General features: G+C 39.6%; 22 protein-coding genes, 4 long non-coding RNA genes, 1 other non-coding gene and 1 pseudogene across 49 annotated transcripts in view; 16 read left to right on the top strand and 12 right to left on the bottom strand.

Moving 5' to 3' along the window:
- Positions 1-23,005, bottom strand: part of LOC121908475 (supervillin-like) — a 37,701-nt gene extending 14,696 nt beyond the window's left edge. For 3 of the 4 annotated variants that reach the window (XM_042428512.1, XM_042428513.1, XM_042428514.1), the window contains exons 1-16: positions 22,971-23,005; positions 22,809-22,866; positions 22,562-22,710; positions 20,936-21,764; positions 15,931-17,256; positions 15,343-15,513; positions 15,106-15,143; positions 14,830-14,891; positions 14,429-14,565; positions 14,067-14,153; positions 11,950-12,223; positions 10,735-10,800; positions 8,350-9,091; positions 6,177-6,684; positions 3,613-3,745; positions 1,940-1,996 (exon numbers count right to left, since the gene is read on the bottom strand). In XM_042428512.1, coding sequence (XP_042284446.1) covers positions 1,940-1,996; positions 3,613-3,745; positions 6,177-6,684; positions 8,350-9,091; positions 10,735-10,800; positions 11,950-12,223; positions 14,067-14,153; positions 14,429-14,565; positions 14,830-14,891; positions 15,106-15,143; positions 15,343-15,513; positions 15,931-17,256; positions 20,936-21,764; positions 22,562-22,710; positions 22,809-22,816 — 4,587 coding nt within the window. In that variant the 5' untranslated portion in view covers positions 22,817-22,866; positions 22,971-23,005. The remainder of the gene's footprint in view (positions 1-1,939; positions 1,997-3,612; positions 3,746-6,176; positions 6,685-8,349; positions 9,092-10,734; positions 10,801-11,949; positions 12,224-14,066; positions 14,154-14,428; positions 14,566-14,829; positions 14,892-15,105; positions 15,144-15,342; positions 15,514-15,930; positions 17,257-20,935; positions 21,765-22,561; positions 22,711-22,808; positions 22,867-22,970) is intronic. The other variant, XM_042428516.1, reaches the window with a different exon arrangement.
- A 33-nt stretch (positions 23,006-23,038) lies between these two features.
- LOC121908476 lies at positions 23,039-36,269 on the bottom strand. The gene is made up of 3 exons (XR_006099242.1): positions 35,078-36,269; positions 24,415-24,478; positions 23,039-23,062 (listed from the first exon to the last, which is right to left on the bottom strand). It is a non-coding gene; the product is annotated as an uncharacterized LOC121908476 (long non-coding RNA).
- A 46-nt stretch (positions 36,270-36,315) lies between these two features.
- Positions 36,316-40,148, bottom strand: LOC121908477. The gene is made up of 3 exons (XR_006099243.1): positions 39,967-40,148; positions 37,848-37,961; positions 36,316-36,394 (listed from the first exon to the last, which is right to left on the bottom strand). It is a non-coding gene; the product is annotated as an uncharacterized LOC121908477 (long non-coding RNA).
- Positions 40,149-44,643: 4,495 nt separating this feature from the next.
- On the bottom strand, positions 44,644-57,559 carry LOC121908885 (junctional protein associated with coronary artery disease). Its single transcript, XM_042429178.1, has 4 exons — positions 57,532-57,559; positions 52,672-53,101; positions 46,711-50,612; positions 44,644-45,835 (listed from the first exon to the last, which is right to left on the bottom strand). Exons 2-4 carry the CDS (start codon positions 52,992-52,994, stop codon positions 45,801-45,803), a joined length of 4,260 nt encoding a protein of 1,419 aa, XP_042285112.1. The 5' UTR covers positions 52,995-53,101; positions 57,532-57,559; the 3' UTR covers positions 44,644-45,800.
- Positions 57,560-67,122: 9,563 nt separating this feature from the next.
- kcnj9 (potassium inwardly rectifying channel subfamily J member 9) lies at positions 67,123-81,118 on the bottom strand. Of its 2 annotated transcripts, none has more exons than XM_042428805.1 (8): positions 80,699-81,118; positions 77,113-77,557; positions 75,388-75,601; positions 73,667-73,868; positions 72,299-72,491; positions 71,868-72,065; positions 69,908-70,038; positions 67,123-68,412 (listed from the first exon to the last, which is right to left on the bottom strand). In XM_042428805.1, the coding sequence occupies exons 2-8, from the start codon at positions 77,411-77,413 to the stop codon at positions 68,146-68,148; spliced, it is 1,506 nt and encodes a 501-aa protein (XP_042284739.1). In that variant the 5' UTR covers positions 77,414-77,557; positions 80,699-81,118; the 3' UTR covers positions 67,123-68,145. The 2 variants fall into 2 exon arrangements, with proteins under 2 accessions (XP_042284739.1, XP_042284738.1); XM_042428804.1 differs by lacking the exon at positions 80,699-81,118 and adding an exon at positions 78,405-78,948.
- Positions 74,466-77,180, top strand: LOC121908632. Its single transcript, XR_006099282.1, has 4 exons — positions 74,466-74,520; positions 75,394-75,518; positions 75,860-76,025; positions 76,646-77,180. It is a non-coding gene; the product is annotated as an uncharacterized LOC121908632 (long non-coding RNA).
- On the top strand, positions 80,317-85,087 carry eif3f (eukaryotic translation initiation factor 3, subunit F). Its single transcript, XM_042428806.1, has 8 exons — positions 80,317-80,451; positions 82,341-82,411; positions 82,788-82,867; positions 82,964-83,101; positions 83,194-83,285; positions 83,458-83,594; positions 83,817-83,930; positions 84,319-85,087. The coding sequence occupies exons 1-8, from the start codon at positions 80,340-80,342 to the stop codon at positions 84,394-84,396; spliced, it is 822 nt and encodes a 273-aa protein (XP_042284740.1). The 5' UTR covers positions 80,317-80,339; the 3' UTR covers positions 84,397-85,087.
- A 66-nt stretch (positions 85,088-85,153) lies between these two features.
- Positions 85,154-86,139, bottom strand: LOC121908631 (MICOS complex subunit MIC26-like). Its single transcript, XM_042428807.1, has one exon. It carries the CDS (start codon positions 86,095-86,097, stop codon positions 85,417-85,419), a length of 681 nt encoding a protein of 226 aa, XP_042284741.1. The 5' UTR covers positions 86,098-86,139; the 3' UTR covers positions 85,154-85,416.
- A 1,434-nt stretch (positions 86,140-87,573) lies between these two features.
- Positions 87,574-90,380, top strand: dnaaf6 (dynein axonemal assembly factor 6). Its single transcript, XM_042429295.1, has 6 exons — positions 87,574-87,893; positions 88,361-88,427; positions 88,529-88,634; positions 89,084-89,180; positions 89,699-89,784; positions 90,026-90,380. Exons 1-6 carry the CDS (start codon positions 87,795-87,797, stop codon positions 90,153-90,155), a joined length of 585 nt encoding a protein of 194 aa, XP_042285229.1. The 5' UTR covers positions 87,574-87,794; the 3' UTR covers positions 90,156-90,380.
- Positions 90,381-91,635: 1,255 nt separating this feature from the next.
- Positions 91,636-107,925, top strand: pip4p1a (phosphatidylinositol-4,5-bisphosphate 4-phosphatase 1a). The gene is made up of 7 exons (XM_042427468.1): positions 91,636-91,877; positions 93,682-93,875; positions 97,929-98,035; positions 99,841-99,946; positions 102,332-102,384; positions 103,416-103,506; positions 105,771-107,925. The coding sequence occupies exons 1-7, from the start codon at positions 91,760-91,762 to the stop codon at positions 105,912-105,914; spliced, it is 813 nt and encodes a 270-aa protein (XP_042283402.1). The 5' UTR covers positions 91,636-91,759; the 3' UTR covers positions 105,915-107,925.
- Positions 107,926-111,088: 3,163 nt separating this feature from the next.
- Positions 111,089-130,012, top strand: LOC121909116 (ETS domain-containing transcription factor ERF-like). Of its 3 annotated transcripts, none has more exons than XM_042429538.1 (6): positions 111,089-111,138; positions 124,019-124,076; positions 126,244-126,475; positions 126,854-127,004; positions 127,687-127,777; positions 129,374-130,012. In XM_042429538.1, the coding sequence occupies exons 2-6, from the start codon at positions 124,019-124,021 to the stop codon at positions 129,655-129,657; spliced, it is 816 nt and encodes a 271-aa protein (XP_042285472.1). In that variant the 5' UTR covers positions 111,089-111,138; the 3' UTR covers positions 129,658-130,012. The 3 variants fall into 3 exon arrangements, with proteins under 3 accessions (XP_042285472.1, XP_042285471.1, XP_042285470.1); XM_042429537.1 differs by lacking the exon at positions 111,089-111,138 and adding an exon at positions 111,165-111,207 and having other exon boundaries at positions 126,247-126,475; XM_042429536.1 differs by lacking the exon at positions 111,089-111,138 and adding an exon at positions 111,165-111,207.
- Positions 130,013-131,015: 1,003 nt separating this feature from the next.
- On the top strand, positions 131,016-184,947 carry lig1 (ligase I, DNA, ATP-dependent). The gene is made up of 27 exons (XM_042428570.1): positions 131,016-131,192; positions 133,968-134,036; positions 134,878-135,058; positions 137,236-137,398; positions 138,986-139,123; positions 141,194-141,577; positions 141,755-141,863; positions 146,700-146,786; positions 148,677-148,733; positions 150,483-150,541; positions 151,070-151,183; positions 151,334-151,500; positions 151,893-151,969; positions 152,203-152,294; positions 153,346-153,445; positions 153,700-153,785; positions 154,780-154,895; positions 157,484-157,579; positions 161,708-161,818; positions 164,172-164,243; positions 167,703-167,847; positions 168,515-168,597; positions 169,854-170,006; positions 177,828-177,881; positions 181,595-181,738; positions 182,799-182,891; positions 184,753-184,947. The coding sequence occupies exons 1-27, from the start codon at positions 131,176-131,178 to the stop codon at positions 184,825-184,827; spliced, it is 3,042 nt and encodes a 1,013-aa protein (XP_042284504.1). The 5' UTR covers positions 131,016-131,175; the 3' UTR covers positions 184,828-184,947.
- Positions 184,948-192,430: 7,483 nt separating this feature from the next.
- Positions 192,431-204,783, top strand: mpz (myelin protein zero). Of its 2 annotated transcripts, none has more exons than XM_042427996.1 (6): positions 192,431-192,516; positions 194,095-194,261; positions 198,024-198,237; positions 199,092-199,221; positions 199,730-199,772; positions 204,580-204,783. In XM_042427996.1, exons 1-6 carry the CDS (start codon positions 192,471-192,473, stop codon positions 204,664-204,666), a joined length of 687 nt encoding a protein of 228 aa, XP_042283930.1. In that variant the 5' UTR covers positions 192,431-192,470; the 3' UTR covers positions 204,667-204,783. The 2 variants fall into 2 exon arrangements, with proteins under 2 accessions (XP_042283930.1, XP_042283931.1); XM_042427997.1 differs by lacking the exon at positions 204,580-204,783 and adding an exon at positions 204,237-204,405.
- A 6,329-nt stretch (positions 204,784-211,112) lies between these two features.
- Positions 211,113-250,187, top strand: atp1a2a (ATPase Na+/K+ transporting subunit alpha 2a). 2 transcript variants are annotated; one of them, XM_042427995.1, is made up of 25 exons: positions 211,113-211,192; positions 212,140-212,214; positions 213,631-213,690; positions 214,498-214,701; positions 218,006-218,119; positions 218,614-218,748; positions 220,328-220,445; positions 222,224-222,492; positions 224,306-224,504; positions 228,980-229,089; positions 231,905-232,039; positions 235,001-235,080; positions 235,834-235,943; positions 237,076-237,251; positions 240,570-240,706; positions 240,994-241,144; positions 241,864-242,032; positions 242,950-243,104; positions 245,137-245,260; positions 247,186-247,331; positions 247,424-247,554; positions 247,795-247,896; positions 248,144-248,235; positions 249,757-249,797; positions 250,036-250,187. In XM_042427995.1, exons 1-24 carry the CDS (start codon positions 211,181-211,183, stop codon positions 249,783-249,785), a joined length of 3,033 nt encoding a protein of 1,010 aa, XP_042283929.1. In that variant the 5' UTR covers positions 211,113-211,180; the 3' UTR covers positions 249,786-249,797; positions 250,036-250,187. The 2 variants fall into 2 exon arrangements, with proteins under 2 accessions (XP_042283929.1, XP_042283928.1); XM_042427994.1 differs by having other exon boundaries at positions 249,757-250,187.
- A 2,950-nt stretch (positions 250,188-253,137) lies between these two features.
- On the top strand, positions 253,138-258,087 carry sdhc (succinate dehydrogenase complex, subunit C, integral membrane protein). Its single transcript, XM_042428863.1, has 6 exons — positions 253,138-253,186; positions 255,063-255,122; positions 255,292-255,393; positions 256,148-256,209; positions 257,334-257,497; positions 257,817-258,087. The coding sequence occupies exons 1-6, from the start codon at positions 253,170-253,172 to the stop codon at positions 257,919-257,921; spliced, it is 510 nt and encodes a 169-aa protein (XP_042284797.1). The 5' UTR covers positions 253,138-253,169; the 3' UTR covers positions 257,922-258,087.
- A 1,683-nt stretch (positions 258,088-259,770) lies between these two features.
- Positions 259,771-259,844, top strand: trnar-ucu. Its single transcript has one exon. It is a non-coding gene; the product is annotated as a tRNA-Arg (tRNA).
- A 2,004-nt stretch (positions 259,845-261,848) lies between these two features.
- Positions 261,849-354,363, top strand: cadm3 (cell adhesion molecule 3). Of its 7 annotated transcripts, XM_042429607.1 has the most exons (12): positions 261,849-262,122; positions 263,829-263,986; positions 301,216-301,365; positions 317,159-317,311; positions 325,210-325,347; positions 335,101-335,271; positions 335,903-335,993; positions 341,907-342,079; positions 342,530-342,952; positions 343,435-343,455; positions 346,589-346,714; positions 350,021-354,363. In XM_042429607.1, exons 2-12 carry the CDS (start codon positions 263,896-263,898, stop codon positions 350,137-350,139), a joined length of 1,656 nt encoding a protein of 551 aa, XP_042285541.1. In that variant the 5' UTR covers positions 261,849-262,122; positions 263,829-263,895; the 3' UTR covers positions 350,140-354,363. The 7 variants fall into 7 exon arrangements, with proteins under 7 accessions (XP_042285541.1, XP_042285535.1, XP_042285540.1 ...); XM_042429601.1 differs by lacking the exon at positions 342,530-342,952 and having other exon boundaries at positions 261,850-262,122; XM_042429605.1 differs by lacking the exons at positions 261,849-262,122; positions 342,530-342,952 and adding an exon at positions 262,207-262,268.
- Positions 354,364-356,547: 2,184 nt separating this feature from the next.
- kirrel1b (kirre like nephrin family adhesion molecule 1b) lies at positions 356,548-433,619 on the top strand. Of its 2 annotated transcripts, none has more exons than XM_042429798.1 (15): positions 356,548-356,926; positions 403,030-403,179; positions 407,633-407,782; positions 408,918-409,075; positions 412,205-412,355; positions 412,990-413,095; positions 413,900-414,048; positions 414,424-414,551; positions 415,021-415,147; positions 417,483-417,583; positions 421,293-421,509; positions 422,694-422,801; positions 424,651-424,778; positions 425,543-425,617; positions 426,537-433,619. In XM_042429798.1, exons 1-15 carry the CDS (start codon positions 356,881-356,883, stop codon positions 427,146-427,148), a joined length of 2,406 nt encoding a protein of 801 aa, XP_042285732.1. In that variant the 5' UTR covers positions 356,548-356,880; the 3' UTR covers positions 427,149-433,619. The 2 variants fall into 2 exon arrangements, with proteins under 2 accessions (XP_042285732.1, XP_042285731.1); XM_042429797.1 differs by having other exon boundaries at positions 425,507-425,617.
- Positions 433,620-449,770: 16,151 nt separating this feature from the next.
- On the top strand, positions 449,771-452,722 carry LOC121908326 (annotated as a pseudogene).
- Positions 452,723-456,956: 4,234 nt separating this feature from the next.
- Positions 456,957-461,649, bottom strand: LOC121908213 (CD48 antigen-like). The gene is made up of 4 exons (XM_042428048.1): positions 461,556-461,649; positions 458,348-458,656; positions 457,984-458,268; positions 456,957-457,642 (listed from the first exon to the last, which is right to left on the bottom strand). The coding sequence occupies exons 1-4, from the start codon at positions 461,611-461,613 to the stop codon at positions 457,557-457,559; spliced, it is 738 nt and encodes a 245-aa protein (XP_042283982.1). The 5' UTR covers positions 461,614-461,649; the 3' UTR covers positions 456,957-457,556.
- An 11,000-nt stretch (positions 461,650-472,649) lies between these two features.
- On the top strand, positions 472,650-477,841 carry LOC121908211 (CD48 antigen-like). Its single transcript, XM_042428046.1, has 5 exons — positions 472,650-472,747; positions 474,390-474,698; positions 475,480-475,788; positions 475,868-476,152; positions 476,938-477,841. The coding sequence occupies exons 1-5, from the start codon at positions 472,696-472,698 to the stop codon at positions 477,063-477,065; spliced, it is 1,083 nt and encodes a 360-aa protein (XP_042283980.1). The 5' UTR covers positions 472,650-472,695; the 3' UTR covers positions 477,066-477,841.
- Positions 477,842-478,910: 1,069 nt separating this feature from the next.
- Positions 478,911-485,039, top strand: LOC121908208. Its single transcript, XM_042428042.1, has 6 exons — positions 478,911-479,496; positions 480,293-480,601; positions 480,699-480,983; positions 482,751-483,062; positions 483,159-483,440; positions 484,266-485,039. Exons 1-6 carry the CDS (start codon positions 479,445-479,447, stop codon positions 484,394-484,396), a joined length of 1,371 nt encoding a protein of 456 aa, XP_042283976.1. The 5' UTR covers positions 478,911-479,444; the 3' UTR covers positions 484,397-485,039.
- Positions 481,886-505,002, top strand: LOC121908212. The gene is made up of 4 exons (XM_042428047.1): positions 481,886-481,961; positions 503,780-504,088; positions 504,168-504,452; positions 504,792-505,002. Exons 1-4 carry the CDS (start codon positions 481,910-481,912, stop codon positions 504,965-504,967), a joined length of 822 nt encoding a protein of 273 aa, XP_042283981.1. The 5' UTR covers positions 481,886-481,909; the 3' UTR covers positions 504,968-505,002.
- LOC121908209 lies at positions 488,189-517,841 on the bottom strand. Of its 3 annotated transcripts, XM_042428043.1 has the most exons (7): positions 517,782-517,841; positions 513,907-514,215; positions 491,101-491,406; positions 490,737-491,021; positions 490,311-490,415; positions 489,440-489,495; positions 488,191-489,228 (listed from the first exon to the last, which is right to left on the bottom strand). In XM_042428043.1, the coding sequence occupies exons 1-7, from the start codon at positions 517,837-517,839 to the stop codon at positions 489,010-489,012; spliced, it is 1,338 nt and encodes a 445-aa protein (XP_042283977.1). In that variant the 5' UTR covers positions 517,840-517,841; the 3' UTR covers positions 488,191-489,009. The 3 variants fall into 3 exon arrangements, with proteins under 3 accessions (XP_042283978.1, XP_042283979.1, XP_042283977.1); XM_042428044.1 differs by lacking the exons at positions 513,907-514,215; positions 517,782-517,841 and adding an exon at positions 496,680-496,816 and having other exon boundaries at positions 488,189-489,228; XM_042428045.1 differs by lacking the exons at positions 513,907-514,215; positions 517,782-517,841 and adding an exon at positions 494,202-494,261 and having other exon boundaries at positions 488,190-489,228.
- Positions 497,062-541,538, bottom strand: LOC121908207. Of its 3 annotated transcripts, none has more exons than XM_042428039.1 (9): positions 541,473-541,538; positions 538,723-539,031; positions 525,479-525,787; positions 525,115-525,399; positions 523,943-524,227; positions 513,543-513,827; positions 499,454-499,545; positions 498,625-498,660; positions 497,062-497,671 (listed from the first exon to the last, which is right to left on the bottom strand). In XM_042428039.1, exons 1-9 carry the CDS (start codon positions 541,528-541,530, stop codon positions 497,444-497,446), a joined length of 1,887 nt encoding a protein of 628 aa, XP_042283973.1. In that variant the 5' UTR covers positions 541,531-541,538; the 3' UTR covers positions 497,062-497,443. The 3 variants fall into 3 exon arrangements, with proteins under 3 accessions (XP_042283973.1, XP_042283974.1, XP_042283975.1); XM_042428040.1 differs by lacking the exon at positions 497,062-497,671 and adding an exon at positions 498,249-498,516; XM_042428041.1 differs by lacking the exons at positions 497,062-497,671; positions 498,625-498,660; positions 499,454-499,545 and adding an exon at positions 512,327-512,757.
- A 2,773-nt stretch (positions 541,539-544,311) lies between these two features.
- On the bottom strand, positions 544,312-562,274 carry LOC121909484 (SLAM family member 8-like). Of its 2 annotated transcripts, none has more exons than XM_042430036.1 (6): positions 562,222-562,274; positions 547,706-548,014; positions 547,327-547,611; positions 545,895-545,978; positions 545,126-545,175; positions 544,312-544,567 (listed from the first exon to the last, which is right to left on the bottom strand). In XM_042430036.1, exons 1-6 carry the CDS (start codon positions 562,268-562,270, stop codon positions 544,319-544,321), a joined length of 1,026 nt encoding a protein of 341 aa, XP_042285970.1. In that variant the 5' UTR covers positions 562,271-562,274; the 3' UTR covers positions 544,312-544,318. The 2 variants fall into 2 exon arrangements, with proteins under 2 accessions (XP_042285970.1, XP_042285969.1); XM_042430035.1 differs by lacking the exon at positions 562,222-562,274 and adding an exon at positions 550,758-550,821.
- On the bottom strand, positions 554,384-556,714 carry LOC121909485. The gene is made up of 2 exons (XR_006099460.1): positions 556,504-556,714; positions 554,384-555,949 (listed from the first exon to the last, which is right to left on the bottom strand). It is a non-coding gene; the product is annotated as an uncharacterized LOC121909485 (long non-coding RNA).
- Positions 562,275-562,582: 308 nt separating the features above from the next.
- On the bottom strand, positions 562,583-575,831 carry LOC121908759 (ATP-sensitive inward rectifier potassium channel 10-like). 3 transcript variants are annotated; one of them, XM_042429030.1, is made up of 6 exons: positions 575,760-575,831; positions 568,857-569,202; positions 566,293-566,504; positions 565,920-566,051; positions 565,531-565,708; positions 562,583-564,714 (listed from the first exon to the last, which is right to left on the bottom strand). In XM_042429030.1, the coding sequence occupies exons 2-6, from the start codon at positions 569,200-569,202 to the stop codon at positions 564,320-564,322; spliced, it is 1,263 nt and encodes a 420-aa protein (XP_042284964.1). In that variant the 5' UTR covers positions 575,760-575,831; the 3' UTR covers positions 562,583-564,319. The 3 variants fall into 3 exon arrangements, with proteins under 3 accessions (XP_042284964.1, XP_042284963.1, XP_042284962.1); XM_042429029.1 differs by lacking the exon at positions 575,760-575,831 and adding an exon at positions 573,989-574,209; XM_042429028.1 differs by lacking the exon at positions 575,760-575,831 and having other exon boundaries at positions 568,857-569,320.
- Positions 575,832-576,716: the final 885 nt, after the last annotated feature.

The following is a 576,716-nucleotide window of genomic DNA, read 5'->3' as shown; positions in this document are numbered from 1 at the left end:
GATGTAGAGGTGGATGTATAAGTGGAAGAAAAAGGAAGGAGGAAATGGGCAGAAAACTGATGAGCATGCACAGGTGAGATGAGGGAAGGATGCAAAGATAGGCAGTGCAAAGCTAGAAACAAGGAATGCAACATGTACGTTTTTAAATCCATTCGCTATCCTATAATGTCAGAATTAATCCAAAAGCTCTGTAAACACCAATAATCTGTGTGCTAAACAGATACAATTTAACTATAAATCCAATAAGTTTTTGGGGCATACAGTACATAGATGATATAAATATCAATTTGTCTTTCTTGGATTAAGAAGATTAAGATTTGTCCTGTTTGTTTGACCCATCCTACACACTCTAAGGGCAGCTACAGTGCAGCGTCTGGGGACCAACTCTAGTTCTTTTTGCCAGTGCCTTGGTCAGGGGCACCCACGCGACTATTAAACCCTAACAAACATGCCTTTTGATGGTGGTTGGATGGTGGATTGATGGCGATGGTTTTTTGTTAGTGGGAGGAAACCGGAGCACCCGGCGGAAACCCATTCAAACACAGAGAGAACATGCAAACTCCACAAAGAAAGGACCTGGGACAGCCAGGGTTTGAACCCAGGACCTTCTTGCTGTGAGGAAACAGTGCTAACCACTTATTAAGCATTAAAAAGTAAAATTCCCTGCTCGTTAATAAAAAGCCCCAAAATAAAAAGGCTCCTAAAATCATTAATGGCCACTGAATAAGATGTACATGTTTACTGTTAGTAACAAAGCAGCAAGCTGCAAAAGCCTTTTTCTCTCTGCTGCTGCTGCTGTGTAACTCAAGACAGGCACAGCTTACATATTACATTACCAGCACAGTGCAAATGCAGAACATGCTCTTGAAATGATTGTAATACTTCTATATAAGATCTGCATATAATCTACTGTATATCAGTGGTTCCCAAACATTTTGGCTTGTGACCTTTTTAAACAATAAAAAGTCAACTCACAGCCCCTCATCAAAGGTCATTTATTTCTACGAGCTGTAGAAACAAGGAAAGAGTGACTGTTTTTTTACTTCTCAGATTATTGATTTTCAATATTTTTGAGGCTTGAAGAGGTAAAACGACAATATATTTTACAAGAAAAAAGCTACAATAAATGTCCTAAAAAATAAAGGTAATATTACAAAGCCGATTAATGTTTTTAATCTTCTTTCCTAACTTGTTAATCATCTCACGACCCCTCAGATTTAACTATGAGACGTCTCAACCCCCAGTTTAGGAACCACTGATCTGTATGTAGTTTCTGGACTGTATTCTTAGCTTTGGAACTTGCTATTTTTTCTTACTTGAAGACATTTGGTTCTCAAGCAAAAAAGGTAAATGAAAAAGCAGTATGAATGTGTTTGAAAATATTATTCTTATGTACTTGTTTTTATGAAACAACATTTTTCTGTAACTTTTCCTGAAACTGTAAAAATGTCCATCCATTAGAAGACAATGGATTTTTCCCCAGACTCTACTGACTTCATTGGTCCGTAATAAAAAGTGTTAAAAGTCTATTTTGAGTCTCAACATTCATCTCAGTCATCCAGGTGGTGCAATGTCTGAAGATGGTAGAATCCATCAGTGGACTAGAGTTTTAATTGAACACTGAAGTTTGTTTGAAAGACAAAAACAAAACTGATTTGGATTCAACTTTCCCAAGAAAAGTTTACTTTGAAGTGAATTGATTACTTAACGCCGCTTTAAGACACAATCAGCAAAAGCACAGAAAAGCTTAGGAAAGTTCCAGCGCCGGCCGCTTTCCAACTATCATCCCACCGCTTCAGAGAGTAGCGTTTAAGACTGCAAGATTCAGGAGATGCATTCAGCCTCACACAAAGTGCACACAAAGCTCTGATTGGACAACGCATGTCCCGCATGAAGCTGATTGGCTTGGGGTTGGTGTGTGGCTGTCAAAGGATCTTACCCACAGCTGTTCAGACACAGACACAGCAGAGTATTCCTGAACGACCACCCCTTCCTCCTGAAGGGTTAAACACAGGGGAAGTACTTGGTCAGAGGGAGTGGGGAGGGGGGCACTCATTGTTGCCCTGGGTTTAAGGGTGAGACTGCCTGGAGGATTACCATCCAGGGTTTAAGCAGGCAGTTTCGCCCCCCAGAATACTAATGTAAAGTAGATGAGCCCAGAAAAAAGTAGTCTTTTAAAGTGTCTGAGCCCTAAATGCTGACATTAGAGGTTCTTTGAGCTTATAAATTAAATTCTAGCTGCTGTTTAAACCAATAGAGATGGATAAAAATACATAAAAGAATACATTCTTGAAACATTTCCCTTCTGTCAAATAAGCTTTCCATGGCATTATCTCCTGAGACTTAAGTGAAAAGTGGATCTTGCAGAAAAGAAATTCTCCCCAAATACCCCAGACTGCTAATTCTACAATCAGACTGTCCCATATGCTTTCTAGTCTACAGCCAATGGGGGATGGATGCTGCACAGATCTGGACCACTGGGCTCAAAGAACAGATGGACTAAAGGGGGTAATGAAAGGAGCACTTAGCGAAAAGAGCGGGGACTGGAGCTGGCATAGTAACCCCAAAGCATGGGGGATAAAATGTGGCACCAGTGTTTACTCTATTCAATGATATTACCAAGAAGTGTAATATTTCTCAGGAATGCAAATCATATTTATTTTTAAATTCAGGGAATATATAAATATTATAACATGAGCCTCAATTCAACAGTACAAGGAAAATTTCATTTTTTTCTGTAACTTGGGTTATATTTTCATTATTTTGGCCTTCATTTATATTGATTATGGTAATATGTGACTCACCAGCAGTACTGCAGAGATTTCAGAGACACGTAACTAGTAAATTAGTTAATGTTCAAAATTGGAAATCAATGAGTGCCATGTACGACTTGAGGTTTAACTTGAATAATGACCTACAAACTATATTCACCTAGGTTTGTTCACAGAAATGCAGAAATGTATTGACAGAAGGTAAATAAAGAACAAGGGGGAGAATAATAGTGGTAACATGTAGATATTTCTGTATGATGCTGTACTTGGGGAGACAGGTGGTACTGCAGAGTCTCTTCACTGTGCACATCTGTCCTGCAAAGACTGGGACAACAACCCAGCCGGTGCAACTCTTACAGAATGTAAAGTCATGCACATACTGTAGTTAGCCAAGTTTGTGGTTTGTTTGTGTTATCTAATCACTGATGCAAATGTCTCAAATGCAAAAACAAAAATAACATCAGGGGCACAATTTGGGGTTAGCATGGATATCCTTTGCCGTTTGTGATGTTTGCTATAATGGACGTTGTGAATGAAGTAATCCAGAAAGAAAGAAAGAAATTGATTTTCCTTTAACTTACGCTGCAAAACTCTGAATTGAGATGCAGACCAGCTTTGCTGATATAAAGGTCACAGATTATATTGATAATAAAGATAAAATTTCCTGTGTTGAAAGCATTCTGTCTCTGTTTTATAAACCTTTGAAGATAACCACAATAATGTGACAAAATGTTGTTAATGTTTCCCAACCATCTACATGGCACTATGACTGTCTGGTTATTGTGAATGAGAATGTGATATGAATCATCTATTGTTAACACTGCAGTGTGTAGAGACTAACCTTCTTCTGGTAGGTCTGCTCTGTCTCCCATAGCTGAGCCTGCTGCTCGCTGGACGCCACCTTAACTACTTCCTGTTTCTTGTTGATCCTGTTCCTCCAGTCCTCCTCACCACTCTTCTTCAGCAGTGCCACTCTGAAATAAAACAAAAAAAAACCCATTTTTAATAGAAACAATAGGCAAGAGGCAAGTAAGATGACTACAGTCCTATTACCACTGCTGTTCTATAAATCCTATTCTTGATTACAGTTTATCACCATAATGTTTTTCATTCCAGATGAAAATGTATTCCACTCCTTAACTCTGATAATATTCTGAAAAGTGCTGTATCATAGAGTTATTAGATTAGCCAAACGTATTTTGTCCACGTACGTCTAAATTAAATCTAAAATATTAATATTTTCCACAATAAGTGGAGGAGAAAATGTTCTTTATTCGAAGCTAATTCATGTACTGAAAATGACTCCAGTCGTGCTGGCTTCAGTAATATTTTCAGATGTTAAAAAGATAATAATTTTCTGAAGCAATAAAATACAAAAAGAATGGACAGTCATAATAGAAAAGTACTGTAAAAGTGACTGGATGTTGACTTCATAACTCTGTGTCAAACTAGCTTAAAACAGTATTTTGGTGTGATGGATTGAGACCTCTTGAATTGCTCTGGCAAAATATGCTTCATCATAAACACGGGCGTTTATTTTAGGCTCAGTGACAGTTGTTGTTATCTGTTATTAAACGTTAATCAAATTAAAGGGGACAAAAACTGTGCTTAATATTGAAATTGCTTTTGTAGCACACCATTTTCATTATTTTCATCAAGGTTATAAGAAAAAAAAAAATCCTTCAAGGCTGAAAAACCAGGTCACAGACTTCTGCTCTACTGCCAGTAAACGTGACTGTTGAAAAAAGGTCTCCAAAGACTGTATGAGGAGCGCTGATAACGGATGGCTGAGGGGTAAAAGAAAGTATGTCATCATATCCGCTGCTTGCGTGGACAGGGCAGAAATGAGGGCATTAGGAGGAATCTGCTAAGTCTCAGAGGATTTCTTCAGTCCACACAGCTCTCTGCTGGCTGGCAGGAGAAACACAATGTTGCTAAAAATGAATCTCTCTCACCTCCAAAAATGTAAAAAAAAAAAAAAGGGTGGAACAAACCTATATACTGCAAGGAAGGGCAGACAGTGACCTCTGCCTGATTCTGTCAAACAATGCAAAGCACAAGCAGAGCAGAAAATCTCTATCAGTGTCTCGTCTTTGCTGACATCTCAGGTTTCATCTTGTAAAGAGTTGAGCTCTGACTGGATTTGTGAATGGACTCAAGGTTGAATAGTGCCTGCAGCTTTGCTTTAAAGGAACACCCTTTTCCCCAGCCTTTATTTCAGAAGGGCTATTATTTTTAACATGTTGCTATCGGAGATCCAGTTGGTATCCAACAATTAACAGCAGACTGAAATTCATCGACACTGACAGTTGATATTGATACTGAAAGTCATTGTGATAGTGATAGGAAAGTGATGTGTTTATTGAGTCATGACAAAGCAAGAGTTGACCCCCTTACCACTAATCACATCTTCTGACCACAATGCATTCTGGACTATTGAGTTTAACATCTGTGAAGTGATACTCATATCGCTCATACATATATTTGCTCTTAGATTTCTGGCCAGTTACCACAGATTTTTCAATTTAAGGGTTTTTAACCTTTTTTGTAATTAAATTTTATATTGACAATGTGGTTGCAGACTGACTGAGGCTGGGGGTAACTACCAAAATAGTTGCAGACAGACACTAAAACTTTTCTTTGTGTGATCTGTATTTCTTTGTGATTACTAACTTAATAATAAAAAAACAGACAGTAACACTCAGGTAGTGTCACACAAATTTCATGTACTGGTTACTTTGCATACAGCTGACCTACTGTAGTTAAAAACCAGTATGCTGTTGTGGGGGGCATTATAAGGATTAATTAGGGAAAATGCAGCACAAACAAATTGTTCCACATTTAGAGTAATTATTGTAAAAATAGCTTTACTAGCCTATGCAGTTATATAATAATTACTAATTATAACTATTACTGGCGTTTTTGAAGCAGTAGCAAAAAAGCTGATAAAACAGTACAAGGCCCAGCACTAGTCCACAGACCAGGGGTTTGGAGTCTTTGTTTTAGCTATTGAAAAAAAGAAGCTATCATACTGCAGAGCAGAATTACACGGTCTAAATTTTCCAGTTAGGTAAGAAAACACTTGTCAAAGTGAGCTCTGAATTGCAAGGCACACTGTGAGAAGCTGTTTGAATGTCAGAAAATGCTCTTGTTTGGACTTTTGTAACTTTTGCAACTGATTTCAGTGTTGAAATCAGTGTTTTTGGGGAGCCGGACCACTGTAACTCAGCCAGTGTTGGCCACACAACCATAATAGTATGTAATCATAATTTTACTTTACTTGTAATGTGTTTTCAACATCACACCTTAAAATAACAAACTTTGTTGTAGTCCCCTCACCCTCATCTGCCTTACTGTCACCCTTTAAATACATATTAAAAATAAAACCTTTCAGCCATCACTCACCTCTCCTTGATGGACATCTGTTTGGAGGACATGCCGTCAGACAGTTGGTCCCCAGACTCTGTGGGGGACAGTAGATCTCCAGAATGGATACTGTGCCTGCTGAAGTCCTCGCTGTGGTCCAGAGGCAGGGACTGGGACTTGACCAGTGCCTGGGGGAAGGACTGGGGTTTTGGTGGTGTCTGTGGAGGCACCTGAGATTTGGGCTGAGGCTGGGGGGGTGTCTGTGGGTAAGGCTTAGGGAGAGACTGGAGGAATCCCTGAGGTTTTGGCTGAGTTTGTGGGGACTGGGTGAAAGTTTTGGGATATGTTGGTGGGGGCTGGGAAGGCTGGATGTATGACTGGGATTTTGGTTGGGTTGGAGGGGGCTGCTGTGTGAAGGGTTTAGGAAGAGTTTGAGGTGGTTGGACGACGTGTTGCGGCTGTTGTTGGCTGCTTGACACGTGAGATACGGTCCTGGATGATACTTTAGCTATAAGAGGCCTCAGTGATGTAGATTGATCTTGCAAGTCTAAAAGAAAAGGATAAACAATCATGTAGTTACAATGTCTGAAATAAACTTTAATTGGATAAAAGGATTTATATATTATCAGAGACATGAAAAAAATCATTAGTATCTTTAATTTTTAGATTAAAGATACTTTGAAACACTGCAGATGTTTGAAACACACTCGAGAAAACAATTAGGCATCTTTAGTTACAGTAGTTATTATTGCATTCAGGGAGGCTCCAAAATTTGAGATTTGGGAGTTTGATGCAGAAGAAATGACCAAATTCTTCTTTCCATTGCATAATTTTCACTCATTGTTTGTCTTCTGAATTACATTCATAGCTCATCAGTTGCATGTTAGGAAAGATCACTCATTTTCCAGCATTGTGGCGTCTTTGAATGCACCAACAGGAGTTTTGAAACAATACTTTGTAGATAATGCACTACAACATGAAAAAGCAATAGTATGGTCATTTTGGATTTTGTAAATACTAATGTGCTGTAAGTGGCAGACTATCATGTCCATTATTGTATAGCATGAATGTTTTGGAGACATAAACATCTACATAGACCGATATTAGATTAACATAATCATCCTTGAACATGCACATATGCAGCTGGCTTTATAGGGAAGAAATCTAATTAGTATAATACAAAGCCTGCTGTGTGTGCTGCATAAGGTGTGTGCACATTGTGAGGACGAAAAACTGTTCACAGAGTCACATTTTGGGAACTCGCCTCCCATTTGATGACAAAAATCGAGTCCCCACAAGAAAAACCACTACATCTTAGTCTTAGGACTTGTCTTTCGTTAAAGTAGGGTAAGGTGTTGGTGTTAGGCATGTAGCTTCATCATGTTTTAGTATAATAGACATACTTTAGTGAAGATCTACCCATGCAGAACTAAATAAGATTACAGCCTGCAGACAAGGCTTCCATTGTGTCCTTCCTGTCCTCTACCTGCTTCATGTAAGTGCAGGCCAATTGTTCTGCACACTCTCACTGAGTGCTTTCATCTTTCCGTGTACTGTTTGTGTGCATGCATGGGAAAAGACCACCCCTGAACACATTCGGCATTGGCACATAGAAACAGGTCAGGCCCATTATACTGTTGTATGTGCACTGCTAACCCACAGGCGTAATATGGTGCAAGGGGACCACAGCCCCTTTATAGGCCATGACAGTGAACACAGACAGTTCAGTATAAAAAATATTGGGTGTCTATTAGCTGACAAACAACATGTCAGGGAAGGGCTTCCTCTTTGTAGACAAAGAGAGCCACGAGGCAAATGCATGGAAAAATATGCTAATTAGATGCCTCCTCAGACGTCTCTCTCTCTCTCTCTCTCCTTGACACACACTCTCTCTCTCTCTCTCTTTCTCTCTCTATCAGCCAAATCAAATACCCCCAGCTGGGACAAGTGTGTGTGTAGCCGGCAGAAAGCAATCATGCGTGGGAGCATGCTGCATCAGACAATGAGGATAATGAGAACAGCCCCTTCCCTATACATTGCTTCCTCTCTCTTTTTGTCGCCCCCATTCTCTTTTTTTTCTTTTTGTCCACTCTATTTTCATTTCTCTTCCTCCATCCCTCCTTCTAGGCGCAGCTATTCACATCTCTTTATTACTCCTTTCCCCACCCTTCTCCATCTCCTTTCTGTTTAGGTCATCAGACAAGCCTCCTACCTGAGATGCCTGCTTGACTCCGGCCACTGCTCCTCTCAGTGAGGTGCAGCTCCTGTGTGGAGGAGCTGTGAGCTACTGCAGCCTCTCTCAGGTAGCCTCCTCTTCCTCTTCCTCCTCCCTCGGCTCTCTCCTTACTCTCCTGGGAGTCTCCGTCTGCGGCTCTCCAGCTGGGCACAGGCTCTGTCTCGCCCCTCCACAAAGAGGGCTTGGCAGAGTGCTGAAGCTGGGGATGCTGCTGCAGCTGCCCTTCTTCCCGGTCCCTGTCCGGGGAGTGTGGCTTTCCCTTAATGCTGCTGTCTTGGTTCTCTTCTTTGGCTCCTCCCTGCTGTCTCCCCCTAACCTCCTCCTCTTGCCGGTCTCTCCAGCCCTCCTCCTCTGCCTCCCCCTGCCGCCTGTGACTAGTGGAGGAGGTGGGAGCCCCCACTCTCTCTCGGCTCTCAGGGAGGAGAGGGGAGGAGTTGAGCTCAGACTCAGGGTGGCCTGGGTCCCCACTCTGGGTCATGGAGAAATACCTCAGCGCCCTCTCCTGGTGGCTGGTTGTGTTGCTGGAAGCCTGTTGTTGGGCAGGGATGTAGGGGATGGCGGTGGATTTCCCTGGATGGAGACCGCCATCATCTCTGATGCCACTGCTGACCGGCGTCATGGTTACTGAGGTGACGGAGGCTTCGGAGGTGACGGCTGCCACAGAACGGACCAAGGAGGCTGAAAGGGGCTCCAGTTTGATCTCTCCTCCATTTTTCAGCTGCAGAGACAGCAAGCATCATGTCAGAAAGTCAGAAAGGATAGAAATACAACAGGAGAGATGAAGGGATTGATATGGAGGAAGGATGGATGAAAAGATAAATGTCGGTAAATGATGGTACAGGGGGTATGTGATGATGAACAGATCGATGGATGATAGAATAAGGTGGGGTGATGATAAATTATGTTTAAATTATGTTTGATTATGTTTATGCAAAATAGGGCAAAGATGGATGGATGAGGGCTAGGAAAACAGCAACTGAGGCAAATTACAAAAAAATGAGTTGTTCAGGTTTACTCTTCAAGTCGCAGCTTTATAACAACTCTGTCATTCACAAAACACCAAAATACAGTACATGTATAATGTATGTATATGTATAAAGCATTGCCATTCAGTTCTTCCAGCAACATCTCCAGTAAAACTGCATCATGGCAAACTGTGGTAGTTTTTTTTCTAATTTTGATGCAACAACCAAAGGGATTGCAATACACAGCCATCTTTAAGATGCATAAACTCCACACCAGACTGCTGTGAATTGATTTTAGTTGTAATTCAAGGTCTTGTATTGACCCTCACGCACCCTCTGTACAATGTCAATATTACGGCCAGACTCACCCACATACTTTATTCCCCAGATAAGCTAGGAGGAGGCCTTAATGAACTAGCATGCACCATTTGCGCTCAGATATCCCATGCTTGTTATGCAGCGAACAAGCATGTAGCAGAAGCAGCTGAAATCCAATAAAAGGGGAGCCACTGAAAACAAACAAGGCACCCTAAACTTTAAAGGATAGGTTCACATTTTTTTCAAGTCTGTCTTAAAACATCAGTCAGGTGTCCATATGAACATTGAAAGAGGTTTTCCTCGCTGTAATCATTATTCCTGTTCATACTGGCTATTAAAGGATCCCCTTCAAATGTACTTTCAATGTAAGTGATAGAGGCCAAAATCCACAGTGTGTCCACTCACTCATTTTGTTCAAAAATGCATTTACAAGTTCATCTGAAGCTTATATGAGGCTTCAGCAGTCTGAGTTAGTCAAATCAAGTGGATATCTGCCACATTTATAGTCTTTTTAGCATCAAATTCCCTCTTTGTGTTTCCTCTGACAGTGTTTCCCTGTTGAGCTGTGGTAGTATAGTAACAAAAAGAGGGAATTTGACACTAAAAAGACTGTAACGTTGAAAGATATCTACATCATTTGGACGTCTAAAGCTTCATATTAGCTTCAGATAATCTTTTTGCACAGATGGAGGACTGTGGATTTTGTCTCCCATCACTTACATTGTAAGAACATTATGAAGAGATCATCTAATGGTCAGTATGAACAGGAGGAATGATTATGACAAGAAAAAACTACTTTAATGTGCATTTTGGCACCTAACTGTTGTTTTAAAACAGGCTTGAAAAATTGTGAATCCGTCCTTTAAGGCAATGCCCTACTTATGCAAGTTAATGTTTAAAAATACACACTAGTTTGCATTTATGGCCATTATTAAGCTAATTATTAGGCTCAGCTACCATAAGTAGCAACTGCCATACCAAGACAACACGGGTCACTATAGAGACAAATGAGATCAATTAATGGCGGGATCAATCAATGCAACCAATCAGAAGCTCCGTACAGGCAACAGGATCTTACATGTTCCTCCTGATTGGCCTCTAAGTCGTTGTTACACACTGCAGAAGTTACCGGTGGCTCAGCTTCCTGTGTGGACACCAGTGATACTATGACTCACTGCTGAGAACATGGTGGAGGTGAAGTCAACATATTACGTAGCATCTGACACTGACTTTCTTGTTTTCGACAGATCTGCTTTGAAAACGCAATTTCTGCTCGTAGGACAATATATCTGTATAAGGTGGTGATGCATCAGTAGATGTTTTGGAAATGTAGATGGGAAACCATCCAATCAATGTGTCAAAAATAAGATCCAAGGTAAAAAAATATATATTCCTTGAATCAAACTGTTCCTGCATGATTGATGCATCACTATGGTGGACAGTTGCATATCAGCTGCCCAAAATACATATATATATATATATATATATATATAGTATTTCTGACATCCCTTACTGTATGTGAATTGTTGGTGATTTGTGACATCTAGAGGCCACTGTGTTATAAAGCATAAACTCTGTGACCTCTGTATTCTGTGCTGTCTAAGATTCATTCAGCTGCACAGAATCCACAAAGCACAAAAAGAAATTGGTGTGCTGCAAAACACTCACTGCACTGAACGTAAGTGACCTGGAAGTAAATCGTCTGTAGCTGCAGGCCTGTTTGAGAAGATCCAAGTAAAGCTTAGATGCAATAATGTCAATTTACAATGTTTTCCACACATCTGTGCTACTGTAACTGAAGGATGTCACAAATTTATGATTACTGTTGGTATGCAATCTTAATCATATTGCAAACATTTCAAAATAGCGTCTACCTCCCTAACATTTGGCCTGCTCATTATTTTCTCATCTCTTCATCTTCATTATTTTGTTGGGGCTGTTAAGATGGACACCACCAAAGATGGTGAGCGGTTTTAGGGTAAGGAAACAGGAAATAAGTTAATCTATTGTAGACATTGTAAACATTCTTCTTTCTTCAGAGACAGACTATTGTTTTTGTTTCTTCTATTTTATAGAACTTTTTACTTTTTACTTTATTTGCTCAGAAATATTATATATATTATATATTTATTATGATTATGGTAGAATAAAAGTTAATACTGTAATTGATCTTGCACTTTTTCTCAATTTCTTTCACATTTATAGTTCACGTTTTTATTTATGACAGTGCAACTGATTTTAGAGTGCCACAGTTTTTTTTCCAAAAACATCACATGAATTAAAACATCTGTACCTTCTCCACCTCTCCCTGGGTGATGGGCTGAGTCTGAAAACGGGTGTTGGCCCTGCGCTGGCGGGTGTCCCCTCGGGTACCCTCAGCAGTCTTGCCGGCAGTATGGGCGAGGCGGTTGAAGAGGGCCATCTTCTCAGCCAAAGTGAGGGTGGACAAGTCAGGCTCTTCCGAGACAAGCTCGTCTCCCTCCATCCCAGCACTAGGACCTGGTTTTTGGTGCTCCTGGAAGTTGTGAATCTCCTGCTCCTGGCCTGGCTGGGAGGAGGCCTGGATGCTGAAGGAGGGATAGGAGGGCAGTCAGTGGGTGAGTGATGGGCGTCAGTCTTCTTATAACAACAAGATTAAAATGAAAGCTCGACTAAGTGGTTACACCTTAAAGGCAAAAAAACATGGCGAGTGAAAATATAATTTTTACTAGTAATAAAATTTTTGTCCAACTGATTCAAAATTTGCATCATCATCACCATCCCTTCATCCTGAAGGCATACATCTAAAATGTGACATATCTAAAATTTAGATACTTATCTAAAATTAAATACAGGTGTCTTTATATAAAATACCAAATCCTGTTGTCTTTGATTTCAGACTTTTTGATATGATCTGGATGAATGACAATCTTCAAGACTGAAAAAAAAGAGTATTATCAAAAACCTGTTAAATCTCAGTTTTAGATGAGATAGTTGTAACCTGTCTATTCAAACAAAAGTCCTGAGCCATTATATTAAGTTTGACTAAGTTTATTAGTTTAAACCTGCAGTGCAGAACTTTTACATATAAATGAACATCTCTTACATTTAAGCCCTTGCCAAATGAGATCACACAATGCTGATTAAGCCTATCACCACTAGATAAATCTCTCTGTATTTCACTGTATACAGAGTTTTTAATTCTGGTGTCGAGTTTGACATTCCTGTGCCGGCGGGATGAATGCATACTGAGCATGCTCTATAGGCAGAGCATGTGCATCAGAGGCTTCCACCAGCCGAGTCGGCTGATATCCGATTAGCCCTCTGCTAACTTGAATGGGGATAAAATAATTTAATCATGCAACTCTCTAGACTTTCCAAATGTTATCGGACTGAATGTATCAAATTCTGATAGTGAAACGAGTCGTTCGTGGGGGTTCTGTGATGCTCAAAACAATTTATCCACCGTTTTACAGGAGTAGGCTACTGTGGAGCCTATGACGTAAGCACATGTCAACAGTGTTTTTGTAATTACTCTCACTGCCAGAAGGGGGAGACACAAGTCCCACACTCCAGCTTTAAGGTGGCTAAAGCCAAAGTATTCCTCCCCTAAATATCAATGAACTGAACATGCATGCAAATACCAGCCAGGTAAATAACTGTGATAACTGTGCAAGTTTACAGGCCCAGAAACAGAGACTAAAGTAGATGAGCGCATATTTGCAAGATAATAATATAATGCACTCAGATGTTTGCAGGGGTTTGCAATCTCCCAGCAGTGTACTAAGTTAAACCAGAGTTGGTAAACAAATTGCAGGACACGTGAGCCCTGACATGCAGAGGGCTTTAACTGGTTCAACCTCTGACCTTTCCATAAGATATGTAACCTATTTCCTCACTGATTTTCATGATGTGAATGTGGGAGACGCTGCAAGAAAGAATGCTTGCGAACTGGGCATGGAAAGCACTTAATGAGTTATTGTGTAAACAGCAGCTTCCTTTCCCTATATGGTGCGCACAGCAACGAAGCAGCACATGAGGGGGCAGAAATAACAAGGTAAGATGAGCTGGTTAGACAGATTGCCACTGCAACCAGGAGAGGGAGATGGAGAGTAAAATGTCGATGGTGTACATTTTCATAGGTTAAGTTTGTTTTTAGCATAATTGCAATTTCACCTCTATGATTGGGTTCTAATAGCAGTTTGATTTTTAATCTGGTTCCAGGTGGTAAAATACCCTGCTCTGTGTCAAAAAATCTTTTTCTAACTTTTTTATTTGCATAGAGCAATTTAATAAACATCAAGAGGATTCTGATTCTTTACATGGATTCAATACTATATATACATATGACATTCTAGATGTCAAAATATAACACCACATACAGATGCAAACACACAACAAGTAAGCACCCAGACGTCGGTCCAGCTGTACCTGATGCTAGTCACATTGGTGCTGACTACAGTGGGGCTGGGGACATGAGTGTGGATTCCCACAGGCTGTGATGATGTTGCGGGGTCACTTGTAAGTGAGGAAAATTAGGTACAGATGGAAAAAAAGACACATATATATGAAATACAGCTGATGCAAGGCAGAGGAAAAAAACAAGACACTGCCAGAGAGGAGAGAAGAAGTAAACAAGGACTTGAAAGACTTTGACAGAGGTCTGAAGATGGGGTAAAAGCGGAAAAGGAAAGAAAAAGAGAGGGACAGAAGAACAGAAAAATAGCAATGCTACATTCTCTACAAATTATATGATGCAAAATAAAGTGATATAAGCTATATCTAAGACCTACCTTGAAGCATTAACCACCTCCCTGTTGGTGACGGGTTGTGTGTGTGACCGGTCCTGAACTCGTCTCAGACGTCTCTCTACAGCAGCGTTTCGAGAGCGTGGTTTGGGAACACCTCCCTCTGATGTCCTCTCCAGCTCCTGGAACAATATGTCAGGAAACATCAGGAATATCATTCAATATGTAAATGTTAAGAAACACAAAAATATCTATTTGAGCATTTGTGAATAGCCAGTTAACTTGCTGGTACAAAATATTAATACACATCAACCAGTGTCTGTTGTGAAGCTACACACAACTCAATCTTTTGGTTTTCTGATTATGAAATTTAAAACATTAGTCATCATAAAATATATCAGTTATCTGTTTTTATTATTGAAATGTCCATAAAATAAGAAGTGTACCCTGAAGAGAGACCTCTTGGCAGCCACACTCATCTTGGCTCTCTCATCCAGTTTTTCTTCGTCTAGTGAGAAATAAGTAAGAAGAATTGTGTTATATAACATCAACTGTATGTAAAATTCTGAAAAAATGGCACTAATGTGCCTTAAATGATAAGAAGCAATACATTTTTAGTGTGAGTCATTTGTTTTTTTTATTCTCTCATAGCATAAAAACAAAAACAATATAACAAATAATACTAATATACAAATTTTTAGCAGTGGAAATTATGTGCTTACCTTCAGCGTCCTGTAGCTGTGATGGACTTAGACGGGATCTGAGGAAAACATAAATATACATCAAACATCAGCATTTAGACTGGGTTTTTTATTTGAGGAATTACAGGATACTCTCATGATCTGAATGCTAAATGTTGTATCCATCATGCTCTGCCATCCAATGCAGTATATTGTTCTTTGTCAATCAAATGACTCTGAAGCGCTCCTCCAGACTTCTACAGAAAGCCCTTCCTGTACCTATCAGACTCCAAACGCTCTGCAGAGGTGATGGGCTGCGTCCTAAACCTCTCCGACATGCGACTCTCTCCTGGTGTGATGTAGCGTCGTGGCCTCCGAGCACCCCTGTCCCGATCAGCTGGACTAGCCGGATCTACCTCCATTGCTGACAGTTCTACTTTAGTAGTCTCGCTTTTGGAGCCAAATTGGAAAGATTGACGAAGACAACAATAAGGGAGAATACAAATGAGAGAACTATTAACGATGATTGGTTTTGACGTAGTTTTTAGTAATAGTTTACTGTAAACTGCACTAAAGTTAGAAAAACATTACTCACACATTGATTTTGCCACACACGCTGAGCACAACCTAACTGCATAGCAACCCAACTGTGAGGAGCCATTAGCCAATCTTAACATGCAGCATCAAACTGTCAAAACTTAACTTCATATGATAGCCATACACTTGGATACCATTCATGCCACAGGAAGATATTCTATCAGCAATTTCTTCCCATTGATTTTATTATTACTTATTTGCAACAGCATACTAATGTAAAGTTAGATAGTAATTAGCAATGCCACACAGAGCCCATGCCAGTGGACCTACAACTCAGGCTTCCGGTTGGCATTCTCCAGATACGAGTGTCGCAGCTGTGCTACTGACACCCTGGTGTCCAGCGTGCCCATGTCACCGTTAGCCATCCCTGATGGAGGGGCGATCCTGGAAGACTCTCTGTTGGCAGCTGCCCTCTCCAGACGATACATGGCAGAATGCTGGCTTATACCTATATCTGACATGGAGCGGGTTCGTGTCTTGGGTTTGGGCCCTCCGCTCATCTCCATGCTTCTATGCTTGGCCTGAGGCAAAGAGGAGCCTTTCTGGAGGTAGATGGCTGAGTCAAACCTCTGCTGCCCTGATGGATCCTGCTGCTGCCGCCTCTGAGGCTCAAATTCTTCGTTTTGTTGGGGCTCTTGTCTTCTCCTGGAGTCTTGCAACTGACTGTGAGGTTCTTGTCTTTGGAGTTCATTCTCCTGCTGTCTTTGAGACTGCAGCTGTCTATGTGGCTCTTGGGGTTGTCTAAAGTGGTCAAATTGATGCTGCCTTTGAGGATCTTGCTGTTGAATTTGATGTTGTCTATTTCTGTTTTCTGGTTCTTGCAGCTGCATTTGAGGCTCTTGATGGTACACAGGCTCTGAAGTTTGCTGCTGCCTAAGCTGCTGGCGTACAGACGAATGAGAAGGCTGTACAGATCTAAATACTCTCTCCTCTTGGCTGTCATGGCCAGAGAGATGCTCTCTCCCCCTTTCTCTAACCCTGTCGATATTTCTCTCCCTTCCTCTCTCTCTCGGTCTCTCCCTGTCCCAGTCTTCTTCACCTCGACTCCTCCTCCTCCGTTGTGGGCTGTAGTTCTGCCAATCCATGTCTTCATGGTGGCCCCTATGAATATCATCCACACTCCTTTCTCTTCGACGGATCTCTGAGGGCAACACAGCTTTCCTGCTCTTCAGCAGGCCCTCCGTATGGGCTTCTTCTTTCAGGGCTTGTCTGGCCTCCAACCTTGCCTCCTTGTGGGCGGCAAAGATTTGGTCGGCACTCACTCTCCTTCGTGGTGGTACTTCAGGTGGTCCAGGTAGTTTGGCAGTGGCCACTGGGGCAGGCATGGCCAAATAGGGCTCGTGGGCCACAGCAGGGCCAGAGTGTTGGTACTCATGAGCAGAGGGAGGGTAGGCTGTTTGGCCATGGACTGGTTGGTGGTCTGCACTGTGCTGAGACTGGGGAACAGTTCTTTGCTGGGTGGATTCTGAGCGCTGTGGCGAGAACTGTGTTGTGTTCCTCCGAGCACGATGTCTACTACCCTGGCGGTTGTCTGGACTCCACTCAAGGGGCCTCTGGACAGTTTCGTCCCTGGACAATCGTTCCCTTACTCGAATTCTTGGGGGAAAGGAATGGATAAGGGACACTGAGATTCCAGTTCCATAATAGACCTATGACAGCCTCCACACAAAGACACAGAGACTGGTAAATAATGAAATACACCAGTCACAAATTAACTATCCAATATAATAGCTCAAGTAGAGTGGTGTATCTGAATAATAGTCAGCTACTTTAGTATTTGATTGGTTTTAATTTGGCACAAACATATTGTGAAACAGAGAGTTGTTTATTTCATGGGACTATCATGGGACCAACATGAGTTCCGAAATCCTGCACTAGAATGGCAACAAGGTCAAGCAGCAGCATGCCCCAGGTTTAAATTTGAGTCTTAGTTCAAACAACTCTCTCTCTCTCTGATGTCTCCGTGCCAAAAAAGTAAGCCAAACTATTTTCATCTGTAACCTTCTGACCACTGGTAGCCAAAGGTTGCACTAATCTCATTGTAGACCACTAAGCCAGACATAATTGATGGGCCTCTGCCTTATCTGACATGGCATGAAGGACTTAAACAGTGCTCGTGCTACATGAGTACACACTAATACCAGCTAGCATAAGCAGCTGATAAGGCCACATGGGCAGTTAGTGCCAGTGGCATACATTGAACATACATACTAGCTAAAAGTGTCCAGAATATCCTCTGTTGAGACATATTAGATGTGCAAAAAAAAAAGTCTGGCAATGGGCATTCAGCCATTCACAGGCTATCAGTAAGCCAGCAATGTCACATATCGGGGTCACTGTGCATGTATACTCAATGACCTAAAACTTTAATGTGTTTCTAGTAAACCCCATCTCTCTAGAATCCTTTTAGCAAAAAAAACCAAACCAGGTGATTAAAAACATACATCCAAATTCATTGTCAACATCACTGAGATGGTACAAGAGTCAGATGTAATTTCATAAGGGTTAACAGGTCAGAATCAAGGGGGGGTGGAGGGGGGGGTGTGTGAGTGCAGTCTCAGTTGACAAGTGCTGAGTCAGTGGGTCTTTGACCGACTGGGTCAGGGCCTGGAGCTGACTAATGTTGTCACTCCATCAACTCTGGTTCACTAACAGCACCACTCAATCTCTCATGAAACACAGGCCACACACAAACACACTGATGTAAGAAGAATGAAGGTTCAGTGGATGGTATTGTACCAATGAAAAAATGTTAATTTTACAGAGTATAAGGTATGTTTATAGAACATAATGCAACTTGTTTGACAGAAGAGTTGTAACACTAAGTGTGCCAACTGCCTCTGCTTCCTGGAACTGTGCTATGTGATTTTAAGGGAAGGTCTTTTAGGGACAAGGTATTTAATTTGCAGATAGATTTTGGCTCAATAAAATATAGATGATACTATGCTTTAAGAGATCAAAAATGACAATTGGTGGCTAAGACCAGATACAAAAATAAAAAAGAATTAAACAAGAAAATTTATTGTTTGATTGCCATGTGGGATGTACAGGGGATGAAGTCACGATTCTACCATCATTACTAAATGCCCTTAATCAAGGCAGTTTTCTGAGATTATAGCACAAATAACGATCACGTTGACACAAAAAGTAAAGTGAGCTACAGATATATATTCAGCAAATATTTTGATGAATAAATGTTGAGATGTAAGTTAGGAATGAAAGTTTGTCAGTTGCAAAATCAAAATCCACTGAGGTCCATTAAACACTTGTTAAACGGGATACTATGACATCAGTTAATCAGGGAAGTATTACTGAAAGAGAAATGTATTATTGGACAGTTATAATATATATCTACTGGAATGAGTTAGCTGCATGTCCACCACGGATGTGTTTTTTAAGTGCTGGCTTATTATCTTATTACATCCCTTTGTAAGAGGTTCCCAGACGTATTTCTACATGGTGTCTGCCAGTTTTAGAATATTTACGAATTTTTAAGACCTTTAACATTAAGATATTTCTAACTCCTGTCAGTGTTTATAAGGAACCCTCTGAAAAAGATATGAGTGCAAGAAAAAATAAATTTTTCAGCCTGGTTTTTTAGTAATTACCAGCTAAAAACACAGGTCCGCGGTGGACTACATGGCTTTGTAAGGTCTTCTGATGGCATCTCGAGTTGACAGTACCTTGAAGGCAAGCTGGAGACTGTCTGAGCGTCACTCTCTGAGTCTGTGTTGAGAGACCACTCGCTCTGTGACAGGGCGGCAAGGCTACAGAATGACGTGTTGACAGTGTCAAACCCTGAGGCAAACTTCTTATCATTCGTTCAATGATCAGTGTAAAGTAGACGGGCACTGATCCACCACAATTACAACAACTTTCAGGTGTTTGCAGAAGTTTAACAATCTGATTATCATTTAAAGGATCAGTTTAAAATTGGCTGTTGTACACATTGAACATGTTGATGAAGTTTGTCACGGGTAACATTTTCAGTTCTTTGCTGATGTCACTTCATAAATATGGAGAGTACTATTATAGGCGTCATTACAGCGTGTCTTAAAACTTGTCTCAGCTCCAGTGTCATCAAGTCACATTCTTCTTAATTTACTTAACAAGTGTTACAATTCTCATTCCTTTTCTGGTAGCATATTCAAGTTTATAATAGAAAATGACTAAGCTAATGAACCAAGCTGAAGTTAAATCAGGGTTACCTCTCAGGGCAAGCGGGGAAATCATATCCCCTCCAAAAACCAACCCCCGCAATCTCCTCTCTTGCCCTACAACCTTTCCCTGATGAGCTCCCCAGAGCGCCTTTCTATGTGAAACTGGAGCAGGGCAAGTGTGACAGAGATGGACCCCCAGTCTAGAAAGATCCAGAGACTATCATAGTGGAAGAAGCAGCAGGTTAGCTAAGCTGAGCAGCCAGTGGACAGCCCCAAACTGCACTGCATATTGTAATGCTGAAATATCTTGATTGCAATGTGCTCATCCATCACTTTTTGCTATTCAGATTTCTGCAGTGTGGTTGGAGTTTCTACATCATGCAAGTATAGTTAAGAAATTTTGTAATAATCAACGTTTGCCAATAAAAAAAGGATCTGTGTAGCACATTCTTACAGGAAGTTACAAGCAGCCAGTGGATTTGTGTGAAAATCAGCAGGAAATCAGGGTTGTATGAGACTAAATGTAGTCTGAAAATACATTGTAGACACAACATCAGACTCTTCATGTACAGTGCCCAGAGAGAAACTTAATGACCTGTGATAATGATCTAATCTATTTTGGAATTCAAAAAGAGCTACTATTATTCTCAAATTACTAAAGAACTGTATCTGCAGGTGCACACAGTAAAACTAGAGTCAAAATAGGGATTAAGAAACATTAATAATGTGGCGAGACAGACATGACCGCACAGACCACATTTATGGGGCTGTGTTGCAGTGTGTAGACGATTAAAAGTTCCAAAACAAACTACAAGAACCAAGATACATGCAGAGTATGTCTATTCTTGATTCTGCTGTCATGTCAGACATTACCAGACTCCAAATCATGAGGGCAAGTTGTTTTTGTATTATTTTAGCTGTAAAACGGTGCCTAAAAAAAGCATTATCGCCTGCATCATAAGTACTCATCTAATAAGACAACCCGAGTATTCAGACTCATATCCTTAGGGCACTTTGTCGTACATTTGCTCTCTATTACGTAAAAAAGCTTGTGATGACCTTATGAACTGACTATGTGTTTAATGAATGTTATAACTTGTTCTTTGTAAACTTACCCCTGCCTGTTGAGGATGCTCTGGGCCTGCTGCTCTATGAATAAATCCCCAGGTGAGATGCCGTAGCGCGTGGAGGGCAGGGAGGCCCTGCGGCCGGTGCGAGGAGAGCTGGGCACGGCTGCAATGCTATAGTCCCTAGTGGAGGTGGGGCTTGGCTCCTGGTGGGCGGCGTCTTGGTGGTGGTGGGGGTATTGTTGCTGCTGAGGCTCGGGCGGATGCTGCTCATGGGTTCTGGTTCGAGAAGTGACTTGGTGCTCTTGAGCCCCGCCGCGTCGGTAGTTCTCCATGTTCATCGCTCTTTCCCTCTCCGAGAATCTGCTCGATCTCTCTTGTGAGGGGGGAGGGGCTTGGTTTGTGTGGGCGGGACTTGATGTGTTAACAGGTGTAGTATCTGGGTGAGTTCTCATGTAAACCCTGCCCACTCCAGAGCGGTATGGCACCCTGGACTCCTGTCCTGGCTCCTCTGCTTCCTGCCTGTCTCGCCTGGTAGTAGTTTGTCGGTCAGAGGCGTCATGGTCACGGCGGGAACGGTAGCGTGGTGTGTAATCCATGTCTGCTTCCTGGTCCAAGAGGATGCCGTACCGCTCTGACAGCTGGCGGCGACGCTCGGCTTTGTAGCGGGCGATGCGTTCAGCCTTGGAAGTGAGGCTGGTGGTGTCTGTAGCGCCAGATGTGGGTGTAGAGGAGGTGGATAACGATACTGGGTCAACGTACACCAACTTTGGCTCTTGACGGCCGCTGCCAACACCTCCTTTAACCTGTGCAGATCTGTCCGGGGACGACACCTGCTTCAGGGGGGCCTCCAACTCCTCTCGACTGTAGCGCCTCACTGTGGTAAATGATGGAAACACTATGATCTATTACTTATTACCAACATTCCTCGACAACCATGAATTAAGCCGCATTCATGTCATGTGGGAGTTGCTGTAATTACCTTTTTTTAACTTCCATTTACTTTTCACTACAACATTCATGTCATTATAATGACTAGGAAACTTGAAGTTTACTGAAAACTCAGATATATCTGCTTTGTTGAATGTAATTAAAAGCTAATTTAATGGATATAGTGCTATATTGACCATGCACTGTAATTTTTAAGACTCATGTGATCAATTCTGCATTCACACAACCATCTTGAGATGTCAGACGTGAGCGCTCACAAGTTAAAATTATGGATACTTTTCCACTCGTTACCTTTCATCCCACATGACGCAAATGTCATATTATTCTAATGTACTTTAGCAAAACACATTATAGGCTATTCATATCAATCCTCTTTAATCAGGGAGCTCACTCATCATGCAACAAATCTTTGATGACAGTTACAGCCACAGACAGCATAGCAACAGTATGACAATCAGAGTCAATCATATCGACAGTGCCACTGAGCAGTTTCACAGCTCGCCAGGGGCGCTCAAGAACTCGAAAGCACGTTGAGGTAATAGTGAATGTAAATAGGCTGACAACATTTTTATGTAGTAAAACATATGGTTTAGAAATATCTAATGACAAACGCGAGTTAATGGTTCTTTTTCAAATACAAGACACATTTCAGGAGCGTTTATCCTAAAGGCGTCTACTAAAGGCAGCATCAAACTGTCCCACTGTGCAGCGTGCCATGCTTACCCATCACACAAGGCTCACAGGGGTCTGAGGCACGGGTGTACCGTGGTGGATCCTCTTCCAGCATCCTGTTGGCTACCAAACCACCGGGCACCAGGGCAGGTGGAGCGTCACTTTCAATCCCCTCCAGGCGCCTGGCTATCCTCTCTTTCCTATTAGAGACAAAAGGCAGAGGGTAAAGTTTAGCAGCTGGTAAGATTCACAAATGTTTGTAAAAAATATTGAGATGTGACTAAATTAAATTAATTACCTGTTCATTCCTAAATCTTTTGGAACAGCTCCCTCAAAGTATTTCTTCAACTCTGAAACTGAAAGTTTGAACAGAAGTTTAAAACGTAGTGTGATAGAAACAGTTAACTTATGTATTAATTTTATTCTGAGTTATTGTAAAGTGCTTAGAACCAATACACACCCTTGGGAAGGGCGGCCAGAAGTTTGGCATCTGTATCCGAAACACTCTTGACCAAGGTGGTCTTGTTGCCCAAGGAGAAGTCACTCTGAAAACTAAATGAGAAGGCGAAGTCAGAAACCTGCTCTCAAGATGAAATATTACACTTTGAGGGTTAGGAAATTGTGCATTAGAACTGCTTCCTTTTCATCTCTAAACAGCAAATATAAAGCCAATGATGATTGATCAGAAGGGGCTTTTATTTAATTTGATAAATTATAAGAGACGCAAATTGGTGACAGTAAAAGAACAAAATCTCAAAAGCTCATGGTAAGACTTGTTATTATTTGGTAAAAAGAATTCAAATTACAAATGAATCTTGTCTGGATCCTTATGTGAGCCTTCAGCACACCTCTGCCTTAAATGACTTAAAGAGGTGACGGCAGGTAAAGGTAAAACTCAGCTGGTGTGACTTCCATCAGGATCCAGATTAAGAACTAGGTCGTCAAGTCTTGACTCTCCTCAAAGGGGAAACACACAATCAAGCTGTTCTCTTAATGTCTTTACCTGGCAGAATCCACAGGTCACATAAGCACAGATACCTAACTCACCTGTTTTATTTTTCAAAAAGCGTCACAAACTATTTCATTTATTGTTTAAATAGAATTTATAATATAATAACTTATAAATAAGAACTTTTTTCAATCTCTATTTTTTTTTTACCAATTCTTCTTACCTCTTTATAAATTAATTATGTGCATTAATCTTGGAACTAAAGTTCAACATTTAGTAAGAGTGAATCCCAATGTTAATATCTAGTATATTAACATTGGGATTTGTGGGATAAACACCTGATTTTTTAAGGAACACGCCACTTTAAACTTCTTTTCACTCAGACAGAAGAAGAAAATGGGGATTAAATACAAGTACTGCTCATTATGCAGCAAACTGTATGTTTAAAATCTGATGTCAGTATTGTGTCCTTTATTTTTAGCACTGGATATCAGTTATTGAAAACTGTAACTTAGTTACATTAATATATTATATCTCACATTTACTCTAGACGTGATGGTTTTTACTTGTTATGCCAGAGCTTGAATGCTAAACAACCAGAGGAAATACTGTAAAATAATGCAAAAGGGGACTGGGTGCAAAGTGTTCCTAGAGGAGGTATTACGGCTCTAATGCTATGTGAACAAAAAGTGTCTTAGGATAAGCTGTGCCAGGCATCTCCAGCTTTTAATGCTTACTATGCATGATAAGCTAATGCACTTTAGTAAATCTATATCCTTACATATCCCCATCTTGATGACAAAGCAAAATGAGAAGAATATAAACACAATAACACAAACTCTGCTTTGAGTTAAGGAGAAAAAAGTCCATCCATCTGCTGAAAAACACGAAGACCGTTTGACCCGTGTCTATATGTGTGGTGATTGCAAACAAAAAGAGACTTTTCCTTCCTCACCTTAAGGCGTCAGTTGGCAACGAGGCTGAGCTACAAAGTTTGGAGGGAGCGTTAGATCCAAATCCTGAGAAAAAAAACAAAACGAGACTTCGTCAAAAACTCGAAAAGAAATCAACACTAACTTTTAATTCAATATTCAGTATCTCTGCGCTGATATTAAGAGTAAAAATCAAATGTACATTTCTGGAGTAACTATATTAACAATATATTAATTTATATTAATAAAGCTGTTAAGGCAGAATTTCAATTTCCAGTTTAACAACATAAAATACACAATAAAACCATTGGCATTAATCTTAAGCTTCTGTAGATGGTTTTTGCAGCAACACAACACGACGCCATCCATGGCACACATTTCCAGTATACTACTTTGTTACGTGAGCTGTGTAATTCTATTATTAAACTTGCAAACTGTCAAGATGGAAGATAAGATTGTTGTCTTTCCAGAGTTGTAAAACCCTGTTTAATAGTATTATAAACTGTTGTTTTAGCGTCTGAAGAGCCTTTAAAATCATGGACGATTACTCAAACTGGACTTCCTGGATTGTATTTAATAGTCTCATTGGTACCTCAGACGTTGGTACTTTTTAACGATTAGAACGATTTTAGATCTTTTGTCAGTCTGATTGCCTGATATTCCCACTCAGGCCAGCAATATAAAAAATACATATTCTTTTGATACTGCATGGTTCTTTGATGTGTCCTGAAAACAGGAGGAGTTTGACCCATTCATTCATAACCCTCTCTTCAATGATAACACGTCCTTTATGAAATCTTAGAAAAGTATAGTCCCTAGAAAACCACATTATCAAAGCAACACACATCTACTCTCATTAACACAATGCAATTATAGCATTAGGCTGGTATATGTACAGTAATAGAATCAATTAAATGATAGATTACCTTTCAGACTACCAATTTTTACCACTTTTCTAGTAAATTCATTTTTATAATATTTTGAAATAAAATCACAAATAAAAGAAACAAAAACTGTTTATGGGAAAAGTTTCTTTTACTCTCTCAGAGTAAACAGCAATGTGCCATTTGGTCCCGACAGTAAATTTCAATGAGTCACTTGTCAAAAAAGGTTACTTAGAAAGTTCACATCCAGTTCCCAGTTCGTAGCTGACCCTCTTGCTCTCATGTCACAGCAACAGCAGCCTGTTGTAAAGTTGTATCCCAGTATAGGAGACAGATCGTGTTACTGCTCCAGATGCCTCCAGAACACCTCCAGCTTATTTTGGCCACCGAAGACTGTGTGGCAATACAGGGGGGACAGGGAACTTTTGGCAGGACAGCAAAGTACGAGTGAGGGAAAAGTGTGGTGGTGGTGGTGGTGGAGTCCTAACACACACTTCAAAGGTTTCTCAGTGTCTTCTGAAGAGACTTGAGGTGATTCAAGGGCTCAAAAGTGACATGTTATGACCCGAATCAAGTCAGAAATCTGGGTTGGAGGTTTTCATTTTATAACTACTGCTGTATGAATGTAATTCTCCATCTCATTTTTCTATGGATGTAAAGCATTGACAACTTTGGCGCTCCGTTATCATTCTCAAAATCCATCATTTTCAAAGCCTGTGGGAACCTTTTGAGGGTGTGTGTTCATCCATTTGTCTGTTTATCTGCTTGGAAAACCCCTCACACAGAAGCTTTCCTTGGAAACGTCTGCAGGTTGTCAACAAAACAAGCGGCGCAGGGCTCAAGGCTGGCAGTGCCAGAGAGGAGCTTAGGCTGCTGACGATCCCAAAGTGAGCATGGTGAGGAGAAGGATTTTCTATAAATATTCAGAGGTGCAAAATAGACTCTCTGACTGAACCGGGTCCTCAATTGCTCACAATCTGTGTGGAAAGGTTGCTGGTGGAACATGAACAGCCTTCCTCCATCTCAGCAGGCAATGATACACCTTGTGATATTTGTAAAGGGCATTTCATATACAGTGTATTGACAACGTAGAACATCAGAGAGTAAGACGCAGGAAAATTTGTAAAAGATACCACACAGCAGCACACACCTGTTGAATATGCATCACCAAATGTGTGTACTAAAACTGCTCTGTCACTCCTAAACCACACACTCCATTCATTTGAAACAGGCTGTATGCTAACATTCATGTCTGTACCAATAGAAACCCTCTATACCTTCTCATAATAGCCATGATATCATTAACTGTATCCATGTATCCATGTTTTAACTGGTCCAACAAAGAAAACAGAGGTAAAATAAGGAAACAAGCAGGAAACTCTGATGTTTCTACACACGTCTGGTGTCGACAAACCCCCTTGTCTACTGTATCACTAGCAAAATCTGTCATTTAGCTCAGTAACGAGCTAAATTGTATTAGCCAATTCCCCAGTCTATGGAGTTAAGGGTAATCAGGCGGGTTAGGGAAGCCATCCTAGACCCAACCTTCCCCCTTCTACAGGCCTTACCTTGGCCACAGTGCTCCACATGGTTCACATGGTAACTAGAGATCCATGGGTTTCGAAACATGTTTAGGGAAGAGAATAGAAGGATGCCCCACTGCTAGACTCCCCTCCGGTCACAGCGGTGGTGGACAGCAGGAGAAGCAGCGGTGGAAGCGAAGGCTGCTACCAGCAAGCAGACAGGCAGGGATGGAGGTGGTGACACGACCACACACACACACATTCACACACACACACACACAAACACACGGACAAGCACACACAGCCACAGCAGAGCAATTTCCCCGGCTACACAGCAAGCTTCAGCATACACAGACTGGCTGTCATACATTATGTGTGTATGTGTGTGTATATGTGTGTGCAAATCAGTGTGTGTGTGTGTGTGTGTGTGAGTGCAAGGGAGCTGAGAGAAAGAGAGAGAGACAACACAGCAGGGTGCTAAAGCAGCTCAGAGCCCTAATCAGATTACAGGCAGAAATTAGCCTTGATGATAAAAACTCTGGAACAGGATTGGAGGAGGGTGCCAGCAGGGCTGCAGGGGGTGGTATGGGGTCCAGGGCTACTCAAAGTCAGATGGTATCCTGGTTTTAACACACATTAGCCACGCATGAGTAGAGATGGCCCACCGCCATCAAATTTCCTAAAACTGAAGCCAGAAATCGCATTAGTATTAATTATTATTATCAAGTTGTCAGAAAGTTTGGCTGTGAAATATTCCTTTTTCCTTTTTTTTAAATGCAGCTGGAGTCCACTAGAGCATAAAATTCACTGTGTCACTGAGATTATGATAGCTCGATTACAGTTGTACAGCTGACAGCCTTGTCTTAATGCCAGTTCAGCCAGTAAGAGAGGCTTTATTAAGCTGACACATTCAGCACAATAGAGTAGTATCCATGATTTCCTGTCATACTTTAATCTTTACTCTATAAGCAGAACACCACTACCAAGCATTTCTGACAATGTTGAAAGTGATACTGAGACTTTCTTATAAAAATGACTATGTACCACAGATGAAAACACTCTCAGAGTCACATACATAATCAGATAGAGTGGGTCCATTTAAGAAATGAAAAAACCTGCTTGTCTCAATAATCACCTCAGGGAGAGCAGGATTGACCCTTCTGGTGAAAAAAATAAATACCTGCTAGGGGAAGGAATAGAAAAAACACTTCTTGACATTTATTGTTAGTATTTTAGATATTTGATTAATTAAATTTTTAAACACTAGAGGTTTTATCTTTTGTATGTTGAACTTTTTAACTGTTTACAAAAGTTAGCATGAAAGGTGCTGCCAACTCCATCTCCAGCTGCCAAAAATGAAAGATAGTGCTTGAATCACAAAGACAATATAAAGTAGCTTAGTTTACCGTTATTTACACAACCTGAATAAAAAAGTTAAAGCAAAAAGAAAAAATCTGAAGATGTACATGCATGTACTCAACTCTGAACAAAAGCTAAAGGAGGGTCTTGGGTCACAAAAAAACACACACACATCTTCGTAATTAAACAACAGTATAGCGCTAAAATTCAGCCAGCAAAAAGTGACCTATAGTTATGTTTACACCATCTATCGGCAGAAATAGTGCACTGCAGATCGACCCGTAGGACCATAATATGCTGCTCTCCAAAACCGTTACAAATCGCAAAAAATAATGATGTTTTATTGTGTGGCAACTCTATGGTTGAAGGTATACTATGCAGGATTTGTCAGTTGGTGTTTGTACATAGAGCATTCAAAATCGGCTCTTCCTGCACGGCTCCACCAGAGTGAGCTAAGAGCAGAGCGAGAGAGAGAGAGTAGCGTTGGTTGAGCGAGATAGAGAGTGAATGAAGAGAGTGAGCAGTGTCGGCGAGAACAAGAACAATAAAACGTTATTTTCTGATTGTTTCATGGCGGTTACGTTCTAACACACAAATTAACACGCCCACACCTCTGCACAAGCCTGCAGGAAGGTACCACATTGCTGGATATTGTGTGAACGTAGAGCTTCATCCTGTCCACTGTGGCCTCTCTGCTCTGTGCGTGTGTAGTTCAGTCCCGCCCTCGGTCAACAGACACACAGACCTGCAGCTCTTTATACATCCATGACACAGAGACAGAGAGCAGAGCGGAGCAGAGGAGAGAGACAGAGACAACAATGTAATCTGGTCACTACGCTTTGAGTCCCTACCTCAAACCCTGCACGCTGTTATTGGCTGGGGGCTACACACCCGCTACCCAAAGGTTGACGCCCAGAAGCATCCTGAACACAGGACTTTGTCTTTGTTGATCCATACACTGCCACACACTTCTAGTGGGTCATGTGATGATTGAGAGGGATTATTTTTGTATGAGTCTATACATTGTTTTTTAGGAAAATCTTGCATAGTATACCTTTAAGGTCTCATTAGGTTTAGGCACAATAACTACTTGGTTAGGATTAGGGAAAGATCATGGTTTGGGTTAAAATGATCACTTCGAACATGATTTTTTACTTCTTTAAGGTTACGCAACCTTTGTCGTCATGACAACAGTAAACACCATGATGTTACATTTTGTTTCGTTTTTTAAATGTCCCGCCTTGCGGTTGGAAATGTGAGCGGGAGAGGGGGGAGGGGTATTCAGTTTGTTGCAATTTGCAACCTCACCGCTAGATGCCACTAAATCCTACACACTGCACCTTTAATATAATGTGTATTAATGTATTAATAATGTAAGATCTATGTCACACTGGACAGGCAATAGAACTTAATTCCTCAAATAAAAACTATCTGCACTGTTACTGACTGGAAAATAAACGCCCAGCTCTTTTACTCTGTCACACACTTCTGGACTCTTCTGGACCACTCTCTCTCTCTCGGTCTTACTCACTTGCACACTCACTCGCCTCCTCTATCTGATGCTTTTTCTCACCATGTTCACACCCCCGTCCCCCCACCCCCCATCTTCCAGTCTGCCTCAGCTCCCTGTAGACGCCCCTAATAAGGCAACATGTGTTGTGAGTGGCTGCCTCGGGGAGAGGTCACCCTGTCAGCCAGCCGGCCGTGTTTACCAGGGGACCATCTCCACGCCTGCTCGCTGCTCTGCCTTGTTTTCTTTCTCACTCCTTCTCCTTTTCATTCCCCAGATTTGTAATGCTTGCCATCAATCTTAGTCTTCCCTCTGACCCCTCCTCCTCATTCCTATCAACTCCCTTTATCCCCTTTATCACTTTCTTGCATTCTTTATGTTTTCTTTTGTCCAATTTCTTCTCTATTTGCCTCTTCACCTCTCCCGTTTCACTTTTTATTTCCCTGTTTATCCCTCCTACCAGTGCCAACCGCCACGCCAGTGCCCAGAGAAACAAACATGATACATCTTCCGGCACTGTGTCTCACCGGTTGCATACAAATGCACAATTTAAAAACAGACCACACGTCACTTTTCCTAGAAATGAACCACACTTAAGTAACACAAAATATATTTTGAGGTGGGCTAAGAGAGGGAGAGATGATGACAACATGGGACCCTGTGTCACACATTATGACAAGTACAAAGAAGTGAGATCTGGCTTTGCACACCTCCTTTATTATTTAACTTAACAGCAATTTGTTGACAAGTTGGCTCTCTCATTTTGCAGGTGAGATGTTCTTAAAAACCCTATTGTATCTCACACCATCTGCAACTTTCTCTGCTGTTTTTGTTGTTGTTTTTATAGAAACAAACAGTAGATATTTGAATTTGTTCAGAACATCTATGACTATACACTATTATTTGAATACGGGGGAGGGTCCGATAATTTTCTAACCTAAACACATGGCCAGATTACAGCTACAAAATGGTTAAAAAGGTTATTGCTTGACTCTCATGAATATTACAAATCTAAGATTTGAGACATCTGGGGTTTAATCTCTTGGGTGAAACTCAGTTCAACAATTTCATCATGCAACACAGGATGTACAAACCAGTCAAACACTTCCATAGAACTGAGCACCCAGAACACCATGTAAACACCACGAGGCAAAGCATCTCAACAAGTCCCTGTGTGACTCAACATCAAAGCATCTCTCAGCTAATCAGACTCTAAGCTGTGAAGCTCAGCAGCACACTGGTGCATAAAGGGTTTAGGCTAAGGATGGAGTTTTTCCTATAGAAACCAATACCATATGATCCTTTGTTCCAATCTTTATACAGCCTGAGCTTTACTGAGCTTCAGACTTTATATAATGTACATTATGACTGGCTGGAGTTGAGCCCAGACTTCTGCTTTAGACTCCTAAGCTAAAGCCCTGGTTTCAAAACACAAAATAAGTGATCAACTCCCTGGCAGTGACCGTCCTTGGTACGGCAAAGCACTTGCAAAACTTATCGTACTTACAGATATTTTACCAGCTACTTTAAGAAGAAATTTGTTAAGAGAAAAATAATCATGGTCACTTCGATTTGGGGAAAATCATTTGGCGAGAAATTCTCCAGTTACTGTTAGTTGGATTAAGGAGTTTTTCACCAGTAACTCATGTTGCATGTGTTTCCCAGGCAACTGTTTGAGAACCAGATACCTGGTGCTCAGAATAGCAAGGTGGTTATTATTATTCTAGGAAAATATTAAATACTGCTTAAGAGGCTTCTTTACACTTTAAGCAGCAGCAGCAGACACTGTGCTCCATGCTGACCTGCCTTTATTAGGAGAAACTCTCTCTGTTTAGGTTAACTAGCTGCTGAATGCACGAATCTACACTGAGAAACAGACATATGTGCACTAATGTGAACACATGCACACACATGCACGAGTACAATCAAAACTCTCCCTCATAGGTCAAGTTAGAGCCCAAGGCAACAGAGCTAGAACCTTCACTCCGCTTCCTTCCTTAAACATTTACTCTGGCATTCCCTGTTTAGATCCAGATCTGCGTTCCTCTCTGCTGCCTTGCATCAACTCTGCATGACACTCGGCACACAAATCTGCCTGCTCTGCTCTTATATGGATATCGATGAGCACAGAGCCCAGTTCTGTGGAGAGACACTTAAGAAGTTCTGCAACTCTTAAGCAGAGCGAGAAAGAGGGAGGAAAAGAGACAGAGACAGAGTGAGAGAGAGAGAGAGTGAGGAAGGAGAAAGAGGAGGATTTCATGCCAGAAATTGTTACTTGAGGATTTGGCTGTCTTTCCTTAAAGGTACATCATCCAAGAACATCTTCACATTATGTAACATGATAAGGTAACTTAAAGTAACTCATGAGCCAATCTGCCACATAATTTTTCATGTTGTTCATGTTCATGTTGTTAGTCATTGGGACAGAATGTTATTTGTGCTGCTAAGTTTGGATAGATGGTTCACAGGAAATAAGGATGGGAGAGAATAGATGATATGTAACATAAGTCACTGCTCTGATTATAACCCATGTAACAGTATGTACCGTAACCCCTTCAGACATCCCGATGTACAACCATTAATAGGAATATGGTGAACTTGCAAAGACAAATCAAGTCACAAATCAATAAGTCAGAATTAGTGTTACAATACGAAACTGTGACATCATCCTTGTTTCTTTTTGGTAACCATCGAGTAGACCATCAAATACTCCACATCACAAGGTTTACAATACAAAAAACAGTTTACTTAAAGCACATTTACAAATCTATGCTGGTATATCTACACTGTACATGTAGTTATATTCCTAATTATGTCACCTATGTCTAATTTCATTACCCACATTTACATAAACTTTGTGACAAGTTATATCTGTGCATAACAACTTTGTATAAATGCAGCAACACCTATCATTTAATCACATTAATAATCCTTTTACCCATATTTTGCTCAAATATTGTCTTTCCAACATGTATAAAATTACATTTGTGCATTTAGTACCTAAAATGTGGACATACTGCACCTTATGAAGTAATTTTTGAATGATTGTTTATAATCGGTTATTAGTAATATTTATTGTTAAATTCTATTGGTATGATTATATTTACATTTAGATTTACATTGTCTTTTCTCTGCTGAATTCTGCTGCTGCAGCCTTTTTTCCAAATGGGGAAATAAGTTTGTTAGATTTACAAGTTTAATAATAGTAATATACTTAACTAAAAATACACATAGTTTGATGCAAAACATATCAGGAATAGAATAGAAATATTATTCCTTATGCATGCAAATAACATGATATATAAGTAACTATGAACAACTTAGAATACAGGACCTATTTGGGAGCATGTACTTTATGTAAAGGCCATAATCCATGTTCCATGTTACTGTACATGTGACCCAAACAGCAGTCATACATTCAGAAAGAGGCCAGCGTGTTAGCAGGCCAGCAGGAGGCTGTGGACAGCTCTTTGATGGTAACAGTAGACAGTGGGGACAGTTAGAGATGGTGCTGAATACAAGCTCCAGGGATGATTGGTGCATGAGAGTATGTACGACATTCTGAGGGTTTATCTTTTAACAAGGAGGAGAATGATGGAAGAGAAGATGTGGATGAGTTGGCTGTTATATTTGATATTACACTTAACCAACAATAGGTTAGCTTGGTCTTAACCATTGTCATTTACAATGATGGAGCGGGTAATGATAGAGGTTTAAAGTCTCACTAACTATCAACAGGCCACTTTGCTGTTCTGAGGACTAAATCTTTGTCCTATTAGTCACAAGAAAAATATTCTTACAACTACCACAACTTCCTGCTACAATCTCCAACATTGCTAGTACTCTCACACTACAAACACCAAAAAAAGATAAGCCATATGTCAACATTGAAAAACATCCAGTTTGTAAGAATATGAAATCTCTATATAAAAGCTTTTTGTTCTACTGTCCAGTCCAATCACTGGCAAGCGAAGATGCCAACAGGATGCAACATATATGTATTTGTTCATATATATAATTAACTTTCATCAAATGAATGCTTATATCACAGCTTGGTGACAATATACACATATGCCTACAACAGTCGCAGGTCTGTGCAAGTCTGTGCAAGACAAGTAGAGTTCAGTGGCAGAGGGTGAAACATGGGGCCGGCCAGTAAACCTGTCGGTTCATTTTGACGGGTGCAGCAGGTGCAGGGCACTAAGCAACTGCCATACGGAGTCACGCACACTCACACACACTATAAAAACAAAACTGTGAAGAAATGACGCCAGGCCAGTGCTGGAACAACACACCGGCCCAACACATAGCTGATAGATCAGCTGCACACACATACCGCCATACAGCCATAATCTGGAGCTTGGAATGCTAATACCCATGTGGTTACTTGAGACAGTGCAAAGCACAAGAGGGAGGCTTGGTGGAGAAACTACATTCAGTCCTCCAAGGGAGAAAATTAAAGCCAGACACTAATCAAGCACTGCACTGCTGAGTTTTGGTTTTGGCACCAAAGTTTCCCTTTTCTGGGTAGTTGATAATGAGTGACATTGAATGACTTTCACAATCCTAACGAGATTTTAGGTATAATACTGGCTGCCAAACTTTTAAATCCACTTGGTATTCTGACTGATGTAGTGGAAAATACTACTGTGCTGCTATCCTGTGTTATTCTGCTTTGACTATTTATCCAGGTTTTTGCAGCAATGTGATTAAATCAAATTCTTGTGGGCATGATATAAAATTTTGTCTCTGATTGTGAACCAAGGTGATTTAAAAAAACAAACAAACAACCAAACTTACATCAAGCTAATTTACCAGCCATGACCAAATTTTTAATTGACAGCACATAATGCCAAGTCAGAGGCAATCTTTTTATTTTTCAGTCGCAACCCAACCGGCCAAGGCAATTGGCCACCCACCTAGAGCCCAGTTCTGCTCGAGGTTTCTTCCTGTTAAAGGGGAGTGTTTCCTTGCCGCTGTCACCAAGTGCTGCTCATGGGGGAATGTCGGGTCTCTGCAAATTAAAGAGTATGGTCTAGACCTGCTATATGTGAAAAGCGCCCTGAGATAACATCTGTTGTGATTTGGCGCTATATAAATAAAACTGACTTGACTTGACTTGACAGTTAGGGATGATTTCATTGTTCAAACTGAAGACAGATAAGTTATTTGAGATATTTTTATATTTAAGACACGGGGGAGGTAATGTAGGATGGAAGTGAATTACTGTAAATAGCGCAATGGTGAAACAATCTGTTTTATACCTGACAATATATGATTTGCAACTCATCAATGTCACAAATGATTGTTTTTCAGATTCATAATAAAATAACTGTTTGCTTGATCTAATATATATATATATATCATTGCATGCAATTGATAAAACCAAGACATAGGAAGCAATACTTACAATGCTTAAGCTTCAATTTGACACACAAATTGGTGAAGTCCATTTATCCTGATGGTAAAGTTCAGGGCTATGAGACCACCAAATAAAAGGTCTCACTAGTTCCTTATTCAGAGCAGAACAGATGTTGAGGAGGCAGGAAGTGCAGGTGTGTGAGCAGGTAAACCACAAACAACAGAGGATCCAAAGTCATCCACCATGAAGCAGGTCCAACCTCAGCAGCCGACAAATATAGCGTGGTGCTTTCCCACTTGCTCTGCTGCACCCGGCCAAATAAATAAGTCCAGGAACAGCAGAGCAAAGAAGAAAGAGACGAAGGGAGAGGGAGAGGGAATGAGAGGGAGTGGGGTAAGCAGGAGAGGGGTAAAGGAGAGAGGGAGAGAGACAGCGGCTGAGGTGAGAGGAAGGGTGAAGAATAGCTGAGAAAAATACACAACAGGGGTGCTCGAACAGACTAGTCCTAAGTGGTTCTTCAAACTATTCCGAAAGTCAAGCTTGTGTTTCTTAAAATGTCCATTCTTGTAAATCAGGTTTGGGACTCTGGTGTGTTAGTTTAGACTGATGGTAAAAGGCGACCCAACACTGCTTCCAAAGGGTTTGGGGAGTGTGGGCCAAAATCGGCATGGTAACCTTATCCAACAGCAACCATGTATGGGCTGAAGAGAGCGGCCTCGATAGAGGGGCATCTGCCATAAATAGCCAGGAAGCGTCGGGCTCCCAGCACAGGGTGATCGAATCAGCTGTTAAAACTACAATCCAGCAGCACAATGTGCTCCAGGCTCTGCCCTACAACACTGGAGTCTTACAGCACACAGCTGGACCAAACCAAATCTTTGAGCAATGCATGATTTATCTATACACTGAAATAAATCAGTGGTCATGTGCAAATCCACAAAACCTCAGTGGGATAAGCGCCGCATACAAAATTCGAATCTATTGCCTGAAGAAGACCTGTAGTTTGTCAGTTAAAGGGAACTTTGATTTAGTGTGCAGGTACTCCTTGTATGGCAGTTATTCTACACATTTGCGTTATATTTGTGACATTTATGTCTGCATTAATTAACTGATACAAATAAAAAATGTATCCAACTTTAGGATAAAGCATCAGTGTTATAAAGATCACATTGTAGGTTTTTAAGGACCACAACTGACAGGAGATTAATTCCAAGTAAAATTAAAGGTACAGAATTGAGCCTACAGTATCTCCACTTACCGTTTAATGTGTTATGACCATGATCCTTGCAAAAGTACTTACTACACAGCAGCTGTGAAATGCACAAAACAGGATCTCTTCTGTGTTGGTCATGTTGGGTTGTTCACCTGCACAAATACACAGACACACAGGACAATGTAAATATTTATGAAAAGTTTTGCAGCTTTTGTTTTCTCCAAAAATGGGAATGGAAATGGGGCATATAAACATTGCAAAGAATGCTTTAAAATGTTTTTGCCACCACAGGGGGCACTGAAGTCAACCAAATGTTTGATTTCCCATGCTCCACACCTAGATACTGGCATTTCTTTTACAGCGACAAATGGCATTTGCCACAATATCAGCTGGTGCAAAAAATGAGTTTGAAATTGTACAACACAGCAGACATTGTAGCTGGTGTAAAATCTGCTGTTCATAGGTCGAATTGTTATTGCTGACACTTTGTATTTTTGATATGTGTAGGCATATCCAGATTGGTAAAGACTGATGCATTAATCTACTGACATTTACTGTATGTGTCCAGGTGACAAGATGAATGCTATTTATATGATAAAGGCATGATGAAACCTGTTAGTGAAATAGAAGGAGGGTTAGTCATGGGTTGTGGTTCTTATTTCTGTTAATTTGTTGTTTGTCTCCACCTTGTGGCCTTAAGTATTTACGACAGGATATGCAGTTCCTTCTGTTTCTTCCATTTTTCCCCTGGTAAATGTTTTTTTTGGATGTCGTATTGCTGTGCATACTATGAAGCTCCCTGAGGCAAATGTGTGATTTGTGATTACTACACTAAAAGCGTTTGCTATAAATGTGCTGACAAGAATTTGCTTTAACTTTACTCGTAACATATATCAACTCAACATAACACAAACAAGGAAGTTAGTTAAGTTAATGTACCTGATCTCCTAATTTCATATTTCCACTCAATATAACAAACACTGAGAACAAAACAAAGCTAAAGAGTGCATAAAGAAGTATGTGCACATTTTGTAAATTTGATATTAATTCACACGAGGATGAATTTTGACGATGTCATGATGTCAATGATGATCATTTTTAAAATTTTATATATATTTAATGAAAAATTTATCAATTTTATTTTCTAATTTGCAAATATGTTGCACTAATTTCATAGTCTCAATGCGCCACGCTGTTGTTGTACACGCCCCACATGAATTTACAGTAATTGATATCACAATATCATCAATGATATCACATTCTTGTACAGTAGTTCCATTGATCACGGTCATGCATAACTGTCAGCTGTTTTATTAACATATTTTATTGGTTCCATTTATATATTTTTACTTTTTATGCTGTATACTACATCTGTTTGCTATTGCAACAACCCAAGTCTGCAAATGGGAGCCTTACAGTTGCATTTTATTACCCACTTTTGGGGTGTGGTACAGTCGAGAATGCCATGTATGTGTTATGACTGAGGAGTGGAGGAGAGGGAGGATAACTGTCACTGTGCCATTATTGGAATTACTTATTCCCCAAGCAACTGAGGCAACCAGGATTGACAGGTGTACAGTAATAACAGATATGTGGTTTACTTACCGAGGTCTGGCTCTGAGACTAAGGCAGCTGCAATGGAGGGACAGCTGGAGGGATGGATGGCAGTGAGGTCCAGAGAACAGTGGCATACTGTTTCAATTTGAGAATGCCACATATCTGCAGTGGGAAAAGGTGTGAGATTTTACCAGACACTGTGTTTGGATAACACAGACAATTGCGTCATCTCATTGTGTGATCATTATAGTGATTATAATACCCCATTATAATGAGTTTTAATTTCACTGGCAAACATTAAATATTCAAATAGTCAACATTTGACTTTGGAATGAATCTCTTCAGTTTCTCAACAACGTGTGTAGTGTAACATGAGTGAGGTTAGAGCAAGTTTAACAGTAACTAGTATTAACAGCTAGTGCCACTACTAGGATATTGATATCAGTTGTACATTTTGTTGTAGCTCCCTTGATTAAAATGTTACATTATTTAGGAAATATGTACTGTTTGGAATACCAGAAGATAACTCTTAATGGAATTACCAGCTATATATAATAAATCATTTGATTTTATTGGCTAAATTTCTATTCATAAAAGCTAATTTACAGGTAAAGTCTAACTTCTTGGTTTTCACAAAGGAGGTCGAACAGTACACTGATTCAATTCAATTTTCCTTTAATCCAAAGGCTGTAAAAACTATGAATAACTGATTTTTGTTTAAAATCTCCATATGAACTGTAAGTCCCCCTAGCTCAGAGTTAGTTTGTTGTTTTTTTATTTTTCTTCTGCAAACCATAAGATGAATATTTTGATATTCTATGTATGATCATTTCGTGGAATCTGAGGAAATTGTGACTGTTTTTATGTCAATAAATAAGAAAACAAAAATAGTGCCACTACTAGGGTAGCAGTCAAAATGGCAGTGATAGAAGTAGCAGCATATATCCATGGCGTATTATTAAGTAGTAGCAACAGTGGCTTAGTAATAGTAGACATTTTTGACATAGTAAATGCTGTCAGTAATTTAAACTTAGCTGTTAATTATATTAATAGGTCTACACAGTAACAAAATAACTTGCCTTTAGCAGAAATTGAAGAGAGGATTTTCTTAAAGTCTCTCAATGTCACAGCTGCAATAAATTAAGATTCACTTGATGACTCACATGAGAACTACACAAAAAAAAGTTGTCTTCTGTTAGCTAAAAGTGACAAAATAACAAATTTTTCTGCAGTTCTACTTTTTCAAGATGGTTACCAAGGTAAGCAACGGTTAATAACGGGACTAACGTACAAAAAGTGCACAAAGATTCTAACAGTTAAGCATCAACTAACCAGCTTTGACTTTAGCCTCCTTTCTATGACAAAGCTAAGGACTAACTTCCATTTGTAAGAAAACCTCTTCTGAATAATGTCTAACAACAAAGGTAAGACCCAAACATACCACAACAAAACATTATGTGGAAAATTACTGTAAATAATTTCAGAAAAAGTTGTCTGGTTTAGGGCTAACGTTAATGGCAGCGTTAGCATAAGTAGTTAGCTTAGTGCACTAAGTTAAGTATGGGAAATACAACTTACCCACAGTGTTGGAGGAAGTATTACTCAAATCTATACTCATTCAAAATCTTACTTAAGTAAAAGTACATAAGTATTGTCAGCAAAATGTACATAAAGTATCAATAGTAAAAGTGCTCATTATGCAAAATGTCCCAGAGTGTAATATTTATCATACATGTATATATACTGTATATACACAATTTGAATATTAAAACTAATCAATTGATGTGTATGTGTAACTTAGGCAGCATTTTAATGTTGTCAAGGTAGAGCAAATTTTAATACATTCTGTTGAATACTTTAATCTATGACAATGCATAAAACTGATCATATGTTTTACTTATACAATACTGACTTGAAAAGTAACTAAGTTAGTAACAATAGCTGTGAAATAAATGCAGTGGGGTAAAAAGAAGAATATTTCCCTCTGAAATGTAGTGGAGTAGAAGTATAGAGTAGCACAAAATGGAAATACTCAAGTAAAGTACAATTACCTCAAGACTGTAATTAAGTACAGTACTTCAGCAAATGTACTTAGTTAAATTTCACCACTGCTCACCCATTAAAAATTTAAAAATATGTAACCAAGTTAAGTGCAAAGACTCCTTACTGGTTTTCTGGAGTTTTCCACCGTGGTAGCTCCTTGGCCTTAGGGATGATAATGTTGGTTGGTCGGTCTGTCAGTTGGTCAGTCGAAACACCACTTTCGCCCAGATTCAACAGACATTCATGGTTCCCTCGGGATGAATTCTGCTGCCTTTAGTGATCCATTGACTTCTCCTCTAGCACCACCATTAGGTTGACATTTTTGGCTTTTAGTGCACTGCCAACTGTTGGACGGCTTTCCGTGAGATTTGCAATAACCATTCATGGTGTCCAGAGGATGAATCCTAGCGACTTTGATGATCCCCTGACTTTACCTTTTACGCCACCAATAGGTCACATTTTGTACTCATTCAGAAAAATATTCCATCATCATCATCACATACTGGATGCATTGGTACAAAACTTTAACACAGACATTCGTGGTGTCCAGAGGATGAATCGTAATGACTTTGATGATCCCCTGACTTTACCTCTAACGCCACCAACAGGTCACATTCTGTACTCACCCAGTAAAATATCCCATCATCATTATCATCTTATCATGGATGAATGGGTACAAAACTTTGTACAGACATAAAGGTTCCCAGGCAATGAATCCTAATGAGTGTGGAGATCACCTGAGTTTTCTTCTTGCACCACCATGAGGTTGACCTTTGTGGTATTGAGGGAATGTATTCGTGTGACATGCAGTACATACATTCATGACCCGCTCAGAAAGAATTATAATAACTTTTTGATTGCTTTAATTTTAATTTAGCACCATCATCAAGTCAAACTTAAATTTGGTGTATTACTAAATACCTGTTACATTGTGAGGCAGCTGGATTTGCAAGATCACAACATCACAAAATCACACAGAACCCATCTTGTCAGGCTTCAAGTTATACTCTTGTGTCCACCAGTGGTTCGGACCAATCAGCGTCGCCAATCTAGCTACCTTGCAAGGTAAGACAATGTTAGACGGTGATAGACAGATGGTTCACCTGCCAAGTATTTTTTGAAAGGGCCTGACCTTTTCCAAACAGTTTCCATGGACGACTTCTCAGATGGTTTTGTGTAACAAACCATCTGGCGTGTCAGGTTAAAATACCTGCAAAACTAATAACAATCCCGTCAGCCTCAGCTGTACTTAGCGTTAACCTAAATAAACTAATGTCAGCATGCTAACGCGATAAAGTACAGCCTCACAGAGCCACTCACACGGCTTCAGACTCTAGTCTTCATCCATCAACCTGAAGCTAGTAGACTGACCAAACCAAATTATTGCAATATTAACTTAGTTAACCTACAGCACCGGCTAAAGTGAAGTGACCCTTGGAGCTGAAACACTAATTCTGGCTAAAAGCTGTTAAATGAATTAAAAAGAAAGATGTTCAATTAATATGTTAATTTGATATTTATAGGCTAGTGAAAATGAAATTCAAATTGGTTATTAGAATTACTCCTTCACCTGGCAATATAGTGTTACTGCTGTTCTTTAAAAGCAGCATTAATTAAGTATCATGTGGTCACAGGTGCCAATTATTATGTCATCAGTGTTAAATTAATGTGGCCCAGGGGTGTGTCTGTATTTTAATAAATCAGTTATGTGGTCACAATTATGATATGAAATGAATAGGTACAATTAATATAGAATAAACTGTTGTGTTGTACCTATATTCTTGTTTTACATTATATTATTACATTATGCCATGCACAGATGTTATTAGTGGGCTATATTAAAATGTTATGTGGTTATATATCTAATCTTTCTCCATTCAAAGTAGATTATTTGACACCAAACTGGCTAATTTGGGATGCTTACATTTGAACTAAAACAATGTAAAAGTTGTTTTTCTGTTTTTGTGATTGTGTATTTGTGTGACAATATAAATAACAACTGCCTTTTCATTAGTATGTAGACCTAATTATTTGCTAAATGTTATGAAGCACTGACAGATGCTGCATGTACATAAGCTATAATGGTAGCTGGTCTCTGTATATAACCCCTCCTCTTTCTCAGTCCTCCTGCTGTTTCAAGCACCCGTCAAAGTGCCTTAGAGCAAAGGATCGGGATACTAATGAAAAGAAAGCTTTCCCATACAGGGATCAACAAAGTATCACATAAAAGGAAGTACTAATCAGTCTTCTCTCTCCTTTTAGAGAAAGATGGCACACAGAGGAATTTGAAAAGCGTCTGAGGATGGATGTCCTCCAAGCCTCAGAGAGCATGCTGGGAGGTCTTTACAGTTTAGGTTCAGCTCAAGTATTGTCTTTGCCAACACTTTGATCCAGCAAGTGGAGCTCAGTTTGATAGTCTGGCAGGGTAATTGGGCTCAAATTGCCAGTACACCAATGTGCATGTGTGAAAACATGCACATACTTGTGTACATACACATAGGCTCTTTTTCTACTGCTTTAATATTTTAAAAATGGAAGTCAACTATAACTGGAGTTTCATTTCAAAATGAAATATCTGTGCTTTGTAAAATATGACTCAAATTCTGACATTCTTGCTGTAATCACGACTATTGTTTATAATTATTTGCTTCCTTGTGCTCTTCTCATACAGCAACAGACGTGTTAGAGAAAAGAGAGATTTAATACCCACAGTGGACAATATATGACATAATTCATGTAGCCCTTTTAGGTAATTAATCACAAACACAAATTTCATGCAAAGAGTTTATTTATGAATCAGACTGCAGTATCATACAACAGTAGCACAATCATATGACTATGGATTATGCTCATATTTATAGATACAAAGATAAAGGCATGTCTTAAAGGAAAAAATGAATGAGTTCTCTTTTGATTTACTCTAAAAATAGCATTTAAATACTTGGCATAGTTTTGTAAATTAAATTATGAAACATAATGTTTTGCCCACTGGTTTTACTATTGGAGTACCAAATGCAAATATACTTTATGAAAAACATTTTTTTTCCTCCTCTCTCTTGCATTTCATGCAAGGAAGAAAAAAAGATGTCAGTGAGTACAAAAAGCACTTAAATCTCATATGAAAATAGAAAATATTACAAGTGTGCATAATTACTTCATGTTGCACATAACCTGCAGTACAAAAGTCAAATGACACTATGTTCAAGTGTACCTGACATGCCAATTATTGGGGGGGCGTATGTACTGAAATAGCCTATTTAAATGTAGTCAGGGGCAGTTTACACACAAGACTGAGGCAAGGCCTTTCAGTCTTTAAATGAATTGAAAATGAGATGTGTTAGTAATTATGCCAGTACACAGCTTGTCCTCCCTGTGATGCTGACTGTTGCCTTGAAACACTGAATCTCATCCTGTACTTTTTAAAATTATGCTTTTAGTATAGTTTGGAGTTCACAGTTTTGATTCAATGTTCCTACAGATATTAACAGCATGAAGAGCAGAAACTATCCACAATGCTACTGTACCTCTCCAGCTGGAGGAATGGCAGATCAGTAAGTTGTTTGTAAAAACCTAATGTATGAAACAGTGCTTAGTACGTTAATATTTGGCATTGCCTGGAGTATAATGTAATGCACACATAATAAGGCGACATGAATATTCAAAATTTACAAGAAATGTTTGAAATACTAAGACAAAGTTCTGAGTTGATAAAATGCTACAACTGTAAAATGCTACATAACAATTAAGTGATACTTGACGAATGATTAAACAGTGATGAATTCCTACAGATCTGTTGTTGATACGTTACACCAATGCAGCGCTACTTTGTCGAAAAACCACGTAAATGCAAATTTGTTTTTATCCACAAAAATATTTTTTTTTTATCATTACATGTGTTGAGTTAGTTTTAAGACTATTATGCTTTTAACTTTATTTAAAAAACCCTGTATTTTTTTCAAAAATCTTTTTCATCCATTTTGCAGATACATGGTTTTAAGACAAACATAGCACACTGCATTGTATCCTTTAGTGCAATCAATGTTAGTGACAGCAGAACCATTTACACATAATGAATACGCTGTAAAATTAAAGAAACAAAGAAGGGAAGGAGGAGGAGGGAAAGAAGGAAGGAATGGAGGAAGGGAAGAAAAGAAACAATTTCCCAATTTTATTTCTAAACATGTTTCGAGGAACCAACAACAGAACAGTACATGATCTGAATTGGAAGACATACAAAGACAAAACTAAGACACAGGCCATGACTGACCACCAACATAGGAAATACAACTGAGATGGGGTTGATGTATCAAATATCACAAGGAGCGTCCAACATCGACTCTGTTAGCGTATGAAAAAGCACTATCAAATAGGAAATCATGGCACAATCAGAAAGTTTCCATCACGTCAACACTCGCAATGATGAACCCTATCGCTGACTGAAACCGAATCGTGTGATCAAGGCACACCCAGGGCCATCCCATCTTATATCATTCTGTTAGATTTTAAAGCACTAGAAAATTATGTTTACTCTCAATATGATACTTTACAGACATATGATACTTTCAGTTTGATATAAGTGTGGAGAAATAAAATTTCATGGTTAAATACAAAATATCTCTTAAAATATTTAAAATATACTTTATTTTGTACATTATGCAAACTGATTAACAATTCGATGATAAAAAAAAAATAAATATTCAGTGAAATGTCTCTTTGCGATACAGATGTATGAACATAGATATATATCATGAAGTAAAGCACCCACCCCCTGTTAAGCGCCCCAAATACCCTGACACGATTCCATATACCTGTAATATGATTTGAATGACACGTTCACATTAAAACTCCTGACAATGGTTCCTACAGGTAGCTCCACTACACCACTGAGCTGTTTGTACAACAATATTGCTCTACGTATCTTTTTTTTGTTTTATATCCATATTTCATTCTTTAATGTTTAGCAAAGTTGCCAACCACCACTTTAACTCAATCCGTGCCTTTATTGCTTCCTGAAATTACCTGGAAATGGGAGCTATACATCGGATTGATCAGGGGACTAACCAGCAACTTCACCTGATCCAACCAGGAAACACACATCTGGTTAAAGAAGGCAACTCTCCCTCTCCAGCGTAGAAACAATGTATTGTATAATAGGTAACTGATCTATCATGTCATATGGTATAGAGTCACTCTTCATTGAAGAGCTTAATGGGCTATGGTTGCAGTGTGTACAAAAGCAATGAGAAAGGGCACGATGTCTAAATTTTAAAAAAGAAAGGCTGATTGATCTCATCTGAAAATCAAAACAGTTCTTGAGCCAGAGACAGTGATGTCCAGTTCTTAAACAGCTGTCGCCTCACCACGACAATCAGATACGCAGTTTATTTTGGTGTAGTTTAAATGCAACGGAACAGGTTTATGACAATAACCTTTCTATGTCTACGTTAGGTTAAACATAAACGCTTACATTCATATCCAGCTCGCCCGTAAACAAACAGATTCGTTCAGTATGCAAAAAATGTCTCGACTGTATTCACAATGGACATTTTAGAAGTTCTAGTATGCACGAAATAATTGCATAATGTCTGCCAATGAGAAAAGCATAGGGAGGATAGAATAGAGAGGACAAGCCGCTACAAGAAGACTAACTAGTAGAAACCCTATAAGAGGTTGGGCTCGAGGATGGAGGACAGATGGGATAGTGGGAAGTCAGTGTGGGAAGGCTGGGGAAGGGTTTCGGGGTGGAAGTTGCCCCACAAGTTAAAGGGGCACCTCCCTTTGGCAGTGGAACAGCACTCTTAGTAGTCAACGCAGCGCCGAGGGTGAGGGTGTACACAATGCTCTTGTCGGACAAGAAGGCCATTTCAGTGTCAAGATGAGATGAAGGCATTCTAGTAGGCAGCCAGGTCACAGTGTTGAAGCTATAAACCTCAGATGGAGATGATGGACGCAGTCTTTCTACACTGTCTCCACTCGGCTGGGATCATGGGGTTCTGAGACGTAAAGAAGAAAATTATTCACTCAAAAAACTGTATTCTATCTTTATCTAGTATTGTTATTGTATACTGACAAAAGCTGCAATATTCATCAGAGTCAAAAATAACTGACTTTTGACCGCACAGTAAAAAAATGTGTTGTGTTTATTCCAGTGAAACAAATGTCAGTGGGTTTAATTTTCAGCACTTGCACTGTGTTTAAGCAGTGACACCATCTTGTGGAAATGTCTTTAACAGCAAGGCCTATATATAGTTACTTCAATTTTGATTACCTGTTACCACCAGAGATAAATGAAAAATGTATTCTTAAGATGCATCCTTATGAACAATTGTGCTCCCATGATTAAATAAAACTTAAACTTTTCTTATGAATTTTTATTTTCATTATGGGTGAGGAAATACCCATAAAGTGTGAAACAATAAGAACTACAATGTGATTTCAGCCATCTCACACAATTTGTGTGTTCCTTTACTGAGTAAACCCTATAACACATTTTGGGTCAAACTGACCCATATAACATACAATGACTCACCTCTCTAATAGCCATATACTTATCATTTTGAATTAACGTCAATAAACACTGAAATTTAAATGTTTAAATGGAATTACTGGTGGTTTAGTCTGCAGTCATCCTAAAGCAAGCATAATACATCTGTGGATATGGAAGTTGTATGTTCCACTGAACAAATATTTTTTATATTTTTTATTTTTTATCTACAGAAACTGCATGAACCACAAGGAAAATAGAACCACAGGGCAAATTAAAGTTTTACTTACTTAATGTTACCCTGATTAATTTTGAGATGGGGGTAATTTTGTTTAGTTGTATGCATGGTCCACAGTTTTGTTTCTTCTAATTTTCTTATCTTACCTGAGAAAGATGACTCCTCATCTTGCAATGCTGTCTCCTCAGAGACTTGCCGTGAATGGGTGACCTCCTCATCATTCTCCTTGTCTCTCTGAGAAGCAGGGATGGGCTCCTCTACTTGCTCGTCCTTGCCCTCCCCCTCTACCTCTGCCTCCCCCTCCCCAGAGTCAGTACTCCTGATGCTGAGGCGCCTCATACGATACATAACGTCCACCTCCCTCATTCTGGCCATGCGCTCAACTGCTACCCGGCCTGGAGAAATAGCCAGCTTATTCTGCAGAGCTTCCATTCGGTGGGAGGGGCCCCTGCTCCTCTTCTCTCCCTCCAAACTTAGAGACAGCCTGCGGTCTAGGTTCGGGGGAACTGAGAGTGGCAGTCTATCTGGTGGAAACTCTGGTAACCCTGGGTGGTCTCGCCCCAAATGGGTCCGTAGACCAAGTCTATGCTCTGGGACAGCAAATGGCTTCTTCTCTTGCTCCTGCTTGTCATCAGGCATTGTATTGTCTTGTTCCTCGCACTCACTTTTCACTTCAGCTGTCTGTTTGTCTGCACTGCCTTCGGGTGTTTCTCCTGTAATGGCTTCTCTCTCTCCCGATTCCACTTCCTTAGTTACTGTTTCACTTACACTCGGTTCCTCTGTGACTTGGGGGTCTGCAGGCACATCAGTTGCTAACATCGTGGATGTGCTGTCCTCTGTAGCTCCATTCGCTGGTATGCTCTCAGCAGGATTAATCACGCACAAATTGTCCAAGTTTTCTACCTGAACATTGTCTGTGTTTTCACCCCCTCCCGCATTTTCCTCCGTCAATGAATGCTGATCCCTTGTTTCAGCACACAGTTCAGACCCTGATTGATTCAAATTTGAGTCTTGGAGCTCCTGTGTTGTATCTTCTGCTGGGCTTTCTAATGCAACGCATTGTGGTGGACTGCCATTTTGATTGGCGGAGCTGTCCGAGCTGTTCTCCTCATGAAGTGGAGGCAATGGGCCCTGTCTCATCTGATTCTCAAGCTCTCTTTTACAAATAGGACACTCCTCTTCTGATTCAGCACTGAGATCTTGAAGAGTCTCTGCGTCATTAGGTTTGGAATTGCCTGCGGACGCTTTATTGACATCCGAGTCTCTAGACTGACGCAAAGCCTGGCATATGTCCTCATAATCAGGAGGACTAGTGAGTGTAGAGGCATCCTGCATTGGCTGTCTATCTGCCCACGGCACCTCTGCTGCTGTGGTGTGCGTTGTTGGACTAAAGTCACAAAGTGGCGTCTCAATAGGCTCATCTGGCAGGTCTAATTTCACTGTTCTGCCATCATTGCTCCGTCTGCGCGAAAGATGCGCAACAACCCTGTATTCTCTAAAGCCTGTTTCCCGAGGTGGGACTGGGAGCTCCTCCCTAAGCTGCTTGCTGAAGGTTACGGACTTTGTTGCAGGCCTGGAGAAGGCGCTCTTGACCTCCCTGTATTCTGGGTCAACAGACCAGCTTACTGCACTGCGCCTAAGGCTGCTGGGCTTGTTGAGAGGTTCTGATGTCAATCGGATTTTGATACGCTCAGGAATTTGAACAGAACCATTTGGGACTTTATTGCTGGCAGTGCCTAGCTCCAAGATGTCTTTGTAGGCCTCATTGAGGTCCTCTATGCACTTGTCAACACTGGGCTGTTTGCTGGGCTGTTTGCTGCTCTGTTGCTGCTGTTGATCCTGGACTTCTTTTTTGATGGTCTCCAGCTCTTTGACAGCATCCCATGGTCGCTGGCTGGCCGGTTTCAGTAAGAACTCAGGAACTTCGAATGACTCCTGCCCACTGTTTGCTGCTGGTTTGGTCTCCTCCACGTTTCCTGAGGGTGGTACTGCTGGCTGCTGAGCTGTGCTCTTGTTCAGCTGGTTGGAGAAGGTGGCGGTCAGGGAGAAAGCGCTGTTGCTTGACAGTTTCAGGCTCTTCACTCCCTTTATAGGAAAACTGAAGGCAGTGCCCACTACACCGCTGCTATCAGGAGGGACTTCAGTGCCGGGAGGGACAGGGTCTTGTTGTGCTTCCTTGTTTTCAGGGGCAGGTTTTCGGGCCTCTGGGCTAGTTTGTGTCTCTTGGTCTCGATACTGGTTTGCAGGCCAGGATCCCGACAGTTTCAGCTCCTTGTAATGGTTTATTTTAGGGGGTCTACAAGGTACTTTTTTAAACATTTTGCTGCTCGCTCTGCTGCTTGTTTTGCTGCTTGCTATGCTACCAGTTAGTGCTTGCAGCTCAGCCTCAGCTGAAGATGTGCTTTGGAGACTTTGGTTTGTTAAATGGCCAGTTTTGTTGTCACTAGGACTGTCTGATGGGTCTGGTGACTTCTCATTGTTGTTATTCTGATCACGGATGGTCCCAGTGAGCTGTGGAGTAACAGGGACAGACACCAAACAAAAAATTGTCTCACTAAGTCTCTTTTTTAGATTCTTGGTTTTGTCTTTCTCTGGTTGTTCAGGTTGTTCCACCTTTTTTACTTCTGTCACAGTTTCAGAGACACCCTGGTCAGCCGGCTTGCATGGGGGAGGTGGTGGTTTACCCAGAATAGATGAAGGAAAAAACTGACTACGGTTTTGCTCAGGACCTACACTGTCACTTTTTTTGTTCATTGCCCTGTTGCACCATCGATTACTGCTGTCATTGTCATTGAGAGCTGTTTTGCGGCTGTCAGTATTGAGAGCTGGCCCCTGTTGGGGAGGAAAGGCACTATCATGTGTAGATTGTCCTAAAATCTTAGCGGACGGATTCTCTTTGTTGATGTTACGGATCTTGTCTGAGTCAATGAGAGAATTTCCGCCAGGCCCTCCTGAGATTTGCTTCCCTCTTGGGTCTTCAGTAGGTAATTGACGTGCATGACCTGGTTGTTCTTCATGTCCAGAATGTACCAGTTTTCGATAGGACGCTCCACGGTCTCCATAATATTCTAGCCATGAACTACTTGCCTGTCTGGAAAACCACCTTCCAGGATCTGAGCTGGGCATCTGCAGAGCTTCCGCCCTCCATCTTAGGTTTGCCATTTCATTGCGATTGATTGAAACTGCTCTTGGGGGTGGGGCTCTTTTATAAGATGGGGGTGGGATGTAGCCAGGGGGCTCCATTCCAGAGAGGGAGTGTTGTGCGAAATAGTCTTGTCTCAGGTCCCCACCCCTTGGATAATAGATAGACCTGTCTTTTTGTTTGGCACCCTGGTCTATAGCAAGCATTTCTGCGCTACCCCTAGTCTGCTGGTGAATCTCATATGACGGAGGCTTTAAAGGCCTGCTGAACCTGGGCTTTGGTAAAAGTGCAACATGGCTGCTTGGCCCGGCATTCCTGCCCCATCGGTCCCTGCCTACAGCACTGTAGATATACCTACTATAGGGTCCAGAGAAGACAGTGCTGTTTATCCTCTGTTGTCTGTCAGGTAGGCTTGGTCTGGATGGAATGAGATCTCTGCTGTCAGTTCCATCAGGTGACAAAACTCTGGGGAGAGACTGAGACTTTGCTTTAGTTCTAGGGTGAAAAAAACCCTCAGGTGTCCTCAGACGGTACTGGTCCTGAGCCCACCTCTCCCCGTCCCCATCCGACAACTGCCTTCCCAGGCCCACAGCAGGCCTCCACTCCTCTGTACCAAGGCTCTGGCACTTCCTCTCCCCAGTCACCCTTAGCTGACAAGGGGCTGCGTCTGGGTCTCTCAGCCAGGAAATGTCCTCCCATAGCTGCTGCGCATGCCGCTCTGCCCTGTGTTCCTCTGCTGCAATTAGGGCCTGTGGCCTCCATGCCCCAGCAGAGGCCCTCAGCTCCCTGCCATCAGCATAGTCCAGGAGAATGCTGAAGTCCTGGCCTCGCCTCCGCCAGTAGGAAACATCCCTCTCGTCATGGCTTAGCGGTTCTGAATAAGTCAAACTAGGAACATCATAGAACCTATAAAGACAGAAAAGCTCAGTGTTAATAAGACAGTTACTATGTACAGAGAAAGAGTGAGTTGGACTCTAGATCTAGGAAATCTTGCAAACACTTTTTCATATTTTTCTGGGTGTAGTTACAATAGTTGCCCAAAAAATTAATGAGTCAACAAATGAAAGAGCATGATCTCAGTTTTTATGATAATATAAAACATCAACTGTATCCTCTTAAGATTTTACAATTGTTACAAGTTGCATGTCCATCCCAGTTTCAAGCCTGTGTTTTGGCTTTGGCAGTATTGGCTTTCCTACACAACTTAATCGAGGAGAGCCAACACATACAGTATGAGACAGAAGTGCTTAAGTCAGCTGCTCCCAAGTCCCTTGAAGACACCATGAAATTGTGATGCTACTGCAATATGATCTGCATATTAAATTGTGCTGACCTTATCTTGGAAGCTGGTCATCTGGACAGCGACAGTGGTTCTTAAAGAAAGTCTAAGTAAAAACACCTCATTACCTGATTTCACACAAAAGCAGAAGCATCTCTCTCCCTCTGTTTAATTGATCACATAATTCAATTAGCAAGATAGGAAATACAGTATGACCTACCTATAAACGATAAACATTTAAAGCAATCAGCTTTGGGAGACGGTCACAACAAGAGAGCGTTTTTGATTGTTGCTAGGGAAAATAGGTAGTATCACAAGCATTTCTACAATTTATCAAATGCTTGCAGAAACTAACATCAAATGGCAACTGCATGACGAGTTACTGTTGGCATGTTCAAAACAGCGGTTCCACTGTAGTGTGATAAAGCAGTGCCGCCTGAAGATAATTTTAGTTATGGTTCCATATTTACCTCTTAGGTGCAAGATATAGCTGTAATACATGTTCCACTGCCAAAACAATTATTTTAGAAGTAACATACCTAATCATAACAGATTAAGTCTAAAAATCAGAGCTGCACTTCTTTGTGTGCAAAAGGGCCATTTTGTTAAATTGCACCATAATTTTAATTTTCTAATTTTCTTAAGCAGTTGTGGTAATTTTCTTGTTGTGGTGGAGCGGCACTGCTGAATGAAGCAGAGGAAATACCCCATGACTATCCCCAAGTCATCAGTCACATCCAAGCATGTTTTAAGCCACCTTGATGACCGTCAGTTATAATGAAATGAGGGAGTGTGGTTTGAAATCCTTGTTGGAATTCAAATGTAACAATTGGATCTTTCAAAAACAATAAATCAATCATTGTATTTTCCTCAGGGTAGGTGATTCATATTTATAAAACAACCGCATAAGGCCAGTGATTTGCAGTTAGCAGTTCCATAAAAAACAGAAAAAATATATCATAAAAACATATTATGATATGTTTGTAAAATATCCAGTCTAATCAATAATAAAAGAGAACTCAAAAAATGAATGAATAACAATTAGCCTTTATAAGAGCTCCATCTCATATCTGCACTGCACTAAATCACTGTGTTAGTCACTGTACTCATTCATTTAGCAGCAAAGTCAATGGATCATCCTCAGCAGCATATGCTACTGTATGGCTGAGGGGAGCCGCACTGTGCACACTTGCCCAGCAACATGCTTACATCACAGAGCACGTGCTGGGCGTGATTCAGTGTGCCAGTGTTTACAGTGGAGTGATTACGCGCCTGTCTTGAGGCATGTTCAGTCCTCCTCAGTTTGCTCACTGTCTAGTGCTGCTGTTTACATCTGCCTGCCTGGTAGACGCTGTGGAGACGATACTAGTGCATGGGTGGGCTCCACAGAGACACAAGCTACCCCTCTGTTCAGGCATGCAAACAACTTAAATGAGTGCAAAGGCACCTTTCATAATTCCTCATATCCCAGCATACGATATGTCAGCGGTGCTGCTGCAGCCACAGTGTTCTGCAGCTCAGGAAGGAGGGGAAAGGGAAGAGGAGGAAAAAAACCCTGCGCAGTGCAGACTCGGTTTTGCATGCAATACCGAAGGGCCCCAGTGAGAAAGGGGAAGAGGGAAAAAAATGGAAGGTAAAGGGTGTGGGGGATCGCAAAAGAGAGGGGGGAAAAAAAAGAAAACTCACCCACTATCTGTGGCAAGAGAATCACCCAAGGGCTGAGCGTCTAGGATACCGATGCCGGCTTCTTTTCTCCTTTGGTTCCTTTCCCCGCTCTCGTTGTCTGTGGCGGGGTAGCCCTTCACCAGTGCCTGCCTGCTGCCATAGATGCCTGTGATAGATGCCCCCCGGTCTGCCTCATACCCGTTCAGTGTCCCCCGGCCAGCCCTGTTGTCCACAAGTTCACGCTGGCAATCAGCAGGGCGCTTGTCATAAGGCGTGGCAGACGGAGGACCGCTCTTGGGCAATTTATATCCATGCGAAATGAGTAGGTCCTCCACGCTGTACATGGTGGTGTCTCTCTCACTTCTGGGCAGGAGGGCAAAGGTGGGTGTGTTGCCTTATGCGCAGTGCTGCTGGTGGAAGCTGGAGCACGGTTGCTCAGCAGAGGCCATCACTGAGGGGAGCACAGGGGAGGGAAGAGGTAACATGTGAACAGATTATTTCAGCATGCACCTAAAATGAGGATGTGTGATTTTCAACGCACTAGCTGATGTCAGAAAACACATGTTTGCGTTTCCTTTCAAGATGTGTTAATGCATTACTTTTTTCAGCCTGAGCTATGTTGCAAGCTTGTCCTAAAATAAACACGGTCATTATTGTGTGTCCAAGAGTGACTCTAGAATGTACAACTTCAATTTTAACAGTGCATATCACAGAAATTATGAACTCATCCTTTCTTAGTCTGTAGTACAGTCCAGGTGATATCTCCTAGTTACACCCTTGGCTCGTCCTAAAGACATTTTATCATCTTTCCAAAGTGTCTAAAACCATTGTCTCGCATAAGAGGTGCTAAATTGAGAGCTGTTCTCATCCATTAAACCACTGCCTATAATTTCTCTATTTGTCTGGTATAAATACAGTGGAAAATGTGATTAACCTCAGCACAAGCAGGTTCTCGGTGGATAGGTTCAGTCAATACAATCACTGCTCTCCAGAAACTTAGAGCAGCGTCTGGGCATGTGGATTAATATAAGCATGTGAACATTCAATGCTTCACTTCTAATATGCAAGAATAACTGTATTTGTTCACAGAAACTACAAAGAAATTCCTCAACATTAATTAAAAACAAAATATAGATAAGATTGCCTACTCTTAAAGTAATCTCTACCAGTATATATATATTTACCATCCCCCCGTAACTCCTTACTGCAACCGCTCTGTATGCCCACAGACATAGAGAAAATGGAATATTCAGTGTGCATTAATGTACATAATGTATACCACCCTTTGCCTCTGGGCTGTGTGTCAGTATACATGGTGTAAGTTCATAAGTTACCAGTATTTCTTCTGTAGTAATGGCGTCAGGAAAAAAATATGGTACATTTATTACTTGTAATTAAAGTGATTCAGCTTCTGATTCATAAAATCCAGTTCAAGGTTCAAGTCTAACTTGCAGTGTCAGTGTTATAAAAGTTAACAAAAAACTGCAATGAACACGAAAGTGAAGTGTAAAGTTTTAAGCCCCTGAGAATGTGGCTTTTTAATCATCTTAAATGTTTCTCTGCAGCGTAAAATGATTATGTCTAAATATTCAACGATTAATATTCATAAATAAATATCCTTAGTTGTTATTTATTAAAAGTTAAACACTCAAAAATTCAACTAATCTACTTCATCAGGACTGTGTGGGTGTGGTTTGATCAGATTTGATTGACAGTGCTGGAAACATAAGCAAACAATCACATCATCATCACTTTTTGATTCAAATGTAGCTGTGATTGGTGCACAGACATACATCACATCACCTTTTCCTACCGAGCTCTGCCCACAATAACTGATATAACATGATTTCAGCTTTAGTTACAATGTCATATCTCAGCCCTTATACAAATGTATATATTGATAATTCCCTCTGGACAAGTATATTCTGATGATCATTTTGTATTTATTTCTTTATTTATTCTATGACAAACACTTTGTAACCAAACCAACCAAATTTAAACTTTCCAGGCCACCACACCAGGCGTGGCCATCGCTAAGTCAGTTCAACAACAAAGCAACCAAGTTATTTCTTAAGTTTTCAGACTAATTAATCTGCCAGTTACTGTCTTTATTAATAAATGAATTGTTTGGTCTATGAAAAGTCAGAAAATGATGAAAAAGGCCCATCATACTGTCATCAAACAGCTTTTTTTTGTTCAACCAACAGTCCAAAACTCAAAGATATTCTGTTTGCAATCACGTAATACAAAGAAAGGCAGTTTTGCTTGAGAATTAATGTATTTATACTCAAATATTATCATATATTATACTCTATACCTTTATACTTGGACACAAACTAAATTTTTCTGTTAAGTCTGTTCTCCACTCTGAGTTCCTATACAGAGTGTGTGTTCGTGTGTGTGTGTGTGTGTGTGTGTGTGTGTGTGTCTTTTGTGATGTGTATATGAGTGCACAAGCAGCCCTGCCTGTCTGATATATTAATTAGTGGCTATAACAGTCTGTCCTGCCTGGAGATGACAGTGGATGGCTTATAAAACAGTAACGCAGTGATCAAAGGCTTTGCACACATTAGCATTTTGGCTAATCGTGTTTGGACTTGGATAGTGGCTCACTATTCATTTTCCATTAAAAAGGTGTCACTTAAAGGACAAGTACAGTGTTGAATCAAAGACGTTAGCGTTAGACTAGACTAACATACCACTAGTCACTTGAAGTTATGGAGATTCTTTGACAAATTGTTCACAGAAAAGATATTTATTTATTTTCCTACTCCATCTCTGTTGTATTTATTTACAGACCATGGAATAAACTGAACTGAGAAGTATTTTAATGTGATCCAAAGACACACAGATTAATATCTGACACCAAACATTACACAGACTGAAAACAGTTTACAGCGCTACAGTAAGCACCACACCTGCAGTACTACTTCTCTGGAAGTTTCCCAAGACAGAATACTTGTTGTTGCAGTGTCTTGAGTTTTCCCCAAAGTATGAACAAAATGCACTGGTTTCATATTTACCATAAGCAGCAATACCAACAAATCAATGTATTTAAATCAGCTTATACGATACTTCCTTGTGTCCTCTTTCATGTAAGTGACAGACTTTTAATGATAGACCAATACAGTAAAAGACTAGGAACTGGAAACAATAAATATTCATATGATAATATAGAATGACTTTGTTTTACATCTTTGCTAAATTTTACATATAACTTCTCAACTGGCAATGCTAATTGGGTGTAACAGTAACCAAACAGGAAAAGAGTCCCAAAAAAAAAGTTTAAGGTAAATTCTTTTCTTGCTCTGTCTACATCAACAACGCAAAAATATCTATTCTAAACAAGATCATTTCATTCGAATGGATTTGGAGAAATTCTCTCCTCTTCTCTTGACCTTAAGGTGACCTTAACATTTCTCACTCCATAACTTTGTCCACTTTGCAGTTAGGAGTTGCCTCTAGCCTGGGAGCTTATTTCACACCGTATGAGTCACTGTAACACTTCATATCAGCCCATAGCCTACAGATAACTAATACAGCTGAGCAGAAAATCTCCACTTTAAAACCACACTGTGCATAACCATATTTTCAAGGACAACATATGTGAAAATGGATTATCCAATTTATGAATGGTATTGTAACTTCACTGACTAGACAAGCTTATGCGGAGCCTAAAATAACATCCAAAAATCAGCATGCTGAAATCGGGGCTTCTGATGTATAAGTCCTCCAACTATTCCTGGCTCTTCAAGTGGAGTGAATAGGTAGTGTGATAAATGCAGCAAAAATCAACTCAAGGGCTTCTTGAATTAGCCAAATCCAGGAGCAGTCGTGACCAGTAAAGATTGATTCTACGTAAAAAAAAAGTGGCTTCCTTTAACACTGACTTTTATCAGAGGGAACCAGAGTGAACTATACACACAGTAGTCCCTTTTTTGACAAGGTCACAGCTTCAAATGATTGCAGTGGGAATATGGCACATGAGCCTTTTTTGCATAGCAACAACAAAACTGCCATAATAAATTACAACAAAACAAGATTTTTTACATTAGCATTGTTGATATCCTTTATTAGGAATACGATGGGGGTTTAAATGTGAGGAGAACTAACAATAACAGCGGCTGTAAAAGTTGTTTTTGAGGTCATTCATCAACTGATAATTGCTGCTATTAAAGAGCTGAGTCCTTTTTATGCATTTGGAAACAGGAATCAATTTTAATCTGCGGTGATAACTCTCATGTGCAGCACTAAAAAACATAACTTAAACTGAAGGGGGGGAGGGGGCTGAGTCTAAATTTACTTTGAACTTTTTAAAAATGTAGTTTTATTGACCATCACCCACCAAACCATTATCCTCCCTTGGGGAGCTGAGGAAGGGGGGGAGGCCCCCCAAATGTACAGCCAGGCCTAGCAGTCTGCATGCACAGGTAGTGGCCACTGTAACACATCAGCACTAGCAGGCAGCACCACCCTAACTGCTAAGGGAGTGTACCTACATCTTACCTAGTGACAGAGAAAACAGAGCGCCACAGCTCAGCCTATTCATAAAAAAAAACTGCTTATGCAAACTCATTTAAATTACAAGTTCAGCATATGTATGATTAAGAGTACTTTGTGTTAACTAAGTCCATCTGATTTTACGAAAAACATCTTCCTCACTATTTTTTTCCTCTGAATAACTCAATGTATTAATGATTTGAAATAGATCCGTTGTATCATAACACATAGCTATCAATAATATATGACTATTGTAGGAAGAACTGTCTATGCATGGATACAGTATGACCTACTACAGCCTTGCTATAGCCTACTGCAATATGGCACAGCCTACATAAAATTGACTGCTATGAAATGATTTTTCAAATCAGCTTCCAATACCTGCTTCGCCCCCTTGCCGCAAGTCCAGCGCCTACCAGAAAAAAAGAAAAAAAAAAAAAAAAAAACCTCTACCTGCACGCACTGTAAGTTGAAAAATATAGTCAGCGGTCATGTTTTGACGAAAGCTGCTTGGCCAAATCATAACCCCGTTGCAAATTTTTCCCCGAGAAATACATGCAGCACAGCAGCGAGCGCACATCCCCGCCTCGCCACCACAACCACCACAACCAGCAGCAGCAGCAGCAGCAGCAGCGGCTCCTCAGCGCTGGTTGGTGTGTCGAAGGGCGAACATTTTGAGGTGTGTGCAAGTTGACGCGCGGCTAACGGAGAGGGTTTTTTTTTTTTTTTTTTTTTGCAGATGCGTCTTCGCTGACTGTGAGTGTTTACCAAGACCCGCTGCCCTGCGCTACCGTGGAGGCTACGTGAGCAACACAAAAAAAAAAAGAAAAAAAAAAAAAAGACACAGCAACCCCTCCCTAGAAATAAACCAGTGTAGGCAGAGCAGGGAATATCATGCAGCAAGGATGCCATAACATTGCAAAAACGAATAAGGGCGTAGCGACAGAGAGACGCATACCTGGGAAGATGCTTGGCGCGGCCGTCGCAGTTCCCCTGCGCCCAGCTTCAGCTGCTGAGACTGAGAGCACTGCACAGAGCCTGAGCCGAGCATGCCTATTGGTAGGCAGAGACGCGCTGGTTGCTGGCTGCCTGGACTGGGCTCTCCTCACTACAGCTGAGGTGGGGTGGGCTCTTCACATGCAAGCAGCAGCTACAAGAGAGGGATGTCAGAATGGTTTCTTCCAAACTGTTTCTCCTAACTTTGCTTTTTTTTTCATAGCAACAGTCTTTTTTTTTTTTTTTTCTCTCATTCAATCTGGCATATTGACTTGAATGATAACGACAGATATGTGGAGCAGTGAGGCGCATGTATCTCCTGTCTCACACACACACACACACACAGGTTTGGCACATTAAACCCTCACAGGAACACACCTTATGCATTTCTACAAGAAAGGTCAGTCATTGCTTGGGCTCATTTTTGCTGCATTACTCAATTTCCCAATGAAGACTCCCATCTCCCAGTGACAAATGTCTATATAAACACCCATGTGTCCTATTCCCATCCTGTTAAGTTTTAGATGTGCAGTATGGCAATGAGCAGCACCGCGCCCTTGGTGATGTTGATGACTCGTCACTGTGTGTGTCCCCCCTCCCGTCCAATGCCAAGACAGCTTGGCTAATTAAATGTGCTGGGCTCAGGCCTTCCTGTGCCAACTGTGACATGCTGCACTCTGAGGGATCCCTTGTTCGGAGGAGTGACGGGGCAACGCACACGTCCCAGATCTACTCACTGATGAAGAAGTGTTGTAGCCTGACCTCTGGGGTTTTGTAAAACTTATCCAAGGGTTTAATGGACATACATGCTTTTTTTCATAGTCATGCCTGGCCGTCAAGATACTCCTGGACACTGAGCCGCTCAAAAAGTTTTTAAAAAATGTCCATGATGGCTTTTTAAATCAAATATTGTCACATGATTCATCTGTATGTCTGATAAAACCCAAAAACCGTAAAACTAAAACAGTCATTGGAGACATTTTTCTTACACTCCACCACTGAGAAATGATGACCAGCTCATTTGGTTGCAGCTGCCGTGGTTGACAAAGCAAATAAACTCTGCTCAGAGCAGAGGGAGTGCAGAACAAGTAGCCAAGATGCCTTGACCCATTACAGGCCTTATTCTAGGACACCCGGCTGTCAGACTGATGATATATGACGCACCTGGCTGACACTGGCCCCAAAGCTAACCTGAGTGTTGCTAACTGCAGCTGATTTTCATTCCAGATTCATTCGAGCGCACATTATCAAAACCTATAGCTGAATCTGGAAGCCATACATGTTCCAGAGACAACTCATATCAAGACTCAGCCAAGGCTGCTGACATTCTGCTATGACTGTGTTTCACATCATTGTTATGCATAAAACTCAAAAACTCTGCTGTCTTTCCAACACTTTAAATAGGATTTCAGTTACTTCTATCTGCTGTGAGATGTGCTGTACAATATGCTGTAAGTTTTGTATTTCAGTCTTATGCTCTGCTCAAAGATAGAGCCTTGTTCATTTAATTTACAGATTTTCCAGCTATTGTTTTATCTCCTCTGGCCACTGCCCAAAATACTTAACACTAAGATGTGTGGTTGTGTACATGTGTGTATGAGGGTTTAGCTTTGTGTGTGTGTGTGTGTGTGTGTAAAAAGCTGACAGATCCGGTTGTCACTACGTGGAAATGTCCACATGTTTAATTTATTGGATGTCCCATATCTAAAATCCTTTTCTATTTATGTAATATCAGTCGTAAACTGCAACAGATGTTTTCCCTCACTCTAGATGCTGACTGTGATAATGTGAATATGCGTGAAAGATAATTGTGATGTATATTCTTGAACTGGTGATGTTGGTTTGTTTGCTTCCATTTTTGTCATTTCCGTGAAGAAACTTCCTGGATGTGTGACAAAATAATCTCAATTGAGGATCCACTTACTAGCTTTTGCAAACTTTGTCAGTGAAATTACGCTGATGAGGACAGTGAAATATGATTGAAAGCTCAGGAAAGGCTAGTAAGTGGACCTCGAGTTAAACATTTTTTTCATACATACTGATTCTAAGGTCAACGAATGAACTTTCTTGCTTAAGAGTTTTTAGTTTTTTATAGAGTTTGACTCAACAATACATTCTCACATGCTACTTATAATTACCACTGGGAGGCTGATGTTTTACAATGAATAATGTGTTAAATAAATGAATAAGTCAGTGAAGTTTTCACTGAATGACAACAAAGGATACAATACCTTCATTTGATCAAGATGACAAGACCTTAGATGGAGATGACCTCCATGTTTTTTCAAAAATCCTCTTTTTGTGCAAATCAATGTCGTCAGATTTATTTATCTTCTTCGACATGTTCTCCTCGACCTTAACAATCTCCTGGCATCACAAGTGTTAACTTGGAAGATCACACATTCATAAGCAAGACAATAGAGCTCTACAGTTTGATGTTCTTCAACCAATTTTGAGCCATGAAGTTCCTCACTAGATTTCCAAAGGAGCTTTTATTAATGCAGAAAAAAAGGTCATAAGCATAAAGTATTTGCTCAGCCACAAAGTAAAGTATTTCACATTTGGTTCTATGAAATTATTCATACCTCTTAATCTCCCACCTGTATATTTTAAAGCTTTCAGTGTATATCAGTAGTTCAAATTGAGATTTGAAAAGAAATTTCACATTTCTGATTTAATTCACACAGGACCTCAGCAAACTGAGGTATAATCAATAAATTAGGATTTAGGTTGGATTTAGGTTTACTGCTATCTTACACCTGGACGAACATTTAAGAAAGTCTAACTACATAACCAGTGAAAAACTTTGAAACCTTCTTCCTACAAAGTTCAGCTTTATCTCACTATATGCATCATCATATGTCCTGTAGATTCAATCAATGAGTGTATTGGTAGACCACTGTTACAATGTGTTTGATATAAAAAGCTTTCTACCATACAGTCAAGGCCCTGCCACTGATAGGCTACCATAACATACACCATTTGGCAGACACTAGTGTCCAGTGTGCCTTTTAGTACTTGGGTGCATACTTCTTTTGTAGAGCGACTTTCCAAAGGGAGCTAAAGACCTGACAGACAGAGAGTTATTGACCTGCTGCATGTTTAGCGCTAATCTTAAGTTGTTAAAGAGCTTAAAGAGTCTTGTTCTCATGCTGAGTTTGACTCTGATGCATCTTGATCTTTGCCAGAACTGGATGTTTTTCCTGCATGTATAAAACCATAACGATAGTCAATGTTTTTTGGATGTTTTACATATTTTCTTCCCATCATCATTAAAAAGTTAAGGGATTTCACATGTGCAATCTTAGTGGTGTGACGGGCTTTAACTTAAATGCATTGATAAGTACATTCATATACACGGTGTATAGTAACATATGGAAATAAAAGGAACCCCAGCTATGGCTATACGCCACTGGTGATATAAAGAAACTTACTGTAATTTATGCCTCAGAATGGAGCTGAATGTTGAATTTCCAAGTTCCTTCTTGAGCCTGGAAACAGCAGATGACAAAACAATTTCAACTCAAATTTCCACTCTTTCTCAGCACTTTAAGGATTGAAAGATTGAACGCTCCAGAGCTGCAGTAAATGGACCTCGAGATGAGATCGTTTTGCCAATAGCTATATGTTGTTTCTTATAAGTATTGGCCTCGATCCTGAGTAGTCCTCTAACACACTTTTCTCTGATCAAGACTTGATCTCGATCCCCTTTAGACCTCCTCTAGACTCAAACGTGACAGGATGCGGTTTATATCTGCCTGCTGTGGCAGTGTGATATAGAATTATGTTATTTGGCACACAGAGAATTACTTTGCCATTTCCATAGCCCATCATGTTGCCTCCTGCATGCTACAGTGGGTGGTCTAACACCTTCAGTATATCGGTTCTGCTCTACTTCAGATGGCAGGCTGACTTTTACTTGCTTTTAATTCACTGATTTTACAGTAATTTGACTAAAGGCTCATAGAAATGTTATAAAAGAAGCTGCAAGAAGACTGTGGAAGTCAGGAGGCCTCCTCTAGTACTGATAGAAAGCTTGCACAAAAAAGTGTACCCTGAAATCCAGTTGATGTTTCTTAAAAAATAAGATTAATGATTCCTTTAGAAGTTTTATTTAGTCAAATGAGAGCATAAGTAACTGGCTTTCCATTAAAAAAATCTATATATTGATTGAATTTTGCACTTTAATTGTGCTTATTCTTAGAGCAGCTGTTAGCCGGAGGTGAATATCTCACTTTAAATTGAACTCATTACACATACAAGAGGTGTTGCTGCATGTTTTTCCCATCAGCGATACAGCAGGAAGAAAGATCTGGCTAAGTTGTTTGAGACGTGATGAAGGTTGGTGGCTTTGGAGAGTTTTAGTGGAGCCTTGTGGTTCTTGCAGTAAAGGAAATGGTCATGAATATGTACAGTCAGCAGGAAAAATAATCAGTGCGGCACTGTGACTTTATAAATCACTAGTAGCCTACATAATAAAACATAATCATTTCCACACCTGGATGTAGAAGACCAGTGTGTAGGATTCAGTGGCATCTAGCAGTGAGGTTGCAGATTGCAACCAACTGAATACCCCTCACCTCCCCTTCCAAGCGTGTAGGAGAACCTACGGTGGCAACGAATCTCACAAAAAACGCAGAAGGCCCTCTCCAGAGCTACTGCAGAAACATAGTGGTGCAACATGGCGGGCTCCCTATGTAGATATAAAGGGCTCATTCTAAGGTAACGAAAACACAACGATTCTTAGTTTCAGGTGATTATACACTAAAAACATACTTATCGATATTATATTCTAATTCTGCCAATAGATCCCCCTGATGTCTTAAAAACAATTACAAGTATAGACCTGCTATAATGTTTTAAAATACTTTATATGTTATTCTAAGATATTCTAAGCTTTCTGGCAGGCACAACTTTCCACATTTCTCATGTATCTGTTCTGATTTCCTATGTAGTTTTACATAAAGGGTTTTGGTCAAGCATCTTCTGACCAAAACTTCTTGCAAATAACAGTTGAACACCACATTATATTATCATATCTGAGATATATAAATTATTTTTCAGTATTCACAAATACATTATAGGCATTTGGCTACTAAATCAATAATAAATATAAAGTTGAATTATCACCTCCAACAGTATCACATACATACATTTTCATATGTATGTTACATATAGATTAAACTGTATGATTCATTCTTTTTTATACTCATCAAACCATTCAGTGACTCTTGGTGCCCTGTAATGAAGCATCAGCATCCCTCATGTTTCTGCACTCCACATTTTATTCGGGTTTTCCTTTAATTTGACACCCTTCTGTATTTAAGATGAGATGATTCAAAAGCAGCTTCTAATGTTCAGGTTTATTGGGTTACATGCTCATCACATGAAAAAAGTTGACAATCCAAAAACTGATTGGGTGCCCTGAACTTCATCAGCTTATATAATGCTACTGTAAAGCACTTTGTAACAATGTTAAGAAAAGTGCTATATAAATAGTTTATTATTATTATATGTTATTCTTTAAATTCTCTTCTCCTCCTCCTCCTCCTCCTCCTCCTCTCTCCAGACTGAAACAAGACTGTCATGACTTCCCTCCATCAAGAGAAACATTGATTTCGGCTCAGTGGGGATCATGCAAAACAGCCTCTCATTAAAATCATAATTAGAACTTGAATGGCACATGGGGTTCAACTCTGGGGCGAACTGAAAATCACTGGAAACTATTAAACTTGCACTTAGCCTCTCACTCCCAAACAGAACGTGCCTGATCCTGGTTATGACTTGTGCAACGTGAGGTGAAAGCTAACGGCGTCATCACTTCTGCAGAAGCCACATGTTTTGAATCAAATGTACTTTCTGCTTTATTTTGGCATATACCAAATTAAGTCTTTTTTGGGACTTTATTGGTCACTAAAATGGTAGTTTTGTAAGATTTTGGAGTTACTTTTATTGTGAGATGTAATAAAAAAATTGAAAACATGTCAATTTGAAAACCATTGTGACTTATTTCTCAATGTCAAGGCCGTTCGTTCTTTCCCACGTGAAGGTCACCGCTGTGCATCTTCTTCATCATCATCTGTTCTTACACAAATATGAGACTCAGATGTCACATTAACTCTCTGAAAATCCTCATAAAGTCCCTTATCAGTTGTGAAGATCCAGTTCAAACAACACGTAAACACACACACACACACACACGCACACACACACACAGGCACACACTCTGCCCTCTCCCTGTCCCCAGCCCCGGTTACCTAGGAGACAGCTGAGACGGGGACCCCATCTCATTACACACCAATAGGGCTGTGTGACTGGCTGGAGGAGGGAGCGTGGGATCTTTATCGCCATCTATCAGCCAAAACGGAGAAAGACATTTCTTTTTTTTTTTTTTCTTTTTTTTTTTTTTGAAGCAGTGATTCTGCCTGGTAACCCAATATGCTGACTTCTCCATGGTGCTGAGATCCAGCCCTGAATCTCTAATGACGTACATGGCATTATGACGCTTTACACAAAGACAACGATAAAAAGTTTAATAAGGGGCCATTAGTCTGATAGTAAGTTACAAGATAATCAGTGATCAATTGTATTAAATGAGGACAAAATTTGTTTTTATGTTTAATGCAGCAAAGTGACTTAAGGTTTTTAAACCATTTTTACAGAGTAGCTCCACTTGGACCAAATAACATTAAAATCGCAACTATAATAATTATCTAATAATATGATAATGTAACACTGAGGAGACAGAATATTTGATTCTTCACATACATTTTGTTGCCAAAACTTCTGTAGTTTTACTTAACTATAACTGTGAATTCAGGATTTTTACTTATAATAAGAGAAGAGCTGCAATGATCCATTAGTTGATCGAACTATTTTTAATGATCGATGAATCGTTTTGGGTCATTTTTTAAGCAAAACATTACAAAAATTCTCTGGTTCCAGATTCTTAAACTTGATTATTTTCTTTAGTCCTTTCTGTTCATAAACTGAATATTTGGGTGTGGACTGTTTGTCGGGACAAAACAAAGATATTTCAGGTTGCATCTTGAGCTTTAGGAAACAGTGATTGACATTTTCTGACATTTTATAGACCAAACAGCTGATCATGAATTACGAAAATAATTGCCAGATTAATCAATGAAAATAATCATTAGTTGCAGCCCTACATAAGAGTATGTTGATGCTACTTTTATTTAAGGAAATTATGTGAAAGGTGCCCTGAGATGACTTTTGTTGTGATTTGGTGCTATACAAATAAAAATTGATTGATTGATTGATTGATTGATATGAATATTTCCTTCATCTCTGCACCTAAATTATTATATTTCTGCAGCAAATATTATACAAAATACAATCTGATCAAGTTCAATAGGAGAAAATTCATTAACTTCATTAATTGGGTTCAATGTTCAATGCAGATCTTGCAGATCCTTCATAATGGAGTTTTAAAAAATAACCCTCTGTACAAGAAAGTAGTCTACTGAAAATCCTAATGATCAATAGCTTCTCTCTCAGTATCTGCTCATCTAAAAACATCCTCACATGGAGTCAAAACAATATAAGAGTCGTGATTTTGAACAACACAGATTAGATTTGGCGGATTACTCCATTATGTTAGTCAGTTTGAGGACAAAAAGAGAACTAAAACAAAGTTGCTATGTTTGATTTCCTGTATTATATACAGTCAGGGAGAATTATTCAGATCTTTTACACAAGTAAAAGTATTAATACCACAATGTAAAAATATTCCATTACAAGTAAAAGTCTTGAATTCAAAGTTTTATATTATCAGTAAATTATCTAAAGTAAAGGTGCTCATTATGCAGAGAAATATATATTATACATCACATGACTTAATTATTATTACAGCTACTTGAGCAGCACTTTAATGATTTAGCTGGGAGTGTTATTATAAATTAGTTATCATTTTAACTACTTCATATACTGTTAAATCTGTAAAATGCACTATATTTAATAAAGTGGCATAAAATGAAAATATTTAAGTTAAGTCTTATTATACTTAATTACAGTGCTTGAGAAAATGTATGTAGATACTGTACAATCCACTGCTGATTAAAGGACGGGTACAAAATTTTTCAAGTCTGTCATAAAACAGTCAGGAGCCCAAATGAACATTGAAACATGTTTTTCTTGCTGTAATCATTCCTCCTGTTCATACTGGTCATTAGAAGATCCCTTCATAATACACTTATAATGTAAGTGATGGGGGACAAAATCTACAGTCCTCCTTCTGTGCAAAAATTTATTTAAAAGTTTATCTGAAGCTAATATGAAGCTTCAGCCGTCCAAATGAGTCAAATCAAGTAGATATCTTTCAATGTTAGTCCCTCTTTTTGTTACTATACTTCCACTGCAGATCAACAGGGAAACACAAAGAGGGAATTTGATGCTAAAAAGACTGTAAATGTGTCAGATATCCACTTGATATGACTAACTCAGACTGCTGAAGCCTCATTTAAGCTTCAGATAAACTTTTAAATGCATTTTTGCACAAAATGACTGTTTGGACACACTGTGGATTTTGGTCCCCATCACTTACATTGAAATCACATTGGAAGCGGATTGGAGTGAGGAAAACCTCTTTCAGCGTTCATACAGATACCTGACTGTTGTTTTAAGACAGACTTGAAAAATTGCGCACCTATCCTTTAATTGTTGATCGTTAAATTGCACAATATTTTAAAAGAAAGACAAATTTATTGCTACTAGAGGTTACTTTTAAATTATTTTCCATGTTTTATAACATAATTTATGATTAAACCTGTTTTCAGAACCAAGTTCTTATTTCTGCATCATTGCAAGATCAGATCTTAAAATTGCTTGAGTCTGATTTTCTTACCAAACATGCAGAAAACACTCAAGCTCAATTAAAGTATTCATGAACAGCTTCAGTATATGTGCATACAGCATGCTTCTATGTATCCAGAAGACCAAACAATGTGAGGCAGTTGCTCTGGAATATAATGTTGTTTATTAATTCTAATTGATGTGTTATATTACTATTAAAAACATCAAGTAAAAATGAACACAGCAGCAGAAGCAGGAGTTTGGGCTGAACAGAGCAGGACACTGTTGTGCTTTTAATTTCTACTTGATTGGGGACAAAAGATAGATAATCCTTGTGCTACACACGTCCAATGTGAAACAAAGCCACAGACACACTCGAGTGTTAACCTGTCTCTATATAGATTAAAGGTTTTAGATAAGATACCCTACTCACCATATTGTGTTGAGTGCAGTTAGGAATGTCAGCAAATTCATACTGGTGTTATTAACAAACATAATACTCTGTGCCTCCAGAAGACAAGAAATTGCAGGGCAGGAAACCATCTCTGTTGTCCGCTGGCCACTTAAACTATTTTGTCAGCCAAATAGATTTTTCTAGCACCAGCTGATGGTCGGTTTCACATGAAGTTTCTAGCAGACTCCACCCTGTTAACACCTGATTGATGCAAAATAAATCTTAGAATAATCTTTGCATCTAAAGAAATCCAAGGTCATTACCATTCCAGTCTTTATCTCCATACCATCTAGTGATATTCATGCGCAGGTGAAATTAAAGCATCTATGCACTGAACCTATTTAAATGTGAACAATCCGTACACTTAACTCTGCATTAACAACCACGGTGTCGTCTTTTCGCTCTCTATCTGTTTTAACATTCTGCCTTGGTCCCTAGGATATACCACCTAAAGCATAGTATTGTCATTTAAATGTAGATATAGGCAAGGGTGATTGGAGCTAACACAACATACTGAAAAAGATAGCACACATACACTTGTAACAAAGATCAACATAGAAATAAAAGACAAAATATCAAGAAATAAAACCTCTTCATATGGTAACATAAGATATGGCATATACTGTAGAACTGAGCTTGATGAAACTACTCATTTGCCTCGAAAGAAAAGATCTGCAAACACTAACTACGGTGTGGTGGTGATATACTGAAGGTCTTTGTAAACATTCTCTGATCTAGGCCTCTGATTCGGATTGGTCGGTGGCGACGCTGCCGTTCAGCTCGCCCAGTCCTGATTGCTCTTGGATGTCAGTCATCTCTCCGACAATGAAGGTAGGCTCCCCTCCTTTGCTGTTGGCCGAGCCGCTGTCCGGCTGCTTGGCCGCCTGGTTGGTCAGGGTAGGCTCTTCATCCAGCCTGCTGGAGATGGACCAGTAGAGGTGAGCGTCAAGTCTGGCCGCAGCCAATGAGAGCTCTCGTGCCGAACAGGAAGGCGTGTCCACCTAAGGGAGGAGAAACATAAGAGCTGGTCAAGTTACCAACAGGTCACTTCAGATGTCCACTTAATGAAGTTATTATCATCAGTTATTGCCATTGGGAAGAGGAAACCCCATTCAAAGACTTATTTTTAGCCATGCTATAGTGGCATAGCTCTAACAATGGCGATGTCGGTTGGTCGGTTGGTCGACCACTTTGGTCCAGACTGAAACATCTCAACAACTCTTGGATGGATTGCCATGAAAGTTTGTACAGACATTCGTGTTTTCCCACAGGATGAATCCCACTGACTTTGGTGATCCCCTGACTTTCCCTCGAGCATCACCATAAGGTTGACATTTTTGGTTTTGAATGAAATATCTTGGCAACTATAGGCTGGATTACTGGAAATTTCAACTTTCTACAAATATTAAAGGTCCCTACAGAATAATTTACAATTTACGATTTCATTTAGAAGACGCTTTTATCCAAAGCGACGTACATCCGAGAGCTGATACAACACAAGCAGGGATCTAGTCAGGAGAGAACAACACGAGTAAGTGCCATAAAGCTAAGGTTGAGTCCAATAAGACGTAGATAAGAAGTAGGTTTTTTTTTTGTTTTTGGGGTATTTTTGTTTTTTCTCTACCTCCAGTCCATCAAGTGCAGAGGTCTTTAGTCTTTTCTTAAAGATTGAGAGGGACTCTGTGGATCAAACAGGAATAAATTCTAAAAACTTTGGGCCCATCATCAGGCCAAAGTTTTCCATTGTCTTTGATTTATGACCAAATGCCTACAAAATTAATGACATTCCCATCAGCCTCAGCTGTACTTTGTGTTCAGTGCTGTTTAGAACGGTCTGTTTTGCGTTTTCCTGTTGAGTTGTACACATTTGTATAAAGGCTCATCTAGGGATGGGCATCTAAAACTAGTTTGGGCCATAAAAGCTTTGGTATGCGGCATAAACATGAAATAAACACTTAAGAGTTCCTACATTTCCCAGCATACCTTTCAACAACCTCAAGGGAACAGCAAAGTGTGAGAATTCAGCTGATGGTTACATATGTAGGTGGAGACAGGAATAGGGATAACAGAGCAAGAGTTACAGTTTTTCTTATTCAAAATCTTGTAGTTAAAGTGAATTCTGGTCTGTTTAGGTTACTGTCGGTGGAGGAACCGGTATGTTTGCCTCTTCCACAATAGTTTGATGAATAGCAGTGATGATTTTTATTCAGGAGTAACACCACAACCAGACATTCGTGGTGATGTTTTCAAATGGTTGAGGTATTTTTTGCTAAGTATAGTGGGGCTGAAAGGCAAATATATCATATGTCACATAGTCTATGTCTGTCCACTTATTACCAGCAGCTGTCGTGCTGAAAATTCTTTCGCTTCTTTCTCAGACAGATACAGCGTTTGATCCGTATTTCATATCAGGCGTCTCACCCAGGTTGTCAAATCAAACACCCCTATATCAGCCTGTTCTTGGTCTTTATCACTCCACCTCTAGAAAGACGTTACCTCAAAGGTGTGATGGAAGGCGCCGTAGTCAATGTCGAAGAAACCTTCTGCCAGGGACATCATCGGGCTGAACCTGTGACCCCACAACACCTCCTCCGCTAGGTAAGAGCTCCTCGCCTGGCATGTCATCCCTGCACACACACACAAATTTAAAGTGATAGATTCATAATACACTATCAGTTATTCCTCACAACATTCATTTGGGCTCTTGTAAAACATAAGAGGAAGTAATCACAATTATTGCGATACACGGCCGTGGCCAAACTAAGCAGAAAGTGATAGCCACGCACTCATAATGCCGATGCAGAGATAATTAATTTATCTGTTTAGTCACAAACAATTTACTGGCAAGCTGTCTTTACATGAATATTATCTGCAGCTCTGAGTTATGACTGTCGGCTTCTTCTTTGTTACCCTCCGCAGCACTCACTGACTAAGCTAATCAATATTTGGAGTAGGCAGTGAGGCCACCTTTACCTCATGGAGACACATCATGAATAGCTCTGATGCACTAAATTCTTGCCAAGCAAGTGAGGAACAGTTGAATATTTTATCCTCTCAGAATGAATTTGACACAAGGAAATATGACAAAGGGGTAAAGAAAAAGAGATAAACTTGTTCAAATCTATGCAGGGATGGTTAACTGGGTATTTCTACTAGACTAGACTCTTTTTATACCTGTTTGGATTAGTGGATTAGTTATCAGACAGTGAGGTGAGGACAAGTCGATGCAGCCAACAACATGAAATACAACAGTTAATATAAAATACGTGTTAAAATTGGCCTCACTAAAAACTCAAAAAATGTAATCGATGAGGGTATCCATGAAAGCTTCACCTTTTCAGCTACATCTCAGTCTATTAGTCCCAATCAATATAAATCCACATCTTATAAAGCTTTAATGAATTTGGGTCAAAGAAAAACCTCTTGGTGGAGGGTGTTTGAGCTTCAGAAATAAAGAGTGAAATGTGTTTGAATCCTAAACTACAGCAAAATGCAAAGCAACCAAGTGTACCAGGACACATTCACAATTAACTGACAATTTATCAAGACTAGTTAACAGCGAGGGAGCTTATATGTATGTTCACTGACACACACTGACTGATGTCAGGATAGATACGCTTATAGATGTTCTCTCTGCCTGCTAAGACACCTCGTTGCGTATACTGTAACTTCTATTAAGTGATGGGAACATAAAGTATGAGACCACAAAAACATCCACTTGCTTCAGTGTTCTGTCCCCATTTTTTATCCACTTTATAAAATATTCACTGACATTTTAAATATATGTATATTTCCCATGTGATCACAATATAAAAGCACACTGAGGAAGCTTAAAGCACAAAAGTGTGCATCTTAACTCTGGACATCCTGGAAGAACAATTTCATTTTCTAATGGACAGTTTTAGAGGCTAAGCTTTCTGTAAAATAGTGACGGCATTACTGTAATATCAGACAGTCGTATGCATCTGCAAGATTAATTTCTTAATGCTCATTTCTAGTTGCCAAACATAATTTTACAACGTGGAAGCCATTAGAATTTTACAGTCAAATTAAATTGCAAGGTCTTATTTCCCATACAATACAATCTTGTTAGTTGTTATATTTTATATGTTTTTGTATCCTTTTAATGTACAAAAACTCGCACAATAAATCACAATAGACCATTCAGTGAGAAAATGTTGTTAATGATATTATTTATTTGACTTTTACCTTCATTTTTATCTTCCTTTCATATGCAGACAAGGAGATCTAACCCTTTTCAGTCATTTTTATGTTGTTATTTTATCTCTCTTGTGCACAAACCTGCCAGACTTAATCACCTAACTTCTCATTATCTCACTTTTGAAACAAAACTTTCAGCATGGAGCACTGAGGAGAATGATTTACCAGGAAAAGACAGATGATTTTGGTGTTTGCGTTCTCATTAATTTACAACTATGTTCAACCCATTCCTCACCGGTGGCCTCCACCATGCCCTCCAGGATGACCACGATCTCAAAATCCTCCTTCTCCAGCTGGGCCTGCGACATGTCCCAGAAAGCTGAATGTGCGTCGATCTCATGTGAGATCACCAGCGGCGAGACCAGGAAGAGGCGATCATCGCCCGTCTCGAAGCCCACGCTGATGTCTGTCTGGTCCAGAGGGATGAACTCACCTGGAGGGAGACGAAGAACAAGAGGTGAGGAGAAGGGAGGTATGTAAGAGGGAGAATGAGGGAGGAAAAAAGAGCCACAGCAATCACATCAAATTTAAAAGGAAGGTACTGGGAGTTGAGTAGTAGAGATGTCACAGGATCAGCAGTAGTGGTGATAGTAATATTTGTGGTAACAGTCATCATCATAGTCATATTATTATCTTATCATTAACCGTCTACTCTGGCAGTCTCACCCTCTTGAGTCTGTTTGGACTTGATGAGCTTGGCCCTCATGTTGGCCCCTACAATGTGAGAGCTGCGCAGGTCGCCGACCCTGAACATCAGGCAGAGCTTGTCGTCCCTCAAAGAGATGACAGCATGTTTGGAGAACACCAGCGTCTCGGCTCGTTTGTTGGGCTGTGAGATTTTCACAAACATACAGCCCACCTGGACAAGAGAGGAGGGAGGGGAGATGATGTGAAACTGAGGCTCTGTGCAAAGACAGAGGGAAATAAATGCAATAACTAGAAAAAGACAGATTTGTTCTTCATGAAACTCGCCCACAATCGTAGCGGAACATCGAGCCTTATATGGCAATTTTAGGGGCGTGCATTATACTCATGATCACATCTCACAAACGTGCACCTACTCATGAACAGGTGACACTCATCAGGCTGAAACGAGTGATTTACAACAAGTTCAGGCAGTTAAGAGAGTTTGTTGAATCTGACTTGGAACACTCGTATGAGCAAACCTCAGAAAAAAGTAAGAGAGGTTTAGGATAAAAATACGAAAATGTTCTTGCATGAGGCCCGATGTGAGTGCTGAATACAGACAATATTGCTGTTTACAGTTTCTATTGTTTAAAATAGTAGTGACACCGGCATTAACCTCTGACTCAGTCATTTCTAATATGCTCAGTAAAACAGCCCACATTTCCATCGGTTTCTGATATGGCACGGTTCCAGCTTGTAAACATCCATAAACGTGATTCTGCTTGGACGTCTGTGTGTGGATCCGTCCTCATCGAGAGTGCTTACTTCTTGCAAAAAAAAATGAACTCTATCAGCACTTTCAAAGTAAATATCCTTTTTCAAGAAGCATAGAAGCATACCATCTGCACTGGGTCATTTATTCTGCAAAGTGTTCATGCATTCATTTGTATCTGTAAGCTAAGGAAAAAAACCCAGTAATTTCATATTATTAAACTGATTCAGCTGAACTAACATGGGGTCCCCCACTAAACAAATAGACTTGAGTTAAATAATTGCTTTTATATTACTTGGGTGAAAGTGGAATTCACCCAAATAGGATGAGAAAGTTTGATAATATTACAAAAATATTTTAAAATGCCAATTTTTAATGTTTTCTTTAACCTGATCTGTCTTATTGTAATGTGCTAAACTGCAACTCCATGTAGGTGAAACAGTTTTAGTCTAGTAATATAAAAAATAATTAAATAAGATGCATTTATAGAAATAAACTAATTTATTTTCCTCAAATTATCTCAATAAAGCTCTTTATCAATAATAAACAATCAAGATTATAATTTAAGCTTGTTATGTAACATTGATATCTAATGATTCCTTTATATTATGTCTTTTACCAGCCCCAGTGCTCACCATGAAGGCGTTGACCATAGATCCCAGTATAGCTTGCAGCAGCAGCAGCATGGTGCCCACCGGACACTGGTCGGTGATGACGCGGTGGCCGTAGCCAATGGTGGTCTCTGTCTCGATGGAGAAGAGGAAGGCCGAGATGAAGCCGTTGACATTGTTGACGCACGGCGTCCACGTCTCATCTTCCAGATGGTCCAAATCACCCCTTGAGAGGAAAGAAAGAGAAATGTGTGAGAAAGGGAAGGGGGAGGGTGACAAAGTGGGTGTCAAGCAGAAAAAATAGACAAAGAGCGAGAAGATTTATATATTTAGAACAGAGTGGCAGAAATATATCATATGAGGTCTCATCTCTCACTTTAAAATCACCTTTTCTTTCATCTAATTCCTATAATTAATAAAAAACAAGTTATTCGATCTCTCATATTTACACATACTGATGAATTTGCAGTGTTGTGGCCTGACTCAAGCTGTCCCTTTTGCTTGATGCAGCAAAAATCAACCTTTTTCATTGTATGTCAACACATCCTGTATCTTCACTGCATCAGCTCGGAGTTCAGTCTTCTGCCAATAAAAGTCTGCAGATTTCCTTTCCAGCCACGCACTACACAGGCTAATGTCCCTGATTAACACGGCTGTAGCCAGAGAGGGAGAGCTAATTAATGAAAGTGGTGTTAAGTAATTTATATAATCTATGACTTTTATTGACCTGTGTTGGTGACCAAGGAATTGAAGCAACACCGACAGCTCTCTGGCACAGCTTAGGGTGGCCTGTAATTGATATAAAAAGGTCACAATTTTATGAGACGAATACGTTAGCTAATTAGAGCGGGGATCCAGCAGACACATCTCCTGTAGAGGTAACATATCATGATGAAATACACTGTAATATTAATACTGCTTTGTCATCTGCTTTTTTGGCTGAAAAATGGGGCTTTTTTAGCCGTCGTAGCAGAAATGTCATGCGATGCTAGACACTCGCTCGCAGCATCACCCTCCATCTTTGAGCAGTTAAAAAAGTGTGGTGAGAAGCTTATTCGATTTGTCGCCAAGAGTTAGATGAGACGATCGATACCACTCATATCTGTCTGTTAAATATGAAGCCACCGCCAGGAGACAGTTAGCTTAGCTTAGCATAAAAACTGGAAACAGATGGAAATAGCTTGCTAAGCTCTTTCCGTTCGAAGGCTATAAAATCTGCCAGCCAGCACTTCTAATGTTCACTAATTAACACATTATATCTTATTTGTTTAATCCGTACAAAAACCAAAGTGTACAAACAACATGTTGTGGTTTTACGGGAGGTTATGTGTGGGACTATTTCTTGGCCATCTCATCCAGATGTATCTTCATATTTAACTGCCAGACATGAGAGTGGTATAGATATTCTCATCTAACTCTCTGCAAGTGTATTTCTCAAAATGTCGAACTGTTCCTTTAACTAGCTTTTAGGAGAAGGGAGGAAAGAACAAAGCTAAGGAAATCAGAGTTTTTGGTAATTCACATTTTGGCACAATGTCTGAAAGTGAGATTGATTTGAAATCCAGATCCATCCACAATATTTTGTGAAATAATTGTGTTTCTAATATTAATCAAATCAAATATTCTGGTCATTTTGGGCTCAATGTCACTGGAATCTAGCGAGAGTAGTAGTAGTAGTAGAGTCTATTTCTCAGGACCGGAGAGATCCAAATAAAGAAACTTGTTCCACACCTTGCTCCACTTACCTACAGTAGGCTATGAGGTACCAGATGGCCCCGAAGAAGAGCCATGTGACAGCGTAGGCCATGACGAAGACAAACAGCGAGCAGCGCCAGTTGAGGTCCACAAGCGTGGTGAAGATGTCAGTCAGGTAGCGGTAAGTCTCCCGCATGTTGCCGTGCTGCACGTTGCAGCGACCGTTCTTCTCCACATAGCGCTGCCTCTTACGCCGAGTCCGGGCTGGCGAAGAGACGGGGTGATGGGAGAGACAGAGGAGAAGAGACACGGTTTGGTTATTGAAGTTAGAAATCTAGAAATACTGCAAAAAAAATGGGGCTCTTGCTCTTTTTGGAAAAGACTTGCAGCCTCAGTTTTGGTGATTTTCTAAGACAATAACCCTAGGTTCCACAAAACCCTTTCAAGCCCTCTTTGAAAACTTCAAAAATACATACAAGACTGCCCCTCTAAATGTTCTGAGAGGTTTTTTGCTGTTTGAAGATACAACTATGACTACAGCAGAGGATATGAGTTGAATGAAGGCTCGTAGAGAGATTGGAAGATAAACAGAGGAAGGTGCCAGGGGACAAAACTACTCAGAGAGATGGATTGTGGCTCAGAGGAAAGCCAGGCTGTTGAAGAAGGGATAACAAATGAAAACAGACAGGTGAGAAGAAGAGAGCAGATGAGGAATAATCGGACAACATTATCAAATACTCAAAGAGGAAAAGATACAATATTAGACTTTAGTTACGGTACAACCCTGATAGCAACTAATGATTTTGATTCTTTGTAAAGGGCATTTTTACTGTGGGTGCACCAAGTCAGAGCTGAGATTATGACACAGACAGGATACAAAAGTATTATAGTTTTTTGACACTTAGATTGTAAACAATTATGACCATATCCATCAGTGTGCCTCCCAGTCAACTAACTGTGTTATAGCTAAAGCTGTAAAGGAATAGTCTCTGCTTTTTCTGTGATACATTTCTTACTGTATGTTCATATTTTAGTGTAAATTGATGGCTCTTTCTCTTAGCCTAGTCTTTGACACTCAAACATGATGTCTACCATTAATCTTTTAGCTGTTTAAAAGGTTTCCTCTTGCTGAACTCCACTGTAGCTGAACTGTAAAAACTCATTGTGATGTTTGTTTTATTCATGGCCAAAAAAACCTCCAAACTACCAAACTGCTGTCACGAAAATCGTGCATTTCCCTACTTCTTTCTTTAATTAACAGTGTTTTTAAGGTTTCAGGGTTTGTTGTTTTTTCTTCCTTTCATAAAGATGTACAGCAAAGAGGAGAGAAAACTGGAGCAAACAAAGAGCAGAGCTACACTGGAGAGGCCTAATGAAAAAAGATGTGCAAGACTGTCAGAATCGCTGAGGGGTGAAAGCGCTGCAGCACGGTCCAAATTAGAGAAGATTCACGACTATTGCACGAGAGATGGAAAAGAGTAGGAGGTGCAGAAGTTCAGTTGATATACGGTGTGTGTGTGTTTGTGTGTATGTGTGTGTGGAGTGTAGAGTATGAAAATCCAGACTCTGGGGTCAGTTAATAGCCCCCAATCTCTGGAGGAGCTAAATAGATGCCAGAGAAGCCGATAATGACGTACTTGCAACCTTCATTCAGCTTTATCCAGACTTGAATGAAGTGAATAGAAAGCAGTTGTAAGACTTTACAAACATTTATCTCATCAGTATCTAGACCGGAAGGCCATCAAGGACAGGAAGTCGCATTCAGAGTCACTCACCCCACCCGAATCGTCCCCTCTCCTTCTCCGTCCCCTGGGTCTTCTTCCTGTGCTGATTGGCTTGGGCCTCACGCTCAGCCAACTTGGACTGGAACGACCTACTGACCTTGGCCAAGAGCGGGGGAGACGGTGCCGTCTCTGTGGTGACGACGTGGCCCAGCTCTTCTGATAGGTTGAAGACTCCGGTGGAGGCGGTGGCCTCGGTGGCCACCTCCACGTCTTCTTCCCCTTCCCCTTTCTCCTCCACAGGGAGCGAGAGGGAGTCCGGGCGGGAGGGGAAGACCGAGTTCTCCAGTGCCATGGCCTATGTGTGTGTGTGTGTGTGTGAGTGTGTGCGTGTGTGTATGTGTGTGTGTCAAATGTATTAGTGTGTTATTGATACCCTCCCTATGGCAGACTCTGTCCACTGGCTATTGATTGTACCATTTGTTTGCTTGAGTGACGCCTGGAATATAGAAGAAGAACATAATGATAAAATGAAATCATGGAATTGATTAGCTGTTATTTTGTCACAATAGTCCACTGACATGATGTTTTTAAAGAAATAGGGCCTACTTCTGGTGCTCTCCAGCTCTTATGTCCCCTAATTTTTCTTGAGTTTCTTGGAAATATTTCACCCTTATTTTGTCTTATTCATTAACAACCAGATCTATACACTCTGTCTTACTTGTAATATAGCTTCGACCTCCTCTATTTCATCTCTTCACTCCCATTTAAAGGCAAAATTAGCTAAAATAAAGAAGGAGATCCTGATCTTTCATGTTGATATTACACAGTAAGTCCTTGGAATTAGACATGAAGGGGGAATACATTCAGGCTCTCTTTTTCTTTGAAAGGCAGCCAATCCTGGAGCACTCTTACTGTTTTGTATGTTTCATAAAGGGCCTTGGGGTAGCTGTGTGTGTGTGTGTGTGTAGCTGTGTGTGTGTGTGTTGTGTAAGAGCACTTTCTCCTCTGTTCAGTATGGTAGATTTGTATTAAAGGCCTACCGAGATTTCTTACATAAGTCCCATGTAAGTCTAAGAAACTGAGTTAAATATTTATCTAAACAATGAGACATGATGAATATTTGCACAGTAAAAACTGAGTCCTAGTCTCCTGTAGCCTGATGTTGTGCATCCATTTCAACAATTAGCGGATTGGCCGCAAGAGGAGACTAGTGACAGCCAAGATGACGCACTACGCCTGACGGATGGATCAGAAATAGACTCTATTACAGGGTGTCTGTTAGCCAACCAACAGGTTAAAGAAAGCATTACGCAAGACAGCTGTAAGAATTAAGGAAATCTTACCTGCTCGGCTCAGCAACTTAAAAGACCTGGATTTGTCAGATGTTTATCATAAGAAAAAGGACAATCTGGTCCAAGAACGAACCGGGATCTGTAGTCTTGGTTCGATGACACCCATTTCTGGTGTTTACCAGCGACGCAGCATCAGTCCAGACCTGCTCGCTTTTCCAGGAAAACAAAGACCCCCACGATCCGACCACTCAGCATTCACGATATATATAATCTGCGAGCCCCGCATCCACAAAATGACCAAGCATAAAAAATAAAATTAACAAAAAAAAAATCAACTCGGTAAATAATCTTCACGTACGCTGATTACCGCGTTTGGAGAACATGTGTCGGGCAGCGGACATGCGAAATGGTGGCAACATGATAATAACCCGGCAGCACGGAGAGCTCCATCATCTGTGCATCTGATGGAGTCGGTCAGGTGTGGAGCCACAGAGCGGTGGAGGATGCTGTCATCAGCCCAGCCCCTACCAACCCTGCCTGCCTGCCTCTTCTCATTTCCACAACAGAGGGGAACAGTCATCATATCCCCCCCATCCCAACCCCCCCCCAACCCCCCTTCTCTCTCTCACTCTCTCTCTCTCTCTCTCTCTCTCTCTCTCTCTCTCTCTCTCTTTCTGCCGGCTATCAGAGACACCTTTAGCATCTGCAAAGCGTTCAGAGATGAGCAAATGCAAAGGCCTGTTTGTGATGCAGTTATAATATAATAGCGTTTGTGTCTCGTATTTAGTGTGTTGGGAGGGAAATGACCCACACAGTAATGTAGCTTATGTGGAAATTTTGTAAACAAATGGTTTTCTTATAGGCTACACACTAAAAATCACTGGGTTCAAGTGGGTCAATATAACACCAACACAATACTACTATACTGGGTTAATGTTACCCAGAAAGCCACTCAAGACAAGGGGTTGTTTTGACTCATAGTGTTATTTTTTATGTTGCTTATTTACCCAAACTAAAGCTTTATAATCTGCTCTTTTTAAACGTACATGTGACAGTTTGTTATTGCATGTTAATAAGTTGTGTGTCTTTTGAATGTAAATCTATGTGTGTGTGTGTGTGTTTGGCTCTGCAACAAGGACATAACGTCCCTTAAAACCTGATTAGCATAATTTATAAAGCTTTTATTCACTCACTAATTAAATAACATCTGCTAGTATCAAATACAGTCATATGCTCCTACATTATACCATCAATGGATTTTAATAAGCTAAGTTATATTTAAATGGTCCGTGTGTATTCCTGCACTGATCATTTTCACTGTGCTGATCTCTGTACACTTACTGTACATAGAACAAAAATCTTTAAACACATTCATTTAAAAAAAAATGTTGCATTGGTCATAAAGTTCTCACTATTCTTCTGTTTATGTAGATTTTTTTGTGTTTATTTCACACTTGCTTTGGCAATGTAAACATCATGCCAATACGTCCCCTTTGAATTAAATTTAATTTATACTTTTATCTACTTGTGTGTATTTATATAATTCATTTACTTATGTTTCTGAAACTTTCTTAATATATATATATTTTCTATCTTTAGTAGTTCACTTTGTTCAAATCGTTTATTCTACAAGTGCACAGTTTTTGGTCTGTGAGAAACTGAATTTCATTTCAATGTATACAACCACTGAGAAATGACAATAGTAAGTATTATGTGTGTGTGTAAATAATGTGTCTTAATGTCTCTACATTTTCATAAATTTTCCACTGTTTACATTTTAATCTTCTGTCTTAAAGGTTTTTTTGTATGTATTTCACTGCCATTGTCCTGATAATGTGTATGTGACAAATTAAATTTGAGTTGAAAGTGATATTGAATCTTGAGTCTTGAAAATTGAATATATTTAATAAGCGCTGTTCACCCGCCGGCCTGCAGGCGGCGTTATATGTGATCACCGGAGCGGCTCATCACTCCTCCTTTTCCAACATGTCGGTGTTCGGGCCAGTGGTGAAAATTCACCCCGTCGTTCTCGCCTCTATCAGCGACTCATACGAGCGGAGAAATGAAGGAGCGAGTCGTGTGATTGGGACCCTACTGGGTAAGCAAAGAAAAATATACATTTATCCACAGTTTGGTGGATTGGCGCCTAATAAAGCCAGTGGAGGGTAGCTAGCTGCTGTTAGCTTGTCTGCTAACGCGTGCTGCCTTGGTTCAGTTGAAGATACTACGTAGATGGAAATCACGACAAACTGCCGAGTCATTTTACCTCTTGACGTTATAATTTAGAGTGCGTTGAAGTCTAACAATTAGGGTTGAACATTTGTGATGTTGTCACAGTTACTCACCAGTGTTACGGTTCAACTAGTGACCGTGTTAACTGGTGATTTTCAGCCGGATGAGTCCATGGCGGCAGCTGTTGAAAACACACCATCTGAATCATCTTTATTTGTCCACACATATAAGGAATTTGACTCCGGTTTTGTGGCTCTCAATGTACCTACACCGAATAACAACACAGCAATCTTTAGAAATATACACAAGGAATAACTACATACTGGTGAAACCGTGTCTGCGAACTGTAAACAGGATACGAAGAGTGCAAAGAAGTGATGAGATAAAACATGTAAAACAAAATAAAATAAGGAACATTTACAAGTTCAACTCTAAAAATTCAGATTTCAAAGAGTTTAATGACTTCTCAAAGTTAAAAAATACTAGGAGAAGGAGACAGGGTATAATAACTTACTACTTACTTATTAACGTGCCAAACCTTAGGGACAGTGAATGACACACACATAAAGACATACATAGGATATACTACATACATATATATGTCAATCTTGATGTTATGTAAATGCTGTTTTGTTTGATTGACTCTTGATGCTTTGGCAATATTGTTGTTATGACATTCATGGCAATAAAACGAGTTTGAATTTAAATGGTAAAAAAAATTATATATACTTTATACACATATAGTAGGTGGTTATGTACATTATATACAGCCTGTTCAAATGTACAGTGGTGAGTGAAATGTAAAATATAAAAGGTTATGACATTGTGCAGTATTTATATACGTAGTATATAATGAAATGAGAGTGGTGAGGTACACAATAGTAATTATCCATTATGCAATGATTATATACATTATATATAATGAAAAATGGTTAAAAAAATAAAACAAGAGTAGAATTGTTATATACATTGTGCAAAATTAGGTCTTGGTCCCTATTACAGAAAGTATGGTCTCATTTTTGAATGTAGAGTCTAACAACAGTTGAGTTGATCACTCAATAAAATTGCTGTGTCTTCTGGGCAAACATGATATTCACAAAACCAGATTTCTTCAGTTTCTTCCAAACAAAAAGTTGTTTTATGTTGAATTTCAGACAATTATATGTTTCTTAACCTGGAAAACAAACCGTCACCCATAAGCTGGCAGTGCAGTTATAGCCTGTGTTGAGATTTTATACAGTTATCCTCAGTAGGAAAGTGGCCCATATTCAACTTATTAACCTGTTTGCCATAGTGTACACGCAGTATATTCAGTTCATGGCCACATATTGTGTACTTGTCACACGGCCAATAGCCACCCGGTTTGACCAGCCTACTGTCTGTTTAACTTGTGACTCATCAGTGTGGGATACTGCAGCGAGATTCAGCGTTCCCTCTCAAGCTATTTAAAGAGATTTATTTCAGAAAAATGAATTTAGAGATGTGAATGCTTCTTGGTGGTGACACCATTTAATTTATATAAGGTAAGTTAAAAAAGGACCAGAGGAATAGCTATATATTGTGTCGTTCTGTTCGTGTTTTCAGCAGCTGCCATCACTACGAGCAACCATGACGCATTCTGCTGAAAGTCACCAGTTAACACGGTCACTAGTTAAACTGAAACACTGGTGCTTCTGGAGTTTTTTTTAAGCCTCTCTGATATCGTCATGTGATGGTGGCTTGCTAAAATAATAATGTCTCATCTGTCCTCCTCAGGTACAATCGACAAGCACTCTATTGAGGTGACCAACTGCTTCTCTGTTCCTCACAATGAGTCTGAGGATGAGGTGCGTTATTACACTAATTCATTCATGTATTAAAAGAGAAGTTCACACTTTTTCAAGTGTGTCTCAAAACAACAATCAGGTGACCAGATGAACACTGAAAGAGGTTTCCGTTCATACTGGTTCATACAATGTTTCCAGTAGAACGACAGTGTCTTGTAGGACTTTTTGTAACATCTGCATAATACCTACAGCACTTCTATACATCTAAAATATATCCCTATCAATATTGATAGTTATAAAAGTAAAGAAGAGAGAATAATTAGGTAATGAACATTGATTTTAGACCTAGATGGCTGCCTCATATTGCATACTGTAAAAGAGGGGATGTTGTGAAAATATCGTGGCCATGTGTCAAGTTTATCCTCTTTGACAACAGGTCGCTGTGGACATGGAGTTCGCCAAGAACATGTACGAGCTCCACAAGAGGGTGTCACCCACTGAGGTCATCATCGGCTGGTGCGTCAGACGTTCTGATCATATTTAGCATTTGAAAGATTTTTTTTTTTTTTTTTGGGAGAAACACTCAACACAGTGACATTTTTTCCCTGACAGGTACGCCACAGGCTTTGACATCACAGAACACTCAGTGCTCATTCACGAGTACTACAGCCGCGAGGCCACCAACCCCATTCACCTAACTGTGGACACAGCGCTGCAGAGCGGCAAGATGAACATCCGCGCCTACGTCAGGTCGGGCTGATCTGCCTTGACTCTTTGTTTGTGTGACCGACGACAGACTGAGAGTGTGTGTCTGAATGTGTTTGTGTGTCTCTTCCACACAGTGCACAGATGGGCGTGCCAGGAAAGACAGTCGGTGTGATGTTCACCCCGCTGTCTGTCAAGTATGTCTACTATGACACTGAGAGGATAGGCGGTAAGAATACAAAGAACACATTTTAAACAAATGAATAAATGTCTAAGAAAAACTTGTACATGTCACTGAAAAGTAAACTTAGTTATTGCCTGTAATATTTTTTCCAACCATTATATTTTTCTCTCACTGTGCTCTTCATTCTCACTTGTAACACATCATCTGTGTGTTTCAGTGGATCTCCTGCAGAGGACACGTGCAACTCCCAGTCGCACCAAGGGGCTGACCTCTGACCTGTCCCAGGTGGCTGGCTCTGCAGCCAGAGTACAGGACATGCTGACCACCGTGCTGGCCTACATCGAGGATGTGCTGGTGAGTGTTAGAGCTATTTGTATCATTGTGCGCCTCAAACCAGATGAGCGCAAGTCCATAAAAAACCAGAAAAACTGTTCCTATGTATATCTATTCATAAAACACTGCCCCCTACTATTCATATCCCTGCTGCCAACTGTATCAATCAGCTGCGTCTCTAGAGGTCATTTGTGGAGTAATCCAATTATGGTTGTTAATGTAATGCTGTTTGATCGGTCTCAGTCTGGCAAGGTGGCAGCAGATAACAGCGTGGGCCGTTTCCTGATGGACCTGGTCAACAAGGTGCCCACCATCTCAGCCGAGGACTTCGAGAACATGCTCAATTCCAACATTAACGTAAGTCCTCCTCACCCAACTATAATATTTCTAATCACTGCTGATTGTTGTTTCCCCTCATTGGAGCCTTTATTTACTTGCTGCACTCAGGCTTGTTTTTAGCACATTCTCACACTCCCGTCCATTATAGTCGGAACCAAATTAGACATTGCTTCCTATTTTTAGTGCTCCTCTGGCTCTTAACTTACCACATGTCCATCATACACATGAGCACCAGAATAGCAGTGATATCTGTAGTCACGACTGTTTCTGATGTGTAGTTCGTGACTTTTGTTTCTTTTGTAATGCAGTTGTGTCAGCAACTCTTTACTCTTAGATTCAATATATGTCGCTGTGAAAAAGAGTTTTATAACACTACAATGTAACTTCTCTTGTTTGGCTGTTACAGGACCTGTTGATGGTGACCTACCTGGCTAACCTCACCCAAGCACAGATTGCTCTGAATGAGAAGCTGGTGCTGCTCTGAGGGAATTTCTTTAAAGTGGTTCATATTTAATTTTTGTACACTTTTTTTTTTTTCTTTTTTTTTTTGGCTGAGATTAATAAAGATGTTAAACAGTCATAAAGTGTTCATTCCCCTTGGGCTTCAGGCATTGTTATACAGTAATCACAGTTTAACACAATTTGGCTAATGAACATTACAGGAAGGGTTGTATTGCTAATGTAATCTGGTTTTTTGAATTAATGCTTCTGAGCCACACATTAGACAGCTCCCATTTACTGCTGTTAACTCTTGGTGTCACATGTCTTTAACTCAAACTAGTCTGAACCTCATTGTGTGCATTACAGAAGTAAAACTTTTTGCATCTAAGGTGTTTGATATAATATTCAGAAGTATTAAAATGTAGATTTGTAGAGCTGCAAATATTTTCACTTTAATCTTGTTTATTTTCTCAAATAATTAATTATTCACTTGTTCTAGAAAATGTAAGAAAGGAGGGAAAAGTGTCCTTAACAATTTCCTAGAGGTCAAGGCAACTGTGCAAAAGCCAAAGACATTCAGTTTAATATAATGTAAGACAAGGAAGAGCAGCAAATTCTCCTATAAGAAGCCAGAACCATCAAATGTTTTGCCATTTTTGCTTGAAAAATGATTAATGATTAATTCTCAAATAAGTTGCAGATTAATTCAGTTAACTAATAAACTTGTTTCAGCTTTATATGGTTTTGAAAGTGCTGTAACACTTGACAGTCTACAAAAACAAATGTTTCAAGGCTTTAAATGTAAGACAAGGTCAATTTTATTAATTCTCTACATAAATATACATTCCAATCAGAAGCAGAAGTAAATCATTCAAGTTGCAAATCCTTTGTGACAGGCCATGCCCGGCCTGAGTTACATTAGAAGCTTAGTGCAAAAGAGTGGGCATGAGAAAGTCACACACATGAGAGAGAGCCTGTGTAGGTATCGCATGTCAATCTACAGTAATCAGGAAAAGGCTGATTTCTTATTGCTGAGCTGGTGCAGAGTTCACACTTGAGATCATCAGGGTTTTGGTTGGGGTTCGGTGCCTTTGTCGGTTTTGTTCGGGGGGCCCTTGAACATTTTCTCCACGGCGGCGAAGCTCTGCACCGCGGAGTCGTACATGGAGTCCCCGGTTGACTTTGCGATGGCCGCAGCCTTCTCCGGGTAGTAGAGGGACGTGCTCACGGTCATCAGGCCCGCCGGGTAGACGAGTTTCTTGATCCTGGAGCCTCTGGCGAGAAACAGCCCCAGGACGCCGCTGAAGGCGATGACTCCTGCCCGCGGGTAGAAGTCCTTCGGAGGGTTCTTCAGATAGGCGTAGCTGTCATTCCCGAACTGGACGACCTCTTGAACTTTGGGTTTAATTTTGCCGTAGGCGCCTTGACACCAAGCCGTGTACGGCTCTATCGCCCTCCTGACGGTGGCGACATTCTGCTCCAGCTGACCGGCTTCATGTTCCACGTACCGGGTCTTAAGCGGAGGAGGAGCGGTGTACAGAGACAGCTCGTCTCGGATCAACGGAGCGGCCGCTTCTTTATGCCCGTTCTCGGCGGCCGCTTCTTTGTGCTCGTCCCCGGGGGTCGCTTCTTTCTCCCCGCTACTGGGAGCCGCTTCTTTCACTCCGTCACCGGTGGCAGCGAACACGGTGACCGGCAACAAAGTCAGAGCTGCCGGCATTGCACTACCTGTCACCTTCAACATGTTCCCCACGGGCCATGCATTCAATACGGTGTCCGACGAGGGACATTTCATTAACTCAAAGCGATAATGACGCCGCCTTTCAAATCAAATTGACAAAAGTTTTAATAACACCTGAAAGTACAAATTAAAATGACAAGATGTTTCAAAGTGTATTGGATGTGATTTTATTTATAAAGCTTTGTTAATTAACAATAAATACATATTAACTACAAATGTATAGTTATTAATAGCCCAAATTATGGTTAAGTAGTGTTATATGGAAAGTATAGGGCTTTTATATTGTGCTTTTTATTTATTTAATCCTTTATTTAAACAGGTAGTCTCATTGAAGAGAGACCTGTGTACAAGAATAATACACAGATAAATCACAGACATGCATTAGACATTTTTTCACATTAAGAAAAACAATTAAAAGTGCCTTTTAAAATGTTGAAGTGAAATAAGACACTGTAACGTCATAATTTTGTGCAGTTCCTTCCATTTGTACGCAGAAGACTATTTGAACCCACTTTTTCCAAGTTCAGTGTGAACAAAAGGCACAGTTCATGTTAAAATGTCATGACATTTTAACATGAGCTGACAGTATACAAGTACTCTATTTAAATGTAACCAGAGCGCAGAGGTAACTTGACAGTAAGTAGTTCTGCTCCACTTGGACACATTTAACAGAGAAATATTGTAGTTTCTGCTCCACTACCTTTATTTAACAGCTAGATGTGTACAGATAGATTCCAAACCTATGATCATTTTTATAAATTACATTACCCAACAGTACATTATATAAAGAAGCTAAACCCCCACCAACTTCACCATTAAAATAATATGACAATAGTATAATAGGCCATACTGTATAACATAATATTCTTAAGAGGGCCATTCTGCGTCATGCTTTGACATTTATAGGCTATGTACTTCTTCTTTAATATGCTGGACTTTTACTTTATTTGAATTCCACTACTGGGAGTTGGACAGTTTTCTAATTGTATTTCTAATAGCTTGCAATAGCTTGTGCTATTATGTTTTTTTTCTGTTAATAACGTTGCTGTGCCTCCTCTATTCAATATAACGACATTGCATTAAAACCAACAATCCTCTTTCATCATATTCAGTCAGTCATTTCTTTTTTCCCCTCAACTTTATTGAACACAGTCAAATAAAATAAATAAATAAATAAATATAAAACAGTAACATATAAAAAATATGAAAAACAAAAAGGGGAAACGATGTGCTAGGGAATTCAATTATGACATAATAAAATAACATTAAAATATATTCGGTAAAAGAAGCTTTTCCAGTTCGATAAAACACAAAATAATACACAGGTGGAGGAAAGAACAATCAGTCAATCAATAAATAAAGGGGTACAGATTAATATTCAAGTAATATTAGTGAATGATTTTATATGTTTTAGAAATTATTCATTCATTTCTTCAAGTGTTTTTTTCCTCTTCTGTGACGTCAGCGAGGTTCCCATGGCAGCCTGGTCTCCAGGGAAACGGAAAGCGTCAACAGCAACGGTCCATCTAACTATACATGGAACTAGCAAGCTAGGCTACATATAATCGTCAGGCTGACGCTAGTTTTTATTAAGAGAGTGTTTACCATTTTGAGTTCAGCTATTGCGGTTATATTAGAGTGTTAACGCCAGTTGTTGTTACTTTTTACGGAGGAAAAAGCGTCAATTTGTGCTTTTCTACATGGAGTGTCTTGGAGTTTCATCTGTCCAGAACCTGCAGGCTCTGTCTGCCTTGTTATCCACTCAGCAGGAGGAAGAGGAGGAGGAGGAAGACTGTAAAGTAAGATGCTGTACACTAAACTGATCTCAAGTCAGTCTGTCCAGATTTGATGATCAGATTTCTTTTTGTTCCTATACTTCCACCGCAGCTCAACAGAGAAACACTGTCCGAGGAAACACAAAGAGGGAATTTGATGCTAAAAAGATTGCAAATGTGGCAGATATCCACTTGATATGACTCACTCAGACTGCTGAAGCCTCATATAAGCTTCAGATCAACGTGTTAATGCATTTTTGCACAAAATGACTGTGTGGATACACTGTGGATTTTGACCCCCATCACTTACACTGAAAGCACATTTGAAAGGGATCTTTTAATAGCCAGTATGAACATGAGGAATGATTACAGTGAGGAAAACCTCTTTCATTGTTGGTATGGGCACCTGACTGTTGTTTTAAGACTCATTTGAAAAATTATGAACCAGTCCTTTAAGGTAAGTTGGTTTACAGTAATGTTTATCTCGACAGAATGTGACAGCCTGTGCACGGCTGGGTCCTGGACAGATTGGCCCCCCACCCAAAAAAGATAAAGAAGGTAAAACTTTCTTGGACATAGTTATAAGTCATAATAGTAACACAGATAGCCTGATGAGAGGCACAAACAGAATTTGCATGTGTTTATTGCTTGTTATATAGAGCCAGCTGCCTATGCGAAGAAGAATAACAAAGACATCTGGAGCGAAGAGGAGGTGGCTGAGGGCTCCCAGTACGACGATCTCGCTGACCTGCGGCCACAGCCTGAGTAAGACTACAGGGCCAGCAAATAACAGGAAACAAAAGGTCAAATACTGGGCAAAGCAGATGTCTCCTCCTCTGTACAATTTTCATCCATTCTCTTATTCGGGATTGCACATTCTACTGAAGTCAAAAAAGCCACAGTCTTCAGCTTTTGAGTATATTTGAGCCTTAAAACCACCAGGACAAAATGCTCCATGTGAGGATTGAAGTCACACCTTATGTCCCTTTTGATAAAAATCTAATTATAAGGGGGTGAGACTTGTACAGACAAATATGTATCACAATTATTTGTCGCATTTTCCTCTCTCCATTGACCTCATTTGATACTCGCTCCTGTTTGGCTGTTTGTGCTCTTTGTTGTTTTTTGTTGTTGATTATTGACGTGATGTAGATATACAGTATGTGTTGATTATGTGTGTTTTTGTGGGTGTTAAACCTACTGTATATGTACAGGTATGAAATAATCCTGAAGCAGAGTGTGGGGACAGAGGATCTGTTCTTGGGCTTGAGCAGAAAGGATCCATCCTCCATGTGCTGCGAAGCCATGCTGGTAATTCATCGACCACCACGAGATTGTCATACTTAACTCTTTTTTTGACACAGAAAAATGAAATGTACAATGATGTGATTAGTTCACAGAATCAGGCACGATAGCAGAATTGCCAAGTGTGTGCAACTTTCAGAGATTTTTTTCAGAAATAGACTATTTCAGGACCGACTATGGCTGTAAAAGCTATTGGTGGACAGTATAACATTAGTTAAAGGACATAAAATTCAACTGTAAAGCAGCACAGAAAAGGTAGAGAAAAGAAAATAAAGGAAATCAGATAGACTTAAATAAAGAATAATATTAGAAATCTTTTATTTTACCATACAATGACAGGATTCAGGTAGTAAATATCATTACTTTTCAGACTTTATTCTTTAAAATACTTAGAAAATTATTACTCGGATAACACGAAACCACTGGAAAATGTTTCTCTTTGAATAAAAGTGAAGAATTAAACATGCACAATTTTCTATGATATGATAATATTGAAGATCCCGACCTTTTCTCCCCACACTTAGGTAAAAATCAAACTACCAGACACTAAAGCAACGGATGTGGTCCTGGATGTAAAAGAAAAGTTTCTTGATCTACGGACGCCGAAATAGTAAGAGATGCTTTGAAAATGTTCTCTTTCATTTTTAATCCCCTCAAGACGGAGCAGCAGCAACAGCTCACACCAAAAAGCTCTCATTTCCACAAAGTTCCTTTTAATCAGAGGTTCACATCTTGATCTGAGCTTTGCTGTTCCACAGGGCTCATCACATCATCCTCTCTCATATACTATAAACACACTCTCTCTCTTGTGCTCTCTCCATCTTTTAACCTGTCTTCTCTCCTCCCTTCAGTAAACTTGGTCTCCATCTCCCACATCCGATCCACAACCAGGAGGGCAAGGCCCAGTTCTTCAGTGAGAGGGAGGAACTAGAGGTCACTCTACTAATGAAGCGTCCCATGGACTTTATCAACATGCAGTAAGAAAGAATGACAGAGACAGAGAGGATCTGACACCGGTGTACACTGGAGATTACACACACTGCCTTGTTTATGGGTTAAAGGAAGAGAATTATACCTTGTTACAAAATGTGTTTGGTTTCTGTAATACACATTCAGTAAATGTTGAGTTCATGCTGTTATTACATGTGTCATCATTGATTCTGTGAGTATTAAAATATGTTTTTCTAATAAATATTTCTTACTATCTGACTGCTTTAATATTGGATAACCAGTGATGTACAGTTATAAATAGTAAACACTTCTTTGGGCTGAAATCTTTATTAATAGCGGTACACCTATACTACACATACTGACAGTCATGGCCAGATTGATTATACACAAACTGATTTAGGAATATGCATGATGTAAGCCAGTATCAGCTCAAATAATAAATAGATCTTGACACTTATGATCAAAGCAAATCAAACTTCATTTGTATAGCACTTATCATACTGTTGTGTAACGTCATGTCAGTTGATAGTAGTGTATATTCCACAACAAAGTTACAATTTATCATTTAAATCACAAACCAGTTGTCATACAGTGATCCTGGGGCTTTTGGTGGTCAGGGGCGCTAGGAAGGTTGTCCTCTCCGCTCCTGTCTAATCCAGATAGAGTTTATAATAGTACACATTCAGGGGAAAGGGGCTCAGTAATGCTTTTCTGACAGTCTAATTGATTTTGAAGTCACAGTTACACATATTAGTTGCTTCCTGTGTCGGCAGCAGCAAAGGCCAGCAAACTTATAACTGGAACATCACCAGTTCAAATCTTGAGGCCACAAGTATGGATGAGAAAAAGTCATGTAGTAGGTCTTTTTTTGTACCCTGTAGGTAAAGTATCCTTGCCTCCAACTTCTCCTATTTGTACTGGACATCTTGCAGGTGTGAAAATATGTATCCAACTATGAAGCAAGGTCTCTGCAAAAAAAACTGGATACACAAAGAGTCAATTTGGCTGGTTAGAGAAGTATTCAGAAGAATTATCAACATAATGCACTGTATGTATTGTACCAGTATCAATAGTAGAAGCACTAATTGCGTACTCATTGCACATTTTGGGTAAATGGACCATATGCTTTGTCTGTAAAATCTAATGCAATGTAAAAAGAGCGACGATAACAGTGTGATTGCTGCAAGCAATGAAACCATGTGAGAAGTTTAGAGCGAAAAATCACCATTTGATGGAGCTGTTAACAACTCATATACATCTGAAATGTGACCCTAAAGTACAGTACTTGAGTAAATGTACCTAGTTACTTTCTACCACTGTAATGTATTTAGTTACTTCCTGTCATCACTGGGTGGGTAAAGGTTAAATTAAAAGTTCCATATTGAAACTTTCTCACGGTAATGCAGACGTCACCGTTGTTGGAAAATTAATTCCCATGTAATTAACATGAACACACATTTGGAGCATCCCCGGGTGTGCGGTGCCACACCCCCGAGCCCCGTTACCGCAGCAGCGGCAGCGGCAGCAGCGGTGGTGGTGTGATCATGTGACGCCTGCATTTCCGACACAACAATACACCACCTTATCGGTCCACATTCACGCTCCCACTCTTCCCCCCACGCCTCGCTGTCGGTATGGCGGACGGCGAGAGGTCCCCGTTACTATCAGATCTGGGAGATGGTACTCTTGGCAGCGGTAACGGCGGGGTGTCTCCCGGTGCAGCGCCCTACGGCGTGCCCAACAAACCACAGAGTGAGTATCCATGGAGCTCTGAGTTAGCCTAGCTAGCGTTAGCATCCACTGACTGGGCATTCTGCTTATCCAGCTAGCTCAGCTGTGACACTGACAAAGAACCGGCGTGTCGTGACTGTGTTTGTGTGGGATATGATGTAAGCTTTTACATTATTGCCCAATAAGCATCACCTGGGAACAAAATATGCGGTTTTGCAACCCTAACGTGTAGCAGAGGCTGAAGGAAATCAGCTAACCTAGCAACCGTTATATTAGCTTGGTAGCTAGCTCTAACTTCAGGTTTACAGCTCAGCGTTATTACCACTAAACTACATTTTATTTACGGCTCCTAAAACAAATTGTTGCAGGTGATTCAACAGCTGAGTGGCGCTCACTGTTCTCGCAATCTAGATTCTCTATTAATGCAATTTCTGGTGGTTTCTACAGTGAGTCTTTTATAAAGCTTTAACTTTCACCCTTAAATGAAATCAAGAAGCAGTTTCCTGAAAAACTTGAACACTAGACTTAATATAACGCCATTTGACTGTCAGATAGAAGCGTTTTATCCATGTAATTACTGAAAAAAAGCCCTTATGTATTATGTTCATGGTAACTGTGCCGCTTAGTTAGCTAGCATCCGAGAAACACCTGATTTGATTGACACATGATAAAGCCATTACAGAGGCTGCTGAGGGATGCTGCGACCAACGAGAGCTCAGTTAGGGAGGGACTGTGTCTACATATAGTATTGGATAAGGCGTGAAATATGGCTCTTAATTGTGTTTTGCTCCCACAACCTGCCCTAAACACTGTCATTCACTCTACTTGCTAGAAATGTCTTGTTCAGAGCAGGTAGCAGTGAACAGGGTAGGAAATGAGGGTTTTTTTTACCCTCATTAAAGCTGTTTGGGGGCATTTTGGATCATTTCCTGGGCATTTTTTTCAAATAATGGGAGATACCTTAGTTCTACGTTGCATGACAGACCAATACTCAGTGACTCTTATATAAAAAAGTGAAGGGAGCAGCCAAACTTATAATGCAAGAACATTTAATGGGTAAAAATACTCACACTGTGTTATAATCCCAGTTGCAGATTATAACTGTGTGAGTATTTTTACCCATTTAATGCATATTTTATTTTCAAAAGTATAAACCATGAACACGTTAAGCAACAACATCACAGTTCAACATCTCAACAACATTGCTTATTGTCTGGCGTGTTATATATGGCACGCTAAGGTTTAAAATAACATGTACTATGACAGCTTTGGTAGCTTTTTTAGGGACAGGTCACACTGGGAGGGTCAGCGACTGTCGAGATTTCTATCGCACTTTAATTTCGAACAGATTGTGACTCAGCTGGAAGTGTGACAGGTTTGGGAATTTAAAAAACATCCCAATCCCAAGGGCAATTTTACTTTTTTTTTTTTTAGGGGCATTTGGCCCAGACCCCCGTTAATTTGCGACCCTGGTACTGTATGTTGCATCAGAGTTCAAGATAGAAGTCTGTCCCCTCATTTACTCAGTCTTGCTCTGCTTTTTTAATCTTTCTCTTACAAACACGTAGACTCCTATTTGTTGAAACTGACCCCACTCAACATTCCAGGAGAGTTTTTCTTCTAAAGCTCCTTTCAGCAGAACTCGAGACCAAATCTTATTATCTTGTTAATCATAAGAGGTTACTTGTCATGGGAATTGAGCCTTTTTTCAGTCCGTTGTGCAACTCTTGTGACTGTGTCCTTTCGAGAATCTGCTCTTTTGTCGCTAGTCTTACTACTTTTGTTTTAATCATTCATTCCCTTTCTTGTCTCCATCCCTGTTCAGGCTTCCCTCCGTTCCCCGGCCCCGCTCAGTCCTCGGTGCTCCTAGGGGAGGACCCTCCGCCCTACTCCCCTCTCACCTCCCCAGAGAGCGGCAGTGCCCCTGTTATCAGCTGCAGGGTGTGTCAGAGTCTGATCTCTGTGGAGGGTAAGATCCACCAGCATGTGGTGAAGTGCGGGGTCTGCAATGAAGCTACGGTAGGTCTCTAGAATAATCCGTAAATGCATTCAGTTGTTACACACACTCACAGGCAATGCACACATTTTCTATTTAATGGTTGGTTCCCCCAAATAATAGTCCATATAGTCTATTATTTCCATCAGAAAGTAGCTCCAATGAAAAACTGTTTGCGTTTGTTATAATTTGGGTGAACCAACCCTTTTAAAATGATACGTGTTGGATTTAAAGAGATCATAGCTGAGCAGCTTGGCAGCCTGTATCAGTTTCCACAGTCAACACTGACCTCTGAATAGGATTTGCCGAAAATCAAGTGGTTCGCTTGAAGGCACAAAGCAAATAGTTGTGTTACCAGGGGATCCAAGGACACACTCGCACCTGACCAGTCCTGTACTGTAATTTGGTTGGTTTGGTCAGGCGAGTATGATGTCATTTGAACAACCAACCTTGAAACTCCCTGTAAAGGTGGTCGTATATATGTCCTCTTTCAAGTGGGCTGAGGAGCTTTTGGCTTTTGATTCTCAACAAACCACATTGTATATGATTTTAAAAAAGCTTAAGAACTTCATCTGGTTCATCCACTGCCACAAGTTTTATTTTGATTTCTCCCCACGACATAAAATGTAGCAGGTAAGTTCATGTGACATGTTTACAATTATGGGGAAAATTGCAATGGAAAATAGCAGGGAACAGGTGGCGTCGTTCTCATTGTGACAAAAAATCAACTGGTTTTATGCAAAACATGGTACAACAGTTGAAAAGCTGCCAATACTTCTATTCTTGTTACTAACCTTCCACTGCAGCTGAACAGGAAAACACTGTTTGTCGAGACACAAAGAGGATATCCACTTTATTTGACTTATTCAGATGGCTGAAGCCGTATATGATCTTATCAGATAAACGTTTAATTACATTTCTGCTCAAAGTGAGGACTCACACTTGAAAAATTGTGAACTTATCCTTTAAGGCACTAGATAGCATACCAGTCATCTTGATAATGATCTCATTTATATATTTATATCGTATTACACAGCTCTCACAATTTGACAACGATACGCTGAAGTTTTCTATTTCCTACTTGTATTGAAAAGTGTGGCAAGATACAACAAACACACAGATGCACAGCCGCACTTTTACTTCCCCAATTTATGAAAAGCTGAACACACACAGTGGTCATTTTAATTACCAACTTTTAATTATCTCTTTGAGGAAACAGGAACCACAGAGAGAGAACTTTAGATGATGGGAACGACTCAAGAGCAGTGCCACGAACGTGCATCACTAGCTATGCATATCCTTGTACAGATGGAAGAAGAAATATATAAAAAATGTGTCCAGATGTACCAATTGGCAATACGAGCAATTTACAGATGGAGGGAGCATATGTAGACACACAGAAATGTGTCCAGGGTGTGTTGATATGGATGGATTGTGGGCCGTAACCTTAGGAAATGCAAAGATGAAGTCGTATTTACACCGAAATCTGTCTGGATGTGCAAATAAGCCTCGGAAGCATCACAGATGGAAGTTGCATCATATAGAGCTGGTGGAGAAATAAATATGGGCACAGATCCAAAGATTTGCACAGGAGGCAAAATATCTTAACAGTATTTGTGGACAGCCAGTGGTTGATGTGAGTAATTGGGTATAATCTGCAGGTTGTTGTGTTAGGGTTAATGTGGAGCTTTTCTATGTCTCAATCATCAACACCCCCCCCCCCCCCTTGTTAATTACGCTGATAAATTAGACATATTGTGACATAACAATTTCGTCTAGCCCAGTAGGGGTGGGAAGAAAATCACAACATAACTAATTGCTATAAAAAATATTAATGGTTGTTTCACTGCCACAGGTTTATACAGTATTGAAAAAACTATATCACAGTTAACGGTTCTAATCTGGAGGCGGATCATCTCTTCTTCTCTTCCAGTCACACTGTGGCTGAGAGACGACGGTTGAGATAGTGGAAGCATGACTTAGCTTATTTAATCACAGAGCATCACACCGCTCCGTTGTGAAGAAACATAGTCCCCCTTAACTGCACATGAAGTTGTTTTAATCAGGAGATTTTGTTGTGAAATCTTTGTGTTTATGTCTCAATAATCTGTTAAGTATTTTGGTAATTTACTTCCTGTCATTCGTGTTGAAAGAGCGTCACGGATGAGGAACAGCTGATTCATTGAACTCCTCAGTTGAAATGAGGAATCGCCTCTACAATACCTCTTCATTTCACTACTAAAACCTAAATAAGGTAGCAGCCGGCTGGAGGGAGATCACCAGGAAGCTGGAAGTTTCTGGTGAAGTTGCTGTTGGATATGTTTTATGTCATTTCCAGTAAAGAAACATCTAAATATCACAATGTAAAACCTGTGTTTTCTGTTTAAAAAGTACAAACATAGGTTACTCACGTACTCACCCATCTTTTACTTGAGTGATTATGTCTCCAGTCTGATCTTGAGTGCACAGCTGATACATACACTGTTTGTTTACATGACATAACTGAGGTGCATATTTAACGGACTCAGTGTGGACAGAGAGTGTCCGATGTCATGCGATCTGACGCGATAGTCGGACTCTTGCTTGCTGATAGGACACGGCGTAAGGGGCGGGACAATGGGCCTACAAGCATGATTTGTGACATCACAACTAGTTCGGAGGTTAATCCAGGTCCAGTATGCAAGTTACACAAGTCTGATGTGGAAACTTGAAACCTGCAGTAAGCAGAGTATTGTATTTTCTATATATCTTACAACATGTCTGGAGGGGATCTTTAACTTTTTTGTGTTGTTTGTTTTTAACACCAAAACAAGACTTAAAAATAAATGTTTGTTTTTTTTTTTAAACAAAATTAGTTTTTTAAGATCCCCTCCAGACATTTATTAAAACACTCTTCTTAGAACAATAATCCACAAAAGAAATGTAATTACCACTTTAAAAACCTTCATGATATTTACTCCTTTCTCCCTCATTAATAATCTATAAATATGCAAATATTTTTTCATCTCAGAAGTTTAACAGGTGGATACAAGACGTCTCCTACTTCACTGTAAAGGAGGCTTCAGGTTTTAACATCACTAATCACTTATGCAAGTCGCATACCGGACTATGATAGGCTCCAAACTAGCTGTGATGTCACAAAACCTGCTAATAAGCCCGCCTACCCTTTAAAAGGGTTTCATCAAAGAGCTCAGAGAAACTCTCTACTCTCAACAGATGAATGTGAAAACAGCCTTTCAGTGTCAAACTCCGCACGCTGTCTACAAACGTCACCGCCATAGCCGGTGAAGCTTTTACAGCTTATAAAGTGAAGTTGATAACGGAGCGGGGAAACGCACAGGACGCCGTCTGATGCGGTTAGTCAGAGTTTAATGATACGGCGGAGAGAAACGTCGGCGGGGCGTACGACAGTCTGACAGCTAAATGTTCTTCTGAGCTCAGAGCAAGGTGTGTGATTTGTTAAAGTGGTGCTCAAGCGTAAAAAAAAAAAAAAAAAAAAGAATAAAGTTTCCATTGTCTCTCTGCGAGCTCAGGCGATGTTGCTTGATAATTGATTTGACTTTCAGTATTATGGATCAGTGTGACCTAGTGAGATGACACACAGTCCGTCAGTACGTACACTTGGTCACTTGGCTGATTATGTACTTCATACATTTATAAAACAGAAGTCTGTGGCTGTCAATTATCTGCTGTATATGTAACATAAGGCGAGAATCAGTGCGAGAGAAACTGTCCTTTCCCTTAACACAAATCTGATGGCAAAGAGTTCTTAACATTCACAAGAGCTGTGTGCTTGTGTGTCATTCGAAGAGCAACAAGTAGTTCCTGATCTGTTGGGGACAATAAAGCACCGGCAGAATCATTGTAAGGTAACGCCGCCCCTCGACGCCTTTACCGTAACCGCAGTACAGCCTCTCCTGATATCTCTCTGAATACGTCTCTCTCTCACATAGTGTTGCTTCATTCTTGTCCATCAGGAATAATTGGCTTGTTTTCTACTCCTGTTCAAATGTGTTGTTCTACTCTCTTCTTATCTTTTTTTTTTCCCCCTCCTGTGTCTCTGTCTCCCTCTGCAGCCCATTAAGAACGCCCCAGCAGGGAAGAAGTACGTTCGCTGCCCCTGCAACTGTCTGCTCATCTGCAAAGTCACCTCCCAGAGGATTGCCTGTCCCCGGCCATATTGGTGAGATATTCTCTCCAAGCCTCTCTCTCTCTCTCTCTGTGTGTGTGTGTGTGGACACCACTGCGAGACTGCAAGAACACTCTGTGTCTGCGTGTGTGTGAGAGAAGTGAGGCAGAGGAAACAGGGTGCAGTGGGAGCAGTAGTCCCTCAATTAAGGCTGTGCTCCTAGCGCAATATACACGCGGTGCTCAGCGAGCCCGATAAGGAAATAACAGCCTCATTAGAACAACCACATCATGCGTTTTACCTCCGCATCTCATCCTTTATTATGAGAGAGAGAGAGAGATCGTCTGTACTGGCTAATATATGTATTGTTTTATTTTCGTGAGATATTTTCCTCAGGAAAGAGGTTTAATTATCAGGTCAATAAATTCTGCTTCTTTAATTATGCACTAACTAGCACTGCAGGCTAGCTACCAACCAAACGCACACTTAGCAAATCCATTCATAATAATAATATCAGAGGCTAGAACAAACACTCAAACCTCTTTCTTTTTGAGCAGAAAATAATAGATAAACTAGAAAAAGTTAGTTTATACAACATGTCATGTGGCAGTTTGTTGATTTTTCTAGTGCATAAAGAAAACATCACAGGTTTGCTGTAAATGCAGTCTGGGAAAGAAAAGTTTCTGATGGGTTTGGTCAGGACATAAACTACACAAAAAGCCAAAAAAGGGTCAAACTGATGCCAGTGTGTTTGAGGTTTTTATTGTAAAAACAGAAGGCTTATGTCAGTCACCGAACGCGCTCGGCTCTGGCAGCTCATCTGAACATCATGCTGCTGCGGCCTCGTGTAATTGCTAAAAAAGATAAGATCCCTTGTTTATGCCCGAGGCATAAAATGTGCAAAAACATTTTTAGCATTTTTTTTTTGTTTGTTAATTTTCTGCTTCTGTATGAATATCATTTTAAAACTGTACATCTGAAAATCTCTTGTCATAAAGATCTGAAACACATAATTCATCTGTCGGCTCCGGTGCAGATCATAAGGTAGGGCTGAAGGCTAATTTTGGGTTTGCATGTTTTAAATGTTTTGCGGTTTTGTAATGAATGCAGTAGGCAATTTTTTATTTTTTTTTTTCATTCCAAGCTAAATGAATTGTGAGTGTCTCTGACAGAAATATCCCACAATTTATCATTTAATCATTTGCTTTGACTTCACATTTTGTGCCTCAGGGGTAAAGGAGGACTCCAAATGATTTTCATTTTTAACTTTCTTTAGAAATATTATCCTTGAACCGTGAAGTTTTTAATACTACTACTACTATTAAAACTGGAGGAGATGCTAAAATTTGTTGGCAGAAAAAGCAACAAACTTTCATAACTGACTAAAATATCTCTGCATGTTTTTTTTATGTATCTGTTCACATTCCCAGTGTCGCCACAGTTGACCAAAGGTTATTTATTTAATGAAAGCAATGTCAAAAGGTTTTATATATTCCTCATATGCCACTTTGCATTTGCCTGTATTAAAATGCTCCAGAGAGTTTACCTCCAGACTTACTGTTTAGCATTCAAACCAGACACATTTCTGCGCCGCCGTCTGATCAGTGATTCTGAGCTACTGTGTGGAAGAAAGGTTTAGAAAAGCAAGTGTTGGTAGTAATGAGATGGTTGGCTAATAATGGACCCCAAAAATTGACACCGCTGTCAGCCTTTCTACACCAGCCGTGTGAGACGACGACTCACAATAAAAAAAATCAAGCTGTGATTATTAACTTGCGTTGACGCCGGGTAATATCTGGAGTCAATTGTGCTGTCAGTGCTGACTTTGTGTGTTTCTGTGTCTGTTGGTTTCTTTCTAGTAAGAGGATAATCAATCTGGGTCCAGTTCATCCTGGTCCGGCCAGTCCTGACCCCCAGCCAGCCGGGGCCCGGGTCTCCTGTGGACACTGCAGCAACACCTTCCTGGTACTAGCCAGAAAAAAAATACAATTAAAAACACTTTGATCTTACAGCAGTAGATTGACATTTCTGCTTATTTGCTTTCTCAGCGTGACTGAAGCTACCGCCAGGAGCCAATTAGCTTAGCGTAGCATAAAGACTGGAAACATGTTGGAAACCTGTTGCCTGCTTCTTGTACAGGTCACACAAACAAGATTTAACATGTTAATTTATGAGATTTAGAGGTGCTTGTTGTCAGATTTTGTTACCTTTGGACAGAACAAGGATATCTGTTTCCAACTGCTTTCACTGTTTTTATGCTTAGCTAACTGCCTTCTGGCCGTAGCTTCATATTGACCGTACACTACTGTAGGGCTGCAAATAACAATTATTTTCATTATTGTTTGATCTGACGATTATTTTCTCGATATATCAGTTAGTCGTTTAGTCTATAAAATGTCAAGATGCAACCTCAAATGTCTTGTTTTGTCCCAACCAACAGTCCACAACACAAAGATATTCAGTTTACCGTCATAGAGGACTAAAGAAACCAGAAAATATTCACATTTAAGAAGCTGGAACCAAAGATTTTTTTCTTAAAAAAATGACTCAGGACAACAAATCTATTATCAAACAGTCACTGATTCATTTTCTGTCAATCAAGTAATCGATTAATCAACTAATCGTTACAGCTCTACTCTACTGCACATGAAAGTGATATAAATTTTCTCATATGACTCTCAGCAAGAAAGTGAAAAGGCTTATTTCCCAAAATGTAGAACTATTCCTTTTAATCTTTTGGAGTTTTTTATGATTCTGAAGAAATACACTTCAACCACATTTTTATTAGTTTCATAATTAGTTTTGAAAGTGTCTTTGTTTTCTTTTCAGGTTTAGATTGCAAACAAACTCATAAACATTTTATTGTGTAGAGTAAATGTAATGTCATCTCTGTTGTAGGAAATATATTACTAAAATACAGAAAAGCAAACAAAAAAATTGACTTTCAAATTATTAACAGTGGCGTCAATAGGACTGCTTTTATTTAGAAAGCGGTTCATTTATTACCCTCATCAACCTTAATAGCAATCAGTAGAACCTGCATCATCAGTACAACCACCGTTCGAGTCTCTGGCACATTTCCCCACATCTCCGATCTGCTTGAGTGACATAAACCTTAGAAAGACATAAGCAATAAAATCACTTTGGAGTGCCAAGATCCAATAAAAAACGTTTGAAAAGGTGATGTATTACTATGCAAAACAGCGGAATCGTAAAAAACTGCTTTGGCTTTGCTTCTTTGGCTTCTCGAGTGAAGCTTTTATCATTTGAACTGAAGTATCTCGTGACAGTTTGAGTGAGCCTGAGAGGTTTTTGTTGTGGGGGCATACTGTAGCACGGCCCCAGAGAAGTGAATTATTGTTAAATCAAAAAGTTCTTCAGGCCAAGTAAATGTTGAGTTACTGATGTAGATCAATAACTCTATCAACTCTCTCTGCTGATATATTCTGGTCATTCTTTGCTAAAGGGGGAAGTAAAAATGTGAACTTACTGCCCTTTAATAATGCATGGGACAGGTAAAGACGGTTTAGATATGTGGTAAAAGAGAGGAGGCTGGCAGATTCAGAGAAAGAGAAGCATAGACGGATGCTACGGGGTGTTTAGTATTCAGTCAGACCTTCCCTTCCCTACCTGCTTAAAGACAGGGTGGCTGAATGAAAATACAGATCCGTGGGTGGCGTCGCAGCGATCCTTTTTGTCGCAGATCGAGTGATAATGTTCTCTGTGCTCTCCCCATACAGAATCTTTCTTTCAGAACAAGAAGAATATACGGCACGCACGGCGTACTCTGCTAGCAGGGTTCACAAATGTATCACGGCCCCCGACGTCAGGGAATAAATACCTGCACACTGAGAGGAGAGACCGTTTTTCTTGCTCGTGTTGCGGCTGACACAAAACACCTGTTGATAAGAACTCGGATGGTCGTATTCAGAATCTTTTTAAAGTGTATTATCAATCCAGGCAGCAGGCGGATTTAAACAAGAGACAGAAAATCAAACATCTTGATGGAGTCAAGATCTGGTTTCAGCTTCTCAGATGTGAGGACTTCCTGTTTTTCATCGATTTAGATGATTGTAAATTTGAACATCTTATGGCTTTGGATGGTTTTGGATGGTTGGAAATGTCACTATTTCCTGCCAAAGAATCAATCTGTTAATTGAAAGTAAAGATTAGTCACAGCCTTACAATCATGGGCATGTAGTAAGCAAAAATCTAAATATGTAACGCACAAAATCACAGGCCTTGTGTTTTAGAATAGAGGTCTATGAATCATACTGTGAACATCACAGTCATGTCATCTGGCACTTTTGTTACCACTTTTAGTTGAATCTCTTCCTTTTGTAATTTCAGTGGACAGAGTTCACAGACCGGACGCTGGCCAGGTGCCCACACTGCAGGAAAGTGTAAGTAGCTATAAGCAATTCATCAGTCACACCACTTCACTCTCACTGTACCTTTTTATATTTTTAGATTTACATCACTAACATTTGACGCTTGTATTACACTCGCAAAGACTAAACAGGGAGATGTTTCAGGGTTTTTCTCAAGGACATGACTAACTTTGAATCAACATCCTGTTTTTTTATGATTTTTCTCTCTCTTAACCTGAAAACCTGCAACACATTTTCCCCTTGCTCGCCCCAGATTGGCATGTGTTTTATAATATCATGAGGTTTCTGATCTGTGGGACTTTGCTCTATGTATATTTCCTGCCTCAGGATTTTCTTAGACCTTTGCCACAAACTACATTCTTCATTGCTAGATCCATAAGCTTCTTAACCCTGTGAGAAAAGTTCATAGGAGTTTAGTTCACAATAGTGTATGTTCTGTTTTTGTTTGTCCTTGCTTGGAACAGATTATAATGTAAGTGCACACTATGTCGTAGAGAAGAAAATGAGTAAAAACCATCCTTATATGACGCAGTATCAGTTCTTAAGATGCTAATATGTATTGCAATTAAATCAGAACAGTTACAGGAATATTTCAGGAACCCGTCAGGCACATAAAGCTACAGGTGGCCTTCTTTCTTCTTCCTCAGTGTTTAAATCCACAAGGTGCTGAAAATAGATGTTATATTACTGTGATACACAGGTGTGCACAGGTGCGGTCTTTATGAACAGCTTTAGTCATGAGATTTCAATTTGTCAAATCCAAAATAGCTTAAGAATATGGATTGAGACAGCTGGGCAGATGCTACTTGAAGCTTAATTTGTGCAGGTGTGTCATCATTTTTCTTCATGTGACATTTCAGCCCTGCACTTCCAGCAACAGTTTATCTAACCACAGTAAAACAAGCAAACTGAAAATATTGATTGTAGAGTTATTGTTGTTCTTTAAAAGTTCAGATAAACACAGGCTCATATTGTGTTATAAACAGGCCTGATGTTAAAACACACACAAATGATTAATACAACTAATTTTTCTGGTCCTGCAGCTCCTCCATTGGTCAGAGGTATCCCAGGAGGCGGAGCTTGTGGTGTTTTCTACTCTGCTTGCTATTCAGCATCTCGACCGCCGGGCTGATGGTGAGTTGACGCCGTCGCCCACCATCCTGACATCCACCGTACACCATACTCTCCGTCATCCAGTAGAATTACAGGCCCGTTCTCGAGTTTTGAAACGAGATTACTGAAAAGGTTGCAGGGCAGGCGTTTACCCTTTAAACTGGACAAAAAAACACAATGAAACGAAAACATTTATGAACAATATCCTCGCCAGTGTTCTGAAACTGCCCTCTGCTTGTAATTAATAACGTGAAAACTTTGCCCTCGCACAGCAGGAAGAAGCAATACAATTACAGTCCCTGTTGTCACATCTCTCACATGGTAGCGCGCACCATGCACCTGCTCTCTCCAGACACTATGACAGGCCTCTATTTGTCAGTGAGATATAGTGCAAACACAACCTAGTTTAACTGTAAGGAGCATTCACTCAACAACACCAGCAGACACACCTACTGAAGAGCAGGAAATATTATTCCTGTTTAAAAATTTGACCTTCTGTTTTGCCTCGGCTCCTCTTCAGATTGATGTGAATACAATCATACACTTAATTCTTATTTTCTTTGGTGTTTTTAGTTATTTTTGTTGCTCTCATTTAATTGATTATAAGAGTGCAATAATAGAATAACCTCTTAACTGTAGATCTGATTTTTTTTTTTCTTAGATAATCAGTAATTTATAAAAGGAGGAAATGAACACTTAGACACAACTAGACGGTCGATACATTCCTCTTCATGAACAGCAGAGGGTGCAAGATGAGCACCAAACAGCAGCAGCAGTATAGACACACTGAACATGTGATGAATATGTGCCTGCCTGCCAGCATGGAAGAACAGTAAGCAAAGTGCAGACAAAAAACACCGAATGCTGTAGTGACAGCGTTGCGTAATGCTGGTGTGGTGACATTAAACGTCACATCAACGTGGAATCAGACTCTGTTTCAAACAAAAGGCGGTTTTAATAAAAATAAATCGTTGAAGAGCAGGGGTTTGACAGTTTAATCTGCAGAGGTGTACATTGTATCAATAAACTTTATCGGCAACAACCCAAGACAAGTAACGGATCCATCTTTATTTCCAGTTAATTAGGCATAAGAAAGCAGCGAATTTTTTTTTTTTTTAAATGAAGGTAGTTAAGATTCATCACCATAACCGCCGTAACTTTCCGGAGCTACAGGAGCTGCAACACCAGTTAAGAGGAGCCAGTTAAAATGTTAAGTCCTCAGAGCAGACTGACTCATTAAAACTTCAGACACCATTTACTGGAAAAGGGGAGGAATCTCATCTGAGGCCGGTGCGTGTGTGTATATATTTCTTTTGAGCGTGTTTGATGTTTCTTTTTTTGGGGGGCTTGTATAAACCGCTTTTATACTTTTATGGTGAGATCTAACCGCCTGAGCGTTTTTAAATGCTGATAAACAGCATCTGCTTGACTTTTCTCTGACAGTGTTTTTGAAGCGTACCTGTAACGCACACAAAACCTTATCTGGCTTTATTCCTAAATGTAAAAAACTACTCGTTGGCCACAAGTGTGTATCATCCATCTCTAGGTGTCAAGCACAAGAAAAAGAACATCATTTATTACAGGAATTTATTACACGTCTGGAACAAATCCTTCCTAAAATATTTTTTCTTTTTTTTTCTCGGACTTTTTTTAATACCTAAATTAGCTCTGCTCAAGTGTTGTGACTTTGAAATAGGAATTCATCTTTCTATATTTCCACAGCGTCCCTGTAGGTTCTCTCAAAGTCACTTTTGCCATCTTCATTAAATAATTTTCCTCTGAGCAGCTGCACACTTAATACTTGATGGGATAGCTATTTTCTCCCTCACCCCTCAAGTCACACTTAATTATTGAATATGTACTCTTCCATGAAAATTTGTCCATTTGAAACTGTTAAATTATTGTCAGTGCAGGTGGTTTAAGTCGTCCCTCTCGCTGACTATAGATACATAAAGTAAACTAAATGTTTTTTTAACGTCTGTGTGACGTCGCGATGAAAGCCTCCCACAAGTGAATTCATGTCGGATGCTTTTGTTCACTTTTAATACGTGAAAATTGCTGAATATTTGGCTTAATTTTGATTAAAAAATGTATGAAAAGCAAAACATTTTCAAGCCAAATTGTAGCTTCAGCACTCAGTTGCATTTAGCCTGATTGGACTTGAGCTAGTTCATTATAATCACCATTACACACCCAGAATGTGCTGACGATATCTTTTTACAGGGTTTTTATGAGCAACAGCTGAATTATGGCGTCTCTCTCTCTCTCTCTCTGTGTGTCTTCAGGCCGGGACGTGGGTGAAGGCTCAGACCTACCAGGGGATCTACGCCTCGTGGGCCGTGTTGCTGCTCCTGGTTGTCGTCACCCTGGCGCGGGCCTTCTACTGGGCCTGCATGAGGGTCAGCCAGCCCCTCCAGAACTTCACATAGAGTCAGCTCCCAAACCTGCCGCACCCTCTTCCCAACCCGCCAGGATGGAGGAAAAGATGGCTTAAAAAAAAACAAACAAACAAAAAAAAAAAAAAACAGAATACCGAATATTTATTTAAATCCAAACTCCTGAGAGAGAAAAGGTTCTCCTCCTCCTCCTGTCCCTTTTCCTTTTAGTCAAATGTGTTTCTAAAACTGGATGGCGGTGGCTGCGACTGCTATATATCTATCGGTAATTATGATGACGCGTATAGCCTAATGTACTGTTTATCTATTCTAATCTCGTGGCCAGTGTGGGTTCATTTTAACATTTGTAACACTTTTTTCTTCTTCTTTCTCCCCCCTCCTTGCGCTGTTTATAAAGTTTAGCTTTAGTCTGTGGCACATCTGTTGCACTCCCGCAACACCTAAGATGAGGGCTTAAAGTTAAGTAGATGTGAATTGTGCCCTTGTTTTCGTTTAAGGGGACTCCCCCCCCCCTCCCCCTTTTCTCAGCATTTCACGTTTTTTAAACCGGAAAAAAAAAAAAAAAACAACAAATTATTTTGTGAAAGCAGCGATGAAGTCAGATGAAGCTAATAAAATCGATGCCAGTAGAAGACGATTGGCTAAAGGGACATCAGCCTCCCTTTTTGTGAATCAGAACATCAAGTAGGTGTTGAAATGTGTCTGAAAAATTGGATTCAGCAGTACGTGAAAGGTAGGCTATGATGTTTCTGAACTCAGTGTTTATGCTGAATTATCCCCTGGGACTGACTTTGATCCAAAGCAGCTTGAAAGCCTTAAAAGGAGTTGTGATAGAAGGATTCAACGCACGCACACAGAGACACACACACACACACACACACACACGTACATACACACGTACATACACAGCCATATGAATGCATACCAGCACACAACAAAAGAAGGATGCTCTTTAAGAGTTGCAGCTCAGAAACCAGTTAGTCAAAGGCGATCCCAGCCTCTGTCTTCAAGGACAGACACGCAGACATTCTCCTCAACGCTCTCGTCCTTGTCTCGGTGACATGCGTGCCACTTTTGTGTGGAAGTTGGATATTTTCTGGTCCAATAAGAGTGTGACCGCTTTTACAGCTCGTTTTCATTGATCCAAAAATATAGAAAACAGGTTTACTTTCTTTTGATTTTCAGAGTTTTATTATCTCCAACCAACATATCGCTAAATGTTGCAGGACCCTTCCTCCCGTTTCCAAGAGTCACGTTGACTTGATTGCATTTTTCTGTATTGTTTGACCTTGTTTCTTCTTGTTAATTTTGCTTTCTGAAACAGAACAATTAGTTTTTAAGACGTCGATATCTGCCTCTTTATACCCATAAGACCCTTTGAGAATGAGTATTTCCTGTAGTTGCTTGTATGTGTTTGTTTTTTTTTATCCTTATGAACTGCACATATTTTTCTAGCTGAGGTTAAATCTGTGCAAACTTTAAGCTTAAAAATACCATACTTCAGTTCTTAAAGTCAAACTTTGGGATTTTTCACCCTATTTCCCCATCATTTTGTGTCTAAGTGACTAATGGGGACAACAATTTTTTAAATTGGTCCAGTATTGAGTGAGATTGCTGCAGCTACCAAACAGGCTGCAATGTAATCTTTTGGAGCAGTCGTGACCCATCACTGACAGGCTCAGATTGTTATTATAAGCATCTGACAACATTATAGAAAAGATCCCTGCAGAGAAATACAACTTTTTTTCTTTACCTTTCTCTGGATCCGGTCTGTTTGTTATCATGTCTAACCAAGTCTCGCTCTAAAATCCTGCGAGAAGTTGTCGCGGGAAGAACGCTAATTATTCAGCCATGACTTTGAAAATCTTTTAGATAACACTAAGCTACACTTCCTGTACTCCCCGACACTCCTCACTCCAACTCCTTACTCACGTGTCCACTGTTGTCTTCTTGCGACAAGTCACCTCTCACATGATTTCAGAGCGAGACTTAGTTAGACGTAACAAACAGACCGGATCAAACAAATGGTAAAGATAAAAGTTTTATTTCTCTGAAGGGATCCTTTCCATAATGTTGTCAGACACTTATAATAACAATCTGAGCCTGCCAGTGGCAAAAACAAGAACTTTTAGTGGACGTACATTGACGGGGCGCAACTGGCCCCCCAAAGGATTACATTTCAACCCGTTTCGCGGCTGCCGGCTGCAGCGCTCTCGCTCAATACTGGACCAATTTCAAAAAATTGTTGTCCCCCATTAGTCACTTAGACACAAAATGATGGGAAAATAGGGTCCAGGTTGAAAAAAAAATGCCAAAGTTTCCCATTAATATCTCCTGAGAGCATACTGAAAATTTTTTGGATGTACATCTACAAGGAGTAAAATGCTGCAGAATTCAAATAACATGATTGGCATAAAAGCACCATCACACTCAGCTCTGCCAGGGTTTTTTTTTTTTGATTCCTACCGGAGCCATTCATGGTTAAAACATGTCCAGTTTATGTCAGTGAAGATGGAGGCTGGTCCTGAGCTTTTCTTATTGGTTGGTTACATTTGTTGTTGTGGGCAGTTGGAGCTTTGACCTTAAGGCCAGTGAAATATTTGCTCAGTGAAGCTTAATATCAGTAAGAATAACAAACACAAAACACGCACGCACACACACACACACTACATGTTACATTCTCACTCAGTATAAGTCCCATGATGACTTGTCTGTGGTTCTGAATGTGGTAACATTGCTTTTGTTATGAATTATGTATTTTGGTTCTGTTTGTAAATATATTTGTTGTTTTATGTAAAAGGAAGTGACTAAGCGGATTATGTTGCACTCCAAGCTTAACACTACTGCTGTGATTGCTGCAGAAGTTTTATTTGTCGTTTTTAAGAAGGTTATTTTTGCAACTCTTCACCTGTTACATATTTAATGATTTGTTGAACTACTAACCTAATAAGCCTCTGGACACCCGGTCGTGTCCAACTCTTAACCACAGTACACACACACACATAAAAATACTCACATACATGTGATGTAAACACACACACACAACATACTTACACTAATAAAACATTTGGACAGGTAATCACATTCCGAAGGGATGTTATATCTCTCGCACACACACATACACACAAATACTCACACCCAGCACCTTATACAGTAGTGAGAAACACTGCATACACCAAGTAAGATGAGAAGACGTTACCCTGCTAGACTGAACTGAGGTTGCAGACAGCAACGGTTTATGGAAGTGTCATGTTATTTATTATACACGCTGCAAAAAAAAATTCCACTTTAACAAGTCAGTGATTTATTATGTCCTAAAATCTTATTAATTATGAAAAAAAGTCTGTTCGTGGGGTGATAGTGTTTCATTTTCTTCAAGACTGGTCCAAGGGCATTTGTTTTTTTCCAGTTATGTACAGTGATTTGCCAGTTTCAAGTTATGGTCAGTGCTTATTTTTCCCCCCTCCAATACATAAAACTGTGTTGGAAACAAATGAAAATTGAGATTTTAAGACAGAATTTAAGATTAAATGACTTGTTAAAAGGGATGTGGGTTTTTTTGTAGTGTGGTGATCATGTTTTATCCATGACTGCAAAAGAAATCAATCATGTTAACGCCAATAATCAAGAACCTGGCTGATGCTCTTTTCAGAGTTTGTTTACACACAAATAAAGACATGATGTGTAAAACCATTGACTTGAACTTTACTCATTTACCAACACACCGGATGTGAAGATGTCCTGAATTTCAGTCCAGTAAGTGGAATGCATTTTAGATATTTTTTAATTGCCATTTTGCAACTCAAAAGATGCCGTAGGTAAAAAAAAATAAGTACAACTGTCCCAATTTAAAGTATGGATTTCTCAGTGTTACAGAACCTGTCGTTTTATGATGCAACATTGTGAAGCAAACATTCCTGACAAAAACCCCTATGGTCAAACAGTTGCATCATAAAATTTGTAGTGTTCAGTGTGCAGACTACCTCTCCTTTTACCTCCTTTGTATGCTGCTTTTGTCCTGTACCTGCATCCTGCTGTGGTCTGGATCAGTGCACCAAACTCCTCTGTATGACTTATCCCCACAGCACTCTGAGATGGGCTCAAGTACCCCCTTATCAACACTACTGTCATATTTTCATCATGATCTTTTGAATGGCTTTTGAACTACATGTTTCTAAAAAAAAAAAAAAAGTATACAAAAGTGTATATTGTTACTTTTTAATGCCATTCAATTGTCAATGTTTAGGCCAGTTTGGTGAAACTTGGTAATTTGCATTTCGTGGAGTGGCAGAAGGTGGACATTTCAACCGTTTATCCATCACATGTTGCTACGTATTTCAATTATCCATTATTCTGACTTAACTATATCAATCATTTATGAATTTCTTTCAGCTATTATTCATAACTAGCTAACTTTCAACCATTTTCACATTGCTTTTAGCAAACTGTTTCAACTGTTTCATTATTCTTTGCCAACAATTTAAACCATATTTATCCAATCATGTCCAGCCAACTATTTAAACCATTACTTTGAGCTATCATTTGACTATTCCATTACTGTTAGCTAATTATTAAAACGATTTATCTATTACTTTAGCTAGCTAACTGTTAGCCAAATATTTCAACCTATATATTTCAATCTGTTACTTTTAACTAGCTATTTATTACTTTTAGTTATACCTTTCTCTTTAATTCATTATGCTTACATCCTTACATTCAAACAAAATATGACACTCGTCTCCCAGACGGTCGTCATTACAAAGGTTGCAGATCCTCTGGTTTCTATCCAGCCTTTTATATCTTCCAATGAACTTGGGAATCCTGGTGTTGTTCACTCTAAAGTTAGAATTAGCTTGTCTGTACTTTTGGTTTTCATACAACAGATACTTTTCCAGTTTGAGCTCTTGTTTAAATTAAACAGTACCTGTTTAACCTGCAAGACCCGTGGCAACGCATCTGAATTATGCAGGCTGATCAAATAGTTGTACATTATTCAACTGAGTTTAGTTTCTTTACCTTCTTTCAGCCTCCCCCAGTAGTCAATAATTCTCTTTTTAACTGTGACACAGAGTGGGTATCTTCCCAGCTCCCCATAGACCATGTCCTTGCAGGTTGTCATTTTAACTTTTACAGTGTACTTAAGAAATTTGAGGTAGTTTTTCCAATATATCTATTTTTTCAAACCCCCACACTTCACATGCATACAACATAACTGGTGTGACTAACTTGTCGGAAAGATCTAGTGTGATATCTACAGGTAAATCAAATTTTCCACATTTACAGAGAGTACAAACATTGCATGGGAGGCTTGCTTCTGCAGCTCCAGGTAATCTTAAATGAACCGTAATAATTCATAATGACACCGAGATATTTAAAGCAGTGGACAAGCTCTAAATTTTCTCCATTGCATACAACTTTAGTTTGATAATATCAGCTTTTCTGCAACCAAAAACTGTGAATTTCCATTTCTCACAGAAATCACACATATGGTCTATTGCTTTCTGTAACCCTTCTGTTGTTGTGGACATGATAAATGTTTCATCCACGTACATCAGTTCTATAAGCTGGATATAAATACCTATCAGGTCATTAAAATTAATAGGCTGATAGCCATTCTGTAGTAGATAGTCCTTTAAGTCTTTGATAAATAATGCAAACAACAATAGCGATACATTTTCCCCCTGTCTAACTCCTGCTAGGCTTACAAAAACTCAGATTTAATACCATTAACAAATACACATGATTTGATGTTTTTGTACATATTCATTAGGAATTTACCATTAATAACCATTTATCTATTATTTCGATCATTTATCTATTACTTCTAGCTAACTATTTCAACTATTTATCTATTACCCTGAGCTAAATCATTTATCTATTACTCTATTTAAACCATAGTTATCCATTACTTCTGGGTAACTATTTCAATTGTTTATAGAATTACTCTTAACCATTTCAACCATTACTTTTAGCTATTTTTTGGCTATTCCATTACTGTTAGCTAACTATTTCAACCGTTTATCCATTACTTTTAGCTAGCTAACTGTTAGCTAACTATTTCAACTGTTTATCCATTACTTTTAGCTAGCTAACTGTTAGCTGACTATTTCAACTGTTTATCCATTACCTTTAGCTAGCTAACTGTTAGCTGACTATTTCAACCATTTATCTATTACTTTTAGCTAGAAATTTCAAGTGTTTACTTTTAACAATTGCAACCATTACTTGTTATTTCAGCCATTTATCTATTATCTTTAACTATTTCAACAATTTATTACTTCTAACTATTTGAACCATTTATCTATTACTTTTAGCTAACTAAGGATCGTGATCATACAAATTTGTAATCATATTTGTGTGTTTAATATCCTCTTTAGCACAGATATCTTGCAATCTGTCCATGTATACCTGTTAACTATAGCAACCCCTGATGGGCTACAAGTACCCTGATTTGGTGTTCACCGCCCTATTTGCACAGAGTCTTGACACAACCCCCATCTGTGATGGTTTTCAGGTATATTCATTTATTTTAAAATGGAAACTTCAACTGTCTAAGTTAGGAGATAATGGTGGTGCCTGAAACCTGTGATTAAAGTTGTCATCCACACTCTTAATTGGGATAATTCCCACTTACTGAAATGAGTGAAATAAAACTATCGCTCTTTTTTTGCTGAAGTTGAAGAGCTCCAATTTTAGAATCACTAATTTAAAGCTTTGTGCTTCTCTTTAAAAAGAAGCCAAATTAGTTTTTATCTTTCACACTTTCACTTTTGTTCTCACAAAATGCTGGAAAGAAGCTCGTCTTTTTCTCACACGACTTGGCCCCTGTCGGCCTCTTGAGTTTCATGCGGATATATTTTTTGCCTGGACACAAAGAGATGGAGGGATTAAGGACATTGAGAAACCTTTCAGAAACCACAGCTCCCCGGAGAGCCGCTTGAATCAGGGAGGCTGAGAGACCAGAGAGTGGAGGGGGGAAAAAAAGCAATGAGAAAGACAATTGGTCCCATAACCTTCTGGTTTTAAGTGAGCGAGCATTAGCCTGCTTTCATTCTGTAACACAACACACACATACCTCTTTCTCACAAGGACACAACTTAATTATAACTTAAAGTGCCTCAGGTCCGTTCTATTGTCATCTTATTGACTTAATTTTTCATTCACGATATTACACTGCTTTATATCTCCTTTGGGAACGTTGCTGTCTCTGCTCTCCACTTTTGTTCTCTCTTTGCCATCTCGATAGTTTTCACTTGTGAGATATTTTCAGCTGATGTGGAACTCATAAGAGGAAATCTCATTTGGTGTAAATCTTTACCTTTTTATCTATGTCTTTCTTTAAACTGCATTTATCCTTGTCAGATCCTTTACTTAAGCACAAGTACCAATACCATAATGTAAAAACACTTTGTTACAGGTAAAAGTCCTGCATTTAAAACCCTACATAAGTAAAAGTACTCGTTTTGCAGAAAATCGGGCTTTGACTGATATGTTGAATAAATTTAACAAACTACATTATTCATACTGCTTTGTGAGGGTCACAAGATAAATCTTAGGGGTCGAAAGATGATAGATTGGGTAGGAAAGAAGAAAAAACAAAAGTTCTGCTACATAAATTTGCATTCATTTTTCAGAACTTTTTCTTTAATCTTTGTGTTTTTGTGAAATATTGGAGAGTTTTACCTCAAACTGTTATTTATTTGAAACCATGCCAGAGGAGACTTCTCTGGTGGAACTGCTAACAACTCATAGACATCTGAAACATGACAAGAAGACACAAATACGCTCTGATTTTTTTGTAAGGGTGCACAAGCCGAACATTTTTGGATCTACTGGTTTCATTTTTAACAATGCATTGTAATTTTTTAATGTAAGATTTTAATATGAAACATAACTAAAGCTGTCAAATAAATGTAGTGGAGTAAAAAGTACAATATTTCCTTCTGAAATGTAGTAGAGTAGAAGTATCAAGTAGCATAAAATGAAAATAGTCAAGTAAAATACCTTAAAATTACACTTAAGTACAGTAGTTAGTTAAATTCCACCACTGATCCTTGTACAACAACCGATGTAGGTATTGCAACTATTATCACAGACAAGGCTTTTTGCACATCATTTAATATACGTCACAGCAGTTGAGAAAGCTTTTGCTCATTGCTATATGGCTGATTAGGATAATTATTTTTCTACCAGCATGACTGGATTCTTTGAAAACGAAGCAATGAAACAAATCCAGTGTCTGAATAGTAACTGCTTTTGCATCATCCACAGCTTTCATTTTGGATGCTATATTACATTTTGAGGCCAAAATTCAGAGAGAATTTGGTATTAAGAGAAACTGCAGCCTAATAAACAGAATATGTGACGAGGTTAAATTAGAGCTGGCCCAAATTATATCATAATATTAGGAATATTTTTCAGAATTGAATGTATATCCTGTGGTGGAAAATATATTTCACTTAAGCAAAAAGAGCACATTGTAGAAATGCATTCAAAATTTAACTAAAACTTTAGTAAAAGTAAAGAAGTATTACATAGCAGCAAAATATGCAGCGGTGTTATATTACCATATTTTGTATTGGTGTATCATATATTATCAGTTTAGTATTGCTGATGTATTAATATTTAAGCAGCATTTTAATATTGTAGCTGCTTCAAGTGGAGCTAATTTTAACTACTTTATATACTGTTTTACAATGCATTACTTTAAAAACTCATCATTGGTTTTATGTGTGTAAAATAACTGTAGATGTCAAATAAATCTGGTGGAGTTGAAGTGTAAAGTAGCATAAAATGGAAATACTCATGTAAAGTACAAGTACCTCAAAATTATACTTACTTGAGTCATTGCATTATTTCCATCATTGTAGTATATGACAATATGACAAATGTTGGCAAAACATACAATAATGATGTTCAATGCAAATACTTGTGTTCCAATGAAAAACAAAACAACGAAGCATTTCATTAGTTTTTAATTAGAATTTTCTCAGTTGGAGTCAATAATTTGGACAACAGAGTATTGTAAAACGATAACACATTATGATTATACTATTCCACAGAAAGTCAATTTATAATACAATTCATTCTCCCAGCCCTGGGCTGAATACTATATAATTATGATTACATAACAGATTATTAGATAATTACTTGACGCTGCATTAAATAGATGTGTTTAGTTTCCAATATGTTTTTAGATCAGCAGTGATATACATATCCAACAGGGTGCAGCTCAAAGAAAGATGAATAGAATCTTTACAGGAAAACTATGTTCACATCTTTATTAGACATCAGGTAACTCCATTTGGACCCTCAGTGTATTTTATTCAGGTCTTCAGCTGTTTCAATGATGTTTAGTCCCATGATTACGTTGAAAGTAAGCTGATATGCTTCTAACAGTCCAATAATCTGCCTATACTGTGCCACAACGCACCTGAACTCCTCCTGTTTGTCCAAACATTATTCAAGCTCAAATTCTAGTAGAGATCTTTTTTCATTATCTGGAATTTTATTACAATAACACCCCTTCAGCTTCTCCTCAGTTTTTAACTATATTCATCCTTATGTCCTTGCACATTGGCTGCCGCCCAATTCTAACATTAATTTTAATATATAATAGCAGAAACCCAGATAGTTCAAGTGAATGGTTCTCTGTCTATGTCCCCTGTCAGAGTAATCATAAAGATAGGGGATGACTCTGTGATAGTCAAGCGATGAGGAACAGAGCAGAATTTGTCAGTTGGTGCAATCAGACCTTCCTACAAGTGGACATTTCTAAGACCAAAGAGATGCCCATCAGTCTACAGTCGTCTACTTTTCTTGCTCCAACTTCCATTAAAGAGGAGCCTGTGACTGCGGTCCAGCTTTACAAATATTCACTATTTGATTTTATTATCAAAAAGGCAAAAAACCAAGATTAGTCTTCTTAATTCTAGCAGAGATCTAAGAACTTTCAAACATACCGAATATATGCAGCCATAAAAATCATAGTCTCACTCAGAGGAATCATATACTGTCAATATGCAGATTATGATACTATCAGAGTGGAATAAGATGATTTTTAAAACTACTTAATGGGACTCTACAGATTTTTTATTGATGCCACCTGCCACCTGTCATTTTCTTCCCTCTTCCATCTCTGCTTCCTTATATGTATAACTAAGCTCAACCCAGTCAAACTAAACGATTTTCAGCTGCTCCACAGACGCACACACTCTCCGCATGTGTCTCGTACACACTCGCAGAGCTCCTCTTGCACAGCGTCAGTGAATATTGCAACAGGAAAAAAAAAGGCAGCGCCTTGCTAAAGCCTTGATCCCTCTTACTTCTAACAGGATTTGACCCATAAGACCTGGAGCATGACCCTCATCTGCTGCAATACCATCATCCTGTTTAACATACACTCTCACTATTGTCCTCCTGTCTCACACACACATCACATGCACACACACCTACACACACACATATTTAAGGTCCCAAACGTAGAATGGCACTCAAAACACACACACACATATGCACATTTTAGGGCCTGAAACCATCACCACTACCCTCCTTCCCATCCTCCCACATATATATATACACACTCACACATGCACCCACTGTGCTGTGTGATGTAACACTGCTTAATTTTATGCATAACACACAACCTGATGGATCCAGTTCAATGTAAATTGCGCACAACCGCTCCTGGCGCCACAAAGAAAGAGGAGAGAAATAAGGAGATGACAAGAGTTGGAGGATGGAGACAGGAGGATGATGGAGAGCCGGTGTTTTGGCAGTGTTGGTGGTGGTGGTGAGGGGACAGGGGATGGGGGGGGTTAACACGCTGCAAGACGATGATATGATTGAGTGAGTGAGAAAGGGATGAAGGGGGAAAGAGAGAAGCAAGGAGGATGAGAGGATGCGGGGAGAAGAAGGAGAGGAGAGATTGAGCAGGCAGCTAAGCACCAGATTAAACTCTGTGGTCGTCAGCTGTAAAACAAACAGTCCTTTTAGCAGGGATCAAATCCCGACTTAACCCCCCCTCCTCCTCCTCCTCCTCCTCCTCTCTCCTCATCTTCTATCCACACGCAAACACACACACACACACACACACACACACACAGTTCGTCACAGAGGAGATAATGCTGCTCGGTGAAGGAGAGGAGGGAAAAAAAAAAAAAAAAAGAGGATGACAATCTCGGTGGAAAGCAAATTCCCGTCCCGATTTTGTGTGCCGCTACCTAAATTGCCCCTCAGGGAATGTGAAGTCTTATTATATCCAGGCAGAATCCTTCATTATATTTGTTTTGTTTTTTTCTTCCCCCTTCACAGCTTCTGTTTGGTGATAGACTGGGCTAATATCTGGCACAGAAACACTGGAGAAGTAAATAAGGCAAAGGAGAGGGCTTTCTTCTTACATTTCTGCGTTACATCTTTACAGTACCGTTCCCCTGACGACGACGCTCGCCTCGATACCCATCCCGTTTGTTTAAATCTCTCTCTCCGCCATCTGCTTTCTGGATGCTGCCTGGGCGGCTCCATCAGTCCGAGGGCTCAATTACCAAACTGTCAGCTTTTATACTCACTGTGAGGCCTCTGCTTTGTTGTGTGTGTACATGTCTGAGTGAATCCACAGGCAGCAGTAGTGTCTTTCATCGTGGTTGTGTGTGTGTGTGTGTGTGTGTTTGTGTGTGTGCTCTTCTATTTCTATCTCATTTGAGGTTTGAGAGTGATGGTATTTTGTCCTCACTTGCAGCTCTCACTTCTTCAGATGGATGTTTTTGACAGTTGAAGCACCTGAAAACTGTTCACAAATCGATCTCCACTCATGGTCCACTTTTACTCGCTCGTTCTGGAGCTTTTGACTGTGTCATGCGATCCTCATCAACACTAAATAACAAAGTGCATTTTGTTTGTTTGACCCACACACAAAAATTAATCTAAAAATGATAATATGTGGCTTAAGTAGGGATACGTGCTGTAACTATCGCTTGACAAACAAACAAACAACAGTTTATCCATCTGCTCAACATTTAGCAGCTCTCCTCTGGTTACCTAGCAACCTCTCTCTGATTCTGTGAAATAACTGCACTTCCACTAAAACTACCACTTGGCATTTTTCCATCTCGGTTTTGGTTAATTAGTGAGCTTCAGACGTGTTAATAGGCATATTTTTGATCTTTGGACCGCTGCTTCCTGTCTTTACGCTAACCTAAGCTAAACTAACCATCCTCGCTCTAGCTTCATACCCCAAACAAACGAACACAAGAGTGGTGTTGATCTTTTCATCTCAGCAAGAAGGTGAATATACTTAACTCAATGTTCAAATCTGTCTTAAAACAACAGTCAGGAGCCCAGATGAACATTGAAACAGGTTTAATCATTCCTCCTGTTCATACTGACCATTAGATGATCCCTTCATAATGCACTTATAATATAAGTGATGGGCGATGAAATCCACAGTCCTCCTAATGAACCTCCTGATAGTATTAGGATTCAGCCATCCAAATGAGTCAAATCAAGTAGATATCTTTCAATGTTAGTCCCTCTTTTTGTTACTATACTTCCACTGCAGCTTAACAGGGAAACACAAAGAGGGAATTTGATGCTAAAAAGACTGTAAATGTGTCAGATATCCACTTGATATGACTAACTCAGACTGCTGAAGCCTCATATAGCTTCAGATAAACTTTTAAATGCATTTTTGAACATAAATGACTGTGTGGACACTAGATTTTGGCCCCCATCACTTACATTGAAAGCATATTTGAAGGGGATCTTTTAACAGCCAGTATGAACATGAAGAATGATTACAGCGAGGAAAACCTCCTTCAGTGTCCATATGGGCACCTGACTGCTGTTTTAAGACACACTTGAAAAATCGTGAACCTGTCCTCAAAGGGCCTTTAAGACTTTAGAGTTAATGTTAGAATTAAGGTTTTTATGAGTTAGTTTTATCTGACCATTCACTGAAGCTTGCTGTATTTTTTAAAATATTTGCAGCCTCATTTAACAGAATGAGTTGTGTAATCAATCTCAGTGAACATTAAATCAGATTTTTTTTTTCTCCTCAGAGTACTGTCGTTGTTACATCGCAAGATAGTTTGTCTACATTATGATACCTCCCTACGGTGACATAAATGACAAAAAATGAATGCACACCGACATTAACTCTGATGGATTATACAAGTAGTTAAGTAGTCAAATAAATTTCAAGCATCTGCTAATTGATTTTCACACCATATGGAAAATTTATGGCATTGACACACTGCAGCAAAATCATCACCAGTTATATAAAGTATCGTTGATGTGTAATAAATGGGCTAAACATGCAAAATCACATATTTGGCCTTTTAAGGTTATAGTTGATGCATCATTGCAACAAATGTCCTCACATGTATATATGTGCTTGTGTGTTTGTGTGTGTGTGTGTGTGTGTGTTTGGTTTCAGGCTTTTTGCATGTGACCCAGGGTCCCCAGGCTGCTAAAAGCACAACATTCAACTCAATTAGCGGCATGCATAATTGATAGCTGTCTGGGAGAGTATTTGTATTTACACTGGAATTAAAAGCCTCCGGTGTCAGCTATCGCATCTGAGGGACGATAAGTGTGTGTGCATGTGTGTGTGTGTGTGTGTGTGTGTGTGTGTGCGTGCGCATGCTAAGGTGGGATGTATAGGGATATATGTATAAGCCTAAATGGATTGCTACTCTGAGCTTCTCTTTCTGTCTCCTTTTCTGCTGCAGAGAAAACCAAATCACAGCTAATCCACCTACAAACACAGCAGCACATTACGCTGTTTGAGTTAAGCAGTCAAGAACTATCTTTTAACCCTTTTATCACTGAAATCACCTTGTAAAACATAGATTACAATATTTCTGTTATTCTATGACATAGATATCTTACTTTGAGAGATATAGACAGGAGACTCTACAAAGCAATTTAGCAAAAATAAGCCAAAGTCCTCAAGTGTTAAAGTAATAGTTTGACATTTTGGGAAAAATGCTCACTGAGGTTGCCAGGCAACCAGCTGAGACTCCAGGAAGCTATGGGTGATTTATGGCAGGTCACTCGACACTTTTGATAAGTGTCGCTCAAAAGAAATTAAAGAGTCGTGCAACGTTTTCAATTCATGCTTCGGTGAAAGGTTTCAGTTGTCTCCATGGTAACCAGATGCTATCCTCCAGCCAGCTTATTTAGTTACATTATATCATCCTGACAGAGACTAATTACACAAGGATGCTACAAGCTATCTAAAGTTACAGACCAAAATATTAATGACGAAGTTCAGTGAAAAGTACAATTTCCATGGCAACGTTAGTAACACTACCCAATCACATTGTGCGACCATAGAGTGACACTTATCAAAAGTGTTGAACGACCTGCCATAAATTAGCCTTTACTGCTTACTTTTGTTTTTAATACGGATTAAACAAAGAAGATCAAACGTGTTCAGTAATGAGTTTTATAGGTGTTGTTAGGTGGATGGAGCTTGGCTAGCTGTTTCCAACTGTTTCCAGTCTTTATGCTAAGCTACGCTAACCAGCCGCTGGTGAGTGGTACGGTGGTCACGGCAAGAAAGCAAATAAATGTTTTTCCCAAAATGTGAAACAATTTCTGTAAATGTTGTCTGAACATAAGCAGCAGCAGTACAATAACTTAAAGTTTAAATAAAATTGTCTAAAACTGGAGAGAAAAAAAAAGTGTTTAATTTAAACCAGGAACCTTCAAATCAGAGTCAGGATCAGAATAATCTTTACTGGCAAAGTATGTTTCTACATACAAGGAATTTGACTCCAATTAACTTTTATACCAGGCCTGTTTCTGATTAATGTGTTTTCAAATTTTAATTTCCTCTTAAAAAACAGAGGGAATTATTCTGGTTTTATGTCTTCATGTAAAAAAAAAATAGAAGACATAATTAGAAATAGTATTATTAGTTCCAGTGTCAGCAACTCAAATGTACATATACTTTTTAAAAAGTCATTTAAATTTAGTTACTCATATGTGTACTTTTAAATCCATTTTGTCTCATCTAACATATAATTTTTAGATTTTCTTTAAGAATCTTGCACCTTTTATGGATACGTGGAAAAGCCAACTACTTTTATATGTAACATTGCAGGATTCTGAATTGAAAAAAAATATTTAAATGCCCATTTTGAGCTTCCATACCCAAAATTATAAAGAGAAGCATTTTCTCTTCCACGGTTGTTAATTTAAACGACCATCAATGGTAGAAAAACTAATGATATCTTCTCTAACTCTACAGAATTTGAGCATAATGGGGCTTTTAAACCATTTTTAGTACTTCTAGTGTCGTAGGCTGTAGGAATTTCACTTGAGTGAGACAAGTACTTGAGACTCAAGTACTTATGGGACCGCTAGCAGGACGTGTGCTCGAGCAAAATGTGTCACCGCTCGCTCCACCTCTAACAGCCTCCTGAGCCTGCGTGGTTGAGTATTGAACAGCCTGTTGACCTTGGCCAAAGTCACTCCCCGTCAAGTGAAAAAGCGTATTGAGTTCATCACCTATTTGATTCAGAGGAGGAGAAAACCTCCAGTCACCTTCACTCAGCTCAATCATATCTTCCCTTTTGGCTCACTCTAATACGCTTCTATCCTGACATGGAGGAAAAATACCTTCACCTATTTCCTTCTATCTTATTACTTTTTTTCTCTCTCGCTCTCTCTTTTGCTTGTGCTTCTTTCTTCCTTGATGCCTCTTTCTTTTCAGACCTGACCCCAACTCTCTCTCTGCTTGTAATGATGGTGATCTAAGCTTAATTTACTGCCCCTATTCACTCCCGGTAATCGCAGCGGTTGACCTACACTCATTTCTGCTTGCATGTACAAACAACTCCTAACGCATCCCAAGTAGGGCTGCTGCAAATACGGATCATTTTAACTCTCGGTTAATCTCAGTCAGTTTCTAGTTGTTTACTCTATAAAATGTCAGGAAAAAGTGTGAAAGGTCCTTCACAAGTCCCCAGAGACAAAGGTTACATTTATAAATTGCAAGGATTTATTCAGTTTGCAATGATATACAACAAACTGTCACATTTAAGACAGATTTAACGACTAATGAATCATAAATTTAGAGCTAAAACAACTAGATGATTATTAATTTAGTCGACCGACAGAAGATTAAACAGCTAAAACCATTTTTTGAGCAAAACTGCCAAATATTCTTGGATTTCAGTGCTTCAAATGTGATAATTTGCTATTTTTCTTTTCAACATATGGTAGTAAACTGAGCTCTTTTCATTTTGGACTGATGAAACAGGGAATTTGAAGAGCATTTTTCACAATTTTCTGACATTTTAAACAGAAAACGACTGATTGATTAATGAATTTATCAAAATTGTTGTGGATTAATTGACTAATTGTTAAAAAAACTACTTCCAAGGAAAGTATTTCTTTTTTGTCTGCTTGTTTTTTCTTGATGCTTTGAGATTTGTCATTTTTAAGGAGCTGAGATACTTTTAAAATCCTACTTGTTTTAACGTCTTTGAGTATTTCAAGGTGATCGGCATTAGATGGTTTAGTTTTGACCTAGTCTACCTAATTCTGGGATGGGGGAGAGAGGGAGGGATGTTGTAGAGGGGAGAGAGGGGATGGGTGTGTGCAGTGTAATGTGTGTGCGTGTGTGTGTATGTGTGTGTGTGTGTGTAGGGGGGGGGGGGGGTGTTGTGATGAGATAGAGGGTTTAAGATTCGGTCCATCCATCCTTCAGTCCTCCCAGACTTGAAGTCTGCCGGCAGACAAACTAATCATTGTTATTCATCCAACAAAACTCTGCTGCTCGCCTTTTCCTCTCCGGCTCCAATCAAGGTAACAAGAGCAATTGAATTACTACACTAACATACGAGTCTTTCATTCGCATTAGTGATGGAGAATTTGTATAAGTGATTAGTTCAATTAGATCTGTAAGTTGTCTTCTTTTAGAAATTCCCTCTCTGTTGACCTTTTGTGCTTGAGGCGTGATGATTTGAACTTATTATTTTTGATTGTAGTATTCAGTGTCATGTTCATTTTCTGGCTATCATCAGATTGATGGTGCATTTAGATTTGCATGTTGCACTTCAGACACTTAAAAGCTGATTTCCTTACCCAGTAGAGCAAGCTTTAATTGGTGGTTAACCAACAAAATAACCAATAAAGAGGATGAAATACAAAAATGTCAGAGCCAAAATAACAGAGGGAAGCAATCTACTAGCAATTATATTATATTATATCTTTATTTTATTTCCTCATAATTGTTTTCTGTTTATGTCCTCAGCAATCAGATCATTTTGGAACTTGTTTTAGTCCAAATGCCCCCCCCCCCCCCCCCCCCTACCCCTCCCAAAAGTAAAAATGTCTTTGGCTCAGCTCTCTTTAGTTTCCTGATAATGTCCCTGTGACCCTGCAATGATCATGTGCGAGTGCCAGTGAGGAAATAAAATAAGAGCTAAGGGAAGACATCGTTTTTTTGTTGCTCCAAGATAAGAGGATATTACAGCTTGTGGAAGAGGGCTTATAGGAGAGGAGACATCATTCAGCGGGGGAAAAAGGTTATGTGAAGTACTTCTTGGAGAGATGAGTTTTCAGCCTTCCAGGGAAGATGGTGGGCGTCTGTGCCGCTCCGAATCACCTGGGAAGGTCGTTGCGGCTGTGGGTGGATGATATGTGTGTTTATAGAATGAAATTATAGGGAAATACTAAACACTCCCTGCAGGGCAAATGATGCTTTCACACAGTTACGGTATCGTAAAAGAGCCTGATATGCTACAACTAATTACAAATATTGAATTAGTATGTAATTTTGAGCATATGATGACCTGACAAAGACTTATCAACCATATATTTAGTTACAACTATACTGATATTGGTGCAAAACACAGTGTTTTTTTGTCCTGGATACAAATAAAGTGTCATTAAATTAATCTGTGGGAAGATTATTTAACTGTATAAGTGATATTGAGAGCAGGAGCTGTTGTAATCAGTTACATCTGAGCTATGTTGTGATGGCTAATTTAACGCCACATGACAGCTAATTAATATTTATCTCAAGTAGGGTTTTTGTGGCCCCCTTAAATATCAGTGTGATGATGATCACAGTAATGAAGATACTGAACAGTTTTATCTGTTTTTATTTTGCGGTGTGTTATCAGATGCAGTGCAGCTGTAGCTCTTCCGTCGGACACCTTTCATTACCTTACTGGAGTAGAAGTAAGTGTGTGTATGTGTATGAGAATTCATCTACTGTATTTGTTGTGTGTGTGTGGGTTGTCATTCGTGTGGGAAATCCTGCATGTTTATGTAACGAATTCTATGTATTCATTTGCCCTTTGCAGAGTGAATCTGCATGTGCAGCGACGTGATAAAAATAGATAAAAATAATGAAAAATAAACAGTTAAGACCCCAAAACAAATGCAGATTCCCTCTTGACTAGTCAGCCATTATTCCTGTATGTTGCCCTATTTTGATCTGTGATTTTAGTGCTCCTGTTGGCACAATCAAGTCAGTTTTATTTGCTTAATTCTACTTAAATCGAAGGAGTGGTGTCCAGGTTGTACGGAGGACCAGAGATGACAAGTTTTGTGTATTTCTCATGATCACAAAATAAAATTGTTTTATTAATTATTATGTTGTTGTGCTAAGAAAACTGTATAAATGTCATGCTGTCTTGATATAACATTATATATATACTATTTAGTCATGCAGAACATTTTTCTATGGGGTACACGTTAATCACTGTGGAGCTAATCACTGTTGCAAAGCATCGCGTATCATCACACACTGAATTTCTAGAAATCATTCTCTGTTTAGACATGAGATTGAATATGTTTATCCTGAATTTCAGGTTTGTTTGATGAGCAAACACCAAAAATGAAGGATGCAAAGCAAATTCTACAGTATAATTGTTTTTTAATCTCACATCTAAATGAAGAATAATTTCTAGACACAATGCACAGAGACAAACTTGATCCTCTGTAACATTCTGTGTAATCGTTTTGTGGTCTCAATTTAATAAGCTAAGCTTCATTAAGCTTGAAATTGTTTTCTTATAATCAAGGATTGAAAACAAAGCTTTTTATCTTGAGAGAATTATTTCGTGATCAAGAAAACAAACATGAGAAATTATCACTCATACTGCATCCCGTCCAGCTCATAATAATGTTTTGCATGACATGTCTTGTTGAACAAACTATGTATTACTGTAGCGACTCCTCCAATAAAAAAAAAAAAAACATTAAAATTTTGGGGAGACAGTGGTCAAAATCTGAAAAATAGTCACATACTACAAATAGTTGTACAACCCAATTTAATATTGTATGAGGAATACTAATATTGCAACAGAGGAATACAAATACTGCAACAAATTATGCAGTATCTGCTCTCAGGGAAATGTGTCTGTAGTTAAGAAATGCAATTACGTTACTGTGAGATAGAAGAATTTCCCCAACGATTTGTCAAAATCCAAACACTTTCCAAAATATTGTATGATGTCAAATGAACCAACAAACCATGTAACAAGTGCACAAACAGAAGACTTAATATTTGTTGCATGTTGTTTCCCTCTCTCCCTTCTCATTTCCTATTGACTCAAGGATAAAATTCCCCAAAAGTACTTTAAAAACTGCCACAAATCACAGAGATACATAATTACCCAAAGCATCATTAAACTTCAATGTGCGGTTCCACTGACAAAGCATACACACAAATAAATGAATAAATAGACTTAAACCTGATATAGCCTGATTGTTTTGGCTACTTTTGGTGGTGGTAACAAGCTGTGAACATGATATATCATCACCTTTTAATCTTATATGTTGAACTTGTTAGCAAACAGTTGCTTGCATTTCCACATCCAGGAGTTACAGAGCAACATTATCATTCATTTGGAGCCGTGTTTCTGTCCACCTGATGAATGTAAGTCCAATATTCTCTCTCTTTTATCTCTGTTTTTACTCTCTACCAACTCCTGAGGGAAATATCTGGCTGTTGAGCTGCTAAATGCTCCAATATGTTCACCAGCTTGTTGCTGAACTGTGTCTGTTTGCTGTTTGGTGCTGAGCAGATCGTGTACAGTGGGTTTTTCATTCTTTTTACTTGAAAACAGCTGACTGCTGCAGCCGAAAACGACACTATTAGAGCACTGAGAGTGAACCAAAACAGTAAAGTTGCAGCCGAACAGATAAACAATGATCTGAAACTCGTTATAAAGCTTTGTAAAGCCATGGTGAGCTGCAGAGTTGCTGATAATTCTCTGTAGTTTCATCAATACGGGTCATGCCTCTCACCTTAGACATTGTCATTTGATACATTGTTAATATAAAAATTATAATATTTCATTCATTTTCACTAAACTTCCTCTTCCTCTCATCTCTCCAGCAGTGCTGTTCCCTGACTGGGCCTATAAGCCGGCCTGGTCTCCGGGTTCCAGACAGGTCCAGCTGTGGCACTTCCTGCTGGAGCTGCTGGGGCGCGGCGAGGGCGGGGCCATCGGTTGGGGAGGGGAGTGGGGCGAGTTTGTCATCCGGGACCCCGAGAGGCTCGCCAGGTTGTGGGGGGAGAGGAAGGGTAAACCGCACATGAACTACGACAAGCTCAGCCGGGCGCTCAGGTAATGCAAAATGCACGAGTGAAGCCGACATATTCAGACCTGCACACATAGACACCTACTGGCTGCAGCTCTGTTAAGTGTGAACAAACCCTCCCTCTCTGTGCTGCTTCTCCCTCAGGCTGATGCTGTAAATAAAATGTACTCCTCACCAACATATGTTGTCAAATTAAATTTTTAACATTTAAAATGCCCACAGATGCAACAGATGCCATTTGGGAGGCATTTTTATCTAAAGTGCCCTACAGGAGAATGAGTGCATACCATACACACACACACACACACACACACACACACTTACAGCTCGACATAAACACATACATCCAGTGCAAACAGACACAGTGGGAGTGTAGTTTGACACAGAAAACATTTTATTTCCAGATACTACTACAACAAACGCATCCTGCACAAGACCAAAGGGAAAAGATTCACCTACAAGTTCAACTTCAGCAAACTCATCCTGGTCAACTATCCAGGATACCCACCATCACCACCAGCACCACCAGTACCACCAGCACCACCCAACCATCAGGTCATCACCACGTCTTTACATCTCATGTCACAACTTATAGGACTTCACTGTTTGCTGGGAAATTGCTTTATCATGTTTTTAATCACATAAACTGTAATTTGGCCAATTTCCAAAAACACAATTAGAGTCCTTTAAGAAGAGAAAAACATAATTACCTTAACTGTACTATGTAACATTTTAAAAATGGTCTGACTCATGTAGAGCCAATTACTGGCTGACTTGAATAAAAATCATTACTTAAACGTTATCATTTAATATAGAGGGTTAAAGTTTAGCACATTCACAGCCAAACTAAGGGCTTAGGTTACTTACGTTCCTTTAGAAAGCACCATAATTTAATGATATGACTCATATTTTGTAGGAGTTGGGATTAAGGTTTTGCAAAAGGGAAATCCCTATTTGGAATGAAACTCTTAATAAGATTCAGTATGTTATCATAAAGCTAATATATTTCAATTTAAATTGAGACCACCAGTGTACAAAATATCAAGAACACCTTGCTGGTACTGAGTCTGTCTTAATCATCCCATGATCCTTATATAACTACTACTTCCTGTCATCTTCCTGTATCAGTGCTCTTAATGTTTTGTGCACACATCATCTCAAAAAAAAAAAAAATACATGTTTCCATTTCAATCATCCTCCAATCTCATCCTCCATCCGTCCCTCGTCCATCCTCCAGCTGGTCCAGAGCGGCCCTCTTCCCTTCCCTCTCCTCCCCGCTGAGAGTGGCCTTCCTCTGTGTGGAGGAGCAGGGTCAGTGATGGACAGAGGTAAGGACACACACTCAGGAGTGATTTCCCCCATACAGCGACATGTAAATAGTCTCTCAGTCAGCCATCGTAATGAGATTTCTGTCGCATTCAGTGTCAACATCCCCCCAAAAAAACACCTATTTTAGGAGATACACCTCTAAGTTATGTGTCCAATAAGAGCACTAATTGTAGTAAGACTACTCTTTGCTGTGAAAATATTGGGGAAACACTGAGTGAGAGCCAATCACTTCTCCATTTTCCTCATATTCATTCAGTTTGACATCATCACATAACCTTCACTTATATGCGTGGATGTCACATATTTCCAAACCGCTCAAGTTCCTTTTAGTTCAAGTCACAAGAAAGCTGCCTCGTTTCTTTAACTCCTTGTATTTCAAGGTGAAGCAGGATCTCGGTGATGGGGAATAATGCAAAGATACAGTTCGATCTTGACCTTGAAGGCAAATTTGGGGTTTTCTTAAAACTGTGAAAAGGGTTTTTTTTTTAGATTTAACAGCAAACAGCTACTCTGCACCTTGAAATCTGTAATACTGCAAGTTTACTAGTCAGAATTGATTACATTATTAGTTGGAACCCCATTGTCTGAATACTATAATTATGCCGTTTTAATGAAATGAGAGTAATAGATATTTAATCCATGATATAATGTCAAATGTGTCTTAAAACAACAGTCAGGCGCCCAAATGAACACTGAAACTGTTTTTTCTTGCTGTGATGATTCCTCCTGTTCATACCTGCCATTAGAAGATCCTTTCATAATGTGCTTACTAATGTAAGTGATGGGGGCAAAATCCACAGTCTTCAAAAAGTGTATTTAAAAGTCTATCTGAAGCTAATACGAAGTGTCAGCCGTCTGAGTTAGTCAAATAAAGAGGATATCTTACACAGTTACAGTCTTTTTTTAGCATAAAATTCCCTCTTTGTGTCTTGATGGACAGTTTTTCCCCGCTCAGCCGCAGCTGAAGGATTGTAACAAAAAGAGGGAATTTGGCACTAAACAGACTTTAACCACAGCCGAAGCTTCATATTAGCTTTAAATAAACTTTTAAATACGTTTTTGCATGGAAGGAGGACTGTGTGCATTATGAAGGGATCTTTTAATAGTCAGTATGAACAGGAGGAATGATTACAGCAAGAATAAAACACATGTCAGTGTTCATTTAGGCACCTGACTGTTGTTTTAGGACAGACTTGAAAAATTGTGAACACGTCCTTTAATTCAAAAAAATTCCACTTACTAGTATTTTCCTTCCTCAGAAGAGTTTGTTAAACTGTCAAGAAAATATCTTTGTTGTTCCAAGATCAAGAATGTACTTTCACACCTGATAATTCTTTTCTTCTATTTTTATTTGATCACTTTTGTCATAATAATATCAAATATGTGAAAGTTACACTATGCAGCATCAGCTAACAAGGTGACTTGATATGAGATCAATCAATGTTTCAAGTTCATTCTGGAAAATTGTTTTGTTATATTAATGTATGAATATTGATAAATGAATATATATCCGAGCTCCTGTTGTCTATTCCCGTCTCAGAAACATCATGAAGAAGTTCCTTTGTACTTGACGTGACTCTTTCTCTCTGTTTCAGCGGTCCAGCCTGTGCCTCACCCCCTCTTGCTTCCGTGCTGCCTCCCTAAGCCGATCCCAACGCCGCGGCTCCTCCAGGGCCCCTTCCCCTTCATCTCCTCCCCTGCACGTCCAGGGGCCAGCCTGAGGGAGCTGGAGTCCGGCCTCCCGCCTCTCGCCTCGGCCCTCCACGTCGCCTGGCCACACAAAAGCCCCACAGAGTGGGATCTGAACCACATCAGTCGAAGCCTGTTTGGTGGAGTGAAGCAGACTGAAAGAGAGAGAGGAGAGGAGAGAGGGGAATGATGAACACATGGTGAAGAGAGAGTGAAGAATAGGAACAAACCACAACAGATGGACTGTTTTCCCTCCACAAATCCCTCAAACATTCACTCTCTTTGTGTTTTTTTTTTAGCTCATTGTACAATAGTTTATTATTCCTCGCCTGTGATTCAAAATGCACAGACTTCGTATTTATTGAGTCGGACCATGTTATGTTTTACTTTTGGATAGAAGTACTGAGAAATCTGCTTTTCTTATGTCAGCTCTTTATGCCACAGTAGGGGAATTGCACTTGTAAACAATTAACAACATGGCACTTGTGTTTGGGTGAATAAAGCAGTGCACTCAAGTTGTATTATTCAGCTGTTTGTCATGCATTCTTCCCGCCTACTTCAGCATTCATGAAAATAACAAGAGCCGCATAAATGATGCATTCAAACAGACACTGTGAAATTTTCATGAAAGGAGCCTTCATGTCTTCTTAGCAGCATCAGGACCAGCCGCTGCCATTTGCAGCTACCACTCCGACGCAGCAGGTGGCGGTAGCGAGTTTGACGTCCTACAAAGCTTTTAGAGATTTTCCCGGGAGAAAGTCAGAGCTGAGACGTGAAAAAAGGAGAGAGATGCCACTCTGTCGATTTTTTTCGGGTACCATCATCCTACATATGCTACCGGTTTACTGAAATTAAAACATATAACACTATATGTATTTTCAAATAAACCTTGTAATGTCTTATCACATTATCTATATGTTTTTCTTAACTTACCTCAGACTTACTGTTTGCTTATTAATCATTTTTGTGATTTTAATGCTATTTAATTGTCATATAGATAGCTACATATGATATGTCACTGTTATTTGTCAGTATTACCGAAATAGAAACAGAAATAACTTACAGTTGCTCTTTTAACATAGGTGAAAAAAACTGTTGTGTGGTATTTAACACTGTTTCTCATTATTAACATGTTAACTGTCGCCCCTTTTCATCATACAAAGTCAATCAATCAACAGTAGATGTAAAGGATGGGTTCACAGTTTTTTAAGTCTGTCTTAAAACTATAGTCAGGTGCACAAATGAACACTGAAATAGATTTTTCTTACTATAATCATTCCTCTTGTTCATACTGGTCATTAGAAGATCTCTTCATAATGCACTTATAATCTAAGTGATGGGGGCCAAACATGTATTACGTTTATCTGAAACTAATGTGTAGCATCATCATCTTAAGACAAACTTGAAATACTGTGAACCTATCCTTTACCTACCAACCTTTAACAATCTTCCCAGAACAGCACTTATGTATTTTAGAGGCCACCAGGAAAAACGGGTCTGGTTTTTGTCTTACGAGTGACTCCACTTCTCTTTTTGACGATCTTTGAGTGACATGTCATTTTGGCGCCGAATATTCCAAGTGTTTTGTCATTCTGCAGCGCGGGAGTTGCTGTTTTTGTATGTGTGTGTGTGGATGTGGCATCTTGTCCTGTAATTTAACTATTAGTCTAAGTTCAGTGTCGGGTGAAGGAAAGAGTTTGACGACAACATGCAGCGGAGCATCGCGTAAGTGACGAGGAAATGTTTTCTGTGTCGCTTGCTAGTGATGGAGTAGCATTAGCTTGGTGACGTCTGAGTATAAGTTACGTTAGCCTTAACTAACCCGGTTAACTGTATTGTAAGTTGTGTTTAGGGGTCTTAAAGTGCTTCTAGAGGGGGTTTAACCCTATAACGTGTAGCTGAATTACAGTGTAACTGCGCTAATTGTACGTTAGCATTAGCATGATCTAGTTTAGATTGTAACGTCTGATATTGATAAACTCAACTAAACAGTGGAGTCAAACGCCATAACTCCTCTTAATTCAGTTACTGACTTATCACCAAGCTACCAGCATACTAACCTAAAGTTACACACAAGTCAGCTTAAAGGCTGAGTTCACAGTTTTTCCAAGTCTGTCTTAAAACAACAGTCATGTGCTCACATGAACATAGAAACAGGTTTTTCTTGTTCTAATCATTCCTCCTGTTCATAGTAACCATAAGAAGATCCCTTCATGATGCTCTTACAATGTAAGTGATGGAAGACAAAATCCACAGTCCTTCTCCTGTGCAAAAATGTATTTAAAAGTTTATCTTAAGTTAATATGAAGCTCCAGTCATCCAAATGAGTCAAATCAAGTAGATATCTTTCAGCCTTACAATGTTTTTAGTGTCAAAGTCTCTCTCTTTATTACTATACTTCCACCACAGCTCAACAGGGAAACACTGTCCAGGCAGGGTAGGAAATTAACTTTTTTTGACCTCATGAAATATGTTTGGTGGCATTTTGGCTACTTTCCATTTATGGTATTTTTTTCAAGTGATGGGTTGTATCTTAGTTTAATGTTGCACTCCAGACCAATATTCAGTGACTCCTCTTAAAAAAAAAAGTGAAGGTAGCAGCCAAGCTTGTAATGCTGGAACATCTAATGCAGTTACGTAACAATGTCAGAGTTCAACATGTCAACAACATTGCTGTCTGTCTCTCCTCTGCTGCGCTGCACGCACACGGAGGGCTCAGCCCCGCCTGCGCTGCGAAATAGTAGAAGAGAGGAGATAAGCAGCAAGTAGACGACCATAAATGACAGCAAAACGCAGCAGAGACTGTTTTTTATTTATGTTATTTACCACATTTATGTGCACTCGTTTAATTTCAGCTCAGTGTGAGAGTCTCTGTTATGTTTTGCTGTCATTTATGGTCGCGCTGCGCTGCTCTCTGTGGTTCATTGTGTGTTTGCTGCACACACAGGAGAGACAGTGAACCAGGTCATGTACTCGAATTGCAAAGATGACAATTGATATATATATATATATTTTGATTGACAAGTTTTCCCCAATACAGCACCAATGGTTTACAACATTCACCATCTCTACCATAAAGAATATACTTATTATATCTATCTATATATATCTTTTTAATATGTAGACTAATTAACATCAGACCTTTTCTCCTTATTGACAAGACCCTTAGAATAACCTTTCATACTGTTGAACTGATTAACGGTTGAAGCTCTCAGACTCTACTCTCTGAGTGTTTCTCCACTCCGCAGAAACGCTGCCGGACTGGTTAACAGCTGTGTGCCATCATTCATCCTCTCCTCTGTCTTCCTCCCTCCGCCGCTGCCGGTCAGACTCGCTGCTGTAGGTACTGATGGTAGAGAGGCGGAACGGGCTGGTGTCAGCCTCAAGTCTACAAGAATTCAACTCATTTTCAGATATTTAGCTCATTAGACTGGCTCGTTACATATAATGAATGTAAGTTTTGAGCTCTTAACAGTTCGCTATTAACATAACAAGCTCTGGACGTCTGTAAAGTACAGCGTCTGTGGATGAGAGGGGGAGCGGGAGTCGACTGCTGGAAGTCAAAGATGTGGTATTTAAGTTTATGTTCTGCTTGTCCAACAGTTGTTTGATAAATTGCTCGTACCGTCTCCCTAACTGCCGGATTTTGTTGCACTCACGGCTGCGAGCAGTCGTAGTCGACTCTCATAAAGTAAAACCTAAAGTCCGTTTCATCCTGTCTGCTGTGGCCTCTCTGCTCTGCTCTGCTCTGCTCTGCTCTGCTCTGCTGTGTGTGTGTGTGTGTGTGTGTGTGTGTGTGTGTGTGTGTGTGTGTGTGTGTGTGTGTGTGTGTGTGTGTGAGTGTGTGTGTGTGTGTGTGTTAAGCTCAGCCCTGCCCTCGTACATACAGGCACAGAGGAGAGAGAGAGAGACGGAGAGGCAAAACTCCCATCCTCTCTCCACCAGCTCCAGTCAGCTGCTGGAAGCGCGTGTGGTTTGCGTTCGTCGTGATTATCATGTACAATGTGAGAATTTTAGCAGTCGCTTCATCATTTAGCAGTAGCGCTGCACCGCCGGTGAAAGTATATAGAGAGGAAACACTGCACTTCGCAAAAACGTATTAAGTCTTAACGGTTTATTTTACAAGGGCATTGAAAGGCCCCCGTCATCCCAAATCCAAGGGCCCATTAATTTCCGACCCTGGTCTGCGGAAACACAAAGAGGGAATTTAATACTAAAAAAAAACTGTAAATGTGGCAGATATCCACTTGATATGACTCACTCAGACTGCTAAGGCCTCATTGAAGCTTCAGATAAACCTTTAGCATAAATTCCCTTTAGGCTCCTGACTGTTGTTTTAAGACAGACTTGAAAAACTGAACTCATCCTTTTTATTTGTCATTGTCAAGCAGGTACAATATGTAAAGACCGTATTACTGTTTGTCACAGACGTCAAGCTCGCTGCTGCCCATCAGGTCAGCATTATCTTCCTTTTAACTGCTTTTTTTTTTCTCCCATTAGATCCTTTTTTCAGCCCAAGAGCAAGGACAAGGATATTCAGAAAAAAAACAGTGACGAACCAGTGAAAAAGTAAGATTTTCCTTTCACACAAGAGGTCGATGCCATTCAGTAGTTTATTATACATGTCTGATGGAGAGGTGCTCTGTAGAGATCCTTTCTACAACAAAAAAAATCTTCTATGAAGAGGGTCTGAAGGAGAAAACCTTGTCTGTTTGTGTTGAAGTGGCAGCTGCTGGCACTTAAGAAGTTAAAAAGGCATGACTAAACTCATTGGCGGTGGCACGGTCTGTTTGAAGAACTGAGAAATCTGTAGTCCTTTCTTGTAAGGTTATTTTACTCGCCTTACCTGCCTTTTGTTTTACTAAAATAATCAGAGAAATAACGGTGTAGGTATTAGTGAACCACACCAGTGCATCAGCTAACGTTGTAACATATTTTTTTTTTTGTACTGGAACCCCGCTGACAGTCTGAGTATGTGCAATTATCTTTATATTACGCCGAGGCTTGGCTCTCTGTTGCTCAGCAAAACGTTTTGTGGCCAGCAGTTATTATCCAGAGAGAGGTAACAACTTTTTGTTTCTGATCTCTGAGCCGCTTTGATGATGGAGCTCATCATTTCTAGACTATATCATCTTTTAAAGTATGTCTTAAACTGCCTTTAATAGGCTTGTCTTTATGTAACGATCTTTTCATCACTGCTTTGACCTCTCTTTTATGACTCTTGCCTTGAATTTTTATGTCATAGCTGTTTTTTATTGCATTTGCTATTGACTTGAATCCCTTTTTGAATACTTAATATAGCACCTCATGGCTTTGCCTCTGAACGGCATCATATAAATGAAAATTATGGCTTTTTTTATTTATTTGCGTGGCACGGTGCCGTAACCGTGTCGCCTTCGCTCATCTCCAGGCCGGTCAAAAGCCCTCTCAAGGTGCAGAACGGGGTCCAGGAAGTCGATTCGCCCGTCAAGAAGGTCGCCAAGCGCAGCCGTCAAATCCTGGACAGCGATGACGATGAGGCACCGGTCGTTAAAGAGCAAGTCGCTACCAAGGGACAAGTAGACAAAGGAGCCCCCGGTAAAAAAGAAAAGGTAGAAATGCAACTAACACTTCTTAATTGAGACTTCAGAGTTGATTTGAAACCACATGTTCAACACAAACACTGGATTTTCTCAGTGGCGTTTGTGTAAAAAAGACACACATACTTTATATAGCGTAGTCTTGCTTTTGAATCGTCACAGTATAAAGATATAAACCCATAAACTGCCTTTTTTTTTTTTTTACTGCATTTTTTTCATTGCACGGTGAAAACATCAGTGAATAAGTGTCACCTATTACATGCTCTAAATCCACATTGTAAGCTGCACAAGCTGAGTCTAATAAGACTGTTAGAGCTCCTGTAGGCGTATCAGTGCCTATTGTTTATTCAACGGTGGGAGAAAAAAAACACTGTCGCACAAAGGCACACGATTGTACAGTGAATCACAATATTGAACGCATTTGTCAATATAAGCAACGTAATGGAAAAGACCTGATTATTGGTTTTGGCTGTTGCTCAAACACCTGTTTGATAAATACTTCTCTTAACTGCCCCCGTTGATTTTAGTTTGTAATATCTCGGGGGAATTATTCATTATTTGATCATTGAGCGAAGAGTCTGTGACACAGTTGTGAAGTCTGTCAGCATGAGCCACCCTGCGTCACTTTGATATGATTACAATTATGAAATTGTTTTTATTGTTTTTGTGATTTGGAGCTGTTGTACTGGTGGTCACAGAGCAGCTCCACCAGGGATAAATGTAGGGCTGCATCTAATAATTATTTTCATTGTGATTAATTTGTAGTTCATAAAATGTTTTAACAAAAAAAACAGAACTAGCAGCATTTTGCTTGAAAATTTCCTGCATATGCATTGATTGACTGAATTGTTACATGCTTACATGCTGTTCAGGTCAAATTTGACCCATTTTTACATTTGAGAGCAGTAAAAGATGCAATCCTGTAAATCTGAAATTGCTTATTTGTTGCAGCTGATACACATTTTTGTACATATTCCTGGGTAAATTTGACCCCTATTTATTCAAAAACCCAAAATTTTCATTCTTCACATTCAATAAAACGCATTGAAACCATTGTGGCTGTTAAGTCCTCCGGTTTTAGGTAACATAGGACTGTAATATAATGTGATAGTGAGTGTTTTTTCTACATAAACAGTGTAAAACTTAAAGATTACGCTCTAGGCTCTATGAAATTAATGAGTAATAAGATATTTATGAATAATAAATAGATTTGTGTTTCAGTAGTTTGGTATAGAGACTAATTATGAGGAGATACAGTGAAGGATGAGAATATAAACAGTATATAAGAGTTTCTGCAGATTAACTTATCGGTTAACCGACTAATCTTGTCATCACTTTCTGAATCACTCAGCTGATCGTTCTGTTTCTGTGCTGCTGTAAACCTTTATTCTGCTGTTGAATATTTAGATCGCTTCATAGTCTTCTTTACTTTGCCTTTTTTCTCCTCTCAGTGCAGAGTGTTTGAAAGGGCTTTGCAGTTACTAATACTTTATAAACCAGGATTGTAGAAGATCTCGTTGAGGCAATAACAACCCTACAGCGTCTGTTAATTGGGAGTATTGAGACGTTTCATGTTTAGGCCCCAAGTGGATGGCAGCCTGCCTGCTCTAGTGTTTTCTGCCACATCTGTTTTATTTATTTATTTATTTATTTTTTTAAGCCGCCTTCTCAAAACGATGCGCTTCATTGAACAACAAACTTGTTTCCTTACTGATGGAAGTGTTTTGTGGCTCAAGGTTTGCAGTATTGTTTTCTAACACTTTGTTTCTTTTCGAGACGCTGAGGTACTTCGCCTTATAGACTCTGAGTTGAGGTTTTGGGTTTTTCTCTCATTTGCTTTCAGTCTCTTATTCACAGGTCCTTATTTGACTAATTCCATAAACTAATTTGTGATCTTTTCTTCACCGTTTACAACAAATGAAATCAGCGTTTGCTCTCATTTACTGCAGCAGAAGATTCTTTATTGAGGATGAACGATGAAAACAGTCCACCGTGATTCAGATTGTATTTTTCCGGTCGGCTGAGCAACTGTTACTGTCAATTCATGCATTTTGAATATCTGCTGTAGCTTTGAAGTAATAAAAAAAGAGCAGAGTTACATCTAAAAATCATATCCAGCAGTAATGCTGGTCATCAGCTGTAGTTTACGCTTCCTCTCATCAAAGCTCATTCTGGTCTTTTTTCAACAGGATGACGTGTTTAAGGCGGTTCCCACCCCTCTATCTCCTCCGCCTGCCCCGGTCACCCCCGTGACTCCAGCCACTCCGGCTACCCCGGCCTCTTCAGCTTCACCGGGGACCCCCGGGACCCCCAACTCCATCTCCCCCTCCGGAATCGCCAAACGCAAGACCGGTTAGTCTCTGATCAGATTTGATTTATTCTTTATCATTTCAATAATGTATAATATATTTCACCCCCAGGCTTAAACTCAGATCTGCGCTTCTCAACTTTTTTCCTTCAAAGTTGCAGAATTTTCGAACTTTGACATCAGCTGAGGATTGATAGTTTTTGTGCCTCGAGCTATTTTACTTGATTACTTGTTAGCAGGAGCCTAATGGTTCCAAATTCTCATTATTTTACAATGAGGGAAAAACAAGACATTTATCACAAACTGAACGCACGAAACGTTTGTTCACTAGAAATAGCGAAGCATATTTATCTCTAAGGGTCTCCACCTTTAGACTGACAACGGCTGGACTTGACTATGTCGCACTATTTGTCGTTTATCTCATCTGCTGAACCACAAGTAAACACTGTGATATTTCTCTGTGTGTATTTGCATTGTGATGATATGATATTATTATTATTTCATTGTCTTGCCATGTGTCGTTTCTACTTGCTGGGCTTTAATGAAACCAGTAGAGCAAGTCGTATTATTGTCAGTGTCTATATATGTTTGGAAGCTTTAGTAGATTTCTTAAAAAGAAAAAAGCGTGAACATATGTAGAGATTATTTTGTTTATAGCTGCCGTCTATACGTGAACGCTTCAACATTTCAAATATACAAAGAGAGTGAAAGAGAGCTACTGCTGCTGTATTTTTTTTTCCCGCCATACATGTTCATTATCTGTAACTTCTAAGTCAGATGCACGCGTCTAACGATCTGCATTTAACATTAAAAAAAAGAATATCCGAGGGATTGTAATTGGAGCTTTGTACTCGGATGTGTTTTTTCATATCACATCAGAAATGTAGAATTTAAAACGGAGACTATAAGCTACTTAGAGCTACAGTTTTTCTAGTATCGCAGCTTTTTTGTTTTTGTTTTGAGAAGCACCTCCTCTCTCTCTCTCTCACACTTTGTTTCCTTCATCCTACTTTTGCAGCAGGAAAAGCGGGCTCATTCTCTTTTCATCATCTCGTTCTCTTTTGTGTTTTGACGGGAGCAGTGTTTGCTTTCAGCAGTGGTGCGTCGCCACAATAAGATCCCTGCCACCATCACCACTGGAGAAAACATCACTTAAAAGTTAATGCGCTAATTTGACCAGAAATTGCATTCTTAATGTCCTGGGTTAATGCTTTCATTATAATATCTGGGAAAGAAAAAAAAAACAGCAGCTGTGCTACCTGCACGAGAACCTTTAACAAGGACCAAAACAGAGGCGGATGTGGAACCAAAACCAAAATTACCCTCGAGCATCACTGCTGCATAAAATTACAGAGGAAATTACACTGGAACCCTAAGCTGCTGGGCTGCATAATATCTTTCAGGATGGAATTAGTGTTTTCATTAGCAAAGTACGTATCTGTGATTCTCTTTTTTTTTTTTTTTTCATTGCCCTACATCTTCAGTAAGAGAGCAGACTCGTCTTGTTTTCATCTCCACATTCTCTTTCTGTTTGATCATGGCATGATTTCGGCTGGGATGCCTCCCACTTCCCTTCTTCCCCCCCCTCTCCCCTCCTTCATTTAATTTAATGCCTGTCCTGATGTGTGCAGCGAGGAAGATGTTCCCCAAGAGGAAGCTTGATGAGAGCAGGAGCGGCAGCGAGAGTCAGAAAGAGGAGACCGAGGCCAAAGAGGAGCAGGGTCAGCAAAACAAACGACCCCGTGTGGAGACCGGCGCCGACGCCGCAGGTAAGGCTTCACCTCAGCTACCGGTCTGATAAGAGTAGAGCTCCTCCCGCACGGGTCTGGAACGTCTTTGTGAGAATGATCTAAATTAACTGGAGTCTTTCCAGGATTTGCAAAGTTGGGAAGTTGCACAAACACCTGCACGAACTCATACATGGGGGAATAAAAGAAAGAAAAAGCAACAAATAATTAAGCATTTCATTAACAACCAATGATAAATTATTAATAATGATGATTAGACTCAGATTTTGGTGATAAAGAGCTGCTTATTTTGCATCTTTTATTTTCTTATTTTCTAATTGAAAAAAACAATAGAAGTGATGAATGCGAATATTTAAATGGTTTTACAATATAAATACAAGTCTTGCTAGTAGTAAAACATAAAATGCACCATCAACATAGTTCCTGATTTCCTCACAACACTGACAATCTCCTCTAGCTGAACAGAACCATTTGATGCATGTGGTGGGTCAAACTCTGTTGTGTTTATTTACTCCCATGAAAATATATCAACACTATACTAAAAATTGAAAATGCAGCACAGAGAGAGTTGCCTGTATGTGTTGTAGTGTCTTGTAGGATCGGGCCGATGGCTGACAGACATCGACCACTGAACCTCTACCATCGAAACATCATTATTTAAAAGATATAAAGTAGTAGATAAGAGAAATAAAGTAGTAATTACATGCCAGACGATGGTGTTTCTGAGTAGCCTAACTTATGTGAGAACAATATCAACTTGCATAAAACTTTTTTTTATACATTTCTGAGTGAGTTTGAGGATTTGTTGCTTTTCTCTTTGTGGAATTGTAGACGTGGACTGTTTGTTGGACTAAACAATTGATTTGTAATGTCAGCTTGTGCAAAATTGTGACAGGAATTTTTCACTACTTTTGTTTTGTCTTGACCGACAGTCCACAACTCAAAGATATTCAGTTTACTGTCATAGAAACCACAAAATATTCACAGAAAATTTGGACTTTACTTTTCTTAAAACTTGACTCAAAACCATTAATAGTTTATCAAAATAGCTGACAATTAATTTAATAGTCGGCAACTAATCAATGAATTGACTATTTGTTGCATCTCTAAAACCATTAATGGATTAATAGGAGAAATAATTGATATAGCTGCAGCCCCAACATGACTTTGTGTTGTGTTGCACTTCACTTACCCAGAAAATAACGACGTGGCGTGACCACCAAGGACATGTAGCGATGATGCCAGAAGTCTGCGAATAAAGGGATTTAAAATTGAGCGAGAACAGCCCGATGCTCAGAGGATTAAAGAAAGTCAGTTCTCAGTCATTGCTCCCAATATGATTTAAGAAAATGTAGTTGCAGATGGAAAAAAGTAGAATTTCCTTGCAAACTGTAGGAACCCTGCTGTCTGACAGAGGTTTCCTTTCCGCGCCATTTGTTTGGTGTCTTTATCCTAAACAACTCAGAGAAGTTTTTTACCATCTGTGAGAACAAATCTGGGAAATTTACACCATCCTGCGAAGCTGTTTGCCTGATCTCTTTGTCTACAGTTTGACATGATGTCTTATTCAGGACAAATGAAATTAATGAGTATGCAGAAGTGGGCAGCAACATCTTTCCCCTGCACAGTCAGCACCTCCAATACTGGTGGGTTTTTTGTTTGCTTGTTTGTTTTTTTTGGGGGGGGGGGGCAGCAAGTGTACCCATCACAACAGACAGAGAAATCTACTCTATTTACTGACCTTGGCTGGTAAAACACTAAGAGTGACTGTTGGATCCTCCAGTCCAGTCTACTAGTCATTTTAAGTTGTGGAGGAGAAAATTAAGGTTTCGTGTCTGGCTCCTCATCCGGCCACTATCATGACTCCAGCTCGGCCTTCTGGGAGTTGTTGCTGTTTGTCAATAGTAGTTTCTTTCTTTACTTGACTTTCTCAGGTGAAAAGAAAGCCTCAAAAATTTAACTTGCGACATTTATCGAAGAAAGCTTCAAACACAAGCTCACCCAAAAAAAACCGGGTCGCCCTCAGCAACCCCTGTTGGCATTTATCTCTTTAATGACACCACCCCCTCTTTTCTGTCTCACCCTGTTTAGGGAACGCCGGTGAACCCATGGAGGAGGGAGCAAAGGAAGAAAGAGTTGATAAGGCGGTGACCGAAGCTAACAGCGCAGACGAGGAGGTGGAGAAGAAGAAGAAGAAGAAAGAGGCAGGAGAGAAGGCCAACAAGGAGGAGCGGGCGGAGAGAAAGAGCTCTGATGAGAAAGGAGAGAAAGCTGAGGGGGCGGAAAAGAAAAACGAAGCAAAAGGGAAGACGGATGATGAAAAAGGGCCCGCCGTTTCCAAGGAGGAGGTGGTTGAAAAGGACACGCGAGAGGGAGAAGAGAGCCCAAAAAGTCAAACGGCGAAGAAGCAGAAAGAAGCAAAAGGGCAGAAAGATAAGGAGCCGGCCAAGAAAGCTCCCATCAGCAGTTTCTTTGGTGAGGAGGAATTTGCATAGTTCTATGCTTGCACAAAAAAAAAAAAAAAACATGTCCGTAAATGTGCTATGCTTTTATCAGTTGGGAAAGCCTGCAAAATATTGCACTGCTCCAACCTCTGCTCCACCCTCACCTTCCTTGTTATTTATTTCCCTTTTTTTTTTTTTTTTTTAATAGCTCCCAGAAAAGCTGCAGTGAAGACAGAGAAACCAGAAAAGGATGAAGGAGAGAAAAAGATGAGTGCAGAGAGGAAAAGTTCAGCGGAGGAGAGCAAAGACACAAAAGGGTAAGAAAAAAAGTTTGGAAGGAAGTCTGTCAGTCTTCTTATTTACCTGTCGGTGTGCTCGGTGGTTGGAGAAAGTCCTTTATGGTAGCAGGTTCACTCTCTACAGCAGCAGACACACTGAAACCTGGAACATGTTTGTCAGAGAGGAAGATGAAAAGAAACTAATTTGACATGTTGACATGCAGATCAGGCAAGTAATGTCAGATAAGAAGTTTTCCTACCAGCCACCGTCAGCCCCAACAACTGGCAACGCAACCTACGCACTGAGCTTTCCCTTAAAGGAGCTACTTGTATAACACTATTGTAAGTCAGCCCGAAAAAAACCAACCGGCGATGAAGTCAGCCGCCTGCCAGTCGCTGATATATTCATCCGGTCGCCCAAGCCTAGTTGAGATGTTGTGAGGCGTCGCAGATAGTCAGTTGGTTGTCGTCCACAGGGACACACAGGATGGTCAAGCCCAGTCAATTTTATTTGTATAGCCCGATATCACAAATTTGCTTTAGGGGGCTTTACAATTTGTACAGCAATACAACATCTTCTGTCCTTAGACCCTCGATTCAAACAAGGAAAAAGTCCCTTTAAAAAAAAAACACCTTTTGTGGGGAAAACATTGAAGAAACGTCGGTAGGAGCAACAGAGGTTGGATTCCTCTCCCAGGATGGACAGATACGCAATAGATGTGTGATAAGACGGGCTGATCAACGCTGATTTATTTATTTATTTATTTATTTATTTAATGGGACAGTGTGCAGTTTGAAACATTTAAAGATGCACTGCACCAGAGTTAGCTTGAAACTATATTGCATCTGTAGTCCCTGACAAAAAACATACAACAGCACAACAACAAACAGTAAAAAAAAAACAAAAAAAAAACACCCCACGTTTATCAGGTCGTGCCATTATCAGGCTGATATTGTGTCGTCTGAATTAGACCGGAGATGCAGTTTAACATTTTATACATTTCTTAAAAGGGACATGTTTTTTGTGATTTTTAAGTTGTTTTTATTCCGTTATAATGTTGGATGTCGATGGTCAAAGGTCTAAAACCTGAGGTGAACGTGTGTAAAACGCTCCCTGAAAGTCTAAAGCCTGCTCTGAACGCTTAGTTTGCAATATTACCTCTACTTCCAACTGGTGGTGACATCAGATTGTTCGTGCACGCCCGTTGTCTGTTGGTGGCCTTTATTACTCACAGTGTTTCCCACAGTATTAGACTTTGAATAATAACTAACTCACCGTCTCCCTCTGCCATCATGGAGGATCTTCTGATCTCTTAAATGCACCTCAAGGAGAGAGGAGCCACAGGTGTGTCCCTTGTGCAAGTTTTTTACTGGATAACACCCCTTTGATCAGTGTGATCAAGTGTTTATTGATTGGTCAGCTGATCTGATGGGACAATAAACAGTCGGGCTGTTGTGGAAACTGCTTTAACGTAGTTGAGCTAATATTAATTTATGTAATTGTAATACAGCAGATCAGGAACACTACCCGTTGAACAGAAATGACAGAACCCACAGCAGCTGTTCATATTTATTCATAAAATAAAAATTACTGAATCATGAACCAATCACAAAAATCACTCTTGTAACTTTATTATTTTTCTTCATGAGCCAAAAGGCTTCTCCTTTCTTCTTTTCCATTTCAGGTACGTCTCAGCTCCTTCAGGAGAATATGACACCGCACAGCTGCGTGTCTCCTATAATAACATCCTGAGCATGAAAGGGACGTCAGACTTTCACAAACTAAATAAGCTATATTTCATTTAGACATATTCTGCAGGCTGCAGCTGTTATTGCTCCTTTTCGTCGGTTCTGTTCTTTCAGTAATTAATGGATTTAAATTGTCTGTTTGTGTCTTATTCTGTGACAGCCAGACGCTGCTACAGATAATGAAATAATAAAAGATTGGAGCAGGTATCAGGTGTTTTTTCCTTTCAGCTATCACTATGTAGAGAAGTAACAGTTAAAGTGTTAATTAATTGTACATGAATTTTAAGTTTAAACTGTTACTTGATCATTTCTACATATTGATAGCTGACTTCTACATATTTGACAGTTGAGATGCTGATGTCGTCTCCTCAAAATGATGCTGGAGTGAGCGACGACGTTCTGTTCGATGAATTGAATTCCTCCGTCTCTTCGTCTCTCTTGCATCCTCGCTGGGAGGAGCTAAGACGCGAGGAAGAGACGCCAGTGAGGGAAAGCACCCCATATATACCCCTTCTCCTCCTCTTCTTCTTCTTCTTTGGTTTTACTGGCGGCCTAGAAACCAAAGTTAAAGGTGCACGTCGCCACCTACTGTGGCGCACCTACCGCAAGAGCGGGGTGATTTGAGCTCGAACATGTACGGATGTATTTGAGAAGTTTCCCTTTCAAAAAGAAAAAAGCTTCCATCTCGTAAAGAACGAGAAGAGAAAAAGAAGCGAAATCCTGCTGCTGTTGTATAAAGGTGCCGGCCAATCAGAACAGAGTGGGCTCATTTAAAGAGACAGGAGCTAAAACGACCTGTTTCAGACAGAGGCTGAACTGAAGGGCTGCAGAAAAAGCACAGTATAAGATAAATAAGGAGTTTATTGAACTGTAAATCATGCAGAGATATTTCAGTAGAGCCCCAGAAGATAAATAAAGAGCTGGAAATGTGCATCATATGTCATCATCATATGAGGGTGTCGTAGCCTCAGCAGAGGTATTCTCTAAGTGCTTTAAGGCAATCATTTTTTATTATTACTATAACTTCATTATCTATCTCTTACATAAAGCAGTGTTTTAATTACATTAGATAATCCAGCAGAAGCAGCAGCATATTACTACTTTGTCATTTTTGAGGTCATGTTAACTATTCTGGCCACAAAACTATTTTTAGCTGTAGAAGAGAGGAAATGCATTTTTCATCCTGCTAACTACTTATTATTTTTTATCACTGCCTGCTGTGTGACAGTGTAGAAGTGATGGGTACCGCATATAAAAAAAAGTTATCGCTCATGGTACCTCTCCGTGTGATGAAGCCAGCGTTAATGATGTCTTGTTTACACCTTCCAGTGTGTGAGGATGAGAAACACACAACATATCTCACAACATATCAGTAAACATCAACAACTTCAGGTTTTTTTTTTTTTTTTTTTTTTTTGCAAGTGTAAATGATTTTATAACACTGTGTGGGAAAGACTCTTTTAGAGGTTGACTGATGGTGGATTTTTAAAGGCCGATAGAACGACGATAGTTTGAAGCAGGAAAAAGCCGATTAATTGGCCGAAATCTGAAGTGAACATCAAACTCAAAATAATAAACACCTAAAGATGAATGATCTACATCTAAATCTACATGAATGATTTAAGTTGTGCTTTAATATGTGGGGAAATGAAGTAATCCTTCACATTTTTATGAGTGATTGCACTGTGCACCATAAAAAATAACTACAAAATGACATTAAACAAAGCTTATAGTGAAGGGATTTGAACTGTGGATTTGCTCATCAGTCAGGGCGAAGCTACCAACCAGCTGCAGGGATGGGTATCTTATCTTATCCATACTCTTGTTGGCCCGGTTCACCATCTTCAACAAGAATTGTTTTTTTTTTTATTATAATTTTTAAGAAAAGAATAAATTCAGAACATGATTAGAATTGATTTATATTTTAAATTCAACTAAATATTGTTTCTAGAGCAGCAACAGTAATGTTTACAACAGCAAAGTCACTGTAAAAACTCAATAATATCTCAGTGGAAACAAATCTAAAATGTCAAATTTCTCACATCAAAATACTGAAGTTCAGAGAGAAAGAAGAAGACACCGTCATTCAGTTAAGGAGGAGCTGCCGTCTCGGCCAGCAGCTAAGTTTACAAGAATTTGCCAAATTTTAAGATTCGTGGCAAACGAAGATCAACAGCTTTCGTTTTAACTTGTTCGTAACAATTCGCTATTAGCTTAACAAGTGTGCTGTAGTTGTGCGGAATATACCAGGAGACTGCGGACAAAAGAGGTGGAAATATCGCTTCTCTACATGCTACAGGTGGTTTGATAAATCACTTACTGGCTTTTTACTCGCAAAGGTTTTATTGCATTTACAGTAACAAATGTAGTTGTCGTCAACTTGAGTAATCTTTGTGTTACCTTCACCTGGTTCACTTCACTGTGACCGTTGCACCGCGGCCTCTCTGCTCTGCTGCTCGCTCCGTGTGTGTGTGTGTGTGTGTGTGTGTGTGTGTGTGTGTGTGTGTGTGTATGTGTGTGTGTGTGTGTGTGAGGACCTGAGACTTGCCCTTAGAAACACAGAGAGCAGAGAAGCAGCACGACCATAGCAACAGTAAAACACAACAGAGAAATCTCAACATAGTTTTTTATTCTTTTCATTCGGCTTATGCACTAAAAAAACACACTTAGGTGCTGCATTTAAGTGTCATAATGGAAGGTAAAAACCCTGATTAGCTTGACTTTGTGTACGGAGCCTCCATGAAAAACGGGGATGTACGTCCGTGCCGTGACCGGTGGAGGCTGCACAGCCGTCGGCCACTGCCAGAGACAAGTTCCACCGATATTGATAGTTTGTTAAATGTCCTATCGACACCTTTAGACTCTTTTATTAAACATGTTGAACTTGTTCTAAATAAGAACTGGTATTTCTCTTTTGAGATGAACTTTGCTTCCAGTGTGAAGTAGCTACTTTCCCAAACACTCATTATATTTCAAAGTATCTCATTGTTATGACAGTAGTGTAATTGTGCTTGACTTTTAATCTTCAAAGAAATGTGAATTAGCATCAGTGACCGTAACAGCTGTCACCGTCATTCAGTTAAGACGTTCATTTTTTCCTTTTTTGCTTGTTGAATTTTTCCTCAGTGAGTCATCGTCAGGACAGACAGACTACGACCCGTCCAGGTCCAGCTACCATCCTGTGGACCACGCCTGTTGGAAGCAGGGCCAGAAGTAAGTCCTCGTCCGCTTTTACTTATCCGACACACTTCTCATCGTTACCAACTTTTGCAGATATCGAAACCCAAAGACTCAAATGTAATTACTCCACCTAGAGTTCCCAGTGTATGAGGAATTTTTGGAAAATCACTGAATGTGATGCGAATGTTAAGAAGATGTTACTTGTTTCTTACTTACTTCTAGGGCTGCAACTATCATTTTTAATTGATGAATTGGTCTCAAAAATATCAGAAAAAAAAGAAAAAAATGTGCATCAAATATTGCTTGTTTTGTCTGAACCACCCAAAGAGATTCAGTTTACAATCACATAAGACAAAGAAATACAGAGAATCCTCACAGTTCAGAACCAGGAACTAGAAAATATCGATTATCATATTATTTGCAGAATTTTCTGTCGATCAACTAATTGATCGATGGACTGTTTCATCTGTTCTTATTTCAATGATCTGTCTCTGAAACTTTCTTGGGTTATCGCCATCCTGTAGAGAAGACTGTGATCCTAAAGTAGAGAAAGCTCTGATTTAAAGGTGCAATGTGTAGAATTTAGTGGCATCTAGCAGAACAGACTTGGCAGAAATGGAATACAATATTCATAAGTATATTTTAATTAGTCGATAATCACCTGAAAATAAGAATCATGCTTTCGTTACCTTAAAATAAGCCCTTTATATCTACATAGGGAGCAGGTCCCGCCATGTTTCTACAGTAGCCCAGAACAGACAAACCAAACACTGGCTCCAGAGAGGACCTTTCACATTAAGTTTCACAGCCATCTACACACTTGGAAGGGGAGGCACTCACTGCTAGATGCCACTAAATCTTACACACACTGATCCTTTTAATATCATAAATGGTACCAGTGTAATTTTAAATTTTTTGGCTGAGACTCTGGACATGAACTAGTGTTGCATGTCATCCCCATCTTTTTCTCTGACAATTGTTTTTTTTTTTTTTCTCCACTTCTGACTGTGAAATGAAGGCAAAAAGGTGCACAACTAATCTCCACCTGATACAGTTAACAGGATTTGACTGTTAACTGTTGGTTTGCACCCAACAGTGATGACAGTTGTTGAATTACTGTTGTATTTTATTTTATTTTTTTTAATCTTACCTGTGAGCCAAACTGTTGTGGAAAGCAGCCTGGTTTTCTCTGTGCAACCTTCCTGAGTTAAACATTAAGAATAAAGACTCAGGAATCAAAATCTCAGACGAGGCAAGCTCTCTAGCTTGATTGTGCATCAAGGCCACGGTTCGAGTCGTGCTGCTTATACCTGACTTGGACTCCAGTCAAATCCTGTGTACAGTTGTGTTTTGTATTTGTTTTACACTGAGTACCAGATGGGTGAAGTTTATTGCTTCTGGACAGTTGTAGCAGTCACAGAAAAAGTCACTAAATCGACTTTTAAATGATCAAATGAATATTCCGGCTCTCAGATTGTCTCATATTACAAACAAAACCCATCTGCTACTCCAAAAGAGATAATTTGATTTATTTCTAAGACCGTAGTGTTCAGAATATTTAAAATGCATTTAAATCCGATGGTCGGTCTGAACAAAGCTCTATAATAAATTCTCTTTTGAAAGTTTTGCTTATTAAAAGATGCACTTCTCTCCAGTTTAGCCCCCCCTAATAGATGTTTTTAGTCTGTCAAACTTTATTATAAGGACACAGTTTGCAAACCATGGCAGCTCTGACCTTTGTCCTCCTCTTTGTTACTTTCAATGAATTTTGATAACCCAGAATCAAAGCTTTCTCTACTGTTGCACTAATAGCTAGTTGCTCTGAACAGCTTAGTCAGCTACATGCTGTGAATGTGAAAAAAAAATCTTTTGTCGGCGTGGATGCTTCGCCTGCTAACTACCCCCTCGCTCATCGCTCTCTAGAGTGCCGTACTTGGCGGTGGCTCGCACCTTTGAGAAGATTGAAGAGGACTCTGGCAGGTAAGAGCTCCATATGGGAGGAAATGATTTTTATTCCAGAACGAGGTAAAGCACCATTTGGGAGAAAGTGATCACTCCTCCGTTCAAAGGATATACATATACCAAAGCATTTTTTATAGAATTACCATTCAAGCTTCCTGCTGGGAATTTCTGGTATATAATTAGAGAAGTGTGTCCCAGCCAGGGGAAAGTGAGTGAAATTGGATTAATTTTCTGGGGGGAGGGCAGGGAACTTGAAGAAATCTTACAAATAGGTCAGTGTCCAATGTAACATTTTTTCCCCATTGGCTCACTTGGCCAGTAGATCAGAGTTTTTACTGGCCGCTTGTATGTTTTTACTGGCCCGGCAGCCAAAAAATTAAAATAACTCTCCATAATTTATTAATTGTATACATAATACGTACAACAGTGAAGTCCCCCTTTAGATTGGGTTGTTGTCCTGTAGTTATGGATATGTAATGTTGATATATTACACAAATATGCAAAATCAGGCAGTAAATGAATGACGTATGAATGTAGTCTGCTGAGACTCGCTGCTGCTGCTAGTAGAGAGGAGGGGCATGCAGCCTTAAGTCTACAAGAATCCAACTAATTTTAAGATACTTAATTAATTAGACTCAATCGTTGCATACATGAACAGTTCACTATTAGCATAATGAGCTCTGTATAGATGTAAAATACAGCAGCTGTGGATGAGAGGGGAGTTCCCTCACTGCCCGGATTTTGTTGCGCTTACGAGCAGTCGTAGTCGACTCTCGTAAAGTAAAACCTAAAGTCCGTTTCATCCTGTCCGTTGTGGACTCTGCTGTGTGCTCTGTGTGTGTGTGTGAGGAGCTCAGCCGTGCCCTCGTGCACACAGGTGATGAAGGTGGAAGAGAGAGAGACGGAGAGGCAAACATCCCATTCTCTTCCCACCAGCTCCAGTCAGCTGCTAGCAGTGGAGGAAGTGTTTGTTGTGATTATTATGTACAGTACAATGTGAAATTTTCAGCAGCGGCTCTGCACCACACAGCGATGCAAACCTGGCCCTACGCTGTGATTCCAAATTATTTATCGCCCGCCTGGCCAGTGACCCCAATTTATTTGTGTGCCATGACTCTGATTGGCTGTTATGGACCAGTGACTAAACTTTTATTGGCCCCAGGCCATCGGTTATGTCAGACCCTGTAAGTCACCCTCTAGGAATCTTCAACAATGTTTTTCAAGAAAGTTTTTTCAGTTTGATTAAATTTAATGACGGTTTTCAGCAGTTTTTCCTCTGCAGCTGTCTTGGGAACCTGGCTGATGACTACTCTTGTCTTCTTTTGCAACTCTTAAGTTAAAAATGACAAACAGCGAGAAATAAACTCTTTCAGAAGGGGGAGTGTTTGTGATTTTTTTTTTTTGTTGTTGTGGAGGAACTCTAAATGTTTTCAGGCGACTGTAGGAATCCAGATCATACATTTTTAAAAGAAAAGTCTCTTGCCAACAAATTGAAAACGCCTTTACAGACTCTCTTAGAATTTTTTTGAGGATACTGAATAACAAATGTCCCGGTAGAACTAATGTCTTGTTTTTCTCCCCACCCACTCGTAAGTGATGTATAGCATTTCATAAATGAACTCTTCATCTGCCTCCCCAGCTTCCGCTTCCGATTAAAACCTCCAGACAAATCTCATTTCCCCACCCCCCCCGGTATTTACAGGACGGCTTTAAAATTAATTTAAGTTGTCTTCCTTGTCTCAAAGCAATCCTGTTGTCATTTCCTAGACTGAGAAACATCGAGACGCTGTCGAACCTATTTCGCTCCGTGCTGCTGCTCTCACCAGGTAAATGGTATTTTATCTCTCCCATAATGCATGCTGATGTAGCTACACAGGCAGCTGGCTGCCAGCCACTCTATCAAGGAGATGATGATGAAGCCAGGTTGTACATAAAAGTGGGAGGATGAGTCAGTTCATTGATGTGTGTATGAGCATGTACCTGTGGGATTCTGATGGTGTGTTGTGTTTGTGTGTGTGTGTGCGTGTTTTTGAGCCTCTGTTTTTCGTGTTCGAGTGTGTTTTATGTGTATTTGGTGGAGTCTGAGAGTTTGTTTCTGTGACTCTGTGCCCATTTATTTGTGCGTGAGTGTGAGTGTGTGTGTGTGTGTGGCTGTGTCTGAGTCTGAGAGCGTGTTTGTCCATGTGTCCTTGAGTTTGTGTGTCTGTGTTGACTCCTGTGTGTGCAGTCTGTTAATATGTGTGTGTGTGTCTGTGTTTTTCTGTTGGTATCCACGCATGTTTGTGTGTGTTTTCAGTGTAATAAAATGTGTGTGTGTGTGTGTGTGTGTGTGTGTGTGTGTGTTCCCTTCCCAGACGACCTGCTGTGCTGCGTGTACCTGTGTTTGAACCAGCTGGGTCCTGCCTACCTAGGGATGGAGCTCGGCATCGGAGAGACGGTGCTGATGAAAGCTGTTGCTCAAGCAACTGGTAATAGGCGCGCACACACACACACACGCAATCACTTTGTTGCACCCAAACACTTGCTCGTACATTCCCAGCTTAACCGCTAATGCCACCCCTTCTCTGCTCATCAGCTGGCGATGTGGCTGCTATTTACCGTCTCACTCTTGTTTCCAGGGCGACAATTGGACAAAATCAAGGCAGAGGCACAAGAGAAAGGAGATTTGGGCCTAGTGGCTGAGAGTTCCCGTAGCAACCAGCGCATGATGTTCCAACCGGCCAGTCTGACAGCAGGGGGTGTGTTCAGGAAATTGAAGGAAATTGCCAGCATGAGTGGGAACTCGGTGAGCCACGGAATAACATTTTCATTAAGGGAAAGCAGACTTGGGAAAATATTGTTTTCACACTATTTGCCTCTCAGTATTGGGGTCAGGGAGGGGGAAAAAAGAGGAAATGCTAATGTGTTTGTGTTTTTGAACAAGTAATTATTAGTTTATTTGTCTACTTCAGAGGGAAGGAGGTAGTCTCTCAGCCCTTTGAATAAGTCGTCACCTGGCTGGAATCTCGCAAGCAATTAGTTCCCTCTCCTTCCTTGTTGCTGCTGGGTTTTCTTTTTTTTTTTCTTTTACTCTAGACTGAACATGGAGTTTGTACTCGCTGGTGACCTCAGTCTTTTTACATTCTGTCTCCTCTCGCTCTTCTTCTGTGAATCTCAATTTCCTCCCGTCTGCCTCAGGCCATGAATAAGAAAATCGACATCATCAAAGGCCTCTTTGTGGCATGCCGCTTTTCCGAGGCCCGCTATATAGTCAGGTAAAATAACACTCTCTCCAACACATTCGCAGACGAGCTCGACCGCGTGTGTGTGTGTGTGACCACGGGCACACATGCACACACGCACATCTGCATCACATAGACACACAAATATCGCAGTGCCTTCTTGCCTCTCTGCATGTATGCTCAGGCATGTAGCTGTTGTCATGGGTAGCAGGTGCAAACGGATGTCAACACTTACTGCCGTTGGTCTTGTGGTTTTTGATCGACAGGTCCCTCGCTGGGAAGCTGAGGATAGGACTGGCTGAGCAGAGTGTCCTTTCAGCATTAAGCCAAGCTGTGTGCCTGACACCACCCGGTCAAGGTATTTGTTAATGTTAAAACCGTCAAGCACCCGTCCCGGTGTGAAGGCTCTGTAAAAGCAGTTTGTGCTTTAATTCATAAAGAGATGCTCCTCTACATGTGGTATGACCGAATTATCCTCTTGTGATATTTAATGCTGCGAGGTGACACTTAAAGAGAAGAAGGTAGGGTGTTACAGCAAGTAATAATGCATTTTATTTATAGGACGCTTATTAAAGCAGTGCTAAAATATTCTTTGCAGTCATTAGAACTGTCATAGATGAAACTGGAAACATGAATTTATCAACCGAGCCGATATACAACCAATGAGTAACCTCCAAAAGCATGATAAAAATCAACAAACACAGAAATCCTGAGTTAAATAATTGAAATATGAAATCAACATATCTGTGTCGGTGAATCCATCAGTATGACGTTTCGACGTTCCCCCCCCCCCCCCCCCCCCGCTATTACCAAACACCACAGAACCACCAAATTAAATAAATTCGTTTCCCCACTTATTAGTATTCGTGGCTTATTCACGACTGGAGGTATGCTTTAATAAGAGTCAATTAGACCAGAGGCTCGGTGGGGAAATTTGCATTGATCTGGTCTGGAAATGTTTTTTGTAACATTTTTATTTATTTATTTAACCATTATTTAATCAGGCAGGTCAACCAAGAGCAAATTCTTTGTCGGGCTAAAGTGGATCATTACGATGAATAATGTATTCGAATGATTCAGTATTCAGTCGTATTTTTGAATATAGCGTAATTATTCATGTTAAGCTGGGAAACAAAATAATTCATTAGTCCCTCCGTTTTTTTTTTTTTTGCAAACCACCTGACCACATCGGCAGTGAAATGAGTCCAAGCAGCACGGCGGAAAACACTCGAGGTGCAGCTGTACACAAGTAATTGCAACCGTCGCGAGTCTCGTGTGTTTCCCGGTCCCTTTTGAAGTGCCTCTGAACTTTCATTCTAACAAACGTCGGGCCATACAAACTGTTCAAACATTTACACTGGTCTGTTTTTAAATGCATCTTTTTCTCCCCTTTCCCTCCTTCCTTATAGGTTTCCCTCCCGCTGTGATCGACGCAGGGAAGGGGATGAGCGCCGAGAGCAGGCGGGCTTGGATTGAACAAAAGAGTCTCATTCTCAAACAGACTTACTGGTAACTGAAGCCTAAGCAAAACCACCACCCCCCCCACCCACCCACCCCTCATTTCACTTTGCAGTCTCTCCTCAGCCCCACTACAATGCTTCATCCCCCTTAAGCCCTGTCCCTCATTCTCCCTCACTCATTCTCCTCTTTCATTTTGGATGATATTGATTTTTTTTCTTCTTCTTTGTTGTTCTTCCCAAACACCCTGCCTTGTCTCCTGCTCACTCCCCAATGCTCTCTCTCCCCCCCCCCCCCCCGTCCAGCGAGATGCCCAATTACGATGTCCTCATCCCCGTTCTGCTAAAAGAGGGCATAGACCAGTTGCCCAATCACTGCAAGCTCACTCCAGGTAAGCAGCCCATCAGGTGACGTACACCATTCAAAAACGGTGGCTGGGTGTGTGTGTACGCTTATCGATCCGTTCAGCGGAGGTGAGTCAGTTATTTTAGTTGAGTCATTTATCACAGAAAGATAAAAGATACCCCTAAACTAAGGATTAGCTCCCAATTACACTGTTGTCAAGCTATTTGTGATAAGAAGCCTTGACACCAAGGTAGGAAATTAATACCAGCCGCCATCTCAACGCCGCTAAATTGGGAAGCTAAATTGGCTGTGGTTGGTCAGGTAGATGAATCTACCAGCTATTCTGGCAGGTGAACAATTGTTATTCAGAAGGCTGCTCTGTTCTAAAATGCAATATAGTTAAAGGAGCCGGTGAATTTTAGATAGCACCAGCCGGCTCGGACAAAACGTTACTGTCCTGTCGTATCTGGCTCCGGTGCTCCGTAAGCTGCAATTAAAGGAATTTGTTTGGTACATTTACATTATATCACTCCCGCTGCTGCTTTTGAAGCTTAACTTTTTAGCAGTGCAGCCTAAGGGGATGTGAGTCAGAGAACTTTTCATATTAGGGCCAAATTAGAATACAGACAAACTAATTTTCAACTATGGTTCTGTCACAGAAAACAGTTGTGGGTGTGATGCAGTCGTGTCATGCGGGAATGTGTCAGCAGAGCTAATTTCACAGCTACTGGGGTTTTTTTTTTTTTTTTTTTTTTTGCATTTGGCAAAATGGATCTGAGATCTGCCTCTCTGTCTAACCTGGAGGCCTGTTATTGCTCAGCCCCTCCCTTCCCCTCCCTTCCTCCTTCCTCCTCGTACAAGAAAGTGGCAAATGAAGAAAAGTTCTCCTGGGCTAACTCACAATTAGATTCTGAACTATTTATGATTCATGAAAAATGCATCACTGCTTTTTTTTTTTTTTTTTGTAGGTAGCTTTAGTGTCCCGCTGTTTTTTAAGCTGTTTACTTCCTCCAATTCTCTCGTCACCTGTCCTCTCACAGGTGTACCGCTGAGACCTATGTTGGCTCACCCCACCAAGGGGGTCGGAGAGGTGATGAAGAGGTTCGACGAGGCAGCGTTCACCTGCGAGTACAAATACGACGGAGAGCGTGCGCAGGTGTGTGTGTGTATATGTGTGTGTACACAGTAGGTGGCAAAGTGACGGAGTGCAACTGTTTGTTTTTTCTTCCGTTTGGCACCGAACATATGCCTGCTGAATTTTGTATGCATATACCTCTCGGCTGTGTTCTTTGAGTGTGAGGTATTGCCGTTCTGTGAGTTATTTTTCCCCTCTCTCTCTCTCTCTCTTTCTCTCTCTCGCTGTGTGTTCACTTGACTGTGTGCACACATGCATGGCGTTTCTGTACGGTGGGTGTGTGTGAGTGCCTGTGCCTATTCTTTTAAGATAAACAGTAGTGCTGCTTTTGCCCTGGGCCCGTAGGCAGAGCGAGCTACTTCTGCCATTATGGACCAGAGAGAAGAAGAAGAAGGAGGAGGAGGAGGAGGAGGAGGGGAGGGTGGGGAGATATAGAGAGAGGTGAGGAAAGAGGCTAGAGACAGTGAAGGCAAGACGCAATAGAGGGAGAGGGAGACCGACACGAAGACGCGACGGGAGACATCAGTCGAGCTGTGGAAATTCGGAGACAGAGAGACATATAAAGAGACACAGCAAGACAGAGATTGTAATGTAAACCCCTCCAGCTGTATTGGTAATTTTGGACAGTCATGCCAATAAAGTGCCTTTGAACTGAGTTGAATTGAGAAGAAGAGAGACGAGCAGAGAGAGAGAGAGAAACAGGATGGAGACAGAACGAGTGAGCCCTATGACGTCCTCCTTTTCTTTCCCTTTCTCTCACTCTCTGTCTCTCTCTCTCTCTCTCTCACACACTGGTCTCACCGCAGTGGACACTACCTCAAACAGCCAGCAGAGGGACTCGTGATACACCACTCAGTAAAACACTCCCTCTCTGTTAGTGTGTGTGTGTGTGTGTGTTCAGATTTTGTGAATAACCATAAAGTGTGTATCTGCGTGTGTGTGTGTGTGTGTGTGTGGCATCTGATGAATCAAAATAAGTGTGTATGCATGCAGGGAAGTATGTGTCCCATCAAATCAGCCGAGTAAGTGATTGTCTGTGTATTTCATCTTTATTTTATGAGTTTTATTTGTCAGAGACAAGGCTCATTGATCAATAGAAGAAAATAAAAACTGTAATTGAGCCAGTGTCATCTGTTGTCCCGTCCACATGTTCAAACGACGTCCCAACAATCGACTAAAACAACGTTTCATGTGAATTTATGTATACGAAACAGAAACATAATAAGAATTGCGCACAAGGCAATACATTATAGCTCAGACTTGATTTTAATGGCAGTGTAATGGCGGTTGGCCTCATTAAGCCGAGACAAATGATAATAAAGAAAATAAAAAGATGTAAGGAAAAGAATAGAAGAGGAGCGATGAAGACAAATAGAGCAAGACAGATTATAAGATGCTCCAGAGAAGAAAACTAGTGTTATAATGTTCACATGCTTGATTGTTAATGACCCACATCTTCAACTTTTTGCCAATGAAAAAAAGGTAACTATTGATTTCTCTCGTGCAAAGCTCATACTATTCAATTTTGTATTGCCCAAAATCACAAATCATCAAATTAGCCTTAAAGGGCTTTACAATCTGTAGAGCATATGGCACCCTCTATCTTTAGACTAGTCAGTTCAAATGAGAAAAAAACTACCCCCCAAAAAAACTAGAAAATGATAAACAGAGGAGGAATCTCTCCAGAGTATACAGACTGGACAGAAATAACAATAGTAAAATTACAATATGGAGAAACAGAATGATAATTTTAGACATTGCAAAAGTGTATGAGTTGCAGGAGGACATTTCACAACTTCCAGTCGTTGCCAAAACCGGTAGAACCTGAGACACACGAGCTTTTTCTCTATAATGTTGCCCTGGAAAGAGGACAGACTACACACACACACACACACACACACACACACACACACAGACACAGGTGATGCAAAACTCAAGGATAACATTCATTCAGAAGGAGAGAGAGAGGTCTGACCCAACAGAGCGACAGGTGCGATTGCTCGTTTTATCCTGTGCGGTGGGACTTCTACAGCGTGTTCTGTGATGTCGGCCCCCATTGAAAGCACCAAGTGCTCTATAATGCACATCTGTAGACATGGCGGAGTAAAAGGAAAATGTTTAGTTTATTTTAGTTGGATGCAATGTCGCCCTGTTAGAGTCAGAGCCCACATGGTCCCAGGTTTACTTTCATTCATAAAACCGTTGTTGCATAAGTAAACAGGTGAGGTTGAAGTTGTTCTCAATCATCTATGTACGTGATGCAAGTCATGACAGACAGCAAGCTGTGATTGTAGTCTGCTAGCAAGTATTTGAGTCTATGATCACACAAAGTGACACAGAGATCATCTCAAAAGACAAAAGTATTGTGTAGATACTGAGATCCTGAAGACTAACGTGATTTATGACTCTATAATCACCTAATCTGACACAGTGGCCCAATCTTGGCATTATACTACCACTATCTATCAAGCTAAATCATAAAAACCTACATTTCATTTGTAGTATTAACATTGACCTGTTTTTAAACATGTGTTTACTTACTAAACTGAAACTGTATTTTATTCCTTGTGTTTTGTTTTGTTTTGTTTTGTCCCCCCCCCCCCCTATAGATTCACATTCTGGAGAGCGGTGAGGTTAGAATATTCAGCCGCAACCAAGAAGACAACACCAGCAAATACCCCGATATCATCTCTCGCATTCCCAAGGTAAAACACTCGAACACACAGAGCGACGCGGCTCGGTCCCTGGGAGAGAAGAGAGTCAGCCTGAGCCGTGATTGTCAAATGAGGGCTTTTTACAGCTGTGTGGATAACAACTGCACACATTTATCTCACTCAATCTGTCTTTCATTTTGCCTTTTTTTTTTCATATTTCTGGTTTCCATAAGCCTACTCTTCCTCTCTTTGCCTCGTTCTGTCTCAGATTGAAACCCCTTTTTTCAAAGTTTATCTGCTCCTTTTCTTGTCCTCTTCCTCCTTCAGTCACTAAAAGCTACTATTAGTCATCAAATTTTATTTTTTTTTTTAATTCAGAGAGTTGTTTATTCAGGCGGGATAATTTTCTAGTCATGCGGATGCTGTTGTCACCCTAATAGATGTCAAAAACACTTGTCATTTAAGCTAAAATCACAGAAGTGGGTAGACTTGCCAAATTAGTGAGGTTCTGCTTGCGTGGGAAGAGAAAGAGAGAGAGAGAGAGAGATCACCAGGACCTGAAGCTCTGGCAGTTGGCCTGGGAGGTTATCTGAGCATGCTCACTACCTAGACGCCTGCTGAGCATGTTTTTTTCTGCTTTTAGTAAGGAACTGCAATGTAGTACCAAAATAAAGCTACGTCTGTTTGCTCTCTCCTTTCAAGACTTTGTCCGGCACACACACAACTGTTATTGAAACATCAATAACGTTAAAAGAAAATCATGTCTCGTTTCATTTTATCTACACCGCATGGCCACTTTTTCCAGTTCAAACCCATCCGTAGCAGAATTCAGGCTCGATATCACTTTGGAACGTTTCTCAGCTGAAATACAAACGTGGCACGCGTGATATCTCAGATGTCAATCACTGGAAAGTATTGTGTTTTTTTCAGGGTTGTCATGAATTAAATCCCAGACACAGACGAGTGTTAAATACAGTTTTTTGGACATCGTGGTCACTTATGTCTCCTCCTCTTAACTAAGCTGTTTATTGTGTTAAACTGATCATGACTCAACCTGTGCGGATGTGCTGCAGACTAGAGAAAAAGCAGAAAAAAAACCCTCTCAGTACTTTTTATAAGTAAACTTGTAACTGAATCTCTGGTTGTAAATCTAGTTTCACTCCTACGTTCCTGTTCTTATTTTCAAACATCAGCCGTATTTTATTGTTTACTCGTAGCTTTATCAGAGTCGGTTTTTAAGATAACGGAAACGCACATTGAACATTTTCTACTGCTTCATATCAAAAGCTCTTCACAGGCCCTCGGTGCCTTTTTTTTTTTTTTTTGGTTTTAAGGCACTGACCATGAACCAGAACATCCCGGGGTCTAGTCTAGCCGGGGACCCTTGTTGCATGTCGTTCCCCTTATCTTTATCTCTCTTTGATTTCCTGTCATCTCCCTACAGTCGACTCGCTAATTCGCCACATTAAAAAAAAAAACGCCTGAAAGAAGGCTGTGAAGCAGTCATAGGAAATGTTTTAGTCAAGTTAGCTTTATTAGCAGTGCCATTGTTTTAAAGACAAGAAATTATTATTTATTAATTATTAGGAAATAAAGGCTCTTACTGCACACTTCCATCACATCATAAATGGTAAACAACTTCTTTTGTGTGGAAAGTCAATCACGCCGTGCCAGCATGACTTCAGCGGTTGGTTGCTTATGGCTTAACCCCGTCTATCATAATAAAAAAAAAAAAAACAGCATTAGGTAATTGCAGCGAAGGAAAAGTTCACTTTTGAGTGTTACCCCCCCCCCGCTGCCGCTTCCTGTCAGTTTATCTGTCTTTCTCTCTTCACACCCTGTATCTCATCGTTTCACATAACATCTGCCCTCTCACGTTTTCCTCTCGCACTGATTTTCATTTCTCCGGTTATTGCTCCTTTTTTTCTTTCTCATAACTTTAAAAGCTACGTGGCTCTTTGTCTCCCGCCCTCACCCCTCACCGCGCCCCTTCTCTCTCTCTCTCCGTCCACCCGTCTAATCAATTCTCTCTCTCTCTCTCTCTCTCTCTCTCTCTCTCCTCTTTTCTTCTTCATTACTTCTTGATGACACCTGTTCATTCCCTCACTACTCCCTGCTGTCTTTTTCACCTCTGTTTCTCTTCTCTTCTCTTCTCTCGCTCTTTTCTTATTCATTCTTTGTCTCCTTCTTCCTCTCATCTTTTCTCAGCGCTTTGATTCAGCCTGTCTGTAATTTCACCTTTTTTTTTGGGTCCGTGTATGTCTCTTTGCCTCTTTTACCCTTCCCCTCTCACCACTCTTCTCTTCTCTCTCCCCTTACATATTCTCCTGCTCCTGTTCTTTTTTTTTTTTTCTTCATTGCCTGTCGGTGCTCCTGACTGCCATCTTCTCTCACCTTTTTTGATTCTGCTTTCATTTCCTTTTTATCCCCCCCCCCCACCCCCCCTCCAATCTCCCCTCACCATTTGTCTTTCACACTCTCTTTCCACACACCCCCCCCCCCCCCCCCCTCACTCCCTTTTTAAAACCTTTTCTTTCACTTCTTTCCCCAGTCTTTTCTCTCCTGCTTGTCTCACTTCTCATTCTCTCTAACCAGTTTTTTTTTTTTTTCTCCGAATCTTTCTCCTTTCTCTCTCTCTCATCATTACCTCTGGCTAAACTCAGAGGGGTTTCGGATGAAAAAAAAAACGATAAACGAAGTGAAAATTTTGGGTGTCAGCCATTTGTTTTTCATTTGCACGTCGTGTGGGGAAAAGCGCATCGTTATTTTTTTTTTAAAGTGATTGCATCATTTTATTTAATTTGCGCTCGGGATAACTGTCTCCTGTTTACTTAATTTATGACACTTCATTTATTTGCGCTGCGAAAACACACCATGTCTGTTGTTTTTAAAATTAAGCTCTCATCGGAGGAAATCGATTGCCGATCATTAACTCGGGCCCGACGATTGATTAAAGAAACTGCTCGAAATTTGCATCCCCTTGTTCCCTCACATTAGGTTGTCATGGCAGCGTCTCGGTGAGTGTCGACACATCCTTGTGAATGCAATGAATGAACAGCGGCTGAGTGAAACTTCACACTAACACACATCGCCTTGCACAGAGGAGATAGTCTGATTAGATTTTACAGCACCTTGCTGCATTATTTTGCATATTAATGAGGGAAAAGTAATTTTCCTGAAGCTAGCATAGAGCTTTAATGCTTTAAGTTATGAATTAATAGTAATACATTAATATTAATACAAATACATTAATTGTTCATTAATGCCCTACTTAGCCTAATGACCCACTAACCGGTTGTGTGTGATATATAACGGTGAGACTGTTTTCCAAACAACCTGTTACCTCTAATGCATCCCTCAGCCTGATTGAATTGATCCCTCTTAGACTGGAGCGGCTGATGAGCTCTCTTTCTGGGTCAGGTTGTAAATTTTAAAGGATCCTGGCGGCCCCCAAATCGACCAGGAAGTAAGAGATTAACATCCTTTAAGCCTCACACGCAGGATTTTGGTGGCAGATAATTAGCAGTCACTTCAGTCTGATCTTGATGGTCAAAGCAATCTGCCCATGAGCTAGATGCTTTATTTCCCAGACTAAACCCTATCAGAGTTTGTTTCCCTGCACAGGGAAATAACTATCAGCTGCTGGAGCCGTTTTTTTACTTAATGCCGGGGAAAAAAAACAGCTGAGAAACAAACTGTAAAGAGTCTCATGTGGAGCATTTGGCTTTTGGCACAAAGTGGGCATCTGACCAAAAGAGGGGGTGTGTTTTAACAATTTGGCAACTAGCGAAATACAGAAGAAGAGACGGCAGCAACAGATACGGCTACTCAAGAGAAAGCGATAAATGTAGAGGCGAAAAATGTTAATGTGTTGACTTTTTTGAAGTATTTGGTGATAAATTGAGGGCAACTGCAGGTCCTGAAACAGCCTGAACATGTTTTCAGATGGATTTCCTGCATTCATGCCTGTTGAAAGCACCCAGTTGAGTCTTGTCCTCAGTTTAAATCTCTTAAGTTTGTTAAATTTTCTTCTATTACATTTCCAGACAGTCTACAAATAACAAAATCTGACTTTTTTATATATATAATGGAAAAACCCTCCTTGTCCCTCTGTTGAATATCATCTCTCATCTCTTTATTCATTCCCATTTTGCCGTATCTTCATCATGTCTCCTATAGATGAAGAAGGACTCGGTGGTGTCCTGCGTCCTGGACACCGAGGCGGTGGCCTGGGACCGTGAGAAGAAACAGATCCAACCCTTCCAGGTCCTCACCACCCGTAAGAGGAAGGTATGGATGGAGAAACGGACAGACAAAAAGATGAATGAAATGCTTCAGGTGTCAAAAAGGTAGAGAGGAGGAGGTGGGGGGAAAAAAAGGTTGAAGGGAGAAAACAAGAAAGAGATGGAGACCTGAAGAGGAGAGGAGAGGTGGATAATAGAGTGAAATGATGCAGCAGATGGACGGAGAAAGAGCAGACAGAAGAGGGAGAGAGACTGATAAGTAGGAGAGAGAGGAGTCAAATGGATCGAGGGGAGAGAGGTAGTGAGGTAAAAGGGGGGGGGGGGTTGAGATTGCAAATGTCAGCAAGGTGTTTTTTTTCAGTGTTGATCAGAGTAACGGCCTCTTTTCACCACACCAATCACATTAGAATGAAACTGCTGCCTTTACCTTGTTGTTTTTTTGGTGTTTTTTTTTTTTTTTTGGATGCATGATGACATCCCTGAAAATTAGGAAAGGATAAAATTAGTGTGCAAATACAGAGAGCACGATGATGAAAATGGGTGAAAATGATTATCCTGATGATATTTTGCTGGATATTGTTACTGCCACTATGAAATCATGACTGTTTTTGTAATGACGATTTGATGCACAAACTGATTGTACTGCCCTTCTGGCGTTTTTGTAACAATATCTTCACTGTTTTACCACCACAAGTGTTTCTGCTGAAATGAATTTTTTTTTTTTTTTTTCAGATGAGGAGATTAAACTAATATACAGACTAATTAAACATCATTAATGAGCGGAGGGGAAAGTAATGAGAGACTGAAGAGGAGAATGAAGGAGAAGAGGGATAAATCAGGAGAGAAAATGTTTTATTGCAGATGCTGCCGTTTCATTTTGTGTCGCTGATAACATCTCTTCACCGCTGGCTACTGGTCATAGGATTTATTTATTTATTTTTTTGTGATATCAAGTTTTGGGAGAAGTGATTTCTTAAAGAGGCGCTTCATAAATTCACGTACACGACCCTTTTAGAGCGAAGAATAAAGATATTATATGTAAGGCTGCGACTAACGATTAGTCTCATTATTGATTAATCTGCTGATTATCTCGATTAATCGTCTGGTTTATAAAAAAAATCAGAAAATAGTGAAAAAATGACGTCTTCAGTTGTCTTGTTTTGTCTGACCAACAGTCCAAAACCCAAAGATATTCAATTTAACATCATATACGCAGGACAAAGACAAGCATTCAATCATTACATTTGAGAAGTTGGAAACAAACTGATACATTTCCTGTTGATGGACTTTATTGATTAATCATTGCAGCTGTAATTATGAGAAATACGGTCAACACATCTTACTCAGTGCTTGATAAAATGCTGTAATTAATGTTGTAAACTGGGAATATTTTTAATCACATTTCACAAAAAACACAATTTATCTCTGATTATAAAATGTTATGCCAATAACTTTTTGCTAAATTAGTTTATAAAATTAGCAAATGTTTGGTTAGAATAATCTGATATTTCATATTCATGCTGCGTTTCTTCTTGGTGCGTTACGTCACCTGTGGATCAATGGGATCATGTAAAACCATTGGCAGGGATGTGTGTTGTAGGGCAGCAACTACTGATTATTTTCCATTATCAATTGATCTGCTGCTGATTAATCGTTCTGTCTATAAAATGTCAGTAAAAATCCAAAGATACTCAGTTTACTGTCATGTATGACACAGCAAATAAAATAGTTTCCAGTTAATTTTCTGTCAATTGATTAATTAACTAATCATTGCAGCGCCGGTGTTTTGCATCACTGGCAAAAAAAAAAACCCAACCTCCACAGGGTAGCTTTTAATTATCGGGATGCAACCTGATTTACTAAATCACTGGTTTGAAACTTTTAGCTAGGAAAGAAAGGATTTTACTCACAAACTTAGTGATTTTGGAACAGCTGGTGCAACACTGGGACGGCGGTAGAAATCATATAATAAGGTAGAGTAGATGGTGTAGAAACCGGCACAAGTAAACAAACTCAGAATAAACAGTATGAGGTGCAAGAGAGGTGAAAATAGGAGAGGGAGAAGTAGGAGAGGTGAGTGAAGTGAAGTGCAGGAAGTAATAGGCTGAAAGAGGGAGGGAGGGGCGGTGGGGGGGGTGAAACACAGCGAGGGGGGTCTGATGCTGTTAAAATGTAGAGAAGTCGTGTTGGTTAACTCTCAAGATGAACGGGAGGGAAATCAAAGGCCTCTTTGTAACATGTCCCAAGGTTGGATGTAGCGATTTGTGAATAAGATGCGTTTATTTGCATATTTTTGTCAAGGGGAAAAAATATTAAAATGTATATGTGTGTGTGTGTTTGTGTGTGTGTGTGTGTGTGTGTGTGTGTGTGTGTGTTTGTGTCTCGATGCCTCCCTGCAGGATGTGGATGCCTCAGAGATCAAAGTCCAAGTGTGTGTGTACGCCTTTGACCTCCTCTATCTCAACGGCGAGGTAAGGGCCCGGTGATGATGAGGCAAATATAACCCTGACATCTCTCTCAGCGCTGCCGTCATCATTTTAAACCGGCATGCGTGTGTATGTGTGTGTGTGTGTGTGCGCGTGTGTTTATTGTTTGTAAGCGTGCCTGCATGCTCGCCGCCCTGCCAAGATGCCAACGATGTCCCTGAATACCAATGATGGTGCTACTGGAGCCCGTAACTAGATAATGATTGTAATGCTCAATGTAATTCCAGTAGAGTGTGTCTGAGTGTGTGTGTGTGTGTGTCTGTCTGAGAGTGAGAGAGAGCTTTTTTGAGACTGTGTGTGTGGTGGACGGTAATCGTGACTCATGGGACTGTGAGTGTGTGCTTGTGCGTACACATCTCTTAAAAAAAAAACCAACAACTTCTCTTTCCATCCAAATAATGCACAATTTTTTTGTTAGTTTCCTGAAAGTCAGCTGAAGAACAGACAATGTAAATCAGTCAATGTTCCCATCAGCTGGTGGAACCTGAGTTTTCCCAAGTGGACAAACAAAATTACATAATTGAAAGAGCACCAGCGAGTTTTAAATTGTGCCATTTCATTGCTGTTTCCAACACAATATGGCATTTACAGTTGTCTGCAAAAAATTCAGGCACCCCTTAACAAATAATTTTATTTTTTTTTTACTTGAAAAGATGTAAACACAGTCTCTGGAGGATACGGAACATAAAACACAATATTTTCAGCAAACATTAATGCAGTTATTTTTTTTTTTTATGTCATAAAATGAACAAAAATAAAAAAACATTGTGGCGTGTGCAAAAGTTTGGGCACCCTACAGATTGGGTACTTAGTAACAGCCCCTCTGGCAGTTATCACAGCTTGCAGACGTCTTTTGTAGCCAAGCTAACAGTCTTTCAATTCTTGTATTTAGGATTTTCTCTCATTCTTCCTCGCAAAAAAAAAGGCTTCTAGTTCTGTAATATTCTCGAGCCGTCTTGCATGCACAGTTCTTTTAAGATCCACCCACAGATTTTCCACTAATGTTTAAGTCGCAATTATAAAAAAAAAAAAAAACTCCCTCAGCTCACGAGTCTCGAGGTAAGTCAATGATGGATTTCGAGGTATGTTTAGGATCGTTATCCTTCCTCTTTTCAGCTTTTGCTTTCAGAGTTTGCTGGTATTTAGTGGAGTCCAGTCCCTCCACCGGTGCAACGTTTCCCGTGCCACCTGCTGCAACACAACCTCAAAGCATGATAGATCCACCCCCATGTTTAACAGTTGGCAAGATGTTCTTTTTCATGAGTTTTTTTGTTTTTTTTCTCTCCCTACATACCTTTGCTGATTGTGGCCAAAGACTTCTATTTTAACTTCATCAGTCCGCAGCACGCATCAGGCTTCTGTAGATGTTCTTGTTGCATACTTCTGATGTTGGATTTTTATGATGAGGATGCATGTAAGGTTTTTCTTCTACTGACTCCTCCATGAAGGTCTTGTTTGTGCGAGTATCACTGCATAACAAGGAGGAACGCTGCACCGCCACTTCTGAGTCTGCTAAATCTTCCTGCAGTCAAATGGGGGAGTTTTTTTTTTTTTTTGATTTGCCTTTTCCGGCCAGCGTACGAGCAGTTCCCTCTGAGAGTTTTTTTTTTCTTGATCTTCCAGATCTCATCTTCTCCACCTCCACAGTTCCCCTTAAAGTGCCATCTCTTAATTACATTTCGCACTGTGGAAACTGCAAGCTGACAACACTTTGCTATCTTCTTGTAGCCTTTCCCCGCATTGTGGGCTTCAACGGCTTTCATTTTCAGAGTCTTACACAGCTGCTTAGAGGAACCCGTCGCCGCTGAGTGTTCGCACATGGTTTGAAGAGTCAGAGTATTTGTAAAGCTTTTTGAAACTGGCACCAGCTGACATTTCCTGACAATTATTGACATGCCTGAAGGTCTAACAAGCTTATTAAGGTGCGAGACCTTGTAAAAAGACGACTTTAGTACTCGTAGGGTGCCCGAATGTTTGCACATGCCACAGTTGATGTTTTTATTTATTTATTTTTGTTCAATTTATGACATAAAAAGTAACTATGTATCAATGTCCTTATATCCTAGAGAGACTGTTTATACATTTTCAATTAAAAAATCACCAAAATATGTTATTTATCAAGAGGTGCCCAAACTTTTGCATGAATTTATTTGCCTCTATAAGCTCATTGTCTTCTTCTTCTATTGCCTTTTTTTATTTTTGTGTTATTCCCCCTTTTCTAACATTTTGGAACGTCCTATTCCCAACGCTCTGCAGTCCTTGTCACTACTAACTTTGTTGTTAGCCTGGGGAGAGTTTTTCATGCTATTCCCCCCCCCCCCCCCCCCCCCCCCAAAAAACCATCTGTGCCAACACGCAACCAAACCAGCAGGACAGTAGCTACCACTGTGGACAACAAGGTCACGTCCTTGGTTCTGTGAGTTTTAACAGGTTTAAAAACCAGAGGAAGAGAATACTTTCTATTTACTTTAAATACTTTTTATTTTTTGTATTTTTTTTTTTAGGCTGTGTTAGATTGTGACTTTTTTCATTTGTCTGTTATGGACAAAACAGCGACATCGTGGAGAAGTCTTTAAAAACAGCTGGATGATTTAAAGGCAACACACTGGCAGCTTATGACACGTATCAAAAACTTTACACCCTTCTGTTTTCTATGCAAGCACAACAGTCTCGATGCATGTCACCGCGTCAGGATACCCGACTGTTTTATTTCCTATCATTGACATGCATCATCTCTCTGGAAAAGTAGTGATTTTATCACACTTTGAGATTAAATGTACAATAAATGTCATTGTCAAAGTGAAAAAATGGGTTGCACTAGGAGAATTTGGATTTATGAGCTTTCCTTTCTAAAATCGTTGCTGTGACCACGTCTACTAATGCACCAACAAGGGCGTAATCCCTCATTGGCTTCCCATATATGGTCACTCTTGTGTTAATGGGAAGCATGACTTTGTGTTTTACTGGCAGCAGTATGCAGATGCTGGATATTAAGTAAGAAGAAAAGGTTCAAGCAGTGTCATAAACTGGAATAACCTGCATTTTTCAAGTTCTTTTCCACTAACGCCAAGTGTTGAAAGGAGGTTTTGGGGATATTTAGGTGAATTTGTGGCTATTTGATTTTTTTTTTTTAAATGCACAAATCCAAAAGGCCCCTAAAACTACTGAAGGTGTTTTGAAACATGCTCATAGTGATAGCATGTGTGTTTTTCTGGTGGTTTGAGACTGTTAAGCGTGTGTGTGGGGTGTTTCATGTGTGTCCACTGTGTATCTGTGAGTATACTCTGAGACTGTGTGTGTGTGTGTGTGGGTAGAAGGTTGAGACGGCATTTCATCCTTGTCATTGCAAGGCCCCAAGCTATGAAGAAGAGATGGTTGTAATGATACAGTTTTGCCATTTGTAACGACGTGTGTGTGTGTGTGTGTTCTCGTGTGTGTGCACAGTCCCTGGTGCGACAGCCGTTGTGTCGGCGTCGGGCTCTGCTGAAAGAAAGCTTCTCAGAGGTGGAGGGAGAGTTTGTGTTCGCCCGATCCATCGACTCCGACAACACCGACACCATCGCTGAGTTCCTGGAGCAGTCGGTCCGAGGTGTGTGTTTGTGTGTGTGTGTGTGTGTGTGACAGACTTTAATTGTTTTCTTTCCTGCTGTATCTATTTGTGTCTTGAACTTTTTGTGTGTTTGTGCTAAGTGTGTACTTGTTTCCTAGCCTGCTTAACCTGTGTGTCTTGAACCTTTTTGTGTGTGTGTGTGGGTTTGTTGCATGCTAGTTTCATTTTGTTTGTGCCTTTCAGAATTTCCTGCTGCCTTCATGTGTAAATTGTGTGAGGTGTGTAGTAGTTGTGTACTTTTTTCCCCCTTCCTGCTGTCTCTTTGTCTGGCCTGAACCTTCCCTCCTATGTTGGTTGTGTTATTGTGTGTTTGCCTGCGTGTGCAGAGTCTGTGAGTTGTGTAATTGAGGTTTTTTTTGTGTGTGTGTCTGTGTCCGACTCTGTATATGAGAAAGAAGATAGAAATGTGTTTCCCCATGTGTGTATGTGAGTTATATTCCTGTGTCCTTGTCTACTGTGTTTGTGTCCTGGACCTCTCTCTCTTTGTGTGTGTGTGTGTGTGTGTGTGTGTGTGTGTGTGTGTGTGTGTGTCTCAGAAAGAGACAAAGACCTTCCATGTATCTAAAAGATAATCTGTTAATTTCCTTTCTGGACGACCAGAATCGTGTTTTGGTGCTTGAAATATGTGTGTTGCCTGTATGTGCAGACTCCTGCGAAGGCTTGATGGTGAAGACTCTGGAGAAGGACGCCACCTATGAAATTGCCAAGCGCTCTCATAACTGGCTCAAGGTGTGTGTGTGTGTGTGTGTGTGTGCATTGTGGCGGGGGGTCAGTAACGTGACACAGCAATAACTCACACAAATTTAACACCTATCATAAACATGGGCACGCACTGACCCAGTGCTGGAAGTTAACTTTTTCTTCCACCAATTTTACCAGCTGCTCTTTTTTTTTTTTTTTTTTTACCAGCCACTATTGTGAAATCTCACTGTTAAATCTCACTTTTGTGTAACACCCAAGCGATGCACAGTAGATCCATTTTAAATTAGAACTTTAACAATCTACCACACATTATTACACACACTCTGGAGCCGACTATCCTTCTATGATGCAGATCACCTGGAGGCTTTGTGGTCCTTGATAGCCACCGATTTGAAATATTTGGTGCCCACAATAAAGCTGTTTGTAGAGATGATCAGCTGATTGGTCGTGACCAGTGAGCGGCTCCGATTGGTCTCATTTATCCGTTTATTTTTTTTTACCAGTCAGGTTAACACATCCCACACATAACCGCTCGATGGCTCATGTTGTGCAGACAGACAGTAACGTCACAGTCACACACGCTAAAACTTAGTGATATGAACTGCAGCAGAGACTCGCCGTCGACTGGTAACGTTACAGCACGTCGGCCATCGTGCCCAGTAGGTTGAGCAAATTCACCAGGGTTTGGCTAATTTCCATCCCTGCGCTGACCCCGACATGGTTGTTATACAACTGAAAACATTTTTCTATTATGACACAAACACTTATAGTCAAGTAGAGAGTGACTATAGAGTTCTTTATTTGCCCCTCTGTAGGTATAGTGTGCAAAAACTCTTTATGTTATTATTCTATTACTATTCTGCTAATTTAAATATTCTTATTAAAATCAAGAGGAGTTTGTTCTACATACAACAATAGACAAAATACAACTACCATAACTTTGTTACAGTAACATTTTTCAAACACCTCAGTTCATATTTCCTGGTTTTAATATTTCCACACACATTGATTTTTAGACTTGTGGACATTGATTGTCAGGCTGCAGTTAAGAACTCTTGACAGTTCACATTTTTTATAAATTAGATTTTAATTGTGCCTTCTGGCATTTAATTCATGCAAAGAAAATTAGTACCTTTTGGGAGTTCTAATGAATTCTGGGATTCTATTTTTGGTGGGTTCAACAATGCATGTTGACAGTGTGCATATATCACGCCATATGTTGTTACACCCCTAATCATGAAACGTACTGTATTTCCTCTCGCACGCTGCCGTCTTTACCTCAGCTGAAAAAGGACTACCTGGAGGGTGTGGGCGACACAATGGACCTGTGTGTGATCGGCGCCTACCTGGGAAAAGGCAAGAGGACGGGAACATACGGAGGCTTCCTGCTGGCCTGCTATGATGACGAGAACGAGGAGTTCCAGTCTGTCTGCAAGGTGTGTGTCAGCGCAGTACACGTTTTAATACGGGTGAAGCTTTACATCCAGCACCTGATTCAGTAGGATACAAGGCTCATGGTTTGTTTCACTGGTAATATTTTCAACACAATTTGAATAAAAACAGATGAAAACAATTATTTATTCATTCCTCCTTAGGCATAAATTTGCAAACAGGGCTTTCAAGTTTAAGCATTTCTTACTTTGCAAAATTCACGTAATGCAATCTCTAAAATGATCAAATTGAATCAGCTTTTTTACAAGCAGATTCTTATCTACTTAAACCTTAACAATGGAATAAATCACAGTGTGTTCATTATGAGAAAATGTCTGAATTGGACAGGACCAACCGTCTCTGAAAACAACACGACCTGTGCATGCGTGTGATGTCATGTATTTCAATGGAAGGATTACTCAAGGGCTGCAACTAACCATTATTCTCATTATCAATTAATATGTTTATTTTCTAGATGAATAAGTTAGACATTTGGTCTATAAAATGTCTTAAAATTGTGGAAAATGTTGATCAGTTTCCTAAAGCTGATGTCCTCAAATGTCTTCTTTTGTCCTGACCAGCAGTCCTCAACCCAGAGATATTTTGTTTACTATCATATAAAACTAAAGAAACCAGAAAATATTCTCAGTTGAGAAGTTGGAACCAGAGAATGATTGATTTATCAAAGTAGTTGCTGGTTAATTTTCTGCCTGATTGATTAATCAACTTATCGTTGCAGCTCTAGATTACCTGTGCTAGAGCTGTGTGATATGACCGAAATCTCATCCCGATATGTCATTTCATATCTAGATATCGGTGCATATTATGACGTAGCACATTTTCTGTAAATTCAATGAATAAATAGTTTCTAGTCCCTGTCAGACTTTTACCCAAACCACATCTATGTGACAGAAGTAGCCCCTCTTTTAAACACAAGCTCCTGTTTTGTCTTTGTCCATCTTCTGCACAGATTACATTAATAAATTACTCTTCTTGGCTTTTTACTGGAAAAGCTTTTATTGCACTTACAGCAAAGTTAGAAGTGTAGCTGTTAACTCGAGTACTTCACCTGGATCACTGTCTCTCCTCTGCTCCGCTGTGTGTGCAGCACACACACACGGCAAGCTCAACCCCGCCCTCGCTGAAAGACAGAGAGCAGAGGAGAGTAGTGTGACCATAAATGACAGCAAAACACAGTAGAGACTCTCACACTGAGCTGAAGTGAAGCGAGTGCACATAAATTAGGTAAATAACATAAATAAACACTGTCTCTGCTGCGTTTTGCTGTCATTTATGGTCATGCTGCTCTCCTCTGCTCTCTGCTGAGCCCTTTGTGTGTGTGTGTGCTGCACACACAGCGGAGCAGAGGAGAGACGGTGATCCAAGTGAAGTACTTGAGTTGACGACAACTACACTTGTCATGTGGCGTACGGGGGGCGTTTATACCGGAGCCCTGAGCACAGTCCCCAAATAAGTTTTAAAAACACACATTTACTGACCTAAGCTCCGACGCTGACAGGAGCACCAACCCATGGATACAAAGAGATGCAACGGATCCATTTCACCAGCCTGCACCGTTAGCATTATTAGTACAGCTGCGCTAGTCAATAAACTGTATAAAACTAAGGTGTAGCCGCAGTGTTTCCGGTTTAACAGCACCATGCTGGGCAGGTGACAGGTGTGTTAACAGTGTTTGTGCGCTGTGAAAGACGTCACAGCGCGGATATAAAGTTACACAGCTGACAGACTGTTAACCTAGCATGCTAATCCTATTTAAACATATGGATGAGACCATATGTTTACAGACATCCGCAGATAGAAACGGATGAAAGAGCAGCAGCAGGAGTTAACAGATAAATCAAACATCCCATGATATGAGAGGAAAGTATTGTTCTTGTAACTGCATTTATACCTTGAACGTTTGTGATATGCTACTTCAAGTACACTTGAGCATAAATAGCAGATGAACATTTCATATCCAGGAATTCACATTATAGACGCCACCGCTGACTGTCCCTGTAACAATTTGGCCACAATTTTGCACATTTACGGTCCAGCCATATACTAGGTTTTGACCTAGTCTTGTTATGTTTGTGCTGAGTGTGTTTTGAATGTGTTTGTTGTATTTAGTGTGTGTGTGTGTGTGTGTGTGTGTGTGTGTGTGTGGCTGCTTTTGAACTGTCACTTTTCCCCTCAAATCTGAGTTGGAGAAAAATCTTTATGCGTCCATAAGTGTGTGTGTGAAGGCTCGACTGGGAGCGTCTTAAGATAAGTTGTAAGCATGTATTGGAGCATGCGTGACTACTTGTGTGTTTGTGTGTGTGTGTGTGTGTGTGTGTTTGAGATAATAAGAGCGTGAACAAGCCGGAGTATGACTTCACCACAGAGCATCAGTTCTGTCCTGAACAAACCTTCCATCTCCAATTTTTTTCTCCCCCCCTGTCTGTAACTTTTATGTCTTTATCCATGGTAAAGGGATTTAGTGAGCTATGAACACACACACACACTCTCTCTTTTTCCCCCCAGCACCACTTTCCTCACTCTCACATACTTTCACACATTCACACCTGGCAGCTCCTTCGTCATAACCGCAGAGTTCTGCTGTTGGCCGCCGAGCAGCTCTGCCGGTTGCCAACGGAGGTGAAAGCGCCCATCAGATTGAACTTGTCATGCGGCGGTATTGGTTTTCTCTGTTCATAATATTTCTTTCTATAAATAAAATCTCTTTTGGAGAATGTTTTCAGACATGAGATAACTTATACCGGATAAGTGAGCCGAGGCCGGATGTTGAGTTTAGATTACACAACAGAAGATACCGCTTGCTGCGTAAAATGTCAGATGAAGAATTCCTGTCTTTTGTCTGTTATTGATTCTCATATTAATCTTTTTTTTCCTGCTTGAATAGCTTTAAGCTGCAGTATTTTCACATCTTTACATTGTCAAAAATGTTAAAATATTCAGCTCTCCGGCTCTAAATAAATGATGATTGAGCTGCAGAGTGGAAGTTCCAGTTGTTATTTACTTTTACTTTGCTATTTACTACAGACGGGTGACGAATTAAAGGAAAAACCATCATAAAATGTCTTAGTAAGGTGTAGGGCCACCATGTGCCTCAGAGTTGATTCTACAAGTCTATGAAACTCTACTGGAGAGATGAACACCATTCTTCCAAAAGATATTCCCTCATTTAGTGTTTTGATGATGGAGGTGTAGAGTGTTGTCTAACACCTTGGTCCAAAATCTCTCATAGGTGTTTAATGAAGTCTTTCCCATAGATCTAAATGCTGATGTCACTTTAGTCAATGTTCATATTGAATCACCAGCCAGTTGAGCCATCTTTGTGACTGAAGCTCCCGCCATCCGTTGCCCCAGCGATGAACCCTCTTTCAAAGATATTTTCCTCTTGTCATTTTCAATCACCTGGTCCTGCTCAATATACTCATACATGCCACAGTCTATATATGTATATATTTAAATAATATTTTTTTTCTACCGCTCTCTCATTGCACTCGTACCACGGCTCTTTCTGAGTCACTGTCCTCTAACGCTTGATTGTCTTGCCTCGCTCGTAAGTCAATTTGTATAAAAGCGTCTGCCAAAAGACAAAATAATGTAAAAAAATATATAAGTACTCAGTCATACCTGTCAGTCAGTGTCACCTGTCCAATCACAGAGGTTTGATCTGATCTTTTAAAAGTGTTAATAACACCCTGAGGTGTCCTGGCTCGGCGTTCCTATCTGATCTCAATTTACACCTTGTACTTTCTTAAAGTTCTGTTGGTGCACCAGAAAAGTTAAGTAGTACATGGAGGCCTGCAGGACTCTGTAAAAACCAGAGCCAACATCATTTTATTTCATAATTAAGTGGTGGGCTGATGTCTTTTCGGCATTTGGCATTCAGCTTTCAGCGTTTGGTGGGCTGCCATGTCCTTTTTTTTAAATATCGCTTGACATGAAATATATCACAATGTGGATATTTTCAAGTGTTGTCATTTATTTATCAGGTCCTTCCTCTTTGATGTGCACAAATGAGAAAGAAACTCAGGAGAAGAACAGTTAAAGAATAGCTTCACCTTTTTCATATGTACATTGGCAGCTGTAATTATTCGTCCTGCCCGCGTTTACTGCAGAGAGATCCCTTCCCTGAAGTAATTTCAACGTAAGTGATGGGGGACAAAACCCACAGGCCCTGTTCTGTATAACAAAGCATTGTGAAGCTCAGCTGAAGATAATGAGGCTTTAGCAGTATGATTTAGTTCCCTGGACAGTGTTTCCTTGCTGAGCCGTGGCAGAGGGAAAGTAACACAAAACAGGAGTATTCAATTCAAAATACTTTATTAGTCCCTCAAGGGGCAATTTGGAGGCAACCGACTTTTCAAACAGAAGTACACATAGTCAATTAATTTACACACATAAAAACTATCTAAAAATATAAATATAACCTCCTCTCCGCCGCCTCTCGCTGAGAGCAAAAAAACTCAGAGGAGACAAAGCAGCCAGATATTTATTTTGTTCTCTGTTAAAGAGCTTAGATTGACACTAAAATGATAACAGCCGGTCAACCTTAAAGGTCAGTCCACCTTAAATGAGCCTGGTCAGATTAGCCTCAGCTCACATTCACCGCCGCTTGCTATACACATAGATTACACACACACTACCCTACTCCTTAACGGGGCTACTCTTATAACTGCACCTTTGACGTAGACGTCCTATGAAGAACGAGCAGAGGGACGATGACTCAAAACAATCACACGGTAACCAGGGTGTTATCATTAGTGAGAATCATTAGAAGCCCGTTGATATTAATGATCATGTGAAATTTTAGCGGCGGCACTCATAATTGTGCAGCGATGGTGCACCGCTGCTGAATGAATTTAGGGGAAACACTGATATTTGTTTTAAAAAAACACACTGGGGTTTTCTCATCATCCCATAATTAAGCTGTAGCCACCAACCAGCTGTAGGGACGGATATGATCTTTCTTATCAGTCCGGTTATTTATCAGTACTCTCATCAGTTCCTTTTCAATACTAAAGAATCGTTTGTTTGTTTTTTAATTTATGATTTAAAAAAAATCAGAGCAGGATGACTGTAGTTTTCTATTTTAAACATGACAAAACATTGTTTCTCCAGCAGCAACAGTAATGTTTACAACAGCAAAAGTCACTGTATAAACTCAATAATATCTCACTGGAAACAAATCTAACATGTCAGTAAAATAAATAATATTCTCGACATCAAAAATACCGAGTGAAGTTCAGAGAGAAAGAAGAAGAACACAGACATCAGTCAGTATCAGTCATTCATCCTGTCCTCTGTCCTCCTCCCTCTGCTGCTGCTGATGTGATTCACTGCCTGCAGGTACCGCCGCCGCCACCGCCGCCGCCGCCGCTGCTAGAGCGTCACAAACATTACAAACTAAGCTTAACAGTTAGGAAACATACAGACAGCTTTTAGTTTTAGCTTTGTTTGTAACAATTCGCTATTAATTTAACCAGCACGCTGTGGTCATGCTCCACCGCGGCCTCTCTGCTCCGCTGCCCACTGCGTGTGTGTGTGTGTGTGTGTGTGGGGCGGCGAGGGGGGAGCTGAGCCCTGCTCTCGATCAAAAGAGGTCAAAGAGAGCAGAGAGGACAGAGAAGCTAGTGTGACCGTAAATGACAGCAAAATGCGGTAGAGACTCTCAGCATAGTTTTTTTTCGGTTCATTCAGTTTAGACGCTGTGAAAAAACACTTGGACGCTGGTGCATGCTGTATTCTGTATGTGTAGGCGTCCCCTATACGATGACAAACGTTCCAGGAATCATCAAAAATCACATGACAAAAGGTTCATTTGTTATTCGGTCGTTATTGGTACAATCATACTGTTAAACTGAGGAGTTTGTCAGTAGAAGAAGCTGAAACATCACATTCAAATCTGTGTAACTTAAGATAAACATAATACACTTATTGCTGCTTATTCTGTGAACATAAAAGCTGCTTTTTAATATTTTCCTAGCATGAGTATTGGATATTTGTCAACACCAATCTCCCTAAATGTTTTTGTGCTTTGTGTTAGAGCTTCAAGCAAATTAAGCCCAGTTGGATGCCTCAGAACAGACTTTCTTTCTCTTGGTTGCTGAATCCACTTACTTGCTTTGATGGAGTTTTAATGAAGGGTCTGTAGCTTGATTGCATGGGACGCAGGAATGACTCGGAGCGATAGGCTAGTAGGAGTGCGTGTCAAAAAAAGAAAACTCTAGAAGGACATTCAAAAAAACCTTTTGACTTAGAAGCTCAGAACAAAGTGTGCAGTGTTGTCTGTTCAAATACAACAAGAATTTAAGCCCAGATAATAAAAAATACAATTTCAAACAGGTGTTAGAAGCCGTTCCTCTCTGTGGTCCTCCTGTAGAGCCGAGTAAAACCTCAACCTGTTGGATCCTGCAATCAAAAGTGTGTCAGATTCTTAGCTTTATCTAAATCATAGTTTTATAACAACATGATTTATTCACCTCAATATTTTCATCTTTCTTGCCTTCATCAGGGTGTCTGAGATTTTGTAGAGATGAAACAATGAGTTTATTTAATCCATCATCCTGATAAACAAAACAAAAGATCAGAAACTATTTTGTTAATCAATTAAACATTTCATTCATTTTTCAAGCACAAAGGCCAAATATTCTTTGGTTTCAGCTTCTCAAATGTGAAGTTTTGTGGTGCATCGGTCAGTCGTGTGATTTATAGATCACGACAGATGCAAAACATCTTTTTAAAATCCTTGTGACACCGTTCTACATCCAAGACTTAAATCCAAAACTTACAAATACTAAATCCAACTTTTCAGAACATTCTTCATCAAATACGTTATCGATTCATCTGTGGATTATTTATTTTTTGGTTGATTAGATGTTTGGTCTATGAAATGTCTAAAAATGGTGAAAAATGTCAATGACTGTTTCCCAAAGTCCAAGGTGACGTCCTCAAATGTCTTCTTTTGTCCAGACCAACAGTCCACAATCCAAAGATTTAGTTTGTCATAGAAGTAAATAAATAAACCAGAAATTTGAGAAGCTGGAATCAGAGAATTCAGACATTTTTCTTCTCATAAAATGACTCAAAACAAGGAATCAATTAGCAGAATGCTCTAATCTGTACCAAAACTTCAATGTTGTTGTTTCACTGGTATTGAAAACCTGCCTACCTCCTAGTAACGTTAGCTCTCACACACCTGTGTGATTACATCAAACAAAACATAAAACATTTTAAATTTTCTTAACTAACAGAAAACATCCCTACAGGGCCATTCTGTATCTGTATTTCGTGTGGATTAGTTGTTTCATATGTCCTTACTCCTACAAACTGCACTGTTTGCTGGGAGCAGGCCTTGGTCCGGCCAGGTGGATAAAATGAAAACCATAAAGGTGCCACGGTTTGAATGAAACACCTCTAAACGCCCTTGTGGCCATTGCAGCCTCAGAAACATAAAGCATTTGTTGACACCTGCAGAATAAACCTTTTTCGAACACATCTGTGAGCTGGAAAACACTATATTTGCATGATATACCAGCCCCCCCCCCCCCCCTTTTTTTTTTTTTCTTTCCCTTTCTGTGCATGTCAGCCCGTTAGGTGATTCTCGTGTCTCAGCGGGTTCGGGTCTTTTGAGAGGTGACACGACGCTCCAGGCGAAGCAGGCAGACAAGACGCTTGTGGTGTCGGGAGGGGATACGCTCGCTGTTCTGTGTTCTGCCGCCTCGCTGCCAAATGTCTGCTGTCTCACCATGAGGGAATACGTGTATGTGTATATCTGCGTGTGTGTGTGTCTTATCTCCTTTTGTCTCTTCCAGATCGGGACAGGCTTCAAGGATGAAGATCTGGAGCAGCATTACAAGTTCTTAAAGGTAAAGTGGCACGCTGTAACTATTGCACTCAGTTGCTTGGCAAAAATGTCACAATCAACACTTGTTTTGTCTTCAGAACCTGAGCTTTTAAAACTGTGAAGCCACAGGTATTTCCTTCTGAATCAACGTCATTTTTTTGAGGTTAAAAGAGCCGGATCGAGTATCGCTGAGCTCTTCGGAGCCCGTTCATTTCAGAAATAATCATTCCCTAATTGAGTTCTTCACTCATTCCATCTATTCAGATATAAATGGAGATATTCACACCGAAATGAGACGGCTATTGTGCAAAAACACTTCTGAAATAAAATTCAAATACCGCAACCATTTCGTAAACGATGCCTTCAGGTACTCTTACCTCCCCAGCATGAGAGAAGTAATAGAAATAAGCTCAAGTGTTACAGAATATAAGTTTCTTTTTTCCCCCTCCAGGTTTTGTCCACATAATATCTACAATTTTAAACATGCTATGAATTTTTTTTTTTTTTTTTAACGCATCAATTTGTGGATTTAGTCTGTACGTGGGGGAAAATATCGGCCAGCGACCATAAACTACTTCTGTTTCACCAATAAAAAAAAAACGTGCGTCCGGAGCGACTGTTTAGCAGCGCTCTGACGTTAGGTAATGAATTGCTTTTTCAATTTACTTTTGAAGAGGTTTTGTTCCAGAGCAGCAGCAGCAGCAGCAGCAGCAGCATTTGAAGAAATTGACAACCGCTCTCTGAAAAATGAGAGTCAGAGTTCATTTAAGAGCTTTATCGGTTATATTTAGACCTGTTTTTTTACAGAAATAAAAACAGAGAGGCTTTTGAAAACGCGGTCATTTGTTTATCAAAGAGACTAATTGTGAGATAACACTTGACAAACGTAGCACACACTGTTGTTGTTTTATTAAAGTCATATTTTAAAGGTTAAGGGTTCGGACTCGGCGGTACAAACTGCTGCACCGTGCAGAATCACAGGGAAACAGTGATTGAGAAGGCGGTGTAACCTTTTTTTTTTCCTCCAGACCAATACAGCCTGTACTGTAGCGCTCTGTAATGAAGCCCTCCGTCTGAAGGTGATGGATGGTGAATTAAGGCAAACCGGCGGTGTGGCCGTGTTGCTTTGGTTGCAGAGCCGCGGGCCGATGGGACTCCTAGACAGGAAGATGATTGGCTCTGTTCACACTCCTCTGGAAGGAGAGGTGCTGAGCTATAATGAGGGACGCACTGATCCCAATGTTTTTTATTTTTTTTATTTTTCTGTCTGGATGTTTATTCTGTTACCCTGGCCAGTACAAATCTGACACCAGTGCTCCTACATAACTCACTGTGTAGACGTCGAGGCTGTAAAAACACACCATTAAAGGAGAGTTGTGTAGCTCGGGTCTTGTCGCGTAGTTTTGTCCATCATTACATCGCCAAGAACATCAATACAACGACGTCTGATCAGACGGGTTGTAGATGAGCCAAGAGTTTAGTCAAATTATTATTAAAGACTGATTTATTTGGAGGTAAAACGAGGTAAAAAAGCGCCGTAGGACAAAATTTGAACCAGGAAATGTGTTTATGAACAGTTTACGACCAGCAGTGTGTATTTTCACTATTCTTCTTCGATCGTCTGACTGCTTCCTGTTTAGTCTAAGTGATGTTCCCGTTTCTTCCAGATCTCAGTAATTCACTCGGTGAGCACAAGGGTATTATTACTGATAGAAATGATGTCCAAAACTACATAATTTCATCACAAAAAGTACAAAAGTACTTTAAATTCTCAAGTAGAGGCTTTGATAAACTGATTCCAGTGTATATTCTATCAGCACAAAAAGTTTTTACTCTGAAATTATCTCCTATTTATTTTTGAACACTGTCACATCGCCGCCAGTGAAACTCAGCACTTCCTGCACAGATGTTTCACATGTAAACGTCTAATAAGAACATGAGAGATTACGCTCTACGAGGAGCCGGAGGGCTCTTATTCCAGACTTTGCCACTATTTGAATAACAGATTTTAGGAGGGATGATGAGTACAGACCCAGTTTGTGCTAAACCGGAATACGGCTCGGTTAATCTGTTGATTATTTTCTCAATTAATTGATCTATAAAATGTCAGAAAACAGGTTAAAAACGTCAAAAGATGCAACCTAAAATGTCTTGCTTTGTCCCGTCCATCAGTGCACAACTCAAATATATAGTTTTCTATCATAAAGGACAAAATAAATCAACATATTCAGATTTAAAAAGCTGTAACAAGAGAAAAATCCTTTAATATCCTGTCGTGACCATTTGCTTTACTTAAACAGCCACTGAGAGGCTGCTACTGATTTTATAAAATCTACAATTTTTCTATTAAACAATGAGTCAACTTCACCTTTTTAGCTTATCATTATTGCTACATAGTCCACTGATCCATTTAATTTCAAATAAACCAACAAGCAGGAATAGTGTATGTTTCCTCCAGCAACAACACTAGTGTTTAATGTTAATTACCCTCCTTAAGTATCAGTACATATGCCCTCCAGGTGAATGCTTCACCCAGGGCTCCGGAGGCGTACATGCATATAAATCAACACAAATATTTGCATATAACGGACTGCACACATTCATATCACAGCATTTTTAGACTTAAATATATTTTATTTATATTTATAATGTTCTAGAAAGATTTGTAAAATTGTATTGCTTCATTTTATAACCAATGAATACAAAGAAACTATTTAATCAGCTCATACCTGACCTGTCTACAGTACAGTTACATGGATACGTGTAACCGAGAGGCTGTGAGTCAGACCCCAGACAGGACTCAACGTCTATCAGCGGCAATGTTTTATAAGACTCCGCACGCCTACCAGCTCACTCATTGTAATTCACTCAGTATAAAGAGTGTCACTCCAATGCCTTCAGTATAAATAATGTGTGCGAGAAAAACCACCACCACCACTACTGCTGGAGCCCTTCTTCTTTTTTCTCCAGCTTTACTTGACTATGACCCAGTTCTGTGGACACTGCGGCAGTCTAGTTAACATTATACTGTTTCAGAGTCTCATTCATCCGCTTGAAACGGTTGTTTCACGCCAAAAACGAGACGGGTGTCATTTTTTGTAAGTGTAAGTGTGACACCTACGCTGACGGAATGATTACTTGTGTCAGAGTTAAAAAAGGCGACTATTAAATATCGTACAAGTTGACAGTTTTCTCTGTTTGCTTGCAGAACAGGAACATTTGAGTTCCTGGTTTCGAGGTTTTATGTTTTTTTGGGCTTTTTTTTTAATCGTAGGTGAATATCAGGAAACAAAATCATGTATATCAAGGTGTTTCTGAATGAAATCTTTCACGTGGGCGTTAATGCGGTTTGAAAATCACCCTCTTATGTTGTCCTTCAGCCGAGTAGGTATCATTTGAATAAGAGGGTGTTCAAACCGGGGCCGTCTCTCGGGGACGTGATGGTGAGGCGGCAGCAGCAGGATCCAGCAGGGGCAACCAGAGCCACTCTGTCACTGTCTCTTTTTCAGGCTCTTCATAAATGCATCGCCCTATTTTTTTTACATTATGTATGTCTCTACATATCTACAGTCTATACTGTATATCTTTTATTATATTATAAATGTAATATCTTGGAGTTTGAGGCGTCACCTTGAGTTCTGGAAACTTAAAAGCATCTTTTTTAAAATATTTTACTCACTAAATGAATATAATTGATAACGAGAAAGGTCCTTTTTCTTATTTTATGTTCTGCAGGAGCACATTCTGCCCAAGCCACGTGCCTACTACCGCATCGACCAATCAGCGGAGCCCGACGTGTGGCTGGACGCCGTGCAGGTCTGGGAAGTGAAGTGCGCCGACCTGTCGCTGTCGCCCATCTACAAGGCTGCCATGGGATTGGTCAGTTCACCCTGTTAAATTTTATTATGGTCTGTTGTCTACAAGGAAAAGTCACAATCGGTGCTTGTTAATAGAGTTATTAAAAATGTTGTAAAAGATGCTGCGTTTAATGGCTGCATGTTGAACACAAAGTCCTGCAGTGTGTTTTTCATAGTAGAAGTAACTGAAATATGGTCAGAATATTAGTTTTTACCTTTTATTAGTCACTCAAATCTAAATTTAAAGGTTCTACCTGTTGCTTTTCATTGTCATGAAACCTTAAAATATAGTATTTCTAGTTATGGCATCATGTATCTACAGCTTCACTCGCTGGTGGAACAATCACTTCAGAGGGTTTATTAGAAATCGTATCATGACAGCAACACTTGTAAGACATCGGCTACCTGTCATCTCCACCGTTTTCTCAGATTATTACCATAACTACACCAATAAACTCACAATTAATCACAATTTGTCAACGATATCAATCCGCAGCGTGACACTGGCTCCGCGCCCGCAGTTTAAGACGTCTGCACACGAGACGTCTCGTCACCAGTCGACACATGAATAACACACAGGGTCCTTCAGAGCAACATGAGCTGTGGTTCCTGTGTGTAATAATGCAAGCAGGTTGTGTCCCATTCTCCTTAACGGGAGAAGAGGCTGTAACCAGTTCACTTAATAGTTGTTTATGTTGTTTATTGGTCGGGATGCTTTTCTGTTATTCACTCGTCATATTTGACACCCTGAAATTTTGGTAAAATGCATTTTGCAACTGGATTTTTCTTGGCAAACCTAAATTTTATGTGTGTGTATGATCCATTAAAGCATCCAGAATGCAGTGATTCACATCCAGCATTTTAAATAGCACTGGTTATTCTCTGTTCAATGGTTTGAAGGTAATAATGAGAAGTTTTTAGAGGTTATCTAATGGAGCTCAAAGGGTTTAAAAATCACTCTTATCTTTGATATTTTCATTGAAAGAATTAATTCACTACATTTCCAGGACAAACGCTCACATGTAATCAGCTGATTGATTATAAAAGTTGATTGTGGTCCTGTTTAACTGTCTTTTATTTAGGTGGATTCAGAAAAGGGCATTTCTCTGAGGTTCCCCCGTTTCCTCCGGATCAGAGACGACAAGAAGCCAGAAGACGCCACGACCGGAGCTCAGGTACATCAGAAAAGTTCATCTGTACTGGAAACAGCAGATGAAAGCAGTGAAATACGTTTTCAGCATCAAACACTCTCTCTAGATGTTCAGTGCAGAGGCCCAGCAGGTCAAACAGGTCAACCTTGTGCAATAAAATAATGAGCGTAAGCCATTAAAAATTCAATCATGTTTGTTTGGCGAGGTATTACGCCGTGTTATTTGAAGTGCTGTATAGAGACGGCGCGTCACCATGGTCACTTCACAAGAGATGCTCTGTAAAATTTCAAGGGTGAATAACACTGCAAGGACAATGTTGTATAACAGTCGAGTAAAGCTTTGTTGGAATCCGTGTAATGTATTGCAGGGCAGTAAACAATGAGTTATGTTGTACAGTAGACATTTGCAGGTCGAGTCTTACCTCACCTGAATCCAAACACACGCTCGTCTATCGGCCAGCAAACACACTCACCTGTGATCATATTCAACATGAAACCATTACCTCTTAATCAGTGGGGCTTACTGGTTTATGGACACTCGGCTCAATGACAGTAAATTTTGACAAAGACATAAAAATTTCAGTTATTTGTCAGGATGTTTTTATCTTTCTAACATGATGTTTACTTGCTCCTGACCTCTGACCTGCCCTACCGACCCGCCAGCACATCTTTTTTTTTTTTATAACCCATCTCAGCACATTGCGAGTCAACACATGCGTTGCTTTGTTATTATATGAAATACTTTTATACCAACTAACCCGATCCACCTCTAAGATATATTGATCAAGTCTAAACTCTTTGCATATAAAAGTCAATCAATAGAAAAATAATTAAGACTGCATCCAGTGATTATTATTATCTGTAAGTGTCGGTTTATTATCTTAATGAAACGATTAATTATTTTGTCTATAAAACATAAAAAATATGCATCACAATCTCCCAGAGGCCAAGCTGACATCTACAAATTACTTGTTTTTGTCTGACAAAAAAGTCCAAAACCCAAACAAGAGAAGAAGAAAAACTTTTCACAATGGGGAAAAAAGCTTGAGTTAGAAAAAGTTTAATGACAATCGATTATCAAAATAGTCTCATAATCATTTTTGTGATTTATTTTTCTGTCCTCTAAAATCCTACCCAGGTATCACACAAAACATTAATCATTGTTGTGTAACAGCGAACACAACAGTTACACAAACGTAGTATCGATGACACCCAAAAACTGTTTTAACTCAGGTCGTATTCACTGACTTTAATTAACAGCCGTCTGTTAACTCTCGAGTCGTTTGTGCCCGTTAGAGTCGGGAGTCAGGTCGGAACATCAAATGAAGGATGCAGCTGCATTTAAATACTTTTGTCAATTATTTTCACACACTTGTTAGCGCAGAGTGTGTGTGTGTGTGTGTGTGTGTGTGTGTGATTTAGCAGACAATTAAATTGAAACTCAGTCAGTTTGAGGCGGAGAATCAAAGCTTAACCTTGATTCTCTGTAGTAGAAATGTGATGTTTCAGTGTTTTCCTCTTCACTGTGCCACCCTGCTGTACTGGAACTAATACAGCTGATTCGAGGTGGTCCTGCTGTTCACACATTATTCATTGTCCCGCCTTCCACCCCTCACCCTCAAATCCTGATGAGCTCGAGCGAACATAACCTCCATCTCCCAGTCAGCAGCTGGGAGTCACCGACTTCAAAGCCTCGGATATGAATAATCAAACTGTTATTTTTAGCTTTTTTTCTCTTCATGTTACTGACCTGACTTCATGATGTTCTCCCTCCCCTCCTGCCCTCTTTCTTTCATGCGTGCTCTCTCGTGTGAACCCTGTCCCCCCTCCCCCCCGTCCTCCTCCCTTCCTCTAAAATCTCCGTCCATCTCTTCTTCTCTCTGCAGATTGCTGATTTGTACAAGAAGCAGCAGCAGATTCAGAATCAGGGGGAGAAAGCTGACCCGGAGGACTACTACTGATCAGCCAGAAGTGATCAGCAGAGAATAATAAATAATGGCAAATTCAATGTAATTGTAAATAGTGTCTTTCTTTTTGTAATGTTGAATGAAAATAAAGGCTCTCGCCAGTTTTAAACATCCTGTCATTTGTGTTATTGATTCATTGAAGCCGCTCCTTTTATTGACTACGATTTTCCTTTCAGAGCCAAAATTGCGTAAACATCATGCTGCATACCCTGCACATAAATTCCCAAAACCTGAATCGACTCGGCACTTAAGGCATACCTGCCGGTAATAGATCCCTATCAAAAATTCAGTGTGCAAAATATGAAATGTAAGGGCGGCATACCAATAATTTCAACTGGCCTGATTTCTGCTTGAGCACTCAAAAGGCAGCAGCAGCAGCAGCGAGGTGCATTCAATGTGTGTGGTAATAAGAGGACATGCCAAGGAGATTGCTGGCTGCCTGAGATGTTGTTAGTATTTTAAAAAAAAAAAAAAAAGACACAGGAGCAGACAGTTGCTCAAACAGCAGGACAAAAGAGAAGCACTCACAGCTTGCATTAGATGATGGAAATCCACTAACTGTCCAACCTGAATCAATCCGAAACTGATGGTGTGTGTGTGTGTTTGGTGGTGGTGGTGTTAGGGGGGAAGGGGGGGGTCAGTTTGAGAGCCAAGGACGGACAGTTATTACATGGAGAGGCAAAGAGGATTGTGAGAGTTTTCTGCATAGTGATGCTGTGTGAGAGGATATGAGTGGGCTTGTGACACAGACTGAACCACTTAGTGTTTTAAATGTGTTTTGTGCTTTTGTCTGTGCAAAAAAAAAAAACCCCAAGCAACTCGGAATTGCGTTAAATGCCGAATAGAGTGAATGTGCAGGAAATATTTTGTTGACACTGACAAAGACTGCTTGAGAGTCTTGCTTTGCATGTGTATAGAGATCATGCATCAAAAAAGCGCAAAGAGCTGCAAACTGCACATCTCACCACAAATAAATTATAACAGTGAGCACTTTAGCAGAGCTGCTTGCTAAAGGATTTATAAACATGCTATATGCTAACGGTGTGACTCCAGGGATGGGAAATGGTGGTTGGTCTGATCTGATTCAGGCTGAAATATCTCAACGATTATATGATGGATAACCGTTAAATTTTGTACAAACCTTCATGATCCACAGATGTTAAAACCTACTGACTTTGGTGAACCTCAGACTTTTACTGTTGCACCACCAGCAGGTCACCTATCTTGCAAAACATCTCAACATCTACTGGAAGAATTGCCACAAAATTGTGTACAGACACTCATGGTCCTCAGAGGATAAATCCTAATAACTTTAGTGATTCCCGCTTTCTCTCTAGAGTCACCATGAGATTCATATTTGTCGTTTTGAGTGAAATGTCTAGACAGCCGCTGGATGGATTGGCATGAAATTTTCTCTCTTGTCAGGATGAACTGTAATAGCTAGTGATCCCTTGACTTTTCATTCAGCACCACGGTCATTTTATTTTGACCCAAATACCTGCAGAACATTCCCATCAGCCTCAGCTAACACATTGTGTTCAGTAAAGCACGTTAGCATGTGCAATATGTTAGCATACCTGCAGCAGGAAGCTCTGCTGAAGCAAAATGAGATGCAGGAAATAAATATCATGCGTTGGTGGGCTAGCATTCCTGCAGCTGCATGCATTCATCCAGTTTTACAGCGTCTGGCTTGTCTGCAGGATATTTGCATATAAAATTTTTTTTGCCAGTTCTGTGGTGACTCACCCCATATGTGGCCCTAATATTGTCAGTGTTTTCACATGCGGAGCGGTTTGTATACTCAAGTGCATGTGAGATCTCTGTGTTATGCTATCTCGGTATGCAACTATGCATACTGCAGGGCTGGCCTATTTGTGTGTGAGTGTTTCTAAGTGTGTGGGCTGTGTCCTGTGAGTCTGCTGAAGGGGGAGTTTGAGAAGGACACCATTGTGGTAGAATAATGATGGATAGTCCAAAATTCAGATTTGACTGGCCTTTCCCACTGCCACTGTTGTTTACCAAACAAGCTTTTCTTTTCATTTTTATTCACTACCTTCACCACATGAAGATTTAAAGGTGTTGCAGTTTGCTCTGTAGATACGTCTCTCCTCCTGCAAGCTACTTCGGGTACATCTGACATTCATCTTGAATATCATCATCACATCTCGTCACATTTTTTTTTTTTTTTTGAATAGAAACAAGGGATTTGCTGGTGTTACTACAATCTGAATTTCAAATAGCAGTTGTCAGCTGCACTGTTGCTTTAGAAGTTGGCTTGAAACAGTGAATATGCAGAATGGAAAAAAAAAAAAAAAAAAGCCCTAATGGAAATCAAACAGGCAACAGAGCATGAAATATTGAAAATGCAAATATGTAATGAATTCAATTCCATATTGTGTGTGCTGTATGATTCCGGCTTTTGTTGTGAATTACTCTGAAGGTTGACTGCGGCAAGAGTTGTCTCTACCTAATTTGTGTATGTGTGATTGTATAAGTGAAGAAGCGTGAAAGTCTGTGAATCTCTGTGTACCTTTTGTGTTCAGCATGAGTGTCTGCACGCTGAGGCGTTTCTGTATTTGTTTCCTCTTTTGTGCATGAGTGAGTGAAGTTGTTTTTTTATCATCTCGGTGCAAAAAAAAAAATGTGAGTGAGCCTGTTTAACTGCCCATGTTTGTGTGTGTGTGTGTGTGTATATGTGTCACTGATGTTTACCGAGGGGGGCAGCTGCCTCCATCTCCACCGAGGTCCTCGCCTCTGCTCAAACAGCTGTGCTGTTAGTTCACATCAAGTCACCCGTTCAGACCGGGTCCCGTAGGGGAAGTTACTGTCGCAGACCTACCTGCTCGCTGCCCCTGCTGAACTGTGCTTTGCTATGTGGTTTGTTTGTTTTTTTTAGATTATATTTTTTGGCATTTTCGCCTTTATCGGGCAGTGGGCTGCAAAGGGGAAGATAGGAAACAAGGGGAGAGAGATGGGTATGACATGCAACAAAGGTCCCTGGCTGCGGTTGAACCAGGGACCTTGTGTTATGTGGCAAGTGTGGTAACTATTCAGCTACTGGGGGTCCTCCTGCCAAATTTTAAGAAGCAGCTGGGAGCTTTGGGGTGTGTGGAGCATGATTTTTTTTTTTAAAAAAAAGCCCTAGAACTGATCTCTGGTGTTGTGACAGATGAAAGGCAAGCTGAAGATGGCTCCTCTGAGCTGAAACTGTCCCTGCTGTTTTTCCTCTTTAAAGTTTAAGGAAGTGTCCCCTAAAGCAGGGTTATGGATTACCTCCAACCACAAAAGGAAAAAAAGAGGGGCATCTATTAAAAAAAAAAATAAAAAAAAAATGCCAGGTTTCACCTTTCCCTGTCCTTTTGTGTCCCTCTCTCTTCCCCCAACCCATTCTCCCACATAAGCTATCTTTCTTGTTCACAATACCCCTTTCTCCACCCCGAGAACAATGCGTTTGTTCTCATCCACCTCCTCCTCTTCTCCATCCCTTTCTATCCCTCCATCCATTTGTTTGGTGCTCTCTGTGACATCTCTGCCATGCCAGGCCATGAGGGAGAGAGGGAGGGACAGGCCCTGCCATTGTCCCCGGCCGAACCCACGGAATATCAATAGTGTTTTTCTTGAGGAGGAGCGCCAAGCGTTGGCCAGTAACCTTTCGGATTTGATGATGTCAGGGCTCCTCTTTTTTTGGGCCCTTTATATGATTCCCCTCGTCCTCCGGCGTCCACTCTTTAACAGGGTAGCGAGAGACAGTACAGGATTGTATGCGCCGTGTGACTCATCGCAGCACTTCATCAGCTCAGTTTTAACTAGTACGAGTTGCCTTTGACTGTGCCAACAAGTCCTCCAATTAAACAACAAAATGGTTTTTCAATGCCCCTTTAAAGGGAGACATATGAGCTTTTGTTCGGCGGAGCAACATCTCTTCTCAGTGCTTTCAAAACCATTTTTCACTGTTGCGAAAATAAAAAAGCATTTTGTAATCAGACACTGCTGGTTAAGGTTTTATTAGATTGCAGCACAAAAATGACTTGGTTGAGGACATATCATGGTGTTGGATAAAATAACTACTGGGTTAAGGGTCAGAACCATCACGGTTCAAAGTTGACTGGAAGGAAACGGGAAGCAAACAGCGGCCTCCCGTGTCAAAATCTGACATTTTGTTGACTTCCCTCTCCCTCTACGGACTTTATGGCTCTTATGTGACACTATTTCCTCCTTTGCTCCCGACAGACTCTTAATTCCAGAGGCTGGTAGTCTTTTGTCACTTGAATGTAACCGTGAATGTTACCATGCTCACAAACCGCCGTGTTCCCAACAACAAACCTCTTAACATCAGAGAGGTTCTGTGGATGACTCTCCTGGAAATGCTGCACATAACAACGTACAGATTCTTTTTAGTCATAAATTTTGTGGCCCTTTCGTTTCCTTTTCAACATCTTCTTTTGTTTTGTTTTGAAGTCAGTGGGCTGTTAACCTGCGTCCTGTATGTATTTATATTTAATCCTGCCTTCTAGCCTTAACTTTTGACAGTTTTCAGGCCAATTGCTTGCCACGGTTCATTTACTTTATTTGGTTATGGAAATATTTCGCTTGATTATTCAACCCCTGCAGCAAAACTGTGAGCCGACCTAGTCATTTATGAGGCCACTTTATGATTGGTTTATGATGGCGGTGGTGGTTGTTGTTCCCCACTTGTCAGCGCTTCACTTTGGCCCACACTGAGAGGCTTGTGCTTCAGGGAGCTAAGATTGCAGTGCACTCCATTGGATCATCGTTGGCGGTCGTTAGTCTTGCGACCTTTGTGTGAACTGGCTTCTGCGGTCTGTATCTCTTCTGTCTCCTTTTCCCTCGCTCGCCGTCGTCTTGACCGACGAGAAAAACCCTCCAGCGGTCCGCTCTCCATTCATAGAAGCCCTCCACATGTCGAAAGAGACATCCCCCCCCCCTCTTCTGCACATCTGCCAGCGCCTACCTTGTGATCAGTGCTGCACTCAGAGCTGTGACAAACATATTCAACACTGCAGAAAAATTAGACATGGATAGAGTTGACAAGAGCCTCTGATTTCCCAGACTGTGAATTATCCCTGGTCTTTTTGAATGCACACTTGGTATGTACGTTGGAAATAATTCTACATCAAAGAAAATTACAATATCACAAGAGAACATGTCCTGTAAATTTTTACGGATGTCTAATGACATGCCCTCACCGGATGCAACCGAGGCTACTGTTTCAACGCGTGAAAACAAGCTTGATGAGTTATGCAGGCAGACGGTCGAGATGGTTTCATTCACACAGTGGCTGAAGCCTGAGGTACTCTGCGTATTCAGTCATCTCTAATAACACCAATTGATATGAAGCCTTGTCCACCTCAATATCACTGAAGTGCAGCTGAGGACTCATGTATAATTTCGCAAAAAAATCTCTACAGTAAATGGCTCTACAGATTGAGTTTTCTCTTTCTGTTTCTCACTGCTAACTCTCTCCTCGTTCTCCTGTCTCCTCTACCTCTCCTCTCTGTATAATTTAGCAGTAGATAAGCTCGCCCTCTCCTACATTAGTGTGCTATATCACTGCCAGCTAAAGGAATAGGGGGGGTGGGTGGGTGGGGGGGGGGGCCTTCACTCTATATGTGATACAGTTTCTGCCTGCCAAGCTCAGCCCCTGCCGCTGCCACCGTCACTCGGCGCTGACAAGTTTGGGTGCTTGCCACGTTCTGCACCTGCCAGGCTCATAAAGAATCCCCCTGTTTCTCTGGGGCCTGAAGGCAGGATCTGCCATAATTGTTAAGGATGTCGCGATTTAGACGTTCAAGCCAAAGCTTAGACAGTTGATTGGCGCCAACAAGTTGGCAGATGGTCCGTTTTGTTCAGCTGATCCGTCAGCGGGGTGTTTGAGGTGTTAAGATGAATGAGCGGTTGCGATTTGTCACAAGTGGCAAGAATTTATGCCGCGGTCTCGAATGTAGGCAAAAGTCGATCTCTCTCGCTAAATGCTCTGCTTCTGTCTCGGCCGAGAGCCCCCTCGGAAAAAGAGATCCTTGATTTCTAGCACAGAAAACCCAGATAAGAAGGCTCAATGAAATAAAGTGAAGTGGATGAAGTGGACATCCTTGTCAAGTGCCTCCTCTTCTTTCTTCCTCATCATATATACATTCTCGAGGAGGGTAGAAGAAGTCAAATCGTGATTGATGTGGTTTACACTTCATGTTGAGAATAACTGAATCCAGCTTGCTGGAGCTAGAGGAGTGCTGCAGAACCATTAATTTGTGCATGTATTCACTACTACTATGCCAGCGGCTAAATGAATGCATATTTATGACGTGTGACAAAATGATGGAATGAGGCCTCCAGAAATGAGGCTTTGCAGAAATTCCACTCCAGCGTGTCCACTCCGTTCACACCGCTGCGTCTTTTCTCATTTTCTCCCCTGTCTGCTTCTCTATCTGCCGTTGTCTTGCTCTGGAGTCTGTGCATCTTCTCGCCCTGTCCTCATATCAACTCATCTATATATAGCAGGTCTCTCCCCACTCTGTCGCTGTCTGTGTTACTGGAAAAGCGAGGAGTGGGCGCTGCGCGGTGAATACACAGCTTTGTCCGGGGCCAGCAGCAGAAAACCGAGGCCCGGGAGAAAGAAAGGGGAGAGGCCGGAGAGGAAGAAAGCGCCATTGACAGACGGGTAGTCAGCCCCTGTCCCCCTCTCTCTCCATTGTCTCCCAAGTGCTAGACGTCAGCAAACGACAGGAATCTGGAGAGAGGGAGGACAGAGAGAAAAAGAGAGGGAAGAGTTAGGGCTTTGTTTGGACTGCTGGCTTCAGACCCGGTGAAAGTGCAGGGAGAAGGGATGGAGGGATGGAGGAGAGAGCACTGGGTTGACCTCGCTGCAGGATCCCCTTCGACCCCCCCCCCTCCCTTCCGCGACCCCTCACTGTAAACACAGAACGGGCTCGCACCTCCCACCAATCCCCCATGTAATATTTATATATGAACAGTGATCACATACAGAGCGGCTGCAGATGGTCATGATTCCTGTCACACACCCTCGCTTGCACCTACATGATAAGCGTTGATTAGCATTCGCTCTCAACTCAATCACATCACAGTGAGGGTGTAATCTAATACATTACATTCATCATGGCGTAATGCTGCACAGAATGTGCAAAATTCTCCCCAAGTCGCCCATTGTTTTCCCCCAATTAATCCACCAGCTACTGTTACGGCTACGGCGCAGGTGCCTCTCGAATGTTTTTTTGTTTTTTTTTTCCCTCCACTTTGAAAGTTAATGTGTGTAATTTGTTTCAATGAGGGACGAAATGGAGAGAAATGGCAGGAGGAGTGAGTGAGGGTGGGTGGGGGGAGATGGAGGGGGGGAGTGGTGGTGCGGAGAGGAGGAATGGGCCGGGCCGGGCCTGGGTGAGGGGTGTGGTTGGGTATAAACCAGGGGACAGTGGGTTTTCTGTTGTTGTCCTGTTTTGAAGCCCTCTGTCCCGGCATCCCGCACCCCTCCACTCCACTTCTTTCTTTCTCTCTCTCTCTCCTCCTTTCCACTCACACTCCTTCTAGAGTGGGACTCTTCCTCGACAGACTCCTGTCAGGTCTGCGGCATCAGTCTTTTGGGAGCTCCGTAGAAGCCAGAAACCATGCTGACGTTTTTGGCGCTGGCGTCGGTCGTCCTCCTGGGAATAGGTAAAAAAAAAAAAAAAGAAGAAGAAGAAGAAATCTTTGAACTTTATTAAGTTTTATTTAAGTTAAAGAGAGAAAGCTCAAGCTGGATTCTTGTCTGTTGATAGTGAAAATGTAGAAATTATCTTTCTACAGATGTGGGGTTAAAGGTTAAATGTAGATATTTTTTCTGCAGTGCTTATCTGAAAACTGATGGACTTGATAATAAAAAGGGTCAATAGGCTTAGTGATGAATTAATTGATCTTTCACTGAAAAGTAATGCCTCTCTCTGCACTGGCTTAACACCAAACTAAAGCACTTTAATTGATATCTTGGTATTTGCTGTATTGGTTTAATTAAAAAAAAGGCCATTAGGGCGCCTGCAGAGGATGTAGTTCATCTTCAGGTGCTTCATTGTAAATAGCACAGCACTCTCTCCATCTGTGATCCTCTCATAAAGCAGGTGTCTCTTAGTTTGCAAAGTTAAAGAGCGCTAATGTTATGACTCTTCAACCGAGGGCTGGCAGAGCTTTTTTTTTTTTTTGCTCCGTAGCAGACGTCTTTCTCTACTCCCCTCTTGTCAGATATTTTCAGAATTTTAATTAAAGATGTCAAGTGTGATTTCATTGACGAGCTTTGTGTTGGCTGGCCGCACTAAAGTTGATCGTTCAAGGGTGCTCACGGTGAAACGCTGTGAACTTTATTCTCCGGGTGTTAAAAGAGGCAGAACACTTGGGGGGGGCATTAGAAGTTAATGTAGCTGTGAGAATAGTGTGACTAGTGGTGGCTCGTTCACTCATTTTAAACTAAACAGAACAATTTAAAAGTTATGCTGTTTCAGTTAGGGGTGTGCAGCTCCCGGAGGGGCTTTGGTGGTTGTTTGAGATACTGAATGCATTTTTTTTTTTTTTTTAGGGAAGTAAAATATTGATTTTGCAGCCAAAACCAAATTAACATTGATCATTAAATATTATTCGAGCATAAACAGCGCAGCCAAGATAATCCATATTAATTGGGAAAATGATGTTCCCCTTTGACTTTTCGAAAACTAGCAACAATATTCCAGTTATAATCCATTTATTTACTGAGTGCATGTCTGAATCAATAGTGGATCTGACACAAATACGTCAGATCCACTATCCACAGTTTAGTTGTGAGTGTCTGGATGCATATGCAAGTGTTTGGGATGTATTTTATAGATTTGAGGAAGGAAATGAATAATTTGACATGTGAGTACTGCTTAGTGTCTTGTGAGTACATCAGGGCCTGAAAAATATTAAGGAGTGAAGTGATTTAGGGGGGGAAAAAAAGTCTATGCAGATCAAAAGTGTAACAAAATAAGGATAAATGTCAATGAGAACGCTGCAAAAAGTTTCTCATGTTTGCATAATTTTGTTTTTGTGTCCACGAACTTGTTCTCTAATACTTACAGGTTGCAATTCTGCTGATTTTCTGTAGTAAGAGGTGGTCAGATTGTGCAGTAAAGGCCAAATTAACTTTTAAACTAAAATCATGTTAAACTTCTCAAATATTTTAATCTCTTTGTAGCATAGATGGGTGTTTTTTATTTGTGAATTAACCATATCATCTGTGGCTCCCAGTGCCCGAGCAGTCCCAGGCCATAGTGATTTACACCGGCTGGGAACGCCATGCCTTGGTGGGCTCCGACATCCGACTCTCCTGTTCTTTCTTCTCTTGGCGCTGGACCTCAGAGGACGTCACCTTCTCCTGGACATACAGGCCCGATGGCTCCCGGGACAGCATCTCTGTAAGATACACACACACATTACACATGATTAAGGGTGACATATGAAGAAGTTTGATACTGTAAATCACAAAAAAAATTGAAAATTAGTCACACGTACACATTAAAGCTGCACTTGAAAAGAGTGCGGCTGCATCAGAGGAGCATCCCTTCCTCTTTTCTCCTCATTGGCCTAAATGTAATTCTGATGTTGTGCGTTCCTACTTGAAGTTGACCTTTTTCACATGCAAGAAGCTACAAAGAACTTCTTAAAAAGGAAACACAAAGACGTCTTTTGCAGCAACAGAAATGTAGCCTCGCCAACAATAGCTACGTCTGCTGCGAAAAAGACTTGTTTTCAAACAGGGGTTTGTTTTCATCATCTCAGCCTCTACCAGACACAAAGAGGAACAAAAATCAAGCCAAATTCATAAATGTCATGTAATTTGTAGAGCACGCTCAGAGAGCAGGATGCATGCAAATAAACAAAAAGGAATCCTGGTTTAATCTGACAAATCCAGCACTGTGTGAATATCAAAAAAAGGCACACGAAACAATACTCAATTTATTTTAACACACAGGTACAGTGTGCATGTATTAACTTGGAACAGGAAATAACAAGCGCACAGAAACTTTCTCTCCTAATCTTCACCCTCTTCTCCCTGCCTCACCCGCATCCTGCTCTTTAATTTCGCTCTCCCTGCCGTTATCCTCCTCCCATCTCTCTAATCTCTCTATCTCCCCGTCCTGACTGCGCCTCCCTCTGTCCACCTCCCTTAATCTCCTCCTCTCCAGCCCTGCCTTTTTTTGTCCCACCCCTCCTCTCTCATTATCTCCTCCCCTCACCTCATCCGCCTTCATCCGTCTCCCGCAGTGTACTTTGAAAGTTGTTTTCCCTGCTCTTTTTTTTTTTTTTTTTTTTCACCTTATCTTCTGTCGCTCATTTCTTTACCTGCCTGGATAGATTTACAGTTTCATACATCTTTTCTGTTTTCACGGTGCATTTGTCCTTTTGAAATGTCGTATTTGATATCTGACATGTTTGTATCACGTGAAAGGCGGCGTGTAATTCATGGGGACCGGCTTATGTGTCTCACAGGCTTTAAATTTAAACTGATAGTTTATCAAAATTTCAACCAAATTTGACCTTGTGGAACCAGGAGCATCACCACTTAACCCCACTTACCTCACAGCCCATTGAAGGTTTCTCCCAAATCAATTTAATTCAATTCAATTTTATTTATATAGCACCAAAACACAACAAAAGTCATCAAAATCAAAGTCAATTAACAGCTCCTTTAAAAATTCTTCAAAGACTGAGTTTAAAACGTGATGTTCTGGCTGTAGTCTTTTTTGTAATACCACACTCTAAGAGATACTGTACATGGATAAACAAGTTTCTCTACAAAAACCTTTTTTTTCCCCTTAGAATAAAATTCTAAAATATCGAATTAAGTCTAAACACAAGAAGCCCCACAAGACTGTAAACTAAAACAGTCTGAAATTGGCACAATTTTGACTTCAAGTAAATCAAATAACAATGTGTATAATTCAGAGGTGTCGCTTGTTGTGATGAACCCACAGAGATCTATCAGCGACTCTGCAGCTCCCTTCGGCTTTACAGAGCTTCACAGGGATTTTCAGCTCATTGTTTAGCTGTCTGGCTGCAACTTTACTGTTTTGGTTGACTCTCATTGCTCTAAATAGTGTCTTTTACAGCCGCTGCAGGCAGCTGTTTTCAGAGAAAAAGCTCTAAAAACCCCTCTGTACACTACCGGCTCAGCAGCACCAAACGGAAAACAAACACAGGGGCTAGCTGATGAACCTAGTGGAGCATTTAAAGGCTAAAGAGCCAGATATTTCCCTCAGGAGTTGATAGAGATCAAAAACAGAGTGAATATTGGACTTAAATTCACCAGGTGGACAGAAACATGACTCCAAATGAATGTTAATGTTGTTCTGCAACTGTTGGAGGTGGAATAAGCAACTGTTTGCTAAAAAGTTTAACATCGACTTAAAAGGCTCACAACTTGTTTCTGTTGCCTGCAAGTGGTCAAAATGTTTGATTTAAATCTACTATTCTCATCAATATAACACAACGACATGTGTGTGAAAGGGTTCACTTGTAGTGACAAAATATCACCCGACTCTGCAGCTCCCCTCAGCTCTAGGGAGCATTTTAGCGCCTTTCAGCTTTTTGTTTTGACAACAGAAAAAAGTGACTAGCTGGTGAACAGATTCAGCAGCTAAAGAATGAATAAGGTCCCTCAGGAGACTGGAGCTGAAAGCCTTCAATTCACCAGGTGTAAATTAGCAACTGTTTGCTGACTGTTTCCCACACACACAGGTGTTCACAGCTTGGTTCTGCTGCCCCCAGTTGCGCAAAAAACATCATTTATTACAGATTTAAATGAGGAACAGTCTGATTTAAGAGTAAGTAAACAAGATTATGAACATCACCAGACATTTAATTTCAGTTTTTGGTACTTCACAGTTTTGAATACTCTTGCAAAGTCATGGTGTTATGGACACATTTTGGCAGCTACCAAAAAGAACTGAGTTTTGACACACAGCTCTACTTATTGGTGCAGTTTATGAACTAATCTGCTATATTATATAAGGAAGCAATAATCTGTGGAAAAACCATAAAGGTTGAGTCAGTGATTCTGGAGAAAGATTGTTGATATTTGAACGAAACACCCAAACAAATATACCCCTCCCTTCGTGCTCCTTCAGAAGCTCCACCCCCCCAAATCCATGGACGTGCATTGCCAAGACAACAACACTAACAACTGGTCTAGCTGACCAAAGAGAAATACGACAGAATCTAGAGCGATTCGTCAGCTGTAGAGTCACCTCTGTTCCTGTCACACATCATCACAAGCTCATGTGACCATAACAGTCCATCCACACTCTCCGCCTCTCTGCGGTCTCCCCACTTCTCACTCGACCTGCGTTCAGCGTCTCTGTCCACAGAAGCAGCCGTCTGTCAGCTGCAGCTCCTGGGGAGCTGAGAGGATAAACTGCCTTCACCAGGCTGACTGACAGCAGAAATTTACTGAACCAAAATAGTTTGCATGGATTTCTTCACAGGAGGAAATCAACAATGTTTGTATTTATTTATTTATTCATCTTATTTCCCCGCCAACCATAGCAACTGATGGGAATCTGCCTGTAGTGAAACAGGCGAGCTCACAGACAGACTAGGACCCTTGATCAGTCAATGTAGATACAGTTAATAAGTTCAAAACACGTATACAGCGGGATATTTGTGTGACTGAAACACGGCAGAAAAAGACTCGGAACGTGAAAAAAAGCAGGTGATCTTCATGAGACGCGTATCACTCACATGTGTCTAGGATTCAGTGTGGATTGATACCTTGATTAAAATGGAAGTGTATCTCTTCCGTGAGATGCACCGGTGACGGATGGTCAAAAGCGCGTCTAAAAACACTTTCTGTGTGAGTTGGCCAATGCCGCTCTCTGCCTCTCACCATTCAACGGGTGCTGGAGACGAGAGGCTGTCATGTAATCACAGACAGTTGCTCTGATGACTTCCCCCTGTCCTGTGCACGATCACAAACGCCCTGTTGCTGATTGGCTGGAATAGTGCTGTGTGGAGAACACAGAACGGACAGCTAGCAAACTGTGAGGAAATATTTGCTGAATTTGACAAAAAGCATATCGAACAATCTCCAGAATTGCTGACTCCACCTTTTAAATGGAAAACTGTTATTTCTAAAGACAATTGTCATTATGATGTCACCATATCCTCTGTCCTTTCAGATCTTCCACTACACCGGCGGCGCTGCCTACCTCGACAACAAGGGACCATTCAGGGACCGGCTGGAGTTTGTGGGGAACCCGGCCCGCCGTGATGGCTCCATCCTGATCAAGAACCTGGAGTTCAGCGACAACGGCACCTTCACCTGTGACGCCAAGAACCCCCCTGACATAGTGGGACGGCCCTCCAGCGTCCGCCTGCTGGTGTTTGAGAAGGGTGAGATGGGATGGGGTGGGATGATGGGATGAGTCCTGTGGGGGGGGGTTCCTCAGGAAAATCAAATTCCCCAGTATGTAAAGTAAAATGCTTTTATTGTCTTACATCTGTGTCTGCTCATTAGCTTTCCACTGAGCCCATATGGCATATTTTGGTGATTTTATTCTGTCAGCAGCCAACTGTTCTCAATTGTTATTATAATCATCCAAACTCTGAAATTAATCTCAATTTGCACCGTGCATCAGGCAAAAAAGCAAATACCGTGTTCACACTAGTGGTCGCATTGCCTTGTTGGAATTCCTTGCGCCTCCCATTAAATGAAATCAATTACAATTTTATCTCTTTTTTCTATTTGAGATTGCTATCGCTGCCTCCCTTTCACTCCTTTTCTCCCCCTCCCATTTCTCATTTCATTCCTCTTTTCCATCGTCTTGCACTGTCTTATCCCCTCCCCCACCTTCTCCCTCCATTACTCTATCCCTACTCTCACCTTTATCCTACCTTATCTTTTCCTCCCTTCATCTCCTTCTGTCTGTACTGCACTTTTATCTTTCATTCAACCTTTACTTTACCTTCACTTCACATTCCTTTTCTAGTCTCTTTCATCTCTCATTCCCTTTCCTGTTAGATTTGTTCCCTTACTCCCTCCCTCCTCTGAAATCATATTTTCCTTCTACTTCTCTCCTTTCTGTTTCTTCACATATTTCCTTTCTTTTCTTTTTTTTTTTTTGGCATCCTCTGAACACTCCCAACCTCTCTCTGTCACCTCTTTGCCTTCCTGTTTTTTTATTATTATTATCTACAACACTCTCTTCTACTCTTGTCTACATGCTAACACTCCCTTCCACCCACAGTGCCCATCCAGGCTGGTGTGATCACAGGAGCCATCATCGGGGTGGTGCTGGGCCTGTTGGTGCTCATCGTGGTCATCTACTACCTGATGAGGTTCCTGGTGGCGCGCCGCGTCTTCAGCCTCAGTGTCAGGTCAGTGCCCGGCCTGTGGCCGGCGGCGCTCTGCCACTCGGGTCTGTGCCAGGGACTGGAGCTGAAGCCAGAGCCTATCCCTGGCATTGACACCTGCGTGGCCAAGCTGGCATAGCTGCTGTGCCATAGATTGCTTTGGTTACGTGTGCGAGGTTTAGATTTTGAAGTCAGTCAGCGGGAGAGAGACAGATAATGATCTCTCATTTAGATTTAATCTAAAGACAGTACAGTATAGGTCCTGAGCAAGATGATTAAAAGTGGTGAAGTGGAAGTTAAGAGTGGATAATCCATCGGATCATGAAGATGGTGGATCCATCATCTTGCTCATACCTATCCATTCTTATGAGATCTTAACGCATTTAGCACCCGGGGGTTGTGTTGTGAGACAGGGCCTGTAGATTAAGTTGATGTTCTCTTTATGATGGCTGTCAGGCAATGCTGCCCTGTGACCACTGGAGGGAGAGATAGATTCGACATCCTGACATTGTCTTTCTTTTGTCCCCTCCAGCAAACATGGCAAGAAAAAGAAAGAGGGATCACAGCAGAGACAGGCAAGTTCCCTTCTCTCCTTCCTCCCCAATCCCCTCTTCTTCTTCCTCCTCCTCCTCCTCTTCCGCCTCCTTTCCTCACACACACACTCAATCACACGCACGCACATCCAGTCGACAACATCAAATGCAACAGCTCGGTTTGCTGTCATATTGAGGCGCTGAATAGTAAATTTACGTCCTTTTGAAGAGCTTACAATAGCATTCAGTGTTTGAATATTTGTTGGGCTCAGAAAACGTGGTGTCAGAAGGAATATTCATCTATTCTGTTGCAGCGCAGCCACACAATGGCACACATCCAACATGACAGTGCATAACGGCACAGTTTCATAATCACATTCCCCCAATGCCAGTCCAAGCAGCTCTAATATGTCCACACACTTAGCCGGCTCCTCCTCGCAGCAACATATCAACAACAAAATAACATGTCATTCAAACTCTGCCCGGCAAACACTAATAATAGTGTTCAAGCTGTTAAAATTCTAGTGCTGTCTCAGCATTCGTAGTGCTTTTAAAGCCTGTACTGTCCCTCCTCCTCTCTCTCTCACTTGTGGTCTTCACCCCCTCCTTCATTTCCCTCAGGGGGGCCAAACAGTACGGTGAAAGTAAACAGCCACGGGGCAAAAAATCAAACCAGCGTCTGTGAAATGGCCGAGGCCAGGTCACAGCGCTAATGCTGTTGCTGAATTGAATGGGACTGTGATTTGCTCGCAGTGGGGAAATGGACAGGAGCTGCTGATTTAGCTCACTGGGAGTCAAATGAAAATTCACTGGGTCTATTATGGTCCGGGCTGTTATCAGTGCCTTTACGCTGCTGCACGCAAAGGATTTTGGGGTATTTTTTTTTTTTTTTTTTCCCCCCTCTGTTCCTCATGGGAGTGTGATAGCCTCAAGTGGTGGATTAATCAGACATTTTGGTGGCTTGTATTCTTTTGTGAATACAAGGCACCGGGGCAAGTTCTGTTTGATTACTTTGTGGTAATGTTTGGGGGGGGTGGTTGGATGGTTTCTGGGGTGTGTTGTAATCGACTGTACGCCTCGCATGCTGATAATGGAGGGGGGGGAGTCAAGGGATTTGTGTTCAAGGCGTTTTCACTAAATCAAAAATCAGCTTTGAAATGAGAGATACAGGGAGATATCAGAGGTGGGAGATCAAAGGTGTTATTGTGACGGAAAATCATTTAGCCGCAGGTATAAACTAATGTAAAGATGAAGCAATGGGCTCCCGCTGGTGGATAGGAAAGCGCCGTCTTGCGCCCCCCTCCACCCCCTCCCGGCTCAAACCTAAGGGGCGATACCAGCGAGGGCCAACTCTTCCTCCTACCTCAAACAAACGCGCTCATTCTCATCTCCTGGGAGCCTTCCTTCCTCCCTCTGTCTTCTTGTCTTCTTTCTACTGTCGTATGATTGTCAGGTTACTCTTGAGCTGTAGTCAGTTGCTCTCAAGTGCCTGCGGCGGGTGACAGTGCATATATTAATAAATAACTCGCCGCCGAAAGGACACTGAAGTATTTGACAACGTTGTCATTTACAGTTACTCTCCTGCAATTCTTGGCTTGGAAGAAAAATATACAGCGTAAAACAGCTATTCCATCTGCCAACTCCCTTATTTTTCTTTCTTTTTTTTTTCTTTTTTCTTTTTTCTCAGATCTGATTCCTCTCTTGTAGCTATGCCACACACACAGTGGGGCTCGTGGGATTTTATAGCGCGCTCATAAGTGGTTGTTTGATCAAATAGCCCTTATTAGGAGGACTCTGCTGACACAACACAATTTTGTATCAGCCTCACCATCTTCGTTACTTTCTGTTTGCTGGGCTTGCACTACAAATCTCCAAAAGACTGCTGGTGAGGGAGAGAACGGGGAGGGGGGGGGGGGGGGGGGGGCGAGCGAGACAGAGAGACAAAGGAATCCCGTGGTGTGTGCTACTCCCCCGTAAGGTGGAGTTGTGGGAGAGGAGTTTACCCTGCAGCCACACACACACACATAAGAAAGCTCACAGGATTTGAACACATATACACACACTGTACTGGAATGATAATTGAGTGCACTCGGTATCGATCTGAGCTCACGCACGCACGAACACACGCACAACCCACCCATTCTTTTTTTTTTCCATCCCCCAATTGCCTCCTCCTCCTCCTCCTCCTCCTCCTCCTCCCCCCACCTCTACTTCACTTCACTACCTTCTTCCCTCACTCTCTCATTCACATTCCTTTTATCCGGTCCCCTGTCTCCCTCCCTTCAGTCGCATCCTCCTCCTCCTCCTCCTCCTCCTCTCCCACCTCTCCTTGCCTTTGACTTCCTCGCTGACCATCAGAAGCATCTATCTGTCTGTAATTCCCCCTCTCTCTCCTTCCCTTTTTACTCCCTCTCTCGCTCTGTTGATCCCTCCTCACCCTCCTCCTCCCCACCACCACCACCTCCACCTCCTCCTCCTCCTCCTCCTCACACTCCCTTTCCAGTTTCTCTCCTCTCCCTCCTCAGGTCTTCTGGGTTCTGATCAGCTTCGATTCTGGACAGAAAATCACTACCCCTCACTCTTCATCCACCTCTCAATCTCCCCTCCTCACCTGTCACCGTCTCTCTTTTTAGTATGCAGCAGGGGACGCAGCCACTTACCTATCCACCTTTCCACCAGTCCCTCCTGTTTTGCCACTGTACCCACATTTCCTTTGAAGTGTGTGCAGCCCCCTGTAACAAGGGTGGTTCTGCATTTCTGCCTAAGCAGGCTGGGGTGTGTTTACAAGGCAGCCCCATCGCTAGCGTGGGAGCTCTGCATTACATTGCAGCACAAACTGAGCCTACCGTGGGATGCGTAATGGTAAACAATACAATGATGTATGGGAGACTGTAAGTATGATCGGAGGTAATGACACCGGATGGTGCCGCACAGTCCAGCTGCATGTTAGCTGCAGCGTTCGCCTCGATCGCTGTCTTATCAGAGTGGGCGCTGCTCTTGCAGAGTGCATAATTAAAGATGATAAATTTTGTAATGCAATCAGTGGGGTATTATTAGTCGAAGCTTCAGTGGGTAGAAGCAGCCTCTAGTGTGCTTTCTACCACCGCCTAACCTGATGTATTAGAGCAAAAGTATTTTGCTTCTTGTTCACTTTGTCTGCCCTCTGTCACACTTAACAGTGTACTAGCCTGAAGTTTAACCTGTGCGCTATCATTAAAAGTACATAGTGTGGGGAAAATAATTATATATAATTATTTTAAGCTCCATAAGGGCATTATCAAGCACTTATGATACTTTTCAATAGGTTAACTCACAGGTTAATGCACTGGAATACAGCTAATGTAAAGTTAAGTGTTACCCTGACCTTATCTCTCCTCTCTGTCCAGTCCCTTCCTGATGGATTTGTCGTGCTCAAGTGAAGCCTCACTTCCCTTTTCCTCCTTCCTCCTCTTCCTTTTATAGATTTCTTGATAGAGATGTTTATAGACATTGTCCAGACAATGTAAAGAATGAGTGGGAGTGAATGGGTGAATTATATAAGAAGTAGATGGATTAATATTTGAAGCTGGTGTTTTTTTTCAAATATCATATTGCCAGTCAAACAGGTCCGACCCCGACCGCAGCAAAACTGCCAATAACATCTACAACCTTTTTTTTTTTTTTTTTTGCACATTAATTATTCATTTTAGTTCAGTTATATGCTTTGTAAACAAACCTTTTGATTTTAAGTTTAAGAGAAAGTTTCCTGGCTCTAGGTAGGGCACTTAAAGAGCAGTGACCCTGAAATAAATGTTATTTTTCTGTGTTAAGTAAGAGTTTTTAATGTACTGTGATAGTTCAAATTATATTTTAGAGACCCGGTGAGCACGAAATGTGTTGATTCACAGGTCAAACAACATTTACAATAAGTGTTTAAGTTTGAAATGACTTCAGCTTGGTTGAGAAGTGAAAGTTCTGTATTGAATTTTTGCCCCTTGAGATGCATCATCTCGTTCTCTAGACATTCAATTTAACAAACTATTCCTTCCTGCGGACAATTTATGCACGAAAACACGATAAGGGAAGAAAAATGCCCAAAAAAACAAAATTTAAATAAACTAAAACAATAACAAGAATAATAAAGGGGCTAGAAAATAACTTAAATTGAGAGTGACTTGATTTCAAATATGAAAAAGACTAGCTTTGAATAATTAAAATAAGGGGTGAGGACATGCTGTACCGCCATTGTTTTTACAGCATTTAAATGACTGTATTTCATTGTGTTGCATGTCCTAACTACACTTTGAAATATAGTCTCTGAAATAATGTTTAAGCATCAGTTTAATAAAAACCTAGATGAACTTATTTATTGCTGATTTAATATGTTTCTCTAAAGGCTGGTATACATTGTGTGTATGAGTGTGTGCATTTGATCAATTGTCACTCAGGTGTCACAGGTGTATGGAGCCTGCCTGCCACTGTGTCCCATCCTAACGCATGGTTACCTGTTTTGTCACCCCCTTACAGCTCTGGACACCACCCGCCCTCACTTGCTACCCCCTCCCCTAAAAGGACTCTCTTTCTACTTCCTCACCCCTCTCTATCTCTTCTCCTCCTCCTAAATGTGTTTTTCTCTCCTCTTCACACAGCTCCACTCGTCCTGCTAACCCCATTTTTCATTCTCTCACCTCTAACATCTCACCCCTCCCTCCCTTCGTCCCTCCCTCCCTCCCTCCCAGTCTGCCTTTTCTCTCTCTCTCTCTCTTCCTCTCTCCCTCTCTCTCTCTTTATCTCCCTCACGCTCCTTTCCTCCTGAAGTGACTCTCCTCCCCTGTTCTCCCCCCGACCCCCTCTCCCTGCTCCCCCACAGGGCCCCGTGCCTCCCGCTGACCCCTCCAAGGTGAAGGCGGCCGCCTCGGAAAAGAAGAAGCAGGAGTCACGCAAGGATAAGAAATAGGATACGGGGAGGGGCTGGGGCGGGCTCACCAGCCGGCTGCTCCAGCCCGTGCGCCAGGCGGTGGCGAAGGCCCAGCCGAAGCAGCAGCAGCGAACCATAGTCAGAAAGACAGAGAGGGTGGGGGGAAGAGGGGGCGAGGGTGCAGATCGGGTGCTGATGACCATCGAGCTGGAGATGACCCGTAAAAATGGGGAGGAGGGGCCTGGCGGTGAGAGAGGAACGGGGAGGTTCAGACCGCTTGACCTTCTCACGTACCTCGCCAACCAGCTCACCTTCAAATAACAATATAGGGAGGCGGGGGGGGGGGAGGCTGAGAGGGGAGGGTGCCGTGGAGGATAAGCAAGAGGAAACATCAGGAGAGTTAAACCACAAACCTACTTTACATCCACTACAATGCCAACCTGAGTCCTGGAACAAATGACTCATATCATATCTGCTCTTGTCACAGGCTGATGACTGTAGATGCAGTAGGTTTATGGGCTGAGATCTGAGATGTCGTGATAATCTCTTACACCAGCCGGCACCCTGAGTACTTTTGTCAGGTCATAAGATATGCCATTTGAAGCGAGACCCTAAGATGGCTGGGTTTGATAACAAAATCTAAAAAGCTGCTCCCCCAGTTTTTTGCCTTTCTGGTTCTTTTCATTGTGATACTATCCGCTGAAAAAAAGCTTTCTCCAAGTGCGTCCGATACGCATCACAAATCCCAAGCTATGGGGACAAGCCAATTTGCTTTTTCTTACGGAGGCGAACGTGTCAAACTCTTAACTTTCTCCCTCACACTGTTCTTCGTTCTTTTCCCCTTTTTTCCTATCCCATTTCTTCCTCTTTCACTGTGAATTTCCTGACTTCCTTGTTAATTCAAATTGCAGAAGTGATTTATATGCTAACTGCTCTATCCTGTTTCTCTTCCTCTCTCACTTCCCTTCCCTCTTTTCTTCCTTTTCTTTCTCCCATAGATAAAGGTCTGACTTCTCCATGACTGCCTCCACTCTTCTAGTCTGCTCCCTCCTTTTCTGCCCAGCCTGATGCAACCCCCATTATTTCCCATTATCTCTACTCTTTCAAGACAGCACTGGCTGTAAGAATAGTCCTACTATATCAGTGGCAACGGTATCAAATAATTTTTTACAATGCCTCATCGGAGACCCTGTATGCATTCATTGGGCAAACTGTAAAACTGTTTAAGGCCTAACTTCGCACATAACTTCCTTAAGAGGAAACCCAAAAGACATCCCTCTGTGTTTAGAGTCCCCCGAATCCCCCTTAATGTTTACGATTCAATCACACACTCTGAGCGGAGCTGTGAGTGCACTCTGGACTTCAGATAGAAAAAAAAAAAAAACGAGAGGCAGAGAGAGAGAGAGGAGAGTGATAGTGGGAGAGAAATATGATTCCTGCTCTCTGCCAGCGTAGATAGAGGTTCAAGCCCTCGAGCTCGAGGTGATTCAATCCTCTCACATTTGAGCTAATGGAGGTTGTCGCTGTGTCCCTGCCCTGGCTAAAGGGGGCTATTTCTGGTCCTATAAGAGTGTACAGGCTTACTGTAACAGCTGCACATTTTTCAGCCAACAGGGTAGTGGGGCGGTGGGGGGGAGTGAGAAAAAGAAAGAGAAAGAGGCGAGCAGGACGGGTGGGAAGGGGGGAGGGGGGGTTTACTGTTTGTGCCTGAGTGCGTGAGACAGTCCACTGTTGACTCGAAGGCCGGCGACTGACAACCTGGAATGACGTCACGGCCCCGAGGGCTGGCGGACGCTCTCAGGAGTCTGGCAAAAGGGCTTACCAGGAAGAGGTGCAGCCTCTGTGCTCTCAGAGTTATTTTAGGTCCAGTTAATCCGCTCGCACGTTTCTCCTTGCCAACCCAGGGCTAATTATTTTAGCGCGTGCTGGTAACGAGATATCTCTCTCCACATCTCTCTCTCTCTTTCTCTCTCTCTCTCCCTCCCTCGCTGCCGCCTCTGCTGTCTTCACTCCTCTATACACTTTTCATCTCTGCTCCCATCTTGGGATTCATCTCTTCGCTCCAAACCCCGTTTCATTCTCTCTGTCCTTACGTCTTTGGCTTCCATTATCTCTTCCTCTTCCTGTCGTCTAGTGACTCTGCACTGCATTATTCCCCCACAGAAAAGGCCTATACACAATCCACTCCACTTCTTAAGCCTCTCCTTATCTGACTGCCAGGCCTACAGCTCAATGCTCTGCTCTTCTCTCTTCTGTCCTTCCTCCTATTCCTCGTCCTCCTCGTTCTCTTTTTCATACCCGGTGACGGACATCTCTCTTCCCTTCCTCCGTCTTCCTTGCCCAACGATCGACGAAAGACCATTCGCTTGCCCTTCAAATGCCCCCCCCCCCCCCCCCCCCCCAAAGGCATGTCCCCTGCCGGCCCGCTCTCCTTCCTCCGACCCCTTACTGTCTTTTTTCTGCTGGTTCGACTGCCAAAACGCTCTCCTCTGCCCCCTCCTGGCAAAGGAAGTAAACACACGGGCAGAAATCGGCCTTTAGTTCTCACTGAAGACGCCAAACAGAAACTTATAATCTAGCTAGCTCTCTTCCGGTCACAAATACGACGCGTGTTTTATGTATATGTGTGTCTATTTAAAGAGTGTTAAAAATGAGATTTGATATAAAGCAAAAAAAAAAACCAATGGTATGTCACCCTAAGTAAAGCAAAATAATGTTTTCTGAGACATTTTTTACATGTGTACAAGAAAACACATGGAGAACATGTTTATCAAAGCAGGGAAGGAATGTAATTATATTCGATGGAATATGCCATTATATTTCTGACCTTGTGTATTATGGAAGGTACTGTGTGGCTGTTTCTTTGGTGCACGTTTTATTCCGAGATGAAGGGAAATCGAGGTTGTCGTGTGGTGACAGAGAGAGGATGAGGGGTGGATAAGAGTTCGGTTAGCCTCAGATTCAGCGCGATGTGGCAGGGGAGAAAAAAAAGGGGAGGAAGGTGCTTGCTGTGGGAGAAAGCCTTGGAGAAAGAGACTTATCTGGTGTGTTAAGCCAAGCCAAAAATCCATATGTATCACTACAGATAGACCTGCTCTTCCCCCAGAGCTTTCTTTTAAAGGTGCTCCTTCCCCAACCCTGAGCCAAAGATGGATTGCGATCTGCGTGCTTGATATGCAGGGTGGATGGTGTAGACTTGAATGTTCCTTTAAAATTCATAACGGGAATGGAGGTGCTAAAATCCACATCTTTATAACTGGAGATCTGTTTGACTAGTCGCTGTTTTAACTATCCAGTCAAATGGATTAGTGGGAATGTTTTCTTCTTTTTCAGCAAAAAGCCACACAGACACCTGACATAAAACAAACAGCATTAAAATGCCTTTTAAAAATGTTTTGTTTGTATGTATTATGAACTGTATTAGTCATAGTTGCAAAATAACATTCCTTTATTTGAAATGACTGGAGCTTCTTACATTTTTTTACATTTATTTTAATGCTTGTGATAATTCCTTAGCACTAACAACTTTTGATGACTCTGTATAATATGTTGTAAAGAGAACGTAAATAAAAAATTAAAGCCCCAAGCGCAGCTGTTGTCAAAAGAAGACAAAGTAAACCCAGATGAAAATGTCTATGGTCTTCCTTCTTTCTCTTCCACGTCCAAAGTATTGTGTTAATCTGTCACAAATGTCTCTGCCAGTACATACTTTCATGAACTTTTCAAAAGAAGAGAGTCCTTCCAAAATGAGATATCCACCATTTGAATACTGGAATCCTCTGATGATGGCATGAAAGTAAAACTCATTATTTCTTTATTAGCCATCCAAAGATATGCATACAAATTAAGAACATTTCAGAGGACGTAATCTGCAGGTTTTAAACGCTGAACAATGATCACCAAGTGATTTCTCTTTTGAGTACAAAAGGAATTTGATTATGGAATTAAACTTTGAAACTCCTCTGATCCATGGAGGCAGGTGATGAGTAAAATGATTTCACCTCTTCATGCCTGATGTTACCCAACTACCAAAAGGTAAAGGAAATGAACCGAAAATAAATGATCAGTGACCATTTACAACCTTTTCACATTTTACACGGTGACAAAATGAGGTATATTTTTCAGAGAGACTTAATTTTTTCTGATTTAACGTGCAGGTCGGGTTCAGTGATCACACATGACCTTTTCAGAGATGTCCTGCTTCATATTCAGTTACACACACCATACAGCCACAGTCTTAAAGTGATGCCCACTGACCTGCTCAGCAGCACCTCCTGAATACCTGGCTGGAGGAGGTGAAGCAGAGAACTTTCTGTCAGTGTTTTTTGTTTTTTTTATATATATATACCACCACTAGGAGTTTCCAAAGTTAGAAATGTTCTAATCCTACATATAGGGGCTTTACAGTTGATGCCATTTTTTTTAATGGTATAAAATTTCCTACTTTTCAAGGAATAGTTTTACATTTTAGAAGATACACCTGTTCACTTTCTTGCCGAGAGGGAGATGAGACGATCAATACTGCTCATATATGTTCATTAAATATCGAGCTAGAGCCCGGAGGTGATTAGCTTAGCTTAGTTTAGCATAAAGACTGAAAGCAGGGGGAACCAGCTAGCCTGGCTCAAAGTTCAAAAATACGCCTACCATCAACTCTAAAGCTCACTAGTTAATATGCATCATGTTCGCTTAATCTGTCAGTTACACAAACAAATGTAAAAACAACAATTGTGGTTTTAGAAGGATACTTTTGGGGTGAAGCTTTCTTGATGAACAACAGTGTCTTTGCCTGTTTTCTGGAAAGTTGCTGCAAGACTCAGTGAAGTAGTGAAATGTTTTTACTCTTTCTGCTTGTCTATGGTTTAAACAAACAAGATTTAACATGTTAATTAGTGAGTTTTAGAAGTCTTGGTGAGTGTATTTTTGAACTTTGGAAAGAGTCAGGCTAGCTGTTTCCCACTGCCTCCAGTCTTTAAGCTAAGCTAAGCTAAGCTAATCACCTCCCTGCTCCAGCTCCTTAACACAAGAGGGCGTCAATGTTCTCTACTCTCAGCAGGAAAGCAAATAAATATACTTTCTAAAACTATTCCTCTAAATTATTTGATTGGTTAAGTTTTTGTCATGGTTGATAACCACTGGATGGCATCATAGTAAGAAATATTGAAATCCTATGTAGGGACTTACAGTATAAGAAACTTTTGCTGAACACCAGCTGCTGTGGCAGTTACAGAATGACAAACTGAATTTCCCTTCACTTTCCAAGAGTCTTTTGAGTCAATTGCTTTAAAGTAGCAGAAGAAATAGAGAAGAGTCATGGAGTCCAAACTGATGCTAATCTAAGGTTAGCAAACATAAGCCACCATAAGAGTGTATTGAACTGAGTAAGGGTACGTTTTATTGCTTATTTATTCAATTTTTCTTTTTTTAAGAGGAGGATTATATACTTTAATAAGCTACACAGTCTTGCTTTAAGTTAGAGTCAAGAGTAGTAGCTTGAATGTTAGCTTTTTCCTACCTCTTGACCCATTGAGGTTTAAACTGACCTGTTTGATTACCTCTCTGACTCATACTATTGACTAAAATTTGAATTTGTACATTAATGTCAAGAATTTTTTGAGTTTACAATGATTGAAAAGAAGAACAAATTTGAAAGAAGAAGCCTTGAGCAGGAGCTCAGTACAGGGGCACATACATGGAAATATGCAGCTCATACAGCCTTAGTAGCTCTACAATGTAGGAAGGAGCCAAACTTTAAATCAACAACTAATTGGCAACTAGAGAGAAGTTCTTTGGTATTTATCACAGGATCGTTTGCTGCATCTGTTGTGTGGGCACAGTGGCGATAACCCGCCGTATGTTCCAAATATGTTGGACCTTAAGCTAATTGCAGCCTTGTATTGACTTCAAGTCACTTTGAATTCAGGCAGACGACAAACATTAAAATGATGTTAATAGTTCATCTTAGAAGATCAATCAAGATCAAACAAATGAGGAAACAATATGTCGCAGGACTTATTCAGCATGGTCTGTGCTCAGAATCCAAACAGCAAAATACTCCATTTCCTTTTCATTCTAAAAAATTTCAGGGCCAATAACGGTCCCCCACTGTCACTTTTATTATAAACACATTATGTTAAGTGGAGTCCAAGGTTTCATTTGTTGTGCTGACAGTAGTGATTGATGGGCTGTATGTGTTGTGAGAAGGGGCGGGGGGCATATTGAGCAGGTGCAGGTATACACACAGAAACTCCTCTGTGACTGTTGTGTGGTGGTAGAAGGGGGGGAAGTGGGGGGGGGGGGTCTGGTTGGTGTGGAGTAAAGGGGGCGAAGTGATTGGGGAGGGGGGGGGGGGGGGGGGGTATGTCTCAGGTTACCCTGAGAGGAGGGAAGGAATGGGATGTTTGGTGTGGGGGTGCCAGGCCCAAAAAAAGCCACCAGTGTTTCTTCCACACGTGGAGGGGGGGGGGGGGGGGGGGGCGGGAGGTCTCAGCTGTGGCGGGGCCCCTGAGCGCTGTCCTTCACATTATAACCTGCCGACGTCTGGACATCCAACATGGGCAGAGGGGTGAGTTCTCTTGATTTTCAAAAAAATTAACAGATAGAGTCTTAGTCAGAGATTGTCTCTTTTCTCTGTGGTCGTTTTTTTACACTCAAGACTTTGCTTTCTGTCTCAACTGAATGAACATGTGTTTTTACCGCAGCCCTATGTACAGTGACGACATATGGCATGGACATGCATCATGGAAAAATACTGAGTTTGCATCTTGAGGGCTTGATATTTCTAGGCATCAGAATGCTGCTTTTTTTTTTTTTTATACAGTAACATCTCAGGATGATGGGTTTTTTCCTCCATAAGTATTGTTCCCGGCTTGCTGTTTATTTGGGTAATTACGTAATTTAGTTTTTATTCTCTCTATCAGGCCCATTCCATTTAGCTTTATGGGAGGACAGGCTGGTAATCTTCCTCATACACAGTGGGGGGAAATTGCTATGCCAGACACATTTCAGGCACTCCACCGGCTATGTGCTCCCTCTTTGGTTCTTTTTGATTACTTTTTCACTGTGTCACTCGCTCACGCTCTCCTCTCATTCTCTCTGTATATCCCTCCTTCACTGACATGCACACGTGCTACTAAGAGGAGACTGACAGCAGCAGATGATTTCCATGATGCACCATTCTTCCAACTGTTCATGACACATACACACACACACACACACACACACACACACTCTCACTCTCGTAAATGAGGAACTCACACTATGTAAAAAAAAATATTTTCTCCTCCATATTCAGTGAATGGTTTGCAAATAGTACCAGGAGATTGAAATGAACCGGCGTATACAAAGTCCATTGTGCTCACACTGATGCTTGTAATACGTGGCTATGAATGTAAATGGCTGGGCACAATGTGGCTACAAGCATGTGACTTTTCCCACTTACTGTCTGTGGAGGCTTGGGATGATAGCCTACGGGCCTCGTGTATGGTAATCTCTCTTTTTTCCCCCCTTCAGTGTGGTGCCGAGAATGGAGGAAAGAGGAAGAAGAAGGACAGGGACTTGGATGAGCTGAAGAAGGAGGTGTCCTTGGTAAGAAAAACAAGCTGTCACTGCTCTAACCCACACTCACTCTGCATAGTGATTGATTCCATTGCTGCTGCTCCCAAACGATCCTCCACATAGCATTACGCCAAAAGACACCAAGGCTATAAATGAAAACAGTGGCCCGTAAACAAAAAAGCAATCCAACCTGCTTAGTGTAGTCAGTTGTAGATGCATTCTAAGCCAGTCTGTCTTCTCCTATCTCTTGTACCACCCTCTGGCTTCTCTTCTTTGTACTCAGAAAGATACTAAATAATTTGTGGGCCACCAGCAGTGTATTGCAGAGTTTTTGTCTTGTGCAGAGCTGTAACTCTTTGAGGTGCTGTCAAAACGCAGCCAAGCGATGCCCATGAAAACTAGGGTAAGTTTTGCTGCTCGCACTCTCTGATAAAGCAGCTCTTGTCAATTATCAAGTTGGCCTGTGACTGATTAAAGAAAATGATTCATTGGATACTGTCAGCATTTCCAGGAGTGTTGTTGTGACTAAGTGTTGCATTTTACTTTCATCAGTCTGCATCATGTTTGTGATTTCCTACATTTTTTTCCCCCCAGAAATCCTGTAAACAACCACCACACAATGGCTGAGCCACATTGGGTATAGGGGCATATAAATAAAGCTTAGCAAACTGTTTTGTGAACACTGGGGCATGTTGTGGATTGTGGCCACATCACTTGCAGCTACATTTCATTCTGGTCCACTGTGGCTGCTGTTGGTGAAGAAATTGGCACATTTCTCCCTGTCTTATCGTTAGGTGAAAAAAAAAAAAAAAAAAAGCTCTTTATTGTGAGGGACTGACACCACCCTGACAGCTGGTAGCTGAAATTTTTATTGCTACAGTGCCAAACTATATTTTAGTTTCAGTTGAAATATCATGAAGTGGCTTTTGGCCAGTTATCCATAGAAATAATAACCAATATGCCACCAAACAGCAAAACACAACATACAGTACATTATCAAGATCTTTTGAACAGTTTTCAAAGTGTTTCCATGTGCAAACCTGCAGTTTTCATTGGGGGCTCATTTTTATTACTGGAGAACAGACAGCATTCTCTAGTAACTAGTTCAGCACTTCTTGCGGATGCAGCAGGAGTGGACATCACTCTTTGACCTCTTTGATCTGTCATGAGGAATGAATCATATATATTCAGCTCCTGGATTCATGTTAGATTCAGAATAAAGTATTTTTCAGGAAGGTGGAGATGTATAAAAGTTCTCTCTTTTTTTTTTTTATTAGTATAACGTCCTCATGATTACCATTACCCTGGTCTGTTTTTAGCCAAACTTTCCCAGTTCACACAGTAAAACATTGAATGTATTTTTGTGGAATAATATGTACAGTTCATGATACAGAATGTACAAGGAAAATTCTCATAAAATATTTGTACTACATTTTATCCCTGCAGGATGACCACAAAATATCTACAGATGATCTGGGAAAACGCTATGGACTAGACCTTGCACGGGTAACAACACACACACACACACACACACTCATTTTATAAATGCACACTCACACACAAGCACACATTTGCTTCAGTATCCCCTATGGAGATGTAATCTCTGCTTGCCTGTATTGGAAAGAAACATCCAAACTGAGACCAAGCATTACTTTGGTCAAGTTAGATCCACCGCTGCGTCTCCTAGGTGAGCCTTCTTCATCTTTAATCCCTCAATCACACACACACACACACAAACATACACACTTTGACAAAACTACTTGTACAAACACTGGCAGATACGAAACACGGATGAACCAATCACAAAAGTCTTCTTTTGCTGTAGCTGCCCTTTGCCGTTTTCTTTAAATTTGACATTGCAGTTGTAAAGAAACTGATTTAATCTTTTTAAGATTAGTATTAAGAAAAAAAGATTGCTGGGCTGCTCAGGAAATATCACATGCTGTAAAAATGTCAACAACTTGCTAAAGCTGGAAAGAAAGCCAGTTTGTGTGTTTATCCAATATAATAAAATGGTATTATTCTTGGTATTTACATGGATTTTCTGTAAATTAGACCATGACAGGACTAGGCATAAAAAAATGTTCAGTAAAGTTACATCCAGTGGTTTTACGGCCCAGCACCTTAGATGAGAAAAGTCGCCCAGTTTATCATACTTGTGGTGTTAAATAGGTCAGGCAAGAATACTTGAAACTGCAAGTGTAGCAGTAAAATAAGTTTTTTAAGCCACAGTGAAAATGGGGCCGTTGTGTTGTAATTAGATTCCCAGCGTAGGCAGGAAGACATTCATTCCTAAAAACTGTTCTCCCTCAGGGCCTGACCAACGCCAGAGCTGCGGAGATTCTGGCCAGAGATGGTCCCAACGCCCTGACCCCTCCCCCCACTACCCCGGAGTGGGTCAAGTTCTGCCGTCAGCTGTTCGGCGGCTTCTCCATCCTGCTCTGGACCGGTGCCGTCCTCTGTTTCCTGGCCTACAGCATCCAGGCGGCCACAGAGGACGAGCCGGCCAATGACAATGTAAGAAACTGCTTGTAAAACATTCACGCATATATACGAGCACGTTCCTTATATATTAATTACACACACATGCTAAGATACTGCAGTTACAGTTGTAATACAAGTACAGTAGACACACACAGGGGCATATGCTCACTAAATATTTATCTATATATAAAAGATGGAACGATGCATAGATATATAGGCATACAAATTGTACAAACATACAACACATGTGTATACCTGAGCCTAAACCTTCCAGAAGTGGTCAAATTTTGTTAATTTGGGTTTTTTTTCCCTAACTTTGTATTCTTGTACTTGGACTCAATATCACAATGATGATATATTAGGTAGATTTATGAAAAAGTCACGTATAAATTGATCAAATAGATATTTAAATGCAATACAACGTGTTCCTTTGTATTGCTTTACATAAGATAAAACCCTTCACGTGTAAAACAAATGAAGTCGGCCAAAGTCAGTTCCAGGATTGTTAGCTAGGTAAAACTAAATCCAGCCCAGAGGGGTCCACTGCTATGACCGGTTGCCATATCTTGATGAATCCCTTGATATTGTCATGTAAGTCCATTAACTCAGAAGGAATATTCTTAACACCTCTTTATACTAATTTTCCATTGAGGGAACATCTTTAAAAATATAAAATTTAAGGATCTTTCAAACTACATATAACATTCATCCAATTAGTTTTGCATTATGGTTATTTATTTTGCACTGTCCACCGTAGCTGTTTTAATACAATGAAGGGGTGAAAACTTTATATCATACCCAGCTTCATCTTTCAGTTCTGTCCAAAATTATTGTGTCTTTGTAAATTTACAGAATATTTGTGGATATGTACCAATTTCTGATTTGCGGTTCATAAATTGAGGAGAGTTTAAGCCACTGAATAATGATGTATAATGAAGCCCGTGTGGTTGTGGCATTGGCCGTGTCAGTCAAGTCAAATCAAGTCTATTTTATTTGTGTAGCCCAACATCACAAATCACAAAATTGCCTCAGGGTACAGCAATAAAACATCCTCTATCCTTTGAACCTTACAAGAATTTATTGTAAGAAAGTCAAATCTTTTATGTCTTCTTAATCTTAATTAGCTCATTCATTTCAAATTATGTCACAACATGATCATATCATCAATATGACAATATCATAATATGATTGAAAATCAAGAAACATAGCCTCATATGCAAATATGTACTAACACATATAAAATTACACTTATTAAACATCTTAACCTTAAATGAGAAATCATGAATGCCAAAAGACTTTGTTCTGGTGGATTTTCCTTATCCTTCCATCCTTATGAGGAGATTTTTTTTAAAAATTTGACCTAGGATGGCCTCTTGAGATGTAAATCTCTTTTCCGAGAGCCCTGGCCAAAATGGCAACACAATTAGGTCACATTCACAAACACAGAGCTGCATTCACTGAAGGAATAAGAGTGAGGAAAGAGGGGGAAAAAGAAAGGAGGTAAATTACATAAAACTAAAGAAAAGGTGGGAAAATGTAAAAAGCGATTAAAACACCAGGAATTGATCCTCATAAGTGTAGAAATATAAGCCACAAAGTGTCACACAGAGTCCCTTCTTCCGCTCAGGGAGTGTGACGTATAAGCGACCGCTGATACTGGCATTGGTCCTGGCATTATGGATAAATACTCAGACCAACCGCTGAGCAAATAGAGCCAAGCAGCCATCCATACTGCACTTTTATGGCTCTGAGTCATTATGTAATCATCATTCAGCACTCCCCACACCCCAGACTGCATTAAACCCTTGCATAATATACAGTAATATACAGTAGATAGACACACGCACATGCACACACGTGATAACTTTAATCTCCCCACGATTTAATCTCTGTATTCAGTACTGAGTACGTACAGCTGGATGCTCTGGTGAGCTACATCAAAGCCCCTACTGCCTGCAGCTTTGGCACTTTGAGCTTTTGCATAATGTACAAGCACTTATTTAAGATGAAAATCCACCCTAACAGGACTTTACGCATCGCTGTTGTCAGATTAAAACTTAATTTTCATTATTATGATGTGTTTATTGAGTGGACAGATTACATTGTCTTGTGTTGTCTGAGAAAAACGTTTTAGCATCCTCGGGCTTCTGCGAGTGCTGCTGAAATTAAACAATTTATTGCGTAATTGTAAACTGCACAATTTTCAAAATTTATGTTTGCAATCTGGAAATGAGGCATTTATCCTCTCAATTCTCAAAACATTAGTGGATTCAAATGTGTCACCTGTCTAGACAGATGTTCAGTACAGCTGGTGAACAAGAACAAGTGTCTCCCAAAGCGAGAAGAGACGAAAAAAGAAAGACTTAAATCTCCAAAAACCATGTGGAGACAAAGCCAGAAGCTGCAAACTTTAAGCTGAATTGGGGGCAAATGTTGTGAACACCAACAAGTGATTTTATGAGGATACAGATGTGTTTCTTTTAGTTTTTTTAATATAGGGCCAATGGGGAGATGACAAGAACTGAAGGGAGAGAGTGATGGTGGGGGGAAGGGCCTGCAACAAAGTCTGTAGCCAGATTTTAAACCGTGGACGTTGTGGTTATACGGCATGCATCTTAACCAGTAGGCTACCAGGGAGCACCACAGATGTATTTCTTGGTTCAGAGGATTTTGCACAGCTACAGTAAAAAAAAAAAAAGTCACTCACGTGTAAAAGAGCAAAATATTCTGTTGTTGCTGTCAAATGTAAGCAGAAGCTTCCAAAGTATGCAGAATTTTGGAATTTTTTATTTTCCGGGAGTTCAGGACATACAGTACACCAGCTGGCAGTTACTTTCATCCTTAGTCAGAGCTGAACTCATAACAGTTTTTTTGCACTGGCACCATGTACATGCAGAGCTGAAAACATTAACCGATAATAAAATAAAGACATGCCAGAATAAATGTGTTTTCACACCACTATGAGTCTACAAAGCCAGGCTCCAGCTCAGAAAGTGTCTCTCGGTGGCCTCACAGATCAGAGTCTCAGTTCTTGGTTTTTCTGGGTTTGGGGAGACAGATGTTCACTTGGACTAACATTGAATGAACCATCCAAGATGACAGGAATAGTACGCTCTAGGACGCCGTTTCCTTTTAAATCTCCTACTAAGAGAGAGAGCTTCCCCGGGATTTTTTTACTCTTAACTGTTCTCTTGCACTCTGCATTTAAGGTTTTGCTGTTTTAAAACCAGTTTGAGGTTTGTAAATCCCCCTTTTCCTACGCTTAAAAACGCCTTAACCAAACTAAGTCGATAATGACACCGACTACCCCTGTGGCTTGACTTTGCTCCCGTTTCAGTTGTATCTGGGTGTGGTGCTGGCAGCCGTGGTGATCATCACCGGTTGTTTCTCCTACTTCCAAGAGGCCAAGAGCTCCCGAATCATGGACTCCTTCAAGAAAATGGTGCCACAGGTGAGTTGATGCATTTGCTGTTTGGTGTAGTCTCAGAGCTCTCTGAATCAATAAGCCGTCCCTCAAGTAGGGCTTACACACTCACTTGAGTGGAAACCTAATAAGCTTGCACAAAGGAAGAATAAATGTTTGAGCCAACTTCGGATTGTGAGTGTGTTTGCATAAAAACTCCCCCTGTGTTATCCACCTCTAGCACTTCGATTGCCTAATTCTTTAATCTATTTAGGCTCTTTTCACTCCCTCCTTGTGCCTCTTTTCCCCTACCTGTCTTTTCTCTCTCTTCTTCCTTTTTCTCTCTCTCTCTCTATCTCTGCCTTTCACATACCTCTTTCCCCTCTGGCTCCTTTTTTTTTTTTTTATCGCTCTCTTCTCTCTTTTCCTCTGACTAAATCCTCTCTCTGTTCCCAAACTCTCTCTCTCTCTCTCTCTCTTCCCTACACTCCCTCTCCCTTCTTCTCTCTCTCTCTCTCTCTCTTCCTTTTTCTCCATGCCAGCAAGCGATGGTGATCCGGGAGGGGGAGAAGATGCAGATAGATGCTGAGCTTGTGGTGCAGGGAGATCTGGTGGAGATCAAAGGGGGAGACCGCATCCCAGCTGACCTTCGAGTGATCTCCTCCAGCGGATGCAAGGTAGGGGAGGGGTGCTGGGCTCAGCCCTGGGGGACCCGGAGGTCTCAGCGGGATTACAGCAGTTCAGCTGACTTTGGTGTTGCTGTTACTTTTTCTTCTCCATTTTTTCTTTCTTTCTTTAATTATTTCATTTTATCAAGTTTTCACATTCAAGACTAGTAACATCTGACAGTAACACAAAGACTAAGAGTCTACAGCCACTCAAGTACTTTTGTGAGGCAGATCTGCTGATATTTAGCAGGTAAAGTTTACTAAGCTCACCTTCTTAGTGTAGTGTGTTAGCATGCTAACATTTGTTAGCGCTAAACACAAAATAGGACAGCTAAGGCTGATGGGAATGTATGGGAATTAGTTTTTGCAGATATTTAGTCATAGATCAAAGTACTGAACAAACTGAAATTTGACCTGATCATAGTGAAAGATGAAAAGTCAGGGGATCAACAAAGTCATTAGGATAGATTGTCTTCTCACAGCGGACATCTTGACTTGTCAAAGTAGGAAAAGCAAAGCTGTAAATAACATTTCCTGCTTTGAAAAATCAAAATGTCTGCTGTGAAAAAGGTCTGTCCATTGAGTAGATGTTGAGCTATTTCATTAGATATTTGAAAATTTTGACCTGCTGGTGATGCTAAATGAAAAATCAGGGGATCACCAAAGTCATAAGGCTTCATCTACTGGGGACAAAAGATATTTGTACCAAATTTCATGATAATCCATGTGAAATATGTTGAGATATTTTAGTCTGGACCAAAGTGGTCAGACAGACAGACAGACCAACATTACCATTCCTAGAGCTAAAAACAAGATAACATCAAACAAATATTTGTCACAGGGTGATCAGATATTTATATACACTTTAATGTTCTTTAATTCTATATTTTAACAGGTTTCTTTTTTGGCATCTCAGTTCATGTAAATGTAATTTTTTCTTAAAATTGTCTCCTTACATTTCTCATTTTCTCTTTAATCTCAAATGGTTGGTAAGCTTTTCCAATTCTTTGTAGGATTAACTTTATAACAACTTCTTGTCAAAAACTTGTTTTTTTTTTGCTGGCTGCAAGCAATATTTTAAACAGGTATCTGCCTCTTCACTATATCCTAAGGGACCATTGTTGAAAAAGGAATATCTCATAATGTCTTTTTACAATTGCATTTACAACATCCGAAAAGACTTTCTATGTTCTCATTGTTGCAGTAAGGCAAAAAAGAAAAATCCCCAGAACATCCAATATCACCATTCGAACTTAGCTACCAGTCATTGTTGAGTTTATCCCACTTAGTTTGAAGCAGTGTAATAAGACCGAGGTGATCGGTCATATATATATATATATATATATATATATTTACATTTCTTCACCTGTGAAGGAAGTTGGTGATTTTGAAGTTGAAGCATGAAAATCAGAAACACCAGAACATGGTTTTGACATGACAAGAGTGTCACTACACCTGCTGCTGATAGGCGTTTCCTTCTTTCATTTCCACCTTTTTCCGTCTCACTTCTTGACTCTCTCCTGTTTTCTGTCCCTGTATGTCTCACTGAATAATTCTGTTCTCTCTTCCTGTGTCCCTCTCCGTGAAGGTGGACAACTCCTCTCTGACGGGAGAATCGGAGCCTCAGACTCGCTCCCCAGAGTTCACCCACGACAATCCTCTGGAGACCCGCAACATCTGTTTCTTTTCCACCAACTGTGTTGAGGGTCAGTAGGCCACATATGGCCAAGATTGTCTCTTACCGTCTCTAAATGTCTTTTTTTTTTTTAAGCCATCTGGAGATCAACATAGTTTTGCTTTACGCCCAACCACGAGTGTTTTTCAGAGCAGGATTTATCAGAGCACATCCCTCCATCCTACAGAGTATAGTTATTGAATTTTGAATGAATAAAGAATATTAATGAGAGCTTTCATTTGAGATTAAACCGATAGGGATTTTATTTGGTATTTCAGTTGCTATCAATCATGTAATGATGATACAGTCGGCATTTCAATGAGATTTTTAGATTAGAATCTGCAACTTCATCACAATTTACATCTAAATTCAAATGTAGGCTGTATATAAAGTGAGCAGTTCATCTCCGAAGTATTATTATATTTATTTTGGAATAATGATTTTAAGTCTAATAATACTTTTAATATGAGGAATCCAATCTGTAAATCCAATAAGTTTTCAACTAATGATTTATTTGAGAGTTATTTCAGTTATTTCAGAGTTTGTTCTTGAAACAGCAGCATTCAAACAGCAGTAGAGGAAAAAAATCCGACCATTAAGTCCATTTAGTAGCTGTTCTGGAGCTTTTGATCATATCACATGTTCTTCATTAACAGATGGAGTTTGCCCAGTTGTCATGGCATTGTAGAAGTTCAAATTTCCATTTGTCTGAGCACTTTAAGGACCTTTCTTCTATATGTGGCTTTAAAGCTTTTTTTAGCTTTTTTAAAAAAAAACATAATACCAAAATGTAATATTTAAATCACTTTTAGAAGGTAAATAAGTAAAAAGTTATAAAAAAATAATGAAAACTATCAGTAGAGCACCATGTTTAGTTTGCTGTCTTATAGTCTATTATTAAATGTCTTGCTCCCTCTCCATAGGTTGCATTAAAAGGATAGTTCATACAAAAAAAAAAAGGTGGCTAGACACCACTGGAGGTAGAGGTAGTATTTGGTTTTATTTGCCCGAGTTTTCAGATCCATCTCAATCTTGTTTACGGCGCTCACAGCTTTGGAAAAGTACATTTACAAAATGTTGAAAAATCACAAAATTCAATAGCTCTTTTCAGAAAACGTCTTGGTTACTCCACATAATAATAATAATCCACAGAGCTCACTGTGAAAAGTTTTCAATGAAACTACTTTCTACTGAAGAAATAGTACCTGTAAAAAGCTGCTGACAGCGAGGTCTGAAGATTACATAGTTTGTATTTTAAACGATTCAGATACTTTACTCACTCACTCAGTCTGGAAACCGCTCTGTCCACCCAACCATCAATCTAGCCAACATGTGTAATTCACCTCCATCCATCACCACTCGTCACCAGCCATCACCTCCCCATCAACCCTCCTTTCTGTTCATAAAATACAACACTCAACTCCTACAGTGTCTTCCACCTTGTTAGCGGCCATTTGTCTTTTTACGCATCACTCTGTGTCTCACATACACATTTCACCAAAGCAGTGAGGGCGATGGGGTCACCCAGCTGAGAGCCTCACCTTTCACCGTCTGATCTGAAGTCTCATTACACCAAATTTGAAACCTGCCCTTCAAAAAAAAAAAAAAAGCTATCATTTGAAAGAAATAACATCTACTCAGCTACCTGCTCTGACAGACTGATTATATTGATTATATAATATAGATAGAATGATGTGTTCTGAAACCATTCATTAAGATTTTATATATATTGAATACAATATATTTTACTGATGTCTTTATCTAGAGATACCAAGATAAAATAAGCGTACGTGTCGATCCTCCCTCCAGGTACTGCCCGTGGCATTGTAATAGCCACCGGAGACAGGACAGTGATGGGTCGCATCGCCACCCTGGCGTCTGAGCTGGAGGTCCGTCAGACTCCCATCAACATAGAAATCGAACATTTCATCCACATCATCACAGGCGTAGCGGTCTTCCTCGGTGTCACCTTCTTCATCCTGTCACTCATCCTGGGCTACACTTGGCTAGAGGCCGTCATCTTCCTCATTGGCATCATCGTGGCGAACGTGCCTGAAGGACTGCTGGCTACTGTCACTGTGAGTAGTGTGGTTGAGTGCTTTTTTTTCCTTCTTTTTTATGAGTATGGCTCATTGTTTGAATTATTTACTGTTTTTTTTGTTGAAAAAGTCCCCACACACCCAAAGCTTGTTGTATTTTTGCTTCAAGAAGTCAATATTTACCACAGTGAAATTATTATCAACACAAATGAGGCTCATTTGTAAAAAGGACATGGGTAAATCCCTCAAGATAAGTTAGAATGAATTAAAATGATTGAGTGTTTGCACTGCAAATGTTAATCTTATGATCACATTTTTGTATTATTTAAGTTTTTGTTGGATTTTTACTATGATGGTGCATTTTATTTTTTCTAAATAAACCAAAATTATTGAGCCATAAATATAAGTCATGTGAAAATGTTGTTGATTGTTTATTTATTTGCTTGTATGTATGCTTGGTTTGGTTCATAGCCTGGTAGCATTTTGTTTGTATGCTTATCTACAATAGTATGATTTGTGCAAGTATGAGGTTGGCATATAGACCTTTCTGCGATGGCTTTTTTGACATTTCAATAACACGTGTAACTAATAACATCATTAATGGCTGCATTACATTTAGAGGGGCATTCGGACCATGCTGAAACTACAACATCTGACATATTATCAGATGATTAAGTTGTTATGGCAAACGTATTAGCAACGTATTGATTCATCCATCAGACTTTGAAAAGCATTATCATTCATTTGAAGTCATGTTTCTGTCCACCTAAATAATGGAAGTCCAATATTCACTCTCTTTTTAGCTCTGTTTTGGTCACCACCAACTTCCCAGTCGCTAAATGTTCCACTCTCTCACAGCAATGAGGCTAAAAAGGTCAGCGGAGATGAGGGTAACTGCAGAGTTGGGTGATCATTCACAGTGTATTCATTATTATAAGTAACACCTTTCACATTAGGGTAAGTCATTTGATCCATTGGTAATGTAAAAATATTGATTGGCACAACTTTAAGTGTGCCAGTTCCCGGGCTCAGTTATTTTTCCTTCTGGCTCACTAACATGGTTTACTGGCAAAGCTAAATGGAAAGGAGCCATCATCAATGTTATTAGTTACACCTGTGCTTTTCTTCACACTAATTTACCCTCAGTGAATGTTCGCTGTATTTCTAATGATGCTACAGAACACAGCAAAGCAGGTGATTTATTGCTGAATGTTGAAGTTGCTCAAATGTCGAAGTGCATCTAACTTTTTCCGCAACAATAAACAAAGTGTGAGCTGAGGTGGATGCCAGCTGGCATTTGAAATGCCATCAGTCGACATTTCACTGGTTCCAAAAAAAATAAATTAACTTCCAGTGACTGGTTTCTTTAGTTTCTTTTGGTTTAAACACACCATGAGTTGTGTGTGTGGAAATATTTGTGTGTGCGTTTGTGCTACATTTGTTGCTATCGGAGTAATGTGGTCAGCTTGAATTAATATGTGGCGATGTTTGTCTTACAACATATGGAATGTGTGCATTCATCGTATTTTTATGTCCTTGTGCACCTGCTGTTAACCAGCCAACCAAGTATACACACACACACACACACACATGCACACACACAAACACACACACACAAACACACACACATATAAGCTGTAAGGCACCTGGACCACGCATGGTTTCACATCCACAAACACTTGAATGCACTGGTGCGTACACATGCTCTCTCCCCTCGCCGACTAACAATCATCCATCCTCGCCTTTCCTTGTCCTCCCTCCCTCCCTCCCTCATCCTCTTCTCTCCCCTCCCTCACTATCCCCAACTCTTTTCCTCCTCCTCCTCCCTCCTCACCTCCCGCCGTTCTCCCAGGTGTGTCTGACTCTCACTGCCAAGCGAATGGCCAAGAAGAACTGCCTAGTGAAGAACCTGGAGGCCGTAGAGACTCTTGGCTCCACCTCCACCATCTGCTCCGACAAGACGGGCACACTGACCCAGAACCGCATGACCGTGGCCCACATGTGGTTCGACAACCAGATCCATGAGGCGGACACCACCGAGGACCAGACTGGTAAGACAGAGAGAGAGGGAGAGATGAAAAGAAAGACAGAAGGGGAAAAGAAAGAATAAAAGAGAAGGGAAGGGTAGAGCTTGGGGGAAAGATAAAGGGGAGATAGAGTGTGTGTGGGAATGCAGAGGGGGAGTGTGACTACCTGTCGAAATTCATCTGTCCAATGTTCACACCGCCAACTGACATTGCAGTATGCACTGTCGCTCGGATTAATTGAGCAGCGGTACTCAGTGGGCGGCCCTCAGCTACAAACATGTCTTTTCCCAGAGTTCCTTGGCAAGACTGCTGCTGCAGAACCAATTGGTTTCCTTTCTCCTACCAAACAGCAACAAATTTCAAAGAAGCTTTTAGCAATAACCAAAAGGTTTGGAAGACAAATAAAAAAACAGATCTTCTATACATACCAATGAGTATTAAGTCAGACGTATTTGCAGTCATACAATGACTAGACAAGATGGTGCTTTTATGACCGGCTCAAAGTAAATAACAATAATAACTGAAATGGGGTGTGAAAGTCAGGATCAGTGGTGTATGAGAGTGCATGAATGCAGTGGCTGATATAAAGTGCATGTTGTCAGTGTTAAAACAAAAGGAGGCAACACAAAATTAACATCCTGAGCTTGGTGAAGGGTGAAGGGACTGACACAGTGGCATCTGGGCAGGCAGGCTTAAGTAACTTGGAGACACTGGCCAGGTGTTCCCAGTTAGCTCAGTGGAACCTCGGCTCCACCCAGCCAAGGACCTGCAAGACACACAAAGCACACACAGTACACAAAATACACAGGACCAAGACAACGGGGTCTGGGACCATCACAGCACGTGAAGTTGCAAGTGAAACCGAGCTCCAATCGACCAACAAATAACGTGATTTCTATTTTGATGCTCCTCTTATGCTTGCGTCTGTTTGTAACTTTAGTAATTGGCTGCAGTGAAACCTCTTAATGATAGATCATACGTGGATACTCTTAACTTCGATGGTTACAAATTACACAACAAAAATAGACTTGGCACACCAGGTGGTGGGGTGTGTATTTATTCGGGACACACCATAAATATTTGGTGATGACCTCATTATTGAAGATGGTCACTCAGATTCTCTTTTTATTGAGATAAATGCAACAGTGGTAAAATCCTCATTGTTGGAGTGATTTATCAACCCTTAGACACTTTCAAGATTAAACTGGGTGAACTTTTTTATTGCATAAATAAAAAAAATATATTTTTTTTATTCTTGGGGATTTTAACATCAATATTTCTAAAGATGATAATGCTAAAAACTATTTTATTAACATTTTATATTCTTCATCCTTTTTCTCCAAAATAAATACATTTACTAGAGGAACGACATCCAGCAAGTCAGTTATTATAACATCATTACAAATATTCACAATGCTTGTATTCACTCAGGTGTAATACTTCCGGACATTACAGACCATTTTCCTATTGCACTTTCTAATTATCTTGCTAAAAGGATTGATGATTCACGTCCTAAAACAAAAGTTTTAGAACAAAAGTTCTAACCTTGCAACAAATACGTGAAAACCTGCGAGCCAAAATGTGGGACTCTATAATTGTAAAGATCCAGACACTGCATATAATGTTCTAACTGATGAAATAACTGACTCCATTGATCGCACCATACCGTAAAAGATTATTAAACGTGGTGCTGTAGATCAGAAATTATGGCTCACTAGGGGTATCTTAAAATCCATCAATAAAAAGAACAAACTTTATAAGCACTATAACAACAACCCAGTTGATGCAAATAAAGAATCATATACAAAACACAGAAATAAGCTCACACATGTATGAGTAAGCAAAGACACTACGCCGGTCTTATTAAAGCATCTCAAGGTGACCAAAAGCAATCCTGAAAGGTGTTCAACAAAGTCCTCAGCCAGGGTCACAAAACCACTGTGCTTCCTGACACCAAAATCAATGGAAGCCAGCAATGATTTTGACAATGCAGACCTTACTAACAGTTTGAACAATTATTTATCTCCACAGGTGAAAATCTCTCTAACAAAATTAGCCAACCAAACAGTGCTACCTTCAGATATCTTCAAGGCAATTATTTGAATTAATTCTTTATCTTAAAGCTTTTGTGAATGAAGTTGTGGAGCCACTTGTTTACTCTATCAGTATCTCTCTACTTTGTGGGGTTGTGCCTAAAATGACAAATATTGCCAGTATTGTACCAATCTTTAAGTCTGGTGATAAAAATGATATGCACAACTACTGACCTGTATCTATATTGCCTACTCTCTCCAAAGTATTGGAGAGAATTGCATATAGTAGACTTAGTGATTACTTAGATAAATCAAATATTCTTGTCTCATCACTGTATGGCTTTAGAAAAAAACAGCGCCACTTGTATGGCAATTCTTGATCTCATGAAAAAAAAATCAATGACACTATTGATAAAGGTGACTGTGGCATTGGAATTTTCCTTGATTTATCAAAAGCATTTGACACTATCGACTTTGAAATTCTTCTAAGCAAACTACAACATTATGGAGTCAGAGGCACAGCGCTCAGTTGGTTCAGAAGCTGTATGTATGGGAAGAATCAATATATATATGGAAATGGTCAAAAATGTAAAAAAACAAACAAACAACACATATGGGGTCCCTCAGGTATCCATTTTAGGGCCACTCCTCTTCATTCTCTATATAAATGATTTTGTGAGTTCTTCTAGCATTCATACATAAAGTATTATTTGCTAATGATGCAAATTCTTCACACAAAAATCTAAATGTTCTGCAAAATAATCTAAATGAGGGACTGGTTGGATAGATGGTGAATACATGGATAAAATTAAACAAACTATCCTTGAATATAAGCAAAACAAACTTAATTATTTTTCACTACAATAGAAATCGAATTAATAATGAACATGTTTGAATCAAAATAAACAGTCGGGTTATTAAGAGAGTGAAGGCCACCAAATTCCTTAGGGGTTCATATTGATGAATTTTTAAACTTTAAGGGTCATATTGATGAACTGATGAAAAAAATTGTCCAAATATGTTGGTTTATTTTTCAAGTTAAGGCTTTTTATAATGTTATATGGTGCAATACTTTTCCTAGTTATCTTAAAAAACTAGATTTTACAGAAGAAAAGCTAAATGTGCCACATCATGGTCCGAGGTAAATGCTCCCACTCACCCTCTTTTCCATAGCTACAGTCTTCTGAAGCTTACTGAATGTAATATCTTTCACAATGCTTGTATAATGTTGTACATATGCTCAACAACAGACTTTTTGACCTTATGCTGACTAATCTTGCCTTGCATAACACTAGAAAAAAGCATCTTATAAAGGGTAAGACACATAAACTTAAATGTACGAGCTTTAATGCTGTTTGCAGAGGTCCACAGGTGTGGAATGAGCTTGATAACACTATAAAAATGTAATTATCATTGTCTGTTTTCAAAAAGAGCTTAAGGCAGCAGTTGTTACTAAAATATGTTTAAGCTTGAATAGCTTGAATGGCTTGAATGGCTGGAGACTTTCAAACTAGTTAATCTACTCTGGAATCCATTTAAATTGTACTGTTATTTCCACTCGCCATATGTTTCTATCTATTGTATCTTATCTATTTAATCAATGTTTAGACTGATGGAAAAAAAATGTCTTGGGAACATTTAGTAGTATTTTTTTTAGTGACTTAGGTTAGTCTTAGATGTTTTGTAGTTTGTAAATGTTACTGTATAAAACACGCACTTTTGAAAATCTAGACAACGTGTTAATAAACATATATTTTAAATATCTGCTTAATGTCTGGACCCCTATTCTTAAACTTGAGTTAGCTTATCAGGGTGTCCAGTTTCACATATCTCCATTATGTTTTATATGATTGTACTTGTAATTGAACTGATTTGTGAATAAACTGAAACGAAACTGATCTGAACGAAGGCTTGAAGCAGTGCAAGTGCTGAAGAAAAACCGCAGTATTCATTTTTCAAGAGTACAGGCGACTTTTGCAGCTGTTGCAAGTTTTGCGCCTTTTGCACCACACTTTGTCCAATTTAACAACTCCAGCCACAGTTTGCCACCGTGTACTGCATGTTGCATGACACTATCATGTTCTGTTCTCACAATATCAGTGACAGTGACCACTCTAGAGTCCAGGCCAAAATGAAAAATGAATGCAGGCGCCAAAAGCATAGTGAAGGTCAGTTGCAGTTCTATTGGATGGGAGGGATGAAATTTTGATACGAGAAATCTTCCAAACAGCTTGTATTTTTTCTACACATTCTATTTAAAAATGAATGCCATTTTCCAGACTGGGGAATTGAAAAATCACTTTTGTCAAGGAAAAAGTGATTGCTCAACTTAACTGACCCCGATTCTGTTATTTAGCTACTATATCCCATGCTACTCTGTGAACCGAGTGTTAAGTCAGTGCCATAAATACTGCATGAGCCCTACTTAAAAAAAGTCTAACACAGCTCCCACTGCTATTCTTCCAGGTTCAGGTTTTGATAAGAGCTCTGCTACTTGGGCTGCTCTGTCTCGCGTGGCCGGACTGTGCAACAGAGCTGATTTCAAAGCCGGACAGGAGCATCTTCCCATCTTGATGGTATAAACCTTCACTGCACACAGACACAACATCCTTTACATTGATGCCTTAGTCTCATAAATTATCTCTGAGTCAGTGGGGTGTAACAGGTCTAGTTTAATCCAAGGACATAATGAGCAGGTCTTTTTAGATTTGAATCAAATAATGCATGCACATTATTCATAAGACAAGATTTTGCCTACATGGTTTGCCAGTAGGGTGAAGTTAACAACATCAGCACAGTGTCAGGAGAGCTGTCACTCAGAAATAAGCAGCTGTAGAGGAAGTATTCATATCCTTTTATTTAAGATAAAGTAGCAATACTGTAATGTAAAAATACTCCATTACAGCTATAGATCCTGCAACACTTTAACTTGCTTAAAGGATAAAGCTGGCTTCAGTCTGACTTTTTATTTTTGTCAATACATATCATCACAAGAATGAAAACTAACAATTCATTTATCCCGCAAGTATTGTCTTTGTGCCATGGCACAGAGCTCCACTGCTGTCCAAAACCAATTAAAAACCAAATTAAAGTGCTATACTTTTACACTCGGTTGACACATTCCTTTAGCGTAATGATCAGGCTAGAGTAGCATACCTTATTAGTCGGATAAATCCGCTGTTGGTTTCGCTCTCTTTAGGAGCTCGTTGATAATAATAAAAAGAAAAAAACACGATACCAGCCTCATTCCTTTGGTCCACAGCAGTATTAACAGCAAAGTAGGTTTTAAGTGCTCATTATGCATAGTAGCCCCTTTCAGACTGTTATATTATTATAATTAATGTATTGGCGTCATATTATTTTATTATGTAAGCAGCATTTTAATATTGTGCCCAGTTGAGGTGGAGCTTGTTTTAAATACTTAACATACTGTTGGGTTGTTTAATCTATATGAAGGTATAATGTTTCATATACTCATGTGAGGTTTTGTATGTAAAATATTAATAATTAAAAATAACTATGAATTATAGCTGTAATATACAGTACATGTAGTGGAGCAAAAAGTGCAATATTTCCCTCTGAAATGTAGTGAAGTAGAAGTACAGTGAAGTCTAAATATTTCACAATTGTACTTTAGTTCAGTACAGTGAATAAATTAACTGTTTTCTCTTATGTTGCCAGCCAAGCCTCACCCACATGGCACTCATTGGGAATAAAAATAATCTGTCAGTATCATTTGACACAGGTGCACTCTACACACACTCACAGCTTCCCTGTCACATATAAACACGCACACACACAGAGGATAATTCAATGCACCCCCAGGAAATAACTCCCCCACACCGATACACAAACACACTGCTAGGTGGGTAAGTCAATAATATCCTGCTATCCTCCAACCTGTGCTACATTGACCTGAAGGAATTCTCAGTCGGCTCTCTGCGACTGGGCTTACAGCTTCTTGACTCCGGTGGGAGCAGACCCTGCCACTGCAGCCTCTCTGCCCCTCGAGGTGCCCGGGCTTCCTCCCTGCATTAAGTAACAGCTGTGTCTTCTGACAGCACTCAAACACAGCAGTCAGGGCCTAGGCTGCACTACCATTACATGAACAAGTCCCCGTCTGCACCCGGAAAAACAGAGAAATGGAATTTCCTTGATCTATTTATTCATTCATGAAAAGGCACAAACAAGGACAAATCTTGCAGAGCGTGTGTCCTTGTTGTGCGGCTGTTCATGAATGAATAAACAGGAACAAAGAGAAATCTCTTGTCTTGGTTCGGCCCCTGTTGGTATATTGGGTGTCAGGTCAATCAGTTCAGCATTGATTTTAATAAATTGGCTCCAAGAGCGGGATTATTTGCACTGATCATTGCAGAATGTCCACTGAGGGGGATTATACAGGTTATCAGAGGAGAATTTTCTCCGATATTATTCAAGCAACATGCAAGCGACTTTGTCACAAGCCGATAAACCTCCAAAAACACAAAAACAAATGTCAAGCAATGTGCATCCAAACAGAGGTTAATCAATTCTGAGCCTCATAAAATAGGTATCCTTATCCTTTGTGTGTGGGTATCTGCATATGCAAATAGTGTATCATGTACAAATATATGGACAATTTCTACATGTTAAAATGGATAGACATTTCCAAAATTTCCAAAACATTTTCACAACAAAAACATGTTTGAATGTATATGATATGTTTTCATGTGTTTGTTTAATTGCTCTTAATATACAGATTACATGTGGTTTACTCCTTCTTAAGGATCTGATGCCATTATAAGATTTCTGCACACCACTGTAAACAAAACTGGACCACATACTGTAGAATATATTATGAAGTTTTAATTCTTTCGAGCATTCATTTACCTTTGAGCTACAACCTTGGCAATGGCATTGCTATTGATTACTGCCAATAGGCAATGTGTTCCTCCAACATGATGTGAACTTTCTCTATCTGGAGTTTTCTTCCATCCAAAAACTTAAAAAAAAAAATCCCTTAAGAAACATTGCAAACAGCATACATGGTGAAGTAATCAGCTGAATTTCTCCAGCAGAAATTAAGATGCTATCAACCAAATTATTCTTAATCCCTTAGCCAGAAAATGAAAATTATATTTTGTGCTATCATTACTTTTACATTGAATATAGCTTTAAAAACAATATTGTTATCGTGGATGATACTCCGCTACCTGCATCATTAATGAGAACCATAATGGATGTAAAGAATGCCCTCTCAGGTACAGCTTTAATCAGTTAAATAACACACAAATCCAAAAGCTCCCTTTCACTGCAGTGCGATAAACACAGGCAGTGAGACAGACAACACTCATTTCTTAATATGCATATGTGAGTGACTGTGCTAATGTGCGGCTGTGTGTGTTTCCCCAGAGGGAGACAGTGGGGGACGCATCAGAGTCAGCTCTGTTTAAATGCATCGAGCTGTGCTGTGGGAGTGTTCGTGACATGAGAGCCAGAAACACCAAAGTGGCAGAGATCCCCTTCAACTCCACCAACAAGTACCAGGTACTGCATGCAAATAATGTTTGATCACGGCTTTGTGTGGGAGCTGCTGCTCACACAGGTCGACATTAAAATCCAGACATTCACAGACCATTCACAACTTAGTCAATGTACATTTTATTCATACTATTTTTTAAATCGTATACGTTATATTCATAATTTTAACTTTTATATTTAAATTTTATATTTTTTAATTTAATGTTTTCTTTGCATCCATGTTTATGAGTACTATATAAATGGACGATGCTGTCTGTGTCTGCTTTATTTCTAATGACACATGTTGAATAGTTACACAGTAAATGGCTGGACCAACTGTGTATGGTCAATGTGTGAAATTGTGGCCAGTTTGTTACAGGGATAGTCAGTGGTTGTGTCTATAATGTGAATTCCTGGATATTAAATATCCATCTGTAATCAATCTCGTAGTGGTGCCAGTAATATTTGTTGTTAAAATGCACTGAAGTAGCATATCACATGACATGGTTAAGCTACATTTGAGTAAAAAAAAAAGGTTATAAATGCAGTTTCAAGAACAATACTTTCCACTCATACCTTGGGATGTTTGATTTGAAAGAGAAATGATTTTATTTAATTATAACTATTCTAATTATGATTAAGTCCCCCTGCTCTTTCATCTGTTTCACTCGGCGGATGCCTCTCGTTTTTCACTCTGTATTGAGTGTTTTGTCACAGTGATTATTTGGGGTGCTTTAATTGTGCTCTAACTCTTTCATGCCTCTATGCGCCTTTTTTCTGCCTCTTTCCCAGTGAAGGAGGCTGCAGTGAATAACTTTTGACAGCATTTTGGGTGCAAATTCAGGAGGCTTATCTCCACCCAGTTACTGCAGTTACTGTCAAATCAAGTGTACCTGCAGAGCAGCTGCCCCCATGGATGTATTGCTGCCCCACACTAAATATAAATAGATGTAACAGCTTTTGAGTTGCATGTTTTACCTGCGAGACTCGTGTTTTAATGCTGTTGTTTATCATTTGTGATGTGAAAACGTCAGAGAAATAAAAAGCTTGCATCCTGGTATAAGTTCAGTTAAAAAATCCAAATGCACCGCGGACATCTCTGTTGCGGTCCAGCCAAAAAAATCACTTCCTGTACTATTGTATTGTACACTATACAGTAGATTAGAACAGGCACTTCTGAAAGCTCTTTTGAAAGTTAAATAGCCTGCTTTGTTACATCCTGTGGGAATCAACACTGGCAAATATTTCCAAGCAGCAAAGCTACTGGAACCCTATTCTTCTTCTTCAAATGTGAAAAGTTCATTCCTCATAATTTGCCACATGGATTTGTACAAAATTCGGTTTGCACGATCTAGAGTGATGACTCAGTCATACATAAAATTTGGTGATGAGTGATTAAAGTGGGAGTGGCTCATTACAAGGACCAAAAGGGGGTGAGAGTACGCACATCCAAAAAACTTTCACAGGTGCTTGATCAAAAATCACATAGAGGTAAAAATCAGAAAAAAAAGACAAAAAAGAGATCGGCCCACTGTAGTAGTAGCCCCCAGCAAATTTAATTGAGCAAGGTTTCGATCTACCAGAGATCTTTCACACTCAGTTTCCAATTGTTTTTTCTACTTTAAGCCTGAGCCGACGATCTGCTTGTGCTGTTCCACCCTGCATTATTTCTAACTGATCCGCTGAACAAATAGCTCCAAATATCTCCATGTGTTGTTCTTTCAACCATTTTTTAGTGCCACTAACGAAGCTCTATTAATTCAGTGAGGAACACGTTTCACTTCCTGTAAATTCCTCACAATAAAAGTAATTTAAAAGCTTTTACTATGAAGCAGTAATGCAGGTAATGTTGGGTTTGCATCAGCGGTAACTTAACACAACTTTGATACGTGCTGCCCCTCGGCAACTTCTAGAAAGATCGCCAATCAGAACAGAGTGGGCTCATTGGGAGGGAGGCCTTAAAGAGACAGGAGCTCAAACGGACTGTTAAGATACAGAGGCTGAACTGAGGGGCTGCATAAAGGGCGAGTATAAGATAAACAAGGAGCTTTTTGAACTGTGAATCATGTAAAGCTACTCTAGTGGAGTCCAAAAAAATTAAAGCTGGAAATGAGCAAAATAGGTTCTCTTTAAACAGACAAAAATACCACAGTTTTATACATGTGATGTCATTGCCTCAAGTTGTGTGTGGAAACCATATCTTCCCAGTGGCATAGTTAGTAAGTCACCTTCTCTGGGGATGCAAAGGTCCAGGGTTGAAATCCCCAAGTGGCCAATTTAAACTTGCCAACCATGTGGCTATTTATAAATGTGGCATGTTTTCAAATTCTTTTGGAGGTCATATTAAGTCAAGACTGCCCTTTGTGCTTGGACCCGGTTCATTGCTGCTTGCGGCTATATTTAAAGTTAATATTGAACTATGAAAAAGTCATCACATAGTGCCTTAACACCTTGCTCAAGGGCACTGCAGCAATTAAGGCAGGGGGGAGTGTTTCTGCTTCACTTTCCACACCCAGTTCTTTCCCAGCCTGTCTGGAGATTTGAACCACCATATGAATAACACAACAGTGATGTTGGAGCAAACAAAGGACTTCCTGCATGCATTTTGTGCACCTGTTCCCCGACTTAAAATAGGAACGTCTGTGTTGTGGGAAAAAAAGCAATTTTGCTCTGGTTTCCTGAGATTAGATATGCTGTGACTCAGATACAAATTACCTGGGTGAGCGTGTGGGTCTGTGTGTTTGTGTGGGAGAAGGGGTAGTGCAAGGTGTAACACCACAGGAATACATGTGAGAGCATGAATGAATGCTCCCTTCAACACAGGGAATACATATGACTTGTTGAGTCCTACTGTCTTACAGAAGCAAAAACCTGCAATAGACTACATGTTGCATCTTATGCTAGAGTAAATGTAGCTGAATACATTTTGTTCTGAATCCTGTCATGTTATGTTCACCGGTTTTCCTATCCTCCTACTCCTTCTTCAAGCTCTCTATCCATGAGGTGGAGGACAATCCCTCTGGTCATATTCTGGTCATGAAGGGAGCGCCGGAGAGAATCCTGGACAGGTTGGTTAATCAATTATGGATCAATTGTACAGCTCACAACTGGAGGCACATAATTTTGATCTAATTTCAGCTACCTTTAGCTTTGCACATATTTACAGTAATTTAATAATACCAAGAACAATATTAATAATAATTCTACCATGCCAATATGTACGGTATATTTGTGTTGCAGTGAGAGCACTGCCTTAATATTGTAGTATAGATGTAATAAACAAAGTAATACTTTAAGTAATGGCCTGTGCGTGTGCCCAAATAAGCTCAAATGGAACACTAACATGGTTTATTTTGGTCATATTGTCACATGGTCAACCCAGGTCAATGGTGTATTATTTATTTGGATCTCTTTTAGTTGTTACCTTGGCAACAACTAATCTTCATGCAGTCCATATTCAAGAGTACAGTTTTTTTTTTATAACACTTACACTATACATACAGTATATCATATAGGTACTGGAATAATATTCACCTACTAAGATTAGAGAATGTGTGCATGCCACTGTCTCAGAATAATGTTCACCCACCTTAAACATAAATATTCAATGTATAATTAATTAAGAACATAAGTTGTAGTGGTTTATGTTAGTAGTGTCAATATGGTATGAAAAGAGCTAAAAAAAAATGCTATTCTGATGATGTTTTTTAATCAGCTGGAGGTTGTAGTTGGGTTTTTTTTTAACAGAATTGCTTTTCAGGTAGAGATAATGTAATTATTGGTGGTGGTAATAGTTTCATTTATAAATGGCTGTTTTACAGGTGCAGCACCATCATGATCCATGGCCAGGAGCATCCACTTGATGAAAACTGGAAAGATGCTTTTCAGAATGCCTACATGGAGCTGGGAGGACTGGGAGAGAGAGTGCTCGGTATGTTTGGTTGCACCAAATAGATAGTGGGGGAGAGACAATTGAAAACAGGTCCTTACTTTTTTTTTTTTTTTTTTTTAAATCTCCTTGGTAAAGTGAGTAGTTTAGCCAAATGTCCCTATAAAAGTGCACAAAGAAAGAAGAGGCTTTTGGCACTGCAACAGAGCTGAAAGCTGAAATGACCATTGTCACATAAAATGTTATAGATATGGTTTTTCAATGGTGTGAATAGTAGTATGTGCTGTTGAATGTATTATGAGCTGGTAATTTAATTCAGGCTGAATGCTGCACAAAACTAAATATCACTTGTACATCTGTCACACATCCCCTTATAAAAAATTACCTGAAGTTCAGCTTTCAAAATCTTGCAAGTGTTGAGCATCCACACTTTGTAAATGTCATCATTTTGGAAACCAAGAAAAAAAAAGTTACCTAGCATCTTTTAAAAAGTGCCACAAGTAATAATTATGTGTAATCATCATTTTCTTAGAGTAGGTGTCACTTTTTTTCAAACACTGAATGTGAAATAGTGCCATTTTTCGAGTGAAACTCCTGAAATCATTTAAATTATTAAATCTCAGTTATGCCTTGGGTAATGATGATGATGGGTTGCGTGTTTTGTGACAAAAAAGGGTTTCTCCACATTTAGACAGAGCTTGGTTTTTCATCAGCAGCATTTTATTTTGCTTTGCTCTATAGGGATTCACCAGATGCATATTTCAGAGGTTGTGGGTCATAAATTAATAAAAGTAGCTGATTCAATTTGTATTTCAGACCTGGAACCTAAATCTAAAATTAAAAATGATTTGTATGCATACTGTTAGGTAAAGGATCATTGGAGCCAGAGGACAATGTATTTTTTGAAGGTGTCTTTCAGAGCCTTCAGTCCAGTTTCATATTTACATTAATTTGCTCTACCTTGCTGAAAGTAGCAACAGCAAAATACTCTAGAGCAGTCTTATTGTTTATAGGATGTTTTGGACTTAAATCATCCTTAGGGTCATGAAAAATCGGACTACTTTTTAAAGTGCCAGGGAAGTGTTCATTTTTTTTCAGTAGCTCAGTAGATTTTTTGAGATGTCATTTCAGTCAGTTATGAACAATCACCTCACTGATCCCTCTTCTCTTGCAGGCTTTTGCCACTTGAATCTGTCTTCATCTCAGTTCCCTCGAGGATACACCTTCGACTGCGACGACACGAACTTCCCCACCGAGCGCCTCTGCTTCCTGGGTCTCATCTCCATGATTGATCCACCGCGTGCCGCTGTGCCCGACGCAGTGGGTAAATGCCGCTCTGCTGGCATCAAGGTAATTGGTTCCACATATTCACCCTTCATTGTAGTTCCTGAAAAAGCCTTTTCCTGGGGCTTCATTTATCGAGCTCTTGAGAGAAGGAATTTGCATGACAAATTTCTTTTCAAAACAAAAAATGGAGTCCAAACGACATCCGATCACTTCAAGAAGGCACTGATAGCTGATAATTGATATATAAATGAAGTTTTTCTTCAGGAAGCCACTGATAACATATTCAGTGTATACACTCTAAAACAGAGACCATTCTAAGTAACAGAAACATGGTGAACAGTTTGGATTTTTGTTCAAGGTGTCAACTCTCTCCAAGGTCTGAGCTTGAAAATGAGAATTATCAATTTTTGTGGAAGCAATGAGCAACAGAAATAAATATATATATATATATAACAGTTTTGGGATCAGGAATGACTCAATCTTAAGGACAGCGAAAAATGTATTTTCTTATGTGAAAAGAAAAAGCAAAGATAAAGATAGAGGATGGACTCATTATATTCCAATATGAATTTTAATAAAACGTTCCATTTAGTAAAATGCAGATTCAGTAGAATTCTTACAATTTTTTATTATATGCTGAGCAAATACACACAGAGCAAATGTTTTGTCTGAAAAGTAATTACCCAGGCCGCAGGAAGGTTAAACAACTTCCAACAGAGATTAAAATGGATAATGAGTGGAATGAGTCATTCTAATTCAGGGAAAGTATTACAAATACGGGAAAGGGATTTTGCACATTTAATTTCAGGTACAGTAGTTATCATGCTTCCTTTGATAATGACTTTTTTTGAAAGACACGCTGTAATTGGCTTAAAGAACCAACTAGAGGCAGGAGTGTGTGAAAGTATAACTATTTCTTAAGTGTAGTAATTGGCTGAGGAGTTTATGCTAAAAAAAGGCTACAAAACTGATGATGTGTTTGATTAAAAGTTAAATCAAGTTTTCCTGAGAGTTTTAGTTGCAATTATATAAGCTCTGTTTTGACTGAAGCATTGTGGTATAACTCTAACAAAGGCCATGTGTTTTTTTTTTTTCTAACCTGTCAAAGATTTGATGAGATGGAAATAAATTCATGTTTTGGAGTGTGGGCAGAGATGCAGCTCTTTTCATTGACGCTGTTTTTCAAATAGCCTTGCACTATATGCTTGTTTGATGATGAGCAAAATGGTTATGAAAGGCAAAATATTGGCATCATATAGGCTATATTACATATCATTATGCACAAGGAAGACTTCTTAACACTTTATGTTACAGATCCATAATTTCTTTGAAATTTTCTGAGTAATTTGCAGGTATTTAATGGTAAAATTTCAGGACATTTTACAGAGAGGGTGGTGCAATTTGGTAAAAATTATTTTTTTTAAAAAACTGGAAAATGTGTTAATTTGGTTTAGTTAATAAGTACCAATGTATTATATTTGAGTTCATACGTAATTGTTAATTTGCAAAAAGTCTTAATAAAATAGACTCTTGACAAACTGACAGGAAATACTTTGTATTCAGACTGTAGTTTTGTGTCAAACGATATATTAGCATATTAGGTTTTTTCAATTTCCTAAAAGTAGCTGCTGCTTTACTGTTACATCTTGACATTTCTTTGAAAGGGTGATTTAATTTTGCAGTATGCAGGAAATGTGCTCATTATAAAGTTTTTAAGAATCAACCTAACATGCTAATATGTAGTTTGACACATGAAAACTTTTTTCTTACAATTTGTACCAAATTGCACCACCTGTAAAATGTCCTAAAAATTAATTGTGAAATATCTGCAAATAACTCAGAAAATTTCCAGGAAATTAGCATAAAATTGAAGAACCTGTAAAATAAAGTGTTACCCAAGATTTTATCAAGCTGAATCAAGCTTTTTAGAAAGATGTTTGAGTGAGTAAATAGAGACTAAGACCTAGGATATGCTACCATACAGTTGTACATACATTAGCTGTTGCCACTGTGCAGGTTAATTTGAAATAGGATGGCTTCCCACTCATGTTTGAGTTAAACATAGAGATGGCCTCTCTTCCATCACTTATATATAAAATTAAATACTTGAACTAAAGTGGGGTATAAAGTGGTTGACATGATTGTTAGAATTGTATTCTACACAGATGATATAATTTTACAAGCTATGACAAGCTGTGTGAACGTGCTTTATAGAAATGCTGAATAGTGTCAGAAATGTGATCTGATTGAACACAATTTTGCACATACTGCTGTAAACACCTGTACAAATCTGGTGTGTTTCCTCGTAGCTGAGCCCAGGAGGACACTAGAGCATATGGCTCTCTTGCTTTAATTGCTTTTTTTTTGTTGTTGCAAGGACTAACGTTTCATCTTTGATCCACAGCACCAGTCCAATGGCTCTAGTGTAATCATACGGTGCTCTATGTTTATTGCACCTCTATTAAGCCTGTGTATGTCCCACTGTAGATTATGGTGGTAGTGGGAATTTCAAGAATGTACCCTATACTTACTTCATTTTTTATAAAAGGTTTAAGAAATGATATAGCAGATATTTTAAAGTTCTTTTTGGTGCTATATGGATACAGTTATAAACCTGAACAATGGACATATTGTCCTCATATGACTCATATGTCTATATATCAGAATCACGTCTTCAACTACTACCTAAAAGCCAAAAGACAAAGATCTCACTTTCCCAGTTAAGCTTTATTTCTTTGCTTTTGCCCACAGAAATACAAAAAAAAGGTAAATTCACAACTGTCGCAGTGGTGGACAGATTTTTTATGCTGTGTGATTTTGTAGAAATTGAGAATGAAACCCATTATACAACATGTTCCATTGTCACTTATGTGGTGAAATGAAAGGTGAGGTTTTCAGTAAAACCTCATACTGCCGGTTTCTTTCATTTAGATTATTATAAAAGATTGTGTCGGAAAAGCTCCTTCAGGACATGAAGCAGCTCGCAAGTCACACTAAAACTGAACACTGAAACTAGTATAACTTTGTTGAGGGGAATTGAAAATAGGCTGCCCGAAACCGGTCAGGTGTTATTCTTGACCTGTTGCAGGTGTACTGGGGGGCTGCTGCAAATGCAGGACTTGTTTTCAGTCAAAACGCCGCTATTTTTCCAGTGAGACCACACCAAACTCATTTCTCTTTAGAGTATGAACCTCTAACCCCTAATAGTGCCATTCTTTTCCAGTGTAACTATATACAACACATCTGGATGACTTATAGACCCTAGAGGCCCATACTGTACTATAGCTCAAGCATGCTGTGACACATGACATACAGATGAGATACACTGGGGTGTAAAGTCATAATATTCTGTGATTTATGTGACCTTCTGTATGCGGTCAGGTGATCATGGTAACCGGGGACCACCCAATCACGGCCAAGGCCATCGCTAAAGGTGTGGGCATCATCTCTGAGGGCAATGAGACGGTTGAGGACATCGCTGAGAGACTGAACATCCCTCTGAGCCAAGTTAACCCCAGGTGTGTGTGTGTGTGTGAGTGTGTCAGGGGAGGTTTAGACTGTGTGCTCAAGCGTCCAAGAGAAACTTTCTGTGTGACTGTGCGTGTGTGTGTATGAGTATGTGGGCAGTGATGTGTGTGTGTTAACTGGAGAGGGAGAGCATTTAAAGTGCACAAGGCAGCGTGTTTGTGAGACAGCGAGAGACAAACTTAAGGTGAAAGCAAGAAAATGTCATTGTGCTCCTTTGCATAATTGTCCCCAATATCACCGAGTCCTTACTGTGTGTGTGTGTGTGTGTGTTTTCCAGAGATGCCAAGGCTTGCGTGGTGCACGGCTCGGACCTAAAGGACATGAGCGCGGAGTACCTGGACGACCTGCTGAGGAACCACACTGAGATAGTGTTCGCTCGTACCTCACCTCAACAGAAGCTCATCATAGTAGAGGGCTGCCAGAGACAGGTCAATGGACAGGAGCATGTGTGCATGAGAGAGTGTGTGAATGTGTGTGTTTGGGCCTTTTCAAGAGCATACAGCTGAATGGAGATGTGTGTGTGTGTTTGTGATTAAGTCTGGATGAATGCTTGAATGTGTCTAAGTGTGGAGGTATGTTTGAATACAGGTTGTCTGCGCGTGTGTGTCCCTGCCATTTAAAGCTGAATGCAGTTTTTCTTGTGCGTGTTTGTGCTATTTGTTAAAGCAGGTGGTTGAATGGATGAATGCAGGGCTTTGTGTATGTTTGTGTGCGTGTTTACGCATACTATGGAGGCCCATTTGAGAGTACATGGTTGAATACAAGTCCATATCCGTAAAGTGTATGACTAACTATGTCTTATATGTAATTTTAATATATTAAACTCTGTATATATTTGCCTTAATATGTGTTCTCAGCTTTTATGTAAAATGTCAAAAATAGATGTGTGTTTGCATCTGCATACACCCCCATATATTGAGGTCATGCTACAATTCACCCTGACTCACTCACTCGCACTCTGTGTGACTGAATGATTGCAACTCAATTTCATTTTTCATTTAATCTCCCCAGAGCTGCTTTGAAAAGACATTATTAAGACAGAAGGGGAGGCGGGGGAGAGGGGGGAAGTGGAGAGAGAATAGCTTAAATCATGGTACTTATCTTTCTTTTCTTGACACTTTTTGTTCGTTGGTCCTTGTGGGTGCAGGGGGCCATCGTGGCTGTGACAGGCGACGGCGTGAACGACTCTCCTGCCCTGAAGAAAGCCGACATCGGGGTTGCCATGGGGATCGCCGGCTCTGATGTGTCCAAGCAGGCGGCTGACATGATCCTGCTGGACGACAACTTCGCCTCCATCGTCACAGGAGTGGAGGAGGGTGAGTGTGTGGGGGGGGGGGGTTGATGACAGAGAGAAAGGAAGACAGGGTGACAGAATGGGGGACGAGATGAAGTAAATAAAGGTAGAAAAGAAGAAAGAAAAAAAAAGTGAGCCAGATAGACAGAAGGATAAGGGGACTGAAAAACATGTCATGTAGCACCAGAGACTTACAATACAATATATACAATGAACTCAAATACCACAGTATTTTTTAATTAATTGGATATTGATAATGTGATCATATTTTTGGGTCTGACTGTCAGTGATTTCATACAGTCGGACTTGGACAAGTAGGATCTTGTTCACAAACATGAGAACTTAAAGATTTGACTTGTTTAATTTAAATCACTTGAGACTTGAATCTCTCAATAGTTGACGTTTTTAACTGGTAAAATCCTTGATCAATAAAAAAAAATTACAAATAGCAACAGGCAGGCCTCACATGGGCACAGAGCTTACATATTTAGTCGTTAGGCCTATACATTTTTAACAGCCGTTAACAGCTTTTAAAGGAAAATGCTCAGACACCTGAAAGACCTGAATCTTGACCTGTAATTAGCTTATGATGGATTGTGAATTGATATGGATTTGTCCTCAGAGAAATGCCCTGATGGACCTGAGATTTGACTTTAGATTCGCCACAAGAGACTGGTATTTAATCTAAAGTAAGGCCGGCTGATATGATCTGAGAAAAAAAACATGACTAATGTGGATAATGCTGGCGGAGTCTGTCATTTTTTACTTCAATAAGTCTGGAAAAGTCATTTCGACCTTGAGACTGTAACACCAGGAAAAGAAAGTATTCAAACTCTACCACAGTATTATGATAACTAATATCCCACCCGATAACGTCAGTATATCAATACATTCATATCTCCAAGCTCTACTTAGAACCCTTGTTTCTGATCACTGCAGGTCGCCTGATCTTTGACAACTTGAAGAAGTCCATTGCGTACACACTGACCAGCAACATCCCTGAGATCTCGCCCTTCCTCTTCTTCATCATCGCTAACGTTCCTCTTCCACTCGGAACGGTCACCATCCTCTGTATCGACCTGGGCACTGACATGGTGAGCACTGGGGACAACAAACCCTCAAATCCCTTTATTTAGTACCTCAAATCCTTTGTAGACATGCTAACGATTTTGTTGAACACATAAAAGCAATTTTCACCCTCTGTTTTTTTTTTTAATCAAATTCCATTCAAGACAAGAGGTCATGTAAACAAAATACAAGGTTTTACATTTATCTTTTTGTCTTCAGTTATATTCCAGAGCCCTCTCAGTGCTCAAAGCTAATTATTAGCAAATTTTAGTGATTCATCTCAGAGGCTCCTGCTCAAGATGCTAATTGTTAGCATGTTTCATAGCTCCAAGCAAGCTAAAGGTGACTATAAGGAAACTTGTATTAATACTGGTTTCAAATATGAATGCCTGAAGGTAAAAAGAACAAAATGTTTGGTTTAATTTGTTCTTTCTGTCGGTGGGTGAAATTCAATTTTGGCTCACTGCCGACGACCATTTGTTCAAGCAGAACAAAGGCCGGGTGACGCTCACATACAGATTTACATTTCACAGCTCTGCCATTTCCAGATGCCAGTCTCTCCATTGTATTTCTAGCAGCAACAAAAAGAGTTGCTGGCACGCTGCTTGCCTGAGGGGCGTAATCCATCATCACAAAAGAAAGGAAGCAAAGGATTAATTTATTCAAAAGAACTTGTTCACTTGTGTTCATTACTTTAACTTTAATTTTTCCTGCTGTCAGCCACCAGACATTAGCGTGCGACTGAAACTGGTCCTTATACATCCTGATGAGCCAGAAGCAAAACTTTTATGAGGTACATGTATTATAATGGCCTCATATTCGACTGCCGAGAAGTATTTTAAGTCTCCACAGGTAAAACATAAAGGTGGGCATCCTGCTCATATTGCTTATAAAGCAGTTCCACTTATTTCACTCAAGTGACATCAAAGATGAACGTCTTTGGTTTTATAGCGGCAGGACAGATTTGTCATGCTGACAAATATTTACTTAACTGTCTCAGATCACAGGGATAGTGCATTCTTTATTGGCTGAATTTTTCTTTAAAGACGTGATGATTGAAGTTTAAAAGCACCTAATTTGTGCAACTGTTTTGCATATAAAAACCCTTCCCTTCAAAGTAACATGTCTGCATGTATTTAATAACTGCTGGTGGAGTGAACAGCTGGATGTCTGCTTTGAAGAGTAGGACCGTAAAATGAAAATATTTAAATATTCAATAAAGTACCTGAAAAAGTGTTTATAGTACATTACACAAGTAAAACTGCAAATTTCCTCATGTCTGCTGGTGAAGTTGTTAACAGCTTGTTAACAGCTCAGTTCAACTACAGGCTACAGGCTTGAGGGCTCTGCTGAGATTTAGCAGTGACAAGCAGCACTTGGAGTCTGCTATGATTATTTTTAGCAAGAACTGCCATCGCAAAAGATGTTTATCAAAGCGAGATGTGGCACACTTAAGAATGCTTTAAGACCGAAATTTGGATATTGCACACAGACGCACACGTGCTCCCGTATCACACGTCCTTTTACCTCTCCTTGTCTTTCTCAGCGGCTGTGGGTCAGGTGAGTGCCACATCAAAACAAACTGGATTTGTAGACCACAGAGCATGTGTTCAGTTTCACACAGTGCCAAGTCCCCATCTCAAATCCCACCTAAGTCACAGAGATTTGGTGCCTTAAGTCACACATATTGCTCTGCTGCTTACCTGCTAAAACCAGCCAATATGAGGTCTTTATTACAGGAACCTTTCTTCCCCTTCTGTCTTATGAGTGTCTTAAAATTCACTATCAGTCTCTCTCATTTTGTCTCTATTCCCCACCTCTTTCTCCATAATTATCACCACTTCTTTTATTCTCCTCTCCTTGCCCTTTTTCTGTCTTTTCTCCCTCAATCCGGTGATTGAACGCTTAATTATATCAATAGTAATATGTCTATTCTACCCTGTGACTGGCACTGTCATCACGCCTTTGTACCAATGCCACAAAGACAAATTCCTTCTCATTTGTTGTACAGAGTGCATAAAGCAAGCTGATTCTTCTCTATCCTCCCGTTCCCTCCAGGTTCCAGCTATCTCCTTGGCTTATGAGACAGCAGAGAGTGACATCATGAAACGCCAACCCAGGAACCCCAGAACAGACAAGCTGGTCAATGAACGCCTCATCAGCATGGCCTACGGACAGATAGGTTTGTCCTCATAATGTCTCTTAGCTCTTAAACCTGAATCACTGTGACAGGCCTCTTGTAGCGAAGTTATGGTGGTAATAAACATCACAGACATAAAAACTTTAAATATTGAGGGTTATCAGAAACTCTGGCATTTCTTACTGCGAATGTTCCTTTTTAAACGTTTAGGCACGCACAGTTTAAGAAAATAGATAATAGGAGAGAGTACCACAATTTTCTTCTAATTGTTGTGACATTTACAGCAAATTGAGAGTAGGGAGTGCAACTATTTTTTACTTAATCTTGGTCATGTTTCACTGGTTGGAGCCTCACTTGAATGCATGCTTTTTATCTCTGGTTTTATATGGTTTGGGAATAGTGGAAATTCAAAGGCTGGCCCAATTTCATAGGCTGTTAAATAGGTCAAAACATGACAGGGCTTCATTGGATGACATACAATTTCAAGACGAACAAGCTCAAAACAGCCAGTAACTCAGATCAACTCCCAACATTTTTCCAAGATGAACACTACGGGGGCAAAACTTTTGCGGGTCACATCAAATCACATTTATAAACCAATGTTCTGACATTATAACTTAAAGTCCTGAAGCATCTACAGTGAACATTTGATTGATGATCTGATCTAGTGTGACACACAATGAGCGCAGTAGTAGAGAAAGCTTCAAATTTATGACTCACCAGCAGTACAAGCAACCACCTGTGAGGAATAGTAAAAATGCCAAAGCAACAGCCTCCATAAAACCGAAGCAAACAGTATTCTCATCACTGAGAAAAAGCGGCGTTAAAGTGTATCAACATAAACAATGATCTGGTGCAGGGTTTCAATTTAACAACATCATGAATGTGAAGATTAATAATAAGCACTGTCTTGATTCTTGATCAGTACTCAGGGAGGCTTGGTATATGTGAAGATTTTAAGATCTAAAATAAGATGTCCATCACGGTGAAAACGTTACGCCCACGCTGACAAAACAAATTTGCCAACATGAAATTTACAACTCACTATCGGCTATCATTCCAGTCCTCAGCTGTCTGGAGCCGTTTACTTACAAAACAGCAACATTGTTGAGGGCAGAGGAAAGAATATGTAATCACCTGTCCTGTTCTTACAAAATATTAAGTGATAAACACCAGGTGTATGAAGGCTCCATGTCCACAGCTATTATAGACTCCCGGGATACAAGTCAATTTAATTGGTGTAATTCTTGTGAATTAATTATACAAACATATTGGAGCAGTGGTATTATTAGTGTGGCTGTTTGTCAAAATAGTTCTTATTCTTGGTAATTCTAAACTAAGGTCTGAAAATTAATTTGATAATGGTTTAAAGCAGCACTGAGATTAGTGTCCTGAAAACACAACATAAATAAAATGGGTAACACTTGAATAATTTCTTAGGAGGTTTCCTGGAAAGGACGATGTACTTTGCTACTAATTGTGCAGAAAATAGAGATCATGTTAAATCAGCTAACTTTAAATCAATTGATTACGGTCCATTGCTAGTGTAGCAAGTCTTTTAGTCGGTACACAGCGGGTCAGTTGAGCATGCAAAAATACAACATTTTTCTACAGACAAGCAATTCATCATATAATAGAAGAGAGTTTTAAATAATAAATTAATAACAAATTAATATTTACTTGGGTTTAAATAGAGCAGTTCTCTTGGAAACCAACAACAGCTTATTAACTCACCATACCTTACAAAAGTCTACCTAAAATAACTTAAATGATACAACTTTGCCTGTTTTCTTTGTAATTAGTATAACATAGTTCTTCCCCCAAAATGTCCTAGAGAATTATCAGGAAATTGCAGACTTAAATGAGGCATCTACATAAAATGCAATAAGTATAAGTAACATTAATATAACACTAGAAAGAATAATGATATTTTGGCATGAATCGCTTATGCACATTTTTCTTACCAGGTATGATCCAGGCCCTGGCCGGTTTTTTCACCTACTTTGTGATTTTGGCTGAGAACGGCTTCCTCCCCACATACCTGATAGGCATCCGCATCAAATGGGATGACCGCGAGGTCAATGACCTGGAAGACAGCTATGGGCAGCAGTGGGTAAGGCGCACGGACAGATACACACCAACGCACCCTTTGAATATCCCCATACGCTTGAGGGAATAAATACAATGTGTGTTTCAACCTGTCAGACCTACGAGCAGAGGAAGATCATTGAATTCACCTGCCACACCGCCTTCTTCGCCAGCATCGTGGTCGTCCAGTGGGCCGATCTTATCATCTGCAAGACCAGGAGGAACTCCCTCTTCCAGCAGGGCATGAAGTAAGTGAGAAAAACATGAGATGGAAAGAAAAAGTCGAGAAAGGAACAAATGTAAAAGGTCACGGAAGGCAAGGAAGTTCAAGTTGCGGCTTAGCTTTTGCGATGATCCATCTTTGAGTCAGTTATTTGTGGTTATAACTTTTGTGATGATTTCCTATAATGAGCACTTTTCACTAGTTTGAACATTAATTCCATGAACCTCTGCCCTTCTCTGATGCGCTCTTATTTTCCGCCCAACAGGAACAGAATCCTGATCTTCGGCCTGTTTGTTGAGACTGCTCTGGCTGCCTTCCTCTCCTACTGCCCTGGAATGGAAGTTGCCCTGCGCATGTACCCTATGAAGTACGCTCTGCATATGCATATCTCCACCGAACCGAAAAATAACCTCTTAAAGACCTAATAGGCTGGCATTAGCCTGTCACTCTCGACTTTAAATGAAGTCAGCGATCGTCTTAAACACCACGTTCTTATCCCTCATATTCAGAAATGTCTGCAATGAATTTAACAATTTGCACTCTTCCAATGACTCACTGCTACTCTGTCCATCAACGCCCCTGTTATACGGGGTTTTTTTTTTTTCTCTTCTCAGGATCTTGTGGTGGTTCTGCGCTTTCCCATACAGTCTTCTCATCTTCATTTATGATGAGATTCGTAAATTCATTCTGAGGAGGAGCCCTGGAGGTAAGCAGTTATTAGGAGAAACCAAGATTAAAAGGTCTAAACCTCTTTGTCTTGTTAATAAGCTTGGAGAAAAAAAAAAAAAGGCAAGTGATAGTAAAGTGGTTTAACTCCTATCTCAACAACCACACGTGCCACTTTCCACCAAGACCTTCTTTGCTGTGACTCCCGTCCGCTGTGCCTCTTTGTCTTCCTACTGTCCTTGTAAAAAAAACATCCTAAAACAGGAGCTTGTCCACTCCTTTAGGGAAGCACTGATTGAGAAACTCGCCGCAGCTCTGCTTCGCTGATCTGACCCGAAGGATACAAGCAAGCACATGCGGGAGAAGTTCATTGTCAGTCCAAACGAGCACAAACAATTATATAAAAACAGCTCTGAACTGAGATTGGAAAGAAAAGTGCAGATACTAATTTCACAAAACAATGTTGCTAGCAATTATGGATGATTATTGACGACAAAGGATGTAAGCTTTAATTTTCAGTGTTATGTTGAAGCATTGGTTTCAAAACAGAGGCTTTCAACGTCGGTGCCAGCTGTCACATTTAAACCTCTTCCATTTTTGTTTTTGTGATAGAAATTTCGCAATGTGCATATTTTTAAGGTGGTCTTCAGCATTTTACATAGATTTTAGAAGAAGGAAAGTTATTATTAAAGCTATATTTAACCATGAGAGAGACTTAAGGCTGAACTCTTAGCAATGCAGCTGAAAACTAGCATGGACCCAGCAGAACACAAGCCACTCAATGCTAAACAGTTCTCCAGTTTACAGAGCTACAGCCTCCGCAACACTTGACTGATTACTGTTTGTCTTCCAGGTTTGATTTCTGACAAAATAGAATGTAAATGCAAAGCTGTCTGGCAGTTTGCTTGGGAATTTCATTTGATAAATGGAGCATAAAATCACAGCTAATAAACAAGAAAACATCCAGTGATGGAAATCACACATCCAGATCACCACTGAAATCTATTTCAGTCTGATTCTTGGGCTGCATGTGCACCATATTTCAACCAAAACCTCCTGTGAAATGACTGACATGTAGGCAGCAATGTTTATGTATTAAGCCTATTAGTGAATACTTGTAACGCTCGCACCAGGAAACAGATTATACCCGTCCAACACCAACAGAACCGAGTAGCAAATGTTGAGAAAGGAAATTACAGCAGGCTGATGAAGAGTCATGACATATGTGCCAAAGATCACACACATGATACAGACACACAACAATGGCTCAAAATCTGTTCATTGCCACAGGGTTTCAGTTGATGAGGGGCAAGACACGGGCAGACAAATACAATTTATCGTGACAGTTAATCATTTCTGTTAATCTGCGCGTCATGGGCTGCTGATCGGAGTCGTAGAGTTATAAGGGGATTCATTTGGAAATGTACAGAGACAAAGGCGGCGAGATGAATACAAATAGAGTGATACAAAAGGATATTATGAAAACTGCTCGACTGTCATTTTGGTCTCTGACACTTTCTCTCTCCCCCCCCCCCCCCCCGTGTCTGTCTCTCTTTTCCAGGTTGGGTGGAGCTGGAGACGTATTATTAACATTCAGAAAATGTCAGTTTGAATTGTGTGTCTGAGAGTGTGTGTGTGTGTGTGGATGTGGGTGTATGTACGCATGTGTGTTTGTGCTTGCTTGTGAGGGTGTGTGTGTGTGTGTGTGTGTGTGTGTGTATGTGTGTGTCTGTCAGTTGTAACATTGCATGGATCAGTTCACAAATCTGATTGTCATAAAAATACTGCTGAAAATAGGCTTTTGATTGTGCTTTGAGATTTTTTTTTTTTGTTTTCCCAGAAAACATTTCCAGCAGAACAATGGTAATGTACGCCTCCGTGCCTTAGATAAGCTGTTATTAAAGTGATGTATCATGGCCTGTTTTGGCTATAGAGGAATACCAAATGTTGTTCACCATATGAAATGTACCAAATAAAATATATTCCAAAATATCCTCAGTCATTGTTTCAATTACTGATTTATATGGCTATTACAGTGGCTACTAGACAGCGTTCATGAATAAAATGATGTTATCTTGATTTGTTTTTTGTGTTTAACATTATTACTGATTTCACTGACTTTAACTTTTATCTTGAGTTCTTCCTTAAAACGTGGTATCGATTGTTTGTTCTTAGGATTTAATTTTCTAGGTCTAGTGCTTATCTTGAAATATTTCTTCATGGACTTTTTTCGTTCTATCCCTGACAAAATCTGATATGTTGTGTTTTATAACATATTCGTGTTGTCAATAAACCTAAACCTATATTGTGGTTTTAAGGCTCCTTATTGATCTTGAGTTTGTCAAAAGTTAAACCTAAAACTGTGAGAGGATATTGAACAACTTGAACTTGAAAAACTTTAGTGTGCCACATGTACCTAACAATTTACTACTATTTACCCTTATTGAGATTAAAGGGTTCAGGTATTTTTGGCCTACATGTTGTGTTTACGGCCACAGAGAAGGAATAAATCCCCTATCGTGTAGAACGTCGTCTCTCCGCCGTTGGTTTACTAACACTATCAGCGGTTGTGTGTGAAAAGCAGGAACTGAGGCTACAGTTAGCCGGTGTTCTACCCTTTATACTTGGCGCAGCAGCTGATATATGAAAATAGACCTCTGAGTCTGGCCTATTACATCATGGTTAAGGAGAGACCAGAGCATTCAGCTGAACTGATCTTTCAAATCCAAGCAGACACTAATAAGATAAGTTTAAGCAGTGAAAGCTCTTCACACCATATTGTTGTAAAAATCACCTATATTAATATTATATGCCAACATCAGCCTTGTAATTTTGTGTGCAGTGTAAAAATGGCAAAGTAGATCTGATTTTATAAGTCTAAAAATCTGTCGATGTAAAAATGCTACACAAGCTCACACGGGCCACACTTAGAGAATGATCAGTCGTCCAGGCTCATATATTTGCTGATATTAGCTTATGACAAATATATCAGTATTGGTGTACAGTATATGTCAGCCAATAAGTAACAAGAATTGTAATTTTTTTATTCACTAGAGATCCATGTTCATTTTTTTTTTTTTGCTGTTCCTGCTCATTATTACCCAAATATCCATTTCTCAAATTTAAGTCATACTTATTAAAATATTTGTTATGTGTTAAAGTGAAAAATGAATATCAGCCAATATTAATCATCAGATTTTTAAACTCTTAAATATCAAAACGCTATTAGTATCAGCCTAAAAAAAATCCAGTGTGAGTCAGGATCTGCCTACGCTCATATTTTCCTGACCTCTCCATCCATTATGTATGTCCTCATGTCTTCTGTTCACTGGACACTTGTTACATTACTGTCACCATATGAGAGAAAAAAATTATGAAAAGGTAGCAAAGCATTTTCCTCCCAAGATCCCCACCTCTCAAACCAGCTAGTTTTCAGGAAGCTATTTCTTCAGAGAGGCAACGCCAAAATGATTTAAAGATGATTAAAAAATGTGCTTTCACTCTTATATAACAAACTTATGCCTTGTCTACTTTGAGTCATCCATGGTCTCGTCTTATAGCTACTTTATTCAACTTTAATATAGGAGCAGGCCATTGGGAACACAGTCTAGAGCTGCTCCTAGACGCCATGAACCTTACTGCCTGTTTGCTGTCTGTATGAGTGTGTATGTAGATGTCTGATTGTGTCTTTGTGTGTAGCTGTTCCATGCATTTATTTATTTGACAGTGGATATGGGTGCTGCTGCATCATTGTGTTGTGTGTTTTCTCTATGTCAGTGTCACATTAGGTATTTTATTGTTGTGTGCAGTGCAGTGCTAAAATACAGGATCCCTTTATGAGTTAACTTGATTTTTTTTTCTCTCAAGATGCTCTTGTTAGTTTTCCCTTGTCCTTTGGTTTGGTGGTGCAGATAAAAAAGTTCAGATTTGAGACGTCACTTCTTTCCAACCTGCAGTTTTTCTCATTTTGTCATATATTTCCTGATTAATTGTTTGGTCTATAAAATGTCAACAGTCTAGGGCTGCAACAAATGATTATTTTCATTATCAATTAAGCCGCCGATTATTTTCTCAATTAATTGAATAGTTGTTTAATCCATAAAATGTCATAAATGGGGGAGAATGTCAATCACTGTTCCCTGAGGCCCAAAGTGACGTCCTCAAATGTCTTGTTTTGTCCCGACCAACAGCCCACAACCCAAAGATATTCAGTTTACTGTCACAAAAGACTAAAGAAACCAGAAAATATTCACATTTGAGAAGCTGGAATCAGAGTATATGGACATTTTTTTCCTGAAAGATTACTCCAAACGATTAATCACTTATCAAAATAGTTCCTGATTAATAATAATAGTAATAATAGTTGGCAACTAATCAATTAATCAACCAGCCTAATTGTTACAGCTCTCAATCAGGGGTCCAATACCATAAACATTATGTTTACCATCACATTAGACAGAGAAAAGCAGAAAATTCTCTAAACCAAGACACTGAAACTAGAGACTGTTTGGCATTTTTGCTTGAAAAACATATTTGAATGATTAATTGATTATCAAATTAGTTGCCAATACATTTTTTGTCAATCAACTAAATGATGGACTACGCTAATCATTTCAGCTCTGAACTCAACTAATGCAAAAAGTCAAAATAGCAATACTACTATTTTTACATTTTACATAAGCAGATGTATTTTTTAAAAAACGTGTTTGTATTTATTATTTATTTGTATATCTGTTCATTGCCAGCCTTTGCAGCTGGAGATAACAGACAGTTTCTATTATGTTTCTATTACGTTTCTCAGCTGTATGCATGAGGAAAATAATTTAGCGGTGTGTAATATGATGTGAAAGACCAACAAGCTCATGAATGTGAATGAGAAGCAACATCTTCACCTCAGTGTGACCGAACAAACAACACGCGGAATAACAACAAACAACACCCCGTTACGTCACTTCCTTTCTCCATTTGTCAAACATGGCGCTACTCCTAAGGTCAGTACATCTATGCGACACAACTTTTGGGCTCGATTGAAGCTATTTTGTGTTGTTTTTCGGGGTTATCATGTCAAAAAGACACGTTAACGGCGTAATTATGTTACAACCGAGGACAGTACGCCTGAGTGTAACCTTCTACGTTTATTTATTATCCTTACACATGGTAGATTTGGTGCGACGTTAGCTAACGTTAGCTAGCTGGCTAATGCTAGCTGTTTTACGTGTACCTATTCATGACGGACTAAAACGATTTTTATTTGCTGCTTTTCGCTTTCATGTGGTCATCGTTTGACACAAATTCAATTCGCCGTTGTTAAACTTAAGCTTCCTTATCGGAGAGTTTGGTTTGCTTTATCTCTGTCCTCCTTAAACAAAAAGGGAGAAAGTCAAATGATGAACTTTGGCCACTTCCTTGACCTTACATGACCGTTACAGGGAAGCACAATGTCGCTCTGCAAAATCAAACCAGTGTTTATCTCTAGAAATGTATTTTATCTTTCGCACGATAGAGATTTAAAGGGGCTATATTATACTCCTTTCCCACAAGTTAACACACTTCCCTGGGGTCTTAATGAAATTTATCTGATGTGCTTTAGTCAAAATACCACAAGGATCAAGCACTACAGCAGCTTTCTTATCCTGTCAAAACAGCCCCGTTCAGAATAGCCGGTTTGAGTGTAAATACACTTAGATTTTACTGTGATTTAATTGCAATAAATGGATCTAAAAGATGCCGAAGTAACTACATCATGATGTCGATTTGTAAAAAGCTTGAGTTCATCCTTTGTCAGGTCTGTCCGCAAGACGACAAGCAAACAACTTTTAAAATGCTTGTTTTTCTGAATGGAGTTCAGATCGATCCGGGCTATGCTAACACTGTACCTGCTCCAAACACATTCAAAATAACGTCATCTAAAGGCATAAACACGGCAGCGACGTCATTGTTTATATACATAGATATCTATATACTGTGTAACTTAAATTAAACAAACTCACCGACCTTTAAGATGTTTATTATCGATGACAGCAGCTGAGGTGGGGTGTGACTCCAGTGTTAGCTCCGGCTAGTTTGCGAAGCGAGATTGAAGGTAAATCCACTTAATCACATCTGAATGGTTTGTTGAATCACAAGAGTACAGAGCAAGCCAGCCCACACCGATCTGATTGGGTGGTCTTATTTCACAGCTTGTGTGTTAGTAGGCACATCAGAGACCCACATACATACGCACAAGCATTGAAAGAGTGAGTTTTTCATAATATGACCACTTTAATTTACAGATCTTAAATTTTAACTTACAGCTGCACCTTCCTGACCTTGTTTTAATCTTCTCTTTGATCAGATTGTCTTGCCTATATTGCTCAGAACTGGATGTAACACGGTTGTAGTTTCTGTTTGAATCAGGATGACATGATTTTTGCCATAAATTAACAGAAGACTGCCTCTAATACTGATATATACAGTATATATCTGTGCAGGGCAGCATAAGAATACTAAGCTGAATGTGTGTTTTATAAGTCTTGCTGTCAGAAATATGACTTTCTTTGTGGTGTTAGCGCAGACAGCATATTCTTTAATAGCTGTAAATAATCTCATCAATTCTCATATTTTTTTTTACTGCCTATGCATCAAAAAGATGGGTGCCAGAGATACTATTTCTGCTTATTTGTTCAATTCTCACTTGGGTTTTATCCATTTTTGTATCTTTTGTTTCCACTAAAGCCTCTTTAGAAGTCTTATTATCACAAATCCTCCATATTATTAAAAATCCTCCATGAGTACATTTGATGTGTACAATAGAGTATGTGTTTGATGTATTTCATGGCAGTCAAAGCTTAACCCTTAATCATCTTTTTTTGTCTTTTTTTTCTTCAGGACATTAGCCCGTCAGGGTGTTTGTCTCTCCAGACCACAGTACAGTGTCCTCTACAGACAGTGAGTTATGTTTGTTTTTGTGTGTGAGAGAGTGCGAACACTGTTTCACATACGTACACTGCTACAACTCATAGTAACGATACAGATACACATCACCCGTGTACTGTAAATTGTTCTACTATACACTTCTGTATTCTAAATCCTTTTTATCCCCCTTCTCCGACTACAGTGCTGCTCCAATGGGAACCACAGCTAAGGACGAGATGAACAAGTTTTGGGCCAAAAACGCCAGACTGAACAGACCTATGTCTCCACATCTCACCATCTACAAGTATGTACTTCATATTTCATATGCACTACAGGGTGCAGCCTGCTGTCTTTTTCAGAAAAATAATCTCATTTAACGATGGAGATGATGTACACTCCGTTTATGTATTTCAGCTTCATATTTGCAAAGACAGTAAAAATCTACTGCAGCAAATTATCTATGTTGAAAATAGCATTACTATTAAAGTCAATTTCATGCAGTCTTTTCATACTTTTAATGATTGTAAAACAGCAGGACAAGCAGCCATTACCAGAGATTTTCATGCCTTTGGATACATTTAGTGCAGTAATAACCCCTGATGTTCTGTCAAGCAGTTAGCAGAATCCTAAAACCTGAAGTAAAGAAAACCTTTTTATTCAGTTTTTTTTTTCCTTCTTGGCTCAGTTTTTTTCACTTAGCATCTCTCTGTCATCTGGGATTGTCCTTATGGCGTATCTAATATTGGTGATCTAGTGATTAAATCATACTCTGCTCTTGCACCTGTACGAGAGCATTCACTTCATATTTACCTTATGTGCAGACATTGTATATTGCAGCTGAAAGCATCAATTTATTGGCTTTCATGTAGCAAGGCTTGCAGGTTTGCCTTGTTAGTCTCAGTCACTTTGAGTTTTCATTGCTCGTAGCTGAAAAATAAAACTTTCTTTTTTTAAAATTTCTGTACTACACTGCCGTGATGTGAATGCTTCGACTTATGGTTTGCAGACACATAAATCTTCCTTTATAGTAAATGTGTTGCATCGTCTCTGTGTCTCAGATGGTCCGTCCCCATGATGATGTCCATCACACACAGAGGAACTGGAGTGGGGCTCAGCGGAGGTAACGCATCTATTTTATTTCTTTGTCATCCATGTATAAAGTTCCTCTTTCAGTTTGTTTCTATCTTAAAATACCCAAATTATTTCACAAGAAAAAAAAAAGTGATCTTGAGAGCTTTTTCTCTTATTATTCTAACATTAAATCGAGGCTGATGATTAAATTCCACAGCTGCAGCTGTCAGCTTTTGATTGACCCTGAAAATGTCTTCAGGGCATTTAAGTCCATGGCAATTGATTCCTGCTAAGAGCATTTACCGGAATTACAAAACAGAAGTTGTTCAATACATTCAATTCTTTGTATGTGAAAATCAAGTCTAACACTGGATTACTAATAGCTTTTAGTCATTTGCCCGGTGCAAGCCTGTCTCTGTAAGTGTGACATGGTACATCAGCGCCGTTGACCTTGATGGAACATGTTGTAAAAGCTGAGTTCAGTTTTGTTTACACGTTAATGGATTCAATAAAGGTCAGCGCCTTCAACTGCCAAGTCTGCCATACTGAGACATCAACAGTCACTCGCCCAACGTGTCATCTTTCTATCAGAACATCACATGTGGTTAATCGAATTGTCTTCTCTCCTTCCTCTCTCTCTTGTGAAAGGCTGGTAAACTAAAAGAATGATGTTTACCAGCCATATTGATTTTGTACACATTTTTCATCACTGTATTTATATATTCCACTGCAGTCTTTCAATCCTGTTTTGCATATAAATTTAAAAGCTGTCAGTTGGGTTTTAAGTACATTATGCAATGGATGCAGGAATAATATTAAGGTTCTACTGCCATTAGACTTTTTAATCATCCAGGCAGCACAGAAACTGAAACTTAGACACAGCTGTTGTGTAGAGTAACAGGCAGCCAATGAGGAGCTTATTTGATACAGTCATTATCTGCTTTTGATTTGATTGGCTCTCTGTAAAAAAGAGTGACAGTCAGCAGGGCAAAGGTCTGACAACTGACAAGACTTTATATAACTCGGGCTTTCTGAACTATTGTACTTGCATGACATGTTCATTTCCGATTAAAAGCCATGCATGTCAATGATCTTTCTTTAACACTCCATTCCATCAAACACAAATACAAATCTTGTCCAATCTCCGGTCTCATTGCTTCTGTTTGTGTCCAGCTATCTCGGCTTTTGCTCTGGCGGCATTGGTTTTACCAGGAAATTACCCCGACTACCTGGACTTGATCCATTCGCTGTCCATCGGCCCTTATCTCATCGGCTTGGCCAAGTTCGGCATCGCCTTCCCTGTATCTTACCACACCTATAACGGCATCCGCCACTTGGTAAGACCTACTGATGTTTTTATAGACATAACAAATGTTTGTCTTGTTTTGATGCTGGAGCGTATTTGATATTCTTTTGGTAGTTTGTCGCCATTAACATGTTTGACATGGCGTCTAGACTCCTCAGCTTAAGCTTTTTAAATGAGAAAGATCACTTTGCAATTTGTGACATTTTTTTCATTTTCATCATGTTTACTGTTTGTTTTCAAAGAAAATGGATTACATTTGCCAACATTTATAAGCTGATGTTGTTTCTAACGCTCTGTTGTGTTCTCTCTTGTCTCTTTTATTCTTATTTGTTTATTATTATTTAAATCAGTATTGGGACATTGGGAAGGGCTTCAAAATCCCAGAAGTCTACCGCACCGGCTACACGGTTATTGGTCTGTCCATCATCACCTCCATAGCTGTGGCTCTTCTGTGAGCGCAAGATGAAGAAGACGAGCAGAAAGCAGACGATGAGCCGAGGGAGTTGAAGTGGACTGGATGCACTGTGGGGGATTTGTGTATATGTTCTGTTCTGGCCTCCTGCAGGCCCCATTTCATCAAAGTATTAAATAAAGGATTATATTATGCTGTACACAGAAAAAGGTGTTGTGATGTTTTGTCCCTTGGAATTAATTATACTCTGGAAAGCTTTGGGGGTCATCAAATGCAGTAGAGTGCAAAGTGCATGCAAATGTGACCCAGTTTCTCTCACACTTGTTCTCGTTGTGAACAACAACCAGCGGCCAAAATTAGACGTGTCCTACATGTTATATCCTTATGTAATTTGTCTAATCATCCTGTGACGTCGAATTCATTAATCATTTTTTTCTTTGCCCCGAGCGCTCAGTCGCTGCTAGTCCAACTGGCGTGCCTGCCTGTTGTCTTTGTGCAAAGGAATGTGTATTTGTGTTTGTAGAGCGGCTGTTTACTGTAGGCTGTCATTCATATTTTACCTTCTGCAGGCCGCAGCTGCTCAGATGCATTTTTAACGTCGGGGAAAGAGATGGGCTGAAATGCAGAGAGGCAGCCCAGTGGTGGAAGCTGTGTATGTTAACAGGCTCCTCACTGGCAACCCGCCTCAGGCCTTACCTCCCACTGAGCCACACAGGAGCTACACACTGCACCTGAACAGCTTTTGTCCTGCAGTGTGAATAAAAGCAAGCCGTGATGTAATGTCAGATCCAACTCCATTTATGTGGGGGTATAGTAACAAGTTCACACAGGGGAAAAAAACAAGAGTAAACATTCAGGGGAGGGAGGCTGCACCCATACTGTTTTGTCCTGGCTGATTTGAAGACGTGTCTGTTTAGATCAACTGAGCTTGCTCTGAGAGAAACCACACAAGCTAGTTAGCTTCAACAAAATTGGTTTATCAATTTGGTACCAGTGGCTCGAAGGGAAAATCCTTGTCAGCTTGAATTTCTTTTCACTTTGCTGTTGAGAAGATGTATTTGTGAGCCACACATATGCTCAAACCGTACTTCTTATGAAGGAATCTCTTTACAGTAACTGTCAGTGTTTATTCAGCTCAATATCTGGAGTTAATTTAATGCTTTTGATTGGGTTATATTCTCCTCAGAGGCGTATCAGCCTCTGAAGGGAATATAACATCTCTTCATTAAACAGTTGCCAACTGAAAATAATTGTCACTGTAAAATCAACACTTGCAAAATTGCTCTCTGTATGTGACTTTTAGGCTGATTGCTGTGAATCTGGCATCATCATGATGATTCCCTACATTGAATCTAATCCGTGCTACAGGCACATTGAGCTACAGATCCAGTGGACTGCAATGTTCTCTTGTGACTGACAGGAGAAATTGCTCAAACTCTGCAGGATTTAAGACTGGATTTGCTTATAGCTTACTCAAACAAAATCTTGTAGAGATATTTCCTCTCTTCCAGAGCAAAACAAAAGATAATGTAACAAAAAATCCAGGCTGTGCACTGGAGCTTTTCCCTGCAAGAAACGAGCTCTTTACCTCCATAGTTTCTGATGCATTTACCGTACTGTTTTGAATGTCTTAGTTTTGCTTCGGTAATATCAACATTATGATATTTTGACGAGATAGCCAGTGTGGAAGCAATGGGGGATGGAGAGCAGGGGCTCTCGTCATCTCTATCAGGCGTAGGGGTACTAATGATTATGCGGCGGCAGCACCCCCTACCGGGCGGCAAATTATTATCCACAGGGCTGCGGTCCTGATGCTGAGGGATGGTGAGGATGCTGCGCAGGGCTGGGAGGGGGAGTATAAACCCGCTTTTGATCGAAATAAATGTGCCTCAGTCTCTGTGGCGCAATGGAATAGCGCGCTGGACTTCTAATCCAGAGGCTCCGGGTTCGAGTCCCGGCAGAGATGTGGATGAAAGGGTTGTGGCTTTTTGGATGAGAGGAAATAGACTGATGGAAAAAGCGCAGACAGTGTTTTATAGCTATTTTGCAATTAGGATGCATCTTTAAAAAGGGCTGCTGTCTGCAGATACTACGGATGAATGGACGTTGGATAGATAGTCTGCCATAGATGTGTTTATTTTGCAGAGGCCCAATAACATCTGGACTGAATTGTTAGGCTATAGAAATCTCTCATTGACGAGCCTTTTCAGCGCGCAAAGGTCAGCGCTTTAATATGCAGATTTCAAACGGGCAAAAAGCCTGAAACCACAGCTCAGCTCCAGCGTAGCAGCACAGGCTTTGTTACCAGCCTATTACTGTCCAGGCTGAACGCACAGGCTCCGGTCTTACAGTCATCACGTAGGCACCGCAGGACAACACAGCACCGTCCAGCCCCGTTGTGTGAAAGTCAGTGGGCACGCGCGCACGCTCGCGCGCTGTTTCAGCACCTGGAGCTGTCCACTCATTTAAATCAGAGCAAAAGCTTTTTCTAATGCAGCACCAACAATAAAACATTTAAAGCCTTTTCCGTCCTCATAACAAGTGTTTAATGATGCCAGATGCTGCGTTTCTACCCTCCCATTTGGTTTAGAGACAGAGGGAGAGATAAGACTCCGGTTTACTTTGAACATAAATGACTCATGGTGTCAGAAAATGGTGTCGACTCAAGATTTTGTATGCAGATTTTGTGTTGAATTATAGGCTATAACTGCAATGTGGCGTTGCTAGTGGAGAAATAAGAATTGCATTAGTCATTGTGCATTTTCAATTTAGTGAAATCTTTTCAAGGACCCCTGAAGGTGGACTTTAGTTTCTGCCTTAGAAAAAATCTACATTACCCCAATCAAGGAAGCCCAGAGCAACACTGCTTTTTTTTTTTTTTTTTTTTAAATTCAGTGTGGAAAGCAGCTGCTTGCTTGAAGATCTCTCAAACGCCCCGACTCCTCTATAACCCCTCCCGTCCCGGCTTCTACTATTTTGTATTTTCTTCAAACCCACCTCCCCTGTTTCAGTTTGTCGCCACCACTGATTGGGCTGTCGTGCGGCTGCCGCCATCCATGTTTAACCCCATCATGCCTCCCCACACACAGACCTAATCCGCCAGTAAAACTAATCCTTAATCCTCTCTGGCAAGTTGAACAACCCCCCCCCCCCCCACCCCCCTCCACCCCCCCACTTCCCTCCCTCCCTTGGATCCTGATTCCCAAACGGGCCTGATGCATGAAACGTCAGATCTATATAGACTACTAACTCTATGATAAAGTTTATACACGGATGCCAAATGGCCATTCCTGTAATTATAATATAAAGCCATTACGGGACGAAGTGATAAAATTCACTGTTAAAGGCACAGGAGAACTATAATATTATTTGGGGGATACGAGAAGACGCACCGACTGAACGTGTCCCACAACTCCACAGGGCCACGGACTCAGTAATATCATTACCATATTGGAAATGATCAGGCCTACGGGAAATAGCAGTGGGGCCTATCTGCAAGATAGAGGTAATAGCTCCATAATATCAATGATAAGACACGTTATAGGCTACTGAGAACCGTGACAATCGACTCCAGATGACCTCTGCTGCTTCTTCTGAGAGGATATGTAGGCCTAATCCTATGATAACAATTTAAAATGACACTAGACCTATACTCAATATCAGTCCTTTAGATAAGGTGAGTACAGATATCACGGGAATTCCTACAGTAAGATAATAAAATACCAAAAAGCCCGATAAGATCAGTGTAGACTCACTGTGGAGTATACTGGAACATTATGGTGATTTTTTCGGTGTGGCGAGATCACACTTTTTTTTTTTTTTTTTTATCTGCTCCATCTCCTTCATGTTGCTCTCAGCCAGTAGGCCCCTGCTCTGGCCCTGTTATCCCGGTGGTACGGGCCAAATCGTATTAAAATCCCCTCCCTCTCTTCTTCCCTCCCTCCCTTGTCCCCTCCCCTCCCTCTCCTCTTTCAGACAGACTGTTTTTGCTGCAGTGAACGCTAGCCGTGGAGAGAGAGATAGAGACACACACAGAGTGAGAGAGAGAGAGAGAGAGAGCAAGGAGGAAAAAAAGCAAGAAAAACAAGGAGTCAGGAGAAGGAACAAGGAGATAAAAAGTCGATAAAAGCAGATTGAGAAGAGGCTCCGGACAAGCGACTGCTGCGCATCAAAGGAAGGACCTTACTGGGGACCTTATTGGAGACCAACGCCAACAAAGCCGACTCCGGAGGCGGAATATAACGGTCTGTGTGTGTGGTTATTACCGTGTATTGCTTCGCAGTTTGTACTATTGACCAGGTTTAGTCTGTAGCCTGTAGGGCGGACAGGAGACACCTGTCAGTGCTGACGCTTTTCCGTCTCCAGGAATGTGTCTGTGTGCGCACTCTGGGTAGGTGGCTGTGTGTGTGTGTGTGTGTCTGTCTGTGTGTGTCACTGTTCGTGTGTGTGTGTATGTGTGTGTGTGTGTGTGTGTGTGTGAGAGAGAGAGTGTGTGTGTAATCCGTTATGCCTGCACAGGGAGAGAGCTGTATAATCCCTGCGTGTTTTATAATTTACTCTGAATATGCGTTTTGTTGCCGGGCTGCCTGCGCTTCCTCTCTCCCAGCTCTGTTGGCTCTTATCGCGCTGCACAAAAAAAGCATCACAACTAGCGCGCTGTGTGCAACAGCCACCGCTCCCCAGCCGTTACAAGAGTCTCTAAATCTCATCCCATCAGCACCGATATTTCAGCAAGTACGAGAGAAGGTGTGAGAAACCAGGTTCCGACCTGAGAAGCACTGCTCCGGTGCTCCCGCGGTCCGTCGCAGCGATGCAGGTAGCCACCACGAGCTGTTATTATTGTTATTATTATTATCATCATTACTATTATTACTCCCCCCCCCCACTTAAGAGCAGATCGCAGGAACTTGTGTTAAATCACGCCCTGAGTGTCCGGGTTATTTCCCGTGAATGCACTTGTTCTAGGTTTGTTTTCATTTGTCGCCATCACTCAACAGGAAGGGCTGGAGCAACAATAAACACAGTCCCCCACACCCCTCCCAGTGCCCTCATCCCATCCCATCCCATCCCATGTCCCCACCCGACTCCCACCCTCCATCCCACCCTCAGTCCCCGCCCTAACCGCCCGCCCGTCCCGCAGGCAGCACTCCGGCCACGGCTCTCTCTCTCTCTCTCAGCGGTGACAATAAGGGAGCGCTTCGCAGATGGACCGAGGGCTCACCTCTGCGCAGGCCACTTCTATTTTAAGGAATGTGCGTGAGATGGAAAGAGAGAGAGAGAGAGAGAGGGGGGAGAGAGAGAGAGAGAGAGAGAGAGAAGGAGTTTGTGAGAGAGGAAGAGTGAGAACGGGTGCCTGAGCGGCTATTATGCACGCCTGTCCGTCTCCAGTCTTGTGCAAAGCGCACCGTGTATTCTCAGCGGGCGACAGATGCATCTCTCCGCTGCTGTTGTGTTGTTTCCTTTTTCCCATTTCTTCTTCTGTTTTTTTTTTTTCACGACCAACTGGGGGAATGGTCCTCTGCGTTATTTCTAATTAGCGTGAGTCAGTTGGAGCTCGGTTATAGGCTGTCCAAAACACACATTTTCCTTCACTCCACATGCGCACAGCTTGTTAAAGTGGATGAATAAATTCACAGTAATCTGAAGACCCCCCCACCCCCTCCACTCCTCTTCTCTTCTCCCCTCATTACCACCTATAAACCACCAACATCATCATCTTCTCTGCGGTTTGGCTACATCACCACCCTCTTCCCCTTCCCCCAACCTCCCTCAATCGCCTCTCAGTAGGCTATGACACAAGCAGATCGATGAATACCCATGGACCAAAGCGTGAGTAACGGGTAGGCCAGGCGTTTATTCAGCAGCAGCCAACCAATGGCAGGGGACGCAATTAGTGGCCAGTTGGTCTGCCCTGCTTGTTTTCTTTATCTCTCCACTGCTCTCCCTGCAGGTGACACTCCAGAGCTCCTCTGCCCTCCTGAGGATTCAGTGAGACAGGCGGATCTGTGCGCCCGACCATGGCCTTCCCGTCAGCCCCCTCCGCATTATGGAGTGTCAGCTTATTGACAGTACTATTCGCAGCTGCGGTTCACAGCAACATTGTCTACGGTAAGCACATCTCTCCCTCTTTATCTATTCGCCTCCTATTCTCTCTATCTTGCTGTCTCTCCGTGGGCCCCTGACCTCCCCGACCCTTTCTTTCTGTCTCTGTTGGTGCCCCTTATCTGTTGACTTGAGGCTTTTTTGTTGTTTCCTGTATTATGACAAGGGAATCAGAGAGCCGTTAATAAGCACATGGGACACTCCCACCTCCCCGGACCTCAGAGGAATTTCTGCTGTTGTTTTTGAGGAATGTGGGTGACTTGCACGTGGGCGCAGAGCTCCACACGTACGTACACTACAGGCCTTTGTTGGTGTAGCTCACTTGCCCTATGGCTTCCTCTTCTTTATCCTTTTCTCTCTCTGTGACATCTTCAGTGACTGGCATACACATGCTTAAGATGTGTAAAAGAAAGCAAGCACTCAAACACTGGAACTCTACCTTTCATGTCCACCTACTCTGCATCTCTCTGTGTGTTAGAGGCTCATGCAAACTGGAGATAAGCAGTAATCATCTTGTAAATATCAACACAGGAATGTGCAAACTTAACATACAGATACAGCACGGACACATGACACTCGTCATTGCCGAAGCTCAACTCGTGATGAGCTGGGTGCGGCTGAAAGCGGATGGTAAGAGAGGATTTGATGAGAGAGGCACTTTTTAATGATATCATCCCTGCTGTGAGCACCAAGTGAAGAGGAATACACTGTCCGATGTGCTTTTCCAATTACATAACACTCAAGTGACTGGCTGTCGGTAATACAACCTTTAGAGGGCAAATTGTGCCAGTGGCAAAATGGTGCATCATGATTGGCCCCCAATCCATAGAAAATTGATTGACACAGGTAGAATCCTGTTGGCATTTTCTCATTACAGTTGGTATTTAATTGCACAGAGTGTTTGGCAAAGAACTGTAAGACGATATAGCAGGCAAGAAGGTTTCTAATAGATGTTTCCTGATTTGCATTTGCAATATACAGAGGCCCCTTGCGTTCACTTGTGCACACCCACACAATTTCACAAATTTGAATACATCCGTAAGTGCGCGGTGCACGTGCATGCACGGTCTACACACATGTATGCACACAGATACACAATACATTTACTGTACTTCCACTTCATTTATCCACATCAGCTGTTTTTACTGTCTGTTGAATAATGCATACATGTGTTTCTGCGTGTATGTGTATGTAATGTGGGGAAGTGGAGACTCGTCAGGGTGAGCTCACAGTGGTCAGTGCAGTAAAAAGTGAGGAAGCAGCCCGGCTGTGCCTAGAAGCTGGGATGAGGTCATAGCAAAACAAAATGCAAATGAAGGCCTGTCAAGGTGCTGAAAGCTGTTGAGGATGAGAAATGCATAAACAATCTCCAGATTGAGGTGCTGATGATGAAATATCAATCTCTCATCAGAGTGCTGACCCCGACCGTGTAGCTCGTCATTGAAACCCAGCGGTTCATTATTTGGGTCCAAAAATGATTTTGGCTCGCATTCAGACGCACGTCACATTTGATCAAGGTATGCCTGGTGGGAGGCCTGACCATGCATGACCAATTCTTGCTTTGGTTTCACCTAAGCACTGTTTTACATTATCGTGTCAGTCAAGGAGAGTAATTAAGCCTGGGACGTCTGACAGTGTTTAGGAGATGGGAAAACACGTCCAAGAGTGGAATTGAGGAGAAGGGAAGCAGAGATGGAGTGCTGACTTAACAGAGTTTCAGTTTGCATGTTGTAAACCATCAGGCTGTAGCCAAGGTCTTTTTGTCTTAAGTTTTTGCAATCAAAGCATAACCAAACGCTAATATAAACTACACTGAAATGAAACTAATAATATTTCTGCAGTGAAATCAATCAGAATCAGTCTTGTCAAAGAAGTTTGGAATTAGAATTCTTGGCCTATTTGTGCTATATAGGAAGACATTAATCTGAAGTGTTTTCATCAACATAAGCACAGGAAGTTGTCTTGGCAGCATTGGCACTAGAAATACTGACAATTTATAGTCTTTCTCACTGGCAAACAAGGCACTCGGCTCTTACGGGACCTCACATTTAGCACAGAGGACCAATGCCAAAAATTCAGCCGACAGGAAACTATATATATATATATGTATATATATATGAATCATACATTCACTGTTCTATAGTTTCCAGACATCTGAGCATTGTGGTAAACAGTGGTGTTGTAGCTTCAGAGGGAAATATTGTGTGTGAGATGTAGAGCACTGGTCCATCGCTCACATCTGCTCCGATCTGTTTGATTGCTGTTGTTGTGACACAGAAGCAGAGCTGTTAAGTAGAAGATGGAATAGGGTGGGGCAGGCAGACAGATAATGCCGTCATAATGGAGATCTCTACGCTAAGAGGCCATGGAACAGAAGGGTCCGCTTAGCATAAATAATGTAATGTTATGTATCAGAGAGGAAAAACGATTGGCTCAGCAAATCAATGGAAGAGCAGATGAGCCATCAGAGAGCAGAGACTGCCCGTCACCGCTATACTCAGAGTCCACCGTGCATTAAAAACATGCAGACCGTTTGTCACATAACATCACTCAAAGTAGGAAAGAGAAAGAAAAAAAGCCTCCCCGCTGAATGATGAGGTTGATTATCGTACAGCAACCAACAGGCTGCATGTCATGACCATTTAAATTCCCGACCAACCCTGGACTCCCAACTCTCCCACTTCCACTGCTTCATCTCCATTTGATGTATGTCAAAGTCAGGGAAAGGACGGCATTAACTGTTTTTTTCTGGATTTATCTGTGACCAGGCTTCCTGAGAGCGAGCGAACGAATCGGGGAGACACTAATTGCACGCCATTTGACATATCCATTTCCACAGCTGGATGTGCAGCCATGCGCTGCGGATGGAAAGTGCCTCTCAGAAGGGCACAGATTAGGCATACAATTGGCCGGCTGTGCCCTGGTTCTGTACTGCTGACCCAGTTACCTCGGGGCTGCTGTGGAGTGTGAAGGGTCTGTCCTCTGGAGCACCCAGCAGACAGCGTACAGAGTAGCACGCTGTGGCATCCCATCAGCCACCTGGCCCTCAGCTCCACAGCAGCCTGATCCTAAAACCCAGGAGAATGTTTGCATTTGTGACAAGAAACATGCCTAATAGTTTATTTACCTCGTCAAGTTCTGCTAGTTGGAACAACTGAATGAAACCCGATGCTTCCAGCTGAGGCCAATAATGAATAAGGATTAAAGGACGGGAGCAGTGTGGACCAATCGTTTGTGTGGTAAGATTTACAGACGGGAGGGCTCCGCGTGTGTGTGCCTCTGCCAGCGGTTCACTTTATCCTGCCACAAAATGGGCTCCTTCCCCCCTGGACCAGCTCTTTCTCACTGGCTTTATGCCCACTTCCTGTGTGTGCTGCTGTTGTTTACTGTTGACTTCCTGTGTGCCAAGATGGGGGAACATTTGGCTAATACACAGTACGGCTAACACACAATAGCAGTAGGCGGTTTGGATGGGAGGCCTCTGCCTGTTAACAAGGCTGACTGATAAGCAGTGACTCATTAACAAGCCGAGGTACACAGAGCCTGGGGGAATTACCGCCTAGCCACTGTGACATTAATAAGAGGCCTAAGCTATTTTTCCATTTGGCTCTGCTGGCACGGGGCTAAACCAGTGGTTTCCAATCTCGACCCTGGCTATTTACTGGCTCCAGTGCTTTTCCATTTGTTTCAGCCACTGGTTACCTGGTCTGATTGGAGTGGGGCAGATCAGTATTGTCAATGTGGGCTGCAGTTAATGACATCTGCTGCTTCAATGGAAAAACAGACACCCCTCATTAGTTTTCTGCAGATTCATTCAGAAACATCTGGGGAGGAGCCTAATTAATTCTTCTCATGCTGATCATGCCAATTAATTAGCAATATGTTTGTTTTTTTAAAGAAAAAAAAAAAAGACAATGACACATTCCAAGGCATTTCCTAGATTTCAATCAATGAGACCGATGATGATCCTGACACTATATAGATCTAATTAGGCATCCAAAATAAACTACAGTATGCAGAAGAGCTGCGAGCAACTGTCTCCTATCGCAGCTTTAAATCCAAAGCCATATTACTCCCATTGTCTTGAATGTTTATTCTTCTCTGATCCTTTAAGTGTTTTGTCATCCAGATCAGTTTTGTGATTATAAATCGGATCCTGATTGGCTGGCATTAGTTTGCAACAGATTCACATCTGGCAGAAAACCAATTATTTCTCCTGTTCATCATGCCGATTAATTAAGGCGCTATGGCTGATTGATTAAACTCCCAACAAAGCTCTAACCATGAGCACTATAGCCCTGGGGATGATTTGCATCACACATTATGCACATTGCTGTGTCTTCATGTTATCTCCATATATCTCCTCAGACATGCTGAAAGGTTACACATGCGTAAGCAACAGGAAAGCCCCTTTCACACATGCACTGCAACCCTGAAATTATCCGGACATTACCCGGAGGAGCTGTATGTGTGAACGCAAATGTCCGAATCGGTCAGACGGGACATTAAATGGACTTTACTCTGCCAGCTCCCTAATGCAAAGTCTATGTAATGTCTGATTGAGCCCATATGTGAATACAGCAGGTAATTTTCCGGAGAAATTCACAGCGAACGAGTGGGCGTGTTAGCGACGTTTCTATCATGCAGCTGGCGCTGGATAAACGCAGCAGGCCAGTTAAACTGCTGTTAAGCTTGTTTTGACTGGTCCTGAACGCTCCGCTATGAAGCTAGCGCTAATGGGAGAGAAGACTTCCTGTGATTTATTATAAAATAAAAGCCATTTTATTTCTGGTGAAAAGCTTAAAAATGGTGAATTACAACCGCAGTGTACTTTTTGCGTCACGTCCTGACTCCTGCACACTCTACGTAAGCGCCACCTCGTGTCTAAACCAAACGGCGTATTTCCAGTAGGTGAGAACGTGTCTGACATGGACAATCCCCTGTTGTTTGCTACATGTGTGAAAGGGCAACTCCAGATAATATCCGGGCCTAATTCTCCGAGCTCATATGAGAAAATGGCGAGAAACTCACAGCTCAACGAGGCACAAGTGTTGATGAGTAATTTGTGGCTAAATTAAGCAGAATTAAAATGCAATGGTGCACCAGTATTGTCAGGCTCACAGAAACAAGATTCCATTAGACCTCATCAATCTGAGGTAGGTCTCATCTACCCAGACCCACTCAGGTAATGTGAGATTACATCAGAACAGATCAATCTCTCCTGCTCGCATCATAATAACAGCAAATGGCATTTAGAGACTGAAAGAGAGAAGGGCTCTTGAGATTTTGCAAAGCACCTTCAGCTTCTTCTCAGGTGCTCTTTAAAGACACATCACTCTGCGGAAGCTCAGGAAAATTAAGGGTCTCGCATTTTCAGAGCTGTCAGCTTTAAACCGTCACTTCACAAAGACACTACCGATTAAACAAACCTACAACAACAACAACGTCAGCCTCGGAATAAATTAATTCACCTCATTTCCAACAACAAGAGCCCCTATTATTGTGCTCCGCGCTCAACTGGCGTTTCCTTTGATCAGGTCCCTCATTCTCACTACCCCCAACCCTACCCCCTTTTTCTCCCGTTATCTGCAGGAATTCTCCAACCGGTGTTTTAATTGATTGCTGCGGGGGTGGAAATCACCCATCCTGTCATTGACGCATGGCTGGTCAGAGCAAGGGCTTCCCGGAAAGGTGTATCTGTTTGTTGAAGCCCATCACTGCACTGTGTGAAACTCCAGCTATGACCGGGTGCCGGAAGACGTGAGAGCGTGGCTGTAAAGCGCAGCGTTTGTATTGATTGAGTCTGAGTGCTGAGGGTTCCCCCTGAGCGCAGGAGCACCACCAATGAAAGAGCAGAGGTTGCTCTTGTTTATTGCCTCTTTTTTGATGCCGTCACTTCAGCTGATGGTAGGGAGTGTGTCTGTGGGGGGATCTTATTGCTGATACCACAGCCATAAAGCCATTTTAATTCACCTGTGTGCTGTCGTGGGAATTCTCCCTAGTTGGATTTCTGCTGAGGATATCACTGCCCATTCACTGGATGGAGAGTCTTATGGCCATTAGCATTTAACATAGTGTTGTCACCTAGAAACAGTGTTGGAAAAGTATTGTGAAGCAGTTCTCCAGGCTGGTACTTGCAGTATAAACTCTCATGGTTTATACATGGTAACACAATTCCCATATGTATTCATCTTTGAAAAATATACAGTAGGTGTTTACATATCATTGCATTCCTACTTGAAATACTTCCGAACACTCTGTTTTGCTGCTGTTTCGGTGTCAGCAAACCTGACACCTATAGATCCCCCTCCATAATATAACTGTAAATGGCTGTTTGATGGAAATAATTTGTGATAAACTTGACTGATTGGAGTCTGGCACTTCAGCTTCACCAGCTCCAGTGTCAAAGTGAATCAGCAGCCAGACTAGAGTCCTTGAGGCTGAGTCCTTGGCACAGGCAGGAAAGTTTTTGATGCTTTTAGCATTGACTGACTGATTAACAGAGCAATCAGACAATCAGAGAAGCGGTTCTGAATATTATTTCCTTTATGTAATACATTATTATTGTGTCAGTTTCGGGTTTGTTGTGTACTGAGGTATGGTTTCAGCATTGAAACTTTCAGATGGTATCATTACTAGAGTTTTTTTGTATTGTAACAAAGCCACTGCTCAGTGGAGTTCATTTACGGTGCCTCTACTCTGCTGCACTTCTTATGCCTCACACCATACCACACTGCCTGAGTGCTCACAGCTGCCATATACATCTGCTATTAAAATGCAGTCTGTATTATTTAAATGCCCTTTGCATTAATACCGTACCATTTAGTGTATGCGTTTTCATCATCATTTATGGCTGCATGGTAATTGGATCAAATTTTTCACATGCCCTATTCAAAGCGGGGGAGTAGCTAGGCAGGATGCATTGTCAACAAGAACAACCATGTAGTGTAGGATCATTAGACTTGATACTATAGAGCCTGGATTTACTTTTCACTGAAGTGGAAAAGGTCGTCTTTTATGAGTCTTTCCTGGAAGGCAACTAAAATGATGATGTGTGTTTTTTTTGCCGCAGTTTGCAACTGCTATTAATGCTATGGAAGAGGGGAAGGAGTGTGGTACTGTCGGTGTCTTTGGAGAAGCTGAGTGGACGGCAAACTCTGGAGTGAGTTTGGACTTTTCTGCACTGTTTGCAAGACGGGAATACACACTGTGTGGATGACATTTACACTTGGCTGAGGTTTGATCACCACTGCAGGTAGTCTAAATAACTTTCTGACCGTAATGTGCTTTTACTCTCACCACTGCTAAATGTTTAAGCAGAAAATGGGGGAAAAAAAACTCTGCTATGTCTACCTTTGTCCTGTATTTTCGTGTTAGGATGATTATGTTTCTCCAACAATGCCACAGCATAGATAGTTATTCACCTGTTAAAATGAATATCTTCATTGTTTGAATAGTTTCTTTGTGCCTGCTGAATAAGGTGACTATGACCTGCAGAAGGTATCGTTTCCCTTTCATCAGATCTGCTCTGCTCCCACTTCTTTTAAGTGGAGGAGTTGAAGTCATTATTGTTTAAGATTCCAAACAGCGGCCTATGGAAGAACATAAAAATAAGCTTGTTGACTTTATTTTGTTATCCTTGAGAGTTTTAAAAGAGTAATGCATCCATTTTTTCAAGGGACAATTGGTGCAAAGAATATACTGCCATCCTTTTAATCATTGAATAAGGTCAGTCGATCGATCCGACAGTCAATCACCGTGATGCAGGTGGAATCTTCGAGCTCACGAGTTACCCAGCGGACAGGTGCGGCCGTGGCTTTTATTCTGCATCTGGCCCTTGACACTGATCAGGGTATGATGAGCACATGATGAGTGGATATGGCTTTTGACGACGAGGCCATCGCCGCGCAATGTAACTCAGCGCTACTGCGCCGGTTGAAGACAAAGGCACCAAATAGGCATCTCTAATCTCCCTGCTGAATGAATCCGAAACAAAGAGAGGAGGAACGCAGACATAGAGGCTTGGACACACATAGGATAAGCTGATTACCCAGGAAAGGAGGGAGGGCGAGGGAGACAGAGGGAGAAAGAAAGAGGCATGCACGTGAACAAGAGAAATCCATATAGTAAGGGAGCATGAGGGCAGGGAGATGGAGGAGGAGGGGTAGGAAGAGAAAAGCGAGCGCACTCTAATGATGGGGTGCACAGACCGGAGAGAAAATGAAAAGAAACAGTGGAGGGAGCGAGGGAGGAAGGAGGAAAAAAAAAAACACAGGAGAAAAAAGAAGAACGTTTAAAAGGACGAGTCACGGCGCGCTACATAGAGCATGCAATAGGAAAATGAAGGGAATGCATATTTGCCTGTGATATCGTCCTTAGGCACGCGACACAATCAAAAACAGGACATTATGCAAATGTGAAGCGGCTATGGCAATATAATCTCTACCTGAGTCATTTCACCTGCTCCGCTCAGTAGTCGCTATATATACAAACAGAATTACACCCAATCCAGGTGTACGGGCTAAATATACAGCTAATTAAAATTAATGAGATTTACTTAGAAAAGAATATGCTCCTTTCCTAAGCTGCTTATCCTCGCATGAGAATCTACTACACAGCCTGACACACACGCACACACCTTTGCCAGAGTGCTCAAAAATACACACGCACACACACACACAAACACACGCACTTCATTTTGATTCACTCTCCTTCACTTCGCTTTCTCACACACTGCTAAGCAGACTATTAAGAATCCTCGGTACGCTTGCACAAACACACACACACACACACACACACACACACACACAGAGTCACACACACTCAGTCTATCCGTCTGTCTTTCAGCCGACTTCCCTCTCACGCTGACTTAAACATGCTCCTAGTTCAATGAACATGCAACTTCTTGACTGTATGTCAGCATGCACATACAAACACGCACGTAGACGCACATTTACAGAGATTCTCAAGAGAGGTGCATGCACACAAACATATAATCAGATGCTAACACAGAAACACACACATATCTACATATTTATGCATACAAACATGCACAAATACAAACACACACACATTTAGGCAAACTGAGCTTTGAAGGCCCTTTAGTCTTTACTTAAACAAAAATACCCCTGTGAGCCAAGCTGTTGAATGCCAGGTGCCTGCTTAGCTATCTGTGTGAATGTATAGATGTGTGTGTTTAGCGAGCTTTATCCTCCACACAGCAAAACGCTGCTGTATATACACAGTGGTATCTGATATGCAGCATTTTCCAAACTGCTTACAGACATGCGTTTCTTTTGCTCCCATAAGGTGATGTCCAACGAGCGTCGCTCCATTTCCTAGTGTGCAAAGTGCTGAGTAATTAAACGGCTCTTCAAGCCCTCTCTGTTGAAGGAGTGGAGGTGGGGGGACCCTGGGAAAATGACACAGTGCAAATTAATCACACACTTTATTAACAGACTTAGGTTTCAGCGGAACAGTGCTGTCTCCACCGTAGCTAGCTGCACCACTTGGATCCCAACCAACTTATGTCTCACCCGACCCCGCGTACATTTGTACTGACACATACAGTACACACACTCACACATTAAAACTGTGCGGACACACACACACACACACATGCACAGTCTCTTCTTTTTTTCCATCTCTATCTCCCTTTCTCTCCTTCTGTCGCTGCTTCATTTCTCAGCCTGGTGAGTACTTGAATGTCATTATGACTTTTTCTATCAAAAGCAAACAGCGGGGCTGGATTGAGAAGTGTATGCCAGACTTCCCGTTTTCCATGCTGGGAGTGCCGCAGCATGTTGAGTGCTTTTTTGATTTTTCTGTTTTTTTTTTTTTCCTGCTTCTTTTTAACAAATGGACGGTCGTTTTTAAAGGACAGATTTATTGACAAAGCTCCTGCTGTTAGGCTCTCAACCAGCCCACGTGGTCTAGTTTCTGAATGGAAAAGCCCCTCTCTGTATACTTACAGTACAATCATTCCCCACTGGCCTGCGTGTCAGTGAAGATGACTTCATATCTACCGGCAAATTCGATCCCATTTGTGTAATGCATCGACAGACGGCACAAGCGAACGATATAATTGAGTTAATGAGCTACACGCCCTTATCTGCTGTTCATTCATACGGGCAGCCCGAGGCATGACGACTATCAGCCTCTTACACAGGCTACTGTATGTTTGATGAGTCCCTTGAAGGGAGAATTTGATAATGCAGCTGAACTTCCTCAAGGCAAACTGTTTTGATGTGTGAAGCAAAGAAAGAAGGAGTTTATCCTTTTCGTTTCTGTTTTTTTTTTTTTTCTTCCTTGTTCGCTTATTCTACAATGAATATTTAAATCTTATTGTGATTTATTTATTGCGGCTCAGTGTTCAGCTTCACAGAGCTATTTTCAGGTTGATGTCTTCACAGGCAGGAAGGAGAGGAGGCGTATAGACTTGTACATGGGAGGTGTCACGCTTGACTTTGTGACAGTGCTCGGCGGCGTGCCTGGGAAAGCATCTTTTTGTTGTTTGAAGGGTTCAGTGACATTTTCTAGTTCTTCCCCTCCGGGGCTGAAAGAGTCAGAGCTGGCCTGGTTTCATCAACCTCCCGGTACAATTTATCAGCGTTGTGTTTGAAAGGACAAAAAGAAAAGGAAGGGTCATTTACGTCATGGGGTCAGTTGCTGGTGGCAAGACGGCTACATGCTGACATTTTTTTGTACTGTTGTTGTATGACAACCAGATGAAGCAAACAGGAAAACCATGGCAACCTTGTGTGACCTGCCATCCCATAGTGCATAGCATGTGTTAAAAGGGATCTCGTAGGAGTATAAAAGAAAGGTGGTCTACATTAACACAAATCCATTATAGTACTTGAAGTTTATCAGGACATCTGAAAATATTGAAGATCAAGCTGCTTGATAAGTTGTTTTTTAAAAAAAATCAAAATTACTTAAGCATCATCATTTGGTTTAATTGGTTTAATTTATCAAATATCTTATATTGGAATATTTTTCTATTCATACAGTAAACCCTGCAATCAAGGACCTTCGCTTAAGATGTTGTAAAAGTTTGATTTAATTGGTAGCAGGAAGGTCAAGGCCAAAGATTGTCAGAGTGAAGTCAAGTCTCAAGTCCTTGAGGCGAATAGCATGTCTTCATTAAAGGGTTGGTATAGTGGAAAACAGAAAATGAGCTTTGGGGTGGATTAGGGTGATGGTGGGGGGCCCTCCTGTGCTGTAAAATTACTCTATTCTATCTCTACTGTTTTTTTGAGTTGGTTGAAATTTTGAAATTTGCGGCTCAAGCGTGAGTGGTGTTGAGGCCTCTATATATTGTCTTACAGCAACAGCCATTACTCCAGGTAAAGATATGGCGTAAACAAATTTTCATTATTCATGAGGTAGTATTCTGATTGGCTGAGGGTGAAGGTGGGGGCCTTTCCTCCAGCCTATCAGAGTAGGTGGTCATTAATAATGCCGATTTTATGTAAATAGCTTCTGAAATAGCCTGCTGGAGGACAGAGGGGAATCTGGACAGTAAAGAAAGAGATATATATTGAAATCTAAACAACTTTTTGTGAATAAAATGTCACAGATATGTTTAAAATATACTTGACCAGGTCAAAACCAGGTCTAATCCTGAGACTTGAATGTTTTTGCTTTCGTGCCTCACGTCAACTCTTAAAGGAGTCAAGATTCACAGCGGTCAAGTCTCAATTCCTCATTTTCATGACTTAACACTCAAACTACTGGAATTTTATAACTACTGGAATGGCCACAGCAGTCAGAATAAATGGATCTGTAATGTTAGAATAGGTAATAATAATGATAATCAAGAGACAAAATTGAATTTCTAATGAATTTGAAAATGTTCTAGTTAACTGACAAGCACAGACCCTGCTATTTTAAGTCAAGTTCTGCAGCCCTGCATGAGACAGCACAGTAACTGAAATGAATGTTTGAATTCCACTTTAACTGCGAGTTCTGTTAATGTGTCCTTGGCTGAGACACTAGACTCCTACAATATCTGCTCAGTCATTGTGTTTGGCTCCGGCTTAGAACATCAGCTAAATGGCCATCCTGTTAAGATGCTCGGTAATTCCATCTTCAAAAATCCAATCATTTTTTCCTGGCAGTTTTAGATTATCTCCAGCCAGCACATCATACATTGACTGGCACATATTCCCTAAACAATAGACGTCTGTCACAGCATATGTAAGTCACAGCTACCAGTGGTTACAGGGGACATGCTACTATAGTGGAGGAGTGACAACAGAAGGTAAGAGGAGGCGATGTCAATCTCCTCCAGAATTGTCACTCTTCCAATTTGGTTCATCCTCCATAAACTACTGCTGTCAAATTTCTTGTCAGAGTCGAATCACTTAACTCCCTCCAATAAGCGACTATTGCACTGTTTGAAATGAAATCTCAAAGCTTCACCTGGATTAGGTTTGACATCTTCAATTTCAATCAAAAAATACCTGATGAAGGAATATTTATCAGGGAGGCACTGTCAAACATTTATACGACTAATCTGCTGGGGTCATTTGGTAGGACACACTCACACACACACACACAGACATGCCAACAAAACAAATACTCCATTAATTATTCATAAATACCCCATTAATTATTCTCATTAGCTTCTTACTGTATATAGAAACACATGCTGAGACATGCACACGCGCGCATACAAATATCCAATTAACCTAACTAAATGGGCTCATATATTTGAGAAACGCCTAACTGTAGGAATAAATAAGAAAAAAAAACATTTATTTGACAAACATCATCATATATAATATTGTTTCTCTTTTGAAAACACACTGAAATGGGACCCTTATAGCTCCACTTGGATGTTACTAAGATAAATATGAATAATTCAGACGCCAGACGTGACGGACAGTGTGATAAAATAACTATTTACACGGCAAGTAAAGTCACAAACATCTTCACTGTCAGACAAGTGAATCCTTTAAAAACATGAAATAGAACAGTGATGCAACGCCCGCCATTTGTCGGATGATCTATCCCAAAGTGCCACCATGACTGCATACATTTTTGAGCACCGGTGGCCCGAGGGGGAATCCCTAACCATGACAGTGTTAGTGCAGAGATTTATCCACAGAGAGAGAGATATAGCAATGCAGCAGAAGTTATGCAAGAAGCGACTTGTAAAGGCCAGTGGAGGATGTCAGTCTTTTGGGAACTGTTGTGTTTGCTTACTGTGATGGCATTTTTTTTTCTTTTTTCTATACAAAAGTAGTGTGTCCAAGGTGAGGTGAGACTTTGAGTTTTCATCTAAGAGCCTCCAGTTTAGAGTTTCAGATATATTTTAAGGTCAAACAGCAACTTTCCTTTGGTTTACTGCTCCGTGATCTGGATGATTCATGATTTTCATAAAGATTGATGTCAATAACAATTTATTGATCTTAAACACCTACATAGCACTTGATGTGATGGAGAAGTCAAGTCAATTTTATTTATATAGCGCCAAATCACAACAGAAGTTATCTCAAGGGCACTTTTTATACAGAGCAGGTCTAGACTGTACTCTTTAATTTACAGCGACCCAACATTCCCCCCGTGAGCAAACACTTGACGACAGCGGCAAGGAAAAACTCCCCTTTAATGCGGAGAAACCTCAAGCAGAACCAGGCTCTAGGTGGGCGGCCATCTGCCTTGAGTGGTTGGGTTGAGACAGAAAGGGGGAGAGGGGAGAGAGAAGAGGGGGGTGGTGGATCCTTAAAATCTTTCAAGTAATGACAGGACGTAGTAATTTCTGTCTAAAAGTAGTATGTTCAAGGTAAATGGACAGGCCGTTTGATTTTTGAGATGTTTCATCTGTCAGCTATAAGAGACTTCAGTTGAGTGTTTGAAATATCGTCAAGGCAGGAGAGGGAAGTCTGGTTGCCTTTAATTTACAGAACCACGATCTGTGTGAATGAGGATCGTCAAAGACTCACAATTAATGTCAGTAATTATTTTTTTCTCACCTTAAAATCATACACATTACACTTGATGTGGTGGAGAACTTCATTTACCAGGAGTAGTTATCTCTCGTGCTTCTGCTACATGGACTTGCACAGAAATATGGTTTTCATGATAAAACAAGGCTAAACATCTACAGACATGCTAGCGGCTCTGTGAGCCCATATTTAGGCATTGCAGTTCTTTGAGCTAAATGCTACATGCTGATGTTTAGCAGGTATGATATTTATTATGCAAACCGTCTTATTTTAGTGTGTTAGCATGCTAATATTCGCTAATTAGCACTAAACACAAAAGTACAGCTGGGGATGTCAATAGTATTCAGGTATTTGTTCATAAACCAAACTATGTGACAAATTTAAAGAAACACTAAGAGATCAATTATTGCAATTCTTTCCTAAGGGAACCTGACTGTGAACCAAATTGGCAATCATGTCAGTACATCCAAAACCACAAATGTCAACGTCATGGTGACACTAATGAAAAAGTCAGGGGATCCTTTAATCACTAGGCTTCATCCTCTGATAACCATGAATGTCTGTACAAACTTTCATGGTAATCCAGCAAATATTTGTTTAGATATTTCAGTCTGGAACAAAGTGCTGGGCCGACTGACTGAATGGCCGACATTACATCCCTCGAGCTATGCCGTTAGCATGGATAAAAAAAAGCAGGTAAACGAGAAGTTAAATCTATAAATCCCAGTAACAACTGGAAATATAGTGATTATAAAATTAGAAATAAACAAAACAAATTACAGTCATGTGAAATCATCATAGCAAAATGTTTTCAGTGTTTCCTCCTCCTCCATTTCTTCCCTCAGCTGTGTTATAGTCTGGGTATCAATCACAGGAGTCCCTGTGTCCAAGCCAATAGATAGTCGACAAATTGCCATTTGGAGCGGAACCCGGCTATAAATGCGATTGGGTTGGATTTGAGTCTGCTCTCCCAGCTTTGGATTTGAATAGAATAGAGTCTGTCCTCTTCTTCTTCTTCTTCTTTTTTTTTTTTTTTTTTTTTGCCTCAGTGGCTTCAGAAAGCAAGATTAGATAGAGGGAGGGAGGAAAAAAGACACACAAAGAGAGGGAGAGAAGCAGAGTCAGAGGAGACGGAGGGAAAATAAGAAATTGTGAGCAAAAGAGAGCATCCAAGGGTCTTTAAAATGCAAAAGCCTTAAAATAAACCTAAATTTAAGGCCTTAAAAAATATGAAAATGTGTGAAACGTCTGTATTAGAGGTCTTATTTTTCCACCACTCTATGATAAGTGTCTTTGTCCCGTATGTCTCCTCTTAGATTATCACAGAGCAGGCCAGGGTTAGAAGTACAGTACAATAGGCTGTGTAATGTTTTATTCATCATTTCTGCTTTAGTAAACAAAATTGGACTTCATGTTCCTTAACAAATAATTTCATGTTGTCCTTTTTATTACACTGTCCATTCATAATTTCAGAATTTTTATTAGCTGTACTGAATCGCAAAGAAGTTGCTTTTGGCAGTTTTATAGCGTTGTATTTGTAGCTCTGTAAGAAATGTAAACTCTTGCCACATTTTGACAATAAAGTAATTACCATAAACAAATGATACTATTACCAGGAAGACTGTCAGCCTCTAAGGGCCTGTTCGCTGCATTTTACAGTGTCCTATCAAGTTAGATTCTGCAGGATACAAGATTGCTTACAGCTCAAAGAGTTTGCATCAGGGCGTAAAAACAGATACTGCATTTTCTTTGTATGTGACGCCAGAAGTTTGTGATTCTGATTTTTAGAAGTTCAAAATGCTAGATGAATTTATTGCTGACATGGTTTTATTGGACCTGCTTAATCGATCACAAATACAAATATAGAAATACAAGTACTGATCTCATATTGAGTTATTTACATACCAGTACATAGATAGAATTTGAGTCATATTTCTTTACTACCATATATCCTTCACCTCTGTACACTATCATATTGGTTTCATATGGTTTCATTGTGCATATGTGATATATCATAGTACATATATCTACATAATCTCAGGGAATAGAATCAACCTAGTGGAGCAATAGAGTTCATGCAACTTTGCCCCCCAGTGATGAAATAGCACAAGCACAACTGTACATATGTAATATGCCTGCAGGTGATACATGTGCTCATTTGAATACACCTGCACACACTGAGAAACAATGAATATTTTGTATGTATTATAGTTGTATTTTTCTTACAAATAAATAATCTTATGTTGTATTTTGGCAAATACAGAAACCCTGAAACTCATCAACAGGCTGAGTAATGTATGAAAATTTAGATTGTTTGTGGTTTTTCAAGTGAAACCAGCAGACTTTCGCTTGTTGCAGCTGCTAAAGTCTGAAGATTTACTATCTTTTCCGAGCTTCCTGTCTGTAAAATTTGATATCTGTGACGATTGAGTAAGCAATTTTAAGTCCCCTACTTTTTTGGCTCTGTTGTTGCGATGGGCATTTGTCTTCATTTTATTTCCCGACACCAGTTATCAGTTAATCCAAAAATAATTGATGGATTAATAATAATGAAAACAAAGGTTAGTTGCAGCCCAACATGTGTCACATTTAGACTTCACAAGGCTACCCCGAGTGGCAGCAGGAGATTCATTAGCTCATTAGTGAGAAACTCATTAGCCAGAAGTCATGTGATGTCGTAATCTCCCAGTAATGTAAGTACTATAATGTCAGTAATCTTTGCACTCCTCTGACCTGCATTTCTCCAAATTGGGTGGCTGATAGCAAGCCAGGTGGTCAGCTTAGTTTCTCAGGACAGGACACTCGTTGGCATCGTGCTCTCGGGTTTTAAATCATCACCACGTCCGGTTTGGCGAGAAGGTTTCTTGCTACTGACATCGGTTAATCGGGACATTGTGATAATATGATACTCTTCTCTACTGAATCATCAATATGTGACTTAAGCTCATAAGACATGCACTTTTACATTGAAATATTGCCTACAACTTAAAAAAAAATGATTCATTCTGAAACCTGCAGAGAGCCTGTTTGGAGGCAGAGACAGAAAGAGAGCTGCTGCGACTGAGGTCTGGCTTATTTCAGGGGTGGTTGTCTTGCAGTCTAATGTGGTTTGGCACTTGTGTGTCTAGTCAGGAAGAGATATATGGCTGAATTTGCCTTTGAGTGGATGGCTGGTTTCTGAATGGACGCTCTCTGGTTTCTCTGGTTGCTGATTGCTATGGTCAAGGTTTTTCTCCTATTTTTCTTCCTCATTTTCCTCTCTGTGTTTCCTTTTGTCCTTTCTTTCCCTCATCTTCTTCTTGTCCTCTCTTCTCATCCTCTCTGTCTCTTTTTTGTTTGTCTTTTTTTTTTTTTTTTACTGTTTGTTTTCTTCCCTCTCCCACCTCTCCCTATTTTCTTTATATTTAGGTTCTCATTTTCCTCTTTGTCTTTTTGAAGCTCTTGTCTGGCCTTTCTTTTTTTCTTTCTTTCCTCCCTCTATCTTTTCAATTCCTATTTTCCTCCTCATGTCACTCCTGTTTTCTTTCTCACTTGCTTTCCTCTTCTACTTACATGTTTCTCCTCATTCCCACACTCTCCTTTCAACTCTTTCTTTCCTTTTTATTTTGCTTAGTCACTTTCTTTTTTTACTATTTTCTTCTTCTCTTTCTATATATGGTTCTGTCTTTTATTCTTCATATTAATCTCTCCTCCCCTCTCATCACTTTTACGTCCCTTTCTCCGTTTCCCTCTCATCTCCTCCTTTCCTTTTCCTAGCTCTCTGCTTTCCTGTCCTGCCCACTTGCCTTTTCTCCGTCTTTTGCCTTTATCCACATCTTTCTCCCTTCCTGCCTCCTTCTCTGCTTTCCCTCTGTTTTTGTGCTTGCTGTTTTAGCATACTCTGCAGGGAGCACTCCTGCGATGCCAATTATATTGACTGAAGAAAAGGAGAAAGAGAAAGGGAAGGCAGGAGGGAGGGAGGGAGGGAGGGAGGAAGGGAGGGTGGGAGGATTGGAAGACCTGTGCATGCGTGCACAAAAAAGGCACAAATACACACATTCGTGATGATGGAGAGAATGAATAAGGGGGGGGGGGGGGGATGGAGGTTTGAGAGGAGAAGTGGGGGAGGAGGAGTTGAAGGAGAGGAGAGGAAGAGGTGGATGATGAAAGAGGGGGAGAGCTGGGAGGGAGAGGACAGAGAGAAATTAGAGGAGAGCGAATCCGTCTGTGAGTGTAATAGTCTCCCGCTGTCGAACCTGGGGGAATTCACTGACTGCAGAGGGGGAAGAGAGAGAGAGAGAGGTAGATGCATAGATAGAGAGAGACAGGGAGGAAGTGAGGGGGGGGGGGGGGGGGGCTGCGATCACAGCGGAGAGGGAGATAGAGAGATACAGAGGGAGAGAGAGCAAGACAGAGGGAGCAGAAACAGAGGGAGACAGCAGGAAAAGAAAGATGACTTGAGTCCTTTCCTCTTGGAGCTGAGCTGGTAGGGCTCCACTCCAGGCAAATGTGGCTCGTGACATTAAATAAGATTCAGCGTCATGACTGAGTGTATGAATGGAGAGCATAAGTATATCATAGTAATGTGCCACTGTACAGTAGCTCAGCCCAGAGAACTACCTACAGTGTGTCTGTGCAAGCCGGCACGCTAGATGTTTAAACTCTCTGCACACATGTACTGTATATTACCACTATAATATGAAATCTCTTAAAGGGTTTAGTCTCCTATATGACCAACAACAACGTCTTTTCACTTACCTCTATGTATCTATTTGCCCAGTTTCTCAGACTTCTGCCTTCACCTCAACACAATGGAGGTTAAAGGAATTCTTCTTTCTCTTAGCTAGAGCTGAAATGATTAGTCGATTAATCAGCAACTATTTTGATTACTGATTAATCATTTAAGTAGTTTTTCAAGCAAAAATTGCCAAATTTTTACTGGTTTCATCTCTTCAGTTTTGAGGATTTGCTTCATCTACTGAAGGACTGATGGATGGACAAAACAAGAAATTTGGTAACATCACCTTGAACTAATTCCTTATCAATCGAACGATAAATCGATTAACTGTGAAAATAGTTGTCACATTAATCAATAATGAAAATAATCATCAGTTGCAGCTCTACCCTCAGCAATAATAAAAAAAATACATTTAAAGAATTCTGTAACAAAATGTCTCTCCAGAAGCAGTTGTCTCTTTTACTCCGGATTATTCACAGACCTCACTGTAACCAGTTTTCAATGGAAGGAATTTATTATTGATTCTTTTAGCACCACAAACAAAATCCCATTCATCTGCATTGTGCTCGGACTGCAGCAGAAATCTCAGAAACAGATATTTCAAAACATAGAAAATGAGAACCCGAAACTGTCTGCATGGCTTGATACCGATAGAGGTAAGTGAGAAAATATATTTTTGTAATTTGGATGAGCCGACCCTATAACTCACACTTTCATGCTTTTTTTTTATGTGTTGAGAAAGTTTCACAACTCCTCATGTGCTTGTGAAACTTTTACAAAATTAGAAATCATCTTTGCACACCTGTATACAGACAGTGTGTGTAGGAGAATAAGTGAAGAGCAAAAAAAAAAAAAAAAGGAAAAATAAGCTCCTCCACACAGTTGATTCTCACATTTCGGTGAAAGAACCTCCATGGAGCCTTTCATTTAACAAGTGACAATAAGCACTGATGGGAAGTACATTACAGTAAAAGAAAAACCTAAATAAATGAGTAGAGATCGTCCATACGTGGCACAAGGCATCAATGGTTGATGGTTAATGGTTGAATCAGTATGAAAACCATGTGAATTATATGCTTTGGCCTCCTTCACAGTCACCAGATCCCAACCCAGTTGAATAGATGTGGGAGATTTTGGAGTGATGTGTTACGACAGCGGTCTCCACCACCATCATCAAAACAACAAAATGTTCTTTCTGTGGAACTGGTCAGCCCTGTAGTAGAGTTCAGAGACTTGGAGAATCTATGCTAAGGAGCTTTAAAACTGTTCTAGAGGCACATGGTGGAAGAGCGCCTTACTTTATGTTGGTGTTTCCTTTCATTTGTCACCTATCTGTATATACACATTTCAAAAAACAGGAACTTAGAAAACAGACAGGGGCAGGGGAATCGTAAAAAAACAACAACAACCTATATATATTGTACTTGAAACTCCATGGAGGTGAATCCAAAAAAATTCAAAAAAATAAGGTTGTTTGTCATAGTTCCTGACAGTTTTAGATTGGCTGACATAAGTTTTTCAAATGACATTGATGGTACAGTGCACACACATCTGCACAGTCTGTACATCTATCATGCATCTGTGCTTGCGTGCACGAAGATATAGTGGAAGGTGTTTGGTGTTTACACAGCTTTTTAGGTTGATATATACCTTTATGATATAAATTTATAGCATGCATTAGGGACCGGTGATATATTTTGTCGGTATTTGCCGTTTTATACCAAATATCAGATTCCTTCCTGTCTACAGCTGCAGAAAAAACAGCAGTGAATACCTGCGATATCATCGATTAATTACATTTTGTATCCCAGACTTTGGCCCATTGAATTAAAGTAATGGGTCAAGCGATCTTAGGGAGCTACAAAGGGTTTTATTGTTATTACTTTTAGGGTTTTGTAATTCTTTAAGTGGTATTTCAGAAGCTTTTCCACTCTCACAAGAATAAAATTTACATAGAAATAGTGAATACATTACAGTAAGTAGTATCAAATGGATGCCAGTTACATTAAGTCTTTTAAGGAATATAGCAGGGGCTTTTCTGGAAGCATGATAGATGAAAAGTCACATAAGTGGTGCCTTGTCTTATGATTGACAGTGACTGAGTTCATTCTCTCCCTACCTATTTACTATATTTACTTAACATCGCTACCATGCATTATCCTTTGCTTGGCATGTATTTATAGTGTGTGTAGGTGTGTGCATGAGTGTGCTCTGTACCACTGTGCCTGCATTTTTAAAATGATTGGGGTCCAGGGGTTGTTGATGAAGCTTCCAGGAGGTCTCTAGCAAAATGAGAAATGGTTTCATTTCACCATAATTTAATTCAGTTGAAATTAATTAATGGCAATGGATAAGAATGGTTATTCAAATCATAATTTGCATGTTTATGATGTTGAAAATCTGCTAGAATCTCCAGATTTTAGCCACTTTTGTATTCATGTACATCTGTGCCTGAGTGTTTGCATCATATACTGTGTTGCCCTGCTCTTATTTTCAATCTCTCATGTCAAGTGGATCACCAGATGGTCACAGGGCCGTGCCAATCCTCCAATGTTGGCGGCCATGACAGTTGAAAACACGTGAAGTGACCCTAATTAGTCAATTAGCCCACGTGGGGCGCCCTAACGATGTCTGGTGCTGCCCCGCCACTCAGCGCCCACGAAGATAAAACCGCCACTGTCCAGCCTCTATTGTTTCACTGTCTTCTGTCTGTGCAGCCATTGTTGGAAGCAGAAAGCCCCCTCCCTTTCCTCTTCTTCCTCATCTTGCTCGTCTTCTCTTCCCTCGTCTTGCTCTTACATTGATCTCCATTGTCCGTGATTGGGAGTGACAAACCGTGGGGCCATCTGAAAGGTTGTGTTCGTTAGCGGGCGTTCATCGTTACAAGACATAGACACATTCTTACAGACAAGATGGGGAAAGAGGAGGGGGTGTACCACACACACACACACACACACATGGATTCACACACATATTTCCAAAGTGGTCCCTGGAGGAATGAAACATGCCTGGACACAAGGAAGAGAGCGTTCCAATACACTGACAACAACAACCCCCCCCCCCCCCCCCCCCCAACACACACACACACACACAGTATACACTCTGTGCACAATTATTGGACAAGTGAGTATTCTGACCTTATCAATTATTTCTATGCACATTTTCCAACTCCAAACCATATAAAGCTGAATGCCTATTGGATTTAATCATTTTCAGGTCATATGTATTTGTGTAATGAGGGATGGAGGGTGTGGCCTAAAGGGATTAAAACCTTATATTAAGGTGTGCATAGTTATTAGGTAGCTTCATTGCCTCAAATAAAATGGGCCAAAAAAGAGATTTAACTGACACTTTACTGAAAAGTCTAAAATTGTAAAATGCCTTTCAGACGGATACTCTTGAAATAACCACTGAGGCGACAATGAAATGTTTTGTTGCGAATAGTCAACAGGGTCGCAAAAAATGCATGGAGAAGAAAAAGAGTATATTAACTGCAAAATACTTGAAAAGAATTAAATGTGAAGCTACCAGGAACCCATTACCCCTCCAGTTCCACTATCCTCCAGAAGTGCAACCTACCTGGAGGTGAAAGGTGTCAAGTGCTCAGAGACATGGCCGAGGTAAAGAAGGCCATTACGACCATTACAAGTTGACTCATCAAGATTGAACCAAGAAATGCTTGAAGGCAGATTTTGAGAAGATTTTATGGACAGATAAAATGAGAATGACTCTTGATGGACCAGTTGGATGGGCTTAGGGCTGGATCAGTAATGGACATTGGGCACCACTTCAAGTCAGGCGCCAGTTTAAGATGGACTGGAAATCAACAACCAAGCCTACTGCCAGTTTCTAGACGATACTCTCTTAAAGCAGTGGTACAGGAAGAAGTTCTCAGCATTCAAGAAGGATGTGATCTTTATGCAGGCCAATGCTCCATCACATGCATCCAAGTAGGCCTACTCCAGTGCTTGGCTAGCTAGCAAAGATGACAGAATAATGACCTGGCCCCCTTCGTCACCTGACTTTAAATCCTATTGAGAACTTGTGAACCCTTCTCAAACGTGAGATTTACAGTGAAGGAAGACAATACACCTCTTTGAACAGCAGTTGGGAGGCTGTGGTTGCTGCTTCAGTTAAAGTCTATCGTGAACAGATCAAGAAACTGACAGACCCCAATGGATGGATGGCTCATGGCAGGCATTGAAAAGAAGGGTGGCTATAATGGTCATTGAACATTGGTGAATATTTTTGAAAGGCCAAAAATGTTATGTAATTGTCATTTTATGTTACGTATTTGTTATACTTGTCACACTTTAAAAATTGAGAACAAACAAGGGAGTTGGGAAAAAATCTTTTTGTAATTTAGTTGGCTAATAATCCTGCAGACTAATAGTTAACTAGTAATTGTTTACACTTATATATTCCCCCGAGAAAGACAAAGCTCACTTTTCCTTTGTTAAACATTCAGTTTTGTGGTTCAATAACATTTTGGATTGACTGAGAGCATTGTATTTGTTCAACAAAACAAATTAATCCTGAGGAATACAATTTGCCTGTTAATTGTGCACACAGTTTTTGGTCCACATTACCATCTCTGCTTGTCTCAACCCAGCTTTGTTTTTGTGTGCTATTTCCACGGAGACACACAAACAGACACTCCCATACACAATCCTCCTGTCACACACACACACACACACACACACACACTTCCAAAAACACACTTCGTCCTTTCATGTCATGTTGCTGAGCAGTCAGAGACACAGAGAGGAGAAGAAAGGAAGGAGGTCTGCCCGAAACACAACAAAAAAAAACATCCAGCGGAACATCCAGTCTCATGTAACTCAGCAACAATTACACGACAAGAAGAGAGAACACGCTTATTTGTGATTTCAAGTGGAAGCAGCCAGGCAGGAGTTGACATGATACCAAAGAAAGTGACTTCAGTAGCACCTGCAGGTGTCACAGTTTGTAATACGACTGTATCAGGACAGCTTCCTTACAATTTCCTAATTGCACAGGGAAAAAAAAACAAAATGAAAAAAGACTGGAGTTATTTTTAAAGTAATTGAAATGGACTTCTGATCAAATCTGATTTGACAGCAGTTTTGAAGAAGCGTGATTGAACTATAAAAGCTGTCTTCAATCATCCCTGAGTAAAATTCATCCATACATCTTGGATGAATTTTTCATATCAGAAAATCCAGTATAACAGCGTCATGATGTTTTAAAGGAAATGCTGTCTAATGCAAAACCTCTCTAATAGCCCATTAAATGATGCTGTGTGCACCCTTTCCCTTACCAAAGAAGAATTTGGGCTCCATCCATCATCTCAAAACTATTTGTGTACTGGCAGTGCTGCCAAAACCCTCTGAAAAAATACAGCTCTGTTTATTTATTCTACAAGCTCATCTTGGACATCGGACAGTTAATGTGTTGTGCTTCACTAGCTGTTGATTTTGGCTAACGTCATCCATTAACCACCTAACCCTGTCCTCTCTACAATTTTAGAACCGCTCTTGATTGAAAGCAGTGTTTTGTTTTTTTTTGTTTGGATGACATTTCAGTTGTGTTCTGCATTTTCCAGAAGAAGAAACCTGCTGTCTGTATGTGTTTGTCAGATGGATCTTGAAAGCAATAGAGAGAGATGTGCGTGCTGATGGATGACAAGGGCAACTCCATTTCTTAGGTCAAGCTTCGGGTCACCTCGGTTGCCCCGGTAACCCCGTTCTGGCTGGGTTGCTTGGCAACAATCCCCTTTTGTTCCAAATGATTTAATTTGAAGCATATCTTCCCTCGTCACCCTTGGCTCACTGGTTCACCCCTCTCTCTTTCTTTTTCTCCCTCCATTTCTCTCTCTCTCTCTCTCTTTCTCTCTCCCTTGCTCACACCCCTTCATCCTCTTTAGTCTCTCTCTTTTGCTGAGGCTTTAGGACTATTTCCCTTTTTCTAATCTTGGCCCTTCCCCGGGCATCGAGAGCCCTATCCTTCTTGTGCCTGGTGTATAAGTCTCTGCTGTTATCAGAGGGTTTTATGAGTGGATAGGTGTGTGTGTGTGTGTGTGTGTGGGTGTGTGTGTTTGTGCAGGTCGAAAGTGGAGACTTTGCTTGCCTCTCTGTGCCAATTCATATGTGCTTTTGTGTGTCTGGGCATGCTCTAGAGCCATCTATCTGGTGAAATGGTTGAAATCAATATCACAGTTTCGATATGAATATTTTTCCAATGAATACATTTTTACACCACATAGCCAAAAGGATACAGACACCTAAACATCACAACCATATATCCATATGTGACATCTCATTTCCAAACCATGGACATTAATATACCGTGGAGCTCCAACGATGAGTCAGGCTAAACTATTTTGATAATTGATCAATTAAGTCATTTTTCAAGCAAAAAAATGCCAATCATTTGATGTTTCCAGCTTCTCAAAAGGGAGAATTAACTATGTTTCATTTGTCTTACAATGAATATTTTGGGGTTTTGGACAGTTGGCAAGACAAAGCAAGACACTTGATGAAATGACATGACATCATTTGATGACATATTTAGCTCTAGGAATTGTGACAGGCATTTTTCAATCTTTTATGATGTTTTATAGACTAAGCGATTAAAATGATAATAGACATAATTGTTAGTTGCAGCCCTAATAATTCTGTTATAACAGCCTCCACTCTTCTTGGAAGGCTTTCCACAACATGTTGGAACATGGCTGCAGAAAGTTACTCCCAGCATTACCGTAGTGAGGTTGAGCACCACTAATGTTGGAAGATAAAGGCAGTTGGTGTTAAAATTCGTCATCATGATGGTGTTTGATGAGCTTGAGGTCTGGGCTCAGTGCCACCGGTCAAGTTCTTACACTCAAAACTTGGAAAACCATTGTCATGGACCTCACTCTGTACACATGGGACTCCAAAGCACCCTGTCAGAGCTAAGTGGATCCTCCCTAAACACTGAAAAACAGCCCCACACCGAATGTGTATTTGTGTGATTACAACACACATACGTTTCCCAGAACAGATAAGAAACTTTTTCCAGCTGTCTTGGATGTTGAAACTTGGACATTGTCTGTACACACACAGAGAGAGAGAGAGACAGAGTGAGCTAACACAAAGAGAGACAGACAGACAGAGAGATAGATGGAGTGAGCTAAACGAAGAGAGAGAGAGTCCTGGTTCTGAGGCTCCCCATAGTTGGTCCAGTGATCTTAGTCAAAAGGGCAGACTTCTGGTAATTGACTACTCATTTCTTTAAGTGGCCTATTGGCAGGGGCAGTCAGTGCATTTGCCAAGGCATTAAAGATTTCACTCTCTTTATCTTCCTCTGTGTGTGTGTGTGTGTGTGTATATGTGTGTGTGTGTACAGATTGTGAACAGATAAAGCTTGTTTTATGTTTTCTCATCAAATGATTTCTAGTCGGTGAGAGACTTTGGAACTGTGGAACTGCGCCCAGTTTAAATAAAGGACTCTTCTCTTTAAATAAATGTTTTTCTCTCTCAGTCTGTCTGTGTCCAATCGGTTCATTTTGAAAGAGGCCTGGGTGGCACGACTGTCGCAAAATGAACAATTTTACCAAAGTGGTTTACGGTGCATTACAATACGAGGGAGGTATAAAAACACTGCGGTGAAATGATTACACAAATAATTATGTTGCACTGTAACAAACAGGTAATGGGTTTCAATATGATTAGTGATGAAATAAAGTATACCTGACATTAAAGGTTAGGTTCACATTCGTTCAGTGTTAATGCAAGACTCACATGCCATATATTGAGAGAGTAATTGGTGGCTGTAATTATTCCTCCTGTTCAAATGGGCGGTGAAGTTATTATTTTTATTATTAGTAGTCTTTATTAAACAAGGAACATGCGCAAAAAGCAGATATCCTGACTCTTAGTAGGGGTAAAGCTCCAAAAACACTGCCCATAATGCAACCTGAGCCTCCAGCTTGCAACACACGTTTTTAGTTAAAATGTAGTTTGCAAACCCAAGCAGAGATAACCATGGTTAACAAAGCTCCTCCAGAGCAACAGAAGACATTATTATTATTATTATTATTATCAATCTTAATGAAACAAGGACCATGCACACAAAACATTAATCTCAAAATGAGAAGAGATGATTTATGCCATATTTAGCTATTAGTTAATTTCCATCTGCGGTCCCTGGGCAGGTACACACAGAACAATCGCCAGGCACTAAAAACATTAATTTACATGCAACACCATTACATAGTCTGTATCACACCGGCAATTATACAGACAAATCTACAAGCTCACATCAACATATAAATACCAGCACTTTCATCCAGTGCAACTATAAAATTACAATTCATTAAAATTGAATATCTGAATCACGGTCAAATTAATGTCGACATGACTGGTAGCTCAATATCCGTTTTTTTTGCATCATGGGAAAAAGAATGAAAGTCTGTGCAAGTTTCTAAGCTCAGCTGGAAGCATATTCCAATATTTGATAGCTGTAAATGAAAAAGCAGATTGTGCAAAGGCAGTCCGCCGTAGTGGGATGTTTAAGTCTTGAGTTTAGAGCAGTTTGAGAGGTTCTGCTCATTTGCTTAGAGCAGAGATGAAAAAAAAACTCTTCAGTGGTGGAGAAGTAGCACTGTAAATGATCTTAAATACCAATCAAACTCCTGAAAACAGAATGTGATTTCTGAGAAAGTGATTGTAATGTTACTCCACTTAAAAAGAAATGGGAGACAAAGTCCAAAGTACCTTTTACATTAATGCATTCAACAGTTCAGGCAAAGCTAATATGAAGCTTCTGTAGTCTGGGTGATTGTAGGTGGTGTGTCCGGCCACAAACCTATAAGCGCATGGCTGGACTGACTAACAGTTTGGGGGCCCTTGGGAAAAAGTTTGTTGTTGGACCCCTGTTGAACCAGGCCCCAGGTTTTCTGTGTCTAAATTAGTTTTTTAAAGATTTTGACACAGGGCCCTGCTACAAGACAGGGCCAGGATGAGATAGTAATCGCCAGACAAGTACATCAATATTGGACGGTTCTGCAAACCTCAGATTAGATTTAATGAAAATGTTTTTTCTATGTCTTATGTATAATCTAAGAGTGCGGTCTAGACCTGCTCTATTTGAAAAGTGTCCTGAGATGACTTTTGTTGTGATTTTGGCGTTATATAAATAGAATAGAATTGAATTGAATTGAAAATGTCAAGGTTTTTTTTAAATTTCTCACTCTCTACAATATCTGTGCATTGCAACTAGTATGTTTGACGTTAGGGAAAGGTTGTGATTATGGCGAATAAACTATGGTTAGCGTGTGGTTAAGGTTAAGCAACTAAAACACTTGAGTAAGGTAAACTGGAGATTGTGGTTGCACTTATTTATTATTTAACATTAACAGTATGAAAGTCAGATGTGCTACACCACCCATTCACCAACCTGACCTCCACTCCTTTACTTTCCGCCTCACTATAGATTCTACTATTTCCTGCATTGTCACCAAATGTTAGCACTTAATGTAAATAACGAGGTGTGGAATTGTGAAATATGAACATCATTCCTAGGATACTGGTCTATGTAGAAGCAGTCTTAATTGGTATTATATTTGAGTGGTGCAAATTTGTTACATTTGTAATGACTAAAAAAAAAAAAAACGATTTACATGCAGTGAGTCTACGGCTTTTTTGGTCCTTAGTGGCCCTGGGGCCCTGGGGCAGTTGCTTGTTTTGACTGGTTGGTAATCCAGCCTTGTACATGCGACTACTCTTAAGTATCGCTCCTCTGCAGCTCAGCAAGGAAACACTCCGAAGGAATTTGGATTATGTCCTGTGTCTCTTACGGAATATGAAAGCGTTCATATTACATATGACACATACTGTTTTCAGATAGAAAAAACTGGAACCTTTACCTCTTATCAGCTCTCTCTTTTCGCTCACCGCTTGTCAGCATCCCTTCATTCTGTTTTTTTTTCTGTCTTTCCATCCTTCTGTCTCCTTTTTGACTTTCTGTATTTTCACTCTAATCTACTTCCCTCCACCCTGCTCTCATTGTTTTTTTGTTGGTTTTCTTTTTTTTTTTTTTGCTCTTTCAGTCTTTTTTCCTTTCTAAGTCACCCTGTCATCTCTCCTCATTGCTCTCATCTATCTATATATGCTTATTTCTGCCATGTCCTTCGCTCACCTCTCACTCTCTCGTTCCCTCATTCTTTCTCTTTCCCTCTGTTTCTTCCCTGTGCTTGTCTCTCTCTCTCTCTCTCTTTTGCTGTCTCGCCAGCCCAACTCTCTCTGTCTTTCTCTTCCTGGCAAATCATTATTCTTTTTCTTTTGTCAGCAGTGATGCTGCTGCCCTTTTCTGCAAGCTGAACCCCTCTCCCCCCCCCCCCCCCTCCCCTCTCTCTCTCTCTTACCCCGCGTTCTCTTTTCTTTCTCATTGCGCTGTTCCAGTGGCAGGGTGGGGCGGCCGGCTTGGCGCCTCACTGCTGCTGCAGACACACTGCTGGGTTGTGATGGTAGTGGTGTGTGTGTGTGTGTGTGTGAGTTTTTGTGTGTATGTGGGGGTCTAGCTAGTGGAGGATGAGGACAAGGAGGTGGAGGGGGATTGTCTGAACTCTGAGCTAACTATGTTTGACAGGCAGCAGAGGAAGGGTGGGGTGGCAGGGTCGGTGCTGCTGGAGATGGTTGGAGGGGGTACTTGATGGGAGAAGGGTGGGGGCTGTTTTGGTCCCCTAAAAACCATCAGCCATGAGAAAAAAGGCGGGCTTGAGGAAAAACTAAGGGATAAGTAGTTTGTTTGTGCTAAAACGGCAGGTGGGGGTGCTTAAATCCCACGTGCACAGCCCAATCCCAACCCCTCCTTCTTCACTTCCCCACCCACCCAAACCCCCTCAAAGATTATAAGTAATTTGTTTGGCGGCCCCAGAAGACGGCGACAGGACAACAGCATGTGAATTGCAACAACCATTCCTTTATTAAAGGCTGCAAAGCCGCAAAAATCAGGCGGAAAACAAAGCATTTCGTTACACCCGCTCTGCTCCACACTTCACAAGCCGCAGAAGTGTTTGTCTCACTGTAAAAAGGAGTGGGGCTGCTACATGAAAAAAAGACTTGTTTTACATTGCAGATGTTTAGTTTTATTTTTTTTTTCATTCACTTGGCAAATTTTCAGATGCCTGGTTTGCATCTTTTGACACACAACAGGCGTAGGGGTTGGTGGAGGGTGGGCAACGGATGGACAGGGATGAAAATGAGGACGAGAGTGGGGGAGAGGGGAGCTTGTAAAGGATAGAGGTGGGCAGAAGGGCACACACACACATAAGTATATATATTCATACACACACACTTACCCAGGGGGATGGGTCGTAGTCGGGGACAGCTGGGCATAGATGGATGGGGTGGGGGAGGTTGCTCTGTATGGTATTTACCCATGTGTGTGTGTGTTTGCATCTCATGTATCCAACTGTATCTAATGCATTTTTAAGCGCATTTTTATGTATTTATATCTTTCTGTAACCACAGGTGTTGTTTGTGCTTGACGAATATGTATGTCTTCCTGTCTGTATGTTTTATGAGTGTGTGTGTCTGTGTGTGTGTGTGTGTATGGACAAGGTATTCCTCATGTTGTGGGGACAAAAATCTGTTTACACAGTCATGTTGTAGGGACTCGACTCCCTTATGGGGACAAAAAGCAATCCCCTTAATGTAAATCATTGATTTTAGGTTGAAGACTTGGTTAGGTAAAGGCAAGTTTAGGGTTATATTAAGGTTAGGGTAACGGTTAGGGTTACACAAGTTGTGGTTATGGATAAGTCTCCATGAAATGAATGGAAGTCAAGTTATGGAAACAAGACTCTGTGTGTCTGTTTGGGGAGGGGCACTCTTACAATGTGTGTGAGTGGATGGTGGATGCCTCTGTGTGTGTGTAATGGCCTGTATCATACCAAGCCATATCAAATGGCACACTCTTGGCTGAGTTCCCTATCAAATGTGTACAGCATCCGCAGCACCATGACACATGACTCTGTCTGTCACACACCATAGCACTGCTCTCTGTACGGCTACAATAGAATATGGATATACACGTACCAATGCACATGATAAAAATCATCTCGTAAATCACACAAATATACACACACTTTGTCCTACACACTTGTGCACAAGCAGATAAAGTCCCCCCCTGCAAAACAAATACACCTGCACTTGAGCGCAAACACACACATGCATGTAAACAAATTCACACACACACACGCAGGTTTATTTAAGTCACTTTTGGGGTATTTACATAGACCTACATTCATTTCCTGGAGACTTACTCTAACCCTAATCATAAACACTCCTTGTCTAAACCTCACCCTTAAGCTAAGCTTAACCTAATCCCAAACCTAACCACTGACCCCAAAAATCACCGCTTTACCAATTGGGGACACAGCTTTTGTCCCCAGTTGCACAAGCTGTCCCCAATCAACTGGTCTTAAGTCTGGTTGGTGTCCCTAAAAGTGACTTAAATCATACACACACACACACCAGATGAGGCACACATACAGCACACTACACACATTTAGCTAATTAACTCATTGCAAAGCATCCACACCTACTCCCTTACGCAGACCCCTACAAATACAAACTCCTGCACGTTTTTACACACACCACACATAACCTTAACCGATAATAATCTTATCATGAGTTCCACACAAACAGACACATACACCAATCCTACATGCAGAAGATGCAAACACACACACACACGGCTGTATTACAGTATATAAAGGTCATTAACCAGCACTAATTAGCAGCAACACTGTAAAGCTTCCTGGGGAGAAAAAAAAGGAAGGAAAGAAGGAATTCAGGATGGTGAGAAGTAAAAAAACTGGAAGAGGGTGGGAGGGGGGAGGGTGCTCAACAGAAGGGCAAAGAGGTGAGGGAGGACGGGAGGAAACCGAGGAGGACATGGAGGCAGATGGAGAGGAGGAGGGGGGAAAAGATGGAGGGAGACAGATGGAGGAGGAAGGAAGAGAGGGGGTGAACATAGAGATGGCCAAGGTGGTTTGAATGTTTCACTGTTTTAGTTTTTTTAGTCTAAAATGGTGAGTGAAAAGGAAGATTTTTAATAAAAATACATTTTTGGGAGGGTGAAATGAAAAGTTTGATACCAATCTCATGTCTGTGTTGTAAGTATGGAGCTGGAGTCAGGATGTGGAAATGTAAAAATGATAATTTGATGTGCCAGATTTGGGCAGTTTGAGCACAGGTTTTGGTTTCTGTACAGGCACAATGGTACCAAACCTGACAACCGTAACAACTAGAGCAGTTGCTTCATGGATGTATTAAGAGAGAACAATATGGTGCAGTGAGTCAGACTCGCTGCCAATTTCCCGATTGAGCAACTGAGGCACTACAACAAAAAAATCTCTCGTGGTCCAAAAAGCGTTTTACCCAGAGACCAACATTATAAAAGAAACATGGAAAACTGTCGATAGGACACCTCCAACTGCAAACAAGGTCAATCATTACTGTTTTTTATGAAATGGTTTTATATTTGCAAAACTTTCCCGGAGTCTGTAAAAGCTATTTTTTATGTGCATGATGTCATCCAAAAAATTAAATCTATGGGTCAAGCAGGAGATGAATATAAACACTACTGCACATGTGCAGAGGTCTGCACAACACTACACTAGAAACACTAGAAAACTTTTGAGCAATTTTCATTTGAATGAACTGGCGACATCTTGGAGTCAGGAATCTGGTTCTCACAATATATCATTGGGTTGTTGAGGAGGCCCTCACGGGTCCAAGATTTTGGACTTAATGAAATGTACCAGAACCTGATGAGCATAAGGCCTAAGGATAATTAGACATCCAAAATTTACCAAATAGATAGAGAACATCAACACTGGCAGGAGCTGATGCACCACTAATTATCTGGGGTCGAAAAGAGTAAAAATACTAATAATCTACCCTGTACGTCACAGTTCTCCCTCTTGTCAAAATAATACATTTTCCTCTGTAACGATGATGGTGCACCACATGATCAGAATTGATAGTCAGTCCTCTTGGATCTACTTGGGTATGCACATAGTGACACACAGCCCCGACGCACTTTGACTGATAATTTGGACCTGGGTGGTCCAAACGACTCCCCCTGAAATCACAAATTGTTTTTTTTTTTACATTCCTGTTTGTACTTAAAAACAAGTGTAATGGGAAGTTGCTGATGACTCAATAAACACACAAAGAGAGCATTGTTAGGTTATGAAATAATGTAATCAAACCGGTCCCTTAAATACTGCTTGTACAGAATTTAAGACATCTGTTTACTAACCTTACAGGTCAGCAACCAACCCTCAGATAGAAACACAAGTCAAAAGTTCAACTATCTTAGTCTCTCTTCACGACCATATATGACAATACATAGGCATGCACCAAGTAGCATCACAAAATAACATCACTACTATATTAAATTAAGGACAAACCACACTATCCTCTAAAAGCTTATCAGATTTACACATAAACATCTACATGACTATAGTTTATCTTATCACTGGCTCAGGTAAAGGCCTCATCTTACACAGCAAAGAACTAAGTTTAGAATAGACATGGCACACACAAACTAACACTAAACTGAACTTAAACACTATCTGAAACATGTATGATATATTCAAGAAATACATCAAATGATAACCTATTATTCAGGTTCTTGGTAGGTGGATTTTGCTTCAGACAAGACATTGATATCAATCTCACTCTTGAAATGGAAACAAAAAAAAACATATTTTCAAAAATATTAAACTATTCCTTTAAGTTTCTTCCCTCTTTTGTAATCACCGGAGAGCCCTCCAGCTCCTCACACTTCCTCTGTTGTCTCACAGACTTCTTCTTTCCCCTGCATCCCTTTTTTTCACACACACACCTCATTTTATCACCCACCTTCCTCCCTTATCCATCCATCTTTCTCTATCTCTCTCCTCCTCTCTCCCTCCCTCTGTTGACTTGATATCCCAGTCAGCCTTCTACCTCTGCTTTGTCTCACCTTGTTGCTGGCTAGGGAAAGTGTAAATTGCGTTGCTTTAAATACCCGTGTCTTCCTCGGGCTTACAGCTTGAAGGGGGGAGTGGAGGAGTGGTAGCGAGGAGAGAAGAAAGAAGAGCAAGCCACAGTGTTTAACTTAACGTCTGCTAAGAATAGATAGGTCTCTCCTTTCATTTTTGCAGCTCGGGTGTTTAGCCTGACTTAACCGTTTAAACTCTGACTGAACTTAATTTCGCCCCTTTAACTTTGCTCTTAAGTAGCTTCAAAGGTAAGAAGAACAGCTGTATCTGTATCTGAGGCTTACTGGGGTCATATGCTACAAGCAAGTCACTCTGTGGTGTTTGTAGAAACCAGTTTGGACCGGCGGATGAGTTAGCTGCGCAATAAAATTCGTCAGCCACAGAAACTTTTTTATCTTATTGCAAATAGTCTAATCTCTCTGGCACCCATCTTAATGACCACTGCGGCAAAACCCCACCCATCTGACCATATAATGACTGCTGAGATTATTTGAAAGTCAATCTGAAATATTGTTGCAAGATTGATGTTTTATCCTGATGCAGTTAAATTCTACCCACACAGCAGGCAGACTAAATAAACCAAACTTATTTGTGATTAATGTTTGACTGATAGGGCTAATAAGGTTGCTGCCATGTTCGTAAACTGTAAAACATCAAGTGATTTGTATGTATTACGGAGGTTATGGGAGTACCGTTTAATCATCATTAAAACATTTTATACCTTATGCCCCATTACACTGACATTAACCTTTATTTATTAGCTTGTATGATGGAGAAAGTTTTTGTAACATTTACACACAATTACACCTGGAAGCTGCCCAGTGCTAGTCTGGCCACTGAGTGACTGCTGCGTTTTCATTTTTCCCACCCAGGTTTTTTCCGCCATGGCGTGCCAATTGGCAAGCTTTAGCACATATCTCAAATTTTGTAAACTTTAGGCCACCACTGCTCCAGATCTATTATTTGATATAAATATAAAAGATTACCAAATAATTAATAAATAATAATGAATAAATGCCAAAGTCACTGAGTCATTGAGATGTAAGTTATTACATCATCATGTTCCTCATGTTCAAGCCCACCGGACGTAATTGTAGCAGTTTCCGGTTTTAGATTCCATAGTTTCCAAACACTCCAGATATTTTGAAGTTTGAATAAATGTGTCTGAAATGATGCCTGATTTATCAAGAATAAATCTATGTGATTTATTGGTGCAGCCAAAAGAAATCATCTCTTGACATCTCAGTGTAGACATTATACAGACTTTATAATGTGATGACACCAGCAGATAGAGAATAATATGGAAACATATTTTTTTGACAACAAAGATTTTTAGAGGGAAATTTAAGGGGACAGTCACAGTTCGACAGGTTAAAGGCCCAATGTAGCTCAGTGAGTAGAGCATGGCATGACCATTTAGTCCACCAATAATAGAAAGTACTGGGATAAATACTACATTTAAAATAAAGGATTCTTTAAAAATATGTCCATTCTGTCCACAATGTGTCAAATTCTCACCTCAAAGACCACAGAACTGACCACTGAAATTGTTTTTTACCATTGCAAATGTCACACTGAGCCTCGAACACGAGTTGTTCTCGGTCAGAAATGCCAGCACTCTGCAGTGGCCAAAGATACGACACAAGTTTGGCTAACTTGTCGGAGCTCATTGTGGTTGCCTTGATGGGTGATGCATCAAGACAGCCAATTTACCCTAAGTGATCATGCCAAGTAGAGGAGCTCTTGCGATCAGCCGCAAGAATTAGCCCAAGACGCTATTAAAGGAGACACTAATCCGTGGTGCACTTGACCACACATTCAGCCCACAGCCATCATGGTGCTTAGATAAACTAACCGCAAGGTCAGGGCTGTTGTAAAACACCACGGAGAGCGAGGGAGCGACTTACTCTGACACGAAGGGCTTTGAAAGTCTCTCAGTGCCGTTTGAATCCTACTGGTAAACTGCGGGTGGACGTATTTGAGCTATCGCTTTGAATCCTTTCAGCCCAGAGGCAAACCGTAGGGTTTTCTTTTCTAATAAATGATGTTTTCTGAGATGCTGAACCGAAGCTTTAAAATTACCAAAATAGATAAATAAATAATATTAAAAAAAAAATCGCCCGTAGTCGCTGCCTGTTGCTCTAAGCTCTTGTACTGCAAATGTGTGTTTTTGATGCTACATGCAGTTAGTTTGCTCGCCTCCTCTTCTGCATCCTCTCTTCCTGTGTCCCCCCCTCTTTCATGTCTTGATGGGAGTTCCGCCGAAGCACACTTAAGCAGATGTTCTTCCTGCAGAAAAAAAAAAAAAATCAATTCCACCGCCGGTGCAAGGATGTGATAACGCTCCATGCCGAATATAAACCTGTCTCCCGCTTGACAATTTGGTTCCAATTAAACTATTTATACATGCCATATTTTCAGGGGTGAGGAGACCGCTTTGAGGCATATCTTCTTATGAGATGTTCCCTCTGTTGGCTTGGTCTTGTCATCAATTATGCCATATTTTTTGTTTTGCTTGAGATTAGGTTGAGTGAGCACTGGCACATTTTGAAGAGAGTGGGAAGGGAGGGGAGCGCAAAGCATGACTGGGTGCACTCAAGGCCGCAATAACTTAACACGGCAAAAAGCTTTGCAGTGCCCATGTTCGGCATTACTTACCATAGGGGAGGGGCTGCATATTTTAGTATACATCTCTTGCTCGGATCCACGTAATCATCTGCCACTCTCGCTGAATGCAAAGAGCAGAATTAGCCTGCACCATCACCCGTTATCAAGGGAGCGCTGTTAAATACCATAATTTGAACCAATTTGAATACTGTTACACACCCTGACAGTTCACTGTTCAGTGGTTTTTGTGGCATTCCGGTTCCAGCTCCAGCCTTTAGAATCCCTTCATTATGCTGGGTCATTTGTATTCTCTTTCTCTTTCCCTCTGACCTGCTCATTTCCATAATGCCTGTCCCGTTTGAGCTTGTTCTGTACCAGCCAGCCGATACATATGCATGGCGTTTAAAAAACTGACACAGATATTGACAAAAGAGGGTTACAACGCCATTAGAGGTATGAGACAGTGCTCTTGTTGTTGCTTTGACCTGTCGAGAACCATTGTCTGCCGCGGTCTCTTCATCTTTGCAGGTCCCTCAGGTCGTGCAGTCTCTGGATGCCAGGGCTGCTACTGACTCATCGCTCTTCCATAGGCCTCGCAGACATACAACTAGATAGCCATTTGTCTGCTTTTTTTTGTCCCTCTGACAGCACGTGTGTGTGTGTGTATGCATTGTGTCTATGCTTTCAGAAAGACAGATAGAGATATATAGATAATCTGACAAGCAGAGAAAGAGATGGGCGGGGGGAGATAGAGGGAAAGAGAGAGGGGGAGGCGAGTAATGCATTTTGTGGGTTTATCTGATTTGTGTGTTGGTGTGTGCTACTATTTTTGCTTGGATTTTCATATAAGCGCAGTTGCTCCTTGACTTGTCTCTATTGCTTCTCTATTGCTCTTTCTTACACTTTTTTTTCCTCCCCTCTCTCTCCTGTTGCCTAGACGACGACCCATTGCAGCCAGTGACCTCAGATGAGACGGTGTCCGTCGGGGGCACGGTGACACTGACCTGCCGGGTGGCCGAGAGCGACAACTCCTCACTGCAATGGTCCAACACTGCACAGCAGACCCTCTACTTTGGAGAGAAGAGAGGTGAGAGGGAAGACATGGGGAGCGGGGACAAGAGAAGCTATTAAAGTTTTAATAATAGGTCATTTGCTTTCCCCGCCTAATAAATTTTTCAGAAAATGGAACTGTTGCCTGGATTACATACAATGGCAATGATTTTTTAAATCCGCGAAATGTGAGGTTGACAGAGACCAGGGTTCATGTCTTAGGTGTTGTTAGGTTTTGGCTGCTAAAAAAAGGTTATTGCTGGGGAAAGACTGTGGTTATATTGAAAAAGTCTCCTCTTACCAACCCTCATGAGCTTCAAATCGGTGTTGACTTCTTCAATAGCTAACCAAGACCATGATCTTTCCCTTCCATTAAATTTCCCTTTCAGATGTGCTGTAAGGCATCTAAAATAGTCTGATAGGAATACTAATTTGTCTGATAGGGTTTGACACAAAAAAGTATCTTTAAACTTCTTTAAAGTGCATCTACTCCTTCTCGCTCAATAAAATCCAGAATATATGACTATGCAAAAGTGTTTCGTTTCAAAGGTTTAAATGTTGGATGGAAGGTGTCTCATATTGTCAGTGTGCAGTATATGTGTATTTGGGCTTCAACGTTTAACATCACACACACATCTAGTTGCGTTGCCACAAAATCATGCTCGTAGGTACACGTCTTGAATTCAGATTTAAGGTGAGCACAGAGAAACTTTCCTCCTTCAGCAGATGAATTTGAAAACAGTCATCTAGTGCCGACACATCATTCTGCACAAGGATGATCATGTATTCATGTGAAGCAACAATGAGTGTCCTAAGTCGCCTAAACATAACTACACATCCATCAATCACGCTTTCATTTAAAGCATTGCATCCGTTGTCAGTACATCAATGAATGTTTTGCAGATTCACACATTCAATATGAACATTTCCTTATGTTGTTGTAATGCAGGCGACGATATGTTTCCTACAAAATGTATTTTCCAATTCAGATTAGCTCTATATGAGTTTTATTTGTAGGAGGCAGGATTGGAATAAAGATGTTTACAGCTGCACCTTTGTTGAACAAGGCGCTAATAATTACTTTGTACATAGCGGGTCAAAAGCTTTGTTCAAGAGAAAAAGCCTCAAACAAAGACGTTTGGCAGCTTAGAAAGCAGACAACATGTTACTGTAATATTGCATGGTGACAAAAGTGCTCAATATGTGCAACAAATAATACCAAAGGGAAAAAAACAAAGCCTAGAGTCTTTTAGGCTAAAACGTTGCATCAATGTGTATTTTGAAAGGGAGACTTCCCTCTCCTTGGTGCAGTGGTCTAACAACAGACCCTGTATTTTGACAAGAAAAGAGAGGTGAGCGAGGATGGCTGGTGGCGGGAAAAAATTGACACTTTAAATAAGGACTGACATTATAAATATGGAGTTTTGGTACTAATGATTACTTTTGAATGTGTTGGCTCAAAACCCATGATTCAAAACATTGTCAGGAGTGAAAAGAAGCCTGTACAGCAGCCAGTTTGAGTATAAAGCCTGCGGACATTATTAGGAAAAGACTTTTTATTTTTCATGATTGAAAAATGCATCAAAACAACAGATAAAGTTAAATAATTTAAAAGAAAACTTGTAGCTTGATGAGCTAAAATGTTTGCTTCAACCTTTTCTTGCCTGTCCGACATCACACAACAGATTTGATACTTGGGGAGCAAAAACAGGATAGAGAAGTACAGATGGAAGGAATGACTGATTGGAGAGTCAAAGCTTAACAGAAGAAGTGAAGTGATGGAGAGATGAAGTCAAGAATGGCGAGAGTAGAGACGGATGCAGGCTGAGAACTTCTCATTGCAGAGGGCCAACATTTGTGCAAAGGACAATTTTGGAGAACAGAGAGGCGAGAGACACCAGGGAGGGAGGAAGGTGGGAAAGGACAAATGGAGAAACTAGCAAGTCTTTACTCCAGATGGAGCTTCAACCACAGAAGGGAGGAGAAAGACTGAAATTTAGCCACTTCTCTGCAATGATACAACACTTAAAAGCTGACCTCTAGAATTGAGAATTGAGAAGAGTACTGGATGAGGAGGAGGAGGAGGGAAAAGGGAGAAAAGAGAAGGAGGAGGGAGGCAGAGGGAGCAGCAACTCCCCACTGCAGTGGTCCAACATGCACAGCAGATGCTGTACTTTGGAAAGCTGAGAGGAGTTGGAAACACAACAGCTTTTCTGGCAAGGGAGTGGCAGATAGAGAAAATGAAGGGATGAGGAGAGCAAGAATATTTCTGACTTTTATCAGATGTTGATACAACCATGTAAACCTGATTACAGAGTCGACATGAACGTTGAAATAATGTCCACAGTCATTCATACAAGTAGACCTAAATAACAAAACAAGAAGAGATTGTTTGCTAGCTAGTAGGGCTGGGTTTAAAGATCCCATTCAAATCAATCTTCATTGAAATTTTCCAATATTGATTCATAAAATCCAAGATTGATCTTTTAATATATGCCTTTTCCTGTGGATTTTAAATCTGCCTTTAGGCTTGGCAGTCATAGTGTTCATCTACAAAATGAACACTAGGTTAAGGTCCTGCTTAAACTTGCTTAAACCTGCATTTTTTTTTTTTGCCACTTGGGGAAAACTTAGCAAACAATTGCCTGTTTACACATCTAGCAGTAACATTTACCGTGTTTCTGTCTATCTGACAAATGTAAGTCCAATATTCACTCTCCTTTCGGCTCTGGTTTGGTCTCCACCAGCTCCGTAGGGAAATATCTGGCTCTTTAGCTCCTAAATGCTATGCTCATCATCTACTGTAGTTACTAATTTCATCTGTCTGTTGTTTGGTGTCTAGCAGGTAGTGTACGGTGGGTTTTTTTAGAGCTTTTTTGGAGAAACAGTTGAATGAACAATTATAGCTAAAAAAAAAAAAACATTGTTGACTGTTTGGAGGAAATTGGATGCAAACACTGTCTCTTGTGTCCAGGTCACACACTCAGATCTCATTGAAATTATATTCAGTTTCCAAAGTTTTAAGTTCCAAGTTTTAATGTGACTTCTTCTCTTGCCATATCATCTCTGAGTTGAACTCTCCCAGACAAGACTGTCCAGAAATTCCTTGATGGGATTTTTACTGTAATTGGCCAGTCAAGGAGAGAAAGGAGAAAGAAGGACGGGCAGATTAAAAGTAAAATAAAAGGATGTTGCGATGTAAGGAGTGAAGGACAACAGAGGGAAAAGACAGACTGGAAATTGAGAAGAGCAGCAAGTCATCTATGTAACAGCACGGTGCAGACAGTATGCTTCTGAGTTTAGACAGCAAGAGATGGAGGAATGAGAGGAAAGAGGAAAAGACAGATATACTAGCAGAACAATGGGAAGGGGGAAAAAATGGAGTTGATGAAAGAAAGCATAAGAGAAAGAGAATTGGAAAGGAGAAAAAACAGGACCACGTTCCAACACTGCACAGCAAGCAGCAGGCTGTGGAGAGTTGAGACTTAACAAAAAATGGATGGGCGGAGGGAGCGAGGGGAGGGAGGGGTGGTCGAACAGCATGATGACAGTTAGAAGAAGAAGAAGAAAATGAAATGATGAGTGAAAACTCACAGTGATGGCCGCCACACTGCAGACTAGAAACCACTACAGAGAGATCAGAGATGGCACAAAGACAGAGGAAGGAGATGAATAAGCAAAGGCAGAAGGTTAGAGGCTTTTCTTTACTTATTCCTTTAAACTTTATCAAAACAGGTAACCCTAACAACAGAGAAAACCTTTGTTGTGGATATGCACTTAGCCATGAAAGCAAGATAATCATCAAATTGAAGTCAGAGAGGACGAAGAGGAGGAGAAAAGGAGGGTGTGGTGAAGGAAATGTATGGAGTATGAGGGCAGAGTGGTAGGTATTACATTATAGAGAGAAGAGAAATTAGATTGTAAAGATGATGCAGAGAGATAAAGGGAAAGAGACCTTGGATTTAATTTATAAGAAAGGTTCTTATTCGCAAATAATGTGAAAAACAAAGAAGAGTCAAAGCTATGATATATGAAATGTTGATGTTTATGGCATAATCACAGGGTCACGTTAATTTGATCCAATTCTCGGTGGTAGATCGTAAGCTCAAACTGACTTATCATTATTCGGGCAAGGAAAGACACTGATATCAGTTTCATCTGAGAGAGTGGGCATGTTCAGACACATTTCTTAAACAACCCTTGTAAAGCTACATGGAAGTGAAAAGAAGAACTCAATTTAAAAAAAAACTAAAGTAAAAGAACAACTGAGAAAACCAGTCTATTTCCAATGGAGCAGAGCTAATGAGAGTTCTGCATCTGCAGCATAACTGCCTAGATAAAGATAAAGCAAAAGAGGAAATTAATTGTTAAGGGACACAAAGCCCAGTTGTGTTTATTAAAGCAGATACAATGACAAAAAAACACATTTTACAACTAATCCTGTCTTGTATTAATCTGAGCGTGAACATTTAGTGCAAAGAAACCTGTCATTCAATGGTGAAAATAAATTATCTGATAACTGTGGCCAATTCAGGATATTTTCTAATATTTTAAGGCCTTAATTCCAGCTAATTTATTTTAAGACCCTTTTAAGGACCCACAGATACCCTGGAGGGACTGTGTGGGAGTGGATGGATGGATGGATGGATAGATGGATGGATGAGGGGAGAAAAGACACCCAGTGCTGCTTAATAGAAGAGATTAGACAGCTAAGAAAGCATGAAAACAGATGGGTTTCTACTACATTAAGGCTGGACTATCAGGAGACGGAGACATTGGGACAGAGAAATGGACATAAGGGAGACGAAGACAGGTGGAGAAACAAAAACAGAGAAATCAAGAGGGAAACAAACAAGGACATTACATTTGCATATTTGACTTGTAGCTGGCGCCGTCCTCCGAAACTACTCAAACTAACTTGAAAGTAGCACTCCTCTGCACCAACCATGACTGTCAGAATTTCTTTCTCAGGAGACTCAACGGCTTCAGAGTGAGTCAGCCAATCTCAACTGTTCCACTTGACATTGTGTTGTGTTCACTTGAACTTCAAGCTCAGGTGTAAGCTTCCTAGAATAGTTATTATGCAAAAGTAATTGTAAATCCCAGAGGTAGGTGAGAGACTTATATTCTGTCAGGAGAAGAGATGAAACCATGAACAGTATAATAGACAGTTCTCTTGCTTTATTCCTTAGTTTGAGACTTAGTTTGTTTGTTGCCCTTGGCAACCAAACAAAGTCTTTTATTCAAAATACAATCGGCATTTTACATTTGGAGTTGAAAAAGTTGAAGCGTAAATCTTGCTCCATTATTTTTGACTTGATGATTTATGCTTTGTAGTATTTTATCTATATTTTTCACAAGTGTACTGTATACTCTGATAGTGTCTTAATACCATATTTTGTCTTATACGTTATGTGTTTCATTGCTGCTTTTATGTTTTGGTAAGCCAAAGACATTTTTTTTTTACTTTGGTGGACAATAAAGTTTCATTATTTTAAATTCTATTTGATGAAGATTAATCAGCTCAGTTTACAAGCCAATTAGCTATCAACTAATAGGCCGATTATATTAAACCCAAATTTAACATGTGAAAAGATATCCCTCTGGATGCTTGAAACCAATTTGTTTCTAATATGTTTTTCAAAGGATATTTTGTGCAGTTACATCATTTATTATACATCTCAGCAAACTACACAACAGTACTGTAAGACTGAGGAGAGCTGTACTGTCTCTTCACATGTGAGGTTAAACACTCAACTCTAAACAACTTTGTGAAATGAGAGCAAACTCTGAAATGCAGATTACATGTTGTGGACACAGAAAAATATAAAAAATACATTCCACCATTGTGAAAAGATTATCTGACAGTACCACAAATTGGATACTGTATATTCACTTGTTAGCTAACGATTAGCTCTCAGCCTGAGAAATGAGGATAAATAAGGATATTTGTTTTGGTTTGTTGCTTGTGATTAGAAACTAAAAACTTTGGGGAAAACACACAAAAAACTTTTCTATATGATTTAGCAAACAAACCAAGGTTATCAAGTTTTAAAAGTAAATACGTCTGTCCACCTTAACACCTATGCCTTTTTCACTGCTGTAGTTCAATATGAAGCTACATCATGTCTCCAGCTGCGTCCACCGCCACTTCAACACTTTCCTTATGTCACTTCCTTTTTGAACAAGGACCCTGTTATATATATTTTATGATGTATTTGTTCCATAAAATTTCATGAGACTAGACAGATAGCCTACACAGAGAACCGAAACCTCAAATGCTTATCTCACCCAGACAATAAAAGAAGACCGGCAAATGCAAATATTCGCAATTTGTTTTGCAAACACATTTCCTTACTAGATGAAAAACCCTCTATATTTGCTTTGAGTCCATCTATAATTTTATTTATTTGTCATGTGTGGTTTCCATGAAAGCATATCAGGAGACATCAGACAGGCTAACTGCCTCAGAACAATTTAACGAGGTAATGGCTCTCTGGTGATTTACAAAGCATGGTGGACAGGGAAGCTCTTGTCTAGTGGGAGGATATTGAGTAGGCAGGCGTTAACCATGGTAAAAATGACTATAACTTGCAAATATTTTCATTAAAAGCACACCCTGAGCACTTTTTAAGTTTGTGCCACTTATAATGCTAAACAGTCTTAAGTGAAACAAGGGAAAAAATATTGAAATTGATGGAAAAATCCCCATTCAGCCTCTCAGGGAATGAGAAAAAACTGACAATGACTTTTCACAACACAGTGCGATATGGTGCAAATGCAGGGTGTGAGATGTTTTTTGACATTTTCTGAAAAACTATTGATCCACATCGCATCAGTCAAAGTTTTCTTGGTGTCTGGGAAGGCTCTCTGGAGAATGTATTAACAACCATCACAGGACTGAAAGTCTGTAAGATAGACTTTGAAATCTAGTACTTGAAAGAAGGCTTTTTCTGCATTTTGTTTTTGTATCATCTGAACTCTATGTTTTTTTCCAAGTGTCCTTAAAATAATCGTGTGTAACAGAAGACGAGTGCAAGGAGAAGAAAGAGATCTAGAGAATTCAAAGTTAAAAAATCCAATTATTTTTAAGGTTAATGAAGTAAACATAAAAAAAAAAAACATCCTGTGGGATTCAGAAATTGTCCTTTTGCCTCTCTCGCATAGAAATAAGAAATCTAAATCAATAAACCAAACATAAAACACTTCACATGCATACATTAGTGTTAGTTGAATTATAATGGATCTATCGTTGTGAAGGAGGAGACGGTTCCACGCTCATAACTCTGAAGCAATCTCTTAATTTTTTAATCAACATTTCAGAACATATTAACTGCTATGTATCATGCTGAAATGTTGATTCATGCACATTAAAAATGTAACTTTGTCCCAAACTGAGTCAAAATTGAACCACTTTGGGTCAATATATAAATAAACAGACTGCAATGGAGTTGTGGAGTGTTTAGATCTCTTCTGGTTTATCTGATGTTTACCTGCGAGCTGGCATATTACGAGAGTTGTAGTGTGTTTTTCCTTCATTTCTCTTACAGTTTAATCCTCGACTTTGAGTGTAAACGGTTGAAACCAATTGTAATTCTAACCTTAACCTCAAAGTCCTAACCTTAAGGGAATAGTTTGACATTTTAGGAAATACGCTTAGTTGTTTTCTTGCTGAGAGTTGGATAAGAAGATCGATAGCACTCTCACATCTGTACACTAAATAAGAAGCTACAGCCAGCAGCCGGTTATCTTAACTTTGTATAAAGTCTAAAACCAGGGGGAAACAGCTGGTCTGGCGCTGTCCAAAAGTAACGAAATCCACCTATTAGCAAAATCGTATTTGTTTAATCCGTACAAAAACTGACCGTTTGCCAATCATCCCTTTTTTGAACCTTTGGACAGAGCGAGAGTCGTATAGATCTTCTGGTCTAATTCCTAGCAAGGAAGCAAATAAGCAAATTTCCCAAAATGTTGAAATTAGAATGGACTACAATGACCTTGCTTTGGAGTATCTTCTTTCATGACAAAATGAGGACATTCAGTCTTAATAGAAAAACCTACAGGACATCAAGGAACATTGGGAAGAGGGATGAAAATTTTCTCACTTTACTTTGCGCGAGTCTGATCCTTTAACTTAAGAAACGAGCAGCGAAGATAATGTGACGGCATGCAGACAACTAAAAGCAGCTGAAGGCAGCGGGCTGATAGTGACAGCATTTATGATAATTGCTCCATTGACTTCTTTTTTCTACAAAGGTGAGGAAAAATGAGAAAATAAGCTACACCTCAGCATTATACAATCTATTCTGCCATGCTTTCTTTTGAATCCTTTTGCACCAGGCTGTGCAGCCAGCATGAGCAGTGTCTTCTCTACGTAATCTAGCTCTTAGGATGTGTCATCGGTCAGTATTATTTGCCAGAAATCCCCAATGGACCTTTTTTGCTGCTGTAAATACTACATGGCAGGGTTCCATTGGCATGTTGCTTGAAGCTGATACACCGTTGGGAACATTTCTCTCTCAAGTTTCAACTGGAACTAATGCCTTCTTGCTTCAATTTGCACCGCCTTGGGCAAAGTTTGGTTCATCTCTCTCTGTTTGCCTTCTTTCATTGATTTTGCATACATTTGTGCTGCTCCCTCTAAATGATTATATTTTAATTCTGTCTGAACGTAGGGGGAAGTGACACAAGTGGATTGAGAGGGAGAAAGAGGCGGAGTGAAGGAGTGAAAGGTAGATAAAACAGACAGAGGTGTGTGTTTATCAAGCGTTTCATAGTTGGCACACTGATCCAGGATCAATTGATGCTCTCAGATCAGTGGGAACAGTATGATCAAGGGAAGCCCGCGGTCACTGAACCCAGATCAGCTGTCGGATGGGACGGATAATTAGGGAGCTGGAGAGAATATTTGGAAACAGATGGGAAGATGGAGAGGACATGTGTGGGTGAGAGAGAGAGAGAGAGAGAGAAAGGGAGAGAGAGAGAGAGAAGGAAGAAGAGAGCCAGTCTCGTTGGATGAGAGTGTCAGCTAACTGTCTACAATGTGAAACAAATGAGAGAGAGAGAGAGGGGGCTGAATGATGGAGAGAAAGAGGGAGGGGTAGACAGAAGAAGAGGAGAGTGAACAAAGAAAGCCGAAAGACAGATGGATGGAAAGAAAAATGGACGCAGAGGGAAGCAGGAGGGAGAGGTGAAATGCAGATTCAGGTTGAGCCAAAGAGGGAGATAAAGAGATGGAGAAGCGATAGAGACAGAAATATGAAAATATTGCTCCGTAACTGATGTACTTTGCTCCGGCAACACAGGTTTCTTCCCTGTATCTTGCCAATAAAGCAAATTTGAATTTTAGAGAACTCAAGGTGGAGTGGAAACTTGGTTGGAAAGGCGTAAGGAGGCAGGAGGCTGATGAAAAAGGAATATATGTATGTGCACTCAGTATGTGTTGTGAGAGTATTCCCCTCTTCCCCCCCTGAATGTTTGAAGTTGAAAGAGCATGAGAAAGATTGAGGGAGGAGGTGGAAGAAGAAGACGAGCGGGCGAAAAATAGCTGCTGTGACCGGATCAACAGTTGGACCTTTAGGGAGTATCAAGTCTCGAGTCTGAGCCGCAGACAAGACCCACTGTCTGGTCAAAGACACAGACAAACACACAGACATGCTTTCCAACACTGATGTAGAAAAAGGTTTGCATACTGACAAGCATATTTTGTACTTGATGTGTAATCTTCTCGGCTGGAAGCCCTCCCGACACCACTCAGAAACCCTTCACCCTCTTGCACATCTATACACATATATAGAGTTGAGGGAGCCGTTGGTTACTGGAAGTATTTTTACTGAATATAAATTCCCTTTTCAAAGTGTTCTTTTAACAATATTTCCAATATTGCGCAACATAGAAACATGGGAGTCTCCATGGTAATTTAAGACACTATACTGCTGCTGGAGACGATCCACCGTTATCCCGACCGTGCTAATCTCCACCGAACTCGTGAGCTGAAAGCTGCACTCGTAGCTCAAGTGCAGCTGTTTTCTCCTCTCTGACATCTGTACGCGCCAGATCTATTTTTGTCGGAGCAGTGTCTCGGAAGCATGAAATTCAATTGTGGTTGTATGTAATTGCCTATATTTATAAACAGTAGACTTGAAATTGATATTTAATGATGCATTTCATTTGTATTTGACTTTCTTTATGTGAGTCTCTTGCAAAGTTTGTGAAGCAGGAGGAGGAATTCTACCCTTTCATTTTGCTAATAATAAGAAATACAAATACGGAAAGATAAGTATACCGCTGCAAAGCTCTATTCAACAAACTTCTCTGCTTAACAACTCTAAACAATAATGGAAATGTGGCTGCTGAAGAACAGACTGCTTTAAGATGTTTCAGTTCTGACATGCCTTCAGTAGACATTTAATTTGGAGAAGTATCGAAAATGCAGCTTAACTGCTACATGGCACAGTTGAGTCCAGAGGTCAGGTGTGAAAATCAGAGCAAGGACAAATTCAAAGCTCTTTGTTGTTGAAAATGGAAATAAAACACTTCACCGTCGTTGCTAAATTCATCCAGAATTGAACCAAAATCCAAAAGCGAAATGATTTAAACTGTTGAATGTTTTATCAGTTGTCTACAAAGTGTTATCTTTATTTTCAGCTTGCTGTAAATTTAATCTTGGTGATTGGATGTTTCTTACTGTAAATGATCCTTGGCCATAGGTCATTGGTAACTCCTCTCTTAAAAGTGGCTTTAATTGATATTTCTATAATAACAATATATCAAATGACAATAATAACAACGTAATATGAAAGGCATCATGTGTAGTGATGAACCTACAGAGATCTATCAGCCACTCTGCGGCTCCCCTCTGCTTTATGGAGCTTTATACCGAGTTTCAGCTCATTGTTTAGCTGTCCGGCTGCAACTTTACGGTTTTGGTTTACTCTCAGCGCTCTCATAGTGTAATTTCCGGCCGCAACAGGCAGATGTTTTCAGAGAAAAAGCTCTCAAACTCCACTCTACACTACCGGCTCAGCACCAAATGGCAAACAGACACAATTAGTGACTAGCTGGTGAAGATAGTGGAGCATTTAGTGGAGCTAAAGAGCCAGATATTTCCCTCAGGAGTTGGTACAGACCAAAAACAGAGGTAAAAGAGTGCACATTAGAATTACTTTCACCAGAAATGACTTCAAATGAATGATAATGTTGCTTCCTTACTGGTGGATGTTTAAATAAGCAACTGTTTGCTTAAAAGCTTATCATATTATGGTGATAAAATGTCAGTGTAATGTTCATAACTTGTTTCCACTGCCCCCAAGTGGCCAAAAAATTCAGTTAATGCAGGTTAAGATTTTTCACAGGCTTAAACTTTTGCCTTTTTGTAAGACAATATTGACAATATGTAAGACAGTATCTTGGTCTTTTACTGATGTTCTTACACTGATATTCTTTTACTGATGATTCAACTTCGACAGTTTCATTTGTATTATTTCTAAACACGGGGAATAAAAAGAGTAAACAAGAGCATTCACTTTGGAATTTTAAAAATGTCAGTGCATGTTGAAAAAGTTGTAAAGTTTATAGTTTCGTGTCCATCTAAGCCCGTGAAGTGCTTGAACTGTCAGTCACCACGCATGAGAGAATAAACATGAGTGTTACTTGCCAACTCTATTCCTCTACCCCACTACACACACACACACACACACACACACGTACATACCACACTCATCCATTAATCCACTTCATTTAAATACTTATAAATTCATTACATGCCTTCACTGCAGAAACGAAAGCCAAACAGCAGTGTGTGACCTATTGGCAGACTATTTATGCTGACCACAACACAGGCTAAGCAGCGCGAGGCACATGTACAATTTTCAGGGGCCTCCCGATCGATACACCCCCGTAACTAGATATCATACCATTTTTGAAAATCCATCACACCTGTAGTCGCAAGCAATATACATCGTTTATAATGAAAAAAAGAATAAAAAAAAGATAGAGAGAGAGAGAGAGAATGAGAGAGAGACAGAGAGAAAAGCCCCCAGTCAGAAAAGATTAAAAATGGGTGAGATGTAACGGAGAAAGACGAAGAAGAACAAGAAAGAAGGGAGATAGAGGAGAGATGAGGGGAAGAGAATTAAGGAGACTGATAGTTGAGCGCAGGGTCCAGGGGGCATGGATAAGTGTGTGTATCAGTGTGTGTGTGTGTGTGTGTGTGTGAGTGAGTGAGTGACCGTATGCCTCACACACACCCACACACACCCACACAGAGAGGGAAGCTCATGAAGACAAATGTAGTGACCTTGCTTAGTGATAAGGCATGAAGATAAAGTAGTATTGGATGAAATAACTGAAAAATACGAAGAGAAACAAAGGGAGGTGTGTGTGTGTGTGCGTGGGTGTGTGTGTGTGTGAGTGTGGGAGTTCAATAGAGATAGACAGGAAAACAGACAGATGGAGAGATGGAGAGACAGTGAGGTAAAAGTGAGACAGAAATACACACAGGCACACAGATGTGGCTGAATAGTGAGAAAGCAAATAAACAGTAAAATAGGAAAACAGACAGTGACTATAACACAGCATGAAACTGCACACATACACACATTTGGACTCGCCCACACAATACTTCCTTCTAAAGATTTTCAGTATTAAATGACTTAACGAGTAATTTAACACCAGCAGAATCTCTTGTTTTTGCTGGTCTGCCAATGGTTGACGTTCTCACTTGCTGCAGTGATGTAAAGCTGTACTCAGGGTGTGGTCGTTCGCTGTTGTTACAGGTGAAACAGAGCAAACCTCATCAACCAGAAGATGTCAGTGAAACAATCCTTTTCTCATTGGTGTTACTTTTCCATTCTGTATATGTAACTGTAGTCGACAAATCTGAGGTACTTGGTTTCTTGGATAAAAGTCAGCAGTCAACTTAATTTCTAAAAAAAAAACTTGGTGCTCTCTACAGGTAAAAGATGTAGCCAATGCCTTGCTGAGATGTGACAGTCGCTACTTTCAAAAGGAACTCATGAGGTCGTATTTTCCATGTGTGAAGTCAAGTACCACTAAGCTTGGTGTAGGTAGTTTAAGTCATGAGAAGACTGTTGCTTGGCAACTGACTACAAAAAATGTCACCAAGATCCCTTTTAAAAAGACTTTCAGCGCCCTGGTAGCTAAGTGCCACATAACTGCAACGTCCCTGGTTCGACTCTGGCTTTCCTTTGGTTGCATGTCTCTCCCCCGTTGTTTCCTGTTATCTTCTCCACTATCAGCTCTCCATTAAAGGCTGAGAATTCCTAAAATATATCTTTAAAAAATGGTGGCTGATTTGCTGTTTTGTGCATTTCGACATCTTGCTTATGAATGCAAAAGAAACCCAAAGATAATTCACTTCCACTGGGTCTGACATCTTTTAAATGTCAGTGGGCACTCCAAGTCGTGAACTTATAAACACAGCAAACAGCAAACTTACACAGCAAACACTTGGACACCATATGTAACACTTACAGTAGCAATCAAAAGTTTGGACACACCTTCCCATTCATCTGAATGAGAAAATGTGTCCAGACTTTTGACTGGTACTGTAGCTTTATCTCAATAGAACGTACAGTGAATATATGTTTGCGATAGCTAGCATGTCTTAGAAAACTAAAAGCTATGATCGCATCATGTTTAGCAGCTAGCTAACAACATAGCGCTACAGTAATTGGTTTAGTCAGAACATTTTACTGTTATTACAGTAGAGAGATTAAAACTGTTGGATATGTCTGAAGCAAAGATAAAGACTCAAAGCAAAATAATAAAAACAACCAAACAAACAAGACACAAATAAAGTACAAAAAAGTAGTAAAGTATTGTATTATACAAAACCATCTATACCAGAACTATCTTGAACTTAACCATTTACCCCAACCATCCCTAGAAATTGTTCAAAATGGCTGTAAATCAGACAATATAAGCGGTTCTGTTGGCACTGCATGCATGGGGCCACTTGGTCTGTTATGTACCTGCTTACCCTGTGCTGATTGTGTCAGGCCTTTAGAAACCTCCCTCCAGGCTACAGTACATTTACCAGTAGATGCAACTTACTGTTAGTTTAGCTGACTCTTCTCAAACCTCAGCTCCTTGTGTTTCACAGATGAGGTTGAGGATAAGACAAAAAATAGTGCCAAGGTAACTTAAAACAACTTTCTTCTGTGGGAACAAATCTACTGCACTATTCACTTTACTTGATCACAACAGGTTTGTGCAGGCATCTGCTTTCTTTTAGTCGGATTGTTATACCTTTAGTTGGTATTTACAGAGATCCAATTCTGCATGATGGCACCACAAAACAAGGCTGAAAAGCCTGCATCGAGATAGAGAGATAGACAGATAGACATCTAGAAAGACAGGCGGATAGACAGAAGGCAGGGAGACAGACAGCAATCACACTGCACAAACACCTTAGAGGTCAATGCTATCACGGAAACGAGCGGTTATTTCGTAGCATTTCATCATCATCATCTATCTCAGTCGCTTGTGCTCTCTCTCCCTCTTTCATGGCTGGATTTCTCATTGATGACAAAGCCATTTATGTCTCTCTTATGTTCCCCACTGCCTCCCTCCTCTTCATCCTCCCCCCAGTCTCCCTCCTTCCCAACCCATCCCTTACTGTCTCTCGTTCTCCTTGCTATTTATGCTTCTTCTGTTTTGTTTTTCTCAGGTTTTTTTTTTCTCTCTTGCAGTTTCTCTCGTCTCTCATTCTCAATTTGCGTCTCCCTCTTTGTTTTTCTTTGCCTTGTTCATGCTCACATCTCAGCTATTTTTTCCTTTGCTCTCACCTCATCTTAATCACTCCTCCTTCTCCTCCCCCTCCTCCTCTCTCCCTCTTACATCATTTTCTTTCTAAACACTTCCCCCCCTCCCTTCTCCTCCTTTCCACTTTACCTTTCTCTTTTCCCATGATTTAGATTCCGCATTTCATCTTTCTTATTTTCCTTGTACCTCTTACCCTGCCCTCCACATCCCTTTTCTCCCTCCCTCGCATGCTTTTTGCTTTCTTTTTCTCCCTACCTCCCCTCCCTTTTTTCTTTTTTCTTTCATGCTTTCTTTCACTACTTTACCTCCCTTGTGTCTCCCCACCTCCACCTTTATTCTTTTCTCTTTTCAATCTAAAGTCTTTTTCTTAAATCTTTCCTCTCCTTCCAATTATCCCCTTTCTCTCCTCCACACATCCCTATTATTTTTCTCTTCTACAGTACCTCCCCGTCTCACCCATTCCCTCCCTCCTTTCTCTCACCTTCCTCCCTATTTCACCTGATTTTTCTTATCCATCCTCCATGGCCTTTTCCCCTTACTTCTCTCCATCACCTACCTCCTTCTCACTATGTGTAGCACCCTCATGTTTCCTTCTTTTCCTTCATCTCTTGTCTTTCCTTCCCTTTCACCTCCCACCTCCACACACTCTCCTTCATCTTTTCCCCTTCATCTTCCTCCTCTTCTTTCTCCTACCCTGTCCTCCTGACCCAATACTCATCCTCCTTCCCCTGTGTTCTCTTCCCCCTCCTTTCTATTTCTTCTCCTGCATTAGAGCAAGTAACCAGTGCAGTGAAAATATGACAAAACTTTTAGATGTTTATTGCAACTTATACACTATATATACAAAAATAAATTACTCAGAGTTCAAGTTAGAAAAGTTTAAATTGCAGTAAAAAGAACCCAACAATTAAAATAAGTAAATACATAAAATAACTGAACAAAGCATACCTTATACAACTTAATTCTCCTTGAATAATTCATAAAGCAGATCATATATATATATATGCACATTTCTAATTATTGATATCCTTTTCTTTCTTCAGCACTGAGAGATAACCGCATCCAGCTGTACCGCTCGACACCCACCGAGCTCTCCATCACCATCGCCGAAGTGCAGCTGTCTGATGAGGGCGAGTACACCTGCTCCATCTTCACCATGCCAGTCCGTACCGCACGAGCCACTGTCACCGTGCTAGGTGGGTCAACCATGCACACAGACACACACACAGACACACACACAGACACACACACACACACACATATACCATTTTTTACATCAACTTCCTCTGATGCTGCAGGAAAAATAAATGTGCAAGTTAGGTGTGTTCCAATAGATGTGTTAAACAGCTTTCCTGAACATTAGGAAAAAAGGACATGCTTTTGTAGAAAGTTTATAAAAAAATCCAGAATATGAGAAGCACATTTTGCCCATTTTTCATTATAATTTTAGTCAAATCCCTGTAGTCTTCAGATTTCTGTAAAAGCTTTTCTTTGTTCTCACTGAGGGCCTAATAGTGCAAGATGACATTTTTGCCTTCCTTGTGTTCATACTCAGTCATGTCTCCTTTGAGACTGATTGATGGCTGTGCAAATCAGCTTGACTGCAGTCTATCTTAATTTCCCCTCCAAACCTGTAGGATTGTGACAAATTTGAATGGATGTTTTTAGGCTTTTGGCATTTTTTCTTATTTTCTCCTCAGTTGTCATGTTGTTTACAACAGTTTTATAATAATTCCTGTTTTTCTACCAAACAATTTCACACCCCACACAGAAATATCACAAAATTACAAAATAGTTTGACTTTAAAATGGTGAAATAATGGCTCAAATTCACCTTGATACACCGCTGTGGCATTGTGTTAGTCTTAATTACCCACAGCATGTCCCTTCTCTCAGAGCTGTATGAAGTTTGACCCTGTATATGTCCGTTGTAACTGTAACTTGCCAGGAAAAGCTGCTTTCTGCGTGAGGCAAAATACTGGTGCTCAAGCAATTTAACATTGAACTTCCATGAATTTAGGGGACTTATGATAGACCACTGCCCATAATACAACCCAAGCCACCAGTTTTTAACAGAGGTTTTTAGTTAAAATGTTGTAGTTTGCAAGCCCAAGCGGAGATAACCATGGTGGCATCATCAGTTATTTTCTGAAACAGAGAGAGAAGACATCATTATTATTATTATTATTCTTTATTAAAAAAGAACAATGCACAAAAAAACATTAATCTCAAAATGAGAAGAGATGATTTATGCTAGATTTATCTATTAGCTAATTTCCATTACCCAGGGACAATTTCCGGTCCCTGGGCAGGTACACACAGAGCAATCACCAGACGCTAAAAACATTAATTTACATGCAACACCATTACATAGTCTCTATCACACTAACAATTATACAGATAAATCTACAAGCACACATCAACATATAAATACCAGCACATTCATCCAGTACAACTATAAAATTACAATTCATTACAATTAAAAATGTGAATCACAGTCAAATTAATGTCGACATGACTGGTTGCTCAGTATCCAATTTTTTTGTACCATGGGGAAAAAGAATGAAAGTCTGTGCAAGTTTCTAAGCTCAGCTGGAAGCATATTCCAATGTTTGATGGCCATAAATAAAAAAGCAGATTGTACAAAGGCAGTCCGCCGCAGTAGGATGTTAAGTCTGAGTCTAGAGCACATTGAGAGGTTCTGCTCATTTGCTCAGAGTGGAGCTGAAAAAAGCTCTTCAGTGGTGGAGAAGGAGCATTGTAAATTATCTTAAGTACCAATCGAACTTCTGAAAACAGAATGTGATTTTCAAAACTTATGAGGTTGTATTTGGACATTATGTTACAATGATGATGATTTAATGATTTCCTATCAAAAACTTTTAAAGCTTGTTTGAAAAGAATCTCAGTTGGTTTCAGCACAGTCTTACTGTACTGGGGCCAGCAGGACATGCAATAATGAAGATGTGAAAAAATCGTAGCATGCAAAAATGTTTTTGATGCTTCTATTGTTAATGAGTTCCTAATATGTCTAAATTTAACAATGTTATATTTAAATTTTTTACTCATCCTTTTAATATGACTTTCAACTCAAATTGGAATCCAAAATCATACCTAAATATTTAACTTCATTAATATTTTTGATTATTTGTCCATTAACCCTAAGCTGCGTATACACAGTTTGTTTTTGTTTATTAGCACAATACATCATCTCTGTTTTCTTTATATTCGAGGTAAAACATGAGTCATTCAGCAACTTCATGAAGCATTAACAAAAGCTTAGTGGCCACTTGTTCAGCATCTCTCCCATGAGTGTATACGACTGCATCATCAGCATACATCTGAATATCGACATCTTCACAAACGGATGAGAGATCATTGATGTATAAACTGAACAGCAGTGGCCCCAGAATTGAGCCTTGTGGCACTCCCATTGTGCATAAATTTAGTGATTATTCCTAAATCCGAACTGTACAGGGTGGAGTAGATCTTTATCTCAATTGTTCTCAAGGCTGAGTACTGTAGCTTTGCTCAAGATGCATGGATATAGGTGTATCATGCTTTTTGGGATTTTCTGTCATTTTTCTACTGATGTCGGATGTCTATGTCAAACATGGCCAAAGTTACAATTCCTGAGGTGTATGTAGAAATGCTCCCTGCAAGTCAAAAGCCCTTAGCCTGCTCTGATTGCTTTGTTTGTAATGTTACCTCTACTTCCTCCTCGTGATGACGTCAGATTGTTCGCACAGCCCATAAATGGCCATCTGTTCTGTAGCCTTTGTTGCTAATATTGTTGCTAAAGCTGTTCCATGGGCTGTTCACATTGTCCACTCACATATTTCGGAACGGATTTCGGCTCAAACATGTACAGATGTATTTGAGAAGTTTATATTTTGAGTAAAGGACAAGAAAAAGAAGTGAAATCCTCCTACTTTTTGTCTACGTAGCCTCCAGAGCCAGCAAAGTTCTGTCAAGGGGCATCTTCTGGAAGCTGGCCAATCAGAACAGAGTGGGCCCATTGGGAGGTGGGCGTTGAAGAGACAGGAGCTAACAGGCCTGTTTTAGATAGAGGCTGAACTGAGGGTCTGCATAAAGGGCCAGTATAAGATAACTGTAAATGATGTAAAGATATTCCAGTAGAGCCTACAATATAATTATAGACCTGGAAATGTGCCTGATACATCCCTTTTAAACGATTATTCTGCCAACCTACAATGACACAGATGAATTGAGAACAAGAAAACCTTCAAAATATTCCAAAACTTACTGTATCCCTCTCAGAGTGCCGTGAAACAACATGCAATGACTCCTCAGCCTTCCTTGTAGACGCCTTCATCCAGTTTGATCCAGATTGTTGCTTACAGTGTTAACCTTTGTGTAAGGTTATGACCTCATATAACTCTAGCGTAGAGATAAACTGGCTCCTCTCATCTTCTCTGAGATGGATGTTATTACCTATGTGTGATGCTTCCCTGCAGCCAGCAATAAATTGCGGTCACACTGTCAGTGGTGCGTGAGCCTGTTTATTGATTGCATTTGGGCTAATCGTCTTTGGACCCCCACAAACAGTCTTTCAACTATTGATTTTTATTAGTCAAGTTGTTATTGTTTTTCATTGTCAGCTAATTCTGGACATATTTCATGGTTTCACTTGAAGATGAGAACAAAGCGTGCTTGGCAATACAGTTATGCACCAACTAATGGCCATGCAACCACAATGGATGCTTACTGTATACATGGAAGAGACAGCTGGTCTGATATTCCTGGGAGGTTGTGGTGCGCAGATTTACAGCCAACATACCAGGGCATCCAATGCCACTTTTTAATTGTTGTGTAAATCTAAATCATTCTTTGTGCTGATCACATAAAACCTACATTAATTTATTTATTCAACAAATAGGTTTTCACTGCTTGTTTTTGCACACTTTCTGTATGGATAAAGAATCATTTCAGAAAGGTTTTGTCAGATTTTGCCATTTTCACTCACACAGTTTTTCTAATTCAATACATCATAATTTGCCAAGAAATTCTCGGATGGAAACCAAGCTGCAGAGGGTTCAGCCTAATTCTCTTGGAAAATGCACTTAGTGGAAACAAGAGATGCTAAAATTTTGATATTTGGGGTGGGGCAGGGTGGTTTATGTTTATAACGGCTGATCTGTAGCTGACAGGCCACAGGGTTGTTACTCAAATTTGAGCTTTGTCAGTCACAAAGTATGGAAGCATCCTTAAATAAATCATTTTTTTGGCAGTGCTGTAAGTATAGTGAAAATAATTAAATGTAGTTGCTGTGGACAACAGCATGAGCAGAATGCCTGAAATGTTAATGTGATGTTTGTGTGTGTGTGTGTGAGGGGGGAGGGAATGGTGCGTTGAAGTAAGGGTGAAGGCGGGTCCACTTTTGCTTTTTAAATTCAAATTAACATGAGAATCACTCCTCCACATTTCTTCCCAATTTTGCAGTAATTGTGATTCAAGCATTTTTTATTTGCTTTAATTGACGGCTGTGACACTGTATTCTGCCTTTAATAAATATTTCATGACCCCTGAGAGGGAGCCAAACCATCAAAAATGTATGGTAAAATGTCTAAAACGCACAGACCCCTGTGGGAAAATAAGGCAAAGATATTGAGTTTTGGCACAGCAGCGTTCATGTGTGTGTTTTATTCTTGTTTTGACATGTGCGAGGATTTGACAGGCACATACACAAACACAGATGTAAGCACACAACTGCTGAATATGGTCAGTTTTAAATGCATGTGTGTCTTTTAGTGTAAAACGTGTGGCATGTCTCTCTGCTCTCTCCTGAGCTAACCAGCGCATAATTTATAATGGCTTTATTCTCTTTTATTCTCCTTGTTGAGGAAAGGGTCTCGACAGGGCTTCTCCAGCCGATTCTATATGTGCAGTATTATTCCCTCATTAATATTCAATGCTACTTTACTGCCAGAGAGCTTCCGCACACAGTGCACTACATCAAATACTGCTACATTAAAAATTGACCACATTTTTATTTTTTTGATCTATACCTTGGTTAGTTCATAGCACTTTATATTGGTACTTCACTGTCCGTCCGTTTGTCTGTCCATCTTCAGGGGGTGGACAAAATAAAAGGAACACCATGCAATATCATTTAATCCAATACAACTATCTATTTATCTATCCATCTATCTATCTGTCTGTCTGTCTGTCCATCTTTTCCCTCTCCTGTCATTCTCCACTCCCATGATATTTGTAATATTTTGCAAATTTGTACAATTTTCTGGCCTGAAAATTTTCAATAATTGGTACAAAATCTTGTCACTTTTAATTAAAAAATATATCCTACAGTACCAGTCTCCTTCTTGGCTTCTCTTTGTGCCTCCCCTGTCCATCTCTGACTTCCTGTCTAACTCTCTCTGCTTCTACCTTTTCAGCTCGGTGTCTTTCTCTCTCAGTCCATCACTCTCTTTCATTCCCTTAATGCATGAGACTGTGGTATGTGGTAGACAGCAAACTGAATGTTCATTATTTTCAAAAACAGAATGACGGTAAACTCTGCCAACACTGGAGAGAAGTGCCGCCCACAATGGCTGCAGATGGAGCATTGTGAGAAAAGTTTGATTTTCCCAACTCTCAACTTCATCTCTCAAATTCCCAACTTAGACCATGATGGTGATGAAGACAAAGTGGATACTGAAATGGACAGAGATTCCTTCTACTGCTTGTGTTGTTTACGTTTTAGGTTGTACTCCAAGTTAAAGTAGTAATTAAGCAAAAATGTTTCTAATTTTAACTGATTGTGCTGGAATTTGGAAGAGCACCCTGGGAAAGGAAGATGTATCATGATATTTTGGTTTGGCTGGGGGCTGTCTGGTGTTGGTTAGAGCCAGTTTGATTCTGACCTTTGGTTCATTTTATCCTTCTGTCCCTCCCAGTCTTTTCCTGCAAACTATCACACAAGGCATCAGTGTCATTCTGACTTACATCCTGACTTTTAACTAATGAATTCTGGGAATCGGATTTAATAATCTCTGCAAAATATAATTTACTTGACATTATGAACTGACTAGAAGTACTAACAGTCACACAATACTATTTACCAGACTCACTCAAATTGTAGAAATGCCAAGACTGTCAGAGATAATGCAAGCCTCATGCTGCTGATTTTAAAGAGATAACACTTTTTTTTTCACTGAATTAATTGCATTTTCATGTTCATCTCAGTAGGTACCCTGAATCTTTTGAGTCTTCATTGCAAATGTTGGAAAACGTAACATTTATGCCACCAGTACTGTTGTACTGTTCACTCAATGAAGGATTTTATCATTTTCTCTGTTTGTCTCTGTATTCAGCTTTTGTAAGAGTCTGTCATTTGGACTTACTACAAATGTGGTTAGCATTTCATTCAGATTCATCACAAGATTGATAAGTACTTAGTGGCTGACCTTTTTGCAGTGCATTAATAAAGAAAAAATTATATGTTACCATGGAATTTCAATATGAAATATGTATTACTAATGGCATTTTGCAAACAATTGAGACATTTTGCAATGAATTATGACTTCAAAAACCTCTTTATTTGACAGCACTAACAGTGATAAATATATATGACAAAGCCAGACCACTCATTAGCAAAGAAAAGACATTAGTATATTTTTCCATACAACGAGGAAGGCACCAATCTGATCCAATGAGTCCGATACTGACCTTGTTAGAGAACCAAGCCACATTAAATCCAATTTCTCTTTCAATATTCGTATAAAATTCAGCGTTTCTGTTATCATTTACATTCATTAAGTCATGGCATGCCAACGACTGAATTTTTAGTGCCTCAGCAATCCCTGCTGTCATGTTACCTGACATAAAAATCATTCCAATTGCTGGATGAAAATGAGATTTTGTTTGTGTTTACAAGAGGTTATTGGTATTTGGCAATTTGTTGTTCTTTATTGTCTAATTCTCCAAACTAAATTACAAAATCTGTCAGTGTCCTTTAAAACAACCCATATGGGCATTTTTTGATGTGATGCTCCTGTCATCATGATGACATGTTTTTTCTAGTTGCTTCAAAATCTGTTGCGAACTACTTGTTTAAGGTGAAGGAAGATTGTGGTTATGGTTCAAATAAACCAATGTTGACTGTTCATAGGAAACAGGAATGCCAACAGCGATCTGCTACATCAAAGTCCGGCCTGGATGCTGTAACAGTGTTATGCTTTTTCTACCTTTCCCTTTGAGAGTCATTATTTTCACATCCACAAGTGGTCGCATAAAACATAGAAATATTCTTGTGGACTAGCTCTGATGGACAAATGACGAGGCAGCAGGTCTGATGTTTCTGGAAGTTCATAGTGAACAGAAACCTTACAGACATTTACTGTAAAGGACCAGTGTGTAGGATTTAGTGGCATCTAGTGGTGAGGTTGCAGATTGCAACCAACTGATAACCCCTCGCCCTCAACCCTCCTTTTCAAATATGTAGGAGAACCTACAGTGGCATGAAACTTGCAAAAAACGTGCAAGGCCCTCTCTGGAGCCTGTTTGGTTTGTCCATTCTGGGCTATTGTAGAAACATGGTGGCGCAACATGGCGGGCTCCATGGAAGAGGACCTGCTCCCTATTAGATATAAAGGGCTCATTCTAAGCTAAATAAAACACAATGATCCTTATTTCCAGGTGATTTTACACTAATGAAAACATACTTATGAATATTATATTCCATTTCTGCCTACAGAGCTCCCTAAAACTTACACACTGGTCCTAAGATCATGTAGCACATTTGTTTCTGGAAGGTCATGGTGAACAGACACCTTACAGACATTTAAGATAGTGTAACACCTTTGAGCTGCTGTGCTATGACTCTGAACCATTTCTGGGGCAAATAAATGCAGGCCTGAATCCAAATTTTTATCCCACTGGGTTTACATCAGAACTTTCAGAATGTATCAAACTTTGCTGTTGATGTTTCTCCCACCCCCTCAAATTCAATACACTACAACTTTGCAAATATATGCAGTACTTTTTCCTTTTTCTAGTTACAAGGTGAGCCCTGCAGCATAAAAGTTTTCTCTTTCTCTAACTCTCAATGTCTCTCTCTCTCTCTCTCTCTCCAGGTGTGCCCGGTAAACCTCAGATCTCAGGCTTTGAGAATGAAGTGCTGGAGGGGGGCAAAGTCACCCTGACCTGCACCAGTACAGGCAGCAAACCCCCCGCCAGGCTGCGATGGTACAAAGGAGACCAGGAGCTGGAAGGTGAGAAATGCAGGGAGCGTGTGGACACACTGTGAGTGAGTGTGTGTATTGCGGGGTCAGAAGATGTGTGCTGGGCGTGTCTGTTGTTGTACTCTGGCTTGTTGACTCTTGCTGGATCTGTGTGTGTGGTAAGGAAGCGCCGGGGTGTGGTTACGAGTGTGATAGAGTGTGTGGCTGCAAGGATAATCTGTAGGAATGCAAGGATGTGGTTTTTGTTTGTGTACATATGTATGTGTTTGTCTGCGGGCTTAAGTGTGTGATCCTGCAGTGTACAGTGTGTACTGGCATTTGCAAGTGTATATGTTTGTACACATGCGCAAATTCATGTACACCTGCCTTGCATGTGAGCTTTTGTGTGTGTTTATGTGGTGTGCTAGCCTGTGTGTGTTTGTGTGTGTGCTATCAAGCTGTGTGTGTATTGTGTCCTTGCCACGTTGCCTGCTGTCTCTCTGCGTGTCCTAAACCTGTGTGTGCATATGCGTGTGTACAAGTGTGAGAGCATTCTGCTAGTTTGTGTGTAAGTGCAGAAACATGCTGAGCGTGTTTGTGTTTGTGCAATTCATCTCCTTCATTCCTTTACATCCTGATCCTGTGAATTTGTGCCTATGCATGTATCCAAGAACTGTATACTATATGTATACGGGTTTTATTCTATTTCGTGTGCTTCTGTGTGTGTCGACGAAGTGTTTATTCATGCGAGTGTGTGTGTGTGTGTCATCCGTTGAGCTGCAACATATCTGCAACTGGGAGTGACACAACAGAGAGCGAGAGATAGCGTAGGTTGGATCTAACCGGGATAAGGACAGAATCCAACAATAAAAGGCAGGGCGGAGGAGAGGATGAAGGGATGAGGTCGAACACAGAAACAGAGAGAGAGCTTTGCAAGAGGTCAGACTGACTGGTCTTTTCTTCCAGATAAATGAGAGAAATAAGCAGGGAAGAGAAAGAGGGAGGCAGAGAGAGGATGTCATGAGAGGAAAAATTAACCGTCTTTTTTTCTTCCAGATGAAGTGAAAATCAAGGAGAGGATTGGCAGCCTCTGACTCACACCATTGGTATTGGCAGTGGTAGCATTCCTCCAAATTACAACTATGTTTCCCATAACCACCCCCCCTCTGCTTCCCGTTGCTTCATCAGTCAGAGGTTTTCTGTTTGGCTTTACCGAGCAGAAAAAACATGTTGGAAGTGTTGTTTCGGTCACCCTTTTTGCTCCTTCCACCATCTGCCATCACCAGAAACTCTAGAAGCTTTAAGCTCTGTTTGGCCTGGAAGAACAGCGCCTTCTGTCTAAATGCAAATACCTTCAGCAGATGTCCCACCAAATCCTGCTCTGTGTAAACTGCAGTGTTCAGGCTGGTAGATCTTTTTTTAACAGTAATTATACTAATATAATATGATGATATAATATGATAATGATTTATTGATGTGAAAATGCCAGACTCAGGCTTTGTAATGCAAAAATGGCTGTCTTGTGTACTGATGCCTTGGCATTGTTGCTATAGTTATGGATTGAAATGAATCAAAAGAATGGACTGAAGATACAAAGAGAAGGAGGAATGGGAGAGCTGCCCGCCTGAGGACAGATTATCTGGTCTTTTTGTTACAGCTGAACTAAAAACAGTACACAGAGGGAAAGAGGGTATAGAGAGCTTTTTAGGAAGATTGAATTTCTGTTTAAAGGTTCAACTCACCCAAATTAGTAGACGACATCGTTTTCCTCTTACCTCTAGAGGTATCTTGCAAGGCAGATAGTTTTGCTTTTATTTGCCAAGCCTTTGAGACACCCATCTCTTGAGATTTCTGCTGATGCTCCGATGAATTGGTGAACAATGAAATGGTGCTCACTGCAAGGAGAAATTTTATATAAAGGATGTTTTGAGTACTCTGGATAATCTTCAGACCCTTCTGAGTACACTTTTCATAGGAATTTCTAAGGATGCCTTCTGCTGAAGAAATAATCCTAAAGAAAACTGTTATGGTCTGTAAACTAGCCAGCGTCCCAATTGCATTCATTTTAGGCGATTGCACACATTTTGATTTACATCCACTGCCAATATCCAGTGCCAATGAAGCAATTTAGTTTAATTTAATTAATTAATATAGTTGCCTAAGCATAACAATACCTTAAAGTGGGATTCCAGTGATTTAGTGTTGCACTTCCATAAAGTTAGGCCACTCACAAAAGACAGCTTTAAAAAAGAACTGTAAAAACTGAAGCACAAAAGGACAAGGACTTTTAGTCTCTGGTGTGGGCTGAGCTCTATAAACACTGGCTCCTACACCTCCCATAATGCAACTTGACAACTTCTTTAATTAGACTCTCCCTGTCTAGTAAATGTCCATGTCTCTCAAACTCCACGCCTCAGTTTGTCATGCAGGATTTCTGTTAAAAACTGCCATCTCTAAGCCTACACCAAGGTAACTCTGATGACATTAATGTGCAAATTCTGTGGTATCCCTTTAGCCATAGTTTATATGCCATGACCATGATGTTTACTTAACCTTAACCATACTGTAGTTGCCACATGCAGATATTGTAGAAAAAATATTAATCATTGAATGTAATCTGTGTTTTTGTAGCATCAACTTTCTTGTTCGGTAACAGGATTGCATCCAATCTAACAGGGACATTCATACTTTCTAATAAAGACTAAACAGACAGAGAGAGATTTGAGGGAGATCAACTCGATGTGAAAGACGGTGTGTTCGAGGCCTTGCCCACCTGTCCTGACACTGCACCACACTAATCAGTCATTGTTGGAACCAAACACACACACACACACACACATACACACTCCTCCACTTTAACACACAAATACTGGTAATGGACAGATGATAATCACAAATACACAGTGCTCATCTCCGGCTAGATAGCGGAAGAGCACCACGGGTCAGTGTGCTATTATTACAGTTTCTCATTGTGTGTGGGTGTGTGTGTGTGTGTGTGTGTGTGTGTGTGTGTTGGAAAGATGAGTCTATAGACTGCTGCTCACCAGCGCTTCCTTGACAGCTTCACTGACAGTAAGTGACAGTGAGGGGCTGCTGAGAAAAACAGGGAACAGAGAGGGGAGTGAGTGAATGAGCAGGAGTGTGTGTTTGTGTGTGTTTGTGTGTGTGTGCGCATGCATAAAAATAGACGGAGCGACTGCAAGGATGCCGAGAGAGTGATGGAGGCTGCAAAGAACCGACGGAAGAGAGAGAGACTGAAGGAGAAAGAGAGCGCAGAAGGGGAATTAAGAAAACCACAGACGAAGACGCGAGGCAGCTTTGTGGCTGAGTGGGAGTGTAGACTAGGGAGAGAGGATGAAGCGAAGGGGGACCAGTTTTTAAAGAAGAGAGGACTGGAGAGCGCAACAGGAGAGAGGGTAGAAACGGAGGGAAGGCTGACGAAATGGAGAGAGAAATCCGGAAAGCGGATTTAGATAGAGAGGGGGGGAGGATGGGAGACGGAGAGCAAGAGAGAGTGCGGGAAAGGGAGTGGTAATTGAGAAGAATGAAAGGCTAAGAGCTTTGAAGACTGTATTAGTTGTACTGTGAGAAAGGGCTATGGATCATTTAGTGACATCGATGTATTGGATTGAGGATAATGGGGATTTATGGTGGCACTTAAGGCCATACCGGCTGAATACCAGCCCAAATTGTCATAATGCAGGACGTCGGGCGGATTGTGAAGGGTACATGGGCGTGTGTCCGTATGGAGCGATGTAATGTAAGAGACGAGACAGAAGGAGACGGTGATCAAAGAAATACTCACTTCCTTAAAAGTAGCATGAACACACTGTAAAAATTTCCCTTTAAAAGGAAAACTCCCGCATTCAAGTTTTTATAACTCAGAAGTAAGAGTTATTATGCCCAATGGCTCCTTTCATATTGCTTTATTATGATAATATATATATAATATAATCTCCGCCTTTTGCTGCTTTAAGGATGCCATGAAGTAGCTTTGAGATGTAAAGGATGTTGAGGCAGGATGTAACACTGAGAGGATTTCAAAATTAATGTGAGCAGAAGGAAAGGTTATATAGTCTGAAGTTAATAGATTCAAAGCCAGTTCAATCACAATCACAGCACTTTGGGAAATGGAACAAATGTAGGGCTGTAAGTAATGAACACATTCATTATTAACAGTTTTTTTTATTAATCGGTTTATCGTTTAGTCTATAAAATATTTTTAAATTGGTTGTTTTGTCTGACCAACAGACCAGAACCCAAACATATTAAATTTTTCAGTGATGTAATGATTCAACGCTACTTATTATTGCTGATTCATTAATGTGTAAGCAGAATTTCATATTGTCTGTGGTCAAACTGAAGCTAATTTTCACTATTTTATACAATACCAGGTAGTTTACTTTGTAACAATGCATGATATGTTATAAGCATTTCACTTTGTATGTAGACTCTTTATTTACTAAGTAGTCAAATTAATGTAATTAATAAATAAGTACAGTATTAACATTGGAATTGTAGTGAAACAAAACTTTACTCAAGTAAAGTACAAGAACTTCACAATTGTACTTATGTGCAGTATTTGAGTAAAGGTAAAGTTACTTTCCATCACTGGAAACAGATACAGTAGAGACACAACCAAAATATGTCCCAACAACTATGTCCACCTGGTAATCTAGTAACAGGACTAATTAATTCTCCTTTCAAATAAGATGACCTCATATGAACGCACAAATCAGACTTGAGTGCTTTCACCATCCGTAATCCGATTTAAGCTTAAAAGTGATGACTGTTTTGATTATTTTAAAACCTTCCTTTATCCCTGGAAGGGCTTTTGCTGAGCGTGCACGGTGGTGTTAAGCCACGCGTTGCTTCCTATTCACAGTTTCGTTTTTCACACTTCTGACACGCCAAGTGGAACCTTCCAGAGTCTTCTGCTCGCGGCGACTGAGCAGCTCCACTGGAGTAGCTGGGGGTTAAGCGCCTTGTTCAGTTGGCAAAGTTGTTGAATAACGATGAGTTTTACTCACTCATTCATTTTACATTCCTACAATGGTCCAGCTCATGTTTTTATATCATCTTTTAATCCAGAGTAGCGCAACACTAACAGTTGATAAACTGATAAACAGTTTAGTCCATAAAATGTCAGAAAATAGACACAAATACAAATCAAAATGTACCAGAGTCTAAAGTGACAACTTTGAAAGTGACAGCTTGTTTTGTCCGACCAACAATTCAAAACCCAAGACATTCAAGAAGAGAAGTAAAATGTCACATCTGAGAAGGTCTTCAGTTTGATTTTTATCTGAATAACAGTACAGTGATATGAAACAGATAAGAGCTGCAAATCCTCACATTTAACCAGAACTCAGCTAACAATTGCCATTTTTACTTGGTAAATATCTCAAAATTATACACTGACTAAGTTTGTTGATACACTTTGTTGAGGACAAAGTATAGACTGCAAAACATTATGAATATTTTATTAGTATTTACTGCATCAGGTGATTTTCCACATTAAAAAAATGACAATTTAGACTTTCTTTGGCTCCGGCGACTATTATGATTCAAGTAGTCTGATCTATTGTATTTCAAAACTTTGTCATGTCTCTAAAGATGTCACAGCTGATTCTGCATTAAAAAACACTGGCTGAAAAAGTGTTTTTCGTTCCATCCAGTAATCGATTCAATGAGTAATTGTTTCAGCTTTAATCCAGAACTATGGCCACAAGCATTCTTCCACAGCCTTAAAGGCCCAAACACGCTGGACGCAGTAATTGCTGCATCCAGTTGTTTGATTCTCCTAATATGATTATTTTATGGTGGATTGTACGCTCGAGGGTTTAAACATCAGTAACACCAGCGCTTCATCTGCATCGCATCACCACCTTGGGGAAAGTTAGTCTTAAGGATGTGCCGATTGCCCACCTTTTTATTCGAGGAATAGGAGTTTCATAGAAAAGTACGGGCATCCCATGAAATTTTAAGCAGGTGCTGCATAGTCGAGTTTAAATATTAAAGAACGGCGCGCACACTTCCACCAATGTAGAAAAAAATATAATTGAATATTCATATTTATTTTTAATGATTCATCAGTCATTAAAAACATAACTTTGACGATATGGTATGTTTTTGTAATGATTTGGTATTTTAGTGAACTGATGTGAACTTTTTAACGAATACTAGTGAATGTGATAAGGCAATAACATCATAAACTGATGGTACAAATTAACTGAAGGTGATGATATGAAAACCTAAACTCCAGGTACTGTGTTTAGATAAAGATTGTGTTTAGATGTGGTAGCACTTTTAGCAATGCATATATATCAATTCACCCAAATTACAAGTAAATTATGCAAATGACTGAAGATTTGTCTATGGTTTAACATATCTGTTTGTAGTGCTCACAGCATTGAAAAATTACATTCAACAGCAATATCTGTTTCCAGAAATAGTGTTCCTGTTACTCAGGATAATCCACAGACCTCTTAACAGTTTTCTTTGGAACAACTCTCTGCCAAATAAATAGTTTCTTGTCCACGACTGTGTGTTGTGGATTATACAGGCAGAGGTGCTATTTCTGGAAAAAGATGTTATTGCTGGGAAGGGACAGACACAGATTGACACATCGACCATCACTATTGCATCAGTCAGTTTTAGTTAGCATGGATAGCGACAACTCTCAGGGCACTTTTGCCACATAATGATAATAATAATAATCGCCACCAGGTCCTGAGGCTGCGGCTGGCCTTGTGCTGAAGGTGCGTGGAGTCCATGGAGGTAGGAGGGAGGATAGGCGATGTCAGAGAATAGTACAAAGCTAGTCCTTAGCTTAGGTGATGATACAGTAATTAGTCACTTATGGCCATTTATAATTAATCTCACTCTGAAAAATATTTTGATATCAGCTGCCTTGACTTCTGACCACTGTCATTATTCTCAGTGGGAAAAAAAGCAGGTCAGCTATTGTTCTGTTTTTTTCTGCTTGGCGCAGCAACTTCCAACAGAGTTGCGCGGGTTAGCAAATGATATATATCTCAAAGTCTTGGCTGTTTCGTCAGGCTTGATGAGGGGCCACAGAATTTGGCTTAACTGACCTTACAAGGAAATGCATACAAGATAGTTTTGAGCAGCAAAAGCGTTTCTTCCACACAGTATGTGTACTGTTGGAAAATCACCTGTATTAAAACAATACGGCATAAAGAATGTGATTTTGTATATAGCACAAAAAATATAATGTGAAATATCCTCTTTAAGAGGTAGAATCTGTTAGTTTGTAGGTAACCCAGTGCAACATAACCTGTTATTGCTGTTTCCAGTCCAATTTCCTTATTGCTCCGCTTGCAGCAGCTGACATGCAAATCTACCCTGATTATCTAATAATGAACTGTGGAAATGTGAATTATGAGTAAATGTGCATCACTGCTGTCTTGGGAGAGACACTTAAACTGACTGCGTATGATTTTTTTTCCGTAATGAATGTGTTGAGTCAGTTCCGTGACCCCTTGGGCCTGAAAAACGTGTTAAAACTCAATTGTACGATTGTGAAAATACTGCACCCAAGAGTCAGTGAGTAAACAAACGGGATATCTTCGTTCCCAAGTCTGGTATTAGAGATCCATGGTCTTTAATAAAGGCTATATTCTGTCCGTATTTGTGTGTGTATAGAGTAAGAGAGACGGTAGTGAAAGAGACAGACAGTGACGAAAAGACTCCTCTGAGTGGCGTAGGATTATTGAAATGCACCTAGAAAGTAAACTAATTTTCTCCGTGGGTCAGAGGAATGGTTATGGTAATAAAAAGAGAGATGGCATTAGATTCAGTGGTATTTGAAGAGTTCTCTGGAGGGGGTGGAAGGAGGAGGAGGAGGAGGAAGAGGAGGAGGGATCTGTAATATTTGTGTGTTAGAGAAAGAGGAAGAGTGAGATAGAGCGAAACGTCTGTGTGTGTGTGTGTGTGTGTGTGTGTGTGCAAGTGTGTGTTTTCCAATCTGCTTTCCTGTCACTATCTCTGTCTCCTCTGTGTACAGTATATGTTATTCATGAGCTTGACCTACATGCGCCCATGCTTATGTGTGTATGTATTTATGTGTGTTTGTGTGTGTGTGTGTGTGTGTGTGTGTGTGTCTGTCACTCCATGCAGGGGAAAGTGATAAGGTTCTGGTCCACTTTCCAACATTCACCAACCACTTTCACGGTCTGACCACCCAGTTTGATATTTTTTCTCTCAATGGAGCACGATCTCCGGATGACAGTCTCCACTGTGTTTATGCTTTCATACTTTGTCTAACTGTTCTGCGCTCACACCTCACACCCAGTTCTTCTTCTTCTAAAGGAAAGAAAGGGAAAGAACAGGAAATGGAAAAAGGGTCTATACTGTTTGAAAAGATGCTCATATTGTTACTTTAAACTTACACAAAGCGGGGTTTTAAAAAAATCAAATCAAAACAGGCCTGTTTTTATCAGTCTAATTTAACAAAATATGGTCGCAACAGATGTTCACTCTGTTCCTGGGTACAGTTGCCTCTTTGTCCACAGAGTCGGATCACATCATGTGAAATGCAAGCTGTCTCCTAAGCAACAGTGAGCAAAGAAGTCCAAAGAAAGCTGGACGTAGCAACATTAGATCTTTAGCCTCTCTAGTCCCTTTGGTGTCCTTCGGCGTGAAACATCACAGACTGGCCTGGTTAGTAAACATGAGCGTGCTGTGTGCAGTTTACTGATGTTCCATTACAGGGGTTCTGGTACTGAGGAGTGAACATTTCAGTTAACTCTCACTACCATTTCCAGCTGCCAACATGCTGCGTTGACTTTTGCAGCTCTGAGGATCACATGAAGTAGCTTTGAGACTGTTTTTTTTTTTTTTTGTTTTGTTTTGTTTCCTTATGAATGAGGATGTTTGGGCAGGATGTGCGATTGAGAGGATTTCATAGAAAAAAAACTGGAGTCTGGAGTTTGTCATTTATAGCCTCTTAGGAAGTAAATTCAACCACAATCACAGCACTTTGCAAAATGGAACAAGTGTAGGGCTGCAACTAATAGTTATTTCCTGTTTTTTTCTGACCAGCAATCTAAAAAGCCAAAGATAATTCAATGTACGATATAAAACAGAGAAATGCAACAAATACTCACATTTGAGAAGCTGTAATGAACTAATGTTTGTCGGTTTAGCTTGATTACTGACTTTAAACAATCATCAATTATAAAAAATAGTTTTTGATTAATTTTCTGTTGATTCATCAATTGACTAATCATTTCAGCACATACAGATTTTTGGCAGAAATACACGCCTCAGACCTCAGGTTACTGCTGCTATCTTTAAGATGAACACAGGCCTCCGGATTTTATATGAATGGACAAGGTGGCTGGGTCGCCCTAAAATCTGTGATGACATTTTATAGGGTATAGGATTTGTATACATCACTGAATGAGTCAGCAGAAAAATCCTTTTTGGGAGAGAAAAAGTATGATATTGCTATAAAAATAGGTGGAAATGCAACGTTAGACGTACAATATATGTGGCATATAATGATAGATTGCAGAACAAAACACCCAGGGGCACAAGTTAACTGGCCAGGTACACAGTCACAGGTAACTGCATTTTTCATTTAATGGGACAAATGGGGGTCATTGCTGTTCTGTACAGTTCTACAACATAAAACCAACACACCCTAATTATAGCCAAGAGTCTTTTATCGTGCCGTAGTTTGTGTGTATTTTTCATGTGTTGGGCTAGTCTCCGGTTAAGATACAGAAGCCTTCCTCTTGACTTCCCCCTCCTTTTTCTTGTCCCTCTTCACCTCAGGGCGTCCAGACGTGGTGGAGTCCGTTCCAGACGAACCCACATACAACGTGAGCAGCGAGCTCACCCTTGAGGTGAGCCGCAGCGACGACAACACCGTCATCACCTGCGCTGTCGACCATCCCTCACTCGCCCCGGGGGACAAGAGGAGCGATCAGACTCTGCGGGTGTCGTGTGAGTCAACTGGGAAATGGGGGGGGGGGGGGGGGAGGAGGAGAGGAGAGGGGAGGGGGGGAGGAGAGGGGATATAGAGGATACTGGGGAAAGAGAGTGAGGGAGAAAGAAACTGCAGAAATTAAAACCGCCAACTGTTTTTGTTATAAATTTATGCTTTGCTCTCTTGTGTTTGGCAGTAAAGACACATACCCCCCCCCCCCCCCTTTCCCTGCAATTCGATCTCTGCACCAGTCATTTCAGATTAGCTACATGTAATAATGACCGTACAGGAATTTAACCTTCCTCTGCTGGTGCACTCGCCCAGAGTTGAGTCACTGTGGATAAGAATTGCAGGTAATCATCTAAAATGAAACTGTAAATGGATCCATGTCAGAGCCTGTGTCGGTGCTGCCACCCTGTGGGCGTGACCGCGGTACTGCATTACCCAGGGAAAGTCATGTCGTTGTGTAAGGGGGTTATGTCATTGTGGGAGGCAGTGAGATGGTGACGCCTACAGGATGCAGATGGGAGTAGACGGAGACGGGGATGAATGAGACAGTCAGTGCTTTGTGCATGTCTGAACGGTTATGAGTCCTGTGTTATGTAACTATGCTCTGTGTGCATGTGTGTGTTTGTCTTCCACTTACAGATTCCCCTAACGTGCAGATCCAGCCTGAGAGTGATCTGCCCAGAGAGGGGGAGAAGTTTTATCTTGAGTGTGTGGGCAATAGCAACCCTGAGTAAGATACATGCACACACACACACACCTCATGCAAACCACGTATGCTTGTATGCTTGTATACATACACACTGTCAATTATTTAAACGCAGTCTAGACACCGCTTGCACACCGACGCCAATTTCAAATCCCAGATTTAAGTTACATCATATTAACAAGGATGCTGTTAGTTAAGCCATCAATTAAAATGTTAAGGTGCAAACAATGTTTTATACTATACAATTCTGTCAACACAAATGAAATAGTGTTCATGGTCATGTTTCAACAATTATGTAACATTACTAAGGCTTTCTTCTCTGTGGGAGTTAATTAACATAATTCAAGAGATAGGTGGAACCTTTAAACATAATTCTTAACTGAGCTTCATTAAAGACTCTGTTGTATATATGTACAATAGATGAGAAGAAGCCCCCATACCTAATTTTGATACCTGAATGATTGTTTGTAATTGTCTTCAAAAACCACCTATAAGAACATTTTCTGATCTGGCATCAGGACGACATTGTTTGTCAGTGCCTTCCAACACACATATGCCTATCACAAAAACATATTTCATTTAATTTGAGCGTTTCCTGATGCCACTTCTAAAGTTGAGGCTTAGTTAGATTTGCAGCAGTCTCCATAAAGTACACGGGAAAGGTTGAGGAAAGATTGTGGTTATGGTTGAGAGAAAGCTTTGTTGACTGTAGGTGAGGGGATGCAGCCACTATCTGACACTTTGTATGTCCAGCCATCCAACCGAACCTTGCTCCTAAAAGGTTTTAGGCTTTTGCTCCTGAGAGAGGACAGTCATTACTGTCTCTGCAGGACCAAAGAGACAGCTTGTCAGGAATCGTAAACATTGGCTGTTTTAAGCATTTGAACAAACAACTGATGCTGATGTTTTTCTAGTGAACTGAGTCTCGGCTGGACAGTTAATTCAGGGTTTAGTTCACAATAGACTATGTCTTGTGTTTGCTTCCTTTCTTTGTTTGTAGCCTTTTTATCATATCCTTTCAGCCAGTACTTATGCAATCTGTCGCCTCCATCACTTGAACCAGATGTGAGTTCCTGACATGATTCTGATGTTCAGTAAATCTTAAAATATAACCCAACAGATTATCATTCATATCCTCTTACTTAGTAACTCCGCCTGAACAAGTCAGGTTGGGCGCTGCGGTCCTCACTCCAATCAAAGCTTTCACCTCGGCCATGTGGAGAGGCTCAGTGGATTTTAAGAGGCTCTTTATACAGGCGTACAAAGAAGAAGACACACATGTAAACACACCCACACAGTTACCGAAAAGGTGTCAAATTGCACGGCAGGTACACAATTACAAAACACAAAAAAACATCCAAAAACACCTTTCATGCTTCATGTGCAGGTAACAGCACTGACAGCCTGCTCATTTACACACACACACACACTTGTATACAATCACAACATGTTACAATTTCTGACACCTTCTCATGCAAGTACTCGCTTGTTCAAACATGACCTGTATATATACGCACACATGGGCACATTTAGTGAAAGCACCTGCTTGTACAAGCTCTCTTGTGTTGACTGATACAGTGTGTACACAGTTTTCCTGATACCCACAGACACACACACACACAGAAACAAACTGCAACCCCCGTCTTAAATCATGCCCACACAAATACACTCTTTCCTCTAGCCTTTTTGCATTATAGATGAACCTCCAGCCAACCAGCCCTATCGATCCGTTCTCCTCCCCTCTTCTTCGCCCTCTGCCTCCATCCATCCCTCCATCATCGTGTATCTCTGCGCCGCTGTGTCACTCACGTCTCGTTCATTCCTTTCCATCTTGTCACGACAACTCCCTGCCCTCTTCCTCCCTGTCCTTTCCTATAACTCTCCTCTATCTCTTCTCACACCTTTTCCGTCTAAACTCTCCATCCCTCCTCCTCCTCCTCCTCCTTCTTCCCCCTCTTCCTCCCCTTCATCTCACTCTGCTTTCCTGTCACTCCCTCCCTTCTTTCTCCCCCCTTGTCAGCTCATCACAGGAGTGGCTAGTAATAAGACTAGCCGGTTAGTGTGATTGACAGGTAGAACAGATAGGGGGCGGGGGAGGAGGAGACTGTCATTGCATGTACGTGCTTTAAAAGGCAGCAAAGGAGTTGATGAATTATAGAAAAGCAAGGCATGAGCAGTGTGTCACAGCTGGGGGGGTTCAATTCCCACGGGGACCACATATGCTAGAGATATATATATTTGTGATACAATTAGACACTGTGGATGAAAGCACCCCTTTAATGATGTATGTTCTATAGAAGGAATAGTCTTGTTCTATGGTAATAAATGGGTCCATTTAGTTCAAAATGGCCCTGACAGTGCAAGGGTTCAGGGTTTAGCTCCCACTGAGATCACTGATTCTAAAAATGTACTTAAAGGTGCAGTGTGTAAGATTTAGCGCGAAAGGTCCTCTCTAGAGCCGGTGTTTGGTTTGTCCATTCTGGGCTACTGTAGAAACATGGCGGTGCAACATAGCGGGCTCCATGGAAGAGGACCCACTCCCTATGATATAAAGATATAAAGGTCTCATTCTAAGGTAACGAAAACACACTGCTTCTTATTTTTAGGTGGTTATACACTAATTAAAACATACTTGAATATAATGAATACTATATTCAATTTCTACCAAGTCTGTTAAGCTGGATGCCACTAAATTCTATACACTGCATCTTTAACTCATAATACACAGAGAGGCTTTAGATAAAAGCGTTTGACGAGTGGCAGAGGCTGTATGTAAAAAAAACAAAAAAAACGAGGCTATAGAAGAAGAGAGGAGAGAAGCTGTGAGGCCGATGCAAAAATGACAAGGGAAGGAGAAGCAGAGAGCTAAGGAAAACAAACCGACAGGAGAGCGAGAGGTAGAGAGACAGGAGAAAAGCGTGGGCGGAGGGGAGACGGAAAGATTTGGTGACAAGCAGCGAATGACTAAGACAGAGAGAGAGAGAGAGGGAGAGAGCAAACAAGAGGAAGCCGGTGTGTATGTGTGAGACAGGGCGAGAGAGGAGGGAGCAGTTATGTGCACCGCCGCTCGTGGATGAGCTAGTGTCCAATCAAATCAGATACAAGTTGCCCCCGCCGCTGTCAGTCAAAACCCAATCACTGCGATGACACCTTTCCTCCGACACACCCAACCACTCGGCTCCCTCTCCTCCTCTCGGGCTGCCCTCCCCAATCAAACTCAATGAACGTCACACTCCATTCCATAATACACAAGACTTCTCCGTCTGTGGTCACATCCTGTCAGGTTCAAAAGAATAATTCACCGTATCAAATTCTATACCGTGTTTCCTTGACGCCTGGCAGCTAGAGGTCTCTAATAGAAGAGAAAGGAATTTGTGCTCTACATTCTGTTATATTCTTCATCTATTTGATCAGCACGGCCCAGGAGTGCTCACAGTCGCATCGCATTTCTGCTCTAGAAGTAATTTAACCAGGTTAAACACTCCAAGACTGTTCGCTTAACACATTTACAGCTAAAAAGCCTTGCATAACTTTGACCTATCGCGTGCAAGCTGCCTTATGTGTACAAGGTCATGGCCACGGTTAGAAAACAGCAGGTGACATGTAACAGGATTACAGTAATCTGTAACCTGTAACTCCTTAAAGGATAAAGCTTTTGTTGTGGTGTTCTACATTTTTATCAGCAAATCCCATGAAAAGACTAAAACTACAGTTAATTGATCCTACGGCTTTTGCAAAGCCTGACGTAGCATATTTCTCTGTGCCAAAAGAGCTTCCGTTGTTGTACAAAAAGACATCAATAAGCCATACTGTTGCATTTAGTGACATGTTGCATTACAGTGGACGTGAGCACTTAAGTTTATTTTGAGTCAATCCCACATACAGCATCCTGGTGCTGTAAATACTCACTAGAAAGCCAAATGAGTATTCATCCGCAGCTCAAAATAGTCCCCAGAAAAGCACTATTTACTCCTGTTTGTAAGACATTTGCTAAATTCTGTGTAGCCCAGCTGATTTTGGGAAGTTGCTAGGCTTATAAAAAAAAATGTAAAACTTTCTAAAGATTTTCATCTTCAGGAGAAACAATAAGGCATGGGGGTAGTGCCACAGACAGGGTAGTGAAGTCTTAAAGTAAGAGCTGAACTGACGCATTGATGATTTAGTTTTTTGAAAATGAGTAAAACATAGAATAACACCGGCCTTATCCTTTGATAATCTCTTACTGTAGAAAAACACTGATGAGATGACAGATACTTTTGGTAGAAATAAAAAGTTGGATCACTGAGATTTTAGACATTAGCATAATTCAGCTAATCTTATATGAATAATTTAGCAAAAAACACCCAAAAGCTCTTTCTTTACCATGATAATGATTACAGCTGTAGGAGAGAGGAATAAGTTCCACCAAAGTATCCATAATTGCAGTACAGAATGTCTTCAAGCACATCATGACTTTTGTGTAGTGTTTACTAATGCATGCATACTAATTGAAAAGTTTCCACCTCAGCAGAGCTCATAGCCAAGTATAAAAGACAAGGATTTAGACATGCATGACGGGAATTATCAGCATGGTCTGAAAAAAAGGAACATCTGACCAATCCAGCTTTGTGCTCTTAAACTACCTGCTGTAAAATAGAGATTGCCTTTTGAGCATTATGTTTAATAACACTACACCAGTTACAGCCTTCTAAATGTGAAGTTAATTGTTCAGTTAATTGCATATTATCTATCATTTGGAGGCGGTGTAATACAACAGCTGATTACATTTTATAGCAGGTAACCAGACGATGTAGCCAAACACAGTGAGGACACGTTTGTTTTAAATACTTTATGGTTGAATTTTTATTTGCCTCGAGACTGGACACATGAGGTTTTTTTTCAATGTTGTTAGGATTTATACTCTTAAAATGACACGTATTCCCAACTTTAAGCTTTTCAGTAAGTCCACAGTCTCCCATGTGTTAGCTCAGCCGCAGGTGTCAAGGAAGCAGACAATGTTTTGCCCGGCAGCAACAACAGAACTTGTTGTAGGTTTTTGCCTCTCAGAAACATAAAACTAAATTTAAATAATTCTAAAATATTAGTGAAAATCTAATGGAGCTTGGTGTAAGAGCTGGGCTCCTCCTGCATTTAACAGTCACTGTAAAGCCACTTGACCACCACAGTGAATTTACAGATTGCACCTTTAGGTTTTGTTGAGGGTTTGTTCCCATTTGGAGGAGTGATTAATCAGTCCAACACATTCAGGTCTGTCCCCGACTCAGACTCCCCGTCATTGTAATTACTGTACAGCGCTTAAGGACTCACACATTTACATAATTGATTCTTTTATCAAGGCACGTCTCGCTATCTCTCTCATACACAATCTGTTATGCAGAATGGATTTTTTAACGCTGGCTGATTTGAAATGCTGATCTTCGTTCTGTTGTCTTCTTCTTCTCCCTCCATCTCTTTTAATCCCTTCTCTTCTTCAAACTGTGGCAGTCCTCCCAATCCCATCCTTCTTTCCACCGTTCTCTTCATCTCTCCCTTTCCCACTCTCAACTCTTTTACAGTCTGCCGCAACAACTCCCTCTTTCCATCTTTCATCTTCTCCTTTAGTCCCTCCTGTATTTTTTTTTTGACTAACATCCATCTCTTTCTGTAATTTGTTTGCTCTTGCTCTAGCTCTTTGTTTTCCGTCTTCGTTCCTCCCAGCCTCCGCTCTCCTCTAACCTTTTTCTTCTTTTCTTTCCCTCCCTACTTCACCCTTTTATCGTTGCATCTTTTCTCTTTCTTCTACAGCACTTGTCACAACTCCCTTCTCTTGTCATCACTCCGTCTTTCTTTTGATTTTTACTTTTAGTTTGCTTTTTTAGAACATGTGCAGAGTGTTTACAGTTCAACTCAGGACTCTCATTCTTTCTGTATCTCTTTTTCCTCCCCTCTCCTTCTCAGGCCCATCTCCTTCACGTGGGAGAAGAAGGATGGAGAGCTCCCCCAACTGGCCAAAGTCGACGGTGCTTTATTGCGCTTTGAGATGCTCAACAAATCAGATAATGGCGTCTACCTCTGCCGCGCCGACAACGGCATCGGACAGAGCCAGGGGGAGTACACACTCCTGGTGCAAGGTAACGAGGAAAAGCAAAAAGAGGGATGGAAAAACAAAAAGAGAGATGTGTGGTGGAGAAGACAAGGAGAGAAGAGGGTCTGATGTAGAGAAAGAGGATGTCTTCTTCTTTTACGTTTCTTCATCACGTTTTTTTTTTTTCTTTTGTCGTTTGTTGTGGCTTTGCTTGTATTTCTTCCATCTTTTTTCTCTTCTGATTTTCTTTCATTTTTTTTTCCTCCTATTTTTGTTTGTTTTGTTTTGTTTTTTCTCATCCAAACCGCGCTACCATTACCACCGCCACCGCTTACCATCCAACCGCTTCGCTCGTTCTTGCGCTTCTCTCCCTTCGCTTTCATGTGTCCCGTTGGTTCGATCCATGGCCATTTTTGCGCTTTGCTTGCTCCTCACCACTCCTCCTATGCCTCATCTTCCTCATCCACCTCCTCATCCAAAGGTCTCATGGACCCAGATTCCCCGGACTCCACCTTCCCCTCCCTCGACTCTCCAACCTCTCCTTCTATCCCTCCATCCTCCTCCCTCCCAGACACTTCTTCTGACATTTTCTCCGGCTCCGGCTCCGATCCCAATTACTCCCCCTCCCCTCCTGACCTCGACTCCGCCTCCACCTCCTCTCCTTCCACCCCTTCCACCCCTTCCGCGGCTGATGTGTTGACCGCCAGCGCCCAACCCTCCTCCTCCACCACCACCCTCTCCAACGCCCTCTTCCCCGACCTGCCATCCGCTCCAGACTCCTCTCCCTCCTCCTTCACAACTCCCGCCTCCTCCTCCGCAAACAGCGCACCCTTCACTGCCACTCCCTCCTACTCCTCCCCCGCCTCCTCCCTTACTCCCTCAGTTTCCGTCCGGCTGAATGGAGTTTACACTTTCACAGGTAAAACCATCTGAGTTACACACTTGTACACACACACTTGGGAACAGAAAGAGATGTAAGAGGCTTAGTAACGGAGTGGAAAGACAAACACCATTCAAGTTACTACTTGGCTATTTTTTTTTTCTCAATACACAAACTGTGCTTGCATTGTGGAGCAGTCAAACATACTGGGGAGTCTGTTTTACACGCACGCACACACATGCAAACACAAGCACACACACACCGATTTGCAGCAAGACCAGTAAATGAAGAGACACAAAATGAAGGAAAAATGGCATTCATTTGGCCGTTTCACAACTGTTTCATGTCTTTTTTTTTTCTTGTTTCCCTCTTTCCTCCTGTTGATAATCCCTAACCCCTACACCCCCGAACCCCCACCTCCCTAAAAACACACTGCTCCACTCATCTAACCAACCATCCATCCATCCATCCATCCATCAATCTAAACATCCAACAATCCATCTACTCATCCACTTGAGAAGATGCTGCAGAGAACATTGCAGGTATAACTTCCACCAGTCACCTGTTTTTTCTGACTTTGTCGTCTCTAACTCTTTGTCTGTCCGTCTGTCCGACTGTCTGTAGTTCTGTCTGTTTCTGTCTGCCTGTCACAAGAATTGTCTGGGGACACTTTAAACTTCAGATCGGAGGGATGAATATTTCATAATCCTGCCCACGCACATGCTTTGTTGTTTCTCATACATACACAGACAGGCTGAAACCACGAACTCACTCACACGCGCACGAAAACTTCTTTCACGCAGACAACACACGCATTCTCACATGCACGCTCACATCTATCTCACACAGACACACACACACAAGCATGACCCCTTAAATGGTACAAGTCATTTACACAGTGTTCCACTTCCTCTGTGTGCGTTTCTCTACGTGTTTGTGTGTTTGTGTTTCTGCGTGTGTGTGTGTGTGTGTGTGTGTTGGGGGATGGATCAGGCTTCGAGGTGTTCTTGGGTCTTGTCTGCTTTTCTTTGATGCTGACAGCAGGATTTATGGGCTCATTCTCAGTCTCGCCTCGTCAGCATGCCCCTCTCACCTCCACGTCGGCCAGGAGTGTGTGTTCGACTTTCAGTGTGTGTGTGTGTGTGTCCTGCCCCCCCACCCCCCTCGCCTTCTCTCTGTTCTCTGTCTGCGGCTGGCCTCTGGTCGGCTGTTGTCATGCCCTTTCACTTCTCTAACGGCCTCAAATGTGACTTTTTCCTCCAAAAATTGGCCGTTCATCACATCATTTGGTGTCGCAGCCGGTTGTAATGTGTTCCTTCCCTCCCCTCCTCAGTTTCAGTTTTGTCTACATCTCTAGTTGTCAGTGGCTGTTGCTGTGCCTTTATCTCTCTTTCCTGTCCTCTGATTGGGTGTGTAAGGTAGCTGTTTCTTCTTATGACCGGTTGAATCGTTGCCCTCTACATTGGTTTGACCCCAAAAACTGTGAGAGCCAGTCTCTCTTTCCTACCCCCCCTTTTCCTATTTTATTCCTCCATCTGTTTTATTAAAATCTTTGTATGCTTTTCTGTGTGAGAACTGCTGCTTTTGAGTTGTACCTATCTGAGTGACTTCCCAGTTGACACCCAGCACTTGATCCAGTCTGAAAAGTCAGGCGAAATAAATGATGTATCAAATTATTTCCGCGTAGATTGCCGTCTTCTCTGAGGTTCATGCAGCTAATGTGGCTGAAGAGAGGCAAACTGAGAGGGGGGAAATATCAAATCTCTGCTGTTGGGTGAAAAACTTGCATCTCCAAAAAAATTCCAGTTTATCAGAGATTAGAAAAACAAGTCTTTTTTTTTTCAGCTTGACCACAATAAATTGAAAACTTTCCCACATGAAAAATTTGTATGTTTTCCATAATGAAAGTATAAAATAATTTAACTTAAGCATAACTTAAATTGTATTTTATTATACTTATTTAAAGTGTACTATCAACTAATTAAAGTTACTACAAGTTACAAAATTACTATTTTCAAACACACAATTTTATTTAGTGTATTTAATGTGCTTTTACAATATATTTATAGAAAGTTGCTCTTAATTTAAAAAACACTTATTAAAGTATACGTATATAAGTACACTTAAAAGTACAATAAAAAATAAATGATAAAATACTGTACCTTTAATATGTATAGTTATTAATGTATAGTACAGTCAGTATTTAATTTAAAAAAAAAATATTACTATAAAATGAATTAAGAACATTTTCAAAAAGACTTTTAAAACCAGTATTGCGTTAAAATCTTGCTTAGGTAATACTTTAAATAAGTAATCCATTATATGTCAACATCAATCTAACAAGCTAAACTTGTGTTTGTTCGCATGCACTGCTTCAACTTGAAATATTTGATTTTATGTCTTTTTCTATGTATATTTAGATTAGCGACCCTCATCACGCAGGAGCCTTCACTCCCTCATCATAACTCTTTCTAACCCTTTTATTATGGGTGGCATAAGAAAATCCATCTGGACAAACATGTTCAAAAATTCATATTTACCATCGAATTGCACTCCAGACAGCGTTATCGACAGCTGCGTCGCATCATAAACCGACAGTGAAAGAACCACAAAATCTCGCTCACTGTCTGTCACTTGTGCTCATGTTGATTGATTGACCATGTGTGTGTTGTGGTTTTTTTTGCATACACTAAAAGTAAATTATCATTGTACTTTTGGTGGAAGTCCAAAAAGTTACTTCTAGTATATTTAAACATATCATGAGTGCAGCCTTTAATATAATAGTAGTAGAACTTGAGCAGTTTCAGTTAAACACAGCTTTTAAAGTAATTTTAAATACATGAATAGTATATAAAATATACTTTCAGAAAATATACTTGAATATACTTTCTTTATGCCTGGAGATTCTACCGGCTGGGTGAATAATTATCTCAAAAACTGAATCAGGGGCTTTAGGTGCCCCTGGAGGTCCAGTTGGAAATCCGGCCTTAAATTCCTCAAGATCAAGCGTTCTCAAAGTTTCTTAATCTATAGAGGAGCATAAAAACCCTTCAGTTAAAGTGAAAAGATTGAAATCACCACTGCTCATGGGAAAAGGTTTTCACCCGACATCAACCGCGTATATTCCAACAAGGATTTTACAAGTGATTGACACTTGGTCGGTAAACTGCACGATCCTGTTGAATGTTAGTCACGAACAGTTTTTAATGGAGAGCGACGCGGTGGCCTCTTTTATTTCGCCTGGCTTTTTTTCATACCCTTGTCTTTGTCTTCTGAAGGTTTGCTGCTGTGCCTGGGTATTATATATTGACAAGTCTTCTCTGCTCCCCTATTCTTTTCTTTTCTTTCCGTCTTTCTCTCTGTCACTCTCCTCATTATTTTCTCTCTCTTTCTCTGTTTCTGCTTCCTTTCATCATTTGTCTCCCGCTTCCACCAATATTCCTCCGCCACCCCCCCTCCTGTCTCTCCGCTCTCAATCTCCGTCTCTCTTTCCCTCTCTCCCCTGATTTCTCACTGTCTCCCCCTCGTTTTCTGTCGCTTGTCTCTTTCTTTCTCGTTCTTTCTCTTCTTCCCCCCTCTCTCTCTCTCTCATTATGACTCCCATTTCCTTATCTTTACTACATGACCTCCTTTTCTCCTCTCCTCTCCTCTCCATACCACTATTCTCCACTTAAGACCCCACAGCCATGTCGACCTCTTCAGGGGTGGACCACGCTGTGATCGGAGGGGTGGTGGCTGTTATCGTCTTCATCCTGCTCTGCCTCCTCATCGTCCTCGGCAGATACCTCATCAGACACAAAGGTTACCTGCTCACACTCACAGACACATGAGCTCACATGCACAGAAACTCACTTATGCATGCATGCATGAGTGTACGTGGAGATAACACTTGCATAAATATGGATACATGCGTACCTAGACGGGATCGCACACGCACAAACATGCATATGCATACCAATGTAGGGACACGGAGAAATGCAAATTCACTCATACCTACAGTAATATGAATTCTTACCATAAACCTCACTTATTTTACCCTCCAAGCAGAATAAGAAATTGAATGAATGACAAAAAGTGAATGTTTATTCATTGCCATTTAATACATTTTGGTTCACACATCACCTGTGAGATTAGATTTCCTGACATCAGTGATGTCTATGCAGCATATTTCCGTTTATGCAGTCAAATATGGGATTTAAAAGCCTGGGTAGGCAGTTTTCTGGAAAAGACAAAAAAACAACAACAACAACAAAAAAGCCAGAATTAAAATACTCCTCCTGCAGCCTGTTATAAGCCCCTCCCACCAGACAAGCATGGGCCTATGCACGCGCTTCATACGCGCATGCAACACAACAGCGTTTGCTAGTACAGCACTCACGCACACACACACACAACTTCCTCTTAAGGCACAACAACCTTTAGTAAACAGTAAACAGTAAACAGGACCACCTCTCACCTGTTGGAGGTCTACCACAAAAGTAATGAGTGTCTAGTCTCCGTGCTTGAATTCGAGTGGTATCGCGTCTCTTTCGTTGTCTGCCTCCAAAACCTCCTCAGTCACCAGCCCATCAGAGACCTGGACCTGCTGCTCTGAACCGAGTCCCAGAGTGATGAGCAGCACCAGGGCGCACAGATGGGTCTGACCTGAAGCATCGGTGATGCATAAAAATCTATCACTGCTTTTCACTTCTGGGAGCCGAGTTCACTTCCATTGAAAGTCTCTCGCTCCGGCGTTGTTGATAATATTATGCGCTGCTCAGTTCCCCTCACACTACAGGGAATAGTCCGATGATCGCACGTTGCTTTCCATTCTGCGTTCTGTTGATATTCCCGTCTTTATTTCTCTCCTGCGATTCATGCAGTCCCATCACTTTCCACTTCCTATTCATTGGTATCCCACTACTTGCCTGGACTACAAACTTTCTGTTATGTCTGCGTGGCTTTGTGGAAGACTCTGGTCATGCACAATGAGTGCACAGGTTGAGTGCGTGTCATCATCCAATCATTTCATGCGGGCTGAATGAAATGATTGGACGGACTTACTATAGGTCTGCGGCAGCCACAGATACCGGATTTTTTTCTTTTTATTGTCAGAGCCTTTGATTTATTGATTGCTGTCGGGATGTAAAGAGAACTTTAACAAATATGATGAAAAATTCTTCTAAAATAAATTGCCTACCCCAGCTGTAAAGTGAAATGAAACTTAATTGCTTCCCGGCCTTTATCATTATCTTACACAGATGCTCCCGCGCTCTTAAGTCGGAGGCAGCGAACAGTGTTACTCGATTCGCTCTCAGTCAGGTCTCAAAATCACATTTTTAGCACATAAAAAAACAAGAACAAAGCAAATTCAAATGTCTCAACTCCACAGCAGGGGACGTGTGAAATTTAAATGGTAATATAGATATGTCTCAGCACCCAGGTTAACACGTTAACACTCGTGATATAAACACTCGCCCACCACCAGCACAGTGAACCAGATTCCATCTGTGTCTCCGGAGCCTCCAGCTTGTCCAGAATATCGAACACACAATTGGACGGTGCCTGGTGTTCACAGGTGCCAGGTCAGTGAGGGATCATGTCTGTGTCACTGCACTAGTGACTCCCTCTGATTGGTTAGAGCACCTGTGCAGAGGGGGTGTAAAAGAGGAGTTTGGCGAGTGTATGTGTATCAGTCTACAGGCCAGCAGAGGAATGAGCAGTTACAAACACTGTGGCACGTGAAAACTCGGACATCTCTTGTCATTTAAATCCCATAATATGAGAGTGAAGGGAGATAATCGTCACATATGAAGCACAAAAGCAACTGATAAAGACAACTAAAGATATGTGCCCTTATATTCTGTGTAATGACCAGAAAGTGACAGTTTTTCTGAAGGTTTAAAGCACTTTAAGATTAGTTGGACAATATAATCATGAGTCAAGTTAGTGCTTTCAGTCTCACTTTATGGTCTTCATCAGTAAATGGAGTTTCCTCAACTGTCATGAGTTGACTAAGTATGGGAATTCAGTGCAGTGATAACAGGTGGTCATATTCTGAGGAAAGATAACCTCCTTTATCTGTTCAAACATGGTCTCTGGCATCAGATGTGAAAGGCTTCTTTGATCTTTCTCCGGCCGTCCGCTGACTCCTGCTTGATGACTTTGACCGTTTTCCAGTTGATGATGTGACAGGTTTTAATCTGGGTTTCACAGATTTCACAGTCGTTGTCCCCAGTGTAGTGTTCCCCACGGTTCTCTCATGTATCCATATAAAAACACACATTTATCACATTTCCATACCTACGTAGATCAAAAGATGACAACTGAGTGAAATCCAGGACAACTATTTACCTCCGTTGCGTAATAAAGACCATGACATGCGGCTGTAAACTGGCATGTTAGCAAGAGAGTCAGATATACTGTGTCTAATCAAACATGAAACAGGCTTTTTATTTAGTTGACAAAGTCCTGATGGTTCCCAGTAAGTACTGATTTGGTAATATGCAGGTTGAAATACTACTTGACATATAACCATGGTTTGAACAGCTTTTCAGTGATGTGATGTGAAGCAGGTCTTAACTTAAGGTATTGAAGTATTGTCACTGAAATGCTGTTGAAACAATGGTTACATGAAACCTAAATGTCTAAAGTTTTCACTTTTCAAACAAATGCAGCCCAGTTTTAGCCTCGACATCTCCTCTGTTGACCTGCAAATCACCAAATAAATGCTTTTAACTAAAAAAAAACTTAACATACAACCTCCCCAAAGAAAAATATTTCATGGTATCCAGATAAACACATTTTTTACAGCTGTTCTCGTTGTGTCTCCTGGCGTGTGCCCAACCTAAATAAACTTGACTACATAGTAATTTAACCACAATAAAAGCAAAAAAAAGCTCCCGATAAGTGATAATTTAAACGTCATATTGGAACATCTTGGCACCCCGCTATTTATAACCACCTCTGTCCTGCTTGCCTTTAGTCATTTTACAGTTCCAGTGTTTGACTTTTACTGCCTCAGCAATCTTATTTCTCCTCCCCTTTCCCCTCTCTCTCTCTCTCTCTCTCTCCCTTACCTCCCGTGTCTCTCTCTTTCTCTTCTTCTTCTCTCTCCTTCCGCTCCAGGAACGTATCTGACCCACGAGGCCAAGGGCTCGGACGATGCCCCCGACGCCGACACAGCCATCATCAACGCAGAGGGAGGCCACTCTGGAGCAGAGGACAAGAAGGAGTACTTCATCTAGATGGAGGAAGGAGAGGCGGAGGAGGAAATTTTGGAGGACGTGGAGTAGAGGAGAGGGGAGGAGTAAAGGAAAAAAACCTCCATTTGTTTTCACGGCGCTTCAGTTCTTCACTCGGTTGGAGGGATGATGGGAGGGGAAGGGAGGGAAAGAACTATGGGCAGGATAAAGCAATGAGTTGAGCTTCAACTGGTACTACCCTCTTTGCAATGATACAGGGAAGTGAGATTTTGCACTGACATACGGACGAACTGAAGTTACACACTCAAACACACACACACACACACACACAAACATAAATACATGAGTCAGTTTTTGGGGGAAAACTCTTCTCACACAGACTTGAATGCTCGTAGACCGTCAGATTAACAAACACAAGCCTCCTACTAACATGTCTGAATTATTTCTGACAAATTAACACATTTTTACACAAGCATTGTATCCTATTTCTAACTCTCAACGCCTTGAAAAAGCAAAATTGTAACTCACATTCCGGCATCCTGAGCTGATATTTCACCACGCCGACCTGTCTCCTCAGCATTTAAACCAAGCCAGCTCTGTCTTTTCTTTTTTTTTTTTACCCCCCACCCCCCTCCCACCCCTCCCCTCCCTCATTCTGTCCATCTAACAAGTCAGTATCCCTCTGTAAACATCCTAGTGTCAGAGAAATCCATCTAAAGCAAACTATTACGGACAAAAACAATCTCCCCTCTCTCGGTTTAATCTTTTTATGCCATCAAACCTCTTCCCGCAACCCTGGTACGAGCCATCGAATTTCCCACGACCCAGCACCGCACAACATGCAACTCTCATGCAAAAATAGCATTCCCACCTTGCGCTACCAAGCCGAGGGGCTCCAATATACATATATAAATATATATATATATATAGAATTATATAGCATTCTTTTTACTTGACAGAAAATGTTTGGTGTGCTGTAAATACACTACAGGTTCTCATTCTGTCCTCTTTCTATCTTCTTTCTCTTCTATCTCTCTCTCTCTTCTTCTTTCTCTCTACATCTCCCTCTCGCCTGTATCTCATACAGTCTGTTACTGCATTACAGTAACTTATATACTCTTAAAAAAAAGCCTGCCTGTTTTTATTACATGCGTGGAAATGCAGAGTTGAAAATATCAATATCTGGGGAAAAAAAAAATAAAAATAACAACAATGATGTTGCGATAAAAACTAACCTTAACTGCAAATATTTGTATGAGGAACATTTTCCTTCTTTTCTTTTTCTTCGTTCTTTTATTCCTTTCAGTTTTTTTGGGACTTATGAGAGATTTTCTCTCGTCGGTGTCTCGGTGTGTTACCGTCGGTGTTAACAGTTTACAGTGTCTGTCGGTTTGTCAGTCCAGGAATTCATACGTTTAATTTCCAACTTTGATTTTGATTTTTAGGGGTTTTGATTCTGTTCGTTTATTTACATTTTTCCTGTGCGCCACATTCAGTGCCACTTATTTTCTCCCAGCTTTGTCGGCCTTCTGCTCTCAAACACTGAACTGTAGCAAAACCTCGGTCGAACACGTCTTCGATGGGTGTAAAAGTGTTTGGTAGAGTTTCGCTGCCCAGCGTATGTAGACCACCGTGGTCCTTCTCCATTCGGCCCCACTGAATGTACTGATTGACTCCGTCATTGTTCTCTCTGCAGCAGACTGCTTGTCTTGGCGAGGCCACATGGCGCTAAATTCATTGAGTAGTGGCATCACGACTTCCTCTAAGAAGCTGGCACGGTTGCTGCTTCAGGGAGGTGAAAATGCTTGCTTGCTTTCCACTACGGGGCCAAACAGGACTGCCTAAATGCATTATGACAAACTTCCTGGCAAAAAAAACCCTTTGTGTTATTGTTTCTTTTTCTCTGTGTGTGTGTTATTGCGCGCAGACATCATTTGCGAGCTTAGCAAAAGGTTCCCATAAATGAACGGTGTTTTATCAAGGTTGGGAGTTCGCCTTGGCACCGGCAAGCTCTATTTGGCCCGGTCGTGGAAATTGATTGCAATCTGACTAAGAGGCTCTGGGCTCCAGACTGTACACATGCCAAGGTTTGGCTTCGTGGGCAGGGTGCCGAGCTGGAGTCTGGGCTCCACTAACACTGAAGAAAGTCATTTAAGAACTTAAATGTCCTCTTCTCTTTTTTTTCCCTCTGCTCCGCTCGTCCATTTCTTTTCATTCTTTAATCAATCATCCCGTCTGCGTCCTGATCCACCTTCACCCGCCCTCTCCTCTCCTCATCACTCCTTCCCTTCATCTCCCCCCCCCCCCTCCATCTCTGATCGATGTCCGTTTCTCCTTGCTGGTCTCTCTTTCATTCGGGAGTCCATGTAGACGTACAGTAGAAGTAGCGTCTCTAGGTTTGCCGGTGTGCGCTGATGGCTTTCTGCTGCACTTTTTAGGAGTGTTTTGGAGATAAATCCATTTGCTGTTGTCCTACAAGTAGACAGTTATGCCTGTGATAGTTTTTGTACACCTTTTTTGGGAATGTTCAGGGATTGTGCTTTTCGTAACTTTCCCCGCATTGTCGTTAACTGCTACCTAGCTGGCTGCTTTGAAAGCAAGTAGCCCAGCTAGTGTGTCTATAAGCTAGCTATACTACAAAGGGTAATATGACCCAAAGCAGGGTCAGCGGTTGGGTTTTTTTTTTTTCCTTTCTAGAGCTCTCGGTTGGTATGCGGCAGCGAACTCGGCTGAGACAGTGTTCGAATTCTGTTTGACAGGTGTGCAGAAGCGCACCGGACAAGTTAAAACAAAGTGAGATTAATCTTTCAAAGGACTGAGAACACTGTTTATCCCGTGTTTGCTCTGTAATGCTCTTCAGTTTTTCACAGTAGTCATGTCTGCAGACCAGAGGACGGGCTTTGTCTCACAGAGCTTATTGTCCACTTTGAAGAGTTACCTTTGATTTGTATTTAAACCCAGTCTAATTCTACTCTGTGAATGGAGAAAGGAATACCTGCCTCATACTCAAAACGTGTAGTGTCTTTTAAAAACTAATGGACCTGTATTTGCCTGTAATTTATCGTCCTGTCCTTCGTCTTAGTTAATGTGCTAGCATGTAGCTTGCATGAGAAACGGTTGGATATGTAGATAGTGTTGGAGACGAGAAGCTTCTCTCCTGAGACAAGAGCGACGGTCTGCCTGACTGACCTCCGTGCTGTTCTCTGATCTGCAAACATAAGCCGTGTCCCAGTTAAAACCCATGTGTACCTCCTCAACGCCGCAGTCCTCCGGATAACACCGAGGCAACTGAAAACAGGACTCGGTTGTAGGCGTACAGTGGCGTTGAATTGGGACGCGCAACCAGTCTAATTCATTTTTCATTGCATCAGTGCAGTAATGATTAGCTGTCACCAGATGCCAGCAAACAGCAGCTTTTCTATCTCCTCTTCAGTCAGACCGAGCTGTCCCGCCCCACCACTTGACTCTCACCAACTCCTCCTCAGGCAGTCGCACACTAGCTGCCAGTCATCTCTTTTCTTTTTTTTGTAGTATGAACAAATTGATTTTTAAATTATGTTTTGTAAAAGGTGTGCATAATCTTAAAGTTATTACTTTCAATTCAATTGATAATCATTTTCTTTAATTTTTTTTTTTTAAAAAAACAATTAGATATTCCAAAACTTGAAGATTAGAAATTTAGTTTTTGCATATTTTATTGTTTCAACAGCCATTTTTATATAATTTCATGTATATAGTGTTGCCTTTACTGGAAACTCTTACAAGCGCACCCATACACACTTTGCACACACTTTGGGTACATACACATCCACACACATATCTGGATATGCACGGCAGGCATGATGTCTGTGACCATGGTGTATTTGTACATATATGTGTGTGTATGTGTGTTTGTGTATGAGTGTGAAGTGTGTATAATTGACCCAAACAGACTCTGGAGACACTCTTATATGTGTTGCATTCACAAAAATGTTATTATTTGGATGACTAAAACAATGTCTTTGTTTTTAGCGTTATTGTTTTGGATGACAAGTCTTCCTTTTGAATAAATATCCATATCACATGAGAATAGTGCTGTCATGTATGTTAATTTGTACTATGACTGATGATGTCATCAAGGCGAGACCCAACCGCATGCTGTGGTGAGTTTGCGTCTGTTGGCTGTTACGTTCATTCAGAATTTGTTTTTTTGTTTTTTTGTTTTTTTGGGTTAAAATACCAGTTCAGTTGTTGACTTCAATAAACATGCATTTGGGTTCATTTCAACTGTCGTGTCCTTGGTTCTTCCTGTTCAGAATTTCTAAAAAAAAAAAGGTCTGATCCAAAAGACTAGAGGGCAAACATTTTGTTGCTGCCATACTGTGCAGCTGGTAAAGGAAACACAAACACAGCTTAATACACACAAATATCACATTCGGATAGATTTTGACTCAGAAAAGAGAAAACTTATGTTCAAAAATCTTTGTTGAAAATAAAGAAAGTTCACATTAAGTGTACATTTCAATATCTCCAAAATTAAAGTATTAAAATTTCCAGTGTACTTATGATTTAGGCATCAGTCCACCATTGACTTTTTATGTGGACTTAATCAACTTTCTTGTAGAAGGTATTTTTGTAGGAGGGAGTATCAGAACAATATCTGCTTTCCCATCACTTATTATTTATTCAGTCGCTGGGTACTGTGCACATTATATATTCATTAAATAAAAGATGTGATAAAGTTTCTCACAATTCCAATAATTCCTGAATACGTGAACAGGTTATAAAAATCTGCATCCTATTCAGTCATTCTTACACGTGGTTAAGTGAGATGTCCAATAGAGGGCAGTACAATACAATAATACAAAGTCCCTTGTTTAAAACAACAACAACAACCAAAAAAAAAAACAGGTTTGTTGGTTCTAAAATCAGATGACAGACTTTCTCTGGATTGTATGAAATTACATTTTATACTGACAGTCTTTATCTTATTATTTCTAAAACAGATTGTTACATAATGCTCTCTTTTTCTCACAAACACACAAATAAAGGCCTCTAAGTGTTGTAATCTTTCTTTCTTTCTTTCTTTCTTTCTTTCTTTCTCTGTGGTTTCTTCTTATCTTTTCCCTGCCTCCACCCCTTCAGTATGGACTGTGGATTAGGGCATATTGTTACCACATGTTGTTTTTTGTATGGAGCTTAATCAGCCTTACATTGTAAACACGCTACTAGTTAATTACTACACTGTACACAGTAAGCAGTTACAATCCTCACACAGATGGACTTTCATAACTCCAATCTGTCCGATCGTTTGAGGATATGAGTTCTTGTCAAACTTGATCTTAAATATTAACTTACCCAGACTGTGTTGAATGGGGGAAAGTGTGCCGTTAAAAACTCAGAGTTTGCATCAACTCAATGTGAACTGGACAAAAAATGGATGCCAACAAAAGTGCGTATTGATAAAGCTGACTTCATTTGAGTCGTAAAAACTTCACAATTTTGATGGGAACACTGATTTCACCAGATATGCTGTATATTCTGCAGCACGCTACATTTGCAGACAGTGAAGTCATGTCACTGTTATTTCTAAGAAGATAAGCATTTATAAGTCTTTTGCTCTATAAGAGTTGAAGAAAATGTGAAAAAAAAATGGTACGAGTGACCCTGAGCTCCCTGAAGAAGTCACTATAAACACGCTGGAGACAAACTGTAAATTCCTACTGAAAAATTACAGAAATGACAGTTTTATAGCAAGTTGAAAATCATATACTGTGGTACGGTCAATATATGAATCTTCTTTATGATACACCCAACAACCTTTTATGTCAATATGATACCATAAGGTCGCTATATCAAGGAGGGTAAAGTTATCAAAATTAAGGGTATGGATAAAAATTTATAAGACTGGGACGTGTTGTCACTTCCAAATTGACTGACAGGTCTTTTCATAGTGATTAACACCAGCCTGTATATAGAATCTAGTATCAAGTATGTCTTGTTTTTCTGATGCTTGACTTCATTATTGTTTGTTAACATGTCTATATTTGCAAGTATTTTAAGATAAGAAACACACAAACTGATTTCCTTTTATTATGTATATGAAACAATACCTGTCAATTGTCAGATTGATCCATTCATCTCAAAGGCACATTACACCTCACTCTAGGGAATGTTGCTCAAATATTATATTAAAACCAGAGCCTATAGGCTTATATACAATGTATTCTGTGTCTGAGGTGTCCTGAGTTCACAGTAGTTGGTGTAAGTTCCCATCATTAAAGCGCAGTTCTCTGTGAGGCCGCATTGAGCGCCCTCCTCCTCTCTTTGGAGTCCAAAACGGAGATTTGGAGCGGGGAGGCGTGGAGGAGGTGGAGGTGGTGAATATGGGGGGGGGGGGGGGGTGGGAGGAGGAGGAGGGGGTGCCACTGACTGTATGAGGGGAGGGGGGGGGGGGGGCAAAGAGAGAGAGAGAGAGGAATTCAGTGCTGTTTAAATGAATCCAGAGTGCAGAGAGGAAAGGGGACGCATACTGAGAAACCGAGAGAGAGCAGGCAAAAAAAAAAAAAAGTGGAGACAGATTTGTTTTACGCACGGGAAAAACAGGGAAACGAGTGGAAGAAAGGGAAGGATAAGAGAGGAAAAGAGGCATCGGATTTTTTATTTTTTTCATCAAATTTGGCTTCTTTCACTCTCATGACTCAAAGAGGATTCCAGTTAAATTCACCCGGTCGGGAGGAATTGATGGTGTCTTTTCGGGGAAGCAGAGCCGAGGGGAGGAATCTGAATGCGCTCGGCTGAACCATGCCAGCCTTGTGGATCATAACTTTGGCGATCACTTTGAACCAAGGTGAGAGATGTTAAACACACTCAGTGACACTAAACCTGTCTGGCATGAGCAACCCCGGAAAGTTTCTTTCTAATGGACGAATCTTTTCTCCTTTTTTTTACCCTTCTTGTCCCTGTTGTTTGCGGGCGTCTGTGCGCTTTGTGGGTGTCTGTCTGTGCTGGCAGTGCATGTGTCTTATGCTTATGTGTCTGGCAGTTTGCGTGCGTGGGTTTTGTGTGCGTGTGAATGTGTTATGTTGTTATAGATTTGTGTGCTGCTCTAGACATCATCATTACAACCCACAGTCACATAGGGGGAAAGGAGTCGTGGGGTGTTTAGGGTCTTTGCTCTGCTGGGAATTTTTTTTTTTTTGATTTGGAGTGCAGACACAAACGGTCCAGACTCGCTGCATTAATTTTCCTCCAGTTACACGTTCATAGGAGGGATGGAGAGCATCTGCAGCCGACATTGCTTTGACGTGACCTTTGAAATGCATGAATAGATAGATTAGGTTGACACATACAAACGTTGTGTGGATCAACAGAAGATGTGTTTTGAGCACGCGCACACGCACTCACACAGAGACGCACACACACACACACACACACACATACTGCGCATAACCTGCCAGCCGGGGATGATTGATGAGGCGAGGATCCAATGCACAGTCTGGTCGCCGGGTTTTAACATGAGTCACACTGGATCAATTTCCAACACACACATGCGCACGCACATACGGCACGCACGCGCTAGGCACGTACATTCCTTCAATCGTGCGTGTGTGTGTTTGTGTTTGTGTGTGTGTGTGTGTGAGAGAGAGAGTGTGTGTGACAGAAAGAGAGAGTGGAGAGCAGAGACCAGCAAGTGTCCCTCGAGAGAGAGAGAGAGAGAAAGACTGTGTGTGTGTGTGTGTGTGTGTGTGTGTGTGTGTGTGTGTGTGTGTGTGTGTGTGAGTGAGAGAGAGAGAGAGATAATAGAGACCAGTGCATCCTCCTCTTAGCATGCAGGTAGGGTCTCGCGTGCTCGTGCCTGTGCGCGCGCCACCTCTGCAAACGTGCAGGTGCCAAGAAAAATTCATATTTTACTGTAAAGACGGAGACATATTCACTGGACTGGAGGAGAGCCCCATTACTAATATTAATGTCCCTATTTATCGATCACCTTGATAGATTGCCCTCTCTGGCTCTACACACACAGACACACACACACACACATGAACACACACACACACACACACACACACACACACACACACACACACATCTCAGTGAGACAGAGGATGGCAGGCAGAGTGTGTGTTTGTGTTTGAGGGCAGTCATGGCTCCAAAGATAGAGGTGATTAATTGAGGTGGCCTTATGTGAACAGTTCAACTGTGTGTGTGTGTGTGTGTGTGTGTGTGTGTGTGTGTGTGTGTGTGTGTGTGTGTGTGTGTGTGTGTACCTGCCTCAGCACCTGGGTCCCCGGTGCCGCAGGCCACCGGTGTGATGAACCACAGACGGTAATCTGCCAAGACAGACAGTCAGAGGAGCTCTCAGGCTGGAGCAGTGCTGCCCACCTGAGTAAAACAGAATAGAATAGACAATAAGGTCTAAGAGAGCAACACACATGGTGAGTCTCAGATAGGAGGAGGATGGATGCATCTTTCATCTTTCAATGAGAATATAATATGTCAGATTAGATTGATTGATCAGCCAATAATCCAGTGGGCCAGGATTAATTAGGACTAGATAGAACTACTGAGTATATTGGTTATAGCTGGATGAAAGAGAAAAATAGAGAGGGTAATAAAGATCAGGAAAGTTTGATTATAGCTATAGAGAATCAAACAGGACAAGACAGAACAGAAATGGAAAAGAAAAAGAGAGCAGATAAGAACAGCAGAACATTACAAAGAGAGAACAGAAGGAAAACAGATCAGAAGAGAGCAAGGCAAAACAGAAAAGGCCAGACCAGAACAAAACTTGAAACAAAACGAAACAGAATAGAGAAAGCACTGAAAGAGAACAGAAACAGAAACAGACACAGAAGAGAACAGAACAGAACCAGAATCGATCAGAACAGGACAAAAACACAGCAGAGTAGAAACAGAGCAACAGAACAGAGCAGAACAGAAGCAGAATAGAGCAGAATAGAGCAGCAGAGGAGCAGATCAGTGTCTCCAGCTGAGCTGGTGTAAGCCTATAAATGTGATCAGAGTGAATCGGTTCCCTACATGCAGCAGCTGCAGCCTAATGTGTGTTTAGCCTGTTTGGACTCTTCCAGGTGTCTGCTGCCTGCTTTATTCTGCTGACAGCTCTGACTTTCTCTCTCTGAGACGCCTGATTTACTGTTCAGTCCAGCGGTGTGCCTGGCTTTCTAACACAGGCCGACTACATCTCTATGTGGCTGACCGCGAGTCTGTGGGCCCCTGTAATTACTATTCGGCCCTACATGTGTATATGTGTGTGTGGGTCCGATGCAGCGTGTTGCCGCTGTGATCCGACGCTGTGCTGCCAGCGCGGGTCTGGCCACAGGCGAGGAAGCTGTTTCTCAGAGTCGATTCTTGAACAGCACTTTTGCTTGAGCTGAACATTTTTGCAGCCTGATCATGCAGGCAAAGCAAGCAAAGCAATTCTTGCACTGCAAGCACCTGTGCCATCTCTCTCTCTCCTCTCTCTCTCTCTCTCTCTTTCACACACACACATACATACACTTTCTTTTTTCTCCCTTTTCTCCCCCCCCCCCCCCCCCCCCCCCCCTCCTCTTCCCACTCTTTTCTCCTGTCACAAGAATAGCGTAGAGGCGCAGATGTAAAGAGACAGGCCAAAAGACAGAGAGATGGAGGCAGAGAGAGACGAAGAAAGGAAGAGACAGTGGGGTTCAGTCCTAATCTGTTGACAAGAGGGGATGTTTGAGGATAAACAGAGACAGAGTGGGAGCGCTGAGGAAGGAGAGAGAGAGAGAAAGAAGAGGCCCAATTGGCTTGAGTCTTTCCTTCAACAGCAATCCAGCTGGACCATCAATGTTTGATGCTTTACACCAGCACAGGTTTACACCTCAAGTGGGCTCCAGGGGCAATCAGAAAAGTCTCTTGATGTCCTCTAGATGGTTTATTCCACTCACTAAAACTTAGCAAAAGGAAAGAATATACAACATATGATCATTTTTGATCATTAGTTTCAAGCTCTCTGCTGTTACGCCCTCAAACAGTTGTGTAATTCCTGTCTGAATCATCTAACAACAAAAATACTCTCAGATGGGGGTTTGTGGGTTAAGTCATAAGTGTTTTGGCATTTAGAAGAGTGGAAAAATGCACAGCAACATTACTATGTGCTGCAATTCAGGGATTCTCAAATATTTCAGTACAATAAATTAATATTTAATCTGCACAGCCTCATAAAAGAAGATTTCTTTTAGAGCGTTGGATTGCCTTTGTGTCTGGAGTGAATATGTGAGGGTAAGAGTGATTATATCGATTCCAGTGAATTCAGCTATTTGTCCTTCTGTTGAAGAAACCCACTGTTGCATTGCTGCATTAACCTGGTTTTTGGCCTTGGGGCAAACATTTGGTGTGGGCTCCTATTGACACCCCCTCTCACCACAACCACCACCTCTCTGTGTATTGTCTACTGTATGTATCCTACAAGTAGACTTATTTATTTAGGGATATGGATAATGTGACTAAAACTAATAATGCACAACCCTAGTCAACCCTTGTCCCTCCTAGAAATCACGTTCATATACAACTTAATTGTTTTCCCAATTATGTTGCATGTGCAAACGTAATTACTGCCTGAATTATGTTCACAGGCAGAGTTTTTTTGAACGAATTAAAGCGCTACATTAATATATCGCTCTGAAATCAGAGGGAGGAGGGCGGACACAACGCAAGACTCTGACACCAGGGACCGCGGTTCGCATCCTGAGTCCCACATGAGGTTAGGTTGAGAAAACAAAAGCACTTTAGTTATGTTAGTGAAAGATTGTTGTTTCATTGAAATGTTAATTAACATGTTGTGCTTCAAGTCACTACAGACTTTTTTCTGTATTAAACCAAGACCACGATCTTTCCCGACCCTTAACCGACTGCTGCCAGTGCTTAAACATAACCATAAAGGTTTAATAATGCTGTAGTTTCTACTAGCGACTATTGTTCTGCAAGATCAGATATTTTGGTGTCGCTGAACAACAGTATCAACATTTTTTCAACTTTAAAATATGTTAATTAACAACATTTTTCATTGGGTAAATAGAAAAAGTAATTAAGACAGCAAACACGTTTCTAGCAAAAACATATTTGCTGTTGCAATTTGGTTGTATGTAAGTGTCATTTCTAGGAGACAAGGTTGAACTTGGGCAGTTACCCTCTTTGAAAAGCATTAAAAAACCCTGTTTTTACCAATAGAGCAAGTGTCATGAAATTACCTTTTGTGTTGCTTCTCTAAATTCAACAAATCAAGGATTTATTCGACTCATATTCAATACTTGCAAGGAAAATATGAACCAAAGCCACAAAATTGAATTTTGCACTAATAATGTCCTTCAACATGCAAAGCAAGTGGGCATTCTCTGCTTCTTGGTGGATGTTATCATCCAAAGCACCACTGATGAGCATTTCTTACATGAGTGACCTCAGGATGAATCAAACCCCCAACCTTAGCCATTAGCGCCATATTGTAAAGCGAATATAAAAGGTTGACTGACTCCGTTGCTTTAATTGGGTGGTAAAAAAAAAAAAAAAAAAAAAAAAAAATCCACTTCCCTGAAAAACCCTGTACTCTTAAATGAAGATAATTAAAATGGCATGACAAGCCTTGTTTAAGAGCAGAGTGGAAGTTCAAACAACACGAAGGGAGGTGGAGTTAAGTGCGTGTGGGGCCTCATCCCAAAGCCCTCCGGTACCTGACAGATCTGATATCCTTATGACTCGGGGAAGATAATCTGAGGTGACAAGAAACAGCAAATTAAAATAAATAAATAAATTAACCGCCACAATTAGCCACCGCTTAATTCACTGCGATGCCCCGATAATCTAGTAATCTGCTAAAACGACAGGCGAATTCTGCCTTCCCTCCTCTGCACGGGCTGATGTGTGTGTGTATGTGTGACTGAAGAGTATGCAGATCCTAACGGAGAACATCGACTGGTATTAGGACTGACAACCATCAATCTGGTTGATATGTCTGACTGAATGAAAGAGAAGTGGTGGACTGGGAGAAAAAAGAGAAAGAGGAGGAAAAGGAGGAGCGGAAGAAGAAGAAAATAGAGGAGTTCAAAGGAGAGAGGATGAGGGACGAGGATGGGAAATTTGGTAGGAGTGCAGCAGAGAGGAGGAGAAGCCTGGATGCAGGGAGAGAACGTTACTCGAAGGTGGTTAGAAGAAAGACGAAAATGAAGAAGCATGGATGGAACCAACGGGAGTAGGTGAGGTGAGAGGAGACGACAAGAGGATGAGATGAGGAGACTCATTATTTGAGAGGAAGAGGGTGGTAGAGAAGGAGGTGGATGGAGGAGTAAGCAGCAATAGATAAAAAGGAAAAAGAAAGCAGCGAAAGAAAGTGGATTAGAGGAATTATAAATGGAGGAGTTCAGAGGAGGAGTGAAGGAGCAGGAAAATAGAGGAGTAAATAAGTGGAGAGAAAAAAGGAGGATGAGGGCAGTATAGAGTAATTTTTGTATAGGGGAGTAGGGGAGGAGGGCGGAAGAGGAGAGATGGGAGAATTTTAGAAGGGACCAGAAGTGTGCAGGAGAAAAACAAAGAGGAGGAGAAGGAGTGCAGAGGAGTGGGAGCTAAGAAGAATGGAGATGAAGGAGAGCAGAGAGAGATTGTTGAGGTGAGGGAGCAAGAAAATAGAGGAGTAAATAAGGGGAAAAGAGAAATTTGCGTGGGAGGAAGAGGGCGAAGATGAGTAAAGGAGGGCAGCAGAGAGGTGATGAGCGAGGAGGGATAGATGGAGGAAACAGGAGGGAGGGCAGAAGCAGGAGCAGGCGCGGGAGAGGAGAGGAGCAGATACATTTCAGTAGGAAGACGGCAAATGAATGAGGGAGGATGGAGGAGAGCAGGGCTGGGAAGCAGAGGTGTTTGTGTGGAGAGGGTTGGAGTGAAGGAGCAGGAAAAACAGGGGGAGTAGATGAAGGGAGACGAGAGGGCAGGAGAGTAATTTGAAGGAAGGAGGAGGGCTGAGGAGTGAAGGAGAGCAGAGGAGGAGGAAGGAATCGGTAATGAAGAGGAGGGAAGAAGAAGAAAGGAGAAGTGAGGATGAGGGCAGGAGTGAAATGCAGAGGAGGAGTGGGAACTAACAGGAGTGAAGGAGTTGGGGAGCAGAGATTTATGTGTGGAGAGGGTTGCAGCGATGGAGCAGGGGGAAACAGCCAGGCCTATTATAGATGGGGCTCTCCTGGGAGAGCAGGGCCTGGAGTTTTCCAGGCATTTCCAGCATATTTCACCGCTGTTCCAAGCAGCATGCTGCAATGCACAAAGCGCTGCCCTCGACAGAGTCCTCAGCCCTCCAAGGATAAATAAAGTGGGTCTCTTTTCTCTGCATGAGTATTCAATAAAAGTGATAAAAGGCTTGAAGTAACCCTTCTTAGCTTTTTTGGAAGGGGAAGTGAGAAACCAAACCGGCCACCCTCTCCGAGGAGAAGCTTTCAAAGAAATGCAGACATCAAGAATAAAAGCAGCAAAAGCAGTAAAGTGCTTCCTTTAATATAAAGAAAAAATGTCAACAAAAAGGGCTGGGAGATCAAATAAGCTGTGAGTGTGGAGGTAGTTTATGTTTCTGCTTCTCTCTCTCTCTCTCTCTCCTTCTCTCTCTCTCTCACTGTTTCTTTGTCTGCCTGTGTTTTCTCTCACTCGCTCGCTGTCTGAGAGTCTCATGTGTGGAGGTGAGAGAGAACAATTGAATGGGCCTCCCACATAAAATCCATTCAGAGACATCTTGAGGAATAAGAATGAGAAATTGTCCAGCGCAGTGAATTAAATCAATCTGATCCATTACAAGATCGCTATCACAAGGTTTTCCCTTTTGTCTTTGCCCTGGATTATGCATGCTGCTGGATAAGTGTTTGTGCGTGTGTGTGTGTGTGTGTGTGTGTGTGTGCGTGTGTGTGTGTGTACTTGCGCTCATTCCTTTACGTAACACTGTAATACACAGTCCAAGGCCATCAATGAAACAATTACTCAATTAAGTGATTACTTGACTGGTGGGTTACTCTATTGCATTTTCGAAAATTGATTTACAGTCTGGGAATCAGTACTTTCACTAAAACGTGTAATTTGAGGACATCTGACAAAAAACAGGTTCATATCTCCAAAAGTATGGTGTATAAATTATTTTTTAAACATAGTAATACCTAGCTATATCTACTGTATGTTTTTGTCTTTATCAAGTAAACATACTAGTTGTTTTTTTTACAATTTTAAAGGAGACATATCCAGGCAATTTTGTCATTTTAAGGGCATTTTTTAGGGTAAAAAAGCCATTGAATGAAATAAGAGGAACATAAAAAACATAAATTATTCAACAACAATAATTATTCACTTTTTAAATATCAATAAAAAACACAAACATTTGAAGTTGTCATATCATATGCCTCTTTAATGTTATGCCTCTTACTAAAAACCTACATAAAAAGAGAAAGTAAGGCACTCCTCTACTCGCTCTCTCTGACAACTCTCAACTGCCGTACCTGTTCTTCTAGGAAGGAGCGCAGCAGGGAGGGTGTGTGTCATAAAATCAAAGAGGTCAAATAAAAGAATGAAGCTGAACAGCAGGAGGGGTCTTGTTGTGACCAACAGAGTATTAAACAGAGTATTAAAATGCAATACTCTGTGTGCGAGAGAGAGTCTTTAATCTGACTCATCGTCATCCTACATTATCCCACTTGTTTCAAACCTAGAGAAATCCATAATTTTAATCAAGGTAACGGTCCATTTCATTTGGTCGCCTGTCAATGGTGTCATACCCCCTCTACCAAAGAGTATACGTGCACAAGATGACGATCTTGCAATGGCAGCCATGGCCGTCATGGCTGCTGTGAGATTCCTACCCAGGACATATCATGCTTTTTGTGATTTTCTGTTATTTTTGTATTGTTATGTTGAAAGTCTATGTTAAACGTGGTCAATAATGCAAAACTTGAGGTGTATGAATGCTTCGTTTTACAGCGTTACCTCTACTTCCTCCTTGTGATGATGTCAGATTTTTCACACATGCCCACAAATGGCCGTCTGTTACGTAGTCTTTGTCGTTAAGGTTGTTGCTAAGGTTGTTGACATTGTCCACTCGCATATTTAGATTGGATTCAGGCTCAAACATGCATGGATGTATTTGAGAAGTTTCCATTTCAAGTAAAGAACAAGAAAAGAAGTTTCATTGTCTCCAGAGCCAGCAGGAGCTTCCTGAAGCTGGCCAATCAGAACAGAGTGAGCTCATCAGAGGATGGCCTTAAAGAGACAGGAGCTAAAACAGCCTGTTTCAGACAGAGGCTGAACTGAGGCGCTGCATAAAGCACAAGAAGTATAAGATAAATAAGGAGTTTTTTGAACTATAAATCATGCAAAGATATTCCAGTAGAGCCAAAAGCAGTTTTAATGTTTCATTAAAGACAATTAAGTAGAATAATAACAATAGACAAAAAAGAAAGAGAGAATGCTTCTTTAATACCATGCTACCCCATATAACACAGTTAATATATAACTAACATTACACCTAACATTCAATACATTAAACTTTGCACGGTCTGTATGCTGCATCTTTTCTCATCACTCCCTGTCACTGCCACAACAACAGGATATGGATTTTGCAATAGGTCATCAGTATACATGAATCAGTTCATGATCATCCTCTACTTGAGGCAGATAAAACACCCAACATGTGTTATAATGTCTAATGTTTTTAACCACTTAGAGCCTAACCTTTTTTCCCCTGCCATACTATACTATACTGGACCATTTAAACTATATGTATAAAATACTCATCATTTTATCATATCATAATAGTTCTTTTATCCTCGTCTAACCAGGCAGTTACTAATTCTATTAAGGGGAAATTTCTCTGCACATGGTATCTTATTCAAAGTAAAGCTTCTGCTAAAGGAAAAGTTTGTAATATTTAATAATTTTCTCTTTCAAAAATCCAATGCATGACAATCATAATCCTAATTTTTCACACCCTACAGACCCACTATCCACTGGCTCCACTTTCACTTAATTTAACATTTAGCGCCTTCCAATCTTTCTCACAGAGGCTTTTCCAAACTTATTTCTCTTATCTGTAACTGAACTTGTGTAACCAAATGATTTTATTGCGTGGGCACCACGACAACCAAGGTTTTTTCTTTTTTTTTTGTTGAAGTCTCAATATATCCCCCTATCTCTTTTATTTCTTTTCCTTTGGTGGATTTTAAACGGTGATAAAAGAAGCAGCAGCGATTTAAAGATGGAGATGGACAACATGATTACAGATGATGAAAGCCGGTATCCATCACCACCCACTCTGTTTGTGTTTCCATCCCCTTCTGTCTGTCTATCTGCCTGTTCCTCCTCTCTCCCCTCTTATGTTTTAATGTAAGTCGATAACTATCAGGAACTGATAACACCCCGGGCTCCGCTCGGCTTGGCAAGGCTCGATGAGGCGAGGCTCAATGAGGCGAGGAGAGGAGAAAGCGAGAGCAGGGTTGGGTGAGGTGGCGGCGGTGGTGGTGGTGGTGGTGGTGGTGGTGGTGGTGATGATGGCGGTGGTGACACTATCTCTCCTCAGTGAAGTCTGATACGCCCGGGTGCAAGGGAGATAAGCGAGCAGCTCTCAGCGGCTGCGATGAAGGAGGACAGTGACGTCACGCTGCTTGTCTCTCGTTCCCGTGGCGGCAAATGAAGTTATGGCGTCACAGGTGGAGATTATCATTGTTCTAGAAAGGAGATTAGACTGTGAGTGTGTTTTTTGGGTAAGTGTTTGGTAGAGATGCACTTTGCAGTATGTATGCGCTCATGGTTTTCCATACTTGTTTAAATTTATACGGCCACAATTTGGGGATTCACCTCTAATTAAGGGAGCTGTTCCCCAAAGGGTAAACCATTACATTTTAGCCTTCAGTCAGTCAGGTGCCCAAATGAACATTAACACATTTGTTCCTTGCAGTAATCATTCCTCCTGTCAATACTGACCATTCAGAGATCCCTTTATAATGCACTTTCAATGTGAATGATGGGCAGCAAAATCCACAGTCCTCCTTCCATGCAAAAATGTATTTAAAAGTTTATTTAAAGCTAATATGAAGCTTCGGCTGTCCAAATTAGGAAAATCAAGTCAATATTTTCTAAAGTTTTTGTCTTCTTAGTGCTAAATTCCTTCTTTTTGTTAATATCCTTCCACTGCAGTTGAACAGGAAAACAATGTCCTTCAAGACACAAAGAGGGAAGATATTCACTTTATTTGACTAACTCAGACGGCTGAAGTCTCGTATTATCTTCAGATAAATATTTAAAAACATTTTTGCTCAAAACGAGGACTGTGGATTTTGGCCTCCATCACTTACATTGAAAGCACATTTAGAGGAGATCTTCTAATGGTCAGTATGAACAGGAGGAATGATTACAGCAAGAGAAAATGTGTCAGTCTTCAAATGGGCACATGATTATTATTTTAAGACAGACTTGAAAAATTGTGAACCTGTCCTTTAATGTTGTTAATTAGGCATGTAGAAGTAATGGTTAGGGTAAGCCTCCAGGCCATGAATGTAAAGTCAGTGCAATGTCTTCCTATAGTAAATGTGTTTGAGAAACAAAGAGAGATAGTGAGAAGGAGAGTGTTTGAGGTAATAGGAAGGTAGGAAGTGTGTGTTTTGGGGGGATAGCAGCTAAAGGTGACAAAGAAAGAGAGAGATTGCAGGTTTGTGTGCACAAATCCGCAATATATGGTGATGACCAAAGGAAAATAAAAAGAGTTGGTCGGCCTGCTTGTGATTGAGGCAAAGCGAAAGAGAGAGAGAGAGAGAGAGAGGCGGAGAGGAGGAGGAGGAGGAGGGGGGGGGGGGTGGGGGGTGTGAGTGAGCGAGTGAGAGAGAGAGAGGAAGCGAGGGAGCAAAAGCGAGCATGTTGGGGAGAGCGAGAGAAAAAGATAATTTCTTAGCTCTTCTTTTAAATAAGTCTGTTTCTATAGCAACCATCCAACCAGCCACTGGAGAGAGAGAGAGAGAGAGAGAGAGAGAGAGAGAGAGAGGGGAAAGTGGGGGTGCACCAGAGAGACAGACGGAGGGAGAAAGAGAGAGAGAGTGAGAGAGAGAGAGTTACCATAGCAACGGAGGAAGAGGGAGAAAAAGGACTTGGAGAAACTTTGAAAAAAAAAAAAACATATATAGGGAGAAAGTGTAAAAGGCAAGATAAGCAAAGGAAGAGTGAATTTACAGCGTTGCAATAAAAGGTAATTGCACAGTGTTGGACAAGTTAATTAAAAAATGTAATTAATTACTCCGAACGTATGACTCATTGAAAAAGTAATAACATTACGTTACTAAAAGTGTTAGTAGAGTATTTGGAGGAGTTATATCAGATGTCCAGGGTTGTTGAAGGTTTAATTTTCTCAGACACAAGCACTTCAAAGGCTTGAATGAGCATGTAACTCTCTGGGTTGAATCATCAGTATATAAAAGACAAGCAGCTGTTTTAGAAAATATCTGGTCCTTTGATTTAAAGTCAAAGGAACAAGCCTGTTTACTTGTATGTTAATGTAAGGAAGTTAACTACTGTACAACTCCCAAGCTGCATTTCAGTAAGACACCAGTCACCAGATTTAAAATTTAGTTTGAAGCTAAAGATTACAGATTATTCAGATTTTGGATGAATTTTTGATGAATCCAGCATCTATGGCATCATGTTTTGTTCCCAAATGCTACAACAAAGCGTTTTGAATTAGCTTTGATTCGTGTGTTCTTCTTCATAGCAATGGTGGCTGAGGATGGGTGAAAAGATTTAAATTAAGTTATATTGAACTTGTGGCCATATAAACCTATAGGATATCAGTATAAGAAAGTGTGAATTTACAGCGGGAGAAAATACTTAAAGAAGCAGCAGCTTTTCCCACTCGGCGACTCTTTTACTCCATAGCAGAACATTACTCTTAACTGTACTTTCCGTTAATCAATGACGCTCTGTCAAAGATGCCTCCCAACAGCTTCAGAGCCTTCACACGCACATGTCACATCTTCCTTATTTAACACAAGTAGAAATAGAAAAGGAGACATTGTGTTCTAACAAGCAGCCGGCATACTGTTTGGAGGTATTTACTTTAATGATTGTCAACAGCTAGTCCAGCCCTGTCGTCACTGTGATGCTGCGGGGTTGACACGGTCTCCATCACTGAATGAAAAGCAGGTGATTCCTGGATTCATTCAGCTAACGCGCTACATGTAAAAAGGACAATATTGCAGTTTGGGTTCTAAACACAGCGACGAAACTGATATCTAACCAACTACTGGTAAGACAGCAAAAAAGACCAATCAGTAGCGATATGTTACTGGAGTTAGTAACAGTCATGTAATTACTGATTTCAAATTGTAATCCCTTGCACTACTTGTTACTTAAAAAATAATCACGTCGCTGTACTGCTAAACACTATAATTGGAAGATAAAGAGTGTGCGAGCAAGGTAACACGGCTGTAATGTATAGAGCAGAGAGAGAGAGAGAGAGAGAGGGAGATATGAGCTGCGGTGATAATAGTGGGTACGGCTGCTGACTGATTGTCCATTCTCAGCTCTTGACCACACATGACCTCCATCACGGTGTGGAGGGGGCGAGTGAGCAATGAGAAACACAGAGGGGGAGACAGACACAGAGAGAGGATTGATTAGGAGTCCCAGAGTTCAGACAGCTCTAACCACAGAGGACTCGATCTGTTTCCCCAAACCCAATGAAGCTACCTGTGAACCCAAAATAAGAGCAGTCGTGGGGTCATGATGGGGAAAGAGGACCAGTGTTCGAATTCTTCATCCTACAGACTTATGTATGGAAACATATGTGGGGGTGTAGTATGAGGAGATATACCTATTGGTCTCACAAAATGATGAAAGGAGTGTTGGGTTGCATCTACAAATTCAAATTGCAGTGTGTACTTTTGATAGTTTTATGATAAAATATGTTTTTGCACAGTCCTTTTCCCAGTAGCCATTCTGGGTATTAGAGCAAAAAAAATCCCTTGTGCCCCAAAAAGCATTTTCCCTATTGACCACCATTATACAAGAGACGTCTGTAAAACTGTTGACAGGACACCTCCAACTGCAAACAAGGTTAATTATTACTCTTTGTATTATGAGATTTTAATCCATGAAAGTTTTACCTTCATAAAAATTTCCCTGAGCCTAGAAGAGCAATTTTAAGGTTTGTCCCAGTGTAAAGTCTACGGGCCGAGCAGGAACGTGTGGGCGGGGCCAGCTGGAGAAACACTACTGGGCATATTTAACGGGTCGCACAACGCGAAAGCAAACCTGGAAGCTAGAATTTGTGCCAGGTGAGCTATTTTCATTCAAGTGAATAGTTGCCATGTTTAAGTTTGGTACCCAGTTCAATTACCTACATTACAAAGGTAAAAAAACCTTTGTGTTGCATCATCCTGGTTAGAATTGCAATAACAAAACAGTGAGCAGAGCAGTTTAAAGGTCCTTCTCCTCGGCAACGTCCTCAAACTTTTCCTCTTCAGCTGTAGATGCCTGAACCCCCTTAACTGGCCTCTGTCAATACAAAAGCAGGTCGAGGTGCTCCTGAGTCCTGAATCACTTAAGTTTGTACTCACTTTATTGATGAGTAGATTAAGAGCTTTGATTTATACCTCGACAAAGATTACAATAAACATCTTTTGAACCAGAATGTGTTGCAAGACATATTTGCTAGTAGAGATCAACTTCAATGTGACAATTTCAAATGTAAAACTTAGCATGTGATTTCCTTTTTGATATTTATTCTATATTCTGTTTTCTGAGCTGCACCTTGAGCTTTGGCGCTGCCATTTTTTCACTTCACCTCAGCAGCTTTTTCCTTCATTTTGAGCTTTCAGCGACACCACAGTCAAACTATTTTTTTGCATATTAGCATTTTTAAGTATACACAATTGTAGCACTTTAAGAGTGTGAATGCAGATATTAATCCCTAGTATACTGAATAGCTTGCCTTTGGAGTGTTTTCCGTCTCCTCATTATACTTTCTAGACCTTGACACCTGAGCAAAACTGAAAAAAAAAAAGTCTATTAAAAAAGTGACACTGACTGACACTTTTTTATATTTTTGATACATAGTTTTTATTCCTTGAAGAGTTGTTGCAAAGCGCACTAGCAGCCTAAGACCTACTTCATTCTGAATTATTAAAAAGGAAGTGTACCTTCATCAAACTTTTTCCAACATAAAATGCTTCTCTTTTCAGCCTCGATTGAATCTGAGCCTTTCACACTGAAGCTGTCTGTACCTTTGCCTTTATGAACTGCTGTTTTCTTAACAGCACAGAAAATATCTCGCAGATTTGTCCTTTGAAACAGCGCACATAAAATCAACCCGTTATAGACTAGACGGAGCAGGGTGAAATTAATGGGGTTTGGAACAAAAGGTTTTGAGCAAGATTTCCTGACTATTCCCCATGCAATTACTTAATCCCTTGTAATTAGTCTCCTTGTTTGAAAAGGAATATACATTCTCCTTCCCCCCCCTTCTTTTCCCTCTTGAGAAGGAAGATAAAATTGCAGACAAAAACAGCATGAATGTCTTTTGTGGAGCATACTGCCTTATAAACATCCACAAAGTCTGTCTTTGAACAGCAGTTATGCTATATACAATCATTAACGATTTCCATTTGTTGCACTGAACTTCACATGGGTAATTATTTTCCAAGAGGAATGGTCATTATAATTACGCATAAACACAGTCCAGTTTTTCCTCATAAATTAACCTTTTTGGATTTAGCTTCAGCGCACTCAAACATCAGACAGGGAAAAAAAAAAAAAATGTTCATCACTTTCTTCCTTTGCTTTTATGGACAATCATTGTGTGGTGAATTCACTGCTGCAGATAATGAGGAGCACACATTCATTTCAATTCTGGCTGAGCCCACACAGGACAGCTGTCTATTTTAAGCTATAGCTGCTGGCCAGTGAACCATTTGCCTGTTTTACACCGATAGCAAATAGCCATTAGGCGTAACTGCAAGCCAGTTAGCCAACAGCCATCTGCCGCACACTGCAATTATGCTGCCGTAAAGTGCTGTTGGAAATATAGTAATTATGAGTTGAGCGTGCATTAATGACCCAACACAATGGTAAATATGCCTGGGAAAGGGAGAATTTTCAATGATACCTACGGTAAAAATCTGTGCCGTGAAGAGCATGGATGCTATGTGAATACTGATGGCATTTGTTAGGAAGTTTTTTTGTGAATAAAAAGAAAGAGACAGACAAATTTTGTGACAAATTCTATTCTGTTAGTATTGTCCAAAAGCATTTCAATGCACCATAAAGTTCCTGAGTTCAGCTGTAGCAGGTCATTACAAGGCCCTTAAAAGCAGCAGTTGCCAGTTGGAGTAGCTGGTTAGCCATTAGCCGCGGTTAGCTCCCTGTGCCATTTCCCATGTTGTGCTCCGAGTTTGTTCAATGACAGTGGGCTCATTGAGACCCCGCTGCTGCTACTAGCTCTCAGTGTAAATCCGGAGGCTGTGTTTCGGTGACTCTTTTCCTGGCAATGACAGTCGCTGTAGTCAGCAGCACATTCAGGTCAAGCAACTTGACTCATTTCGTCACATTCTGCCACAAGCCTTTTTGCTTTCACAATGCTCTGATTAAGTGGTACAATAGTTGCAAATCTGCTGGCGTGTTTGCTGAAGAGTAATTACTAGCGTCTGATAAGCGTTCTGGGGAAGTTTCCTAGCTACATGATTTCCACCGAGGCTTTATCTCAATTGAATGTGATTGTCTTTGCTGAATTGGCTCAGCCATGATCCTGGAAACTGGCCTTGTCTCACACACATGATAAGACAACAGATTGCCTTGTACGCCGTCCAACCAAGAATAATGCTGCAAGCTGTAATAATTTACACCATCCGTCAGGGTTCTTCCACAACTACATGCCTTCTTCATCACAGTGATAAAACTGCTGCTTGCTGGCAAAGTCTGAGAATCATAAATGGCATGTTGGAGGCACTAATTGGCCGCATGGAAGCGGGCTCAGGCTTCTCATAAACACATCATACAACATAAACACAGTGATGCAAATCAGGCTGTCGCACTGCACAGGGATGGGAGATGGAGGGTACAGGGATATGAGGAGTGAGGTTTCCCACTTTCTTAATGTGCCTTTTGTGTTGTTGTTTTGTTTTTTGTTGTAGTTGTTGTTGTTGGGGTTTTTTTTGTATCGGCCTCGCTTCCCCTCTCTCAGGATCCCTCCTTTTGTGTTACCATGGGGACGGCATGCTTCCTATATCTCTCCCTCTTAACCCCCTCCACTAACACCACCACCTCTCCTTTTCTCTCTCTCTCTCTTTTACTCGCTGGTTTCAGTGTTACCATGGCGACACATGTCTGTCTCCTTTCTGCCTGCTACCTGTTTCACATGCTGCCCTGTCTCACTGGGTCAGCCTTTCCGTCTGTATGTCTGTATGTCTGTATGTCTGCCGCCGCTGGGTATTTGTGTGCCCTTGGCTTGCCTTTCTTTGTTTACTCTTTGTTTGTTTGTTTGTTTGTTTGTTTTTGTGTTTTATGTATCTGCATGACTGTCTGCGTGTCTGTCTGGCTGCTTTCCTGCGTCCGTCCCTGTCTGTGTTTGCTTTCTGTCTCACTCTTTTTCTCTCCGGCTGACTGGCTGCCTGTCTGGCCACCAGGCTTTTCCACCTCTAATCCCTCCTCTCCTCTTTCTGCTCTGCTGCTCTGCTCTGTCGATCCCCTAACATCAACCTCTCTCTCCCCTCTTTTTTTTTTTTTTTTCTTTTTCACCCCCATGACTCGTTTATTTGTTCCCACATCAAAACAGTATCCATTGAATGTCACTGGGAACACACAGTAAAAAAAAAAAAAAGAAAAGGGAGGGATTTAGGTAATTTTCGCAGACGGCAGCTGTTGCTATGGCGACACAACTTTTGGATTTGCTGGGGAGAGCAAGGGATGAATAGAGGGATAGAAAGAGAGACAGAAAATGTGTGAGGACAGAAAAAGAAGGGGGGAGAATAAAGAAAGAGAGCCATGTCTTTGACTTTTGTGGTACATTCTGGCCCCAGTTTGTCTCTCCAGTAGTTTTAATCCAATATACAGACATTTTGAGAGAAAAAAAAAATCATTACCTGAAGACAATCATTCAAAATCCTTAAAGTATCAAGATCCTATGATTGTTTTTGTTTAGACCAGCAGAACCAGCTTTCACAGCTTTCCTTTAAAACTAACATCAGTGTTTTAATTTCATGCTGTCAGTCACTTTGTAAGAGTGCGTGCCAGTTTTTCCAAATCTCACTTTTGAGATGAAACCCCTCTCTGCTTGCTAATGCATGTAGAAAACCACTTCATTAAGCTCTCTGTGGTATGCTTTGGCCTTGCTTTGTTCTGCTTCTCCTGCAGTTTTAACCAAAAAAAACTAGATCACCGTGTTGAAAAAACAAGACCTCATCTCAAGTCCATACGTCAGTGAAACACAGAGGAGCCAAATTAACCTTTCATTCCATATAAAGCATCATCGTCTTTGTTTTATGTGAATCATGTCGCAAACGTGTTTGTCTCTTCCTTCAAAATGGTGAAAATCTCATTTTGGAATGAACCCCCCTCCCCTCTGCGTGCTAATGCATTTAGAAAAACCACTTTATTATGATACGCATTTGAATATTCATAGCAGGGGGTGATGGAGGAGACTGCAGCCTTTGGGTATTGATGTAGAGCTGTGGAATTAGCTGCGAAACTGCTATTGATTCAAGCTGTGAGGACTGGAATATGAAACATGAGGGGGGGAGGAAAAGGGCAAAAGACCTTATCAATGAACTTGGAGAATGAAAGAGAGAATGAAAGAATACGAGGGTGCTCAGTGGACAAAAAAAAAAGAAGAAAAGAAAAACCAGATTACCAGCAGAGAATTGAATTAAAGGGAGACAGAAGGAGAGAGTGGGTGAAGAAAGAAAAGGAGATTATGAAGCAACACAGACGGGGAACGAAAGAGAGGAAGTACAACAAAAGTAAAAGGAAGAAAGACGGAGCACGGAGAAGAAAGCGAGAGGAGGAACGCGATGAAACAAACTAACAGAAACGCAGGAACGAAGAATGAAAGAAAAATCAAGTACACTAAAGAGCAGTGAGAGAACAAGGCGAAGGGTCAGGGCTGGCCGCAAGTGGCGCTTTAGCCTGAGGACGCCACGCTACAGTAAACCCTCCACCCCCGGACACTGCAAAATTGTTGATGGGAGGACTAAGTTGACAAATGTCAAAGTTTATGTTTCATTACAGAAGGAAGGGGGCCGGAGAAAGGATGGAGAGAGGAGGAGGTGGAGGAGGAGAAGAAGAAGAAGAAGAGAAGAGAAGAGGGGGGAGGGAGAGAGGGAGGAAATGCCATGCATTCCATTAAGTGGCCAGAGAAAACCACAGAGAGAGGGGAGGGGAGGAAACGACAGAAATGAGAGAGAAATACAGGAAATGGAGGAGGAGGAGAGGTAGAAGGAGGAGGGGGGGAAGGTGGGGATTAGACCACCATACATAAGGACAGATAGAGATGGCGGAGGTGGGGGGGGGGGGGTTATAAGCAAAGGAATGAAGTGCTTGATTCATCACCGCCTCAACTGTGGTCCTGACCTTTGAAAATGGAGTTAATGTTAGACAAGGCAGCACTTAACATTCTGACGGCCTCCATGTTTGTTCTGAAGTCGACGAGGTGGAGCCTCATATTACGCCAGCCTGATATCACACTTTATGTTTAATGTTCTTGCTAAGGGATAATAACCTTAAGTCACAGTGTTTCATGTTTTGATCTTGAAAGATAAGGCAGGTGATACTATGTGTATTTCTATTTGTTAAGAAATCCCTAAAACAATAAGGAATTTATTGTAGTAACAAGCGTCGTCTGTGTAGCTGAAGCCTGATATATCTTGTTCTTCTGTGTCATAGAGCTCCATTTTTGTCCAAAACCTATTAAAAACACATCAGTGAGCCTCATTGTTGCACCGGGCCACATGTTCATTCATTATCATGAACATGGGCACTATTGTTTATTTTGAAGCTGAAGGTTTCCATCCAAATTTAGTGCAGATTTTAACAGAGTTCCCAGAATATCAGCAAAAGAAAATTGGAATTAATTCGCATTTCTATCCACTGCCATTGAACTTAGTTCATCAAGTTCATCCAGTCAGAGGATGCGGGCACAAGGAGATGACGTTATAATGATGCATGGTTGGTAAAAAAGCTACATCAGCAATTAGGATAAACATTTCATAGGGTGATTCAGAATACAAGGAAAACAATACCTCTTTATTAAAAACAGATTTACTTTTTAAACATTTATTTTGCAAACATCTTTGTAATAAAATACAGGGAATGGATGACGTTTTAAATGTTTATTTCTCAAACACATCTGTAGTAAAAACATGGAACTGTTAATATTTTGAGAATTAGCTGTTTTGAGCAGTCTTGTCAGGGAAGCGAGAAGCTTAGTCAAATCAAAGGAGAATTCTTTTGGCCATGAGTTTGTAAATGTTAATGATCTCGTTATGGTCAATTGGGATGTCTCTCTCGATGGACAACAGAGGAAGATCTGAGAGCCTTCCTTCTCCACATCTGTTTCTAAGCTGGGTCTTGATCAGCTTCAGTTTTGAGAATGATCACTCAACTGATGCGGTTGTCACTGGCAATGTAGCGTATATTTTGAGGAGTTTTGTCTGTTAGCAGGGCTACTCAAAAGGTTCTCTTCCAGATTTTATGACAGGATAATTTTTAAAAACTTTTTAACATGCCTAGGCACAGGTTTAAGTTCTACTGGGCGTCCCAACTAATTGCTAATGGTTAATGCAAACATACCTTCATCTCTCTCATCTTCTACCTTGCTGCCTTTAGCTGATCCCTTTGTATCAATCAATCAATCACAGGGCATCCCGATGCTAATCTCCATCTCTACGAGTGCAAGTTAATCCCAGCTAAAGGGTTATAAACATATTTTGAATAAAGAATAATATTTTACTACACCACATGGTTGATTTCCAATTTGCACCAAGTATTTAGAGATGGTTAATTATGTATTAGCTAGCGAGCTACTATCCATTTAGCATATTGTTTAGCATGTTATAGAGCTTTGAACAGGCCTACAACCGACTTAGAAAATACAGTCTACATACAATAGTTATGCATCCTTAATAAAATGTAATCCATACACTCGTTTTAATTGCAGAAAGTCTTGCTATGTTACCTACCTCACAAATTATAGTAGGGTCAAGGTTACAGCTGCACTGACCCAAACAATCTAAAGAGGGTGACTGAGCAAAGTAGTGAGTAGTGCTGTACCACAATCGACTGAAATAATATCAGCTACAACAACTACATGTTTTTAAGGGTGCCTACATAAAGGATTCATTCATTTCTACCATAATTGCCAGTTTTCTCCATCGTAAGGACATCTTATAAGGAAAAGTATCTCATGTTCTTCACTGGAAGGGCACTTCACAATGTTTTTCTCCCATACAGAGCATCTTATAGGACACTTCACTATGTTTTCTCTTTCATTGAAAGAGCACCCAATTCTGCACTTAGAGGAACCCTAAATGGCCTTTTTTTCTACCTTTTTTCACTAGAAGGGCACCCATACAGAGCATCCAGCTTACCCCATTGCTACAGCAATTCAAAGGGCACTGCATTGCATCTTGTGGGGGTACTGTACAGGGCACTATCACACTTTCTTCCATTGAAAGGACATCCATGAGGGTACGTCATTCCAGATTGTTACATATAGAAAAACTCTATAGGGCACTTCATCCTGATTTACCCATAACTAAGACAGCGATTACAGAAGTGAAGTATGTTTTCTCCTTTGTGTGGGCACCTTAGAGGGCATTTTATCATGTTTGCTCTATTCTGGGGGCGCCTTAGAGGGCATTTTATCATGTTTGCTCTATTCTGGGGGCACCTTAGAGGGCACCCTGAGTCCGCCAGTGGTTGGAAGAACGCCAGAGGGTCGAAATGACTGTGCATGTCTTTTTTTTTCCTCTCGTCCATGACCCCTTTGAGTCGAAAAATTGCATAACCTTTGAGTTTATTAAATCTTCAGAAAATCAAGTACATGACCTTAGAAATGTTTCAGTGAAAACAAGGCTGATTTTATTAGGTCCAGAAAATATCCAGGAGATCAAGGCTTTCTTTCACATGGCTGTGTGATGTAATGATGTGGTCTGTCTCAAAGTAGACATCTAAATGTGTTAGTGTCATCTTAATGAGTGTAAGTTTCAAAACTTGCTTACCCTATATCACAAATTTTAGTCATAATGAGAGATGCGAGGTTCAGAGCAACTGCATCTTGAGAACAGATGAAGAGTTTGACTGCAGAGTTTCTAGAGAAAACAAACAGGAGTCAGTCTTACAAACATGGAAGCACTTTGGTTGTTGAAATGACTCAGCACAGTGGATCTTCTCTGTGACATTTAAAATGAATTACTGTTTTGTAACTTATTTTTTTTCCCACTTGGAGGCAGTGGAAACAGGTTATAAAACTTGTATAAAGAACTTATTAGCAAACAGCTCCTTTAAACATCCAGTGGATACAGAGCAATATTAGCATTCACTTAGACTTGTATTTATGTACATTTGGTGAATGTAAGTTCACTGTCCTTTTTAGTTCTGTTTTGCTTTCCACCAACTCCTAAGAAAAACATCTTGCCCTTCAGCAGCTAAATGCTCCACTATCTTCTCCTGCTAGTCGCTAACCTCATAGCAAACAAGCTAGTCGCTAATCTGCTATTTAGTATTGGACAAATAGCATTCATTGGGCTTGTAGAGATTTCAAATGAAGCTGATGAGAGGGGTGAGAAGGAACCAAAACAGTAAAGTTGCAGGCTGTTAAACCAAGACAATGAGCTGAAAGATACTAAAATGCTTAGTAGAGCTGAGGGGGATTGCAGTGTCAGATGATAATTACAAAAATCAACCCCTTTCATATAAACATTGTAATTTCCATATGTTAATATAAAAATATTGATTATAGCAGCTTTAAAAACATATGCATTTTAGTATCTAATTCTTGAAGTGATCCTTTGTTTCGGACCAACTTGCGAAACAGGAAATTCCACTGAATTACATCATTGGAGTTAAAAACCAGTGTGAGTGCCTGACTGACTGATTTTAGATGTGCTGATTGTTCCATGGTGACTTAGTAAATAATTGTTTTCTGTTATGTGTTTTTATTTCTGTGTTTTATGTGTTTATTTCTCATACACTGCTTCAAACTGAAAATACTTAACATTCCAGTATACTTACCTGTGTCAGCTAGTATTGTTACCTTGAATCAAAATGCAGTTTTTCAGCAAACCCATTTCATCATCTAATAGCTGCACTGACAATATAACTGTTCCTGTTTGAGAGGAAAGCAGAAAGTGTATTTTTTTTTTCATTGCTGAAGCTCAGTAACAATTTCCTAGTAGGATTCAGGTCAAGATGAGTCAGTATGAGACTTGGGCAAGACTTGAACAAATACCACAGATGCACAGAGATCCTGGTAGTAACTGATTCTTTGCATTCAAAGGTAGACAGACTAAAGCAGAAAAAGGAAACAAAAGGCTTTGAAAATAAATGGGTTTGAATATTTTCTCATTTAGCATTATTTGACTAAATGTCATTGTGCATTCCTGCATTGTATAATGACAATTTTAAAAAAGGAACCTCAAAGCTTGAACATGATTCGGCCTCTGGCATGTACTATAGCTGTCCACTCACCACAACACTGTATTTCCTATTTTATATCGTCATCTTCTGCACATACACTGCCTAGTTTCAGAGCATTTTTTTTTAGTAATGTATTTTGCCAGCCTCCTTTATTAATTTACGTTTTTGACTTATTAATTTTGCTGGATTCACCTTATACAGATGCATAATTATTTCAAATTCAAAGTTTCCAAGGATACCAAATATGTCTGCTTAAATTTTGTGGAAATGTGCATAAACGATACACAACACAGCTAGAATATTTGCATCTGATGTAACAGTGCAGTCATAAAAACACTGCATTTTGGGTTTGACTATTTCACTCGAGTGGCAGATACAGAACATTTTTTTAAGCTTAGATATCTATAAAAATGATATGGGGGAGGAAAAACTGGCGTACAGGCTGTGAGAGTAGCTACAAACACAGATTGAACAATGAATATGTTACAATTGAGAACTTCCTCACAGAAACCTCAATCACAACATGCCACAGCAGGCCAGAGTAAAAAAAAAACAACACCTGCGGCTACTGTGCCTACACAAGGCGGAGTCGTCTGGGTTTTGAGTTGAAAAGGTTGATTATGTCATCGTGTGTCAATTAGTTCTCTTTCAAAAGACAAAAGCGTCACGTCGTTCAGGCGTCCAGTCAACATGGATGATCTCAGGTGCGTCTGGATCTGGTTTGTTGCGGAGAAAAGTCTCCTTAAGTGAAGAGAGATAGCTGTTTAGCCATAGTTCCATCTAGCCGCTAGCTACACAAAACCACATTATGACAGCGTGTAACGCAATGAAGCGTCAGTCAGTCACGTAAATGAGGTTCTGAATATTATTAATTTTTTAGTAGCTACATATATTGTAAAATTTCTCAAGACAAAACAAAAATTTATAGCAATTATTATTATCATTATTTTTTTTTTCATGAATCTGATACGGTGGGCAAGCTGTCAATCTGGGCCTGTGCACATCCAGGCCCATCCATAGATCCACCTCTGTCAAGCATCACAGAGCATCATATATACAGAATATACTGTATAATACTAATATGTATATATATATATATATATATATATATATATATATATATATATATATATGAAGGTACGATCAAGAGTTTAAGAGGTGAAATGGTTTTAAACCTACCTCCAGTCAAAGTTAAAAAGATCCAGAGAAGTAGAAAACAAAATCTCAAATCTGCGGATACCCAGGTTACCTAGCACCAGGTGGTACTCACAGTAAAAAAGATGCCATAACACTGTAAATGATACACAAGCAGATCTCACTGTTGTCTCCCCAGAGGATGTGAACAGTTTATTTTTTGTGACTATGTTTTGCTGGAAAGAGAAAAAGAACAAAACTCTCGTCTTTATTCTGATGTTTCCGATTGAAGCGTGACGCTCACTCAGGCCGCGAGAGGAAGTGAGCTATTTGTGATTCATATCTGTGAGTGTTTGATATCTAGGAGTGTGTATGTAAGGGTGCTTTTGAGTGTGTTGAGTGTCTGTATTTGAAGGGGTTTGTGGGTAAACACTGGAACAGGTTTGTTTGAGTGTTGAGGGGGGGGGGAGTGTTTTGTGAAATGAGATGAAGAGATAAAGTAGAAACACATGTGAGCATATATACTGTCAACAAGCAGTGCAGAGGAACACAAAACTTGCTTGTATACTGAGATTACTTAGTTGGCGTGTTCAGGCCTTATAATCTTTTATTAATTCCTTTTTAATGTAAGATTTTCTTTTTGCAGTGTCTTTGGAAATGTAAATAAAAAGCACACTGAGGAGAACGTCTCATGATACCTCATGCAGACATTTTAATTTGCTAAAAAATGGACAAGAAATGTACTTAATATAAATTTCTGTTGGTTACTAATTTAAAACCAGCACAGGCAGAAACTAAAAGTACTTTTTTAGTTTTGAAGTACTTTATTCAAGCAATTCCATCTTGTGCCACTTTATAAGTTTACTTCATTATATTATAGAGCAAAATATAATATTTTTTAACCCGCTATGACCTTGTTTACTTTGTAAATTAAGATATTTTATTCAACTCATAAACTCATAAAATCAGATGCATTGCAATTACCTAGCAAATGGAGCCTCCGGGTGTGTGTCCATGACATCTCTCTCTCTCAGTAAGCAGTTCATATAAAGATCTGGTGCTCTTTCAGTCTGTATACAACAACCGCGAGCTCTCCATCCTGCTACTGCTACACTGCTGCCTGTTTTTCAGAAATTGAACACCCTCCACCTCCCGAGCCTCTTTTAATATGTGTTCGTGTTTGCCAAATGTTGTGTATCTCAGGCTCTGCCGTCGGGATTTGTGAGCTCAGGGACGATCTGTGTCAAGCTTGCTCAGATTTTGTTCCAGAGCATCACATGAGCCGATCTAAAGTGCGTATTGTCGCGACAAACAGTTAAAACCTTGACTGTGAGTGTCCTGTCTGACTTAGTCACCTGAACTAGCTACAATATGAGAAGGATACTCACATTTTAAAAGTACATAGCCACCCACTACTACATTTTTCAACGAGAGAGAGAGGGTGAAGATGTCATTTCAAGGATTTGATGGTGGTACTTGTACTTTTTGATGGAAAAACCACAACAGACACACATTATTATTACTCCAATAAGAGTATTTTTACATGTCTGGAGTGGATCTTGAAGTTGAATTTTGAATATAGACTTTTCCTTGTAAAATAATATAGCATAACATTCAAACTACATAGGTTGTTCTATAGGCTATTGCTACTTTTACTCAGGTAATTGATCTAAATACGTCTTCTATCTCCCCTGAAAACCAGACAAACAGTCTTGTGCTGCATTTCCAGACACTAATGATAACTCTCAAGGCAGCATGAGACAATGGGTTATTTTTAATTCAAATTACCATCTGAACATGCTGCAGTTAGTTAAGGTAAATTAAACTCTCAAACAAAAGACTCAGTGTTTAATACGGAACACTTTTACTTGTTTTCTTTGTTTCTCATGGACACACATGCTGCAGTGCTCCTCTTTAATCACTTCTGTTTTGTCATCATTGTGTACTATGCGTGTGTGTGTGTGTGTGTGTGTGCGTGTACTGTTTGAGTGTGTGTATGTAAGGATGGTCCGAGGTGCTGCTTCCCTGCTGACAGTCCTGTGACTGGGATCTCCTCCCTCCAGCCTCCTACGCCTATCCCTCCACTTCGCTCATAGTTTGGCTAATGAAAAACCTAACCTGTTTCTGACACACACACACACACACACACACACACACTCTAACATACACACTTGAACACACAGAACCATGCTCACAAAGCGACAAGAGAGATACTTTTACTGAAATGCAGACACAGAAACACAAGCAGTACGATATTGTGGTGAACAAACACAAAAGCACATGAATGCAAACAGATACATGAGCACACTCACACACACACACACACACACAAAAACATATACATGTAAAGTGCACATACACAGACTCGTCCCATGGCTCCACGTCTGGGAGCAAAGAGCCGTCTTTAAAAAGTGAGTCCTCCGGTCCAACTCCACAGAGATCGCTTTCATTTCCCTCCTCCCTGCAGCAGTCGGTCACAAAAACACAATTTTTCTCACTGATGACTTTAGAGTAAAAAACCCAAATAAAATATTCATCAAATTGGAAGAGAAGTCCAGGATTTTTTTTTTTTGAAGAGGAGCTGGTGGGATTGAGTGGGTTTGTGTGTGTGTGTGTGTGTGCGCGTGTGTCTGCGTGTGTGTGTTTGTGTAACAAGAAATGGAACTGATGTATCTTTTCTGTGTCACTGCTAATGTCGCATGTCGCAAGAACCTCCAGGGGGCTGCAGTCTACACACACATGCATGCAGACACACTCACATTATTATACATACGGTACACACGCTCATGCACTTTACATGCAAACACACACACCATTCATACACACATAGTATAACCTGCACCCTCACACACACACACACACACACACATCCTCAAATGTACTTTGACCTATACACACAAACACAGCTCACATACTTGCACGCACTCAAATGTTTTCAGAGTCTTTGTGTATACACACACACACACTCACACACACACACACACACACATATACGTGCACACACACTTCATGTCACATTCCTGCACGGCATCATGGGAGTTCAAACTGAACATTGAAGGAGGAATCAATCTGCTGTTGGAATAAAATGGAGAAAATCAATTCTGCTTGTCATAACACACACACACACATACAAACACACACATACAAATGTGCGTGTGTGTGTGTGCACGTGTGTGCGTGTGTACTAATGCAGAGGAGCAGAGGTTGACCTCAGGCTACCAGCTAATTAAAACTGTTCTAGAGAAATGAGGGAGGAAGGGAGGGAAGGAGAGAGGGAGGGAGGGAGGGAGGGAGGGAGGGAGGCGAGGAAAACATAGAGAAAGAGGAATAGTTGAAGAGAAATTGAAAAGAGAGGGAGCGACAGAGGGAGAGAGGAGAGAGAGGAGGAGGAGGAGGAAATGAGAGAAAAAGACTGGAAGGCAAAGAGAGTGAGAAAGAGTTTAGTTGAGTTTTATGGTTTTTTTTGCTGGAGTTTCTCTTTATTTGAAGCGAGGGTCTAAGGACAGAGCATCTCATATGCTGTACAGACTGGAAAGCCCTTTAAGACAAACTTATAATTTTGTGCTTTATAAATAAAAGTATGTGCACAAATGACTGAGTCATGCTCCAAAATTAATAATTTGTGCTAATGTATGAATGAATTACAATTTGACGTAACCTTGTTTAAAGGATGTCAAAGACAACAATGTTTAACAGGCAAAATCTAAAGTAATTAAAATATTTAAATTTTCCTTAATTTAACCTTTATTTAACCTGAAGAACAGCAATTAGATGAAAAAGCTCTTTTGCAAAAGTATCCTGACCAAAGACAGGCTGCATCATAAAGCTACACACAAACAATATAAAAGCAAGTAATGCAGACAGATCACAAACTATCTTTAGTCAATATAAACAACTATACGTGGCCAAAACTATGTGGACATTCAAACATAACTCCTACATGTGATTAACATGGACATTAATAAGGAGTTGCACCTCCTTTGCCATTATTACAGCCTCCGCTCTTCTGGGAAAGCTCTCCACAATATTTTGCATCCTGGCTGCAGGGATTTGCTCCCATTCAGCCACAAGAGCATTAATGATGCTCCTCCATGCCAAACTGTGGAAAACAATTCTTTTTTTGTACATTTCTTGGTGCACAGGGGGCATTGTCATGTTAAAACAGGAAAGAGCTTTCTGCAAATTGTTGCCAAGTTCTTTGTAATGTTTCGTACGCTGACCCTGATGAAGGCTAGAGCCAAAATGCATTGGTCTCACATTAAAGTTGTTCTTTGTACTACTACGAGTTTGACCAGATTTTTTTTTTTTCCCATCTCCATGCACCTTAGAAGTAGTTGTACAAGAAATCCCTACTCTGCCCAAATTTGAAAGCCCACTACTATGTGAAAGAGCATTGTATGTTGTAGCAGCCCCAGACAAGACAGTTCTGCCCACATACATTTGAGAGACAGACAGCGAGAGTGAGAGAGGGAGAAAGTGAGAGAGAGAGCTGGAGTGAGGTCAGCAAACGTGTGAAAGTGTGAACAAACGGAGACACAATGACCTGGATGAGTGGAGGGAAGATCAGAGCTGAGAGAGAAACGAAGAGAGAGAATTAGAAACTAGTTTCATACCATGTACTGTACAGTATGTCATTACTGTTTCCGTTGTTTTTATTATTTACTTCACTCTGTTTTACACTGTTTTTTGATCAAACGTCATGCTAGTGAAGCTTTATTGAACTGAACTCAAACTGTGAGACACGGATTACGGGGGGGGGAAGCTGGGGTGATAAGCGAGCGCGCGACGGAGAAGAAACACGGGACATTCATGTTTTATTCACACAGCAAATATACAATCGATGTCTCTTTATATAATTCATGGCTCATTTTAAATATTTCACTGTCAACAAGCCAATTAGCAATTTTAGAAGGCTGTCTGTGTGTGTGTGTGTCGGCAATTTTCATCATGGGTTTCTGTGTGTGTGCATGTTTGTGAATGTTTCTGAGTTTTTGCATATTTTCCCTTCTCTTTTTGTGTATGTCTGTGTGCACGTGTACCAGTGGTTGTGTGTGTGTGTGTGTGTCTTGGTGTGTTTGTTTGAAACAAGACAGCGCTGCCAAACAGGCTGCTGGATCTGGGCAAAGGAGAGAATGTGTATCGAGGCATTGGAGGAGGAAGAGGAGGAGGGGAAGAAGTATGCGTGCGTGAGGGTTAGGGGGTTCGTAGAAGGAGGAGGAAAGAGTGAAAGCCTAGATTGAAGTTTGATCTGTTTGTTCTCTCCCCCCTTGTCCCACTTACATGTCCCTGTGGAGCCCAGAGAAGGAAGGCAGACTGGTGTGTGTGTGTGTGTGTGTATATGTGTGTGTGTGTGTGTGCACGTGAGACACAGCGACACAACCTCGAAGTGAAAAAAATGAGCCAAAACAGATCAAGATAAACAGATAAACAGACAGATTGAAATAGACAGACTGACAGTGAGATGGGGTAAAGATAAGACAGAGAAGACATGAGCTGGAGAGGGCACAGAGATAGAGAAATGAAGACAGTGGGAAATGAGTTTAGAAAAATCACACACACACACACACACACACACACAGCAGCGGCACAGAGTGATTGACAGAGACCGGCAGACACGCCTACAGACTGAAAAAAGGATGAGCGGAAAGAGTGTGACAGAGGGAAAGGGAAAGACAGAGAGAGACGCAGTGATCCACAGCCGGATACAAATCGAAACAGACAGCAGAGAGACAAACAAAAAGACAGACAGACACACGGACCGAGCGACAGTCACTCGCTGTATTTGTCTGTTTGTGTCCTCGGTTGCTCCGTTAAACACCTTGTGACCAACTGGTTTTGTTAAAGTAATGACCCGAAACATTTTGCATGGATTACTGTAATGTCAGTTTTGCCCACAGTGTGCCTCGACAGCTGTGACTCAGAGAGAAACCCAGTTTATGGAAGCTGTAACATTTGCTGTGAGAAACACAGTGTCTGGTCTTTTGTAGGCAAATCATCTGCAGTGCAAGAAATGCATTTTGTTTGTTTCTTTTGAATAAATAGTAAAAAGAACTCAAGCAGCAACCATCAAGTCTTTATGTTTAAACCAGTGTGGAAAATCTTAATTTCTGTTGGATGCCGGCCCTAAAGAAACTCATGCCGCATCCCGATTCAGGGTTCACATCCTTCTAAGTCTGCATTCCTACACTGTTAACATCCCGAAGACTCAACAAGGCCTGTCCTGTTTCAAAGGCTCCCTTCCAGAGGACTAAAGCAGAGGCTTCTTTTGCACAAATTTGGAAGAAGCTGCCAGTATATCCTTTGCAGCGCTCCATATACCACAATCCATCTCAGGCTGATCAATTGGCTAATGGAGCATACAGGCGATCCTTGTCAACCCATTAGGTCAAACTCATAAGGCTCAGAAATGTTAACAGTCTGTACAACAGACAACATCCTCTGTCTTTTGACTCTTAGTTTGGATAAATAAAAGTAGTAGACAAATGTGGCAGCAGCAGAATTACAATATGGAAAATCACAGTTACTTTACTAGCTAACCTAAAGGTAATGTGTTATATCAAGTACATAAAGTATAATATTACGTAAGTATGAAGCCACAGTATGTGTCCCAGTCAGGAAGATTTGACTGGAAAATGTATCACAACAACTATTGCACTTCCTGCATGCTCATCCCACCTCAGCCCCACTGGGGCTACCCTGTTGCTTAAATTTGGATTTTCCTTGCACAAACAATCTGGCAAGACGGTTGTGAGCAAAAAACCAAACAGTACAGACTGTATGGTATGTCATTGTTTTTTTTTTTTTTCAGTCTCTTGTCACCACAAGCAGTGTTAGCCAGAAAAAAATGGCGCCACCTACAAAAATCAACAGAAAATGAAACTTTATACAGAGGAAATTTGTACAGGAGTCTGAGCTGCTGTGATAGATAGATAGATAGATAGATAGATAGAGAGATAGAGAGAGAGAGAGAGAGAGAGAGAAGGAGAAAGACAGACTCCATTTAGAGCAGTAATCTAACCTATTACCTTAATTCTGCCCTGGCAGTAAATTTCACAAAGATCACTTTTAAAAATGTGTTTTCCTGAACTTAGTTCAGCCTAATTATCAGGGAGAGAAAGTCCTTAAGTCCCCTTAAGGCAAAATACTCGAAAATCACGACTCCCCTAATAGAATCGTGATGTTTAGTCACTGTACTGCAACACCGTTTGATTGACAGATAATCTCTGTGAAATGCAGCAGAGAAACTGCAATTTATAAGTAGCGTGAATGGAAGTAAAACAGGAAACACAAGAATATTGAAGTTTTCCACTTGTTCTTCGGTCATTTGTCTTTGCATGACAGACTGAGCTAAATTATTATTTTAACTTTCTATAATGTCGAAAATTATGATGATTAACAGGCTCAAACAGGCAGAATCATCACTGTCAAATATTGCCTTACGAAATTACTCTTAAATTAAGAATCAGGCAGGGAATACAGATATTCCCTAAACTCCACATCCCAGATCTAAAACATACAGTATCCAAATTAGCACATACAGACCTGAAAGGGTTTTTTTCATATTTTACATTCTTTGCAATAGCAAGATCAGATCTTCAAAGGCTGTAGTAGCTGAGGTATCTTGCACTTACATCAAACAAAAAAAATGATGAATGTTGAATGCTGTTGGGCTGTGAAGTTCTGACAAAAAAGGGCCTCCAACGCACGGCTTTGGCAAGCTTTCACACCCTCTCAATGCAGCTCTATTATATCTTTGCATTAAGAAGTGTAGGAACTGCAAGAAAAAAAAATGTCAGGCAGTAGCTGTGGGAGGAGAAGGGAATTTTAAGTGAATTTTTGAAATGCACGGGGAAAAAAAAAAAAAAAAATGCAAATTAGGTGTGTTTCCATCAGCCGAGTTGAAGAAAATAGATTGAATTTCCACACAGACTTTCAAGAACTGATTTCTGTTTTGCAAGTTGTTATCATGCTTTCGTGTCGGATAGTGTAAGTGATATTTCATGCTTTCATTTTCAAGATGGAAATCAAGGAATGCACTTTGCATACTATAAGGCGCCGACTACAGCTACCCCGGCGCTTTATACATGGGAGAGACAACACATTTTTACTGCGAGGTCACGGTTTACACAGAGTAGCTCACAAAAGAATTTTTTAACCTGCAGAGATTTCTCTTTTTCCCTCAACTGAGCATAAAACTTGACATTTACATTCAGTTTTTTCTAGCTCTTGGAAGGCAGCCCAGCTCTTGTTCCTGCTGCATTACTGGAGTAACACCATGAAAATTCAGTCATTACCGCTGTAACTTATTAACAATTAGATTAAACCGCATGCACATTTCATTCGTGTGGCAGAGGCACTGCTGAGTCTTCCTTCAACTCTTCTTCTTCTTTTTTTTTTTCCTCCATCGTCATTAACATAAAAGTATCCTCATCTGTGTTTGCAGCTGAGCTTTTGTCCTCTTGTTCACAGAGGCTACTGCGAGGTTATTTCTCTTCACCGTTTCACTTCACAGCAGAATCTCATCTCCTTTGCCTCAGTGGAGTTCACATCACCAATTCTTATTGAAGGGGAAATCACACAGCCATTGCTGAGCGAGGTCGTTATTTGGATAATGACTAATCTGCTCCCGACTTAATTCCATTCCTCTGATCCAACGTCCAGGTTGGAGTCAGAGGATGTGGCTAATGATGTGGCTGCAGCATTGTCTGGGAATGCAGAGCATATATGCATGTACACACACACACACCACGCACAGACACACAGACACACAAGAGATACGTACTTGCAGACATTCACTTGTAAGTCACTCACTTGCTCACACACTGTAAGCACTTATATGTATGAGTTCTCTTTAATATCACGCATTGACACACACATTAACCCCATGAACTACGATTTTCCTCTTAAATCCCCCCTTAAGGAAACATTTTTTACACATTATTCTCCAATGTCACGTAAATACTGTTTTCATTCCAGTGCTTCATTGCTCATTTTAAGTGGGATTCAAGCACTACGGCTGTCCCAATACATCAGATAGAGAAAATGTCAGCGTGTTTATATTGTTTTCAAGATGTCGTATTTAATATCTCCGGAAACCGCAGAATTTTGATTAGATCATAAGTCTGTGAGTTTTACGTGTGGTCACACCACATCTATTTGAGTTAAATCAATAGTTTGTGTTAGAGCTACGATGATTAGTGGATTCGTTTATTTTCAAAAAATGAATCACCAACTATTTTGTTATCAATTAATCATTTTGGGTCATTTTGGGTCATTTTTAATGGAAAAAAAATGCCCAAATTCTCTGGTTCCTGCTTCTCAAATGTGAATATTTTCTGGTTTCTTGAGTGTAGATCAGGACAAAACGAGACATTTGAGGACATCATTTTCATGGACATAATTTTTTTTTTGACATTTCATAGATGAAACATAATCAACAGATTTATCGATACAGAAAATAATTGTTACTTGCAGCCCTAGTTTGTATATTAATGGATTAAATATGTGAAAGGAGTTGCTTGACAGTATTGAACACACAGAGAATCATCACCCAACTCTGCAGCTCTCACCTTTTTTATCTGTCTATTTTAGCTGATAGTTTTGGTTTTGCTGCAAATTTACTGTTTGGTTCAGTCTCATTTCTCTCAACAATCCTGTTTGTAACAGCAGCAGAAAAGCTTGAATAAACCTGCCAGGTGCTAAACAGCAGACAGACAAAGTTACCAAAAAAAATGAGTTCTTTTAGATTGATATTTGCTGTCAAGTAATCAACTTTTTGCCAACGCGTTAGCCTTAACAGCTTTATAAGGCAATAATATGTGCAAGCAGCTGACTGGAGTGTTTACCACCAGTGTAAAGTCATAAAAATTAAAACAACTTTAGAGAAACTTGAGCTCAGCCAATAACCAGTGTTTAATAGCATGCAATAATCCCAGTTTAAAAGTTGTTGATATAACTGTAGACTAACTGTTAGGATTGATAAAATTATTAACATAGCATTACCCTTCACCCTAACCCTCGTCATCACATGTCTAAACCCAACCCTTATCCTAACCTCAACCCGAAAACCAAATTTAAACCCCCAGACGGCGAAGTCTAGCCAAACTGTCCTCACCTCACAAACTTGTCCTCACTCTCAAGGCTTCACATTGGTCCTCACAAAGATAGAAGTACGAGAAAACACACACACACACACACACACACACACACACACACACACACACATTCATCCGTGCACTTGGTCTAATTTTTATCGGATGCAACATTCACAGCATTGACCTGCTCACTCATACGCACTCGCTCCCACATGCACCAAAAAACACATCCACACAAACACACAAACATAAACCCCCTCTCTCTCCTCGCACACACACAAACACACACACACACACACACACACACACACACACACACAATTGCCCTCGTCTTCTCACATGCTTTTTCACTCTGTGCTCATTTGGTGATGTTAATGCTTGCAGACATGTACAGTGTGCTCTAACAGTGGAGGGAGGGGTGTGTGTGTGTGCGTGCGTGTGTGTGTCTGTGTGTTTGTGTTTTAGCGTGTGTGCGGTGCGTATGTGCGAATGCGAGTGTGCGTACATGTGTGTGTACTTACCGCTCTTAAAAACCAATTAACAGCGCACAGCAGCAGCCACCCCCCACTCCTCCAAATGAAGAGGTGAATTAAACATCACCAAGACCAGATGGAAAGAAATCAGAGAGAGAAAGAGAGAGGGATGAATAATTGAAGACAGAGGAGATCATAAAAAAAAAGGGGAAATAAAACTGAAATAAGAGATGAAATGAAATGTAAGAAAGCAGAAGTCAATTAGAGAGACTGAGAGAGAGCTGCAGGGTGAAGCAGATAGGAAGAGAGGGGAGGGATTGCAGTGTGTTTGTGTGTGTGTGTGCGTATGTTTGGGAGCATGTTTGGGAGCATGTGCACACAGTGTTTGCGTGTGTGTGTGTCTCTCCTGCCAGTTTTCCGGCAAAAGAGTCAAACTATAGACAACCCAGTTGTTTGAAGTTCACAGCAGCATAATCAGGTTGGTTGCAGTACAGCGATGATTAGACCACACTACTGTCGTTAACGAAGCTGAACTTCAATACCACTTCACCACCGTTCTGTACGAATGTGTTTCTATATGTGTGTGACAGAGAGAACAAATAACCTGTGAACCATGTGCCAGTTTCCCAAAAGGGTTTTACAAGCACTGCCTACAGGCATATCACACATGGTCATGGATCGGTATGCATGGATCGCAAGTATGGTGTTTGTTTTGATTAGTAAAAAAAAAAAAAAAAATGGGAAAGCCGCATACTCATGACTACGATGCATTTATTTAAACAAGTAATGATCAGCGTTTCGGCAGTTATGAATGTGTGGCTTTCCTTTTCTTTTTTTTTTTATGTCTGCCTGTGAGCCAGCATCTCGCTAGAGTCGCTATACATTTTTCTTCAGGGTTTTTTTTTTCTGTTGTTTTGATTAGTGAAACATGAGAAGAAAAAAATATCATGTTGCGAATTGCAGCCTGCATTTTGCACATTTGGTGAAACAGGCCCCTGCCTTTCATCTATTGCTTTATGCCATATAGTATGAGTAAAAAATAACAGTCAGACCTTCGTACATACGTGTATTTGTACAATCAGCCTACAGTACATCTGCATATTTTAAAAGTAACAATAGAAGAAAGAATACAGATCATAGACTTGTTTAATTTTCACCTTTAAGGGCTTTAAATTCTGGTTTATCACAACTTTGGTCTTATTTTCTTACCGTCGGTCAACATTGCTATCAGTAATAAAAGGATTGCACTCACCGAGTTCATTACTGAGATCTGGAAACACAGCAAGGTTTCAAAGGGCAAGAAACACAAGCAGTCAGATCATCAAACAGGTCGTGGAGGAGACAACAAAGGCGAACAGTAAAATTATTACCCGCACTGTGCATTTTAAATATCCATCTCAGTTTACTGACAGTTCTCTCACTTCAACCTTTTGATGTAGGCTTGGCTTGTTATCATTGTGAGCGCTCACAGTTTTCCTGTGCAGTTAGGGATCATTACCAACATATCTGGTGCACTCGCTTGTGATTTCACTATAACTCTCGATATAAAGTTATAAAGTTGGCTTGTTTAATGCATTTCTGATCATCTGGTCACTCATGTTCCTTGCGATAGTGATGTAGTCATGTTCCCAGACATCAGTAGATACAAAGAAAAACAAGACAGACGTTGTAATTAACTGGAATCATCCTTTAATACTTTTTTTTTTATATCAACAGATTTTGCTGTAATCACCATTTTTCCTTTTGTTTCCACTATTTTCCTTCTCTACATGCTTTGGCAAATGTTCACTATTTCACATGTTAAAATTGGAAAATGGACTTGATAAAAAATTGGAATTAAAAGTGAGAGAAAGAGAGAAGCAGCACTACTTCTATTATCCTTAATTTCCTTTGGCCCAGGAATGCAAATCCTCACATTATTTACATATAAATAAATAAGTTAAGTGTGTGTGTGTGTGTGTGTGATAGAGAGTATGCTGTACAGTATATGTGTGACTGCATGTGACTGTGCATATATCTCTGTGTGTGCATGTTTGAACACCTCTGTGTTGTCTCACAGTGATTTTGAGAGTGTAACTGAGTAAATCTGTGTGTGATTGAATGCATTTAGACTTGAACGTGTGTTCACCTCTACAGGCATTTGTGTAATTTGTATAACGCGTGTGTGCAGTTATTGTTCCCGCTTAAGTATTTGTATGTTTACTTGGCACTTGTGAATCATGCATCCAGTTGTCTGTGTAACTTCGTGCACTGTCAGTGTGAGGATGAGTTTGTGGATATACTCATTGGTAATTGCCCCTGGATGAGTTTGTGAGAGTGTGTGTGTGTGTGTGTGCGCCCCTGTGTGAGTTTGTGTGTGCGTGTGATTTCCAATAACTGCTTGGTTTGCTCAGCGTCACGCTGCTCCTCTGCTCTGCTGGAAGTGTTTGTGAGGGGAAATAAAAGCAGCGTTAGGAAGAGAGGGGGACACTGGGAAATCACTGAGATACTGTTTACAGCAAACACCGAGCGAGCCGGGACGCACGGCGACAAAGTTATGATCTTTGCGTCTGTCCCTCTGTGTCTGTCTGACTGAGTCCTTCTCTGTCTTTCTGCCAGCTCTTGTCTTCGTCTATGTCAGTTTAATGCCGTGTACTTCGGGCGCATAAATGTTACATGAACCATATTTCCAAAACATCAAAATAAACAAGGCAGCGGTGAACATATTGTCTCACAGAATGATGCAGTCGCCCCTCACAGCCAATCAGAAACAAACAGGTTGCTGCCTTTGTTTGTAAATGACTGGAGGGACACATGGCTTTGTAATGTGACAGAATTAGATGACTTTCCTGTGATTACTTTGTGTGTGCACTGTGTTGTACGTTGTATGTGTCTAGCCTTCCTATATACTCTACTACAGACCTTAATGGACTGTAAATGTATTTGTATAAGGAAGTTAAATACAACAGAAACATTCAAATGACAAACACCAATTAAGAAACAGTTCAAAAAGATGCAATGATGCATTTAAACATTGCTTGCATACATATGTACTGTATCAAATTCAGATTCTGTCTCTTTAATTCAGCTCTTGTCTCCTTTTTGTTATCTTATGACATTCTTTCATGCAACCACTTTTTTTCCCACTTGTGTTATTTCTCATCTGTAAACTGCGTTTTAAAAAAAAAAAAAAGCAAGTGGCTGAACTGACGGGGGTCATATTGTTTCTGTTTCATCTGGGAGATGATGAAATATGATCCAGAAAGTCTAGTTTGAGTAATAGATCAATGAGTTTTAAGGCCTATCAGGCGCCATAACATCGCACAGCTGTTATAATATCAGACAGGGTTTAACAACTCTTGAAAGTAGTTACCGTGACAGTCATGCTATTATCTTTCAGTGAGACTAATATGCAGAAACAGTAGAAATATGGTGTTTACACTAAGTAGCAATCTACCAGGAATGTGCATTTGCACATATTTGATCGGCAACGTCTTGCCCAAAGACAATGAATCGAAACAAAAGTTCAGCCACATTTAACTTTTCTGCCAGATCATCCCTACTGTGCCAACACAGTGGCCTCATTGAAATGAATGAGTGGGCTGCATTTTTGCACACAGTCTTATTGTCTGCCTGAAAACGGGCTTCGCTGTGTCTGTCACAGCAGGTGCAAGAACAGCAACAGGGATACATTTGGAAGGACCCAAATGCAGACATCAGAGGCAGAACTTGATGCGGTTCAGTGATTTAATTCACAAACAAAGGTTTATGGGATTGTGAGGCAGGCAAGGGTCAAAACCAGAGAAGGCAGACCAAACAGATAAACAAATCTGACAAAGAGCAGACAAGAATCAAAAATCCAATAAACAGGCGAGGTCCAAAACAGGCAGGTAACAGGTCTCAGGTACAACAGATGAACAGAACACTGATACAGAGGATAGAGAGCAAGACACGAAGCACGTGGCGACTTAACCATCTGGCAGAGAGCAATGAAAGTGGGCTGATATAAGTAGCGAGCGGCTGATGAGGGAATGAGTTGCAGGTAAGGAGTGGGCGGAGTAGGCCAGGTAACTGCAGGACTAATCAGAAGCGGGAACAGGTGTGTCGATGGGTAAAAGGAGGGAAAGTTTGAGGGCATCTGGTGGACACCTTGAGGATGGCAGGTCTGAGGAGTTGGAGGAAAGTACATGGCCTGGGAGAAGTGAGCAGGGTCTGGAGACAGACTGAGAGTAACGCAGAGGGACTGAGGAGCAGATTGTGACAGTGTCTGATGTGGGTTGAAATTTAATATTCAAAAATGTTACAGAAAGTTTTAAGCATTGACAGCGCTGCTTTTCATGTTTTCATCCCAAGAAGGAATCCACTCTTTTGCAATATAGTGCACCAACTGATCGTTAGGAAATGATGATAAAAGATGAAATCCGGTGATATTTCAAGGTTGACAGATGTTGTACGGTTGAAAAGTTTAAAGCCTTTTGTACCTTTTGTGCAGTGAGACAGAACCTGATCCGGTATTTATTCAGAAAATGAAAACATTTTCCATTTAGAAAAGTGTCTAAACTTTTTTTTTTGCAGTGTTGAGGAATCCTATTATATGATTTCAATGTATTTTCCTGTTTCCACTCAACTGTCTGAGTGCAATAGTGTGCCAGAAAATGTCAGTTTATTATATTTTTGTATATTATTTTCAGCTAATAGTTTTTTTTCTGTCTCTCCATCCTTGCTTTTTCTTATCATCACTCTTCTGTTTTTCTGTGACCATCCCTCGTTCCCTCTCTCTCTCTCTCTCATACACACACACACACACACACACACACACACACATACAATTCCCTCTCTTTCCTCTCTCTCATGCAAACACCTTTTTTTTTTTTTTTACTCTCCCATCCACACTTTGCCCTTTGCTGCCTTTTCAGAAATGGCAAATATATGCACACGGCATACACACACACACACACACACACACACACACACACACACACAACAATGACAGATATGTATGCAGGCATGCGTGTAAACACAGACAATACTCACACACACACACGCACGCACACATAAAACACACATAGACACAGCATGCTCTATCCTGCCTGAGAGTGGTGTGTGTGGTAGTTGAAATGGGAGCGAGCTGTAGCCCGGAGGCAGAGCTGGGACGTGAATACACGGAGAGAGGGTCAGCGTGGCGGTTTGGGGGGGGCGGGGGTGGGGGTTAGGAGGATGAAGGCTTCAGGGTGTGGAGGACTTCAGTTTAGGGTTACAAACCTTACAAACTGTCCTTTCATTTCTACATAGGAAATGTCTGCTGCAGGACTTTGTATTTGGCTTCTGGTGGCCATAGTGGAAGTCTGTTTTCAGTTCTGTGACAACGTCTAATAAGATGACAAGATCAAGGCAGTTAAAATATCTTTCCTCCTGTTTACTGCACAATAGTCACGATGACAGATAAAATGATTGTTGCTGTGATAATTTTCCAGAGTTGTCTGACTGCTGACAAAGTGTTTTTTATGTTTTTTACAAGGAAGCTATCTCAGTTCCTTCCTTTTCATCTTAACCTGAACTCCCAACGATGGCAATTCATGAGATTTAATTTGATTTGAGTGAGCAGAGTTGACATTTAGCCTAGAACGCTAGAAAAGACAGTCATTGTATGAGAAGTGTTGCCTGAAAGACTATTTCATAAATTCATGTAGCCTGAACTTACTCTTTTTTTTTCCTTTTCTTTCTTAACCCTGAGCCGATAAAGAACTTGTGAAGTGCCTGGAAAATGTGAAGTTACCTGATAGTATTAACTTCTGTCAATCACCACAAAGACAAGACAGTTAAAGGGATTGTGACAAATGCTAAAGGTCAACATACATCAGTACAATATGCATCATTGTGGGTTAATGTAAGGATACATTACTGTCCTGTCTCATTGAGAGGCATCAAAAGCATTACATCAACTCCCATGAATGGCTTATTCCAGCTGCTGCTCTTCTAGCGAGACTGTCATCCCCAAAAAGAAAATAACAACAATCGTTTGTGAAAATGCCTGAAACCAACCTCTATTTATGCTTAGTGGCAAAGACCTATAATAGCTGTTTGAATTATGACTTGCTGTCCGTCCCTGGTTGGAGCTGGGATGAGCATGAAACTCTCCCAATTGAGTCATCAGTACTAAAAATGAGGAATTGCTTTAGAATATATCTGGCTCTTTGATAAAGTCATAAAAACTTTGTGGGAGATGTGAACTATTACTCCCAAGGTGCATTTCTGTAAGACACATCTAATCACCGAGCCTGCTAACGGTGGGCGGGAGATAAACTGATAATACAATCTCCAACAACAATTTAGTTTTGAATTGTGTGTCAGTTTTGGATTTATTCAGAAACTAAATTCTGTTTTGTTCACAAATTCAGCAACAAGGTGTTTTTATTTCGCTTCAGCTTTGATTTGCTCCTCTAACTGGATTCTTCTCCGCAGCAAAACCCATGAGCGAAACGATGCTCATGGGTATTGTGGTGTTTAGATCCGACCGCTATACCAAACTGACGGACAAAACATAATTTCTCAGGAAGGAAGATGAAACAATTAAAACTGTTGGTTATAACAGAACAGGATTTTTACATAAAAAAAAAACACTTCTGGAACCAGTGGCTCCCAACACTTAGCAACACTAGAGACCCTCATAGATGGATGTGCAGACAAAGTGTCAGACTTTGACATGAGCGTTAAAGTCTGACTCATTCATGCACTACACAGACTTTGTCCCTTTATAATAACGACACCTGATTTCCTCCCATTAGCTCCCGTCATGATTATTACAGCAGCTAGAGGGCTTCTGTTACATGAACATTTGCTTAAACGACTGATCCTGTCATTTTTCTTAGGAGAACACTCTCTTTTCTCACCACTCCGGTTAAGTTTTGAATGGGCACAAAAACGATGAGGTCAAAGAAAGATCATCGTCTGGGTTAAAACCACGACTGGTGCATGTCGCCCATTTTTTGAAAGTCACTTTAAAGATGTATGACTTTGCTATCAGTCAGTCTTTGCTGTTTATTTTTGCCGTTCACCCAGATTTCAACTCACAAGTCTGTTTGTGTTTTTAGTACCACTACTCTATGCCGAGAATGTGAATTTTATCCGCTGTATCTAAATACTTGCGCTCATGTATAATGGAATATGTAGACATTTTTAGAGCACAGTAAGATGTGTATGAGTTACATTTAAAACTCAAGTGTATAACTTGATAAAGGGTTAGTTATATAGTACTTGTATAGATGTTTAAATCATTGTAAGCCCTCAGATGTAATGGTGGAAAAAAAGTGGACAAAGTGAATTAAAGATACTAAGGGTTAATATGTTTGGACACTGATGCTGTTATTACAAAAGTCTGTCTATTGTACCACTGGGTCATTATGCAATGAGAGGGAGAGAGAGAGGAAGCGAAGATACAGGCCTACCTAACAACATCCCTCAGGGTAATGACGCAGGGAGGTTAAGATGAAGAGAAGGAGAAAAAAGAAAGGAGGAGGAAGAATGAGGAGGCTAGAAATACAGACAACGGCTTAGGAAAGGAATACAAAGACAGGAGAAAGGAAAAGGTGGGAAGAAAAGAGAAGAATAGAAAGAGGCACGGAGAAAGAAATCGTCAAAGATATATGATAGATCAAGAGGCTGAGGGAAGAAGAAAAGAGATGCGGTGGAGAGCTAGAGGTAGAGAGGTGAGAGAGGGATGGAGGGAAGAAAATGATGGAGAGAAGAGAGAAAGAAAGAGATGTACTGAGAGAAAAATAGTGACATGTTAAAAGACAGAAAGCGGATGAGATGCTATGTTGAGAAAAGAAAAAAAAGAAAGACAGGTAAAGAGAAAATGAGGATGGAAAGCATAAGAAAGAAAAAAAATAAGAAAAGAGGATGACAGGATAAGGACAGGAGAGGTAAGTCTGGGAAAGAGCAAGTAGGGGACGAAAGCAAGAGAGAAGAAGAAGAAAAGGAGAGGAAGAAACGGGAGAAGAGAAATAAAGAGAGGGGAGGAAGGGAGGAGGAGAGAAGCGAGTGAGCACACGGGAGAGGAAATAGATGGAGAATTTGAAAGTGGAGAGGGCGGGAGGGAATGTTAGAGGGGAGAGAGATAGAGAAGGAATGTGTGTGCGTATGTGTGTGTGTGTGTGTGTGTGTGTGGTGTGTGTGTGTGTGTGTGTGTGTGTGTGTGTGTGTGTGTGTTGGGGGGAGGAAGGTGGGGGGGTATCCCGTAGGGTTAATTACATCTCTGTTCTCTGTCAGTGCAGCTCTCTCCTCCGCAATCTGAGTCCCTGTTGCAGGCTGACAGGCCACACACACACACACACACACACACACACACACACATACACAAATCAGCACACTAATATATAGCCACACACTCACAAACACACATACACACACTCGAATATCATGACACACAAACAGAAATGTTTTCTGTCTCCTCCTTTTTGTCCTTCTGTCACAATTTCTTCATCTCTCTCTCTCTCTCACACACACACACACACACACACACACACACACACACATACACACACACACAAGTCAGTCCCAGGAGAACATGCGTTGTTCTGTGCGGAGTTATACACGAAGAAGAGGGCCCTTACTCATAATAGCTGTTAATTTTGCATAAATCATGCATAACATGACCCACATGTAAATCACTCATGTCAGCAGGATATCACATCCCAGCAGCTTCTTCTTCTTCTTCTCTGTGGGAAGCAGCAGCAGCAGCAGCAGCAGCAGCAGCTTCCATATTCACTGTTTTGTCTCTGTGTTTATGACTTTGACTTAAAAGAGCTTGAAAGAGAGAAAGATGCAACCTGGGAACGTCACAATCGGTTTTTAATGCAATAAAAAGTGGATGTTTTGGCTCCTCCATCAGGGTTGTTTAACATACTAAGAAGAAATAAAATCATTTTCTGACATTCTTCATTTATATAATAGACTGAATCTAAGAATAAATTTAGAAGATCAACTTGTTTTGACAAGTTTTGACTTGTCCAACACAGATTTTGTGTGAGTGACACCTGCACAAAAAGTGAGTTGATACCTGATTTTTACAAACCTCTTCATCTGTTTGTACATGTTGGTGTGATGTTGGATGATGTATTCCAGCTGTTATTCTTTAATGAAGTGATTTTGTTGTATCTGTGTTGTTCAAACCGCCTTTGTGTGAAAATATGTTCAAGGTGAAGAAAGTGATAATGATGACAGTTTTTGCTTGTAGAGACAAAGACAGACTTGTACCACTCACTCAACATTTAACATCTTGGAACTGCATTGCATTTTGGTCTAATGAGGCTTTTTTTGAGTTGCAAAAAATTGGTATCAGTGTGTCTTCTCTTGTAGATTACTCCCTGTTTGACTGTTTAAAGTGTAGTTTGGGAGTTGAAGTCAAAGGTCAGAAGTGGTTGGCATAAATAACGACTTTTACAGTAGTGTTACGCAGTCGACAGGGAGAGGAAAGATAAGGCGGATTCGAACTGGACCTGTTTGACTGTTTAAACATCAGAGAGCAGAAAACGGTGGCTGTAATAAGAAGCCAGCGCACTTTAATTTGGGGAACTGACAACAAACGTAATTCAGTAAAAAAAGTAACTTAAATAACACATTTCAAAACCTGGGTTTCAAAGGATTCACGGTCATAAATGAAAGAATGTAAGTCACAGAAAAAGGGAAATCAAACAAAACAATTAAATACAACTGATACATGAATGAATTAATGAATTAATAGTGTTCAAAGAAGTTAAAAAGAAGTCAGGGTGAGTAAGAGCATCAATAAAATGTCCAAGAGAAGAAAAAAAAAGGTAATGAGATGAGATTTCAAACTCCTTAACACCCAGAAGAAGATGGTTACATATTGTAACCCTGGAGACATGACAACAAAAGCTCGGTCACCACAAAACCAGATGTACACTACAAAGGTTTTGGGCCATCAGAAAAAAAAAAGGTTCTGTTATAAAAATATATTATAAAAGCAATAAAGCAATATCTCAACATCATCTTTTTGCCAGAAGAAGAGAAAGAAAAACGCAACAAAACAAGAGCTACTTTAACAATAGTAAAACGCTTTAAGACAGATTTTCCTTTATCTTCAAAAAGATAACACAGCTATCGGCTTACAGTCACAGCAGTTGTCTTCTCGATTCACTATGCAAAAGGAAAGTTGATGAAAACATCAAAGTGCCTCTTGTGAAGTCTGAGGATTCCTGCCTTCAATGAAGGAGGCCTCCTCACAAATAACATGACAGGTCATGTAATCCTCCTGACAAATCAGTAAATCTCCCCGTTGTTTGCACCTTTGTGGTTGAATCCCACTGAGACGTGTCCCTCAGAGCCACGGCCTGCTTTATTAACCAGTTTTGCCTTAATTAGCTAATAGGATTGTTTTAACCATGATCCAAGAACAGAATAGCCCATGGGAAGACAAACACCAACTATGTGGAAGTGTGTGTGTGTGTGTGTGTGTGTGTGTGTGTGTTTATATGTGCGTGGATGATCAGCTTTGTGACTCAATGTGCAATTACATGTGCGTGAAATACTCAGTGAGGTGTGTGTGCCTGTGTATGAGTGCATAAATTGGGTGTGATTCAGTGTTGCGTGTGTGCAGGAGCTTCTGTTTGTATAAGATTCAGAGTGTTCAGTGTGTGTGCGCTCGTGCACGTGCGTGTACATGTGTCATCTAAAGCACCACAGTCTCCTTCTCTGCCTTAATTAACAAGCCTTCTTGCAAGACTTTCTCTGGAATATGAAACAATTTTACCTGATGATGCAAACGGCTGAAAACAGAGCCGGGTTAGTGCCTCGCCTCCTCACCTGACACTTTCTCTTTATGCGAGAGCGTTAATGTATGCCTGCGCTACACTTGTAGTTTTTATATCCGTGTATTTTAGTGGCGCTGCAATAGCCAAAAGGCTTATTTTGCTGGAGGAAATGTGTGTGTGTAAGCAAAATCCTTTGTACTGTGTGATGAAAAAGAGCAGGCTGTATCACAGCTTGGCAATGATGTTCTTGCAACACAAGCGTGCGCTTACACATCCATGCACGCACGCACACTTTCATTAACACATACCCACGCAGAGACAACATAAGTCTTTGTAAAGTCCAGGGAAAACCTTGAAAAGGGGGCAAGAAAGAAAAGAAACAGAAGCAGAAAAACACAGAGGAGTTACAAATATGCAAATTGTAGCGACTGAGCTCCGAGTCCAGTTAAAAAGACCAATGATTAAAATGATTTTATAAAATAAAAAGTAGGAATTCTCTTGTGTCTCGCTTTTGCTCTGCAACCAGCCAACACATATGTGCATAAATGCAAGCAAATTCACTCCAAAACTTTACAGTCCCATAAGAGAAATTTCACTCAAAGACGGGGTTTATATTAAAACACACTCTCAATAAAAACACATAATAAAAAACGACAATAAAAACATCATAAACGCAATAAAAACACAAAACAAATTACCCCAGCGGCCACCACATGGATAAGCACGAGTCGATCGGACTGTTTAGCTCAATACACTGCAGTAAAAGATGGCAGCTCATTGCCAGGTCACAATGAAAGGAACTTAAAATTGATTTTATTCTCTGTCCTTCTGTTGCAGTGTGGTGCGTCCGCTTCTCCCAGGAGCCTGCAGACCAGTCGGTGGTACTCGGAGAACGGGTGGTGCTGTCCTGCGTGGTCTTCAACTACAGCGGCATCGTCCAGTGGACCAAGGACGGCCTGGCCCTCGGCGTCGGAGAGGGTCTCAGAGGTGAGGGATGGGGAAGAAATCCCGTAGTGAAAAGGAGTGAAATCTCGCAGCTCCACCAAGCTGTAGGGATCAAAGTGAAGTAAAGAAGGGGAATAACTCAGCTACGGTTTCGGTTCAGTTTTGACTGTAAGAACCTTGACAAAAGATATTATGGCTGAAAAGTGTAGGGGTTTTTTAACATTAAGGGAATGAACACTGTACCAAGAGAGAGAGAGTTAAGAGCCAAGAGGCGTGTGAGTGACAATCTGGGCAAAAATGAGTCCTGTATATCATGCTGAATTAGAGAAAATCCCTCACACTGCTGACAAAAGCAGACGCACATTCGCATTTACATTTTAAGCCGACACGCACATCCAGAATGACTTACTGCGAGTGCAACAGTAGAATGCGCTTCATTTTAGAGATGGGGTAAGTATCACACACAACCAAAAGTGAGGAGAGTTAAAGGGTCGAAGCCACAAAAGAAAGAGAAGAGGATTTTTTTTTTTCCCTCTGCATTCGCAGGATGATCGGAGGAAACTCAGAAGTGAAAAATTAAATAAGTGGCCCCGTTTTGCAAAAAAACATTCAAACAAGCTTGTGACCAGCGTGGCTTAGTGACTGCAGGTATTGACTTTTTACGACTGCAGCTGCAGATAGCTTTTATTCCTTGCCCATGATAAATTTTAGTGAGCTATTTCAAGAATGAAAATGATCTCTCAGACGTGTATCTGTTGAACAGCCTCTGAGATAGCATTGAGAATCTTCATTGAAAGGTAATTTAATGTGAAGTACTTAAACTGAAATGCTGCATTATAATCAGTGTAGTGCTTACTATAGAAAAAAAAGCATAGTATCGATCAATTCTGCAGTAAATATGTAATCTGTGAGTTCCACCTTTTTTAAATTTTGGTTTTAAGTCTTCACCCAACAACATCTTTGATGCTATAAGTAGGATTTCTGTGGTGTTTCTGCTTGTTTCTCAGACTTTGTGGTGGTAAAATCAGAGTGTTGATGACACTACAAGGACAAGGACTCAGACTTAAACATTATGCCAAATGCACATTTTTTTTTCTTGTGTTAATTCCAAACATACCACTGCAGCTGTAATTGCTTTTCTCAAGAAAAACCTTCTAGACAAACCATCCATTACCCGCTTGAAACCCTCTTTTAAAGTAATTCAGTGATAGAGGGGAAAAAAAACATTTATTTATATATGAAAATGTCACAGATATTTACTTGACTGAGCAATTTACTCAACAAAATAACATTATAAACAATAAGTGCATTAGCACTCGCATACTTAGTGCCCTTTAAGCTCTAAACCACACGTCACACTTCTCATCATACTGTAAATTCATCCACAAAGAACAACACATACTGTATAGCACATAAACACATCACATACACACCCACCCACCCATATGCATTCAGTCAACTCACCACCCGCACACACACACACACACACAAAACCCCAAAGACACATGCACACAGTCACACAAGTGATAATCTGACATGTGATGTGAATCTTGTGTTCAACTCAATTTAATTCACAGGTTCAGTAAAGGTCAGCATGTTCCTCTCTCTCTCTCTCACACACACACACACACGCTCCTCTGTCTTTCAAAACCACTTCTTTCATCACTTGTATTTCTCAGATGCTTTTCATTTCTCTCTCCTCTGCTTTCCTCTCTTTTTTTTTTCGCTCATGCCTTCCTCCTCCCTCCTTCTCTCTGTCGGTAATGCTCTCTTTGTCCTTGTAGCCCCTTTGCAAGCGCGGTTGCGGTGACAAACACACCAGCGTTTGATCAACATGTTGTCCTCTTTGTCTCTTTTTCTCGGCTTTTCTTCCATCCATCATCAACTTCCGTCCATTTTTTTTTTATCTTTAAATTGCTTGTGCTGCCATTCCTCCCTTCATCCGTGACGTACAGTCCCTCCTTCTTCTTCTTCTCTTGTTTATTGAGAATTTGAGAATTTACTGGCATCTAGCAGAACAGACTTGGCAGAAATGGGATATAATATTCATAAGTATGTTTTAATTAGTGTATAATCCCATGAAAAGAGGAATGGTGTGTTTTCGTTTGCTTAGAATGAGCCCTTTATAGCTACATAGGGAGCAGGTCTTCTTCCACAGAGGCCACCATGTTGCACCGCCATGTTTCTACAGTTTAGCCCAGAACAGACAAACAAAACATTGGCTCTAGAGAGGACCTTTGATGTTTTTTGTAAGTTTCCCAGCCACTGTAGGTTCTCCTTCACACCTTGAAGGGGAGGGGTATTCAGTTGGCGGTGCAACCTCACCGCTAGATGCCACGAAATCCTACCCACTGGTCCTTTAATTAATATAGAAATAATGTATACTGATCTAATGAGGTGTTGTTGTTGTATGAAGTATGATATATAAGAGGTTGTTGTTATGTGCCCTTTGTGGTTTTATACTGCTGTTAATGACAGTGTAGGCGGGCAGACTGCGCAGTAAAATCATACCTGCAGTTTGCACACACGCAGGAGATCTGTGTTCGACTAAAACAGGTTCTCAATGTAAATCTAGAGTAATATAAAATATAAAGAGAACCCTTTAATATGGTAATGATCTATGTCACATGTCACATGTGTGTACCGTGTTTACATGTATCAATGCAATTAACTAAAAGATAATGCTCTCACCACCTGCAGGCATCAGTGGTGGCAGTTTATTGTTCGTTCTCAACCTCCTCCTCTTTCTTCTTCTCCTTCTCCTTCTCCCTGGGGAGCTTTCACCTCTGTGGTTGCTATGCTGCGAGGTGCTGGAGTGGATGATGTAATCTCCACTAATACTTTTGTCCCTCACCCCACCCACCCCAATCCTCCTCCTCTCCGCACCCCGACAGCCCGCCTGCTCGCCTGCCTTTGCCATCTGAATCCATGATGTCATGTTAGGATTGGGCACGGAGGATCAATGAGTGCCCCCTAGTGGGACGTCACGCTCAATTATGTCTTTGTCTGAGAGGCGAGGGTTCAAACAGAGAGAATAAGGGGTGTTGTAATAGGAACGGCGCTGCCTGTAGTTGTGCAGTTTGTGTATCATACAGGAATTGATGTGGCATCATTGTATATGTGTGGCGATGTTTGATCTGTGTTCATGCAAAAACCCTTCAGCTGTTTATCTCTGACTGTGTTACTGTGCAGCTGTGTGTGTTTACGTGCGTACTCCTGCATGGATTACCTTCCCCTGTGTTGTTTGTGTAAAAGACAGACTATCATGATCTGCAGATATCCATCTGCAAACAGGTCTTTAAAACTACTTAAAAATAAATGCTGTGCATTAAGATAAAAAAAAGCTTTGACATTTTCATATAAATGTGCATCCTGTTTGCTAGTCTCTGTCTCTGATTGATGCAGTACATTTGTGATTCAGCTTTTTTTCTATTTCTTTATCTTGCAAACAAGTCAGATATGCCGGTACTCTGGTGCATAGGAAAGCATGGGACAGACACACAGTAGCTAACATTAAAGAAAAGAAGAAGTCTTTTTCTTTTTTTTTTGTTTGTTATTTGTTTTCCCAACATAAACTGTATGGCACACATCTTGATAACTTACAATTTAAAGGGTTGGTTCACCAAAATTACAAACTACAGTAAATATATAACCTCATTTACTTCTTGTGGCATCCAGCCATGCAGATAGTTTTGGTTTTATTTTCAGAGGTTTTGAGATTTAAAACGGAGGTGGATGGAATACTGTTTGTTCTGCTCACAGCGCTGAATATTCATCTCTTTCCAGAAAAATGTCCCAGTTACTCTAAATAATCAATAGAACACTTCCAAAGAAATACCCTCCATGAAAACTGTTCACAATATGTTCTGTGGATTATTCATTTTGGTGAAGCAACCATTTAAATTCACAAAATTCCTTTCCAATTTATGTTGTCTGTATTTTTTCCAGTCTGGAGCGGCTTAAAAAATATTGTCAATGAAGCTGTGTCTTCACAACTAAAGCTACACATTTGAGGACATTATTCATAACAAAAAAAATATTGCAATTTTGTGAACCAATTCCAGCTATATAAAGTCATCCTGCACACATTGAATTTATAGTTTTGTCTAGTTCCCTTTTCAGTACATGGAAATGAAAGCCTTCATTCCAAAATCCCCAAATTATTTTTTACAATGCTGCACACGAAGCTTGTCACTCTGCGTTTCTAAAGTAAAGATGATGATATTCTCAGACAGATCTTTTGTGAAGGCAGTGCTATTATGATGACTCACAGCTGTAATAGTAGTCTGTAAAGTGCCAGCAATCTTTTTCAAACATGAGGTCATGTTTTCCAGGTGGTACGCTATTTTTTTCGACCTGCAAATAGACCCTGATATGATGCATGACTTACTGTAGAGCTAAAACAGAAACTCCAACAAATGCATGAATCACACAAGTCTCATACTGTTTACCTCTGCATCTATTTAACTGCAAACCTGGTGTGTGTCTCCTGCAGCTTGGCCCAGGTATCGCGTGCAGCGGGCTCTGGACATCGGCCAGTACAACTTGGAGATCTCTAATGCCGAGCTGTCCGATGACTCTCTGTACGAGTGTCAGGCCACAGAGGCCGCCCTGCGCTCCAGGAGGGCCAAACTCAATGTACTCAGTAAGTGAACTACAGCTGTAGACACAGGGGTCATTTTTACAATATATATTTTTTTAGATTTTCTTTTCTTTTTTCAGTTCAGTTTGAGAAAACGATCTTCCATAGTGGCCCGGAGATGATTTGAGAAACTGAGGTTCACACTCAGAGGCACCTTTATAGTCTGAGATGAACTGTTTGGTTGAAATCTCACGATCAATTAAAACACACAGATGTTAATTTTCAGAGCTAATTCAACTGGCTCTACTCTACTGACTATATTTGATGCATCATTCTTGCAGTAATCTTGGAGTTTCCCCATCTGTTTCTATTAGACAAATTAATGTACTGTGCAGTATTCATGGTGTTTGTTCATTTTGGAAATGTACTTTTGCCCTCTATGTTGTAACAAACACACCCGAGAGGATCAGAAGGTACAAGAATGCAACAACCCCAGAAACATTACAGACAGACACATTTGCATGCAGTTTGGAAAGCCAAGCTTGTGTCTAAAAGTTACAAATTCATTCTTCCTCGCAGTTTTGGAGGGAGCTGCATGTAGGGGAAGTTAAGGAGAAACACTCTTGAGCAAGGAACTGACCTCCTGTGCTCCTTGCTTATATAAAAATTTTAAAAACAAATTTTAGTGATGGGCAAAAAAGTAAAACCATTTACATATCAACATTTTAGTTGTCTTTTACATGTACAGGAACTGAAGTAATATATACAGTAACATAGGCTTTATTTCCAGATCATTAAAATTACACACAACAAAGGTCAAACAGCAATAACCTCATGAGGAAAATGCTGGATAGCAGATTTGGATATCACAACACCATGGTGAAGGCTTCATCCAGACTCCCCACAAAGCAGGATAGTTTTGCTTCAGTACTATGTTTTGTATCACCAAAGTGTAAATTTTTAAGGAACATAGAAAAACAGCCCTGTTTTTTAGTATAATGGAAATGTGTTTTTGAGGGAATCCAAATGGTTTGAAAGGGTGTTTTATTGGACTAAGTAGCAGATTTTCTCAAACCCAGAGAGAAGCCTGTCATTGCTAAAGTGTTTTATGCATATATGTTTGTCTGTATGCATGAGCTCTCAACGCCATGATCAAGGCAACAACATAAATAAATGTTTTTGTGTGTCCGTCCTCCAGTCCCCCCTGAGGACCCGGTGGTCGAGGGAACCCCGGAGCTCCTGCTCATGGCTGGGAATCCGTACAACTTGACCTGTGTGACCCGCGGGGCTAAGCCTGCAGCGCACATCCAGTGGACCAAGGATGGAGTCGCTGTGGAGGGGGCCTACCAATCCACAGTGAGTCACACTCACACACACGCACACACATTCAGCTAATAGGAAACACGTGCACAAGGCAAGAGTCACGCAACATAAAACAGACATAAAACCATGAAGAATTTATTTCACTAAATGAGATCTGTATCTCACGTGCCTACTGGAGGCTTTAAAATGGTTTGTAACAGAAATTCTAGTACAATAGGAGTACAATGTGTTCCTCAGTCGAAGCCCAATGATGTTTATTTGTTTATATGCTTTTTGCCATGGGCAGTGTGAGGGGGAATTACTGTATGTACACCTCAGGCCAAGCAGCACTCCAGAAGTCCTGCATTAGAGAAATACAGTGTGCAGTGCAGTTAGCATGCTAGACAAACCAAGTCAGTGCACAACCTAATTTCTTGATTGACAAAATAATAACACCTTAGTATAAGGGAGCCATATTTAATTAGTATTTGTGATGGAAATTATGCCTTTTCATGCTTACAAAGTGCAAATCCTGACCTGCTAACAAGTGAAGTGTTTTGTGCATTGAAACCTGATAGGAGACTTTAGGTATTTGTGATCCATTTAATACAGTATGTGTTTCCAAAAGTGCCAACACAGACAGGGAATAATCATTGAAAAGATCACTGCATGACTCCATCACTACTCCATCGCTACAAAACTCAAATTTGTCAGTTTTCCAGTGATTGTCCGCAGTATTTAATACCCAAAGGAAATGTCCTAACATCTCAGACAAAGCAATCGCTGCTGTGTTAAAAAGGCTCAACAGGGGAAGAGACTCAGCCATTACTAATGACACAAGAATGAGATTCCAACCAGCTACAGCTCAATCATACTATCACATTGGTTTATAAAACTGTAATGTCAAATGCCAAAAAAACCCATTTTGACCTGACAAAGATCTGACTTGGATCTAAATGTTGTTTATTTGAATAAATATTGCGGCTTTGGAGTGAATGTGCAGGCGTTACTTTTTTCCTAATAACTGTAATGTCATGCCAAGATGAGCTACGTCAAATTGGAATTTGTCAACATAACATTTTGTCCATGTGTCATCTAATAGACATACTGTACTGTACACTCACATGATAAATGAAATGTGCAACACTGTCTGCAAGCCAAAAATGGAAGATTTATTTAAAAAAAAAATCTAAGTCATGACAGTTTGGTCTTGCATCCTGAATAAATGTCACAAGACCAAAATCTTGAGAGAGTGTCACGCTTTTCCATCATCTATCTCACATACACACCTCCCCCACATGATGCCATGAGCGCAGTGTGTTGTTTTGGACATGCACACTTTCTTATGCCTCTTTTTTTCCCCCTCCTGTGTGTTTTATTTGTCGTTTATCTTTGATTTATTCCTTTATTGTTTTTTGTGTATATGCCCTGAGAAGCACTTTGTGACTGGTGTCTGTAAAAGGTGCTATATAAGTAAACTTTATTTACTCACTTACACACTCAGTCAGGCTGCAAATGCAACTGGCTCGAGTTTTATTAGCTGTTTTACCACATTTAAGAGCTTTTGTGCATGAGATCTCAGTAATTATAATATAGTCATGGATTGTTTTCATTTCAGAAGTTTTAAAGCTGAATTTAAGACAATAAGTTGCGTAATTAAATGGCAACTAATAATACTTGGATGGTTCTTTGTAGATTACGGACATGACATTATATGCACTTTTGGTATTTCAGTGTTTCAGTGTTCACCTGCACACAAACCATAAATGTATTCAGATACATAATGTTTTGATCTCAGTCAGGTCTTTGTCAGGTCAGTCTTTACCTGATCCAACTGATCCGCTGTGCAGACATTACTTCCCTCTATAGCCTTGCATCTACATGTGATGTACATTCTCTCACTCCTTCTTTAATAAGCTTTGTATTAACATTTTCAACCTCTCACACACACGTACATACAGTATATAGGCAGCAACTGTACTCGGTGACACTTGCACACACACACGTTCATACATTTTGCACTTTTTCACCCACATTCACACTCTCCTCCCGCTCCCATATTCTCTCCTACACATATGAAATTATGCCTGCAAGCACGCACACACACACACACACATAGACACACATTCACATATGCACACTCATGCTTTCATATGCACACAGAAGCAGCAGCAAACACTGACTCACACACTCAAACACAGATGTTTTTACATCTCTTGCAGCCCGTTCTATGCCCCCCCCCCCCCCCACACACACACACACACACACTCATACATATTACATGCTGCTCTTATGTTACTGTGATACTGACCACGCATTTACACCACCGTGAAGGCTGTACATACTTTTTTAATAGATTTTGTAGCTGCATTGCAAAACACCTCACCTTCCTCAATCAAATAACACTGGATGTTATGTTCTTATCCTGCAGGATTATTTTCACTACTGAGAAATCAATTATTTTCCAATCAATAAAGTAATCCTTTATTTTGAAAAAAAAATTTAAAAATAAGAATAATGCCTATTACAAGCAGATAAGATACAAATCCTCACATTTGAGAATCTGGAACCATCATGTTTGATAATTTTCTTTAATAAATGACTTAATTTTAATTATCAAAATTGAGTTTCTCTGATCAATCAACTATACATCTCAGCACTTCTATGTTTCTTTACAGCTTTAGTTTGAGTTTTGGGCTCTTATTAAATGCAAATCCCAATGCTATCATAAAATCAAAATTGCTTCAGTTAATTGAACGAACATTTTGTAGAAAGTTACCTTCCTGCACCAACATTAAACTTTTGAATTATGAAGATAAAGAACAGGAACATGTCTTTCTATAAAATGTCTCATTAAAATTCTCCTTTCGATCTTCAGCTTGCACCATCTCTCCTCATGTTGTTGCTATTTCTATCTTCAGATTTCTATTTTATGTTATTTCTTTAACTCTCTTGGCTCACTTAGTAACCCTCCTATGTCTTTCTCCCTTCTCATTCCTTTCCTTTCTTTTATTTCTCCTGTGATACTCTTTGTTATCTCCTCTTTTTTTGTCCTTTTCTTCTTCCACCCGTGCTCCTCCTCTTCTTCTTTGATCTTCCCCTGTTGGCTCCCCTCCCAAAATTCAACCCACCACTCTACCCACAAACCTCCTCTCCTTTCCTCTCCTCTCCACTGTCTCACAGGAGGTGTTGCCGGACAGGAAGAGGGTGACGACCAGGAGCTACTTGCCGATCACGCCGGTCGACACCGACAGCGGCAGCAACTTCACCTGTGTGGCCAGCAACCCGGCAGTGCCGATGGGCAAACGAGCCACTGTCACCCTCAACGTCCACCGTATGTCGCTTTTTTTTCTCTCTTACAGTGTAAAGGTGTGCAGGTGGGGCTCAGGTGGGGTCGAGCTGTTTTCCTGTTGACACACAGCAAAATCACTCTATGATTTTAATCAGCTGCCCCTACATTTGTCAACTTGGACAGCCTCTATTTTTCACCGTTCTAAACCCCAAATCAAAGTTTGATTTATTGCTGTCATTGATTTGGCACAAATTTTGACACCAGTAATTTTCACGTAAAGTTGATTTTCTTCAACATCTGGAAAACTGGAAACCTTTGTTTTGAAGGGTTTTAAGTTGTGTCCCTGAGGAAATAAATGACTGCTCGCAAGGAAACTGTAGTTTGAATTTTCAATCAAGAAGACTGATGTGTTTTTCTGACCCAGTGTAGCTACTAATTACTGGGAGACAAACTGCAGTAACAGTAGATGCTGAACCAGTGATGTTTAAAAGCAGTAGCTGTACAGAAGTGGAGCTTCGAAACACCATATTTTATTATGACTTTTATACTTTGTGTGACTTATTTGTGTGGAAATCAATCCTAACGCTGCTTGCTACAGCTGAAACACTCCAGGCATTCATACCATCATTCAGTTAATCTTGAGATGAACATTGAATACGTCTGTTTCCCTGTGCAGATCCTCCTACAGTGACCCTGTCCATCGAGCCTCGCTCTGTCCTGGAGGGCGAGAGAGTCACCTTTACCTGCCAAGCCACTGCTAACCCAGCCATCATGGGCTACAGGTCTGGAGGAAATGTTACCAGAAGTTTGCTTTTTTTATCTAGAAATATATATATTTCAGTATACTTAACTTCAAACAAACAATATCTTATAATACTAACTTTAACTGTATTGTTGCAGCTTTAAGTTCAGCTCAAAGTGTGATGGACTTCTTGATTCTGGTCCTGTAGTGCAACATCAAAAGCCAGATTGCAAATCTGTTAAATGCCAATAGGTTTTCTTTCATCTATTCTAATCTACTTGTAACCATCCTCTGGAGGTGATTGTAATTTCTGCTTGCAGAACAGAATTGGTGAAAGTATTGAATATTTGCACAATTAAGCACAGACTTTTATCCTTGGTGACAATACGGAGACACTGAAATGACTATATGCTGTACTTTAACACCGTACCTTTTAATCTGAGTTTTGAGACTCCACTAGAGGGTCTCGGTACGGGACCTCTGCCAAGTACTTAGTCACTAAGCCTATTAAGTGTATATTAAAATGTCATCTAATGGCAGATGTACAATATGGGTATATGATTTTGAGTTAGATATCTGGCAAGATACAGTACAGATAACAGATGAATGTTTCTTTAACTTGCAATCATTCCCTCAGGTTCTGACATAAAGTTTCTATAAATGTTAGTTTAATAACATTCATTGATAATATACAAAAAACACACATTGGTAAATTGTGGAAATCTAATATTTGGATTATTATCAATAACTCATTATGCTTTTAAGATCTTCTGCTGACAAACGAACATAACAATGATCTGTAACGTTTGATAACTTGTTAAACGGCGGAGTGTTTCTCTGTCAGGTGGGCTAAAGGTGGCGTGCTGCTGGAGGGCGCCAGGGAAAGCGTGTTTGTCACCACGGCAGATCACTCCTTCTTCACCGAGCCCGTGTCCTGTCAGGTGTTCAACGCCGTGGGGAACACCAACGTCAGCATCCTGGTGGACGTCCACTGTGAGTAGAGGGCAAACGTACCTGAGTCATCTACAGTATTAATCTATTATCTATTAATTTCAGCTCAGTTATGCTTTACTGGCCAAACCAAGTGAAAAACACACAAAAAAGTTGTGAATAAAACAACTAGTCACTGATATAGCAGTGACTTTAAAAATAAAGCTAGACATAACCAGAAGAATCATAAAAAGAAAAAAAATGTTTATTCCAGTAAAAGAAATAAAGAATAAAGAAAAGAATCCTACACCAAAACACGACCTGCTTTATGGGAGACAGCCACAGAAAAAAATTACAAAGGAGAATTTGAATAAACACTTTTATTTTGAAGGTTGTTTAACGGTCTGCTATCATGGAATTTAATTCTCTCTCTATCAGTCGGTCCCATCCTGGTAGTGGAGCCCAGGCCAGTTACGGTGGATGCGGACTCTGACGTCACCCTGAACTGCAAGTGGTCTGGAAACCCTCCTCTCACCCTCACCTGGACCAAGAAGGGCTCCAGCATGGTGAGAACAAACCAATCAAAACTTACTCTGACCTTTGAAATTTAAAGGTATTCTCTAATTGTCGTTCTATTTTTGGTCAAATTTGATCATTTATACAGAAAGAAAGTGACCCGGACCCCATTCTTGTATAGACCTCTGGGCAAATCCTTCAGAAAACCCCAACACAAACTTATATTAACGTCTAAGACCCAGACTTCATAAATGTTTGCTTAGTTGTAAAGCAAGCGGTTAGTGGTAAGGCGCCGTCTCCATATCTTAAATCTTTAATTCATGCCTAACAAGTTAAGAAAAGCACCAGTAAAAAACTAATGGAGCCTGCCGAGTAAATCAACATGTTTTATGAATTAAATATAAATCTCCTTCTCCCCCTCTTCTCCTCGTCTGTCTATCTCTGCTCTCAACCTCACAAACCTGCTTTCCTGATTTTCCTGTGTATACTTATCTACTGTACTTGTGTATATGTGTGCAGGTGCTCAGCAACAACAACCAGCTGTACTTGAAGTCAGTGAGCCAAGCTGATGCAGGCCAGTATGTCTGCAAGGCCATCGTACCCCGGATCGGTGTGGGAGAGACCGAGGTTACGCTCACTGTCAATGGTGTGTTACTCTCTACTCACTCTGCTATTAATAACAGTGCTGATATTAGCAAGAATTAATTAAATTATGAAATGCGTAGGATAGACCCTCCTACGCACAGCAACACTCTGCTTCTGTTTCAAACATGGAAGAAGAGGAATGAAACGAGGGGGACCTCCATGATGATTTTTGATCCAGAATCACTCTGTATATCATTTAATGTACATTATATGTCTGTATATGTCTGACAGTTGAAGCCATTCATGTTGACCTGGCCTGATTCATTCCAGCTCAAGCTCAACCAGAACTCCACAGCTAGTTTTTCAGCGTTAAAGGTTGCAGATTGCAACCAACTGAATACCCATCCCCCTTCAAGCATGTAGGAGAATCTAAGGTGGCTGCAAAACTCGCAAAAAATGCGAAAGGTCTTCTCTAGAACCAGTGTTTGGTTTGTCTGTTCTGGGCTACTGTAGAAACATGGCGGTGCAACATAGCAGGGGGTAGAGGACCCGCTCCCTATGTAGATATAGAGGGCTCATTCTAAGCTAACAAAAACACAATGAGTCTTATTTTCATGGGATTATACACTAATTAAAACATACTTATGAATATTATATTCCATTTCTGCCAAGTCTGTTCCACTAGATGCCAATAAATTCTACACACTGAACCTTTAAACCGGCCCAAAGACAATATTTCAATGTCAAAACTCTCTCTCAGAGAGTCCAGCAATTACCTAATAGATCAAAACCGACTCTAAAAAGAACACAGTGACAAGAAGAGAGTTCACAAATTTTCCTCAAATCTTAGCCAGCTGACTAAGTGCCCAGTCAGACTAGAAAGTGTGACAGCAAAATTCATTGGCGAGTCTTCACAAAATGTGCTGGAAGCGTGGAGATGTAATGGCTACTTGCACTCTCGTTTGCTACCTGGACAATAAATAACCACAGATAATTCAAGGGAACGTATTTGTACCATCCACTCCTGTCTCCTGTCTCGACTGACTGCAAACCACGCCGTGTCGCTTGTTGAGCTGTTTATTCTACAAAGGAACTGGGTTATATAACATTGTGTGGTTTCACACAGCTAATAGCTCTCTCCATTTTAAGCTCTCCAGCTGGTTTTATACAGAATTTGACACAAGGGGTTAACAGTGGCACAGGTTTTAATTTATAGTTCAGCATCGGATTTCACTCAGTGAAAGCATCACCACAACACTAAATGCATGTCATCATATGTGATCAGACTATATCATGCTTTAATTTAAAAGATACTCACAGTAATTGTGTTTACATTCTTTTCATTAGGTAATATATATATATATATATATATATATATATTTCATTTTGTCTCATTGCTGAATAGAAGGCTGTGCAGCTGCTGTGTTTACATTATTTCATTCACTGATAGAGAGCGAGAATTGCAGGTTGGCAGAGTCGATGGTTTTGCTAGATGTGTGTTACCAACTTCCTTAATGTTGTCTTTACTATTAATTATCTCCACTGGCATCGGAAACTTGTAGAAGAAAAAAAAACAATCATCCCAATCTCACCAGTCACAGCTCTTGCAGCATCCACATCTCCGTACTTACATTTTTAAGGAGGCGCACGTTAGCTGTGACGTAGCTTATGGTGGCTACTTGTATAGGCTCATCTTCACTGCAAGATGTTCAACTGTCATGATTTCAGCATATGTTTTTAAAGTCAAAACGTTAAATTCCAAGTGAAAGCACCACACATAATTTAAAAACAAGTTACTAATGTTGGTGTGACCAGACCCTAAATCCACAGTATCTGATCATCATCATTTTCCATGAAACACTAACGCTTCATAATAGGTTTCTTACCAGTTCAACAAATATAATGGCAGCTCCGCATCAGTATCAGTAGAGTTTGTGTACAAGCATGTTGACTGAAGAAACACATTCTGAGTTGTTATTTCTGTAAATTGACTTACAACAACCTGAGTAACGATGTCGATCTCATTCACGGTTATCACCATTTTTATATTGAATGTACTCTGGCTCTGGAACATGAAAATCACGTCCCTTTTCTTAATCCCACCTACAAAGCTCTGATTGGTTTAGTTATTTTACCAACTGGGAAACAGACATTAATGAGTATAACACCAGCCCGATTTGCTGAACCAGGCATTTAGCAGGCTATAGTGTCTTCTTGTAAGTGGTCTCATGTTTACGGCAATCATAGTAAGGTCTATTCATTAATGTGGTGATGATTTGTTGTTAAGAACAAAGCTATTATGCCCCTTTAAACCTTTTGATGTGTTGTCATAATCCTCTTATGTCTCTTTGTCTTCTTTATCTGTCTTTCTTGTCTTGTCTGTCTGACTTGGCCAGGCCCCCCCATCATCTCCAGTGATCCGGTCCAGTACGCTGTCAGAGGAGAAAAGGGAGAGATCAGGTGCTACATCGCCAGCACCCCCCCACCCGATAAGATTGTAAGTCCATCCTCGGAAGTTGTAATCTGCTGCAGAGGTGCTCGACCTTTTCAGATTGCATCCGCCTCAAACAGAAACCTGATCAAAAACTCCTCTGAAAAACAAAATGATTTTTTTTTACTTTGTGTTTCCAGCTAATAATACTAGCAAAGGGAATGGCACGAGTGGCATTGTTCTCTCCAACTGTGTCATGAGTATGTGAGAACGATCTGTTCCTGCTCCGTGTGGTGGAAGGTGTGACTCATCAAAAACAGCTGCTGTAGTGTTTGGCTGAAATGAATGAGGAGACACGCAGTACTGTACACATGTTCCAGTGAAGTGCTGGAGTGCAGCAGATGATGAGAAATCACGACAATAGAAGAACATTGCTCACTGCTCTTAGCTTTACCACATGTTTATTAGTTTTGTACAACTTTTTAAGGTTGCAAAAGGCTTAGGGTTTCTTGCTACATTGAATAGTTTAATGAAATGTGAAACTGAAAATGAGACCCAATTGTGGAAATAGCAGATCCAGTTAATAACTGTAATCTAATCATCTGATTTGTGACCCAAGGGCTGTATATGATATGAATTCATCACAGCATTACTACCATCCTTTTAGCTACCATGCATTTCAGTTATTGATATGGCTTTTATTTTATCTGACACCCTTTGGATAGATGGGTTGGCTGTCATGGATTGGATGATTTTCTGTTATTTTTCATACAGTTATGATGTCAGATGTCTTGTTAAACATGGTCAAAGTTCCAAAACTTGAGGTGAATATATGTAGAAATGCTCCCTGCAAGACAAAAGCCACAGATTCAGCCTGCTATGAATGCTTCATTTGAAATGTTAACTCTACTTCCTCCTCGTAATGACAGCATGCTTACAAATGGCTGTCTGTTCTTAGTCTTTGTTGTTAAGGCTGTTGCTAAGGTTTTTCCATGGGTTGCTGACAATGTCCACTCACATTTGGGATTAAGGCAAACATGTATGGATGACAGAATGAGAAAAATAAGTGAAATCCTGCCACTAAATACTACTGTTTGTTTATGAAGCCTCAGGAACCGCTGGCAGTCTGCTGAGGGGCAGCTTCTGGAGGCCTTATTAATCACAATGACATTTCTGCCCTTCAAAGCCAGTCTAGAGGAGTGGTTCCCAAACTTTTTGATTTGCAGTCCCGTAAAATAAAGCTATTTCTACTTGGAACCAATTCTCAGAGTCTGCACACAGCATGTCAGTGGGTTGCAGCTAGTTCAACCGAAGATGGATTGTTTCTTCTCATGATCTTTAATTGAATAATTGAAATAAATAAAGCCTAAATTACACTGTAGTTAAAAATACCTGAAATTCACAAGACAAAAAGGCAAAATTACAAAAAAGAAACATTATTCTGTAGCAAAAAATATATATTTTTTCTGCTTCCCTATCCTGTTACAGTAATCATCTTGTGATCCCTCAGATTTATCATGAACCACTGGTCTGAGCTCTGTTTGTGAAAGATTTGAATCCTGTAACAATTGGTATTTTTTTCCCCTCTTAAACAATTTCTATCAACTTGCCCATTTAGCCCTCAGCTCCTCCAGCGTCGTAGGTCAAAGGTGTGTCTCTGAGCAGCACTCAGGTGATTTCTAAAGCAACACTGAAGACCAATTGTTATGATTGTCTCATATACAAACAAAAAAAGAACATATAAATACATAAATATTCTACCTATCGTTGCTTTAAGAGTAAATTTATTTACTTGCAGTCACCATGAAAGGATCAGTGTAGCCCTCAAACCCTCTCTATTTTAGTATGAGTCAGACCTATTCGTCTCCAATTCAGGGATCCCTTTTAAAGTGGTAACCATCTTTTCTTTAAAAGAGAAAGCTTTCACACAGATTGCTTTACTAGAAAACTGTAATGGAATATCCTGCTGAATGTGCCATGACTGCAGAATTGTGTGCTGCTCTGTTATTCCTGCTTTCCAGAAAGCAGCAGAGTACGATACTTGATCAAACCGCAGTTTAATATAAAGTGTCTGCTTGTTATATAAGAAATAAAACAAGTGGTACTGTATGTGATATAAACCTTAGAACCTACTAGAATGTTCACAAAGCATGGGAAGAAGCCAAAAAATTGAACTAAATCCAGTAACGACATTTGAGTTTTCAAGACTAGAATGAGTGAGAAAGAGAGTGTGGGCGTGAAATAGATTGAAATGAGAGAGAGAGAGAGAGAGCGATGGAGGGAGAGTAAAACTCTGTACATTTCAGCGTCAATTATCCAATTGTGCTGTGCCGACATGACAGAAATCTGAGCTTTTAGGAAGCTTCAGCCCCCTGCTGCACTGGCAGAGAGCTCAGAGCGTATAATGTGATACGACATTATAGTCTCGGCTTAATGCAGAGACACAAGGACTTATAAAATATGGAGTATGATGCTGTGTGTGTGTATGTGTGTTTCATGTGTGTGTAAAAGAGATTGAGAAGCAGACACTGAAGGACAGACAGAGGGGGTGCAACAAAATTATTAGAAAATTTTTTAAAAAATTATGAGTGATAAAGAAAGAGAGGGATTGTGAGAAGCAGACTGTGAGAAACAGAAAGATGCATCATAGAGAAAAAGATTTTTATTATAAGATTTCTCCCTCACCCCCTCTTGATCTCTTGATCACATTCTCCTTTTTTTTTTTTTTTTTCAAAACAGGTTAAAAGGTGCATTAGCCCAACATATGGATCTATGTATATTTGATATCACCATGCTCTATATTTAATAACCTCAAATTTCTACCTCAGCAGATTTTAAGTAGAAAAACCTGCTTGAGTTTTTATCGCTCAAATACACTTGCTACACTCTATGTGTGTGTGTGTGTGTGTGTGTGTGTGTGTGTCTATTCTGATTTATTTGTAAGTAATTTCTCTCTTTTCTTTTCAAGCCTGAAAAGGTTCCGCACAAATTTTATTTAGACATATACTGCACTGGGAGAACAAGCTAGTTACCAAGGTGTGAGAATATAATTTGTTTTGCTTAAAATATATTTCCTGCCCCGGCTCGCTTTAGTCCCTCTTAACCTTTCTTAACACAAGCCCATCTGTTTGCTGAATTTTTATTTGTGTGTGTGTGTGTGTGTTTGCATCTGTATGTGAGTCTATTGTGGTTAATACTATTTAAGATAAGCTAAAGTTAAATTAGCATTATTGATCCCTGAGGGGAAATTGTGTGATTGCTGCAGTAAAGAGTGGAGTTTAGATAAAAATCAAACAAATTAAACTTATTGGAGATTATGTCCTCATCATGCTAATACAGAGCTCCTATCAGCTTGAAGGACTTCCTGCTGTGTTGAGGAACAGATTTATAGATTTACAGATGTTTTAGCGTACAGATGTACCAAGCCTTTGATCTTAATCATAAATTGAACTACACCTGCTTAGCTATTTTAAGTAGCTATTAAGTAGCAGATCAAATGGATTTAACTTTAGAAAGTAAAAGTGTTTTCTAGTGTTTCTAGCTTGTAACAACTTCTCTGTTTTAAATATGTTATTGCAGGTAAAGTATTCTGTAAATGACCTTGACACAGGTGTATTGATAATCCCTCTGTATGCTCCTCTCTATCAGTTGGTCAAGTTTGTAAACCAACACGTCACTCGTTGCGATAAGCCTTAACATCTCCTAAATTCAATACCTGCTGTCCATTGAACCATGGATTAGAGGACTAATAAACCCTCTTAATTGTGATTTTCAGGTTTGGGCATGGAAGGAGAATGTGTGGGAGAAGGAGAAAGGCACCCTGATGGAGAGGTACACCGTGGAGCAAAGTAAACCTCCATCCCAGGGTGGAGCCGTCCTCTCCACGCTCACCATCAATAACGTCATGGAGTCCGACTTCCACTCACCGTACAACTGCACCGCTTGGAACTCCTTCGGACCCGGCACCATGATAATCACCCTGGAGGAGACAGGTACTGCATGAAAAAATGAATATTGCAGTTCACAGTAGTCACCATGTCATAGTTTTACTTATAAAGCTAGTTACACAGTTCATGAGGGTAGTTTATTTCATAGTGTCATCATCAGTTGTTTCTCCACTGAAAACGACAAATACAATCTGACACAACAATATGAAAGGACCATAATGCATATTGACATTTCCTGGCAGTAATCTGCTTTAGAAGGCAGCAATGTGCCGATAAAAGAGATGAGCAGAAGAAGTCGAGGAAAGTCTTTGCAAATATTCTATAAGATAGAAACTCATTTTTACATGTTTGTTTGGCCTTAAAGGCAGCCTGTGGGGTCTTTGACCACTGATGGCGCTATGAAGCTCATCTAGCACACACACAAGGATGCACATGTACAAGCTCGACCATGTGGATGAAGTGATACACACTCCTGCCAATAATTTCACGTTATTCTATAGTTTTACAGTTGGTGGCGGTAACGCACTGATGCATGAAACTAGCAAACATGGATGTAACCAATGCAGGTTTCAAAATACTGTAAAAATAGGTGGTGGAAATGTTTTATGAGAAATAAGAAGTATTCAAAATGTTTGTTAGGTTTCAAGGATACACAGACTGTTTTTAACTAAGAATTACTGAATGTTAGTAAAATTGTGTTTGTTTTCAATGAAAACTCCACAGGGTACCTTTAACGTCCCTGAATGAGTTGCTCTTCTCTCTTTTACAAACTGAAGTGCCTTTGAGCAAAATTTTTTAAGCAGTGGCCTCAGCTGGAGTGTAGACGATAGATAAAACACTGTAAGTCCATTCTGGATGGTTACGCATTTTATTTTGAGAGCTTGGTATGTCACATTACATTGGAAAAATGATTTCTTCACGCTCTGTCAGTCTTCTCTGGCTCTTATTCTTTCAGCTGTCAGATTTTGCAGGCTTCAGAAAATCTACCAAAACATCTTCAAGAGAGAGAGAGCTTGGATTTGTCCATAGGTTTTACACTAACAGTATTTTTATCCCTTGTCTGACTTGCATGTCTTATCAACATAACCAGCCCCTCAGAGATTCAACATTAAACTATAGGACACAACAGGATTTATGCTGAAAAGACATAACATCCGTGTAGGTTTCTGTAACAATGAGTTACCAGCTGTCCCTCAACCCCGACCCTTCTCTGCTTGTGTTTGTTTCAGATATTGTTCCAGTGGGAATTATCGCCGGTGGTACGGTGGGCTCCTCCATTCTGCTGCTTATGTTCCTACTGGCGCTCGCCTTCTTCCTCTACCGCCAACGCAAAGGCAGTGAGTGCACACAGTGGTTCTCTAATATGTGTGTTTGTAGAGGCACACATGCACACACACACACATACCGTATATGTCTATTAGTCTTTCATCCACTCTCCCACTCTGTCATTCTGCCATTCCACATTTGAAAAAGGCAACATATGCCAGCCGTATAGCATTTTATTCAAATGAGATTAATGAATATTCATATAATATGGCAAACTGCCTTAAAACGCCCACCATACATTTCCCTTTTCATTCTACTGACATGAAATTGTATGATTATTTTTTTAATAAATCGTATTTATATGCCGCTCATACATTAGATGAAGTACAAAAATAACAGAGCAGAAAACAAGAGCATTTAAAGGTGAATAGTATTTAAATTATGAATTCCTATATGTAATTTCTACAGCCTACGGCAATCCAATTAGCATTTATGAACACAAACCACTCTTCCACAAACCAGAGTGCTAAACAAGACGTGGTGTCTTCAAGATGTTTGATTTTGAGGCACTTCATAGCAAATAAAGAAGTGGGAAAGACAATGAAGGTGACTGACTGGCAGAGTCCCCAGAGGGATTTTCTGGAGATAAGAGTATACTTTCTGGTTCAGAGCAGATAACACACTATAGAAAAGATATCATTTGGAATGAGAAACTCAAACAAACAGTGTTGTTGCTCCAGATAAGCTGTCTCTCGTTTGTTGTCTGTGCTGCAGATCAAGACTTCACAGATGCAAATCTTTACTTTCAAGGTTTCTGGTTGTGGAAGAGAGTTGTTCATGTTGACAAATATTGACTGCTTTGCTCTACGGATATATGAACTAAACTGCGTAGTATTATCATTTTAGGTTACACAAGTCAATCATTTTTATATAGGAATATACCATATCATATATCATATCAGCGTAAAACCCCAAATGTTTGCTGCGACATAGATGATGATCTTATTAAGCCTAACCCACTTGAGTAAAGCCCTTTTCAAACAGATCTCTACCTTTATGTGTTGCTGTAACCATTATGTCAATATGAGGGCATTCAATTCAGACTTATGTTATGTTGGAAGTCTTCAGGTCTGCCCTAATAAGACTTCTGCTGTGTTACATAAGAAGGCGCATGTCTCAGAAAGGCTGAAAATGCTGAAAATTTACCCTTTTCTCCCAGGATATTGTTTTCCATTTTTCTGTTGCATCTCAGGAAATCATCTTTGTCAAAATTAAATCTGAAACACAAAATTTGAGAGACAATTGGACTCAAGGATTACTAAACTCCTCCCCCCCACCTGCTACTCCACCAGACACATCAAAGTATTTGAACCCTGAGATGTGCACAGTTCATTTACATTACAGCATATCATGTCTTGGTACTGAAGCCCTCACAGTACCTTTTTTCTGCCATTTGATCATTGGCACAATAATGGCCCAGTTTGTATGTATTTATTGCAACAATCCTGATGGCTTAAGATTTTTTAAACTACCACTGAAAATTTTTAAATCCTAAACATCTGGGTTTTAAACTAAAAAAATTGTAGATCTGCTGCAAAATCTACATCATCTTTTACAGCCCTAAAAACAGCTATAAAGAAATGTATCATTTAATCATGATGGATACTGAACAATTCAAACTGTTACCTCTTCCTGCCTTTTGAGGCTGCCAGCATCCCAAATTTCCTATTGCACCATTATCAAAAGAAACTACAGAAACTAAACAAAATAAGGCAAATAAAGGGCCAGACAAGTCAAGAGAAAACAAAGCGAAACCGAATTAAGTGTTTTTGTTGCTTTTTCAAACCAGACTGTTAAATAAATCAGTAATTTATCTTGACGTGACCCAGAACATGACCAGAGGTTGTGTTTTTCTTCCAGGTCGCCGGGGTGTCACCCTTGGTAAACCAGACATCAAGGTAGAGACAGTCAACAAAGAGACCCACAGTCTGGAGGAGGAGGCAGCCAACGTCTCCACGGCAACCCGTATGGTCAAGGCCATGTACTCCGTGAGTAGACACCCATCTGAGTCACCGGAGGGCCGTGGAGAGGAGGCGTATGGGTCAATGGCCTTAAATGTACAGAAACACTGACACAAAGGGCGACATGTCAGGAGAGGCTGACACACACACACACACACACACACACACACACACACATACGCACACACACAGGAAAACTGGCACGTGACATATGAAAATGCACTTGCAAATACACTTTTAGGCACACATACAAAAACTGTTCAAACACACAGATAAAGGGAAACAAAAACAGAAAACAAAGTGCACGCAAAGTTCACACACACCAGCCTTGCAAACACACAAAAATGCACACACAAGCACACACCATGCTAATTCCCACACATGATAGAACACACACAAACACACACATTTATTCTCAATCCTGAAATTTTATTGAAGAACTTGCACTTACTCAAAGACACAAACGCACGCACACACACACACACACACACACACTTGCTTTAATGGTTGTGTTCCTTTTGAAAGAGTTCAACCCTGGAAGTCCCGGAGAAACAAATCGACGAGGCTCCTTTGACGAGGTTTTAAAGCTCGGCCCGAAACCTTCTTTTTTCCAACAACTAATCGTTTCTCGTCTTCCGCTCTCTTGGGATGAAAAACCTGAAACTCTGTTTTCCTCTCCCCTCCCTCTCTTCTTTCTCCTTTCCTTTCTCACCCTCCCTCTTTCCGTGTGTGTGTTTTGTTGTTTGATGGTTTAGTTTCTGCCCTCTGTTTCCCTCTCTCCCTCCACTCAGCCGTTCAAAGACGACATGGACCTGAAGCAGGACATCAGGAGCGAGAGCGACACCAGAGAGGAGTATGAACTCAAGGTGAGATGGATCGCCGCTCACAAAGACATTTTGGCATTTTGACATTGGACCTACATATCTGCAGCATCTTTAACATTATATCATGCATGCTGCACAGTTACCTCATTTGTCATTAGCTTTATGATCAAAACATCCCAGGTTTTCTTTTCCACAGGTGCAGAACTTGAACTTGGTTTTCATAACAACACCTCTCTCTCTGCATCATTTGCAGTATCTGCTGAATCAGAGCATGATTAAACATACATGTTGGTTTCTTTGGTCTGAAATGTAGTAAAATGAGAATTCTCTAAGTATCATAAAACCTTGAGATTTAGGGTTGCAGTTCAAATCATATATTGTTCTCATTTTTTCAAATTAACCAAACTAAAGGAAGAAACGAAGTACTCCAATGCTCCACGTGCTTATGCCATGAAACCTAGTTTATCCTGGTAAAAAGGAAGTTGCTTCTTTGTCTCATAATACACACACTGTATGCTTCATCGCTCACACACCATTACATTTTTTGGGCGTAGCATGAACAATAGCACGGCACCTACTGCACCCACATCACCAAGCATGTCAGCAAAGTGCCAGTTAATTTCAACAGATGATGTTGGCTGAGTCAGTCTCATCTTTTAGTTGTATTTGCATTTATTTTGATGTTTTTTAATAGACTTTGATTAACCTTATTCAATTTTCAGTCTGGTTCACTTTGATTTATGGGTTTTTTCCCATTTCTTCTGTTATACAGTAGAATTTCCAGTCTTTCTTTATGATTGACACCATTATAGAGTTAACATCATGCCAGGCTAATCAAAATACAAAACTTACCTCGTCTTCTTTATATACTGAATATCTGAGTGGTTATTGTTTTTGCTTCTAATAAACTGCAGTAGAAACAATAGTATTATAAGCCTAATAATCTTCCATGTGATCACAGGATCCAACCAACGGCTACTACAACGTCCGAGCCACCACCCATGACGAAGCGCGACCCCAGTCCCGTGCCATCCACTACCAAGGAGAGTTTCGCTCCCCGAACCCAAACAGCGGACCAGCCGGTGCCACATCCAGCGGACCTTCAACCGCCCCCAGCGGTGCAGTTCCCCCCAGCGCAGTGCCAGGTTCCAGGGCAGGCTGCTACGACCCCCGCCCGCCTTCCAGGATGTCCCATGCCACCTACGCCCAGTTCAACACCTTCTCGAGGGCGGCACAGAGCCAGCAAGCACCTCCCAATCCAGCGCTTCAATCGCCTGGAGATTACCCCGGAGACTGTGGCCTGCTGGACAGCACAACCCAGCTGGCCTATGACAACTACGGATACCCCTCCCAGTATCCCAGCTACCGCATGGGCTTTGCCCCACCCATAGAGGAAGGACCAGCCTACGAGATGTATCCAACGGGACAGGGGACCGGGCAGGGGCCAGGGCCTGGACAACAAAGTCCTGAAACAGGGCTGGGGAAGTATGGAAGCTCCACTCGCTTTTCCTACTCGTCTCCGCCCTCTGACTATTCCCACAGACACACACAGCGGATGCAAACTCATGTGTGAGATACACACTCTTGGACTTTGTTTTCACAGCAGCAGTACTTATTATACATACACACAAAAATACTTTGAAATTAGAAAAAAAAATCCCACGTTTCTATACATAAACATTCTGTTTTCTGTTTCCATAGCTACCAGTGCATGGTATTTGGTTCAGTTTCTGAATCGCTGACACCCCAACATTGAACAGCAGTTAGCAGCATCACATATAATATAGTTAGCAGCAATATAAATAACACACGCAAGGCGATACTCTCACACATTTGCGTAGACTTTGTGTTGTGTTTATGCTCCAACAAAAGCAACAGCGAGAGCCACAATCAAGAGAAGAGATACAAAAAGAGAAGAAGAGCACTTTGAAGACAAAAAGAAGAATAGCGCCAGGAGCTTAAGGAGGTGCAGAGAAAGTTTTTCCTCCCTGCAATCCTCTTCTTGCTTTCGGATCATCTTATCTGCATCACATGTTCCTTCCATCCCATCTCTGTAAATAAGTGCAAAAGGAGATTTGGGTCATTTTAAAGTTATTTCCTTGTACAAACCTATAGAGTGTGATGCAGCACAGTGACTTACAGCAAATCTCCCTGTAATTCACATGTTTTGCATTTTCTGACTCTCACATAGTGCAAAAATAAACACACACACACACACACACATACACACATACAGATCTTTAAAGACTTTATGTTTTTATGTATTGCAGTAACTGGGCAGCTTGGACTATAAATATATATCTGGCACTTTTTGATCCTTTTTTCTCACTAGAATCTGCCCAGTGGCCATTGCTTACAAGATCTACCTTGATTTAAATGGGACAAACCTTATGAAGGTGGTACAGTGAGTGACCAGAGTGCCAATGAATATGTGCCAACACACAAACTATTGAGGTGTGTCTTCTTTTGTAAAGAGTGAACAATGAGATGCTCTGGACAGCAAGGTTTTGTATGTGCCACATCTAAGAGGAAAGGAAAGGAGTGGTAGCAAGCATCTCTAGAAGCTCCTTCTTCTCTTCATCTCTCATTTTATATCATGATACATTTCTACGCTTATCATTTCACTCAAGATCAATGCTGTAGACAGTATTTGTGAAACGAGGTGTGGTGGGAGCGCTTTTTTCATTCAATGAATTTCAGCAATTTGTACAAAAAAAATACCTCCCCTACCCTCAAGTGTCAAAAAGTATTTGTTTCTCTCACTTGCACAGTAGAATAGATTTTTTTTCCATATTTATACCGAAATGTATGAAAAAAAAATGGCATTCAGAAACATTTTATAGTATTTTTATAAGGAGTTGTGGACCAAAGGTTCAGAGTTTTGGGTGACACTCACTTTTTAATGTGTATGTGGCAACGTGATCGTTTTTGGAAACGTTCTGAGTTTCTTTAAAAGAGATGGATGGTGTTTTTAAAGTGGATGTTGTAGACTTAAATTAGAAAATTTGAAGAGTTTTATTTCAAAATGATAAATATCCGGCCAAATGTCTTTGGTGGATATCTCTTTTTGGCACAAAACTCTTCCTTTGACTTCCAGTCTTCTGACTGGACTGCCTTTTTCAAACGTCGACGACATTCAAAATGATGGATGGAGAACAAGCAGCTGCTCACTTTGAGTCCTGCTGTGAACTTTGTAAGCGATGAGAACGTTCAAGTGTAGTCTAACATATCAAAATGAAGGTACAGAGGGTTCTATCTAGCTCATATGGTACTTTGTACATTTATGTGTAAGTATGCTGGTTTCCTCAGTGCAACAGAAAATTTGGTGGTATTCTATGTCAGAGATTTTTCCATTATATTCTGTTATCTTTGGTGTGTGTGATTGGCCGTTAATCCCCACAGGTACATAATGTTGCTACTCTGCTCTGACCTCAGCTACTGTAAAAGTCCAATATTTGAATAAATCTCCACTGCACCACTTCTCAAATGTTTTGCAGCAAAAGAAGAATTAAAATGCATCTGTTTAGTCTTCAAATGCGCAACGTAGAATCTGGCGACTGTCTGCAATTGTCACAAAAACTAAAGTTTTTCTTGCAGTTTTGTAGTTTTGTTTACAGTACATACCTTAATTACCTTACTAACAACCCCAACAATGACAACCTCTCTTAACACTGGTTGCATACTTTTATTTGACAGTTGTTGAGAACTTAAACATTTGAATGGCTGTATTCAATTCTCAATTTTGTATTTGTTTATGAAACAAAATCTCATTAAGGGGGAAAAAGGAAACACAGAAATCCTCAGATATTTCTCCAGACACTCACGTATAGAGTAAAAAAAACTGACTTTCAGTGATTTACTTATCCTGTTGCAGGCAGTGTGGATGCCAGTACAGCTACTTTGGTACTACTGTAAATTTAAGATATTAGTGAAAAACAGTTGGCTTGTCTACCATAAAGCTCCGGCTGGCTGCAGAATTGGTGTATATTTGCATATTGGGTTGTGTTAGTGAGATTGGATTCAACATCTCCCGACTTCACCTTGAACATTAACAATCATTTGTTGATTAGACTCCACAGTAGCAGCGTCGATCTTCAACGTATACTGAGCTTGAAATTAAAAGGTTCCATCTTCCACCAGAGCAGATTCTGTATTTCATGGAGCAACACTAATGTCACATTTTTTTTCCTTTTCCATTTTTAAGGAACATTAAGTAATAACTGACTTTTTTAAACTTCAACTGACAACTACCAGGAAATGCAATGTGATTTTGTTTTCACCTTTACCATACACATTTGCTATGTTGGATAGTCAAAGTAAAAAGTGAGAGAATGCAACAAGGAGTCACTATCGTATCATACATTTCTGAGCAGTTAAAAATGAGAACAGATGAGGTGCACAGGCTGCAAACTGAAACCAGAAATCTCAGCTCCAACCTCCAGAGGTAATCATTGAGTCTTTTATACTTATCAGCCACCTTATCAACCCCTCACAGATGCAGTATATTATGGTAATTTTGTGCTAAGGGGCAGTAAAAATTGTATTTATTGCCCCTGTTTTGAATAAACACGTTCAGAGAGGAAACCACAGCCACGCCATTTCTGATTAGAATATCAGATAGAACCTTTTAGCTCCAAGGTCACAATATAAACCGTTTCAGTAGTTATGGAGAGAGGAACGGCAGATGGAGCACCCTTTTAAATTTATATGGTTATCACAGCCTTGGTACTGCATATTATTACCTCTTTACAACCTCTTTTACAGAGTTGTAGCTGTGCAGTATTTTGCATCTCACTTGCAATGTCGTTATGACCTTGTGTAGAATAAGTAAATTTGACACTGTGGAGGTACTGAGGCCAACAAATACATGGCCAGGCCATCCAGGTACTTAGTCATTACCTCTAACTATTTACAGTCTGTTGACAGTGGGGACATATAAATATGTAAAAGACACCATAGATGCCAAAAATGCAAAACAGATGTTTAGATTTAGTTCAGCACTGAAAAAAATATGTGTTTTGGAAGGGAATCTGGAAGTGTTTACTCCACTAGGTTGTTATTTCATGTCTTTTTTTCCCCTCCTCCCCATATGTACCTCTCACCACGGTGTGTACTGATACTCTTTACTCTCTATTCTCTCTGCTATGTCATATAAATAGCCACCTACCAACTTCCAAATTTAGAGGTTGAACTTGTGTTTATATGAGAAAAAAAAAAAAATCTTATCACAACATCGTAAGCCTTTCTCCCATAGCTTTCTTCCAAATCCTCTTCAAGTTGATAACATATGGAGTAGATATATAGCACTCTAGTTTGCATACATGTTTGTAAGTTGGGGGTCTTTTTTTTAGAGAATATATAGCTTCATGAGCTCATTTCATCCTCAGTGTGCATTTATTTTATGAATTACTTCCTCTGTATGAAAAGCAGTATTTAAAATCTTATTTTCTTGGTATTGCTTTGTGGTGTTACATCACAGCTGGAAGAAATGACTGTGGTCAAAAGTGTGTGTTTAAACTTTTATACACAATATTTTACTTTTTTTTTTTTTTTTGGTATTCATCAGATTTGGGAGGGGTGGGGGGTTGGTCTGATTGGTCACCCCAGCAAAGAAAAAAAAAAAAAGAGAGGGGATATTTGCGTCTGTGGCCAAAACGACTACACAGCCAGGCCACAAATAGCCAAAACTCTGTCTCAACTAGGCCAACCCAGGCTAGAAGCAGGCCAGACCCACAGCTAACTGCTCTGTTCCATGCTGTGCTGTGTTGTGCTATCCCTGGCCAAGAGTGACTCAAGTGGCTCAGTGTCCATTTTTACCTATTGGAGTCTTCTTTGAGTGCCAAAAGACTGTGCAAAAAATGAACTGAGCAGACAAACAAATGCAGCAGCCATTTGTGTTTGTTGTTTGTGCGTGTATGGGTGCTCTTGGGTGATGGTGCGTGTGTGCTACCAGTTTAAATCTGCATACATGCACATGTGCTGTATGTGTCCATTATATCTGTGACAGCTTGTAACCCCACTGTCTTTTCATATCATTGTAAATGTGTTGGTACCACTGGACTGTAGGGTTCGACTGATGTTTTTAGGCAAAAATATCTGATATCAGTCATGTTGTCATCTGATGGTATGATGGAGGTCCCTCCTGACCACATTTACATAAACAGTCTGAAAAGGCTGCAATGAAATTAGATTTCCTTTACAAATTGTGTTGATTAATTGAATGGTTCAATTATAATTTCTGTAAAGGCAGTGTTGTTATAATTCTTAAGATTTTCATGGTATCAAACCAAATTTTTGATACTATTTCTGGTATTGGAAATGATATATTGCCGTTTAAGGAATTTGCATTCTGTAATTGCTTCTCTATGTAGTAGTTTTCATTGTTACTGGCCAATTCAAATTGCTTGCCCAAGCAAGCTGTACTACTGCAACATCAGTGTCGACTGAAAATGCTGTAGCAGGGATGGATACAGCACCTGCTACTGACAAAACTGACACTGAAACAAAGCAAAGCCAGATAACCCAGACTCTAATGAAGCAATTGTCCAATCATAGCTTAGCAACCGTAACTAGGCATGACAGGCCTGTCAAGCTTTGAATTTCTCCACATGCTGCAGCAGTGTCAATGAGGCTGAGATAATCTGTATTTAAAGAGTTTGGAAGATGGTGTCTTTTTTTTTCCTTTCAAAAGCATAAGAACAAAATTGTAAAAAAAAACAAAAAAACAAATTAAAAAGTGTTTTTATCTGCTCTAATGTAAGCTTCAAATGTTAACATGGCTGGCTAACCTGCCAAATTGCATTTCATTAGCTAACTACATTTTGTGGGTTACAGATTATGTTTTTTAAAAAGCCCTGTTCACAGTAGCACATCCACTCTGTAGTATTTTGTCATGTGTGGAAGCAGGTCCTGGATGCTACTATATCAGACTTTATGCTAATGTTAGCAGCTCTGTGCTGCTCTTTATTGGGTTTGGGGATGTTTACACTTCAATAACCCCAGCTAAGTTTATGATTAGTCTTAGTTAGCTACCTAGCTAGCTACAGCTGATAAAACCTGCCAGTGACAGCCATTTGAGCCAGTAAAATTGATAGTCGCTCGCAAGAAATGATGAACCTGCTTTCGTCTCCTTCAGTCTTAAATCAAACCCATTCTTTTAAAAATTAGTGTGGTAAATCTGCCACCGTTATCACTGTAAACTGCATCTTGTGCTAGAATGGAAAGCTTGACAGATGTAGCAACAGCACCTAAGGGGAGCATGACTCGGCAAATATTCAATTCAGTCTGATTATCAGGCGAGTGAACAGATGCATAAGTTGCTCTTCTTATGATGCTTTTCTGCCAGAGTAGCCCTTCAAGGCATTGCTGCCCCTAGTGGTTGATATTTTGAACTGACTCGGACCTCTATCACTAAAACACATTTGAACACACATGCTGTTACCATCAGTAACCACAGATCAACGAAAATCTTAAGGATTATGTCTTAAAACTGCCTGAAAGAGGTGCAAATCAACAGAGTTTCATCTACATTTTATTGGCCCGTGGTGCTTTAAAGGCATTTAATAACATTGCTATCAGCTTTAAAAGCCACATATCTGTCAAGCCCTAGTAGAAAGCAGGACAGCTGGGAAGACAGAGCGAAAGAGACATCGCATGGCCTTAGGAGACGAGGAAGGAGCCGAGCCGGCCCGCTCGTCCCTCATCCAGCTGCTGAGCCTGTCTGCTCTCTGGAACAGCTGCACGAGTGAAGAGGATTAACTGATGTCCAGCTTGGTATCATTATGAAGACAATGATCAGTAAATTGAGAAGGTTTCCATATTGCACTTGAAAATTGTGTGAATTGGAGGTGCGCATGAGGACAAGAGAGGGAAGGTGTGTGTGTTGAAATAATCATATATTCTCCATAGTCCAATTCTTTATTTTTATCCCTATATATTGTTCACGTGTATTATGTTCATGTTGGGTTTGAATACTCGTTTATCCCTTTTATTGAAGAAAAAAACTGTACAAAACAAATATTATTGAAATTCTCGTTTATTTTCAAATTTCTTTGTTTGATTTTTTTTTTTTTTTTGTTCAAATTGTATGTAATTATTTTTCCACACTATTACAGAAAATAAAAGAAGACACGGCTTTCATAGGAACAGTGGTAAAGTCTCCTTTATTTCACATCTATTTATTTCACTTAGTTTACAGAGAGTTCATTTTTTTCAAATTATAGTTTGTAATTTTAGATATGAGGCTTAAAAAATGTTTTCAACTCTTCACTTTGAGTGAAATTTGTACATCGCACATACGGTACTGTTGATAATTAAGTTCACAGTATGAGTGACAGAACCTGAAGAGTTATATGACAATAACATGACAGTTTCTCATGTGGATAGTAAGTGTGTCTCCATGTATAGCGCACAAGCACAAGAGCCTGTAACGTTTACCTAAATGTTTAGTGCCGCTCAAAACACAAGTCAAAGACAAACGCCTGCACAGCTTTAGTCTCTCCTCTCATTTAAATCTAATGTCTGGTCTGTCTTCTTCTTCTCCCCTCTACTCTTTTTATACTTCTCCTCTTTCTCTCTCTGTATTTTGTCCTTACGCCTCATCTCTTCACCACTCCTCTCACACCGCGCTATGCTCCTGTCTTCATTTACTTCTACTTTTCTCTCCACTCCTCTCCTTTTTCAATTCTCCCTTCACCTCTTCAACATCTAACAACCTTCCTCTCATTTCCCTTTCCCTCCTTTCTTCCCCTCCGTTCACCTCTCCTAACAGTCTCCTCTTTCCTCATGTCATCTTGTAATTCACTATCTCAGCTGCTTAACCCCCACCTCTTCTTCTCTCCTCTCTTACTTTTTTCTCATTTTTCACCCCACCACCCCAATCACTGCAGTTCTACCTATCCTATCTTGTCCCATCCTATCATATAATCTTGCATTTCATTACATCTCTCTAACCTTCTCTTCCTCTCCTCTCACGTGTCTTTGCTTTCTCTTGTTCTCTGTCCTCCTATCACCTCTCTGTTCTTTCCTTTTCCTCAGTGATGCTTTCACCTGTCTCTTCTTCTCTCCTCACCACTTCTTATGTCATGTCTTTATAGTTCTCTTTTCCTCTTCTGCCCCCCCCCACCGATTCTCCTCTTTTATTCCTCCTTTATCCTCTCCTCTTAAGTCTTTCTTTCACCTCTTCTCCCTCATCCTGTTCACCTTTCCCTTTACCTAACCTTTCTGTTTTTCTCTCCTCTTCTTTTGCTTAATCTTGTTGTACCTTACATCTCTGACCTTCTCAACTTGTCTCAAATGTCTTTGCTTTCACTTGCTCTCTGTCCTCAATTCACCTCACCTCACCTCTCCTCGCATTTATTTTCCTCAGCCATTCTCTGTCGTCTCCGTCTTTTCTCCTCACTGCTTTTCTCGCTTTCTCTTTTATGTTCTTCTCTCACATCTCCAACTGTCTATTCTACCCTCTTCTCTGTCTATCCTCTCCCCTCTTCCTTTCACCTCTTCTTCAGTCATTTCTACTCCTCTTCCCTTGCCTCATCTTGTCAGTCCTTCCCACATCACTGCAACTCTCTCCTCTCCTTTTATCTCCTCTCAACAGTTCTCTCACTTCTTCAATCTTCTCTTCCCCCCTCTTCTTTTTTTCTGCTTTTTTCTTTCATTCTTCTCCTCTCATTTCTTCTCCCAAGTCATTGTTTCTCCTTTCACCTCCTATAGTTCTCAGTCCTTCTCTCTCTCTCTCTCCTCTGCAACCCTTTTCTCTCCTTTCTTTGTCTCATTTCTTCCCCTCAGTCCTCATTTCACCATGTTCCTCCTCTCTCCTCTTAACTGAATGACAGGATAAATAAAGAGAGAGAAAAGCGTAAAGCAAGAAAGAAAATAACAGATCCTGTTGAAAAACAGAGAAGAAGGACAGAAGACAGACAGGGCGCATTAGAGCCGCCCCGCCTCATCTTTACTTAGTGTGATGGTAATTATCGTCTCCTCTCTCCTCCTGCTCTCATTGAGGAGTAATGTCTGGAATAACCTTCAGCACTGCACTGCCGACTCCAGTGGACCACCCCCCCTCCACCACCACCACCACCACCACCACTTTCATTTTATCCCCTTGTTCATTTGAAGCGGTCGTTGTATGGATTATGGCCCTTCTCATGCTTGGCACTGCACTCAGCGGCTGAGATATATTATCATATTAGTGTAGAATGATGTAATGCATTTCAAGACATTTGTCCTTCGCACACCCTCTGTCCCTCCACAGATGATGTCACTGGCTTTGTGTCTTGGAGGGAGAGAGAAGTTGTGAAGTGGCTTGTGGGTTTTTTTTCCATTTGATGATGTCGCCATCTTGTGGTGGTAGAGCGGTATTGCGTGGTGAGCGAAGAGGAAGGGATGGGGGAGTAAAGTGGGATGCAGGCAGTTATTTATTACTGAACCAGAGGATAATGTGACTCATAATAGATGTCCTTGGTGTAACTGTGCCGATGTGGTCTGCCGGGTCAGGGACAGAAGAAGAGAGATAGACACTTTGGATATGACTTGATTACAAATTAAGGTTTGACCGACATGGGTTTTTGGAGACTGTTGCCAATGACAGGATTTTTGTATTAAAGAGGTTGATAGCTTATATTTCATGTTAATAATATGTTTTAGCTTCTTGGCCATTTTCATCTTAAAAAAAAAATTAAGCCTTAAAATTAGATTTTAAAAAACTGTATTCTGGTTTTCCCCATTTGGCAGTTTGGGAAAGCACCTAAAACTAATGTTGGACTGTGCAGTAAAACGAAGCATGATGACAAATATAAGAAAAAGAATATTATATCAATCTGCACGGAAGGAAATCTGATCAAAATGCTAGATTATAATTAGTCAGTGTTATTTACTTCCCATAGACAAACTAAACAAATGTGTAATCAAATAAACTGCATCCTTTCTCAGGGGAGGACTAACGGCAGCCCAACATATCAATTTACTCTGATATAGTGTGTACATAGAACAATGCTGAATCATAATTTTGTATCATTTGGTATTCAAATTTTTGCAAAAAGTAAAAAATGAAAGTCAAAGTGTAAAGTGTCAAACATTTAACATGGGTCACTAATCTATGCATAAGCAATTATTTATTAAAAATGTTTTATAAAAACAGGCATAACAGGTTAAATGTAACCACATGAGGATAAAGAGTAAAGCTTCTGTGTCAGGCATCATAGTATAAAAGTGTTTTTAACAGTAATGTGTTGATTTAACACATTATTTTAGGAATATGCAATATTTAATAAAAATAAAATAAAAATTGAGGTGAAGGCCTTATCTTCTGTTTCTCAACTTTTGTATCAGGATAGAAAATCCTGTGAATGGATGATTTGTCACTTCAAAACAGGACCTCAAGGGACCCTGAGATCAGGTAATGAAGTAGGAACCTCTTATCGTGCCAGTTTATGTTGTGCTTTAATGCTGTTTATCCCCAAACACATTTGCGGGAGTTACTGACCCAAGAAGTGTGACATTTTACAAATATTAAGTTTTTAGGACTGATACTGATATTTTTTATACTAAATATCTTGATATTTGGCTTTTTTGAGGCAATAAAGAAATTAGTAATTTGATATTTTCCACCACAATTTCATATATAGTATACCACAGAAAAGGTTTTGAAACAGCATTTAGGCCATAATGTTGGAAGATAAAATTGACAGGAAACATGAAAGAATAAATAAACTGTTGCAATGTGTAAAAATTAAACAAATATTCTTTATTTTATTAGTTATTCAGGTTGGTTAAGTTGCTCTGGTGGTTGGCATTTGGGCTCACGGCTGCAGTGTTTTTAAAGTCCCCATTGCCTGCTTTGCCCACTTGGTAATGTAGACCTGATGTAATCCTAATACTGCAGTCATACTGTGGTTTTATGTCAAACATTTTTTGCCCTTTAATCACCATCATGCACTAATTCATCAACTGTCTCACCCTCCTCTGAATTATTAACATGAGTAAATGCAGGTGCACAGCGCATGCAAAGAGCGAAGAGATAAAACTCAGGCAATTTCATTTCACTCAAATGACCTTGTAAAACTTTTATGTACATTGTTACTGTATGCTATCATCTACATAATGCAGAAACCCATCACGAATAAATTTATATCTATTCTTTTGGTCCCATGGACATGTTGGTACTAAACATAGCCTCATAGGGGCGCTATTGTTAAAGGTCAAACTCAAACTTTGAAATGAATCAACTCCTACACAAGTCCAATTAAAACTGACCTTTCTACATACACCTACAATGCCTTATAAATCACACTGATTGGCTGATAATTGATTGCCCAAATATAGAGGTCTGTTGAGATCTTAGACCCCTGATATTGAGGGATGATTTTTTTTTTTTCGCTCATCATGTCAGCTGTAATTGCACCCCTGCATGTCAGTGTTTTTACATTTCTGGACACAATATGAGGAAAAGGTTTTCCAAACTGATATAAAATATCAAACATATTATTTTTTTAAATGCAGCAAACCTAATTTATATGAACTGGCTGCAAACAATGACATTTTATGAAGTGAAGAATCCTGTGAAAATTGACTTACATGTATTATCAGCAATTGTTTATGCAAATGTACTCAGAATATGATCCAAGTTGCATTCTTCCTCTATTTGAAGATGGATTATTTGAATCATATTCTAAAAATCCCTGGCTGATCGGTGAGAAGTGTTGGCAGATTATTCTCTCTCAGTGTTAATGCTGCTAAAGCCTCTTATTCCAAGAAGAGTTTAAAGATGCAGACATGCATCTGATGAGGCTGTAAACTGACCAGCAGTTCAGTGTCTATGAACTACTCTGGTTTAAGTTCAGGCTTCAGCAAGGTATGAGTCCTTGATCTTGATCACTGCTCCTTTTTTTGGGGATCCTTAGGCAGATTTGGATCCTTTAAAGCACTTCCTTTAACTTACACACATGCAGCATCTGTGAGATTAACATGTGAGGGGGAAAAGTGCAAATTGGCAAGAGAAATGCAAACATTGGGTATTCTGTTGGAGGACATCATGCTGGCATTCGTACATGGAATGAAGCAAAGAAAGATTTGTTTCTCAGCTCTGTGGGTTTGAGGTCTGTGGATTGCGGATTGGGAAAGATTATGAGTGACTCGTCTGTCATGAAAAATGCAGATGATGCATCAAAGCAAAATCTGTCATTGTTTGTTGGGAAGATTAGACTGCTTCTCACTCCCTTTTCACTGTAGGGTCAGAATTAAATGATTCATGCTGGAATTCTCAAAAGATAAGACCTTTTCACTCTGAAAATACTGTCAGATGTCATGATAAGCAAAATGTAAGAAACCAGAAAACCATGCCAATATATTACTACTATCCTAACTATGACATGTACTACTTCCCAGTTTCACATGTAGCACAGCAATGATAAAAAAAAAACAGTAATAAGTTAAAATAGGGTTAAAGAATAAGGCAAAAAAGAGTATTCAACTGATACGTGTGGATTTTTAAAAAATGTACAAAACTGTAATTTAATGCCTGATTTCTTGTGTAAACCTAGCTGGTCTTTAGCCCTGAGCAGAGCACTGCCTGAGGGTTAGTCTAATAAAGGTTTTAAAATATTTGCAATGTCTTGTAGCTAGAAGCAAAATGTAACCAATATAAAAATGAAAATTTAAAAAAACCTAAACCTGAGTTTAATTGGCAACAGAAGAGCTTAACCATAATAACCTGTGATGTGTTTTAGTCTGATGAGGTGTGGAGGAGGAGCCAGATGGGATGATTTGCAGGATGATATGGTGTTGTGGCCAGCAAGAACTAATGAACCCACTTCCTAAACCGCTTTGCTGCGGTGTTGAGCTTTGGCATCTTCTTGTTATTCTATGAGTTAGTGATGCTAAGCATGCACACTCTTGATCCTGACTGCCCTGCTGATTGCCCTTTGAAATTATGGTTACTTGTCTTTACAAAGATATGATTTAAGATTGTCTCAAGTTTGTTTTTTCCCACATTAATAAGGGTAAAGGTAGTCCTTTCTGGCAAGACGCTCAGCCAGTGCTGTTAACTGTGCAGTGGGACAGGTGAGAGACATCACCAGGTAGAGCTTGAGGAACACTGCCTGAACTTCAATGCAACTGTGCAGGCAGCAGGTGTTGGACACAAAGCTGTGCTTTGCTGAGCAGGACACTGAAACCCCCATGCACACAAACCCCCAGTGGAGCTGGAGTGAAGGAGGAAGTCTAAGACAGGGTGTGCCTCTGAAGAATCAGAACAGAAGGTGTTGGCATAGTATCACATATTGCAAAATACATTGCAATACAAACTTAACTTCCCTCCATTGGACAATTAAAAGGGCAACATGCATTTCCACAAACAAAAAAATGCTAAATAGTTAAAAAGTAAGGGAAGAAAAAGTGACACCTGTCAAAAATAGTTCTGCAAAGTGTCAGACTTGACCCAGTAGGCTCATGGGTGATGTAACCTACAGTATGTATTAACAATGTATACGTCTTCAGCAATATATATAATTTTAATGCATAAGTTAAAATTGAATTGGTCATTCAGAGGGCGAGTGTTAATCACAGTGCATGTATTACATTGCATTACAGACAGTACATTATAAAAGTTATAGGGTATAAAAGTTGGTCTAGTTCTGCATGACTTAGCTCTTATTCTCTAGGTCTGAATCTTTACATGTGTGTCATCTTTGTTTCCTGCTTGCTGGAACTGAAATGAAACCTGACAGAATTCTGAGTAAAACAATGTCTAAAAATAGTCTGTCTTAATGAAGAGTGTGCTGTTGCTACTTCGCCATCTTATTATTTCACTTTCATGTTTCAGTGCGGGGCCTTCCATTAGGATGTCTGTCTTAATGAACCTGCCTCTCCTTAAAATAAATCAGTTTCACATCAGAAATTTAAGGTATTTTAATCAGTTTGAAGTAGTTAGAAATTAATTCGGCCTCAGATATTTGATCAAGAAATGTGTTCCTGCAGACTGAAACCAATTTGTCTGGTCTGTCTGGTCCATAATTTCTTTGAGCCTAAACCAACATGCCATATTGATATAAGATCTGTTTTTTTTTTTAACTGAAAACAAGCCATATCTCAATGCACATAAGATACATGATGCCATTAAACCAACCCTTATGATTCCTGTTTTAATATCATTAGAAGACAGGTTCCAGAAAGCCTAATGTTCTTGTACTGTAATTTAAATAAACCAAAACTGAACTGACAATTTAACAGCACAATGCATTTTATATCTAAATACTCATAAACTTTTTAGTTGAAGCACAAGCAGATTTTAATTCTGTCCTTCAGAAAAGGAAGCAGGTTACATGAGACCAGACATGAGGTGAGGTTTTCAAATCATCTGACCTGAGTGTTTGGAAACAAACTAAACTCTTTTTCTCATGTAAGCTGCATTTAGACGTGTCTTTTTGTCACGTATCATCGGTGCAATGATGGTTTTCTGTTTGGACATTGAACAGAGCGGATGTTCAAACCACTAGTATCTTTCATCTTGCAGACTGAAAATGCAAGAGGTGTTAAACACGTTGCAGCACAATGAGAAAGGAAGTGGTTATACTGTATGTGCAGTGAGCTACCTTAATATGTGTGTTAAAGTGAATCAAACTCACTAAACCAATACAACAAATACACAGTATAAACTTTTAAGTGAACTTTGTCCAAATGAACCACAGATGAAAATGATCCTGCAGCGAACTCTGGTGCAACATACAAAACCTTTTCCTTTAAATAAAGTAGCTATTCATAGGCGCCTGAGCAATGGAGCAAGTGGAGCAAACACATCCCCATTATTCAGTTAAGGGAGCAAAGTTATGGTTTTGCTACCCCACTTTTTGTCTTTTTAAAAATAAACTTATAATCATACAGTCCCCGCAATCAGGTGATTATCTTTAAGCAGTCTATATCAATGATAATTTTTATATTTTCAGCAACTGACGAAAACAAATAATAAAAAATCTGACGTTTTCAGACCACCCTTTGAGATGTTCAGTCCAATCCGTCCAACAGTCAAATGTAACAGTAACTTGTTTAGACTTCTACAAAATACTCTGCTTTAGTTTCAGTTTTAGTCAGACTTATTGGAAGGAATTATTTTTAAATATGATGACGCAACTCTCCGTGCAATGATCTCTCATCTGGCTTTTCTCATACAGGGTAAATAAGAGTTGCGAGTTTACTCTGAGGGGAAGTCAGGTCTAGTCCTCAACTAAAATGGCCTCTTTTAAGTCTTGCAGAGCAAAAATCACCTTCTGAGTTCTGCATTAAAATACTTCTTGATTTGATATAATGTAGGTTAAAATAATCTGCTTTTGTTATTGTTATGATTATTCATCCCTGTATAAGATTACAACTACAATAGCTACCACTAGAACCTGTGTGTGGGATTAGATAGTTGTTGTGAAGCCATTTCATTCATCCACATTATTTTTACTTTGTTGCAATTGTTAGACTTTGAAGATGGCCTTGTGAGTATTGAGAACAGCAGCCCTCAGGTTTAACATTGTTTAACCAGGTTTAATTATACAAATCATATAGTGATATGTTGTAAGACTATTACATTTATATAAATTGTTTATCCTTGTTTAACTTTGAAGATGGCCTAGTAGCCTGCAACCTACTGACATTTTAGGCTACATAATGTTTTTATGAATATAATTCTTCTAATAATCATTTCCTGTTCTGATCCACCCAATTATATACTGTTCTTGATGCATTCCTGATTTTCACAGCACCCTCAATATAATTAATCTAGACTAGTGCAGGAAGCAAACTTTGCAAAGATGCCTACAGGATTTATTGAACTATATAATAATAGGGGAGAACGGGGTAACATGAGCCACTTTTCACATTTGATGATTTTACTGCAAAATGAAAGTGTATCTTTTCAAATAATAGTTACTATATATACCTCAGGTTGTTGTGTACCCATAGAAATTAAAACAAGTTATCAAATTATTATGGTTTAAGAACAATGAGCCGTCTAAAAAAGTTAGTCCTATGGCACAATTTACCCCAAGGTAGGGGTAAAATGAGCATGGGGATGGGGTAAATAGTGCTACCATTATATACTGATATAAAAATCACACAAAATCAAACAAATTTATTATAAAATTAAAAATAATTTTGAACTTTATTAATGCCATCAATTTAACAAAGGCAAAAACTTCTACTTTTAAGTAAAACCATATGTTTGTGTCCTGTTGTTCAACATGTTACCTAAACATTTTCAGTAAAGATTAAACTATGATCTTTGAGTGTTAGCTACAGAAAGAATGTGTGTGTAAATGTGCTTTTGTGTAAACAGACAGGTGACAAATTAAAGGAAAAACCAGTCCAGGTCTGAATGCTTGACCCCTACAGTAAGGGGATCTGGTGGCTCTGTTATGCTGTGGGGGGCCTTTTGCTGTCATGGTTTGGGTCCACTTGTCCCCTTAGAGGGAAGGGTCACTGCTAATCAATACAAAGTTGTTCTGAGTCATCACCTTTATCCTATGATGAAACATTTCTATCCTGATGGGAGTGGTCTCCTCCAGGATGACAATGCCCCTTTTCACTGGGCATGAGGGGTCACTGAATGGTTTGATGAGTCTGAAAATGATGTGAATCATATGGTGTGGCCTTCACAGTCACCAGATCTCAACCAAACTGAACACCTATGGGAGATTTTGGACTGATGTGTTCGACAACGCTCTCCACCACCATCATCAAAACACCAAATGAGGGAACATCTTTTTGAAGAATGGTGTTCATCCCTCCAGTAGAGTTCAGAGACTTGTAGAATCAAAGTGCATTGAAGCTGTTCTGGTGGCCCAACACCTTACTAAGACACTTTATGTCAGCTTTTCCTTTAATTTGATCAAACATGAACAGTGTCTCTGGTCTCTAGAATATCAGAAAAGACCCTGTTTGGGGGTAAATTGAGCCATTGACTCAACTTACCCCAACATCACTGGCACGTTTTACCCCACAACCTCCATTTTGACAAAACTGTTTCATACAGTGGCTCAAATCAACAGTTATGCTAAGTTTATGACCTTGTTTTGTAGCTTACACTGATTTAAATTAACATGTAATAATGTCCTAAATGTATCTTTTTTAATTAAGATACAAGACTGATAACTTAAGTAACATGATGAATTCACTTGGCATGACAAAAATCTTTTTTTTTCCTCTGTTTTGCTGACCACTATCTCCATGTGCTTTTTTCTTAATTTGTGGTCCCATGATTACTTTTGCTTATGGTTACCTAGATAAAGGGGGTGGCTCATTTTACCCACTGGCTCAATTTACCCCATTCTCCCCTACTCTTATTTATCAAAACATTTTATTTAACAAAGAGTTAAATGATGCCAATATTTCCAATCTTTATTAGCAGATCTCAAACAGTAAAACAAAGCTTAGAGAACGAAGTTTGAATAGAGAGGTCACTTTTCTCACATCATCAACATGATAACACCTGTAAGTTAATGTGGTTTTAACACAGTTGTGACACAAAGGCGCTGCGCTTTGAAGTCAGGGCAGCCAGAGATTATGATGTTTATCTTTGTGATACTGGGACTTTTGCTCTGTGAAGAAGTAGCAGGTAGGACAAACATATTACATTTTAATTTTATTACAGATACAGCAATGATACCTGAGCAGACTTTGTAATTGTGATTAATGCACTGAGCATTGTGGACAAAACTGAAGAGCTGTAATCATCCGTATGAAAGTCCTGCGAGATACTACAGTGTTGAGCTCATGATTAGGAACTAACATGCAGTTTTAAAGGTTTTTATCGGAGCAGCAGGAAAGAAGGTGATACTGTAGCTTGATTAAAGGGTATCCCTGCATTTAGTGGTTGGTAGTTGTGATCATTTAGGGTTTTGCCCTTTTTTGAGCATCTGAAATAATAGTAATAATAATAATTGTTATTATTAATTATGAATTAATTAATAATATGAAGAATAGTATGTCATATGTTATATGTTGAGGGCATTTTGGTCTGAGAAACTTTATCTCTTTTTAGACAGCAGATGGCTGCATGATGATTATAGTCACAGTATAGCAGTACACGGAAGAGGAAGTATTTGTATTTTGTGGGGAGGGAGTATGTATGTGTTGTTGATATTTAGTTAGTATTGATTGGGCTCCAGAAGGAGCAAGTGTCAGTACATTTAATGAACAGTCCATCACTTTATTAAACCTGAAATTCAAATAAATAAATACATTCAAAAAAACTTAAATGCACCGACAGACAACATAAGGTTCAAATCAGAAGCTCCTAGGAGGACAACCCAACTCGAAATCACAAAAACACACACAAAAAACCACAATGCAAAACATTTAAAACAGATCAAGTAAAATATGTTTTTCAGAATGCATTATATAGCACTCAAAAAACTGCTATGAATGCATCCAGATTTACCATTATATTGACAGTCCATTAATCTAAGTGAGACTATCTGCCATTATTTTACTTGTCTCAAATCATAAAAATTAATGTTCAAGGACTAAAGGCAGTGGCAGAAATATTCAGCTCACTTCCTTAATAACCACTTTTAAAAACAGTGGTGACTGAAAAAGTATACAAGTGATTTTGATGTCTGTTCTTTTTTACAGGGTCCAGTGATGTGACAACTGTATTTATGCAGAAAGGGAAGGATTTACATCTGGATGTTCAGAAACCTGTTGTTCTAGTAGAAGACAGTGAATTTAGGTGGACAGTCAATAACACTCACAATGTATTAAGATTATTTCCTGATAACGAAATAAGAATAATTGGCAGTTATGTAGGAAGGGCTGAGGTTTCTCTACAAAACTACTCTTTGCTTTTGAAGAATGTGCAACAAGGCGACAGTGGAGATTACACTGCACTCATAACTGGGGACAAAACCCAACATGTAGCTGAATACAAGGTCATAATTCAAGGTAGGTTCTTTTATATTTCAAGTGTCGATACCACTGACTGTATATAAACATTTTTATACAGTCAGTGGTTGATACACAGTAGTTACCTGTTTTATAACCCTTCACATCTATTTTTCCCCCTAGATCTAGTGTCTCCAGTTCAGCTGTCAGTGAACTCTTCATCTATCAGAACAGAGTCCTGTAACCTCACAGTGAGCTGCAGGACAGAGCGCTCTCACATCAGCAGCACTTTTAGATGTGACACCCAAACCTGCTATCAGGAGGGAGGAGAGCAATCAGAGGTCACATCCTCTGATTCTTCTCTCCATGTCTACCTGTCGAATGACTCCATCATCTGTAACCATAGCAACCGGGTCAGCTGGACCAAAGACTTGAGGGAGATTCAGCCTCTCTGCTCTTCAACTGCTGGTGAGACTTAAAGACAATGTGCAATAAATACAATCTGAACATGACTAAACTACACTGTTGGGCCTCATGGATGAAATCAAACCAAATATGAAGATAATTATTTAACTGAAATGTTACTTAAATAAACTGCTGCAATAGACTTAGTTAAAATTACAGGTTTACAACTTTGCCATATAGGGATCATACATGGGGTGCACAAAATTATAGGAATATAGTTTATTGCGATATAATGCATGTCAATACAAATAAACTGCAAAAATATTTCACTTTTGACGGTTAGAATAGATAGAATAATGACATTTGCATGGGACCTATTTTGTTTTTTTTATGGCAAATATTCTCTTTTAAGTGTCTTTCTGTCTGTGTTAGTGACAGTCTAATGTTGTTGTAGTTGTTGCTTCAATGAAGTACAGTATATGTACGACAGACCTTGATTGTTTGAATTAGAACAAAATTAAACACAAAAAGCAAAATAAAGAATCAATCAACACAGTTCATTAAATACTATGATTGTGCTGTCATAAAACTCAACTGTACTCTACAATTATTTTCAAATGTATAAATTAGAATACTTACTGTATAACAACATATGTGTGAGATAAAATTATGTGGACCATTTTTTAAGTCAGAAAAGTTGCCAAAATTTAAAAAAGACACAAAATGTTTTCCAAATACAGTATTTGGGGTAAGTTGTTAAAACCAGTATGTTGTATGTTGTGCTGTATTGTCAATACTGTAATGAAATAACAGTTTTGTTATGTTGCAGGTTCAGAGAGTCTCTCTGCTGGTATCGCTGTGTGTCTGGTGAGGACAGTCGTGCTTTCTGTCGGTCTGGTCATCATGGTGTCTGTCGTAATCAGTGTCCACCTGATGGAGAAGCTCAAGAAGCAAAAATGAAGAGACAAATCTACATCAACCAATCTGTCATGCACATTCTCATCTGGATTAACCTAAAATTAATACAAAAGCAGAAAATCATTAATTATACAAATCCATCATACATGCTTTCATTTCCTCAGGTTTAGATTACTGTGATGGTCTCCTAACTGAAGCATCTTCATTCATTCTGATTAGGACTTTGGGCTGGATTGATATCCTAGAAATAAATCAAAGAACCGTGTTAGAAAAATGTTTTCCATCTTTTCTTTGCTTGACATATTCAGTACAGTATATATTCAAACCTGTTGTTTGGACAGGTGGGTCGTGGTAGGTTCAGTAGGAGCAAGCAGCAGCACCAGTGCAGCAGACTGTGTGAAGCAGCTGTTATAGCAGAGATGGAGGTCATTTAGATAGAAGGAAGCAATTCCATCAGTACTGAATTCAGTGCCATGTCTCAATACTACAGAGGACTCTTATGTTAACTTTAGTCCCTCCCAAATTGATAATCTTGTTGATAGTGCTGCAGGCTCATTAAGAAAAACACTCGACTCCATCGCCCCCTTAAAAAGGAAGATAATAAAACATAAGAGGTTAGCTCCATGGTATAACTCTCAAACCCACAAAATAAAGCAAACATCAAGAAAATTGGAAAGGATTTGGCGTTCCACCAAAGTGGAAGAATCTCACTTAGTCTGGCAAGATAGTCTTAAAACATATAGGAAGGCCCTCTGTAATGCCAGAGCCGCCTATTACTCAGCATTAATAGAAGAGAATAAAAACAGCCCTAGGTTCCTTTTCAGCACTTTGGCCAGGCTGACAAAGAGTCATAACTCTATTGATCCATGTATTCCTATAGCTCTCAGTAGTAATGACTTTATGAGCTTCTTTAATGATAAAATTCTAACAGAGACAAAATTAACCACCTCCTGCCCTCAACAGGCACCGTTCTCTCCCCAAACACAGGCACCTTAGAAACAGCTGTAAATCCTGACATATATTTGGACTGTTTTTCTCCAGTCGACTTTTCTGAACTAACTTCAATGATTTGTTCAGCTAAACCATCAACCTGTCTCTTAGACCCCATCCCAACTAGGTTGCTTAAGGAAGCTTTACCCTTAGTTAGTGCTTCTTTACTAGATATGCTCAGTCTGTCTTTAGTAACAGGCTATGTACCACAGTCCTTAAAAGTAGCTGTAATTAAACCTCTTCTTAAGAAGCCTACTCCTGATTCAGGCATTTTAGCCATTTATAGACCTATATCTAACCTTCCATTTCTCTGTAAGATCCTTGAGAAAGCAGTCTCTAATCAGTTATGTGACTTTCTACATAACAATAGTTCATTTGAGGATTTTCAGTCAGGATTTAGAGTGCATCATAGCACAGAGACAGCACTGGTGAAAGTCACAAATGACCTCCTTACTGCATCGGACAAAGGATTTTTCCCTATATTTGTCTTGTTAGATCTTAGTGCCGCATTCGACACAATCGACCATCAAATCCTTTTGCAGAGACTGGAACATTTAATTGGCATTAAAGGAACAGCATTAAGCTGGTTTCAGTCCTATTTATCAGACCGATTTCAGTTTGTACATGTTAATGATGAATCCTCCGTGAAGGCAAAAGTTAGACACGTAGTTCCACAAGGTTCTGTACTTGGACCAATTCTATTCATCTTGTATATGCTTCCTTTAGGTAATATTATTAGGAAACACTCCATAAATTTTCATTGTTATACAGACGATACCCAATTATATTTATCAATGAAGCCTGATGAAACCAATCAGTTAAACAAACTCCAAGCATGCCTTAAGGACATAAAGACCTGGATGACCTGCAATTTTCTACTACTAAACTCAGATAAAACTGAGGTTATTGTGCTTGGCCCTAAACACCTTAGAAAACACATTATCTAATGATATAGCTACTCTGGATGGCATTACCCTGGCCCCCAACACCACCGTAAGGAATCTGGGAGTTATCTTGGATCAGGATATGTCCTTTAACTCCCACATAAATCAAATCTCAAGGACTGCCTTTTTTCACGTTACGTAATATCGCAAAAATCAGGCACATCCTGTCCCAAAAAGATGCAGAAAAACTAGTTCATGCATTTGCTACTTCTAGGCTGGATTATTGCAATTGTTTATTATCAGGCTGCCCTAACAAGTCTCTAAAGACTCTCCAGCTGGTCCAGAATTCAGCTGCACGTGTATTGACTAAAACTAGAAAAAGAGACCACATTTCTCCCATTTTAGCTTTGCTACATGCTTCCTGTAAAATCTAGAATATAATTTAAAATCCTTCTCCTAACTTACAAAGCCTTTAATGGTCAGGCACCATCATATCTTGAAGAGCTCATAATACCGTATTATCCCACTAGAACACTTCATGCATTCTGCCACAGCTGTGGATTCCCATCTAAATACAGCAGCATTTAGTGCATTGCTGATTATTTAAGTCCAACTGAAATTAGAAAACGTTCATTTTGTTGGTCTCAAAAATGTAAAAATAATTGCCATATTTTGTCTATCTGGTCCATAATTTCTGTGAACCTAAACCTGCAAACCATACTGATATAAGATCTTATTAAAAACAACTGAAATCAAGTCTCAATGCACTAAAGATGCACACTTCCTATTCTAACAGCATTAGAAGACGATGAAGAAGATGTTCATGTACTGTCAATTAAATACACCAAAACTAAACTAATGTTGATGCAGCACTGATCAACAGCAGGAGACCTTTCATATCTGAAGACTGAAGGAAACTCAAAAACTTTTTGGTCAAAGCAGAAGCAGATTTGGCAGCACTGACTAACGCAATAATTCTGTCCTTTATAAAAGGAAGAAGGTTACATGAGAACAGGTGACGTTTTCAACCCATCTGACCTGAGTGTTTGGAAACAAACTAAACTCTTTTCTCATGTGAGCTGCATTTTGACACGTCTTTTTGTCACGTATCATTGGTGCAATTCTGAGTGCTCGAAAGATGACGTCAAGCGATGAGGCCTTTGCAGGCTCCATTTTCTTTACCGTAAAATGTCGGTTTTCTGTTTGAAAATTTACTGATATCCACACCACTGGTATCTTTCATCTTGCAGCCTGAAAGTGCAAGAGGTCTTAAATACACTGTGGCACAATGAGAAAGGAAGTGGTTATATTGCATGTGCAGTGAGCTACCTAAATGAGTGTGTTAAAGTGAATCAAACTAACTAAACTAATACAACAAATACACAGTATAAACTTTTAAATGACTTTTGTCCCAATGGACCACAGTTGAAAATGATCCTTCAGCTAACTCTGATGCAACATACAAAACCTTTTTACTTTAAATATATCACTATTAATTTTTCAAACTTTGCAAAGATGCCTACAGGATCTATTGAAATATATAATAGCATTCTTGTTTAACATTATCTTTATCATGTTTAACTTCTTATTTGACAGACTTAAATGATTTCAATAATTACAGTCTTTATTAGCAGATCTCAAACAGTAAACCAGAGCTTAGAGAGGAAGTTTGAATAGAGAAGTGGCAGCATAGAGAAGCACACAGGAAAAACACAGTTGTGGCACAGAGGCTCTGCACTCTGAAGTCAGGGCAGCCAGAGACTATGATGTTTATCTTTGTGATACTGGGACTTCTGTCTTGCAAATAATTAGCAGGTAGGACAAACATACAACATTTTAATTTTTATTACAGATACAGCAATGATACCTGAGCAGACTTTTATGATTAATGCACTGAGCATTGCGGGAACAACTGAAGAGCCTGTAAACATCCGTAATGAAAGTCCTGTGAGGTACTACAGCTTCAAGCTCATGATTAGGAACAAACGTGCAATTTTAAAGGTTTTTATTAGAGCAGCAGGAAAGAAGGGGATACTGTAGCTTGATGAGAGTTACATTACATACATAAGAATCAGCAAAAAAGCAACAAAATTATTTCTTGGGGGTTATTTACTTTTATCTGCTGTTAAACAAAACAGATTTAAGACAGAGCTGATATGAGTCAACCCCTTTGAAGATCCCCTCCATACATGTTTTAAGACACATAAAAATAGTCTGTTTGAATGATAATTTGTGTTTGGTATGGTTTTTCCACAAAACAGTTCTATTACCATGTTTCTTAAAATGGCATCACCTCCTTCTGCCTCATTGAAAAATCCACTATATATGAACAACATGTATGGAAACAAATAAAAATGGTTTAGTAAAAATGTGATTATCATTATTATTATTGGTGTTGGTGTTTGTTTATTATGTTCTGCAGAGGAGGTTAAAAGTACTATGTTGTGTGTTTGACAAAGAATATATGTCAGTTAAGTTCAAAGAACAGGATACAGCATTGTAGGCCAGAAGAAAGCAACACTAAAGAAAAACAAATATCCATCATTTCTGGCTACGACAAGCTTCATCATTTTGGGGTCAAATGCTATGAAAATAAATGAACATAAATGTGATTATGTGTCTCTGTTGTTATTACAGTGTCTGGTGCTGTGACTCCTGTGTTTGTGAAGAAAGGAAATGATGTACTTATGGAAGTCAAGAAATCTGTTGTACTGACTGAGGAGACAGATTTTTTTGGAAGTTCAATAATACTTATTCTGTAGTTAAATTATCTCATGATGATGATGAACCATTTATCTTTGATGACTACTCAGGAAGGGCTGAGTTGTCTGATCAAAATGGCTCTTTGCTATTAAAGAATCTACAACAGGCCGACAGTGGACATTATGTTACACTAGTGACTGGTGCAAGAGACCGAATCATAGCTGAATACAAGGTCAAAGTCCAAAGTAAGTTTCTTATCATTTTGTCATTGTAATTTTAATAATAGTAATAGTAATAATTGTACCCTGATTTCCAAAACCCTTCACACAAATGTTTTTTTTTCCAGATCCAGTGTCTCCAGTTAAGCTGTCAGTGGACTCTATTTCTAACAGCGCAGACTCCTGTAACCTCACTGTGACCTACAGTACACAGGACCGTAACATCAGCAGCACTTTTAGATGTGACACCCAAAGCTGCAATCAGAAGGGAAAAGAGCAATCAGAGGTCATAACCTCTGGTTCTTCTCTCCATGTCTACTTGTTGAATGACTCCATCATCTGTAACCAAAGCAACCAGTTAGTGTCTACTGTTGTTGTAGTTGATGCTTCCATGAAGTGCAGTACATGTGTGATGGAATGTAGTGATTAGACGGAAAATCAATCAATCAACACAGTTCATTAAATACTATGATTGTGCTGCAATAAAACTCAACTGTACTCTACATTTATTTTCAGATGTATAAATTAGAATACTTACAGTATATCAACAACATATGTGTGAGATAAAATTATGTGGACCATTTTTTAAGTCAGAAAAGTTGTCAAAATTTAAAAAAGACACAAAATGTTTTCCAAATACAGTATTTGGGGTAAGTTGTTACATCCAGTATGTTGTATGTTGTGCTATATTGTCAGTACTGTAATGAAATAACAGTTTTTTTGTGTTGCAGGTTCAGAGAGTCTCTCTGCTGGTATCTCTGTGTCAGTGGTGTTTTCTGTTGGTCTGGTCATCATGGTGTCTGCCGTCATCAGTGTCCTCCTGATGGAGAAGCTCAAGAAGCAAAAATGAAGAGACAAATCTACACCAACCAATCTGTTGTGCACATTCTTATCAAGCAGTAATGTACACACCACTGCACATGTGTGAGAATGCTGTCCTTCTTGTTTACAGAGCTTCACTTGCTTGTTGTGCTACATATCGCAACCTACTGACTTTGTATAAATAGTCTTTCTCTCTTAGTAAAGTGTTGTGTTGCTACTTCAACAGCCAACATACTGTATTTGCTGATTAAATCTTCTTCATTTCACCTACTTGTTTTATCGCAGATACTTCTTCAGGATGTCTGTCTTAATAAACCTGTTTTACTTTAAAAATAAATCAGTTTTACAGCAGAAATCAATACAACCTCAGATATTTGTTCTTGAAGTTTGTTCATGCAACCTGATTGAAACCAGTTTGTCTGGTCCATAATTTCTTTGAACATAAATCTTCACACTATAATCATATAACATCTTATTAAAAACAGCTGAAATCAAGCCATGTCTCAATGCACAGAAGAAACATGATGCTATTAGAATTACTCCTTATAACTTCTATTTTAATAATATTAGAAGACAGCTTTCAGGAAGCCTAATATTCTTGTTCTGTCAAATAAATAAACCAAACCTAAACTAATGTTGATGTAGCACAAAGAAACAGCGGGAAGCCTTTTTTGATTGTATTTATTTATTGGGGCAGTGTACAGTTTTTAACTCTCTAAATTTAACTTCTCATCTAGAGCACTGGCATGGATGTCTTCATATTTATCTGATAGGAGACAATGTGTTAAAGTTGGTGACACACTGTCCAGTAACTTGAAGTGCACAATGGGTGTTCCACAAGGGTCAGTGTTAGGTTCCCTATTATTTAGCCTATATATTAATGATCTCCCTCAACAGTGTCATGATGCAGAGCTACAAATGTATGCAGATGACAGCGTTGTGTACACACATGCAAAAACAGCTGAGTTAGCTGCTGCAAAGCTAACAATTGCATTGGAAAGGATCACACATTGGCTTGATCAATCATGTGTGAGCCTAAATGTAAACAAAACAAAGGGTATGTTTTTCTCTAAGACTATGGTACAACCTCCTAACACTGATGTTCTCATCAAAGGTGAAAAAATTGACATAGTTACTGATTTTAAATATCTTGGTGTGACAGTGGATCCAAATTTGAACTTTAAGAAACATGTTTTAAAAAACGGTTAAAACCATAAAGTACAACTTAGCAAATTTTAGACATATTAGCAACTGTCTCTCTTTGGACGCAGCCAAGATATTTATGCATGCTATGACTCTTTCCCATATGTCTTATTGCATCACATGTTGGGGGCAGGCTGCAGAAACAGCCATAAAACCTCTTGAGTCCGTATACAAACAAACTCTAAAAACTCTGGATGAAAAGCCAATGCACTTCCATCACTGTAGGGTACTGGAGAAATACAATTTACTGAGCTTTGACAATTTTATATTATTCTCAAATTTGTGCCTAGTTTATAAAATTTTAAATGGTTTGGTCCCTCCTCCACTATGTGACTTTGTGTACACTTGTTCAGTAAGTTCTATTAGATCCTCCTGAATATCCTCTATACAAGATTGTATCATACCATTTCGTCGCACTGCATTTGGGCAGTCAGCTTTCTGTGTGAAAGCCACAACTCAGTGGAATGCCCTACCTGATTATGTGAAGACCTGTAGTTCTATCAATACATTCAAGGCCAAATTAAAAAATCAACTAAAGACGAATCAGCTGTGTGACCACTGAGCCTAGTTTACATTATTAATTTTTAATTGACATTGTAGGTGTATGTGATGTGCTGTTGTGTGTGGCTTTGTATTTTGTATGGTGTGTTCTTTGTGTTTTTTTGTTTGTTTGTTTGTTTGTTTGTTTGTTTTTTGCTTTGGACTGTTTGTTGTTGTGCTGTTGTATGTTTTGATTATAATGGACTACGGATGCAAATTAGCTTCAAGCTAACTCCGGTGCAATGCATCATTTATGCTTAATACTGCACACTGTCCTGTTCAATAAATCAAATCAAATCAATGCACTGCACTAGAGTTAAGTCAAAGCTAATTTATGATTGCGCATGATTGAACTGTTTTATCCCCATTCAAGTTAGCCGTAGGGCTAAACCGGAAGTAGCCGACTCGGTCAGCGAAAGTCACTAGTGCTCATGGTCTATGGGCTGCACAACGTGGAAGATCCGGGTACTTTATACCAGGAAGTCGATTTTTTATTGCTTCATGCGCCACTGAGCAACTTTTATAGGAATGAACGGGGCCCCGCCTCGACGCTGTTCTCTTTATATATCCATGGAGCTGTCATGACATCCATATTTATATACAGTCAATGATGAAAACCAAACATTTCCTGCTTTAGTGTCTCAAATTAAAAGCTTTTAAATTAATAAAAGCCAGGAGACCTTTATTGTCAAGAATTTACAGGAAATTAAACATGTTCCTCACTAAAGTAAGAGAGTTTTGTTAGCAGTGCTAAAAACCGGTTGAAAAAACAACATATGGAGATATTTGGAGCTATCTGTTCAGCGAATCAGTTAGAAACAATGCAGGGAGGAATAGTACAACTAGAAACAGCCACAGTGAGTGCTGTGTGTGGAACAGATGACCATATATAGAAATCCCTCACAAGCTGATGTCGGCTCGGGCTGAAAGTAGAAAAAGCCCTTTGAAACTGAGTGTTAAGAGCAGTCTGAAGCTGGTGCTTTTTACACACAAGGATTACTTCTACATACGTTTACCTTGTTATTTGACACATTGGCCACTTTTAACAAGCATAATATGTCCCCTTTAATTTATTTTTATCTTAATTATGTTTTCTATAAATTGAGTTTTGCAACATGAGAATGTGAATGTAGTTTCAAAGCCTTTGCCACACTGCTAGGAATACAGTTATTTTGGTGAAATATACAACTTTATTTATTAATTTATTTTGCGGGCCTTAAAATAGTAAAGTGAAAGACAACAACAACAACAACAACTAAAATAATACTGGAATCAGCCTGAACCTGATACACTGAATTGCCTTTGGTTTCATTTTCACTCACTAAATAAAATAAAGATGTGGGCAGTGAAAAACAGTCACATCATATTCTTTTAAATCAATTAATTATCAATCCTGATTTCCAAGGAGTCCTGATTACATATATTAAAACAAAGAATAAAACACTGAGACAGTTCCCAAATTCTTTTTACAGACTTTACAACTGTAGTTACAAAAAGGGTATGAATATGGACAAGATGTAGAGACTCAACTTTAAAATGCAAAGATTAGACAAATTAATGAGAGAACCACAATAAATCATGAATTTTGAAAAAAATGACATATAAAGGGTTTAATATCATCACAGTGCTTTAGGACAAAGCATGAACTTCAACTCATTTTCCTTTTAACATGTATGTCTATGTGTGTGTGTGTGTGTGTGTGTGTGTGTGTGTGTCAGAGCATTTTCTGGTCACCACATTAGCAACAGGTACTATTTTGTGCTTACAGATTACATTTGTTAATATGAAAAAAGAGCTGCTGAAATGTAGAACAGCATTTCCACGTAAGACCTGTTAATCAGTGCCGCCACTCCGCATACGCAGAGCGCATAGGGCCTCAAGTACTAGGTGGGGGCCCCCAAAATTAAGGTTGATAAAAATGTCATGATAATTATCATTTTATGACATTTTAACACAAATTGAAAAAATATATAAATAGTTATGGACAGGCCCATCGTTGTTTTTTTCATTGTATGTACCCTATCACTCAATTCAGGCAAATTAGATTTTTTTTTTACTTGCCTAAAGTTTGCTATATTAGCCTGCTTTATCAAGCTGTTTTTGAATGAGGCCATAAGCGGAGCGATGGTTGGGGCAGAGGGGGCGGCCGCCCCAGGGCCCACGCTCAGTAGGGACCCGCTAGGGACGTAGCGCTTGACCCCGCGGGTGCAGCAGGAATAGGAGAATTGAACTCTCTTAGCTTCTATTCATTCTCTATGGTAGTTCTTATCACTATGGGTGTAATACCCCCTCCCACCACAATGTGGGTTGCAAAGGCAGACTGGCGCTGTCCGTATTTCTGCTCATTAACTCTGCGGGAGTGAAGACGTCAGAAGCAGCGATTCAAAGTTCATGACTAACTAAATATGAGATATTCGCGTCTTTTTATGTTTATGGTGAATGAAACTTGCCAGACAAAGTTTCAGCCTTCTGAGGCTCATTAAGAGCTATTTGCGTTCGTGTGTGGATAAGGCAAAACAATCCAACATCACTTTGCTGTGTGTTGAGCGGGACATAAACACTAATAAGGACGAAGTGGTTGGCAGGTTTGCCATCATGAAGGAGAGGAGGATGAAGTTTTAAAAGGGACTGTGAAATGTACAAAGTTTGTTAAACTGCTCAGATTATTTTGTTCCATGGAGGATGAAGAAATACACAAATGGACCAACGTTACACTAAACTACAGCAGTCTAAGCAGGGACAACAACTTGTGAGTGAAACATCAATAATTAGTCTTTATTAAATTAAAGTTGGTTATGAAGAAATCAGTCATATATTAGATTAATGTGTTGTTTAACTCCATGTTTACCACATCTCAGCACCTGTCTGTGTCACTGCCTGTGGTGTTGTAGACTGTCCACTTTGTATTTGAATAGGCCTTGTATTGTTGTAGACCGCTATGTCTATTTTATATTTATGTTATTCCTGTGTTAGAAAGACATGGTACGGAGACAGAGCACCTGGTTTGTCGCTATCTATTGGTGGTGGTGCTGAACTGTTCGTCAGTCGGTGTATGTAGAGCATCACATGCTGTCCTCAGTGCTGAAACATTTGAATGTGGCTGGCAGCGGCCTGCTTTCTTTTTTGTTCTTCAGAACAAGCTTGTCTCAAAGTGGCTTCACTGTATGTTTCCTGAGACATAGGCTTGCAGGGCTCAATAACAATTTGTGATTATGAATGGGATATGTCAGCTATTTTACAGCTGCGCATTTTAAAATGACTGTTTTAGAAAGGCCCTTTGAGAATGCTTTGCCCCCTCTGTGCTGAGAGTCTAGCTCCGCCCCTGAATGAGGCATAATGGCAAGTAAGAGACAACATGAATATCTGAAAAAAAGCTGAAAAACGGAAGAAGAGAAAACTTGGCCCCCATGACCAATTATGCGTAGGGCCTCCAAATGGTTAGCAGCGGCCCTGACAAAGACCAACGATCAAACAACCGACTATGATCCCGATCCAGTTGCCTATCGTTAGGCTCCCATTAGGAACTGTAAATAAACAAACAAACAAACATAAAATAGATCAGAAATGTTGACATATTCAAGATTGCAGTTTTAATTTCATAATAACTTCTGGGAGGCAGAACAGAAATAATCTCTCTGTCTGAGTTAAACCTCAAAGAGTTTTGGACCACCAACCCTCTAAAAGTCAATGGATTCATTAAATAAGTTTTTAGCTACAAATATTGCGGTAAGAAAATGTTAATATGTTGACCCCCACAGTATTTGGTGATAAATCTTTATAGATGAGGGTGATTTGCACTGCATGACAAGCAGTGTGTGTAAACGGTGCATTATTGTCAGTTAGCTGTTATATATTTCAGTCTCACCAGCAGCTCGAGAGCAGAGAGTCCGAATCTTCCTCAAGTCTTTGGTCCAGTTGACCTGGTTGCTATGGTTACATATGATGTCGTCACTCAACAGGTAGACACGGAGAGAAGAACCAGAGGTTTTGACCTTTGATTGCTGTCCTCCCTCCTGATTGCAGGCTTGGGTGTCACATCTAAAAGTGCTGTTGATGTGAGAGTGCTCTGTCCTGCAGCTCACAGTGAGGTTACAGGAGTCTGTGCTGTTAGACACAGAGTCCACTGACAGCTGGACTGGAGACACTGGATCTAGGGGGGAAAATAGATGTGAAGGGTTATAAAATAGGGTACTACTGTGTATCAACATTTGAAATCTAAAGGAACCTACCTTGAACTATGACCTTGTATTCAGCTAGACGTTGGTCTTTGTCCCCGATTATGAGTGCAGTGTAATCTCCACTGTCGCTTTGTTGCACATTCTTCAAAAGCAAAGAGCGATTTTGTGGAGAAAACTCAGCCCTTCCTTTATAACTGTCAATTATTTTTTTTGTGGTATTAGGAAATAATCTTACTACACTGTCAGTGTTGTTGACTGTCCACTTAAATTCACTTCTTTTTACTAGAACAACATGTTTGTTAACATCCAGATGTAAATCCTTCCCTTTCTGCACAAACACAGTTCTCACATCACTGGACCCTGTAAAAAGAACAGAAATAAAAAAATAAATGAATGTTGCTTTCACCTGCCTTTACTTCCTGAACACTGAATAATGTTTGTAAATTCATTTTCATGATTTGAGAAAGTAAAATAATGGCAGACACTCATTTAGATTAATGGACTGTCAATGTAATCATAAATCTTGGTGGACTTATAACAGTTTTATGAGTGCTATATAATGCATTTTACAATAACATATATTAATTGATCTGTTTTAGATATTTTCAACCCAATCACCAGAACAGTATGTGTGTGTGTATGTGTTTGCGTGTGTGTGTGTGTGTGTGTGTGTGTGTGTGTGTGTGTGTGTGTGATTTCGAGTAGGGCTGTCCCCTGAACGAGGAGCCTCTGATATGAACCTTATGTTGTCTGTCAATGTATTTAAGGGTTTTTTGTCTGCATCATTATACACAGAAACATCATTTGAGGTAAACTCATCATAACTAATTACACATTTGAATTTGAGAAGATAAAGGGAGGGACTGTTCATTTAAAATATCAGTACTAACTAAATGTCAACAGTACATACATATTCCCCCTTCACAAAATACAGATACTTCCTCTTCCATGTGCTGCTGCTACATTGTGACTATAATTATCATGCAGCCACCTGCTGTCTAAAAAGAGATCAGTCTGGCTACAGTTACTCAGACCAAAATCACAATAAGCATTAATTTAGCATAATTTTGTTATAATTGTCACCTGGTAATGAAACTGTTGCCAGTTGGGATATTTGCGATGTGTAAAATTTCTGCTATAACACTGTAAATGTATTTAAACAAGTGAGTGTTTATCAGGAAAAAGAATTTTATAGGTTCAACAAAGAGTGAGAAGACAGAAGCTGCAGTTCTTCCAACAGTGAAGTGGTTTTATGACGAGCTCTTCACTGTAGATTTAAATATATAAATATATACATATAGTTGTATGGATGGTATGTGGCTGCTTGTATTGATATGGACACTAATCTTTGTCATAGTTAGCAATATGTAATCAATTATAACCCAAGACAAACAGAGGAAGACACACAAGTCTACATCATTTTAGCACATGTCAAATAATACAAACAAATGTTTCAAGAACTTAAAAAAGGCCGTCAAAAATGTACTGAGAAAAAAAAGGAAGTGAACGTTTGACTTCCTCAAGTGGTTTTAACAGGTGTTATACGGAAATAAATGCTGTTCTACATTTCAGCAGCTCTTTTCTCACTCTAACAAATATAATCTGTAAGCACAAAATAGTACCTGCTGCTAATGTGGTGACCAGAAAATGCTCTGACACACACACACAGAGAGAGAGAGAGAGAGAGAGAGAGAGAGAGAGAGACGTACATGTTACAGGGAAAATGAGTTCAAGTTCGCATTTTGTCCTAAAGCTCTGTAATGATACTGAGCCCTTTTTATGTCATTTTTTCAATAATCATAATTTATTGAGAGAGAGAGAGAGAGAGAGAGAGAGAGAGAGAGAGAGAGAGAGAGAGAGAGAGAGAGAGAGAGAGAGAGAGAGAGTTATATGCAGCGATCTCCCCGCAGCTGCGTCTCTCCATTGAGAGAAGCTGTGCGCATTTACGCACAAGACACAGCAGCATAACTTCATTGATTATTTAAATCTCCGACACGCCGACAGCAGCGGTCAGGATCTAATGTTAATAATGTTCTGTGTTTTTTTACACATTGAATAGGTCAGCTGTTGCACACACAGTCCAGGTTTATACTGTTTGGAGTAAAGCAGCCGTCCTCCTGATAGATCCTGAGCTCATCATGTCGAACAGCGCAGCAAAACTAAAAACTGTAGTTATGACCTTGACAGGAAAGAAGAAACTATCCAGCAACGTTTAGCCTCTGAAATATTTTTTTAGACAGACAAGCGAAAAACAAGTTCGTTTCTGGTTTTGGTTTAATTTCTACTCTAATTGTCGATTTGAAGAGGGAAACCGGTTTGGGGAACGAGAAAAACAGGAAAAAACGAGAGGTGGATTAAGTTTTTTAATTCACATGAAAAACAAATTAATTTGTTTATCCTGTTATCAAAAAAGTTGCACAGCTTTGGAACGAGAGGCAGCTATGCAATGCCCTGCCTAGTCTGCCGGAAAATAGAGTACGTCAGTTATGTAGGCTTTCCTTAAATGTGGCCTCCGATGCATTGCGTTTACACCACGAAAAGAAAGTGGTTACATGCGGCCCAGACAACCTCCGAATGTGGTCTGAGTGATCGGATCCCAATCCGTCCTCAATGAGTCATGGGTGCGTTTACACCTGTATTTAGAGCTGTCCACTTGTGATCGGATCACCTGAGACGCATGTTAATACCAGGTGTAAACAGGGCCTAACAGGTTCAGGCTGATTCCAGTATTATTTTAGTTAGTTTTTTTTTCACTTTACTATTTTAAGGCCTGCAAAATAAATTCATAAATAAAGTTATGTATTTCCCCAAAATAATTGTATTCCTGACAGTGTAGCAAAGGCTTTGAAACTACATTCAGATTCTCATGTTGCAAAACATAATTAGAAAAACATAATTAAGATAAAAAATGAATTAAAGATTAATCAGCCTAACTGACTTTCAAAAGCTCCATTAGTGTTATCTGCTCCAACGGTTGAAAGATATACTGAGAGTAAAAGCAGAAAATAAAGAGTGTATACCTCCACCGTAATACTCTGTTTGTTACTTTAATAACACAAAAAGGTTGTTTTGTTTTGTTTTTTTAATCTCTGTCTGGATATATTCAGGCTTTGTACAAGAATGAATAATGCAAATTCTAGTTTAATATATTGTTGTGTTCTAATTTCTCTTGTACTGAAGAATATATAATAATCATTAATTATTACAATTTCTCTCATTTTCATCAACCATAAAGTTAACAAAAAGAAAAATATTTTACCTTGTGTTTCCAATGAATGCAGCACACAAACAGCAAAGAGAAGTACAACACGAGCCATCCTGCATTCTGCTTGCCAGTTGAGGAAGTGGTTACACTTTATGCCCTGTCTTCGCGTTGTCGCAGTTATGATGATTTCACCTCTAATATTTTTCATGTGATCATGATGCAGTGGGAAAAAAACTTAAATGCACTGACAGACAACATTAGGTTCAAATCAGAGGCTCTTGGTTAGACAGTCATATTCAAAATCACACACAGAAAAAGCACAATGCAAAATATTTAAAATAGATCATTTAAAATATGTTTTTGCAGAATGCATTATATAGCACTTATAAAACTGCTATAAATGCATCCAGAGTTACCATTATATTGACAGTCCATTAATCTAAGTGAGACTGTCATTGTTTTACTTGTCTGAAATCATAAAAATGAATGTTCGAGGAGTAAAGGCAGTGGCAGAAACATTCAGCTCACTTTCTTAATGACCACTTTTAAAAACAGTGGTGACTGAAAAAGCATACAAGAGATTTTGATTTCTGTTCTTTTTACAGGGTTCAGTGCTGTGACAACTGTGTTTATGCAGAAAGGGAAGGATGAACATCTGGATGTTAAGAAACCTGTTGTTCTAGCTGTATACAAGGTCATAATTGTAAGGTCAAAAAAGTACTTTCAGTCAATCTGCATTCTCTGTTCAAGCTGCACTAGCATGGAACTCCATCCCAGCAACCATTAGAGAATTGGACACATACAGTTCATTTAGAGCTCATTTAAAGAAATGGTTAATTAGTACTCAGCTCTGTCAGCACTAAGACTTAGTCGCACCTTATTGTCCTCAGTCTGTCTATGCTGAACTTCCCTTGCTGTCTACTGTCACCTGTCGCTATCTTGCTATCTTACTGCCAGTTTGCCTTCATGTACTTGCATGCATGTCTTATTGTGGTTCTGCTTTTATTGTGTCAGACTAATTTATGTATTTTACATACTGTGCATGCTTTTTGTATCTGTGCTTCTTTTTTGCATGTTTTAGTTAGTGTCTAACAATGCAGCTCAATGTGGTCTTATTCAATCTACTTTTCTATTAACATTAATATCTTAATGTATTTATTGTCTTGCATATCTTGTATCATGAGTCTCTGTGTTGCATGTTTTAAGGATATCCTGAATGATGTTTTTTATTAATATTATATATGTTCTTCTTTCTTCATTTTATTAATTGTTCCGCGTGCTTATAAATGACCTCAGTAACTTTGTAATTTCAATCTCATTTTCATATTCTGTTTTTAGGGTGACTCTGTAACATCTGTCCAGGGACTACAAATGAAAAATAGCCTCTTGGCTAACTCTGGCGCATTTACAGCCATGTTTATTAATGTGCACTGTCCCTATTAAATAAACAAACAAATAAATAATTCAAGGTAGGTTTCTTTAGATTTCAAACACTGATACACAGTAGTACCCTGTTTCATAACCATCATAACCCTTCACACCTCTTTTTTCTCCCTTAGATCCAGTGTCTCCAGTATCTGCAGGTTAGGCTGACCATTTTTGCTAACTTTGGGGCTAACCCCCTTCACTTTTCCAGCAGTTGAGGAAACAACAGACGTGACTTTTCCTGGTCTTGACAAGCTGCAGCATTTATTAACTGTTACACTGTAGTCTGTACTGTACATTTACTGCCAGATTGACACCTTATCGCTAACCTTTTCCTCTCCTCTGCTCTGCTCGCATTCACCATCACTTTTCTGTTGCTCACCCTCACTCAATCGCTCACTCAGCTGCTATACCACATTTTACGCATTGCCGTATTCCTTAAAGGAGCTACACTACCAAGAGTTTCCTAGGCAACGACACAGAGGTTGACTCACGTCTGGGAACAGCACTGCACAGAGGCCCCACAAGACACAGCAGCATAACACTATTGATTTCCGGCGTTATTTTTGGCATTAAATATTGTTGGCATTAAAAAAGGCCTGTACTGTTTTAGGGGAAACACTGCTGTTGAATGTTTCAATCATCTGTAACCATAGCAACCAGGTGAGCTGGACCAAAGAAAGGGCCTCTCTGCTCTTCAACTGCTGGTGAGACTTAAAGACAATGTGCAATAATTACGTTCTGAATATGACTAAACTACACTGTTGGGCCTCATGGATGAAATCAAATCGAAATGTGAAGATAGTTATTTAACTGAAATGTGACTTTAGTAAACTACTGTGATGTTTTTATAGACCTCATTTACAGGTTATAACTTTGCAAGAGGGATCACACATGGGCTGCACAAATTTTCAGGAACATATTGTACTGCGATATAATGCATGTCAATACAAATACCCTCTTAACATACAGTATCTCACTTTTGCAGGTGAGAAAGCTCAATTCTTGTGTTGTGTTCATTTAACTTGCACACAGTAAAGTCTTAATGACATTTGCATGGGACTTAATTAGTGGAAATGTTAACAAAATACTAAATAAAGTGACTAAAAGTGACTGGCAGCAGTTTGGGGTGTTTTTTTATGGCAAATATTCTATTAAGTGTCTTTCTGTCTGTGTTTGTGACAGTCTACTGTTGTTGTAGTTGTTGCCTTCATGAAGTACAGTACAACTGTGACAGACCTTGATTGTTTGAATTAGAACAAAATTAAACACAAAAAGCAAAAACAAAGAACAACTGTACTCTGCATTTATTTTTAAAATGTATAAATTAGACCCCGGTCCAGCCCCTCCATACAGGCGAATTTTTCACCCTTAGCTTAGCTTAGCTTAGCCTAGCTTAGCCTAGCTTTGCCTCATGTGATGTAAGAAGGGGCATCAAATCTTAATGGCTTGTTGAATCACATGACTACAGAGCAAGCCAGCCCACACCAAACTGACTGGGTGGTGTTATTTCACAGCGTGTGTGTTAGTAGGCTCATCAGAGACCTGAATACATACACACAAGCACTGAAAAAGTGAGTTTTTCATAATATGGCCACTTTAATTCTAATGCTAAGAACAATTCTTTGTCTTTGGCAACTGATATTCAATTCAATTCAATTCAATTTTATTTATATAGCGCCAAATCACAACAAAAGTCATCTCAGGGCACTTTTCACATAGAGCAGGTCTAGACCATAATCTTTAATTTACAGAGAGAGCGACCCAACAATTCCCCCATGAGCAAGCACTTGGCGACAACGGTAGAGAAAAACTCCCCTTTAATGGGAAGAAACCTCAAGCAGAACCCGACTCTAGGTGGGCGGCCATCTGCTTTGACTGGTTGGGTTGAGAGAGAGAGAAGGAAGTGGGGGGGTGGGGACATAGAGAAGCAGAACAACAACAGCAAAAACAACAACAATGACAATAGATACATGAATAGCAAAAACAAACAGCAACAGAAGCAGGAACAGCTGGGGAAGGACAGGAGATTGACATAGGGACTAGGGATTTGCAGAGAGCCCTGTATTTCTAATTGTATCTGTATTTGTTGAGGCAGCAAAATTATTTGTATTTGTATTTGTATTTGAATGAAAGTGAAAAGATTCTTAAAAATCCTGTTTTTGTTTTTCTTACACTTTTAATTTTAGAAAATTAAAGTGTGACAATAAGTCTTCATGAATAAACTACCTTATGAAGGAGGTCCCCACACCAGGTCTCGAACTGGAGTCTCCCAGATCATAGACGACTGCGCTGACTACTGAGCTAAAACTTTATTCATCGACTCATTGTAGACAGACCTCTACCTATTCTAACACCCATAACACAGAGACAGCACACCATGTAACATGTAGAAGAACTTCAAAAGCGATTCTTGCTTTGCACTTTTCATTTATTGCCTATCTTTTACAACCTAACGTAGAAAGGAAAAAGGGAACAACAGGTTATGGAGAGTCCCTTGGGACTTACCCCTGATAGATGTCACAGCGGAGCAGAGGAGAGAGACTGAAATAATGATGTAATCGACCTGCGAACTGGTATTTGACATGTTTTTTTTTCTTCCCAAAAACCAATAATTTTTAAAATATTTGTATGAAACAACCACTATTTGTGCTTTGCCAAATAATGTATTTGTATTCGGGCACCCCCCTAATAGGGACTATAAATTAAATAAATAACACAAAGAAAACTGTGTTTGAGAGAATGTCCACCTTTCTAAACAAACAGTGCTAAGCATATAATTAGTGAGGGAGTTTGTGCTTCCTCACACTCATCAAAAGAAAAATTATTTAAAAAAAAAAAAATTATTTCAAAAAGTTGCCTTTTCAAGACTTCCTTGAAAATACATTAAATAAGTCAAAAGAATAGCTTAGCTTTTTGGGAAACATGGTTATTCGCTTTCCTGCTGAGAGCTAAATGAAAGATGTCTGTGCCTCAAATATGAAGCTGCAGCAGTGGGTCAATTAGCGTAGCTTAGCACAAAGACTGGAAATAGCTAGCTTTACTCTCTATAAAGTTAAAAATATACACCTAACGTCTAAAGCATACTAATGAAAATGTTTTTTTAGTTCATACACAAACAGACATGTAAAAACCTCTATTTGTTATTTTTCTGGCCAAACAGTTCAAATTGCAGCCCAGCACTTTTCTGCAGTATCACCACTGGTTACCAGGCAACCTCACAGTGAAGACAAGGCTGCTCCCAGTTGTTGTTCACTAAGAAATACTTACAGCATGTAACAGCCTGTAAAACCACATACTGTCATTTTTACATTTGTTTGTGTACCGATTAAAATAAGTCATCAAGTAAGTCATTTTATTTAAAGCACAGACACAAGAGTCAATCTTCTCATCTAATGCTCAACAAGACAGTGAATATGCACTTTTGTTAAAATTGTTAAAATTCCTTTAATTCAATACTAAAATTCTACAGACTTATCAAACACAACATCAGTTATCACAGCTATCCAGATGACAGACAATTCTATATTTAATTTCTCCTGACATCATAAGCACTTCCAGCACCTCTGCTTCCTCACTTGGTTGACAATAATGGATGATCCCTTAGATGTTGTTGTGGTAATGTAAAGTGATTCCTTAACAAAGTCACCAAACAGCCATAATTTTATCCATAACTAGTGCAGTGCCCGTTCAAAACATGCCTGTTTGGAACAGGTCAATTGCTTATTATTTCTTGAGAACCAAATATAACAATAAGGATTTAATAAATTAAATGGTTTTAATCCAGACAGAGACTTCACCAGTGAGACTAAATAGGTTGAACCGTAGAAGCAGTTTACAGCCTTCCATTGGTTGGTTCTGCCACAAATCAAACATGTCCACACTCCTATTGGCTAGTTTTACTGCCTTCGCCTCTGTTTTTTTTGTTTGTTTGGTGTGTACTCATACTTCTCTCAGGCAGTTTAACTGAGAAACAAGCATGCCTTTGAAGCCCCACCCCGCTGTGATGTGACGGTGTTTATATCAAACAGCCCCTGCTGCACTCAGATACGGAGCTGAGCAGCTCTGTGCGCTTGTTTATTCAAAGTTTATTAATATTAAATGTGTTGTATGTCCAAATTAAACCAAAAGAGCGTCTCTCTCCACAGTAACTCACCTGCTGAGTGTTTGATGGTTGTTTATTTGTGCTTTAGAACGTCACCGCCGTGAAACAATCAGAAAATAAAGTTGTATTTCTGTCATTCATGGGCTCTCTCTCTGTCAGAGAAAGCTTTCAATTGCTGTCTCTCTGTCGCTTGCTCACCCTGTCTTTTTTCTTTCTTTTTCTTTCGTCTTTTTTAAAATGAGTCACGAAAGCCCCCAACAAAGCCTAACTTTTAATGTTATAAAATGAAGAGAGATGTTATCCCTTGTCTTTCTCATGGCAGGGTTGTACAGCTCTGACCATGACATGTAGTCACAGAGACCAGAAGCCCCACCCTGCCACTATAGAGAGCAGAGCTTGATTGCTTGTTTATTCAGAATATAAGTTTATTAATATTAATTGTGCTGCATGTCCAAATTGCACCAAATTCGACACTGCACTCCCTTTGTTCCCCAGACATACACCTTCAAAGTGTGGAGTCAAATGGATGAACGATTTAAGAGATACGTGAAGGACATACACACAGACACACAGACATACAGACACACAGACAGATTCTTTCCCATAGTAGATAGATGTTGCCTTGTCTTGTGAAGGACACATATATAATCCATTCCAACACCCAAAGGTGTTACATTACAAATATGGTCTTTAGTTTTTGAGGAAACAGTCCATGTTTCATTAGCAAAAGGCTTGCAGGAGGGTCCAGCATGTGAGTAATGTGTTTGAAGACTACTCTGGCTGAGCTGGACTTAGAATCCATCATGACACGTCATGATTTAACCCTGTGAATACATATTATCTGTGTTTTTCAGTTCAGGGTGGTGGTTGGATTTCAGAGTTTTGTTAACTGGAGCATAAATGGTCTCTGGCGGGGTGGTGTTTTTAGTCTCAGTGGATCCTGTGGGTCCGGTTGGAAATTCTACCAAAGCATAGGTGGAGTTTGGAGAAAGACCTGAAGCATCGTCCGTGGCATTCTGATTAAGTCTTTGGGCTTGATTGATTTCCTAGAAATAAATGAAACGACCGTGTTAGAAAAATGTTTTCCATTTTTACTTTGCTTCACATACTCAGTACAGTATATATTCAAACCTGCTGTTCAATGAGAACTCAAACAGCAGGTTTGGACTGGTGGGTTGTGGTACATCTGGAAATAATTCAGTTCACATGAAGACATTTAAACACAAGAAAGATGCACCAGTACAGCAGACTTGGTGAAGCAGCTGTTAAAGCAGAGATGGAGATCATTTAGATAGACTGCCAAGTCATTAGGATAAAGTGTTCGGTGTGCATGGTTAGCAAGATTAATTCAGAAAGCAAAACATCTTGTAAAATTCAAGATGGACCGATTTTGGCAGAAAAAGAAAATAAAACTGTTAATGCTTATTGAGATAATATACAAAATATGATGTTTATCTTGTTCTGAAGTTCACTGTAGTGTACTTGATCTTATATTTTGCATGTCTTATTTTTATTATATGCATCTGGTTTTAGTGAGTTGCCCTGCATGCTTTTTTTTATATGGTTTTATATTTTCTGATATTGTGTTTTAACTTGGACTGAGTGCATTGAACTCTAACTGATCAAGTGATGGACTAAGTGAGCACACCAGTGGATTGGATGACACACCCCCCTTCACTCAGGATTGGCAAGCAATTGAGCAATCAAACATTAACATGAACAGTGTCTCTGGTCTCTAGAATATCAGAAAATAATGTTTGGGGGTAAATTGAGCCATTGACTCAACTGGCCCCAACATCACTGGCATGTTTTACCCCACAACCTCCATTTTGACAAAACTGTTTCATACAGTGGCTCAGATCCACAGTTATGCTAAGTTTATGACCTTGTTTTGTAGCTTACACTGACTTAAATTAACATGTAATAATGTCCAAAACAAATCTATTTTAATTAAGATACAAGACTGATAATTTTAGCAACATGATGAATTCACTTGGCATGACAAAAATCTTTTTTTTTTGCTCTGTTTTGCTTACCACTCTCTCCATGTGCTTGAGTCCAAGATGGATTGAGTAATGTGAACTATACTTTCTTAATTTGTGGTCCCATGATTACTTTTGTTTATGGTTACCTAGATAAAGGGGGTGGCTCATTTTACCCACTGGCTCTATTTATCCCCTTCTCCCCTACTGATGTTCTGTTTGTTGCCCACAGTTGGCTGTGCATTATGTCCTTTCCTTTGACTGTATTAAATAACTGCAGCATCACACAGCAGCTGAAAGTGCATCTTTAAATTAAGAGAGTGAAATATTTAGTAGTTCCAACATGGGTGCAAAATTTTCTGTGTTTTTGTGCATCCTAAAGGCCTCAAACGAGTGCTCATAAAATGATAATTGATGTACAAAATACAAAATGGCTGACTTTCTGTCTGGCGAAAAACATTTTCTTTTTTTTAATGTATTATGTCATGAATGATGAGAGCAATGAACCCACCGAATTTCGTGAACATCAAAGCAACTCCCTACATGGCCCTGTACTTGGGGTCGCTATGGAGACCGCTGGCCACATCCAGTGCCCCTCAAAAAATGCAATGGTGTAAGGGAATAAAAATAATCTTTACAAAAATAATGGGTACCTCACACTTTCAGTGCCAGGGACCGTTAGGCAGCACATAAGCCTTGTATTTCCCCAAAAGAATTGTATTCCTGGCAGTGTGGAAAAGGCTTTGAAACTCAAGTAAAGTAACAGCAGTAAAGTAAATTTCAAAATAACAACTAGAAATGACTCAAAGAGCACATATCTCCACCATGATCCTCTATGTTTGGTGCTTCAATAAAACAGAAGGGTTTTGATGGGGTTTTTTTTTATCTCTGTCTGGATCCACATTTTCATCAAAACACACATAACATTAGATAATGTTGCTGACTGTCTAATGGCAGTCCTAATTTTTGGGGAATACTTAAACCCTGTCTGAGTATATTAGGGCCTTGTAAGAATGAACAATTCAAATTCTTGTTTACTCTATTGTTGTATTCTAATTTCTCCTGCACTGAATGATTTTATCATTCATTATTATGATTTTAGTTACATCAAACAGAAAGTTAACAACTTCTTCTTTTTTGAACCATAGATAGGGGTGGACTGACAAAATGAAATAATACATCTCAAAAGGTCAAATTTTAAATGAAGGGTTCAATAGTGCTAAACTACAAAAAACAGACTTTTTTGAACAATGGCTAGGAATGAAGTAATAAATGACAACATATAAAAAACCTCAAATTTTCGGTGAACACATGGCTCAGTTTTATAGTATATAATGTCAATAATGTCTAATTCAAAAACAAGTTCCAGTAGTGCCTCACTACAACAACCAGACTTTGAAAACAAAGTCAAACAACAGGAAATATTTCAAATGAAATGTTTTACCTTGTGCTTCCCATGAATACAGCACACAAACAGCAAAGAAAAGTACGGTGAGAGCCATTATGGATAATGTGCCACATGCAGGAAGTGGAAACGCTATTTGTGTACTTTGAATGTGCTTAGTAGCAACTTGTCTTCTATAAGTCTCTGTACGATCCACAGATCTCACTTAACAGTTTTATTGAACGTTGCTACCAAAGGAAGTGTCCCATATTTCAGATGTAATTTTAGCAATATTTGAGCAACACAAATGAATTCAGAATATTAATGTATTTAGCATTGTGGACAAAACTGAAGAGCCAGAATTATCTGTAATTGAAGTCCTGCTAGGTACAGCAAGGCAGTCTGCCTGCAGGACTCCACTGTCGTGAAACTTCTGTACATACCTGAGAGCACCGCATCTTTACCAAAAAAGGCCCACATTTGATTTGGGATCTTTCGGTCATATTTGCTATTTTACATGTGGGCCATTTCAGGCTCACATCCATTTTGTCTGGGCCAGAAGAAGGCCAGCAGTACCACATCATTCCCTGAAGTGGCCCACTTCTGTATCCTATCTGGGAAGGCAACTCAAGTAAATTTTTTTAAAGAGCACATTTAAAAACAATGGACGTTGACCAAATTGCTTTACATTTTGAGATTATGACATTATTTGATTGATGATTACAATCAAACAAAAACACAAGTATGATCAAATACAAATACAGACATTAATAAGAGGACATAAGAAAATGACTAAAAGCATAGAATATCTTGATAAAATCATAACACAAACAGCATTGCACAAATAAGATACAAACTGATAAAAGCCAGACTGTGGTGAGGCATGTCTTCATGATGATAATTAATAGGCTAATTAATAATTAATAATTAATAAAAGATATGGGTCTTTAGTGGGGTTATATTGTTGGGATTGATATTTAGTTAGTATTGATTCTGCTCCAGAAGGCACAACTGTCAATACTTTTAATGAACAGTCCATCACTTTATCTTCTCAAATTCAAATATCTGTAATTAGTTATGATGAGTTCACCTCTAATGTTTTTCCTGTGGACAGGATGCAGTGGGAAAAAAACTTAAATGCACTGACAGACAACATAAGGTTCAAATCAGAGTCTCCTAGTAGGACAGTCGTACACAAAATTACACACACACTAAAAAACACAATGCAAAACATTTAAAACAGATCAAGTAAGATGTTTTTGCAGAATACATTATATAACACTCATAAAACTGCCATAAATGCATCTAGATTTACCATTATATTGACAGTCCATTAATCTAAGTGAGACTGTCTGACATTACTTTACTTGTCTCACATTATAAAAATGAATGTTCAAGGAGTAAAGGCAGTGGCAGAAATATTCAGCTCACTTTCTTGATGACCACTTTTAAAAACAGTGGTGACTGAAAAAGCGTACAAATGATTTTGATTTCTGTTCTTTTTACAGGGTCCAGTGATGTGACAACTGTGTTTGTGCAGAAAGGGAAGGATTTATGTCTGGATGTTCAGAAACCTGTTCAGAAACCTCCAGAACTTGCATTGTGCATTCTTATACACTGAGTAATTTGTGAATAAATTATTCAATTCGAGTTCTCCTCCTTGGGTAATTTCTACTGCTCATCCCTGTTAGGACAGACATACAAGAGTCCTAGGCTCTCTCCTAGGTGGCGTTTTCATTTTACAAACCTCTTCACCGGTCACACGTCTTTTTGTCACATATCATTGGTGCAATGCAAAGATGACGTCAAAAGATGAGGCCTTTACAGGCTCCATTTTCTTTGCTGCAAAATGTCGGTTTTCTGTTTGAAAATTTACAAATGTCCACACCACTGGTATCTTTCATCTTGCAGCCTGAAAATGCAAGAGGTGTTAAATAGCCTATAGTGCTATGAGAAAGGAAGTGGTTATATTGCATGTGCATTGAGCTACCTAGATAAGTGTGTTAAAGTGACTCAAACTAACTAAACTAATACAACAAATACACAGTATAAACTTATAAACAGTATAAACAGGATCTATTGAAATATATAATAGTATTCTTGTTTATCATTATCTTAACTTCTTATTTGACAGACTTAAATGATTTCAATAATTCCACAACAGCTTGGAGAGGAAGTTTGTATAGAGAAGTTACTTTGTTCACATCATCAACATGGTAACATCCTGTAAGTTTATGTGGTTTTAACACAGTTGTGACACAAAGGCGCTGCACTTTGAAGTCAGGGCAGCCAGAGACTATGATGTTTATCTTTGTGATACTGGGACTTTTGCTCTGTGAAGAAGTAGCAGGTAGGACAAACATATTACATTTTAATTTTATTACAGATACAGCAATGATACCTGAGCAGACTTTGTAATTGTGATTAATGCACTGAGCATTGTGGACAAAACTGAAGAGCTGTAATCATCTGTAATGAAAGTCCTGCGAGGTACTACAGCGTTAAGCTCATGATTAGGAACTAACATGCAGTTTTAAAGGTTTTTATCAAAGCAGCAGGAAAGAAGGTGATACTGTAGCTTGATTAAAGGGCATCCCTGCATTTAATAGTTGGTAGGCAAAAAAAGAATTGTGATCATTTTTTTGAGCATCTGAAATGATAGTAATAATAATCATTGTTATTATTAATTATTATTGAATTGATAATGATAAGAATAATATGTTGTATGTTTTATGTTGTGGGCATTTTGATCTGAGAAACTGTAGCCAGACTGATCTCTTTTTAGACAGCAGGTGGCTGCATGATGATTATGGTCACAATGTGGCAGCAGCAGCACACAGAAGAGGAAGTATCTGTATTTTGTGAGGGAGGAGTATGTATGTGTTGTTGATATTTAGTTAGTATTGATTGGGCTCCAGAAGGAGCAAGTGTCAGTACATTTAATGAACAGTCCATCACTTTATTAAACCTGAAATTCAAATAAATAAATAAATTCAAAAAAACTTAAATGCACCGACAGACAACATAAGGTTCAAATCAGAAGCTCCTAGGAGGACAACCCAACAAAAACACACACAAAAAACCACAATGCAAAACATTTAAAACAGATCAAGTAAAATATGTTTTTCAGAATGCTTTATATAGCACTCAAAAAACTGCTATGAACGCATCCAGATTTACCATTATACTGATAGTCCATTGATCTAAGTGAGACTGTCATTGTTTTACTTGTCTCAAATCATAAAAAATGAATGTTTGAGGAGTAAAGGCAGTGGCAGAAATATTCAGCTCACTTCCTTAATGACCACTTTTAAAAATAGAGGTGACATACAAGTGAAAAAAACATACAGACTGATCTCTTTTTAGACAGCAGGTGGCTGCATGATGATTATAGTCACAATGTAGCAGCAGCATACGGAAGAGGAAGTATCTATATTTTGTGAAGGGGGAGTATGTATGTACTGTTGACATTCAGTTAGTACTGATATTTTAAATGAACAGTCCCTCCCTTTATCTTCTCAAATTCAAATGTGTAATTAGTTATGATGAGTTCACCTCAAATGATGTTTCTGTGTATAATGATGCAGACAAAAAACCCTTAAATACATTGACAGACAACATAAGGTTCAAATTAGAGGCTCCTCGTTCAGGGGACAGCCCTGCTCAAAATCACACACAACAACAACAACAAAAAAACAATGCAAAATATATTAAATAAATATAACAAATAACATAATACTATAAAATCTAATAAATATAATAAATATAAAGTAAAAACAGATCAAGTAATATATGTAATTGCAAAATTTCATTGCACTCATAAAACTGCTATGAATCAACCAAGATTTATCACTACATTGACAGTCTATTAATCTAAATGAGACTGTGCCATTATTTGTCTTAAATCATATAAATCATAAGAACGATTAGTAGCTGAGATAGTGGTGACTGAAAAAACATACAAGTGATTTTGATTTCTGTTCTTTTTACAGGGTCCAGTGATGTGACAACTGTGTTTGTGCAGAAAGGGAAGGATTTACGTCTGGATGTTAAGAAACCTGTTGTTCTAGTAAAAAAAGCTGAATTTAAGTGGATAGTCAACAACACTCACAATGTAGTAAGATTATTTCCTGATAACGAAATAAGAATAGTTGGCAGTTATGTAGGAAGGGCTGAGTTTTCTCTACAAAGTCACTCTTTGCTTTTGAAGAATGTGCAACAAAGCGACAGTGGAGATTACACTGCACACATAACCGGGGATGAAGACCAACATGTAGCTGAATACAAGGTCATAATTCAAGGTAGGTTTCTTAGATTTCAAATGTTGATACACAGTAGTACCCTGTTTTATAACCAAAATTATGCTAAATTATGCTAAATTATTATTAATTATTAATTATTACTGATTTTTGTGATTTTGGTCTGAGTAACTGTAGCCAGACTAATCTCTTTTTAGACAGCAGGTGGCTGCATGATGATTATGGTCACAATGTAGCAGCAGCACATGGAAGAGGAAGTATCTGTATTTTGTGAGGGGGGAGTATGTATGTACTGTTGACATTTAGTTAGTACTGATATTTTAAATGAACAGTCCCTCCCTTTATCTTCTCAAATTCAAACGTGTAATTAGTTATGATGAGTTCACCTCAAATGATGTTTCTGTGTATAATGATGCAGACAAAAAACTCTTAAATACATTGACAGACAACATAAGGTTCAAATTAGAGGCTCCTCATTCAGGGGACAGCCCTACTCGAAATCACACACAACAACAACAACAAAAAAACAATGCAAAATATATTTAATAAATATAACAAATAACATAATATTATAAAATCTAATAAATCTAATAAATATAAAGTAAAAACAGATCAAGTAATATATGTAATTGCAAAATTTCATTGCACTCATAAAACTGCTATGAATCGACCAAGATTTATCACTACATTGACAGTCTATTAATCTAAATGAGACTGTGCCATTATTTGTCTTAAATCATAAAAATCATAAGAACGATTAGTAGATGAGATAGTGGTGACTGAAAAAACATACAAGTGATTTTGATTTCTGTTCTTTTTACAGGGTCCAGTGATGTGACAACTGTGTTTGTGCAGAAAGGGAAGGATTTACATCTGGATGTTAAGAAACCTGTTGTTCTAGGAAACAAAGCTGCATTTAGATGGACAGTCAACAACACTCACAATGTAGTAAGATTATTTCCTGATTACGAAATAAGAGTAGTTGGCAGTTATGTAGGAAGGGCTGAGATTTCTCTACAAAGTCACTCTTTGCTGTTGAAGAATGTGCAACAAAATGACAGTGGAGATTATACTGCACTCATAATCGGGGAAGAAGACCAACGTCTAGCTGAATACAAGGTCATAATTCAAGGTAGGTTTCTTTAGGTTTCAAATGCTGATACACAGTAGTACCCTGTTTCATAACCCTTCACATCTATTTTTCCCCCTAGATCCAGTGTCTCCAGTTCAGCTGTCAGTGAACTCTTCATCTATCAGCACAGAGTCCTGTAACCTCACTGTGAGCTGCAGGACAGAGCGCTCTCACATCAGCAGCACTTTTGGATGTGACACCCAAACCTGCTATCAGGAGGGAGGAGAGCAATCAGAGGTCACATCCTCTGGTTCTTCTCTCCATGTCTACTTGCTGAATGACTCCATCATCTGTAACCATAGCAACCAGGTCAGCTGGACCAAAGACTTGAAGAAGATTCGGACTCTCTGCCCTCTAAATACTGGTGAGACATAAAGACAATGTGTTGGGCCTCATGGATGAAATTAAATCAAAATGTGAATATAGTTATTTAACTGAAAAGTAAAAGTAAACTTCTGCAACATTTTTATAGACTTCTGGGCACAAAGTTAAAATTACATATTTACAACTTTGCCCTATAGGGATCATACATGGGCTGCACAAAATTATAGGAACATACTGTATTGAGATATAATGGATGTCAATACAAATGCCCTGCAAAAATATTTCACTTTTGAAGGTTAGAATACTCAATTCTTGTGTTGTGTTCATTTAACTTGCACATCATAAAGTCTTAATGACATTTTCATGGGACCTATTTTGTTTTTTTATGGCAAATATTCTCTTTTAAGTGTCTTTCTATCTGTGTTAGTGACAGTCTACTGTTGTTGTAGTTGTTGCTTCCATGAAGTACAGTATATGTACGACAGACCTTGATTGTTTGAATTAGAACAAAATTAAACACAAAAAGCAAAAATAAAGAATCAATCAACACAGTTCATTAAATACTATGATTGTGCTGCTATAAAACTCAACTGTACTCTACAATTATTTTAAAATGTATAAATTAGAATACTTACTGTATAACAACATATTTGTGAGATAAAATTATGTGGACCATTTTTTGAGCCAGAAAAGTTGTCAAAATTGAAAAAAGACACAAAATGTTTTCCAAATACAGTATTTGGGGTAATTTGTTACAACCAGTATGTTGTATGTTGTGCTGTATTGTCAGTGCTGTAATGAAATAACAGTTTTGTTATGTTGCAGGTTCAGAGAGTCTCTCTGCTGGTATCCCTGTGTGTCTGGTGAGGACAGTCGTGCTTTCTGTCGGTCTGGTCATCATGGTGTCTGCCGTCATCAGTGTCCACCTGATGGAGAAGCTCAAGAAGCAATAATGAGGAGACAAATCTACACCAACCAATCTGTCATGCACATTCTCATCTGGATTAACTTCAAATTAATATAAAAGTAGAAAATCATTAATTATACAAATCCATCATACACGCTTTCATTTCCTCAGGTTTAGATTACTGTGATGGTCTCCTAACTGAAGCATCTTCATTCATTCTGATTAGGACTTTGGGCTGGATTGATATCCTAGAAATAAATCAAACAACCGTGTTAGAAAAATGTTTTTCATCTTTTCTTTGCTTGACATACTCAGTACAGTATATATTCAAACCTGTTGTTTGGACAGGTGGGTCGTGGTAGGTTCAGGAGGAGCAAGCAGCAGCACCAGTGCAGCAGACTGGGTGAAGCAGCTGTTATAGCAGAGATGGAGGTCATTTAGATAGACTGCCAAGTCATTAGGATAAAGTGTTTGGTGTGCATGGTTATAGGCTGACCAGTGCATTAGGAAGGCTGTATTTCTGTTCCACTTTAACACACACACAAGGTTTTTGATTTTCAAAACATTTCACCTGGTTTTGAAAATCAGGTCTTCACTGTTAAATTACTCACAATGTGAAACTCTGTTCCCCAGTTTGACAAGCAAAGTTTGGAGAGTTATGTAAAAAAAAACAAACAAACACTGTGGTGTTTACCTGAGGAACTTCATATACTGTATTGTATTTTCGCAGTTCTTTCTTTTATCTGTAGGTCAGTCATGAAAACATTGTTGATTTGCTTGATTTTAACATTTTCCATGGATTACAGACTTAAGTTGATGTCTGGGTCTTAACAGATTCATCTAAAAAAATAATTATAATAACACATCTTCAGTCATCAGTGGGAGGAGGTTCACCTGGGTTGCTGCTTTGGAGAACCTACATAGCTGGCCGACTCAGTCTGCTTCCTTCTCTCTCAGCTCCCACTTGATCTCCTAATTTTGTTTGTTTGATTTGTCATTTCTTTCAGCATCCAAACTTCCTGCTTTATTTTCCACTCACCCATGTACTTACATCTCACATCTATGTATTTGTCTTTGTAAATAGTTTCATTTAATAAATAGTTTACTTTGTTGACCTACAACCTTTTGTGTCCTTCTTTGTCTGAACCGTGAGCCAGTCCATGATAGTAACTACCCTGCCCTGTCGATATATTGTAAATCATGCATTCTGCCACAGCTGTGGATTCCCATCTAAATACAGCAGCATTTAGTGCATTGCTGATTATTTAAGTCCAACTGAAATTAGAAAACGTTTATTTTGTTGGTCTCAAAAATGTAAAAATAATTGTCATATTTTGTCTGTCTGGTCCATAATTTCTGTGAACCTAAACCTGCAAACCATACTGATATAAGATCTTATTAAAAACAACTGAAATCAAGTCTCAATGCACTAAAGATACACACTTCCTATTCTAACAGCATTAGAATACGATGAAGAAGATGTTCATGTTCTGTCAATTAAATACACCAAAACTAAACTAATGTTGATGCAGCACTGATCAACAGCAGGAGACCTTTCATATCTGAAGACTGAAGGAAACTCAAAAACTTTTTGGTCAAAGCAGAAGCAGATTTGGCAGCACTGACTAACACAATATTTCTGTCCTTTATAAAAGGAAGAAGGTTACATGAGACCAGGTGACGTTTTCAACCCATCTGACCTGAGTGTTTGGAAACAAACTAAACTCTTTTCTCATGTGAGCTGCATTTTGACACGTCTTTTTGTCGCGTATCATTGGTGCAATTCAGAGTGCTCGAAAGATGACGTCAAGCGATGAGGCCTTTACAGGCTCCATTTTCTTGACCGCAAAATGTCGGTTTTCTGTTTGAAAATTTACTGTTGTCCACACCACTGGTATCTTTCATCTTGCAGCCTGAAAATGTAAGAGGTCTTAAATACACTGTGGCGCAATGAGAAAGGAAGTGGTTATATTGCATGTGCAGTGAGCTACCTAAATGAGTGTGTTAAAGTGACTCAAACTAACTAAACTAATACAACAAATACACAGTATAAACTTTTAAGTGACTTTTGTCCCAATGGACCACAGATGAAAATAATCCATCAGTTAACGCTGGTGCAACATACAAAACCTTTTTACTTTAAATATAGTGCTATTAATTATTCAAACTTTGCAAAGATGCCTACAGGATCTATTGAAATATATAATAGTATTCTTGTTTAGCATTATCTTTATCATGTTTAACTTCTTATTTAACAGACTTAAATGATTTCAATAATTACAGTTTTTATCAGCAGATCTCAAACAGTAAACCAGAGCTTAGAGAGGAAGTTTGAATAGAGAAGTGGCAGCATAGAGAAGCACACAGGAAAAACACAGTTGTGGCACAGAGGGTCTGAACTCTGAAGTCAGGGCAGCCAGAGACTATGATGTTTATCTTTGTGATACTGGGACTTCTGTCTTGCAATGAATTAGCAGGTAGGACAAACATACGACATTTTAATTTTTATTACAGATACAGCAATGATACCTGAGCAGACTTTTGTGATTAATCCACTGAGCATTGTGGGAACAACTGAAGAGCCTGTAAACATCCGTAATGAAAGTCCTACGAGGTACTACAGCTTCAAGATCATGATTAGGAACAAACATGCAATTTCAAAGGTTTTTATTAGAGCAGCAGGAAAGAAAGGGATACTGTAGCTTGATGAGGGTTTAATTGCCCTTTTTTAAGAATCAGCGAAAATTCTCAGAAAACAAAAAAGCAACAAAATTATTTCTTGGGGGTTGTTTGCTTTTATTTGCTGTTAAACAAAACAAATTTAAGACAGAGCTGATATGAGTCAACCCCTTTAAATACCCCCTCTATACATGTTTTAAGATATATAAATAGTCTGTTTTGAATAATAATTTGTGTTTGATATGATTTTCAAACAAAAAGTTCAATGATATCGTCTCCTTCTGCCTCATTGAAAATCCAGAATTTATTAGCAAATTTATGGAAACAAATAAAAATGGTTTAGCAAAACTTTGATTATTATTGTTGTTGTTTGTTAATTCTGCTGTAGAGGAGGTTAAAAGCATTGTGTTGTGTGTACAAAGTGCTTGACAAAAAATACATATCAGTTCAAGGAACAGGATACAGCATTGTAGGCCAGAGGGAGCAACAACAAAGAAAAACAACTATCCATAATTTTGGTTATGACAAGCTGGATTCATTTCATCATTTTGCATACAACATAAATGTGATTATGTGTCTCTGCTGTTCTTACAGTGTCTGGTGCTGTGACTCCTGTGTTTGTGCAGCTGGGAGATGATGTACTTCTGGAAGTCAAGAAACCTGTTGTACTGACTGAGGAGACAGATTTTTTTTGGAAATTCAATACCACTTACTCTATAGTAAAATTACCATATGAAAGCAAAGAAATTATCTTTAAAAAGTACTCAGGAAGGGCTGAGTTGTCTGACCAAAATCACTCTTTGCTATTAAAGAATCTACAACAGGCCGACAGTGGACGTTATGTTGCACTAGTGGCTGGTGAAAGAGACCGAATCATAGCTGAATACAAGGTCATAGTCCAAAGTAAGTTTATTATAATTTCTTTATTGTAATTTTGAAATGTTGACACAATAGTATTCTAATTTCCAAAACCCTTCACACAAATGTTTTTTTTTTCCAGATCCGGTGTCTCCAGTTAAGCTGTCAGTGGACTCTGTCTCTAACAGCGCAGACTCCTGTAACCTCACTGTGACCTGCAGTACACAGGACCGTAACATCAGCAGCACTTTTGGATGTGACACCCAAACCTGCTATCAGAAGGGAGGGGAGCAATCAGAGGACACAACCTCTGGTTCTTCTCTCCGTGTCTACCTGTTGAGTGACTCCATCTTCTGTAACCATAGCAACCAGGTCAGCTGGACCAAAGACTTGAAGAAGATTTGGCTTCTCTGCTCTTCAACTGCTGGTGAGACATAAAGACAATGTGTTGGGTCTCATGGATGAAATCAAATCAAAATGTGAATAAAGTTATTTCACTGAAATGTAAAAGTAAACTTCTGCAACATTTTTATAGATTTCTGGGCACAAAGTTAAAATTACATATTTACAACTTTGCCCTATAGGGATCATACATGGGCTGCACAAAATTATAGGAACATACTGTATTGCGATATAATGGATGTCAATACAAATGCCCTGCAAAAATATTTCACTTTTGAAGGTTAGAATAGATAGAATAATTCTTGTGTTATGTTCATTTAACTTGCACATCATAAAGTCTTAATGACATTTGCATGGGACCTATTTTGTTTTTTTTATGGCAAATATTCTCTTTTAAGTGTCTTTCTGTCTGTGTTAGTGACAGTCTACTGTTGTTGTAGTTGTTGCTTCAATGAAGTACAGTATATGTACGACAGACCTTGATTGTTTGAATTAGAACAAAATTAAACACAAAAACCTTTTGGTCGTAGCAGAAGCAGATTTGGCAGCACTGACTAACGCAATAATTCTGTCCTTTATAAAAGGAGGAAGGTTACATGAGACCAGGTCAGGTTTTTTAAACCATCTGACCTGAGTGTTTGGAAACAAACTAAACTCTTTTCTCATGTGAGCTGCATTTTGACACGTCTTTTTGTCACGTATCATTGGTGCAATTCAGAGTGCTCGAAAGATGACGTCAAAAGATCAGGCCTCTGCAGGCTCCATTTTCTTTACCGCAAAATGTCGGTTTTCTGTAATAATAATTACAGTCTTTATCAGCAGATCTCAAACAGTAAACCAGAGCTTAGAGAGGAAGTTTGAATAGAGAAGTGGCAGCATAGAGAAGCACACAGGAAAAACACAGTTGTGACACAGAGGCTCTGCACGCTGAAGTCAGGGCAGCCAGAGACTATGATGTTTATCTTTGTGATACTGGGACTTCTGTCTTGCAATGAAGTAGCAGGTAGGACAAACATACAACATTTTTATTTTTATAACAGATACAGCAATGATACCTGAGCAGACTTTTATGATTAATGCACTGAACATTGTGGGAACAACTGAAGAGCCTGTAAACATCCGTAATGAAAGTCCTACGAGGTACTACAGCTTCAAGCTCATGATTAGGAACAAACATGCAATTTCAAAGGTTTTTATTAGAGCAGCAGGAAAGAAAGGGATACTGTAGCTTGATGAGGGTTTCATTGCCCTTTTTTAAGAATCAGCGAAAATTCTCAGAAAACAAAAAATTATTTCTTGGGGGTTGTTTGCTTTTATTTGCTGTTAAACAAAACAAATTTAAGACAGAGCTGATATGAGTCAACCCCTTTACAGATCCCCTCCATACATGTTTTAAGATATATAAATAGTCTGTTTTGAATAATAATTTGTGTTTGATATGGTTTTCTAACAAAAAGTTCAATGATATCGTCTCCTTCTGCCTCATTGAAAATCCAGAATTATTAACAAATTTATGGAAACAAATAAAAATGGTTTAGCAAAACTCTGATTATTTTTATTGTTGTTCTTTGTTAATTCTGCTGTAGAGGAGATTAAAAGCATTGTGTTGCGTTTAAAAAGTGCTTGACAAAAAATACATGTCAGTTCAAGGAACAGGATACAGCATTGTAGGCCAGAGGGAGCAACAACAAAGAAAAACAACTATCCATAATTTTGGTTATGACAAGCTGGATTCATTTCATCATTTTGCATACAACATAAATGTGATTATGTGTCTCTGCTGTTCTTACAGGGTCCACAGCCGTGACTCCTGTGTTTGTGCAGAAAGGATGTGATGTACTTCTGGAAGTCAAGAAACCTGTTGTACTGACTGAGGAGGAAGATTTTTTTTGGAAATTCAATACCAGTTACTCTATAGTAAAATTATCATATGAAAGCAAAAAAATAATCTTTAAAAGATACTCACAACGGGCTGAGTTGTCTTATCAAAATCACTCTTTGCTATTAAAGAATCTACAACAGGCTGACAGTGGACGTTATGTTGCACTAGTGACTGGTGTCACTAGAGACCGAAAATTAGCTGAATACAAGGTCATAGTCCAAAGTAAGTTTCTTATCACTTTTTCATTAGAATTTTGAAATGTTGACAAAATAGTACTCTAATTTCCAAAACCTTTCACACAAATGTTTTTTTTTCCAGATCCAGTGTCTCCAGTTAACCTGTCAGTGGACTCTGTCTCAAACAGCGCAGACTCCTGTAACCTCACTGTGACCTGCAGTACACAGGACCCTGACATCAGCAGCACCTTTAGATGTGACACCCAAACCTGCAATCAGATGGAAGGAGAGCAATCAGAGGACACAACCTCTGGTTCTTCTCTCCATGTCTACCTGTTGAATGACTCCATCTTCTGTAACCATAGCAACCAGGTCAGCTGGACCAAAGACATGAAGGAGATTCAGCATTTCTGCCGTCTTGCTGGTAAGACTGAAAGACAAAAAAACGCAAAGAAACAAAACAAAAAACATTCTGACTTTTGGGCCTCATGGATGAAATCAAATCAAAATGTGCAGATAGTTATTTAACTGCAATGTTACTTAAGTAAACTATTGTTACATTTTTATAGACCTTTGGGCACTAAGTTAAAATTACAAGTTTACAAATTTGCCCTTTAGGGATCATACATGGGCTGCACAAAATAAGAGGAACATTTTGCACTGAGATATAATGCATGTCAATACAAATACCCTGTTAACATACAGTATCTCACTTTTGAAGGTTAGAATACTCAGTTCTTGTGTTGTGTTCATTTAACTTATACACCATAAAGTCTTAATGATGTGCATTGAATTTATATAGTAGCAAAGTTTTGGTCAGTTGGTCATGTAAGACTGTTTTTAAGTAAAAAAAATAATAAATAAAGTGAGTACAAGTGACTAGTAGCAGTGCATACTGTTTGTTTGTTTTTTTATGGTTAATATTCTATTAAGTGTCCTTCTGTTTGTGTTAATGACAGTCTACTGTTGGTGTAGTTGTTGCTTCCATGAAGTACATGCGTGACAACCTAGTAATTAAAAGGAAAAAAGGCAAAAATAAAGAATTAAATACTATGATTGTGCTGCCATAAAACTCAACTTTACTCTACATTTATTTTCAAATGTATAAATTAGAATACTTACTGTATAACAACAACATATTTGTAAGATAAAATTATGCGGACAGTATTTGGGGTAATTTGTTACATCCAGTATGTTGTATGCTGGTTTGTCAGTACTGTTATGAAATAACAGTTTTGTTATGTTGCAGGTTCAGAGAGTCTTTCTGCTGGTATCCCTGTGTGTCTGGTGAGGACAGTCGTGTTTTCTGTCGGTCTGGTCATCATGGTGTCTGCCGTCATCAGTGTCCACCTGATGGAGAAGCTCAAGAAGCAAAAATGAAGAGACAAATCTACACCAACCAATCTGTCATGCACATTCTCATCTGGATTAACCTCAAATTAATATAAAAGCAGAAAATCATTAATTATACAAATCCATCATACATGCTTTCATTTCCTCAGGTTTAGATTACTGTGATGGTCTCCTAACTGAAGCATCTTCATTCATTCTGATCAGGACTTTGGGCTGGATTAATGTCCTAGAAATAAATCAAACAACCGTGTTAGAAAAATGTTTTCCATCTTTTCTTTGCTTGACATACTCAGTACAGTATATATTCAAACCTGCTGTTTGGACAGGTGGGTCGTGGTACATCTGGAAATAATTCAGTTCACAGCAAAAATTTAAACACAAGAAAGCAGCACAAACAGTGCTGTCTTCAGTGACATCTGCATGTGGCAGGTTCAGTAGGAGCAAGCAGCAGCACCAGTACAGCAGACTGGGTGAAGCAGCTGTTATAGCAGAGATGGAGGTCATTTAGATAGACTGCCAAGTCATTAGGATAAAGTGTTTGGTGTGCATGGTTATAGGCTGACCAGTGCATTAGGAAGGCTGTATTTCTGTTCCACTTTAACACACACACAAGGTTTTTGATTTTCAAAACATTTCACCTGGTTTTGAAAATCAGGTCTTCAATGTTAAATTACTCACAATGTGAAACTCTGTTCCCCAGTTTGACAAGCAAAGTTTGGAGAGTTATGTAAAAAAAAAAAAAAACCCAAAAAACAAACACTGTGGTGTTTACCTGGGGAACTTCATATGCTGTACAGTATTTTCGCATTTCTTTCATTTATCTGTAGGTCAGTCATGAAAACATTGTTGATTTGCTTAATTTTAACATTTTCCATGGATTACAGACTTAAGTTGATGTCTAAAAAAGCAAAGTATAATTTATACCTATTTTTTAATTTAAGACCGAAAAGATGTGCAGGTGCGCCTGCACAGGACAGCACTGTTTACATTGGTTCCAGATACTGGGTCTTAACAGATTCATCTAAAATAATGATAATAATAATAATAATAATAACACATCTTCAGTCATCAGTGGGAGGAGGTTCACCTGGTTTGCTGCTTTGGAGAACCTACATAGCTGGCCGACTCAGTCTGCTTCCTTCTCTCTCAGCTCCCACTTGATCTCCTAATTTTGTTTGTTTGATTTGTCGTTTCTTTCAGCATCCAAACTTCCTGCATTATTTTCCACTCACCCATGTACTTACATCTCACATCTATGTATTTGTTTTTGTAAATAGTTTCATTTAATAAATAGTTTATTTTGTTGACCTACAACCTTTTGTGTCCTTCTTTGTCTGAACCGTGAGCCAGTCCATGATAGTAACTACCCTGCCCTGTCGATATATTGTAAATCATGCATTCTGCCACAGCTGTGGATTCCCATCTAAATACAGCAGCATTTAGTGCATTGCTGATTATTTAAGTCCAACTGAAATTAGAAAACGTTCATTTCATTGGTCTCAAAACTGTAAAAATAATTGTCATATTTTGTCTGTCTGGTCCATAATTTCTGTGAACCTAAACCTGCAAACCATACTGATATAAGATCTTATTAAAAACAACTGAAATCAAGTCTCAATGCACTAAAGATACACACTTCCTATTCTAACAGCATTAGAAGACGATGAAGAAGATGTTCATGCACTGTCAATTAAATACACCAAAACTAAACTAATGTTGATGCAGCACTGATCAACAGCAGGAGACCTTTCATATCTGAAGACTGAAGGAAACTCAAAAACTTTTTGGTCGTAGCAGAAGCAGATTTGGCAGCACTGACTAACACAATAATTCTGTCCTTTATAAAAGGAAGAAGGTTACATGAGACCAGGTCAGGTTTTTCAACCCATCTGACCTGAGGGTTTGGAAACAAACTAAACTCTTTTCTCATGTGAGCTGCATTTTGACACGTCTTTTTGTCACGTATCATTGGTGCAATTCTGAGTGCTCGAAAGATGACGTCAAGCGATGAGGCCTTTACAGGCTCCATTTTCTTTACCGCAAAATGTCGGTTTTCTGTTTGAAAATTTACTGTTGTCCACACCACTGGTATCTTTCATCTTGCAGACTGAAAATGTAAGAGGTCTTAAATACACTGTGGCGCAATGAGAAAGGAAGTGGTTATATTGCATGTGCAGTGAGCTACCTAAACAAGTGTGTTAAAGTGAATCTAACTAACTAAACTAATACAACAAATACACAGTATAAACTTTTAAATGACTTTAAAGTGTGTTCTTAAAATGGCATCACCTCCTTCTACCTCATCGAAAAATCCAGAATTTATGAGCAACATTTATGGAAACAAATAAAAATGGTTTAGCAAAAATGTGATTATCATTATTATTATTGGTGTTTGGTGTTTATTTGTTTATTATGTTCTGCAGAGGAGGTTAAAAGTACTGTGTTGTTTGTGTTTGACAAAGAATATATGTCAGTTACGTTCAAAGAACAGGATACAGCATTGTAGGCCAGAAGAAAGCAACAATAAAGAAAAACAAATATCCATCATTTCTGGCTGCGACAAGCTGGATTGACTTCATCATTTTGGGGTCAAATGCTATGAAAATAAATGAACATAAATGTGATTATGTGTCTCTGTTGTTATTACAGTGTCTGGTGCTGTGACTCCTGTGTTTGTGAAGAAAGGAAATGATGTACTTCTGGAAGTCAAGAAATCTGATGTACTGACTGAGGAGACAGATTTTTTTTGGAAGTTCAATAACACTTATTCTGTAGTTAAATTATCTCATGATGATGATGAACCATTTATCTTTGATGACTTCTCAGGAAGGGCTGAGTTGTCTGATCAAAATCGCTCTTTGCTATTAAAGAATCTACAACAGGCCGACAGTGGACGTTATGTTGCACTAGTGACTAGTGCAAGAGACCGAATCATAGCTGAATACAAGGTCAAAGTCCAAAGTACGGTTCTTATCATTTTATCATTGTAATTTGGAAATGTTGACATAATAGTACCCTGATTTCCAAAACCCTTCACACAAATGTTTTTTTCCAGATTCAGTGAGCTGTCAGTGGACTCTATTTCTAACAGCACGACTCCTGTAACCTCAAACATTTTTTATTACAAGAACCAGAAAACTAAACTCTCATGTCATATTGTGTATTTTTGTGAATCACTTAGGGCCTTGTATTGTAAATGATCATACAGCATGAAGTTTTTTCCCCACTCCAATATTGTGGGAGAGATTTCTTTCAAGAATGATACACTGAACATACACAACAAATGCAGATGAAGAAGAAAGAAAAACAAGAACACTTAATCTTGTCAACTGAATGATAATCCATATTGAAATTTATTATTTTTTCCATTCATCCATTATCATTATCTACTTATCATGATCAGGGTCTTGGGGCCTCTGGACGTAATTGCTACCATTGGGTGAGATCCTGAACAAGTTTGTTACAGAGCTGACGCATATATACAGACAACTGTTCACACATTCATTTAAAGCCAACGGCAATTTAGAGTCCCTAATTCACCTAACCTGTATGTGAGGGAGAAAACTGCCAACCTGGACAAGAAGACTTACTTAAAGATACATAAAAATACATTAAATAAGTCAAAAGAATAGCTTGGCTTTTTGGGAAACATTCGTTTTCTTGCCAAGAGTTAAATGAAAATATGTCTGTGCCTCAAATATCAAGCTGCAGCAGGGGGTCAATTAGCTTAGCTTAGCACAAAGACTGGAAACAGCTAGCTTTACTATTTACAAAGTTAAAAATATATACATAACCTCTAAAGCATACTATTTAAAATGTTTGTTTAGTTCATACAAAAACAAAAATGTAAAAATCTCTATTTGTCATTTTTCTTTTACAGATAACTGGATGGCAAAAATTTACTTTGCTGCAGGGGACTGCTGTCCGCTTCCCGTTTCCAACTGTGAGTGTCACGTTTCCAGCCGGGACATTTAAAAAAAAAAACATAACAATGATTGTTGTGGTGTTTACTGTTGTCATGATGACGAAGGTTGCGTAACTTTAAGGAATTAGAAACCACGTTTCAAGTGATCATTTTATCCCAAACTATGATTTTTCCCTAACCCTAACCAAGCTGTTTTTGTGCCTAAACCTAACCAGACCTTAACCACAGCGTTGTCACACCATAAAACATCATTATTTTTTTAACAGTAATTTAGTTTTGGTAACGGTTTTTGAAAGCGGCATATTACGCTCCCATGGGCCATTCTGAAGATGGATCGTTCTGGAGTGCAGGTACAATCCACCTATGTGGTTGTTTAGTTATGAGGATGTGTTGGAAATAACTTAAAACGGAGGAAAAGCGGATCGTCATGGTCTCTGGTTTCTCTACTACCTTTATACTACACTGTATTCAATGAGCTACTGGGACTGTTAAAAGAAGGACAATGTGTGGAAACAAAACGCCGTCATCATTGGTCCATTAGTACAGCAGCTGGGTCAGAAAACAACTGTGCAGTCGAAGCAGAGTATGTAAATTACGTTCTCTATACAACACAAACACACAGAACTACAGATTCATATGAGATCAGAGAGTGACTACGACTTTGCATTCATGTGTGTGAACACACCATTAGCATCCATCCTGTACATGCCATGATTTAGTCCTGTGAATGTATATTATCTGTGTTTTTCAGTTCTGGGTGGTGGTTGGACGATTGAGCAAAGTTAATCTGAGAATAAATGGTCTCTGGCAGGGTGATGTTATTACTCTCAGTGGATCTTGTGGGTCTAGTTGAAATTCCTACTGTAGAATAGGTGGTGCATCCTGAAGCGTTTTCTGTGGCATTCTGATTCAGAGGTTGGGCTGCCTCGATGCCCTAGAAATAAATCAAACGACCGTGTTAGAAAAATACATTTTTATTTTGCTTGACATACACAGTACAGTATATATTCAAACCTTTAAAATATTTCAACTGTTTCTGAAAATCAGGTCTTAACTGTTAAATTATTCACAATGTGAAATTCTTTTCCTCAGTTTGACAAGCAAAGTTTAGAGAGTTATGAAAAAAACAACACTGTGGCACTTACCTGAGGAACAGCGTATATTGTATTTTCGCAGGTCTTTTTTCTTTTCTGTTGGTGGTCTGTAATAAAAAACATTGTCGATTTGCTTAATAATAATAATAATAATAATAATAATAATAATAATAATAATAATAATAATAATAATAATAATGATAATAATAAAGGCTATCATGATTGAGGTTAGCAAAGATTAATTCATAAAGAAAAACAACTTGTAAAATTCAAGATGGACAGATTTTGACAAAAATAAATAAATAAAACTGTTGATGCTTATTGAGCTCAAATACAAAATATGATGTTTATCTTGTTCTGAAGGTCACTGCAGTGGGAGGGGCTTTTGTCTTTTAGGGTCATTTTTTTGTAGCAGTTTGGACAAAACTTGATTTGCATTTGCACAACAGAAATGAATGAAAAAGATCCAGTTAATGCTCTTTGTAATCTTATTTAAGTTTAAACTTTGCTCCTTTTGTTACAAGCTTCACCATTATTGTTACTGGTTGATAGATATTCAGTCGATTTATATATAAAGGAGAGGAGTTGTTTCAGCTTGTAAAGATGACAGAAAAGGTTTGGGAACCACCCAATGGCACATTTTTGGTATTTACAAAAAGAGCCTTAGACTAAAAACTTTTAGTTTTTTGCTCTAAAGAAAACTCAAGAAACCTCTTTTACCAAGCAGGTCTATGTTTCCAAAGCAAAATATACATATTTTAATTTCAGTTGGACTTTAATCATTCGTTTTTTTTATTCATATATAAGAGGTTTGTGGGTGTGGTAGATATTCTCTGCTACAATACTGGAATTCAAATACAAACAGCGATGAAGATTTTAATTATATTATTACTCTTGTGCTGAAATTTACATTGAGACTTACATATAGTGATTCCTTTGAAAAGTCCAAAGCAAATACAAAGACTGACGACCAAACAGCTGACTACGATCCCGATCCAGCTGCCTATTGTTGGGTTCCCATTAGTAGCTGTAAATAAACAAACAAACAAATAAAAAATAGATCAGAGATGTTGACATATTTCAAGATTGCAGTCTTAATTTCATAATTATTTCTGGGGGACAGAACAGAAATGTCTGTCTGAGTTAAGCCTCAAAGAGTTTTAGACCACCAACCCTCTAAAAGTCAATGGATTCATTAAATAACTTTTTAGCTACAAATATTGCAGTAAGAAAATGTTAATATGTTGACCCCCACAGTATTTATAGATGAGAGTGATTTGCACTGCATGACAAGCAGTGTGTGTAAACTGTGTTATTGTCAGTTAGCTGTTATGTCTTTCAGTCTCACCAGTATTTAGAGGGCAGAGAGTCCGAATCTTCTTCAAGTCTTTGGTCCAGCTGACCTGGTTGCTATGGTTACAGAAGATGGAGTCATTCAACAGGTAGACACGAAGAGTAAAACCAGAAGTTGTGACCTTTGATTGCTCTCCTCCCCTCTGATTGCAGGTTTGGTCATCACATCTAAAAGTGCTGCTGATGTTAGAGCGCTCTGTATTGCAGCTCACAGTGAGGTTACAGGACTCTGTGCTGTTAGACACAGAGTCCACTAACAGGTTAACTGGAGACACTGGATCTAGGGGGGAAAATAGATGTGAAGGGTTTTGAAACAGGGTACTACTGTGTATCAACATTTGAAATCTAAAGAAACCTACCTTGAATTTTGACCTTGTATTCAGCTAGACGTTGGTTGTTGGCCCCAATTATCGATGCGGTGTAATCTCCACTGTCATTTTGTTGCACATTGTTCAACAGCAAAGAGAGATTTTGTAGAGAAAACTCAGCCCTTCCTACATAACTGCTACTTATTATTGTTTTTTTATCAGGAGATAATCTTACTACATTGTGATTATTATTGAATTTCCATCTAAATTCATTGTCTTCAACTAGAACAGATTTCTTAACATCCAGATGTAAATCCTTCCCTTTCTGCACAAACACAGTTGTCACATCACTGGACCCTGTAAGAAGAACAGAAATAAAATAAAAAATGAATGTTGCTTTCACCTGCCACACTGATTAATGTTTTTAAATTAATTTTAGTAAAATAATGGCAGATACTCATTTAGATTAATGGACTGTCTATGTAATGATGATTCTTGGTGCATTTATAGCATTTTAAATAATGCTACATAATGCATTTTGTAATAACATATATTACCTGATATGTTTTAGATATTTTCCATTGCTTTTTTGTTTGTTTGTTTTGGTTTTATGTGTGTATGTGTGATTTTGAGTAGGGCTGTCCCCTGAACGAGGAGCCTCTGATTTGAACCTTATGTTGTCTGTCAATGTATTTATAGTTTTCTTCCACTGCATCATTGTACACAGAGACATAACTAATTACAGATATTTGAATGTGAGAAGATAAAGTGATGGAAAAGTTAAAAGAATTGACACTCATGCTTTCCTGAAAGTGTCCATCCTCATAGGAGCAGAATCAACACTAACTAAATATAAACAATACATACATACTCCCCCCTCACAAAATATAGATGCTTCCTCTTCCATGTGCTGCTGCTACATTGTGACCATAATCATCATGCAGCCATATGCTGTCTAAAAAGAGATTAATCTGGCTACAGTTACTCAGACCAAAATCACAATTATTAATAATTTAGCATAATTTCATTGTAATTGACACCTGGTAATGAACTGCTGCCAGTTGGGATGTTTGCAATTTGTAAAATAGGTTCAACAAAGAGTGAGAAGACAGAAGCTGCAGTTCCTCCAATAGTGAAGTAGTTTTATGACAAGCTCTTCAATGTAGATATAAATATATACATATAGTTGTATGGATGGTATGTGGCTGCTAATCTTTGTCATGGTTAGCAATATGTAATCAATTATAACCCAAGACAAACAGAGGAAGACACACAAGTCTGCATCATTTTAGCACATGTCAAACAATACAAACAAATGTTTCAAGAACTTAAAAAAGGTCGTCAAAAATGTACTGAGAAAAAATGGAAGTTAACGTTTGACTTCCTCAAGTGGTTTTAACAGATTTCCTGTGAGAATAAATGCTGTTCTACATTTCAGCAGCTCTTTTCTCACACTAACAAATGTAATATGTAAGCACAAAATAGTACCTGTTCACCTAACGTGGTGACCAAAAAATGCTCTGACACACACACACACACACACACACACACACACACGGACGTACATGTTACAAGGAAAGTGAGTTTAAGTTTGTGCTTTGTCCTAAAGCTCTGTGACGATATTGAGCCCTTGATATGTCATTTTTTCAATAACCATAATTTATTGTGGTTCTCTCATTAATTTGTGTAATCTCACTCTGCATTTTAAAGTTGTGTCTCTACATCTTGTCCATATTCATACCCTTCTTGTAAATACAGTTGTTAAGTCTGTAAAAAGAATTTGGGGACTGTCTCAGTGTTTCATTGTTTGTTTTAATATATGTAATCAGGACTCATAGGAAATCAGGATTGATGCTTAGTTGATTTAAAAGAATATGATGTGACTGATTTTGCCTGGTTCCAGACATCTGAATCGCTGCCCACATCTTAGGCTTTGAAACTACATTGACACTCTCATGTTGCAAAACTCAATTTATAGAAAACATAATTAAGATAAAAATAAATTAAAGGGGACATATTGTGCTTTCCTTATTTTCAGTCCTATATATAATGTCACAATGTCAGATGTTCATGTTAAAATTGGCCAATGTGTCAAATAACGAGGTAAACGTATGTAAAAGTAATCCCTGTGTGTAAAAAGGACCAGCTTCAGACTGTTCTGAACACTCAGTTTTCAAGGGTTTTTTCTATTTTCAGCCTGAGCTCATGTCAGCTTGTGACAGATGTGACAGATCATAATTGACAGCTGTGACAGCTGCTCTCAAACCTCCGTCAGGCAGCAGGATGGCTAACGGGGCTTGTTCTGCGGGCCTTCATCCCGCCACCCGACTTTACTGTGCAGACTCTGGCTCCAAAGATATCACGCAAGCAAGATGGCAGAAAGGAGATATTTTGGCCTCACTTCTGCATCGCGGTAGGAAGTGGAGACGCGTTGTCCATATTTATATATAGTCAATGGTTTGCATTGGCGGTAAAGTTACACAACTCTGATACGTAAAACTGGCCATCAGAACAGAGTGGGTTCATCGGGAGGGGGCCTTACAGAGACAGGAACTAAAACTGCCTGTAAAGAGAAACAGTGTATATTGAGGGGCTGCATAAAGGGCCAGTATAAGATAAATAAGGAGTTTTTCAAGTGTGAATCATGCAAAGCTACTCTAAAAATTTTGAGCTGAAATGAGCATTATAGGGCATCTTTAAAGATAAATCAGTCTAACAGTGTAGATATTGAAAGGAAATATACTGAATGTCAAAAGCTCCACAAATGTAGAGATATACTGAAAGTAAAACCAGAAAATAAAGAGCGCGTGCCTCTACCATAATACTCTATATGCATTACTTTAATAACACAAAAATGTTTTAATTTTTAAAAAATCTCTGTCTGGATATGTTTGGGTCTTGTACAAGAATGAGGAATTCTAGTTTAATGTATTGTGTTCAAATTTCTCTTGTACTGAAGAATATTTTATCATTGATTATTGTAATTTTTCTCATTTACATCAACCAGAACGTTAACAAACCCCATTTTTTGAGCAATGGATTGGGATGGAGTAATAAATGACAACAACAAGTTCCAGTAGTGCCTCACTACAACAACCAGACTTTGAAAACAAAGTCAAACAACAGAAAATATTTAAAGAAAACTGTTCTACCTTGTGTTTCCCATGAATGCAGCACACAAACAGCAAAGAGGAGAACGACGAGAGCCATTGTGCATATGAGCCACATGAGGAAGTGGTAACACTATTTATGAACTGTGACCGTGCTGAGTGGTAACTTGTCTTCTCGGAAGTCTCTGTTCAATCCACAGATCTCACTGAGCAGTTTTTATTTAAACTTGCTACTGAAGAAATGGTCTGATTTTTCACATCATTTTTGGAATATTTAATTATCACAAATAAAATCAGCCTCCTGCCAACACACTCATCATAAAAAAACCTAAAAGAATACACTACTGAAAAAGCTGAAATGAAATATGGCCTCTAATCTCATAATCAAGTTTATTAAGTCATTTTTTAGAGAGAACGATCTCATTTGAAAATATGTTTTCAACAGATCTATCTGCACTTTAGACAGCGTTAACAACCCTGAGCTTAATGTTAATTAAAGAACGGTTAAAAAGGTTAAAAACACATTCCATACAATTTCCAACATATTCATATCCGTCGTCTTAACCATCATCATCACACATTTCCATCAGAACAAATTAATTATCAGTGACTTACATCATCACTTTCATTTCATATTCACACCTCTTGACACTCACTTCTGGTGTGGTCATCTTACAACTCATTTTCCACTGTAGACAATTTACTCTTTATGTCCTTGTCGTCTAGACTGAAAATGAAAAGGCTTTGACAAAATGTCCATTTTTAATTTCATGCTTTTAGTTACTCAAAAATCATATGAAAGTACAGATGTCTTCCACGTCAACGGTGAAAGGAGAGACTCTTCAATGTTTAACATGTGCAACTTAAAATAACCATGTTGGCATTTACACTAACATGTAAATGCCAACCTGAGATGTGCTGCCCTCCTGCCAACACACTCGTCATAAAAAACTAAAAGAATAAGTGTGCTGGGCTCAGCAGCACCTTGTCTTCTTTAAGTCACTGTACAATCCACAGATCTCAATGTGAACAGTTTTTATTTAAACTTTTGCGATATATATCTCACATTTAATTTTAGCAATATTCGAGCAACACAAATGAATTCAGAATATTAATGAAATTAAAGTCCTGCTAGGTACAGCAAGACAGTCTACCTGCAGGGCTCCACTGTAGTGACACTTCTGGTGCAGGTCAAGTCAAGTCAATTATTTTAAAGAGCCCATTTAAAAACAATGGACACTGACCAAAGTGCTTTACAGAGAGATTAAATTATGGGATTGTTTGATTGATGATTACAATATAAAAAAGCACAGGAATGATCAAATATAAACACAGACATGAATAAGAGGATATAAGAAAATGAATATCTTGATAAAATCATAACACAAACAGCATTGCACAAACAACAAATAAAAATACAGATAAAGGCAAGAGTCTTCAGGCATGTCTTCATGCTGACAATTAAGAGGCTAAAGAAAAGAGATGGGTCTTAAGAGGGGTTTAAAAAACATCAATAGAGGGGGAAGATCTAATTGTTGATGGTAAACTTTTTATAGTAATAATAATAATATGTTGTATGTTATATGTTGTGGGCATTTTGGTCTGAGAAACTGTAGCCTGACATCTCTCTTTTTAGACAGCAGGTGGCTGCATGATCATTATAGTCACATTGTAGCAGTACATGGAAGAGGAAGCATCTGTTTTTTGTGAGGGGGGAGTATGTATGTGCTGTTGATATTTAGTTAGTAGTGATTCTGCTCCTACGAGGATGGACACTTTCCAGAAGGCGTGAGTGTCGATACTTTTAATGAACACTCCATCACTTTATCTTCTCAAATTCAGATATCTGTAATTAGTTATGATGAGTGCAACTCAAATATTTTTCATGTCTACATGATGCAGGTGGAAAAAACTTAAAGGCACTGACGGACAAAATAAGGTTCGATTCATAGGCTCCTAGTAGGACAGCCATACTCAAAATCACACATGCACTGAAAAAACACAATGCAAAACATTAAAAAAAAGATCAAAATGTTCAAATTACTCCTCAAACAAAACAATGACTTTCTCACTTAGATTAATAGACTGTCAATATAATAGTAAATCTGGATGCATTTATAACAGTTTTATGAGTGCTATATAATGCATTCTGCCGTGAAACTCACAAAAAGCACGTAAAAGGCCCACTCAGGAGCCAGTGTTTGGTTTGTCACGTTCTGGGCTACTGTTGAAACATGGTGGTGCAACATGGCGGGCTCCATGGAAGAAGACCCACTCTCTATGTAGATATAAAGGGCTCATTCTAAGGTAACAAAAACACAACCATTCTTATTTTCAGGTGATTATACACTAATTAAAACATACTTATGATTATTATATTCCATTTCTGCCAATATTTCTGCCAATAGATCCCATAAATCTTACACAAACCTACTGTAAGTCAGCTAAGGAATTGTGAAGAAAGTAATTAGCCAATGTGCATGTTAAAACAAAATTTTAAAAAAGTCAAATGTTACTTACAAATCTTACACATTGCTGTAAGGTGAGGTGCCGGGTAGAGGGGTCTTAATCCAGACAGAGACGTCACTAGTGAGACTAAACTGAGGTTGAACCGTAGAAGCAGTTTACAGCCTTCCATTGGTTGATTCTGCTGCCAATCAAACATGTCTGCACTCCTGTTGACTAGTTTTACTGCCTCCACCTTGGTTTTTTTCTCCTGTTCTTCTCTCTCAGGCAGTTTTACTGAGCAGGGCGTGTGCCTTTGTCCCACTCAGCAAGTCAGCGCCCAGAAGCCCCACCCTGCTGTAATGTCACAGTGTTTATATCAAACAGCCCCCGCTGCACTGAGACACAGAACTGAGACGCTCGCTGTTCACTTGTTTATTTAAAGTTTATTAAATGTACCATGTGTCTAAATAACTTCACACTCGACACTGTGCTTCCTTGTGTCCTCAGCAGTATACAAGCCAAGTGTGGAGTCAAGTCAGAGCCCAGAAGTCCCGCCCCGCTGTGACGTGACAGTGTTTATATCGAAAAGCCCCCACTGAACTCAGACACAGAGCTGAGCGGCTGTGCTCAACTCTGCCCACTGCTGCAGAGAGCGGAGCTTGATCACTTTTTTATTCAGAGTATAAGTTTATTAATACCAATCGTGCTGCATGTCCACATTGCACCAAATTCAACACTGCACTCCCTTTGTTCCCCAGCCATACACCTTCCAAGTGTGGAGTCGATCGGATGAACGGTTCAAGCTAGACTTAGAATCCATCATGACACATCATGATTTAGTCCTGTGAATGTATATTATCTGTGTTTTTCAGTTCAGGATGGTGGTTGGACTTTGGAGCCTCGGTAACTGGAGCATTAAGGGTCTCTGGTAGGGTGGCGTTTTCAGTCTCAGTGGATCCTGTGGATCTAGTTGGAAATCCTACCAAAGCATGGGTGGACTCTGGAGAAAGACCTGAAGCATCGTCTGTGGCATTCTGATTAGGACTTTGGGCTAGATTGATGTCCTTGAAATAAAACAAACGACCGTGTTAGAAAAATGTTTTCCATTTTTACTTTGCTTAACATACTCAGTACATATATACTACGTATATATTCAAACCTGCTGTTCAATGAGAACTCGAAGAGCAGGTTTGGACTGGTGGGTTGTGGTACATCTGGAAATAATTAGGTTCACATGAAGACATTTAAACACAAGAAAGCAGCACAAACAGTGACATCTGCATGTGGCAGGTTCAGTAGGAGCAAGCAGCAGCACCAGTACAGCAGACTGGGTGAAGCAGCTGTTATAGCAGAGATGGAGATCATTTAGATAGACTGCCAAGTCATTAGGATAAAGTGTTCAGTGTGCGTGGTTATAGGCTGACCAGTGCAGTAGGAAGGCTGCATTTCTGTTCCGCTTGAACTTACACAAGGTTTTTAATTTTTTTAAATATTTCAACTGTTTCTGAAAATCAGGTCTTGACTGTTAAATTATTCTCAATGTGAAATTCTGTTCTTCAGTTTGACAAGCAAAGTTGGGAGAGTTATGTTGTTATGACCCCCCTTAGTCGGCCCTATGGGGTGAATAACACTCCACCATTTACCCAAAGTAAAACCTTTGCACCTTTTAAAATACCCCGAACCATGGGATTTATTAACAAGAACATACTAAACAACCAGGAGGCTAAATAAATGCTACAAACAATCAAAATACAACAGAAAAACTAAATAACATAAAGTCCCAGGCTGAGAGGCAAGACCAGTGGTCCACAAACAGGAAGCTCCCTTCTCTGCAGCAGGGACCTGGAGCATTTAACCCTTCCTCCCTCGCCAGGTGCACCTCACTGTGGATCGATTATGTGGAGGAGACCTGAGCGGAGCAATAGACAGGAGAGGAAAAGGACAGAAAGCACAGAAAATACATGCAGCCGTAACACATGTAGAAAAAAAAAGAAAACAACAACACTGTGGCACTCACCTGAGGAACAGCATTTACTGTTTTTGCACTGTTGGTCTGTCAAAAAACATTGTTGATTTGCTTAATAATAATGATAATAATGATGATAATGATAATAATAAAGGCTATCATGATTGAGGTTAGCAAGATTAATTCAGGAAGCAAAACAACATGTAAAATTCAAGATGGACAGATTTTTGCAGAAAAAGAAAATAAACCTGTTGATGCTTATTGAGCTCAAATACAAAATATGATGTTTATCTTGTTCTTAAGGTCACTGTAGTGGGAGGGACTTTTGTCTTTTAGGTCAAATTTTTTTGTAGCAGTTTGGGAAAAACTTGATTTGCATTTGAACAACAGAAATGAATGAAAAAGATCCAGTTAATGCTCTTTGTAATCTTATTTAAGTTTAAACTTTGCTCCTTTTGTTACAAGCTTCACCATTATTGTTACTGGTTGATAGATATTCAGTCGAGTTTTTATATAGGAGAGAGGAGTTGTTTCAGCTTGTAAAGGTGGGAATGACAGAAAAGGAATCACCCAATGGCATATTTTTGGTATTTACAGAAAGAGCCTTAGACTAAAAAATTTAAGTGAAAGTAACAACTTTTTTGCTTTAAGAGAACTCAAGAAACCTCTTGTACCAAGCAGGTCTATGTTTCCAAAGCAAAATATATATTTTAATTTCAGTTGGACTTTAATCATTTTGGTGGCATTTTTTTATTCATACATAAGAGGTTTGTGGGTGTGGTAGATATTCTCTGCTACAATACTGGAATTCAAATACAAACAGTGATGAAGATTTTAATTACATTATTACTCTTGTGCTGAAATTTACATTGGGACTTACATATAGTGATTCCTTTGAAAAGGCCAAAGCAAATACAAAGATGACGACCAAACAGCTGACTATGATGCCTATTCTTAGTCTCCCATTAGTAGCTGTAAATAAACAAACAAACAAACAAAAAATAGATCAGAAATGTTGACATATTTCAAGATTGCAGTTTAAATTTCATAATAATTTCTGGGAGGCAGAAATAATCTCTCTGTCTGAGTTAAACCTCAAAGAGTTTTGGACCACCAACCCTCTAAAAGTCAATGGATGTTAATATGTTGACCCCTGCAGTATTTGGTAATAAATCTTTATGGATGAGGGTGATTTGCACTGCATGACAAGCAGTGTGTGTAAACTGTGCATTATTGTCAGTTAGCTGTTATGTCTTTCAGTCTCACCAGTATTTAGAGGGCAGAAATCCCGAATCTCCTTCATGACTTTGGTCCAGCCGACCTTGTTGCTATGGTTACAGATGATGGAGTCATTCAGCAAGTAGACATGGAGAGAAGAGCCAGAGGTTGAGACCTCTGGTTGCTCTTTTCCCTCCTGATTGCAGGTTTGGGTGTCACATCTAAAAGTGCTGCTGATGTTACGGTCCTGTGTACTGCAGCTCACAGTGAGGTTACAAGACTCTGTGCTGTTAGAGACAGAGTCCACTGACAGCTTAACTGGAGACACTGGATCTGGAAAAACAACATTTATGTGAAGGGTTTTGGAAATTAGGGTACTATTGTGTCAACATTTCAAAATTATAATGAAAAAATAATAAGAAACTTACTTTGGACTATGACCTTGTATTCAGCTATGATTCGGTCTCTTTCACCAGTCACTAGTACAACATAAGATCCACTGTCGGCCTGTTGTAGATTCTTTAATAGCAAAGAGCGATTTTGATCAGACAACTCAGCCCTTCCTGAGTACTTTTCAAAGATTTTTTTTTGGTTATCATATGATAATCTTACTACAGAGGAAGTGGTATTGAATATCCAAAAAAAATGTTCCCCCTCAGTGAGCTTAACATATTCCTTGACTTCCAGAAGTACATTATCTCCCAGCTTCACAAACACAGGAGTCACAGCTGTGGACCCTAAAAGAACATATCAAAAAAGAACAGATGTCAAAATCATGAAAATGCATTTTTAGTCAGTTTAGTTAGTGTTTTATAGTGGTCATAAATTGATTGGAAATCAATTATTTTGTTAGTTAGTTTATTATTTTCGATCTGTAAGATCTTCCTCAGACATTAATTACTATTCCTATTCTATTTAAACTCTTTTTAATGCACAAATTGAAGGAATTGGCAGAATTACATTTCACTGTGATTTTATCTTATATGATTACATGTGACGAATAAACTTGGCCTGTGGATATTATTCCTGCTCCCTGCAGAGATTGAGTCCCTGCAGGACACATACAGACATGTGTCCTGCACTGTTGTGACGTGAAAGATGTGCAATGCTTTAATATTCAAAAACCCCAAAACTCGAAAAGTTCAATATATTTAGAGGTCAGATCCCATGTACACCGAGGCCAGACAACATTCAAACTTCCCATCACTCTTCCCTAGCCCTCACCTCTCACAGTGGTTGAGCAATAATGTGGTAAAATGTAGTTGGTTGTAAAAGCTACAACACCACAAATCTGATTAAACAAGTCCGATTAAAACAGGACATGTAGTTGACTAACATGATTTCCATTGTGGGTTTAAATGTACAGTTGACCCATCTGTGTGTGTGCATGTGTGTGTGTGTGTATACATCATGTTAGCATGCAAACGGTACAAATGAAGGGTTTCTGGTACTAAAGATGGTGAAGAAATGCACTGAGAAAAAGAGGGAAGTGAACTAGCAGCTGCTGGGTTTCCGCAAGTAGTTGAGCTCAAGTTTGAATTTTAAAAGGTCCACGAATGTTATCTACTGGAACGGCTGAAAGAATTACTGAAAGTGAAAGCAGAAAATAAAGAGCACATACCTCCACCATAATGTTCATTACTTTAATAAAACCATTTTTTTTTGCATTGGCAGTAAAGCTACACAACTCTGATGCATAAAACTGGCCAATCAGAACAGAGAGGGCTCATCAGGAGGGGGGGGCTTAAAGAGAGACATACTGAAAGTAGAAGAAGAATCCTAGTTTCATGTATTGTGTTCAAATTTCTCTGGTACTGAAGAATATTTTATCATTTATTATTGTAATTTTTCTCATTTACATCAACCAGAATGTTAACAAACCTCATTTTTTGAACCATTGATAGGAATGGAGTAATAAATTACAACATCTAAAAAGAATTACAATTTTTAGTGAACACATGGTTCAGTTTTATAGTATATTGTGTCAATAATGTCTAAATCAAAAACAAGTTCTAGTAGTGCCTTACTACAACAACCAGACTTTGAAAACAAAGTCAAACTACAGAAAATATTTAAAGAAAACTGTTTTACCTTGTGTTTCCCATGAATGCAGCACACCAAAAGCAAAGAGAAGTGCAACGAGAGCCATTGTGCATATGAGCTGCATGAGGAAGTGGTACCACTATTTGTGAACTGTGACCGTGTTTAGTGGTAACTTGTCTTCTCGGAAGTCTCTGCATAATCCACAGATCTCACTGAGCAGTTTTTATTGAAACTCTTGCTACTGAAGAAATAGTCTGATTTTTCACATCATTTTTGGAAAATTTGATTATCAAAATTAAAATCAGCCTCCTGCCTCCTGAAAATTTACAGACGTCCACACCACTGGTATCTTTCATCTTGCAGCCCGAAAATGCAAGAGGTGTTAAATAAACTGTAGTGCTATGAGAAAGGAAGTGGTTATATTGCATGTGCAGTGAGCTACCTAGATAAGTGTGTTAATGTGACTCAAGCTAACTAAACTAATACAACAAATACACAGTAGAAACTTTTAAGTGGACCACAGATGAAAATGATCCGTCAGCTAACTCTGGTGCAACATACAAAACCTTTTCCTTTAAATATAGTGCTATTAATTATTCAAACTTTTCAAGGATGCCAACAGGATCTATTGAAATATATAATAGTATTCTTGTTTATCATTATCTTAACTTCTTATTTGACAAAGAGTTAAATGATTTCAATAATTCCAATCTTTATTTGCAGATCTCAAACAGTAAAACAGAGCTTGGAGAGGACGTTTGAATAGAGAAGTTACTTTGTTCACATCATCAACATGGTAACATCCTGTAAGTTTATATGGTTTTAACAGGAAAACACACCTGTGACACAAAGGCGCTGCACCTTGAAGTCAGGGCAGCCAGAGATTATGATGTTTATCTTTGTGATACTGGGACTTCTGCTCTACAAAGAATTAGCAGGTAGGACAAACATATTATATTTTAATTTTATTACAGATACAGCAATGATACCTGAGCAGACTTTGTAATTGTGATTAATGCACTGAGCATTTTGGACAAAGCTGAAGAGCTGGAATCATCCGTAATGAAAGTCCTACGAGGTACTACAGCTTCAAGATCATGATTAGGAACTAACATGCAATTTTAAAGGTTTTTATCAAAGCAGCAGGGAAGAAAGTGATACTGTAGCTTGATTAAAGGGTATCCCTGCATTTAGTAGTTGGTAGGCAAAAAAAGAAGTGATCATTTTTTTGAGCATCTGAAATGATAGTAATAATAATCATTGTTATTATTATTGAATTGATAATAATAAGAATAATATGTTGTATGTTTTATGTTGTGGGCATTTTGATCTGAGAAACTGTAGCCAGACTGATCTCTTTTTAGACAGCAGGTGGCTGCATGATGATTACGGTCACAATGTAGCAGCAGCACACGGAAGAGGAAGTATCTGTATTTTGTGAGAGAGGAGTATGTATGTGTTGTTGATATTTAGTTAGTATTGATTGGGCTCCAGAAGGAGCAAGTGTCAATACTTTTAATGAACAGTCCAACAGTTTATTAAACCTGAAATTCAAATAAATAAATACATTCAAAAAACTTAAATGCACTGACAGACAACATAAGGTTCAAATCAGAAGCTCCTAGGACGACAACCAAACTCGAAATCACAAACACACACAAAAAAACCACAATGCAAAACATTTAAAACAGATCAAGTAAAATATGTTTTTGCAGAATGCATTATATAGCACTCAAAAAACTGCTATAAATGCATCTAGATTTACCATTATACTGATAGTCCATTAATCTAAGTGAGACTGTCGTTATTTTATTTGTCTCAAATCAAGGAATGAAGGCAGTGGCAGAAATATTCAGCTCACTTTCTTAATGATGATTTTTCAAACAGTGGTGACATACAAGTGAAAAAAACATACAAGTGATTTTGATTTCTGTTCTTTTTACAGGGTCCAGTGATGTGACAACTGTGTTTGTGCAGAAGGGGAAGGATTTACATCTGGATGTTAATAAACCTGTTGTTCTAGAAGAAGACACTGAATTTAGATGGAAATTCAATAATACTCACAATGTAGTAAGTTTATTTCCTGATAAAAGAACAATAATAAGTAGCAGTCATGTAGAAAGGACTGAGGTTTCTCTACAAAATCACTCTTTGCTGTTGAAGAATGTGCAACAAAGCAACAGTGGAGATTACACCGCATCGATAATTGGGGACAAATACCAACATGTAGCTGAATACGAGGTCATAATTCAAGGTAGGTTTCTTTAGATTTCAAATGTTGATACACAGTAGTACCCTGTTTCAAAACCCTTCACATCTATTTTTTCCCCTAGATCTAGTGTCTCCAGTCCAGCTGTCAGTGGACTCTGTGTCTAACAGCACAGAGTCCTGTAACCTCACTGTGAGCTGCAGTACAGAGCACTCTCACATCAGCAGCACTTTTAGATGTGACAACCAAACCTGCTATCAGAAGGGAGGAGAGCAATCAGAGGTCACAACCTCTGGTTCTTCTCTCCATGTCTACCTGTTGAATGACTACATCATCTGTAACCATAGCAACCAGGTCAGCTGGACCAAAGACTTGAAGAAGATTCGGACTCTCTGCTCTCTGAATACTGGTGAGACTGAAAGACATAACAGCTAACTGTCAATAACACAGTTTACACACACTGCTTGTCATGCAGTGTGAATCACCCTCATCTATAAAGATTTATTATCAAATACTGCGGGAGTCAACATATTAACATTTTCTTACTGCTCAGAAAAATATTTGTAGCTAAAAAGTTATTTAATGAATCCATTGACTTTTAGAGGGTTGGTGGTCCAAAAGTCCAAAAGAGGTTTAATTCAGACAGAGAGATTATTTCTGCTTCCCGAAATTATTATGAAATTAAAACTGCAATCTTGAAATATGTCAACATCTCTGATCTATTTTTTGTTTGTTTGTTTATTTACAGCTACTAATGGGAGCCTTACAGTAGGCAGCTGGATCAGGATCATAGTCAGCTGTTTGGTCGTCGGTCTTTGTATTTGCTTTGGCCTTTTCAAAAGAATCACTATATGTAAGTCCCAATTTAAATTTCAGCACAAGAGTAATAATGTAATTAAAATCTTCATCGCTGTTTGTATTTGAATTCCAGTATTGTAGCAGAGAATATCTACCACACCCACAAACTTCTCATGTATAAATAAAGAAAAATGCCACCAGAATGATTAAAGTCAAAATTGAAATTGAAATATGTATATTTTGCTTTGGAAACATACACCTGCTTGGTAATAGAGGCACTTAAGTTTTTTAGTCTAAGGCTCTTTTTGTAAGTACCAAAAATGTGCCATTGGGTGGTTCCCAAACCTTTTCTGTCATTCCCACCTTTACTAGCTGAAACAACTCCTCTACCCTATAGCTATATAAATCGACTGAATATTTATCAACCAGTTATAATAATGGTGAAGCTTGTAACAAAAGGAGCAAAGTTTAAACTAAATTAAATAAGATTATCAAAAACATTAACTGGATCTTTTTCAGTAGCAGTTTGAACAAGTTTTGTTCAAACTGCTACAAATAATTTGACCTAAAACAAACAAGTCCCTCCCACTACAGTGAACTTCAGAACAAAATAAACATCATATTTTGTATTTGAGCTCAATAAGCATTAACAGTTTGGTTTTTTTTGTCAAAATCTGTCCATCTTGAATTTTTGTACATGAAGAGTAAATCGTCTACAGTGGAAAATGAGTTGTAAGATGACCACACCAGAAGCGAGTGTTGAGAGGTGTGTGAATGTATATCAGGAATTAATATATGAATATGTTGAAAACATATTTTCAAATGAGAGTGTTCTCTCTAAAAAATGACTTTATAATCTTGATTATGAGATTAGAGGCCATATTTAATTTCAGTTTTTTCAGCAGTGTATTCTTTTAGGTTTTTTATGATGAGTGTGTTGGCAGGAGGCTGATTTTATTTGTGATAATCAAATATTCCAAAAATGATGTGAAAAATCAGACCATTTCTTCAGTAGCAAGAGTTTCAATAAAAACTGCTCAGTGAGATCTGTGGATTATGCAGAGACTTCCGAGAAGACAAGTTACCACTCAGCATGGTCACAGTTCACAAATAGTGTTTCCACTTCCTCATGCAGCTCATATGCACAATGGCTCTCGTCGTTCTCCTCTTTACTGTTTGTGTGCTGAATTCATGGGAAACACAAGGTAAAACAGTTTTCTTTAAATATTTTCTGTTGTTGTTTGACTTTGTTTTCAAAGTCTGGTTGTTGTAGTGAGGCACTACTGGAACTTCTTGTTGTCGTGTATTACTCCATCCCAATCCATTGTTCAAAAAATGGGGTTTGTTAATGTTCTGGTTGATGTAAATGAGAAAAATTACAATAATCAATGATTAAAATATTCTTCAGTACAAGAGAAATTTGAACACAATACATTAAATTAGAATTCTTCATTCTTGTACAAGACCCGAATATATCAAGTAATATATGTTGAACTTTATTGCACTCATGAAACTGCTATGAATCGACCAAGATTTATCATTACATTGACACTCCATTAATCTAAATGGGACTGTGCTATTGTTTGTCTTAAATCATAAAAATGATTAGCAGATGAGAGAGTAGTGACTTAAAAAACACACAAGTGATTTTGATTTCTGTTCTTTTTACAGGGTCCAGTGATGTGACAACTGTGTTTGTGCAGAAAGGGAAGGATTTACATCTGGATGTTAACAAACCTGTTGTTCTAGTAAAAAAAGCTGAATTTAGATGGCGAGTCAACAACACTCACAATGTAGTAAGAATATTTCCTGATAACAAAACAAGAGTAAGTAGCAGTCATGTAGGAAGGGCTGAGGTTTCTCTACAAAATCATTCTTTGCTGTTGAAGAATGTGCAACAAAGCGACAGTGGAGATTACACTGCACTCATAACCGGGGACGCAGACCAAGGTCTAGCTGAATACAAGGTCATAATTCAAGGTAGGTTTCTTTAGATTTCGAATGTTGATACACAGTAGTACCCTCTTTTATAACCCTTCACATCTATGTTCCCTCTAGATCCAGTGTCTCCAGTTAACCTGTCAGTGGACTCTGTGTCTAACAGCATAGAGTCCTGTAACCTCAATGTGAGCTGCAGTACAGAGCGCTCTCACATCAACATCACTTTTAGATGTGACAACCAAACCTGCCATCAGAGCGGAGGAGAGCAATCAGAGGTCACAACCTCTGGTTCTTCTCTCCATGTCTACCTGTTGAATGACTACATCATCTGTAACCATAGCAACCAGGTCAACTGGACCAAGGATTTGAGGGAGATTAAGGATTTCTGCCCTCTAAATACTGGTGAGACTGAAAGACATAACAGCTAACTGACAATAATGCACAGTTTACACACACTTCTTGTCATGCAGTGCAAATCACCCTCATCCATAAAGATTTATTACCAAATCACGTGGGAATCAACATATCAACATTTTCTTACTGCAATATTTGTAGCTAAAAAGTTATTTAATGAATCCATTGACTTTTAGAGGGTTGGTGGTCCAAAGGTCTTTGAGGTTTAACTCAGACAGAGATTATTTCTGTTCTGCCTCCCAGAAATGATTATGAAATTTAAATTGCAATCTTGAAATATGTCAACATTTCTGATCTATTTTCTTTTTTGTTTATTTACAGTTCATAATGGGAGCCTAACAAAAGGCAGCTGGATCAGGATCATAGTCGGCTGTTTGCTCGTCATCTTTTGCCTTTTCATAGGAACCACTATATGTAAGTCCCAATGTAAATTTCAGCACAAGAGTAATAATGTGATTGAAATCTTCATTGCTGTTTGTATTTGAATTCTAGTATTGTAGCAGAGAATATCTACCAAACCCACAAACCACTTATGTATGAATAAAAAAATGCCACCAGAATGATTAAAGTCCAACTGAAATTAAAATATGTATATTTTGCTTTGGAAACATAGACCTGCTTGGTAAAAGAGGTCTCTTGAGTTCTCCTTAGAGCAAAAATCTTTTATAGTTTTTTAGTCTAAGGCTCTTTTTGTTTTGTAAGTATCAACAGTTTTATTTTCTTTTTCTGCCAAAATATGTCCATCTCGAATTTTACAAGTTGTTTTGCTTTCACATTGTGAATAATTTAACAGTTAAGACCTGATTTTCAGAAACAGTTGAAATATTTTAAAAAAATTAAAAAGCTTGTGGAACAGTGGAACAGAAATGCAGCCTTCCTAATGCACTGGTCAGCCTATAACCACGCACACTGAACACTTTATCCTAATGACTTGGCAGTCTATCCAAACGACCTCCATCTCTGCTATAACAGCTGCTTCACCCAGTCTGCTGTACTGGTGCTGCTGCTTGCTCCTACTGAACCTGCCACATGCAGATGCCACTGAAGACAGCACTGTTTGTGCTGCTTTCTTGTGTTTACATGTTTTGCTGTGAACTGAATTATTTCCAGATGTACCACAACCCACCAGTCCAAACCTGCTGTTCGAGTTCTCATTGAACAGCAGGTTTGATATATACTGTACTGAGTATGTGAAGCAAAGTAAAAATTTATTTTTCTAACACGGTCGTTTGATTTATTTCTAGGGCATCGAGGCAGCCCAACCTCTGAATCAGAATGCCACAGAAGATGCGTCAGGATGCACCACCTATTCTACAGTAGGAATTTCAACTAGACCCACAAGATCCACTGAGAGTAATAACATCACCCTGCCAGAGACCATTTATTCTCAGATTAACTTTGCTCAATTGTCCAACCACCACCCAGAACTGAAAAACACAGATAAGATACATTCACAGGACTAAATCATGGCATGTACAGGATGGATGCTAATGGTGTGTTCACACACATGAATGCAAAGTCGTAGTCAGTCTCTGACCTCATATGAATCTGTAGTTCTGTGTGTTGGTGTTGTATAGAGAACGTAATTTACATACTCCACTTCGACTGCATAGTTGTTTTCTGACCCAGCTGCTGTACTAATGGACCAATGATGACGGCGTTTTGTTTCCACACATTGTCCTTCTTTTAACAGTCCCAGTAGCTCATTGAATACAGTGTAGTATAAAGGTAGTAGAGAAACCAGAGACCATGACGATCAGCTTTTCCTCCATTTTAAGTTATTTCCAACACATCCTCATAACTAAACAACCACATAGGTGGATTGTACCTGCACTCCAGAACGATCCATTTTCAGAATGACCCATGGGAGCGTAATATGCCGCTTTCAAAAACTGTTACCAAAACCAAATTACTGTTAAAAAAAATAATGATGTTTTATGGTGTGACAACGCTGTGGTTAAGGTCTGGTTAGGTTTAGGCACAAAAACAGCTTGGTTAGGGTTAGGGTTAGGGAGAAATCATAGTTTGGGATAAAATGATCACTTGAAACGTGGTTTCCACTTCCTTAAAGTTACGCAACCTTCGTCATCATGACAACAGTAAACACCACAACAATCGTTGTTATGTTTTGTTTGTTTTTTAAATGTTCCGGCTGGAAACGTGACACTCACAGTTGGAAACGGGAAGCGGACAGCGGTCCCCTGCAGCTAAGTAAATTTTTGCCATCCAGTTATCTGGAAAAGAAAAATAACAAATAGAGATTTTTACATTTTTGTTTTTGTATGAACTAAACAAACATTTTAAATAGTAAGCTTTAGAGGTTATGTATATATTTTTAACTTTGTAGAGAGTAAAGCTAGCTGTTTCCAGTCTTTGTGCTAAGCTAAGCTAATTGACCCCCTGCTGGAGCTTCATATTTGAGGCACAGACATATTTTCATTTAACTCTTGGCAAGAAAAAAGCCAAGCTATTCTTTTGACTTATTTAATGTATTTTTATGTATCTTTAAGTAAGTCTTCTTGTCCAGGTTGGCAGTTTTCTCCCCCTCATACAGGTTAGGTGAATTAGGGACTCTAAATTGCCGTTGGCTTTAAATGAATGTGTGAACAGTTGTCTGTATAAATGCGTCAGCTCTGTAACAAACCTGTTCAGGATCTCACCCAATGGTAGCAATTACCTCTAGAGGCCCCCAAGACCCTGATCATGATAAGTGGATAATGATAATGGATGAATGGAAAAAATAATAAATTTTAACATGGATTATCATTCAGCCAACAAGATTAAGTGTTCTTGTTTTTCTGTCTTCTTCATCTGCATTTGTTGTGTATGTTCAGTGTATCATTCTTGAAAGAAATCTCTCCCACAATATTGGAGTGGGGAAAAAACTTCATGCTATATGATCATTTACAATACAAGGCCCTAAGTGATTCACAAAAATACACAATATGACATGAGAGTTTAGTTTTCTGGTTCTTGTAATAAATAATGTGTTTAAATGTTTCGCTTAATTTACCCAAAAGTTAAATCAGCATACATACTCAAACAAATATTAGGGACAGAATTTATGCGTTGGTCAGTGTGTATCTGTTCAGATCTGTACTGATCTATTATTCTGATCACTGAGAAGTCCTGTCTGAAATCAGAAATCACATGACTATTACTTCAACCAAAAGGTTTTGAGTTTCCTTCAGTCTTTAGATATAAAAGGCCTGCTGCTGTTTCTTTGTTCTGCAGACAAACTTGTTTCAATCAGGCTGCATGAACAAACTTCAGGAACAAATATCTGGGGTTGTATTGATTTATGGTGTAAAACTGATTTATTTTAAGGTAAAACAGGTTTATTAAGACAGACATCCTAAAGAAGAGGAAGCAAAACAAGTAGGTGAAATGAAGAAGATTTATTAAGCACCTAGGTTGGCTGTTGAAGTAGCAACGCAACACTCTTCATTAAGAGAGACAGAATATTTTTACAAAGTTAAGAGGTTGTGATATGTAGCACAACAAGCAAATGAAGCTCTGTAAACAGGACCACATTCCCACACACACACAGTGGTGCCTGCTGTACTACTTGATAAGAATGTACATGACAGGTTGGTTAGTGCAGAGTCGTCAACAAAAGTCATTTAAAAGTTTATACTGTGTATTTGTTGTATTAGTTTAGTTAGTTTGATTCACTTTAACACACTTATTTAGGTAGCTCACTGCACATGCAATATAACCACTTCCTTTCTCATTGCGCCACAGTGTATTTAAGACCTCTTACATTTTCAGGCTGCAAGATGAAAGATACCAGTGGTGTGGACATCAGTAAATTTTCAAACAGAAAACCGACATTTTGCGATAAAGAAAATGGAGCCTGCAAAGGCCTCATCGCTTGACGTCATCTTTCAAGCACTCTGAATTGCACCAATGATACGCGACAAAAAGACGTGTCAAAATGCAGCTCACATGAGAAAAGAGTTTAGTTTGTTTCCAAACACTCAGGTCAGATGGGTTGAAAACGTCACCTGGTCTCATGTAACCTTCTTCCTTTTCTTAAGGACAGAATTATTGTGTTAGTCAGTGCTGCCAAATCTGCTTCTGCTACGACCAAAAAGTTTTTGAGTTTCCTTCAGTCTTCAGATATGAAAGGTCTCCTGCTGTTGATCAGTGCTGCATCAACATTAGTTTAGTTTTGATGTATTTAATTGACAGTGCATGAACATCTTCTTCATCGTCTTCTAATGCTGTTAGAATAGGAAGTGTGTATCTTTAGTGCATTGAGACTTGATTTCAGTTGTTTTTAATAAGATCTTATATCAGTATGGTTTACAGGTTTAGGTTCACAGAAATTATGGACCAGACAGACAAAATATGACAATTATTTTTACATTTTTGAGACCAACAAAATGAACGTTTTCTAATTTCAGTTGGACTTAAATAATCAGCAATGCACTAAATGCTGCTGTATTTAGATGGGAATCCACAGCTGTGGCAGAATGCATGATTTACAATATATCGACAGGGCAGGGTAGTTACTATCATGGACTGGCTCACAGTTCAGACAAAGAAGGACACAAAGGGTTGTAGGTCAACAAAATAAACTATTTATTAAATGAAACTATTTACAAAAACAAATACATAGATGTGAGATGTAAGTACATGGGTGAGTGGAAAATAATGCAGGAAGTTTGGATGCTGAAAGAAATGACAAATCAAACAAACAAAATTAGGAGATCAAGTGGGAGCTGAGAGAGAAGGAAGACCAGGTGAAATGTTTTGAAAATTAAAAACCTTGTGTGTGTGTTAAAGTGGAACAGAAATACAGCCTTCCTAATGCACTGGTCAGCCTATAACCATGCACACCAAACACTTTATCCTAATGACCTAATGTTTTTTTTTTTTAAATGTCCCAGCCGGAAACGTGACACTCACAGTTGGAAACGTGAGATGTAAGTACATGGGTGAGTGGAAAATAATGCAGGAAGTTTGGATGCTGAAAGAAATGACAAATCAAACAAACACAATTAGGAGATCAAGTGGGAGCTGGGAGAGAAGGAAGACCAGGTGAAATGTTTTGAAAACCAAAAACCTTGTGTGTGTGTTCAAGTGGAACAGAAATACAGCCTTCCTAATGTACTGGTCATGTTTTGCTGTGAACTGAATTATTTCCAGATGTACCACGACCCACCTGTCCAAACCTGCTGCTCTCATTGTACAGCAGGTTTGAATATATACTGTACTGAGTATGTAAAAATGGAAAACATTTTCTAACACGGTTGTTTGATTTATTTCTAGGAAATCAATCAAGCCCAAAGTCCTAATCAGAATGAGGAAATGAAAGCGTGTATGATGGATTTGTATAATTAATGATTTTCTGCTTTTATATTAATTTGAGGTTAATCCAGATGAGAATGTGCATGACAGATTGGTTGGTGTAGATTTGTCTCTTCATTATTGCTTCTTGAGCTTCTCCATCAGGTGGACACTGATGACGGCAGACACCATGATGACCAGACCGACAGAAAACACGACTGTCTTCACCAGACACACAGGGATACCAGCAGAGAGACTCTCTGAACCTGCAACACAACAAAACTGTTATTTCATTACAGTACTGACATTACAGCACAACATACAACATACTGGATGTAACAAATTACCCCAAATACTGTATTTGGAAAACATTTTGTGTCCTTTTTTCAATTTTGACAACTTTTCTGGCTTAAAAAATGGTCCACATAATTTTATCTCACAAATATGTTGTTATACAGTAAGTATTCTAATTTATACATTTGAAAATAAATGTAGAGTACAGTTGAGTTTTATGACGCACAATCATAGTATTTAATGAACTGTGTTGATTGATTCTTTATTTTTGCTTTTTGTGTTTAATTTTGTTCTAATTCAAACAATCGAGGTCTGTCGTACATATACTGTACTTCATGGAAGCAACAACTACAACAACAGTAGGCTGTCACTAACACAGACAGAAAGACACTTAAAAGTGAATATTTGCCATAAAAAAACAAAATAGGTCACATGCAAATGTCATTAAGACTTTATGATGTGCAAGTTAAATGAACACAACACAAGAATTGAGTATTCTAACCTTCAAAAGTGAAATATTTTTGCAGGGCATTTGTATTGACATGCATTATATCTCAATACAGTATGTTCCTTTAATTTTGTGCAGCCCATGTATGATCTCTATAGGGTAAAGTTGTAAATATATAATTTTAACTTTGTGCCCAGAAGTCTATAAAAATGTTGCAGAAGTTTACTTTTACATTTCAGTTAAATAACTATATTGACATTTTGATTTGATTTCATCCATGAGACCCAACACATTGTCTTTATGTCTCACCAGTATTTAGAGGGCAGAGAGTCCGAATCTTCTTCAAGTCTTTGGTCCAGCTGACCTGGTTGCTATGGTTACAGATGATGTAGTCATTCAACAGGTAGACACGGAGAGAAGAACCAGAGAATGTGACCTCTGATTGCTCTCCTCCCTTCTGATAGCAGGTTTGGTTGTCACATCCAAAAGTGCTGCTGATGTGAGAGCGCTCTGTCCTGCAACTCACAGTGAGGTTACAGGACTCTGTGCTGACACACACAGAGTCCACTGACAGGTTAACTGGAGACACTGGATCTAGGGGGAAAAATAGATGTGAAGGGTTATAAAACAGGGTACTACTGTGTATCAACATTTGAAATCTAAAGAAACCTACCTTGAATTATGACCTTGTATTCAGCTAGACGTTGGTCTTCGTCCGCGGTTATGAGTGCAGTGTAATATCCACTGTCATTTTGTTGCACATTCTTCAACAGCAAAGAGTGACTTTGTAGAGAAAACTCAGCCCTTCCCACATAACTGTCATCTATTCTTATTTCGTTATCAGGAAATAATCTTACTATATTGTGAGTTTTGTTGACTGTCCACCTAAATACAGTTTTGTTTCCTAGAACAACAGGTTTCTTAACATCCAGATGTAAATCCTTCCCTTTCTGCACAAACACAGTTGTCACATCACTGGACCCTGTAAAAAGAACAGAAATTTTAAAAAAATGAATGTTGCTTTCACCTGCCTTTATTCCCTGAACACTAATTCATGTTTTTAAATTAATTTTAGTAAAATAATGGCAGACACTCAGTTAGATTAATGGACTGTCTATGTAATGATGATTCTTGGTGCATTTATAGCATTTTTATCAATGCTACATAATGCATTTTGCAATCACATATATTACCTGATATGTTTTAGATATTTTCCATTGCTTTTTTGTTTGTTTGTTTTGGTTTTATGTGTGTGTGTGTGATTTTGAGTAGGGCTGTCCCCTGAACGAGGAGCCTCTGATTTGAACCTTATGTTGTCTGTCAATGCATTTATAGTTTTCTTCCACTGCATCATTGTACACGGAAACATCATTTGAGGTGAACTCATCATAACATAATTACAGATATTTGAATGTGAGAAGATGAAGTGATGGAAAAGTTAGAAGAATTGGCCCTCATGCTTTCCTGAAAGTGTCCATCTTCATAGGAGCAGAATCAACACTAACTAAATATAAACAGTACATACATGCTCCCCCCTCACAAAATATAGATATTTCCTCTTCCATGTGCTGCTGCTACATTGTGACCATAATCATCATGCAGCCACCTGCTGTCTAAAAAGAGATTAATCTGGCTACAGTTACTCAGACCAAAATCACAATTATTAATAATTTAGCATAATTTCATTGTAATTGACACCTGGTAATGAACTGTTGCCAGTTGGGATGTTTGCAATTTGTAAAATCTCTGCCATAACACTGTAAATGTATTCAAACAAGTGAGTGTTTATCAGGAAAAAGAATTTTATAGGTTCAACAAAGAGTGAGAAGACAGAAGCTGCAGTTCCTCCAATAGTGAAGTAGTTTTATGACAAGCTCTTCACTGTAGATTTAAATATATAAATATATACATATAGTTGTATGGATGGTATGTGGCTGCTTGTATTGATATGGACACTAATCTTTGTCATGGTTAGCAATATGTAAGCAATTATAACCCAAGACAAACAGAGGAAAACACACAAGTCTGCATCATTTTAGCGCATGTCAAACAATACAAACAAATGTTTGAAGAACTTAAAAAAGGCCGTCAAAAATGTACTGATAAAAAAATGGAAGTGAACATTTGACTTCCTCAAGTGATTTTAACAGATTTTCTGTGAGAATAAATGCTGTTTTACATTTCAGCAGCTCTTTTCTCACACTAAAAAATGTAATCTATAAGCACAAAATAGTACCTGTTCACCTAATGTGACCAAAAAATGCTCTGACACACACACACACACACACACACACACAGAGATGCGCATGTTACAGGGAAAATGAGTTCAGGTTTATCCTAAACCTCTGTGACGATATTGAGCCCTTTTTATGTCATTTTTTCAGTAATCATAATTTAATGTGGTTCTCTCATTAATTTGTCTAATCTTTCTCTGCATTTTAAAGTTGTGTCTCTACATCTTGTCCATATTTATACCCTTTTTGTAAATACAGTTGTTAAGTCTGTAAAAAGAATTTGGGGACTGTCTCAATGTTTCATTGTTTGTTTTAATATATGTAATCAGGACTCCTAGGAAATCAGGATTGATGCTTAATTGATTTAAAAGAATATGATGTGACTGATTTTGCCTGGTTCCTGACATCTGAATCGCTGCCCACATCTTAGGCTTTGAAACTACATTGACACTCTCATGTTGCAAAACTCAATTTATAGAAAACATAATTAAGATAAAAATAAATTAAAGGGGACATATTATGCTTTCCTTATTTTCAGTCCTATATATAATGTCACAATGTCAGATGTTCATATTAAAAGTAGCCAATGTGTCAAATAACGAGGTAAACGTATGTAAAAGTAATCCCTGTGTGTAAAAAGCATCGGCTTCAGACTGCTCTGAATACTCAGTTTCAAAGGGTTTTTTCTACTTTCAGACCGAGCTCATGTCAGCTTGTGACAGATTTCTTTATATGGTCATCTGCTAGATGCACAGCACAAGTTCACTACTCTGCTCGGGGGGTGGTCACGCTGAGCCATGACTCCATTACAAGGCACAGTGAAGTAAAATAAGTAGTTTACCTATTGGCTGGTCGTCTGCAGCTCTACATCAAACATCATCATCACTGTGGCTGTTTCTGCTTGTACTATTCCTCTCTGCGTTATTTCTAACTTATTTGCTGAACAGATAGCTCCAAATATCTCCATATGTTGTTGTTTCAACCGGTTTTTAGCACTGCTCATAAAGCTCTGCTACTTTAGTGAGGAACATGTTTAATTTCCTGTGAATTCTTCACAATAATAGTCTCCTGGTTTTTAGTCATTTAAAAGCTTTTAATTTGAGATAGTAAAGCAGGAAATGTTTGGTTTGCATCATTGACTGTATATAAATATAGACGTCATGACAGATCCCAAAAAGTGAAGCCAAGACATCTCAATCACCCCCTGGTGGCTGGCTGCAGTATAGGTCATAAGTCCCGCCCCCTCCATGTTAGTGAATGGGACATTTTTCCCAGAGATGGTTTCTGTAATTTCAGGTAGTTCTTATCACACTGCTGTTTGTCCAAGTGCTCATTTTTTCTGAAAAATTTGTTGTTAATTAGTTATTTCACGATATAGAAAGGGGGTCTGATGTCATGATTGACAGCTGTGACAGCTGCTCTCAAACCTCCGTCAGGCAGCAGGATGGCTAACGGGGCTTGTTCTGCAGGCCTTCATCCCGCCACCCGACTCTACTTCGCAGACTCTGTCTCCAAAGATATCACGCAAGCAAGATGGCAGACAGGAGATATTTTGGCCTCACTTCTGCATCGCGGTAGGAAGTGGAGACGCGTTGTCCATATTTATATACAGTTGATGGTTTGCATTGGCGGTAAAGTTACACAACTCTGATACGTAAAACTGGCCATCAGAACAGTGTGGGTTCATCGGGAGGGGGGCCTTAAAGAGACAGGAACTAAAACCGCCTGTAAAGAGAAACAGTGTATATTGAGGGGCTGCATAAAGGGCCAGTATAAGATAAATAAGGAGTTTTTAAAGTGTGAATCATGCAAAGCTACTCTAAAAATTTTGAGTTGATATGAGCTTAATAGGTCATCTTTAAAGATAAATCAGCCTAACAGTGCAGATATTGAAAGGAAATATACTGAATGTCAAAAGCTCCACAAATGTAGAGATATACTGAAAGTAAAACCAGAAAATAAAGAGCGCGTGCCTCTACCATAATACTCTATATTCATTACTTTAATAACACTAAAAGGTTTTAATTTTTAAAAATCTCTGTCTGGATATATTCGGGTCTTGTACAAGAATGAGGAATTCTAGTTTAATGTATTGTGTTCAAATTTCTCTTGTACTGAAGAATATTTTAATCATTGATTATTGTAATTTTTCTCATTTACATCAACCAGAACGTTAACAAACCCCATTTTTTGAACAATGGATTGGGATGGAGTAATAAATGACAACAACAAGTTCCAGTAGTGCCTCACTACAACAACCAGACTTTGAAAACAAAGTCAAACAACAGAAAATATTTAAAGAAAACTGTTTTACCTTGTGTTTCCCATGAATGCAGCACACAAACAGCAAAGAGAAGAACGACCAGAGCCATTGTGCATATGAGCTGTATGAGGAAGTGGAAACACTATTTGTGCACTGTGACCGTGCTTAGTGGTTACTTGTCTTCTCGGAAGTCTCTGCATAATCCACAGATCTCACTGAGCAGTTTTTATTGAAACTCTTGCTACTGAAGAAATGGTCCCATTTTTCACATAATCTTTGGAATATTTGATTACCACAAATAAAATCAGCCTCTTGCCAACACACTCATCATAAAAAAACCTAAAAGAATACACTACTGAAAAAACTGAAATGAAATATGGCCTCTAATCTCATAATCAAGTTTATTAAGTCATTTTTTAGAGAGAACGATCTCATTTGAAAATATGTTTTCAACAGATCTCTCTATCTGCACTTTAGACAGCGTTAACACCCCTGAGCTTAATGTTAATTAGAGAACGGTTAAAAAGGTTAAAAACATGTTCTATACAATTTCCAACATATTCATATCCATCATACTTCATCTGTCATGTCTAACCATCATCATCACACATTTCCATCAGAACAAATTAATTATCAGTGATTTACAACATCACTTTCATTTCATATTCACACCTCTTGACACTCACTTCTGGTGTGGTCATCTTACAACTCATTTTCCACTGTAGACGATTTACTCTTCATGTCCTTGTCGTCTACACTGAAGATTAAAAGGCTTTGACAGAATGTCCATTTTTAATTTCATGCTTTTAGTAACTCAAAAATCATATGAAAGTACAGATGTCTCCCACGTCAATGGTGAAAGGAGAGCCTCTTCAATGTTTAACATGTGTAACTTAAAATAACCATGTTGGCATTTAAACTGAGATGTAAATGCCAACCTGAGATGTGCTGCACTCCTGCCAACACACTCGTCATAAAAAACTAAAAGAATGAGTGTACTGGGCTCAGCGGCACCTGGTCTTCTTTAAGTCATTGTACGATCCACAGATTTCAATGTGAACAGTTTTTATTGAAACTGTTGCGATATATATTTCACATGTAATTTTAGCAATATAAGAGCAACACAAATGAATTCAGAATATTAATGTAATTAAAGTCCTGCTAGGTACAGCAAGACAGTCTACCTGCAGGACTCCACTGTAGTGACACTTCTGGTGCAGGTCAAGTCAAGTCAATTCTTTTAAAGAGACCATTTAAAAACAATGGATGTTGACCAAAGTGCTTTACAGAGAGATTAAATTATGGGATTATTTGATGGATGATTACAATATAAAAAAAAACACAGGAATGCTCAAATATAAACACAGACATGAATAAGAGGATATAAGAAAATGAATATCTTGATAAAATCATAACACAAACAGCATTGCACAAACAACAAATAAAAATACAGATAAAGGCAAGAGTGTGGTCAGGCATGTCTTCATGCTGACAATTAAGAGGCTAAAGAAAAGAGATGGGTCTTAATAGGGGTTTAAAAAATATCAATAGAGGGGGAAGATCTAATTGTTGATGGTAAACTTTTTATAGTAATAAGCTAAAGAATTGTGAAGAAAGTAATTAGCCAATGTGCACGTTAAAACAAAATTTTAAAAAAAGTCAAATGTTACTACATCACATTACAAATCTTACACATTTCTGTAAAGTGAGGTGCGGGGTAGAGGGGTCTTAATCCAGACAGAGACGTCACTAGTGAGACTAAACTGAGGTTGAATCGTAGTTTACAGCCTTCCATTGGTTGATTCTGCTGCCAATCAAACATGTCTGCACTGCTATTGACTAGTTTTACTGCCTCCGCCTCTTATTTTTTTCCTCCTGTTCTTCTCTCTCGGCAGTTTTACTGAGCAGGGCGCGTGCCTTTGTCCCGCTCAGCAAATCAGAGCCCAGAAGCCCCACCCTGCGGTGATGTGACGGTGTTTATATCAAGCAGCCCCAGCTGCACTCAGACACGGAGCTGAGCGGCTCGCTGATCACTTGTTTATTCAAAGTTTATTAAACGTGTCGCGTGTCTAATTAACTTTACACTTAACAGTCCATGTTTCATTAGCAAAAGGCTTGCAGGACGGTCCAGTATGACCTCTGAGTAATATGTTTGAAGACTACTCTGGCTGAGCTGGACTGAGAATCCATCATGACACATCGTGGTTTAGTCCTGTGAATGCATATTATCTGTGTTTTTCAGTTCAGGGTGGTGGTTGGATTTCGGAGTTTTGTTAACTGGAGCATAAATGGTCTCTGGCGGGGTGGTGTTTTTAGTCTCAGTGGATCCTGTGGGTCTAGTTGGAAATCCTACCAAAGCATAGGTAGAGTTTAAAGGACGACCTGAAGCATCTTCTGTGGCATTCTGATTAGGTCGTTAGGCTGGATTGATGTCCTAGAAATAAATCAAACGACCATGTTAGAATTTTTTTTTCATTTTTACTTTACTTGAAATACTCAGTAGGGGAGAACGGGGTAACATGAGCCACTTTTTACATATGATGATTTTTATGCAAAACGAAAGTATGTTTCAAATAATAGTGACTATATACACCTCAGGTTGTTGTGTACCCATGGAAATTAAAACAAGTTATCTAATTATTATGGTTTTAGAACAATGAGCCATCAAAAAAAGTTAGTCCTATGGCACAATTTGCCCCAAGGTAGGGGTAAAATGAGCATGGGGATGGGGTAAATTGAGTGCTCTACAGGTAAATAGCGCTACAATTAAATACTGATATAAAAATTACAGAAAATCAAACAAATTGATTATAAAATTAAAAATAATGTTGAACTTTATTAATGGCATTAGTTTAAGAAAGGCATAAACTCATACTTTTAAGTAAAATGATATATTTGTGTCTTGTTGTTCAACATGTTACCTAAACATTTTCAGTAAAGATTAAACTGTGATCTTTGTGTTTTAGCTACAGAAAGAATGTGTGTGTAAATGTGCTTTTGTGTAAACAGACAGGTGACAAATTAAAGGAAAAACCAGTACAGGCCTGAATGCTTGACCCCTACAGTGAGGGGGTCTGGGGGCTCTGTTATGCTTTGGGAGGCATTTTGCTGTCATGGTTTGGGTCCACTTGTCCCCTTAGAGGGAAGGGTCACTGCAAATCAATACAAAGTTGTTCTGAGTCATCACCTTTATCCTGTGATGAAACATTTCTATCCTGATGGGAATGGTCTCTTGGGGGATGACAATGCCCCTTTTCACTGGGCATGAGGGGTCACTGAATGGTTTGATGAGTCTGAAAATGATGTGAATCATATGGTGTGGCCTTCACAGTCACCAGATCTCAACCAAACTGAACACCTATGGGAGATTTTGGACTGATGTGTTCAACAGCGCTTTCCACCACCATCATCAAAACACCAAATGAGGGAATATCTTTTTGAAGAATGGTGTTCATCCCTCCAGAATAATTCCAGAGACTTGTAGAGTCAATGCCAAGGTGCATTGAAGCTGTTCTGGTGGCCCATGGTGGTCCAACACCTTACTGAGACACTTTATGTTGGATTTTCCTTTAATTTGTCACCCGTCTGAATGTTCAGCAAGTTTGTTTGTGGCTTAAACTTAACATTAGTCAACAATTAGGTATTTATTTATCAACATTGTAACACTTGAACCAGTGATCAAACATTAACATGAACAGTGTATCTAGTGTCTAGCATATCAGAAAATAATTTTTGGTGGGTAAATTGAGCCATTGACTCAACTGGCCCCAACATCACTGGCACGTTTTACCCCACAACCTCCATTTTTGACAAAACTGTTTCACACAGTGGCTCAAATCCACAATTATGCTAAGTTTATGACCTTGTTTTGTAGCTTACACTGACTTAAATTAACATGTAATAATGTCCAAAACTTATCTTTTTTAATTAAGATACAAGACTGATAACTTTAGCAACATGATGAATTCACTTGGCATGACAAAAATCTTTTTCTCTCCATGTGCTTGAGTCCAAGACAGATTGAGTAATGTGAACTATACTTTCTTAATTTGTGGTCCCATGATTACTTTTGTTTATGGTTACCTAGATGAAGGGGGTGGCTCATTTTACCCACTGGCTTGATTTACTCCGTTCTCCCCTAAAGTATATATTCAAACCTGCTGTTCAATGAGAACTCAAACAGCAGGTTTGGACAGGTGGGTCGTGGTACATCTGGAAATAATTCAGTTCACAGCAAAACATTTAAACACAAGAAAGCAGCACAAACAGTGGCATCTGCATGTGGCAGGTTCAGTAGGAGCAAGCAGCAGCACCAGTACAGCAGACTGGGTGAAGCAGCTGTTATAGCAGAGATGGAGATCATTTAGATAGACTGCCAAGTCATTAGGATAAAGTGTTCAGTGTGCGTGGTTATAGGCTGACCAGTGCATTAGGAAGGCTGCATTTCTGTTCCACTTGAACTTACACAAGGTTTTTGATTTTTTTTAATATTTCACCTGTTTCTGAAAATCAGGTATTGACTGTTAAATTATTCACAATGTGAAATTCTGTTCCTCAGTTTGACAAGCAAAGTTGGGAGAGTTATGTTGTTATGACCCACCCTTAGTCAGCCCTATGGGGCGAATAACACTCCACCATTTACCCAAAGTAAAACTCCAGCACCTTTTAAAATACCCCAAACCATGGGATTTATTAACAAAAACAAAAAATACAAAACAACCAGGAGGCTAAATAAATGCTAAAAAACAATCAAAATACAACAGAAAAACTAAATAACATAAAGTCCCAGGCTGAGAGGCAAGACCAGTGGTCCACAAACAGGAAGCTCCCTTCTCTGCAGCAGGGACCTGGAGCATTTAACCCTTCCTCCCTCGCCAGGTGCACCTCACTGTGGATCGATTATGTGGAGGAGACCTGAGCGGAGCAATAGACAGGAGAGGAAAAGGACAGAAAGCACAGAAAATACATGCAGCCGTAACACATGTAGAAAAAAAAAAGAAAACAACAACACTGTGGCGCTCACCTGAGGAACAGCATTTACTGTTTTTGCACTGTTGGTCTGTCAAAAAACATTGTTGATTTGCTTAATAATAATGATAATAATGATAATAACGATAATAATAAAGGCTATCATGATTGAGGTTAGCAAGATTAATTCAGGAAGCAAAACAACATGTAAAATTCAAGATGGACAGATTTTGGCAGAAAAAGAAAATAAACCTGTTGATGCTTATTGAGCTCAAATACAAAATATGATGTTTATCTTGTTCTGAAGTTCACTGTAGTGGGAGGGACTTTGGCTTTTTTTTGTAGCAGTTTGAACAAAATTTGATTTGCATTTGAACAACAGAAATGAATGAGAAACATGCAGTTGATGTTCTTCGTAATGTTATTTAATTAAGTTTAAACTTTGCTCCTTTTGTTACAAGCTTCACCATTATTGTTACTGGTTGATAAATATTCAGTCAAGTTTTTATATAGGAGAGAGGAGTTGTTTCAGCTTGTGGAGGTGGGCATGACAGAGGAGATTTGGGAACCAACTCATGAAACCTCTTTTACCAAGCAGGTCTATGTTTCCAAAGTAAAATATACATATTTTTATTTTAGTTGGACTTTGATCATTCTGGTGGCATTTTTTTATTCATACATAAGAGGTTTGTGGGTGTGGTAGATATTCTCTGCTACAATACTGGAATTCAAATACAAACAGATATGAAGATTTTAATTACATTATTACTCTTGCTGAAATTAACATTGGGACTTGCATATAGTGATTCCTTTGAAAAGGCCAAAGCAAATACAAAGGATGACGACCAAACAGCCGACTACGATCCCGATCCAGCTGCCTATTGTAAGGCTCCCATTAGGAACTGTAAATAAACAACAACAACAAAAAATAGATCAGAAATGTTGACATATTTCAAGATTGCAGTTTAAATTTCATAATAATTTCTGGGAGGCAGAACAGAAATAATCTCTCTGTCTGAGTTAAACCTCAAAGACTTTTGGACCACCAACCCTCTAAAAGTCAATGAATTCATTAAATAACTTTTTAGCTACAAATATTTTTCTTACCAGTACGAAAATGTTAATGTGTTGACAAACAGTATTTGGTAATAAATCTTTATGGATGAGGAAGAATTGCACTGCATGACAAGCAGTGTGTGTAAACTGTGTTATTGTCAGTTAGCTGTTATGTCTTTCAGTCTCACCAGTATTTAGAGGGCAGAGAGTCCGAATCTTCTTCAAGTCTTCCTTCCAGCTGACCTGGTTGCTATGGTTACAGATGATGGAGTCATTCAGCAAGTAGACATGGAGAGAAGAACCAGAACATGTGACCTCTGATTGCTCTCCTCCCTCCTGATAGCAGGTTTGGTTGTCACATCCAAAAGTGCTGCTGATGTGAGAGCGCTCTGTACTGCAGCTCACAGTGAGGTTACAGGACTCTGTGCTGTTAGACACAGTGTCCACGGACAGGTTAACTGGAGACACTGGATCTAGGGGGAAAAATAGATGTGAAGGGTTATAAAACAGGGTACTAATGTGTATGTTTCAAGAACTTAAAAAAGGCCGTCAAAAATGTACTGAGAAAAAAATGGAAATGAACGTTTGACTTCCTCAAGTGGTTTTAACAGGTTTTCTGTGAGACTAAATGCTGCTCTACATTTCAGCAGCTCTCACACTAACAAATGTAATCTGTAAGCACAAAATAGAACCTGTTCACCTAACGTGGTGACCAGAAACCACACACACACACACACACACACACACACACAGACGTACATGTTACAAGGAAAGTGAGTTTAAGTTTGTGCTTTGTCCTAAAGCTCCGTGATGATATTGAGCCCTTTTTATGTCATTTTTTCAATAACCATAATTTATTGTGGTTCTCTCATTAATTTGTGTAATCTCACTCTGCATTTTAAAGTTGTGTCTCTACATCTTGTCCATATTCATACCCTTTTTGTAAATACAGTTGTAAAGTCTGTAAAAAGAATTTGGGGACTGTCTCAGTGTTTCATTGTTTGTTTGCTCCAATTAGGAACTGTAAATAAACAACAACAACAAAAAATAGATCAGAAATGTTGACATATTTCAAGATTGCAGTTTTAATTTCATAATAATTTCTGGGAGGCAGAAATAATCTCTCTGTCTGAGTTAAACCTCAAAGAGTTTTTGACCACCAACCCTCTAAAAGTCAATGGATTCATTAAATAACTTTTTAGCTACAAATATTTTTCTTACCAGTACGAAAATGTTAATGTGTTGACAAACACAGTATTTGGTAATAAATCTTTATGGATGAGGAAGATTTGCACTGCATGACAAGCAGTGTGTGTAAACTGTGTTATTGTCAGTTAGCTGTTATGTCTTTCAGTCTCACCAGTATTTAGAGGGCAGAAAGTCCGAATCTTCTTCAAGTCTTCCTTCCAGCTGACCTGGTTGCTATGGTTACAGATGATGGAGTCATTCAGCAAGTAGACATGGAGAGAAGAATCAGAGGATGTGACCTCTGATTGCTCTCCTCCCTTCTGATAGCAGTTTTGGTTGTTACATTCAAAAGTGCTGCTGATGTGAGAGCGCTCTGTCCTGCAGCTCACAGTGAGGTTACAGGACTCTGTGCTGTTAGACACAGAGTCCACTGACAGCTGGACTGGAGACACTGGATCTAAGGGGAAAAATAGATGTGAAGGGTTATAAAACAGGGTACTACTGTGTATCAACATTTGAAATCTAAAGAAACCTACCTTGAATTATGACCTTGTATTCAGCTAGACGTTGGTTTTTTTCCCCAATTATGAGTGCAGTGTAATCTCCACTGTCGCTTTGTTGCACATTCTTCAACAGCAAAGAGTGACTTTGTAGAGAAAACTCAGCCCTTCCTACATAACTGCTACTTACTCTTGTTTCGTTATCAGGGAATAATCTTACTACATTGTGAGTATTATTGAATTTCCATCTAAATTCACTTCTTTTTTCTAGAACAACAGGTTTCTTAACATCCAGACGTAAATCCTTCCCTTTCTGCACAAACACAGTTGTCACATCACTGGACCCTGTAAAAAGAACAGAAATCAAAATCACTTGTATGCTTTTTCAGTCACCACTATCTCAGCTACTAATCGTTCTTATGATTTTTATGATTTAAGACAAATAATGGCACAGTCTCATTTAGATTAATAGACTGTCAATGTAATGATTAATCTTGGTCGAGCAGGTTTATGAGTGCAATGAAATTTTGCAATTACATATATTACTTGATCTGTTTTTACTTTATATTTATTAGATTTAATAATATTATGTTATTTGTTATATTTATTTAATATATTTTGCATTGTTTTTTTGTTGCTGTTGTGCGTGACTTCAAGTGACTGTAAATGTATTCAAACAAGTGAGTGTTTCTCAGAAAAAAGAGTTTTATAGGTTCAACAAAGAGTGAGAAGACAGAAGCTGCAGTTCTTCCAACAATAAAGTGGTTTTATGACAAGCTCTTCACTGTAGATTTAAATATATAAATATATACATATAGTTATATGGATGGTATGTGGCTGCTTGTATTGATATGGACACTAATCTTTGTCATCGTTAGCAATATATAATCAATTATAACCCAAGACAAACAGAGGAAGACACACAAGTCTGCATCATTTTAGCACATGTCAAACAATACAAACAAATGTTTCAAGAACTTAAAAAAGGTCGTCAAAAATGTACTGAGAAAAAATGGAAGTGAACGTTTGACTTCCTCAAGTGATTTTAACAGATTTTCTGTGAGACTAAATGCTGCTCTACATTTCAGCAGCTCTCACACTAACAAATGTAATCTGTAAGCACAAAATAGAACCTGTTCACCTAACGTGGTGACCAGAAACCACACACACACACACACACACACACACACACACGGACGTACATGTTACAAGGAAAGTTAGTTTAAGTTTGTGCTTTGTCCTAAACCTCTGTGATGATATTGAGCCCTTTTTATGTCATTTTTTCAATAACCATAATTTATTGTGGTTCTCTCATTAATTTGTGTAATCTCACTCTGCATTTTAAAGTTGTCTCTCTACATCTTGTCCATATTCATACCCTTTTTGTAAAGTCTGTAAAAAGAATTTGGGGACTGTCTCATTGTTTCATTGTTTGTTTTAATATATCAGGACTCCTAGGAAATCAGGATTGATACTTAATTGATTTAAAACAGTACGATGTGACTGTTTTTGCCTGGTTCCAGACGTCTGAATCACTGCCCACATCTCTAGTTTATTTAGCGATTGAAAATCAAACCAAAGACATTCAGTCTATCAGGTTCAGGCTGATTCCAGTATTATTTTAGTTTTTTTGTTGTTGTTTTGTTAATTTTACTACTTTAAGGCCAGTAACAAAGGCTTTGAAACTGCATTTAGATTCTCTATGTTAATTTACAGAAAACACAATTAAGATAAAAAATAAATTAAAGGGGACATATTATGCTTTTACTTATTTTCAGTCATATATATTATATCACAATGTCAGATGGTCATGTTAAAATTGGCCAATGTGTCAAATAATGAGGGAAACATATGTAAAAGTTATCTGTGTGTAAAAAGCATCGGCTTCAGACTGCTCTGAACACTCACTTTCAAAGGGTTTTTTCTATTTTCAGCCCGAGCTCATGTCAGCTTGTGACAGATTTCTTCATATGGTCATCTGCTAGATGCACAGCGCAAGTTCACTACTCTGCTCTTGGGGTGGTCACGCTGAGCCATGACTCCATTACAAGGCACAGCGAAGTAAAATAAGTAGTTTACCTGTCAGAGGTGTGCTGTCTGCAGCTCTTCATCAAACATCATCACTGTGGCTGTTTCTGTTTGTACTATTCCTCTCTAAGTTATTTCTAACTGATTCGCTGAACAAGTAGCTCCAAATATCTCCATATGTTGTTGTTTCGACCGGTTTTTAGCACTGCTAACAAAGCTCTGCTACTTTAGTGAGGAACACGTTTCACTTCCTGTAAATTCTTCACAATAAAAGTCTCCTGGTTTTTAATCATTTAAAAGCTTTTAATTGGAGGCAGGTTTGTATCATTGACTGTATATAAATATGGCAGCCTGGTCACCAGAATAAAACATTGGCACTGTACGTTTCTGCAAACCACAGAAACGTTGAATATCTACATTTCAACACGTGAAATACGCAGCATATTAACATTTCAACAAAACGTATCACATCAACATTTCTACAAAACATAGCATATTGACATTTCAACAACACGTATCATATGAAAATGTCAACAAAACGTATTATATCAACATGTCCAAAACACGTATCATCTCAACATTTCTAAAGTGACATAGTTCACATGTGATCTATATGAGTTGATCTTTCCTATATAGGCGCATGAGGGGCAGGTGGATGGTTAGTAAGTTTCTTGGCAGCAAGCTGGAAATCAGCAGAGAACATGGTTCGAGACCACATCGAAACCGAAACCAATGTTCATTTCCCATTTCAACCGACAAAAGCAGTCGTTTTTAGCAAGATGTCAGGACATTTGCAGCCTTTTTTCTGGCGGGAAAACCGGCTTTTTTTAGTGAGACATTGGCCGTTTTTATTTTATTTTTTATTTTTATTTTCCCTAACCCAAACCAAGTGGTCTTTGTGCCTAAACTTAACCAGACCTTAACCACAGCGTTGTCACACGATAAAACATCATTATTCAATGGGTAGAAATGTTAATATGCTACGTTTGTAGAAATGTTGATACGATACGTAATTTACGTGGTGAAACGTATATATTCAACGTTTCTGTGGTTTGCAGAAACGTTCAATGCCGGTTTCTTCTGGCGACTGGGTTGAATATGGACATCATGACAGATCCGCAAACATGAAGCCAAGACATCTCGATCACCCCCTGGTGGCTGGCTGCAGTATAGGTCATAAGTCCCACCCCCTCCATGTTAGCTGATGGGACATGAGCCAAACTAAAAAATCAAAGTACACATCAAATAAATTTTTCTCAAAGATGGTTTCTATCATTTTAGGTAGTTCTTATCACACTGCTGTTTGTCCAGGTGCTCATTTTTCTGATAAGTTTGTTTTTAAATAGTTATTTGACAATATAGAAAGGGAGTCTGACGTCATGATTGACAGCTGTGACAGCTGCTCTCAAACCTCCATCGGGCGGTGGAATGGCTGAGTGGGCTTGTTCCGCTGGCCTTCATCCCGCCGCCCAACTCTACTGCACAGACTCTGGCTCAGAATGACATCACACAAGCAAGATGGCAGCTCCCGCAAGGACATATTTTGGCTTCACTTTTGCATTGCAGTAGGAAGTGGAGACGCGCCATCCATATTTATATATAGTCAATGATTTGCATTGGCGGTAAAGCTACACAACTCTGATGCATAAAACTGGCCAATCAGAACAGAGAGGGCTCATCAGGAGGGGGCCTTAAAGAGAGACATACTGAAGGAAAACCAGAAAATAAAGAGTGCGTGCCTCTACCATAATACTCCATATTCATTACTTTAATAACACCAAAAGGTTTTAGTTTTTTTAAAACTGTCTGTCTGGATATATTCGGGTCTTGTACAAGAATGAAGAATTCTAGTTTAATGTGTTTAATGTACATTATAATGTATTGTTGTATTCTAATTTCTCTGGTTCTGAAGAATATTTTATCATTGATTATTATAATTCTTTTCATTTACATCAACCAGAAAGTTAACAAGCCGCATTTTTTTGAACCATGGATAGGGATGAAGTAGTAAATGACAACATCTAAAAAAGTTCAAATTTTCAGTGAACACATGATTCAGTTTTATAGTATATTGTGTCAGTAACATCTAAATCAAAAACAAGTTCTAATAGTGCCTCACTACAACAACCAGACTTTGAAAACAAAGTCAACCAGCAACAGAAAATATTTAAAGAAAAATGTTTTACCTTGTGTTTCCCATGAACACAGCACACAAACAGCAAAGAGAAGAACGACGAGAGCCATTGTGCATATGAGTGAAAGAGGAAGTGGTAACACTATTTGTGAACTGTGCCAGGTAACTTCTCTTCTCGGAAGTCTCTGTACAAGCCACAGATCTCACGGAACAGTTTTTATTGAAACTCTCACTACTGAAGAAATAGTCCCATTTTTCAGATAATTTTTGGAATATTTGATTACCACAAATAAAATCAGCCTCTTACCAACACACTCATCATAAAAAACCTAAAAGAATACACTACTGAAAAAACTGAAATGAAATATGGCCTCTAATCTCATAATCAAGTTTATTAAGTCATTTTTTAGAGAGAACGGTCTCATTTGAAAATATGTTTTCAACAGATCTCTCTATCTGCACTTTAAACAGCGTTAACACCCCAGAGCTTAATGTTAATTAGAGAACGGTTAAAAATACATGTTCCATATCATTTCCAACATATTCATATCCGTCGTCTTAACCATCATCATCACACATTTCCATCAGAACAAAATAATTATCAGTGACTCACAACATCACTTTCAATTCATATTCACACCTCTCAACACTCACTTCTGGTGTGATCATCTTACAACTCATTTTCCGCCGTAGTCTACTTACTCTTCATGTCCTTGACGTCTAGACTGAAAATTAAAAGGGGCTTGATAAAATGTCTGTTTTTTAATTTGACAATGTTAGTAACTCAAAAATCACATAAAAGTACAGATGTTTCCCACCTCAACAGTTAAAGGAGAGACTCTTCAGTGTTTAACATGTGCAACTTAAAATAACCAGGTAGGCATTTACATCTCAGTGTAAATACCAACCTGAGATGTGCTGCCCTGCTGCCAACACACTCCTCATAAAAAAAAAAACTAAAAGAATAAATGCATTGGGGTCAGCTGCACCTTGTCTTCTATAAGTCACTGTACGATCCACAAATCTCAATGTGAACAGTTTTTATTGAAACTGTCGCTAGCAAAGGATGAGTCCCATATCTCAGATGTAATTTTAGCCATATTTGAGCAACACAAATTAATTCAGAATATTAATATATTTAGCATTGTGGGCAAAACTGAAGAGCCAGAATCATCAGTAATTGAAGTCCTGCTAGGTACAGCAAGAGAGTCTGTCTGCAGGACTCTGGAGTACGCTTTTTTAAAGAGCACATTCAAAAACAATTGACGTTGACCAAAGTGCTTTACAGTGAGATTAAATTATGGGATTATTTAATTGATGATTACAATAAAATAAAAACACAGGAATGATCAAATAAAAACACAAACATAAATAAGAGGACATAAGAAAATGAACAAAAGCATTGAATATCTTGATAAAATCATAACACAAACAGCATTGCACAAACAACAAATAAAATACAAACAGATAAAAGCCAGAGTGTGGTCAGGCATTATTTCATGATTACAATTAAGAGGCTAAAGAAAAGAGACGGTTCTTTAGAGGAGTTTTAAAGATATCAATAGGGGGGAAGACCTAATTGTTAGTGGCAAACTTTTTATAGTGATAATATTATGTTGTATGTTATATTTTGTGGGCATTTTGGTCTGAGAAAGACATCTCTTTTTAGGCAGCAGGTGGCTGTGTCATGATCTCGTTGATCTGAAGATTAATGAAATTATTATTGATCAATAAGGAGACAGAACTCACACAAAGCAAATCATTCCCCTGTCTCGCTATACAAAGCCAAACTTTTTTATAGTCTTCAGAGACAAAGAAATGATCAATGATTGGTCAAATCATACAAACTTATGGATTACAGCCAATGGCACACAGCCATGAGATGTACATTTACATGCACATGTATGTTAGACAAGAGTCACATTTCCCTAAGACTCAAGAAACCAAGGGCCCCAAGCCAGATATGGCCCTTGTCCCCTTATGCCTGGGACACAGCCTGTTGACAGTCATATTGACATCATACCAGCAACATTACACCTTTCACCATAGTTTCAGTGTCCATATCTGTACAATATGTCACAGACATGAAGTGACACCACTACTGCAGGTCAGCCTGCACGGTGCACACCGGGGCAGGGAGCCGCCCTGGCGGGGAACTCCAGCATGGAGAGTCGGTGACACACGGAGCTTCTTTTCTCGACTCCTGTTGCTTTCTGTGCATTGCTGAACAATAAATGTTATAATCTTCAATCTGTCTTTCCATCTTAATTTGAAATTGTTACTGTGATTGACAGCAAAGTCTAATTATGTAAAGTTAATCAAAACATAGTGCTTTGGATATAGAAATGATCATGATGAACAACAAAACTTTTAGAGAAATGAATGCAGCATAATTTATTCACCAGAGGTTGTAGCCTGGACTCAGTTTAATGGAGTTTATTCACATGTGTGATTGGGTTCATTTTACTATGAAAATTAAGTTCATGAAACTTATTTATAGGATGGTACAAGTAACCTGTACTAATTTTAATTAAGTTCAATATCATGTGCAAGTGAGTTACCTTTACCAAGAAAATTAAGTTTATCTAACTAAGCAATATCGGTAGTATTAGTTAACTCAGCTTGATTTTGCTGGGTTCATGTTAAGTAATGTTAGTGTTCATTCTACTTAAAAAAAAAGCCTTGAAGTTGGCTCAACTCAAAAAGTCCAATGCAATCACTTACCTCACTTTTTATGTTAGGCAAGGCAAGGCAAGTTTATTTGTATAGCACATTTCAACAACAAGGCAATTCAAAGTGCTTTACATAGAGCACAAAAGGCATCAAGACAGAATTTGAAAAAAAAATATAAAAGTAACACAAGGCAATGTAAAAAGACATTTAAATACAATTAAAAACTGTTGAAAACAGATGAAACAGGAGTATAAAAGTTATAGTGCAGTGTAAGATATTAACCATCAAATTTGGTTTAATCAAAGGCAGTGGCAAACAGAAAAGTCTTCAGATGTGATTTAAAAGAACTGAGAGTTGCAGCAGATCTGCAGTTTCCTGGGAGTTTGCTCCAGATATGTGGAGCATAAAAACTGAACACTGCTTCTCCACGTTTAGTTTTGACTCTGGGAACAGAAAGCAGACCTGTCCCAGACCACCTGAGAGGTCTAGATGGTTCATAACGTAGCAGCAGATCAGAAATGTGTTTTGGCACTAAACTATTCAGTACTTTATAAACCAACAGTAGTATTTTAAAATCAATTCTTTGACAAACAGGAAGCCAGGGTGAGGATCTGAGAAGTGGAGTTATATGATCCACTTTCTTGGTCTTAGTGAAGACGAGCAGCAGCGTTCTGAATCAGCTGCAGCTGTCTGATTGATTTTTTAGGGAGACCTGTAAAGACACTGTTACAGTAATCGAGTCTCCTGATGATAAATGCATGGACAAGTTTTTCCAAATCCTGCTGACACATAAGTCCTGTAATTCTTGATATATTCTTTAGTTGATAGTAGGCTGACTTTGTAATTGCCTAATGTGGCTGTTGAAATTCAGGTCTGAGTCTATGACTACAACAAGATTTCCGGCTTGGTTTGTGGTTTTTAACATTATTGATTGAAGCTGATTCTTTGTTTAATTGAAGAAAATTCTGGCACATCCAATCATTCATTTGTTAAATGCACTTACTCAGTGCTTGTATTGGTCCATAGTCCCCTGGTGATATGGTTATGTAAATTTGTGTGTCATCTGCATAACTGTGGTAACATATTTTGTTGTTTTCCATAATCTGAGCCAGTGGGAGCATGTATATGTTGAACAGAAGAAGCCCCAGAATGGAGCCTTGGGGAACTCTGCATGTCAGTGTTTAGGTGTATGTCATTGAAGACCTTAATAAGAGCAGTCTCAGTGCTGTGGTGTGGTCGAAATCCTGACTGGAAGACATCAAAACGGTTGTTTAGTGCCATAAAGTTGTTCAGCTGTTGAAAAACAGCTTTTTCAATGATTTTACTTAAAAATGGGACGTTTGATATGGGCCTATAGTTGTTCATTAGTGAAGTGTCTAGATTGTTCTTTTTTAACAGTGGCTTGATGACAGCAGTTTTCAGGGCCTGTGGGAAGACACTTGAGAGAAGAGATGTGTTGACAATCTGTAGAAGATCTGAGGCCATGCAGTTTGAAACAATTTTGAAAAAGCCTGTAGGCAGAATATCTAGGCAGCAGGAGGCGGATTGTTGTATGATGTCCTCCAGGTGTTTATGGTTGATTGGATAAAATTGTGTCATACTACTCAAATTGTTTTTAAGTAGACACAGGGACAAAACATACCCTGTGCCTGACATGGAGGCACTGACTGCTTGTCTAAATTTCTGAATTTCGTCAGTGAAGGAGGCAAATTCATTGAAGGCCTTGATGGATAGAAGTTCAGGGGCTACTGACACAGGAGGGTTTGTTAGCTTGTCAACAGTAGCAAATAAGGCACATGCATTATTATTGTTTTTGGCAATGATGTCAGAGAAGAAGGACCACTTTGCATTTCTCAGTTCCAAATTATAAATGTGAAATCTCTCTTTATAGATGTCATAATGAACCTGGAGATTTGTTTTTTGCCACCTGTGTTCAGCTTTTAGACACTCTTTTCTTTTCTGACCAGCATGGCATTTCTCTATGGAGATCTTTTCTTACCAGAGACCACCTTCATCTTAGTAGGTGCAATGACATCAACAACATATGTAATTTTAGAACTGAAATTATCTTCAAGCTCATTAACTGAGACCCAAGAGAGGGTGGAGGTGTGGACGAGAAAGCTTGAATAAATATTTCACTGGTGTTTTCAGTGATATACCATTATGTGATTTTTTCTGTTTGAACATTTGTGTGGGTGCACTCTCAAAGAAAACACAGGAATGATCAGAGAGAGCAACATCAGTCACCACAACCTTAGAAATGTTCAGACCCTTGGAGATGATTAAGTCCAGAGTATGCCCCTTGTTGTGTGTGGGCTCCGTTACATGCTGAGTCAGTCCGTAGTTATCAAGAACATAACAGTTCTTTAGTCCCTCTGTCCTGGGGGTTGTCAACATGGATGTTAAAATCCCCAACAATAACTACACAGTCAAAGTCAATACAGACAATAGACAGCAGTTCAGCAAAGTCATCAAAAAAGGTAGCACAGTATTTTGGTGGCCTGTAGATATTTAGAAATATAGCTCAAGAGGAGGAGTTCAACTGAAGAGCCACATATTCAAAAGAATAAAAATTTCCTTAAGACATCTGCTTGCACTGGAGGGAATCATTAAACAACAGCGGACACTGTAACTGTGATGAATGTGTCAAGACCGGCTGAGGACTTAAAGCCATTGGTGGGATTGGGGAGAAAAAATAGGAGTAGGATAGGAGTCAGTGAATTCAAAGAGGGGGGAGGAGGGGGAAAAGGTGATTGGAGAGTGAGAGAGAGGAGAGTGACCTGGATGGGGTGTGGGGGGGGGGGGGGGGGGGGGGGGGGTGAAAGGGGTGAATCCTCAAAGGTGGAAGTTGGTGAGGGGGGTGGAGACTCCTCCTCTCGACTCTGATGACTGTCAGGTTTAAAGCTCTCTTCAGACGGAGGCTGAGGCGGCTCTCTTTCAAGGTTTCTGCTGCATTGTTATGTCTTCTTCTTGTTTTGATTCCTCTTGTCTCTTGTCCTTGGCAGAGGGAACAGATGGATGACGCAGGAAGTAAAATAAGTTAGAGATGAACAATTTTAATCCTGACTTGTTAAGGAAAATTCCATCTGCCATAAAAAGATGTCTGCAGTCCCAGAAAAAGTTGAAATTGTCAATAAAGTGCAGTGAATGGACGGTACATGCAGTTTAGAGCCATGTGTTCAGTGCAAACAATCTGCTGAATCTTTGAACTCCTTTTCTGATTGGTGGTAGAGGGCCATTGATAAACACCTCAACATTCAGAGAGCTGACTGTGTTCAACAGATCAATAACATCTAGTTTCAGCACTTCAGACTGTTGTTTCACAACATCATTGATCCCTATGTGCAGTATGACGTTTTTCACATTTGGATGTGTAGCCATGATATGCAGGATTCTCTCAGTCATTTCAGAGACCATGTCTCTGCCCGTTACTCGTCCTCCCGTTTTCCCAGGAAATGATTTACTCGTAGGCTTTGCTCTAAGAGGGTTCCAGGGAGGACTACCACTTGTAGATTTATTATCCTGTTCACAGCCCTCCTATTTCTTGGTAGTCTTGGTGGTGCTAATTAGCCGTGTGTTAGCATGCTCTTGTCCACTGTTCTGAGTCCATGGTAAGGTGGTGTCCCTCCCACATAGTTCATTCACTTCCACGTTGACTTCTAACCTGGTTTCCAGCACTGCAATCTTCCGTAGAAGTTTATTGTAGTCGTCCGTGGAGAAGGGAGGCATCTTGCTGCTAATTAGCTTTAGCTAAGTGCCACGTTTCCAGTCACTGCAGTACAGGCTTGTGCTGCTGGTAGGTATCACTCATGTAGTACTGAGGAGGTCATAAAAATGTTGAAATATAGCACTAGCCTACTATATCTACAAAAAATTAGTCCCAGTGATTTATAAGTATCCAGGAGCTACTGCTCATAGTTTATTTAAGAAAATAGACAGGAAAAGTTAGAGAAAGGCATTACTTTGTATCCAAATTATATAATACGTAATACAAATGAGTGTATCCAGATGACAGACAAATCTATATTTCATTGTCTCCTGACAACAAAAGGACTTCCAGCACCTCTGCTTCCTCACTTGATTGACAATAATGGATGATCCCTTAGATGTAGTTATGGTAATGTAAAGTGATTCCTTATCAAAGTCACCAAACAGCCGTACTTTTATCCATAATGTTTCCTTTTGTGGTGCAGGACACATGCAGAATCCATTCCAACACCCAAAGGTATTTACATTACAAATATGGTTTTTAGTTGTTGTGGAAACAGTCCATATTTCATTAGCAAAAGGCTTGCAAGAGGGTCCAGCATGACCTGTGAGCAATGTGTTGCTTGAAGAATACTCTGGCTGAGCCAGACTTAGTATCCAGCATGACACACCAGGATTTAGTCCTGTGAATACATTTTATCAGTGTTTTTCAGTTCAGGGTGGTGGTTGGACTTTGGAGCTTTGGTTGAGCATAAATGGTCTCTGGCAGGGTGGTGTTTTTAGTCTCAGTGGATCCTGTGGGTCCGGTTGGAAATCCTACCAAAGCATAGGTGGAGTTTAAAGGAAGACATAAAGCATTTTCTGTGGTATTCTGATTAGGTCTTTGGGCTGGATTGATGTCCTAGAAATAAATCAGGAGACCGTGTTAGAAAAATGTTTTCCATTTTTACTTTGCTTGACATACTCAGTACAGTATATATTCAAACCTGCAAAACATTTAAACACAAGAAAGCAGCACAAACAGTGACATCTGCATGTGGCAGGTTCAGTAAGGACAAATCAGGTCTTAACTGTTGAATTATTCACAATGTGAAATTCAGTTCCTCAGTTATGTAAAAAAAAAAATAACAACACTGTGGCGCTTACCTGAGGAATGGCATATATTGTAATTTCACAGGTCTTCTTTCTTTTCTGTTTGTCTGTCATAGAAAAACATTGTTGATTTGATAAATAATAATAATAATAATAATAATAATAATAATAATAATAATAATAATAATAATAATAATAATAATAAAGGCTATCATGATTTAGGTTAGCAAAGGTTGATTCAGAAAGCAAAACATCTTGTAAAATTCAAGATGGACAGATTTTGGCAGAAAAAGAAAATAAAAACTGTAAATGCTCATTGAGATCAAATACAAAATATGATGTTTACATATTTTCACTTCAACATGTAGTTGAAGTGAAAATGACTTTTTTCATTCTAAAGAGAACTCAAGAAACATCTTGTTCTGAAGTTCACTGTAGTGGGAGGGGCTTATGTCTTTTAGGTGAAATTTTTTGTAGCAGTTTGGACAAAACTTGATTTGCATTTACACAAGAGAAATTAATTAATTGGTTACTAGCTTCACCATTATTATTACTGACTGATAGATATTAAGTCAATTTATGCATAGGTGACCATGACAGGAAAGGTCTTGGAACCACCCAGCAACACATTTTTGGTATGTACAAAAAGAGCCTTAGACTAAAAACTTAAAGTTGTCGATCCAAAGAGAATTCAAGAAACCTCTTTTACCAATTAAATAGGTCTATGTTTCAGAAGAAAAATATAAATATTTTAATTTCAGTTGGACTTTAATCATTCTGATGGCATTTTTTTTATTCATATATAAGAGGTTTGTGGGTGTGGTAGATATTCTCTGCTACAATACTGGAATTCAGTTCAACTCTTTTGCTGAAATTTACATTGGGACTTACATAAAGTGAAAAGGCCAAAGCAAATACAAAGACCAACGACCAAACAGCCGACTATGATCCCGATCCAGCTGCCTACTGTTAGGCTCCCATTAGGAACTGTAAATAAACAAAAAAGAAAATAGATCAGAAATGTTGACATATTTCAAGATTGCAGTTGCAGAGTTAAACCTCAAAGACTTTTGGACCACCAACCCTCTAAAAGTCAATGGATTCATTAAATAACTTTTTAGCTACAAATATTTTTGTGAACAGTCACAAATTGTTAATATGTTGACCCCCGCAGTATTTGGTAATAAATCTTTATGGATGAGGGTGATTTGCACTGCATGACAAGCAGTGCGTGTAAACGGTGCATTATTGTCAGTTAGCAGTTATGTCTTTCAGTCTCACCAGCAGTTCGAGAGCAGAGAGGCCGAATCCTCTTCAAGTCTTCGGTCCAGCTGACCTGGTTGCTATGGTTACAGATGATGGAGTCATTCAACAGGTAGATGTGGAGAGTAGAACCAGAAGTTGTGACCTCTGATTGCTCTCCTCCCTTCTGATAGCAGGTTTGGTTGTCACATCTAAAAGTGCTGCTGATGTGAGAGCGCTCTGTCCTGCAGCTCACAGTGAGGTTACAGGACTCTGTGCTGTTAGACACAGAGTCCACTGACAGCTGGACTGGAGACACTAGATCTAGGGGGAAAAACAGATGTGAAGGGTTATAAAACAGGGTACTACTGTGTATCAATATTTAAAATCTAAAGAAACCTACCTTGAATTATGACCTTGTATTCAGCTAGACGTTGGTCTTCGTCCGCGGTTATGAGTGCAGTATAATCTCCACTGTCGCTTTGTTTCACATTCTTCAAAAGTAAAGAGTGATTTTGTAGAGAAAACTCAGCCCTTCCTTCATAACTGCTACTTATTATTGTTCTATTATCAGGAAATAATCTTAATACATTGTGAGTATTATTGAATTTCCATCTAAAGTCACTGTCTTCTACTAGAACAACAGGTTTGTTAACATGCAGATGTAAATCCTTCCCTTTCTGCATAAACACAGTTGTCACATCACTGGACCCTGTAAAAAGAATAGAAATCAAAATCACTTGTATGCTTTTTCAGTCACCACTATTTTTTATATAAAAAAAAGTGAGGTGAATGTTGCTTTCACCTGCCTTTACTTCCCAAACACTGAATAATGTTTGTAAATTCATTTTCATGATTTGAGTAAGTTTTAGATTAATGGACTGTCAATGTAATCATAAATCTTGGTGCATTTATAGCATTTTTATGAGTAGCTAAATAATGCATTTTGCAATAACATATACTACTTGATCTGTTTTAGATATTTTAGATATTTGGCATTGTTTTTGTTTGTTTTGGTTTTGTTTTGTTGTTGTTGTTGTGTGTGTGTGTGTGTGTGTGTGTGTGTGTGTGTGTGTGTGTGTGTGTGTGTGTGTGTGTGTGTGTGTGTGTGTGTGTGTGTGTGTGTGTGTGATTTTGAGTAGGGCTGTCCTCTGAAAAAGGAGCCTCTAATTTGAACCTTATGTTGTCTGTCAATGCATTTATAGTTTTCTTCCACTGCATTATTGTACACAGAAACATCATTTGAGGTGAACTCATCATAACTAATTACAGATATTTGAATTTGAGAAGATAAAGGGAGGGACTGTTCATTTAAAATATCAATACTAACTACATATCAACAGTACATACATACTCCCCCCTCACAAAATACAGATATTTCCTCTTCCATGTGCTGCTGCTACAGTGTGACTATAATTATCATGCAGCCACCTGCTGTCTAAAAAGAGATCAGTCTGGCTACAGTTACTCAGACCAAAATCACAATTATTAATAATTTAGCATAATTTCATTGTAATTGACACCTGGTAATGAACTGTTGCCAGTTGGGATATTTGCAATTTGTAAAATCTCTGCTATAACACTGTAAATGTATTCAAACAAGTGAGTGTTTATCAGGAAAAAAGAGTTTTATAGGTTCAACAAAGAGTGAGAAGACAGAAGCTGCAGTTCCTCCAATAGTGAAGTAGTTTTATGATGAGCTCTTCACTGTAGATTTAAATATATAAATATATACATATAGTTGTATGGATGGTATGTGGCTGCTTGTATTGATATGGACACTAATGTTTGTCATGGATAGCAATATGTTATCAATTATAACCCAAGACAAACAGAGGAAGACACACAAGTCTGCATCATTTTAGCACATGTCAAACAATACAAACAAATGTTTCAAGAACTTAAAAAAGGCCGTCAAAAATGTACTGAGAAAAAAAGGAAGTGAACGTTTGACTTCCTCAAGTGATTTTAACAGGTGTTATACAGAAAAAAAATGCTTCTCTACATTTCAGCAGCTCTTTTCTCACACTAACAAATGTAATCTGTAAGCACAAAATAGTACCTGTTCACCTAATATTGTGACCAAAAAATGCTCTGACACACACACACACAGACGTACATGTTATAAGGAAAGTTCGCACTTTGTCCTAAAGCTCCGTGATGATATTAAGCCATTTTTATGTCATTTCAATAATCATAATTTATTGTGGTTCTCTCATTAATTTGTCTAATCTTTCTCTGCATTTTAAGGTTGTGTCTCTACATCTTGTCCATATTCATACCCTTTTTGTAAATACAGTTGTAAAGTCTGTAAAAAAGAAGTGTTTCATTGTTTGTTTTAATATATCAGGACTCCTAGGAAAGCAGGATTGATACTTAATTGATTTAAAAGAATACAATGTGACTGCTTTTGACTGATTCCAGTTTTATTTTAGTTTTGGGTTTTTTTCACTTTACTATTTTAAGGCCTGCAAAATAAATTAATAAATAAAGTTGTGTATTTCCCCAAAAGAATTGTATTCCTGGCAGTGTAGCAAAGGCTTTGAAACTACATTCAGATTCTCATGTTGCAAAACACAATTTATAGAAAACATAATTAAGATAAAAATAAATTAAAGATAAATCAGTCTAACAGTGCAGTTGTTGACAGGAAATATACTGAATTTCAAAAGCTCCATAAGTGTTATCTGCTCCAACGGTTGAAAGATTTACTGAAAGTGAAAGCAGAAAATAAAGAGCACATGCCTCCACCATAATACTCTGTTTGTTACTTTAATAGCATAAAAAGGTTTTTTTTTTTTGTTTTTTTTTATCTCTGTCTGTATATATTCAGGCTTTGTACAAGAATGAATAATACAAATTCTAGTTTAATGTATTGTTGTATTCTAATTTCTCTTGTGTTGAAGAATATATAATAATCATTAATTATTATAATTTTTCTTATTTATGTCAACTAATTTTTGAACCATGGATATGAATGAAGTAATAAATGACAACATCCAAAAAAGTTCAAAATTTTCAGGGAGCACATGGCTCAGTTGTATAGTATATTGTGTCAATAATGTCTAATTCAAAAAACAAGTTCTAATAGTGCCTCACTACAACAACCAGACTTTGAAAACAAGGTCAACCAACAACAGAAAAATGTTTTACCTTGTGTTTCCCGTGAGTACACCACACAAACAGTGAAGAGAAGTACGACGAGAGACATTGTGTATGAAGTGCCGCATGAGGAAGTGGTTATACTATTTGTGCTCAGGTTGCTATTTGTGCTCAGTAGAAACCTGGCCTTGGGGAAGTCTGTACAATCCAGTAGTTTCACTGAACAGTTTTTATTGAAGAAGAAATATTCCCATTTCTCAGATGTAATTTTACGAATATTTGATCACCACAAATGAAATCACTATATACCTATATGAGTCTGAGATGTGCTGCTTTCCTGCCAACACATTCATCATGAAAACCTTAAAGAATACACTACTGAAAAACTGAAATTAAATATGGCCTTGTTGTGGAAATTGTCGAAAAACACTAAACAAATACATGAAATAATACACAAAACACTGCTGGGTTGAAGATTTAAAAAATATTATTGTAGAATAAGGAGACAGAACACACAAAATTTTGCATCAGTTCATCTGTCTCACTATACATATCCAAACTGACCTTTGTACAGTCTTCAGAGACAAAGAAATGATCATCGATTGGTTAAATCATACCAACTTATGGATAAAAGCCAATGGCAAACAGCCACGACAGACATTCACATGCACATGTATGTTAACTAGGAGCCACATCACCCAAAGACATCACCTGTTTACTGCAAGACACAGAATGGTACCTTATTTGAGCCTAAGCCAGGATGGAGAGAGAGGAGTGTGGGCCTCCTAAGGCACATTCCTTCTCGCAGGAACATGCACACATTAGCAAAGGAGAGAAGTAATGATTATCCTTACACAATGAATTAAAATGATTAGACAATCCTTTAGTCTTTGATTACCTTTACAGCCTCTTATGTCACAATCAACTTTATTAAATCATGTTTTTAGAGAGAACAGTCACATCTAAAAATATGTTTTCAACAGATCTCTCTATCTGCACTTTAAACAGTGTTAACACCCAAGAGTTTAATGTTAAATAGAGAACGGTTAAAAACACATCTGACACCCAAACCTGCTATCAGAACGCAGGAGAGCAATCAGAGGTAGCGACCTCTGGTTCTTCTCTCCGTGTGTCTCTCCGTGTGTCCCTGATCAGCTTGTCTCCGACCATCGTTCCTCGTCTCTGCCTTCCAGCAGTATGCCCCCCCCCCACACTGCTGCTTCCCCCCAGAGCTCTGGACTAGAGACTGTTCTTGTGCAGTGTTACGTCTTTCCCTCTTTGTCACCGATCTAGCCTGCCTAAGAACTGTTGGACTGTTGCCAGTGCTGTGGTTTGTCTGCCTTGGGAGTGGAAGATCGGGGTTCGATTCCTGGTGGAGCCATACTCATCAGAACTGTGTTTCTCTGACCGTGCTACTATTGTCTTGACATTGTGTGGAATAAAGACTATAAAATTTATACCGGTGTCATTTGTGCTGCAATTGGGTCCATTCTATACCCGTTACACCGTGTCTACCTGTTGAATGACTCCATCATCTGTAACCATAGCAACCAGGTGAGCTGGACCAAAGAAGTGGCCTCTCTGCTCTCCAACTGCTGGTGAGAATTAGACAATGTACAATAAATACGTTCTGAATATGACTAAACTACACTGTTGGGCCTCATGGATGAAATAAAATCGAAATGTGATGTGTTAACTGAAATGTTAAGTAAACTACTGTGATGTTTTTATAGACCTCATTTACAGGTTTACAACTTTGCAAGAGGGATCATACATGTGCTGCATAAAATTACAGGAACATACTGTATTGAGACATAATGCATGTCAATACAAATACCCTGTAAACATTAGTAACACAGCATCTCACTTTTGAAGGTTAGAACACTCAATTGTTTTTTTTTTTTTTATGGCAAATATTCTATTAAGTGTCTGTCTGTGTTTGACGGTCTACTGTTGTTGCTTCCATGAAGTACAGTACATGTGACAGACCTTGATTTGTTTGAATTAGAACAAAATTAAACACAAAGCAAAAATAAAGAATCAGTCAACACAGTCTGTTAAATACTATGATTGTGCTGCCATAAAACTCAACTGTACTCAACAATATATTTAGATAAAATTATGTGGACCATTTTTTAAGTCCAAAAATTTGTCAACATTAAAGACACAAAATGCTTTCCGAATACAGTATTTGGATTAATTTATTACATCCAGTATGTTGTGCTGTATTGTCAGTACTGTAATGAAATAACTGTTTTGTTGTGTTGCAGGTTTGGAGAGTCTCTTTGCTGGTATCTCTGTGTGTCTGGTGAAGACCGTTGCTGCTGTTTCTGTCATTCAGCGGCTTTCTCTCTCTGAGAAAACTTTCCACTGCTGTCTGATGCTCACTCGTGCTCTCAGCTCGCTCGCCCTCTTTCTCTTGTCTTTTTGAAAATGAGTCAGGTAACCCACTGCAAAGCCTCACTTTTAACATTATCAAAGGAAGAGAGATGTCGTCCCCTCCTCTCTCTCATGGCAGGGTTGTACAGCTCTGATCATGACATGTAGTTGCAGAGCACAGGAGCTCCGCCCTGCCGCTGCAGAGAGCAGAGCTTGATCACTTGTTTATTCAGAGGCACCAAATGGCACCAAATTAGTCCCCAGACATACACCTGCCAAGTATGGAGTCAATCGAATGAAGGGTTTAAGAGATACACACAGACATACAGACAGAGATTCCTTCCTTTAGTAGATAGATGTTGCCTTGTCTTGTGCAGGACACATACATAATCCATTCCAAAACCCAAAGGTATTTACATTAGTTTCTGAGGAAACAGTCCATGTTTCATTAGGCTTGCAAGAGGATCCAGCATGACCTCTGAGTAATGTGTTTGAAGACTACTCTGGCTGAGCCAGACTTAGAATACATCATGACACACCGTGATTAAGTCCTGTGAATACACATTATTGGTGTTTTTCAGTTCAGGATGATGGGTGGACTTTGGAGCTTTGTTAACTTGAGCATAAATGGTCTCTGGCAGGGTGTTAGTCTCATTGGATCCTGTGGGTCTAGTTGGAAATTCTACCAAAGCATAGGTGGACTGTGGAGAAAGACCTGAAGCATCTTCTGTGGCATTCTGATTAGGTCTTTGGGCTGGATTGATGTTCTAGAAATAAAACAAACGACCGTGTTAGAAAAATGTTTTCCATTTTTGCTTTGCTTCACATACTCAGTACAGTATATATTCAAACCTGCTGTTCAATGAGAACTCGAACAGCAGGTTTGGACTGGTGGGTCGTGGTACATCTGGAAATAATTCAGTTCAAATGAAGACATTTAAACACAAGAAAGCAGCACAAACAGTGCTGTCTTCAGTGACATCTGCATGTGGCAGGTTCAGTGGGAGCAAGCAGCAGCACCAGTACAGCAAACTGGGTGAAGCAGCTGTTATAGCAGAGATGGAGGTCGTTTAGATAGACTGCCAAGTCATTAGGATAAAGTGTTCGGTTTGCATGGTTATAGGCTGACCAGTGCATTAGGAAGGCTGCATTTCTTTCCCACTTGAACTTACACAAGGTTTTTGATTTTTTAAAACATTTCACCTGTTTCTGAAAATCAGGTCTTAACTGTTAAATTATTCACAATGTGAAATTCTGTTCCTCAGTTTGACAAGCAAAGTTGGAAGAGTTATGAAAAAAAAAAAAAGCAACACTGTGACACTTACCTGAGGAACGTCACATGTAATTTTGCAGGTCTTTTTTCTTTTCTGTTGGCCTGTCATGAAAAACATTGTTGATTTGCTTAATAATAATAATAATAATAATAATAATTCATCTTTTACCAAGCAGTTCTATATTTCCAAAGCAAAATACACATATTTTAATTTCAGTTGGAGTTGGACATTAAAGGTGCAATATTTGACATTCAGCCCCACTAGATGTCGCACTATAGCACCAGCATCTCAGACCAAAACAAATTTGCACATCATTTACTCAATAAAATTGGAAAAAAAATAAGGAAGCACCCCTGAGCTCAGAAAACTCAGATCAAACTGTCAAACTAAGCAGTGCTGATCAAATATGGATCAAGATTCTGTTACTTTATTGTTTATTTCTCACCTCAAATGTTTTCAGAAACATATTTTAGTGTACTATTTAGGTGTAACATGAGAAACTTTGTGACCCTGCCGCCATGTTGAAAATGGACACGAAGGACAGGGAGGGACTCACACAGAAGGAGTGTGGCTTTATTCTCTAATCAGGACATCATTACTCCACTATATCTTTACATAGCAAATAGTTGTTTGCTGACATCTAGTAGGGCTGAATGTTGTATATTGTAACTTTAATCATTCTGATTGCATTGTTTAATTATACAGGAGAGGTTTGTGGGTGTGGTGGGTATTATCTGCTACAATGCTTAAATTCATATACAAACATCCAGGAAGATTTCAATTACATTATTACTCTTGTGAAATATACACTTGGACTTACATATGATGGAAAGGCCACAAATAAGAAGGCAAAGGAAAACTGCGATCCCGATCCCAATGGCTATTATTTGGCCAGGATCAGAAACTGTAAATAAACAAAAAAAAGAATTGATCAGTATATTCATAACTTTTTAGAACTTTTTAGCTACAAATTACACTTAAAATGCTATTATGAGATAGTAAAATTTGTTCCCACTTAATTTGTACACATGAGATACAATTAATTCCCACGATTTGGTTAATTTGTGCACACGAGATAAGTGTATATACAGAGAGCCAGCACAATAGACCAGCCTTTCTCCATGTAGCATGAAGCGCAGTGCACCTGCTTCAACTATCAGGTGTCAGACTGTGGCTGCCCACTTCTCCTAAATAGTTATGATGGGTTTATAGTATAACAATACAATAGAATGGGTAAGGATAGGATGCAGAGTATAAATTCCTGATGTATAAAATGTACTTGGAAAATGATTCTAACAGGATGATGAATAGATTTCTGTCAATATTCAACAAGCACTAAATAGTACAAGACTTTCTGATAAACATTCCTCGTCAGGTCGGTAAATGTGAACACAGAGTTGGAACATCGAATCACAGCCAAGACAAAAGGTTTGTGACTTCACATCAGGTGAACCCTTTGGAAGAAGTACGGAGACCTTTTACTCAGACCCGGTGCCATGAGGTGTCTTAAGGTGTATGAGGTGTATTTTTTGTTAAAGCTTTGTGTATCTATAGAAAAATAGCAAAAAAAAAAAAATGTGGCTCAGCTGTTGTTTCAGAACAATGAACAGTGATATTTGTGAGGGTGTGTGCACCACACCACGCGCCTCCTCCTGCTTATTTGACAGAGAATCATCCATAAATCAAAAAAATGTTTAGCGCTCTGCTCTGATTAAGAAATGAATCTTTGATTTTGAAACAGTAGACTTATGTTGTTGTTATGCCTTTCTGAGGCTGTTGCATGGTTAAATCAATGTTTTATGAAAAAAATGCCCCCTTGCATTTATTAACAGCCTCCTCAGTCACTTCATCCTGGCACTGGGCCTGTTTTTACTCAAAAAGTAGCAATACCAAGATATAAAAAAAAGGAGGTGCACTGCACTTCCTGCTCTGCGGAGAAAGGCTGGTCAGTTGTGCTGACTCTCAATACACATTTCTCTTGTTGGCACAAATTAACCAAAACTTGGGAATGAATTGTATCTTGTGCGCTCGATGTAGTAAAATATAGCCTCAATTTTTTTTTTTTCCCCTCAATGGCCCTTCCGGGGCTCCTTAACAAATACTTTTTCTGACTAGTAAGAAAATATTAATGTGTTGACCCCCCAGTATTTGGTAACAAATCTTTATGGATGAGGGTGATTTCCACTGCATGACAAGCAGTGTGTGTAAACTGTGCATTATTGTCAGTTAGCTGTTATGTCTTTCAGTCTCACCAGCATTTAGAGGGCAGAAATCCCAAATCTCCTTCATGTCTTCTTCCCAGCTGACCTCGTTGCTGTGGTTACAGATGATGGAGTCATTCAGCAAGTAGACATGGAGAGAAGAGCCAGAGGTTGAGACCTCTGGTTGCTCTCCTTCCATCTGATTGCAGGTTTGGGTGTCACATCTAAAAGTGCTGCTGATGTTAGGGTCCTGTGTACTGCAGGTCACAGTGAGGTTACAAGACTCTGTGCTGTTAGAGACAGAGTCCACTGACAGGTTAACTGGAGACACTGGATCTGGAAAAAAACATTTGTGTGAAGGGTTTTGGAAATCAGAGTATTATTGTGTCAACATTTCAAAATTATAATGAAAAAATGATAAGAAACTTACTTTGGACTATGACCTTGTATTCAGCTATGATTCTGTCTTTTGCACTAGTCACTAGTGCAACATAACGTCCACTATCGGCCTGTGTTAGATTCTTTAATAGCAAAGAGTGATTTTGATCAGACAACTCAGCCCGTTGTGAGTATTTTTTATAGATTATTTTTTTGCTTTCATATGGTAATTTTACTATAGAGTAACTGGTATTGAATTTCCAAAAAAAATCTTCCTCCTCAGTGAGTACAACAGGTTTCTTGACTTCCAGAAGTACATCATCTCCCAGCTTCACAAACACAGGAGTCACAGCTGTGGACCCTAAAAGAACATATCAAAAAAGAACAGATGTCAAAATCATGAAAATGCATATTTAATCATTAGTTTTTTTTATAGTGGTCATAATTTGATTGGAAATTAATTATTTTGGTAGTTAGTTATTATTTTCTATTCATATTTATTAATGTTTGTGTTTATTTGTTTGTTTATTGGGGTGAAGGATTAATAAATGGCTGTCTAATTTGAGCTGTTAAAGCAAGTTTAAAGTTGGGTTTATATTGCAGAGTGGGGTACAAAGGAGTGAGGTCTGCACACTGTTAAGCTCCCAATAAATATTTTTATTCTCTTTTTTGAGGCAATGTTTCGATCTGTAAGATCTTCTTCAGGCATTAATTACTATTCCTATTCTGTTTAAACTCTTTTTAATGCACAAATTGAAGGAACTGGCCATATTACATTTCACTATGATTGTACCTTATATGATTTCATGTGGAAAATTAACTTGTGGATATTATTCCTGCTCCCTGCAGAGATCACTGCTGCAGTTTGGTTGATAGTAAGACAACTTTTAGTGCCTGTTAGTGAGAGTATTGCATATTGATTTAAATACTTCTATCATCTCCAGTTCATTTTTTATTTCTGCTACTGTCATGTCACACAATTGTCACAGTAAGTAGTAAAATAAAAACACACTTAGTATAAAAATTATCGTACTTTAACTGTTCCAACACACAACGCACTCCTACACTGTTGTGGTGTGAAAGATGTGCAATGCTTTAATATTCAAAAGTTCAATACATTTAGAGGTCAGACCCCATGTACATCGAAGCCAGACAACACTCAAACTTCCTGGCACTCTTCCCTAGTCCTCACCTCTCACAGTGGTTGAGCAATAATATAGCACAATGTAGTTGGCTGTGAAAGCTACAACACCACAAATCTGATCAGACAAGTCCAATTAAAACAGGACATGTCGTTGACTAACACAATTTCCGTTGTAGATTCAAATGTATGCTTGACCAATCTGTGTGTGTGTGTGTGTATTCGTCATGTTAGCATACAAACGTTGAATGAAGGGTTTCTGGAACTAAAGATGGTGAAGAAATGCACTGAGGAAAAGAGGGAGGTGAACTAGCAGCTGCTGGGTTTCCACAAGTAGTTTCACAGGTTTTTGATAGGAACAAATGTCGCTAGCTGACAGAAGCTCTTTTCTCACACTAAACAAATGTAATCTGTAATAACAGTACCTGCTGCTAATTTACGACCAGAAAATGTTCTGACACACATGTCACAGGAAAGATGGGATCAAATTCCCTCTTAAACTAAACATCATTTAGTCATTTATGTTTCATTATTTCAATAATTGAAACTATAGTTCCCTGATTAATTTGTGTTATCTCACTTGGCATTTTAAAGTTGTGTCTTTACAGTTAACAAGAAATTTGGGAACTGTTTATCAGTCTTTTATTGTTTGTTTTAAGATATGTACCAAGGACTCCCTGTTTTCCGCAGAAGCGCCATCCACATCTTAATCATCGATCGTTTAATAAATCGTTTAATGACCACACGACCAAGGACGGTAGAATTTGCTTTCGGTACAGCATATAAGGAAGCTCATAACACTGTGTCAGACATAGAACGGATAACAGCTTAACACAGGACTGGCGCAACAGACAATATACGCAAATTTACACAACAATATTTACAGACAGTATATACATTGACAGGTAGAGCAGGTACATCAGACAGGGATTATTGCAAAGATTATTGCAAGGTGTTCAGGGTGGGTTTACTGATCGCCTCATCACAGACAGACCTCTACCTATTAATACACCCATAACACAGAGACAGCACAGCATGTAATGTTTACAGAGGAACTTCATAGGCGATTCTTGCTTTGTACTTTTGATTTATTGCCTATTTTTTACAACTTAACTTTGTGGAAAGCACTTTTGCATCGCAGTAGGAAGTGGAGACACGTCCTCCATATTTATATACAGTCAATGGTTTGCATTTGCGGTAAAGTTACACAACTCTGATACGTAAATCTGGCCATCAGAACAGTGTGGGCTCAAACAGTGTTTGACAGTACAAGAGAGAAACAAGAGAAACGGTGTATACTCAGGGGCTGCATAAAGGGCCAGTATAAGATAAATAAGGAGTTTTTCAAGTGTGAATCATGCAAAGCTACTTAGAGCTAATTTAGAGCTGAAATTAGCATTATAGGTCATCGTTAAAGATAAATCAGTCTAACAGTGCAGATATTGAAAGGAAATATACTGAATGTCAAAAGCTCCACAAACGGTATCTACTGTAATGGTTGAAAGATTTACTGAACACGAAAGCAGAAAATAAGAAGCACATATCTCCACCATAATGTATATGTTTGTTACTTTAATAACACAAAAAGGTTTCAAGGTTTCTTAAAATCTCTGTCTTGATATATTCAGGTTTTGTACAAGAATGAAGAATTCTAGTTTAATGTGTTGTACTCTAATTTCTCTGGTACTGAAGAATATTTTATCGTTGATTATTCTAATTTTTCTCATTTACATCAACCAGAACGTTAACAAACCTCATTTTTTTAACCATTGATAGGAATGGAGTAATAAATTACAACATCTGAAAAGAGTTAAAATTTTTAGTGAACACATGGCTCAGTTTTATAGTATATTGTGTCAATAATGTCTAAATCAAAAACAAGTTCCAGTAGTGCCTCACTACAACAACCAGACTTTGAAAACAAAGTCAAACAACAGAAAATATTTAAAGAAAACTGTTCTACCTTGTGTTTCCCATGAATGCAGCACACCAAAAGCAAAGAGAAGTACGACAAGAGCCATTGTGCATATGAGCTGTATGAGGAAGTGATAACACTATTTGTGCACTGTGACCATGCTGAGTGGTAACTTGTCTTCTCGGAAGTCTCTGCATAATCCACAGATCTCACTGAACAGTTTTTTATTGAAACTCTTGCTACTGAAGAAATAGTCTGATTTTTCACATGTAATTTTTGGAATATTTGAGCACCACAAGTGAAATCAGCCTCCTGCCAAGACACTCATCATACAAAAAAAACCTAAAAGAATACACCTACTGAAAAAACTGAAATGAAATATGGCTTCTAATCTCATAATCAATTTTATTAAATCATGTTTTTAGAGAGAACGGTCTCATTTGAAAATATGTTTTCAACAGATCTCTCTATCTGCACTTTAGACAGCGTTAACACCCCTGAGCTTAATGTTAATTAGAGAACGGTTAAAAATACATGTTCCATACAGTTTACAACATATTCATATCGTCTTAACCATCATCATCACACATTTCCATCAGAACAAAATAATTATCAGTGACTTACAACATCACTTTCAGTTCCTATTCTCGCCTCTCAACACTCACTTCTGGTGTCATCATCTTACGACTTATTTTCCGCTGTAGACTATTTACTCTTCATGTCCTTGACGTCTAGATTGAAGATTAAAAGGGGCTTTGATAAAATGTCTGTTTTTAATTTGACAATGTTTGTAACTCAAAAAACACATAAAAATACAGATGTTTCCCACCTCAACAGTTAAAGGAGATACTCTTCAGTGTTTAACATGTGCAACTTAAAATAACCATGTTGGCATTTACACTGAGACGTAAATGCCAACCTGAGATGTGCTGCCAAGATAAAAAAAAAAGCCAGAGTGTGGTCAGGCATGTCTTCATGATGACAATTAAGAGGCTAAAGAAAAGAGACAGGTCTTTAGAGGGGTTTTAAAGATATCAATGGAGGGGAAAGATCTAATTGTTAGTGGCAAATTCTTTACTGTAATAATAATAATAATAATAATATGTTGTATGTTATATGTTGTGGGCAATTTGGTCTGAGAAACTGTAGCCTGACTTATCTCTTTTTAGACAGCAGGTGGCTGCATGATGATTGTATTCACAATGCAGCAGTACAAGGAAGAGGAAGCATCTGTATTTTGTGAGGGAGGAGTATGTATATACTGTTAATATTTAGTTAGTATTGATTCTGCTCTAGAAGGCACAACAGTCCATCACTTTATCTTCTCAAATTCAAATATCTGTAATTAGATATGATGAGTTCACCTCAAATATTTTTCATGTAAACATGATGCAGTGGGAAAAACTTGCACTGACAAGTCAGAGGCTCCAAGTAGGACAGCCGTACTCAAAATCACACACACATAACTGTGTTTATGCAGAAGGGGAAGGATTTATGTCTGGATGTTAAGAAACCTGTCGTTCTAGTAGGAGACATTGAATTACATGGACAATCAATAACAGTCACAATGTAGTAAGATTATTTCCTACTAAAAGAGCAAGAATATTTGGCCATTATGTGGGTAGGACGGAGGTTTCTGTACAAAATCACTCTTTGCTTTTGAAAAATGTTCAACAAGTATACAGTGGAGATTACACTGCACACATAACTACCAATGTGTAGCTGAATACAAGGTCGTAATTAAAAGTAGGTTTCACTAGTTTTCAAATGATGATACACAGTAGTACTCTCATAATCCTTAACACACACACATTTCCCCCCCTACGTCCAGTGTCTCCAGTCCAGCTGTCAGTGGACTTTGTGTCTAACAGCACAGAGTCCTGTAACCTCTGTTGGGCCTCATGGATGAAATCAAATCGAAATGTGAAGATAGTTATTTAACTGAAATGTTACTTTAGTAAACTATTGTGAAGTTTTTATAGACCTCATTTACAGGTTTACAACTTTGCCCTATAGGGATCATACATGTGCTGCACAAAATTACAAGAACATACTGTATTGAGATATAATGCATGTCAATACAAATACCCTGTAAACATACAGTATCTCACTTTTGAAGGTTAGAATATTTGATTCTTGTGTTGTGTTCATTTAACTTGCACACCATAAAGTCTTAATGACATGTGCATGGGACTTAATTAATAGAAATGTTTACAAAGTACTAAATAAAATGAGTACAAGTGACTGTCAGCAGTGCGGGGCGTTTGTTGTTTTTTTTTTTTGTGGCAATTATTCTATTAAGTGTCTTTCTGTCTGTGTTAGTGACAGTCTACTGTTGTTGTAGTTGTTGCTTCCATGAAGTACAGTACATGTGTGACAGAATGTAGTGATTAGATGGAAAAAGCAAAAATAAAGAATCAATCAACACAGTTCATTAAATACTATGATTGTGCTGCCATAAAACTCATCTGTACGCCCCAGGGTCTTGGGGGTTCTGGAGGTATTTGCTACCACTGAGTGAGATCCTGAACAGGTCTGTTACAGAGCTGATGCATATAGACAGACAACTGTTTACACACATATTTAAAGCCAACAGGCAATTTAGAGCTCCTAATTCATTTAACCTGTATGTGGGGGAGGAAACTGCCAACCTGGATGACACCAACATTTACACAGGGAGATCATAAAAATATCACATAGGCCATGGCGAGATGGGTCAGATTTTTAAAAATGGGGGAAAAACCTTAATAGCTTTTGAATAATTTTACATATTGCAAAAAGCTCTGTCTTGTTGTAATGATTTGCTTTGTTTTATAAAGAAAACACTAGTGTGTAGGATTTAGTGGCATCTAGTGGTGAGGTTGATGATTGCAACCAACTGAATACACTCACCCTTCCCTTCCAAGCATGTAAGAGCAGCATGCAGGTTGGTTACATTGCTTTCTCACTCCCTCTCCTCTGCTCCGCTGTCACGTGAGAGTGTTGTGTGTGAGAAAATGTCCACCTTTCTAAATAAACAGTGCTAAGCATATAATTAGTGAGGGAGTCCGTGCTTCCTCACACACATCAAAAGAAATCCTAAAATAATTTCAGAAAGTGAAAAGTTGCTTAAAACATACATTAAATAAGTTAAAAGAATAGCTTGGCTTTTTGGGAAACAAAACACTTTCTTGCCGAGAGCTAAATGAAAAGATGTCTGTGCCTCAAATATGAAGCTGCAGCAGGGAGTCAATTAGCTTAGCTTAGCACAAAGACTTGAAACAGCTAGCTTTACTCTCTACAAAGTAAAGCTAGCTCTAAAGGTTAGCTAGTAAAGCTAGCTAACCTCTAAATCGTACCAATGAAAATGTTTGTTTGGTCTGTACACAAACAGACATGTAAAAGCCTCTATTTGTTATTTTTCTGGCCAAACAGTTTAAATTGCAGCCCAGCACTTTTCTGCAGTGTCACCACTGGTTACCAGGCAACCTCACAGTGAAGACAAGGCTGCTCCCAGCTGTTGTTCACTAAGAAATACTTACAGCATGTAACAGCCTGTAAAACCACATCACATACTGTCATTTTTACATTTCTGTTTGTGTACAGATTAAAATCTTTTTAATTAAAGCACAGACATGAGAGTCAATCTTCTCATCTAACGCACAACAAGACAATGAATATGCACATTTCATAACATTGTTAAAATTCCTTTAATTCAATGTTTTAAAAAACAATATTAAAATTCTACAGGCTTATCAAACACAACCTCGGCTATCATACCTATCCAGATGACAGACAACTCTATATTTCATTGTCTTCTGACAACAAAAGCACTTCCAGCACCTCTGCTTCCTCACTTGGTTGACAATAATAGATGATCCCTTAGATGTTGTTGTGGTAATGTAAAGTGATTCCTTAACAAAGTCACCAAACAGCCATAATTTTATCCATAACTAGTGAAGTACCCATTCAAAATGTGCCGATTGCTTATTATTTCTCAAGAACCATATATATGTATAAATTTGGCAAACGTATCAATTAAAACGATGAGGATTTAATAAATTAAATGGTTGAATCCAGACATAGACTACACCAGTGAGACTAAATAGGTTGAACCGTAGAAGCAGTTTACAGCCTTCCGTTGGTTGATTCTGCTGCAAATCAAACCTGTCTACACTCCTATTGTCTAGTTTTACTGCCTTCGCCTCTCTTTATTTTCTCCTGTGTGCGCTCACACTTTTCTCTCAGGCGGTTAAACTGAGCAGGGCACATGCCTTTGTCCCGCTCAGCAAGTCAGAGCCCAGAAGCCCCACCCCGCTGTGGTTATGACAGTGTTTATATCAAACAGCCCCCACTGCACTGACACTGAGCTGAGCGGCTCGCTGTTCGCTTGTTTATTTAAAGTTAATTAATATTAAATGTGTCACATGTCCAAAATGTGCCAAAAGAGCGTCTGTCTTCACAGTAAATCACCTGTTGAGTATTTAATGGTTGTTTATTTATGCTTTAGAGTGTAACCGACATCAAACAATCAGAAAATAACTTTTTATTTCTTTCATTCATGAGTTTTCTCTCTCTGAAAGAAAACTTTCCAGCCTGTCTATCTGTTGCTCACTTCTGCTCTCAGCTCTCCCACCCTCTCTCTCTTTCTCTTGTCTTAAATGAGTCAGGAAACCCACAATAAAGCCCAACCTTTAACGTTATCAAAGGAAGAGAGATGTCGTCCCCTACTTTCTCTCATGGCAGGGTTGCACAGCTCTGATCATAATATGTAGTCACAGAGCACAGAAGTCCCGCCCTGCAGCTGCAGAGAGCGGAGCTTAATCGCTTGTTTATTCAGAGTATAAGTTTATTAATATTAATTGTGCTGCTTGTCCAAATTGCGCCAAATTCAACACTGCACTCTCTTTGTTCCCCAGACATACACCTGCCAAGTCCGGAGTCAACTGGATGAACAGTTCAAGAGATACGCAAAGACTACTCTGGGTAAACCAGACTTAGAATCCATCATGACAAACCATGATTTAGTCCTGTGAATACATATTATCTGTATTATCTGTGTTTTTCAGTTCTGGTTGCTGGTTGGACTTTGGAGCTTTGTTAACTTCAGCATAAATGGTCTCTATCCGGGTGGTGTTTGTAGGCTCAGTGGATCCTGTGGCTCCGGTTGGAAATCCTACCAAAGCATAGGTGGAGTTTGGAGAAAGACCTGAAGCATCTTCTGTGGCATTCTGATTAAGTCTTTGGGCTTGATTGATGTCCTAGAAATAAAACAAACGACCGTGTTAAAAATGTTTTCCATTTTCACTTTGCTTCACATACTCAGTACAGTATATACAGTATATGCTGTTCAATGAGAACTCGAACAGCAGGTTTGGACTGGTGGGTCGTGGTACATCTGGAAATAATTCAGTTCACAGCAAGACATTTAAACACAAGAAAGCAGCACAAACAGTGCTGTCTTCAGTGACATCTGCATGTGGCAGGTTCAGTGGGAGCAAGCAGCAGCACCAGTACAGCAGACTGGGTGAAGCAGCTGTTATAGCAGAGATGGAGGTCATTTAGATAGACTGCCAAGTCATTAGGATAAAGTGTTCGGTGTGCGTGGTTATAGGCTGACCAGTGCATTAGGAAGGCTGCATTTCTTTCCCACTTGAACTTACACAAGGTTTTTGATTTTTTTTTTTTTTATATTTCACCTGTTTCTGAAAATCAGGTCTTAATTTTCAAATTATTCACAATGTGAAATTCTGTTCCTCAGTTTGACAAGCAAAGTTGGAAGAGTTATGAAAAAAAGCAATACTGTGGTGCTTACCTGAGGAACAGCGTATATTGTATTTTCGCAGCTCTTTTTTCTTTTCTGTCGGTCTGTCATAAAAAACATTGTTGATTTGCTTAATAATAATAATAATAATAATAATGGCTATCATGATCAAGGTTAGCAAGATTAAGTCAGAAAGCAAAATTACTTGTAAAATTCAAGATGGACAGATTTTGACAGAAAAAGAAAATAAAACTGTTAATGCTTATTGTGGTTTGGGCAAATCTTGACTTGCATTTGCACAACAGAAATGAATGAGAAACGTGTAGTTGATGTTCTTTGTAATGTTATTTAATCAAGATTAAACGTGGCTCCTTTTGTTGCTAGCTTCGCCATTATTGTTATTGGTCGATAGATATTCAGTCAATTCATGCATAGGTGGCCATGACAGAAAAGGTTTGGGAACCATAGTGTACTCAATGGCATGTTTTTGGTAGGTACAGAAAGAGTTTTAGACTAAAAGACTGAAATGAAAGTGAAGTGAAAATAATGACTTTTTTGCTCTAAAAACAACTCAAGAAACCTCTTTTACCAAGCACGTCTATATTTCGAAAGGAAAATATAGATATTTTAATTTAAGTTGGACATTAAAGGTGCAATATACGACATTCAGCCCCACTAGATGTCGCACTATAGCACCAGCATCTCAGACCAAAACAAATTTGCACATTATTTACTCAATAAAGTCGGAAGAAAAATAAGGAAGCACCCCTGAGCTCAGAAAACTCAGATCAAACTGTCAAACTAGGCAGTGCTGATCAAATATGGATCAAGATTCTGTTACTTTATTGTTTATTTCTCACCTCAAATGTTTTCAGAAACATATTTTAGTGTACTGTTTAGCTGTAATTAGAGAAACTTTGTGACCCTGCCGCCATGTTGAAAATGGACGCGAAGGACAGGGAGGGACTCACACAGAAGGAGTGTGGCTTTATTCTCTAATCAGGACATCATTACTCCACTATATCTTTACATAGCAAATAGTTGTTTACTGATATCTAGTGGGGCTGAATGTCTATTGTATGTATATTGTAACTTTATTGTAACTTTAATCATTCTGATGGCATTGTTTAATTATACAGGAGAGGTTTGTGGGTGTGGTGGGTATTATCTGCTACAATGCTAGTATTCATATACAAACATCCATGAAGATTTGAATTACATTATTACTCTTGTGAAATATACACTTGGACTTACATATGATGAAAAGGCCACAAATAAGGCAAAGGAAAACTGGGATCCCGATCCCAATGGCTATTGTATGGCCCAGATTAGAAACTGTAAATAAACAAAGAAAAGAATTGATCAGAAACGTTTACATATTTATTTGAGTTACCTTTCAAACATTCCTAGATTCATAACTTTTTAGAACTTTTTAGCTACAAATTACAGAGCCCCTAAGGGGACCAGGGCAAAAATATATATTTTTATTGAGGCCACGTTGTCCTACATCGAGCACTTGAAATACTATTGCGTGCACACAAGATACAATTCATTCCCATGTTTTGATGAATTTGTGCACTTGAGATACAATTAATTCCCACATTTTGGTTAATTTGTGCACACAAGATAAGTGTATATACAGAGAGCCAGCACAATAGACCAGCCTTTCTCCCCCGGTGCACCTGCTTCAACTATCAGGTGACAGACTGCGGCTGCCTACTGCTCCTAAATAGTTAGGATGGGTGTATAGTATAACAATATAATAGAATGGGTAAGGATAGGATGCAGAGTATAACTTTCTGATGTATAAAATGTATTTATTAAAGTACTATAAGTACTATAAAATGAAGAGATTCTGATTCTAACAGGATGATGAATGGATTTTAAATAAACAGTCCAAGACTTCCTGACTGTACACATTCCCCATCAGGTTGATAAATATGAACATGGAGTTGGAACATTGAATCACAGCTGAGACAAAAGGTTTGTGACTTCACATCAGGTGAATCCTTTGGAAGAAGTACGGAGACCTTTTACTCAGACCCGGTGCCATGAAGTGTCTTAAGGGGGCTTATAACACCCTCAGTTGTATTTTTTGTTAAAGCTTTGTGTAGCTATAGAAAACAGCAAAAACAACAAAATGTGAATATGGCTTAGCTCACACAGCACAATGGACAGTGATGTTTGTGGGGGCGTATGCACCACGCATGCTGATTTTGACAAAGAGTCATTCATAAATTAAAATTATTTAGCGCTCTGCTCTGATTAAGAAATTTATCTTTGATTTCAAAATCTTTGATTTTGAAACAGTAGCCTGCTGTTATGCCTTTCTGAGGCTGTTGCATGGTTAAATCAATGAATTTTATTCCCTTGCATTTATTAACAGCCTCCTCAGTCACTTCATCCTGGCGCTGGGCCTGTTTTTACTCAAAAAGTAGCAATACCAAGATATTAAAAAAGGAGGTGCACTACACTTGCTGCCCTGGGGAGAAAGGCTGGTCAGTTGTTCTGACTCTCTATACACACTTATATCATGGGCATGAATTAACCAAAACTTGGGAACAAATTGTATCTCGTGCAAACACAATAGCATTTTGAGCGCTTGGTGTAGTAAAACATGGCCTAAATTGATTTTTTTCTCTCTCTCTCTCTCTTTGGCCCTTCTGGGGCTCCGTAACAAATACTTTTTCTGACTAGTAAGAAAATATTAATGTGTTGACCCCCCAGTATTTGGTAACAAATCTTTATGGATGAGGGTGATTTCCACTGCATGACAAGCAGTGTGTGTAAACTGTGTATTATTGTCAGTTAGTGCTTACGTCTTTCAGTCTCACCAGAAAGACGGCAGAGAGGCCGAATCTCCTTCATGCTTTCCTCCGAGCTGACCTCGTTGCTATGGTTACAGATGATGGAGTCATTCAGCAAGTAGAAATGGAGAGAAGAGCCAAAGGTTGTGTCCTCTGGTTGCTCTTTTGCCTCCTGATAGCAGATTTTGGTGTCACATCTAAAAGTTCTGTTGATGTGAAAGTTGTGTGTACTGCAGGTCACAGTGAGGTTACAAGACTCTGTGCTGTTAGAGACAGACTTCACTGACAGCTTAACTGGAGTCACTGGATCTGGAAAAAACAACATTTGTGTGAAAGAAATTTTGAAATTAGAGTACTATTGTGTCAACATTTTAAAATTATAATGAAAAAATGATAAGAAACTTACTTTGGACTATGACCTTGTATTCAGCTATGTTTCGGTCTTTTCCACCAGTCACTAGTGCAACATAACGTCCACTGTCGGCCTGTTGTAGATTCTTTAATAGCAAAGAGTGATTTTGATCAGAAAACTCAGCCCTTCCTGAGTACCTTTTAAAGATTGTTTCTTTGCCTTCATATGGTAATTTTACTACAGAGTAACTGGTATTGAATTTCCAAAAAAAATCTTCCCCCTCAGTCAGTGCAACAGGTTTCTTGACTTCCAGAAGTACATCATCTCCCAGCTTCACAAACACAGGAATCTCAGCTGTGGACCCTAAAAGAACATATCAAAAAAAAAAAAGTCAAATTCATGAAAATGCATATTTGGTCATTAGTGTTTTTATAGTGGTCATAATTTGATTGGAAATTAATTATTTTGGTAGTTAGTTATTATTTTCTTTTCGTATTTATTAATGTTTGTGTTTATTTGTTTGTTTATTGGGGTGAAGGTTTAATAAATGGCTGTCAAATTTGAGCTGTTAAAGCAAGTTTAAAGTTGGGTTTATATTGCAGAGTGGGGTACAAAGGAGTGAGGTCTGCACACTGTTAAGCTCCCAATAAATATTTTTATTCTCTTTTTTGAGGCGATGTTTCGATCTGTAAGATCTTCTTCAGGCATTAATTACTATTCCTATTCTATTTAAACTCTTTTTAATGCACAAATTGAAGGAACTGGCCATATTACATTTTGCTATGATTTTATCTTATACGATTACATGTGACAAATAAACTTGATTGATTGATCGTATGCAAAGAATACCGAAGAGACCACTTGGGGGCTTCGTGGTTGGCCAGATTCATTAATGTACCAGAGTCAGACAGTTAGCATGTTGGCTTGTGGATATTATTCCTGCTCCCTGCAGAGATCACTGCTGCAGTTTGGTTGATAGTTAGACAACTTTTAGTGCCTGTTAGTGAGAGTATTGCATATTGATTTAAATACTTCTATCATCTCCAGTTCATTTTTTATTTCTGCTACTCTCATGTCACACAATTATCACAGTAAGTAGTAAAATAAAAACACACTTGGTATAAAAATTATCGTACTTTAACTGTTCCAACACACAACACACTCCTACACTGTTGTGGTGTGAAAGATGTGCAATGCTTTAATATTCAAAAACCCCAAAACTCAAAAGTTCAATACATTTAGAAGTCAGATCCCATGTACACCGAGGCCAGACAACATTCAAACTTCCTGGCACTCTTAGCTAGCCCTCACCTCTCACAGTGGTTGAGCAATAATATAGCAAAATATAGTTGTCTTTTGTTGCCTGTCAATGAAAATGTAGTTGGCTGTGAAAGCTACAACACCACAAATCTGATCAAACAAGTCCGATTAAAACAGGAAATGTAGTTGTCTAACACGATTTTCATTGTAGATTTAAATGTACGGTTGACCCATCTGTGTGTGTGCGTGTGTGTGTATACATCATGTTAGCATGCAAACGGTACAAATGAAGGGTTTCTGGAACTAATTATGGTGAAGAAATGCACTGAGCAAAAGACGGAAGTGAACTAGCAGCCGCTGGGTTTCCGCAAGTAGTTGAGCTCGAGTTCCCTCTTAAATTAAACATCATTTAGTCATTTATGTTTCATTATTTCAATAATTGAAACTATAGTTCCCTGATTAATTTGCGTTATCTCACTTGGCATTTTAAAGTTGTGTCTTTACAGTTAACAAGACATTTGGGAACTGTTTATCAGTCTTTTATTGTTTGTTTTAAGATATGTACCAAGGACTCCCTGTTTTCCACAGAAGCGCCATCCACATCTCTATTTTATTGAAAATGAATTAAAATGGAAATTCAGTCTATCAGATTCAGGCTGATCGCAGTTTTATCGTAGGTTTTTTTTGTATTAATTTTACTCATCCAGCAACATAAATGAAATAAATAAAGTTATGTATTTCCCCAAAAGAATTGTGTTCCTGGCAGTGTGGCAAAGGATTTGAAACTACATTTAGATATTCATGTTACAAACCACAACTTATAGAAAACATATTTAAGATAAAAATGAATTAAAGATTAATCAGTCTAACAGTGCAGATATTGAAAGTAAATATACTGAATTTCAGAAGCTCCACAAACCTTTTCTACTTTAACGGTTGAAAGATTTACTGAAAGTCAAAGCAGAAAATAAAGAGTGCATACCTCTACCATAATACTCTATATTTGTTACTCTAATAACACAAACACTTTTTAATTTTTAAAAAAAATCTGTCTGGATATATTCTGGTCTTGTACAAGAATGAAGAATTCTAGTTTAATGTATTGTTGTATTTTAATTTCTCTGGTACTGAAGAATATTTTATCATTATTATAATTCTTCTCATTTATATCAACCAGAAAGGATGGACAGGTACAGGGACAGTTAAAATTTTCAGTGAACACATGACTCAGTTTTATAGTATATTGTGTCAATAATGTCTAATTCAAAAACAAGTTCCAATAGTGCTTCACTACAAGACTTACTACAAAGTCAACCAACAACAGAAAATATTTAAAGAAAAATGTTTTACCTTGTGAACACAGCGCACCAAAAGCAAAGAGAAATACGACGAGAGCCATTGTGTATGTGAGCCACATGAGGAAGTTAAAACATGTTTTGTACTTAGCAACACGGAAGTCTCTGACCACATAACTGATTGAAAAATTTTCATGGAAACTGTCTCCAGTCGAAAAAGTCTCATTTCAGTTTTAGGAATATTTGATCACCACAAATGAAATCAATATATAAGTATATGAGTCAGAGATGTGCTGCCTTCCTGCCAACACACTTGTCATAAAGAAAACCTAAAAGAATACACTAATGAAAAAACTGAAATGAAATATGGCCTCTTATCTCATAATCATATTTATTAAATCATGTTTTTAGAGAGAACGGTCTCATTTGAAAACATGTTTTCAACAGATCTCTCTATCTGCACTTTAGACAGTGTTAACACCCCAGAGCTTAATGTTAATTAGAGAACGGTTAAAAACACATGTTCCATACAGTTTACAACATATTCATATCCGTCGTACTTCGTCTGTCATGTCTAACCATCATCATCACACATTTCCATCAGAACAAAATAATTATCAATGACTCATAACATCACTTTCATTTCATATTCACACCTTTCAACACCCACTTCTGGTGTGGTCATCTTACAACTCATTTTCCACTGTAGACGATTTACTCTTCATGTCCTTGTCGTCTAGACCAAAAATTAAAAGGGGCTTCGATAAAATGTCCAGTGTTAATTTGACAATGTTAGTAACTTAAAAATCATGTGAAAGTACAGATGTCTCCCACCTCAACTCATCTCACACCTCAGTGTTTAACATGTGAAACTTAAAATAACCAGGTAGGCATTTACATCCATACATGTACAAAAGCTGTTTGTGGTTGTCTCAAAACATTATATCACTAAAATCAGGAAGTTTGCTTAAAGCCACCGAGACACTGAAACTTCAATTCCAGTTAGTTCTGTAGGACGAAGGCATCTATTTTAAGGTTTATTGGAAGTGTAAGTGCTTTTAGTAATGTTAAAAACTTTTCTTTCTAAGGTAAGCAAGTAACCTTCCTAAGGTGCAAATGTACTTACATAAAGTGCTACCTTTCTGTTTAAAAAAACAGCAAAATCAAGAGATACAATATAGAGAGCACCGTGAGCACAGGATATTCCAACTTAAGTGTGTCTACATTCAGTTTTGTAGTGCTACATTAGTCAAACAGAATCTCCAAAGTGCTTGATCTTACATATAACATTGCAATGCCAGTGTTCAACAGGAAATATAAAAATATCATGAAAGTGTTGATGGGAGGAAGCGGGGGGTGTGGGGATTTTTTGAGTTATAGATTAAGTGACTCACTCATGCCTGTTTTTTTAACTGTAATACAATCCAAAAAACTTAACTGAAAACTCCAAGTCACATGATTTTTCTAAACATGTGCGTGTTTCTGTGTGTTTAAACAACATATATACATGTATGTTAGAATAATGAAGCTTCTATCATTTTATACTGAAGTATCTGTGGATGTTTCCTGCCCACATTATCGTACCATCTTTACCACACTTCTCTATACCCATCTAGCCTTTTTACACTGAAAAATACACCCACATATTGACTCATACTTTCTTTTTTTGATTTAACATTTAGCACTAAGGGCCCAAACAAGCCCAGAGGGATTTGTCTCCTCTCCTGCACAGCTTGTTCTGTTTCATATTTTTGTTTTTTTTTCTTTGCAAATAAATAATCCAACCTGTTGTTTTTTTTTTGTTACAAAAGTGTATACAGTATATGTGAGGTGAATGTAAGACCCCCACACTCAAATGCAGTGTGTTATGCCAACATGTGAATACAATCAACCAGTTTAAAACATGTATTATCCTAGCAAACAATGACAAACTTGAAGTTGACCATAGTCCATAGTCTTATATTTGCTTTCTGTATCAATTGGTGCTACTGGGACCCTAAAATCTCTCTGATATAAGTTCAAAACAGTCTAAAAAGACTGTCAGCCAAGCTGTTTTGACATAATGTTGCATTGATTTGCTATTGATGTTGAACTTGGACGTCTCCTGCATGTTGCTCTCTATGAAATGCGCTCTTCTCATTCAGTCCAGCTTTTTACACATTGCTGATGCGAACACTGAGGGGAGTGTCCCTGACACGCCCACGGTCCTCCCCTCTCTCCCTATAGCTCTGCTCCAGACGAATCTTCTCTGGATCAGACACCTCGGGCAAAGTCCCGCCCCCATTGCTCTGGTATCCATGCTGGGGGCTGGCTGGTTTGAAGATGGGCGTGGTCTTGGTCTTGGCCACTTTGTCGAAGAAGGCGAAGTCCGCTACGTATTTACCTGACGTGGAGAGGGAGACCACAGGGGGGAACTCATAGCCCCAGAGGATCTCATCTGGCAAGTAGGAGGTACGAACCTGGCAGGTGGCGGAGGTCGGCTCCACTGTAGCGCTCATGATCACCAGCAGCTCAAAGTCAGCCAGCTCTGGATCTGTCCAGCCACCACCTAGTAGAGGTAAATGGGATGGGAGGAAAAACAGAGGGGTTTAAAAAGAAGAAGCAGAAGATGAAAAGGAAGGAAGAGGAAGGAGGAATAATAATAAAAACTACTGAGCTTAGAGGTATACTGTGAAGTTTTTGACCACTAGTAGTGCTATAGAGCAATGTTATAATCAAGCTCCCGGTCTGAAAAGTGAAGCCAATGCAGAAGTGCCTTAAATCTGCATTCTTGCTAATGGCCATCAGGGGTAAAAGACCCTCTAGGGAGTTGGATGTTCAGTTTTTATGGTGAGTACATTTTTTTTAACAGTGTCAGGCCTGTTTTTTGCTAGCGAATTAGCATTAGCATTGGCATTATCACAGTTAACCATAGATTGTAAATGCACCGCTAGTGCTATGGTCCGCTCCACCCTCTTGTCCAAATATGGTCACTTCTGGCTCCAAAAATCAAACATGGCGATGGTCAAATCCAAGAAGGCGATGGTCAAATCGCTACACTTGAGGCTTCAAAACAGCAGTTCACAAACCGATGGATGACATCACAACGACTGTGTCCATATTTTTTTACAGTCTATGGTTATAATGGCAGTACGTGTCTCAAGCCCAATACATTTCAAGCTTGAAAACAAATCAGCACAAATGATTCTGCTGTTCTTTTTGGCATTACCCTTCATTCTCGTCACCTCTTGAACCCGCCAAGCAGAATAGTAGAGCTGTCTAATGTATTCTCACCAATGACATCTGATGGACTAAAGATAAAACACCTTTTACTTGTGACTCTTCCACAACTAACCAAATCTCCCACCCTCACCATCAAACTTACCCTTGGCTGCCCAGGCTCGCAGGGGGCTGCTGTCATCAATGACGTGGTAGAAGGTGAGGGGCAGAATGAGGAAGGGGCTGTCGCTGGATGTATCCACTTGAAAGGGGACGTTCCTCTGGTCCAGACGAACTGTCTCACCTTCCTTGGTCAGAGACGTCTGAAGCAGTTTTCCAGTCACCTGGAGGGAACAAGCCGCATAGAGCAAAATTTGTTTTACTGTTTGACAACTTGGTCAGAACATTAATACAGCATATTATGAATCATTTAATGTAACTGTCAATTTGTTAAGACAATTTGGTAAAGAAATAGTTTTTATTAGTAGTAGTTGAATTTTAGTAGTGGTGTAAATGATCGGATAATATTTTTGTCTCTACACACACTTATTGTACCTGACACCCCAACAGGAGACTCTTGCGCATGTTGGCTACCCTGATCATCAGGCAGGGTCGGCCTTCGTGGGTCGACACCACAGCATGCTGGCTAAACTTCACAGTCTCTCCTCGCTTCTTTGGCCGAGCAACCTGAACAGAGCAAGAGTTCAATCAGTTCTAGTTTCAGTTTGATAATCTTTGATGAGGTTCGTGTACAGTAAGAGTCTCAACATAGGAACAAGTGTGTGCGGCACTGTGCATAGTTGCGCAAAGCAAATTTGAGATGCAGCGCGATTCAATTCAAAGTCGCATCTGTGCAAGTTGAAAATATTTCAACTTGGGCAAAAAATTCGCACTGGATGTTTTGTGTATTGGCTGCCGATAGTTGTACCTTGGCCAGGAAGGTACCAGTGATGAAGATCTCCATCAGCATGGTGAGAACCAGCTGGATGATGAGGAGGATGATGGCAGCTGGACATTCCTCAGTGATGCAGCGGAAACCATAGCCAATGGTCGTCTGGGACTCCAGGGAGAAGAGGAAGGCCCCTGTCAGGGTCTGCATCTGCATCACACAGGGTGTGTGATTGGATGGAGGGTCAAACTCTGGAAGAACACAGTTGAAAGCTCATTCAAGGTATTCTATGTTAACATAACATATTCAGTTTGTGTGCTGTTGTTTTTTAAAACTTGATTATAGGATGCTGGTTGTTGCATTGTCTCAAAAGCTCAATGTTTCTAGGGAAGAATATCTACCTCACTAAAAAATACCCCATTGACATGCAACATTACACACGACTATAAATCTTTAATTATGACACTAGGTAGAGCACCTACATTGGAAACATGACTAATATTAGGATGTGGGGGCGAGAGCAAGGGTCTTATTGGAGATATGAAATAATCTGCTGCCATCACGGATGTTTCACTTTTGTTAAGACTGGTTTAAACTCAAGACTAAGTTCAGGCAATACAATAAATATCATCATTTATACCTCTTTACGACAACTAAACATAACACTCACATTCAATGAAAATCCATAACGGAGCTCATGAATCATGTATTTTATCATTACTGTGCATGGATTGTATTAGTTTATTTATTGGGCACTTGTTAGAGAAAAGTTACAAAGTATGTCATATAACATAATTAATAATTTAGAAAAATATATGAACATTCAATAAATCTATATACAAATATTCTTAAATTTTAGAAAACAGTAACACAATAAGAAGGTGGATGAAACCGAAAAGGCATAAATGACATGTTTTTTTTTTTAACATAGCACTTGTCACTGTTTCCAGGCACCCTTGACACCCTTCACCCCCACATCTTTACACCATCTTTCTTGTCACATTCTCACTTTTTTTTTTAACAGTGTTAATTCCTCCCCTTCCTATCTTTTATTGCACAATGTCTATGTACACAGATGTTTAGGTATAAAAACAAAAGTCACATGCAGAGTTTTGGCAATGTGTCATTTGGACACTTAAATCCTTGACAATTATTATTAATAATTGACAATAATTATTAAGAGTTTAACACTCAAAAGCAGCTAATTTGCTTCATCAGGACTGTGTGTGTGTAGTTTGCTTAGATTTGATTGGCAGTGACCAAACAACCAATCAAATGTCATCAGAGTCTGATTCAAATGTTGCCTAAAAATTGGTGCATTGGTGCATTTTCTAACTGAGCTACATCACCTATAAAACCAGTGAGAAGAGCACAGAGGGAAAAAAAGAAATACAGAAATCTTTCATGTGAAATAACAAGAACTGTTCTAAAATTGGCAGAAAATAGTGTGTTAATGTAAGACCCCATCACTTGTAGTAAGAAGATTATTGAGAGACGTTTTCAGGGATTTTGAGAGGGAAACTAAATAAATATTGTGTTGTTTGCACATAATGTATCTCTCTTCACAGCTATGCAGACCTTTTGGTGTTGTGGCCACAGTCGGAATTGCAGGTCACATGACCTCAAAAAGATGCCCATAGGATTTGAGCCATTAAATGGGCCCAATAAATGTCTCACATTACTGTGTCAGCAAATTAGTTTCATGCTATTCATGTATATGAGGAGCCAGCAGAAAGTCAGCCAGCTCAGCCAGCAGAACAGTCAAATGGGGATGCTCTATGGGCCCAAAAGCCAGAGCACCCAAGAAGCTTATTCAGCCTCTCCGCCCAGTGAGCAACTTTCATTGAAATGAATTGGGTGCCATCTTGGATCAAATTAGTGAAAAGCAAATAAAAAACAGAATAGGTGTTAAATAAATAGATTGGATTTTTTTCATGGACATTTGGACATCTCACAGTAGAAAAAGCACAGGTGTAAATAATGAAATGAATGATAGATGAAGTCCATTTAGCTGCTTCAGTTTCTGGATCTTGGTATCATGCGTGCTGGCTCACTGTCATGATTTTTTTCTTGGACACTTGAATAGAACTGAGCCACAGTTAAGGTTATCAGTAACACCTGAGCCTTTCCTAATATGATGTGTCAAATTATCTTCTGTGGAAATGGTATATGCTGTTTCATTTCGTAATTTGGTTTGTCACTCGCTTGAATTTTGTTTCGGATAATTTCCTGCAGTTTACTTTAGTTGACTCATAATGTAATTCACAGCCGTGCACAAGTGCTAAAAATGAGTCTTTTATTTGCTGAGTTCACGGGAAATCCATTTTGGCGGTTTCTGCTTTGACCCCGATACAATGAGGTGAAAAGAATTTTGTTTGTGCTGCTCAAAGCATTTAAAAATGTCCTTTGAAAAACTCGAAGGGCAGAAACAATGTCCCAGTGATTCAAGATCATTCTTGCTACCCGTTTTCATTGGAACTACTTTATCCACAGTAGGGCAGAAAACGGGCAGATTAGGGGAGTTTAGGAGGAGACACATCAAACTACCAATGAACCTTTGATCTCCTCTTTTTTTTTTAAAGCTCCCCTTCCATCTCTCTCACCTAGCAGATCTCCATGCACCAATGCCACAAGGTACCACAGCACCCCAAACAGGAACCAGGTCCCCGCAAACGTGGCGATGAAAAGGAAGAACTTGTAGCGCCACTGCATGTCCAGAAATGTTGTCCAGAGGTCACGCATGTACAGAGCACTCCGCCCGCTGACATGCTCGATGCGCACGTTGCTACGTCCATCTTTGGACAGGACGCGTCTCCTCTTCCTCAGTGTTCCACCCCCACCAGAAATGCCACCACCCAATAAGGGTTTCAAAACGTCTGTTTGTGTCTGAGAGTGGCAAACTTTCTGAGGCGAGGAGCTACGAGAGGAAGGAGGTGTGGCAGATGTCATCTGGTGAATAACAAAGAAAGAGGGGTTAAATGTTGTCATTTCTCTGGTCAGCTTCTTAACTGACCAGTGCTGTTAATAGGCTCGTTTGAGATCTTTTTCAAGTGGACTGGGAGATCTGAATAAAGTTTGGATACATAAATATATTAGCTTTTCTAATACTGTGGTATTCACAACATCAGCAGTCTCTCATGATATGATAAAACTTATGTTGACTTCCTCTGTAATTCGGGGAAAGATAGAAATTGCCCATGATCACTGTGGGTTTTGGTAATTCCCCTGCAGCCAGTTGCTCTCATTTTTGGGGGAAATTCATCTCAAGTGAGCCTAATAATGCATAAAAAACAAACCCGGGACTGATTTCATTCAAAATATATACTGAAATGAAATAAAACAACCAGCAAACAAGTTAACATTGATCTGTTACTTTGAATTACAAAGCAGAAAGAAATCACAGTTTTAATCAGCAAATTATTCAAATTAAACTGAAAGGTCATGCAAATCCACACAAGTGTTTTTGGTCATTTTGGCTAATTAGATGTCTTTTTCTGTTGAACTGTACTGGGGGTTTCCTCAGATCACGAAGCTCCCAAACACCAAACTGTACTGTACTTACACGCAAAGGTTTGATTAGTATTCTCAGTAAATACTAGGTAAATACTAGGTTAATACTAGGAACTCAATTCCAGGTATTCAACCCTAATCATCCAGAATGAGTAAAAACACCTGTGTGGGTGTACTGTGCATGAGTGGCTCTCAATCTTTTGGTTCATGATTTCAGAAATACAGACAACGTGGTTTTGAAGCCAGCAGGTTTTAAAACAAACCTGGTTATATTATATTTATGTACAAATGGGTTTACACGATATATATTCCAAATTACCACATTCAGGGTAAGAGAGGGGTAAGATGTGATGAATTGTACAAATGGGGATTATGGCATACATTTCTCTTCCTGAGGGTATTCATGGTGTTCTGCACAGTTGTACATATGAATGGAGATAAAGGTAGTTTTGGGAACTTTGTCCCTCTCTGTACACTTGACTCATCTGACTGTCAGATTCTCTGTTTCAGGAAGGTACAAAAATTGCCACACCAACCCAACTCAATTTTAACCATCGAAAGGAGTGAGGGGAGGGGGGGTTTCAGATGCTGTTAGATGATGGATAAGCACATCACGTGAAGCATACTGAGGCCCTTAGCTTGCACTCATTGGAAATTTTATTAAAAAACATATTACAAAAAGTGACGCAAGCTACTGTCAGATGATATTGTCATGGGAAAAAGTTGCAACTGTCCGAGAAGTGTGGAGTTTTTCAGTTGATTTCAACTGTGGCTGATAACCAAGAGGAAGAACAGGCACTTCCCCTTTACTTTTGAAAACCCAAAGTGTTTCGTCATTGTTCCACACTTATGAGGTAAGTATCGTTTGTGTAATCCATACTTCTTTATAATATACAGCCAATGACAAAGCTTGTTTTTCTCTTTTTCGGGTATTGCAGAGTACTTGAGTTATTTGTCTTAAGTAGGTTGCAGAAAGTGATATTTATTAAAAACATATTGATACAAATGAAAACCATAAAGACTAATAATAATAACAGTAATATATTTTTATGACAGCAGAACATTTTCACATTCTACTCTGGTGTGAACCATCAGTTTGAGAACCACTAACCAAAACATGCAAAACCACAGTCAGAATAAAGCACTGGTGTAGAAGAAGGTTTGTGTCAGACCTGAATAACAGAGGCCCTGTCTATTAAAATACTTACTTAGTGTCAACATTTCAACCTGTCACCAATTCAAACTTGTTTCAAGTATTTTGTAAAATCAAGTTTCTTACTACACTGGCATCATTTTGTATCTAAACAACTATCAGATGACTTGTCATTAACTTTTGTACAGACATTCATTGTGCCCAGAGGATGAATCCTAATGACTTTGTTGATCCCATGACTTTTCATCTCACACCAGGTCAGCAGGTCAAACTTTTCACTTATCCTACCAAATTGATCAACATCTACTAGATCACAAAAATTGGCACAAAAATTTGGTACAGATGTGGATGGTTCTCAGATAATCCTAATGATTCCCAATCTGGTGACCCACTGACTTTTCATCTCTTCACTAGAATGAGGTTGACATTTTTGGTTCAAAGTGAAACATTTCAATACCTACTGGGTGAATTGCCATAAAAATTTGGCGCACACATTCACGTCCCACTCAAGATTAATTGTAATAACTTTTGTGATCCCCTGACATTAAAATTTCAGTATGTTCAATACTTTGATTTATGACCAAATACTTGCAAAACTAGTAACATTCCCATCGTCCTCAGCTGTACCTTGTGTTTAGCGGTAATTAGCAAATGTTAGCATGCTAACACGCCAAACATCAGCATGTTAATGCCATGGTGAGCATGTTAACATGATAACCAGCTGCCAGTTATGCATATATCTGACTGCAGGCACTATAAGGATTAAACACAAACTTTAGACCTAAACTTTTATCCATCTTATAATTGATTTCTTTACAATGAGAATTACAACTTCACACAGACACTAGTGTGGCTGCAGAGTCATGTGAGGACACAATTACAAAAAATGCCTTGGTGAGAGAGAAATGATTTGCAGTGTGTGCAGCGACAGAAGCAGTTCCTGTTTACTTGATAACTTCAAGATCTTCAAAGATATATTGGAAAGGGGAACTAGTAGTATAGACTTGAGTAATTTGCTATGATGACATTATTTCACTACATGATTGTACAATTTTTGAGTCACAAGGCAAATCCATTTTATTATTGTCTTTGCAAATATTCCCAATGGAAAAGCTACATGTCACTGTTATATTTGTTTCATTTTTTTAGTGCTTCACATTGTGGGATGCATGCATGAATGTGTGCCTGTCAGTCCACCCCTGTCACAAACAGACAGTTACTGTATTTCCACACACTTGACACGCTCACTTACGTCAAATAAATCATGTAGGCCCATGGAGAGAAGATAACCGAAAAAAGGAGGAGGAAGATAAGGACAGAGAATAGAAAGAAGAGCAGAATTAGAATGAAGGTGTACTGCATTAACCCAACGAACAGTGGACACAAAGTCTCATTTGTGAGCCAGAGGAGAGAGGAGAAACTTGAATGAGTCAATTAAGGTAAATCTTTGTCCAAAACTCGGACATTTATCTAGATAAAGTTGGGGTTTTTTAATGGCTTTAGTGTTGATTCTAACCAGAGAGGCCTTCAGTGGACAAAGAGTGAACTTCTGACTGGAAACTGGAGACGACTGTAAGAGTTTGGTAGGAAAAGGGCCAAAGTTTTGGCTTTCTGGGTGCCCTGCTCCAGACTTCTTTTCAGTCTGGCACTTTTGCAATCTTTTTCTCAGGTGTTTTTTGTTGCTTTACACACTGCGTCCTCACAGGGTCTCTCTGTCTCTCTTTCTCACACATATTAAAGCAGAGCAGATAATCCTACCTGATATACAAGTTGTGAATGTTATACTTTGTGGCCAAAAGCATGTGGACACCCTGGCATTACACCATATGTGATTGCTGAATATCTTTTTCAGCCTCTACTCTTTTTTTTTTTAACAAGATGTTTGAGCCTTGCTGCAGGCATTTGTTCCCATTGTGCTACAAGCGTATTAGTGAGGTCAGGCACTGATGCTGGATAAGATGTAGTCAGAATGTACCACAATGTAAAAATACTTAGTTAAAAGTAAAAGTCTTGCATTGAAAATCTTACTACCAGTTACCACTACTACCACAGACGTATTATTAGCACACCGCAAGTAAAAGTACTAAAATTGCCCCTGTGACTCATATGTAAGCTTATACAGTACCAGTCAAAAAAGACACACTTTCTCATTCAAGTAATATTATTAGTTTGTTAATACTGATGCATCAATGCACAAGCAGCATTTTACTGTTGCAGCTGGTTGAGGTGGAGGTGGTTTTAACTACTTTATCTAATGTTTCCCAACATAGGTATTAGGCTCCCTCTAAAGGTTGACAAGATAAATCTGAGAGGTCATGAGATGATGAATGGGGTAGGGAAGAGGAAAAGAAAAAGTTCTGCTGCACATACATGTATTTGTTTTTGGTCTTTTCTCACATATTGCTTGAAATGAAACTATCTGTGAAGTTTAGAGTGGAAATCTTTTTTTGGTAAAGTTGAGTAAAGTGTGCAATTGCCTGAAACTGTACTTAAGCACAGTAGTTGAGTAAATGTACTTGATTGCTTTCCGCCATTAAGGCAAAGCTTGTAGTCACGATTTCAGTTCATCTCAGAGTTGTTGGTTGAGGTTGAGGTCAGGGCTCTGTGTGTCAAGTTCCTCAACACCAAACGTGGTGTGTAGAAGTATACAAGAGAACAAAAACAGGGATGTCCATATACTTTTGGCCATATGGTGTAACTCAAAATAGCATTTCTGCATTCCTGATCATGGATTACATAACCAATCAACTTTAATTACATCACACTTTTGTGATTATGAAAGGGCGAGCCCCTCAGAAGCTTCATAACTACAATGACACCATTGAAAACTTCACTCCACTTCACTTCAACTCTGAATCACTCCTCTCACCCAATCTTTTCTTGTCACTCACACACTCAAACACGCACACACACACACACACACACACACACACACACACACACATACAAATGCACTCATATGTCCCCGAAAAAAAAACAAAAAACAGATTCCACTACCAGCGTATATCAGATAAAGAATAAATGACTAAATGAGTCGGTGAGAGTGAAAAGAGGGAAATATTTTTGACCAACCTCTCCAGTAGGATGTATTCCATCTCCATGGCAACACGACAACTTACTGTACTGCCCTGCCTCAGTGAGTCGAATCCAAAAACTGAATCAAAACTTTTTCTTTTTGCCAAACAAAGGAGCGCTGAATGTTTTCCTGATCTCCCTCTCTCTTTCTACTTTCCTCTTTCTCTCTCCTTCCTTCTCTCTCTCCTCTGTGTACACAGGAATGCTTTGTTTGGAGCTGAGATAAAAGAAACAAAAGACACCATTGACAAAAACGACTCTGTGCCCATCCACGTGTGTGTGTGTGTTGGTGTGTGTGTGTGTGTGTGTGTGTGTGTGTGTGTGTGTGTGTGTGTGATTATGTGCGAGTGGGCATGCAATTACATGTGTATTTCTGCGTGTGTGTGTGTGCGTGACTGTAGGTATACATGTGTGATTTTGTGTATGCATGTATGTGTATGTGTGCAATTATCTGAGTGTACAATTATATGCGTATAAATGTGTGTCTATGTGCAGTGTGTGTGAGAGATGAGTGAAAGGAAAAACGAGAGAACGGAAGAGAGGAAGGGAGAGAGAAAGAGATCTGTGACAAAAGGCCCTCGTTAGTATTCTGGAGTGAGGAGTAATCCCCCTCCATCTCTCCCTGTCTCCCCCTTTCTCCCCCTCGCACACACGGACACACACTTTCTCTCTCTCTTCCCCCCTTATTTTGTTTCTCTCTCACCTTCCTATTCTATCTCTTTCTTCAAATAATTACATTTTGGCACAAACCGAAAGACTTAAAGAACTGAAATGCGATGATATTCATTAGGAACAAATTAAAACTTACGTGTAAACATGTGTTCGAATGTGTAAAAGAACTCTTTTGTACCTCTAGCTCATTCTTTATCTCTCTGTCTCCTTCTGCCTTTCTTTCTCACAAACTTGCTTTTTTTCTACAGTTATCAGGTTTCTTCAATACTTATTCCTCCTGGAACAAGTGTAAAACACGTAGGTAATCATCAAATACTGATGGGGATGGGCAGTAGCAAAGGGTAAACCTGCACAAATATGTATTAGTTTGCAGAAATGATCACTATAAACTGTTTTAAATAAGAAACTAATGTATGTTGTGTTCGCAGCAGGTTCTTAAGGCAGCACAAATCACCTCTTTATTGACATTATTTGATGAATAAAATACACTAATTCTGCACAATTACAGTCCTTGGCAATAAAAACACTCAATATTCAAGCCTAATGACTGAGTTTCATTGTGCTTCTCCAACTTTAAAGGAAAAAAACATGACTTTTTGTTCATTTTTGGTCATTGATTCCCACTTTTTACTCACAATGCTGCAGCAAAGTGCACAATGACAGCAATAAATACATCTCGTCTCATAATGAGAAGAAGTTTAAATTCAGATTTCACTAACTGATCACTTTTAGAGCTTCTTTTTTTGTTTGAACTACATTTTGAGAAGTATTGCATGTGTATTTCACAATGATGGTACAAACAACACTGTGCTTGCTCTAAAAGCTGATTAGATGGCAACACTGAGAAGATATTTCCGTTTTCCATAAGCCTTAAAGGTGTTGTACCACGTGTGGAGGTGCATCCTGTGAAACTCAGTACTAAACTTTACGGCTGTGTCTGTGTCAGTTAATATATTGTGAAGGTACTGAGAGGAGAGTTTCAACTTTGTCAGGATTCATTATGCAATTGAAAAAAAAAAGCCATGTAAACTACAAGCTGTGAACTGTAAACAAGTCATCATGAAATAAACAATCAATAACAACTTTTTTTCATTACCTAGTTTTTGTAAAGCTTACATCATTTTGATACTACCTAGTGTTGTGTGATTTTCCCGTCTGTCTGGACAAGTCATTATCCAGGTAGGAACAAATAAGAAACTTACCTTAATTGTTTAAGAAATGCCAGTATTTTTTCTCATTTCTTAACTTAGGAAACAAATCAGTTTAGTTGCCATATGAAACTCTTAATTTATTTCTAATGTATTTGCATTGCTTACCTTCTCGGCGGGGATTGCAAACTAATTGACCCGTGCAGAGAGGAGTTAGGAGCCTGGAGCCTCAGCCTTTCGTCCACATGTCTGCTTTGTTGTCATATGCATGTTCACACAACACAACTGGGACTGTAATTCTGAAGGAAGAGTAACTTCAGCGGCTTGCGTTCCTCGACATTGATACACCATTGAGGAGAATTATGGTGACAGTCAATGGACAGGGCTCCTGTTTCTGACCAAAAGCCCAGTCTCACTGCTCGCAAATTCTTCCCAAAGTGACAGGACTTGGCTATATAAGAGGCAACTCTCTCTCCCTCTCTTTTACTCCTTTCCCCTCTCTCCCTCACTCCTGAATTCCTGTTGTGTCCTGCTCACGTCTGTGTAATTGCTGTAATAATTGATCGCCAAAACCCCCCACCCACCCACCCACCAGTCTCAATTCAATATCAGAATAACACGAGTGACAACAAATGCATCACATTGCGGCCTTAAAAAAGAATTTAAAAAAATGAAAGAAAGAGGTTCGAATTATTGAATTTTTTTCATCATGTTTTGTTGCATCTGTTGTTGCATCAACCCCTCCCCTTGTAACTAAGACCTGAAAGCCAAGAAAATGTGCACATGTTTGGGGCCTCACATGCACATTCTCCACAAATGCACACGGGCACACGAGCACATGCCCAGAAACATCCCCAACAAACCACCCCCTGCAGCACACACACACACACACACACACACACAAA

The sequence above is a fragment of the Thunnus maccoyii genome, chromosome 12 (genome assembly GCF_910596095.1).
Source record: "Thunnus maccoyii chromosome 12, fThuMac1.1, whole genome shotgun sequence".
NCBI classification, from domain to species: domain Eukaryota; kingdom Metazoa; phylum Chordata; class Actinopteri; order Scombriformes; family Scombridae; genus Thunnus; species Thunnus maccoyii.
The sequence above is the reverse complement of the archived record's forward strand: the minus strand, read 5'-3'. Positions and strand labels throughout refer to the sequence as shown.

Bases quoted from the DNA above. Each gene is read 5' to 3' on its own strand.
- LOC121908208 (XM_042428042.1), top strand. From the start codon at position 479,445: ATGATGTTTATCTTTGTGATACTGGGACTTCTGTCTTGCAATGAATTA. The intron at 479,497-480,292 runs GTAGGACAAACA...CTGTTCTTACAG, and splicing joins GTCTTGCAATGAATTAGCAG to TGTCTGGTGCTGTGACTCCT. The intron at 483,063-483,158 runs GTAAGTTTCTTA...TTTTTTTTCCAG, and splicing joins ATACAAGGTCATAGTCCAAA to ATCCAGTGTCTCCAGTTAAC.
- LOC121908212 (XM_042428047.1), top strand. From the start codon at position 481,910: ATGATGTTTATCTTTGTGATACTGGGACTTCTGTCTTGCAATGAAGTA. The intron at 481,962-503,779 runs GTAGGACAAACA...TTCTTTTTACAG, and splicing joins GTCTTGCAATGAAGTAGCAG to GGTCCAGTGATGTGACAACT. The intron at 504,453-504,791 runs GTGAGACTGAAA...GTTTATTTACAG, and splicing joins TCTCTGCTCTCTGAATACTG to CTACTAATGGGAGCCTTACA.
- sdhc (XM_042428863.1), top strand. The intron at 255,394-256,147 runs GTATGTACTTCA...TCTGTGTCTCAG, and splicing joins CCACATCTCACCATCTACAA to ATGGTCCGTCCCCATGATGA. The intron at 257,498-257,816 runs GTAAGACCTACT...TATTTAAATCAG, and splicing joins ATAACGGCATCCGCCACTTG to TATTGGGACATTGGGAAGGG.
- LOC121908631 (XM_042428807.1), bottom strand. From the start codon at position 86,097: ATGTTGAAGGTGACAGGTAGTGCAATGCCGGCAGCTCTGACTTTGTTG.
- LOC121908759 (XM_042429028.1), bottom strand. From the start codon at position 569,241: ATGACAACATTTAACCCCTCTTTCTTTGTTATTCACCAGATGACATCT. The intron at 566,052-566,292 runs GTACAACTATCG...TGCTCTGTTCAG, and splicing joins CTGGTACCTTCCTGGCCAAG to GTTGCTCGGCCAAAGAAGCG. The intron at 565,709-565,919 runs GTACAATAAGTG...TGTTCCCTCCAG, and splicing joins GTCTCCTGTTGGGGTGTCAG to GTGACTGGAAAACTGCTTCA.
- dnaaf6 (XM_042429295.1), top strand. From the start codon at position 87,795: ATGGAGTGTCTTGGAGTTTCATCTGTCCAGAACCTGCAGGCTCTGTCT. The intron at 87,894-88,360 runs GTAAGATGCTGT...TTATCTCGACAG, and splicing joins AGGAGGAGGAAGACTGTAAA to AATGTGACAGCCTGTGCACG. The intron at 88,635-89,083 runs GTAAGACTACAG...GTATATGTACAG, and splicing joins GACCTGCGGCCACAGCCTGA to GTATGAAATAATCCTGAAGC.
- LOC121909484 (XM_042430035.1), bottom strand. From the start codon at position 550,815: ATGGCTCTTGTCGTACTTCTCTTTGCTTTTGGTGTGCTGCATTCATGG. The intron at 545,979-547,326 runs GTGAGACTGAAA...GTTTATTTACAG, and splicing joins TTTCTGCCCTCTAAATGCTG to TTTCTGATCCTGGCCAAATA. The intron at 545,176-545,894 runs GTAAGTCCAAGT...TTTTCATGACAG, and splicing joins TTGTGGCCTTTCCATCATAT to GCCAACAGAAAAGAAAAAAG.
- kirrel1b (XM_042429797.1), top strand. From the start codon at position 356,881: ATGCCAGCCTTGTGGATCATAACTTTGGCGATCACTTTGAACCAAG. The intron at 413,096-413,899 runs GTCTGGAGGAAA...TTTCTCTGTCAG, and splicing joins CCAGCCATCATGGGCTACAG to GTGGGCTAAAGGTGGCGTGC. The intron at 422,802-424,650 runs GTGAGTGCACAC...TTTTTCTTCCAG, and splicing joins CTACCGCCAACGCAAAGGCA to GTCGCCGGGGTGTCACCCTT.
- mpz (XM_042427996.1), top strand. From the start codon at position 192,471: ATGCTGACGTTTTTGGCGCTGGCGTCGGTCGTCCTCCTGGGAATAG. The intron at 199,222-199,729 runs GTCAGTGCCCGG...TGTCCCCTCCAG, and splicing joins GTCTTCAGCCTCAGTGTCAG to CAAACATGGCAAGAAAAAGA. The intron at 199,773-204,579 runs GCAAGTTCCCTT...GCTCCCCCACAG, and splicing joins AGGGATCACAGCAGAGACAG to GGCCCCGTGCCTCCCGCTGA.
- eif3f (XM_042428806.1), top strand. From the start codon at position 80,340: ATGTCGGTGTTCGGGCCAGTGGTGAAAATTCACCCCGTCGTTCTCGCC. The intron at 82,412-82,787 runs GTGCGTTATTAC...CTTTGACAACAG, and splicing joins ACAATGAGTCTGAGGATGAG to GTCGCTGTGGACATGGAGTT. The intron at 83,595-83,816 runs GTGAGTGTTAGA...GATCGGTCTCAG, and splicing joins CCTACATCGAGGATGTGCTG to TCTGGCAAGGTGGCAGCAGA.
- LOC121908209 (XM_042428043.1), bottom strand. From the start codon at position 517,839: ATGGCTCTGGTCGTTCTTCTCTTTGCTGTTTGTGTGCTGCATTCATGG. The intron at 491,407-513,906 runs GTAGGTTTCTTT...TTCTTCTTACAG, and splicing joins ATACAAGGTCATAATTCAAG to GGTCCAGTGATGTGACAACT. The intron at 491,022-491,100 runs GTAGGTTTCTTT...TTTCCCCCCTAG, and splicing joins ATACAAGGTCAAAATTCAAG to ATCCAGTGTCTCCAGTTAAC.
- cadm3 (XM_042429607.1), top strand. From the start codon at position 263,896: ATGGCCTTCCCGTCAGCCCCCTCCGCATTATGGAGTGTCAGCTTATTG. The intron at 342,953-343,434 runs GTAAAACCATCT...CCACTTGAGAAG, and splicing joins TGGAGTTTACACTTTCACAG to ATGCTGCAGAGAACATTGCA. The intron at 346,715-350,020 runs GTTACCTGCTCA...CTTCCGCTCCAG, and splicing joins ATACCTCATCAGACACAAAG to GAACGTATCTGACCCACGAG.
- LOC121908207 (XM_042428039.1), bottom strand. From the start codon at position 541,530: ATGTCTCTCGTCGTACTTCTCTTCACTGTTTGTGTGGTGTACTCACGG. The intron at 525,788-538,722 runs GTAGGTTTCTTT...TTCTTTTTACAG, and splicing joins ATACAAGGTCATAATTCAAG to GGTCCAGTGATGTGACAACT. The intron at 513,828-523,942 runs GTGAGACTGAAA...TTTTCCCCCTAG, and splicing joins TCTCTGCCCTCTAAATACTG to ATCCAGTGTCTCCAGTTAAC.
- LOC121908211 (XM_042428046.1), top strand. From the start codon at position 472,696: ATGATGTTTATCTTTGTGATACTGGGACTTTTGCTCTGTGAAGAAGTA. The intron at 474,699-475,479 runs GTAGGTTTCTTA...TTCTTTTTACAG, and splicing joins ATACAAGGTCATAATTCAAG to GGTCCAGTGATGTGACAACT. The intron at 476,153-476,937 runs GTGAGACATAAA...GTTATGTTGCAG, and splicing joins TCTCTGCCCTCTAAATACTG to GTTCAGAGAGTCTCTCTGCT.
- atp1a2a (XM_042427995.1), top strand. The intron at 214,702-218,005 runs GTAAGAAACTGC...CTCCCGTTTCAG, and splicing joins ACGAGCCGGCCAATGACAAT to TTGTATCTGGGTGTGGTGCT. The intron at 237,252-240,569 runs GTAATTGGTTCC...GTATGCGGTCAG, and splicing joins GCCGCTCTGCTGGCATCAAG to GTGATCATGGTAACCGGGGA.
- pip4p1a (XM_042427468.1), top strand. From the start codon at position 91,760: ATGGCGGACGGCGAGAGGTCCCCGTTACTATCAGATCTGGGAGATGGT. The intron at 93,876-97,928 runs GTAGGTCTCTAG...CTCCCTCTGCAG, and splicing joins GGGTCTGCAATGAAGCTACG to CCCATTAAGAACGCCCCAGC. The intron at 99,947-102,331 runs GTACTAGCCAGA...TTGTAATTTCAG, and splicing joins ACTGCAGCAACACCTTCCTG to TGGACAGAGTTCACAGACCG.
- kcnj9 (XM_042428805.1), bottom strand. From the start codon at position 77,413: ATGGCACTGGAGAACTCGGTCTTCCCCTCCCGCCCGGACTCCCTCTCG. The intron at 75,602-77,112 runs GTGAGTGACTCT...TCTCTTCGCCAG, and splicing joins GAGGGGACGATTCGGGTGGG to CCCGGACTCGGCGTAAGAGG. The intron at 72,492-73,666 runs GTGAGCACTGGG...TCTCTTGTCCAG, and splicing joins CTATGGTCAACGCCTTCATG to GTGGGCTGTATGTTTGTGAA.
- LOC121908885 (XM_042429178.1), bottom strand. From the start codon at position 52,994: ATGTACAGCGTGGAGGACCTACTCATTTCGCATGGATATAAATTGCCC. The intron at 50,613-52,671 runs GTGAGTTTTCTT...CTGTCTTTATAG, and splicing joins TCTCTTGCCACAGATAGTGG to GTTCTATGATGTTCCTAGTT. The intron at 45,836-46,710 runs GTAAGATAAGAA...TTTACGTCTCAG, and splicing joins TGAGGAGTCATCTTTCTCAG to AACCCCATGATCCCAGCCGA.
- LOC121908213 (XM_042428048.1), bottom strand. From the start codon at position 461,613: ATGGCTCGTGTTGTACTTCTCTTTGCTGTTTGTGTGCTGCATTCATTG. The intron at 458,657-461,555 runs GTAAAATATTTT...TTCTTTTTACAG, and splicing joins GCATTCATTGGAAACACAAG to GGTCCAGTGATGTGAGAACT. The intron at 458,269-458,347 runs GTAGGTTCCTTT...TTTCCCCCCTAG, and splicing joins ATACAAGGTCATAGTTCAAG to ATCCAGTGTCTCCAGTCCAG.
- lig1 (XM_042428570.1), top strand. The intron at 134,037-134,877 runs GTAAGATTTTCC...GCTCATCTCCAG, and splicing joins AGTGACGAACCAGTGAAAAA to GCCGGTCAAAAGCCCTCTCA. The intron at 167,848-168,514 runs GTGTGTGTTTGT...CTGTATGTGCAG, and splicing joins CCTGGAGCAGTCGGTCCGAG to ACTCCTGCGAAGGCTTGATG.
- LOC121909116 (XM_042429536.1), top strand. From the start codon at position 111,181: ATGGGAGGCTTGCTTCTGCAGCTCCAG. The intron at 126,476-126,853 runs GTAATGCAAAAT...TTTTATTTCCAG, and splicing joins AAGCTCAGCCGGGCGCTCAG to ATACTACTACAACAAACGCA. The intron at 127,778-129,373 runs GTAAGGACACAC...TCTCTGTTTCAG, and splicing joins AGGGTCAGTGATGGACAGAG to CGGTCCAGCCTGTGCCTCAC.